This window comes from Felis catus, chromosome B1 (assembly GCF_018350175.1).
Source record: "Felis catus isolate Fca126 chromosome B1, F.catus_Fca126_mat1.0, whole genome shotgun sequence".
Taxonomy (NCBI): Eukaryota; Metazoa; Chordata; class Mammalia; order Carnivora; family Felidae; genus Felis; species Felis catus.
In genome coordinates this window covers 16,439,923-17,016,638 of record NC_058371.1, presented here as the reverse complement: position 1 = coordinate 17,016,638, position 576,716 = coordinate 16,439,923, and the positions used below count along the sequence as shown (strand labels likewise).

The 576,716-nt window shown below is 40.8% G+C and overlaps 3 protein-coding genes and 4 long non-coding RNA genes across 60 annotated transcripts in view; 1 reads left to right on the top strand and 6 right to left on the bottom strand.

The window, feature by feature from the left end:
- FAM149A (family with sequence similarity 149 member A) overlaps positions 1-35,101 on the bottom strand; it is a 58,365-nt gene extending 23,264 nt beyond the window's left edge. Inside the window, exons 1-2 of one of the 3 annotated variants that reach the window (XM_019830048.3) lie at positions 34,040-35,101; positions 301-411 (exon numbers count right to left, since the gene is read on the bottom strand). In XM_019830048.3, coding sequence (XP_019685607.3) covers positions 301-411; positions 34,040-34,689 — 761 coding nt within the window. In that variant the 5' untranslated portion in view covers positions 34,690-35,101. The remainder of the gene's footprint in view (positions 1-300; positions 412-34,039) is intronic. The other 2 variants (XM_011281393.4, XM_011281394.4) reach the window with 2 other exon arrangements.
- TLR3 (toll like receptor 3) lies at positions 22,986-131,924 on the bottom strand. Of its 3 annotated transcripts, XM_045055116.1 has the most exons (10): positions 131,716-131,924; positions 109,519-109,624; positions 85,318-85,467; positions 80,747-80,974; positions 79,030-79,139; positions 56,699-57,150; positions 54,377-54,568; positions 50,001-51,853; positions 49,604-49,772; positions 22,986-23,713 (listed from the first exon to the last, which is right to left on the bottom strand). In XM_045055116.1, the coding sequence occupies exons 6-10, from the start codon at positions 57,137-57,139 to the stop codon at positions 23,684-23,686; spliced, it is 2,685 nt and encodes an 894-aa protein (XP_044911051.1). In that variant the 5' UTR covers positions 57,140-57,150; positions 79,030-79,139; positions 80,747-80,974; positions 85,318-85,467; positions 109,519-109,624; positions 131,716-131,924; the 3' UTR covers positions 22,986-23,683.
- A 110,817-nt stretch (positions 131,925-242,741) lies between these two features.
- On the bottom strand, positions 242,742-511,353 carry LOC111560096. Its single transcript, XR_002741620.2, has 7 exons — positions 510,811-511,353; positions 509,549-509,676; positions 406,457-406,575; positions 271,072-271,193; positions 270,727-270,922; positions 268,719-268,791; positions 242,742-243,481 (listed from the first exon to the last, which is right to left on the bottom strand). It is a non-coding gene; the product is annotated as an uncharacterized LOC111560096 (long non-coding RNA).
- SORBS2 (sorbin and SH3 domain containing 2) lies at positions 308,770-534,900 on the top strand. Of its 50 annotated transcripts, none has more exons than XM_045056778.1 (28): positions 347,858-348,170; positions 348,536-348,675; positions 433,739-433,788; positions 438,169-438,261; positions 444,420-444,446; positions 444,691-444,815; positions 445,633-446,274; positions 461,499-461,637; positions 466,257-466,429; positions 471,342-471,408; positions 472,100-472,144; positions 474,916-475,105; positions 477,931-478,045; positions 485,273-485,431; positions 486,159-486,242; positions 487,982-488,038; positions 492,504-492,553; positions 495,148-495,332; positions 497,723-499,306; positions 502,536-502,624; positions 504,228-504,274; positions 509,072-509,186; positions 509,272-509,400; positions 511,353-511,556; positions 515,134-515,895; positions 527,244-527,293; positions 530,988-531,064; positions 532,711-534,900. In XM_045056778.1, exons 3-28 carry the CDS (start codon positions 433,779-433,781, stop codon positions 532,770-532,772), a joined length of 5,280 nt encoding a protein of 1,759 aa, XP_044912713.1. In that variant the 5' UTR covers positions 347,858-348,170; positions 348,536-348,675; positions 433,739-433,778; the 3' UTR covers positions 532,773-534,900. The 50 variants fall into 50 exon arrangements, with proteins under 50 accessions (XP_023108092.2, XP_044912754.1, XP_044912753.1 ...); XM_045056775.1 differs by having other exon boundaries at positions 530,958-531,064; XM_045056819.1 differs by lacking the exons at positions 347,858-348,170; positions 472,100-472,144; positions 515,134-515,895 and adding exons at positions 308,789-309,481; positions 457,482-457,517 and having other exon boundaries at positions 444,760-444,815; positions 530,958-531,064.
- On the bottom strand, positions 426,612-435,657 carry LOC123385168. Its single transcript, XR_006597327.1, has 3 exons — positions 432,772-435,657; positions 429,047-429,108; positions 426,612-427,983 (listed from the first exon to the last, which is right to left on the bottom strand). It is a non-coding gene; the product is annotated as an uncharacterized LOC123385168 (long non-coding RNA).
- LOC109499490 lies at positions 456,572-488,717 on the bottom strand. The gene is made up of 2 exons (XR_002156769.3): positions 485,774-488,717; positions 456,572-457,011 (listed from the first exon to the last, which is right to left on the bottom strand). It is a non-coding gene; the product is annotated as an uncharacterized LOC109499490 (long non-coding RNA).
- LOC123385169 lies at positions 459,141-470,026 on the bottom strand. Its single transcript, XR_006597328.1, has 3 exons — positions 469,380-470,026; positions 468,297-468,544; positions 459,141-459,791 (listed from the first exon to the last, which is right to left on the bottom strand). It is a non-coding gene; the product is annotated as an uncharacterized LOC123385169 (long non-coding RNA).
- Positions 534,901-576,716: the final 41,816 nt, after the last annotated feature.

The window sequence follows — 576,716 nt, the reverse complement described above, 5'->3', positions numbered from 1 at the left end:
GTTTCCGATTCTGTGTCTCCCTCTTTCTCTCTGCCCCTCCCCCGTTCATGCTCTGTCTCTCTCTGTCCCCAAAAAAATAAATAAAAAACGTTGAAAAAAAAAAATTAAAAAAAAAAAACTGATTCTAAAACATTCATGCAGTGTGGCATCTCCCGACACTACAAACAAAACTGCTTTTTTGTTTTGTGTTTTGTTTTTTACTTTTAGAAATGCATGGCCAATCACTGATTCTGCTTCCTGTATTCATTATGGGAGCGTTTTGATTTTGCAGTCAGAAGCATTGCACAAGCTAATTCTTACCAGGCATATTTATCAATGGCTTTCTGCACATTTCTTGTAAAATGTGTAGGTAAAGGATCTTCGCTTTTCACCACGGAACTGTGCTTTCCAGATCCTTCTGCCAGTCCTCTTCTGAAAAATAAAATAGGAAAACCATCTCTGATGTAATCATCGAATTTTATTCATTGAGACTTTTAAAACGTCCTTTGGGGGGCGCCTGGGTGGCGCAGTCGGTTGGGCGTCCGACTTCAGCCAGGTCACGATCTCGCGGTCCGGGAGTTCCAGCCCCGCGTCAGGCTCTGGGCTGATGGCTCAGAACCTGGAGCCTGTTTCCGATTCTGTGTCTCCCTCTCTCTCTCTGCCCCTCCCCCGTTCATGCTCTGTCTCTCTCTGTCCCAAAAATAAATAAACGTTGAAAAAAAAATTAAAAAAAAAACGTCCTTTGGCATAAAGTTGCTTCCTTCTTCCTGCTGCGTCCCTCAAACACACAAAGCATGCATGCTTACACACGTGCTCACACACACCATATTTCCTCAAGAAACTGAAGGTCTAGGATCTTACCATCTCTATTTTTCTTAGAACAAGGTTGACATTAACCTATATGCCCCTTTATGTAAACGGGGGGGGGGGGGAAGGGGAGAAAACACAACTTTTTGTGACTTAGCCAGACCGGTAAACGTTGCCCCCAACTCCGCGCAGACACGGCCTCACTCCAAGGCAAGTGGACCATGAGCTAGATTTCACTTCCAACTTGTCCCTTAACTGGGTGCCCTTGTGATTACAAAAGCCAACCAGCCTTTCGGGAAAAACTTGATAGTTCTGTATTAACTCTGAAACGTATTAGATTCTGTTGAGTCACTAAACACATGAATGAACAGAAGAAATGATCGAAACCCACAGACAATAGCTCATTTTAGCATGGCACCATTGTCTGCCTAACGTGTGGCGAGTTTTAAAACATTAAAGTTAATGAAAAACAACAACAAAGGAAGAAGTCTCTAAACTTTTAATAAGGTACGAAACCTGACTGGTGTAGGAGAGTTTGTGTTAATCATTAAAATGCCCTTTCAATGAACCTCTTAAAACATTACTTCCCTCTTAGTCACAGCAACTTCCTAACATTTAACAGTAAACAACTTTCATTCTTTTATAGACATAATAGTTTCCCATACAAATAACTCATATTCTATATCAACTGAAGATATGGCAGTGATTTGGGGGGAAAAAGTCAACTTTCAGTCTTTTTAACAGGCATACCACAGTAATACTCATTTAAAAAAAAAAAGTTTGCTGTGTCATCAATTAAAATGGTGCCTAATTTACAGCATTTATATTACTGAATGTAAATGGAGTTTAAAAAAATATTAATACAGATTGGGGCACCCTGGTGGTTCAGTCAGTTAAGCGTCCCATTTCAGCTCAGGTCGGCTTGTGAGTTTGAGCCCCGCACAGGACTCTGTGCTGACAGCTTAGAGCCTGGAGCCTGCTTCGGATTCTGTGTCTCCCTCCCTCTCTGCAAACCACTCCCCCCTGCTCATGCTGTTTGTCTCTCTCTCTCTCTCTCGTAAATAAACATTAAAATAATTAAAAATATTAATACAGAGAATAAATTCTGCCCTTAGTTATATACCTGCAGTACTCTACAACAAAGGGAATTTGAAAAACAAGTTAATTAGTACAAACAGGTTAGTAAGAACCTCTGCCTTCCATACATACATCTTGTATGAGAGAAGAATAGAATCATGTATTTTTCCCCCTCCTTACTGCTTATGTGTCTTAGGTACAATCAGGCGATTCGGAGAATAAAGGTGCTAAGAGATAAGAATACAGGACAAGCTTTTACGGTAATAAACAGCTTTACCTCTGGCCTTATTCAGTCGTGTTTCAAAACCATCAATTACTTATCAATTTCATTCGCCTCCGTTAACTCCTTAGAGAAACATAAAAACACTTATGATGGAAAGGAGACAATCAACCAAACGTTACATCAGAGAGAAGTGCTTCGAGCATTAAGAAAGAAACGCTAGCCTACGAGTTCATCTGCTTCTTACTGAGAAATAACTGGAAACCTCAGGGTGGTGAATTAAATGAAACGCGCTCCTTCATAATATCTATAAACGAAGAACACAGATCCATTAGAATCCTGCTCTGCCCCTGACAGGCTCTGTGTTCCCAGCAAGTTGCTTCTGTCTCCTGGACCCACCTGCAACACAGTGCAAATACTGTCAACGGTTTCAATACGGTTGTTGTGAGATCTCAGTTAGATCGAGTGTGTACAGTGCCCACGTCATCAGTGCTGGCTCTATCGGGTGGTTCCTGCTCACTGCTACCACGGCTATCACACGTTCCTCTCTGAAAACACCGAGCTGTTTCTTTGCACCTCCCGCAGCATTTTGTATTGTACAGATCTCTCCCCATCCCTCAGCTTTTTATTTAGATCATTCTGACACTTTATTGTTTTCGTATCAAATGCATGCCTCTCACACAGAGATGCTCCATGTTTGCTGAAAGAATCAACACGCAAAGATTAAATTAGCGACTCAGACAACGAACATGGCTTTACTCTAAAAGTCCATGCTTACTACAAAGGACTGCACTGCGACCAGACACAAACATACTCTTCAAACTCAAGACGTTTCTGGAGGATGTGTCATCCTTCGTGAAGAAAGAAAATTCACAGCTCTGGGAATAGCTGATGGCCACAGAAGTGACTTTTACAACGAATTGGTTGCATAAAATGGTTTCTTGCTGTCAGCGCTGGAAGACTGAATTCACTAATCGGATGTATGCCTGTTTGTTTTGTCCCCAATGAACAGTACCTTCTTCCTCCAGGAAGTTCACCCTTTTTCAGGGACCAGGGGAGGAGGGGGTCTTTCCAATACAAGAAAATGCTTTACAAAATGAAAGCACTGATGCTTCCCTTCTCCTAGCACCATACCCTTTCCCCAGATGGCATTCCTACTGACTTCAAAGTGTAGCTGACAGATCTTCAAGATGCGGGGACTAGGTGTGTGCAGCAGGTCGGGGCTGGGGGTAGAGGACTACTATAAGATGCCCTCACCCACCATCTAGGTCTGCACTAGTTCTAAAAAAAAATTTTTTTTTTCTCTGAGCTTCCTTTCCTTCAAAAGCCTCTGTATGTCTGTGGAACTTCTTGAACTTCAGAGTTCAGTGTAATAACAGATACGTTTGACCACAGAGTTCAGAAATTCTGAAGAGGAAGTTGAACCTATTAATGCAATGAATACCCAAAGTCACCAAAAACCTAGGGATGGAGCTGCCCCCTAGACCCAGGCCATCTGACCTCCCTGTGTCTCCGGGGACCCCAAACTACCGACGTGGTTCAGTAAAACCAGAACCGATACAATTTGCCTTTTGTTTTTTCTTTTTATGTCTTGTTTTCAATCTCTGGTTTCTCTCCTCTAACCAACCATTATACATAACACTGAACATCTTTAATTCCCTGTAAACTATCAATTCCCTTGTAAACTCTGCAGTCTAAAAAAGGGTACAGGGCACCTGGGTTAAGCATCCGACGTTGGCTCAGGTCATGAGCTCACAGTTCATGAGTTTGAGCCCTGCTCTGGGTGAGCACAAGCCCCACTTCAGGTAAGCCCTGCTTTTCCCTCTCTCTCTCTCACAAATAAAAAAAATAAAAATAAACAAGTGTACAGGATTTACGGGATGTGTCCTATAAGTACCTTAAAACTTGAAAATGGTGGAATGTCTATCAAGCTTTTATTAAATACACACAGAACAGTTTATTACATAATACATAGACACATAACAGTTTTACACAAGTTTCTGTCTATACTGCTTAGATTTTAGAGATGTTAAAAAAAACCGTTAATGGGTATATTTAAGGCTGTTCACTTGGAAAGAGGGAGTGGGTTTTAGGGCCGACTGAAGTGCACCCACTGAACTAGATAGCCCTAATTTGTCAGTGCATCAAATTTAAGGCTGAGTCCCAATCTCCATGAGTCACTCTTCCAATGGACGAGGTAATGACTCTATTACTTAATTTTACTTTTTAAAACTCACCTCTTGATGGCCCACAAATCTCTGCCTCTTTGCCTTAATAGAAATTCAATATTAAACAGTGATTAGAGCTTTCAAAATTTTGCATGACTGCTTAAAAGGACGGTCTGAGGGGCGCCTGGGTGGCGCAGTCGGTTAAGCGTCCGACTTCAGCCAGGTCACGATCTCGCGGTCCGTGAGTTCGAGCCCCGCGTCGGGCTCTGGGCTGATGGCTCAGAGCCTGGAGCCTGTTTCCGATTCTGTGTCTCCCTCTCTCTCTGCCCCTCCCCCGTTCATGCTCTGTCTCTCTCTGTCCCAAAAATAAATAAATGTTGAAAAAAAAATTTTAAAGGACGGTCTGAAATGAGCACTGTATTCTGAGTGGGTCGAAATGCAAGATGGTTTTTCTGGATGGACTGTCTCTCACGAAGAGGCTCTTGCCCTAAAACACCCAACGCCGCCCCGACTTCATACAAGCACAGCCTGGACGCAACCACAGCTGGCAGGGCCGATGGAGAATCTGTCATCTCAGACGCGACGCATGCTTCTCAGTGCAAGAGAGCAACTTCGCCTGGGAAAGCTGGATGATGTCAGCACTAGAGATTTCATGAATGGGTGCAGGGAAATAGACCCGATGGATCCCAGCTTTGCAGCCAGGAAAAAAAAGCAGGCACATGGCACAGAGATGTGACACGATCAGAAGTTCATCATCCCACCTCCCTTCCCAGATCAACACTTACCCAATCACAATCAGCCCCAGGCCTCGGCTGGCGTCCTCCGGGCCCGGCCCCGCGCCCCGAGGCCTGGGCGCCTCCGGGCGCTGACATCCCGCGCGGGCCCCCCGCAGGCGGCGGGCGGCCGTGCGCCCCCGCGCCCCCGGGGCCTCGACTCCCCGCCCGCCCAGCCCTGCGCCCCCAGACCGCTAGCCCCGCACACGCAGCCGCTTCGCAGCCGGGAACCGCGAGCCTCGAGCGGCGCGGCCAGGGGCGCTCCCGGCCGGGTCTGCGCGGCCCATGGGCGCGGCTGCTCGCGGGGCGCCCCGCACCGCTTCCCGTCCCGATGCTACGGCCCCGCACGGGCCAGATTCCGGCGCGGCGGGGCGACGCCTCCCGTCCCCTCCGCGCACGCCCTTCCCTCCTCCTCCCCGGCCGCCGCGCCCTTCGCCGAGGGCGGTCTGGGCCAGGCGGCGGGTCTCGGGCGCTCCCGGTTTCCAAGCCTGGCCCGCGCTCCCCGCCCCCACACGCTGCCTCCCTGCCCTGCGTCCGCGGCCCGGGTTCCCAGGAACCTGACCTTGGAAAAGTCCTGCTGCCAGAGGCCCGATTTCATACTCCAGTGACCTGAGCTTGGGCCGCAAGCCACTCGGCCTCTTGGCCCTCGCCTCGCCGCCCTCCCTGCGCCTCCAGTGCGCACGGTCGGGCTCCCTCTCCGCCCCACCCCGCGCGCCCGAGGCCTGTCCGGGCGGGGGAAGGGGGAGCAGGAAGGGGGTCTGTCCGGACAGGTGTTTGCTATACTTAATTCTTTTAAGTGGGAGTTTAATTAACAGAAAGACCGAGAACTTTAATCAACAGGAGAAAGATTTCACCTATCCCCGTCCTCCCATCAAAGGATTCCTAGGTGGGAGGTAGGTGGAAGGGAGGTTAAAAAATATGGAAGCCTCAGACCTGGTGAATGCAAGATGCTAAACCGATTAACAGGAACTCCAGGCCTAGTTGTGCACCAAAGATTTGTCTCTATTCATGTCCCGTCTCTCCAGCTTCATTCAAATAGATGCTTTATCTCCTCCCACCCAGTAACTTTTCTACAAGCCAGCGAGCATGCCTGTGTTTAGGTTTTTTAATATGCGCTTGTGTCAATCTTGAAGTCATACAATTATACCAGGACCCCTATGTGGGGAGCTAGCAAAATATCCAAGCCACCATATTCATACATTGAGAGAAACAGGAGTGATTTAGCTTAAATAATGTACATTTTCAAAGCAACGTGGGAAAGGGTGGGCACTACACATGGAAAGCCTTTCCCCACTAAGAGATTTTCCATAATTACAATTAAGAGGGTGGATGCTGGTGGACTTCGCAGCCTGCCCTGTATATCCACCCACCCTCCTTTGATCTGAGGCCTTCTGAGTTTGAACGGGGACAAAGAAGCCCACCGATTCCTCCTGCTTTTACAGAGGTACACCTTGCCTCTTCCGTGTATTAGTGAAAAGCTCCAGTTTATTTATTTTTAATCTGACTTTTTTTTTTAACGTTTATTTATTTTTGAGACAGAGACAGAGCATGAACGGGGGAGGGTCAGAGAGAGGGAGACACAGAATCTGAAACAGGCTCCAGGCTCTGAGCTGTCAGCACAGAGCCCGACGCGGGGCTCGAACTCACGGACCGCGAGATCATGACCTGAGCCGAAGCCGGCCGCTTAACCGACTGAGCCACCCAGGCGCCCCTAATCTGACTTTTAATGAACAACCCTAAGATGATAAGAAACCTCTGCCAACAGCAAAACAAACCACTTCTTGAACGAAGTATACGAGAATGCTTACCACATGTACCACCACAAAAATCGGTTTTGAAGTGATAAATGGTTACAAATCCTAAAATTAATGGGATTTTAAATCCTGATATGTACATACGTGTATATATGTGGGGTGTGTGTGTGTGTGTGTGTGTGTGTGTGTCTATCAGGAAAACTGATGGTGTCTGAAGTAAACACACACCTGCTAACACTAGAGATATGTAAAGGGAGGCCTGCCAGGGAAACAAAAGAAAGAAGAATATTATGATCCAAAGATAGGCCATCTTGTTGACTTTTTTAACACCCATGCTTGGTAGATATCATTATGCAATTTCACTGATGAAAATACCAAAGGCAGAAAAACCAGAGGCAAAATGTTCCAGGTCACTCCATGAGGCCGTGGTGTGTGTGTGTGTGTGTCCCAGCTATCGATTATTGCACAACACACCACCCCAAATTTAGTGGATTAACACGGGAGTCATTCTGTGCTGCTCACAAACCACAGAATTCACAAATTTGGGCAAGACTTGCCTGGGTGATTATTCTGCTTTGGGTGACATTGTGGCTCACCGGCATCATTCAGCTGGTATGCCATTATTCAGCGGTATTCAGCGGGCCTCCGGACTGGTCTGGAGAGTCCAAGAAAGCTTCACCCGCATGGTATCTAGCACTTTGGGGTGGGGGAATGGCTGGAAGGCTGGGCACAGCTGGGCCCTTCTCTCATTGCAGTCTCAAGACCTCCCCGGGGAACCTCTCCCGCGGGGCAGTCAGAATTCCCACATGGCAGCTCAGGGGCTCTGAGACACCAAGGCTGAAGCTGTCAGCTCTGTGAAAGGCTGGCTTGGAACGGGCATAGCGTCACTCCCATTGCACTCCATTGTCAAAGCGGTCACGGATTGAAAGCGTTGGGAAAGAGAACCCATCCCTCTATGGGAAGTGCGTCAAAGAATCTGCACTTTTACTCTGCCACTATCCACTTCCGTCCAGATGTTATTTACACGCCTCCCTGACATGCACGACATACTCAAGCCTCTCAAAATTCCCTAAATCTGATCATTTCAGTCATATTCAAGTGAGGAGGAGGAGGAGGAGGAGGCTCCTCGGGGGCATTTCCTCTGCATCTGAAGACCTGTGAACTAAGAGACAAGCCAGCGCCCTCTGCCCCACGAACAATGGGGAGACGGAGACTGGAGAACCACAGTGGACACTCGTGTCGCAAAGGAGGGGCAGTGGGAGACACAGCAGCCTCTGGCCCAGGGCTATCTGAATCCAAGCAGACTCATGTTTCCAAATCCTTGATCGGGACCCACTTCTGCTCCCTGGCTCCCGCCCGGCTCTTCGCTCTGCCTTCTGGGCTTCTGGTCCCACCCTCTGAGTTGTCCTCACGAGGAAGAAATGGCCCAGGGCAGCCTGCTTCCTTCCAGAGAAGCTTCACGGGGGGAGGAACCCAAGTCAGAGTTGCTTTGAGTCCAAGCTGATGATAGTGCTTCTAACACTCCACCAATACAATTCTCTTATATAAATTCTGTCCTGTCCTGTCAATTTCATTCAAGTTCCCTCCACTAGCCATAAGCCACTCTGACCCTTCTTTCTGGGACAGGTCATTGGGGCACCTTTGAGGCTGCTATGGGACAATGCTCTTAAGCCCCTAAATCTTCCCGAGGCTTTAGTTAGCCGAACCTGTGGTTTCCCCTCTACCACCGCCCGGGAGCTGATCTGTGCATGGAGGTCATTTCTTAATTCTGTTCAGAGACTCTGATGTTGAAACAACCCACTCTTCAAACCCAACAAGTCCTGACTCTCACATTTCATACGAATTCTGCTCAATAACTGAACAGCTCCTTCTTTAGTTCATCTCTCTCATCTCTCAAATTTCCAAACCCAAAGCACTACTGATTTAGAGACAGAAGTCATAAAATCTTTCCACTGGACTGGTCTAGAGAGCAGTATGCCCCAGCAGAAATATAATGGAAGCGACACACATTTAAATTTTTTAGTGTCTGCATTAATAAAGTTCAAAGGAACAGTTGAAATTGTTTTTAATAATGTATTTTCTTTAATCCACTATATCTAAAATATCCTCTCAACATGTAATCAATATAAAAATTATTGAGATATTTTAAATCCTTTTTTTATTTCCCCCGGTGCTGTCTTTGAAATCCAATGTATACTTCCCACTTAGCGCACATCTCAGTTAGAACCAGTAACGTTTCAAGTGCTCATTCACTACATGTGGCTTGTGGCTTCTGTACTGGACAGTGGTCTAGACTATAAAATCCTTTGACTTTTGTTGTTGTTGTTTTGAGAGAGAGAGAGCGAGCAGGGGAAGGTCAGAGGGCAAGGGAGAGGGAGAATCTCAAGCCGGCTCACGCTCAGCGCAGAGCCCGATAGGGAGCCCTCTGTGGAGACTGACGCAGGGCTCGATCCCACAACCCTATGGTCAGGACCTGAGGATAAATCAAGAGTCACACGTTCAATTGACTGAGCCACCCAGGCACCCCTAAAATCCCTTGACTTTTATTTTTAATATGGCTTAAACATTTTAAGACTTCATCATTCTTAGCCAAGCCTAAAGTTGGGCGTTATTTATATCTACAAGATATATATACATATGCATACGTATATATGAGAATATGTATATATTCTCTTATAAATATGCACATTTCTGAAGTATTAGTCATAAACTTCATCAATATGTAGTTAAACGCTTAACTGCATTATCACAACCAAAGCTACTGATCCTGTCAGTTTATTCTTAAAGGCACATTGAAATTTCTATAAGCAGACAAAAATTCATTTCAAATAAAAAGGATTAAAAATGTTCCACATTTGAATATGATTTATAAAAGAAAAACATTTTCCTCAATGTTATTTGTACTTAGAGCATATCATTTTTCATCCTTCACTGGTTACTTAAACTGGATTTGGGAACCAAAAGTAAATACCTATTTCCGCATTATTGATGGAGTGTTTTACATTCTAAGGGGGGTGGGGGCTTGAGGTCAATAATCACAGTAATTAAACAGAAGACCTCAATTCCTAAAATAAGGATATTAGGATCTGCCTTAACCTATTTTGGAGAATTCATTTGGATGAAATGAAATTGTGCGTGTGACCATCCTCTGAAAAATCTATTAGAAATGTAAAGATCTATCACTAGTCACAAGCAACATTTCAGTTGTCAAAAACCGACCTGATTTCAAATACTGGCTCTGCCTTGCTCTAGCCAGGCAATCCCGAACTGGTAATAATTCCCTGAGCATAAATTGTCGAAAGCAAATCTAATATTATTCTCTTCCTTGTAGAGTCCTATGAATTAGAGATGATTTTTAAAAAGTGCACGTAGATGCCTAATACATTGTAACTTACATTACTCCGCCTTTCAGCTCTTGAAACATTGAGTTAATTACATTGAGAGTTTAAAAAGAAAATTGAGGGGCGCCTGGGTGGCTCAGTTGGTTAAGCATCTGACTTCGGCTCAGGTCATGATCTCACGGCTGGTGAGTTTGAGCCCTGCATCAGGCTCCGCGCTGACAGCTCAGAGCCTGGAGCTTGCTTCGGATTCTGGGTCTCCCTCTCTCTCTGCCCCTCCCCACTCGTGTTCTGTTTCTCTCTTTCTCTCAAAAATAAATATTAAAAAGAATTTTTAATTAGAAAAAGAAGATTGAGTAGAGAGCTCACTTGTGTCCATATTATTCTTATGCAGTTATAATATGCAAATGTTGCATACAGCCTTTTATATTTATCCAGTTCAGGCAGTCTTTCCTTTGCACCTTTGTATCACGTAAACTGAAACCGTATGCATCAAAACCATGTCCTTGCTTTGCAAATGTACACACACACACACACACACACACGTATTTTCTACCTCCACCATGGAGCTGTTCACCAGTGAGCACACCCACCCAGCACCTAGATCTTGGTTTCTAGTACAATCCTCCAATAGGAGGAACTAAGTTTCCGTGGAGAAATATATGATTCCAGGGCTGGGGCAGGGGAAAATATAAGATCCTGGAGCATGTACAGTGCCAGAAAATAAGGACGTACTCAAAAAACTACAAAAGAGTGGGGGCATGTCAGGGGCCAGCCTGAAAGAGCCCTGAATGGCGAAAGCTGAAACAATTTGAGTACCAAAATAAATAATGTGGTATTGAGTTACAATCCAAGGAACAAAATAAATATCTATGAGTACATAGTGATATAAATAAATAAATGAATAAATAAATAAATAAAGGGGGGGAAAGTGGTGAATCTCGTACAGAAAAATTATGAATGAATCAGGTCACTGCTTCTCCTTTCAGGAAACAGAGCTTAGTATCTCCGACCCTCAACCTTGAGTGTGGGCTTGATTCCAAAGAGTACAGTATGAAAGGGAGGCGGGTAACTTTACAGGGGAAAAACCTGACCAGCACTCTGTCAGCCAGGTGATCAAGGTCAGCATCATTAGTGATGAGTCACAATGGAAGCAGACACCCTTAACAAGATATGAGGAGAAGACCGCTTCATCTCTGTGGTCTTCCTCCCCGAAAGCCATAATCCCAGTCTAATCATAGGACAAATTCTAACTGAGAGACACTCTACCAAATATGTGACCTGTGCTTTTCAAATTGTCAACGTCATCAAAACACGGCAAGTCTGAGAAACTGTCTCAAACCAGAGAATACTAAGGAGTCGTGATGGTTAAATGCGATATGGCATCCTGGATAGGACCTTGGAACAGAAGAAGGACAGTGGGGAAAACCTGGTTGTAACAGCTAATCTTAACAGTGGATTCTGAATAAAGCAGATTACCCTCCATAATGTGGGTGGGCCTCATCCAATCAGTTGCAGCCCTTAATAGAACAAAGACTGACTTCTCCCAAGCAGGAACGAATCCTGCAAACAGACTGCCTTTGGACTCAAACTGTAACTCTTCCCTGGGTCTCCAGCCTGCCCACCGACCCCGCAGAGATTAGACTTACCAAGACTCCATTATCACGTGGGCCAGTTCCTTAATGTAAATCTCTCTCTCTCTAGCTCTTTATCTGTCTATCCATAAATATATACCTTCTTATATAAATCTACAAATATAGATGCAGGTGTAGACATATAGAGATACATCCTAATGATTCAGTTTCTCTGGGGAACCCTGGATGAATTCACTGGTGATGGAATGAAGATGGAATGAAATGTGAAATTTTAGTTAATAATATTACATCAATGCCAGTTCGTTATCTGTGACAAACGTACCATCTCATATAAGATGTTAATAATAGGGAGCAACTTTTCTGTACATTTAAAACTTTTCTAAAATAAAGTCAATTTAAAAATGCTTTCATTAAACTCTTCGCCGCATTTAAATATATTGTCCAAGTTAATAACACCTTCCTAGAAGACCAATAAAACAATATCATATTTTATTACTATAATGTGAAGAATATAATAATTTTATAATGTTCTCGGTAAACTGTGAAGTCCACTGCTTATATGAAATTATAGAAAAATGTAGAATTAATATATTATTTAACAGGAAAACGAAAAAAAATTTTACTAGGTGGGAAAATTTATAAGGACATTATTTTTAAAGAATTATAACAAAATACAGGAAGTTATATCTGATTTTATAATGACAGATACTAATAAATAATAACAGAAATGTGCTTTATATAATTCTTTTCTAAGAGCAGTCTGTGTAAAGCAAACTACAAGTGCATTACTTGACTCCTTTTGCAATCAAAATGTTTGCATGCAATCCCGCCAGAGAACCACTAGATGTCAATCTTTCCCATCTGTTAAAACTGAAAAACGTGCCCAGGTGGATTTTATATATACATATATAAATATATATATATGTATATACATATATTTATATATTATATACATATAAATATATATATTTATATATATTTATATATTATATACATATATATTTATATACATATATTTATATAAATATATGTATATATATATTTTTGCAAGACTTAGGATTTAGTGAATTTTCTTTCCAGATGTGGAATCCTGTTTAGATCAGAAATCACTATTGCAGTGAACCATATCCAGTATGCACAGCTGACAGAAAGTGGCAAGATACTAACATCCCCTGTGGCTGGAATGCTAACCCTTTGGCAGGCAAACAGGCTCAGGGACCTTACTTCTGAACCTAACAACCACCCTGATGCTCGCTGCTTTTCAGTACAGAAAAGAAAATCGAGGGTGAGCAATGTAAGTAAATTTCTGAGGGTAAGCAGTTTTATCCAGATCAGTCCAGTCTGAGTTTAAAAGTTTGCCCTTTCTAAGATTCATCTCTGATCTAACTTGCAGATCTCTGTTGAAGTCCCTTCTCTGATAAAGATGTTCTATGGACATCACTTGTGGATATACCAAATACGTTCTGTAATAATATTCACTAACGTTTCTCGAATACTAACCACGTTCTAGTCCCTCCTTTAATGGACTTGATACAAGTGAGTTTAATTTTTTTTTTTCAACGTTTATTTATTTTTGGGACAGAGAGAGACAGAGCATGAACGGGGGAGGGGCAGAGAGAGAGGGAGACACAGAATTGGAAACAGGCTCCAGGCTCTGAGCCATCAGCCCAGAGCCTGACGCGGGGCTCGAACTCACGGACCGCGAGATCGTGACCTGGCTGAAGTCGGACGCTTAACCGACTGCGCCACCCAGGCGCCCCGATACAAGTGAGTTTAACATTTAAGTTTCACAATAATTCTTTGAAAGGGTGATAGTATTAGTATCATTATGCAGAGTAGTAAACTGGGGCACAGAGAAGTCGATGACATGACAGAGCCAACATTCTAACTTCAGCTACTGGAGATAAAGCTTATTCAACACCATACTCAGTCTTTTATGCAGGGCAGACACCTCAGAAGCCCTTTACAACATATCCGGAGAAGTTTGAGCTCACTAGATTTAACAAAGAATACAGAAAGTTTTTACATGTAGAAGAATGTATCTGAAAAGGGTAACGGAGGAAAATTATTAGCCTTTTAATATGAAGGGTGTAAAAAAATTAGAAAGCCCTAAGTAATCTATGAGGTTAACAGCTTATATAAAATTACAGAGAGATACAGAATTTGTATTTTATTTAAAAAAAAACCCACCTAAATTGGGAATTTAGAAATCGAATGATTTCTAAATTAGTGCTGAAAATTATTAAGGACAATAATTATTAGGTAAGACCATACGAAATTGCCAATAGTGTACTGTTTGAACCAGAAAAACAGAAATTTTATGTGTCAACCCAATACACTGGATGAATGGATTCAATAACATTTTTTTTTAAGTAGGCTTCATGCATGGAGCCCAACGTAGGGCTTGAACTCATGACCCTGAAACCAAGATCTGGGCTGGGATCAAGGTCTCAACAGACTGAGACACCCAGGTGCCCCAATAACATTCTTTAATATCCAGTATTTTTTCTTACTTTAAAGCATTAACTTTACCAGGCTATTATAGTAGAAAGTGAAAGAAAAAAAACAATTTGAAAATGTTTTTATGAATACTTTTATAAAGAATTCATCAGACTTTCAAAGTAAAAACAACCACCTAAGCATATTCTAGGAAGAGCTGAATTTCCCCCACTATGGCATCAATATAGTCAAATTTTCCCCCCAAAAGTGTATTTTCATGCTTAATTTCACCTATTCTTTTAATTAGTAGAGCAGAAAGTAAAGACTTGGTAATAATTGCTAGATCACTACTTATCAGGTTTCATTTGATGTTTCATTTGATGTCATCGAAATCTTAAGATACAGTTGATCCTCGTTATTTGCGGATCCCATATTTGTGAATTCGCCTACTTGCTAAAATTTATTTATAATTCCAAAATCAACACTCCGGGTGCTTTCATGCTTATTCATGGACACGTGTAGTGGGGCAAAAAACTTGAGTTGCCTGAATTGCGTGTTCTCCCCCTGAGATGGAGCAAGACAGCACTCTGCCTTCTAGTTTTGCTCTAACACTATAAACAAGTGCCCTTTTTGTAGTCTGTTTAGTGCCACGATGGTTTGCATTCTTGTGTTTTTAGTTGGTGATTTTGCTGTCGAACTTTGTGGTGCTTAGATGGAAATTATAGCATTGAAGGCATATATTAGAAAAGAAGACCTCAAATCAATCATCTAACTTTCCACCTTAGGAAACTGGAAAAGGAAGAGCAAATGAAATCCAACGTAAGCAGAAGAGAAGAAATAATAAAATTAGAGAAAATCGAAAACAAGAAATTAAATAGAGAAAATCAATGAAACCAAAAGACGGTTCTTTGTAAAGCGTAAGAAAAACCAATAAGCCTCTAGCCAAAAAGAGAGAGATTGAGAGGGGGCACAAATTACTGAAATCAGAAACGAGGGGTGCTTGGCTGGCTCAGCCGGTGGAGCATGCAACTCTTGATCTCAGGGTTGTGAGTTTAAACTCTGTGTTGGGTGTAGAGATTAATTAAAAATAAAATAAAAAAAAAAAAGAAATGAAAGAGGGAACATCACTACAAATCCCATGGACATTGAAAGTATAATAAAGGAATACTCCGAATAACTCAGTAAGCACAAATTTGATAACCTAGATGAAACGGACCAATTCCTTGAAAGACATAATCTGCCCAAAACTCACACACAAAAAGAAATAGACAATCTGAATAGGCCACCTAAATGTATTAAAGAAATTAAATCAATAATTAATAAAACAGAAAGCACCAGGCCCAAGTGGGTTCACCGGTGAATTCTATCAAACATTTAAGGAAGAAATTATACCAATTCTCCTAATCTCTTTCAGAGGATAAAAACAGAGGGAATACTTCCTGACTCATTCTATGTGGCCAGCATCACTATAATACCAAAACCAGACAGAGACATTTGTAAGAAAACTACAGATATACATCTCCCATGAAGATAAATGCAAAAAATCCTCAACAAAATATTAGTAAATTGAATCCAAAAATTATAAAGAGAATTATACAGCATCACCAAATAGGATTTATCCTGGGTATGTAAGGCTGACTTAACACTACCTAATCAATTAATGTAATCAGTCATATCAACAGGCTAAAGAAAAATTACATGATTATATCAATAGATGCATAAAATGCCTTTGAACATCCATTCATGCAAAAACAAAAAAATAAAACCTCTCAGTAAAGTAGGAATAAAGGGGAATTTTAAAACTTGATAAAGAGCATCTACAAAAAGTCTACGGCTAACATCTTAATGATGAGAAACTAGAAGCTTTCCCACTAAGGTCAAGAGTATGTCAGGATGTCCTCCCTCACCACTCACTTTTCAACATTCTACTGGAAGTCTTACCAAATTCAATAAGACACAAAAATGAAAGAAAAGGTATACTGATTTGAAAGAAAGAAAATTACCTTTGTTCACAGATGACCTAATTGTCGATGTAGAAAATCCAAAGAATCAACCAAAAAACTCCTGGAACTAAGTGATTATAGCAAAGTTGTAGGATTCAAGATTATATAAAAAAAAGCGAATTGCTTTCCTTATATAGGCAATAAACAAGTCGAATTTAAAAATAGCAATACAATACTATTTACATTTGCCCACCCCCAAATTAATTATTTAGATACATATCTAACAAAATGTGTACAGAATCTATATAAGGAAAACTACAGAACTCTGATGAAAGAACTCAAGGCAGAACTAAATAAATGGAGAGATAGTCCATGTTCATGGATAGAAAGACTCAATATTGTCCGGTATTAGTTCTTTCCAAACTGATCTATAGATTTAATGTGATCTCAATCAAAATCTCAGCAAACTATTTTGTGGATATCAACAAACAGATATCTAGAACTGATTCTAAAGTTTATATGGAGAGACAGAAGACTCAGAATTACCAACACAATATTGAGGGAGAGGAACTAAGAGAAATGACTCTACCTGACTTTAAGACCTACTATAAAGCTACCATAATCAAGGCTGGTATTGGTAGAAAAGTACACAATAGACCAATGGAACAGAATAGAAAGCCCTGGAGATATATGTATGTAAATATATTCAGCTGATCTTGGACAAAGGAGTGAATGCAATACAATGGAACAGAGAAAATCTCTTTAACAAATGGTGTTAATGCAAAAAAATGCAACCTAGATACAGACGTAACACCCTCTCCAAAAGTTATCTTGAAATGGATCATAAACCTAAATGTAAAATTTAAAAAACTATAAAACTTCTAGAAGATAACATAGGAGAAAATCTTGATGACCTAGATCATCAAGACAATGACTTTTTATCTATTTATTTTTAATTTTTTTAGCCTTTTAATTTTATTTATTTTTGAGGGAGAGAGACAGAATGTGAGCAGAGGAGGGGCAGAGAGAGAGGAAGACACAGAATCTGAAGCAGGCTCCAGGCTCTGAGTTGTCAGCACAGAGCCCAACGTGGGGCTCACAGACCACAAGATCGTGATCTGAGCCGAAGGTGGATGCTCAACTGACTGAGCCACCCAGGCGTCCCAAGACAATGACTTTTTAGATACAACACCAAAGGCATGCCCCATGAAAGAAAGAATTGACAAGTGAGCCTTCATTAAAATAAAATTAAAAAATTCTACTACTCGAAGGATAATGTCATGAGAATGAAAAGACAAGCCTGGGAAACAAGACGGGGAGAAAATATTTGCAAAAGGCACGTTGGCTAAAGAACTGTTATCCAAAATATACAAAGAACTCTTAAAGACCAACAGTAAGAAAACAAACAACCTGGTTTAAAAATAAGCCAAAGACCTTAACGGACACCCCACCGAAGAAGATGGATCGACAGCAAAGAAGCAAATGAAAAGATACTCCACACCATACGCAGCAGAGAAGTGCAAATTAAAACAACGAGATGCCACTATACCCCTGTTACAATGGCCAAAATGCAGAACACTGACAACACCAGATGATGGGAAGGTGGTAGGGCAAGGAGAACTCTTCCATTGCTGGTGGGAATGCAAAGTGGCACATCCATTTTAGAAGACAGTTTGGTGGTTTCTTACCAAATTAAATGTACCCTTACACTACAACCCCGCAATCACACTTCTTGGTATTTACCCAAAAGAGTAAACACTTATGTCTACACAAAACTTGCACGTAGATGTTTACAGCAGCTTTATTTATAATTGCCCCAACTAGGAAGCAACCAAGATATCCTTCAGTAGGTGAGTGGATAAATAAACTGTGGTACATCCAGACAGTGAAATCTTATCCAGCTCTAAAAGGAAATGAGCTATCAAGCCATGAAAATACAGAGAGGAAACTTAAGTATGTGTTACTAAGTGGAAGAAGGCAATCTGAAAGGGCTACGTACTGTCTGATTCCAACTAGAAGACATTCTGAAAATGGCAAAATACGGAGAGAGTAAAAAGATCAGTGTGTGCCAAGGGAAAGGGAGGGATGAATAGGGCACAGAGAATTCTTTAGGGCAGTGAAAATACTGTGTGAGACCGCAATGGTAGATACATGTCATACATTTGTCCAAAGGCATACGATGTATAAGGCCAAGGCTGAACCCTAATGTAAACCATGATTTTGGGATGCTAATGATCTGTCGATGTAGGTTTCTCATTTTTTTGAAATGTTTATTTATTTATTTTTGAGAGAGAGAGAGAGAGAGAGCGCACACAAGCAGGGATGAGGCAGAGAGAGAGGGAGACAGAGAATCCAAAGCACGCTCCAGGCTCCCAGCTCTCAGCACAGAGCCCGATGAGGGGCTTGAACTTATGAAGCATGAGATCATGACCTGAGCCGAAGTCTGAAGCTTAACTGACCGAACCACCCAGGCACCCCTGTTGGTTTATCATTTATAACAAATATCTGACTCTCGTGGGAGATGTTGATAATAGGGAAAGTAATGCCTGTGTTGGACAGGGGGGTATAATCTTTATGAAATATCTTTGTGAAAAATCTTTTCCTTCACTCACAACCTTTTGTTGCGAACCTCACACAGCTCAAAAATTAAAGTCTTTAAAAAATGTCAGCCTAAAATTTGCAAAATTAAAAAAAAACATAATTTCTCACATTTTTATCTCTGAGGTGAGGATGTCTATCACCAATAGTATCTTACAATAGTGGCCAGGAGAGCATCAATAGGGAAGTACTTGTCATAAACCATAAAAAAGATTAGCTTCCCGCTCACACTCATTAGGATGACTATTATCCAAAAAACAAAACATAACCTGTGTTGGTGAGGATGTGGAGGAACTAGAACCTTTGCATTGTTCTTTTTTTTAAGATTAAAAAAAATGTTTACTTATTTATATTGAGAGAGAGAGAGCACAGGCACACATGCACGCACGCATGAGTGGGGGAGGGGTAGAGAGAGAGGGAGAGAGAGAATCCCAAGCAAGATCTGCACCATCAGCGTGGGAGCCCCACGCAGGGCTCAATCACAAACTGTGAGATCATGACCTGAACCAAAACAAAGAGTCCGATGCTTAACCGGCTGAGCCACCCAGGTGCCCTGGAACCGTTGCATTGCTGGTCGGAATATGAAATGGTGCAGCTACTATGGAAAACAGCCTGGCGGTTCCTTACAAAATTAAACACAGAATTACCGTATGATACGGCAATTCCACTCCTCAGTAAGTACTCCCAAAGGACTGAAAGCAGGGACTTGAGCAGGTATTTGTGCACCATTATTCATAACGGCATTATTTGCTCTAGCCAAAAGAAGGAAACAGCGTACATATTCATCAGCATGTGAACAGATAAAGAGAGTGTGGTCTATACTTACAATTAAATATGATTCAGCCTTAAAAAAGAGTGAGATCTTGATACATGTTACAACATGGATGCACCTTAAAGACGTGCTAAGTGAAATAAGCCAGACACAAGAGGACAAATATTATACGACTCCAATTACATGAGATTTCAATGGCATGTCATTTCAGAGACAGAAAGTACCATGGTGGTTGCCACGGGCTGAGGGGAACAGAGGAGTGGGGAGCTACTGTTTCATAGGTACAGAGTTTCTATTTGGGATGATGAGGAAGTTATGGAGAGGAATGATTGTGCATGCATTTAATGCCATTGAATTATCCACTTAAAAATGGTTAAAATGATACATCTTATGTTATATACGTTTTAGCACATTTAAAAAGAAAGCTCACCTTCCAATGGGCAGAATGAGTATTAGTGACTTGGAAAGGAATCTTTCCATACATGAATCTTTTCCACAACATAAAAGCACTTATCTAAACTTTAACCACCAAAGCCCGAGGAGGATATGGGAGTGGGGTCGAATCGGATTCACGTTCCTTAAGTAGGGTCAAGTGTAGGCTGGCTCTACGTTACTAACTGCAAAGCCAGCTTAAGAGCCCAGCACCAATATCTTTTAATACTTTACTGGATTCATAGTAAAAATACTGTTTCACCTATGTTTTAATGGCATAGAAATCATTGTGTGGAAAAACCAAGGCCTTGACAATGATGAGTAGAAAATGAATTCAGAAGAGTCATCTTTGAATGTTAAGAACTTCTAGGAATTTATTTAGCCTGTATTTTCCTTCTTATACTGGGACCAAAGCAATTTATCACTTAAAAAAATCTGTCTGGTTAAATCTCAAAGAAGTACTACAATAAGAATAAAATTATAATTCTAATTGATGGGAAAGCATTGTATCATAGTTTAATCGGCAACATTTTTCTTTTTAGTGGAATATAAAATAATAATGTGTCTAACAATCAATAACATTATAAATTAAATGAAGTTCAGTAATTCCTGATTTTGAAACAGGGTTTTTATCTACATTCAATGGCTTAATTTGATGAAATGGACAAGAGGCCTGTAAAGATTTGCCCTTCATTAAAAAGCAGCATGAACTGGAAGATGATATTGTACCAGGGTAATCTGTCAAATAATTCTCTGCTGGAAATACTAAGTTTATCTGTGTTTCTAATTCTTAATTTCAAACTATTTAGGTTTTTGTCTTCCAATGTTTAACAGAGATGATAAAGCAAAACAGAAGCTAAACTCAACTCATAAAATCCAAAGGGCCTCCTGTCCAATGATTAATTATAGTTACAGAGCCAGCTGGCCTGACAAAGCTCTCTTGGGGTGGTTAAAACCTTCCAGTTAGTGGCCTCTTTTGATGAACTTAAGTTCTCAATTTTATTGATTTTTTGGAAGCTCTTAATTTTAATTTAGTATAACTTACCAATCTTTTCTTTCTGGTTAGCACTTTTTTGGCCCTATTTAAGAGATCTTTGCCTACCGTAAGACATAAAGATCATGTCCTATGTTTTCTTCTAGAAGCTTCATTGTGTTTTCTTTCACATTGAGACCTACAATCCACTTAAAACTGATTTTTTCGCATGAGTTTCGCACAGGTGATCAAGTTTCTTTTGCTTCTTTAAGGATGAACAACTGATTTTGCACCATTTATTGAAAAGACGGTCTTTTCACCAACAAACATTCATAAACTTAGAAGACTGAATCTGGAATCTGGGTTCTCTATTATGTTCCACTGGCCTATTTGTCTGTCTTTGCATCAGTAATACACTTTATGTATTAATGTGGCTTTATAATAAATTTGGTGTCCTTTAGAGTAATTATTGCTGGGGTACCTTGGTGGCTCAGTCGGTTAAGCATCTGACTTTGGCTTAGGTCATGATCTCATGGTTCGTGGGTTTGAGCCCTGCATGGGGCTCTGTACTGACAGCTCAGAGCCTGGAGCCTGCTTTGGATTCTGTGTCTCCCTCTCTCTCTGCCCCTCCCCACTTGTGCTCTGTCTCTTTCAAAAAAAAAAAAAAAAACTTTAAAAAAGTTTTTATAATTATTGTATATTATAAATATTGTTCTATAGTAATTACTGTTATTTTTTCTGTATGTTTTCTATCAATTTCTGTGAAAGGTACGTTAAAATTTTTCATTATGATTTCGGATTTGCTTATTTCTCCTTTTAGTCAATTGCTGCTATAACTATAGATAGGTTTTTGTTTTTGCAAGCTCAAAATTTAGGCTCCCCCCCCTTTTTTTTTTTGCTGTAAAATTCACTCTGCACTATCTACAAGGTTATTTCTGAGTTGTAAAAATGATCTCTTCCCCATGAGCAATAATTCTTGTATTCTTCATTCAGTTCTCCATTCAGTTTTGCCTGCCACAATCAGAGAGAGCATGAGAACACTTTCTTCTTCCTCTGGTAGGGAGAACTTAGCAGCAGATACTCTACGTCTGTCAAAAATAGACACATCTTCATATATTTTTGAAATTATGTTTTTGGTGCCTGTACATTTAGGATTTTCACATCTTCCGACAAAGTGGCCCTTTTCTATTTATAAAACGGCCCCTGTTACCTCCGCTAATGCTTCTTGTGTGTTTTTTTTAAAGTTTTTATCTATTTAAGAGAGACAGACATAAAACATGAGTGGGAGAGGGGCATGGAGAGAGAGGAGGGAGAATCCCAAGCAGGTTCCATGCTGTCAATGCATTTTCTTTTCTTTTCTTTTTTCGAAAAAGGTTTCATAATGCTTCTTGTTTTAAACGTTACTTGGTCTCATATTATAAAAGCTACACCAGCTTTCTTTTGATTAGAGTTTACGTGTACCAACATTCCATCCACACATTTATCTCCGGTATTTCTGTATTCTAATATTTAAACTTGCTTCTTTGATCAACTAGAATATGAAGTTGTTGCTTACAGCCAAATTCAGATGGGATTAAATTTGAGTCTTGTGGCAGACTGGGGGGGCCTGGCAATCTCAAATCACTAATCCAGTCAGTAATTAAGAAGATTTAAACCTGGGTTTCAGTCCTTGTGGGGCTGGTCTCTTTCCAGTTCAGCTGAACTCCTGAGGGGTTTGTATTTATTGCTCAGCTTTCCTCCTTGCACTCAGGTTAGTGTGCCATTGCTGGAAGTTGAGTTAAGGTTATTTTTGTAGCAAAATCTTGTACAGTGTGTGCCACAAATCACCATTCATGTCCCAGGAGAGTCCTCAGTAAAATGTACATTGTCCCCTAATGCTTTACTGAGGAAGAATTTACAAATGCTTTATGGTGAAAACTGGAGTGCATCCTGCTTCATGGTCAACCTGAGGCAAAACCAAAGGTTTCCAGCAGGGACCCGTATATGGATTAGAAGTACATTTAGAGTACACACACACACACACACACACACACGATGCTAAATCAAAGTATCGGTATTAAACAAATGAGCTGCTGAGTGCATTTAATAACAAAAATAAACATGTGCATCATAAACTGAATTTAATATAGACCTTGAATTCACAAAAGTTCAACACAGGCATATTTCCATTAAGGCATATCTCCAGGAAGCCCAGCTCAAGCCTTGGCTATAATCAACACAAATTTTCCTTCTTATAATGAGGACAATGTATTGTGCGCTAAGGTGCTTCACGGAAAGTTCTATTGTTTGTTTTTGTTTTGTTTTGTTTTAGAACATTTAGCTGAATGGCTCTTCAAGACAGAAAACTACCGAGTCCTCCTGCTGGACACAATTCTTTCTTCTCCATCCACGTATCATCCAAAATCAGGGTCCCTAACCTCAGTCTCAGTTCTGAGACTACTTGTACCAACAACGTGCGTTGCGAAACAGAGCACTTTGAGGCTATCATTTGCATTTGCATTTTCATATGCGTGTTCACGTGGACAGTGAGGGACTACATGAACAGTTGTGTATGAAAACGTGTCTTGCGCATACAAACGCCGTGCTCTAATGGAGAGGGAACCAAGGGCGGGAGCCACTCACCCGACGGGGACCCCCTATCTCCTCTCCAGCTCTGTGACTTCTGGAAGGCAGAGATCCCCTCATCTCTTTGGGGTGTTCAGGTGACAGAAACATTTTCAGGAGTTTCATAAGCTATTGCTAAACATATCCCTTCATTCCAATGTACCCGTCATCTCCAGGATGGCTTTGGAAGTAAACATACTTCTAATACTTACTAGCACTGGTGTGCTGAGAAACCAGCAATCTGAAAAATAAAAAAAAAGTCCTGATGTGAAGCGTGTGCAGACTTGCAGGGTGTGAATGCTCCCTCCTTGGCCAGCCTCCAGCCACCACCGTGATGCCACTAAGTGTGGAACAGGAAATAGCTGCAGATCACCTCAGAGCTGTGACACTTTGCTCATTTGTAAAGCGCAAGCTTAAGCCGGGTTTTCAGGAGTTCTGAGGGTTACATGAATTTAAGCAGATTTTAGTCAATTTAATTTAATTTAACTTAGCCAATTTTATTTTTTTTTAATTTTTTTTTAACGTTTATTTATTTTTGAGACAGAGAGAGACAAGAGCATGAACGGGGGAGGGGCAGACAGAGAGGGAGACACAGAACCGGAAGCAGGCTCCAGGCTCCGAGCCATCAGCCCAGGGCCTGACGCGGGGCTCGAGCTCACGGACCGCGAGATCGTGACCCGAGCTGAACGGGTTGGACGCCCAACCGACTGAGCCACCCAGGCGCCCCTAACTTAGCCAATTTTAAATTAAATTGGCCAAATTTAGCCAAACTTACTCAAGTCCAAAGTTAAACTCTACCACCAACTTAAGACAAAGGGTGAGAGGCAGAACTTTACTGAAGGCAGAAGGGAGACAGCGAGACAACCACCCCTAAAAGGTTCAGTTTCTTGGCCTCAGACTAGGGGGTAAGTGGGGGGCAATGTGTTAGGACAGGCACCACGTATGTTTTCATACATGGGAACTCAGCAAATGTCATTAATATTTCTTGCCCGTCTCAAATAGGGGCCCGTGGTTTTCTTCAGTATAATTGCCATGTGCTCCATTGAAAGAAATTTCATTGTAAGGAATTGAAGTTAATGATTAATTTGAAAATTGTCCCTTTAGTGAATCTGGAAAAGAACAAATAACTCACTGTTCATTTTTTTTAAGATACTCAAAATGATATCATTATGTTAGAAATCAGTAAGATCTAGAATGTTAAATGCTATGTGAAAAAAGGAAATTCATTAGAGAAACGTGAATATAAGTGCCTGGCAAGGCTTACAGCGGTCAGTATTTAATTATAAGGCTTCTTCTAAACCCTTAAGTGAAATGTCTAATTAAGAGAATGCTAATGTGTGGGTATACCCTTTCCCCTAGCAAGGGCTGTATCTAACATCGGCTTCTCCAATTTTTCTTGTAAGACAATGCTTACCAATTATCTGTCTTACTATATGGATAAAGTATTTGACTTGCTCTCAAATATACATGAAATAATTTATAAGAATAACACATAAAATAAACGAGAAGAAGGTTAATAAAACTAACGTTTTATTTTAAAGAAGTCACGGCTTTAGGGGCACCTGGGTGGCTCCGTCGATGAAGCGTCCGACTTCAGCTCAGGTCATGATCTCACAGCTCACGAGTTCAAGCCCCACATGGGGCTCTGTGCTGACAGCTCAGAGCCTGGAGCCTGCTTCAGATTCTATGTCTCCCTCTCTCTCTGCACCAGCAGCCCCACCCGCCTCACTCATGCTCACTCTCTCTCTCTCTCTCTCTCAAAAATAAATAAACATTGGGGCGCCTGGGTGGCTCAGTCGGTTAAGCGGCCGGCTTCGGCTCAGGTCATGATCTCGCGGTCCGTGAGTTCGAGCCCTGCGTCAGGCTCTGTGCTGACTGCTCAGAGCCTGGAACCTGTTTCAGATTCTGTGTCTCCTTCTCTCTCTGACCCTCCCCCGTTCATGCTCTGTCTCTGTCTCAAAAATAAATAAACGTTAAAAAAAAATTTAAAAAAATAAATAAATAAATGAACATTAAAAAATTTTTATAAAAAATTAAAAAAAAATTACGGCTTTAGAATAAAAGTCATTTTTTAAGTTGCACTTCAAAAAGGACAAAACTAAGTGTTAAATTTGGTCCCCTTATCAGGATTACTAGGAGTATTATTCCAAGAAAGATACTTTTTGATTATTAATTAACATGCTTTTTATTTTCAAATTTATTTTTCTTGAGAGAGTAAAATTTCTTAGAGTCAGTTTGTTCCAGGACAAACACTACCAATTACTTTAGAAACAGATTTTTATCCTCCTTACCATGTTAAACAGGTTATTAAAAAAACATTTGGTTATATATATATATATATATATATATATATATATATAAGCACAATATAGATTGATTGCTTGGATTTGAATGTTATATTTTCTACCTATTAGCCAGGTGGAAGTAAATAATTTCTTTTCCCTTCAGAGCCTCAATTTCTTCATCTGTAAGATGGTAACAAAATTCCTACCCACTATGTTTGTTTTGGTGATTCATGATAATGCCTATAAAAACATGCATGTAGCATTTGGTTCCCAGTAGACATGGAAATACTACCTGTTGTGTCTAATGCTAAGAATCTTGGCTTTGTAGAATAATACATATGTGAGCAATGCTCAATCAACATGCTTATAAAAATGTTAAAACTAGTGAGTAAAACAAAAGTCTAACTGAGGTAGACTCTCTTGAGAATATATCACCTGCTTCCTTAAAATATATTTTATATATAAAATTAAAGTTCCCCAGAATTTATCATTATGCATTAATTTACCAATGAAATTACTGGTTTTTAAGCAGGAGGTGTTCACTTTATTCAATGTCGGCTCTTTAAAAAAAAAATGTTTACTTATTTTTGAGAGAGAGAGAAAGAGCGAGCAGGGAGGGGCAGAGAGAGGGAGACAGAGGATCTGAAGCGGGTTCCAGGCTCAGAGCTGTCAGCACAGAGCCCGACGCAGGGATCATGACCTGAGCCGAAGTCGACACTTAACCACTGCCACCCAAGTGTCCCCCAGTGTAGACTCCTAATTCAACTAGATTATAAAGAATCTTGGATATACATGAATGATTTCTAAGACTTCACTGTTCAGTGTTAGAAATCTGAATTAGTTTCATTTGAAAAGAAGTGTCCATTTTAACCTTCTAAGTATCTAGTGACATTCTCTGAAATTTAACTATTAGTATTAAAATCCGAATGTAAGTCGTGAGCTTCAAAGGTGGGGTTTTTCCTTATCCTTATTATAAATTATAAAACATTTAAGGTGACAATGATCCTGAGAAGAATATACATGCATATGTGCATAGGAAGAGAACATTTTACTTCGTTCAACTTAATAATCTGTTTATTAAACAAAAGTAGGGTAAGGCTTGGCTTGACTGTTTTTCTTGTTTTTGTCAAAAACCATTCATTTCTTTTCCAAATTCACAACTGGATATTTAATCATTTCAAAGACTTTATTTAATTTCTGTGCTGTATGAAACATGGTATATTCATTGACTATTTCTACCTCTCAAGAATAAAAGGACAATATTTGAATTTTTTCAACATATATTTAAAGAATGGTATTTATTCATTTAATGAGTCATGTCCTATTTTATATATTATATATAATATATATTATATTATATATAACATATATTATATTATATATAACATACAACATATAACATATATGATATGATATATATGATATATGATATATGATATATGATATATGATATGATATGATATGATATAATATAATATAATATAATATAATATAATATAATATAATATAATATATATTATGCCTAGCATTCTTAAGACCATTGAATATTCAGATAATTTTGGGGGTAAAGCAAAAGTTTTGCCTGTAGATTATAAAATTATATCCAAAGAGGTATATGATTTGGGTGTTGTTGAATTAAACAAATATCCACACTGCTCTGGTGAGGGGAAAAGTGTTCTCTATATGTAGCGATATGTAGCAGAGTATTTTTAAATGTATTTCAGGGCACTTGGGTGGCTCAGTTGGTTAAGCATCCAACTTCGGCTCAGGTCGTGATCTCGTGGTTCTTGAGTTCAAGCCCTATGTCAGTCTCTGTGCTGACAGCCCAGTGCCTGGAGCCTGCTTTGCGTTCCGTGTCTCCCTCTCTCTCTCTTCCCCTCCCTTGCTCATGCTCTGTTTCTGTTGCAAAAATAAATAAACATTAAAAAAAGATAAATGTATTCAGTTAGTGTTTTCATGTTCCTTCGTCCCCTCCCATAGTGAATAATACAAAGCTTTTTTGCTTATTGCTTCAGAAAACAGAGAATGAAGCAGGGGTTTTTCCCCTTGATATATGTGTGTGTGTGTGTGTGTGTGTGTGTGTGTGTGTGTGTGTGTGTGTCTTAAGCCTGAACTGAACTTACAAGATTGGTATGGACTTTTAGTTTAGGAAAAGATTTAGGGAAAAACACATACATTAGGGAGATTCTTCCCCACCCTCAGAAGAGAAACAGATTCCCCAGAATGGGGAGATTCTGTGAGAGAGATTTTCTGTGTCTGAGAAGGGAATCTTAGGGACAGTCTTAGGAAGTGGGGGTGTGTCTTGAGTGGCCATTACAAAGCAAAACAGTCCATTAGGGACCCTGTACCCTAGAGAAGGCACAAAGTCAGGAGGTAGATTGAAATGTAGCCAGCCCTCCACTTGATTTCCCTCTTGGTGCCAGTAATGGGCCTACTGGGGGAAGGAGTGTCTTTTCTCATTCCCGTGAACTGGTGGGTCCCTGAATCTAGGAACCAGGTTTTCTCTAGGAAATTGTGGTTCCGAGGCACAAAATGCAGACCTCCAATGAGCTGGAGTACTAGGTGGAACCTGGCCTAAAGTACGTTTGTGTGGTAAGGGATCAGAGGGGACCTGTGTCCTGATCCTTCAATAGGACTTAGGGAAGGATCCCTGAGAAGAGAAAGGCTGTCTGGAGCAGATTGACATCCTCCTGGAAGTCCTATAATGGAGAATGTTGGTATGAGGGGCTCCCATGAGGACCACAGAAATAAGGAAGAGAGCCCTAACTTGAAGAGCCTTGGTAGATATGTGCACGAGCCCTGGGTTAGAAAGAAGGATAAGATGAGATTATGGACATTTCAGTGGCTCCAGCAAGGATAGAGGTTATCAGAAAACCAGTGGGCTCTTTCCCTGCCACCGAATATCCTGGTCCCATGTAGGCAAACCACCACCCCCCTCCCCGCCACCCCAGAAAGAGGCTCAAGCTTAAGATAAAGTTGGGAAAATCCCAGATAACTGAGTTTTAGTTTCTACCACTTTGGTGGGATGTGAGCCTCAAATGGAAATTAAATTTAACATATGGGAAAATAGTCTCATGGGGCAAAAGATCAGTGCCCTTACTGTGACATGCTTCCTTTCTATAGGATTCAGAAGAGATTAATACATTATGATCGTCTCTTAATTACAAGCAAAGGACTCTTCTCAAAGACAATAGACTGGCAACAAGAAAGCAGGTCATGTTGCATATTTCCTGTCAAAGTTCCTCTCGTTTGGAAATTATCTGTGTTTGCAAGTTATGGTTTATGAGGCAAATTAGCCATCAGGGGTTGTGAATGAACTATGGGAATCATGATGGACATAGCCACTGGCCTAAACTTTAAAAAAACCAAAGAGTAACAGTAGGAGAAACCTTCCCCTTTGAGCAGCGGACTCTTGGCCACAGGTCTCTCCCCAGGGCCACAGCTCCCATAGACGTTGTGAACAGAGCACATCTGCAAGTCTAGATCATTTGAACAACTTAAAGAATCTCATCTCAAATCAGAGGGTACTCTGAATGTTGCTTAGCCCTGTATTTCAGGGAGAGTAAAAAAGGTAGTATGATCATTTGGCTGGTTTTTTCTCTCTTGGTGTCCCAAAGGTTTTTTTGCTCTTTATGGTCTAAAGGTATCTAAGTAAAGTCCGCCTCGATCCTTCTCAAACTATTGTGTAGTGTCAGACCATTTAAAATTTTTTTTTCCAGTTGACTGTGAATAAATAATTGTTACAGTATAATAAAAATAAATTAACCAGAGAATAAAATGGAAAAAAAAAGAGGCACAAAATACAAATACAAATGTTATCAGTCAGCAGGCGTCAAGTTATTCTTTCAATTGCTATAAAAGTTTCTAAATGCTTATTCCCACTTTCTGTACTTATCACGGACAGGTAACTGACAAGGCACATATTGAGAAATACTAGGTTAACACAGAGAAGAGACACCTCCACTTGTAGAAGATCTTAAAACACCCAGCAGCAAAAATAAAGAACACTATGTATCTTCCAGAGTCTGTAATGCGCTGTGTTATAAATTTGTAATTGCTGTACATATTCAAAATCAACTGCATATGGAAAGCTGCCATATTTATATTTCTAGCCCTTAATCTTTCTCCCAAGTTCCACTCACGAAGGTCCAGCTCTCCGCCTGGCACCTTCTTTGGTTGTTTTTCCAAGATTTCAACCCAACAGGCATCCCAAAGTGAATTCCTCATCTTACCCAACAAACTCCCTTCTGTGTTCATACTTTATTGATGGCATTCTCCTTGCAGTCACGTAAAATGATCTTGAACTTTCCCTCTTGCTTCCTTCAACTGCACCAACACATTGCCAAGTCCTGTGATATTTATCATCCCAGTATCTTTATTTTTATCATCCTCATCCCAGGCCCTCATATCTCTCATGGGGTTCATTGCCAGAGCCTCTCCACTGTTTCTGGGTTCACACTCTCTGTGCATTAGCTTATTCCTTCTAAAGCTCAGGCCTGTTCATGCCACTTCTCTGTCTAAAAACATTTAGTGGCCTCCCCAGTGTTTGCTAAACAGAGTCTGGTATCCAAGGCTCGCCGGGTTTTCTCCCAATGCCTTTTCACAAACGCTGTACTCCTAACAAATTGAACTCATTATGTGACATACAGTTTTGTACCTAAATGTCCTGAGAAAGGACATTTAAATTGCCTTGAGATTAGGAACCCACAAAAGTGGCTTATATGACAAAGCTAACATTTTCATTCACTCATTTAACAGACTTTATTAAATGTTTTCTCCTAAAATTGTCTATTTTAGTTTATATTTATTTATTGTTTTATTTATTGCACATGTTGCCTTAAGTGGCACAGGACGAAGGGTTTATAGTCCAAAAAGGATGTAATACGTGAATAGGAGCCACAGGGTTAGGGGGTAGGAATGGGTAAGAGCTGTATGGAGGGTGGGCCGTGAATGATTTGTGATGTTACGGATTCTCCTGCAGTGTCTCTAAAAGTTGAACATGAAACGTTCGATCCCAGGGTGACACCTACATTTCTTCTAGCCATTCGACCATAATCAGTGGTCATGCTAATTAGGATAATCTTTACCTTCGGGACGTTGTCATGAAAGATTAGACTACTCTAATTGGTTTCCCCAAATAGTGGAACCAAACGGTGCCATTTCTTACAGTCCTTTGATAACTGTGAACGAATTCTTTTTTTTTTTTTTCTTTCTTTTTCTGTCACCCTTTTCTTCACCCGGAATGTATCCTTTCAGGAAACACACTCCCAGATTTCATTTCATCTTCATCCAAGAAGCAGATGGCAATCGTGGATAACATTTTTAAAGCAGGTCTCCGCGTGTTGGGCACGTTAAGACGTTGCTGCAATTGAATTCTGGAACCTCCCTCTGAGGCAAATCTTATTATCATCTGCATTTTATCAAGGAGAAAAACCCACAGGTTGGAAGACTGCACAAACTGCCCAGAATTACACAGCTGGCAGACGGTTTGAGATCGGAATCTGGCTCTTCTGATTCCTAGGTACACAGGCTCGCTCAGCCCCGAAAGATTGAGAGGTAAGTCCCTGAATTCATTTTACTTCCAGCTAGGCTGACAAGCCCTGCAGGCAGGCACTGCAATATTTCCACACTCACGTGACTCCGACAGTGGAACTCAATCACTCAAAAAGGCAACATTCTATGCTACCAGCTATAACTTATAAGAGATATACTTTCTGACCACATGAAGTTTACGGTCTATCCACATTCCACTATAGCTATTATCCAACTATATACCTTCCACCTTACCTACTGTTAGAAATCCTTGTATTTCCAGAACAAATAGAATAAGACCTTTTACAGGGCGGTAACTGCGTAGTTCACACCAGAAGTGCCAAAGAGAGGTAGAGCGGAGGGTGGGCAAGACCGGAAGCCAGCGTAAATGAGGGACACGGTGTAAATGAAATGCGTGGGGAGGGAAGGGTGAAGACAAAAAGTGGGGGGATCACATGTCTGGGAGTGCAAGAGGGCGAGGTGAAGCAGGAAACTCAATACCCTCTGCCTCTGCGAGGCAGCCAAGGCGCCCTGTGAAACGAAAAAGGCAAGGCCCTCCTCTGTGGGCCATTCCTTCATCCAATCCGTGGTTCAGAGATCAAAACTTGGGCTGCTATGGAGCACCTCGGTGAAAAAGAAAAGGCTCAGAATTGAGAGAAAGTCTGCACACTTCCCCACTCAAATTAATTCCACTGTTTCCAGTTTTCAGAGAACAGAACAGAATCAGGATGTAAAATGCATGGGTTTTCATCAAGCAAACAGAAACTGTGAATTAGGATCTTCCTTTGTAACTGAGTGTAGTGGTCTTACCATTGGATTCGTGTTTCTCAAGGGTTTATGTCCAGTAGTTTCCATGTCCCAAACTCTCTCTACCTACTCCTTTTGTCTTCCTACTCCTACATTAACCACCTCCCTCTCCCCATGTCCCTCCTTGGACTTGAGAAAACTAAAGACTCTAATATTAAGCAAGTAGTCTAATAATTCATAGTAGCTCTCTGCAAACCGGCAGGTGAGGCTTGCAGTTGTATAATCTAAATCCATCACTGAATGATGTTTCTCTAGTCAATGTTATAAATTGCCAACCGAGAAATCCGGGAGGGCAAAAAAAATACGCTTCAAGCTGCAAAAGGTCTGTAGTATTGAAGGAAAACTCACCGCAACACTTTCCTCCTTTCCCCCTTCATAAACTTTCTAAGTGACCAAAGGAATGAGGTATGGAAGGAAGGGAATATGAGAGTTTGTGTATCTACAAAAGATCCTGGTGCACTCGAGGGCTGTCTGATGGCAGAGTATGAACACACATCATCAGAAAGAGCCTTGAATGAGCAGATCTGTGCATATTATTTCTCAGAGCAATGTGCCTGTTCGTACAAAGCACTAAGACTAGAGGTTAAAGTCAGCATGTGGAACTGTGTGCTCATAAAACATTAAGTGTGTAAGTGTTAAAGGACCAGTAGCCAAAAACAAAGGCCTCATTCCTAAGGCATAGGTATTCTAGCCACTTATTCGAATTCAAATGCAGTTGATTTTCCTTCTGGTGGGGATCAACTTATTAACGCACTTTCTAATATGCTTTCCAACATGCTGTTTTAAATCAAAAGAATCATCTGAATGTTATTTAACAACTTATTTTAACACGGAGATGAATATCACAGAGAATTGTAAAGATGCAGTCGTTTAAATTGTGAATGGGTTAGAATACGTTTTAATGCGACGGTTCTCCAGTCTGTTTTGGGGGGGCAAGAGGTGAGGAAGAGCTTCTGTGTAGGCAGAAATCTCCATCCATCATGGGGACCCTCTGGTGTGCCCTTGACCATTTCACTGTTCTTCTGCAGGATTCAGAAAGCTGAACATTTCCATACCCACTTAAGAATAGCCATATGTTCTGCTCATTGAAAAATAATCTCTTTAATTCTAAACTGCACATTTTGCAAGAGGAATGTTTTCATCACCGCTCTTGATGGTGGAGGGACTGTGTGCATCCCTGCTCTTGATGGTGGAGGGACTGTGTGTGTGTGTGTGTGTGTGTGTGTGTGTGTGTGTGTGTTGAGGGCAGGGTTCGCCAATCCCCAGTGAAATATTCCCATGAAGTCAGTCAGTGTTTCTGAACTACCTCAGGGCGCTATGGCAAGAACTCCCAAGCTCTAGGGTATATGATCAGAAGTGTCCTGAGTATTACAAATTCCGTTTATGTCAGATGATGTTATACATATGTAAATTAACTAGATATCACACAAAGAAAACCCCATCCCACCTGGGATAAGAATTGTGGCTGATCTTTGAAAACTAGGAAAGCGCAAAGTCTCACCATTTCTTAAACTTGTCGCTGCCAACGCGTGTATTCGGTTACACTGCACATCTCTCTGTCACATTCTGCATCAGAGAAAGGGACTTGAAGCCTCCTTTCAAAGTCCCTAAGGAAACCAGAGTATCGAACGATCGAGGGGAACACTTCAGCTAGAAGAGAAACAAAATTCTGTCCTCCTGTCCTTCAAGCCCTGCTTGGTCTCCCCTCCCTCTCTGAGAGCAAACAGCAGAGGATTACCTTCCAGAAAGCTGAACAACAAGCCTGTCACGGCGTAGGTTTGAAAAGACCAGGAAGCCGAGCAATACGGACTCAGGAAAAGTGCAAGGAGGGTGCCCAGGAGTGTTAGTAGAAGTGAAATTGCAACTAGCACCTGGCCAGGTGGGTGTGGCAGGAGAAGGTCGGCGTCCTAACCAGGATACACAAGGACCCCGCCGCTACTCACGCTTCTCCACCGTCCTCCGAGTCGCTGTCCGAAGCCCACTCCTCGCCGATGTCCGGCAGGGTGAAGAACAGGGTCCTGGGGCCAGGCCCGGGGGTCATCCAAGCGCCGGGCTCTCGCTCTCCGGGGCCAGACTGTTGGGTGCTCCGTAGGCTCGCGCCTAGGCTGCCGCCGCCCCCGGCGCCCCCGATGGCCGGCAGCGCAGCGGTGACCCCGCCGGGGCCCGGGGCGGACCGCGCCCAGGTCACCAGGTGGGCGGGGGAGCCTGCGGCGCTGCGGCCGCTGCTGGAGTGGCCGGCGGGCGGGGGCTGCGCTCGGGCAGCTCCCGGGCTACTGGGCAGCGAGAGGGGGGTCCCTGCTGCTTCCGCCGCGCGGCTCGCGACCGAGACCCGGGGGTAGGAGGCGGCGAGCAGAGGATGGAGCGAGGCGGGCGGTGCTCCCCGCGCGGCGGAGGGGGAGTCGGGGGCCAGGGCGGGCAAGAGGGCCGGGGTCGGGGCCGCGCTGAGCGAGGCGCTGGAGCCCGTCCGGCCTGCGGCGGCAGCGCCCCCCGAATGGCCGGAGGAGGCCACCGGCGAGGGGACCGCCGGGGGCGCCGTCGGGGTCTTGAAGATTTTGGCAAAGAGAGACCCCAGGTCCGACACAGCGACCTTCATGCCCCAGTCTTGGAAACGCTGTCCCCGCGGCAGCCTGAACCTCCAGGGCACGGGACTCGGGGCTGCTGGGCTCCATCCACCGCCGCGCTCGGCGATCCGGCTCCGGCTGCCCCGGGCGGGGGCGGGGGTCCTGGGGTCCCCGCACGCCGCCGAGCCCGGGGGGCGCCTGGCACTCTCTCCACGAGCAGGAACCCCTCCCGGCGCTCAGCTCCGCAGCGCTTTAGGCCGACCTGCCCCGACGGCCTGGTCCGCCTGCGGGGTGCCGAGGACGCCGTCTGCGGGGAGCAGCCCCTTCTCCGCCTAGTACTCCGAGACCCCCGAGGGCCAAAGGTCCGGGAGCCCAGGGAGACGAAGTGCCGCCAGCGCCACCGCGGGCCGGAGGGTGATTTGGGCTCCGCCCGCGGGAGCTACCCCCACGGGCCCCCGGGACGGCGCTGGCGGTTGCTAAGCTAAACAAAAACCCTGCTTAGCTCACTGCTAATTGGGCCCCAGACTGCAGCTTGGGGCCGCGGCCGCAATAGACACACTGGCGGCCCTCCTTGATTCGTGCCTTAAAGGAACACCGCAATCTCGCCATCATCCTGGTTCCGAAAGATCTGGAGCTTGTCCAGCCTGATAAGACCAAAGGTGCCAGGATCAGGGAGCCGGCCAGCTCTCTGATCTGAGGGAAGCTTAGTACAAACGCGTGTTCAGGCGAGGGGTCTTGAAACAGCAGCGCCCAGCCTCCCGCCTCAGGGCCATGTTCAAAGTGGGTCAGTGAAGAGGACGTAGGGGAACAACAGCAAGGAAGGGCCTCACCCAAGAACGTGGAAAAAAGACGGGGCCCTGAGAGTAAAATCCATACACCATGTGTGCGTTCACAACATCTATTTGGGTGCACCAAGACATTTTAGAACTAAAATGTTGGGGCACTCAAACTATAATCAGACTGCTTGGATACAAACTCAAAGGCAGATATGAAAGGTAAGAGTTTTTAATTAAGTGGAATACATCGCATTTTACTAAGTCGGAAGAAATCTGTGTGCATGGTAGAGTTGTAAGTATGAGTATCTGCGGGAGTGTGGGGTTGATTTTGAGCGTGATTTAAAAATAAGATGTTGACGGTTTATCCACTAATGTTTAGTGAAGAGTTTCTGTTTGGATCTCAGGAGGTATATTTTCTGATTAGAGGTGGCAAAAAGAGATGAGTAAGTCTGGTAGTGAATACGTTAGCTGATATCCGTGACTCTATACATGAGTCTTTTGCAAGAATCCACAAACTGGATTCTGAACCATGGAACATTTCTATAGTAATGCAAGTTTTTCATCGTCTTGAAGACAGCCGGCCAGTCTTCTCCTTACGATATTCACAACCTGTCATGAGCCCTTTCCTACATCCAACTACCCTGGACAAACATACGCCAGCCCCTTTCCTAACTCAAGATTGTGGTAGGCACGGAGAGGTAAAAAAAAAAAAAAAAAAAAAAAAAAAGGTGTTCTCTTCCCACAATGTGGAATGATCAGCTTCACATCACACGCTAAGTGTAAGGTGAGTGTCCCAGAAAACAAGGCAGGCACTGTAGTCAGCAGTAGCTCAAGCAAGAATAACACATGTGTGCCTGAGAGAAGTAAGAGACAAGGCAGATATGGGTCAGAGTATAAAGGGCCTTGCATGTTGGGAGAGGGAAGCGCATGCAGTTGTCAGCATGAACAGCACCAGCACATGGTGAAGAATGAAGGAAAGAGGGGAAAGTAGCAGACACACCTAGTGGAAACTAGAGGCAGAGGTCTCAGGGTCAAACCAAGCAAACTGCACCTCCTGTGTCATCATGCAATGACGGCAGACGCATCATGGTTTGGGACCATCAACATCTCTCCTACTCTCATTGTTCTTTTGTAGCAACTCATCAGGTGGCCTCAGAGGTGTGGGAGGCCCATCAGAACATTGAACGGCTTCTGTTTTCATTCAGCTCTCATTCAAGGTCGTAAATCTGTGTCCTAAAGATTTGCTGTGTGTTGGGGCACCTGGGTGGCTTAGTCGGTCAAGCGTCTGACTCTTGGTGTCAGCTCAGGTCATGATCTCACAGTTTGTGAGTGCGAGTCCCAAGCTGGGCTCTGTGCTGACAGTTTGGAGCCTGCTTGGGATTTTCTCTCTCGCTCTCACATAAATAAATGTAAAAAATTTTTTTGGAAGATAAATAAAAAGATTTTGTTTATTTCATAAGGATCTTGAGTCTGGTTCACAGAACAATTAAATCTTCAATGCAGGTAGAGATTATTTCTAGAGCATGCACTCTCAGTGTTTAAGCTGCTAATCATCTGATTGAGGCTGAACATATGTACTATAACTTGAAGGGACAGGCAGCAAAGGATAGCCACTGCTGAGCGAAGCCTGATTCAAGCCACCCAGTTCCTGGGGCACAGTACTTGCTTGAGGCCACATCTCAGAGTGAGATGTGAGGCCTCTGAGATATATATATATATATATATATTTTTTTTTTTTTTTTTACACATGGGGGCAGAAACCGTTAGAGACAACACTTCTCCCTCTTGGAGGAGCAACCTTAATATAAACAGTGGGACATTCACCCACCTGTCTCAGCTCTCTAACTTTAGATGTTTCTATGCTTCCATTACTAACCACTTCCTTTCCATGCACATGCTTTTCTTTACGTATGTAGATACCGTTAATAAGACTGCACAAAAGCTCATCCTCTTCCAGAACCTGGCTTGAAAGTATTCTGCTTCTAAGGTGTGTTTACATGCATCCTATCTGTCTCGGTTGAATCCAGTCCAAAAAAGTCCCTAACCCTCAGTTTGTGTGAAAGTGGCCTTATTTGGAAATAGGGCCTTTACAGATGTAATCAAGTTAAGAGGAGGTTGTCAGGACGGGCCCTGATTCAATATGGCTGCCATACTCTCAAGAAGAAATTTGAACACAAACACACAGGGGACACATCATGTGCTGACAGAGGCAGAGACTGGGGTGATGGAGCTGCCGAGCCAAAGAATGTGAAGGACGGACAGCCACCGCCAGAAGCTGGGAGGAGGCGAGGAAGATTCTTCCCTACATAGGTCTCAGAGAGGGCATGGCCCTGCCCATCTAATGTCAACCTCTAGTTTCCAGAACAATGACAGAATAAATTTCTGTCGTTTTAAGCCACCCAGTTTGGGGCACTTTGTTATGGCATCCCTAAGAAACTAATAAGCTATTTGAGTATTAATTAGTGGGGTACTTCACGATCGCAGTATCTTTCTGATATGTTTATGAGCATCTTCGGTGGGGTGCTCGCTCGATAAAGCTGGTCACCGATGCAAATCATGACTTTCTCAAATCTACTAGGACAATGACAGGAATCACAGAAAGGATGGGGTGGGGTGTGTCAGTTAAAGTAGGGGATAAAATATTCTGGCCACCCAGCCGTGCGAGGAAGGCACTATGAATGAACACCGATCCTTTTGTTTGAAGTCCTTTGAAAATGGCCTATAATTGCAAACATGGTAAACGATTCTCAGGAAGACGCCAGGTCTTTTACACCCATTGTTCATCCATCAACAGTCCTTCAGACAGATGTTAGATGCTACCAGGCCTCTCTGTTAATTACCATTCTCATAACATGACCCCAGGTGAGGTACCACACTGATAGAGCTCAAGTGCAGTAATGAAAAGAAATGCAGTAAATTATTGCTTCTAACTGTGGCAGTGGTGATTTTTAGGCAGACTTGATGTGAAAGCAGTGTTCCACGTGCTAAAACTCTTCTGATTATATTGGCTAATTAGGAATTAGACGCCTTGGTTTTCTGGTGTGTATAACAATGCCCGTCTGCATCACTGAAAAAAACATTAGGAAGTTATGACCATGTTGCTATGAAGAAATGTTATGTTTTGGAAACCTGAAGGTTAAAGCAAATAACACTGAGTAATTAATCTGTTTAAGAATTTAAACTGCCATGGGGCACCTGGGTGGCTCAGTCGTTTAAGCTCTTGATTTCGGCTCAGGTCATGATTTCATGGTTCATGAGTTCGAGCCCCGCACTGGGCTCTGCAGTGACAGCACCGAGCCTGCTTGGGATTCTCTCTCTCTCCCTCTCTCTCCGCCCCTCCCTCTCTTTCTCTCTCTCAAAATAAATAAATAAACATGTAAAAAAATTTTTTTTGAAAGAATTTAAACTGCCTCACTTAGCATAACACCAAGGCCAGAATCTGTAAAGAAAAATACAATCAGATTTGATTATAAAAAAATTTAGAGCTTCTTAATAGCAAAAGACATTTGTTGATTCAACAAATAATTACAAAGCACCACAATGGAGACAGTACTGAACAGCAGACTCTGGAACGGGATTCTCTAGGCTCGTATGGTCTCTGCCATCCATCAACACCCAGGCTTCTTTCTGTCCCTTAGTTTCCTCAACTATAATCCAGGGATGAAATGGTTCCTATCTGAAATAATGGCACTTTCCGAGGGTTATATTAATTCACACGAGCTTGGTAACTGAAACAGAGCGTCACACAGGGTAAGCTCTCAGTAGATGTTAATTTTATTATTATCATTTTTTTAACGTTTATTTATTTTTGAGAGACAGAGCATGAGTGGGGGAGGGGCAGAGAGCGAGAGGAAGACACAAAATCTGAAGCAGGCTCCAGGCTCTGAGCTGTCAGGGCAGAGCCCAACACGGGGTTTGAACTCATAAACCGTGAGATCATGACGTGGGCCGAAGGCAGATGCTTACCTAAGCTCCCCGGGCGCCCCGAGATGTTAATTTATATTATACGTGATTTTATTACATGTGATTTTGTTATATGATATTAGTTCTTATCATATAATCTCAGGTTACAATGAACAACCTGAGGAAAATGTGGAAGGAAGTTATAGCTACATTTACTTCCAAGTTTATTCACTTTTGTACTATTTGAATATTTTCGGTAAATACGTATTATTTACTTTTAGGGACAAATGCAATAAAAGAAAACTAAACAGAAAACTGTCTTAATATTCGATTAAGGTGTTCTGGTTTCTAGCAAAGGGAATAATAGTAGAACAAGAACAACTTTCCACTGATGAAGAAGCAGCTTTCGATCACAGAGATTATTAACAGACCGGGACTAACTCTGCTAGGTATGGGAGCATATACAGCACAGTGGAAACAGCAGAGGACAGACCAACGAGCTCAGTTCCCTTTTCAGCTGCAGGCAACAGAGAAAGCCCTCACCAACAGTGGCTCAAGCACGCACAGAGCAAGAAGCCCACAGTAAGCTGCTTCTGAGAATGGTGCCATAAATTACCAATGTCATCAGAGATGGCAGATCTCTTTTCTTTTTTGTTCACTTGCTTCCTGATGGTCCCAAGATGGCACCTTTAGCGCCAATCATCTTTCCCTCAAATAACCACATTCGAGCCCAAAAGGTACAGCTCACTCTTTCATTCTCCCTCTCATTAAGGAGCAAAATACTTTCCAGAAGCTTCTCAAGCTGACCACTTGAGTCTCATTGGCTAAAACGGGGCTAAAAGTCCATCCCTCAACTAATCATCGGCAAAGGGGGAATAAGGGTAATCACGCTTCGCGGTCACAGTACATCCCTTGGTACTCAGTTAGGGGTCAAACCCCAGAAGGGTTTCTTAGGAACCTCTGATCTATAGCTGGTCTGTCAGAAGCACCAGGGACACCCCAGACTGGTGACTGCCATCTGGAGAAGAGGTGTGGGGGAAACAGTCTTGCAGGACTGAGCCCTTAAACTGTAGGATCCGACTCTATCTCCTGGTGGACAGTATCTCCTGGTGGACAAAGCTGAGTTAAATTGTAAGACACCCCCCGCTGGTGTTGGAGAATTGCTTGGTGATGAAGAACACCACCACCACCACCACCACCACTCATCGTAATTGGGTTCTAGAAACTTTTGGGGGTTATATGACCCTTGCCCCTACCTTTCTGCCCGGAAGAATGTATTCTGGTGTTTACCAGCTCAAGACTAACACTGCCCGAGCAACTTAGCCGCTCTGCAATAGAATACGGTCCTAAAAGGATCAGTTAAGGGTACAATTGCATTTTCCTAAGAGGTTTTTGTTTTTTAATTAATATTATTTGTGTTTTTCTGCTCCGCATGCCTCCACCCTGGGTGTAACTCAAGGAGAAAAGAGAAGAAAGAAAGATCATAAGAGAAATAAGACAGAGGGAAGGATGATGGAGGACATCCTGTGTAACTGGTAAATCTGTCCTTAAAGTTGGAGGTGGTCCCAAGGGCCCCCCTGGAATTTGTTCAAAGGCACAATGTTCAAAACATACTGTGCCAGGATGAACCGGGGGGGGGGGCCAGTTTCCTAAACCAAACCCCTATACCACCGCTTAGATACGTTCTCCCCCTTCACGACTCTGCCTTTGTGTTCAGAAATCACCAGGTGCTCCCTCGTGAGTGTGGGATTCGGGGTGGGAGTGGGGGGCAGTTCTGCTTATTCCACACTGTCCTGAGCTAGGTTTGGTATTGGGAGCACACACACTTTAAGGCCAGAAAATACCAGACGATTCACTGGAGAGAGGTTACATCACAAGTCTACAGAATCACCAAGTGGCCAAGCCAGGAAGTTGGACTGTTGTCAGAGAAGTCTAGAGGGACCCTCTGTTTCTTACCACTGCTTAGGTAACAGGGTTTCTCTGAGGAAGGGCGATCTCACTTGAGATCAAGCTTTTCCCATCCAAGAGTGCCTGGCACAGGGTAAAAGTCAACTAACTCATCCTAAGAAGGGGGTGCGTTTAGGAAGGCTGTAAGTTTCAAGATTAGGTCAAGTTAGGCCGAGGGTTAGGTCTCCTTATAGGAGAAGCTGACGCCTGAGCTAACCCCTGAAACTGCATGGTTTAGCTAAGAAAAGGCTGTAGGACAGCGGGGAAAGCAGACCCACAGTCACATGCAGATGGAAATGTGAACGGGCCACGCATGTGGGCGAGACTGTAGGCAGTTCCGGGTGGCTAGACTTCAGGGCCTATATTCACTTAATTCTTCAATCATTCAATCCATAAATATTTTGTGACTATTTACTGTGTGTTGGCGGTGAAGCAAGAGAAGAAAAAGCAATGCCACACACACACACACACACACACACACACACATGCACACACTTAGAATGTAAACTAAGGTTTTAAGTGGGGACTTGGAATTCCGTACGCCATTGTTAAAGGAGTAGCAGCATGTTTTGGAACAGTTATTGCAGAACTGGAGGGGGTTAGAGGGAATTTTAGAGCATCCTGGTTCTCTTTTGTCTGCTGTCTCAAAATTTCACAAAATTTCTGGATGGTAAAAATATATTTCCATGAAGTCAAATGTGTCTCTTTCCTTTCTATGTCCACTGCCACAACTTCAGTCGAACATTTACCGTTAGATTTGCAAAACTGTGTGATGCAGAGCATGCATTCAGCAGGATTTTAACAGGGTAAGTGATAAGAAGGGTTCTGTAATCAAATTGGCTTAGGGACTGCCTCGATAATAAAAAGTTAAATACCTTTCTTTAAAGCAGGACATCTTAGCTTGGTAAAATCCCGAGACGCATTGCATATTTCTGAAAGGAGGACACAGTATGTATAGTGCTTCCCACATTTATTTGGCAGGGGCCCTTTTATGGGATATTATCTTGTCAGACTGGTGAGGAACACCAATTAATACCTTAGATGTAAACAGCAATAGTGGAGACAAGTTTGAAAGACTGGGTAGAGACAGGGTGCTGGAAAGCTTTGAATTCATTTTATTAGATGCCAGGGAGTCACCAGAAGAATTTGTGTTGGGAGCGGCTGACCACAGCTAGCATGTGAGCTGGGCTGCAACGGAAGGTTCTGGGTCTCTGAAGTGACAAAAGCATCCCATGGGGGGGAAAAAAAAAAGAGCCAGCAACCAAGCATTATGCTGCGAAGGCCCAGAGGCCAGATCATACCCCATATCTGTGACATCTGTCCTTGATGTCCCTTCTTTCAACTGTGTTCCGAACTCCTGAGATTCTAGAGGTGCCCAGCCAGCCAGTGGATGAGCAGGTAGAGTGAGGAGAGAGACAAGAGGCCAACACCTTCACCCTCATCAGAGGGGTCTTCCAGAAGACAGACGCCAGCAGGGGAAGTAGAGAACTCATATTGGGCAAGAGTTTGGGTTTTGGTTATCACTACTGGACCATCACAAGTGGTGACGGTGAGGTTGGACAACCCTTTGTACTATCTAAGAGTGTCTGTAAAGCTCTATGACAAGCCTGAGGTTTCGTGCAAATGGCAGAATTTTCTTAAAAAGAGCTTTGAGAGGAAGATAGAAGAACACAGTTTCCTGTTTGCGCCTTACTGAATCCAGCTTGTTCAATGGGCCAGTTCCACAAGTCTCATACGGTGGGCATGAACTGCTTGGCTTGTCCAGCTCCCAACTTTGGGAAACAGCACATGGGTCTATCCACATGGTTCTGGTGGGCGCTTCCAACCACAGGACCCCACCGTCATGGCCACAAGCATGGATGTATACCCCAAATAAGGCCAATCAGAGGCCTTCCCCGAGGTTTTAAAAACTGGGATCACCGATGTGAAACGGGAGCCTAAGAGATCCTGGTTACCCCAACTTCTAGCAGTGCAAACCCAGGTACTAACGAACACAGAGAGAGGAGCAGGTGTGAGGTGTGGTGGCGTTTGAGCTCTAGACTCTAGTTCCCTTCGACAGCTAGTGTTATTCCGGCCCTTTTCCCAGTTTGAGTATAGACCACAAACATTTTCCCTTTTTGCCTAAAGAACTTTGAGTTTCTGGCACTTACAACCAAGTGCTCGCTAAGATGAAAAGATATCTCTGCAAGAAGCCAAAAAGGTAAACGCTTTTGGTAACAGCCAAAAGGCTGTGTTAAAGCTTCTGTGCCAAACAAAACGCAGCCCCTGACAACCCAGAAGCCGGTCAGGCACTCATAGCTGGGCCATGTTATTCTCTGGCCGGACACAAACAACCTCACAGAGTATCAACCTCAGACAAGGTTACGCTGACGCTATAAAATGAGACCCAGGATGACCACTTCGTAATTCTGTATAAGCACAGACAAAAAATAAATAAGTAAGGTCACTGCACCACCCTCCTAATACCACAAACACTCCTCTCTGGGCTATTTCTTTGCTTTATCAATTATAACCTTCTCCTGGTTCTAGTCTCTTCTCTCTCTATAGGTAAGCTTTATTGAGATAACCAGTCACACAATTTCCCCCTTTGTAACAGCATAAAATCTAGAAGGAAACTCTGCTTCCTTAGGCCCTCCCCCAAATCACCCAAGGAATGTCCAAACCTATGGAATAGGTTCATTCAGGCACCTTTTTACTGAGACGCCCCTAGATCTCCATGGTGTGTATGCTTCTTCACTTCAATGAGAAATAAACCCAACTTGTTCAACCACAGGTGTGTTTCTGGTGGCCTTTGACTGGAAGACATTGACACTGTGAAAGCATTCTTATTTTTATTTAAAAATGTTGGCTTCCTATGAAACCATTTGTCTTCCAGGATGTCTGGAAGAGACTTTATTTTTTAAAACATGAAATGGTTGGAAGCTTGCAGAAGGGCCTAAAGAAACCAAGTGAACTACATCTATTTGAATTCTTAAATACCTTAGAAAGTGTAGTGGATGCTGAGATCTCGCCTTCAGGACCCAGGCACCTACCTATTCCTCCAGATTGTTCACTCCTCATACTTCACAACTGATCTCCTCCTTTGGAGTTGCTTTTAGGCAGAGCTTTTTGTTCAAGGGCACAGCTTCCTCCTTGGGACTGCCTGTAGCCAATGCTGATTGGTTGAGATGAGGGTAGAGTGGTCCAGCCCCTTTTTGGCATCAACTCTGTAAGGCCATTCCCTGTGGGGTCTGCTAAGGCTTCTGCTGCAATTGCAGCACAGGTCACTGTGAGCTCTCTTCCCAATCCAGGTGACTTCACTCCCTTATAAATCAGAGCACTCCCCGAATTCTGCTACGCAGACATTTCCATGCGGGAATTTATTTCCTGGGGAACTGACTTAAGATACAAGAGAGCTAAGAACTCAAAACTGGCTGCCAGAAATTCTCACACAGAACCAGGAAAGTTCTGCCACTGAAAATTCCCATGACTCCTGCCCAACGTATACAAAATAGTTTGCTAAATGGGTGGGGCGGAAGTCACGTGACAGAGCCAGTTTCTCCCTTGGACAGAAAGATGGAGTCAGCTTAAGGGAGTCAGGCCCATCAAATAACCAAGACTCATCAAATACCTAGGAATAAACCTAACCAAAGATGTAAAAGATCTGTATGCTGAAAACTATAGAAAACTTATGAAGAAAATTGAAGAAGACACAAAGAAATGGAAAAGCATTCCATGCTCATGGATTGGAAGACTAAGTATTGTTAAATGTCAGTACTACCCAAAGATATCTCTACACATTCAATGCAATCCCAATCAGAATCGCATCAGCATTCTTCTCGAAGCTAGAACAAGCAATCCTAAAATTTGTATGGAACTACAAAAGACCCCAAATAGCCAAAGTAATATTGAAGAAGAAGACCAAAGCAGGAGGCATCACAATCCCAGACTTTAGCCTTTACTACAAAGCTGTAATCATCAAGACGGCATGATATTGGCACAAAAACAGGCACATAGACCAATGAAATAGAATAGAGAACCCAGAAGTGGACCCACAAATGTATGGCCAACTAATGTTGACAAAGCAGGACAGAGTATCCAATGGAAAAAAAGACAGTCTCTTTAGCAAATGGTGCTGGGAAAACTGGACAGCAACATGCAGAAGAATGAAACTAGACCACTTTCTTATACCACACACAAAAATAAACTCAAAATGGATAAAGAACCTGAATGTGAGACAGGAAACCATCAAAACCCTAGAGGAGAAAGCAGGCAAAAACCTCTTTGACCTCAGCCGCAGCAATTTCTTACTCAACACATCTCTAAAGGCAAGGGAATTAAAAATAAAAATGAACTATTGGGACCTCATCAAGATAAAAAGCTTCTGCACTGCAAAGGAAACAATCAACAAAACAAAAGGTAACCAACAGAATGGTAAAAGATATTTGCAAATGACATATCAGATAAAGGGCTAGTATCTAAAACCTATAAAGAACTTACTAAACCCCACACCTGAAAAACAAATAAATCCAGTGAAGAAATGGGCAGAAGACAAGAATAGACACTTTTCCAAAGAAGACATCCAGATGGCCAACAGGCACATGAAAAGATGCTCAACGTCACTCCTCCTCAGGGAAATACAAATCAAAACCACACTGAGATACCACCTCATGCCGGTCAGAGTGGCTAAAATAAACAAATCAGGAGACTATAGATGCTGAAGAGGATTTGGAGAAATGGGAACCCTCTTGCACTATTGGTGGGAATGCAAACTGGTGCAGCCGCTCTGGAAAACAGTGTGGAGGTTCCTCAAAAAATTAAAAATAGACCTACCCTATGACCCAGCAATAGCACTGCTAGGAATTTACCCAAGGGATACAGGAGTGCTGATGCATAGGGGCACTTGTACCCCAATGTTTATAACAGCTCTTTCAACAAGAGCCAAATTATGGAAAGAGCCTAAATGTCCACCAACTGATGGGTGGATAAAGAAGATGTGGTTTACATATCCAATGGAATACTACTTGGCAATGACAAAAAATGAAATCTGGTCATTTGTAGCAACGTGGATGGAACTGGAGGGTATTATGCTAAGTGAAATAAGTCAGTCAGAGAAAGGTATTGTATGTTTTCACTCATATGTGGATCTTGAGAAACTTAACAGAAGACCATGGGGGAAGGAAAGGGGAAAAAATAGTTACAGAGAGGGAGGGAGGCAAACCGTAAGAGACTCTTGGATACTGAGAACAAACTGAGGGTCGATGGGGGTGGGAGAGAGGGGAAGGTGGGTGATGGGCATTGAGGAGGCAATTGTTGGGATGAGCACTGGGTGTTGTATGGAAACCAATTTGACAATAAATTATATTATAAAAAATGGCTAATATATCACCCAGTGTAATTAGCAACTGATGACCAATTGATTACCCCTTTTTTTGTTACTTCCATATGGATTTACATATATATAGGAAAAGAAATAAGTGCTTTAAATCTCCTTCTGTGATATGAGGGTATGCCTGACTGTTTGGACTGTAAAATTAGAAGTCACACTCTCTATTCAACTAGCTGCCACATAAATCTAAGTCATAGATTCCAGGGGAGAATTTTATTAGAACTTCTGGTGTTGCCATTTGAAACCCATCAAGTTACAACCTCAAGACACCTGACTCCTTAAGTCTGAATTCCTCTGCCACATTCTCTGTACCATGGTTCCATCTTCAGCAGCATCCTGTGACCTCCCAACACCAAGATCATGCCTCCCTCCCTTTCATCTTACTGTTCATTCCACCATCTTGCTCCTCACTCAACAAGATCCTACCCATCTTTGAAAGGTCTGATCTTCCATGGAGCCTTTTGTTCAGGTCCATCTTTGACAGCCCCTTCCTACCCGAACTCTTCTTGCGCCATTTTCTACAATGTAGCTCACATCCTGTGTGCCCCATCATGTTTGGCACAGGGCTAGGTTCATGTGGTTGCTCCATGAATACTCTTTTTCTAACAGCTTTATTGATATATAATTTACATACTATAAAATTCACCTGCTTTAAGTATATGATTCAATGATTCTTAGTAAAAACTTACATGGTTGTACAATCATTGACACCATCCATTTTTAGAACATTCTCCGAAAAGATCTCTTACACAACCTTTATTTACTCCCCCTTCCCATCCCTAGGTCCAGACAACCACTAGTCTGCTTTCTGCCTCTAGAGATTTCAAGAAATATTTTTTAAACTCTTGATTTACACATCGTGACCATCACTCACTGTGGAGTCCCCTTTACAAATCACCTAAGGTAGACATCTGAATAATTAAGAGCTTGTTAAATAAATGACATTGAAAATCCCTCCTCCTCACTAACAAGGTGAGAGTATTCACTTCTTATTACAATCAAAAGGTGTCATTTTTAGGTAAAATCTAAACACCTGGATTTGTTTTAAACTAATTTGTTTTAAACTAATGTTGATTCAGCTGGAATTTGTTTTGAAAAACAGCAAGAAGGAGATGGAGTGAACAGATAACATGATGGTACCCTGAGAGCTTTCAAACACGTTACTTCACTTGTGTTAGTTAAACAGGTCAGACAAATATCCTTTTCTGCACTTCCCTTGTTTTGAACCCCAGGGATAAGGACTCCTCCAGAGAACAATTATAAAGGACAGCTTGCCGAAGGTTCAGGATGTTTCTTCCTGTGTAGGCCAAATACAAGTCAAGGCTTACACCGTTGATTAGCTTTACTTGTATTCAGTTCAAGGGTCATCCCTTGTGTATCTTCTTAAATATTAAGCAACTTTAAAAGATTACACTTGAACTCAATTTAAATTGTGGCCATTTGATCAACTATCTTATAAGCAAATAAGGGCATAAAAGCAAAATCACTTCCTGCCCTGCTGTTTGTAGGCCAATGGAATATCCATTACTTAGAAATATTGGACTAACATTGGGACTATCGAGACATAAATAACATACAAAGCACGTCAGGAAAAACTGTGGCTGTGGGTTTTATTTTGCCATCATAAAAGTTTAATTTAATCTGTCTTTTCTTTCTTTCTTTTATTTTTATTTTACAATGCCAAAATAAAACGAGATTATTTCACAGGCGGAAAACACGCCTTAGCAAAAACGCTATCGAACGAGCGTCTCGTGTGCAAGGATGCTGTGTAACACGGAAGTGAAAATGAGTCCTCCACACATTCACATTGTTGAGGGACTGTAGACTCTTTCAGAACCGGCAGTACAGGGAGTATCACTTTTTCCAGGATTCTGTGGACTTAGCCCCGAGGATACAATACTATTTTAATCAAAGTTCCAAACTGTGACAGCTCAAATTCTCCCTAAATTTACCAAACCAGTGCTTCTAATATAGAAATTAACCCAGCTTTATGATATCAACACTCCCTTTATTTGAATACCAGAACTATAAAGGTTTTAAAACGCTATTCGTGTCTATTTTCAATAATTAGATTCTTTCCATTGTAGAAGCAAAAATAAATTTTTAAATAATAGTCTTTCTAGAGGACTAATGTATACACAGCACACTATTTTATGACATGATGATACGTTTCACGTGAATGTATTATACCATGGTCATCATTGCTAATTATATAGGATTATTAAAGATTTTGTTCAACACCATAATTTTCAAGATCAGGAGTCAAAGAGTCCCAGTAGGACCAAATGATCCGACCAGGACCATCTCCTGAGTCTGTGGCCAAGAGAAAACAATATTTTACAACCACAAAGCTAATCTACTAATTAACCTTCAGGAAGCAAGCCTTTCTATAATACTTATTTTGTTTCCTGTAATACTTTTAAGTAAGAGAATTGTTTCTTCTAACACCTACAGCAGAAACCCAAGTATCAGGGAAATACAAGGATTTATTAAAATATGTATTTTAACTAAGTAATGAAAATGAATTACAAACGTTTTCTGACCATGCGTCTGTAGGTTCAAATGGAATTTAACACTTAACAAAATCAACACTGAAGTGGGCACCACTAAAATAAAAGCTTTTTAACTGAAAAAAAAAATCCTGTGATGAAGCTTTTAAAAATTAGGATATATATTTTACTCTTACAGTCAAAATAGCATTGTACCCACTAAAACAATGATCTCTTATTTTCCTATGAGTGCATCCCAAAAAAACTCCAAATATAATTATCAGAAACCTCTCTAAGTCTGAATAAACAGATATATATTATTTTCAAATAAAACCTAAATTTACTATGAAACTCTTTAAGTGGGGGAAAGTTACGCCTTTGTTAACTTAGTCTTTAAATAAATTTAATGTATTGAATTTCTGGATCCAAGCGCTACTTGCAATTTATGATGAAAGGCATTTACCCGTTCTTTCTGAACTGGCCAGTTCAAGATGCAGTGAGATTTAAACATCCCTCGTCGCAAACAGAGTGCATGGTTCAGTTTATAATCTGGAATATCCTCAAGAAAGATCAATATAATGGAATCCAGATTTTGTTCCACAGCTTGCTGAACTGCCTGGTGCACCTTGAATCTAGTAAAAAAAAAATAATTATTAAAATAAGTTATATATATCAGCATACAGTTTAGAACAGCCCAAAGCGCTAACATCCCCCCTACACTTGTTTTTATCTGTCACTAATAATCAAGTTATTTTTTTATTTTTAAAATTCTTTGAGTTGTCAATCATAATGTAAGTAATATTTGAAAGCTCAAGTGAAAAAAACAAGCACACACTTAAAATTTCACAATGTTCACCTACCTTTTACACAATGGATCTTTTAATAGATGCTGCGTTATAACGAAAATAGTTTTTCTGCTCCTTTTGATGCTATTAACAATTGATTCAAGTTCAAGGACACCTGCCTCAAAGTCCCTTTCTTCGAGACAAAATCTGAGAGTTTGATCTTTTTCTTCCATCGGAGAGAAGTTCTCCCAGACCCAATCTCTATCTTTATAGGCATGAATTATATATGCTGCATATTCAAACTGCTCTGGCTGTCTGTCTATTTCTTTGAAACCAAGAACTCGATGCACTGAAACATTCCAATAAAAAGATATCCTCCAGCCTTCGAAATGGATGAGCAATACGGTAAAGATGAAAATCAAAAGGATACTGGTATTTATTATGAAAAAGAGTTCAAAGGGGGCACTGTCTTTGCAGGCTGATATATCAAAAAGCATCACCGGGAAACCATGATATTGAGGTGGAGTATTACAGAGGTAATGGCTTGACAGGTCAGAGATGTTGGTATGGGTACTATTAATCCAATTAACAAACCAGGCAATACTTTCACAGGTACAATCAAATGGGTTAAAGCTCATATCTAAATTACTCAGGTTCCTGAAGGCTGGCCCAAAAACATCCTTCTCAACTGACGTTATGAGATTCTTCTGAAGGTTCAGTGACTTTAGAGATGCCTGATCATCAAAGACAGATAGCGGAAATATGTTTAAATTATTCAATCCTAAATCAATGCTCTTTAATTCAGATAAGCCCTTGAATACCTCTGCTGGGATCTCATCAAAGCCATTAGACTCTAAGTTAAGAATGTGGAGGTGAGAAAGACCCTTTAGAAAATAAACAGGACCACTAGGGTTTGCACGTTTCCATAGCCGTGCTAAGTTGTTGTGCTGCAATTCCAGAATTTCTAGTTTCTCAAGACCCTCCAACAGTTTATCATTTATGTTGGCTATATTGTTGTTGCTTAGATCCAGAATGACCAAGTTGCGAAGAGAATGAAAAGGTGAAGGAGAACTGTCCACATTTCTCAGGGCCACTCTGCGGAGCATCAGGCGTTGGAGGCTTGGAACCAGGGCAAAAGACCCAGGAGTCAGTTGTAGGTATTTGTTGTAGGAAAGGTAGATTTCAATGATATTTCCTAGACCTCTCCATTCTTGGCCTGTGAGCTCTTGCCCAATTTCATTAAGGCCAAGGTCGAGTACCTGAAGGTGGCCCAGACAAGAAAAAGCGCCACTCTCTATTTTTGAGATTTTGTTTTTGGTTAGGTTGAGCGTGACCAAAGGAGACTGAGCAAGTGACAAAAATGTTTCATTTGTTAAAGTTCGCAAGCTTGTGAAGGAGTCGGATAGACTCAAGTGTTTCAGCTTTATCAGCCCCGTGAACATATTGCTTCTTATGCCTGGGAAGTTGTTGTCTCCCATGTTAAGATACTCCAAACATTTTAGCCACTGAAAGGAAAAATCATCGATCTTGGGACGCGAAGTAAGAGCAGTGCTTTGTTTGGTGAAAGATCGTCTCAAATCCAAGTATCTCACACTGAGAAGCCCATACAAGGAGTGAGAAAATAAGTGTTCTATATTATTATACCCCAGGAAGAAATATTCTAGACGTGGAAGCCAAACGAAGGAACCATTATCAATCACATTTAAGTTGTTGTGGGAAAGATCGAGCACGGTGAGATTTGTGTGCTTGAGCCCAACGAAAGTCATATTGCTCGTTCTGTACAGCTGGGTGTTGCTCAGCGATAGATTCTGAATGCTCGTGTTCGACAGTTCTAAACAAAGCTGCTCTGTGAGGTTGGGGTTCAGTTGAGCATTGTTCAGAGAGAGGCCAAATAGTTTTCCAATTGCATGAAAACACCCTGGAGAGAACTAAAGAGGGGGGGAGAAAAAAGAGGTTAATAACCAAAACACGGTGGGGTCCGCATGACTCTAGAAAAGCTTAAACACAATTCTTTACTCCACCCCCTTCCCCCTTCACCATCTTCTCTGGGTTTACTTTCCATCCCTCTACTGCACAGCTCCTTACTCTGTGCCTGCGACACCCACCTCCTGGGGCAGTCCCCCACCTTTCCTGGCCGCGGCTTACCTTCTGCCCAGCATTCAATGGCCTCCTTTTCAGGGGGCCCTCCCTGACCTCCCAGTCTAGGTGAGGTCCCTAGTATTTTTACTTGATCACACTGAGTATGACTGTAATTAACAAACTCTTTGTAAAGTCACCACTGGGGCAGATGCTGTTTCTGTCTCGCTGACCACTGTTCTCAGTGAACACGTGGGGAATGAACGGGTGGATTTTATTATGCAACAGTGACGCGCACTTTCCCTTCTGTAGCTCTGAGTTCCAGCCTTCCTCTTTGTCTGTCCAGCCCGGGTTTTCTCCTGATGTTATTGCATGACAGTGCCTCCAGCTCCCTTCTGCTCTGCCCCCACTCCCTCACCAGAAGCCTTGTCTGCTGTGGGATTCTGCCCCAGAACAAGAGGACAGAAGGCAAGGAGAGAAGGAATCCCGGAGAGGGTCGGAGCCAGTCCTGGGTGGTTAAACACCAGGAGAGCAAAGAGGCTCTGATTCCTACTGTGTCATTTGTGAGCTGTTAGGGCTAATGGACGATAAGGCAAATTTGGTTGTAAGTAAAGTGAATTGGACTACAGAGCAGGAAATTGTTCAGTTCATTAGGGTGAACTTCCAGGATAACATGTTGCAGTAATCAAAATTGAGTTTTTGAATAATTCTCAATGACACGGAGAATGCTCACGACGTGAGATGACTTTTTAATGGGAGGATACACTGTTGCCTATGGGAGGCAATACAGCACAGCTGTTAAGAGCATGGGCTCTGATCTAACACTGCCAGAGACCCAGTTCTGTCACCAAACTGTCACATGTGAGACCTTGGACAAGTTCCTCAACCCTGCTTCATCTCAATTTACCCTTGGGTAAAATGATGATACGAATCAGTTGGTGACGGGACGCCTGCATGGCTCAGTCGGTCAAGTGTCCGACTCCTGATTTCGGCTCAGGTCATGATCTTGTGATTCGTGAGATTGAGCCCCACATCCAGCTCTTTGCTGACAGTGTGGAGCTTACTTGGGATTCTTTCTCTCTCTCCCCTGCTCTCTCTCTCTCAAATAAATAAACTTTCAAAAAAGAATAAGTTGGTTACAGGACTAGGTAAATATATGTATTTAATAAATATATATTTATACGTAAATAAATATATGGATATTATAAATAAATTATAATAAATAATAAATTTAAATTTATGAACATATACAATAAATTATAAATATATATGCATATATATAAACTTATCATAGTGTCCAACATAATGGTGTCTTTTGAATTTGTGCTCTGAATTTCAGTGGCTGTTGCTTTTTCTTATTATCACTTGGAAAAAAGCTAGAGATAAAAATACCCAACACTGGTTGTCTCTGGACTATGGGTTTTTGGATGATTTTTATCTCCCCCGTCATTACATGCATATTTTGTAAGATTTCTACAATAAATGTTCTAAATAAACAAAAAAATGCTGTTCAATAATTAGCATGAATATTACATAAAATGTTTGCTTGTTTATATTTTATCATCTAAGGACAAATACACAGTCTATTTTTATGTCTGTAAGTTGATACAGCTTTTAAAAATCTGACTTAGTTTACGATTTCCAATATTCTTATTCTCAGCCTGCAAAGGACTAAAATACAAACATACCTGTATATGAAAGTAGTTACTGAAATGAATACCATGCATCTAAACAGAAGGTTAATTAGGTATATTCCATTATAAGAAGTATATTCCATTATCAGAAGATTTTCATAATAATCTAATGCTAGTTATCATTTATGGAGCACTTACATGAGATACGGTGCTAAGTTCTTTACCATACAGCCTATGAAGTAGTGTTATTATTATACTAACTTTACACCTGGGGAACTGGAGCGCAAAGAACTTGAATAATTTGCCTGATTACACAAGTATTAGGAGAGAAAGCCCAGAAGGGGAGCCAGCTTGCCCAACTCTACAGCCTGTGCTCTTAACTATCATGCTGTTTTAATTCTTTCAGCGATTTTGTGCCATAGATAGTATTCCCACTTTACAAGTGAGAAAGCTAAGACCCAGAAAGGTTATGTAGGCTCCCCAAGGTTCCTATAACTGGAACACGGATTTTAACCCACTTCTGTTAGACAGCGGAGCTCCAGCCCCCAATTGCTACCAGTGTTTCTTTTTGCGAGGAGGACATCAATGGCCCCAAGCAGTAAGTGTGAAGGACTTCTGGAAGGCATGGCAAACATTATTACCCCTTTCTCTAGGGATCTTTAGATTCTTACCCCTGTGACACAGTTAGGGATTGCCCACACTTAAAGGTACAACACGAAATCATTTTACCCGACTTCTTACCTCTTTAATTGGATTTGATGACAATTCTAATTTCTTCAAAGAAGAATTGCCAAGGAAATCCAGTTCTTCACGTCTCAGGATGTTAATTTTATTATTTGATAACAGGAGCTCTTGGAGATTTTCCAGTTGGAGCTGACTTCCTAATTTGGTAGATGACAAACCATTATGAGATAGATCTAATTTGATTAAATTCTGAGAGAGAAAAAAGATGCATGCAAGTTAGAGTCTTGCCACCAAAAATAGTTCCTTTAAATGTACCTGAATCTTAGAAATAACAGCAAAAATGTCACCTCTCTATTATTCTATAGACAATTGACAGTAGAGGTAATGAAAAATTTTCGTGGTGATCAAAAATAACATTGTTATAAGGGTTTGTTTCTCACTTCAAGAATTATTTAAAAAATTTTTTTAATGTTTATTTATTTTCGAGAGACAGAGACAGAATATGAGCAGGGGAGGGGCAGAGATAGAGAAGGAGACATAGAATCCGAAGCAGGCTCCAGGCTCTGAGCTGTCAGCACAGAACCCGACCCGGGGCCCAAATCCACGAACCATGAGATCGTGACGTGAGCCGAAGTCGGACGCCCAACCGACTAAGCCACTCAGGCGCCCAAGAATCATTTTTTAAAAAGAATGATTTTATTTCTCTTACCAAAATAAAGGGATTTAAGCATATTTATTCAAGATATAAGGAAGATTCATAATAAACATTTATTTACTTAATTATTTATAATAAGCATTTCCTTATGATGTAAGGAATGTTCATGTGGCTTACTAAACATATAATGTCATGCATCAGCCTTGAAATGAAACAAAAATATGCTAAGTGAAATAAGTCATACAGAGAAAGACAGATACCATATGTTTTCACTCTTATGTGGATCCTGAGAAACTTACCAGAAGACCATGGGGGAGGGAAAAAAAAAAAAGGTTAGAGAGGGAGGGAGCCAAAACATGAGAGACTCTTAAAAACCGAGAACAAACTGAGGGTTGACGGGTCGTGGGAGGGAGGGGAGGGTGGGTGATGGGCATTGAAGAGGGCACCTGTTGGGATGAGCACTGGGTGTTGTATGGAAACCAATTTGACAATAAATTTCATATTTAAAAAATAATAAAAAATATAAATAAGTAAATAAACATTAAAATAAAAAAGAAATGAAACAAAAAAAATGAAGAAATATTTTCTTTAAAAGTCCATGAAATCCTAAAAAAGATTGATAGGGATGTTAATTTTGCATCATGGCGAGTATAGAATATTCATTTTTGTTTTGTTAGTGCTGTGGGACATTTTAACCACCCTGTGATGTTTTTAACAGGTAAATTTCCACTCAGGTAAAAGGTAAGGAAAAGCTGATATATATTAGGGTAAAATCTTAGATGATGTGTATTCAAGAGAGTAAGACTTTTATTTATGTTTTCAACATGAAAGAACATTTTGCCAAAGATTATTCTAACCAGATTTTGAGGCCTTTGTGTCCAAAGCCATTTCGTCCACTGCAGAATCTAAAGAGGTATAAGAGAATTTCAAATCACTAGCAAGCAAGTCACTTTACAAATGTTTCTAAGCTTACTTGTTTGTACATTACTCTTGGCATATGAGGTCAAGGAATGCCAAATTTTGTATAGGTCCATGTGATGAAGAAAACAAAGACTTTAAAAAAATGGCTTTGGTTCAAGAAAAGTACCTAATAAGTGTCTCAGATTTAGAGACACTCACATACATTTTCACAGATTTAAAATTCAAGGAAAGTATTCAGGGGAAAAAAAGGATGGCCATTAGTAAAGCAATAATATGAAGAGATTTCTAAATCAAGAGTAGGTAATTTTTAGTTGGACAATTTGCTTTATCATGTGTCAGTTTGTTAACTTTATTTAAGTCTGAATTTGGACGTGTGTTGTTGTTGTTGTTGTTGTTGTTTTCATTACTTCAGGTACTATCAGCAGCATTGAGAGTTTACTTGCTGTGTTCCTAATGAGATATTCTTATTCTTCGCGGGTTATGACAGACCAGATTCTTCTCTGATCTCTATCTCTTGTATCTGAGTTGTATTTTTAATGGGAGGGAGCAAGAGAGGCAGAGTTCTTTAAACTTAAGACTGAAAGTGAAGTAAGACGCTATTTTCTCTTTTGAAAAGATTTCCAATCTTAAATGGCCATATTTGTACATAGAGCTGCCCCTCTTCCCGTTTGGGTAGATCAGAGTTTTCATTCTTGACCTTGATACTTAGATACGAAATCTCAAGATTCATGAGTGGCTTGAAAACTTAACACGAGGCAACATATTTTTAATTTCTTATATGGAGGTGAACATTTCCATCCTACCTTCAGGTTTTGGAAGGGATCATTTTCAATTTTCTGGATTGAATTGGACCTTAGATGGAGTTCCATCAAATTCACGCAGAAGATAAAAGTTCGCTCTGAAAGGTGAGAGAGTTCATTGTGTTCGAGGTTCAAAATTTCCAACAAGGGGAGTTTTTGGCACAATTCTGGCTCCAGTTTTGAGATGGAGTTAAATCCTCCATCCAAGGTAGTAAGTTGGCTATATCTTGTAAAGTTGTCAGGCGGTAATCTTCTGAGCTGGTTATGGGTGAGATTCAACACCGTTATGTTTGCTGGGAGGTCATCGGGCACTTGTGTCAACTTCAGATGACTGCAGTCAGCTGCTTCATGCCTAACAACACATTTGTTGGTGGAGGATGTACACAGTATCCAAAAGGGCAACAGCCCCAAAAAGGAATAGATATAAGGCGAACTCTGGCTCATGATTCCCTCCTCTAAAAGAAACAAAACAAAGTAGCGGACAACATTAATGACACAGGTTTTCATAGGCATTGGTATATTCCTTGTAAGATAGATAACCAAATGTGACTATGCGTGATCTTTTTATTCACAACTGGTATGATACACAAGTGTGTATTATACAAGCTGTACCTCCAATAGAAATAATTCAAGTAGCACAGAAAAGTAAAAAATGGAACACACAAACTCCCTCCTCACTCTTCACCTCCGCCCCATCTTCAGTGTTTCAAGGTAACCTCCTGACAGTTTCTACTTCTAATGTTCACGGTCACCCCCACAAACTCAAATAACACGTTTGCGCTTATGCTTCTGTTTCGTCAATACAGTGAGTAGTTTCTTCCCACCGTAAAGATACAAAACTTACACTATTCGATCAGTCTCCTCACAATTCTTCTTTAGTCACTTTTAATTCATTTAATCTATTGTTCTATTTATAAGTTTTATGACTATAGCTAAAACTCTGTCTTATTGATCAGACAACTTGAGACGTCCTCTCTTGATCCTCGGGATGTGATAGAGGAAATGTGCACCCCTGAATGTTCTACCCATTTCTTCCATATTTACGTTTCCTAAAACTGCCAACTACAGCCCTGGCTTGACACTGTAAAGATATAAAATGTTAGCATTTTTATCCTAAAACTATGGCGAATCCAACATACTTGGTCCACATAAATTCAGAAAATCTAAAGCCAATAAATATCATTTGCAATTTTACGATTACAGAAATAAGCATTCACTGCAGAATCAAGACAACGTAGAGAAACATAGTGATAAGGAGAAAAAAAAAAACCTGGAATTACACTACTGAGTTGTGTTCCTGTTTTCTGCTTGGTAGCCTCCGGCAAGTTAACTCATTTTTTTAGGACTTCATTCCCTCATCTTGTAAGTCTGGATAATTGAAGTCGCTCTTCCATAGCTTGTTACAACGATGAAATGAGATAAGCCTTACAGTAGTTGGCACACACCAGCGTTTGTTATTACTATTATTATTAATCAGTAAAATAATCCACGATTTATAAGTAGATAATTGCAACTATTCTCTACTTTGTAAACGTTTTACTTCATAAGGAAAATCTATACAAGACAGAAGCCAATTATATCATGAGACGATCACAGCTAACTATTAACAAGAAGAGGGGGCCAAGCGTGCAAAATCATTGAAATTCAAGGAAATTCACGGTGGCTAGAAGGATGTGAGAAGCTCCTTATTAACCCAGCCTTGGGTTAGATGGAGAGCCACAGTGCAGACTCTAGGGCTGTTCTCACAGGCTGGGAATCAACTAGTATCTTCCCTGAACAACTACAACTGATCTTCATTTGAGGAGGCTCAATTCCTCTAAACCTGTTCTGGTTTTCAATTTCATTTTATTTATTTCTTTATTTTTAAATGTTTATTTATTTATTTGAAGGCAGAGAGAGAGAGAGAGAGAGAGAGAGAGAGAGAGAGAGAGAATATGAATGCATGCAGGTGCAGGAAGGGCAGACAGAGAGGGAGAGAGAGAAAATCCCAAGCAGGTTCTGCACTGTCAGCATGGAACCTGATGCGGGGCTCAATTTCACAAACTGTGAGATCGTGAACCGAGCCAAAATCAAGAGTTGGACACTTAACCAACTGAACCACCCAGGGGCCCCTTCAATTTCATGTTCAGAACAGAAAGAAAGTCCCGGGTTATGAGGCATCCATGGATCACTTTACCCTACTAGTTGGTCTAAAGAATCAAAGTTAACAAATTTAAGCATTTGCTAACATACCATTCACAAAATAGAAAGGCCTTTAAAAGTTTTAATGGGGTTTTAGGGGAGAAGATGGTGGAGTGGTAGGAGGCCCCTATGCTTGCCGCATTCCTTGAACATACCTGGATAAACATCAAATCATTCTCAACACCCAAGAAATCAATATAAGGGTGAGGGAATAAATTGCACAACTAGAGAGAGAGACAAGAGGCGACATCGTGGTAGGTAGGAAGGTGATATGTGCTTTGGGGAAGAAAAGGATCATAGGTGCTATGGAAGGGAGGGAGCCCTGATCACAAACAGAGAGGAGAGAGAGAGAGAGTGAGAGCACACAGGGGATCACACAAGAAAAACACTTTCCCAAAACCAATGACTGAGAAAATGAGTGGGGCTGATTGCTGTGAGTTTTTACAACCAGCAGAGCTCAAAGACTGGACTTTTAGAAGTCAGTGCCATGGCAGGTGTGGAGCCCAGTGGGTGCAATGATGCTCTGTGGTAGGCAGAGAGCTTGGAGTGGACAGCACTATCTGAGGATTCCTTGGGACACACTGGGAGAGATATTTACCCCTTCTTGGGGTGCATTTGGGAGAGGCGGCATTGCCTCTTAGGGGACAAAAGAGCCAGTGGGCACCATTGTGCTGCCCTGTTCCTTAGCAAAGGAACAGAGACAGTTCACCTGAGGGCAGCTGACCTGGATGCCAGCTTTTTGCAGCACTTTACTCTTAAACTCTAAGCTCCTGGGTGTTGGTACAGCTGCCCTTCTGGGACAAACCAGCACCAGCCCCAATGTGAAAGTGGAACTCTCCCCCAGAGCACCAGCATGAGTCTGCATTACACTGGGTCCCTAAAGTTTGGAGTTTTGAAACTCAACCGGCCTGCCTGAGGTAAAACCCACTGGCTGGGTGGGCACACAGGCCAGACACAGACAGAGTGAAGGCAGGGACCTGAGGTATGCTTGGGACACACAAAGGGAGATTGTTAGCTCTTCTGTGAGGGCTTCATGGACAGCAGCAGACACAAACTCCCCTTCTCAGGGACAAGGGGGAGGGTTGGCACCAATTTTTCCCCTGCCCATCAGCACACATTGACTTCAGGGAGCAGAACAGTGCTGACAGTGGAGGCCTGAGCCACTTACACCCAGTCCCAACCCCTGTGTTCTTCAGGTACATCTTTACCTGGGCAAATGTGACTAAGAACCAGAGCAGCAGGCCCCTACCCCAGAAGGCCAGCACAAACCCTCGCATGTACCAAGTCTACTGACCATAGAGTGCAGCAAAGCTTCAGCTCCAGTGGAAATAGGATCAGACCTCTTTTAACAGGCAGACAAGAGCACACCTAGTTAAAACAAGCCACACTCTGGCTAAGGTCCACACACTTCCCACTGCAGGCAAGGAGAAAGTCTGCAGAGGGCTGACCTGAGGGTAAGAGCAGTCAAAACAGAGCATCAGAGTGCACACAGCAAACCCCAGAAACACTTCCTGAAGTTCTAGGTCTTGAGCACTATATGACCTCTTCTTAATAAAGCCATTACTCTCAGGAACATGAAACATATCCAGCTTTCCTAACACAGAAGAAGACAGAGACCTAGAAAAAAAATGCCAAGATGGAGGAATTCATCCCAAAAGAAAGAACAAGAAAAGGTCACAGCCAGGGATCTAATTAAAAGAGATACAAGCAATATGCCGGATCCAGAATTTAAAACAACAATAAAAAGGATACTAGCTGGCCTTGAGAAAGCATAACGGACACCAGGAAGTCTCTTACTGCAGAGATAAAGAATCTAAAAAACTGGTCAGGCCAAAATAAAAACTGCTATAACCAAGAGGTGAAACTGACTAGATGTAATGACCACAATCATGGAAGAAGCAGAGGAATGAATAGTGACATAGAAGACAAAATTATGGAAAATAATAAAGCTGAAAAGAAGAGGGAAATAAAAATATTGGATCACAAATGTAAACTTAGGGAACTCAGCAACTCCATAAAACATAATAGCATTCATATCATAGGAGTCCCAGAAGAAGAGAGGGAAAAGGGGATAGAAAGTTTATTTGAGCAAATTATAGATGAAAACTTCCTTAATCTGTGGAAGGAAACAGACATCCAAACCCAGGAGACACAGAAAACTCCCTTCAAAATCAACAAAACCAGACCAACACAAGGACAGATCATAGTAAAATTTGCAAAATACATAGATAAGGAAAAAAATACTAAAAGCAGCCCGGGAAAAGATGTCCCTAACTTACAAGGGAAGACAAATAAGGTTAGCAGCAGACTTATCCACGGAAACCTGGCAGGCCAGAAGGGAGTGGCAGGATATATTCAATGTGCTGACTGGGACAACATGCAGCCATGAAACTTTATCCAGCAATGCTGTCATTCAGAATGGGAGGGGAGATAAAGAGCATCACAGACAAACACAAACTAAAGAAGTTCATGACCACGAAACTAACCCTGCAAGAAATATTACTGGGGACTCTTTGAGTGGGAAAAGAACACCAAAAGCAACAAAGGCTAGAAACGAACAAAGAAAATCTCCAGAAACAATGACTTAACAGGTAATACAAGGGCACTAAATTCATATCTATCAATAATCACTCTGAATGTAAATGGACTAAATGCTCCAATCAAAATACATAGGGTATCAGAACGTATTAAAAAAACAAAAACAAAAACAAGACCCATCTACATGCTACCTACAAGGGACTCATTTTAGACCTAAAGACACAGGATGAAAGTAAGGGGATAGAAAACCATCTATCATGCTAATGAATGTCAAAAGAAAGCTGAAGTAGCCATACTCGTATCAGACAAACTAGATTTTTAAATAAAAGACTGTAACAAGAGAGGAAGAAAGGCACTATATCATAATAAAGGGGACTATCCAAAAAAACAGATAATCCAGTGAAGAAATGGGTAGAAGACATGAATAGATACTTTTCTAAAGAAGACATCCAGATGGCCAACAGGCACATGAAAAGATGCTCAACGTCACTCCTCATCAGGGAAATACAAATCAAAACCACACTCAGATATCACCTCACGCCAGTCAGGGTGGCCAAAATGAACAAATCAGGAGACTATAGATGCTGGCGAGGATGTGGAGAAACGGGAACCCTCTTGCACTGTTGGTGGGAATGCAAACTCATGCACCCTCTCTGGAAGAAAGTGTGGAGGTTCCTCAAAAAATTAAAAATAGATCTACCCTATGACCCAGCAATAGCACTGCTAGGAATTTACCCAAGGGATACAGGAGTGCTGATACATAGGGGCACATGTACCCTAATGTTTATAGCAGCACTTTCAACAAGAGCCAAATTATGGAAAGAGCCTAAATGTCCACCAACTGATGGGTGGATAAAGAAGATGTGGTTTATATATCCAATGGAATACTACTTGGCAATGAGAAAGAATGAAATCTGGCATTTGCAGCAACATGGATGGACCTGGAGACTATTATGCTAAGTGAAATAAGTCAGGCAGAGAAAGACAGATACCGTATGTTTTCACTCATGTGTGGATCCTGAGAAACTTAACAGAAGACCACGGGGCAGAGAAAGTGGGGGGGCGGGGGGGAGTTACAGAGAGGGAAGGAGGCAAACCATAAGAGCCTCTTAAATACTGAGAACAAACTGAGGGTTGATGGGGGATGGGGGTGAGGGAAAGTGGGTGATGGGCATTGAGGAGCGCACCTGTTGGGATGAGCACTGGGTGTTGTATGGAAACCAATGTGACAATAAATTATATATATAAAAATAAATAAATAAAAATAGGCATCTCGTCACCGGCCTGAAAAAATAAATAAATAAATAAAGGGATTATCTAACAAGAAGATCTAACGGTTGTAAATATTTATGCTCCCAAATTGGAAGAAACAAAATATTAAATCAATTACTAGCAAACATAAAGAAACCCATTGATAATAATATAATAATAGTAGGGGACTTTAACACCCCACTTACATTAATAGATCATCTAAAAAAAAAACAAGAAGGAAACAATGGCTTTGAATGACGCATTGGGCCACATGGATTTAATGGATAAATTCAGAGCATTTCATCCTAAAGCAGCAGAATACATCTTCTTTATAAGTGCACATGAAACGTTCTCCAGAATAGATCACATCCTGGGTCACAAATAAGACCTCAACAAATACAAAATGACTGAAGTTATACCATGCATATTTTCTGACCATACACTACAAAACTTGAAGTCAAGCACAGGAAAAAATTTGGAAAGACCACAAATATTTGGAAGTTAAAGAACATTCTATTAAAGAATGAATGAGAGGGGCACCTGGGTGGCTCAGTTGGTTAAGTGTCTGACTTCAACTCAGGTCATGATCTCACAGTTTGTGAGTTCAAGCTTCGCATTGGGCTCTTCTGACAGCTCAGAGCCTGGAGCTTGCTTCAGATTCTGTATCTCCCTCTCTCTCTTCCCTCCCTACTCATGCTCTCTGTCTCAAAAATAAACAAACATTTAAAAAAAAATTTTTAAAAAGAATGAACAGTTAACCAGGAAACTAAAGAAGAAATTAAAAAAAAAATGGAAACAAATGAAAATGAAAACACAATGGTCCAAAACCTTTGGGATGCAGCAAAAATTGTCCTAACAGGGAAGTATATGCAATATAGGACTACCTCAAGAGGCCAGAAAGCTCTCAAACACACAACCTAATCTTATACATGAATAAGCTAGAAAAAGAACAACAAACAAAGCCTAAAGCCAGTGAAGAAGGGAAATAATAAAGGTTAGAGCAGAAATAAATGATACAGAAACTAAAAAACAATACAACAGATCAATGAAAACTGGAGCCTGGTTCTGTGAACGAATTAATAAAACTGATAAACCCATCCCTAGCCAAACTTATCAAAAAGAAAAGAGAAAGCATTCAAATAAGTAAAATCATGAATGGGTGAGGGGAGATCAGACCTAACACCCAAAGAAATACAAACAATCATAAGAGGATATTATGTAAAGCTGAATGCCAACAAATCAGGCAATCTGGAAGAAAAGGATAAATTCCTAGAAACATATAAACTACCAAAGCTGAAACAGGAAGAAATGGAAAATTTGAAAAGACTGATAACTAGCAAAGAATCTGTATCAGTAGTAAAAAAAATCTCCTAACAAAAGTCCAGGGCCAGATGGCCTCTCAGGGGAATTACACCAAACATTTAAAGAAGAGTTAATACCTATTCTTCTCAAACTGTTCTAAAAAATAGAAATGGAAGGAAGACTTCCAAACTCATTCTACAAGGCCAGCATTACCTTGATTCCAAAACCAGACAAAGACCCCAGTAAAGAGGAGAATTACAGGCCATACCCCTGATGAACATGGATGCAAAAATTCTCAACAAAACACGAGCAAATCGAATCCAACAGTCTATTAAAAGAATCATTCACCACGATCAAGTGAGATTTATTCCTGGGCTGCAAAAGTGGCTCAATATTTGCAAATCAGTCAATGTTCTACACCACATTAATAAAAGAAACAATAAAAACCACATGGTCATTTCAATCGATACAGAAAAAGCATTAGACAAAGTATAGTGTCCATTCTTGGTAAAAACCTTCAACAAAGTAGGGATAGAGTGATCATACCGCAACATCACACAGTCCATATACAAGAATCCCACAGCTAATATAATCCTCAATGGGGAAAAACAGAACTTTTCCTCTATAGTCAGGAGTAAGACAGGGATATCCACTCTCACCACTGTTATCGAATATAGTACTGGAAGTCCTAGCCTCAGAAATCAGACAACAAAAAGAAAGAAAAGGCATCCAAATTGGCAAGGAAGAGGCCGAACTTTCACTATTTGCAGACAACATGGTTCTCTATGTAGAAAACCAGAAAGATTCCATCAAAAAAATTGCTTGAACTGATACACAAATTCAGTTAAGTTGTAGGTTACAAAATCAATGTACAGAAATCTGTTGCATTTCTATACGCCAATAATGAAGCAGCAGAAAGAGAAATGAAGGAATAAATCCCATTTACAATTGCACCCAAAATAACAAGATACCTAGGAATAAACCTAACCAAAGAGATAAAAGACCTGTATTCTGTGAACTATAAAAAACTGATGAAAGAAATAGAAGGTTACCCAAAGAAATGGTAAACATTCCATGCTCATGGATTAGAAGAACAAATATTGTTAAAATCTCTCTACGACCCAAGACAAACTATACATTTAATCCCTATCAAAATACCGCCCACATTTTTCACAGAGCTGGAATAAAAAATCCTAAAATTTGTATGGAACCACAAAAGATACTGAATAGACAAAACAATCTTGAAAAAGAAAAGTGAAGCTGGAGGCATCACAATTCCAGACTTCAAGCTATATTACAAAGCTGTAGTCATCAAGATAGTATTGGTACTATCACAAAAACAGACACATTGGTCGATGGAACAGAACAGAAAACCCAGAAATGGGCCCACAGCTATATGGCCAATTAATCTTCAACAAAGCGGGAAAGAATATCCAATGGGAAAAAGACAGTTCTCTTCAAGGAACAGTGTTGGGAAAACTGGACAGAAACAGGCAGAGGAATGAAACTGGACCACTTTCGTATATCATACACAAAAATAAATTCAAAATGGATGAAATAGGAAATCAACAAGATCCTAAAGGAGAACACAGGCATCAACCTATCTGACACTGGCTGTGGCAATCTCCTACTAGACACAACTTCTGAGGCAAGGGAAAGAAAAGCAAGCATGAATTATTGGGACTTCATCAAGATAAAAATCTTCAAAGTAAAGGAAACCATCAACAAAATGAAAAGGCAACATTCAGAATGGGAGAAGATATTTAGAAATTACATATCTTATAAAGGGTTAGTATCCAAAATCTATAAAGAACTTATCAAACTCAACATCAAAAAAACAAATCATCTAGTTAAGAAATGGGCAGAAAACATGAACAGACACTTTTCCAAAGAAGACATCCAGATGGCTAACAGACATATGGAAAGATGTTCAACATCACTCATCCATAGGGAAATGCAAATCAAAACCAGGATGAGATACCACCTCACACCTGTCAGAATGGCTAAAATTAACAACACAGGGAACAACAGGTGTTGGTGAGGATGTGGAGAAAGGGGAACCCACTTACATTGTTGGTAGGAATGCAAACTGGTGCAGCCACTCTGGAAAACAGTATGCAGGTTCCTCAAAAAGTAAAAAATAGAACTATCTATGACCCAGCAATTGCACTACTAGGTTATTTACCCAAAGAATACAAAAATACTGATTTGAAGGGGCACATACACCTCGATGTCTATAGCAGCATTATCAACAAAACCGAAGTATGGAAAGTGTCCATCAACTGGTGAATGGATAAAGAAGTGATATATTTTTGTGTGTGTGTGTGTGTGTGTGTATGTGTGTGTGTATACACACACACACACACACATACACACACACACATACATACAGATACATACACACACAATGGAATATTACTCAGCCATCAAAAAGAACAAAATCTTGCAATTTGCAATGACATGGATGGAGCTAAATTGTATCATGCTAAGTGAAATAAGTCAGTCAGAGAAAGACAAATACCATATGACTTCACTCATATATGAAATTTAAGAAATAAAAAGATGAACATAGGGGAAAGAAAAAAAAGAGACAGGGGAGCAAACCATAAGAGTGACTCTTAACTGTAGAGAATAAACTGAGGGTTGCTGGAGGGGAGGTGGGCGGGGAGGTGGGCTAAATCAGTGGGTATTAAGGACAGCACTTGTGATGAGCACTGGGTGTGATATGTAAGGGAGGAATCATTAAATTCTACTACTGAAACTAATATTATACTATCTATTAACTAACCAGAATTTAAATAAAAACTTGAAACAAAAAAAATAACTTAAAAGTTTTAATAAAAATATTTTATATGCTGTATCAAAATTATTTAGGAAACACTGCATAAAATATTTTGATTTTTTATCTAAAACTTTTGTAAGTCTTATAAATGACATGTAATCATGTTTGATATTTTAAATGGGTGATTTGAGAATACTTTAGTAACAATCACAGCGGTAGACATAGAGGTGAAAGGCAGTAAGATTTTCATTTACGGAATCTTTGCCTAAATAGAGTTTTTAAGGAACTAAAATTGCTGATGAATAAAACATGGATGCAGTTGAGCACAATGAGGTGAGCGCAGAAGAATCTTTGAGGCAACATGAAATCTTCTACCGTCTACTAAATCAGTTCTTCAGAATTATGCTTCGTAGAGTTGCTGTTTATTTGGATTGTTACTTTCTTGAAGTTTATAATTTCCGCCATTTTATTCTTGTTGAAAGAAGAACTATATGTGATTTCATCTCTATAATACTCAGATCATTTAGCTTCTTAATCATACTCTTGGTTAAATGGCCAGTTTGGAGGCATATGTCGAACACCTGCTCTTTGGTTATCACTGTAGAATCATTCCACCATGTTCCTGGGTTAATGCCACTATCTTACGGATTTCAGTATCTTCTTTCTTGAAATATTCTTGTTCTGACTAGAGTCTCTCCTTGAGCGGCTCTTCCCCCTCTTTCCCCAGAATATTTATCAGGGGCTATCATTCAAGTTCTTGAACATCTGTTTTTGTTCTTTTGTCATATGATTTTGACATGTAGGCTATTTGAGGTTCAAAATACTTTTAATGAAGAATCATGAAGGCATTACCCACTGTCCTCTAGTATGCATCGTTCCTAAAAAGAAATCACGCCCATATGGTTTTCTTTCCTTTCTATGAAAGGCACTTTTATCTTACTCCTCTTTTTCTTTTTGGAAGTATCTTTTCTTTCTTCTTGGTAATGGAAAATTTCACAGGTACATTTCATGCTAAATCCTGCCTCTAAAATGTACCTGTACACTCTAAGTCATTTTCAATCTGAAGACTCATGTCTACGTTTTCAGATTTCTTTTTTCTATTATTACTTGGGATATTTCCACTTCTCCTTTCCCTGTTTTCTCTCCTTTGGAACCACTTTTAGGTAGACATGGGTCCTTGTACGTGATCATCTTTGTATTTAAATTTATATTCCACCTTTTTATCTCTTTAGTCTATACTTCCAGATAGAAGCTCTGCTTTTTGCATCAGGATTTGTATTATATATACTTTTTTTAATTTTAGCAATTATATTTTAAATGCATACAGAAGAGTACACAACTCGTGAATGTACAGCTTGTTGAATTTTCACACGTCAGTGCATTCACCACTCCGATCACCCCTCTGCTCAGGAAACACAGCACTATGAGCCCCTCAGAAATCTCCCTCATGCTCCCGCCCAGCCACCACCTCCTCCTTCCCAAAGACAAGTACTTCACGATTTCATAGACAAAAAAGATTCAGTTGACTTGCTTTTGTATCGCATGTTAGTGGAATTGCGCATTATGTATCATTTTGTGTCTTTTTTTTTTTACTCCATAGGAGATCTGCATCTTGTCCTATAGCAGCATTTGCTAACTTCCATTCATAAAGAACATGGCTGTCTCACAGTTAAGTTCTTCCAGCATTTCTAATGAAAAATCCTAAACAAGAGCACGATTCACAGAATTTTAGTGACCACTCTTGTATTACCATATATCTACCCATCTACCCATCATCAGTTCATTTCAACATCAGTACCTCTCCCTCTAAAGAGTATGCATTGCTGCCTTCAACTCAGGATTTGTTAATAGTTTTTCTTCTGATATAAAATTTGCATACGATGAAATGCACAGATCTTTAGTGCACATTCTCCGATTTCTGACACACGTATATGCCTGTGCAACCCAAACCCTAAAGAGAATCCCCTCCCTTTCCCAATTGATGGCAATCCTCACCTCCCAGAGTCCATCACAGCTCTGACTGTTTTCTACGGTGATGTTGTATGATTTATAGCCTCCTATCGATGGGATCATAGTCAGTCTTTACTTAAACAACGCTTCTTTTACTCAGATGGTATTTTTGAAGTTCATCCATGTTGCACGTGGTGGGAGTTTTGTTTTGTAAATTTTTGTTTTCACCGAATGAGATTCCACTGTATGAATATATCATATTTTGTCCATTCCCATATTATTAGGCACATGGATTGTGTGCAGTTTTTCACTATGGTAGAATGAAGTTACCAGGAACATCTCTGGACATGTTTTTATGGACATATATACTTGATTTCCTTGAGGTAATTACCTATGATTGGAATTATTGGGTATTTAAAAGAAACTGTCAGATCTTTTAGCAAAGTTTGTACCATTTTATACTCCCACCAACACCTTTACCAACAATTGGTACCGTTCTCTTATTTTTCAGTCATTCTGGTGAGTGTGTAGTAATTTCTCATTATGGTTTTAATTTGCATCTCCTGACTGACTGATGTTTAACAATTTTATAGGTGCTTATTGTCCATTTGTATATCTTCCCTCGTATACTCAAAGATTTCACTTATTTTTTAATTAGGTTGTTTCTTATTTATTACTGCATTATAGGACCTTTTTATACACATAGATATCAACCCACTGTCAGATTTATATTTTGTGAATGTTTTCTCCCATTTTGTGGGTCACCTGCTCATTTTCTTAGTGAATGATATCTTGATAGTTATGATAAAGCCTAATTTATCAGTTTTTTAATGACTGCTTTCTGAGTCCTGTCTGAGAAAACTTGCTTCCTCCCGAGTCATTATTATTATTTTTAAAGATGAATGGTTTTAGGCGTCAGGTAAGGGTCTCTGATCGCTCTTTAATAAACTTTTGTGTCTGGGGGCGCCTGGGTGGCGCAGTCGGTTAAGCGTCCGACTTCAGCCAGGTCACGATCTCACGGTCCGTGAGTTCGACCCCGCATCAGGCTCTGGGCTAATGGCTCGGAGCCTGGAGCTTGCTTCCGATTCTGTGTCTCCCTCTCTCTCTGCCCCTCCCCCATTCATGCTCTGTCTCTCTCTGTCCCAAAAATAAATAAAAAACGTTGAAAAAAAATTTAAAAAAAATAAAATAAAATAAACTTTTGTGTCTGATGGGAAGGAAGAGTTTAGGTTCATTTTTTTTTCAGTTGCACATCCAGTTTGTCAGGCTTTTTTTTTTTTATATGAAATTTATTGACAAATTGGTTTCCATACAACACCCAGTGCTCATCCCAAAAGGTGTCCTCCTCAATACCCATCACCCACCCTCTCCTCCCTCCCACCCCCCATCAACCCTCAGTTTGTTCTCAGTTTTTAACAGTCTCTTATGCTTTGGCTCTCTCCCACTCTAACCTCTTTTTTTTTTTTTTCCTTCCCCTCCCCCATGGGTTCCTGTTAAGTTTCTCAGGATCCACATAAGAGTGAAACCATATGGTATCTGTCTTTCTCTGTATGGCTTATTTCACTTAGCATCACACTCTCCAGTTCCATCCATCTCCTTTTGTTCCATCTCCTTTTGTTGCTACAAAAGGCCAGATTTCATTTTTTCTCATTGCCACGTAATATTCCATTGTGTATATAAACCACAATTTCTTTATCCATTCATCAGTTGATGGACATTTAGGCTCTTTCCATAATTTGGCTATTGTTGAGAGTGCTATGAACATTGGGGTACAAGTGGCCCTATGCATCAGTACTCCTGTATCCCTTGGATAAATTCCTAGCAGTGCTATTGCTGGGTCATAGGGTAGGTCTATTTTTAATTTTCTGAGGAACCTCCACACTGTTTTCCAGAGCGGCTGCACCAATTTGCATTCCCACCAACAGTGCAAGAGGGTTCCTGTGTCTCCACATCCTCTCCAGCATCTATAGTCTCCTGATTTGTTCATTTTGGCCACTCTGACTGGCGTGAGGTGATACCTGAGTGTGGTTTTGATTTGTATTTCCCTGATAAGGAGCGACGCTGAACATCTTTTCATGTGCCTGTTGGCCATCTGGATGTCTTCTTTAGAGAAGTGTCTATTCATGTTTTCTGCCCGTTTCTTCACTGGGTTATTTGTTTTTCGGGTGTGGAGTTTGGGGAGCTCTTTATAGATTTTGGATACTAGCCCTTTGTCCGATACGTCATTTGCGAATATCTTTTCCCATTCCGTTGGTTGCCTTTTAGTTTTGTTGGTTGTTTCCTTTGCTGTGCAGAAGCTTTTTATCTTCATAAGGTCCCAGTAATTCACTTTTGCTTTTAATTCCCTTGCCTTTGGGGATGTGTCGAGTAAGAGATTGCTACGGCTGAGGTCAGAGAGGTCTTTTCCTGCTTTCTCCTCTAAGGTTTTGATGGTTTCCTGTCTCACATTTAGGTCCTTTATCCATTTTGAGTTTATTTTTGTGAATGGTGTGAGAAAGTGGTCTAGTTTCAACCTTCTGCATGTTGCTGTCCAGTTCTCCCAGCACCATTTGTTAAAGAGGCTGTCTTTTTTCCATTGGATGTTCTTTCCTGCTTTGTCAAAGATGAGTTGGCCATACGTTTGTGGGTCTAGTTCTGGGGTTTCTATTCTATTCCATTGGTCTATGTGTCTGTTTTTGTGCCAATACCATGCTGTCTTGATGATGACAGCTTTGTAGTAGAGGCTAAAGTCTGGGATTGTGATGCCTCCTGCTTTGGTCTTCTTCTTCAAAATTCCTTTGGCTATTCGGGGCCTTTTGTGGTTCCATATGAATTTTAGGATTGCTTGTTCTAATTTCGAGAAGAATGCTGGTTCAATTTTGATTGGGATTGCATTGAATGTGTAGATGGCTTTGGGTAGTATTGACATTTTAACAATATTTATTCTTCCAATCCATGAGCAGGGAATGTCTTTCCATTTCTTTAAATCTTCTTCAATTTCCTTCATAAGCTTTCTATAGTTTTCAGCATACAGATCCTTTACATCTTTGGTTAGATTTATTCCTAGGTATTTTATGCTTCTTGGTGCAATTGTGAATGGGATCAGTTTCTTTATTTGTCTTTCTGTTGCTTCATTGTTAGTGTATAAGAATGCAACTGATTTCTGTACATTGATTTTGTATCCTGCAACTTTGCTGAATTCCTGTATCAGTTCTAGCAGACTTTTGGTGGAGTCTATCGGATTTTCCATGTATACTATCATGTCATCTGCAAAAAGCGAAAGCTTGACTTCATCTTTGCCAATTTTGATGCCTTTGATTTCCTTTTGTTGCCTGATTGCTGATGCTAGAACTTCCAGCACTATGTTAAACAGCAGCAGTGAGAGTGGGCATCCTTGTCGTGTTCCTGATCTCAGGGAAAAAGCTCTCAGTTTTTCCCCGTTGAGGATGATGTTAGCTGTGGGCTTTTCCTAAATGGTTTTTATGATCTTTAAGTATGTTCCTTCTATCCCGGCTTTCTCAAGGGTTTTTATTAAGAAAGGGTGCTGGATTTTGTCAAAGGCCTTTTCTGCATCGATTGACAGGATCATATGGTTCTTCTCTTTTTTTTTGTTAATGTGATGTATCACGTTGATTGATTTGCGAATATTGAACCAGCCCTGCATCCCAGGAATGAATCCCACTTGATCATGGTGAATAATTCTTTTTATATGCCGTTGAATTCGATTTGCTAGTATCTTACTGAGAATTTTTGCATCCATATTTATCAGGGATATTGGCCTGTAGTTCTCTTTTTTTTACTGGGTCTCCGTCTGGTTTAGGAATCAAAGTAATACTGGCTTCATAGAATGAGTCTGGAAGTTTTCCTTCCCTTTCTATTTCTTGGAATAGCTTGAGAAGGATAGGTATTATCTCTGCTTTAAACGTCTGGTAGAACTCCCCTGGGAAGCCATCTGGTCCTGGACTCTTATTTGTTGGGAGATTTTTGATAACCGATTCAATTTCTTTGCAGGTTATGGGTCTGTTCAAGCTTTCTATTTCCTCCTGATTGAGTTTTGGAAGAGTGTGGGTGTTCAGGAATTTGTCCATTTCTTCCAGGTTGTCCAATTTGTTGGCATATAATTTTTCATAGTATTCCCTGATAATTGTTTGTATCTCTGAGGGATTGGTTGTAATAATTCCATTTTCATTCATGATTTTATCTATTTGGGTCATCTCCCTTTTCTTTTTGAGAAGCCTGGCTAGAGGTTTGTCAATTTTGTTTATTTTTTCAAAAAACCAACTCTTGGTTTCGTTGATCTGCTCTACAGTTTTTTTAGATTCTATATTGTTTATTTCTGCTCTGATCTTTATTATTTCTCTTCTTCTGCTGGGTTTAGGCTGCCTTTGCTGTTCTGCTTCTAGTTCCTTTAGGTGTGCTGTTAGATTTTGTATTTGGGATTTTTCTTGTTTCTTGAGATAGGCCTGGATTGCAATGTATTTTCCTCTCAGGACTGCCTTCGCTGCGTCCCAAAGCGTTTGGATTGTTGTATTTTCATTTTCGTTTGTTTCCATATATTTTTTAATTTCTTCTCTAATTGCCTGGTTGACCCACTCATTCGTTAGTAGGGTGTTCTTTAACCTCCATGCTTTTGGAGGTTTTCCAGACTTTTTTCTGTGGTTGATTTCAAGCTTCATAGCATTGTGGTCTGAAAGTATGCATGGTATAATTTCAATTCTTGTAAACTTATGAAGGGCTGTTTTGTGACCCAGTATATGATCTATCTTGGAGAATGTGCCATGTGCACTCGAGAAGAAAGTATATTCTGTTGCTTTGGGATGCAGAGTTCTAAATATATCTGTCAAGTCCATCTGACCCAATGTCTCATTCAGGGCCCTTGTTTCTTTATTGATCCTGTGTCTAGATGATCTATCCATTTCTGTAAGTGGGGTGTTAAAGTCCCCTGCAATTACCACATTCTTATCAATAAGGTTGCTTATGTTTATGAGTAATTGTTTTATATATTTGGGGGCTCCGGTATTCGGCGCATAGACATTTATAATTGTTAGCTCTTCCTGATGGATAAACCCTGTAACTATTATATAATGTCCTTCTTCATCTCTTGTTACAGCCTTTAATTTAAAGTCTAGTTTGTCTGATATAAGTATGGCTACTCCAGCTTTCTTTTGACTTCCAGTGGCATGATAAATAGTTCTCCATCCCCTCACTCTCAATATAAAGGTGTCCTCAGGTCTAAAATGAGTCTCTTGTAGACAGCAAATAGATGGGCCTTGTTTTTTTATCCATTCTGATACCCTATGTCTTTTGGTTGGCGCATTTAATCCATTTACATTCGGTGTTATTATAGAAAGATACGGGTTTAGAGTCATTGTGATGTCTGTAAGTTTTATGCTTGTAGTGATGTCTCTGGGACTTTGTCTTACAGGGTCCCCCTTAGGATCTCTTGTAGGGCTGGTTTAGTGGTGAAAAATTCCTTCAGTTTTTGTTTGTTTGGGAAGACCTTTATCTCTCCTTCTATTCTAAATGACAGACTTGCTGGATAAAGGATTCTTGGATGCATATTTTTTTCTGTCTAGCACCCTGAAAATCTCGTTCCAATTCTTTCTGGCCTGCCAAGTTTCAAAAGAGAGATCAGTCACGAGTCTTATAGGTCTCCCTTTATATGTGAGGGCACGTTTACCCCTTGCTGCTTTCAGAATTTTCTCTTTATCCTTGTATTTTGCCAGTTTCACTATGATATGTTGTGCAGAAGATCGATTCAAGTTACGTCTGAAGGGAGTTCTCTGTGCCTCTTGGATTTCAATGCCTTTTCCTTCCCCAGTTCCGGGAAGTTCTCAGCTATTATTTCTTCAAGTACCCCTTCAGCACCTTTCCCTCTCTCTTCCTCCTCTGGGATACCAATTATGCGTATATTATTTCTTTTTAGTGTATCACTTAGTTCTCTAATTTTCCCCTCATACTCCTGGATTTTTTTATCTCTCTTTTTCTCAGCTTCCTCTTTTTCCATAACTTTATCTTCTAGTTCACCTATTCTCTCCTCTGCCTCTTCAAGCCGAGCCGTGGTGGTTTCCATTTTGTTATGCATTTCGTTTAAAGCGTTTTTCGGCTCCTCGTGACTGCTCCTTAGTCCCTTGATCTCTGTAGCAAGAGATTCTCTGCTGTCCTGTATACTGTTTTCAAGCCCAGCGATTAATTTTATGACTATTATTCTAAATTCACTTTCTGTTATATTATTTAAATCCTTTTTGATCAGCTCATTAGCTGTTGTTATTTCCTGGAGATTCTTCTGAGGGGAATTCTTCCGCTTGGTCATTTTGGATAGTCCCTGGCGTGGTGAGGACCTGCAGGGCACTTCCCCTGTGCTGTGGTGTATAACTGGAGTCGGTGGGCGGGGCCACAGTCAGACCTGATGTCTGCCCCCAGCCCACCGCTGGGGCCACATTCAGACTGGTGTGTGCCTTCTCTTCCCCTCTCCTAGGGGCGGGATTCACTGTGGGGTGGCGTGGCCCGTCTGGGCTACTTGCACACTGCCAGGCTTGTGATGCTGGGGATCTGGCTTATTAGCCGGGGTGGGTAGGCAAGGTGCACAGGGGCAGGAGGGGCAGGCTTAGATCGCTTCTCCTTAGGTGATCCACTTCAGGAGGGGCCCTGTGGCAGCGGGAGGGAGTCAGATCCGCTGCCGGAGGTTTGGCTCCGCAGAAGCACAGAGTTGGGTGTTTGCGCGGAGCGAGCAAGTTCCCTGGCAGGAACTGGTTCTCTTTGGGATTTTGGCTGGGGGATGGGCGGGGGAGATGGCGCTGGCGAGCGCCTTTGTTCCCCACCAAACTGAGCTCTGTCGCCCGGGGGCTCAGCAGCTCTCCCTCCCTTTGTCCTCCAGCCTTCCCGCTTTCCGAGCAGAGCTGTTAACTTATGACCTCCCAGAGGCTAAGTCGCGCTTGCTGTGGGAACACAGTCCGTCAGGCCCCTCCGCTTTTGCAAGCCAGGCTCGGAGGCTCTGCTCGGCCGGCGAGCCTCCCCTCTGCCCCGGCTCCCTCCCGCCAGTCCGTGGAGCGCGCACCGCCTCGCCGCCCTTCCTACCCTCTTCCGTGGGCCTCTCGTCTGCATTTGGCTCCGGCGACTCCGTTCTGCTAATCCTCTGGCGGTTTTCTGGGTTATTTAGGCAGGTGTAGGTGGAATCTAAGTGATCAGCAGGACGCGCGGTGAGCCCAGCGTCCTCCTACGCCGCCATCTTGCAAACCTCTCCCCAGGCTTTTTTTTTTTTTTTTTTTTTTAAATACTTCCCTTTTCCCACTGGCTTGCTTCGGCACCTTTCTTAAAAACCAAATAAGTGTGGGCGGGTTTAAGCGTGGTCTTTATCTGGGCTCTCTACTCTCTGACGCTGAATATTTGTTGATTCTTATGCCAACACCACATTGTTTCGATTATTGTAAGGTTTTATTGCAAACCTTGAAGTCAGAAGTGTAAATCTTCCCGTTTGATATTCTTTTCCTAGATTGCTTTTTCCATGCCGTGGTTGATGGGAATTATCTGAAATAATTGTACTTATTTTTTAATTAATTATTCCACCTGACTAGAATGTAAGGCTATAATAGTAGAGGACATAGTTGTTTTTACTCTGTACTGCTTTGCTGTGTCTAGAAAAATGACAGGAACATAGCAAATACTGAATAAATAGATGTTGAACGGATAGCTTCCCATGGGCAGTTAATCAGCCAAGAAAACCTCCTTTATCTCCATAAACAGCCACAACTTTATTTCGGTAGGACACGTACCTAATGTGGTATTCTCTGGTATGGTCATTTACCCAGTTTCATTTTCAGATATTTAAAAAAACCCAAATACATCTTCAATGTATGGAGACGGATCAACAAAAAAAGCTATTTAAATAATTTAGGTTTGGGGCGCCTGGGTGGCGCAGTCGGTTAAGCGTCCAACTTCAGCCAGGTCACGATCTCGCGGTCCGTGAGTTCGAGCCCCGCGTCGGGCTCTGGGCTGATGGCTGGGAGCCTGGAGCCTGTTTCTGATTCTGTGTCTCCCTCTCTCTCTGCCCCTCCCCCGTTCATGCTCTGTCTCTCTCTGTCCCAAAAATAAATAAACATTGAAAAAAAAAATTTTAAAAAAAATAAATAATTTAGGTTTTCCATGGGATCTAAAAGTCATGTCACAAGAAGAATTCCAGAGAAGTTTTAGAGAATAAAATCATTTTAGATGATTAACTGCAGGAAAACAGAACTAACGTATTTATAATTGTTCTGATAGGCTTTTAAAAATAGTGGTTTTATTTTTATTTTAATCTAGTCCTCAGAAACAGAAAAAATCAGCTTCTATTAATTATGTCGTGGCCTTTATAATACTGGCACTTTCTAATACAGTATTGTTACAGCTACACACAATTTTTATATTTCTAGGCTACGAGGAATATTGCAGCCCAGGCCGGCCCCTTACCAAATTGCTCTGGTACATAAAGAATGTGGGGTTGCGAATGATACATTCTGGAAATCAGACACTAACTCCCCATACCCCACATCTCTGGGGTTCTCCCAAACCTCCTTCCCTGTACCATAAGCACTTCTACCTATATTTACCAACACACACGCATACAGTCCCTGCAGTATACTCTCTCTTTGTCTGGGTGACATTTATCTGGGTGACATTTATCTCTTCTGGAAGGGCTGTAGATAGACATCAGAATTACTGAAAAGGACTAATCCCTTTACGAAGAAGATCCCCGAAGGACTGAAAGACATTCCCAGATCTGAAAATGTCACATGGAAAAAGGCTCACCAAATGATAGGCAGGAAGAGTGAAAAAGGAAAATCCACAGAGAGAATCTTAGACAACTTCAGAAACAAGAAAAACAATCTTAAAACCTTCAAAGGAGGGGTGCCTGGGTGGCTCAGTCGGTTAGGCGTCCGACTTCAGCTCAGGTCATGGTCTCCCAGTCTGTGGGTTCGAGCCCCAGGTCAGGCTCTGTGCTGACAGCTCGGAGCCTGGAGCCTGCTTCAGATTCTGTGTCTCCCCCTCTCTCTGCCCCTCCCCTGCTCACGCTCTTTCTCTCTCAATAATAAATAAACATTAAGAAAAAATTTTAAAAAAAAACCTTCAAAGGAGAACATATGATCAATTACTTTCAAAAGAAAAAGATCCTGAGTGATAGAAAACTTTTCATTAGCAACATCAGCCACCAGAAAACAATAGTGATAAGCTTTCAAAACAATCAAGGGAAATACCTTTGAACCGACAATTTCACTTCCAGCCAAACAACTCAAGATAAGGGGGAAAGCTATTTTGAGATATGCAACGATTCTACAAGTTTATGCCTGTGCAACCTATATTGAAAAAGTTACTCTGGAGTTTGCTTCAGTAAAACAAACCGAAATACAGTTAGAGGATGAGACCCCAGTGAAAAACAAATTGCTACTGAGTGAGACAGAAGCCAAGAAAGCTAAAAAGAGGAAAAACAGGCACTCAGCGGGCCTAGCAATTTTACAAAGGTCTTTCAGGATGCACAGAATTAGATGCCTCCTTCCAAGTGAGAGACAATATTGCAGCAGGATTAAGGCGCGGAATCGGCAGCCGGGCTACTCAGAGCTAACCACTGTTTAGTTTGGCTTTTACGGCTTGGTTTGTAAACCTCACAGTATTTTTTTTTCTGAATGTGTCTACAGATACAACTAAATGCAGACACACGCACCACCTCCCAATCTACTGTGAAATTAGGAGGCAACTTCCTGAAACCAGGACTGCCCAAGGCTGACTCGAATGTCATCTGACTCACCTGCATTTCCTAGTGCCAATTTCTGACCTACCTATCCACCGAAACGCCTTTCTCCTTTCTCACCTTCTGCCACTTTCCTTTTACGAGGTCAAAGAAAGCCACTTTCGTATTGCTAAGGACCACCTGAAGTGTGTTCTCCTTTGCAAGCGTATTATCATAAAGTGCCAGCTCCTGTCTCTTCTCCAGCCAACAAGACTCAGAAAAGGAGAAAGCTCATTCAAGATCACAGGGCTCTGTAACTTTAACACAAAGATCAGATTTTTTTTCAAAGACAGTTGCAAAATGAGTTCCATAGCTTTTCTAATGTGCTTTTCCACCTTTTACAGAACTCCGCAAAGGAAAGGAAATTAATTACTGCATAAAATGTTTTATAATGTTAATTATAAATTCTTGCTATTACGTGTATTCGGAGTTAGGATACACTTCTCCCACACCTCTGTCATCCCTTTTCTCCCATTCTCCTTGTTGATTCTGGCCAGTTCAAAGAAAGAGCAAAGAATGCTAAAACCAACGGGCATTCCAGATCTGCCCAACATGAGAGATTCTATCCCAGTAAGAATTTTAAAGAAATACCTTCATGTACTCTGATAACAGCTGACTGTTCCTTGTTTCCATTAGTCCAAATTCAGTCGTTTTCACCAGGGAAGCATGTTAGATTTCCTGCTGCAATCGTGAAAGTGAAACTAAAAAAAAAAAAAAAAAAAAAAAAAAAAAAGGCAAGCTTCTTATACTTCGTGGATTCTAAGAAGCCCTCTTTTTTTCTAAGAGGAAAAAAAGCACATTATCAGCAAGAGAAATTTTAAACTGCTTCTTAAAAATGTCTTGCTTTTCTTCTTCAGGTGTAGTTCCTTAGGTTTCACTCAAAGAGTCACAGATTTAGCAACGGAGAAGTTAAAAAAGCAGGACCTCCCTACTCGGTGTGGGCAGGGCTAGTACTCTGGAGGTTAACAGATCCCTGAGAGTGAATTCCTCTCTCTCTTTTTTTTTCCCCCAAAACCTGATGCAAAACTGTCGTCAGAATCTAGTAGAGTGTGGTCAGAGTGACAGAAAAAAAACCACAATCCCTAATCAAAGCTAAGTAATTTCACTTCTCTTATCTTCTTAGCAAGCCTGGAAGATGAGTAATGCAGAAATTAACATCTTGGTCAGAGAAGACACCTAGTTTATAGCAGAATTGCTGGCTGTGGTAAAGCCGAAGGCCAGTCCTAACACATGCTGCTGCAGTTTCTAGAGTCAGAGCCTGTTAGGGAGCACACAGATGTGCTCAGAGAAGTCCAGATTCACCAGTTAGCTCTCAGTGAACTTCACTGACTCCCGGTTGTGAAGGAATGTGCTTGTCAGAAAAAGAATGCATTTTTCACTATTGATGTAATATGATACAATATTATTACTACGTTTTTATATAATAAAACACTTAGAAGGAACTGTAGAGATCACCTAATTCAATCCCCTTGTTGGAGACACCAGGCAACCTAGCCAGGTGAGGGATATACCATGAGTTACCTTAATGCTTCTTTATTCAAACAAACATGGCAATAAACACGCCCGGAACAGCTGAAATAGGTCGCTAGCTCGACTTGATGGCAGAATTGAGAGCAAGAAATGGGTTTGCATTGTGATGCAAAATGCCCTCCCTTGGGCCTCAATCTTAGTGGGACCACCTTGTATTCACTGGGCTCATGGTCACGATTTTCTCATTTTTTACCTGTCCTATCTATAATACCATAAAAAAATTGTCTTGGGTAAACGATAGTCCCCCATGTCTACCCATTGGGATATGTAGTAAAACATGACTAAGAGTACTCAAGAGGTTTCTTCTCTGTGAGCTCCTTGAAGCAGAACAGGGTATGTTCTTGGAATTAAAACTCTCCAGCCACTCTTCTATGCTTCCAATGGAAGTACTTTGGCTTCCAATGAACCAGGCTCCTCTTCTGTATTCAGACCTCTGCATTGTCTTTTCCCACAAAGACTCTGGGCTAGGCCACAAGACTAGTATTGGCCAATAGGATATTTACATTTTTTTTTCTTTTTAATGTTTAGTTTTTGAGAGAGAGACAGAGCGAGAGCGGGGGAGGAGGAGAGAGAGAAAGAGACACAGAATCTGAAGCAGGCTCCAGGCTCTGAGCTGTCAGCAGAGAGCCTGATGCGGGACTCGAACTCACAAACTGTGAGATCATGACCTGAGCTGAAGTCGGATGCTTAACCAACTGAGCCACGACACGCCCCAATAGGATATTATTAAGCATAAAGTGAGCCAAGACTTGATAAGCATTTGCACCTTGGCACTTACCCTCTTCCTTTCAGAACTCAGCGGCTGTGTGGTTAGAAGCCCAACCTAGCCTTCTGCAAAGGCAACATGGAGGAGAACTGGGAATCTGGCCAACGACTCCACTGAGCACCCAGAAGACAGCCAGCAAATTGTTGTCCGTATGAGTCACTCCATATTGGGAGTGGATCTTTCAATCCCAGTTGAGTCGCATGGACGAGATGCCACATGGAGATGAATTGTCCCCAAGTTCTGCCCAAATTGAAGAAGAGTAAACAAATAAATGACTGTTGTTGTTTTAACCCCCCACCCCCAAACTGGGGTGGTATGGTTTGTATCATTAGGGACACGAAACACGTTCCCTCTACAATCTGACACCCCTACCCATTATGCTTTATGACTCGTTGCACATAAGAGGTTTTCCATAATGTTAGTTGAACCAATGAATAGCTTTTTCCAAATACTTTTTACGGATGGTCTCATAATGCAACAATCAGCCCAAGCTTGGGCTGATTGTTCACATCCAAATGTTAATAGGTCCTCAATTCTTGAACTTCTGAATACATCACAGGGCAATTTCTTTCCACTATACGTTCCTTAATTACGCAGGAACTTATTTAGCTATTATGGTGGTAGGTGCTACAGTGACAAAGCTCATTTTCCCCTTTTTAAGAGTATTCAATCAAAGTTGTTTACGACACATATCCATAAGTGTAAACTAATAAGCCCAATATTTACCAGTCTTTTGTAGTATTATAGACAAGCCGATCAATCTCAGAAAAAATTCTCGAAGTCAGTCTCTTAAATTTACTAAATTCTTGCTGATTTTACTAAAATTTATGAATGTTATAGTTTCCTCCTCCATCCCAAGTGACTTTTTTGTTTTGTTTTGTTTTTGTTTTTGTTTTTGTTTTTGTTTTTAGGTAGGCTTCATGCCCAGCATAGAGTCCAGTGCAGAGCTTGAACTCATGACCCTGAGATCAAGACCTGAGCTGAAATCAAGAGTTAGACGCTTAACCAGCTGAGCCACCCAGGCTCTCCTGAGTACTTTTTTATGAGAATTGAATAAGATAGTAAATGCAAAGAGTTTCAGAATCTGGCAGTTGTAAGTAGAAAATAATTAGTAATTTACTGTTTGCATATTTATGGAATTACAGACCCTCTGTCCTCTGCCTGCTCTTAATACTAATTCTTAATAAATTCGGCATTGTTTTTAAAGGACAATTACAGGGGCGCCTGGGTGGCGCAGTCGGTTGGGCGTCCGACTTCGGCCAGGTCACGATCTCGCGGTCCGTGAGTTCGAGCCCCGCGTCGGGCTCTGGGCTGATGGCTCAGAGCCTGGAGCCTGTTTCCGATTCTGTGTCTCCCTCTCTCTCTGCCCCTCCCCCGTTCATGCTCTATCTCTCTCTGTCCCAAAAATAAATAAATGTTGAAAAAAAAAATAAAGGACAATTACAGCCTTTTTTAATCCTAGGAAAATCTTTTTTTTTGATGATTGAAGACAATGTATAATCATTAGGAAGTCTATTTGCTTAATCGTAAGATTTGTAGAGACGGGCTGGATTATGGTTTTCATCATCACCCACATCTATAAAACTAGACTACTGAAGGCTATATGAGATAGTGTTTATAATTTCCCATATAAATTAATTTAAACATGAAGACTGCATCCTTGTAACTTCTAACATATTAGAGAGTTGAAGTTGTGTAGAAAACAGCCTAGTGAGCAGACAAATTAGACAAATTTTGTCTAATATTAGACAAAATAATTCTGCTTTTGCCAGATTCTATGTCCAAATAGAGAATGGATTGTTGAGGAATACTTAAACTTGGGTCAGCACTGAATATCCAATTTCTAGGGAGCTGCTGAGTATTTAAAAGAGTCAACATCAAGCACAGGTTTAATTTAGAATGGCTCTTTAGAATTTCTGTAATAAATTGGACTAACCAATCTTCCTTGTGTTAGCAGGAAGCCAAAGTAAGGCTATACACTTTCATCATTAAAACTTACGGATTCAGGGGCGCCTGGGTGGCTCAGTCAGTTAAGCGGCTGACTTTGGCTCATGTCACGATCTCACAGCTTGTGAGTTAGAGCCCCGCGTGGGGCCCTGTGCTGACAGCTCAGAGTCTGGAGCCTGAATTGGATTCTGTGTCTCCCCATCTCTGTCTGCCCCTCCCCCGCTTACACTGTCTCTCTCTCTCTCTCTCTCTCTCAAAAATTAAATAAACATTAAAAAAAGCTTATGGGTTTGTAATGTGATGATTGTATTATGAACCTAGATGGAGTTAATTAAGTGTGCCTCAGAGCATTAGACAGGCAGGCATTTTCAATCATGCTCACTGGTCTCACTGTATAGCCACCATTCAGAAAAGACATGATCCTCCTCTGAACCGTATGAAATTCTAGCAGACATTTCCTTCTCTCTTTTTTTTTTTGTTTCTAAATTCTTTCTCTAAACTAAAGGTACAGTTCCTCTTACCAGTGTCATTTCCATTTCTGCTCATTGACTTCAGCTGGTTTAAACTGAACTCATCCAGAAAACAAATTCAGCAAGAACTTTAACAAGAGAGGAAATAACACTATGTCCTTCCCCCCTACTCTCTCATCTACTGAGCAGATTTAGAAACTTGAACTTCTCTTTTTTTTTAATGTTTATTTATTTTTGAGAGAGAGAGAGAGAGAGAGAGAGAGAGAGCGCGAGCAACAGAGCATGAGCAGGGGAGGGGCAGAGAGAGACGGAGACACAGAATCTGAAGCAGGCTCCAGGCTCTGAGCTGTCCGCACACAGCTCACCTGACGTGGGGCTCCAACTCATGGGACTTGAACTTGTGAACCACAAGATCATGACCTGAGCCAAAGTCTGATGCTTAACAGACTGAGCCACTAGGCGCTCCTGAACTTCCCTTCTGAAACAGAAATCAACATATGACACATGGAGCTTCTGGTTTAACCTAAACTTACTTATCTACTTATTTATTTAGTAATTTTAAGGTAGTTGAAGTGGTGATATCTTCTAGTCTCTTATAAATCTGTGAAGTGCATTAGTCTCACTCTCCTTAATTGACAATTGCATGAGATGAGTAAGGGCTCTTTGGATCCTATGCCTTGAACTTAATATTCACTAAAATAACAATTTCACTATCATTCTATGCTTTAGACATTAAAAATTTGAATAAGCTGATGTCCACTGGGCATCCAATGAATGGAGTCCTAAATGGCAGACAAAACCATTAAATAATGACCCTTAACACAAGGGAGTTCAAAATATCAAAAGCAACGAATAATTTAACATAATCATATTGAATTGGTCATTGGTGAGAACTAATGCTTATGTAGTTGATCTCCATTTTATAATGCAAATTTTGAATCAACAGAGAAAATTTAAAAGAGAGCCCAGAGTTGGAGAGGCTAGGTTTTTTACCACATTTCTTGATTTCCACCTAAGAGGAAGCTTTATATGTTTCATTAGATGGTTTATAATAAGAATATGAGAACTGGTCCTTAAAAAGTGAGAAGTAAAAGTGGAAGAGAGGTGGAACAGGTGAAAGTTTTCTATGATAAAGATAATGGAGCTAAAATACATAAACCGAACAAAGTTCAGAAAGCTCCAATATACAGTTTACAGCCTGTATAGAACGCTAGTCTTATTCTTTATTTAGAAATAAGCCAATATTCAGGGCGCCTGGGTGGCTCAGTTGGTTGAGCATCCGACTTCGGCTCAGGTCATGACCTCGCGGTCTGTGAGTTCGAGCCCCGCGTCGGGCTCTGTGCTGACAGCCCAGAGCCTGGAGCCTGCTTCTGATTCTGTGTCTCCCTCACTCTCTGCCCCTCCCCCGCTCATGCTCTGTGTCTCTCTCTGTCAAAAATAAAAATAAACATTAAAATAAAATTAAAAAACAAGAAGCCAATATTAGAGCTGAATGTACAATTTAACATCATCAAATGAAATAGTAACATTTCTTTTTCTTTAAATTACCTGTTAATGCTGTTCCAAATTGCTACTTGGTTTTCATATTTTTATAACTGATTTGTTTTCTTTTAAGTTTATTTATATTTATTTTGAGAGGGAGAGAGAGAAAGTGAGCACGTGGGGGAGAGGCAGAGGCAGAGAGAGAGAGAGGGAGAGAATCCCAAACAGGCTCTGTGCTGCAGCATGAAGTCTCATGCAGGGGTCTATTTCATGAACCATGAGATCATGACCTGAGCTGAAATTAAGAGTCAAGATGCTTAATGACTGAACCACCCGGGCGCTCCTTTTTAATTGATTTTTCAGAGCTTTTTGGGATATTAGAGAAATTAGCTTTTATCTAAATGTATCACAAATTTTTTGCCTGATATATCGTTTGCTTTTAATTTTTCAAAGTGATTGTTTTAACTACACAAAAGTTCCTCAAGGGTGTGATATCAGCAGAGTGTCAGACTAGAAAGTTTCAATCCCTTACTCCAAGGAAACATCCAAAATCAAGACACTGGCTGAACTAACCTTTTAGTCACTGTGGAAAACAGCCAAAGATCTACAGTAATCAAGTGAATTACCAGTCAAGAAAAATTTACCTTAAAAAATGATAGGAAATTTCACGGAAATTTTACTCACCATTTCTTTACTCCCTCCTGGCTCAGTACAGTCTTCATCTAGAATATGCAGCAACTAAATTCCCAGTTGCCGATCAAATTTATTGATAATGTTCTACTCTTTCTGGGGGCTTCCTAAAGGACTGGTTGTCTCATCGAACTTGTTCTCAGGCTGGGGAAAATCAACAGTCACTGTTTATGAAAGCTTTAGGAAAAATACATATACACAGGCACCTGATGCAAAAGATCACAGGTGGGCGCATATAATAGACCATCTAAATCCCTGGACTGAAGCCAGAATGAGACTCTTTGGGATAGTAAGACATTCAAAAACAGTCACGTATGTGGCGTGAGAGTACCACACACAAGCCCAGGTAAGAGGCATTCTCAGAAAAGACCTGAATTGACCTTAAGCTTTTATCTTGGGCTTATCCCTAAGCTCAGAACATACCTGGTCGAGGAGTGAAGCACTACCCCAGCACAGAAAAGGTTTGTAAGGACTGGAGAGGTAGCTGTTTTCTCAAATGCCCAATTTTCAAATAAAAGTCATAAGGCATACAAAGAAACAAGAAAACATGGCCCATTGAAAGGAACAATATAAATATCCAGACACTCTCTTTGAGAAGGCATGGATGTTGGATTTACCAGGAAAGAACTTTAAGCCGGCTTTCTTAAATATGCTCAAAGAGCCAAAGGAAGGGGAGGAAAGGTGGTGGCAGAGTAGGAGGATCCCAGGCTTGTCTCATCCCATCAACACAACTAGATAACTATCAAATGATCCTAAATACCCCAGAAATAGACCTGAAGACTGACAGAACAAACTCCACAACCAAAGGGAGAGAAGAGGCCACAGTGAAGAAGGGAGGAAGTGCAGAGATGCAGTTTAATGGAGAAACAGATCCTGGGTACTGCGTAAGGGAGGGAGCCACGGTCACAGAGAAGGGCAAGAGAGGAGCACACAGGGGAACACATAAGAAGAACATTACTCCAAAGCTCCTGGCTTGGAACATGAGAGTGGCTGAATTTCATGAGTTTTTGCAAACAGTGGAGCTTAAAGCCTGGAGTTTTAAAGGTCCGTGGGTTTGGCTGGGATAGAGTCCTGAGAGCACTAGACTGCTACTGGAAAGAAGGCAAGCAAACAACCTGGGGGCAGATGGTGAGGAAACAGCAAACTGAGAAGCACCTGAGGCACACAGTGACGCGATTCTTAGCTTTTCTAGGACTGATTCCCTGAGACGCAGTGTTCACAGAGACTTCTCCCTAGGAACAAAGGGGCTGACTAGTGCCATTTCTCTCCCCCACCCTTCGGCATAAATGCAGAGCCACATAGCAGAAGCAGCTCAGCGCCAACACTAGCTATCTAACTTGGGTTAAGCAGGCCCTCTATGCTCTGGTGGAACTGCCCTTCTCAGTCAAGCTTGCCTCCGTCCCAGGGCAGTGGGCCCCTCCCCCAGAAGACCAACACAAACCCTTACCCACGCCGAGTCTCACAACCAGAGAGTTCTGCAGGGCCTCGGTTCTGGTGGAATTGGTTTCGGGTCTCATTTCACAAGCAGACCAGAGCACACCTAATGAAAACTTGCCACAGTCAGGCCAGGGACCAAATGCTGCCCACAGCAGGCAAGGAGAGCCTCAGTAGATGACTTGCCTGATGGATAGAGCAGTCAGAACACACGAGCAGAGTACACACAGAACACGAAGGAGACACTTCTTGAAGCGCCAGGCCCTGGGCAACACATGACTTCTTCATGAGGCCATTACTTTCAGGAGCAAGAAACACAACTAGGTTTTCCAACACAGAGAAGAAGGCAGAGACTTAGATAAAATGCCAAACAGAGGAATTTATCCTAAATGAAAGAACAAGATACGGCCACAGCCAGAGATAAAAGCAAAACAGATATGAGTAACATGCCTGATGGAGAATTTAAAGCAACAATCATAAGGATACTCACTGGACTTGAGAAGAGAATAGAAGACATAAGGGATGCCTTGATGAAAGAGATAAAATAGTTTAAAAAGAATCAAAATGGAGGCACCTAGGTAGCTCAGTTGGTCAAGCGCCTGACTTCAGCTAAGGCCATGGTCTCATGGTTTGTGAGTTCGAGCCCCACATTGGGCTCTGTGTGACAGCTCAGAGCAGACAGTGAATGTCTGCTTCACATTCTGTGTTTCCCTCTCTCTCATGCTCTGTCTCTTTCTCAAAAAATAAAGACTAAGAGAATCAGAATGAAGAATGCAATAAATGAGATTGGAAATAGTCTTGATATGATGAAAAGCAAGCTGGAAGAAGCAGAGGAATGAAGTACTGATGCAGAAGACAAAATAATGGAAAATAATGAAGCTAAGCAAAAGAGAAAGAATAAGGGAACAAAAAAAAATAGATTTAAGGAACTGAGTGACTCCATCAAATGTGTTAACAATCGTATCACAGGAGTTTCAGGAGACGAAGAGAGAAAAGGAGGCAGAAAATATATTTCAAGAAATAGTAGCAGAAAACCTCCCTAATCTGACGAAGGAAACGCATCCAGATTCAGGGGGCACAGAGAACTCCCATCAAAATCAGCAAAAGCAGGCTAACAGCAAGACATATTGTAATTAAAATTGCAAAATATAGTGATAGAGAAAAAAACTTAAAAGCGTGAGACAAAAAAGTCCTTAACATACAAGGGAGAACCCATATGGCTAGCTGCAGATTTCTCAACAGAAACTTGGAAAGCCAGAGGGAGTGGCATGATATATTCAAAGTGCTGAGTGAGAAAAACTGGCAACAAAGAATACTCTATCCAGGAAGGCTATCATTGAGAATAGAAAGAGAGACAAAGAGTTTCCCAGAGAAACAAACAACTAAAGGAGATCGTGACCACTAGGCAGCCCTGCAAGAAATAATAAATGAGACACTTTAAGTGCAAAGGAGAGACCAAAATTAATGAAGACAAGAAAGGATAAGAGAAAATCTCCAGAAACAAACCACAAAACAAGTAATAAAATGGTAATAAACAATCTATCGATAATTACTTTGAATATATGGATCAAATGCTCCAATCAAAAGACACAGTGTGTCAGAATGGATAAGAAAATAAGACCCATCGATATGCTGCCTACAAAGGACCCATTTTAAGCCTAAAAACACCTGCAGGTTGAAAGTGAGGGTGTGCAGAAACATTTAGCATGCAAATGGATGTCCAAAGAAAGCTGGACAATATTTATGTTGCAATATTTATATTGGGCAAACTAGATTGTAAAAAGAGACAAAGAAGGACATTACATAATCATAAAGAAGACTATCCAACCAGAGGATATAATTATTGTAAATATTTGTACACCCAACTTGGAAGTACCCAAATATATAAAACAATAACTAGCCTAAAATAACAAATTGATAATAACACAATAGTAGTAGGGGACTTTAACACCCCACTTACATGAATGGATAGATCACCTAAACAAAACATCAACAAGGAAACAATGGCTTTGAATGACACACTGGGCCAGGTGGATTTAATAGATATATTCCAAACATTCCATCCTAAAACAGCAGAATATACATTCTTTTCAGGTGAACATGGAACATTCTAGAGAATAGATCACATATTAGGTCACAAAACAGGCTTCAACAAATACAAAATTATTGAAGTCATACTCTGCATCTCTTCTGACCACAACACTATAAAATTAGAAGTCAGCCATCAGGAAAAAATTGGAGACACCGTAAATACAAATATATGAAGAATAAACAACATGCTACTAAATAAGAAATGGGTCAACCAGGAAATAAATGAAGAAATTTAAAAATACATGGAAACAAATGAAAATGAAAACACAAGGGTCCAAAACCTTTGGGATGCAGCAAAAATGGTCCTAAGAGGGACGTATAAAGCAAAATAGAACTACCTAAAGAAGCAAGAAAAATCTCAAATACACAATCTAACCTCACACCTAAAAGAACTAGAAGAAGAGCAAAAAATGAATCCCAAAGCCAGCAGAAGGAAGGAAATAATAAATATTAGAGCAGAAATAAATGATATAGAAACTAAAAAACAATACAAAACAAAACAAAGACGATAGGACAGATCAATGAAACCTGCAGATGGTTCTTTGAAGAAAATAAAATAATTCATAAACCTCTAGCCAGACGTATCAAAAAGGAAATAGAAAGAACCCAAATAAATAAAATCACAAATCAGATAGGACAGATAATAATTAACACCAAAGAAATACAAACAATTATAATAGAATATTACAAAAGGCTACATGCCAACAAATTGGACAAACTGGAAGAAATGGACGAATTCCTAGGTACATATAAACTACCAAAACTGAAACAGGAAGAAATGGAAAACTTGAACAGACCGATAACCAGCACAAGAAATTGAAACAATAATCAAGAACCTCTCAACACACAAATGTCCAGGACCAGATGGCTTTACAGGTGAATTCTACCAAACATTTAAAGAAGAGTTAACACCAATCTTCTCAAACTATTACAAACAATAGAAGACGAAGAACATTTTCCAAACCTATTCTATGAGGCCAGCATTGCTCTCATACCAAAACCAGGTAAAGACTCCATTAATAAGAGAACTACAGGCCAATATCCCTCATGAGCATGATTCCAAAAATTTTCAATAAAATACTAGCAAACTGAATCCGATAGTACATTAGAAAAAATCATTCACCATGATCAAATAGAATTTATTCCTGGGTTGCAAGGGTGGTTCGATACTCACAAATCAATCAACATGATACACCACATTAATGAGAAGAAAGGATAAGAACCATATCACCATTTCAATAGATGCAGAAAAATCCCTTGACAAAGTACAAAATCTGTTCTTTATACAAACCCTCAACAAAGTAGGGATAGAGGATATAGGGAACATACTTCAACATCATAAAGTCCATATATGAAAATCCCACAGATAATATAATCCTCAATGGGGAAAAACAGAGCTTTCCCCCTAAGGTCAGGAACAAGACAGGGATGTCCACTCTCACCACTTTTATTCAACATAGTACTGGAAGTCCTATCCTCAGCAATCAGACAACAAAAAGAAAGAAAAAGCATCCACATAGGCAAGGAAGAAATTAAACTTCCCTTACTTGCAGATGACAGGATACTATATATAGAAAGAATCCACCAAAAAACTGCTAGCATTGATAAACAAATTCAGTAAAGTCGCAGGCTACAAAATCAATGTAAAGAAATCTGTTGTATTTCTATGCAGCAATAATGAAGCAGCAGAAATAGAAATGAAGGAATAAATCTCACTTACAACTTCCCCCAAAATAATAAGATAACTAGGACTAAACCTAACCAAAGAGGTGAAAGACCTGTACTCTAAAAACTATAAAACACTGATGGAAGAAACTGAAGATGACACAATTAAATAGAAAGACATTCCAAGCTCATGGATTGGAGGAACAAATATTGTGAAAATATCTATACAATCCAAAGCAAGCTACACATTTAATGCAATCCTTATCAAAACACCATCCACATTTTTCACAGAGCTAAAACAAAGAATCCTAAAATCTGTATGGAGCCACAAAACACCTCGAATACCCAAAGCAACCTTGAAAAAGAAAAACAAAGCTGGAGGCATCACAATTCTAGAATTCAAACTATATTACAAAGCAGTAGACATCAAGACAGTATGGTACTGGCATAAAAATAGACACATAGATCAATGGAACAGAATAGAAAACTCAGAAATGAACCCACCACTACATGGTCAATTAATCTTCCACAAAGCAGGAAAGAATATCCAATGGGATATTCATTGGATATTCTATCCAATGGAATATTCTCTTCAACAAATAGTGTTGGGAAAACATGATAGCAACATGCAGCAAAATGAAACTGGACCACTTCCTTACACCATAGGCAAAACTTAATTTAAAGCAGACTAAAGACCTAAATGTGAGACATGAAATCATAAAAATCCTAGAGGAGAACACAGGCAGTACCCTCTTTGACATCAGCCTTAGCAACTTCTTTCTAGATATCTCCAGAGGCAAGGGGAACAAAAACAAAAATAAACTATTGGGACTTCATCAAAATAAACCTTCTACAGAGTGAAAGAACCAATTAACAAAACTAAAAGGCAACCTACGAAATGGGAGCAAATATTTGCAAATGTCATACCTGATAAAGGGTAAATATCTAAAATATATAAAGAACTTATAAAACTCAATACCCAAAGGGGGCCTGGGTGGCTCAGCTGGTTAAGCATCTGACTTCGGCTCAGGTCATGATCTCATGGTTCGTGGGTTCGAACCCCGCATTGGGCTCTGTGCTGACAGCTCAGAGCCTGGCGCCTGTTTCAGATTTTGTGTCTCCCTCTCTCTGCTCCTCACCTGTTCATGCTCTGCCTCTGTCTCTCTCAAAAATAAATAAACATTTTTAAAAAGTTTTTAAAAACTCAACACGCAAAAAAAAAAAAATCCAATTAAAAGTGGGCAGAAGACATGGACATTTTCCCACCCAAAGAAGACATACAGATGGACAACAGACACATGAAAAGTAATTCAACATCACTGATCATCAGGGAAATACAAATGAAACCTACAATGAGATATCACTTCACATGAGCTAAAATCAGTAACTCTAAAAACAACAGGTGCTGGCAAGGTTGTGGAGAAAGGGGAACCTTCTTACACTGTTGGTGGGAGTGCAAACTGGCACAGCCACTCTGGAAAACATGTGAAATGTGCTGAAAAAGTTAAAAATAGAACTACCCTATGATCCAGCAATTGTACTACCAGGTATTTACCCAAAGGTTACAAAACTACTAATTTGAAGGGATAAATACACTGCAATGTTTATAGCAGCATTATCTACAATAACCAAATGATGGAAACAGTCCAGCAGGCCATTGAATGATGAATGATGGTATATATGTATGTGTGTGTGTGTGTGTGTGTGTGTATAAATTGGATGTTGGAATATTACTCAGCCATAAAAAAGAATTAAATCTTTCAATGACATGGATGCAGCTAGACAGTATTACGCTAAACGAAATAAGTTAGAGAAAGACAAATACCACATGATTTTACTCACGTGGAATTTACGAAACAAACAAATAAAGGGCAAAAAAAGAGAGACTCTTAACAATAGAGAACAAACTAATGTTTACCAGAAGGGAGGCGGTTGGGGGATGGGTAAAATAGGTGATGGGAATTAAGCAGTACAATTGCTATGAGCACCAGGTGTTGTATGGAAGTGTTGAATCGCTATATTGTACAACTGAAAGTAATATTACACTGTATATTAACTAACTGGGATTTAAATAAAAACTTTAAAAATAAATAAGTACATAATTCTGGAATCACAAAGAAAAAAGGAGAGCTAAAGGAAAAGACAAAGAACTAAAAGAAATCAGGGAAATAAAAAATAAATAACATGAGAGAATTAAGAGAGAGAAACTATAAAAGTTAACCAAACAGAAATTTTGAAACTGGAAAATACAACTGCCTGGAAACATTCACTAGAAGGATTCAACAGTAGATTTGAGCAGGGAGAAGAATCAATGATTTTTTAAAAATTAGACAATTGAGGCAAAGAAGAAGTCAAACTTTCACTTTTCACAGATGACATGATACTCTACATGGAAAACCCAAAAGGCTCCACCAAAAGACTCCTAGAACTGATACATTAATTCAGCAAAGTTGCAGGGTACGAAATCAATGTATGAAGGAAATTGAAGGAGACACAAAGAAATGGAAAAACATTCCATGCTCATGGACTGTAAAAATAAAGATAGTTAAAATGTCAATACTACCCAAAGCAACCTACATATTCAATGCAATCCCAATCAAAATTGCACCAGCATTCTTCTCAAAGCTAGAACAAACAATCCTAAAATTTGTATGGAACCACAAAAGACCCCAAATAGCCAAAGTAATATTGAAGAAGAAGACCAAAGCAGGAGGCATCACAATCCCAGACTTTAGCCTTTACTGCAAAGCTGTAATCATCAAGACAGTATGGTATTGGCACAAAAACAGACACATAGACCAATGGAATAGAATAGAGAACCCAGAATTGGACCCACAAGTGCATGGCCAACTAAATTTTGACAAAGCAGGAAAGAGCATCCAATGGAAAAAAGTCTCTTTAACAAATGGTGCTGGGAGAACTGGACAGCAACATGCATAAGAATGAAACTAGACCACTTTCTTACACCACATACAAAAATAAACTCAAAATGGATCAAAGTCCTAAATGTGAAACTGGAAACCATAAAAACCCTAGAGGAGAAAACAGGCAAAAACCTCTTTGACCTCAGCTGCAGTAATTGTTAACTCGACACATCCCCAAAGGCAAGGGAATTAAAAGTAAAAACGAACTATTGGGACCTCATGAAGATAAAAAGCTTCTGCATAGCAAAGGAAACAATCAACAAAACTAAAAGGCAACCGATGGAATGGGAATAGATATTTGCAAATGACATACAGGATAAAGGGCTAGGATCCAAAACCTATAAAGAACTCACCAAACTCCACACCTGAAAAACAAATAAGCCAGTGAAGAAATGGGCAGAAGACATGAACAGACACTTTTCTAAGGAAGACATCCAGATGGTCAACAGACACATGAAAAGATGCTCAACATCACTCCTCATCAGGGAAACACAAATCAAAACCACACTGAGATACTACCTCACACCAATCAGAGTGGCTAAAATGAATAAATCAGGAGACTATAGATGCTGGCGAGGATGTGGAGAAATGGGAACCCTCTTGCACTGTTGGTGGGAATGCAAACTGGTGCAGCCACTCTGGAAAACAGTGTGGAGTTTCCTCAAAAAGTCAAAAATAGATCTACCCTATGACCCAGCAATAGCACTACCAGGAATTTACCCAAGGGATACAGGAATGCTGATGCACAGGGGCACGTGTACCCCACTGTTTATAGCATCACTTTCAACAAGAGCCAAATTATGGAAAGTGCCTAAATGTCCATCAACTGACAAATGGATAAAGAAGATGTGGTTTATATACACAATGGAATACTACTTGGCAATGAGAAAGAATGAAATCTGACCATTTGTAGCAATGTGGATGGAACTGGAGAGTGTTAGGCTAAATGAAATAAATCAGGCAGAGAAAGACAGATACCATATGTTTTCACTCATATGTGGAACCTGAGAAACTTAACAGAAGACCAGGGGGCAGGGGAAGGGGGGTAGGAAAGTTACAAAGAGGGAAGGAGGCAAACCATAAGAGACTCTTAAATACAGAGAACAAACTGAGGGTGGATGGGGGGGAGGGGAAAATGGGTGATGGGAACTGAGGAGGGCACTTGTTGGGATGAGCACTGGGTGTTGTATGTAAGCCAATTTGACAATAAATTATATTCATAAAAGAAAAAATAAGACAGTTGAATTTGAACCTAAGGAGCAAAAAAGAAAAAAATAATGAAACGTGAACAGAGCCTAAGGGATTTGTGGAACACTATAAAATAGAGCAGTATATGCATTATGGGAGATCCAGAAAGAGAAGAAAGTGAGATTGAGCTGAAATATTTAAACAATGGCCAAAATTTCCCCGAAGTCAATGAACTCCATGAATGTACAAGTCCAAGAAGCTTAAGGAATACCAAGTAGGATAAACCGTAAAGTCCCATATTGAAACACATTAAAATCAAACTGTGGAAAGTTAAAGAGAAAATCATTAAAGCATCAAGAGAGACATGACTTGTCATATATAAGTGATCCTCAATAAAAGTATCAGTGAAATTTCTAAGCAATAATTTTGGAGGGCAGAAGGCAGTGAGGCTGATACATAGTGCTGAAAAAATAAACAGGAAAGTGAGAATTCTATACGGGCCAACCAGTCCTTCAGAAATGAAGGAGATAGTAAAACATTCCCAGATAAATAAAAGCTAAGGAAATTCATTACCCCTAGACTTAGCCTACAAGAAATGCTAACACAAATCCTTCAGGTTGAAAGAAGAGGGCACTAGACAGTAGTTCAAAGATATATAAAGATCGAGATTTCCAAAGTGAAATACACAGTTAATATAAAAACTAGTATTATAGTAATTTTGGTTTGTAAAGTCACCTTTATTTTTCTTATTTTTGAAAACAAAAAGTTTATTTATTTATTTTCTTTTAGAAAGAGAGAGGGAGAGGGTCAGAAGGAAAGAGAGAGAATCCCCAGAAGGCTCCACACTGTGAGCATGGAACTGTGAGGTCACGACCCGAGTCGAATTCAAGAGTTGGACACTTAACTGATCGAGCCACCCAGATGCCCCTTCACTTTCATTTTTTAGAGAATTTAAAAGACAAAAGCATAAAATAATTATAAATCTGTGTTAGTGAGTATATAATGTATAATCTGTGTCTATAACTTAAAGTGGCAGAGGCAGACTATAGTTTCTGTATGCAATTAAAGTTAGTATCAATTCAATTGAAATTATTGTAACTTTACAATTGTATATGTAATATCCATGGAAATTATAAAGAATTTAACTATGAAATATACATAAAATGACAAGGGAATCAAAAGTGTGTTACTGTAAAAATCAACCAAACACAAAAGAATGCAGTAATGGAGGAAATGAGGGACAAAAAAAGCTATAAGGCATACAGAAAACAACAAAATGGCAAAGGTAAGTCCTCCTTAACAGTAGTTACTTTATATATACATATATATACATACACACACACACACACACATATATGTATATACATACACATATGAGAGAGAGAGAGCGCACACAAGCAAGCGCACGTTGAGGAGGGGGCAGAGGGAGAAAGAGAGAGAATCCCAAGCAGGCTCCATTCTCAGTGCACAGCCTGACCCAGGGCTCCATCTCACGACCCTAAGATCATGAGCTGAGCTAAAATCAAGAATCAGACACAAAAGTGACTGAGCCACCCAGGCACCCCAACAGTAGTTACTTTAAATGTATATGCATTAAGTTCCTTGATCTAAAGGCATATACTGGCAAATCAGATCAACAAAGAATATATGCCTATATGCTAGCTTCAAGAAGTTCACTTTAAATCTAAAGACACAAATAACATGACAGTGAGAGGACAGGAAAAGATATTCCGTATCAAGCGATAACCAAAAGAGCCGAATTGTCTTTAGTAGTATCAGACAAAATTGGTTTAAGTCAAAAACTGTTATGAGACAAAGAACAACATTATATGTTGATAAAAGTATCCACACACCCAAAATATAGGAAGAATTATAAACATATATGCACCAAACATGAGAGCTTCAAAATATAAGAAGCGAACATTGACAGAGTTGAAGGGACAGATAAATAGTATACAATAACAGCTGGAGACTTCAATACTGATTTCAATTATGGATAGAGCAACCAGAATGAAGATCAATAAGGAAATAGAGAACTTGAGCAACACCATGAACCAATTGGATCTAATGGACATATACAGACCACTCCACCCAACAAAAGCAGAATACATTTTTTAAGTGCACATGGAACCCTTTCCATGATAGACCATATGCTAGGCCACAAGGTAAATCTTAGTAAACGAAAAGAGACTGAAATCACACAAGATATCTTTTCTGATCACAACTGAACAAAACTAGCAATCAGTAATGAAAGGGAAACTGGGAATTTCACCCATATATGGAAATTCAACAACAAATTCCTAAAACGTCAATTGGTCAGATAAGAAATCACAAGGAAAATTAGAAAATACCTCGAGACGGGTGCCTGAGTGGCTCAGTGGGTTAAGCGTCTTACTCTTTTTTTTTTTTTTTTTAATTTTTTTTTTCAACGTTTATTTATTTTTGGGACAGAGAGAGACAGAGCATGAACGGGGGAGGGGCAGAGAGAGAGGGAGACACAGAATCGGAAACAGGCTCCAGGCTCCGAGCCATCAGCCCAGAGCCTGACGCGGGGCTCGAACTCCCGGACCGTGAGATCGTGACCTGGCTGAAGTCGGACGCTTAACCGACTGCGCCACCCAGGCGCCCCAAAGCGTCTTACTCTTGATTTCAGCTCAGGTCATGATCTCACAGTCGTGAGATTGAGCCCTTTGTCAGGCTCCATGCTGGGAGTAAAGCCTGCTTGAGATTCTCTTTCCCTCTTTCTCGCTCTCTCCCTCAGCCCTTCCTCCATGCTCTTTCACTCTCTCTCTCTCAAAAAAAAATGTCTTGAGACAAATGAAAATGAAAACATAATATACTAAAACTTATGGGATGTAGCAAAAGTAGTGCTAGGCAAATTTATAGCTGTCAACACACAGTAAAGAAGAAGAAAGTTTTCAAATCAAAATCTAACTGTATACCTTAAGGAACCAGAAAAAGATGACAAGCTAAACCCAAAGTTAGCAAAAAGAAAGAAATAATGAAGGTTAGAGTGGAGATCAGTGAAATAGAGAATAAGGAAACAATAGAGAAAAATCAATGAAACCAACAGTTAACTCTTTGAAAAGGTCAACAAAATTGACAAACCTTTAGCTATGCGAATTAAGAGAAAAATATTCCAAGTATTAAAAGCAGAAATGAAAGTGGGAACATTACTACCAATTTCACAATAAAACAAATTAAAAGAGAGTATTTTGAATAATTGCACACCAACAAATTGTATACCATGATGATGAAATGGTCAAATTCCTAGAAATACACAACCTAAAGAGACTGAATCATAAAAAGATAGAAACAAATAGACCTAAAACTAGTAATGGTGATTGAATCAGTATCATAAACCTCCCAACAAAATAAAAAGCCCTGGACCAGATTGAATCACTCGTGAATTCTACCAAATTTTGAGAAAAGAGCACCAATCCTAATCAAACTCTTCCAAAAAATTAAGGAGGAAGAAATACTTCTAATTCATTTAATGAGGCCAGCATTACTCGATGCCAAAGGCAGACAAAGACACTATAAGAAAACTACAGAACAATATCCCTCATGAGTATCAATGCAACAATCTTCGATACGATACTAGCAAACTGAAGTCAACAGCATATTAAAGGGATTATACACCATGATTTATTCTTGGAATTTAGAATGGCTCAACATACAAAGATCAATCAATGTAATACACCACATTAATAGATTGAAGGAGAAAACCATATGATCATCTCAATTGATACAGAAAAAAGCATTTGACAAAACTAAGCACATTTGCATGATAAAACATTCCACTGATTTATAAGATTTAAAGATTCTTTGGATGATAGAACCCAATATAACGACATTCAGATGAAAGCTAAACTCTGTTACTCACAGCTCCAAATAAGAGCGGGCTTCTAGATCTTGCCACACAAGGGATCACCTCCCAACAGCATACTGGAACTGTATTGGCAGTTTATGTATGGCAAGCTGAGTGGGGTTAGCTAGGTTTTGCAGGCTCCTTGTGGATTGACTAAGTTGAGTAATTTCTGTGGGTTCCAGGGTACAGGGGCTCTCTCTAGTGGTCTAATACCTGCACCTGGGGCACTTCATGTGGGTGTATCATGGCCTAGAGTATGAGAACCTGATAAGGGAAGTGAGTGAGTGTAGAGTTAATTAGCTCTTCAAGAAGAGGAACTGACAGATCTCTAGCCGGGACCTCAAAACTGGGTCAAGACAGCATTTTTAAAAAACTATAATTGACCCCTTGACGTTTTGACCATCAGTTCTGAGCCAGTTTGGGGGAGGGGTGGTATTTGAGTGTCCTAAATAATAAAGGAGACTTCCAGAGACAGAGCGTAGTTGCCCTAAATACCATAGAAAACAGTTTATTATGAGAGCAGAAAAGAGGAAAAAAAGAAGTATGAGTCTTTGTAGGCCTGCCCATAATCAAGTTCCTCATTTAGTGGTATTAACCAGATCTGAAATTCCTGTGGTTTCTAACAGTATTTTGGTGGAGCTGTAAAGAGTGTTAAAAGCATGAATTGTATTTTTTTTTTCATGACGATAATATCTTGGTGTACCTCTTGGGTTAAATTGGCAAGGGCAGTTATGTCATTGGAGGATATAAATTAATTGTTTAGTAAGGTATATGTAAAGGTTCATGGTATTTGTTTATAACCATTGTGGAGGGATGGTTGTGGGGGCATCGTCAGAGTATAGAGTGGGAGACTGTGATGGAAAGCTGGAGTAGGGAGGTAAGAGAAGACACTGGAAAGTCGGAAGTTCTCTCCCCACGGGTTTGAGGGCTTGGATAATAACTGTCATTAATTTTTAGAATAGCACAGCTAGTAGCAGCCTCTATATGATTTCCCTTAAGGCATGGGAGTGTAGAGGTTTTGGCAGAGAGCGAGGTATATACCAGAATCAGGAAGTATGCAGACAGTGAGCTCAGGAATTTTGGTAGAATCCCTAATATCGAAGAAAGAAAAGCAATAAACGTCCCATGTCTAATTTGTCAGTATCTTGGGAGAGGCTATCTGTGGGCATTACAGGGGCAGTTGGCCAAGAGTCCAGGATGAAGTTATGTCTGATTAAAAGAGCAATGTCATCTTTAGCAGCAAATCCCTGGGCCAGGGTAATGTTGTCTGGGATGTGGGACTGGGACGTCCTTCCCAAGAGAGATCCACTGGGGTTGATGTTGTCATGTTTTGGGGGCCATATGGTACTATAACAAGGCTGAGCCCTTACGGAAGCTGAAGGTAATGTTGAGTCTGGGAGCTTGTAAATATCTTTTAAGTCAAGGGGCTTTCTGGGTGCACAGCTAGCAAAAGTGATCCCAGCATGCGTGACAGTGTTGTAATTGGACCAAAGTTATGGAATCTAACTGGCACAACTAATGGTCTAATTAAGGGTGGCAAGATCTGAAAGCTTTTCCCCAGATGGATGAGGAGAGGGGTTTTACTGCAAGTAGGATTTAAATCCTGTGGACTGATTTGAGTGCATGAGGTTAATAGGGTGTAGGATTGTTAGTCATCTAAAGTGTGACTGAGATTGAAACTTCGGCATTAGTTTGTCAGCAGGTCCTCTAGGCCAATGACTATGGGCCTTTGCCTCAGTTGTCAGTTCTGTTGGTGATGGGCAATCAGTAAGGTCTTTGAGCTGCCTTATCCAAACCAGAAGGCATGTGGACCTCACCATTTGCTATGTTTGGTCTAAACAGTGGCTAACTTGGGGGGTTTCAGCCTCCAAATCACAAATTAATGAAAACTCCAAGACCAGTGGTAGTAAGACTAATAGCCAACTGAATGGCTACTGTTACCTAAGGTTGATTTTCTCCTGGCATGTATTATTACCAAGGAGGAGCTATCTAGTTTTATCTTTATGGGATATTATGTTGATTCCATTATTATCCCTGAATGTAATTTTTAAATAGTAAGTGTAACTTTCTATTCTATTCCCTTCTTGGTAGTCTACATTACTCTGGAAATGAACCTGGAAAACTAATTTTAATTTTCTGGAGAGGATCACAGAGATGGAAAAGGTGGGTGAAAGTTTAGGCTGAAATGGGCCCCATACCACAGGGGCAGGTATCCGGCCCATGGCATAACCTAGTCTAATGAATCCCTGAAGAGTATTTACCATTGATCTGGCCCCAGCCTGTACAGGATGGGAGCAGGAGAGAAAATATCTAAAGATATGGGAGACACTATTAAAGAGTCTCTTTTATATGTCTTTGTATTGTATTGTATTGTATTGTATTGTATTGTATTGTATTGTACTGCGTTGTGTTGCGTTGCATCGCATTGCATTACATAGAGTAAATGGGAATGAGAAAGGCTATTACAATTGGTATAAAGTGTGAGTAAACCACGGGGCCTTGAATTAAGACGGATTAAGACCCGGGGAAAGAGACAGATCCATTTAATGGCTTGTTTTATTGTAACTGAAATAGGTGTTCTCTGAGCAGCCCTTTAGGCTTATCAAATAAAGGCATTGCCACGAGGCTAAAACTTCTGCTAAATGCCTTCTAGAGGAGCCTGGCACTGTTTATTTTGAGAAGTAGAATGTGTGTTTTGGTCAATATCAGTAATGTCTGCAATACGAAAGGGGATACAGAGTGTCCTGCTAAAGCTTGGTATTGTGACCTTTGTATATGTAAAGACATGTGTAACTTTGACTTGTATTTTGGGTATTAGGAGGCAAGAGATTTCAAGAATCCTTTACCCTGAAAGGCACAAATTGGGCAACGGTTCAAGAGTTTGTAAAAACATGCAGACGGAGCCATTAGCTGACTACAGTATCTAGTGCTCAGATGACTGCCTGAAGTTTGGCCAATTGTGGGGACACCTGGACTCCACCCTTTACCAGGAATATCCGAATTAGGAGATTGAAAGCAGCAACATTCCACAGAGCTCCATCACATATGGTGGTGGCAATTCCATCTGTACAGTAATCTGAAGGGGCTTCCCAGATAGCTAAGGAGTCTGAGGGAAGGGGGACCTACTCCAGCACCATGGCATCTGACAAGGAACTGGGGACAAGGGAGGCCACCCCATCCCGCAGGCAACATGTATCAGAGGGCCCAAGTTTGTCTCCACCCTATATTAAGGAGACCACAGTAGCCATGTCAAGCTTGTGGGGTGCTCCTTCCGTTATCGAAGGCATAATGGACAGCTGGGTCTGAAGAGTCACAGCCTCAGAGTATGTGAGCCAGGGGAACCTAGTATAGCTAACATTTTTTATTCTAATAATGGCACAGGGCCAAGAAAGGCAGTTTCTTGCATCAAAAATCCATGGATAATTTATGGCCGTCGTATGGAGCTCACGGACTCCGGGAAACGAGGGGACATTGTTAAAGCATCTATAATGAAAGGGTCTCTGAGAGTCTTAATAGGAATTCTTGTTGATTTTAATTTGGACAAATTCTAGAGGCTTTTGTTGGAGGGGGCCCATTTAAGGTGGGCTGATTTGCAGGGAGGAGCATCCCTACAAGTGAGATTAAGTAAAATTTGCAAATAAGCGATATGGTGAATCTAAAATCAACAAGGACTAAAAGGTGTTGAACGTGTATGCTTTTAAGAGTATGTCAAATGAATCTCTTCTGAGCAGGATGCAATCAAGGTAATGCCATACACAAGTATGCAAGATAAGAAACAATTTCTAATAGAGGAAAAATTTCTCATCCAAAATACAGCAACCTGTACAACCTTGTCACAGTCGATATACATGAACTGTACAAATTTACGCCAGTTCATAATTTACCAAATAAAAGATGACTAACAAAGTCCACAAAATAGACTCTGGTGGTTTGTGGGAAAGACTTTTACCCAATTAAGTACAAGGAAAGTTACAAACCAGATCTCCACTTTCTAAAAATAAGAAGTTTACCCAGTCTTAGGCAACTACAAGCTAGCAAATGTACAGGGAGCTGGCTGGTGCTAACACCACAGTTGAGACAGTGTCTTTTTAAGGGTCTTTTTAAAGCCTGTTGCCATGGCAGATTCTGGTCACTTGCTACTCTCAAGGCCAGAAACACAATGCAAGGTCTGACCATTTCCCCAGGTCATGCTTACTAGGTTTGTCTTACGTACATTTATACAAACTTAAGTGCTAGGTAAAAGTCTTGTCAAAATTTCCAGTACTATCAGGTTTCAAATGTTGAGCTTTCCTACTGAGTTGCCAAAAAGGTTAACCATTTTCGAGTGTAATAGTGCAAATTTCCTCTGCAAGATCCACTGCAGAGAAAGGTTCTTTGAAATACAGATTTGCCTTAAAGGGAATGATGGAAAAAGTTCAGGTTAAACATCTGGGAGAAACTGAAAGCACCCCAGGACTTCACTCCCTAGCAAATAAAGTGATCATTTACTTGGACTCACAGGCTATTAAATCATGGAAAGGTACCGTCCAAACTATGGCACTGTTACTTTTTTTATTATTATTATTATATGAAATTTATTGTCAAATTAGTTTCCATACAACACCCAGTGCTCATCCCAAAAGATGCCCTCTTCAATGCCCATCACCTACCCTACCCTCCCTCCCACCCCCCATCAACCCTCAGTTTGTTCTCAGTTTTTAAGAGTCTCTTATGCTTTGGCTCTCTCCCACTCTAACCTCTTTTTTTCTTTTTTTTCCTTCCCCTCCCCCATGGGTTTCTGTTAAGTTTCTCAGGATCCACATAAGAGTGAAAACATATGGTATCTGTCTTTCTCTGTGTGGCTTATTTCACTTAGCATCACACTCCCCAGTTCCATCCACGTTGCTACAAAAGGCCAGATTTCATTCTTTCTCATTGCCACATAGTACTCCATTGTGTACATAAACCACAATTTCTTTATCCATTCCTCAGTTGATGGACATTTAAGCTTTTGCACAATTTGGCTATTGTTGAGAGTGCTGCTATAAACATTGGGGTACAAGTGCCCCATGCGTCAGCACTCCTGTATCCCTTGGGTAAATTCCTAGCAGTGGCACTGTTACTTTAAAAAAAAAATTTTTTTTTTGTCTTAGAGAAAGACAGATGTGACTAAGATCTTGTCTGCAAAGGTGATGTGTGATGTGCCCCATGGCCAGAAAAAGGTGCACTGTGTCCCTCCAGAGGGGAAGGTAAGCTTCAGCTGAGACACTGTTGAAATACATTCTCAGTAAAACCTATTTTCCAAATTCTAAGAGCGAATACTTACTGGTTGCTGATTGGATAGAGTTAGTAATTTTAATAATATTGGGTATTGGGTGTGGGGAACTCAATACATGAGACCACAGCATTACTTGTAGCAACCCACCATGAGGTGCCATTTCTCCTTCACAGATCTAAGTACAAGACAAAGGGGGCCGTCAAATGGAATAGCAGTGGGGACAATCATCACTAACTAGGTCTTATAAAAGTCTAACTCTTTAAAGATCCTATTTTAACTTATATCGGGTCATATTAACTTTTAGATGGAGGTCCATGGAGTCCCATTTTGTTAAGCTGATTTGCAAGTGCCAAAGACTCAATTTCATTTTAATTTATTGCTCATTGTGCAGAGTGCGTATGTCCACAGTGGGATATTTCAGGGCAGTGCGTACTACGACCATGAGGAATTTAGATGAAGTACAGTTGAAGTGAGGCATAACTATCTTCTTCACATTTTCTACTTAGTTATTTTCCTAAGATTATAGAGGTCCCAGGCTTATATTTAGCAGGATCCCCAGGATGTGGCTAATAATTATAATTTTAGCCCCAATGTTGATTAAGTCCCTGAAACTTTATAAATTGGTGTAATTTAGCAAATGTTTATGTTATGTTAGTACCTATGTTGTAAAAGCACAAGATTACCAACCCCCTTTTATTTTTGTTATATACCTTTTTAAAGTAAATTTTGGATTTCCAGTTGGGTCAAATTATGGACCTTTGTTTTAATTTAAATGTATACGTTTAGGTAATATATAAAATATGTAATTTTTAAACTTCTTCCCCCTATATTTTATATTTTTATTAATGGGGGGGTGGGGTGGGGGATGCTTCTATCTACCTCAAGCCCTGGTATTTAGTTTCTGTCTCCGTCTGATAAGTGATTGGGGATCTTCTGAATGGTTACAGGAAAAGTGGAGGAAGGGCCAATGACATACCTCAAAGGCAACTGTCTCTCCTTCCCAGACTTCCCAATCTACCTCTCCTGGATTGGGGTTTGTACTTAAAGGGCTATGGGAGCCTGACCTTGAGACAAGATCGTTAGTTCCCTTGTTCCAAGTGATCAGTCTTTGGCATGTTGATATGGGCAACGATTGCTGCAGCCCAAGCACTCTGGCCCTGGGTCCTGTATTATTTAAGCAATTGGTTAAATCAGGTAGGTGTTGTAGAGTGGGGGAGAGGATGCAGGGATGAGACACTGGTGCTATTGTCCCAGAGGCCCCCTTTGGATTAAACATTGGGCTACTGGTCTCCGAGGATGCATCTCATGATACCCCTGAGAGTCTGGGAGTCTGTTGTTCTCTGGCAAGAACAGTGAGGTATGCAGCTTCAAGGAAGGTAGAGTCATACCTCCGCCTGAGGGACACCCACATAAAGACGAGGACACCAACACCTTCCTCCATGGGAGTCACAGGAAATACAGGGACAAACCAGGACAACCCGATGCCGAAAAAGCGATGGGTCATCGGAACAGACCTCTGCCAAACACACAGGCTGTGACCCAAAACCCACCAGAACACCTGACCCTGCAAATGCAGCTCTAGTGGTCTATCCCTCCAATTGCCCTGAAGTGGGTTCCTGGGCTAATATTTAGCAATTGGCACTGTGTGTCTTTAATGTTCCCACACTGAGGACATTTGGGTAAGAAGAGATGGACAATCATTGGCTGACACAACAGTAAGCAGCAAGGCTAAATCTCAGCAAGTGGCAATTCTGTCCTAATCTGCTTTCCTCTGGAACCAACTAGTAAGACAAGAGCGGGCCCTTCACAAAACTACTCAAGAATCAGCAGGCATGATTGTGCCATCCTGCTCAGAGGACTGTTTTATAAGATTTAAAGATTCTTTTGATCATAGGACAGAACACAATGATACTTTGATGGACGAAAGGCAGCTCCCAACAAGAGAAGGCTTCCAGGCTGACCCGCACAGGGGTTGCAACTGGGGACAGGGTAACAGCGAGATGGGTTGCAGGAGGCAGTTTATGTATGGCGAGCTGGATGGAGTTAGCCAGTTTTGGGGGGCTCCCTGTGGATTGGCTAATTTAAATAATTTCAGTGGCCTCTGGGGCTTAGGGACTCGTCTTAGTAGTCTAGTACCTGGTCCTGGGCCAACTGGGCAAATGTATAATGGCCTAAAGTGTGCAGGTTTAATAATGGAGGGGCCTGGGATTGCACTCACAACCAGCTACTCAAGAAGGGGAACTGACTGGTCTCTAGCTGGTTCCTCAAAACTAGATGAAGACAATATTAAAATAAACACCACTATATTACATTAACGAAGTGGGAATAGAGGAAACTTTCTCAACATCATAAAAGCTATTATGAGAACCCCACAGCTAACATCATACTCAATGGTGAAAGACTGAAAGCTTTTACCTTAAGATCAGGAAAAGGACAAGAATGCCCACTTTTGCCACTTCTATTCAACATAGTATTTGAGGTTCTAGCCAGGACAATTTGGAAAGAAAAATAAACAAAAGGTATCCAAATAAGGATGGAAGAAGTGAAATAATCTCTGCTCACATATCCAAAGAATCCACACACACCTTAAAAAAAAAAAAAGCGTGTTACAACTAATAAACTAATTCAGCAAAGTTGTAGAGTCAACACACAAAAATCAGTTGTGTTTCCATACACTAAGAAGGAACAATCTGAAAAGATATTAAGAAAATAATTTGGGGCACCTGTGTGGCTCAGTCAGTTAAATGCCCAACTTTTGGTTTCTGCTCAGGCCATTATCTCATGGTTTGGGAGAAAGAGCCCTGCATTGGGCTCCACGCTGACAGCACAGAGCCTGTTTGGGATTCTCTCTCTCCCTCTCTGTCTGCCCCTCTCCAGCTTGCATCTCGCTCTCTCTCTCTCTCTCTCTCTCTCTCTCTCTCAAAACAAGCAAATGAGTTTTAAAAGAAAGAAAGAAAGAAAGAAAGAAAGAAAGAAAGAAAGAAAGAAAGAAAGAAAGAAAGAAAGAAAGATTCTATTTACAATACTACCCAAAACAATTTACAGATTCAATGTGTCCCTACCCAAATCCCAACTATCTTTTTTGTGGAAATAGAAAAACTCAGCCTAAAATTCATATGGAATCTCAAGCGATCCCAATAGCCAAATTAATCTTGAAAAAGAAGAAAGTTGGAAGATTCACACTTCCAGACTTAAAAACTTATCACAAAGTAATCAAAAGAGTGTGTTGATGGCAAAAAGACCGACACATAGACCAAAGAATTAGAATGGCCCAGAAATAAACATACATATAAACTCGCATATATATTCAACTGATTTTTGCAAAACTGCCAAGATCATTAAGTAGAGAAAGAACAGTTTCTGACAAACGGTGTTTGGAAGACTGGATATCCACATGCAAAAGAATAAAGTTGGACACTTATCTTACACCATATCCAAAAATTAACTCAAAATGGATTACACACCTAAACGTAAGAGCTAAAGTATAAAACTCTTAGAAGAAAATATAAAGGATAATCTTCATGGCTGGATTTGGCGTATGAATTCTTGCAAATGACACCAAACGCAAAGGCAACCAAAGGAAAAATAAGTAAATTAGAAGTATTTCAAATTAAAACCTTGGGCATTACAGAAAATTATCAAAGAGAGTAAAGAGGCAGCCCATAGGATGGGAGAAAATATTAAAAAATATTTAATAAGAGAGTAATATCCAGAATATGTAAAGAACTACAATTCAACCACAAGAAAAGAAACGAGAAATAGACAAAGAACTTGAATGGGTAATTTTCAACAGAAGATATATAAATGGCCAATGGGCACATGAAAAGATATTCAACATCATTATTAGGGAAGTGAAAATGAAACTCACAATATGATATCACTTCACATCCATTAGGATGACTACTATAAAAAATTTTATTTGAAAAAACAGACAGCAGTGTTAGTGAGAATGTGCAGATATTGGAACCCTTATGCATACATGATGAGAATGTAAAATGGTACAACTGCTCTGGAAAACAATATGGTGGTTTCTCAAAAAATTAAACACAGATTTATCATGTGATCTAGCAATTCCATTTCTAGATATATGCCCCAAAGAATTTAAAGTAGGGACTTGAATGAATACTTGTATATCCATGTTAATGGCAGCATTTAAAAATTTTTTCTCTAATGTGTATTTCTTTTTGAGGGAGAGACAGAGTGCAAGTAGGGGAGGGGCAGAGAGAGGAGGAGACACAGAATCTGAAACAGGCTTCAGGCTCTGAGCGGACAGCACAGAACCTGGTGCGGGGCTCGAACTTGGGAACAGTGAGATCATGACCTAGGCCGAAGACCAACGTTTACCTGACCGAGCCACCCAGGTGCCCCAATGGCAGCATTGTTGATGATAGCCCAAAAATGAAAACAACTCAGCTGTCCATTAACAGAAGAATAGATAAACAAGATGTGGTATATACATACAGCAAAGTATTATGAAGCCTCAAAAAGAAATTCTTGTTGGGAAGAGCACTGGGTGTTAAATTTAAGTGATGAATCACTAAATTCGACTCCTGAAACCAATACTACACTATATGTTAACTAACTTGAATTTAAACAAATAAAAAAAAAAGGAAATTCTGATACACGGTGCAACATGGATGACCCTTGAAAACATTATGCTCAGTGAAATAAGCCAGACCCGAAAGGAAAAATATTGCATGATTCCACTCATTCACTAGAAGAGTCAAAGGCATAGAGACAGGAAGTAGAATCGTGGTGACTAAGTGAAATAAGCCAGACCCGAAAGGAAAAATATTGCACGATTCCAGTCATTCACTAGAAGAGTCAAAGGCATAGAGACAGGAAGTAGAATCGTGGTGACTAGGGCCTGAGAAACAGGGGCGAAAGGGGAGTTAATTGATACAGAGTTTCAGTTTGAGATGATAAAACAGTGGTGATGGTTGCGCGAAAATTTGAATGTAATTAATGCTTCTAACTTGTATACTTAAAAATGGTTTAAAAAGTAAGTTTGATGTTATTTATATTTACCACAATTTTTTTAATTACGAAAAAACTTATCAAATAATGGTGCTTCATTCTGGGAATGATAATCATACAGTATTGATCAGAAAAGAGTTGAGGCCACATTATCAAATGTTTTAGGGTACAGTCTCTGAATATCCTTGTTAGTTACATTAGCTCATTTCGAAATTCACTTTGTAGAATATCATGTTTAGTTTTCTTCAATAATACTTATTGCAATAATAAATCTCTAATTTCCAAATGATAAAAATAGATTATCTTTCTGTCCCCAAATGTCTTTGAGTTCTAAAATATGATCCTGAACTACTGAGAAATACAGATGCAGTATTAGAAATTGTGTGAACTTGGGACCTAATCAAACTTAAATTCAAATCATGACTCAGACAATTACTAGCGATTTGACCTTTGGTAAATTACTTAATCTCTCTGAGCATGAATTTCTCCCTCTGTCAGGCGGGGACCATGTACCCCAATTGAAGAAATGCTGTGAGGATTAGAGATAATTAAAGTAAGTGTTTAACGTATAGAATGTACTCAAAAAATTATAACTGTTGCTTTTACTCTTAAGATAACTCAAGTAATTCTTATAAGAAAACTAGATGGACAGTACCGCTGAGCTCTGAACACTCAAAACAAACAAATTAAGTGTAGACAACAGCTTGTCTGCCTGTAAGAACTGCATCGGATTAACAATGGAGTATTTCTCAAGGAGTGACCATAGATCCAGTCTAGGAAAATAGTACCTGATTTTATCTGTAAAATCACCATCTGGTGGCACTCAGATACTGTTACATCCTGGTGCCCATATGTTCCGGGACACACTGCCTGCACATCAAAAGGGAAGATTGGCTGAAAAGAGATCATTGACAAAGAATTCATATGAAGATATGAGAGACTTAAGAATGCAGGCTCTAAAAATAAGGATATATTTTTAAAATTGTCATGGCTTGTTCAGTCTTTATCCAAAATTTATGCTACTTACCAAATTATATTCCCACCAAATAGTTCTTGAGAGGATAGTTAAACTTTGACAACTTCATCAGTGGAAAATTATATGTTGCTGTTTGATGATATCTTTTAAATGTGGAGGGAAGATGAGCTTTTTTTTCCCATATTCTTTTGGTTCATGTGTATTTCTTTTTTACTGAAGTGCCTGAATATGTCATTTTTCCAGTTTTCTACTGTTTTATGTTTTTTTCTTATTCCTTGTAAGAAATTTTTGAATACTATGAAAATGAAACTTTGGTCATATAAACTGCCATTTCTGTCTGGTCTGTTATTTGTCCTTTAAAATTTTTATGCATGTTGTTTTTAACCATGAAAAAAATTTAATAACATCACATTTTATTCATCTGCTTATAATGTCTGAGTTTTGTTTCTAGTTTAGAAAGTTTTTCCCAACCTATACCCTTTAATTTAATAAATCCATTTCAGGGCACTTGACTCATAAATACATTCTCCAAAATGAATTGAAAATTATGTTCAGAGGCACCTGGATGGCTCAGTCAATTAAGTGTGCATCTCTTGATTTTGGCTCAGGTCATGATCTCATCGTTCATGAGTTTGAGCCCTGTGTTGGGCTCTCTGCTGACAGCAGGAGCTGGTATTCTCTCTCTCGATATTCTCTTTCTCCCTCTCTCTCTGCCCCTTGCCCACTCTCTTGCTCTCTCTCTCTCTCACTCAAAGTAAATAAACATTTTTGAAAATTATGTTCAAAACTTTTATTCGTCAATAACATATGCTAATTCAATAAACAAAAACATGTGTAGTTTGAAAATTTTGGAAAGATTTTCAAGTTATATTGTTAAATGATATAATTAAATTACAAGACAATATACAGTATGACCCTATTTATGTAAAAAGTAAAACAAAGACTTAAACCTAAATCATATTCTTTTATATTCTTAGGAAAGGTCTAGAAAGTTACATAAAATGTGTGAACAGGGGTTACTTCCAAAAAGTTGGACTGGAAAACTCCAGGTATGTGTGGGAAGGAGGAGTTAATTTTTGTAGTAAACTCTTCTATGTTGTTTGAATTTGTATCTTGCCCATGTGCCATTTTTATAATAAAGAATGAATATTAAGATGTATACATTTTTTTAATAATTTTTTATTACGTTTCTTTATTTTTGAGAGGAAGAGAGAGACAGAGTGTGAGTGGGGGAGGGGCAGAGAGAGAGGGAGACATAGAATCAGACGCAGGCTCCAGGCTCTGAGCTGTCAGCACAGAGCCCGACGCGGGGCTCGAACTCACGAACTGTGAGATCATGACCTGAGCTGAAGTCGGACGCTTAACCGACTGAGCCACCCAGGCGCCCCAAGATGTATACATTTTGAAGAAACAACAGTAGAGCAGAGAGTCTCTGAATCTCGCTGAATCATCACATTAAAAACAGAGCAACTAGACATAAAAACTAAAATGTGTGGACAACATCAAAAATAAAATTAGTTGGTAAAGTATCCCCAGGAACTCCAAAATGTCAGAGAGTGAGGACAAGCTATCAACAGTCATACGACCAGCATCATATCAGCATCTGTGCATAAAAAATTAGAGGGATGTGGTATTTGACAAGCTTAAGTGTAAGAAAACACCAAAACAGTTAACAGGTGTTCAATGGAAGGCATCGGAGGTGAATATGAGACCAGCATTTCAAACTGCAGAAGACTCTGATGAAGCCAATAGTTGGTGAGTAGAAAAGGTCAGCCGCAAAGTCTGAAGAGGCTGAGAAACTTTACAACTAAGAACTCTCAAAACTGACCAGACAGGGCTCAAGTCCAGAACAGGTCCTCACACTGAAGAGAAGTTACTAGAAGTGGAGCCAAAACAGAGATGAAGAAAGGAGAAGGTCAAGATAATAGTGAAGAAGGAGAGCAGACACAGGAAATCTCAAAAAACAAAGCCCTGAGTTTTTAAACCCAACATGAAAACAACAGAAGATAAAGCACTGTGAGTTTAGAAAGACTTTCCAGAACAAAGTTTCCTTACGAAAAAAGTTCAGGAAAATGAATTACACTTAAAACTGAGCAACAACAGCAACAACAGAATACTTGCATTAAATCTTATCCAAAGTTTTACGAAAAAAAAAAATTGTAAGGAAAGTATACCATTCCTAGAGAAAATGAGAACTTGCCAGAAAAGATTCCCATAAGGAAAATCAAAACTGCAAACTACTATGATAAAATTTGTCATAAGACAGGAAAATAACAGCAAGATGTGATAGAACAATTAACCAGAAGTAGAAAACTTAGAAATAAAGTGACAAAGCCCAGGAAAGAATTAGAATTGAAATAAAAATATCCCTTCAGCAATGAAATTTAAACTTGAAGGAACAAAAGAGCAAGTGATAATGCCTTAAGAGAATAGAAGGTAAAAGAACAATTAAAAAAAATTAAAGATATGAAGAAAGACACCAAAAAAATTCAAGAGAAAACAACAGTTGTTAAAGACAGGAAAACAATATCAGCATTTAAATAAGCAGAATTCCTGAAGGAGAAAAAAGATCAAGTACTGAAGCAATTCAAGAAAGGTATTTCTGAAAGGAAAAAACCATAATTCGAAACCATGTAATAAAAGCCCCACACACCCAGGAATATTGATATGGAAGAACCAAAGTCAATGCTTATTCTAGAAAAACTAGTGGACTTTAGGGGCCCCTGGATGGCTCAGTTGGTTAAGCTTCCAACTTGGGCTCAGGTCATGATCTCATGGTTCATGAGTTTGAGCCCCGCATTGGACTATCTGCTGTCAGCATGGAGCCTGCTTCAGATCTTCTGTTCCCTTCTCTCTCTCTGCCCCTCTTCTGCTCATGTTCTCTCTCTGTCTCAAAAAAAAAAAAACATTATTTTTAAAAAGGAAAAACTAGTGGACTTTAAAGACAAAGAAAAAACTTCTGTACCTAGACAAAAAGCACAGGAAACTTACAAGAGAAAGATCACTATCTGCAAAGTTTCATGCCAAAAAAAATGGGCTGACATCTTTAAGATATTCAAGGAAAAACATGTGAGCCAAAACTTTTTTGCCCATGAAAATATCAAATATAAAAGACACTAGTTATTATCAGCATGCCAAAGCTTTGGGAATGTTGTTCACATGACCCTTCCTAAAGAAACTATCAAAGAATGAACTTCAGACAACCCACTATGACTAGAAATAATCATCAACATATAGGCTAGTGAAGACCATTAAATATACAACTACTATAGAAATAATACTAACTGAAAATTAAAAGGGGAAGAATACAGTTTGCAATGTTCTAACAATGTAGATATAGTACAGTTATTTTTAAAAATGAGATAATAGAACATTTCTATTAAAAGTTTTAATTGTTTTCTATAATCATATTCACAATGGTAGTATTAGTTCAATATTTTGAAACTGTGTCTATTTGTAGATAAAGTGAGATGAAGCATACAAGTAATTATTGAATATTCCAATTTGATCTTCTCCCGTACCCTTGAAAACTGGCATCTTCTTATAGAAGAAAGAAGATACAGATGTAATATGGAAGGGTTAAGTAAAAATAGGTAGTTCTGAACATGGATTGGGAATATTAGTACAAATTCTGTCTAGTGAGAGACATAGTCCATATTATTAGTACTAGGTTGTGATTGATACACTATTTCCCACTGAAAGAAACAACAGTACAAGAACTGGGACATCTTATCATTCCTTATAGCAAGGAAGCCATCAAAGACTACTGGATCATGAAATTTATATGGAATTCCTTTTCTCTCATCATATTTCAGCAAATTATTTTATTTGGCTGAATGTAGCTAAATGAATGAATTCTGTAAAAGTGTATTGATTTCCAACAAGTATAAAAAAGAAATTGTTTGATACGCATATGCTGCTTACTCATATCTCCTGTGTCTCCACTTCTCATCACTCTTTCCCTCAACCAGTTCAGAATAACCAGCAGTTTTAGAGTTGAAATGGTCTCTTTTCCCCATATTTTTAATTCTCTCTCAAGATATGGATGGGTTCTTTTGGGACTTTATGCAGTACAGGAAAACAGTATTCTAAAGTGAAGTTGTGTTCCCAGATGGATTCCCAACAGCCTATCAGAAAGCTACACGGGAATCTACTCCCGAAACCAAGAGCACACTGTATACGCTGTACGTTAGCCAACTTGACGATAAGTTACGTTAAAAAAAAGCTATATATTTACATTACTAATTGAGCCATAATTGTTCATTCCAGTGTATTTTTAATGTAAGTACCGCTTTCAGCATAATTTAATTAGAAATCTGAGCCTCAAATACCTAATTTATAACTTAACTTTTATAATACAATGCACCCAAAATTTGGGCAAGTCCCAATTTGGGAGCACTGGTTGTTCCTAATTCCACCCCAGATGGATACCTGGTATAACTTACAAGTGACAAGAAAACACTCATGATAATCATGGTCTCTTTTCAAAATGAAAAATTCAGATAGACAAAATAAGTGTTATCATTGTTGGTAAGTGTATTTTAATATATTGCTTCAAGCTTCCTCAGGAAGAATAAATAGCTATGTCAGGTCATAATTTGTCATGGTCTGCCTGAGTAGCAAGTTAATAGGAAAGAGCCTGGGGAGAGGACAGAGCAAGTAGGTAAGGCTCTTCTGCTCTCTCATTCCTACCTCCACCTCCAAACCCCTGCATCTAGCTTCCCTAGAATCTGTAGGTTAACAGTCAGGAATGACGACTTATAAGACACCAACCATCAGCACCATCTTCGGTTACAAAACTCAAGGAATATTTTTGCATTGGTAGTATGTATTACCACTTCCATATTTCTAAGCATACAAGCATAGCTCTTTGTTTAAATCACCGTTATCTCTGTTTTTATGGAAAACCTCAGATCAATATAAGATGGTGGCAGAAGTAGAGAAGACAAACGGCAAATTGTCCTTCTTTATTTCCATCCAACAGGGTCTAAGAGTGTCAACAGCATAGGAAGGGGGCTGTCCTGAGCCTCTGTGTACCAAAAGGAGAACGGAGTTTTCAAAGTTTTCCCTTTTTTCACATCTGATCACCAAATGTAAAAGTTGTAAGGTCATGGTGACCTCTAAAATTACATGTGGTAGACACTCATATACATATATACCCATATGTTCATATTCAGAATACTGTGTATACTATATAATGTGGGTTAATGCATATCAAGAATTATTGGAAATTCTAATTGTATCATCCTCTATATCCCTGAGAACTAAAACCTTGTTGTGAAAGGAAGAGGATACCCATACACTATGAAAGAGTTAAGTAAAACTATGTCATCCTAAATTTGGATTGGGAATGTTGGTATGACTTCTGTGTGCTTCTATGCATCTGCTTCACATATGGTAAGTGCTATCATAGGTCTGCATAGTGTTTATGTTTTAAGGAAAGACTTTCAGTTGAAACCTTGAAAAAAATTAATTGCTCCTCAGAATAAATTTAACAATCAAACTCATAATTCTCTTTAGAAAGACCTCTCCTCTCTTTTACCTTTGAGTTTAGTCCTTCAGATGCTATTAGTGACATTGTAAACTCTATAGCCAATTCAAACAAATCAACTTCCATGTAGAATATTCATTAAGACTCTTTATACTGACCATTTCCCAACATTTCAAACATACCGAAAAGTTGAAAAAAACTGTAAAACACTCATACCATTTTACTGCATTTGCTTTATTACGCAATTATCCAGGTAGCCATCCCTTTATTAATCTATCTTATGTTTTGATGCATTCCAAAGTAAGTTTTGAACATCAGTACACTTCACCCCTAAAATCTTCAGAAGACATATCATTAATTAGAGTTCAATATTTGCCTACAAATTTTTTAGATATTTGCATATAAGGAAATGCACAAATCTTATATTTATCACTCCATCAATATGAATGAATGCAAACCCCTATCAAAATATAGAACATTATTGCTTTAACCCCAGAAAGTTCTCTCTTCCTTATTTCCAGTTGATCTCTGCCCTATATTCCTGTTTTAGAAGCAACTACTGTTTTGTTTTCTGTTCACCATAGATAAGTTTTTCTGTTTCTAGAATTTCAAATAGGTGGAATGTGGGGGATAAGCTTAGGAATCCCCCGGGCTTACACAAGTGGGTTAACAAGGCATAAAGAAATACAAAGCCAGGGGCACCTGGGTGGCTCAGTAGGTTGAGTGTCCGGCTTTGGCTCAAGTCATGATCTCACAGTTTGTGGGTTTGAGTCCTGCATCGGGCTCTGTGCTGACGGCTCAGAGCCTGGAGCCTGCTTTGAATTCTGTGTTTCCCTCTCTCTCTGCTCCTCCTCCACTCATGCTCTGTCTCTCTCTTTCAAGAACAAATAAAAACATTAAAAAAATAATAAAAAAAAAAAGAAATACAAAGCCATAAAATGCTTACACCTGAGTTTGAGAAAACCAGATTGGCACCCCAAGAATAGGGGGTGCAAAGGCACCCTGAGATAGGGAGGTACAAAGGTGCCAGGAATAGGGAGGCTCAAAGGCACCCCAAAAATAGAGAGGGGGTGCAGAGCCCCCAGAATAGAGAGGGAGAGGCAAAACCCTAAAATAGGAATGGTGCAAAGGTGCCCAATGCATAGGTATATAACATAAACAAGATTAGACATTCAGGGTGGAAGCACCCCCAATTTAGTACTATGGCAGAAAGCTGCTTTCACAGGAGGATAGGGCCAGGTTAGGTAAATTGGTGAATTGGACTATGGACCACTGTGCTTCAGGCAAAGCTGCCCAGAGTGGAGATGGTTAACAAAAGAAAAGGTGCCTTATTAACCCTGAGGTTATCCCCCTACTTGCCTCATCCCCTAGGCCGGCAAAGATAAACAGAGGTGCTGCCTCATGTCTGCTGTAAACAACCTTCCTCCTGACAGCCTGGCACCTGGACTTTGTTTCATATTGACCCAAAACCCAAACACTGTATATCTTCAAAACCCTCCTTTTCCCTCACATCCCCAAGTTAATGTTCACAGTTTCTTTGTCTCTTTGTGCACACCCATGACGTTTGCAAGCCTTCTGATCTGAATAAATAGGGGGCAAGGACCCTTATTCAGGGCTCTTATCTCTTCCTGGACATTAGCCATCTCTCGTTTTTCATCCTGTGTCCCGCTCTCTTGCTAGACAAGAGAGAACTTTAGACCCAGAGTCTACGACAGTGGGATTATGCATTACATGGTTTCTTTCACTTAACATAATGTTTTTTTAAGATTCATTCATGTTACTGTGTGTGCCACTGGCTTGGTTTTTGTATTATTATTACTGAATGGTGTTTCTTTGGATGAATTCTGCTGTTTTTCCATTTTTCTGTTGATAGTCACTTGTCTTATTTCAAGGTGTTGCCTATTAGAAATAAAATTTATAAACATTCTTGGTTAAGGCATTTTGCCGCCTAGGTTTTCGTTTTTCTTATGTAAATATCCAGGATTGAAATTGCTGGTAAGTATATACCTTTAATTTTATAAGGACATGTCAGGCCATTTGCCAAAGCAGTCTTAATATTTTACACTCCCACCAAAAATGTACGAGTTCCAAATGCTCTCTACTAATTGTGCAATGGCATCTCATGGTGGCTTTAATTTGTATTTCTCTGATCACTAATGTTATTGAGTACTTTTTCATAGGACAATAAGCATGTCTTCTTTTATGAAATGTCTGTCCAAATACTTTCTTCATTTTAAAGAGTGGGTTATTTCTCTTTTCTCTCTGGCTGGCTTATGTGGTATTTGTGGCTGGTCCTCCCATACCTCTTGTACCAGCACTCTGCTGGGGAGAGACTCCTTTGCTCTGACCTCTTGCATAGGCATCCTGTGAAGGTACTTCAACGAAGCACCTTCTGGACTTCAGCTGGCCTAGTGTTAGCCTCCGGCAGTAATCACTGTGCCAATCAGAAGCTTCCTGGAAAGGGAGCCATTGTGCTCTATCTCTTGTTGTACTTTCAGCTTTTGAATGTACAAATTTATATCCAGCCAGATCCCTAGAACTCTCCCTCATATAAATTCTGTAGTAGTAAAGAAATAAAACCTTTGTTTTCATGCCAATTTGAATTTACCAATGACATCATGTTTGAAGTATGACAAAAATCAACTACAAAGTCTGAGCAGAGGTAGGTGATAACTCTTAAATTTCCCCCACAAAATCATTTTACTATCAAGCTTGACTACTTTAGAAATAAAACACACTTTAGTCTTGAATCAGACTATGCTGATTTCAGCACAGCACCAAAAATGCTACCTTGGTCTAACATCCCTTCATGTCCATTCATAGAGAAAATGTTTCTATTTTGTCCCAGACTTGTAGAGTTTGATGACCCAGAGAATTATGGAATGGTTTCGTGCTTGTATAGAACAGAATTCTTCTTAGCAGGAACTTAACTAATTTTAGGGCAGTTTACAGAGTTCTTGTGAAAAAAAATTGCAACTTGAAGGAACATTTTCCTCCAGTTTTTGGCTTATGTTTTAGAAAGCTCTTGACATGGCCTTGCAGGAAGCACAAGACTCTTAGGAATTGGTTTATTTCCTAAACCAAGAGAAGACTTGACAATCCTCCCTTTCATCAAGACTGCAAATCTACTGTTGCTTAATTAAGTCACTGAGCCAAGATTTCTGCAGAAAAGACTGTCATTTGTACAGTACTTGCTTCTCACATGATAAACGTGTTGATAATTTTACATCTTCATATTATGAGCTGATAAGATGGAGACAGCTGCACCTTGGCACTTGGAAATGCTATATGAACTTGAAGTTCTTTTCCCTTGCCTTAGAATTTGGGTGCATTCCAAGTCTCAAATGATCTTTTCATCCATGTTGCACCTTTGGCAACATCAAACGGTTATTTCTGTATATAGTTCAAAACTTATCTATTGAAAATGATAGGAAACAGATTAAGGTCACAAACGAAGAGGGAGTCCAGCTTTTAGACTGATGGCTGGTCATGAATTTAAAGCATTTCTGATGGCAGGAGGCAGCATGGAACAGCAAGAAAAACCAGGGTTCTGTCATCAGAAAGACGGGTTCACATCATTTTTCTGTCCTTCAATGACTATGTGTGACCTTGAGGGGCCTCAATTTCCACATCTGAATAATTATCATAGGGATACCTACCTTAGAGGACTATTGTGAGAATTGAATGAAAAACACACACACAACTGGCTTATTGTTAACATTCAACTAATGGTTATTACTGTTACTAGTATTTTTCAGTGATCATGTAACTTTCCTATTTAATACATTTTATGAATATGCTTATTATAATCAAAAAGCCTTATGAGAGTGTATTTTGCTTATTCATTTATTTTTACCAGATATGGTTATATAGATATGATATGCTATGTCCCCTCCATCCTTCCCTTCGTCCCTTCTTTCCCTCCTTCCTTCTAGAATTGCACATGAACCTCTATAGTCTATGATGTAATTGACAAAAGAGCTGATGTCAAAGTTACATTCTCGGCTATGTTTATTCATGTTGTACCGGGAGATAGAGTTGTGTCCTAAATCTGAACTTCCAAGTCAGTAATTGAGTGATAATTATTGCCTCGCCTTAGATTTAGGCATTCCTTGGAGACCATTGAGAAAATTCATTTGTTGCCGGGAATGCATACCCTTCTGCCTTGGAACACTTAGCAGGGTTAAGCAACAGAAGAGGCTCTTCTTCCCTTGGTGCTCATTAAATTTCCTGTTACGTGACACTGCAGTTCTTTCAGGTTGTGAGAGGTGTCAAGGAGCATGTCATATCAAGACACAACACTAGATACAGCAAAAAGACCAATTTTTGCTCATTTATGTCCTGAAATTCTAAACCTCAGCAAAATAAAATTTTGCTTTAAAATCAGGTGACGGAATAGGCTGCTCAGAGATTAGTTAGACACTTGACTTTGCTCATTGCTCCTGCCTTTCCTATGTTTGGTCTTCTCCTGTCCCTTGTTTGGGCCTGCAGCACAGCTAGAGAATTGGGCTCTCTCGTAGCAGTAGAAAAGGGAAGGGTTTTCCCACTGGGTATCTAGGTGTAGGTAAAGATGCATGGACCCAATTTTCCTGTCTTTGCAAACATAAGGGAATGGCATCAGTGTTTGTCACATCCACATGTTATGCTGCTTACCTTCTAGATTCTGGAAGGCTGGTATGTTGGGTTTGAGCCCAACCTCTGTCCTCAGAGTCCTTCCCCACACCCTCATCCAGTCGAGCTCAACAGTGTGACTACCTGTATGTATAACAGCCATGCCACCCACCCATAATTTCCCCAGCCTTCCCCATAACATGTCTCCCTTTTCTAAATCTTCATCTCTCTTGGCTACATCCCTGCCAAGAAGACTGCAACTTTTCATCAGTTTCCTCCTGTGTACAATAAACCAATTGAATCAGATTATATATAGTACAGCCACTTTCCCAATTTAAAGAGTTTACAAGTCTTGGCCAAGACCAGTTTACTCATTTGTTCTTCTTCCCCACTTCTGTTCTCTGTATTTCATCTCTTGCACAGCACGACCTTCCACAGTTTATTCTAAATAAGCACTTGTTCAGTCACTGAGTGAATTGATAAGTGAATGAATGACCAGCTTTCTTGACCTCATCCACGTATCTCCTATTTCCTTTCCTATTCTCTTTCCCACAACACCCCCTACCTCCCATTCTATTTACCTGTTTTTATCATTCAATCGTCCTTCGTTGGTAATTGGATTTAGGGTCCTTGTTTAAATTCCTCCCTTTCAAAGTTCATTCATTCATTGTAGTCTTTTCTGTTGCTTTCCAATTGCTTCCCTGCTGTGTCATTTTAATTGCTTTGTATTTTGTGTTCTACATTTCTTCCAGCTTACATGCATTAGATTCCAGCTCCCTAAAATAGAGATATTTACTGAAATGGCAGATTTGGATTCGCTGCAGCTTACAAATGAAATTTGAATCCGAGCAGTAAGATTTTACAAAATTAAAACTGAATTGAAGAAAAAAGGAAAACCGAATTGGTTACATAAATAGCTGGTGAGTATCAGGTAATATAAAAAATAAGTTTGTGTTAATTCTTTGGAGGATAGTCAAAAGTCTTCAATGCAAAGAAAAATACTTACAGAGTTGAGAATGGTCACTCATGCCCACTGGGGCAAGTCCCAGTCTTTACCAACAGATAACTGACTTTCTTTAATGCATAGAACACAATTCTGTACCTATTTTCCATTATTTAGATTAAATGTCAAAAGCAAAATTTTCCCCAGTACGTGCCAACCCTCTAAAATAACCGTTGAATGTGTACAAAAGCATATTTACACTTTACATTTGAAATGAAAAATGACTGAGATCTTGAGAGGCAATTATATATTTAAGAATATTTATCAGAATGTTGACGTATATAAAAATAAGTTTTTTAACACCATAAAGCATTTCTTAACAATTTAATTGTAATTGTAATCACATGTGTAGGGGTTCAGGATGAAGTGCCCCAAGATGTATTACTTTGGCATGTGGATTATTTTAAACTAAAAACAATCAAGGACCAGAGGAAACATTGACCTTCACCCTACCTACCTAAAAAAAATTTAGATACAGGACCTGCTCCAGAAAGGGAACTATCATCATAGAGAACTATAGTATAATATGATCTAGGTGTGACAGACAGGGAGGAACCCAGCAAAGTCTGCTACAATTTATGTGTACGTTCTTTTGTTTCTACATGGTCCGGCAAATATTTGTTTACCAAACACTTACTCTTTTTTATCTTCTTGTGAACTCTTTTCCTTCCTTTTGAAGTCCCAGATTCCTACCCTCTTCTTAGTTTCAGGACGACATATATACCTCATTTTGCCTGTCTTTGGTATCTTTCATATTTCTATGAATTTTCCATAAATATGCAATGAAATTTGATTTCTCCTTTTAATTTGTCTTATGCCAATTTAATTCTTACACCAGCCAGAAGAATTTTAAATCATATAGGGACATTTTTCTTCCCCAACACACAAATGGGTAGATGCTGAAGTGAGGAAAAATAGTTAGAAATATTTTTTTTTCAAAGTATCATCATAAATCTTTAGAAGTATTTTTCTATTTTTGGGGGTGAGAAGTTAAACTTAATGTGCCATAATGTTACAGTAAGGGGACTAGGAATCCATACATGTATCAAGAATTATCTGTACAATGAACATGTAATAACTCCTACATGTATGTACCAATCATTATTACATAGATAGATACTGTATTAATGAATAAAATAAAATTTGTTTAAAAGGAATGACAGGTTTTTGGGATTTTTGTTTTCTACTTGCTTGTTCAAGTAGAAACAATATCATTGGCTTTCTTCACCAAGTATTTATGTTCTTTAAAAAGTACTAGAAGCTTCCATCCTGGGAAGATGGTGGCATAGGACGCTGGGCTCACCTCGTCCTGCTGATCGCTTAGATTCCACCCACATTGGCCTAAATAACCCAGAAAACTAGCAGAACGGACTCACCAGAGCCAAGCGTAGACAGGAGGCCCATGGAAGAGGGTAGGAAGGGCAGAGAGGCAGTGCATGCTACAAGGACTGGTGGGAGGGAGCCGGGACGGTGGAGGGGCAGCCCGCCTGGCAAGGCAGAGCCTCTGAAGTCTGGCTTGCAAAAGCAGAGGGGCTGTACTCTGTGAGTTCTGACAGCCAGGGGGACTTAACATCTGGAATGTTAAAAGTCAACAGCTCTGCTCTCGGATAGCAGGGAGGGCAAGAGGACACTGGGAGGGAGAGTTGTTGAGCTCCGGAAGACAGAGCTCAGCTCAGTGGGGGAACAACAGGGCTGGTAAATGCCATCTACCTCTCCTATCCCCCAGCCAAAATTCCAAAGGGAACTAGTTCCCATCACTGAACTTGCTTGTACCGTGCAAATGCCCAATGCTGTGCTTCTGTGGATCCATCCCTCCAGCGGGCCTGCCTCCTTCCCGGTGCTGCAGGGCCCTTCCCACAGGGGACCACCAGGGGCAAAGCTAGCTAAGTCTGCCCCTCCCACCCCTGTGCACCTTGCAGATCCACCCCAGCTAATACACCAGATCCCATCAAAGCAGGACCACAAGCCTGGCAGTGTGCAAGTAACCCAGACAGGGGCCACACCACTCCACAGTGAGTACTGCCCCTGGGAGGGGGGAAGATAAGGTACACACCAGTCTGACTGTGGCCCCAGCGGTGGGGTGGGGGCAGACATCAGGTCTGACTGTGGCCCTGCCCACCAACACAAGTTACTCGGGACAGCACAGGGGAAGTACCCTGCAGTTGTGAGCCACCATAGGGACTACCCAAAATGACGAAATGGAAGAATTTGCCTCAAAATAATCCAGGAAATAGCAACAGTTAACGAATTGATCAAAAACGATTTAAGCCATAAAACAGAACAAGAATTTAGAATAATAGTCATAAAATTAATCACTGGGCTTGAAAAAAGCATAGAGGATAGCAGAGAATCTATTGCTACAGAGACCAAGGGACTAAGAAATAGTCATGAGGAGCTAAAAAAATGCTGTAAGTGAGGTGCAAAATAAAGTGGAGGCAGCCATAGCACAGATTGAAGAGGCAGAAGAGAGAATAGGTGAAGCAGAAGATAAAATTATGGAAAAAAGAGGAAGTTGAGGAAAAGAGAGATAAAAAAATCCAGGAGTATGAGGGGAGAATTAGATAACTAAGTGATGCAATCAAACAGAACAATATATGCATCATAGAAATTCCAGAAGAAGAAGAAGAGAGAGAGAAGGGGGTTGAAGGTGTACTTGAACAAATCATAGCTGAGAACTTCCCTGATCTGGGGAAGGAAAAAGGAATTGACATCCAAGAGGTAGAGAGAACTCCTTTCAGATGTAACTTGAATCAATCTTCTGCACAACATATCATAGTGAAACTGGCAAAATACAAGGATAAAGAGAAAATTCTGAAAGCAGCTAGGGATAAACAGGCTCTAACTTACAAAGGTAGACACATAAGAGTAGTGGCATAACTATCTACTGAAACTTAGCAGGCCAGAAAGGAACTGCAGGAAATCTTCAATGTGATGAACAGAAAAAATATGCAACTGAGAATCCTTTATCCAGCAAGTCTGTCATTCAGAATAGGAGAGATAAAGGTCTTCCCAAACAAGCGAAAACTGAAGGAATTCATCACCACTAAACCAGCCCTACAAGAGATCCTAAGAGGGATTCTGTGAGTGAAATGCTGCAAGGACCACAAAGTACCAGAGACATCACTACAAGCATGAAACCTACAGACATCACAATGACTCTAAACCCATATCTTTCTATAATAACACTGAGTGTAAATGGACTAAACGCTCCAGCCAAAAGACAGGGTATCAGAATGGATAAAAACAACAACAACAACAACGAGACCCATCTATTTGCTGTCTACAAGAGACTCATTTTAGACCTGAGGACACCTTCAGATTGAAAGTGAGGGGATGGAGAACTATCTATCATGCTACTGGAAGTCAAAAGAAAGCTGGAGTAGCCATGCTTATATCAGACAAACTAGACTTTAAATTAAAGGCTGTAACAAGAGATGAACAAGGGCATTATATAATAATTACAGGGTCTATCCATCAGGAAGAGCTAACAATTATAAATGTTTATGTGCCGAATATGGGAGCCCCCAAATATATAAAACAATTAATCACAAACATAAGCAACCTTATTGATAAGAATATGGTAATTGAAGGGGACATTTAAACCCCACTTACAACAATGGATAGATCATCTAGACACAGGATCAATAAAGAAACAAGGGCCCTGAATGACACATTGGATCAGATGGACTTGACAGATATATTTAGAACTCTGCATCCCAAAGCAACAGAATATACTTTCTTCTTGAGTGCACATGGAACATTCTCCAAGATAGATCACATACTGGGTCACAAAACAGCCCTTCGTAAGTATAAAAGAATTGAGATCATACCATGCACACTTTCAGACCACAATGCTATGAAGCTTGAAATCAACCACAGGAAAAAGTCTGGAAAACCTCCAAAAGCATGGAGGCTAAAGAACAGATTACTAAAGAATGAATGGGTCAACCAGGTAATTAGAGAAGAAATTAAAAAAGATATGGAAACAAACGAAAATGAAAATACAACAATCCAAACGCTTTGGGATGCAGCGAAGGCAGTCCTGAGAGGAAAATACGTTGCAATCCAGGCCTATCTCAAGAAACAAGAAAAATCCCAAATATAAAATGTACCAGCACACCTAAAGGAAACAGAAGCAGAACAGCAAAGACATCCCAAACCCAGCAGAAAAAGAGAAATAATAAAGATCAGAGCAAAAATAAACAATATAGAATCTAAAAAAACTGTAGAGCAGATCAACGAAACCAAGAGTTGGTTTTTTGAAAAAATAAACAAAATTGACAAACCTCTAGCCAGGCTTCTCAAAAAGAAAAGGGAGAGGACCTAAATAGACAAAATCATGAATGAAAATGGAATTATTACATCCAATCCCTCAGAAATACAAGCAATTATCAGGGAATACTATGAATAATTATATGCCAACAAACTGGACAACCTGGAAGAAATGGACAAATTCCTAAGCACCCACATACTTCCAAAACAGAAAATGTGAACAGACCCATAACTAGTGAAGAAATTGAATCAGTTATCAAATATCTCCCACCAAATAAGAGTCCAGGACTAGATGGCTTCCCTGGGGAATTCTACCAGACATTTACAGCAGAGATAATACCTATCCTTCTCAAGCTATTCCAAAAAATAGAAAGGGAAGCGAAACTTCCAGACTCATTCTATGAAGCCAGCATTACTGTGATTCCTAAACCAGACAGATACCCAGCAAAAAAAGAAAACTACAGGCCAATATCCGTGATGAATATGGATGCAAAAATTCTCAACAAGATACTAGCAAATCAAATTCAACAGCATATAAAAAGAATTATTCACCATGATCGAGTGGGATTCATTCCTGGGCTGTAGGGCTAGTTCAATATTTGCAAATCAATCGATGTGACACATCACATTAATAAAAGAAAAGAACCATATGATCCTGTCAATAAATGCAGAAAAAGCATTTGACAAAATTCAGCATCCTTTCTTAATAAAAACCCTCGAGAAAGTCAGGATAGAAGGAACATATTTAAACATAATAAAAGCCATTTATGAAAAGCCCACAGCTAATATCATCCTTAATGGGGAAAAACTGAGAGCTTTCCCCCTGAGATCAGGAACATGACAGGGACATCCACTCTCACTGCTGTTGTTTAACATAGTGTTGGAAGCGCTAACATCAGCAATCAGGCAACAAAAGGAAATCAAAGGCATCAAAATTGGCAAAGATGAAGTCAAGCTTTCACTTTTTGCAGATGACATGATATTATACATGGGAAACCCGATAGACTCCACCAAAAGACTGCTAGAACTGATACATGAATTCAGCAAAGTCACGGGATACAAAATTAATGTACAGAAATCAGTTGCATTCTTATACAATAATAATGAAGCAACAGAAAGACAAATAAAGAAACTGATCCCATTGACAATTGCACCAAGAATCATAAAATACCTAGGAATAAACCTAACCAAAGATGTAAAAGATCTGTATGCTGAAAACTATAGAAAGCTTATTAAGGGGTGCCTGGGTGGCTCAGTCGATTAAGCGTCTGACTTCAGCTCAGGTAATGATCTCACAGTCCTTGTGTTCAAGCCCTGCATCGGGTTCTGTGCTGACAGCTCAGAGCCTGGAGCCTGCTTTGGATTCTGTCTCCCTCTCTCTGACTGAATAAATAAAAATTAAAAAAAAAAAAAAAGAAAGAAAGTTTATGAAGGAAATTGAAGAAGATATAAAGAAATGGAGAAACATTCTGTGCTCATGGATTGGAAGAATAAATATTGTTCAAATGTCAATACTACCCAAAACTATCTACACATTCAATGCAATCCCAATCAAAATTATACCAGCATTCTTCTCGAAGCTAGAACAAGCAATCCTAAAATGTGTATGGAACCACAGACGACCCTAAACAGCCAAAATAATATTGATGTGATGCAGGAGGCATCACAATCCCAGACTTAAGCCTCTACTACAAAGCTGTAATCGTCAAGACAGCATGGTATTGGCACAAAAACAGACCCACAGACCAATGGAATAGAATAGAGACTCCAGAATTAGACCCACAAAAGTATGGCCAACCAATCTTTGACAAAGCAGGAAAGAATATCCAGTGGAAAAAAGACAGCCTCTTTAACAAATGGTGCTGGGAGAACTGGACAGCAACATGCAGAAGAATGAAACTAGACCACTTTCTTACGCCATTCACAAAAATAAACTCAAAATGGATAAAGGACCTGAATGTGAGACAGGAAACCATCAAAACCCTAGAGGAGAAAGCAGGAAAAAAACTCTCTGACCTCAGCCACAGTAATTTCTTACTCAACACAACTCCAAAGTCAAGGGAATTAAAAGCAAAAATGAACTATTGGGACCTCATCAAGATAAAAAGCTTCTGCACTGCAAAGGAAACAATCAACAAAACTAAAAGGCAACCGACAGAATGGGAAAAGTTATTTGCAAATGACATTATCAGACAAAGGGCTAGTATCCAAAACCTATAAAGAACTCACCAAACTCCACACTTGAAAAACAAATAATCCAGTGAAGAAATGGGCAGAAGACATGAATAGACACTTTTCTAAGGAAGACATCCAGATGGCCAACAGACACATGAAAAGGTGCTCAACGTCACTCCTCATCAGGGAAACACAAATCAAAACCACACTGAGATACCACCTCATGCCAGTGAGAGTGGCTAAAATGAACAAATCAGGAGACTATAGATGCTAGTGAGGATGTGGAGAAACAAGAACCCTCTTGCACTGTTGGTGGGAATGCAAACTGGTGCAGCCTCTTTGGAAAACAGTGCGGAGGTTCCTCAAAAAATTAAAAATAGATCTACCCTATGACCCGGCAATACCACTGCTAGGAATTTACCTAAGGGATACAGGAGTGCTGATGCATAGGGGCACTTGTACCCCAATGTTTATAGCAGCACTCTCAACAATAGCCAAATTATGGAAAGAGCCTAAATGTCCATCAAGTGATGAATGGATAAAGACACTGTGGTTTATATACACAATGTAATACTACTTGGCAAAGAGAAAGAATGAAATACGGCCTTTTGTAGCAACGTGGATGGAACTGGAGAGTGTGATGCTAAGTGAAATAAGTCATACAGAGAAAGACAGATACCATATGTTTTCACTCTTAGGTGGATCCTAAGAAACTTAACAGAAGACCATGGGGGAGGGGAAGGAAAAAAAGTTAGGGAGGGAGGCAAACCCTAAGAGACTCTTAAAAGCTGAGAACAAACTGAGGGTTGATGGGGGGTGGGAGGGAGGGGAGGGTGGATGATGGGCATTGAGGAGGGCACCTGTTGGGATGAGTACAGGGTGTTGTATGGAAACCAATTTGACATTAAATTTCACATTACAGAAAAAAGTACTAGAAGCTTTCCTTTGGATGGTTGCTTGATTTCCCTCAGAGTACATTAACTGCCTTTTTGAATTTCTTGTTCTTGTTTCTTGAGCATCTCCTAGTCCTTGTAGGAGGCTGTGAGTCACAGCAAAGAAGTCAGGTATGAATAGATTGCTGATATTTCTACTGGTTAACAGAAGACTGGGGGTTCTCGAAGGAGAGAAACTGAAGTCGATCGGATGCTCTTCCGAAGTGAAGTCATTTTAGATCATGGCTGGAAATAACTCAGGATGCTGACCTGACCTGGGCTTGACAAGAGTTCAGATAGATAAAAAAAAAAAAAAAAAAAAAAAAAAAAAAAACCTCTGCTCCTTCTTGAGGATAATGGGTAAGGGAGAAACGGATACACCCAGTATCTTTTTTTTTTTTTTTTTAAGTTTACTGCCTCAGTGCCTTGTAGCAAGAGCAGGAAAAAAGGACTTTGTCATCAATATGACTTCAGGTGTCATTTTTTTCAAAGGTCCCCCTTTGCCTCCCACAGGACTAGTCCATCATCAAAACAGACATGCAGTCACTGGCTGAGTTTAACTATGTGACTGGGCAGCAAATTAATTCGCACTGCATTCAGATATGTAAAGAAAAGGTAGCTTCTCAATTTCTCTAGACCTGATCACATCTCGCTCCTGAGCGTCAGCCTGCTGGAGTTCGTGGTGGGGTGGGACTGTAAGTCAAGATTTCGTTCAACCTGATTTATTAATTTAAAACCCCCATCTTCAGCGCATGCTCCGTTTCCCGGATTTCCTCTTTCTCTTCTTCTTCCCAAGCTCTCCCAACACAAAGGGAACAGACACAGCCTTTTGCTCTCCTCCCTTAAAGTTCCTCACATCCGTTACATCCTCCCCGTCTGGATCAGAAGGGATCTCCAGACCATGCCCTCCTAGGTGCAAGGTAACTTCACTGCCGTAGTAGAAACACTGTGATCTCAGATATCCAAGGTGGGTTTTCTATACGCTTAAGAGATTCGGCAAGTTCTCTTTCTCTCTCTCTCCATTTCTCAAATATCTCTCTCTCTCTCTCTCTCTCTCTCTCTCTCTCGCTCTCTCTCTCTCTCTCTCTCTCTCACACACACACACACACACACACACACACACACACACACTTGCTTGTTTTCTCTTTCTCACGCTCTCCTCTCCAAAGTCTGGCCTTTGGTCTTACTGTCTTCCTGCTGACAGCAATAAAAATCACATTTGCATATTAAGGCATTATAGCTGCAATAGAATGCACTTTTCCCTTGAATCCCTTCACTTCCATGGCTGGGGTGCCCAGGCATTAAGATTTACTGGAAATGGATACATCTGAGAAGAAATACATCAGAAAATACATTTCAAAATACATTGCGCTCATTGGGAACCATCCCCAGAAGGAAGGGACAGGAGTGCAAGGAACTTTCTTTTCACCGTCCTTCCCGTCTATCATGTCATCACATTTCGTCGGAGGAAAAAATTAGTCCAAGGGCTGTGAAGGTGGCTAAGTCATGCAGCTTTAAGAGGGCAGATCATAAGGAAGAGTTTCCTCTGGAAAAAGAAAACTCACGCAGAAAGCTGCGTATCTGTTTGCTTGCTCGTTGCTGATTTGCCTTTGAAATATGGAAGTCTGACAAAGTAATCACTTGAAAGGAGAGTGTCTCCATGCCAAGTTCAGGCTTCTCCAGCAGCACCAGACCACTTCCTGTTCTCCCGGGTAGCCAGATAAGAACAAATGGGCCTCCTCTTTATTCTCCAATAGAAGCCCTACGTGGCCGGGACCAGGCTCCTGGCCTCATTATGTCCGGGTGGGGCTGGGAGGCCCTGTAGGTGCGACTGACCTTGACTTGATCCTTTCCTAGGAAAGGAAAAGTGAAGGCAGAAAGGGGTTCCTGAACTAAGCAGTAGGTGACACCAAAAGAACTGGGAAGTTGAATGCACACACAGAGCCCTACGTTCTTGTCACACTGAAACGGAGAAAAACGCCCCAGCTCTCGGACACCCACATACCTTCCCTTCTTGCTAATCTTCCTTCCTGGCTACTATTCAATAGCTGAATCCTTTCTCAGGCTTTTAGCCAGCTTTAAGCTTGTAGAAAGAGGATGAAAAAAGGGCACTCTAAGACCCTGGATTTTTTTTTTTCTCCTCAATGAATCGATTTGAAAGGCTAGCTGGCACACCTTCCAGAAACGTGTATAAACGCCTAATGGAGAGATCCCGTGTAGCTGCTGCACGGCTGTCCAGGCATTCCCAATCGTGCTTCAGGCTGATGGCCTGCCCTGTAGGGGAGTGACCTATCAGCGACACGTTTTCCCACCTGCAGCGCGGCTTGAAGCAGCTCAATATTTCCTTTCTATTTCCTGGGGAGTGGGGGTGGGGGGGTGGGAAGGACATACATGTTGATAGAGCCATGATCAAAACTGCCGCATTTAAAGTGAGGTCATGAGGGCACACATCATCTCAGTCTCCTTACTGCACTTCCTTCCCCGGGAGGATGTCGGAGAGGGGAAGGTAAAGTTGTGCGTGTAAGTATTTTTCCGTGGAAGGCGGCATCCTTGTTTTTTTTTTTTGGGGGGGGGGGTTGTTCCATTCTCAAAGAGTCTGCCGATTTGTTCAACAACATTTACTGAGTGTCAGGTATATGCCAGGCATTGTAACTGACAGTGAGGATATCACAAAGAACAGGGTGGACAGGATCCTGCACGAATGGGCCTTATAAGTTTGTTTATTTTAAAAGAGAGAGCGCGCAAGTGGGGGAGGGGCAGAGAGAGGGAGAGCCAGAATCCAAAACTGGCTCTGGGCGGGCAGCTCAAAGCCTGATGCGGGGCTCGAACTCACAACCCTTGAGATCGTGGCCTGAGCCAAGATCAAGAGTAGGATGCTTAACCGACTGAGCCACCCAGGCGCCCCCACCAATGGACTTTACAAACGAACGGGGTGGAGGGACACCTTAAGCAAATAAAAATAAATACACAACCATGTGCATTTTGCTTTCTTCCGAAGGTTCTGGCACCATGAAGGAAATGAAGAGGGTGATGTGATGGTACCTAGCTGGGTGGTAGGTGCAGCAGATATTGGATTGGCTTTTCCAGCTCCTGTCCGGTCCCACCTAAAGATTCCCTTCCTGAACTGGAGGCAGGCTGCCTGCTTACACTGCAGAGGCAGGAAAGTCAAAAAGGTTGTTTGTTTGTTTTTTAACTGAACTGACCTTTCTAAGACTCCCTTGCACTTGGGGGTCTGACCGCGGCCCAATGTGAGACAGGTGGAGGAGATGGACAGCACCAGGCAGTGCACATGCACGAGGAGGTGAGCTTAGGGGCCAGTCTGCTGGGAGAAGCACTAGCATCATCCAGTGCTTGGCCAGAAGCTCCCTGCCTGACCTCCAGGGCTGTAGGTGTAGCTGTGGCCGAGAGATGGCCACAGGGACACACGTGTTGTGTGTCGGGTCTCCGAGCTGCTGCTCCAGACTGCACAGCTTCCAGGGGCGCTGGGCAGGACAGTTTCCGGCCCCTTTCCCTGTGGCAACGTACCTTCCTATGCATCCAGTGCGGGATCCCCCGGTGCAGGCGCAGAGCTGGGTCTTTTCCAGCCTCTCCTCCAAGGGTGACAGATGTGCTTCTCCTCCACCCCCAGCGGCAGGGCACCTTTGTCAGGGACCCTTTCCTGCTCTGCTGCGAATAAACCTTCTCAAGCGCACGCAGAGGAAAACTGGGGGGAGAGCAGTGCGTGCGTGAGTGCGTGAGTGCGTGAGTGCGTGCGTGCGTGAGTGCGTGCGTGCGTGCGTGCGTGCAGGCCCCTTCTCCTGGCGTCTGAGCCTCCCAGGCGTTCCAAGTGATCTCACCTGCCTGCCCTCAGCCTGTAACGATTCCTTCACATTCTAGCCCTTTTCTTCCCACCTGCTTTTCCGGCGGCCCCATCCTCACAGTTTTGCAGATCACCGGGCCTTTCCCCGTTGTTAGGGTGGCAGTGACATCTCCTTTGGAGCTATCCACGCCTTAAGCAAAAGCAGAATTCTCTTTCTGGTTATAGAGCTTCAACATTGGGGGGGGAGGGGGGGTCTGGAGTTTGGGTTGTTCCCCGGAAGGTGATCAAAGCACCTTCGCTGCTAAAAGCTTCAGATGTGAAACATTTGCTAATTCCCTGGGCATTTATGGTCCCGCAGCTGCTCGCAACCCAGAGAGAGGGCACACGAACAACTGTTATCGAGGAGGGTGAGGAGTGCCCTAATGGGGGTGGAATGGGAAGAACTCGATGGAAATAAACAGGACACGGGATGCTGAGGGGGTATAATCATTTGGGTCACTTCTGGAATCTTCAGAAAGAGTTTTCCAGGCACGAAAGGTGAGGAGACATCCACAGATGATTCCTTCAATTCCTCATTCACTAATAAGAACGCCATGTCCTGGCAGGGTTAGCCGGGATCCGAAATTCTCGTTTGGAAACTGAGCCCCTTCAACCCCGGTCTTGACCGTGGTCAGCTCTGTGCCCGTGTCCTCCAGGTGAACTCAGCATTTCTACAAGGTCAGCAGGTCCCAGGTCAACAGAACTAATAACAGAAACTGTAGTAGACTGTATTTGACTAAAAGCAGTACTTTCTTCCAGAACAATCCAGAATTTTGATACCCATACCTAACATGCTATCCTTCGCGCTTATCCCTTTTATGTTTTTATTAACCTCTAGATTTGCTATACCCCGAGTGGGTGGATGCCTGGCCATTGGCTTATTTGGACCCCTGGGAGCAGACATCAGCATTGCTCTAAAATGAAAAGTGAGGCTAGATGGTTGCCGAAGATCTCCCGTTTGGGGCCCTTGGCCCAGCCAGGATGGCACAAAATGTCAGCACCAAGACAGGAATATGGAGCCAAACACGGACTTGCCAGAGTCAGATGCCCAAAGGAGATGGGGTGTAGGCCAGTATTTATCCTTGGTACAAAACCTGAGTCTGTGGCAGGCTGGGGTTAGACAGAGTATTAACGCAGCAAAGGATGTCAACTCCCAGGCATGTGCGTGCAGTAATGAGTCTGTGGACAAATCCAAGATCGGGAGGTGATAACATAGATAAAACCGGATCGGGAAGCAGGACAAGAAACTAGATTGCTCAGGTGATCTCATGAGGCCGCTGAGACTCATGTGTGCCAAAGTCTACCCGACCGCCCTCGGACTCAGCCCCATTGTTCAGTCAGCCTCCATTGTCACTTGAATATCACTTTCTGAAAGATACGCACAGCATACGTACAAAAACACGCGGGCCTTAACTTCAAAAGTAGGACAATGGGGAGCAAGGAAAGTACACAGCCAACGTGCGGGTGGGTCTGTGTTCTCAGCATACTGTAGCATTTACTTCAAAATATTAAATCTGATAGTGATACACTGAAAGGTAACTTGAAATATATAAGAAAAGGTGTATGAAATAAACCTTAAGGTTTATTTACTTATTAAACCTTAAGGCACAAACCTTATTATTCTAAGAAATAAAGAAACACGTTTCAGTGGTTGCAAAGTTTCCCTTTTCTGTAACTACTAACTGATGAAGAGAGCAAGTATCAGACTACAGAAGAGGACAGAAATTCAGTGTTGTAGAAAATTCCATACTTTGCCACCACATATCCTGGCGCATGGATGCCCTCATTTCTTGGCATTTCAGGGTCCACCTGGGCAGGGGTGGTGGCTGAGCCCCGACCTGTCAACACGAATTCCTCTTTGCAGATTAAACAGCTGGCCCTTTTTCGGTTGTGTCAGCATCCCTTTGACCTCATTTGCTGTTACTTTGAACTTTCAAATAAGTATAAAGTTAAAATAGTTGTCAACATTGGCCAGACATGATCTTAGAATCCTGAGGGTCATTATAAGAGAACCAGAAAAAAATTATTTTAAGTCGTTTCTCTTATTGGAAATGTGCCTTCACGTTCTATCTTCTCGGCATAGTATAAGGGAATATGTTTCCTCTTCCTTGATTCCTGAGTCTGAGATTTCAAGGAGAATTTCTTCTGAATTACTCTCTCCACTGTCCATTTCCTTCTGTAGCAAACACATGCATGCTTATAGAAATGGTTGTGCAAGGGCACCTTACTGTGTCGATGCCCTGGGAATGTGCACTAGAAAATCTTTAAAGAAAATCTCTGGGGGTGCCTGGGTGGCGCAGTTGGTTAAGCGTCCGACTTCAGCCAGGTCACGATCTTGCGGTCCGTGAGTTCGAGCCCCACGTCGGGCTCTGGGCTGATGGCTCAGAGCCTGGAGCCTGTTTCCGATTCTGTGTCTCCCTCTCTCTCTGCCCCTTCCCCGTTCATGCTCTGTCTCTCTCTGTCCCAAAAATAAATAAACGTTGGAAAAAAAAAAAAAGAAAATCTCTGTAAGTGAGCCATAAAACGATAAGGACATATATCACCCAAAGTTTAAAGTCACCAATAAAGTATGTTCTTCGCGGTGAGACTTTTATCAGTGGGGCTGGAAGAGAGCTGACTGCACAGAATATAAATTAGTTTTCCATTACTTGTATACATATATATATATATATATATATATACATATATATATGTAACTTCATATATTTATATATATAATATCATTATTGTGTTGTATTTCTAGGTGAAAATCCTAAACCCCCAAATTGAATTAAGGAAGTGTTTTAAATGATAACAGATGAACACGCATTTTCCTCAATAATAACATTTGCTCAGAGCTTTATACTTCTAACTGTTTTCATATACTTTTACTTGGCCCCCCTTATAAGCCTATGAGGCGGACAAAGGGACGCTATTTCCGCATCGAACTGATGAAAAACTACATACATATTTAATGGGGATAGAAACATCTTGAATTTGCCATTACAGAAGCTGAATTATGAATAGAATGGATACATGACTCACTGCCCCAAAGGCTGGATCCGAACATGTAGCCATCATTACCCAGACCAGCCAGACACAACCAGGATTTTATCCAGTAAAAAAAAAACAGGATTTTATCCAGTAAATTGTATCTGTTGTACCCTTCACTTTGGTAACAGTAGATTGCCCTGGGAATCACTGTCTCAGGCAAAAAACAAAAAACAAAAAACAAAAAACCAATAAAAATAAAAACAAGTATGTTGATTTCCAGTTCTGACTTCTAACCACGAGAGGGTAGTATTGCTCTTGCGTGCTCTGTCCGGTATCTGTTCCAAGAGAAAAGACTGGAAACCTGAAATCAGTTTATCCCACACCTTCACAGGGTATCCCTAAACCGTAAATATCAGGGATGGGGCTTTGAATCTCCAGTTCTAGGTAGTGTCTCATTTGCCAGACCTAAGCACTGATCACTGGCCTCTATATCAGATAATGCGGTTTGGATGGAGGCAAAGAGACGGTCTTTCTTCAATTAACCACTCTCTGATTTGGGGCTCCAGCTAACGCTTTAGAACCCACAGGCCTCTTCCAATGTGGCAAGCTATCAATGAGCAATTGTTATCACAGGCTCTTCTATTGTTAGCCTGATTCACTTTCTAAGCTTTTAAAAATATTTTTGAGAGAGAGAAAGAGACAGAGCAGGAGCAGGGGAGGGACAGAGAAAGAGGGAGACACAGAATCCGAAGCAGGCTCCAGGCTCGGAGCTGCCAGCACAGAGCCCGATGCAGGGCTCAAACCCAGGGACCACAAGATCATGACCTGAGCCGAAGTCGGTTGCTTAACCCACTGAGTTACCCCGGCGACCCAGCCTGATTAATTTTCTGGAGAAAAGAAAACAGTGAATATATTGCTTAATCATAGTATTAGGCGTCAAAAATTACAAAGGGTACAGCAGGAGGAGAGAAAAAATTCTCTGCTATGATTAACTACCATATACAAATATGCTATATAAAATACTACATAAAAATATGTATTGCGTAACCTAAAGTGTAATGTACTTTCACTAATGTTCAAAATGCTTCTGTGGTTATGTGCAGCTGGAAGGATGTTTCTGGGGCACGACACTCAAGTGTTTCCAGGCGGCTACAGAAAGAGCCTGTAAAAGTTTTCACTGTGGAAAATAATGATCCCTAAAAACTGAGAACAAACTGAGGGTGGATGGGGGGTGGGAGGGAGGGGAGGGTGGGTGATGGGTATTGAGGAGGGCACCTTTTGGGATGAGCACTGGGGGTGTTGTATGGAAACCAATTTGACAATAAACTTCATATATTGAAAATAAAAAAGAAAACAATGATCCCTAACTTTGGCTTCACAGCCAATACGACTTGTGCTCTTTATAGTGCTGACAGAAGATAACAGCTACTGATTTACAAACTTCTGCAGCAAGGTTGCAGCCACACGTGGTCACAAACCTCATCTCACAGGGGACGGCTTCATCCACGTTTTCGGTTTCAAAGTTTCTCCCTCCTCTGAACGAAGTATCTGCATCCCTGCGGCACTTACCTTCTGCTACCTTGTATTGTAAGTCGATTTCCAGAGAGACGATTGATAATTCATTTCTACAGAGCTAAGGAGTCTGTGAGTTCCATCAACATCCCATTCACGGCAATGATCTGTTTTGCGGGTTCTTACATCTCCCCGAAGACATACAACCTCCAGGCAGTTCGTCCTGCTTCGATCAGATGGCTGGGAATCCTTGAGATGTCTCACCAACATCCTCCAGTGTTCTGCCTCACACACCCACCCTGTCCGCGCGTGTCACCCTAAAGGCCCATGGCGGCAAGACCTCCTTGTATGGCTGCTGTCCATGTTACAGAAGAGGACCCCCATCTACTGACCCTCCCTGGGGTCTTCGATAACCCAGGGGATCCTCTCCCACACTTTCTACACACACCACCATAGATCCAGGCTGAGGGGCCAACAGATCACAGCTAACCTCTCCTCATCTGTCCTACTCACTCCATTTCCATGACAACCAACCCTTGGCTCGTCCTCCAGCCATAAACCTCCTCGTGGTCATCTCGGGCACTGCTAAATTCCACCGTGGCTTTAGGTGAGCTTCCCTAAAAAGGGACAGATAACAGAAGATGTTTCCCCTTAGGAAGCTCACATTCATGGCTTGGCCTTTTCCCGATAACTCAGTGGCGGGAACTGTACATAGTAGATGCCGAGAAAAGTTTGGTGAGAGTTGTGATGATGAATGTAGGAATTTGTCTCAATCGTAGGAGTTTCCTAGCCTGTCATCCAGTCAATGTTCATCCCGGTAAATCCTAAGATAGCTGTCTTTCGTATTTAACACCCAATTTACTTGCTGGCGCGAACCATATGACAGAACCCATCTTTACTTACCTATTTCCAACGGTTTCATGTTTAATAAACCTTATCTCCCTAATGAGACCAGAAAGTTTGTGAAGTCAGGGAACTGATCTTCTATTTCTCCTATTTTGTTTTCTTTCATTGCTGTCACATACTCTCTCTGTAATCTCCATGCCCAGCGTCCCCAGTCCCAATGGTCACCTCTTGTGTTTCCAGTTCATTCCCTCTAGCCATCCATCAACAAACCTCCCTCAAATGCACCCTTCACGTCTTTGCTAACACATCACCTCCGGAGACCTCTTCTTACCACCTTATTTAAAATTGCATTCTCTGCTTCATTTTACTCCACAGCACTTATCACTACAGACGTGCCATCACTTTTTACTTCGCCTGTTGCCAGCCCCCAAGGAGAAAATAAGCTCCACAAAGCACTTGTATCTACTCTGTTCACTCCTGTAGCCTCAACGCCTATGAAAGTGTCTGACACATAATAAGCATTCAAAAACTATGTGTTCGACACATTGACAGATCAAGGATTTGACGTCGTATTTCCCCGGAGTGGGCGGTTAAGAAATACTTGCTTGTTTATATCAACACAGGTATGTTTGCATCCGTTTAGGAAAATGGAAAGTCAAGAGTCACTATGGGATGGCGTGCCATCCTGAGGAAGCTCACCAAATGTTAAAATCTCCAGGCAGAGTTTAAACGTGGTTTTCTTTGGCAGCAAAACAGGCAAAGAATGCTTTGGTCTGAAGAGTTTGGGGGGCGCCTGGGTGGCGCAGTCGGTTAAGCGTCCGACTTCAGCCAGGTCACGATCTCGCGGTCCGGGAGTTCGAGCCCCGCGTCGGGCTCTGGGCTGATGGCTCAGAGCCTGGAGCCTGTTTCCGATTCTGTGTCTCCCTCTCTCTCTGCCCCTCCCCCGTTCATGCTCTGTCTCTCTCTGTCCCCCCAAAAAAAAAAAAAAAAAAAAAGTGAAGAGTTTGGAACTGGCTCCGCTTCTAGGATAGTCGGTCAGGATTTCAGAACAATTCGCCCAGCAGTGCTCTTTCCATTGATAATGTGACACTAATGATTGGCAAGGCTCTGTGCTACAAGACACGGAGAGTATTGAGTGGATAACACTTGGCTACATTCACTGTTCCTAATGTTTCCCTTTTTCTTCCAATTAGGGAGACTAGGTATGAATGTGCCATGGCCCCCGATGTTATTTGACGTTGCCGAATGTAGGTGTGCCAACCACGCCTGGTTTTTTTTTTTTTTCTTTTCTTCACATCGAGTTATAATTGACGTATAAACTAGGTAGGTGTAGGATGTAGGGTGTGACGATTAGATATGTGCATAACTGCAACATGATTACCACGACGCGTTGGCTAACACATTCTTCAGCTCACACGATTGTTATTTGGTTGTGGCGGTGGTGAGAACATTTAAGATCTACTCTCTCAGCAGGTTGTCAGTGTGGAAAACAGTATCGCTGGCTGTTGTCATCCTGTGGTACATCAGATCCTCGCAGCTGATTCATGCGCGACAGGGAAGTTTGTAGCCTCCGTATTTTCTGCACTTTGACGCTTTACATCTGGAGCCTTCTGGACCCTAGAGGGACAGCCCCTCACGCAGCTAGCCGGTTCCTACAGAGAATAAACAACTTGCCCTCAGCCTGCCAGGAGCCCCGCCTTTCAAAACAAGCCTACCATTCCAGACCCCATACCCCCCAGCCACCTCCTTTATTAGGTTCTCAAACTCAGAGCCATTATTCCCTGCCCTAATTGCCCTCGGAGATTTCCAGAAACTTCAGAACACCCCGAGGCCCATTGAACTCATTCAGAGTAGCCAGTCTTGAGGCTGTTCACACCGCTGAGCCAGCTCCTGCCCACGAAGCCACAACACAGGCTCTTCCCCATATTTTTGCTCGCTCCCCCTGCCTCCTGACTGACCCTGTTTCCCTGTGGGGCACCATGTGGTGTGGCGTGTCCCCTCCTCTTGGCAAGTGTGAGTAGGAACCTACCTTTTCAGTGGCTATTGTTTCCTGGTCTGTTTGTCTTGCTCCCCCTAAATAATTCTAAAAACTGCATTTCGAAACAGTGGAAAATAAAATAAGCTAATTCGTGGTTTCTAAGGGCTCCTCTAGCTCTGGCATATAAATAAACAACTGCTATATTAACAAGCAAATAGGCTCAAAAGGATGAAAGTTCTGTAATTTAGAGAAGAGAAAAGAGCATCTCATATCTTTGGATCATAACAAAGATGTCGGACTCAGAGGAGGGTTCCAGACTCCACCTTTCCACTCGCCCCCCTTTCCCTCGCTGGGGCTGAGCCTGAGTGAGGAGCGTCAACAGAGCTGCAAGAGGTTTGGGGAAGTAAAACTGAGACAAACATTTATCCCACTTCCTCTCTGGAGGTCTAGCACTTGGCAGTCTTCAGACATCTCCCTGGTAGACACAAGAATTCTTTAAGGTAGGTCTTAATAATTTACAGATGAGAAGACTGATGTCTAAAGAGGCACACACTTGTCAAATTCATGGGGTTGAATTATAATAATAATTCCTGTCATTTACTGGCTGCCTCCTATAGGACACACGTATATATGGTCATGATGCGATTTTGTTTTGTCTGTTCCATCACGTATTACGGTGTGGCACAAATACGAAGCACACGGACGCTGCATTTATGCAGACTGTTCTAATTCTGAGTCTGCTATTGAGTAGCAAAGTATTTCACGTCCCCAGGTCATAAGTCAGTTTTCATTTTATTTATTTATTCTTGTCTTTAAAATGTATTAAAGCAATAGATGAACAAAGTTTCAAAAAAAAAAAGGGGGCAAATAGCCCTCAAGGTTTGTAATACAAAAACAGCAACCCCCATCCTACTCATTTTTTTTCTTTTTTTAAAATGTTTATTTATTTTTGAGAGAGGGGGTGGGGTGGGGAGTGAGAAAGAGACACAGAATCTGAAGCAGGCTCTGAGCTGTCAGCACAGAGCCCACTGTGGGTCTTGAACCTAAGAGCGGTGAGATCATGACCTGAGCCGAAGTGGGAGGCTTAACCGACTTAGCCACCCGGGCGCCCCTACCCCCATCAACCTACTCCCCAGGGGCAAGCACTTTTTACTTTTTTAGATAATATTTCCACATAGAAGGTAACACGTCTATGCCGTCAGTTTTGACCAATTTTAGACGATACCTATCACCTCACTGTTCTAGAAATGAAGATTTAACTGCTAGATGTGGATGGGCTGTCTAATGCCCCATGATGCCCTTTCCAGCCCCACCTCCACCTTCATAAAAGATATCTGTTACTTATTGATTCCATAAACACTATTTATATTATGGTGACTATAGCTTTGGCAGAAACAAGTCCTGGACGGTGCTTACACTTCTCTTCTCCCAAAGCATCTCTTCTTCTAGGGGTTACTGTTGTCCTTCCCTGTTTATCTCCATGATGCTTGAAACTTTCCAACATTCAGTGTATCCGTTTTTCGGTTTTCCATCAGGTATTGTTCCGTCTCCTTTCCCTGGAATGCAAGTGCACGGGGGCGGGAGCATGTGTCTATGTTCCATCCACCGCTGTGACACACAGTAGGGGCTCAGCACACCGTGGAGCATCCGCAAACACCACTGAGTGACTGGGCACCCGTGAGAAAGGACATACTTGCGTGAAGTTAACCGAGCCGTGGCCAACGAGCGGGTGGGAAAAATAGAAATATTGTGTGATCTCCCCGAGGGGACAGAGAGGAGGAAATGGTGCTGAGACGGTGAGTCACACGGTTCCCAGCATTGACCTCTGTCTGTGTGCCTCCCCGAGCCCGGGGTCGTAGCTTCCGTACAGAGGAGATGAGGGGATGGCAAGAGGGAAAACACAGGAAAAAGAAAGGAAAAAACATCTGCTTCCAGCTGTTTGTCGATCTGAACCATCCATGAATGAGATGTAATAGGATAATACCTGTCGTCTTGCCCGTGATGGATCAAACTTCAAATAATAGGAAGGGTATGGAGGCGAATGTTCAGGTTAATTGATTTTTCTACTTAACATCGGATTGCCAGAAAATCCATTTTAATTACTCCTTTGTTAAAAAAATAGTTTAAAAGTATCTAAGTCTACTTATTTCTTCAACAGAATAATATGTGGAGTATGATTAATTTGTATTTGGATAATGTGGTAGTTTCCATTAGGCTTAATGGAAGATTAGCTGTGGTCAGATAACACGATGTAGGAGAAATAACTGTCTCTTGAAGCCGTTCTTTCCTTGTCCTCATTTCACCCTATCTGTCCGATGGTGACATTTTCTATATTTTCTATGTCCTTTATTCTAGTCTCTGTGATTCTGCCTCTAAATAAGGGTATGGAACTAAGTGACCTGACACTCATCAGATTTTAACAGGCTATTATTCTGCAACAGTTTACATATGGAATGTGAGGGGGGGAAGGGATTTTTAATGCTGATCAAGTCAAGTATCTGGGAAATCGTGGGTTTAAAATAATATTTAAAGGGGCGCCTGGGTGGCTCAGTCGGTTGGGCAACCAACTTCGGCCCAGGTCGTGATCTCATGGCTTGTGAGTTCGAGCCCCGCGTCGGGCTCTGTGCTGACAGCTCAGAGCCTGGAGCCTATTTCAGATTCTGTGTCTCCCTCTCTCTCTCTCCCCTTCCCCTGCTCGCACTCTGTCTCTCTCTGTCTCAAAGGTAAATAAACATTAAAGGTATTACTCAAAGGCAAATAGACATTAAAAAAACTTTTTAAAATATTATTTAAATAAATCCCTCATCATTTGACTATCATGATTCTTTTCATCAAGAGGTGAAGAGCAAAAATTTTAGGTGTTTGGTAAATTTAGTCGTATGCTCCCCAGTAAATGAAGTTTTACTGTGCTACATCCTGTCCTTCCAGTAAGGGTGGAATTGTACTTCTGGTCATCATCAGTGATCAGTGGTACATTTCATAAAATCAGAAACTCTCAGAGTTAGTCTTAAAGTTCTAAACATCATTTGGCCTATTTCTTGTATCTTTACGTACAGGAAAAAATGGACCTAAAGGTATGTGTGTTTGTGCGAGAGACAGAGACAGAGAAACAGAGAGGAGAAAAGAAAATAAAGGCATTTAAAAAAAAATCTTTGAGTGTATCAAACCCACAGCCACCCAAACTAGCAAGTTCTAGCCCCAGGATTCTCTTCTCAAAAAGGAAACAAAAAAGCATCGGCAGAAAACAAAACAAAAGTTGAAGAACATCAAGTTCTTGTGTTTTCCCAGTTGACACGTGGAACATTCACATGTAACCTTGGAAAGAAATAGCAATGAAGGTGTTGGCAACTCTGTGTGGAATCCATATGAACTCGTAGATGGTAAAAATATTAATGGGCCCAAGACTTGAAGAGCTAGTGAGCCATCTTCATGAAATCCAGTAAAAATATTTTTATGACTTTTAGCAGGACATACAATTGATATCAAATTCTTGTGGTAAGAATGGAAAAGGGGGGGGGTTATCAGTTAATAAGGAAACAGAGTGAATCCATTTGCTTTGTTGTTTGAAATTGTTTTTTTTTTGTAAGTGCTTAAATTTTTTTCCTTAATAAAGAAAATCTCATGATAAAATATGTGAGTGTATGGCATGTTTTTCCTACAGGGCTTGGAAAGCAAGCCCAACACCAGACCCACATATCTGGAGTGGTAAATCTCAAATGTGTTAATTTACAAACTTGATGTCTTAAGTTATAAAATTTTTTTTATTTTTTTTTAACGTTTATTTATTTTTGGGACAGAGAGAGACAGAGCATGAACGGGCGAGGGGCAGAGAGAGAGGGAGACACAGAATCAGAAACAGGCTCCAGGCTCTGAGCCATCAGCCCAGAGCCCGACGCGGGGCTCGAACTCACAGACCGCGAGATCGTGACCTGGCTGAAGTCGGATGCTTAACCGACTGCGCCACCCAGGCGCCCCTTAAGTTATAAAATTTTAAAGGTTCTTACAGAGTTCTCCTAACAATGTTTCAAAGGAAGCGCTCCTTTAACTCTGAAACCTTCCTCCGCATTCATAACCCTACGTTTATAAAAAGCAAAAGGTAGATGAGAAGACCAAGGTTTCTGATGGTCCAAGGTAGGAGGAAACATACCCTCGACATCTTCTGCAAGGAGAGAGAAACTTTCAGAAGGTATCTAACAATGGAATGTCTTTCCTTCTCGCCACAATTTAGGATCATCTACGTACAATCATGCCTTGTCACAGTTTGCAAGGAGAGAAGGCGATTCCAGGTAACCATCAACTTTGGGAGGTGTGTATTTTGTGGAGCCTCTGGCAGGGGGCAGATCTACTTTGGGTCAGCATCACACAAAAGTAGGTGGAGGCAAAGCTGTAAGGCATTCAGCGCTTAAAGTCTGACTTACTTGCTATCGACAGTTACTAGATTTTTTCAATGGCTATGATAAATGCCATTATCAAGAAAATAGCTAGTTCATTGTAGAGAGATTAGAAGTGACCATTCAAAATAGAAAAAAATATATGTATCGCATCAAAATTATTTATATGTGTTAAATATATATAATATATAACCCGTAGTTTGTGTGCGGCCGTGTCTGTGTTTACACACAGTACAAGATACAACTCGGTGCTGGTGTCGCAGACTTGCATTTTTATGGAATGAGAGTTCTTAGGGTTGTAGAAGGGGCAGGTGCACAGGTCTGTGGGGTACCCATCAACTTCTCCTTGGGGAGGAGCTTCCGTCTTGACTTTCTGCCTCCCACGTTCCCAGGAATATGAACACGAACTCACCTTTCCATGTAATGGTGATCCTACATGTGTGTGTACACATGTGTGTATGTATGTGTGCACGTGTGTGCATGTATGTATATGTGTGCGTATGTACATGTATATGTGTGTGTGTGTATATATTTATTGGTGTGAATATGTGTGTTTGCACACACTCCTCCAGGTCTTACTAGCCTGAAGAAATGGATAGAGTCATACTAAGTAATAACAGCACTGTCACTAGTCCTTCCTTAGCTCTACCTGATCGCACAGGACATAGGCATCCTGCCAAATTCTTTCCAGGCATCTTTAAAGGTTACTGAGTGTGTATAGAGGGGGATTGGCAGAGCAGTGGGTTTCCTTGTCCAATCAGACGCCCGGAGACTTCCACCAGGCACATTTTTTTAAATATGAAATTCATTGTCAAACTGGTTTCCATACAACACCCAGTGCTCATCCCAACAGGTGCCCTCCTCAATGCCCATCACCCACCCTCGCCTCCCTCCCACCCCCCGTCAATCCTCAGTGTGTTCGCAGTTTTTAAGAGTCTCTTACGCTTTGGCTCTCTCCCTCTCTAACCTCTTTTTTCTTTTTTTCCCCCCACCAGGCACATTTCAGTAATTCTACAATGTACTAGGGGCTGTGGCCATTTCCCCACCCAGACACCAATGCAGCGCGCTGGTGACTTCCTGGTGCAAAAGCCAAATAGGTCATCCGCGGAGAAGTGGCAAGACTGTCTCTTTCATCGTTCCGTGTTCTGTCCCGTTGCGGGGCACAACCCAAAATAGCTCTTCCCTTTTGTGTTTGTTTTTCCTTCAAAGCCTCCCTGTCCTAGGACCAAGCCTGAAGAGCTAGGGCAGGGAGAGAGCTGAATGGTGGCACCCTGCTGCGCTCGGACTCACTCCACCCTTAGGTTGTGTATTTTAGAGGGAAATTATTATTGAGTATTTTTTGTGTCCCAGGAATGAGGGCTAGGTGCCGGGGACACAGTCTCCATGAACAACTTAGAATTCCCTGACCTCACGGAGTATACAGTCTAGCAGAGAAGACAAACACTAAGTGGATATTTACAAATTAATTATGAGCATGTAAAGTACCGAGAAAGGGAGTTACTAGGTATGTGATTGTGACCAAAGGACCTAATCAAATCCAGGGGCTAGATTATTCCAGCTTCCAGGGGCACAAATCCATTTAAGAAGGACAACAAAATCAGGAGACTATAGATGCTGGAGAGGATGTGGAGAAACGGGAACCCTCTTGCACTGTTGGTGGGAATGCAAACTGGTGCAGCCGCTCTGGAAAACAGTGCGGAGGTTCCTCAAAGAATTAAAAATAGACCTACCCTAGGACCCAGCAGTAGCACTGCTAGGAATTTACCCAAGGGATACAGGCGTGCTGATGCATAGGGGCACTTGTACCCCAATGTTTATAGCAGCACTCTCAACAATAGCCAAGTTGTGGAAAAAGCCTAAATGTCCATCAACTGATGAGTGGATAAAGAAATTGTGGTTTATATAAACTATGGAGTACTATGTGGCAATGAGAAAGAATGAAATATGGCCCTTTGTAGCAACGTGGATGGAACTGGAGACTGTGATGCTAAGGGAAATAAGCCATACAGAGAAAGACAGATACCATATGTTTTCACTCTTATGTGGATCCTGAGAAACTTAACAGAAACCCAAGGGGGAGGGGAAGGAAAAAAAAAGGGGGGGAGGTTAGAGTGGAAGAGAGCCAAAGCATAAGAGACTCTTAAAAACTGAGAACAAACTGAGGGTTGATGGGGGTGGGAGGGTGGGAAGGGTGGGTGATGGGTATGGAGGAGGGCACCTTTTGGGATCAGCACTGGGTGTTGTATGGAAACCAATTTGACAATAAATTTCATATATTGAAAAAAAAAGAATGACAACAACAAACCAACCAAATTTAAAAGGAAAATGTTGTCTCCCATATTCATAAATTCCAAGAGTAAGTATTTTTTTCGGGCAAACCCACGTTAAATACTGTTGCAAGGACCCTGTCTTTATATCTTAGCTCTGGTTTTTAAGATGTGGGCTTGATTCTAGGGAAGATTATGTCGACGTGATGGCAAGATGTCTTTTATATCTTCAGACATACAACACAGCGTTTCAGCGGCCCCATAGGAAAAAGAGCTCTTTTTTCCCCAATAGTTCAAAAAAGTCCTGTGGTCAACTCTCTTTAGAACGGCTTATGTCATGTGACCATCCTTAACGTCATCACTGTAGCCAGAAGTGTGGGATATGCCAATGGTCCAGCAGGATTAACCCCCCTATTTGAAGCCTGGGGGGGCGCCTGGGGGGCGCAGTCGGTTAAGCGTCCGACTTCAGCCAGGTCACGATCTCGCGGTCTGTGAGTTCGAGCCCCTCGTCAGGCTCTGGGCTGATGGCTCGGAGCCTGGAGCCTGTTTCCGATTCTGTGTCTCCCTCTCTCTCTGCCCCTCCCCCGTTCATGCTCTGTCTCTCTCTGTCCCAAAAATAAATAAACGTTGAAGCCTGGGGATGGCAACCGGGACCTCCAAACCACGGAGGCCAAGAGTAAAGAGGAATGCCACAACGTTCCAAAAGAAAATCAGGATCCTTTTATCAAAGGAAGGTGTTTGAATAGTGGGCAGCAAAACCAACAGATCTTTTCAACCCAACTTAAATTTTTTTTCAATTGCTGAGAAGTCATTCTCGCTAGGGTAGTTGGATTTAGGCTCACTTCATCCACAATTAATCATACTAATGTGCTCCTGTAAACTTAGCAGAAAACTCAAAATGTCTTGTAAATCACCGTATACTATTTTGTTTTCTACAAGTATATACAAAGCATCTTTTATAGGGCAAATTCAATATTATAATGTTGTAAGTAATGAAGCTAACAAGTCAACATATTTAATTGCAAGTATGAATGCATTGCTGACCTAGAGAATAAGGGAAAGCATACTTAGGATTTTTACGGGCGTGAAGGAAAAACGGTTGAGAAATGGCTCCTGGAATTTACACATAAGTGCAAATAAAACCACTCTGTAAGTTTTAAACACGAGCCATCATCACGAGGAACCTTAACCATTAGAATGTGCCTTGAGTGCTTTATTGGGTTGGTAAAAGTATGCTAAATGCAATTCAGCCTGAAAATTTCTGTGGAGTTGGTTTATTCTGATACAATGGAATGCGAGTGACTGAGATTCTAAAACCTGGCAACTCCCCCGATATTACCATAATTGGGGAGAAATTCAGCCGGAGCATGAAATCTTGTGTTTATGAGGGACCAGTTTATCTGAATCCTTGTTTTCCAGGCTCTAAGCAATTATGTTGTTAGCTCAGCAAATGTGGCTTCTAGAGTCCTCAAGTCAGCAACAGTTATAGTCCCGTTATTACCAGATAGGAGTGTATTACTCTGAGTTATAATACAACGCTCGTCCATTCCTCCTGTTCATCTTTAACAAATGAATAAGGGGCTGGTTTCTGACCTGAACACAGAACGGAGCTAGTTTAAGGTATTAAAAACCTAGTAGAGACAAACAAAAATGTTTACGAGTAGTATTTTTGTTTCTAAATCATTTGCAAAGCATTGGAAAATTTCTGACTCATGAAAATTCGGTAGTCTGAGGAGTCAATCTGTGAACAAGGAGTAGAAGGTGGCATACAATTGAAATGTAAATTTACAGCCCGCAAATTTTTTCAAAGTGCAAAACTGTGGCTGTGAAACATATTACAGGACACTAATGAACGGCACTGGACTTAGAAAGTTTCACCCTGCTGGCAAAACAGGCATTAGATGCCAAAACTTAATCCACCATATGCAACGACTACACCGAGAGTAGGAAAGGCAACACACCTACTGAATGCCAAGAGCTTCTCATTTCATTCTGTTACCAAACCCGTTACACAGATGAAGAAATTGAGGACCGGGAAGATTAAGAAATTTACATAAAGAGGGGCGCCTGGGTGGCTCAGTCGGTTAAGCGGCCGACTTCGGCTCAGGTCGTGATCTCGCGGTCCGTGAGTTCGAGCCCCGCGTCGGGTTCTGTGCTGACAGCTCAGAGCCTGGAGCCTGTTTCCGATTCTGTGTCTCCCTCTCTCTGACCCTTCCCCGTTCATGCTCTGTCTCTCTCTGTCTCAAAAATAAATAAACGTTAAAAAAAGAAATTTACATATAGAAATTTACATATAGAAATCACACCTGAGATACGAACCAAGGTCTAGCTGGATTGCCAATGTATGTCCTTTGGCTACACCGTGTCATTCCAAGGAGCACCGAGGGCCACTTTTTCACTGTTTTCTGCAAGGAGTGAACTCAGTTTCTGTATGCTGATATATGTTACTGTATAAATTTACCTGAGATATGTGACTTTTTCCATATATATGTGGAAATACATATTTATTTATTTATTTATTTATTTAAATACTTCAGAATCACTTGTCATGTCTTCTTGTATGTGTGTCTGTCTGTCTTGAACAGCGGTGACGTATCCAAATAAATTGACTCTTTACATGTGACACTTTCGATCTAACTCTGTAGAAGACACCGCATGGTAAATCCTATTGCAATTCAGACATTATAATTCTCGGATATTCCAGGATATAATTTACTCTTGCCTTCTAACGAAGTCAACAAACTAGTGATGTTTTCGAAGCTTATTTTAACTATGCACGTTGTTGGAAATCTGCTACAAATATATTCGAGTAGAATGTGCTGCAAGCCTTCTGTATATCCTGTCACATCTTAACGAGCCCTTTATGGGAAATTTGATTGTCATTAGAGTGGACTCAGTTTATAGCCACCACTCCTGTATTTGGTGAATTCTTTTCCTAACGCATCCACCTGGAGCTGCACCGCCTGTTAATTGATCCGAAAAAAATGGACGCCAGATTGATTCCCCAGACGGTCCTTTTTTATTTGCTCGGCCCATGGCCCTCTCCGCCTTACAGCGCGGGCTCCATATTTTCCTTTCCCTCCAAGCCATTTCCATTTTGCAGAATTCAATTTCTGGCTTGAGCCCATGTTTCAGAGGAATGAGGTCACCCAAATATCATTTGCCAGATCTCTCCGCTGAAGGACAATAACCAAGGTCTAAATGGAAAACCTCACACAAAGCCCGATTAGAATTTGCGCTAATGAGACTGAGGTATTGGTTACAATGATGCTATCTCTCAAAGGCAGCATAGTTACCATCAACGCCCCGGTCACCTTCCTCTCCTCTTCAAGCTCTCTTGGGCAGACCCAGAGACTCCAAGTCTCGATGTGACCTTGTTTTCCAAGAGCTTTGTTTTCTTTACCATTTGAGGTGGCCGGCGCAGGTTCTAAAAATTAAAGCATAACATTCTAGAATACAGCAGAGGTCTCTGACTCCAACCACAGTCAATGCAACCCATTGTTTTGTATTTTTCAGTTTCATTACAATTGTGGCACATTGTAGAGGGATTTCAGTAGTCAGAAAATACGTGCATCTGGAACTGGGAACCCGAACTTATGTTCAAATTGCTGGCTCTATGGTTTCGTTTCAGGCACCGAAGTTCTCTGGGCTTTTCTTTCTTCATTGTTAAAAAATTGGAAAAGAAATCATAATACCTGCCAAATTCTCCTCAGACATGTCGAAGTACTACAGAAACATACAAACGATAAAGGCTTATGGCATATAAATGATTGTCATGTTTAATGTGAAACCAGAAAAAAACTTCAACCTTCCGATGATACATACCGCGGTACCAGGAATGGTATGATAAACCAAATTGAGTTTTCATCGATGTGCATATCAGAAAGGAATACTAAGCTGGTATTTTTTGTACACATCCGAACAGGCGTAACTCCCATGAAATTATGCTTTTCATGGAAACTTTGACCGTATTAATCTTGGCAGAGTTTGGGTAATATTTTTGGAACTCTGAAAGGACTCTTTCATTTTAATTCCCATGAAAGGCTTTATTTTTATATACTGTATTAGAGTCATCCAAAAAGAAAAAAAAAAAGACACCATCAAACTGCTGATATTTCCCGGAAATGGGAGATCAGAAGAGTAGCCTCAGATGTCACCTTCACCACAACTGTAACCTACGTATGAAACTGAGCCTGCTTTCCACCTTTATTCGCTAATTGTTCATTTCACCCTCAGTGATGTCATGAGTTCATGTTTGCACGATCCATTAACAAATGGGCATTTTTGCCTTTCAGCGGTTTTTAGGCAAAGTGAGTCAGACACCTCCAGCTGCTTTCTCCTTCTAAAACGCCTAACTTTCCCAAAGCACAATGACTCTTTCAGGCCGCCGCAGCCGTGACCTAGTCTGAGTGCTGTGCTGGCTTGCTGGGATTGTCAGCCGACTTCAAGGCTGGCAAATGTGCCCAGAAAAGCCAAAAGACTTGAGAAAAATCATCTTGCAGGGCTTGATTGCTTTACACGTACTATGCTACTCCCAGGAAGATTTCGCTACTATTCTCAACAGCAGAAGGGAAAGAGGGATGTGGAAGGATTAAGAAGTCCTAAGGACTCAGACCCAGCACCCTCAGAATATGGTAAAAGAGAAGCCACCCATCCTTCTCCCATGCAAACTGTCTGCCTTTAAGTGGTTTGGCCAAAACAAGTTTCTCTAACAGTAGGTGATTGTCAAGGCTCCAATTAGTAAATCCCTAAGCCCCAAAGTTAATTATGTGAGTAATGAAAAGTGGTGGAAAACTCTCATTCCCGGGAAAGGGAAGAATCCGATCAGCCATTAGCCCCGTTGGGTGCATGGAGGGATTAGAGTTCACCACACAAAAAAATGTTCATGGTCCTCACTAAAATGGGATGAAAACTCTTTAGTGGTTATTATTGCTAGATAAGTGTCAGGAATTTTTTGAAGGCAATAAAAAGACAGCAAAGGACACTTGGACGGAGTCCTCTCTTATAAGGGTCGTTCAACTCTGATGTACTATGAGGGAAAAATATAAAAATATGTGTCAGATATTAGGGAAAAGGAAAGAATATATTTTTAAAAGGATCTTCCTTTGGTAGGTGAATCCAGGAATCTCTTAACTAATGTAATGAGGAAAATTCTGGTATTTAATTATTGAGAGTAATGTCAACCCCACAAAAAAGGGAGGGTCAATTTATATCAAAGGGAGATAGTGTGCTATCAAAACGTTACACAACTGAACATGAGCGTGAAAAATAATGGTGAAAGACTACAGAAATCAGTAAGTTTGGTTAAGGCTTCAAGCCCAAGATACCTGCAGACCAGCACATTTAGTCAATGAATTGGGAGTCGACAAACACAGGGAGATACCGCCTGAGAGAATTTATGAAATGCTAAGGACACTGGGAACTTCACCCTTAAATGGCAAATGAGCTAATAATTCCTTACAAGAAATATTACTGGGTTGGAGGAGGCTGCTGGAAATCCACCCAAATCTCTTTTCGATTTTTCCACCACATTCTTCCACCAGAGACATTGCTGTGCCTGTCACTGCCCAATCAGATACCACTTTTCCAAGTCTCCCTCGCGTATAGGTGTAACCATGTGACTAAGTGCTCAAGACAAGGACAATGAAGTGATGTTTGCCACTCTGGGTCTTGGCCCTGAATCATTGGGGAAGCATGCTTCCATGCTTCTTCCCTGTCTCTCAACCTGAAATACTGAGGTACCATTGACCAGAGGAGGAAAATACTCTGTAGAAAGGAGGGGAGAGATGATGGAAGAAATCCGGTCCCCTGCATGCCTGCCTGGAGAGGAGCCACACTGATAGCCCAGACCATTCACCTCAATACTGTCACCAGAGAGGGAGACACACTTTTAAACTTTAAACGTTTAAATATTAAATATTGTGAAATAGCCCCAATTTGCTTAGGAGAGTCCTGTCTTATTTGTTGTCTTGGTAGAGTTAAAAATAAAATTCTCGGGGCGCTTGGGTGGCTCAGGCGGTTGAGTGTCCGACTCTTGACCTTGGCTCAAGTCATGATCTCATGGCTCATTAGATCAAGTTCCACACTGGGTTCTGTGCTAACAGCGTGGAACCTGCTTGGGATTCTCTCTCCCTCTCTCTCTCTCTCTGCCCCTACCCCTAGAGCGTTATCAATCTCTCTCCCTCTCTCTCAAAATAAATAAACATTAAAAAATGGATTCTCTTTCACCACCAAAATAATGGCAACCCTATTTTAATTCAATGTATCATGCTACCTCTTTATATCAGCACCTTAACTTGTCCATAACTAGTACAGAAATTAGTACCTGGAACTTGCACACTAACAGAAACCGAAATATGTGTGAACAGCAGTCATGTGGTGGGAGGTGAGGGTGTGTGTATATGAGGTTCGAAGACAGGAGACCCTTGTTATACTCTAGTAAAATATTCGATAAAATTGCCCCCTATGATAACTTGAGAGGCAGACCGTGAGTATATACCAACACCGTAGCCAGAGTGCCGAAATGTTAATTTGTTTTGGTTAGTCCTTGCAGGATTTAGCAAGATATTACAAGAAAGAAATAAGCAAGAATTGGCAAGTTTAAAAGCAGAGATGAAATAGAACAGATGGGGTTGGAAACACCTCCTCCTCCTGCTTCTATACTTCAAACAGCAGTAGATTCATAACTGTTGTATCTCAAAGAACTACCGTTAAACAAAAGCAAAAAAATAGACCAGATTAAGAATGTTACCTTTACACATAAAAGCGCTCTTCCAGATGTCCTCACAATAGGTGCCTCTAAAATAAGGAAGGGAAGGGGAGCCTGGGTGGCTCAGTCGGTTAAGCGTCCGACTTCGGCTCAGGTCACGATCTCGCGGTCCGTGAGTTCGAGCCCCGCGTCAGGCTCTGGGCTGATGGCTCAGAGCCTGGAGCCTGCTTCCGATTCTGTGTCTCCCTCTCTCTCTGCCCCTCCCCTGTTCATGCTCTGTCTCTCTCTCTCTCTCTCTCTCAAAAATAAATAAATGTTAAAAAAAATTTTTTTTTTAAATAAGGAAGGGAAAAATGGATCTCGGAAGCCAGGAAGTAAGGCTGGCCTAAGAACTATGGGCAGAAAAGGATTTTGGGAGTGGTGACTGGAACCCAGGGCTGACTGGAAGAAATACTACTATTAGAAAGTCTAGTATAGGGCACCTGCCTGGCTTAGCTCGTGGAGCATGCAACTCTTGATCTAGGGGTCGTGAGTTCGAGCCCCCCACTGGGCGTAAAGATAACTTAAAAAAAATTAAGAAGCCTACTAAATTTTTGAAATCACAAACCTGGCTTACAAATGCCATGACTATTTGAACCCTAGCAAACACGTATTCCCTGTTCACTTCAGATATTGCCAAGGAAACAACGAACAGAGAAGACCTCCCCAAAATGGCACAGCCAGGGGCCAAGGAAGATGAAGGTCAAGAGAACTGCTCCGAGCAAAGCAGAATCAGCTGTGGCAAGATGAACTAGCCGAGCATGCGTTTAACTGTCAGGGCAGAAGATCTGCAGGATTCCTGCCCAGTAAGGAACATCAGGGAATTAGCATTGTGTCCATCCCTTTCCCCAACTGCAGTCTTGTGGGTATGCTCCTCCTGCTCCACCCCTGTGCAGGGGTGTGGATGTGAAGGGGGCACAGATATCCGGCCCTTTACTTTATGGGTCACTGGACAATGGGCAGCTACCTCTGGACCAGATCAAAAAGATTGGCCATTACCTAGAGGACCTAGACCTTGAGCTGGGTCCAGGGCAGATGGAACACTGAGGAGAACAGATGATGGATGCGTCGGTGAATGGGTGAGGACACACACACATATTTTGGCGATGCTTGGAGGGACTTGAGGGGGCGAAGCTAGTTATGCATCAAGTTTTTCTCCACATTTTTCCTTAAAAGTTGTGCCGCGTCTTGACCCGTGGCTGTCCTTCTATAGGTAACATTTCTGAGCCTCCTTTGCAGATAGCGGTGACCTTGTGACTGAGTTCCACTCTTGGAATTTGAATGGAAGTGCTCCTTGCCACTCTGGATGGGGGCCTTGAACTATCGGCCACGTGCTTCTCTCTCCTTTCCCTTCAACAACGCGACACACACGGGTGGCTTTGACCCAGCCCCGGTCTTGTAGCCGAGGATGCCCCAGACCAGGCGGAAGGAACCTTGTTCCTGCCAGGCTTCACGCTTCACCTGAGTGTTGTTACGTAAGAGAGATAAACTTAAAGGTTTTTCCATCACTGTTTGGGGGGGATTTCTTTTCTTTTTTTAATGCTTCTGCAAGAGAGAGAGAGAGAGAGAGAACATGTGCACACAGGGGAGAGGCAGACAGAGAGGGGGACAGAGGATCCAAAGCAGGCTCTGTGCTGACAGCAGAGAGTCTGATGTGGGGCTCAAACCCGCAAACCACGAGAACATGACCTGAGCCCAAGTAGGATGCTTAACCCAGTGAGCCACCCAGGCACCTCTGGGGGATTTCTACGTTACCTTAGCTAAGTCTTGACGCTAACTGATTAGAGCTCGTCGTAAATTCGGTTAGTCTGTAACCAATCAGAGCGAAACATAAGTTTGGTCCGTCTGTCTGTCTGTCAGGTAAAGCAATGTGCGGTGAGCACCTGCTAGGTGTCAGAAACCATGCCAGACTTCTAGACCCGCCGGCCACGGCCACTGGTCAGTCCTTGCTGCCCTACCCCTCCGGCTTCACGCTGTGTCCTGGGCTCTGGTTTGTATTCTCTTGTTTATACCACTGCCTGCAAAGCCACACACATTGGAAGTGGCACTGGAAAGGGAACCCACGATTTCCTGACTCTAGAACTGTTCATCTTCCAATTTATAGCTGCTCACTTTTGTAATTAATTTTCAAACACGCCCAAATCTTGCAGGAATGTAAGGGCTTTAAAAAGAAAAAAAAAAAAAAAAAAAACAACCCAACAGACAAGTTTATTTTGCCTTTTCTATTAGATGTCAGAATCATTTTGCCAACATTTTCATAACTTGAGCTTTTTATATAAATAAATAAAAGCCCAGTAGGCCCGATGCCAATTTAAATTCGTATGCTTAGGTTCTGGGAATTTTCCATATGCGTCAAGTTACAATTGAATTTTTAGCAAAGCGGCATTTTAGGCAAGTTGTGTTAGAGCTTCGAGGTGCCGTGGCTACAGTGAATAACGGGGTAAAATACGCTATTTTCATATCCCAACATACATTAAACTTGGTAAAGAAAAAGGCATTCGCAACTTAAAAAAAAAATACATACTTCCAAAGGAATGTTCTTTGGTTCATCTTGGTACGATCCACGCGGTTACCTAAGATCTTATTACACAACGTGTGTGATTTCTTTGTGACGAAAAAGCAGAAGGAGGCGGTTTTCTTTATTTGGCAGCGTGCCGATCCGAACATGACATCTCTTTTTATAATCGGTGCTGGTTAATGTCGGTCCTTATTCTCTCCTTTAAGATCATGGATGTTTCATACATAGTGCTGAATGAACGAACTCCTCAAGAAACCAGACGCCTTGTCTCTGAAATTCTCAAAGGGAAGTTGGGAGAATCTAGGTTTCCATCGTGCCTACAACAAGATGCCGCCTGTGTCCAGCCTGGTTCTTGATCCTGGTTCGGGATGTGTTTCCCAGGCAGTTGTTTTTGGCGCTTCTCAACACCACAGGTCTATGGTCTCAGCTGTCTTTGGTGACGTTTAACTCCGGAGGCCCGCTGCGGTACAAAATTTCATCATTCCCTTGAGCCATCTCTGAGCTGTGGCCTGACTTCGGCTGGCAGCAAATTAGGCATCTCTAGGCCGAGGCTGGGGACATGAGAACTGGGGAATGGAGGGTGGAAAAGGAGCAGCATCACAAGAGAAAGAGCAAGGAGCACGTGACTCACAGAGCAGACGTCCATTTACATGGTGAAGGGACGGCCAACAGGTAAATGTTCAGAAACAGTGACGTGAGGCACCACTTGAGGCTCTAATACGGCCCAGGCAGAAGTTTCTGACATGCTTCCTTCCAAACACCCTGGGACACAGAAAATTGAAAGCTACCGTGGAGAGAGAAGCTTGAAGCTGGCTTGGGAGAAAGGAGGTAATTTACGAAGATAAGCCCTGTTTCAACTGGGTTCTCCTTAACCAGAACCAGACAAGTCCTTTACGTGGTGACTCTCAGGAGGCAGCACAGAAAGGTGGGGAAATCTGGATTCCGAAGGCCCAGAAACCAACAAAGTGTGTGCTATCTAACAGTTGCCACTCACTAAGGACAACTGAGGCTCAATCCCAGCAGGGAGCTTTGGGGAGACAGTGAACAAGGTAAAACTGACTTCATTGATCCCCACTGGTCTGATGTTGAAGAAGGGGCTAGACAATGAACTTCCAGGTGATGTCTGGGAAATATGGATCGAACACTATTAAGAGAGTATGTGAGATTTACGACAGATTCAGGTTTGAATGACGTTTCCTAGGTGCTGAGCATTGTGTCACCTTTCGCAAGATGTTTTGCTTTGTCTTCACCATAATCTGATAAAGTAGGTACTCTTGTCCTCATTTTTACATATGAAGCAACAGAAGCTCAGAGGAGATCAACGCCTTACAGAATATGATATGGCTACTATACAGGAGATCCTGGATTATAGTCAGGTTTCCCAACTCAAAATGCAGTGAAAGGCAAAAGGACACTGTGGAGCACAAGGGTGTTCGCGTCCTTTTCTCGTTTGTACTCTGTTGAGGTCCAAGGTAATATCCAAATCTCAACAATCAGCAATGGCGTGGGGGTGACCTGAGCAGGACAGTTGCTGGCCGCTCTGTGGAACAGCTGTGCCTGGCCGCCCACCAGCCCTGCCATTCACTTTGGGCCAGCTCCTTAACCTCTCTGGGCTTTAGTCTCTTCATCTGCAAAATGGGTATATAAGATCTACTTTAAACGCTAAAGACTTTGCCCACTGTCAAGGCTAAGTAAACTCAGCTCTATCCCATTTGCTCCAGTCCACATAATTGATGCCCTAACACCTAGGCAACTTCTCAAATGAGTTTGCTGCTGTTGTAAATACCGATGTCCATAACGAATAGTGCACGCCAAAGAAACCAACCATGTCTGCAGACCTAAAACGAGAGGCTGGTATTGAGAGAAACAACATCTACTCCAGCTTCATTAAGCCTAAATATAAAAATTAACATTTTCCTTTGTCTAAGTTTTCCCTTCGGGTGCCATGGGCATTACAGAATTATGACTAGCTTGTTTTTCTAGTTTTTAATTGATTAGTTCATTAATCCATTGGTAAATAGTTATGAAGCAGCTTTATATACCAGGCGCTAAGCTAGTCCCGGGTTGGAGGGGTGAACGAAAGAGGCAAGGTCTCCACCATACTAGACCTTAAGAGTCTAGTTGTGGAATCAGGTGCTAACAAGAGATGCAGGAAGAAATATTATTTTATTTGTGATTCCAATGGAGGATAATGGATATGAAAGATAACTAATGTTGCATAATATAGGCATTGAGGAAAACATTCTTTTTTTTAATGTTTACTTATTTATTTTTTGAGACAGAGAGAGAGAGAGCAAGCTGGGCGGGAGCAGAGAGAGAGGGAGAGAGAAATCCCAAGCAGGCTCCGCACTGTCAGTGCAGAGCCCCAGGCGGCGCTCGAACTCACGAACTGTGAGAACGTGACCTGAGCCGAAACCAAAAGTCGGAGGCTGAATAGACTGAGCCACCCAGGCACCCCGAGGAAACCATTCTTAAATCAAACCTTTTAAAATGTTAACCGTTCCCCAAAAGAAATTACAGATAGATGTTTCTTAGTTCTTATTAAAGGACAGTTTCAAGGATTCTCCAGAAAAAAAAATATTTTAGTTTAAAAACCAACAGTATCACCTGCGAACGATTCATTTAGATTGAATTCAATTCAATTTAACCCCGTTCAATTCAACTAATTCAACCTAATCCTCCTTCTGCGAGCATTGCATTGTATTAGTTTGGAAATGAATGGTTCTTTCTCTTGGTGCCCTAAACATTCACTCCCCTTCCCAAGGCCCTAATAAGCTTTGGACTTGACCTCATTCTACCACCTAATGAGAGCTCAGAGGATGACGTAAGTGGCAAAGCAACATGCCTTCGCGTACCCGCAGGAACGAATTGTAAAGTTTTGAGGTACTTTTTTAAACGAATCAAGGGAGTGATTGACCTGTCCAGTTGCAAGCAATTAGAGAAGAATTATGCTCTACTCTTTTCCAGACTAGGTGGCGACAACTGCTATCTGTGTGCAGTTTCTTCTCTAAATTCGAATTTTCTAAAAATGATGCGAATTTTGTGTGGGTTTTCACTTAAAAAAAAAAATGTCTGTGGCCCTTTGCATGTACTTACAGCCCAGCTTCATCTTTTAAAAGTCAGTTTCAGGGGCTTTAACGTCTCACTCACAGTTTGCCCATCAGTAGTGTGGATTTTCACCCTCCATAGGACTCACAGGAGTCTGTGCTAACTGAAATTTCTATCCATTGGAAACGTGTTTTCTGCCTGTACAACTCTAATGAAACTGAAGCGAAAGAAATTCCACCACTGAAGATTTCCATTGCTTTAGCAAGAATGACAAGAACCTGGCAACGATTGTGTGTGAGCTCCCTTTGGTGCGCAACAACCTCCACCGCATGTTTGTTTCCATTTTCCGCAGGGCTGAGAAACGGATGGCGGACAAAAAACGTTTCAAGCAAACCGTGATGATGATTTCGTGGCTCATCCTGTGATTTTACTTTTCATCATCCCCTCGATAGGATAAAATGTCTAATAATACGGACAGGGGCTGCTTACTTACTTTGGAACTCACTAAATTTTGTTCATGTGTCCGCATGTTGACAGAGAAAACAAGAGACGTGGGAAAGGTCACTTGGTGTTTTACAGTGACTTGAGATGACCGTGCTATTATCTGCAATAATCTTCGATTTGTGCCACACGCCTCTTCAAACAGAGAGCCCTGGTTGGAAGTGACCTTGAAGACGTTTTAGCCCAAGGACATCATTTGATAGATCAGGCATCTCCAGGAAACTCCAAAAGAGAGCTATTTCCAACCTAAGTGACTAACTAAACCTAATGATCTCTAGGAGGCCTTAGTCGAGGGACTATTACGCCAGAACGAACTTGCTTCTGAAATGTGCCTGGAGATACTAGCAATCCTGAGATTGATATTCTTAATTTTTCATTTGGGGGCTTCAAGGATCCTGGGGAACCACAAATTGTTACGAGGGCATGCCTAAAGTTACAAGGGTTTTTGTTTGTTTTCTTGTCGCTCCCCACTCCGCTCCGAAGCTTATAAAGATAAATGTCTTTCCCTTTGACAACAAATAGGTTTGTTTTTTTTCTAATCCTTTATTTTTTTTTTTTACCAGGAAAAACCTAATCTCTTAAAGACTTCAGATTTATGAAAAAAATCTCAGCTCCAGCTCCCTGCCACGTGTTGACCTAAAGCCTTGCCACTTCCTGCTCCCGCATTAGAACACAAAACACTAATTTCCCGGTGTCAGCAAATAATTCCAGGGTTATACTGCATTAGCCTTTCCTGAACCACTTAGAAATAGAGTCAGGTCCTTCAGTTAAATGTTCAACTAAGCGGGTAAATATTTATTGTATTTTTCTCTGCTCTTTTCAAGGTTTTTTAGAGTCATTTTCCAGAATATCTAATCCATAGTATTTGGGGAAGTAGATTTCAATATATTATTATTGCACTTATGATAGGCCACAGTACTCTCGACAGTCCTCTATCTGCCCTTTTCAAACACTTACACATATTACTTTTCTAGCCCTCCAAGGAATTGACTTTGAGAGCCCTGTGTTTATCGTGAAGGAGAGTAACACATTATGTCTTATTCAAATGTATCCTGGCGTTCTTAATTCCAGCTTTATAGTTTCTTCGTTTATTTTCCTTCTATCAGGGAGGAAAAGATTTCATTTTTCAGTCCTTCAAGAGTAAATAAATTCCACATCATCTACCAAAGACAGTGGAAGATTAAGAAAAGAAGATTATTTTTTCTAAACTTCAAGAAGAATATCGAGTGGAAGGGGGAAAGTTATAAAGGCCAAAGTTTAGAGAAACATCTCTTTAGTATATTTATGCCATAATTGTTTACTGAGCTCCCCCCAGGTGCCTAGCAGTGTATGAGTAACTGGGGAGAAAGTGATGACTTTAGACAACCCTGGTTGCTTCCCTTATAGGGCTTTACAACGATACTGTGTTCTAGAAGAACAAATAGTTGGTATGAGCCAAAGCGTAATTAGTATACTGCGTTTCTCAAAGGCAATTTGCGGACACAGATTCATCCAGAAAAATGAAAAGCCTGTGAAATTAAAGGCTGCTTGAAAGCTTCACTGCTTTGAATGATACTGATCGTGGAATTCCGTAGGTCTTAGCACCACGGCCACGAATTTCTGCTTTGAGATCTGGATGTCTGTTTTGGTGTTCATCCTCACTCCTGCTCACTCCCCTCTACGTAGATGAGTATTTCAGCTATATTTAGAATGTTAAGTTGAGGCTTCCATTTTTTTTCTGATCAGGTTGACGATGTTACTCTATGGTCTTTCCACGTTTCTTCTGCTGTTGAGAAGGGTAGCGTGTACCCAACTGTTTACCCTGGGTAGGCAAACTGGCTTCCTGTCTACAATCTTATTTTTTACTTTAATTTTCTGTAGTTTCAACATGAGTTTACACATGAATCTATTGATCCCGCTTAAAACTCAGTGTGTCTTTAATCTGAATAATCATGCCTCTCTCTACTTCGGAAAAAAAACCCTCTCACACCCAGCACGTACTTATATCTTATACAGCATGGGTGTCCACATTAACCAGCTCATCTTTTTTAAAAAACAAGAGGGGCACCTGAGTGGCTCAGTCAGTTAGGCATCTGACTTGACTTCGGCTCAGGTCATGATCTCACGGTTCGTCAGGTCCCCGGTTCCTTAGTCTGAGCCCCACATCAGGCTCGCGGCTGCAGAGCCCCCTTCAGATCCCCTGCCCCCCCCCTTGCCCCTCCCCCACATGCGCGTTCTCAAAAGGAAATAAACATTTAAAAAATAAAATAACAATATATCTTTATATATCGCCGACCCCCATTCTGGCTAGTCTTTTTTCGAAAACTCCCATTAGGTGTACATTGGGCATTCTCTTTTTGTCCACCTTGTGTTTTAACTTCTCTTCCAGAAATTTCCATCTCTTTGTTTCTGCTTGCTTCATCTTATGCGACTTCCTCACACTTCTGTAGCAGATGTCCTTGTACCAGGCAGCCCACTCCTCCTGTAGCTGTTGTGAGTGCTGGGTGTGCCTTCTCTGGAGAACTGTCCTGGATGACAAGACACACCTCACCAGGAAATGCCTGGAAGCTTACTCCTCTCCTCTGAAGGGTAGCTACCCTCCTCCCCTCAAAATGACTGGTTGTTGTGGGGCCAAAGGCCCCCACCATCATCCCTCAAGGTGGACAACTCTATGCTATTCGAGATGTGCAAGTCCCTCCTGGATGGAGCTAAGGCTTAATCACCTGAAACCCACATATGCCCTGACGTTTCTTCCTGCCCTGTCCTGCATGCTGTTCCTTCCCATAAGCACTCACTCCCTATCTCAGGCTCTGCTGAGCTGAGATACCCTCACTCAAGCCTTCTTCCTCATTGTTGCACCCTCTTCAGGGGTGTTTCGTTTTAGAAATTCTATTCCGTTCTTTTCCAGAACTGTGGGTTTTTTTCACTCTGTCGTGTACTTTGAGCATGGTTTCTAATTTTTCACTTATGCCTTTGTCTTGCCAGAAGTGGACAGCTCCTGAAATCTCTGCTTGTCTCTTAGCCTCCCAGTTGCTGATTTCTAGTTGGTTCCTCGGGGGCTTGACCCACGTGTATGTAGTTTAGGAATCAGCCAAGCACTTGTGAGGAATTTGATGCTGATTTTGGAGTTTCAACTGTGGCTCCCTTTTGTCTAAGATTTTGTCCCCTTGATTATTAGTGATTCTGGTATCTTTGAACTCCAATTTCTGTCTCCTCAGCATGGTAAGACTTCACCTTTCTGGCTTGATTTTTGAGCTTCATTTCCTCCTGCATTATGTGACCTGGGAGGCCCCCTTATGGGAAAAGTCAGATATATATGGAGGTCACTTAATATCCTTTGTCTTTTTTTCAAAGATCTTCTACTGAACAATTTCTGCCTACTTTGAGTTGCATTGTTTTTTTTTATGTTTTGTCTAGGGTTTATCATTATTATCAGCATGATAACATAGTTTATCTCATAGAATACAACTCCATTATTATGTCATTCACTGTAAGTGTTACATTTCCACTATTTTCCTAACTTATTTGACCCCTGTGGCTTCCCTAACGCATGAGTTTGTAACCCCTATTTTCAATTTATAGTTTTTGTGTTTTTTTATTAAATTTGTTTTGTAATGGATGCTGAGTTGTTGTTTTAATCTGAAGCAACAAACTCTCAGTGAGAAGGAACTCTTTTCCTGGATTTACAAAGAGATAGAAATGATATATCCCATAAGTGAGAGATCTGAACACTATGTGACGAGAGCGTCCTGTGGAAGGAAGGCATAGGCCAGACCTCCAAGCAAACGATGCTTTCGGGAGGCAAGACTCTAGGCTTCTGGATCCCCAGCTTCAGCAAAGATCACCTGCCCTATTGGAGATCTGGAAACAGAGATCAGAGGGACTCAAAGAGAAGTCAGCGGTGATCATGGTAACCTTGATGTCCATTTCTTTTTTTTTTTTTTTAATTTTTTTTTCAACGTTTTTTATTTTTTATTTTTGGGACAGAGAGAGACAGAGCATGAACAGGGAAGGGGCAGAGAGAGAGGGAGACACAGAATCGGAAACAGGCTCCAGGCTCCGAGCCATCAGCCCAGAGCCTGACGCGGGGCTCGAACTCCCGGACCGCGAGATCGTGACCTGGCTGAAGTCGGACGCTTAACCGACTGCGCCACCCAGGCGCCCCTTGATGTCCGTTTCTTTACAATCACGAAAACCTCCCAGAATCTGGAGCAGTCCTGGGAAGTATCCCCTGTAGAACTGGAACTATCATTCCTCACCAACACAATGAATGGGACTTGAGAGCCAGAATTAAGTTCATATAAAGGAAATAGAGAAATGTGTGCTCTACAACTGAGAGTCCTTTTTTGCTGTCCCATAGTAGACAAGGTGACACACTTATAGACCCTTTTCACAAGGTACAAATCAGAGCACACCAAAGCATACTTTTGCAAAACAGTGTTTTATGGATGGATCATATCAACATATATGAGATCAGGGGATCCTGCTTCCCATGACATCACTTGACCCTGTCAATTACTGTGTCCGAAGAAAGAGATACTCGTAAAAGTGAGCTCTGTATCTTTAGACCAGGTAATGGTTCTGGGCAGCCCCCAGATCATCTATAGGAGAATAGAGAGTTCACAAGCCTTTTTCCCATGGCTCAAAAAAAAAGAAGAATTTTTAGAAGGCTAAAAGGGAAGAGATTGTCCTCCAAGATGGAGCAAACATAGATAACCATGCTGGGCTTTCCAAATGTGAGATGTGACCTAGACAAGCTTCAACTATTGATATGCTTTTCAAAAGTAACTTTTATTGTATTATTATTTATTCTTTTACTGAATGAATCTTGAGCACTTACTCAATAAGGGCAAAGCACTAATTTAGGCATCAAGAACGCTAGAGGGTCCTAATTAGAAACAGTTCTACTTCTGGATAAGGTATCTAAAAACATAGGAGACTTCCTTTGTTTATCAGAATGACTGGGAGTTTCAACTGATGTTATTAACTGCCAAGGACTTAGGAATGGTTTAAGTGTGGTGCAATGCACACGATGTTCCTGCAAACAAAGAATACCAATAGCACCCGCCCTGGTCAGCTTGTTCAAGAACACAGAAACCACTCTAGCTATTTCAAATGAAAAACGACTTACCGTGAATTTGGCATGGTCAAAGCCATCGTAAGTACAAGTCAAAGAAGGCTCTTGCTAACTCTCAGGTTTGCTGTTATGCAGAGATTTATGAAGTTGCTCCTGCCACCCTGGTCAGGAACTACAGGAATCCAGCACCGATAGTCACAGCTATCTTCACCAAGGGATGCTCTGAGGTTGCTACCAAACCACAGTTTATCTCTGTACTCAGGGAAAAATAAAGGCCTTCTGCTCCCTTATTGCCTTTCCAAATCTAAGCCAGAACCTAACTGACAGGATCCTGGAAAATGTAGTGCCCAGTTTCCTGGTTCTTGTGAAACACAGGAAAAGCAGAGATTAGAGGTTCTCAAACCTTCGCAGCTCTGGGAAGGCAGAGATTACGGTTCAAGTCCAGCCAAGACAGAAGGAAATCTGTAAACATCTTGGACTTACCATTGAAACCTCAGAAGAGTCTTGCTTTAGGAGAAAGGAGCGTGTCTCAGAACTATAATTTAAGGAGCCTAAATTTAAGGACAAATATGAAATAGACCTACCATAACAAAACCTAAAATCAAGTCTCCGCAGAATCAAGGATATCCACCAAGTTTTAACTGTCTGCCAGAATGAAACTGTATACTTGTTAAGGGAAGAAAGTAGAACTTCAAGTGTCTACATGATACTGTGCATGATACTATATTGTACATGATGCTTAGAATCCAACATAAACTTACAAGGAATGCATAAATACGGGAAAATCAGTTCATAACTAAAAGGAAAGCAGGCAATAGAAATAAAGTCTCAATTACCCAATGTTGGAAGTAGCAAACAAGGACTTTAAAACAGCTATTGTAATTATGGGGTGGCTGGGTGGCTCAGTCAGTTAAGCGTTTGACTTCAGGTCACGGTCTCACAGTTCACGAGTTGGAGCCCCACGCTGGGCTCTGTGCTGACAGCTCAGAACCTGGAGCTTGCTTTGGATTCTAGGTCTCCCTCTCTCTCTCTGCTCCTCCCCTGCTCATACTCTGTTTCTCTCTCTCTCCCTCAAAAATAAATAAATAAATGTTTTAAAAACTAAAAAAAAGAAAAAAGAAAAAAAAAGAAAAACAAAACAGCTATTATAATTATATTAAAGGACATTTAGGACAATATGGACAAAATGCATGAACTAATGGGGGATTTTAGTAGAAAATTGAAAGTGTAAAACAGAACCAAATAAAACCTCTAGAGCTAAAAAATATTTAAAATGAAAAATTCATTGGAAGGGCTTAAGAGCGGAATGGACACACAGATGAAAGGATCAATGAACTTGAATACAGTTCAACAGAACTTACTCAAAATGAAGTATAGACAGAAAAAAAAAAAAGAGAACAGAGTGTCTGTGATCTAGCGACAAGAACATACGGCGAAACACAGAGGTCCGGCTTATCAAAGATAAACCCAAGGTCAAAGACATTCAGCAGATCCCATGTAGGATAAAAAGAAAGATCTCACTTAGGTATGTCATCGTCAGATAGGTAAATTCAAAGACCAGGAGATGAATCTTAAAAGTAGCCAGATAAAAGAGACATAGTATAGTCAGAGAGACAATAATAAGAGTTATGGCTGAGCTCTCCTTAGCAAAGAAATGGAAGCCAGAGAACAATGAAATAACCTCTTTGAAGTATCAAAAGAAAATGTGTCTACCTAAAAGTTTACATCCATGGAAATTTTCCTTCACTGTGAAATGTGAAAGAGAAGACTAATTCGGGGGGGCGGGGGGGGGGGAATGGCCAGAATGAATCATCAGCAGTTTTGCAACACAAAGCATACTAAAGGATGCATGTCAGGCAGAAGGAAATGGTCTTGGTGAAAACTCAGCCCTGCAAAAACTGAACACCAGAAATGGTAAATATGTGGGTAAAATGGAAAATAGGGTTTCTTAATTTCTTTACAAGTCAAGTAAGTGTTTAATGCAAAAAAAATAAAAATGTGCTGCAGAGCTTATAAGAGAGAGGTAAAATGTATGATATAACTACACAGGGGTGCCTGGGTGGCTCAGTTGGTTAAGCCTCTGATTTCAGCATCAGGTCACGATCTCGCGGTTCATGAGTTCAAGCCCCGCGTCAGGCTCTGTGCTGACAGCTCAGAGCCTGGAGCCTGCTTCAGGTCTGTGTCTCCCTCTGTCTCTACCCCTACACCCCTCACTGTCAGTCTCTCTCTCAAAAATAAATAAACATTAAAAAAAAATTTTAAAAACTAGCACAAAGGGCTGGAGGGGGTAAATGGAATTATACTGTTTTCAGTTTTTTATATTGCATATGAAATAGCACAATATTAGTTTTATGGAGATGGTAATAAGGTTGGGATGTGTATTGCAATGCCTAGAGCACAAACAAAAATCGGGGAAAAAATAGTTCAAAAGCCGACAGAGGCAATAACATGTTACACTAACAATTATTCAATTAATCCAAAAACAAATAAAATAAATAAAAGGCAGAAAAGATGGAACAAAGGAAGAAATAGGGGAGAGGTAGAAAACCAATGTTAAGATGGGAGATTAATCTAACCACATCAATATTTACATTAAATAAAAAGATAACTGAACACTCTAATAATGTTAGAGAGTGTCAGGTAAAAGAGAAAGACCCAACTGAATGGAAGATACTTTAAAGAGACAAATAGCTTGAGAATTTTAAAAAGTGGGAAAAAAATACCATGCAAACACTAATCACAAGAAATATAGTGTGGCTATATTATCAGACAAAGTAGGCTTTGTGATGGGGATATTAAAGAAGATAAGGAGGGATATTTCATAATTATAAAAGGGCCAAAATATGAAAGACATTATAAGAAAAAAATTACAGACCAATATTTCTCATGAGCATAGATGTAAAAATCTTCAATAAAATGTTAGAAAATGAAATTCAGTAATACATAAAACTGATACTACATATGACTAAGCAGTATTTATCATAGGAATCCAAGGTTGGTTTAATACTTACAAATGAATTAATACAATTCACACCTAATGGAATAAAAAAACAAATCATACGATCATGTCAGTATATGCAGAAAATGCATTTGACAAAATTCAGCACCTAATCAGGATGAAAAATAAAAGCAACAACATTGCAGCATGTAGGAATAGAACCTCCTAGAATTGGAAAAGTGCACCTATGAAAAGCCTACATCTAATATACTTACTAAGATATTGAAGAGTCCGCCCCAACCTCCTAACATCATAAACAAGTCAAGGATTCTTAATTTAACGAATTCTATTCAGCATGCACTAGAGATCCTAAACTGTACAACAGGAAAAAGAAAAATTTAAAAACAGGAAAGAAGACGGAAATAAAGGCATAAAAATTGGAAAACAAGAAAGTGGTGAAACTGTCTATTTGAAGACTATCCATGACTGGATACACAGAAAATCTAATGCATTCTATACACCACTAGAAGTAATACGTGAATTTAGCAAGGTCAATCTATACACTAGCAATCCAGGATTCCAGTTATGGAGTGAATAAGTCATGGGGATGAAAGGTATGGCATAGGGAATAAACAGGAAAAAATATATATTGGAAAACGCAAAATGTTAGGAGAACAGTTTAAAAATCCTCTTAAAGCAGACTCTTCATTGTTTGCTGTCCAGTGGGGAACAGATAAGTGAATATATACCTAATGTCATTGAAAGTCTTAAGGTTTTAAAAAAAATAACATACTCAAACTCCTTCAGAGAGGCACCCCAGATAATAGAGCCAAAGTCTCCATAAGCCCCAAGACATAACCAATGTCAATAGGTAGTTTTTTATTTCTGGTATTTCCTATGCACGTGCTCACGTATTTTTACTAAAAATGAGGTTATGCTACCAAATTGTGTACCATGATTTAAAGTCTAAGCACCCAAGTCTAAAATCTGATTTATACACCTGCAATTATTCACTGGGTTACCAGAGGTTGTATTCCCTTGTCTTATTCAGCATGGAGGTTATCTGTTGCTAATGTGTTTATAACTTGGTGGAGAAGGTGAATTCAGATCAATTGAAATCCCAAAGTGGAAATAAATCAGCTGCCTCAAAATATTTTTGGAATGGTACAGTGTATAAATGAACTGACTTTATTTAAAAAAATTTTCTTTTCCAACGTTTATTTATTTTTGGCACAGAGAGAGACAGAGCATGAACGGGGGAGGGGCAGAGAGAGAGGGAGACACAGAATCGGAAACAGGCTCCAGGCTCCGAGCCATCAGCCCAGAGCCTGACGCGGGGCTCGAACTCCCGGACCGCGAGATCGTGACCTGGCTGAAGTCGGACGCTTAACCGACTGCGCCACCCAGGCGCCCCGAAATGAACTGACTTTAAAGATAAATATAGTAACCAGTAGAGTACAGAGGGAAGAAAAGATAATGCTTAATGTCACGCTGATACTTGTGGAGAACAGGTATTTGGTCACTAGATTCCAATGCTACTATTACTTTATAATTGTGGCTTTCCACCTTCTTTTTAGCAACAGACTTCTTTCTTCAAATGAAATTTTATCAGGAACCCAAATTTATGAAACAGATACAACCATAGCTATTCTGATTGACTAGTTTGCCAAAAAGCTAGTTTGTCAAGGCCACGTCTTCTGTCCTACCCACGTGCCTCGTTCCCCAGAAGAATTTCTAGAACTCCAGTGAAGTTTGGAAACCATCAGTTTAAAAGACAACAGTTTTGTCTATTCTTTTACTCATCTTCCCTCTCCCTAATATCATTCCTTTCTCTCCTTTTGTGAAAACTTAGTAACTAATTAAGAAATAAATTGTTTTTTTTTTTAATTTTTTTTTCAATGTTTATTTATTTTTGGGACAGAGAGAGACAGAGCATGAACAGGGGAGGGGCAGAGAGAGAGGGAGACACAGAATCGGAAACAGGCTCCAGGCTCTGAGCCATCAGCCCAGAGCCCGACGCGGGGCTCGAACTCACGGACCGCGAGATCGTGACCTGGCTGAAGTCGGACGCTTAACCGAATGCGCCACCCAGGCGCCCCAAAAATAAATTGTTTTATATTTTACTGGTTTGGGTCATATAATCAGAAGAATGGTTGAAAGATTAAGATGTTATGATCAATAAATTTAAAGTGTCATCAAATGAATGTTTCATTTTGATAATTTTCAAATCAGTGCAGGGACACCTGGGTGGCTCAGTCAGTTAAGCATCTGGCTCTCGATTTTGGCTCAGGTCATGATTTCAGTTTGTGGGATCGAGCCTTGGGTTGGTCTCTATGCTGACAGTGTGGGGCCTGATTGGGATTCTCTCTCTCCCTCCCTCTCTCTCTGTCCCTGCCCACCTCAGAATAAATAAACATTTAAAAATTAAATTAAATCAGTGCCTTTGTTGGCCCTTAGTTTTCAATTTAATAATCAGCTCCATTGTTTCCATCAGGAATTGACTTTCACTGTGGGATTCTCCCCTGAGAAATTAAGAATGGGATATATATGAATGTTCAATATGTTAAAAATATAATGGGTATTGTAATTTTCCATCACAGCAAAAGCTTATACACAATTTTAAAGTTCTAGATTTCGACTGGAAATGTATCAGCTAGCCAAGCTATCTCCAGTTATCTCATGCTGACTTATGCTTTATTGATTCTATTCATATTTGATCTATTAAAGATCAAAGGAGTCATACAAATTCTCATCACAAGAAAACAAATGTTGTAACTATGTATGGTGGTGGATGTTAACTAGACTTAACGTGATGATTGACATGGAAATGTTGGGGTTCAAAGAAAACAGTCAAGAAAGAATTCTTGAGAAGTCTTTGGTGCAAACAGTGGTTTTATTAAAGCACAGGGACAGGACCCGTGGGCGGAAAGATCTGCACTGGGGTGTCAGGAGCAATTAATTATACACCTTCAAGTTGACAGAGGGTTAGGAATAGTGTAAATCTCGAAGGAATTTTGGAAGCAAGGTTTCCAGGACCTTGAGGGGGCTAGCTATTGTTAGGAAATGGCCATTTATTACTGTTTACTAAAACCTTAGTCATGAGACCCTTCAGATGTTTATCAGTGGGCTGTATGCCTGGAAGATGATTGCTAACATATATATTGGGAGGTAGATATGAAGGAAGTTTCCAGAGGAATTTTATTTTTAAAAAAAAAATTTTTTTAACGTTTATTTATTTTTGGGACAGAGAGAGACAGAGCATGAACAGGGGAGGGGCAGAGAGAGAGGGAGACACAGAATCGGAAGCAGGCTCCAGGCTCTGAGCCATCAGCCCAGAGCCCGACGAGGGGCTCGAACTCACGGACCGCGAGATCGTGACCTGAGCTAAAGTCGGACGCCCAACCGACTGAGCCACCCAGGTGACCCAAGAATTTTAAATGTTAAAGGAGACTTACAGGATCCTGGAGGTTGGGATGATATTAAGATAAGGTTGCCTCTTGCCCTTAGGAAAGTCTTAACATGGAGGCAGTTGAGTTCCTAAAGGAAGGTCACTCTACCTGTCTCAAGGACTTGTCAACGGGCTTTAAGTTGGTAAGGAAATTTCAGTTTTTTTTTTCTTTTGCCTTCGTTTCCCACATCAATGGTCATTTTGCAATGTATACAAATACCAAATCATTATGCTGCCTGCCTGAAAGTATTATAATGTTATATGTTGATTACATCTCAATAAAACGTAATTTTATAAAAGATAAAGGGAGATGAATTTTTATCTAATAAATGCAACTCATTTGGTATTCTACATCTTCAAATCATGGAGTGCATCTAGGGAAAGCCATAAAAGGATTCCTTGGGGGGGGGGGGGATAAGGTAGTGCTGACCTTCAATAACACTTTTGTTGAATTTTGGTCTTTATCAGCTTTCTTCCGGAGTGCACATACCACTGAATTTTCCTTGTCTCTCTCCTGGTTCTCAGTACCCTACTTTGCCTCCTTTAAACTTCTCTCTACCTTCTTACCTTGAGACAAAGTAGGAAGATGCTTTGAATAAAACGCATTCAGTTCAATTTCTGTTTCCCCATCTTCCTTTGCTTTCGTGGGGGCCAAGCATCAACAGCAGGCAGCTATAATTTAAGTGTGTCTGAAGGAGATAGAAACAACACAAGTTTGGTTGAGGGGAGATTTATTTTTATCAGGGATGAGAGTGGCACCGTAAGGCATGTTTTAAAGCAGAGAGCTCTGTGCTCGATAGAATTACATACAGAGATAGAAGTATTTTATTTCCTCCACTTACTGCCCAGCAGAGCTAACAAGAGTGAAACAATTTATCAGAATAATAATTAATTTTATCCCAGCACTGGTCTAACAAGTGCCTTTCATGTGAATCAGCATCATAAGTCTCCGTTTTCATGAAAATAAATGAATGAAGTAGGTCGAGGTGGTAAATCTAGACCAATAAGGTTAGCTGTTAAGGCAATTCTGAAACAAAGGATTTCGGCTCTAGTAAGCAGACACCAGCCAGTTGCATTGTGTTTGGAATCCACAGCTGAATATGGCTTTGAAGCGAACAGACAAAAGCAGTGACAGACTCAAAAGAATTAAACTACTGTAAACCAATGCCGAGGAAGGAAAGGGGCTGCCTTTTCATACCATTGGTTAATTACCAAAAGTGTGTTTTGTATCCCTGTTTTCAGACCTGGAGCTGACAGTTAACATTTATATTTCAAAACTTTAGAGATTCCCTTACTTTATAGTACAGTTTCTGCTAGAAAGGCATAAATTCAATAGGTTCAATAGGTAGTCTGCCCATCTTCTTGGCTGTTTTCACAGCAAAAGAAGTTACTCTGTTATTCAATTGCATCCTGGAAGCAAAGACTTAAGGAAAAGTCTGTAATCAGTTTTGGAAAACTGAAACTAAAGCGAGAGGAAGTTTACAAAACGCATTTTCTGGTATGGATTACATAGACATAGGAAGAGGTAAATTTATTTATTTATTTACTTATTTATTTATTTATTTATTTATTTATTTATTTATTTTATTTATTTATTTAATATATGAAATTTATTGTCAAATTGGTTTCCATACAACACCCAGTGCTCATCCCAAAAGGTGCCCTCCTCCTTACCCATCACCCACCCTCTCCTCCCTCCCACCCCCCATCAACCCTCAGTTCGTTCTCAGTTTTTAACAGTCGGAAGAGGTAAATTTAAAGAGTATCTGTGGGTATGTGGTATCTCTGGGTGTTTGTATGAAATGGAGGGTATAGGACAGACAGGACAGATTATACTTTGGCTAGGTCAGTCCCTTCCTCCTATACTTGTGGACACTAGCTTCTCTTCCTATACCTTGAAATCCACAGTCCCACACAAACTTGGGTACCAACATGAAGGAGGTATTCAGTCTTTGATGAAAAAGTGAATGAATGGGTAAAACGATTGAATAAAAATACTCCTTGTGAAAACCTGTCTTTTATAACAAGTTAGTCTTATAAATTATATCCTCAAGATAAAAACAGATGGTAAAGGAATGCTTATTTTTTTATTCCCTAACCAAAAATGCTGATTTAAAAAGGTGTTTCCTATGACTGTCAAATCCATGTAGATCTCTATAATTGGCACAAGTATCCTTGACCTTCTCCGAATTCCCCAACAGTCATCAAATGGGCACGTGAGGTTTTTTTTTACTACCTTTGTTTTCATTTGTTTAACAGTCACTAAGAAGTAAAGTTTACAACTGATTTATAAAGTCATAAACTACTTCCGGTGCTAAAGGAGTAGGACATTTTATTTTACAGGTTCTTTCATATTCATAAATGAGATTGTATTTTATATTTAAGTAATTAAAAATAACTTGGAGAAAATATGCTGAATATATTTGTATATTCCTCTTGAATGCTATTTTATTTTATTTCACTTTTTCATCACTTCAGGGTTTGGGACACTGCATGCATGTTTGATCATTGATTGTAAGATATGTTATTTTTTTCTAAAGTGCCTCTAAGTAAGAAGTGATTGAAATTGATCAGACTGCAAGAAAATGCCAACAAGCATATTATATGCAGGGGAGAATTCCAGGTAGAATTCAAAATTTTTGCCATGGAAGCCAGAGATGATCTTGAGAATTAAGCTGGAACTCAGTAATAAAATGCTTAAATATTGGGGACTTTTATTACTTTCCATAACCCTCAATATCAAGCAAAGTATCCTACAGAAACAGATATTATAGAATAAATTATCACACTTATATGGGATTGAAAAAGAAATATATGAGAAAACTACCACTGGAGAAGTGGGGGAATTATATAGTTTTTGTATTTCGTAAAGAGCTCTGCTATATCATAAGATTATCTTAGATTCCTTTAGCACTAAAAGTTTTTAAGGATCTACAGACATTTGATTATTATAATGTGGGTAGTGAGTGTCGTAGGCAAATTGAAGACGGTTGAGATTCTGAATGTTTACATGACTTATCCAAGGTTACTCAGCTGATAGATGGTGAAACAAGCATTAGAATTAAGACTCTGGGGGACGCCTGGGTGGCTCAGTTGGTTAAGGGGCTACCTTCAGCTCAGGTCATGATCTCACAGTCTGTGGGTTCAAGCCTCACATCAGGTTCTGTGCTGACGGCTCAGAACCTGGAGCCTGCTTTGAATTCTGTGTCTCCCTCTCTCTCTGCCCCTCCCCTGCTTGCACTCCATCTCTCTCTCTCTCAAAAATAAATAAGACATTAAAAAAATTTTTTTAAGAATTAAGATTCTGGGATGCCAAATTATACCACGTCCATTGCTTCTGTGCATGAGCCAGGCAACCCTTAACCACAACTACAATTTCACCACCAGTGACCATCAAAAAGCATTTCATGTTATTTCTCTAACTCCCTGTAACTCCTTTCCTCTGCCTCCAAGATTGCCTACCAATACGGCCTGCTTCTAGTCTTCCCATGACAAGAAACCTAACCTCCATGAAAATTCTGTTCCCAGAAAGTATTACATCCGTTTAGAAATTTCATTGAGGATATTGCGAGAAGTTGATATCTCACTAGCATCTGTCTTATTCTATCCCCACAGACTAACAACCAACGAGTTCTGTTATGGAGCGTTTTCAAGGAATTTCTTACCCATTACACAAGGAAATTTGATGGACAATGTTTACATATGCTTTTGAAATACGTTGTGTTTGTGACATTATACAGGTCACATTGTACGTGCTTATTTAGCATGGTGTGTTACTCTCACTTTCATTCCTATCAAAGTCTTAGTTTTTTTTTTTGTTTTTTGTTTTTTGTTTTTTAACACAAATTCAATATGAAGACCAAATTAACAGGTTACTATAGAAGTACAAGTACTTACGTGGCAAAAGTGTATTTCTTTCTCTTAGGTGTTTCATCATTTAAAAATTGTTTCATTTTGTTGAAAATTTTATGATCCATTTTTTAACAGTATAGAAAATATATAGGGAAGACACGTTTCCCCTCCCCACCCTGGACCCTCTAGATTTGCTCTCCAGTGGCAACCATATTCAATGGATTAGTCCCTTATGCATCTTTCTGAAAGGTATTAATACTTCCTTTTTAAAACACCATTCCTTCTTTTCACGTCGTTATCAATCTTGCATTTCCCCACTTAAACCATCGGTGAGTGAGGAGTTACAAGGTTACCTCTTTTCAATATTCTGCTGTAATTTTTATTTCCATTAAAGTTACACATGTGCACAGAGGCAAATTCAACGATTGCAGAAACAGCAATCCTTGCCATTTCTTGTTCGCCAGAGGCAGTCACATTAAAAATTCTAAGTTGGGGCTCCTGGGTGGCTCAGTCGGTTGAGCGTCCGACTTCGGCTCAGGTCGTGATCTCACAGCTCGTGAGTTCGAGCCCCGCGTCGGGCTCTGTGCTGACAGCCCAGAGCCTGGAGCCTGCTTCTGCTTCTGTGTCTCTCTCTCTCTCTCTGCCCCTAACCCACTCACATTCTGTCTCTGTCTCTCTCAAAAATAAATAAACATTAAAAAAATAATAAAAATAATAAAAAAAATTCTAAGTTAATTCTAGTATTTATTTGCTTATCTCTAAATACCATGTTTATATTTCTACTACTTGATATTTCATTTTTAGGCATGATCTTTGACTTTTCCCTTTGGAAGATAGTATTTATTGCTCTTTCAACCATACATCCCGCACCTGCCACACCTCTACACTTACCATCAGCTCTCCATCAAATATCTACGTTTCCTTATACCCGTATTCAGTGTTCTTATTACTACGGCTAAGTAAACAATCCTCAAGTCTGAACTATGAAGCGTATACTATGGTTACTTTTCCTATACAATAAAGTCATCGTTCTTAGTCACCAAATGTTCCTGTACTTACAATTAATACAACCCAAGGCAATCCCGCCAACTGTATGAATCTCCTCTCGAAACATCAAATATATATTTTACCAATTTATCCTCCTAAAACATCTCTCCTGGAACCTTCTGGCCTGCTCCATTTGGGACAGGTTGTTCCCTGGTTTGGTTACATATTATGTATTTTGAAATCTTACTTCAACACCATTCTAGGAGGGAGAGATCCTTTGCCTTTTTATGGTGTCCCAGGTTTTTTTTTTTATTCTCTGATTTTGGTGGGGTACATTCTCCAATAAACTCCTGAGAAAAGGTTCTCAAGATGGAAAATTTAAAGACCTCTCATATCCAAAACATATGTCTTATTCTATTTGAACTCTTCGAGATAATTTGGCTAGATGTGGAATTTGGGATTGGAAATTATTTTTCCTCTGAGCTTTAAAGACAGTTTTCCATTGTTTTTCAGCTTCTAGTGTTGCTGTTGAGAAGAATAATAGCATCCTAATTCTTGATCCTTTTCATGAAACTCATGGTTTCTAAAAGTTTATAGAGTCTTCTTTGCCTATTTTCTGAAATTCTACAATCATGAGGCAATCATGTGCCTTAATGACATATGTGCATTCTGGAAACTCATGGGAACTTTTCTTAAATTTTTTGATGGTTTTCTTCCTGGTGTCTTCTTCATTCTCTCTTGCTAGATTTCCCGTTTTTCAGATGCTGGATTCCTAGACTATACTGCTAATTTTCTTATCTTTTTAACATAATGTTTCTCTTTCTTTTTGCCTTTTGGCTCACTTTTCAAGAACATTTCCTCAACTTTATCTTCCAATCCTTCTACTGAGTTTCCCAAGAGCTTTTTTATGTTCCATGTATTTCTTTCTTGTAGTTACCTGTTCTTGTTTCTCAGATACTATATAATCGGTCTTTATTTTGCATGGTAGTACAGGATTATAAAAATGACCAGACCATAAAAATGATGTTATAAAAAAAGATTACAGATAAAACTGTAATCTTATTAGTGGGGGAAATGACAACTGTTCTGCAAACTTAAACAACTTTTTCAAAACATTAAAACTCTTACTATAAGTTTTAAATGTGCAGGGAAATAAAAAACAATCAAACATATACTTTCTTAGGATACTGTGAGTTAAAGCATTAAAAACATGGAGTATTGAAGTGTTTTTGTTCTGGGAGCAACGTTTGCCATATTTTCAGGGTATAACCCACAATACTAAGTAAATATCTTTTCCATGTCTTGGTGAATTGCCATACTCCTTTCCAAGTTTGGATCAGCTTCCAACCATTTTAGTGTCATGAAATATCTCCAAGAGCCCTTTAAAGTGATTATTTTGCTGCTATCACTTCCTTTCAGATATCTCCAACCTTTTCATAACAAACACTTACATTTATATAAAATATCTGCTAATTATCATATCCAGTCGCCTTAACCAATCCTTGGAATCCAGACGCAAATTTTATGACAGCATCCTTTTCTGCTCTATCAACCTCACAAGATAGCATAACATTAATCAACTCATGCCAGCTTTTGAAACAATCAAACTCACATTTACTGGCAATAAAAGTTTATTCTTCCATTCCCTTGTAATTACCTTTTTTAAAAAAAAAAATATGGCAACAACATCAACACTAACCCGAATGCTAGCCAAACTAATTATTGTTTTTTTATTACAGTCTTCAGTTCAACCATAGGCATCTTTCTGCTCCTGGTGCAATTTAAACTAAAAGACGTTGAAACAACTTTACCTGACTTTTTATATTCATTAGGCTTTCTCAGTATGGTTCCAAGAGACCCTTCCTAGCTTTTTTTGCCATCACCATTTTCTTTTTTTTTTCTTTTTTTCTTTTTTTTTTTTTCAACGTTTATTTATTTTTGGGACAGAGAGAGACAGAGCATGAACGGGGGAGGGGCAGAGAGAGAGGGAGACACAGAATTGGAAACAGGCTCCAGGCTCTGAGCCGTCAGCCCAGAGCCTGATGCGGGGCTCGAACTCCCGGACCGTGAGATCGTGACCTGGCTGAAGTCGGACGCTTAACCGACTGCGCCACCCAGGCGCCCCTATCACCATTTTCTTATATCCAATTTCACTTTCTGTCTTATCATCTTTCATTTCATTTGCTGCCTTAGATCTTGGGATCTTGGGATCTTGGGATCTCCAATTCCTTCTTTTCATTATCCATCCTGGAAAATGGTGCATGGGTTTATCATTGGGAGACAAGGAGGTCACACAACTCCAGACTTTGCTGTGTATGCATGAACTAACAGATGCCCAGTGACCAATCACCGACAGACTTTGAAGGAAGTGATGTGATAGGCTACCGATGACGACGTGTATCTATTATTAATGACTGTGGGCAGAAGAGCTAACAGGGAAGCTTGTGTTCTATGCAATTATCCACAGTTAATATGTTGTGGTAACCGAAATTGGAACCGTATTACCAGGAGAATGGTATTATAAACTAAACTGTGTAACTTATATTCATGAGTATTAGAACCATGCAAAGTGAGAACTGCCTGTGCATCCCTTAACTGAACAAGGGAAATAAAAATCGTATTGAAACTACTTTGCGGTGCCTGGGTGGCTTGGTCAGGTAAGGGTCTGACTCTTTGTTTCTGCCTGGGTCATGATCGCACTGTTCGTGGGATCCAGCCCCATGGGGAACTCTGCAACCACAGCGTGGAGCCTGCTCGGGATTCTCTCTGCCTCCCTGTCTCTCTGCCCCTGCCCTGCTCATCCTCTCTCTTTCTCTCTCAAAATAAATAAACAAACATTAAACTGCTTTCCCTCTACACTCAGTGTTTCCTCCAATTTTTTTTTTCCATGTTGGTTTGTCTGTTATTTTCCCATTTCTATTTCATTTGTTCTGTTCTCTGCTTTAATTTTAGAGCCTTGTTCGATCTGCTGGTACATAAGACTGGATGCTGCAGAACTTATTAACGTGGCTTTCACTGCTGGGTGATCTGGCCAGGCCATTTCTTAGAGAGTAGCCAATTTTAATGTGTTTAAGTCTTATCTTTTGGGATGGTCAGAATCACAAGAGAACACTCTTCAAATGCCCTTTCTGAAGAGTATATACCTTGCTACCTGTCTCCTAAAAGTTTGGTGTGGTCAAGAAGGCCTGTTTTCTGTTTTCTCCCATATTTTCATTTAAGTGCCTTTATTCTTAACCATGCCAACCCAGGGATATTCTTGGTTCAGTCTCTCCAGAGAAAACCCTCAGGTGTTCTCCTAAGGTAAAGGGTGGGCAGTCAGGCCACCTGCTGTTATTAGGCCCCCACCTCCCATTGACTTCCAAAGGTCCATTACGTCACCAATTCCAGAGCTTCTTGGGGCGGGCCTGCGTAAATTGTGTCAACTTTTAGGACTTTCCCCGGCTGCTAGTCTAGGATACAGCTTTTCCTGTTTACTTATCACCTATCTGTCTACTTTCTAGTTTTCCAAATTTGGTTGCAATTTCTCCCTGTTTCTCTGTCCTCGTGGGTGTATGGTTCTTAAAAACTTTATTGTCATTTTAGTTCCTGTGAGGTTTTACGAGGGAGAGAAGGTTAAATAGATGTAGTCAACTTATCCTTCATTTGAAGCCTCTCATTTTATTTTATTTATTTTTTTAATTTTTTAACGTTTATTTATTTTTGAGACAGAGAGAGACAGAGCATGAACGGGGGAGGGTCAGAGAGAGAGGGAGACACAGAATCGGAAGCAGGCTCCAGGCTCTGGGCCATCATCAGCCCAGAGCCCGACGCGGGGCTCGAACTCACGGACCGTGAGATCGTGACCTGAGCTGAAGTCGGACGCTTAACCGACTGAGCCACCCAGGCGCCCCTGAAGCCTCTCATTTTAAAAATATACCAGTGGGTATTTTTTAATATCCTGTACTAAGATCCTTAACCAAAGTAAAGTATAAAATTCGACTTAATATATGGATGGGAGATGATAAAGGTATACTTTTTTATTCTTTTCTTCGTTTGCTTGCCTTCACAGAACAAGATTCGATATTTCTTACTGTTCCTGTTTTCTTCCAGGGATGTTAACAAAGGCTTTACCATTTGTCTGTCATTGATCTTTCTGTTCTCATTATCATAGCCACTCAAAAGCAACCATGAATATTGTAAAAGCATTTTGTATAAGTGATTTATGACACTTTCTTGAGATGGCTTCAAATAGCCTTATTCCACTGCATCTCCCAGCATTTTTAATACCCCTCTTAATATATCCTGTCACCCCCATCTGTTTTGATTTAATGTTGATCATACAGACATGCTGTGCTGGAGGAAGCCACCTGATCACATCAGTACTGTGTTATGTGTGCATTAGACTCACGGTATTTTCAGAGAGGAAACATAAAACTGCTATTGTTAAATTATATCTGTTTTATTAGGTTCCTCCTGGGTAGATTGTGTAGGACTTGGGAAAATCAAGCATTAGACATGTTCATAGAACAGGCTTTTTAAAAGCAGTTCAATGTAACCTGCCATCAATTCCCTAAGTGGCAATTCTCTGACTGCGTCCCCAGGGAAAATATATTGAACAGCCGAAGGTTAAGGCAGAGGAGTACAGTGAGACAGGAAGCAGCCAATCAGATGGCGAGGGTCTAAAGATCTGATGCCTCCGGGCAAGCAGCACCAAGCTGAGCTGGTTAGTCTCCTTTTATCGCAGAAGAGCACCACACACATGTCGTAAATGGTCCCTGTGTTGGCCGCAGCCACCAAGCAGACCCCGTAGCTAAGAAGAGTGGGATGCATGCCCAAGCAACTCATTCTGCACAGCGGCTGACAAGACAACGATATTCCTGTGCTGGAATGTTCTCATTCAAAGGTATCGGTTCTTTTTCATTGAGTTGCTATATTTCTTAAGAATTACGGACAGCAGAGATGCTGGTGTTGGCGAAAGATCTCGCCGCTTTCTAGCAATGCTTTGTTCCTGTTCTCAGTCGAAATGCCAGCCTTTTGAGATGCTTAACCTCTGGGGGAGCCAGGAATAAGCAGAATAAAGGAACACTTTACATTGCTTAAGCTCACGGTGCACAGACCCTTTATCAGGACAGACTCTTTGTTATTGTTGCTATTGTTCTGAAGGTAAGCCGGCTAAAAATGCAGCTTCAAATTGTCACATTCTGCTACATATATAACTAAAGAGACCCAGGGAAAGAACTGGGGGGAGGGGGAGGGTATAGGGGGCTGCATATCTTAAAGGTTGCTGCAATTTATCTAGCCATCTACCAGCCTCGGAGAGAGAAAGGGCCCCACAATTGCTGATCTGAGGTAGAGGAAAAGAATTTTGTCAGTATGAGGATCCCTGTATGCTTAAGACACAAGTTTTGCAGAAAACGAACACTTTGCACATTCTCCTCCTGCTTAATAATTAAGATGCCTTAATTATCATTTATTACTGACAGCTGGTGCAATTGTCCAACAGTCATCAGCATATCAGGAGCCCTTGTTTTAGTTGCCAAGGTAATTGAAAGGATAATTTAATATGTTACAGAGTAACAAAAGACTCATGAGAAACATATTGCATTAGGTGAGGCATGAGATTGCTTTGTGGAGCATGGATTTTTTTAGAGTGAGTCCCTTCTTTTGTTTCCCCTCTGTCTGGATTGATTAGCCATTAGAAGGAATGGAAAAAACAAGGACTTCCATCAGGTACCACATATTTAGACTAACGATCATTATTTATTCTACACATCAGGCAAGATTTCAGTTACGTCTGACATTAAATTGCTGGTCATAAGAAAGGTTTTGCTGGTTAAGCTGTTCATTATCCCCCACGGGACATTTGAAATCGCGCTTCGGTGGGCTGTCAATGGTGGCCTGAATGAAGTCAAGGAAACTGTTGTCCCAGGGAGCAGAAATGATTGCAAGGAGTGATCTGCTTGGTTTTCCAGCTCTGTCGCAAAGGCAGGGCCCATTATGATTCTAATCTTCACGGCGAATTATCAAGGCTAACTTTTTCATATTACATCTCTGGAGAGCTCTCCCCAGTAATACAGATGCTTCATGAAGTTAGTTTTTCAAAGAAGGGAAATTCTAAAACATTGATTATAGTTTCTGAATTGCCAGGTCAGCGGTATCTTTTATTCTCATTTTTATTCATTTATTTATTGATTATGGCCTGTGGGGCTCAATACACTTTGCCTCTGTGACGTCATCAATTTATATTACCGTACGCTTTGTGATTTTCAGTTTCTTTCAATATGTATGTACAAGGTGCATGATTTTATTTATGCAATATCACGTAAGGCAAGTAAAAGTAATGCATATAGCATTTGATAGTAATATTTGAAAATCACTATCTAAACTTGGAAAGTCACTATTTCGCTATATGTAATATAAGTCATTATAATAAGGTAATAGAAAAATTAAAATCTTAGCTTTAAAATTTTAAAATCAACTATAAAATAAAAAAAAGATGTTTTCCATATATGTGTAATTATTACCTTCTATCTATGTTTAAACACAGATTGCCTTGGAGACGGTAAAATTAACCAATTAATTGGATGACTGTAGGGAATTCGTTTGCAACTTTGATGGATGGTAATGGGAATATCAGAATTAATATTATTTTGCAAAAGAGAACACAGAAGCGTATCTCATGCTTCGACTGTAAGAAGCATTTTTATACCTGGGATGATGTAAAATTTATTTCTACTAAAGAAGAATAAAAAGAACGGGCAAAATGTAATCTTAGAAAATAAGGTCAATAAGGCGTATTGGGACAGCAAGATACTGGTTACAAGGAATGAATTAAAGCAAAAGAAGGGGCCTTTCCTCTGAGGCAGTGTAGGTCGAAAATAATGGACTGAGATTAGACTTTGGCCCTAGACAGCCCTGGCTTAAACCCCAGGCCCACTACCACCAACTCCCTACATGACATAGGTGGATTAGCCCCACCTGGCTGGCTTGTGAGTTAGGAGGTCCCATACTCATAAGTGGTTTGTATAAACACGAGAAGGAGGTAATTCAAATGATACGATATCAAAGTCGGTTCTGACCTCATTGGGGCGTTCTGACCACAATGGTGGGGTGAAGACGGGATCATTCCTTCCTTCCAGTTAGAAAGGGGACTGGAAGCTGGAGAAAGGCCATGTTAGTTCATCGCTGTCTCCCACACCGTCCATTCTCTTCCGTCTCCTTAGTGATGTCTGCACTTGTATCTCTGGAGAGCACTGCCTTCAGTGGGATGCTTTGAAACTTATTTAAATGCAAATAGCCTTGGCCAGGACACTTGGAGGTAGTATTACACCTTGGTCTTGTAGCAGGCCCCGAGAGCAGATGCTGATAGGGAATGCTGAGTAGGAGAGAGATTTTTAAACGGTGTGGGGAGGGCGGGAGGGGCGCGAAGGGGGTGCTAGTTCCAGGCGAAAGGGATGCTATTGAGAGAGGAAGAGCTCCTTGAAGATTCCAGAGGCTGGGAAACATATGCTATCGCTCCACGATAACGTAATAAACGCCTACAGAGAGACCAGGTCAACCAGGAACATAAAATTAGGCTGTGGGTCCGAAATCAAGTAGAAAGCCTAGGCGGCCAGCTTGGTGAGAGATATGAGGCAGACAAACTGTTTCTCCTGGTCACTTGTGAGGTTGTTTGTGCCAGTAATGGCTTCGTGCTGTTCAGAGGAAGGACTTATTTACTGGCTTGAAGGGGGATAAACAAGGGGAAAAGGAAAGGAAATCTAAGGGACAGGGCAAAGTTTTACTTTTATGGCACAAAGGGTGCATGTGAGGAGATCATGTGAAGAATGTTGAAAACCAAGCTCAACTTAGGTGTACCAAAAGAGCATGGACATAGCCTCTGAGCGGGGCAGGGGGAGTGGGGGGCATTGCTCTTCGTATCTGTGTAAGTCTTCCAACCTCCCCCCCCCCCGTCAAGGCAACTCAACGGGCACCTCCTTGATTTTCTCAAACTTGAAATGACTCCCACTCGCAGCCATGCTCCCACCTGTTTACGAGTGACTCAGTCTAGAGGAGACTGCTTGCTCCTGGAGACCCAATACTGAGGACACTGCCCTGAGGGTGTGGTGAATGGGAGGGTCCTGATGTTGGCTCCGTTGTTCGCTGGTATCTTGACTGTACCTTTCACGTCACGGGAATGTAAACACTTCTGGAAAAAGTAACACGAGGCAAAGCTACTCTGACTTTCCTCTTTTAGTACTCTAGTTTTCACCTTTCATATTCTAATTTTCACTTTTAACATTCTGCCGCCTTCTTATAGTTTTGGCGATGTTCGTTCGTGTATCCTTCGCCAGGTGGGAGTCCTTTCAGGAAAAGGACAGACTGTGACTTCACATTTCACCATTGCCTAGCAAAAGGCCTGTCACATAGACAATATTACGTCAATATTTGCTCAACTTATTAACGCAGTTCATTTCCCAAGGAGCTCGTGGATGTACGTGCATTGTCCTACTAAGCTACCTGGGTTACACGGAGGATCAAGTGGTCCAACTAACAGCCTCAATTTGACCTTGCAATAAAATCTGTAAACCAGGGGAAATTTACTTTTGTTGTTCAACGTCTCCCAGCAGCCTCCGGTCAATGTATCCTGGCACCCTGGGCGTATGGCCGGTTCCAGGGACCTGTGTTCGTGCCCGAGCAAATCCAATACGTCCACACTGATAAAGGAATAGCTCGCTCTTATTAGCGTAGGTGCCAAGGCCAGAACGTGCTTGGGAAGGTCAGGGAGGGCTGTCACGATGCAAAGGGACACCGGAAGGGGCTGCCCCCTCCACCGGAAGGGGCTGCCCCCTACTGGGAGGTGGGGGTTGGCTTCCAGGAGGGAAGGAGGGCAGGGTGGACAGAGCCGCAGCAGGAACCAGGCAGGGAGCTGAGTGGCTGGAGCCCGATGAGGGACCTCTAGAATGAGCCAGAGAGAGCAGCCCCCTTCTAGCCACCAGAGAACACGTGAACCTGCGCTTTAGACACCGTACAGAGCAGTCTTCTTTCATCAGTTTTGCGAACCTTTCTTAGGCCTCTCTGCAATCCGTGTCATGGACTGAGAAGGGAGGCCAAGTGCAGGTTTTCCTTCGTATGTCCGAAGTGGTTGTGGTGGTACCTGCCTGCTAATGACCAAAGACTGTGTCATTATAAAATCTCTCTAAGGCAGGTGGTGGAAAACAGTGGAGTTATTCTGCTGGAATGCTACCAAAAAGCTGTCTTGTTTTGTTTTCCTATGATGTCATTAAGGGATCATTTGAAGGTCGTGTCTGGGTTTATGATCTGCGTGTGAATGAATCCGTCTAAGATGCCATCCTTCCCAGCCCCTTTGAACTCTACCGTGAGACTTTTTCCTACCGGCGGACACAGGGAAACACTTGTATGTTCATTCAGGGGACGTTAAGCTTCGTCTGGAACCATCTGGGGACTCTCTACTCCATTCGTATTTTGCTGAGACATTCAAGCTCCCTCCCCGCAATACCATGAGAACAACCCGCATCGTGCGTGTGACTGTACAGTTTCTGACTTGTCTCTCTAAAGCGTATTCAGCCTGTTTTTAAAGGAAAATCAGGCAACACTAATAAAAAACAGACTGCCAGTAAGCCAGCATGTGTATTAAAAATTAAAAACATTGTTCCCAGCTCGGTCTTTCTTAAGGCTCCGAGCAGGCATTTAAAAGTCATTACTGGGGCGCTAGAAGGGGCACTTTTCACTGCTGGGCCACATTATTGGGCACACAAGGCCCGCTAGGTGAATATTTGAGTTGAGAATCTCTGTGAGGTAACTAATCAAAACTATCACCAAACTCTCAGCCTGTGCCATTAACATACAACTTCCATAACCCACCCTGGTCTCTCCTTCGACCAACTGTGGCAAACCGTAGCTTTCTCCCTTGACTACTGTCCTTCTGAGAATTTATATGTTACCTGCTTCTGATTTCATTTTATTCTTCAGCCCGGGGATTGCTTCCCTAATTCATTATCAAAGACAGGGCGAGTTTTTATCTGTAGCTTGAGGTTACTTTGCAAAACTCATTCTCAATAGCACCCATTACCAGTTGTAGCAAAAATTCTTTGTTCTCGTCCTCTTTTCTTCTTGCCCTTCAGTCCTTATGGTGAGACGGCGGGGGGGGGGGGGGGGACCCTCCTTGAGTTGATGTGACAAAATGCCAACAAGCGTTTTGAGAATGCCCATGTCCCAGATAGCTCTCGACCCACCGATTTCTTTAGATTGCTTTCCGTTAGCTTTGCTTAGACTCTTACATCTCTCATTAGATTTTGATGGGCTTTTCTGATTCTAATGGGCTTTCTTTCTTCAACCTACTCTCCATACTGCTGCAGTTATGATGCTCAAAAACAAATCTGTCCACATTATTCCTTTGCATATGACATGGCAGAATGCCACTCCTCACTAACTTAGTCCAACCCCTCCCCAAATGTGGTAAAACAGAATATGACCTTTGCAATCAAGCGGACCTTCCTTCAGATCGTGACTGTACCAGGCGTCTAGTGGGCCCTTTGATTTTAGTATCAATGAAACGGGACTGAGTCTATCTACCTTGTATTTCATTTGAAGTTTAAATAGGACAATAAATGCCAAGTATCTCTGTTGACGCGCAGGCATGTAATAATTTGGAAACAATTCTTTCTGTCCCAGAGTCAAGTCCAAATGCAATTCTTGGCATGGCATCGAGGGGACTTCTGCTCTCTGCCACACGCCTACCTCAGTGGCCTTACCTCCTGCCCCTACCAATCCACTGCCTCCTTCTCCAACCTAACTCTCTAGCAGTACTTGGATTCTCAAACAATATAAGCTGTGTCCATCTGCATATCTCTACGGGTGCCTTTACACACGGTGTTGTTTCCTGGACATGGCATGCAGGCCTTCTCCCTGCTCACGTTCTCACAAATCTCCCGTTCACCATTAAACACATAACTCAAGAATCATCTGCTTCCACTCATTGACATTCTTAATACCTTATCATAAGATATTAACATTTGATGATCCTTTCTCTCTGCCAGGTGCTCTCATTTATCCAGGTGCCAGGTGCCACGTTATCTAAGTTGATGCTGCAATTCATCACTCTACTCATCACAATAGTTGGTTTGTCTTCCTTACTACATTTTGAACCACTCGAGTGTAGAAAAATGTGATCGTAGCTCGAATGAATGAATGAATGAATGAAAGGCAAGACAGATAGATGGGTGGAAGAAGACAGGGAGGATTCATGGGCAATAGGAGATATAAAACCAGTCCCTGAAACGGGCCCGGTATTTTAGAGAGAAAGTTATAATGAAGCCCAGGAATTTTAGAGAAGATGCTGCGTAAATAAATAAACAAAAACAAACGAAACAAACTTAAACCAGAATGGACGGTGGGGATTGAAGAGATAAGTACAAGTCCAGTTGGTCTGATGGGAAACATAAAAAATAAGAAGAGAGAAGCTAAATCAGGAAGCTCCTGAAAAAAGAGTCGAGGACTGCATGGAGTGTGGATTTCAGTTTCCAAAGAAACTAGCCAGGGAAGTCTAGATAGACAAAGAAGCAATCACTTCTGGAATTAATAGTAACGTATTCTTGATCAGCGCTTCCGTAGTGCTAGGCCATATGCTAAACATATTACATGAAATGACTTATTTAAACTTTTCAGATCCCAAGAGAAGAGGGATTCTGTCATTCTCATTTTATAGATAAGGCAACAGAGGGTTGCCAGGCTTGTCTAAGACTACAGAGCTGGAAATTGGAAAGTTGGGTCTGAACCCAAGTTTACCAAAGTCCAGTGCTTAGACCCTTTATTACGCTGCTCTTCTGGTAAACTGTGGGAGATGGCTCAGGCTAGTGAAAAGATGAATTCCTTTGGAAGAAAAAACGTGGCATCATCCCCAAAGTTTGGAACGTGAGGAAAATTGAGAAATTGAAAGCAAAAGAACGGAGATACTGGGGGAGACAGTCTTCCACTCCATGTTGGACTCATCGAAGACTATGGGATTTCTCTACCTACAGAGTGTATCCCCTAAAAGTCCCATTCCTGGGAATACTGGAGACACCGGAGGATTGTATCCCTCCAGACGAGGGAGCGGTGAGAGGGCGGCAAGGGAACTCAAGAAAACTGAAAGGGGGGAAAACTACGAATGCCAGGACCATGAACTTCGGAGGCAAAAATCCGTGCTCCTTTGACCCCATCTTTACCGTGCATGTGTGACTGCTAGAGAATGGGGTAGAAACTGGGGAAGAGGCAGCACCAAATTACAGCCCAGGGACCCACACGTTAAGTTACTGCCCGAGGAGAGGCGCTTGATTTTATCCCTCAACACAGACAGTCATTGATGAAGGACAATTTCTGGAGGCAGGGAGCAATCCAACAGGCCATAATTTTGCGTTTCATGTCATTGAATGACATATGTTTTATCTGTTTGAGAAAATAAAAAGCTACCTGACCTTTTGGGGAAGGTTTTATTACCTTATTCGGCACCTTACATGCCGCATTTTAAAGAAGTATGCTGTAAAATATGTCCTTTTTGACAAAATGAGGTTCAGATGTTCATTAAGCGTTAAATTTCTCCCGGTGATAATATTTTTGAAAGAATGAATCCATTATTTCGGGAAGCGGGGAGTAAGGTCGAGGAAGAGATGGAAGTTTGTTTTGCTTTTCGGTTTGTTTGCTTTGGTTTGTATTCCCTTGGCTGACATTTTGATTGGAACACTACCCACCAAGGGAAAACATTTTGAAATATAACTGCTTGATGAATGCCATACATTGATTTTTCTGCAGTTCATTCACATCTCTATCTAACCCTCCTCACGAGTTTTTTATGCCTCATGCATTTTCGGAATCTTTCAGAGAAACTTAAGAATGTGTTTGTGGGTTTATTGCTCTTTTCAGCCCATCCCTTCTTTCTCCGTTCTCAGCTACCTTCTCAATTCTCTCTCAATTTTTTTTTTGTTGTTGTTCAGATGATGGCTTATTGTATTGTATTGCCGGGTCTCTGGGCCTATCCCCCTCCACCTCTGCCTAAAAGCCAGCATTCTCTTTCTCAAATGCAGATTTACTCATGTTGGTAACTTCAACTTTTTTGGAATAGCTCTTGGTTCTTGGGATAAAGCCCAACTTCCCCCATGGGTTACAAAGTCTTAATCATCTCTCAACCTGTGAGATTTTCTCCTAATTACCTCTGCACCCACCCTTCTATTCCATACATTTTGAACTACTCACAGGTTGCCAAACATATCTTGTTATTTCGCACCCCCACCCCCACCCAAGCCTCTCTGATTGCCAACACTTCCCACCTGGAGCGCGTTCTCCACACCTCCATGCTGCGACTTGATGACTTTGACCCCCAACAGCTCCATCTTGGTGTGTCACCTGTTGTAGCAATGCCCTACTCATTCTTTCCACTGCTCACATACTTACCCAGCACGGATTAGACGTCCTTCCTCTAATCTCAGCACCCGATTCCTATTTTTAATGTATGGGCCATCGTTTATTTATGTCTGCCTGGTTCTCAATGAAGACTTGTTGAATGAATGAATAAATGAATGTATGAATGAACAATGAGAAAAGCAAGAATCCTCTAAAATGAAAAGTGGAAAAGAAAAAAAAAATTTTCCAGGGGCGCCTGGGTGGCTCAGTTTGTTAAGCGTCTGACTTCAGCTGAGGTCATGATCTCATGGTCCGGGAGTGAGTTCCAGCCCACATCAGGCTCTCTGCTGTCTGCACAGAGCCTGCTTTGGATCTTGTCTCCATCTCCCTCTGTCCCTCCCTCTCGAATGCACTCTATCTCTCTCTCAAAAATAAATATTTTTAAAAAGAAAAAATATTTTCTATAAAAACATACTAAATGAAACACTGTAAGAGGATCTATAGATGAAATCCAATATGCTTTTAATTTTTTTAAGTTTATTTATTGATTTTGAGAGAGAGAGAGAGCGCGAGCAAGTGTGTTGGCAGGGTAGGGGGAGAGAGAGCGGAAGAGACAGAATCCCAAGCAGGCTCTGTGCTGTTAGTGCGGAGCCTGATGTAGGGCTTGATCTCATGAACCATGAGATCATGACCTGAGCCAAAATCAGGAGTTGGATGCTTAACCAACTGAGCTTACCCAGGGACCCCAAAATCGAATATACTTTTAAAGATTTTCCGGAATTGTGCAATGATCAGGAAATAACTTGGGATTTGAACTGTCCTCATTTTTCATTCTTACTGTAAAACACTGCCCATTAAACTAAGTCCCTCTGACCTAACCTGAGTCAAAATTTTGAAGACAGAGATAAAAAAAAAAACGTGCTAATTAATATAGAATACCTTTTAAGTGTTGATAAGCTTGGCTATACATTTGGTTTGGCTTCCTCGTTTATCTAACATTCCGTTAGAAAGAAAATTGATGGGTTCAGAAACTCCTCAAAGTGGTCAGCTTCTCACTGCAACAGTCCCTTGTTGACAGAAGCAAATAGGTAGATTAAGTCTCCAAGCAGTCACGGTGCTGGTATAGTATTTATCTGAATCGCTGAACATCAATATTCTATTTAATGTTCAGGACTCCTTTCCAAATCAACACGGACTTTTAAGTACAATGTGGGGAGCACTGGCATATATGACCACTTTGTTTACTGTGATTCGTAAGCTCGAAAGGTCCCCAGAGCACTAATGATCTGACAGTTGAAGCATCTTTGAAAGCCTTGGAATCAGGGCTCTTTGCCCCAGGGATGTTAGTTGCTGCCTTTGAGGAATTCAATAAGAGGGTGATTTGTAGCAGATGTTAGACGCCATTCTCGGACGGTGGTACCGATCCTACATTTAACTGTGCCGTAGGATTCAAGGGAAAACACACTGTTTCATGGTTGCTGGCTTTCCCATAATATTTATTGGCCTACAAACAACTTTCATGAAATTCACAGAATCACACTTCTTTATACTTATCTTCGTCTTCCAGGACATAAAGTCACTTGATCTGTCTGTCTAATGACTGCTTTCAATGAAGCTTCACACACACGTGTTGCAGAACTCTTTTGCATGCCAGCATTTGCTTGCTAAATATTTATGACTTTGTTCCACATTTCAGTTTTTCTACAGTGTGCAAAGTGTAAATGCATCAACAGCGCTATGTGATTTCTGCACTCTGCCTTGCAGATCCAAATTTTAGATGTGCTCTATCTTTATTGTATTTCATTATATTTATTTATGCTACGTCCTTACGGTATTTTACTCTATTATACAAATGCCTAGCCTGGACTCATTTGTTGGAAATGGAAGATCATGCGATCCAGATCTCTTGAAATGAAATGAAACCGAGATTCAATCTATGTAGGCATTTAAGTGGCTTGGCCAACATCATATACCCAGTCACAGAAATGTACGTGTTGGAACCCCGGTCTTTAAACTCCCCAGCCAGTATCTACACAATGGCTTTAATTTTGTACCTAATATCCCTGCTGGGGGCCCTCCAATACATTTCATGCCAGTCATTCTTTAGAATTTGCAACAGATTCGGGAAAGGAGAATAGATAGTTGTTTGGGTAATATTACAGGATAGGGAATTTTCATAAAATGGCTCCTAATAAAGAGTGCAGAATGACAAGTGTAAGTGGGACATAGCTTTGATGGGTAATTTTCTAGAACACCATCATTAGCTTTGTTTTGACATTTTTCCATTTAATATGCAAACAGTCAACAGAACGGTTGAAAGAATGGTACATCAAATATCCACTACCTAGATTTAATTGTCAACTTTCTGCCATATTGCTACAAGCCCAGACATGTGCATTTTGAAGAAGCATTGGAAATTAAGTTGTAGACATCATGATTTCACTCCTAGATATTAGATATCCCAAGATATAGGACATTCTTTTACACAGGCTTCATTCCACAATACAGCTAAGAAAATTAATGGTCTCTCAATATTATCTAATGCCTATTTCATTTTCAAACTCCTTTAATTGTTCCTTTTAAATTTTTTTAAGTATATCTGAGGGGAGGGGTTGGATGGACAGAGAGAGAGAGAGAAAGAGAGAGAGAGAGAGGAGAGAGAGAGAGAGAGAGAGAGAGAGAGAGAGAGAGAATTCCAAGCAGGCTCCGCCCTGTCAGCACAGAGCCTGATGCAGGGCTTGAACTCACAACCGTGAAATCATGACCTGAGCCAAAGCCAAGACTCGCCACTTAACTGACTGAGCCACCCAAGTGCCCCCTTTTTAAAACGATTTTATTTTTTTGTTCTTCAATCAGGTTATATTTGAGGCTCATGCATCTAGTCTCTATTAATCTAACTATATTCCTCCCAACTATTCTTCCCCGTGACATTGACTTTTTGAGGAGAATGAAGTAGTTATCTTGTAAAATGTCCCACAATTAGAATTCACGTGGTTCTTTCATTGTGATCATGTTTACCTTGTTTCTCTTTCCCTTTGTCTCCTAGAAATGGAAAATTCTTACAGCTTGCATAGATATTGTTTATATGTTTTGGGCAAGATTGTGTCTTAAATGATGTTTCATATGGCATCACATCTGTAAGCATATGTTCATTTCCACGAGGCCAAACTTCAGCAATGCTACATTTGATTTTTTGATTAAGGTGGTGATTGACAGATCGCCCCATTACAAAGAAAGGTTTTCCTCTTTACAATCACTAGGTGATCTGAAGGCTGGTAATTTGTCACTATGTGGAATAGCTTGTCCCCCAAATAACTGCTAAATCTGTCCATATTGAAATGGCCTTAAACAACCGAAGAGCTCTCCGGGTTGTATCTTGCCTGAATGTGTTCAAGTTGTGATTTATGAAAGGAACTCTTTTCACTAGAAATACCATTAATACAAGTATGTTCCATCAGAAGAAATGTCAAAAAGCCTCCTAAAAATTATTGTTGAATTAAATGGTCTACGTTACAGAAAATATAGATGATGTCATACCGGATAACCGTGGAATTTCTTTTCTCTTGTCCTAACAATTAAATATGCCACTGTCTGTTCATCACCTAGGCATTAAACACATCTCTTCTGTTACATTCCCAGGAATAATTAGAACATTTCGGGATCCATGACCTCTTACTCTGGCCATTCCCTCAGAATATGAACCACTATGAACTGTAAAGGAAGATCTGAGATGAAGGCACACACTGTCTCTTTCTCTATATTATAAACTCTCTAAGGACAAGAACTAGAATTCTGATTGTTTTTGGAATAAAAGCAGGAGCACGGGTGGAAATTATTCTAGGTGAGAACATGAGAACACATTGTCCTGAGGGTTAGGAGTAAAGAAAATATAAACCTGGGGTAACGTAGTCATTTAAATACACGCAGTACTTGACCCGAGAAAGAGAAAGAGTGCTTTGCTAAGCTGTGGGGGCTGCCGTCCCAGAAGCTTCCATTAATTCCCTCCTCCTACCAGCATCTCAAAGTTATATGCAAATTCCAAGGAGAAGAAAGAGGACATTTTGTCAGTATCGAGCTGAGTTTCTTTGAGTTCTATTTTTCTCATATGTAAAATAAGTAATTTGAAGTTATGATCTCCACTGTTCTTTCCACCAGAACAACTAGAGGGATCCATGGGCCTGAAGTATGCGAAGATTTGAGGGGAGGCTGGCGAAATGGGTACAATTTGTGCAAGTATGAGGAAAGAGAAAAGAGGACAACCAGACCCAATAGAGTGGGGGCTAAGCGAGAGGCAAAGGCAGAAAGCAGAATGCCTCATTCTGCCTGGGAAGCAGGCTTTGGTTAAGAAAATCATGCAAAGTAATGCTGGAAAGGCATGTAGGGCTCTTCATTTATTCAAGATTTTTGAGGGCCTGCTATGTGTCTAGACAGAGAGGATCCAGGGATAAGTAAGACAGACAAAGCCCCTGTCCTCATGGAAATGGCATACTGGTGGGAGAAGACAGATAACAGACAAGTAATAATAATAATAATAATAATAATAATAAATCTCAATCAAACAATAATAATAAGCAATCTCACAGCCCTATAATAAAGTTCAAAAGGACAGTCTTTGGAGCCAGTCTGGATTCATATCCCACCTCCTCAACTTGACCTCAAGAAAGATATTGAAGCTTCCCATGCCTCAGTGCCTCACCTGTATAGTGAAGGTAACAATGGTACCTATCTCGTTGGGTCGGTGCAGGGATCCATAAGGAAAATATATTTTAGACTTTGACTGTATTTACAGTACAATGTCTGACACATGGTAGATCTGAAATAAATAAATGTTAGCTATTATTATTATACTGGTAAGTGCTGTGATGATAGTAAAGTAGAGTAGTAGTGTGGTTTTTAAGCATCAGCATTATTAACCTTTGGGGCAGATAATTCTTTGTTATGGGGGACCGTCCTGGGCATTGTGGAAGTTTAGCGGCATCCCAGGTTTCTACCCATTAGATGCCAGTAGCATCCCGTCCAGTAGTGACAACCCCAGATTTTCTAGACGGTGTTCAATGTTGCCAGGGAAGCAAAATCGCCCCCGATTGGGAACCACTGAGGTAGAGAATAAACGGGCACAGTGTTTTTAGATAGGGTGGTATAGGAAGAAGAGCTCTTCGAAGAGAAAAAAGAACAGAGCCCTGAATGATGTGGGGGGGGGGGGGAAGTCATGGAAAAAAACAGAAGAGAATGTGCTAGTAGCACACTTCACCAGGATAAAGGCCTTGAGGCGGGAACAAGTTGGTGTGGCCAGCGTGGCCGGAAAGGGGTAAAGACACCATCAGAGAAGTAGGTTGGGTCAGGGAATAGCAGACAATTTATTACTACAGTCTAGTAGTAATACTACAGTCTTGTAGCAATAAATGTGGATTTTATTCTTTATGTGCTGAGAAGACATTAGAGGATTTTAAGCGTGATGGTGTGAGTCAGTTTCTGTTTTGTAAGTTTACTCTCAGACTGCTCTGAAGGGCAGATACGGAAGCAGGGAGACCAGTGAGGTGACGAATGCATAGTCCAGTCAGAGATAAGGGGCTTGCACAGGGGGAGCTAACGGTTATGGGGTGGAGACGAAGAGATGTAATCAGATTCTAATATATTTTGGGAGAAGAACTTATAGGATGGGGTAAGTGTATGAGGAATAAAGGGTAAATGGGGAAGAGGCAAGTTGGTACAAAAGGGGTTTCCATGATTCTGACTAGGCCTTGTAAAGTTTGAGCTTCCAGTAGTCAGCCAGGCAGTAGCTGGGCTGTTGGCTAGACTAGTCTAGAGATGAAGGAAGAGGCTGGGGCTGGAGATATATGTTTGGGTGGTATCCTGGAAGATAAGAAGAGAAAAGCTTCAAGAAGGAGAATGGCGGGGCACCTGGGTGGCTCAGTGGGTTAAGCGTCCGACTTCAGCTTAAATCATGATCTCACAGTTCTGTGAGTTCAGGCCCCACGTCGGGCTCTGTGCTGACCGCTCAGAGCCTGGAGCCTGCTTCGGATTCTGTGTCTCCCTCCCTCTCTGCCCCTAACCCACTTGCACTCTGTCTCTGTCTCTCTCAAAAATAAATAAACATTAAATAAAAAAAAAGAAGAAGGAAGGAGAATGAGCTCTCAGTCAAATGTTGCTAAGGTCAACTAAGAAGAGGGCTTTGAATTTGCATTCAGTTGACGAGGTGGAGAAAGCCATTGAATGTGACAAGGATGGTTTCATTGTCACGGTGGGGATGAAAAGTTCTCTGGAGCATATTATAGAGGGGTGAGCAGTAAGAAAGCTGAGAGAGAAGCTTGGGCACTTCTGCTGGGACGGGGAATGGATGGATGGAGGAGTAGGTCTGGAGTGATGTGGGCAAGGGGAACACTACCTTCTTGTTAAAATGGGAAACCCTGCAACGTATTCGAGTGTCGACGGAATTATTCCAGCGAAGAGAAAGAAATTGCTGGTCCTGAGAGGCATTAGAAACAATTGCATGAGAGAATCTACCGAGTAGGGTAAGAGGTAAAACCTCTAATGCACAATGGAATGGTTTGTCTTACACCGAGAGAGGGAGGGACGGTTCCATAAAAATCAGAGAGAAGAGAAATTCAGGCGGAGTGGTGTAACCGGCATAGAAAATGAGATAATCCTCGTCAGACTATTTCTATTTTCTGGACAAAGTGGAAGGCAAGCTCATCAGCTCACCGAGCGTGGCCGGAGAACGCAGGTTGAAGGGTTGAAAAGAAAATAAAAAGGTGTCAGGAGAGTGAACTAGAGGATTTATGTGGACATTGGTTAGAAACGCCGGGCAGTATTAAATTAACTCGTTGAAATGTGTAGTCATATATTTAAAGCAAGACCTGTCAGCATGTTTCTATGCTTTGCGTTGGCCGCAGTCATGCTTTGAAACTGACATCAAGTAGCTGGAGATTGTAACGAGACTGGTGTATCACTGGATACGTATACAAAGGGAGACCGAGAGATGAGGGAATTAAGGAAGAATACGGGGGGGTGACGTACAAATGGAATGGGTAGTGGCATCCACGCAGCTGGATAGGAAAAGCAGCGCCTGGCAGAATAGAGCCTAAGGGTCGTAAGAACTTAGGACCAGAGCCCTGGAATTCTGAGGGACATAAAAGATTCTCGCAGTGGAAGCAGTAGAACCGTCGTCTAAAACGATAAGAGATGATTATCAGAGTGGAGGCTTACAATAGATTCCAAAATTGGTCGAGCCATTGAAGACGAAGGGGCAGATGGTAGAGAACTGTGACTTTCAGGACAAGACGTTTGGGCTCATCTTCTTGAGAAAGTGGTTTAACATGGAGCTCGTGGACAGGCTTTCGAGCGCTGAGCTCGAATAAAAGTGTGCGTACGGTGTGTGTACTATTTCCTGTGTGAGACGATCCCCAATTCTCCCAGATTATCAAAAGATCATCTGAATACACAATATTAGGAACCACTCTAGAATCTAGGAAGTGAGCAGTCACTGGAAGTATCTGGGTAGGAGTGTATAATGAACATGCTATTTAGAAAAGCGAGATGGTGTTTGAAGGGGCCGAGAAAAGAGGAGCTGTTCTAAGTAAGGAGGAGCGAAGAATTCTCCACTGACATTGCACAGAAAGGGTCAGGTGCACAGAACACCACCTCTGGGACTGAAGGCCAGTGTTAACCTGAGGCAGCATCCCTGTCTCACACCGTATTGCACTCAGCGCCTCTTCTCTCCCCGTTTTCCCCTTCCCTTCCTTTTCTTATTAAAGTAAAGTAGCGGTTTGTGCTTCATGGTTTTAATGACGTATCACTTCATGAGCTCTTGAACCCCGATTCAATCAGTTGAATCCTCCGGTACGAGGACTTGACCAAAGACGCAGAGTTTCACTCAGTGAACCTCTCACCACTTTGGGCGCAGGAGGACAGACCTAGAAGTACTTTCAGCAAAAGATTTTGCGTGTTTGTTCTTTTGCTCCGGACACACGGGGTTCCAGCTTCTGAAGGTAATCACAGAGGGCCAGTCGCCCTTGAGATTAAGGCATTACGGTGTCACTAAGGAGCAAAAGGTTTGGATTCGGGGAAAGGTGAGGCAGCCATTTCACTTAATCCTCCCAGTATCTCTGTTAATAAATTGTATCAGCCACGTGATGAGAAACTGAGAGACATTAACCTGCTCATGATGAGACAGCTAGTAAATTACGGGACATCATATGCTTCATGAAAAGGCACTGCGGTGGACAGGGAATGCGATTCTCAGAAGTTGAAGAAGTACTTGCATCTAATTCTCTTAAAGCACTCACGCCCGCACCATTCTAAGACTAGTGAACGTTCCTGAAAATTGGATTAACGTAACAAGCAGAGAGTAAACTGGCATCATTAAAATCAATGAAATGCCAGGTCAGTAAATAATAACTCATCATTCAAGAAGACAATCGTGAGCAGAGCTTCAATGCAACTCGGAGTAAAAATTATCATGCTAGAATCGTTTAGAATGTAGTTCTATCGGTCTCTAAGAAGTGGAATTTGCTTTTTAAAGCATTCTGATTAGACATTCCTGAGGTCTTTCCACCTTCAGTGACATTGACAACTATCCTAGAGCAGAAAATAGGGAGCAGGGAAAGAAAAGGAGGTTCTTGCACATTCTGGGCCCCGCAGAGCAAGGGAAATCCGCTGTAATCTACATCTCTAGCCACCATCGTGGTCATATTTCCTGACCTGAAAACTGGGACATGCGGCCTGACAAAAAGACAGACCATTCAAAAGTAGGCCTATCACAGAAATATGAGTTTATGGTTATCATATTATTAGCAATGGTAGAAGGAGTCAACCTGGAAAACTCAGGCTCACAATTTAGGTCAGATTTGAGATTTAACTGAAAATTAATTTGTGAATATGTCACACGTGTGAACATTTAATGCTATCTTGAAAGCCGACCACCAACTTGTACGAAACTTCCCCTTTCTGAGTTCCCATCCCTGCCGGGTATACATTTAGTGGCTTTGTATCATCGAATAGAGTTTTTATATTTTCCGTTGCCTGTGCTGAACTCTTCATTAAGACTTCATAATCCTGGTGCCTCGTAGAGTACCCACTCCTAGTAGGCCCTCAGAAATGTTTGCTGAAGGTATAGAGGATGAGTGAAACTGAAGCCAACCACAGCCACAATAAACTGCAGGCCTTGCAACTTTTCCTGTGAAAGCTTCAGGCTTACCCTTTGGGTGCACCTAAAACTGGGACTATTTGAATAGCACACGTCCCCTCCCTGAAATCTTACCTATGCACTACCTTCCCACTTAATTGTCAGACAAAACCTATGTCTCCTTGCCATGTTATCCCATAATGCTTTGCATTAATTGCCTATTATATTTCAAGTTGATTGTTGGTACCTCCATAGAAAGTAACACCCACACACACATCTCAGAATCAGCTCTCTTCACTAGTTAACTGGATAGTTTCAAACCGGTGATAATTAAACCTATCAATACCGAGTTAAAGTTAGAATGTCTCAAGAGCTCATTCGTGGGTGCTGACCATGGCTCCTCAGCGGTGAAAATGCTATCCTTTTTTGTTGACATCTGTTCTGATTATTAAATATCTTAATATTGGCAAAGTACTTGGAATGGTCCTATTATACAGTGAATTCCATTTATGTGTCTCCAATTATTTTGTTCTCTACACTTTTCAACTTTGCCCTTTTCATCTGAGGGCAAAGCAAACTGATTCAGAAGTCAAGGACTCTCTTAAACATGTAGCCTTCCATAGATTTTATTTGACTTTATCACTATAGACAAGCAGTATTGAAGAATGAAACAAATGAGAAATTTTGTATTGACAGTCAAGACTCAGGTCTATATAGTGGGACAGAGGTACACGGAAATACTAGATACGATGCATTAAACCCCTTGCACCTTTAAGATCAGAGAAGCTTCTCAATTATTGAATTTGGCTTGAGTTTCATTACACAGCTCATTGGGCAATTGGCACTTTGCCCATTGGTTTGTGGATATAAACTGTGTTTCTTTGTGTTTTCTCAAGAATGAGAGAAAGAACAATAGCCTTTGGTTGCTGGTTTATTTTGGTATCTTTAACTATTTGATCTGAGATAGAAATATACAATATATTTGGTACATAAAAGGTGCCACCAAAATATCTAAAATGCAAATAAAGCAACAGCCACTTGACCCTGTAACAAACTGCAAGAATCATGAGCAAGTACCTTATATTTAGAGGACCGTAGGGATGCACGTAGGGGACCGTGGAATGATTTTCAGGAAAATCTGACTAAAATCTTGACTATCTAGTCAGATTTGAATGTTAACAACTGCCTGGCTTTCTCTCCTATTATTTTTTTAATATGTAAAACTCACATTGCTTTATAGAAAGGTAAGAACTTTCTAAATTAAAGCAAATTGGATACCTTGATTCAAGAAGGATGTCTTTATTTGGCTTTACCACTAGAGTAGAAGCCCTTGGATATTGAGGACCATGACTTTTTCATGCTTTTATCCTTAAGGGCCTACAGTGCCATCAGGAGTGGTACTCAAAACTATTTGTGGAATGAATAAATGAGGGAAATAAGGAGAATCCTCTTACCTTTTAGACCCTCACTCAAATAGTTTTTGAGTTGCTATACCATCCACTGAGGGCAGGAGAAAGACAACACAAAGATTGAGAGGTAGATCAGTCGATCAGTCAGCAAAATTGCCAGCTAGGGGGGATGCTTCTAATGAAACCTCCCAGGAAAAGTTCGAGAATGTGTCTTCCCTAAAGATTTTATTTTTTCCTATGGGTGAAAAAATGCTTTGAAGATGAAACTTGATTTAGAACAAAACTAGAATCTCTGGAAAGCATGCAGCATAGCAGGCTAGATATAGAGACAGTTAAGAGCCAGTCAGAGGTCAGTGTCTACCCCTAAGCTTTACAGTCTTTTCAAGAAAGATTCTAATTTCAGGTGGCCTACTTTCACCGTAATACCTCCATGACTTAAATTGTGTCCTCTAAAATTCATATTTTTGAGTTCCCACTCCCCAGCCCTCCAGAGTGTGACCTTACTTGGAAATAGGTTGTTGGCAAGGTAATTAGTTGAGGGGAGGTTATAATGGGCACTTGGTCCAATGTGACTGGTGTCCTTATAATAAGGGGAAATTTGGATGCAGACACGCATGAATATGGAAAACACAACGTGAAGATACAGAGATTGATTGCACATGCATCTACAAGCCAACGAATGCCAAAGATGGCCAGCAAACCACTAGAAGATGGAGGAGAGCCAGGGAACAGATTCTTCCTCACGATCCTCAGAAGGAACCAACCACAACTAACCCCACGACACCTTGAGCTTCCAGACCTCTAGCTTCCAGAACCGTGAGGTAATAGATTTCTGTTGTTTAAGTCACCCAATTTGTGGTATTTTATTACAGCAGCCCTGTGAGGCTAATAGGTCCGCAGAAAGCATTCAATCACTGCTCTAATGCTTTAATGGCTACTGCTGAATACCACAGTTATTTAGCAGTTATGATAATTCCACAATGATACTGTTGAAGCGTTGTAACTTTAAAGTAGACATAAGATCATTGGGTGGATAGTGTTTTTATCAAGACATGAAAATATAATTAACCATGACCACGGTAGTGCCTTTGAAGACGCTGCTGGTGTGAGTGATTCAGACCTTCCTTGAGGAAACTGGCCATTAGGAGTCACGGTGATACTTAATCAACTTTGTATTTCTGAGAGGCTAAACATACTCATCGTAGGGCTGGGTGCATGGGATCTACATGTTTTATCCATGTTGTAATGATTTAAAAAACACTTAATTAGCAGAAGAAGACATTTTTAGGAGAAGCATTTAGAAGCAGAAGGCATAAGAAGAATTCTGTTTTCCTTAGGAGTGCCAAGGTGTTGACTAGAGACTTGAATATCTCATAGAAGGATAATTAATTTAAGGATCACTGTGTGGTCTTTAAATATCTGCATACGGACGATAAAAGTCTCAAGAAGCTTTCTGTATGAGTTGGTAGAAAAAGGTGTTCCCTTCTGGGGATACGTCATAGATGGCTGGCCAAGAGGACCGAGCGCGGGTGGCCCCCTCTGCTGTAGGCAGTTTACACAGATGCTAGGCTCCGATGCTTGCCAAGGAATGCAGCCTTGCAATGTGGGGAACGTTACTTTCAGGTGACTCTCTGTTCTCTTCACATTTTCTAACAAAATTTTGTCTCTGGATAGAGAGAAGAGGCCATGCAGTTGGCTTCAATCCTTAATGATGTTGATTTGGTACAAGTTTGTAGGTCTATTTTTAGCCAGCCTTATACTTGATGCGTGAGGATTCTTTTTTTTTTTTTTTCATGGCGACAGCAGCCACTGGCCAAAGTACACATCATCATCCTTGCCTTGTATTAAAAGGGGCAGAGAATCACAATCTTCCTACTTGCTGGCAGAGACAGCCGACCTTGTTAAAACTATGTGTGGGTTATTAAAAGATGACTTAGCTCCCTCTTCTAAACTCTTTAATGTCTTTACATGAGTCCTCCAGATTCTTAGGGGATCAATCCCCTTTTCTTCCTTTATCTACTGTCTTCTTCTCTGCTCTCCCTCTGACAAAATCCTCTTCATCCCAGAAGCAGAGTTGTGCAGTACCTCTAAGTAATCTTACTGCCTCGTGAGCTTGGGACCCAACCCTCCAACTGGTTTACTAGATATTTGTTTGTTAATGTACAAAGAACGTTTCCTCCTTAAGAGGCACACTGGGGCAAGCTCACACAGGAAGGTTTTTTCACTCACTTTTACTTGCTCACTCTAAATGCCTGCAAACCTAGAGGCCACACCATTTCATTGCATATTGTCGTTCATTTCTTCTCCCTCTCTGTCTCTGTCTGCATCTATCTGTCTCTGCCCCTCACTCCTTTTATTTCTTTCTTTTCTTTGTTTTTTTTGTGTAAGTATTTTTCTTGTAATCAGACTATAAGCGTTACCTGGACAAAAATTTTCTCCCTACCTCCTGAAACAGTACTGGGTACGGGGTTTGCTCAACAAACATTTGTTGATAGATTTTGCTTTTCTCCATTCCCGCTTTCCCCCACTTTCCCATCATTCCCCTTCCTCTCACTTCCTCCTTTATTTTGAATAAGAATGAAATATGATCATAGTAAGTTCTTTAACATGATCATAATGTATGTAATTTGGCACAGAAATGTTCACGTAGGTCATAAAAGTGAATACGTTTTTTTCAATTCAGATACAGTCATTCAATCAGTACGTCTCCAGCTTAACTATCGATGAAATTGTCTGTTTCAATTGGGTGTGCATATTCATGTGTTGAGATTTTAGAGATTCTTAACATTTCACAGGCACTTGGACTTTTATGAACATATGCTGCACCCATGCATTCATTAATAAAGGGAGAGGCAGAAATTCACAGAAGTTCTTATACCCATCATTGCTACTTTGCCCGTTACAGAACTCTGCCTCTTTATTTTATAGGAACAATGTAGAAACTATGGTTTTTCACATTGTTTGGAAACAAATGGATAGCAATTAAGGGAGAAGATCCTATTTTATGAGTTGTGCACTCAGAATAATGTATGACAATGATACGGAAAAAATAGAAAACAGAGAAAGCTCAAGAGATTTGAAATCTCCCAATTTAAAACTACATCCTAGTGTTACGGTGGAGAGAGACTTTTTCCGCCCACTGACATGAAATAACAAACACTACAACTTTGTGTTACTTTGTTATGTTTGGAGGATGGGGAGGTGGGTCTGTAAACCATCCTAGTAAATCAGTGCAGTCTTAGTAGTTTCATAAGTTTTCAGCATAAGGCATAGATTCTTATAAAAAAATAATGACAATCACAGCAATAAGCATTCATTCTGCGTGCCGTGTGGCAGTTGGAGGGTTAAGCACTTGGCACAGATTATCTCATTTACTCTTCATGAGGTCAGCACTCTTATCATCTCCATTGTACAGATGGCAAGAACGAAGCCCGGAGGTAAGGTAAGATATCTAAGTTCAGCCTCCTTTAAACAGCAGAATATGACACTCAAATGCCAGCTTCCCTAGCACCAAAAGTCAGGCTTTAAAAAAAAAAACCTCTTTGCTATTTAAGAAAAAACAAAGTTGACGTCAATAGAACCTAAAGAGGAGGTGTTTGACACGAACAGATACTCAACATCACTCATAATCAGGGAAACGCAAATCCCAACCACCACGGGGTATCACCTCACACCTCTCAGGACGGCTAGAATCAGAAAGATTCAGAAAGATGAGACATAACAAATGTCGAGGAGGATGGGAAGAAAGAGTCCCGCTGTTGGAGAGAATGTAAATTGGTGCAGCCACGGTGAAAAACAGCATGCGGTTTCCTCAAAAAATGAAAAATAGAAATACTATATGATCTACTAATTCCAAGGCTGGTACTTACCTAAAAGACAAAACCAAAAATGAAACAAAAACAAAAACAAAAACAAAAGGAGTAATTCAAAATATATATATATGCATATATATATGCATATATGTATATATATATAGTATGTATAGAAAGTATGCATATATATATGTATATATATATATGCACGCCTATGTTTGTTGCAGCATTGTTTACAATAGTGAAGACACTGAAGCAACCCAAGTGTCCATCGGTAGATGAATAAGGATGTGGTGTATGTTTATACACAATGGAAATAAAAATAATGAGATCTTGCCTAGAGGACATTATACTAAGTGAAATAAATCAGACAGAGAAAGACACATACCATATGATTTCACTTATCTGTGGAATCTGAAACAAACGAACAAACATACAAGCAGAAATAGACCCGTGAAGGGGCGCCTGGGTGGCTCAGTCGGTTGAGCGTCCGACTTCCGCTCATCACGATCTCACGGTTCGTGAGTTTGAGCCCCGCGTGGGGCTCTGGTGCTGACAGCTCTGAGCCTGGGGCCTGCTTCAGATTCTGTGTCCCCCTTTCTGTCTGCCCCTCCCCTGCTTGTGCTCTCTCTCTCTCTTTCAAAAATGAATAAACATAAAAAAAAAAAGACTCACGAAAGAAATAGACCCATGAATACAGAGAACAAATTGATGGTTGCCAGAGTGGGGGGGGGGGGGGGATGGGCAAAATGGGTGAAGGGGAGTGGGAGACAGAGGCTTCCAGTAATGGAATGAGTAATTCACCGGGATGAAAGGCGCAGCATAGGAAACACAGTCAATGGTACTGTAGTAGGGGGTACGATGACAGATGGGAGCTACCCTTGTGGTGAGCCCAGCATAACATTCAGAATGGATGAATGGCTGAGCGGTATGCCTAAAACTAATGTCACATTGTGTGTCAACAGTATCTTAAAATTTTTAAAGAGATGAGGTGTTTGGACACTACAAACTCGATTACAAGAGACTTTGGAAGCAGGAGGGACAATGACTTAGAGGTCGGAATGTGAATCGCGTTGGACCAAATGGATCCCCAGTGATCCGGGAGGTGCTTATGGAAACCTGAGCCACCTCCCTCGGAGGCCTTATCTTCAGATCTGCAGAATCAGAAATCTTACAAGATGGTGTTCAGAAACCCACCTTTGTAACAAGCTCCCCATAGGACTCTTATGGAAACTAAAGTTGCAAAGCCACTGTTTTAAGCATGATTTCTTTCCTTTTACAGACAGGAAAAGATTTCATTTAAATGTTTATGTTTAAAAGAAAATCACTGTAATTTGGATAAACCTTGGGAGTTACAAACTAGTGGCCTGAATGGCAGCAGTTTTCAGTGTGGTCAGCACTTTGGTGTTTTTTCTTAAAGAGGGTATAAATGCCTGCACAAAGGGCACGGACCCCCTACTTAACTATGCTGCCCATGACTTCCTAGCACTGTTGCCCTTGTAAAACACTAGGCTGATCCCTGAAGACAGCTGGAAAGAGGAACATTCTTTTAAATGGGATCCATGTGATACTGGGATAAATGGTGTACTTTCTCAGACCCCGTGTTCCTGACTCTTCCAAAATGCTCTTGACTTATCTACATAGTTTTTTCTCTTTGGTCATGGGATTAGAGAAGAAAGGAATCTTTTTTCTTCATTTCGTCTTACCCTCAATAAATGAACCAAAGGGCATCCTCATACGTCATTTGAGAGCCCAACTCTTTTCGAAAAAGGACAAGGGAAAGAATGAAAATGAATAAATTAGAAATATGAATATTTTTCAGAAACTAGGGAAGGAGAAACAAAATTTATATTTTGTTATAAATTAAAATTTATATTTTGTTATAAATTAAAATGTATATTTTGTTATATATTAAAAATTTATATTTTATCAGTCAGTTAAGCATCTGACTTTGGCTCAGGTCATGATCTCACAGTCCGTGGGTTTGAGGTTTGAGCCCCACGTTGGGCTCTGTGCTGACAGCTTGGAGCCTGGAGCCGGCTTCACATTCTGTGTCTCCCTCTCTCTCTGCCCCACCTCCATTTGCTCTCTCTCTCTCTCTCTCTCAAAAATAAACAGTACAACTTTTTTTTTAAATTTATATTTAGGCTCAGAAAACAGCATATCAACTTAAATGGCTCAGACTTCAGTGTCATTTGGTGATAAAAGTTCTAGGAATTACGAATCCCTTCAGTGTCCAGAGTAGTACGAAACGTACAATGGTTTTGAAAAGAAGAGCTAGGTTAAAATTAATCAAGACACACTTAGGGGAAAAGATTAGCCATCCAATGAATTAATCCAATCTAAAAGAAAAAAATAATAAAAACGACACATCACCTTAACTTTATTCAATCAATAAGGGTAATCGCAAGTAATCAAGCTTTGATTTTCTAATATGTATAGTTTTGAAATTAAGACCTAATGGAATTTTGATGAATGTTTTCGTACTTAATTAGGAGCTGTTAGTTAAGTACTGAGTGCTGAAAATGTCCTTAAAATAAGTTAAGAAAACTAAACAAATAACTATATATATACACATATATGTATATATATATACATATATGTGTATATATATATACATATACATATATATATATATATATATATATAAAATGAACATAAATTAACATGATTTTAAAACAGGATGACAGGTTCAATAAAAGAAGGAAAGAAACTATATAACCATTTCTATTAGACTTTCCCTTGGCTTTTGGGCTTGCATGGGGCTCTCCCAAATTTTCTCTGCTGATTGAGAATTACTTATTTGTGATTAGGTTTCACTGACACAGTCAATGTCAAAGTCAGCAACGGGTGCCTCTGTAAGGAGAGCCCATGTCCTACTCAAAGGTGACTGTAAAAGTTACTCACTTAGAAATAAAGAAAAATCCTTGTGATACATCAGAAAGCTTTTAAACGTGCCAGCTAAGCTAGCATGTTTCCTAAGGAAACACCCAGAGATATTGGCAGAGGTGAATAAATCTATAAGGAGGGTCACCAGATACTTACACTGAAGTAATATAAAACAGAAACAAACTCTGCTCTAAAATTAGCAGACGCATTTGAAAAACTTGACTCATATAACAGAAATCTATGTGGTTATAAAAAAAAAATGTCATGGAGACATTTCAGACTCAACATGTCCAAAGCTAAATTCTTTCCAACCAATCTGCAAATGAATCAACGTTTCCACCACCCTCGAAATGATCATGCCAGAAACCTAAAAACTGTCCTTTAACACTCTCCCTCCCTTAGTGGTCATCTCCCACACCCAGTAGGGCAGCAAATCCCAAGGCCCCGCCTCCAAGACCTATCCTGAATTCATCCACTTTTCTCCAACTCCACCGCCACCACCCTAGCATCGGGCACTGTAACTTCTTCCCTGGAAACTATGATGTGGCCTCTTACCAACACTCTCTTGACATCGTAGCCAGGATAATCATTTTAAAAATGTCAATCACATCACACCCACTCCTGTGCTTAAAGCCATCCGCGATCCTTCGTGTACCTCACACAAAATCCCCCACGAGGCATACGGTCCTGTGTGGTGCAGTCCTTGCCTGGTTCTCCAATCTCATTCTGCACTGCTCTCCATCTTACTCTCCGCACCCCAGCACGTCTCGCAGTTCTCCCTCAAAATCTTCACGTGTGTTGCCCCGTGTGCCTGGATCCTTCCCTCCCATGTGCCACACTCCTCCTTTCTACCAAGGAACTGGCTTCTCACTCGACTTTCCAGCTTAAATCCTGATTTGTCAGACGAAGCTTCTGTGTTTGTGATACTGGGGGGGAGGGGGGGGGATTCGGTCTTCAATTTGTCCTTTCTTCTAGTACCTTGCATTTGGACTCATAGTGGTTGTAAATTTGGTTAATAAAATACCACTGGAGCTTAAGATCTGCTTCATCCTTTAGATCTTAACCCTGTGAGGATGGGATCAAATGTGCTTTGACCCCAACTCTCTACCCTGTGCCTACAGCTACAGTACAGAGCCTGACAATGGTCACTCAATAAAATGTGTAAAATGGATAGATAATGTTTGACTTTAAACATTTGTCATAATATATTGACAAAATGTATTGTTTCAAATATGCATTAACAAATACGTGTATTTTATACATATTTTGAATACATGACTATGATTCTAAGAACATAACAAAAGTTATTATAATGGTAATCTCTGAGTGGTGTCATGCACTTAAAAATATATATTCCTGAAGGTGCCCGGCTGGCTCAGTCTGAGGAGCATGTAACTCTCGATTCCGGGGTCATGAGTTCAAGCCCCACGTTGGGTGTAGAGATTACTTATATCAATAAACTTAAAAAAAATAAATACATACATAAATATAGTTCTGCTTTCCAATGATCCATTGACTACTTTCATCTTTAAAATTAGCTTTCCAATGATCCATTGACTACTTTCATCTTTAAAATTAGCAACAGCGTTCTATTTTTTAAAGTGTGTCCCTCTCTCTTGTACTAATCTGAACTCTAACCACCCACTATATGCTGCACTATATCTGGGGCTACAGCTTCAAGACGTTGTGTTTATCAATGTCAAACCCAACTGTACCTGTACCCTATTTAAGGACCAGTGACATTAGAAGATGTGCTAATTCTCAGAAAGCAGAATTACTGCTTTTGGAGAAAGTTCCAAAGGGGCCTCAGCAAATCACACAGCATCCCTGAAAATTAAACTAATGATAAGACAATTAGGGTATCATAAAGGCAAGCAGAACAGGAGAACATCTTCTAGACCTCCGTATGAGAACAGGAGAATATCTTCTATCCCTCCGTATATCTATCCTCAAGGCATAAAGTGCTCAACCCACTCACATACTCATTTCATTCAATCCTTCATTTCACAAACATTTATTGAGACTTACTAGATTCAAGGCTGTGCTCCAGGCTCTGGAGAGAAGGAACGACACAGACCAGGCCCCTTCTTTCATGCTGGTTCCATTCTAGACGGACAATACACAGTACAAAAGAATGAATTAATACACGGTAGTTTCCTGCTTGAGCTGCTGGTTGAAATTCTCGTCCTGAGCATCGACTGCTTTAAGGATTTAGGAAAATATCTAAGAAAATAAGAGACATTTTTTTTTTCTTACTTGGCTTTTTAAAATAAAATTTCATTTTTTTATTAATTTAAGAAGCTAAGTTTAGAACCCTAATAACAAATCTAAGGAAAAAGGTAGGAGAGATTTTTCTCTCTCCTTTTGTGCCTTTTTTATTTATAAATATAATGTGTTGTTAAGCCTACATTCCACAGTAATCATCACCATGGAAATAAGTATTCATTGCCCCTCGGATCTCAACTGAAGTTTCATAAATGTTTTATAAGAAGGTTTATATAAAAAGTATTATGACTGATCTCTGAGAATAAGCTACTCAGGAAAGGACACAAGACGTACTGTACTAACTCCATGAGCCACAGGGATCCAAGGTTGGCCAGAATAGAGCCAACCAAGAAGACAGAAGGATATAGGAAAAGACGCTTGACTTTATTAAGTATATACTCAGTATCTGCTGGGTTCGGTTAAGGACCCCAACCTAAAGGGTATTTTCTTTAACCTTCACAACCTCATGGAGAGTTAGCTATTATCGTACCATTTTACATAGGGGAAAACTGAAGCTCAGACAGACTGCATAGCTTTCCCAGATCCCTCTTGTCCTTAGTCAGAAACTTCAGCCAAGGGATCTAACTTCAAAGTCCTAACTCCTTGTGTTAGGAGTCAGCTAATAGGAACTTAAAGTTTCAGGTCCCTCAATTGACTAGCTTGAGACTCTAAGCAGTTTACCTCATAGGTCCTTCTTTCCTGATGTATAAATGAGAATAGTAATACCTATTTCATACCAGGATATCAATTTTTAAAGGAAAAGCTGTGTGAAATCACTTTCTAATCGATACAGTACTCTAGGAAATGTAAGAAATTTAAAATGAAATTTTCTGGAAAAAATGGAGAAGAAATGACAATCAGCTATATTTGTGGAGGAAAGATAAGGTCAATCGCTGTCATTAATTACAAGTGATAAAACAAGAAGGAGAGCAGAAGTGGTATGTCACTCATAATAAAAAACAGGTTGCGACAGGTTCCAGAAACAGTAAGAAAATCACCACAATATGATCCATTCCTGGGACCCAATTCCAGGATTCGTTGCTATGAATTCAAGATGTAAGAGCCGGAAGGAATCTTTCCTGGAGGAAGCAGCACCAGGGGAGCTGGGGGCCTTGCTCAGAGCCAGAGGCAGAGTCAGGACCCCGTGTGGTCCCCCAGCCATCAGTATTCTACAAGTCACTTTAAGTAATGGGCTGCGGTAGGGGCTGGAGATGGGTAAAAGCCACTGTTACCCACAACCTGCCTGAAAAAGAAATGAAAGTGAGGTCTTAGAAACTGTATTTATAATAAAGAATGACCACACAGTAGTGGCAACATAATCTTTAACACTAAGTTCCTAACCCCCCAGTGTGGTGAACTTCACTTCAGGTAGCCATCATGTGTCCGATCAGGGCTGTGGCACCTGGTAACTGCCATCAAGAGCTCACGGATCAAGGGACTATGTGAGAAACCGAATCTGTTCGTAAGATGAAGAATGCTTTTTTGCGAAGTGACCAGCTCCTATTTTCCCAATGGTAACTAGTGTTTGGAGCAACTCACTGCCTTAATCAGACAGTCGGTGATGTTCCTGAAACAGGTAGATCAAATATTAGAGCAGCCTCAGGAAGCTAATCTCTGGGAATGAGGCTCTCAAGAACGTTCATACTGGCTGACGGGCCAGTAAGAATGTTCAAACGGGCTGACGACCCAAAGCACCTCTGTGAGATCCTAGCAGGCTTGCAAACATCTTGCATAAAGCAATCAGCTAAAAATAGCATCTAACTTGGTGGGAGGCTGATAGCCCATATCATGGAAGCACAAATGTCAGTCCTTTGTGGTAGCCTAGGAGCTCAGGATCTTTATAAGTCCGTCTTCTCGTCGACATACTCTCTACTTCTTAGTATACCGATTAAAATATACCCCCACTCCTTTTTCCTCTCTCTCTCTCTCTCCAAACTTCGCTGTGAGACATATTCTTTCAAGACACTAGGCAATCATTTAATAAAATGCTTTTCCAAAGCCACTATTCCAAAGCATTTGGGTCGTTCTTCCTCTCTCCGTAAACAACTCACGATTCGGAGGTAGTTAATTTGAACAGACCCGTAAAAGATGAGATTCAGTTTTGAAGTAACGTAAAAAAAAAAGACAAGCCTACAGTGATTGTCAAGTACCTACAAATATGCTCAGCTAATCCTCATGGCATTGCCGTTATCCCCAATTTAGAAAGGGCTAAGTGGGGCGAGATTAAAGCTGCCCCAGAAAAGATTAAAGAGTAGCTATCTAATGTCTTTGAGAAGGAGAACCATGGAAAATTGAAGCCCACAAATCATACCGAAATGCCACTTAAGCCAAGAGCTATCTGCTTTGCCTCCTGTCCCCTCCCTGATCTTCTGCACCCTTGTGGAGAGGAAGTCAGGCTGCTAATTGCCAAGGAAGGCAGCAGCATTTTCCCAGCCCTCCGCCTCCCTGGGCCGAGTCGCTCCCCTCAAGGGTGGCATATTTAATATTCAGACCTTCACGACCGTGTGTCTCATCGAACTGATCCCTGAAGAAGCATCCCCACAACCCATCTTTGTGGTTGTCATAGTCCCCGGACTTGTGCAGGTGACTTGCGTTGCGATTTTATTCGTAAAAGAGAGAAGAGTAACGTCCTCTCTTGTTCGTTCTCTCTTTTCTTTTTACCAGCGAGATGAATTTTATTAAATTCTAAGATTTAATGCACTGAGTCTGAAACATCCCAGCTTCTTCAGGAAAAGAAACCAGTGAAAATTCACAAACGCGGGGTTGTTGTTGTTGTTGTTGTTGTTGTTTTTCTTTAAATATAAATTTCATTCAAGTTTCCCATTTAAAAAATAAATAAATAAAAACCTTCAAGGTTTAGGTTACATCACGTTCGGAAGGTTGAGCGGCTAGACTCTCAGACGTACACATTCTATTCTGTTCTACTTTTTTACCTTCCATCGCTCGAGCACTTTTAGGAAGGATGGAATGGGCGTACTTTGTGTGGCAACAGTAGATGAAGTGGGATCTGTTACAAGTTCCCTGGCTGGAAAAGTCCACTTCTTTCGGCACTATTGTACATCAGCTGTCTCCAGTTACAGCCAAAGTAGGTGTGTAATATACGACTAGACTTGCTACGAATGCAGGCACACAAACCCCAGGACAGAGACACCTTGTGCTACGGTAAGGTGATCTGCCCCGGGCTTTCTGAATGGCCATTCAAGATCTTTTAAAAGACTGAATTTAAAAGTCCTCCTTTGTAGAAAGCATGAAGGCCATTTCAATATCCCGAGTTCAGAGCTGTGAGTCTAAGATTATGCTGCCTTAATATTTAAAAGAGGTTGACATAAATATCTAACTTGCTTATCACTCTATTTAACCGATTTCCTAATATTTTCTCTTAGAATTACTTTTTTTTCCCCCAATGTGAATGGCACACAGTCTGTATTATCCTCACATGGAAATACTAAGACTGTTCGTATTATTAAGGAAGGTGAGTGAGGAAGGGGGCATCCTGAAGCTAATTCACTTCTTCGTATGCTACTTCAGAATAGCCGTCCACTTTTTTGATTTTTTTGCAGAGTTTTTGTTCCTTTTGTGTTTTTTCTTGCATGGTCGTAGAGTCTGAAAGATATGGTTCTACTATCAGAAATCAATCACCCTATTTTCCCTGAGTTAAAATGAAGCTGAATGGGGAATTATAGTATGTAAACAGTGTTTGAGGTGCCCCTGGAAACATTGCGATGTAAGTAGGAGATGTCGTCGGAACCATATAAGAAATAAATGTAAGACGTGGGAAAAACAAAGCCCAACACGTCACCTACGTAATTTGCCATATGTTATTGAGCATCAGGTATGTGCCCCCTTGGGCTTGGCCTCCCCATTTCCCATGGAAAGATGAATGCAAAGAATAAGATGCTACTTTCATTTTCAATGAAAAGGAAAATAAAGAGAAGACTAGGAGTAAACAGTGGAGCAAGACCATTGTTGCCACCATTTCTAGCTATTTCAATCTAATAACGTGCCTCTGGGAAGCGGCTGAAAAGCCTACGTGCCAAATTGCTTCTTGTATGGTATGTGCTTACCTTCTCTTATTTGGACTATTTTCCAGACCAGAAATTAGACTATATTAAAAAAAAAAAAACTCTATAAACAAGCATTGGTCTATGCACTTTACATTATCTCATTTCATTATTACCAAATCCTTCACAAAGAGATCATACTAACCTCCATGCACAGATCATGAACCAAGGCTCGGAAAGGTTAGGGAGCGTGTCATAACCACAGATCTGATAATCAGCTGAGCTGAGATGTGAACCAAAGTTTGTCTGGATGTGGAGTCTGTGTCCATCTCAACTTACAGAGTTGCCCACAACGACCAACACCATCTGCCTTCGGCAGCACATCCTATGACACTGGAGAGAGTAAGACTTGAGCCAGATTGCTAGGCAGAATGCTTATGTAATAAAGTATCTGAGAGGTACTTTTCAAACCCCAAGGAAGCTGGAGATTGAACTAAAGGATCATAAACCTATGTGTTAGGAGATGGGCTGACTATGTTGGTCATTAGAGAAGAGACTTGACTGCACTAAAGAAGTTCAAGAGGGGCGCCTGGGTGGCTCAGTTGCTTAGGTGCCCGATTCTTGATTTCGGCTCAGGTCATGATCTTGCAGTCATGGAGCATGAGTGGATCTGAGTGTGGAGCATGCTCAAAATTTTCTCTCTCCCTGCTTTCTCTCTACTTTCTCTCTCTGTCTCTGTCTCTCTCTCTCAAAAAAAAAAAGGAGTTCATGAAAGAATTCTAATTCATCATTCCCCCAGTATCCCTTGTTCTGAGGCCTATGCAAATGCTGTGGTGACACCTGGAATCAGCCAAGGAGTTATAAAAGTTTTCTTCCAGCCTATGCTTTGATTTTATTTAGAGTCCTGAGCTTCTTCTGATTCTAGTTAGTATCTTTGGCCTTATTCTAACTTACATGGATATATTATATACATATATATAATATATATATTCTTTGTGTGTTGATTGCAAGATACTTTGTGTGGACTTTTAGGGAATCTTCATAAATCTTCATGAACATTTAAACCATAATAATGTAAGCTGTAGTAATCAGGATATCAAGAGAAAATAGTGCAATCAAATTAGGATCCCAAGATGAGAGTTTAACAGTGAGACTAGGTTCAATGGCGTGGCCGTTGTGTGGGGAAAATACAAGACATACGTAATGTCTGAGGGCTCTGTTTCCAACTCTAGGCTGAAAGAGGTGAGTGAAGACAGACGGAGCTGTACAAAGGGCTGTCTGATATGTGCTGTGGTAAACACCACCAGGCTACGGTGACCTCTCAGGGAAGAGCTGAGAGAATAATGACACCCACCTTACTTTCTTCTCTCACCCTCTAATTAATCAACCCAAGTCAAAGCCAGAGGTGAAGTGCACCTGTTGACATAGTCCACAAAGATAATTTGGGCATAGGTGAAGGGTGGAGAGTGTGTCCGGAAGGGGAAGCAGAAGATATCCAGGACATAAATCTAAAAGAAATTACTTATAGGCAGAATTTAAACCGAAATTATTAAAAGTTAAGATGATAAAATCACTTTATTCTTCACAATGTGTTATGATAGAAATTGCATTATCTGCTAACAGAATCAAATTGCATGTCAACTTTGGAAAATTAATCACAAATTTAATTTCTGCAAAAAATGCCGTATCTAAGATAATTGGAATGATGCGATAATTGTCTTTCTGTGACTGGCTTTTTTCACTTACCAAGATGTCCTCTAGGACCATCCATGCTGTTGCAAATGGTAGGATTTCCTTTCTTTCTTTCTTTCTTTCTTTCTTTCTTTCTTTCTTTCTTTCTTTCTTTCTTAAGACTGAAAAGGATTCCATTTGTACGTACATGACACATTTTCTTTATCCTTTAATCCATCAGTAGACATTTAGGTTGTTTTCATACTTAGGCTATTGTGAATAGTACTTCAGTGACCACGGGTGTTCAGACATCTACTTGAGATCTTGATTCCAATTATTTTGGTTACCCACCCAGAAGTGGGATTGCTGGATCATACAGTAGTCCTATTTTTAATTTTGTGAGGAACCTCCTGGGTGGTTCTCTAAAAGGTCTGCACTGTTTTTCAGTCCCACTAACGGGGCACAGGTGTTCCAGCTTTTTTACCTTCTTGCCAACATTTATCTCTCTTTTTCTTTTATCACAGTCATCCTCACAGGCATAAGGTGATAGCCCCTCATGGTTTGATCTGTATTTCTCTCTCTCATGTGCCTTATATAACCTCATTAAAATTACCAACATTTTCCCCTCTGCTTCCTTGCTGCCCGAGTCCATGGAGACCTTCCCCACTGAGCATTTGAAGGAGCTGCTTTGTCCTCCACCCTCCTTCCGTGTAGTCAACTCCAGTTCCTCAGATTCCAGCTCCATTGCTGCTTCACCTACAAGCTTTCCTGACTGTGAGGTGTCGAACGCTCCAAATTATCAGTGTTGGGTTTGCCGCTTAACCCTCTGATCATAGAGGTGTCCCTTTCATTCAGAGCATGGATCTTGCTTGGCAAGCAATCGCTTGTCCCTCCACCATTAGATCTAAAGATGTGCGGTTAGGGCTGGTTAATTTTCTTCTCACTGGTACAAGTCTAGCACATAGGAAAGCCTTAATAAATCTTTCTAGAAGAAAAGAAGAAGAGGCAAAGAGATGGAGGGAGGCAGGGAGGGAAAGGGGGAGAAATAGAGAAAAGCATTAGACGTCACATGTCAGCACATGACTCCAGTACAATTGGCTTGTCTTTACCCTCCTGGTGCTATATAGTCTATCTTAATAGATGGCTTTTTTCCCCCAATGCACCATCATTTTTTCATGCCATCATTATGATCTTTTGAGTTGATTATCTCTTAGGCTTCTAGCCAATAGGCAAAATGTTCCCAAGTCTTACATTTTAAGAAAACGCTTTGCAAGGCGTTAGATAAAACACTCATGAGTCTATGGTAACACCCTCAGAAGAAGACTCGCGTGAGACGAAACGGAACACAGCAAGAGTTGCTTCAGAAACAAATGCTCCGTTCAGATCTGTTCAGATCTCTCTCATAAAGCCATCGTCCACTTGGCTCATTTGCTGACATTAAAAAGCTGTCGGAACCTGGGGCGCCTGGGTGGCTCCGTCGGTTAAGCCTCCGACTTCGGCTCAGGTGGAGGTCTCACGGTTCGTGAGTTCGAGCCCCGCGTCGGGCTCTGTGCTGACATCTCAGAGCCTGGAGCCTGCTTCAGATTCTTGTCTCCCCCTCTCTCTCTCTACCCCCTCCTCAACTCATGCTCTGTCTCTCTGTCTCTCTTTCTCAAAAGTAAACAAACATTAAAAAATTAAAAAAAAAAAAAAAGCTGTGGGAAGCAGTACAAAGGCCAAAGACATATTTTTTAAATCATACGGAAAACTGAAAAAGTGTTATCAGTGACCCTGTCCCCCAGCACATCCTTTCGGATGAAAGCCTCTCATTTTCACCAGCTGCCCTTCGCATCAGTCTTGAGCGCCCCAATTCGTTACACAGTCCATCTGCATTTACAATCCTTTTGCCGCACGTTGCCACCGAAGAGATGGAAAAACTCCATTAGACATCGCTCAGGCTTTCTCCTACCAGCAGGGATCAGACAGTCCCGTAAAGTCATTTCCTATTAATTACACATTGATTGCGTAGGAACCCTTCACCACTGGTTTCCAAATGATAATAAACAAGCTGAGATTGGTTACGGAGGTCGGATAAAGGTGGTGTGACAGCAAGGGGGAAGGGGAGAGGCAGAGAAATGAAACAAAGCCGCCTGACCGTCAAGCTTCGTGGTATTTATAAATGTCATTGGCACTGAATGATGGATGAGTTTCAGAAACCTCAAAACCCAAAGAACGCATAATGTTAACTTAATAGATTCTTTCAGGCCTCGGTTACCAGAGTATTTACAGTAATTGTACATTCACGGTAATAACATAATAGCACCTTTCATCCCACATCTCAGATATTTGCACGGTTATAAACTATCAACTTCTGGACCAGCTGGTGCACAACATTCCCCTCTGCGCCTATATAACTTGTTACGAAACAAGGCTACCGAGTGGCTTTTCTAAGGTGACGGGGTCGAATGGCAACTCTGTGGACTAGATCAGAAAAGCATATTTTTGAGAAAGGGCAAAAGAGTGACACATCGTGTGTACAGAAATGACGCTGGAGTGGGGAAATGAGACTGTCACAAATTTTTCACCTGAGACGTACTGAAACAACAATCGGTGTAATTAGACAAGATCACTTTTCATTTTCAGAAGTTAAAAGGAGGGAAAATGCACTCATTTCTAAACTTCCTGGAGAAAAATGGACGCTCGAGTGTGTTTCATCTTTGTTTTGTGCGTTTGCTTGTTTGCAGCTGGGTCTTGCAACTTTGGCAAAGCCACACTAAGCTTGTTTTTGTCTGCATTAGAAACAAGTAAGTGGGTTATAGTACTGTGGAATTTCAAACTGGAAAGGGAATACTTTAAGACATGCCTACTTTGGTTCTCCGAATTTTCTCTTTCTTTTTTAAATGTATGTGTCTAAGATTTGTATGCGTCTAAAGGTGTATGTGCCGAAAACCTTAAGAAAGGTGTATGGTTTTACGAGGAGCTGCTGCAATTAAATTCAGCGTGACCTAGAGTTAACTGAGTCCCACGGGGGATATTATAAAGATTAAGTTATGTCCTCTACAGGAACTTTTCTTTAAATTGAATCTTCAAAGCTCAAAAAAATTTTATTTTTCTGGGAAAACATTCAAACTAAGTCATTGTAATGAATGGGTCTTTGAAAAGTCATTCATACGTCCTAAGACCCAGAATGATGAGAACCTACTTTACTTTTAAGATCCCAGAGAAAGACATTTCTTGCTGTTAAGAAATTACTTCCTCTAACTGCTATCTTGCTAGCATGACTGAGTCCCCATGCTCACCAGAGTCTCATCTAATTAAATCCTCAAGAAGAAATAAGAAAAATATTAGTGGCAGGTAACTGCTGAAGGCTTTTGACACAATAATTGAGATAAGAGAAAAGCCGGGTATGGATTACAAATTTAAATTGAATCCCATCTTGACTGTATCGGTTCCGACTTGTCTTAAAGGAGTCACCCGGTGAATCTTTTTAGCATGCCTTTAGCATATACTTTTGAAAACTCCAAATGTTGGCCTATCAGGTCAATCTAAATCAAGGCACACCGACATTCAAAAACAATTTTAGGCAGAATGCGCCTCAATTGTAATGTTTTGTTGAATGCCATCTCATGTCTTTTCAAAACTGGCTTTATTGGGTTTATGTTTATTTGTTCCAGAAATAGATGTGATAATCATGACTCTGTTTTATATAATGCTAGTTTATGTAATAGGATATAACGGTGCAATGGCTCCCAGGAACATTATTATATTTGTTTGCTTCTGTTTTCCCAAATATATGAAAGAAGCAAAACAGGCTTGTACATTTTTAAAGTTTATTGTAGCTCTTGGATTGCCGTCCAAATTGAATCAATTTCAACACAGCAAGACATTTCTAAATTCAATCCTACAGCACTTTAGCAAATGAAAACTATATTTTCCATGAGTCATTCTTTGAATTACAAAATGTTCATCATCCAGGAGGGTTTATTGTATCCATAAAACTAACGCAGCACAATAATAGGTGTTAATGTTAGCAGTATCCGGCTGTTTACTTAGCAACATTCAATACTAAAAGGTTAGCACTTAATGCTTCTATTTGTTGTCTAACATTGCAAATTGTTCGTGCGATGGAGGGCTTAGACAGCAGGTCAAATTTTTTCTTGATAGTCTCCAGAGCAAAAACTGTACATGTATTTTTCTTTATAGTCAGCATGGTGAAATAGAGGACTTTAAAAAAAATCAGTTGCCAGGATCCCAGGGGCAATCGTGTTTTTCCCGTCTAGGTTCAGCTTCTCATTTTGAATACTCTCCCTTCTTTTCTATTCTGACCAAATAGAAACTCCTAGGGATGGAAAGTGCCCATCTCTGAATATCTAGAGTAAATCAACTAAATTGCTTTGCAGAATACTTATGTTCTATAACAGGACATAATGTCCTTCCTGGCCATTAGGATGTATGAATGGCACTTATATTTTAGCATAACCTAGAGAATTTGTCCTACTTAAATTACCTTCTTCCTTACCCCAATTGAGAAAAGAGAAAGTATACAAAACATTTTCGTATCCATGTTACTGACTACCAAATTTCCTACGTTGATACACTTATTCTCCAAGTAAAAACAAAACCAGTTCTTCCCAAAAATGACAGGTTTTTTTTTAAGAATGAGGAAGATAACTTTAAATTGCTAATAACTTTTAACTGTTAATAAACTTTAAATGGTTAAATTGTTAATAACTGTAATATCAACTCTAACGTTAATAGTGACTTTAAGTTGATAACTTTCAATTTTACTTCCTTATTAATTTGTCCTGTGTCGTGCGTGAATGGGACTAGGAATTGAGACAATGTTCTACATTCACTTCTATTATACGTTTATTGTTTGACCGGTACCCACACTCTCTCTTCCTTTTGCTCAAGTGTTTTTGTGGTTTTTTCAGGACAAAATACCTGCCCAGTAAACATGCTGTAAGAAGGAAAATATGAATTTAGGTAGAAGGCTTTTAAGAATAAAAGTATTAGACTATGTTAGCTCTACCATAAAGTATATAAGAAGCACACCAACAATTTGCCCCAGCGAGTGATCTTTTGATCTAGGATTGAAGGCTGAAAACCAAGGCTCTTATTTTTTTTTTTTTTAATTTTTTTTCAACGTTTATTTATTTTTGGGACAGAGAGAGACAGAGCATGAACGGGGGAGGGGCAGAGAGAGAGGGAGACACAGAATCGGAAATAGGCTCCAGGCTCCGAGCCATCAGCCCAGAGCCTGACGCGGGGCTCGAACTCACGGACCGCGAGATTGTGACCTGGCTGAAGTCGGACGCTTAACCGACTGCGCCACCCAGGCGCCCCCCAAGGCTCTTATTAACGTTTCCTTACAATAAAGTTCACAAACGACATCGCTGTCACTACGGGCTTAGTGTACCGGTTTCTGAATCCTGCATAAAATGGAAAGGTTAAGTTTTGGGGAAAAGGGAAGCCATTCTTCATTAAATACAGTAAGAATCATTAAATGATTGAGAACGGTATACTAAGTCCACTAAAATCCAGACCGATGAAGCAAAAATCTCAAAGAAGTTTTTTTTCTTAAATCTGACAAAATAAATAGAAAACACTTTGGGGGAAAATGCATGAGAACTGACGAATTAGTTCACTCAGGATACATGTTTTTTAAATACTTACAGCCCCAAAGGGGCGTCCATTAGGGCTGCAAGGTAGAGTATGAGTTGGGGCAGAGCAAGAATGAAAGCAGGACAGAAGAATGGCCAGCAGGCAGGGCAACGCGTTCCGACTATGGCGATAGGGGTGAGAATGGATAAAAGGGACAGAATTGAGAAATACGTGAGCGGGATAACCACTTGATCTGTCATCCAAATATGGACACCCACGAGAACGAAATAATATGCTAGAACGGTGCCCTGGACAAGCAGGGCTTGAGGTTACGACACCTGGAGAAAACAACAGAAAAGACCGCTTCAGGCTGATGGAACTTAAAGGGTGAGATTACATAAGAGGAAAAAAAAGTGTTCTGAGAAAAGAGAATGGAAGGATTAGCCCGACCAGGTTGGAAAACACCTTGCAGAGCGACAATAAATTAAACGGTATGCTGGTAGGTACACAGTGGTCCCCAGCTTCCACTAACGGCTGTTCCAACTCGTTCCCAGAGCAATGCAGTTGAGACACAGGGATGATGCCGAACGAGCCGTGCTGTAGGGCCACACCGCACCCGCTTCATGGGAAGTAAAATCTGTGGGTGGTGCCACTCCGTGTTGCACTCTTTCATTCATTCGGTAAATATTCACTGAGCATCTACTCTGTCCCAAGGCTGTGCCAAGCAGTGAGGGTGCCACAGTGAACTGGATAACTAAGATTGCCTGAAAGCATCTCCCTGGATCTTTTCTCTTATTTTTCTCAGAGCCATGAGCTTATATCGAGCCTCACGCAATCGTTCTGCCGTCAATTGTAAGGCTCTCTGTCCAGTACCTTATCCGTTACATCCTAGACTACCTTCATTATGTGGCGCCCAAGCAGAAATAGCCCCTCACCTCAGTACAGGGTCTCCCTGCATGGCTTCCAGGACGCTGGAAATTGTGTGACTGATAAGGATCTCTTCTCTGCCCTGGTCACTAGAAAGCTGAGCCAAGTGTGGAACCTGCCCACAGCACCCACAAGGAAACTCTGCTATACGGGTCTAGCTTCATTCAGGGCTCCATTTGAATCTCACCCTTGGCTCGTTTGTTGATTTTTTTTGCTTATTTGTTATCATTTCCCCTTCCTGAAACCTATTTCAGTTTCATGCTATTTTGTCATATTTCTAATGCACGAAATCGTCTATGGAGAAAGGCATGGCGTATTTTGTAATAAATAAAAAGGGCCATGGGAACAGAATACAAGCAAGCAATAATGTACAACACATACAAGAAAAATGTATGTATAGATAGTATCTCAAAACAATTAGGGAGAGAAAAATGACTTAACAAAAGGACTGTTTCATACATAGGATACAAAAGCAGCTACTTGAAAAGCAAATCATTTAGATTTATATTTCTGGTCTACAGCAAGTCTCAAATGGATAAGTCTTAAAAACAAAACTGAGTGTTTATCAAACTTGGCAAAAATGGAAGAAATAACAAAGACATTTATCTAAAACTTGGTAACTTCTGCAACATGGGAATATAAACAAACATAGTAAAATAGACTGCATAATATTTATAGAAATAAGACAGACAAAAGATTTCTCTCAAAAATATATACAAATTGCCAGTGTAGCTCTTCATAGCCTTTAGATTAGTAAATGAGGAAGAGAAACAAGTCTTTTTTTTTTTTTTAATTCTCAAGTTAGTTAACATAAGTATAGTCTTGGCTTCAGGAGTAGAGCCCAGTGATTCATCTCTAACCTATAACATTCGGCACTCACCCCAACAGGTGTCCTCCCCAATGCCCATCCCCCGTCTAGCCATCCCCATCAACCCTCAGTTTGTTCTCTGTATTTAAGGGTCTCTTATGGTTTGCCTCCCTCTCTGTTTTTATCTTATTTTTCTTTCCCTTCCCCTGTGTTCATCTGTTAAGGAGAAACAAGACATTTAACAAGAGAAAATGTGATTGGCAAACAAGCTTGTAGGGAAGTAAACATCTCTATTTTAGTCATCAGAGAAATGTTGATTAAAATAATTACGTGTTCCGGGGTGCCTGGGTGGCTCAGTCAGTTAAGCGCCTGACTTCGGCTCAGATCATGACCTCGCGGTTCGTGAGTTCAAGCCCCGTGTTGGGCTCTGTGCTGACAGCTAGGACCCTGGAGCCTGCTTTGGGTTCTGTGTCTCCCTTTCTCTGTCCCTCCTCTTCTCTCTCTCTCTCTCTCTCTCTCTCTCTCTCTCTCTCTCTCTCTCTCAAAAATATATAAATATTAAAAAAAGTTAAATAATTATGTGTTCTAATCCTTTATATTAAAAATATTTTAAAGTGTTCATAACATGTAAATTTGGTTGGAAAACTAGAATACTGTGCTGGTGGCAGTGTAATTTGATTTTATTAACAAAAAAAAAACTACAAAAATACTCATTTCTTCTTATCTTACAATCCTCCCTCTGTATATTTGCTCCATGAATACAGTATAAGAGAAAATATAAATACATAAGGAAGTTTATTGAAGCACTTATCTTTAGTAACAAACATCTGGAAATGACAGGATTGCCCAATAATAAAAGATACTCTAAATAAATTACCCATATTTTATTACTTCTAAGATGCCATCTATTACAAAACACACCACTGCGAAAAGAAAGAAGCACTACTAATTAAATAATAACACACACGGAAAGATCTTTTTAGGGTATTTCAACCTAAATTTTATCATATGTATATTTGCGTATTTTGTGCCCACATAAAGTGAAAAATGTAAGGGAAGTAATTAAATTATCCTTAAAATTTCTCTCATACAGAATCCACTTCTTCTGAGTTACTTCTCAATTCTGAGTCATCAAAGTCCATGTTTTTCCATAAATCTTCCATAATTCTTCCTGCCGCCGAGAACAGGAGTGATACGGCATTTCCTGTTAGAGCTCTGCAGTGGCCTCGGGGATTTTCTTCCAAGATGCACATACCTACCATGGCCAATCCTGAGGCTAACGGTTTCTTGGTCTCACAAGAAGGTGGCACCAAAAGGTTTTCAGAGCTAGGACTCTCATTCTCTCCTCCAGTGGCTCTTATGTCGTGTGTAGACCCAGCATCAAGGAATTAGAGTCATCCGGTTGTGTCACGGGAATGTAACCGTGTTTACTGCTGTGGGGCAATGGCAGCTGTCACTGCTGCTACTAGACCAATCGTGAGCGTCAGCTGCCCTTGACCGTGAGATACATCCTCGTCTAAGAGATGTTACCTTGTTTTTTAAATGTGCATCTTAGAACCGTTATGATACGGTTAAACGTATCCACCGAGAAGAAAATTTGTAGACTGAAAACAATCACAACCTGTAGTGTGTTACAACCCGTAGGTGAAAACAATCACAACCCTGTAGTGTGTTAGGCAGCTTTTGCTGGAGATACGACATAAGCTTCTGTTAGGAGACAGAGAGGAAATGAAGTTTAATAGAAATATCATAAACTTGAGTTTGAATCCCTTGCAACTTAGCACTTGTAAACTTGGATGAGCTACTTAACTAATCTGTCTGGAGTCTTTATTTTTGAACAGATAAAATGGAAAGTATTAATGCCTTCTTTGTGAAGCAATTCTGAATGTTAAATGATTTAGTGTGTAATCGTTTTAGTATATTCTTCATGGAACATTTAAAAATATCCAACATTACCTTTTATGTAAGAAATGAGTCTTCCTAAGTGAAACCATGCAAATGAAAAAAGACTGGAAGAAAATTTGGATAATGTTAAATTATGATTTATCGACGTTGAGAAATGGTTTCCATTTTATTTTTTAAAGTTTATTTATTTATTTTGAGAGAGAGAGACAGAGCGTGAGCAGGGGAGGGGCAGAGAAAAAGCGAGAGAGAATCTTAATCAGGCTCCACACTGTCAGTGAAGAGCCTGATGTGGGGCTCGAACCCCGAACCGTGAGGTCATGACCTGGGCAGAAATCAAAAGTTGCACGCTTAACCAACTGAGCCACCCAGGAGCCCTGAAGTTGAGGAATTGTTAACAAATATTTTATTTTTCATTAATTATATCATTTTTTCTGTGATATTGATTTATATCTATATTTTTTTATTTTTTTTTCAACATTTATTTATTATTTTTGGGACAGAGAGAGACAGAGCATGAATGGGGGAGGGGCAGAGAGAGAGGGAGACACAGAATCGGAAACAGGCTCCAGGCTCCGAGCCATCAGCCCAGAGCCCGACGCGGGGCTCGAACTCACGGACCGCGAGATCGTGACCTGGCTGAAGTCGGACGCTTAACTGACTGCACCACCCAGGCGCCCCTATATCTATATTTTTACACACACACACACACACACACACACACACACACACACACACACAGGATTTAAGTTACACGATGAAACTTCCACACCAGAAGCCATGATTTTAAAGCTCTATCTGTGTTCCAGAACCTAAGGGAAGGAGAGGGAGGGAAGAACAAAGGTGGAAGGAGAGTAGAGGGATGAGAAAGGTAATAAAAGACTCCAGAATTTGCAGTATTAATGGGACTGGAGATTACCAAATGGAGTGAGAAATTTTGCAAAAGAGTCTTCTAAGGATTGACTAAGCTTCTCTAGCATTTCTTCCCAGTGAGAGATAGAAAATGCAGGAAACAGTGAAAATGGAGTAGGGTGTGGCCAGGCCCTTATTTTCCATTAGTATCCAGTATTTTAGCAATACCTGATTTCCATGATTTCCAAAATCATCTTCCTCTATGACTTGACGTGTTGCCCATATTGCAGAAGAAAGCGTCACTGGTGGGGAAGAGCATGGTTATAGAGCCAAACTGTTCTAGTGGGAATTTGGGCTGAAACATAAATCAGGTGTGTGTCTTGAAATTTCCTGTCATTATATCTTCAACAGTGTTAGTCACACAGCCAGGCATGATGTTGAATCAATGAACGTTGACTGACGGAAACAGAAATGCAGAAGAAAAACCAACTGGCAAAGTATGGTTGCAAGCTAACACTTCTTTGCATGTTTCTCTATGTGTAGAGATCAAGATTAACGTTTTTATAAGCTTAATTTATTAAACCAAGTGGCATTGAAACAGCATCTCACCACAAGCCCTCCTAGTTCCTCAAAATCTTTGGCTATAGTTATGAGATGATAAATCCCTGCTTAAAAGATTTTTAATATATTAATGTGACTTAAATGTATATATATAAAGGGGGAAGGACAGTAGAGGAAGTAGGAAAGTAGGAAATTATATATTTATATATATATATATATTATAATTTTTTAATGTTTATTTTTGAGAAAGAGAGAGAGAGCCTGAGCACATGTGCGAGTTGTGGAGGGGCAGAGAGAGAGGGAGACTCTGAAGCAGGCTCCAGGCTCCCAGCTGTCAGCAAAGAGCCCGACGCGGAGCTCAAACCCATGACCCGCCAGATTATGACCTGAGCCAAAGCCAGACGCTGAACCCACTGAGCCACCCAGGCACCCCTTTTTTATATTTATTTAAGGATATTTCAGAGCCTCATGCCTCAGTATTTCATTGCCCACCATTTCTAGCTTTCATCCTGATAAAATGAGATTGTGCCACTGTGTCCACAGTAGGGCTCCTATATTTTACTCTCCTAGGCTCAACTCACTTTACTCCAAGTTTTTACTAGTTTTTAGAAATGTTCACCAAAACCCATTTAATTAAGGAGTCATTAGTCAGAGGTATAAACAGTTGCCTCCTGAGGCAAAGACAAAACAATACACCTTGAAAATGATTGCTACGCCATCCTCTTGATTGCTTCTCTGGGTTTACTTAGCAGACAGACTCATTTTCCAGCAAGTCCTTTCTAAGGTTTAGAGTTTAGCAGCTTAAAAAAAAAGGGGGGGGGGGGGAAGGGAAGCAATATCCTTTTGGATATATTTGTTTCAGGAGGGTGGGCATGGAAATGTGTAAAGAGCTAAACAGTTCCCTGCCCGATGACCTCTTAAGGCAGTTTTCCACAGTTACCTCTCAAATTTCCTTCAATATTTAATTAAATTTTATAATTAGCTATGTCGAAAACAGAGTTCTAAGATGGTTTCAATCTCTTAAAGGCAAGCAATTGTATGTATATGGTTATGTTTCACCAAGACAGAGTATAGGTCTAATGACTTTGAAAACTAAAGCACCTTTATACAAGGAAGGGATTTGAAATGAGTTAAACTAAATTGTACAATTTAAATACATGCAGAGAGGGGGAGAAAGAGAGATTAGCTACCGTCTACACCTATAACTCTATCTATACTATGTTTTCATCTATATCCCCTGCATTTTTCTACTCAAGAACTAAGGTAGCTTACGGGGCACCTGGGTGGCTCAGTCGGTTAAGCGTCCGACTTCGGCTCAGGTCATGATCTCATGGTCTGTGAGTTCAAGCCCCGCATCAGGCTCTGTGCTGACAGCTCAGAGCCTGGAGCCTGCTTCAGATTCTGTGTCTCCCTCTCTCTCTGCCCCTCCCCCATGCATGCTCTGTCTCTCTCTCTCTTTCTCTCTCTCTCTCTCTCTCAAAAATAATGATTAAAAAATTTTTCAAAAAAAATAAAGAAAGAACTAAGGTAGCTTAATAAACCAACAAAAGCAAATACTATGGACAGAGAGTACATAACTTTAAATAAAATATCAACCATCAAAACATAAAATAATAGACAAAAAACAAAATTACTAGAAAAACAATAACCGAAACACGCAGGCCACAACATTTGTTTCCTCATGACAAAAGTGAAAATGAAAGACTGGCAAATCCATCCCAAAGACTCTAAATACCAACTCCACAGGAGAACCTAAACTTTTTCTACTTTATAGCTGTAGAATACATGTGTTATGTGGAATTTACGAGAGAGTAGGCGTAACAGTGGTGTTGGTTTATGCTGGGGGAGATTTTATATGTGTATAATATACAGATACCATATCATATATATCCACGTATTCATATATGACTTGAGATGACTACTGCTTATAGCTTCTCCCCATAAAAGCTAACATTATAACATCAAAAAGCAACTCAGGGAAAACATTTAAGGTGGGAAAACAGACTACTAAGGAAATGTGGTCTGAACATTCACCATCCCATGGTCTGACTTCAACCAACAATGGCAAGCAAGCAACTAAAGAAATAGATAAACACAAATCTTCCCAACAATGTCTCATAAATGTTATTTCTCTCAAGTGGGTATCTGGGGTGCAAGGAGCAAATATCATTTATTAGAAGAAAGACCATTGCCTTTTTATAGCTATAGATACCATAGTATCATATCGGTGTGGGTCAGATTCATGCATAGAGTCTAAGATACATATAAAAATGTATGAAGAATGGGAAAATTTCATTCATTTTTCATAATGGTTCTTTCTTTAAAAAAAATTTTTTTTAACGTTTATTTATTTTTTAGAGACAGAGTATGAGCGGGGAGGGGCACAGAGAGAGGGGGACACAGAATCCAAAGCAGGCTCCAGGCTCTGAGCTGTCAGCACAGAGCTCAACACAGGGCTCAAACTCATGAACTGTGAGATCAGGACCTGAGCCAAAATCAAGAGTAAGACGCTTAACTGACTGAGCCACCCAGGAGCCCCCATAATGATTATTTCTTTACAGAGTGCTACATTAGGTATCTTCTTAAGCCATGATTTATGGGTGACAAATTTCAAGTCACTTCCATGTGCATTCATTTTATACCAATATGCAATCCTGCTAAAAATAATTTTAAATTTTCTGGTTGGGACTCAGGGATCTCCACAAATATCAATAGTAAACTTCCCAATGTCTGTAAAGGGTTTGCTTTAAATAAACAATTCATAAGTACGTAATAAAGATTGTTTCCTTTTTGGATGAAGTGGCATATTAAATCTGGAGATGTATAAAGCAAGCCATGCTTCCAAAAGTGAACAGAAGTAACAATTTCTAGCATCGATTTAGCTTCCACGGCTTGTATACTCTACCTGTGAACACTACACAGAAACCAAGCTGGATTTCTCATACCTGCCTTTAGAGCCCTCTTCCTCCATAGAATTTTCTTGGAGATAACGCCCGCAGTCTACAACTCGGCTACCACCATGGCAGAGAACAGAGTTCCACACCCCCTTTCCACACACCTTCCTTACCTAGAAATAGTCAAGCATTTTTAATCACTTCTCCTAGGTTTTTTTTCCCTAGAATAACTTTGATATTTACTTTGCTCTGTTTTCCCCCTGAGTAAAACTGGGAGTGGAGAGGACAATGTGACTTGTCCCAGATCAGCACTGCCCTGTAATACCTTGGGCTCAGACACACTATGGGAAAGAGGCAGACAGCCATTGCCTCTCTGCCGGGCCCTGAAGAGTTTGTGTTTATCCCTATGTCAGCACAGACTAATGAAAAACCCTCATTTTTATTTTTGTTTGAAAGGCCCTAACACTCTTTGGCTTGCACTTGTGGTCTTTGACCTGGAAATTAAGATAGGGTCATTACTTACAACACACATATACATAGAAAAAGACAGAACAAGTTAAAACCTAATTAAAATGTGAACGACGGGGCGCCTGGGTGGCGCAGTCGGTTAAGCGTCCGACTTCAGCCAGGTCACGATCTCGCGGTCCGTGAGCTCGAGCCCTGCGTCGGGCTCTGGGCTGATGGCTCAGAGCCTGGAGCCTGTTTCTGATTCTGTCTCCCTCTCTCTCTGCCCCTCCCCCGTTCATGCTCTGTCTCTCTCTGTCTCAAAAATAAATAAAACGTTAAAAAAAAATTAAAAAAAAATCATTTTAAAATGTGAACGTCAGCTATTTTAATGGGTATATCATTATACTTTAGAAAGGGAATACTGTTATGTTTGAGAAATGGAATACTGTTTGGCTCTGGAGTCCAATATACTCACAAGAGAGTCATTTTTCAGAACTAAAATATTTTGCAGACCTCTATAATAAAAGTAATATAACGCGTAGGATCTCTCGACTGAGAATAAATACTAAAGTCAATAGTATATTTAAGTAGCTTCTACATAGATTAAAAATATTACTTTAGGGGCGCATGGGTGCCTCAGTCAGTCAAGTGTCTGACTCTTGATTTCGGCTCGGGTCGTGATCTCATGGTTCATGAGTTCGAGGCCCATGTGACTGACAGCGCGGAACCTGCTGGGATTCTCTCCCTCCCTCTTACTGCCCTTCCCCCACTTGTGCTCTTTCTCTCTAAATAAATAAATAAATAAATACACAAAGAAACTTTTTAAAATATTGTTTTATATACATAGTACATATACGTGCACTGTGCATAAATATGTACCTACACATAAAGTCATCTGCAAACAAGTCCCGTTTAGGTACAGTTTTATGGACTCCTTGCAATTACCCTTTTTCTCAGTGCGGTGAAGCCCACAGGTTGGGGACAGCTGATTTCCTGGGGTTGCATAGCTCCTGTCAGATGGCCCGGCAGGCTGGCATTACCGCTTCGCCCCTCGGAGGGGGCTGCACCTCTCATCTAGTCAGAAGTCCTGAGCCTCGTCACAGTCCCTGGGAAACCACTTTTTTTGCACTTGCTCCTTTTATTGCTACAGCAGGTGCAAAATCAGATTCCAGGGTGGCCTCACATAATATTTGATGTTTACAGGTTGCTGTAATAGATGTTATCTATTTCATGAGCAATTGTAGAGAACTACCAAGTCAGAGGAATGTTCTTTCTTCCTGCCTGCCTCTGAGGTATCACCTACAGACAGAGCATCACACAAGGGGAGGCTCCTTCCTTTCTCCCAGGGACACAGTGTCTCTCCAAAGTCCTGAGGCTGAAGAGGCCCCAGTCGCTAAAGAAGCCTCTTCCTTTGTCTAGCTCTGGAGTCTAACCAGTGCCTCTGGAGTGAAGTGGGATAGGCTTACTTTAATGAATTTCCACATTGCTCTCATTCCCTGCCACCATGTCTAAAGCACAAAAATAGCGTCTTCCAATCCAGTTGCATTCCTTCTGGTATGTAGACCAAGATCCTGCTGCCCTTACATTGTGTGGGTGGTGGATATTTTGGGCAGGTCTTCCTCCCTCAGAAGTCACGTTCATATGAGGTTTTACGCTCGTAAATTAAATTTAGAAAATTAGGGTCACAAGAGGAGGCCATAGTTCTCAGGTAAAGAAAATTCAGAGTAGTTTGTAGTTTAAAATAAATACGTGATGGTTTTTAGACTTTTGAGAAATACATTATACTGTTGCCAAGGAAGTCGGTTTCCAGAAGAATGAGGTATTTTTGTTCTAGAAGCAAAAACATTTGATGGCAAATAAGACAAAATTATAGGGGCCAGTAGTTTCCTAAATCAAGCACGATCTGAACAGTACAGCATCGCCATTATCCTAGAGTTCTCTGCATGCCTTATTGGTTTTAATACTTTGATACCTTCCATTGAACAATTCCCTTGAATGTGATTCCTTTATAACCAGAGCCACTTTGTAAGTTTCAAGGTTATAGTGCACTTTGAGAGGCCGTGAGAAAGATTTTCACAAGGTAGTTACTACTGCTCATGCAGGCTCTTCCATCATTATCTTGGTTTAATGAATTATGTGTCAACATGCAAAACCTTAGCCGGAAAAGAAGATAAAAGCTCAATTATTTAAGCTATCCAACAAACGCTTTTCTAAAACAGCAGGGTGGGGAGGAGGGGGGAAAACGGGTGAAGGGCATTGAGAAGGACACTTGTTGGGATGAGCACTGGGTGTTGTATGTAAGCAATGAATCATGGGAATCTACCCCCAAAACCAAGAGCACGCTGGATACACTATATGTTAGCTAATGTGACAATAAATCATATTTTAAATTGTTTTTCAACGTTTTATTTATTTTTGGGACAGAGAGAGACAGAGCATGAACAGGGGAGGGGCAGAGAGAGAGGGAGACACAGAATCGGAAACAGGCTCCAGGCTCTGAGCCATCAGCCCAGAGCCCGACGCGGGGCTCGAACTCACGGACCGTGAGATCGTGACCTGGCTGAAGTCGGACGCTTAACGGAGTGCGCCACCCAGGCGCCCCAATAAATCATATTTTAAAAAAATGTATTGGCAGAAATAAAGGGAAATGGTCTAGACCTGCTGGTACCTAAGGGTATCTCCTTTTGAGGGGAAAAGGAATTTAAAGAAGGGTGCACATAACCACAAACTTAGTTTTCGTAATAGTCCCGACAGGCAATGACTTCTGCCCATTGTCTTCATTCATGGGTCGGGCCAAAATGGACAAGAAATAAATTGATGAAATAATGATGATAACAGGAGTAATAGCACATCTACCACTTGCTGAGGATCTGAAACTATGTGACATACTTCACACTCATCATCTCTGAACGTCACAGTCATCGTAAAGAGCCAAAGTTTTTTCTCTAAGGATTATGGGTTTTTAATTCAGGATCAAGAGATACCAAATTATTTCATTGAGCATACCCCAAAAAAGATCACCACACAAAATCAAGTTGTATGACATTCCTTTTAGTTTTTAATTAATAGTAATAATGGTGGCTGATATTTAGTGCCTGCGTGTTATGTACTAGGTAGTGACCACACTGAGAACTTTCCATGGATCTAATACTTGCAACAGCCCCACGGAATCAGTGCTATTGTCATTCTTAATTCACAGATGAGGAACCCGAGGTTTAGAGAGGGTCAGTAACTTCTCTAAAGGCGTGCAACTAGTTAATGGCAAAGCCTGATTCCGACTCCGCAATTATGACGTCAGAGCACGAGTTTTTAATTACTTTGCCACAGAATTAATATGTCAGTTGGGAACGTTGTACTAAGCCCAAACAGATACAGAAGTTGCTCTCAACAGAGGTGAATTGAAGTAATATACAGAATTGACAACTTAAGAGATATAATAGCATCCTTAGCAGGATATAGAAGGCAATCAGGATTGAACATGCATGATGCCATATATATATATGTATATATATATTTCAAACATACCATTCATATCTCTAACCTCGCCCTCACACACAAAGAGCTTAGAATTCCCCAGGTAAGTTTTTCCCATTATCCTCTCTACGATCATTGACGTTAGTCTTCCCAAGAAGATAAGCGGTCAAAAGATTCATGTAATAATTGCCATTATCCGCAATCATTGCCAAGATCTGTAATCATTGTTAGAAATCCTAATTGTTAAAAACTCTGCAGGTGAAGATTTGAGTGATTAGTAGGAATCTGTATTAATCCCAAACTAGCCCCTTGACATTTTATTTTTTTAATTAATTAATTAATTAATTAATTATTGAGAGAGAGAGAGAGAGAGAGAGAGAGAATGCACTAGCCAGGAAGGGGCAGAGAGAGAGAGAGAGGGAAAGAGAGAATCCCAAGCAGGCTCTCTGTTGCCAGCACAGAGTCTGATGCTGAGCTCAACTTCACGAACCCTGAGATCATCACCTGAACCGAAATCAAGAGTCGGATGCTTAACCAACTGAGCCACCCACGTGCCCCAGTCCCTTAACATTTTAAAAACATTTCTGCCATATGTTATTTTATTGTACATTTTTCTCTTCAAAATTTTGGGTTAGGCAAGGGGAAAATCTACTTTGGGAACCACATTTTTCACAATATATGTATTCTGGAAAGATGGATATAATTAAATTTTATAAATGGCATCATCCTTTCATCCTGACTAAGGGGATTCCAGAGCTAATTCTTTAAGAAACTAAAAAAAATGCAACCTAATTTATCTACCTTGTTTCAGTTAGTTGGGATTGCAAATGTTGGATTTGCACCAAGTGAGGTCAGACTTGACCCAGAAAAAGACAAGCGTCCATAAATGGTATCTTAGATGACTTGGAACTGCACTGCATTCATTGGACTTATCCTCAGGCTCTAGGGTAAATTTAGTTCTTGCTTTTAGTTACTGGATCAGATTTGTGGTCTGAACTGTTGCAATATTTCTCCTCTCTCCACCTCCCCCCTCTCTCAACACACACACACACACACACACACACACACACACACACACACACACAATCACATATATATCCAGAATATTGCAGCAAACTGTAGAAATTTCTGTCTTCCAACTCATCTAATCACACATCTTGCAAACATAAAAGTATTGAGTATATAATGCACACCTATTCTGGTATCACCGCCTTACTGAATTTTATTCCTATGTATTTTATTCCTATCTGTGATCTGTCTTCATCTGCTCTCGGTTTTGTCCTAAATTCTTTCAGAATTGTTGGGAAATGAGGTTTCTGTCACTCTGTAGGTAATCATCTCTGTAGACTAGAACCCTTAATCATTTTATGGCCAGAATGGCTTTCAGGTAAGACTTACAGAACTGACTCTCTTGACCTCCACATAAGTCCAGGTTGAATCCTATTTAGTGAGAAAACTGAGATTGGCACTTGGCTAGAGAAACTCTAGCCAAGTTGATGTAGAGGCTGTGTGGTTATCTGTTGGGGTCTCACTATGTAAGGGGCCAGTCTATTGTTTGTCACAAGTTAGGATCTATTCAATTTAATCTTCTACTTTTCTGTGTAGTAATTATTTTTTTCTATGTACTGTGCTTTTTTTTTTTAACTTACAAACTACTGACTGTGTCTAAACTTCTCTTGTTTCTGTCTCCTCCCTTCTAATGCCACCGCTTCTCCCTTAGAACGACCTCATCTCTTTTCCTCTACACTGTGGCAGTAGCTTAACTAGTTCCCCTATTTTCAGCTTCCCCCCCCCTTTTAGCAAGTCTTCCATATTGTCCAGCATAGTAAGCATTTGAGGAATGCTTATGGAATGACCGAATAAATTCCTCAGTTATAAATACTGTGTCAAACCTTCAGGGTGCAGTACTTACAGACTCTAATATGACATTTAGCTCATGCATGCACAGATCTACTTATTCAGATAGAATTTGTTCATTTTTTTCCCCTCATCTTTTTTTTTCCAACTCTAAACGTTGAACTCATGACTCTACTAGATGGTCTTACCTCTGGGAATTCCCAGGGGTATTGGTTAATCGGTTGGCTGGTTGATTACCAGATAGGTTCTAAAGGCAGTGCTCACAAAAAAGACAATCAAGCATGACTAAATCTACATCCTGAAATGAAAAATACATCCCAATCACCGTGCACGCTTCAAACACGGTGAATGGTACACAAGAGAAAGTGGGTCCTGAAAACAACAACCGATTATTCTTACCTGAGAACCACTGCTAACCCTTACCCGTGTGACTGAGGAACAGTTTCTGCCCTGGCTCAGCTTGGATCACCTTTGGCGTGTCCCAAATAATCTCTACACCAGAAGAGCTGCCTCTTATGGGCGGGCCTTGTGAATTGCGGGGTTGGTTGTACAACATCACACCATCATTTTCCAATGTGAGCGCTCCGTGTCAGAGCCACACTGGCGTCTGTCTCTTGTGTTCTGCAGCAGGCTTCTCTGGAAACTAGCATCCTTTCCGTGCACCATGATGATGGGAAAGATGTTAGGCCCCTTTAGCTACAAAAGCATCTACTTGCTTGAAAAGTGAGCTAAAAGGAATCCTTCATCGAACCAAAGCAGGATACATTTTGTGTAGCTCTACTAAACATCCCCTAGGCAAGAGTGGCTTGGGATATTACCATTTGATCACACCATCCACAACGCTGTACAGAGTAACCAGCATAATTGTTACTTAGACTTATGCTCAAAGCACCTTTATTAAATCACACAATGCCTTAGGCTGTATAGTGAGGTTCACAGCCTCTAAATAATATTCTCTTTGCTTTGCCTGAAGATTTTGGGTATCACCCCATGCTCAACTGACAGCTTGTTAATGTCGTTCTTCATTTTATTCCTACAGAATCTTTGATTTTTTTTTTCTAGAGATAAAGACAAGGCAACAGGACTGAATGTAGATCAATGTTGTCACAAGTTAAATCTTTGTTTTTGTAGACTTTGTTTTATATTTATTTTGCCACCCGTTTACTGACTAACCCCAAGTAATACTGCACCTGAAATGCCCAGAAATTATTTTTAATATTTGCATTCTTCTCTCTGCCCCTATCATACAGTGAATCACTGAATGTGATGGATTTTTATTTATTTTTGTGAGAGACAGAGACAGAATGTGAGTGGGTTGGGGCAGAGAGAGAGGGAGGCACAGAATCCGAAGCAGGCTCCAGGCTCCGAGCTGTCAGCACAGACCCTGACGCGGGGCTCGAACTCACGATGTGTGAGATCACGACTCACGGCCGAAGTCGGCGGCTCAACCTACTGAGCCACCCAGGCACCCCAACTCCTATATTTAAAAAAAAACAACAAGGGCGCCTGGGTGGCGCAGTTGGTTAAGCGTCCGACTTCAGCCAGGTCACGATCTCGCGGTCTGTGAGTTCGAGCCCCGCGTCAGGCTCTGGGCTGATGGCTCGGAGCCTGGAGCCTGTTTCCGATTCTGTGTCTCCCTCTCTCTCTGCCCCTCCCCCGTTCATGCTCTGTCTCTCTCTGTCCCCCCAAAAAAATAAATAAACGTTGAAAAAAACAACAACAACAACAACAACAACAAAAAACAACCAAAAACTCTCCCTGCTCTCTTTCCTCATAGACAGAGAACTAGGTTCAGGCCTCTCTTATCTTTGACACAGACTATTGAAATATTTTCCTTTCTAATCTGTCTTCTTATATTGTTCCCTTTTCATTTCCCACTGTTTAGTTGCTAGAATTATCTATTTACAATATAAGTCTTAAAACTTTCAATGGCTTAGGATACGAATGCATTTCTGTGGGCGTCACATAAACAGAAATAGTATCGAAATCCTGTCCTGTGACCTTTGTTCTACCTTCATGCATGAATGGGATTTAATAAAATATTCATAGGGTGGCAGGGTGGCTCAGTCGGTTAAGCATCCAACTTCGGCTCGTGTCAGGATCTCACCGTTCACGCTCTGCGCTGACAGCTCAGAGTCTGGAAGCTGCTTCGGATTCCGGGTCTCCCTTTCTCTCTGCCCCTCCCCCCTCAAAAACAAACATTAAAAAAATTTTAAAAAAGAAAATATGCATTAAAGACGCAAAGCCTATTTCTATATCAAAAGTCACGGTATAATAGTCACCATGTTTCTGTACAATGTTCACCTCTGCTTCAGAACTGTCAAACCCTTTAGATCTTGACCTTTCTCATGTCTTACCTTGAACTCACACCCGTACGTGTTCCATGACTTTAGGCATGGCTACCTGTAGCAGGTCCCGGGACACAGCCCTTCCAGCCTTCAACATTCATGTTTGCTATTTTTCCGGTGGCTCAGTAATACACACTAACAACTGACACGGGGTAACTTTGTTTTTCTCCTTGTGTGACTATTGTAATGGAGGACAGGTATCCTCGGACAGCTGGGAACCACCGGGTGAAATTCGTCAACATGCGGTTACCACTTCCCAGTGAAGTTATCCTTCAAATAAGGGCCCTGTGACGGCAGCATTTGCAGAAGATAAGGCTCTTTGTTAGCGGGCGCACTGCAGACAACATGTGCCTAAGAAAAGGGTACAGAGAACACCTAACGGGGGTCACAGGACACCCCTTATCAATCATTCCCTTTCATCACACAGTAGCTCTGCGTTTAGAAAAAGATCAGTAAATCGAAATAAGGAGCAGTTCCACACAATTCCCCGATGTCAAAACCCAGTGATTGGCTGTTGAAAGGAAAGCATTCTATCATGTGAGGTCTCAGTACCTCTCGCAGAAAACAGCGTCCTCCGCGTTAAATTTCACTTACGATTCCAAAAGAAGAGAGCTCAGGAAAATTCCACTTTTCGAAGTTTTACCTTATCAGCATGGTAAGGCTCTAGTTAAGCTCAGTATAAATAATCTCTCAAATATTTATTTCTCTGGTATTCTTCCATTTGCCCTCCTTCTTGCAATTGTTTGAGAGGCCTAAAGCTCCATTCTTCTACCGTCGTTAGAACTTTCCCTTTGCCTTCAAAAGCAACTTTTGATGTTAGCGTCCATGATTAAATGAGAACACATTACCACCGGCATTTCCTTTTTCCTGGTCTGCATTCCCAGTCCCACCGAGGTCAACCCCAGTACAGCCTGTTCTTGCTATGAAAGCTACTTCAAGATACAATCGTTGCTCTGTGGGAGGGTGTTAATGCGACCGTCGTTAATTACTAATACTCTCTTTAATCTGACAGCCTACTTATTTTGACATCCGCCAAATAAACTAAGAGCAGCAAACATGTCTAAATCTTTTCTCTGAGTTTGCCTCGAATTCAGAACCCGGCAATGCATAACGTTACTCGTTTTCTTTAAGTGCATTTCCTTATGCATAAACCCACTGGGATCTTTTGACCAATCCAAAGCTATTTTCTGGCGAAGGATCATTTGAACCTTCTTTAGAGATGAATTATCATGGCCGTATCCATTCACTGGGATTTCAAACCCCATCATTCGAGTATATTCTTTTAATCAGTCCTTACTGACTATTTTCTCTGGTTGATTAGAATACAGGTAAAGGTTTGTGCTATAAATCTGTAATCGAATTTTTCCACTAATAATATTTTTGAAAGGAAAATTTCAAAATTTCATTTTGTTAATCTCAAAAAAAAAAAATGATCAATGCTACCGTGTGCTGAAGTCACTATCATTCAAGTTTCTTATTGTTAAGGTCAATTTCTCAGAGAAGAACCCTGTCCTTCCTTCTCAACTGCCTTGTGTCAGCCCATCAGAGTCAGAGTACTGGTGGGCACCGCAGACATTGTGTCCCGAACGCTGAGCAAGAAAGCAGCCACGCACTGGAACCGGATTCCGAGGGGTCCTGACTGACATGGTGCTGTCACCATGGAACGTCAAGTCTGAAATTAAGGGAAGTGTGTAAAGCAATGTGATTCGGTGAAGGGGAACTTCAGAAACCGATGTTGTGGCCATACTGGGCAGTGTATCAACAGAACCAGCCTGGGAATCCGAAGGCAAGGCTGGGTCCAGGCTCTGTCACTAGCTGACTGTTCCCCTTCTGTCTCCTCTCCAGGAAAATGCTGGGCTGGGATGGGGCTGTCTCCAGGCCCCCTCCATTCTCTGGCAGTCTGTGGTTTTCCAGTCACAGTGATGTTTGTCGTAGCAATGGGGGGCAATGTCTGGGATGATTGTGTGCTTTGTTCCCTTAATGGGGACCGAGGCAACAGCTCAATTTGGCCTAAACTGGGCTGTGTCAGCACAACGGAGGTGATTGGCTGCGCCCCAAAAGCAGACCCCGGAGAGATATTGGTCCTGACAGGCAAACAATTTAAGGGGAAAATTGGAGCTCTGTAGATAAGACATCTGTGTGCTTGTGATGCCCTTGGTCAAGTCTTCAGCGTAATATATGATTTCATTGTTATGGACCGAAATGCTCTAGGTTAAGACCATTCTTAAAAGAAGCTGGAGACTAGGTCTGTGGAACTGGGAATATACACTGAAAATTTCAAAGTTATTTTTATTTTTGAAGACTTCCAACATCAGAAATGACTATCTCTTTATATTTCTTACTTCTGAAGCCAAGTAATATGTTGGAAAATTAGTCAAAATCTAATTTTAATGTTATGTGACTACGCTGGGGGCCACAAAGCACTTGACAGGTTTTACTCCCACTTTTCCCCAACACCTCCTGCCAACATTTTCTTCTGCGTTTGATCCTTTTGCTCTGTTCTTTTTCATACTTTTTCTTTAATATGTTCCGACACTATTTTTACTCTTAAAATATGCATATTGCGATGGTGGTGCCCATCACACTTTCCCAACATCCATGAATGAGGTACTGTGGGGCCCAGAACCCTCAGTATCACAGAGAACGAAGGAGTTTTATGAACCCAAGCCCTTTTGGGTTTTTTTTAAAGTTTATTTCTTTATTTTGAGAGAGAGAGAGAGAGAGAGAGAGAGAAAGAGAAACATGGGAGGGGCAGAGAGAGAGAGGAAGAGAGAGAGAGAATCCCAAGCAGGCTCTGTGCTGACAGCTCAGAGGGGCTCAAATTCATGAACTGTGAGGTTGTGACCCGAGCCAAAAACAAGGGTCAGATGCTTAACTGACTGAGCCACCTGGGCACTCCCGAACTCAAGCCCTTTTAGTGGGTGTTATTCCAGCACCAGCAATCAGTCCCTGTGGCCTCACCCTTACTGTGACAGTGGGTGCTGTCATTTCAACCTGTCCGTCCTGCTCCAACCAGACTCAAGAGTGCAGCTGTCAGGACCTTATAGCAAGCCCTGTTACAACACTTATCCCTTTAGTATATGCATTAGTCTGCTCAGGCTGCCCTAACAAAATATCATCGATGCGGTGGCTTAAACAACAGAAATTTACGTCTCGTCATTCTGGAGGCTAGTAGTCCAAGATCAAGGTTCTGGCCAATTTGGTTCCTGGGGGAAAGCCCTCTTCCTTGCTATCTTCTCGATGTTCCCTCACGCGGCCTTTGTTGGTGTGTACATATGGGGATGGGGGAGTGGGAGAGCAGAGAACTCTCTCTCCTCTTATCTTCGCTTGTCAGTGAACTCCATCATGAGTGTCCTACTCTCATAACCTGATCTAGCCCTACTTACCTCCAAAGGCCCCATCTCTAAGTACCATCACTTTGGGGGTTATGGCTTCACCACAGGAGTTTGGGGGGTGGGGGGGACACCACTCGGCCCGTACTAGTACAGGCCTGCAGAAGAGCCCATTTCCTGAGTATAACAGGGCCTGCCTCTCCATTGTTCTCTGCTAGGGCACAACATGGAAATCATAGTACTTTCCCCTGGTCCATGTGTGATCATCCCTTTATCCCTGCTCCTCCACATCTGGTATCCTTAGCAAATTCAATACCAGCCACTTCGTTAGGTCTAGGCAATAACTGGCCAGATACTTTGTAACTATGAAGTCACTAGTGAATTTAATCATTTGACTTCAGCTCAGGTCATGAGCTCATGGTCCGTGAGTTCGAGCCCCGCGTCGGGCTCTGTGCTGACAGCTGGGAGCCTGGAGCCTGCTTCGGATTCTGTGTCTCCCTCTCTCTCTTCCCCTCCCCCACTCATGTGCGCGCACGCGCGCGCGCGCGCGCGCTCTCTCTCTCTCTCTCTCTCTGTCAAAAACAAACATTAAAAAAAATTAAAAGACTAGCAGATAGTAAATCTGAAAGGCAGATTTGACATGATTTAGAATGAGGCAATGATGGGACATTAGAAGTGATCTTTGGGGGGAGAAAAAGACGGCGGGGAAAAGTTAAGTAGTGCGGCTCTACTCGCATTTTCTGTATGTTAACATCGACGGACCTTAGCATGTTTTTCGTAACAGATGCAAACAGAGAGGGATAGATTTTGAATGTTTTCCGAAAGGGGAAAATGGCTGGAGCAAGGTCTCAGGGGAGGCAGAGCTGGAGCTGGGGAGTTCGAACAGCAGAGAACCACTTCTGCCTCTAAGATAAAACAGAAAAGGTAGGACAGAAAGCCAAAGTACTGGGGGCAGAAGTAGTATTGGGTAGTTGAAGAAGCCTACCCAGCCTCAGGCTTCTCACACTAGTGACAGTGTGCGACATGCTCTGACATGTGCCGTGCAAGAAACACGCGCCGGGCGCTGACACTTCAGAAGACAGGTGGGGTCGGTCAAGCTGGGCACTGCGCTAGATATTTTAAATGTATCTCACGCAGTCTACGGGCAGTCATGACAGGCTCTTCAGATGGGAGAGTAAAGACTCAAGGGTTTGGCGACTTTTCTCAGCATTGAGTGTTGGGTGGTGGAGTTGAGTGACCCCCTCGTGGCGGCTGGATTGGAGACGGGGGCTGCTCCCCTCGTGCTGTGTAAAGGGAAGCTTTGACGCATCGGCAGGATTTTGCTGTACAGGGAACGGAATTCCAGAACATTGTGTGAGCAATTTTGAGGAGTCAGGGAAAGGCAGCAAAGCGCACTCTAGAGGTGAAGAGCACGATTCGTTTTCTTGGGGTCGCTTAACAAATTACCGCAAACTGGGTGACTTAAAGCAACTTGAAAGAAATTGATTCTCTGAGTTTGGGAGGCCCGATGTCCAAAACCAAGGCGTCAGCAGGGCCCCGCTCCCCCTAGAGGCTCGAATGGAGAATCTATTCCCTTCTACAGCCTCTGGTGGCTGTGAGCACTCCAGTCCCTGCCTCTGTTTTCAGGTCCCCTGCTCCTCTCTATGTCTATGTCACATCTCCCTCGGCCTCTCTCTTATAAGGATACCTGTGATTGCATTTAGAGGCCACCCAGATAATGCAGGATAATCACATCTGCCAAGACCCGTTTTTCCGAATAAGGTGACATTCACAGGCTCTGGGAATTCATGCTTGGCTATATCGTTGGGAACCACGGCTAGCCCAGCGCAAACACTTCGCGGTGAATAATAAATGCAGTGAGAATTCCGAATAAATTAGGACAAGCAATATGTTAGATGCCAGCAGCCAAAACTCGAGAATGGCAGGTCTCCTACGGTTTGTGCTCGTCAGAACTGTAATGGAAACGTGTAACAACTCAATGTGTACGTGTATCTACACTATGTAATTCAGTCATGATAACTTAATAAAACAAAGAGCAAAAGGGCCGCTATTTTTACCCTGACCACAACGTAAGGATGAAATCTTTGAGGACTACGATTACAGACATGTAACTGGATTACGTGTTATGAAGAAGGACAGCAGCCGCTTCTTCGTGGTAACCTTCCAGAAAATAGGAGAGGATGCTAATAACAATAATAAAAATAACCGAAGAGCGTGTTCCTGGAGGATAATACCAGTCCTCAAGCTTTCCAAAATCTTGCTCAGTTATGGTTCTCTGTGTGAGGATACTAACTTGTTTTACTTAGGTTACAGTAGCCCATTTTCTAAAAAAATATATATAAAAAAACAGATTTCCAATCACTGGCAAGAAAAATATGCTTAACAGACCACAAAGCCTCTAGTCCATAAACCTGCGTCCTGCATGGTATAAGTTTACAGCGTCGGACTCTCAAATAATAAAGACCACGGGGTGGGAGAGCCTCTAATATAACTTGATTTCCCCTTCCTGAAGCCACATCGCGGTTCTTAATTAAGCAGTGGTTTTGCAACCCTTTAAACAACGAAATCTTTATACCAGTCCTGGTACCGTATAAAAGAGGGAAACATGTTTCTTCAAACACTGGACTTCTGCTTGCTCGAAGACTTCCTCAGAACACAGAGCACCGTCTCTTCTACTCAGCCCAGAGAGCGTTTTGCTAACAGAAGGAAATGTATTTTTTTTCCTACATCCCTTGAACTGTGAGTACACATGGAAGTGAGCACATCTACGCTCTCACTCAACAACCACGCTTTGTTACGTGAACCCCATCCCCTCGCTCCTTCCTTGAATGGCTTCCTCTGCTTCCCACCGGATGGCTGTCCAGCTTTGCTAACGCAACTCAAATGTGCCCACAAAGCCCGCATTCACCTCTCAGGCAGCCGGTTCTATCTTCAGACCAGCAGAAGGTTCTTCCTCTCAGAGTCAAAATGGCTTCCTCTGTAGTTTCCAACCATTGGGTGTAAGCTACATGATATGGAGCACACCCAACAGTATGTAACTCTCTTCCAAGTGCAGCTTGCTGAATATTTGAAGACGATGGTGATGTTCCTCTGGCCACGTAGAGCATCCTCCAGGCTAAATGACCCAGATCTCCTCACTCACCCTTCACGCCTCATAAGCCCTGGTCATCTCATCATGCCGTTTCCCGTTTTTTGTTACAGATGTTCCAAATCCCTTTCAGCGTAGGCTTCCCTACACCGAATCCCATATCTCAGATTTGGCCTGAGCAGTAGATGGCCGAGCAGATCCAGACACGCGGCATTGATAGTCAACATCTCTTAATACAGCCTAAAGCGCCCTGGCCTTTTTGAAGCCCACCTCACAATTTTTTTTTTTTTTTCAAAATAGTTTCTCGCAGGAGATTTACAATTCTCCAGATATTAGAGTCAGGGAACAAGTCATTAATCAGCCTAACTTATTTCTTAGTTTAGTTTTCCTTCTTTGCCCACGGACCTGCTGGGTTCACTTGTAACACACCGTATTTGCTTGTAAATACCTGTATCTCCCAACTTGTCACCTGGTTTATTACCAAGGAGCACAGGAACACATAAGAGAAGGAACATTTTTTTTTAATTTTTTTTAACGTTTTATTTATTTTTGAGACAGAGAGAGACAGAGCATGAACGGGCGAGGGGCAGAGAGAGAGGGAGACACAGAATTGGAAGCAGGCTCCAGGCTCTGAGCCATCAGCCCAGAGCCCAACACGGGGGCTCGAACTCACGGACCGCGAGATCGTGACCTGAGCCGAAGTCGGCCGCCCAACCGACTGAGCCACCCAGGCGCCCCATAAGAGAAGGAACATTTAATGCCATGGGTTTCCTCAGAGCTTTTCAATAGGAAAAACAAGCCGAGAAAGGTGCCTTTTGGTACCTATATGTTAAAATAGAACGTTTTAAAATCAAGCATCATTTACCTTATGAAAACTTGTACAAATAAGACCAAATTCTTTTTCTCTAAAAAGATATCCCCAAAGAGTGTAATGGAAAATGGAGTGGGTGTGTGTGAAGCACGATTTGGCATTCATCGCACTACTTTTTTCTCTACAGAGATGCCAAGGATATTCTAGAGAAATCTTAAACAAAGAGCCAAGTGTTCAAGTTCACTTCTACATTATATAGTTTATTCTGTCCCAAACATTTTTGAAGAGCATGATGAAGAGCCACAAAAATAACTGGTTAGTTCTTTTTTATTTGTGTTTATATATGGCAACATAGAGGCCTAAGGAGATCTTGAAAAGTAAACTATGAAATGCTAACTTTTTGAACTATGATTGGCCATGGATCCCATAAACTGAATGGGGTCCGTGAGAATGGAAGTGATCCAGGGTAAAACTTAGCCCCCGAGCAACAGGGGGTGGCCCTGAACACTACAGCACTCGGAGCTAGGCCTTCAATCGGGGCCTGGCCCTCCCTGAAATGCTTTATTCAGCAGCATGAGCCAAGGTCACAGGTGCCCTGGGGGGCTGTGTCTTATGTTGCAGGCAGGAATGTGAATGGGCGAGAGTGGACTTCACCTCCCTCGCAGTTGTAGCTCACACAACAGCATTTTACCCATCCCCAACACCCCATCGGAAGGCTTCAAACAAGAATTACTTATTTCTGGCTTCAGCCTTAATAGCTTTAAAGAATAAGGATTATCCGTAAGTTCAGTTGGGCTAAACAACGCCACCTTCTTTTCACGCAACTTTACTTGACCATTTTGATCCTTTTTGTCTTCTTCTTCCTATCGGTATCATTCCCAAGGTTATTCCAGGACAGGTGTGGAAGAGCTGATACACACACTAAGAACAGATGGCAGATTTGATATATCAAATTTTTCAGTACTACACCTGACTTTTTCTGTAAGAAAATCAAAGCATGGTAAAACTTTACTACTCAAAGTATTATATGTAAGTCTATGATCATTATATATTGAATATAACATACTCAATATATTTATTATGTATTGTATATATTAGTTTATATGTATAAAATATGTGATAATTACTTCCAAGGACTGGGAAAGCATTATGTCAATAAAATAAGAAAACTATAGGGGCGCCTGGGTGGCGCAGTCGGTTAAGCGTCCGACTTCAGCCAGGTCACGATCTCGCAGTCCGTGAGTTCGAGCCCCGCGTCGGGCTCTGGGCTGATGGCTCAGAGCCTGGAGCCTGTTTCCGATTCTGTGTCTCCCTCTCTCTCTGCCCCTCCCCTGTTCATGCTCTGTCTCTCTCTGTCCCAAAAATAAATAAACGCTGAAAAAAAAAATTAAAAAAAAAAAGAAAACTATCTAGAGATTCTCTATTATACGAGCATTCTCTATTATATGAGCATTCCAGGAATTACACTGACTTCATAAAAGACTAAGTGTTATAAATGTATGGGGCGTCAATAATATTATTGGTGACTAATATTATTATTGGTGAACTCAACCATGTGAAAGATTAAGGAAATTAACAATGTTATACTCCCTTCCTCTGTCCTTTCCCTACTTGCTGGTTTTTTGGTTGCAGTGTTAAAATTATTTTGCCAAGACAATAAGACCTTCAATTCTGTAACCAAAATTCCCACAAGATTTTAGCTTTAGTGTGATATTAAGAAAAAAAATCATCCTTCCACTCATCCTTACCATTGCTTTTCTATTCCTGACCTTTTGGCTTTGGTTAGTACCATATTTGGCCAGATAACACAGTCAAAAGTTGTTGGGTTTGTTTTTGTTTTTGTTTTTTTTAGAAGAATTAATTTGTTCTATTCTCCCTGGCTTCTGAAGAGGTCTGTGGCCAGCCTCAGTGTTTTGCCACTTGTAGATGACTTCCTTTTTTATTCCGTCCGGATGTCTGAAAATTCTTTTTTCATGCCTGATGCTAAATCATTTTAAAAGAACATATTTGGGGATCAATTGTTCTGTATGTATTTCTCTTGGTAGACAGTTTCTGCTCGTTTCAGAGAATGTTCCTTAGTACCAAACTCTTACACAAAGAAATGTTGGGTTTCTTTTTTCTCAAATGCTGTGTATCTGGATCACTGTTGTCCACTCTCCAAATCTAATACCTTCTCTCTTGCTTTAATCTCTTTTCCTGTACTCTCACTACCATTATCTGTTTATTGCTGTCTCCCATGTACTGTTCTTCAAAGGTTATTATTTTATTTCTTCATTTCCTTATCTCCCTTTTTATTTCATACTTTTGTTATTTGAGCATCTAAACTTTGTTTTACCGAAGTTACACTATAAAGTCCTTTTATGGTCCCTCTGTGGTGCTTACTGGAACATCATTTAAATTTTACTTAAAAAAATTTTTTTTAATGTTTGTTTATTTTTGGGAGAGAGAAAGAACAAGCAGGGGAGGGGCAGAGAGAGGGGACAGAGGATCCGAAGCAGGCTCTGAGCTGTCAGCACAGAGCCTGATGTGGGGCTCAAATTCACAAACTGTGAGCTCATGACCTGAGCCAAAGCCGGATGCTCAACCGACTAAGCCGCCCAGGCGCCCCTCAGACTTATGCTTACTGAATTCGTCTCTTCTTCTTTTATTTCCCTCTTCTTCATCTCCTCTCTTTTCTCCTCTTCCTCCTCTCCTCCTCCCTGTCCTCCCCCACAGCCTCCTCCTGCTCAGGGCTCCACATGTACAGCTACCATCCCATTTTTGTCATGCCTCTGCTTACCATAGATAGTACTTTCCAGATCTTTTGTTTGGTATCACAGAATGAGGGAAACTATCCTACACCTGTTACCCTTATCAGACCTTATCTGAACAAGGTCTATTTGCCCCTAACCTATCAGGTAAAAAATTGGGTATTTTATTCTCTTTGGTGTTCTGCAGTTTGAGAGCTGGGCAAGAAAAGAAAGTGCCACACGGTCCTGAGCACAATGTTTGTTAGAAAAGATCAATGAGAAACCTAAGGTTAATCCTAGTTGTTTATGAATACCATATTGCTACTTTTGTAGACAGTTTCATCATTCTCAGTGTTTAGAGTTTCTTTTTTTTTTTTCAACGTTTATTTATTTTTTTTGGGACAGAGAGAGACAGAGCATGAACGAGGGAGGGGCAGAGAGAGAGGGAGACACAGAATCGGAAACAGGCTCCAGGCTCCGAGCCATCAGCCCAGAGCCCGACGCGGGGCTCGAACTCCTGGACCGCGAGATCGTGACCTGGCTGAAGTCGGACGCTTAACCGACTGCGCCACCCAGGCGCCCCTAGAGTTTCTTTACAAAAAATAGATATATGTGTGTTCAAGACTGCCACAGTAACAAACCAATATTCTTTCCCCAAGACGCCATTCATTAGTTTGTTTCTGTTACAATATGATTGATCAGTTTTGACAGGGCCTAATCTTCTTCATTTTGTTTTAATAAGATTGCTTTTCTCAGGAAATCAATGCAATTGTAGAAAATTCACAAACCATATCAAACTTCACGAGCTCTGAGACCATGCAGAGTAAACCAGGAGTCGGCATGACATACATTTGATTTGAAGATTCAAACCACAATTGCGACCATCTATCCTGACATCATGTGAGGCTGCATTCACTATACAGGCCTGCTCTTTCTACCCTCCAGGGACAGGATCCCAAAAATCCAGCTGTCGATGACAGCGGGGTAAGGCGAGAAGGTAGCACGCACGTGGGAAAATGTGTCGGAATCAGACTGATGCTGTCTGAATCTATCCAAATGTCGGCTATTTAATCATGGGCAATTTACATGTCTTCCCAAGCCTCGAGTCTCCAGTCTGCAAATGGGGAATGTTTCCATTTTCCTTTCATTCATTCTTTCAGTTTCGCAGTTGGAATATATCGAGAGTCCAGTAAGTGGCACAGTTGCTCTCGACATGGGGTAAAGCAGGGGACAAGACAGGTGCTTCTCAGGGCGCTTCCCCCTCCAGTGTTCATGACAGGTATTTTACTGAAGCACAGACAGACAAGATGATTTCAGACAGTTGTGAGTCTTCACGAAGACAACACAAAGTAATTGCGGAGCGAGTGCTAAATTATCTGCTGCCGCTGGAAAGCCCCGACACAGACATGAGCTCAGCCTGGTGGTGGGACAGCAAGAAGGTGCTGCTGCACCACGTGGCCTGAGGGGGAGAATCGTGGGAGATGATGTCAAGGAGGTAGGCAGGGACCACATCGTGCAGGCTGAGATAAGAAGCTGGAGTTCTAACTGAAGAGAGAAGCAATTGGGATGTGTTTATCGGGGATCAGATTTGAGCTGCAGGTTACCCTGGGTGCTAGATGGAAATGCGCCGCAGAAGGGCAAAAGTGTCAGCAAGGGCCCCGGTTCGGGAGTGGTTGGTTGCCATGATCACGGAGACAGTCCAAAATGGTTGGAGTTAAGGTTTGACATTGGAGGTCGTAAGAGGTAGTTGTATTCGGCAAGTAGTTAAAGTCAACAGTTTGCTGCGGACTTGGACGCAGGGATGAGGAAAAGGTGGAGAGCACGCGTGGATGCTCCAAGACAGAAGCCAGGCTCCCTCTGCTCATCTCCCAGGTCAGAATGGGGCGTGCACCTATTGCCGTGACCACAGGTGAGGACTTCCTGTGTCCACATGAGGCGGTTCACGTAGGGAGGAGATGTAGAGCTGAAAACGGTTCATCTAGGGAGGAGATGTAGAGCTGGAGGGATGGAGGGATGACACTAGGTGTGGCTTCTGGATTTTCGGCCTAAGGAGCTGGATCAGTGGAGGTGACATTTACCAAGATGAGAGAGAAGAAGGAAGGGACAGGGTGCGGTGGGAAGAGAGTGGGCTTGGATCAAATGCTTTGTTTTTGTTTTTAAATAAGGTTTTATAGTGACCTTCATATATGGGTTTCCTGAAAATTTTATAGCTTTTCAAATGATGTTAATTTCTTTTCACGGTCCCACTTCCACTTAACTGCTAAAGTAGAGAAAATTTATTTAAAAACTGTTTGTCAGATATATACATATGCAAATTCTTGAAGTTTCTTTTCAGCAAGAATCACTTGGCTTTTCTAGGTATAAAATAATATCACCAACAATGAGAAGATTTGATCCTTTCTTTTTCAATGCATTTAAAATTACTTTATACCTTGGGGTGCCCGGGTGGCTCAGTCAGTTGGGCGTCTGACTTCAGCTCAGGTCATGATCTCACAGTTTGTGAGTTCAAGCCCGGCATCGGGCTCTGTGCTGACAGCTCAGAGCGCGGAGCCTGCTTCAAATTCTGTCTGCCCCTCCCATGCTCGTGCTCTCTCTCTCTCTCAATAATAAATAAATGCTAAAAAAGTAAAAATAAAATTACTTTATACCTTAATCATATATACTAAAACCTTCAAGGGTAGAGGCACCTGGGTGGTTCAGTTGGCTAAGCATCAGGCTTCAGCTCAGGTCATGATCTCAAGGCTCGTGAGTTAGAGGCCCACACCGGGCTCTGAGCTCGAGCCTCTTAGATCCTCGATCTCTCTCTCTCTCTTCCCCTTCCCTGCTCGCTCTCACTCTCTCTCTCTCAAAAAAAAAACATTAAAAAAAAAACCTTCAAGGATAATAATAGGAGTAGAAAGTGTTCCTATCTAGTTCTTGACTTTAATTAAACATATTTTAATTTAGTGCCTCTTTTAGACAATGTTTATTTTTGTTTTTTGGTAAAGAGTTGTTCTATTTGATTGTCTCCATTCATTTATATTTTTAATGAACAATGATTACTGAATTCTGCCTTTTCAGTATACAATTATACAATTTTTTTAAATTTTAGGATAGATAATTGCATTTTCAAAATTATCAAATCAAATATGTGTGATGTTCATTCCTAGTTTACGCGGAGTATTTAGAGAGCATTAAAGTTTCATACGGTTTGTAAATGTATTTGCATTGTTGTGTAACTGCATTAATTTCTTAAGAAAAGCAACTTATTAAACAAATATTTTTTTTCCCCTGAGTAACTTGGCTCTTTTAAAAAAAGATAACCTTCAAGGTGTTTTTTTTTTCTTTTTTAATCAGCCCTTAACTTTATAGTTAATGTGTTTAACAGATTGCAAATTGTAATAATAGGTTTTATCCTTCTGGCTCTTATGGACAGTTATATATATGACATTATTATGGCTGCTGTTTATTGTGCCCTCAGGAAGCCATTTTTAAAGGAAATGTAATTATGTTTCTATCCTTCATGATCCAGGGGTTATTACAGCTAATTTTATTCTCTTATCGAAGCAGATCTTTGACTTATGGCCTCATCAACCAAGAGAAATTGCATTTCAAAATTGAAAAAAATCCTAAGCTACAGCCATGACTAAAAACCAACTAAAAAAGTACCTTGTTATTTTAACCTCATTGAGCGCATTTTCAGATTCTTAAAGTTTTCGGTTTTGGTGACATGAATAGTTTGATAACACTCCAGTTTGTCCAGTACAAATTTAAGTTAATTGTTCCAGCATCCTATGTGGTTTACAATTTGTACTGGAATTTTCATTCTAAATGAATTGTTGTTGTTGTTGTTTTTAACATAACAATACATTAATATTTGCATTTCAGAAATATTTGTTATGAACATTTACATTTAAATAAGCTAGTAGTACTTAAACCTCTACTTTGTTCTTCCAAGGTCCCTGGCGGTCTGAGTGTGTAAGATAGGTGAGCAGGGAAAGAGGGCTCATTTAGAATGGGACCAGATCTGAAAGCTGACCAGTGATAACCCTTGTCTCTTTTAGAAACACTGCTGGACATATTAAAACCAAGGCTTTCATTTACAATAGCCAAATTATGTAAGGAGCCCAAGTGTCCGATGATAGTTGAACGGATAAAGAAGATGTGGTTTCATACAATGGGATACTATTCAGCCATTACAAAAGAATGAAATCTTGCTGTTTGCAACAACATGGGTGGGGATCTAGAAGGTATCACGCTGAGCAAAATGGGTCAGAGAAAGACAGATACCATATGATTTCACTCATTTGTGGAATTTCAGAAACAAAACAAGCGAGTAAAGGGTAAAAAAGAGACTCTTAACAATAGAGAACAAACAGATGGTTACCAAAGGGGGGGCGGGGGACGGGTGAAATGGGTCAAGGGGATTAAGAGTATACTTATCACGATGAGCACTGAGTGATATATAGAAGTGCTGAATCACTATATTATACACCTGAAACTAATATAACACTATCTATTAACTACAAAACACAAAACACGTTCCTTTCAAATATAGAATGAACGTACTCAGTGATAAAACAAAAGGTCCCAGAGACATACACACCTACGGACAGCTAACTCCTTCCAGCCTCGGTGGAAGTATAAATTAGCAAATCCCCTTTTGAGGGTGAAGACATTTTACCAGTAAAGATCAAAGTTTAAGTGTGTAAAATGTTGAAACCTTAAAACGAAAGTTACTGCAATTCTTCTAGGATTCTGTCATACCCGGGGACTTCACACCCATGTCAAAAGTTGTATGAAGAATACGAAATATTCAGAATTGTTTGTTTGCCAGGGAGAAAACCTGAAAAGAACACAGATGACCACCAGTGGGTTGGGAAATGGTGAATTACGGTATACCAACTCCATATTATGACATACTATGCAAGGTTTTTAAACAAGATAGATTTGTATATACTGAGGTCATTAAAAATAAATAAATAAATAAAAGGCCTGCAAGTCATGTTATCCAAAGAAAAAAGACCAGGGGCGCCTGGGTGGCTCAGTCGTTTAAGCGTCCGACTTCGGCTCAGGTCATGATCTCACGGTCTGTGAGTTCGAGCCCCGCGTCAGGCTCTGTGCTGACCGCTCAGAGCCTGGAGCCTGCTTCGGATTCTGTGCCTCCCCCTCTCTCTGCCCCTCCCCTGTTCGTGCTCTGTCTCTCTCTGTCTCAGAAATAAACATTAAAACAAATTAAAAAAAAAAAGACAAGCCAAGAGATAATACCGACACTAGGATGCCATTTATGATAAACGAAGCAACAGCTACCAATGTGTACCAATGTGTCACTCTACGTGGACAGAGCAAGCATATAGCTGAACCCAGGAGGATAATTCATGCATGCCTGCGCATGGTGTTTGCCTCTGGAGAGAAGAAGGCTTGAGGGCAGAGGCTCAGAGGGCGATTTTCATATTTGTTTTCTCTGTCTCTTTATTGTTGGTGATGTTAAAGGAGAAAATAGAATATTTTTTTAACTAAACAAAGAAAAAAGAAAAGCAATTCTGTTAACTGTGCTTCGACTACTATCCTTAACGTGAGGATTCACTCAGTTACAGAGTGGCACAGATTAACCAGGAGAATTTAAACGCCTCCAAAAAGCTACAAAAGAGGTTTTTGTTGTTGTTGTTGTTTTTATTTGTTGGTATGTTTTATTTCGTTTTACTTTAGCTGGAAGAGATTTTTAACCTTAGAGTTGAGATTATAGAGCAAGTAGCTCGGCATAAACTTCCTGGTGAGAGCAGTTCTAGGTTATTCCAAATGACTGCCTCCCCCGATTTTCTCTGAATTGCCCCTCTGCTTTCATGATGAACCTGATTCCCTTCAACCAGGTATTCAGGAACAAGAATGAAAAGATCTAGCCCTTCAGGGGCGCCCGGGTGGCTCAGTCGGTTGAGCATCTGACTTCAGCTCAGGTCATGATCTCACAGTTTGTGAGTTCGAGCCCCGCGTCGGGCTCTGTGCTGACAGCTCGGAGCCTGGAGCCTGCTTCGGATTCCGTGTCTCCCTCTCTCTCTGCCCCTCCTCTGCTGAGGCGTGCACGTGTGCTCTCTCTCTCAAGAATAAACGTTAAAAAAATTAAACAAAAACGATTTTAAAAGATCGAGCCCTTTAAAAAATATGAGTATTTGCACTTGCGAAGCATTATGTTAAACACTATATTCTGTAACATGGAAAAAAAAAAGTAGGGCAAAAAGTGATAATAACCATAGAACTTTGGAATCAAATAAATGGCCTTGTCTCTATTTTAGTGGCGAGGTCATTCACACAATTACAGCCAAAGACAAATAATGGAAGTTGAATGTCAAAAAATAATGGAAAACAATTGTTGAAATACTTAAAGATAGATACAGCAGAATTTATCTATAATTAGCTCCTTTATAAAAACTACCTAAAAATAGTGATAGATGAATGTGTTCGGAAAAATGGGAGTAGAGAATGCCTTGGCCCTAAAGCCGCCTGCTTAACTTACGCAGGTCCTTAAAAGTGCATTTTTTAATTGCAAGAAGCAAAAGAAATCTAAAAATCATAAATAGGTAAAACTATCCTATCCCAGGTGCTGAACAACAACAACAACAAATTATGATCTAATGAACAGATTCTTATAATTCCACTACTTACGCAAAACTAAAGTTCATAGTTTGGGGTATATCTTTTTATCGTCTCTCTTTACATTGACACGTGAACTTTCTCACAAAGGTAGAATCATCGTGTGAGTGTTTTACGCCGAAAATAATGTAGCCACGTTTTCTACATTATTAAACATTTTCTCAACAATAGTGTTTCCGTGGAGGCGTCGTATTCCACCGTCTCACTGAACTGTAGTTTGTTCAATCAACCCCTTGTTTTCTCAGATCGCCTTATTTTTTTTTTTCATCATTGCAAGCAATATGATGGACATCATGGCAGATAAATCCTGTATCTTTGGGATCAAGTATAGGGAGTGAAATTGCAGAATAAAGGGTTCTAGGATGCTCTTCTATTACTGAAGTATAGGGAGTGAAATTGGATCAAGTATAGGGAGTGAAATTGCAGAATAAAGGGTTACAGGATGCTCTTCCATTACTGAAGTTAACACACTGTTTTAGTATTAAAATTAATGTTTGATATAAACTAAGCAAAGCTTTACATAGAAGTTTCTATACATTATATTTAAGGGGAGAACTGCTTAATTTGTATAAAATTGTTAAGAATATAGTATGTTTTTATGTTTGTATATTAATAATTCTTCTTAAGAGAACAATTACATAATTTGGTTTAAAAACTCTATTCCTTGGGGCACCTGAGTAGCTCATCGGTTTAGCGTCTGTCTCTTGATTTTGGCTCAGGTCATGATCTCATGGTCCTGATATCGAGCCCCAAGTCAGGACTCTGTGCTGACAAATCTGAGCCTGCTTAACATTCTCTCTCTCCCTCTCCTTCTGCCTCTCCCCTGCTCGCACGTGTGCGAACGCTCTCTTTTCTCTCTCTCTCTCTCTCTCAAAAAAAAAGTCTATTTTTTATACCTTATTTTAAGGAACAAATTATTTTAAAATCGTAGTTTTAAGCAATCTATAGGAGAGATATACAAAATAAATTATGAGCACAAAAGTGCTTTAAACTCCAGTCTTTCTCTAACATATTTACTTTTATACAAAAGAAGAGATTATAATCACTATAATGTGATTCGCCCCTTCTTGTGATCAGCACCTAGCAACAGAGATAAAGAGATATTCATTTCTCTAAATTTCTGAATTATGACTTTAAACTTCCTTTTCTGGGTCAAGCTTTTTCAATTTCCAAGTTTAGTTGGAAACATAACTAAAACTATTAAAAATGTAGGTATCTTATGCTATAGCATTAAGACATTTCTTATTCAACTAGATTTATACTGGAATCAGTTGGAAATTCAAAAAGCAAGACAGAATTTATGGACAGCTGCCATTCAGGGGAGGAAAAACCTAGGAGCAGGTATTATTAACATATTTCTCTATGTCCATTTCCATAAGCTCACATAATGTGAAAGACAGCTATATGCTTCTGGAATTCAGTCTATCAGAGAAGATTCAAGAACACTTTATTTTTTTTAAGTTTATTTATTTATTTTGAGAGAGAGAGAGAGAGAGAGAGAGCAAGAGCAGGGGATGGGCAGAGAGAGAATCTCAAGCAGGCTCTGCACTATCAGCACAGAACCCAACATGGAGCTCAATCTCATGAACCATGAGATCATGACCTGAGCTTAAATCAAGAGTTGGACGCTTAACTGATTGAGCCACCCAGGCTCCCCAAGAACATTTAAAAAATACAGTCATTGCAACATACAAACTGATGACTTCCATAATGAGGGAAGAGCTACACCACTCCATAAGTCCTTCTTTGGGTGAATTGTTTGGGGTGAAAACAATTTGTGTGGGGTGTGTGTGTGTGTGTGTGTGTGTGTGTGTATGTGTGTGTGATTTTTTTTTTATATAGAATTCACTTTATAATAGCACTGATTTATCTATTCATTCTTTTAGCCAATATTTATTGGGTCCTCCATATGCCAGATCCTACGGCTCAACAGTGGGCATATGGTAATGAATAAAATGCATGTGTCAAGCTCATGTATCATCAATTTACCACCAAGTCTACCAGTGATTCTTACCATAGAATCACCCACAACTAGAGATAAGCAAGGACTGCGAAGATGTGAGCGGTCAGGTCAGCCACTGTGCTCCTGAAAAGAGGCAACTGTTGGGTAGAAAGAGCCCCCTCCCTCCCTCCCCTCCCAGCATGGGAGCAAGGCTTTTGTTACCCACTTCTGTGGAACAACATAGAAGTGCCTGAGAGAGGCAGAGAGGTTCCTTTCTCTTCTCCCCTCTCCCCTTCCCCACTCTTCTCCCCTTTCTCTGCTCCTCCCACCTTCTTCCCTCCTTCTCTTCCTGAAATTAATCCAAAAATGATCTTCATTTTAGGCTCTGGCTGCATAGACAAAGTAAAAGACAAGCAATGTCTTAGTGGCACGTTTCCCATTTGAAGCATCTAACAATCTAAAACAGAAAGAAAATACTTTCCTGAAAGCTGGCAGGATTTTTTTTAATGTGTATTTATTTTTGAGAATGAGAGAGTGTGAGCAGGGGAGGGGCCGAGAGAGGGGAACAGAGGCTCTGAAGTGGGCTTGCACTGATAGCAGAGAGCCCCACGTGGGGCTTGAACTCATGAACACGAGACCATGACTTGAGCCAAAGTCGGTCGCATAACTGACTGAGCCCCCCATCCCTGTAGGATGCTTTTACTTATCATCATCATCATTCTTCATTGTCATCATCATTGGTCATTTGCTGGTATTTACTGTATTCCAAGCACACGCATGTATATATGCACATTTTGTGAAATTCTCACAGATTTAGGCAGCGGATATTGTTATCCTCCTTGCACAGATGAAGGAAAACAGAGGCTGGGGCTATTTATGTGACTGGCCCAGGGTCATGCCTTTACTAACAGACAGAGCCCAGATAGATCTTCAATGTTCTAAATCAAGCACCAATTTCCCAAATTAACTGCATGTACTGTAGCTTATGCTTCTCTGATAAGAGTTGCCCGCAGAAGGAGTCATTGGATTTCTCTTCCCTCCCTTGTATCTATCCCCCAATATAAATCAAACCAGAAGTTCTATTAAAGAGTCCCATCAGAATACACAAATGAAGCAAGACACCATCTTGATATGTTTTTAAAAATCTATGACACATTTTAGATAAAAGGTTTAAGAGTAAACCGATGCTAATTTCAGCATTTCCCCAAAGAAATTCCATATGGCTTGCTCTGATGAGCAGTACAACACGAGAGACCGACGTTACCCTGAGAGAGATGGGTCGCATCTACACATAAATCAGATTCTGTCATCAGTCACAAAGAGCTGACATTTATCAAGGTATTCTGGTGCATCGGAGGGGAGCTGCCTTTCCCTGACAGAGTGACTCTGGTGGGAAAATGTCTGCCATCCCAGAAGCTCAACCCTGTCTGCAGCCATCACCTCCAGGAGAGCCTTGCCTAGGAAGAGAGGGGACCTTACTCACTGCAGGAACACCTGCCTACCCAGCAGTCGCCGCCATAACCCCCACGCCTCAGAGCAGTAAAGGCAGTGAAACAAAGGAGATTCAGAACCTCTGTCAGGGGAAACCATTACCTGCAGGTCTTAAGAATCTAAACATTTCAAGTGCAGCTATCTCTTCTGTTCTCATTTCCTTCAGACAATCACCCACAAGCGGGGATGGCCGGACCATTTGGTCGTTCTATTTTTACTTTTTTCGAGGGCCCTCCATCCAGTCTTCGAGGTGGCTGTTCCAATTTGCATTCCCACCGACAATGCACGAGGGTTCCCTTTCCTCCACATCCTCCCCCACACTTGTTATCTCTTGTATCTTTTATGATAACCGTTCTAGCAGATCTGGGGTGATGTCTCCTGGTTTTCATATGCTGCATGAACTTCCAATTTGGGAAATTATTTCTTTTGAGTTCCTACGTGTACTCAAGAGTTTGGTAGTCACCGTTGTGCATATGAAAAGAAGTTGAAAAAAGGAGAGAGAGAATGACCAATGTCACTTAAGCTTTTTTCCTCCAACCCTAACGCGGTGATGGCGTCTTAACAGATGCTCAGAAAGTTTAAATGAATGACTAAGGCTTCTTTCCTTAATGTTCATGGGAATATTTAGAAAACCAAGTCCTTGATTAACACTGCATCTATAAATGGGACAACAGCGTTAAACGCCTTCCAACCGAGAGCATCACCTCAACCGAAGTGGATTCGTAAAACTTTCCAAAAAGGCCTGGGTCCCAGGATTTGCCTGGCAACAATCGTTATCCAAAACCTTTGGAAAGGTGGTGGTAATTCACCACAGAAGGCACGTGAGAAAGCCAAGCACGGAGCGTGTGTGGTTCTCCCTGAGTGATCAGTGCAGCATCTGTCTATGCCGACCTCAGAAACGTGCTGGGCAGGGTTTTCGGGTGCTGCCATCAGTTTGGTCTCATTAGAGACACAGCTCCTGTGATCAAAGTTCACACGGGATCAGAGACAAACAGTTTGAAACATAATACTAGGAGAGTGGTTGTGGCTTCCGATTATTTTGAATGAGTCTCCTTTGTTGGGATAAAGAGTGGGGAAGCCTCCGGTAGGTCATGAGAAGAAGAGAGACAGGGCTCTGAGAGCGAAGGGTTTTCTGTGAGAGGCTGGGGCAGCCAGGAAAGACTATGCTGCCCTGCGGGCACTTGTCATCTCCTGAAGACTGCACGTGGCTTGCAACTCCCCCAGGTAGGGAACCCAACTTTTTACTGATGTCCCTTTGCGTGAGATCTCTGACTAATGGGCATCCATAAGGACACTCTGTAATGACAATTATATTTTCCTCACTTAAAAGGCAGAGGGAAGCAGCAGTTTAGAGCATGCAATGGCCCGACTCGTTTGAAATGTACTGTTTTAATCGTGGAACTTCTTGTAGCGGCCAGCTGTTGTGATCATTTCGTATCTGATGTACCATACAGTTCGTTGAAAGTCTTCCTAAGTAAGATGTTTCAGCTCTTTATTCCGCAGAGGCTTATGGACATAAAGAGATTAGTGGGTTTTATGTTTTACGGTTATCTTTTAGTTGAAGAAAATGTTAATAAAGTAACTGACACATTTAAATGATTCCTCAAAGAAACCGATTCTCCCAGAACTAAAAAAAGGATCTCCTTCATTTTGTGGGGGGGGAAATGTGCTAAATGTGCAGAGTCAAAAGCAGAAACGAGGCTCAATTTCCAAGCCCATGGATCCATGAGACTTCTTCCCTGCCTGGTGACTATGGAAGTCCCTCCAACTTATCCACCCAATATCCAATTGCCCTTCTTACTAACAGAACCCCAGTGACAACATGCCCGAGTTAGAACTACATTTCTCAGCATCTGTGGCATCCAGTTTGGGTCAATGACGTGCCACCAGGCGTCAACAGCATGGGGCTTCAAGAAATGTTGGCACGTGCCTTCTTGTCCTTCCTGCCTTCTCCTTTTCCCTGCCCGCAATGTGCACATGAAAGCTGGGGCTGTGGCACAACCCTCTCTGAGCCAGGTATGCGGTCCGATTGTAAGGGTGGGAAAGCACAAAGCTAGGATCATGGAAGGTCTTCATTTGCCTACTTACTCTTCTTGATAGAAAAAATCCAAACCTTGAATTTGTTTAAGCTGCAGTTATTTGCACCTCTCCTAGCGATCAAATGAATAACCTGAGAATACGAATGCAGACCTTCGGTAAATCGGATCAGAAAAACGTTTTCTATCAATCATGTACATCATCTCTGTTCTTAAAGTGCGCTGTTTAGGGGCGCCTGGGTGGCGCAGTCGGTTAAGCGTCCGACTTCAGCCAGGTCATGATCTCGCGGTCCGTGAGTTCGAGCCCCGCGTCGGGCTCTGGGCTGATGGCTCAGAGCCTGGAGCCTGTTTCCGATTCTGTGTCTCCCTCTCTCTCTGGCCCTCCCCCGTTCATGCTGTCTCTCTCTGTCCCAAAAATAAATAAACGTTGGAAAAAAAAAATTTAAAGTGCGCTGTTTAGAGCAGAAAACCGTCGGCCTGGTAGAGCCCCTGGCTCTTGGATGAGATCCCCGCCCTTCCCCTGTATGCTGGTCTACTTTTTCCCCACTTATTCATAACCAGAAGCAAATTATTTCCTAATAGTCTGAGCATCCGGAATTTTGTTGTGACTTTTCTGCTCCATCAAATCAGCATTGCTTCTCCTCTAGATTCAAGCCTAGAGGATTTTTGTCTTTATCACTTTGTACTTACAGCAAAACATCCTGACCTGTCTTGAATGAACATCAGATTTGTATCTGACAAATTGTCCAGACACTGCCCAAGACAAGGGATTTTTCTCTATTGGTTCAGAAGGGAGACTCTCTCGTAGTTATGTGACACAGTGCAACATCCTTCTGGTCATGGACACAATTTCTCTGCCACTGAATTTTGCCACATACCTTTAGCTTTTCTCTCTTCCACTAAGCAAGCTTTATAGAAAGGGGTCAACATTTAAAAAATTACGATAGATAATAGTACACAAAAGATGTCACTTGGCGAAGATCTTAAATAGTGCTGAGGTAATTTGCTGAAATATCAACATGGCTATGTTCTCTCTCTTTCTCCCTCCATACCTCTCTCCCCTGCAGGAATGTCTTTTTCCAAAGAGTTTAGGGTTTAGAACTATAGAAAGTAGAAGGGTCCTTTTTCCACCCTTGGGAAACAAACTACTCTGTGCTACTCTTCTCTTCTCCATTCCTCTGACTTCCGAGTAAATGTTACTGGAGTTTCCTGTCTTTTATAGCAGCTTAAATGAGTTGAGATTAGGCAAGGGCGAAAGGATTTGGCTTCAGAAGGCCTCTGAGAGAGAGATTTCCTAACAGATGAGATAGAGGGGGTGGTATTTTTCCTGCGAGTAGCCTGTGGATTTAGTTGATGGGCCCGCAGAGAGTTGGGTGCGTGGTGCCCCCTCAAGGAATACCCTACCCCAACTTTGCCAGGGTCTTCCGGAGCCAAACATGGCAACAAGCAGTAAAGTCCCCAGAGCTGGAGGTGATACAGAGAGGTCAGATAATGGACGGCATTTGCACTTGTGCCTGGGGCCTCTTCTCCATACCTCTGAGCCTGGAAAGATACCAGAACTATGCCTGATGGGGATGTGGCTCAAAAGAAAAAACCTCTGATAGTGACTAAGGTTTCAACTCTTGACGGTCCGATGGTCGAAATCAAATTTAAGTTGGACTTAAACAAAGGAGGAATGTGATCATTCCTCCCCACTTGACTTCTTGGAGATGATATTCGCCAAGATTCTGACCTATAACATTGTGTCTAGGGGAAAGGAAAGATTTGCAAACGGAAATCTCATAACCATGACTCGAAGTTTCCTCTGACCTTCGCACCTTTTTAGCTCTATTTGTGCCTGTGTATCTTATCAGATGAATAGGGATCATTCTGGCTTCATTCAGAGTCTGGATCCATTGACAAAAATTCATTAACTCTTTGCTAATAGAAAGTACTATCTTGATCTTTAAAACAAGCTTCAATATTTTAATGTGCCCTGCATTACACTTGAATGATACCTCTTCTCATTAGAGCACTGCCGGTATTATTTTCTCAGACCTCGGCGTCCTGCCTTCATTCCGGCAATTCTGAAATTCTGACGTTGAAATAAACAACTAGCTGAAATAAATAATCCAGATTAGGGAATGTACATTTATCGAAGCTGAAAGTGCAGGGTAGAGCACTAGTAATAAAATAAATTCTGAGATGGCAGGAGTCTGCCTCTTTTACTGAGGTTTCTAGCCAACTGTCAAGATGGGAAACAAAACATGCAAAAATGTGTATACAGATTAGAGTTAAGAATCTTGAGAAAAGGGGAGGAGGAAGGGAAAATGAAAAAACAAACAAACCTGACTCTGCTCCACCTGCAAATAATTTTTAAAAATGCCTTGAACTAAATGCATTAAAACCGAGCAACCTCAATTTATGTAAAGCAAGCTAACCGAATGTGTTGTTACCTCTACGATGAATGAGGGGACAAAAAGTAGGAGAAAGAAAATCATGCCCTTGAATCCGGTTCATGGCCCTTATAAACTGAATGTGTTTTAAAGGGAGGCTATGTGTATGAGTGCATTACTGCATCCCAGAAGGGCAGTTCTCTTTAACTCAAACCTATTTCCAATGTAAAATATTTTATTTTATTTTAAGTGTTATTATTAACAATTGGATTAAGTGAATTAGAACTGACATGGAACTCGATTTGGAGCAAGCACTCCTTTTGGGCTTCCGGGTAAACACTGCACATGGTTTGTTTGCTGTGAGGCCAGGAACACAGGCTGTTCAGTCTCCAAGCTGGTACTCACCCAACACCAACTTGCCCCAGCCACCCGCCGGTAAGAGTTGTCACTCTCTTACAACTGGCTGGTGACAGGGATCTTTTAAATACAGAAACCAATACAGGGATTAAACAACAACAACAACAGCAACAAGAAAATCCCGTCAGATATGACTACATTTTTGAGGTCTTCTGGAATTTCCCTTGGCAGTTTGCACGAATTATGACCTGCATTTCCTGGGTAAGAGTTCAAGAAGACACATGGCAAAAAGCCTAGTTAAATCGTGTTTGAAACCGGTTGGTGGACTGTGTGTACTTCAGAGCTAAACCTGTTTCGTCACTAAAATAAAAATCTCAGCACTCTGTGTAAGATAAACTAAAAGATAGTGTTTATCAGGAAAGAGAGAGAAGTCTTGCATTAGGGTATCTAATAAAACTTGGGAGCAGAATTTAAAATGGTGCTGCAGTTTGACTTGAGACCAGAACCAGATGTTATGGTAGAATGAATTAGAATGAATTAGAATGAATATATAATATACATATACATATACATATACATATACATATACATATACATATACATATACATTCTGGGTTATTTTATATATATATGAGGATATATTCTGAGGGCATACTACATTCTGCAATGGGAACATTGAACATTTTACAATACCCTATTTCCAGCAGCATCCTTACTAAACGAATTATTCACCCACTAAGGAAATTTTCAGCATCCTTCTACTTTAGCTTCTAGATGTTTCCTTCTACTTCAAATCCTTTATATTTGTCTCTAGTCTTCTCTACCATAACCTCTGGTTCTGGTCTCACATCAAGCTGTAGCACCATTTTAAATTCTGTTCCCAATTTATGTGTGTGTGTGTGTGTGTGTGTGTGTGTGTGTGTGTGTGTATATTTTTTTTTTTCCTCAGAATTTTTTTTTTTTTTTTTACTGGGTCTCGGGAGACAGAAGCAGTTAGTCTGCTGATTTTAGGTCCGGGATTTGTATAGGACACTTCAGCAAAGAGGACTATTTCCAACAGTTAAGGTAACTACTGGGTCTTGGTGAGGAGTGGGAATGCCAGGGGCACAGGGTGGAAGAACAGGGAGGAGAACAGTAGAAGGAGTGAGTCAGATGCCCTCTGTGGCCCCTGAGCAGGAGACCGGGTTGGTCCGTTCACTACTGTCACTGTGTCTTTGACGTTGCAGCCACTTGAGTTGGAGGCTGATAATTAAACGTAAGTGAATTATTCTCTTTTAATATTCAAGGGAAATCTAAATTGTTCCATTTCGGCAGCCACATCAAAGACAGGACAACACAGAACAGAAAGACGCCCAAAGTCACGTCGAAGCTAAGCATTCATTTGGGGGGCTCGCAAAGTTGTAAGAATACGGGCTGGGCAAGGGCAAAGTGAAGATTTATATCCTAAAACAACCACTTTAATGTCTCCCGTTATGTGCCAACTTCTATTAATCTTTACCTCCCGTTCTCACTACATACAACCCACTTTCTACAGGTCATTCTATTGGCCCCCATCAAGTCACTTTCTTTTGGGAAACTGTTAACCAATTCCTTACCTGCCCCCACTTCCCAAATTCTTAGAACTTAATTTGATTCAACAAATCTAGCGACAGGGTGATGACTTCAAATCTTCCAATGTGATAAAAATCCAAATTTCAACCGGGATATTTCTATCCTAATTTTTCCACTTTGTAGAAGAGTCTGCAAATCCACACGTAAAAAGTCTTACCATAGAAGTAAAAAGCAGAGAACCAGGAAATAAATGTAACATAAAATAATCCTTCCATGTCTGAGAGACCACATCCATTTGGGCTTTCAATATCTTTCCTTGCATCTAATGCTTTCTTGGGGGGGAAATTCAAGGTGATATTCTTTACCTCAAAGGTATTTGTTGGTTGGATGAGGTGTGTTGTTTTTTTTTTTTTTTTTTTCCTTGAAATATGTTTTCACCCTTCTGGCTTTTTATAGTATTATGAGAACAATGACCTCATTCTCTCCGGTTGATAATAACGGCATACTTTTTATAACTTGGAAAGGCATCTGCTTATTGATATGGGAGTTAAAATTAACTATAATGCAAGAGCTAGCCGCTGCGTGCCTCGCCTTATCTTGTGGGGCAAAATAAATAGGATGGGAAACATGTGAGGCTTGCATTTAAGTCTTTGGAAATGATCACTTGTGTTCTGGTAGAGACATTTCTCTTCTTTGTATGCTTTATTTCACAGCTGAAAAATTAAAGAAACCAGTATTGTGGAAAACACCTCCTTCTAAATACGACTAAAATGGGGAGAAAATAAAAGCGCTATAATGAAGAGGTCACATTTAATTCACAGGCATAACATCTGACAGGTTAACAAGGATGATGGATAAGCTGATCCTTCTCTTTGTAGGCGACACGTCCCACGCGGGACTCTCTTCTACTTAGAAACCACAAAAATACCATTCAAACTGATTAGAGGTTCGATCCTAAGCAAGAGGAGGGATGATAAATGAATTTAAGGGGGCTGGCAAGATAGAAAACCTGAACCCTGAATAAGTGTAATAATTTTATGCCACGGCACGAATGTTCTTAAACTAATCTATGAAATCACTTAACCCCAAACGGATACGAAATCGGTACATTTAACGTGAGGTCTTTAGTTTATGAGTTAAACCTGCTTGGATGGTGGGTGGCAAATAGTGATAAGTTCCAGACCGAAATGAGGATAGGACTCTGCACTGTACTGTGATTGTCTACTCACTCATCTGTCCTCCTCAATGAGTTAAAATATCCTCATAGGACTGCATATTATTCTTAACTCCTCAGGAACCAGCACATTGCCTGACGCATACAGGCACTTGATAAGGTCTATTGTCATTCAGACTATACACGTTGCCGAAAGAAGGCAGATCCTACCATTCTTAACCTAGCCCAGTGTCCTTTGTAAATTTTTTAATGCCTTGCTTATCCTATCGTAAAAATGCAAATACCGCGTGGAGGGATTATGCGGTTAGCCTAATCGGCATTGAACACGTTGGGATAACAGATAATTTAAGGTACTTGAGAGCTTTCCAGCACTCTCTTTGTCCCATCTCACCACTGGCCTGGTGTGCAGGGCACTGGCATTGGCAGGGATGAGGGGGCATATGGAGGCCGACACCAGACCACTGAGCAGGGGACCTGCAGGAAGGAGTCCACAGGGTTCTGAAAGGGTAGGGGGGTACCCAAGATGAATTTTACCAGCTTCCCAATTGTCATTATGCCCACGCTTAATCACCTATTCAGAAGGTGGCAGGTGTATGTGAGGAGGGAAGACACCCCCTCGCCACAAGGGGGAGAAGGGAATGAGGCCAGAGGAAGAAAAGGCAGAGCTCCCAGGCCTCGTCTCTGAGCCAAAATAATCCTATAACATGGAACATTCATTCAAGAAATCTGTTTCCTTGCATATTATGTGTAAGATACTGTTGGGGCCTTGCTAGGTGTTTTAAAAATGAATCACATCAGCTGCTACCTTCAAGGCACAAAGAACTTAGCAAGGGAGGCAAGAGCCCCGCACAGGTAGTCCCACAGTAGGCAAGCAGTGATGTGGGCCACATGAGGGATCTCGGTGAACTTTCTGTTGAGGAGAGGAACTTAGCAGGCTCTCCCGCCATGACGGTGAGCCCGACCTCTGGTGACCCTCCAGTCAGCTGTCTTCAGGAGAGGCACACAAAAGCAAAGTTGTTCAAAGTCAAATTTCTTATGTCACTGCCCTGCCTGAAACCTACCAGTAGCCATTCTTCATTGCTTTTCAGAGAATTTAAATGCTATACCATGGCCTAGAGGCCTCCAGGCTCTGCATAATCTGGCCTCCTCAGATCTAATCTGTAGTCACTGCCAGGCTCCTAGCCTGTCTCCATGCTGCACATGCGCAATTCCTCTCCCCCACTCTCCTTCTCTCTTCCTTTCTCTTTCTTTCTCCCTCTCTCCCTGTGTGTGTGTGTGTGGTGTGTGTGTGTGTGTATCTCTCTCTGTCTCCCTCTGTCTCTCCATTTCTGTCTGTCCATCTTTGTCTCTCCATGTCTCTCTCTCCCTCACACACGTTTTCTCTCACATTTATAAAGTATGTCTAGAAATTATGTTCTCTTCATTCTCTCTACCCAGTTAATCCCTGTGGTTTTAATTTTTCTCCCCTCTGCCACCAGCACCTGCCCAATCAATCCACTGTCCTCTCTCACCTGGACTATCGTTGTCTTTGCCCTTCTTCCAAATGTTCTCCTGTTATCAAAAACCCACACAGCAGGCAGAGTGTTCTTGATAAATCAGACCGCTTTTCACTTATTTAATTAAAATCCTGCAGTCATGAAATCCAGGTTCCTTTCCATGACAGGTAAGGCACTGCATCAGTCACCTTCTATCTCTCCGGCCTCATCACGTGAATCCGTTTTCCTCCAACTCTGCACTCTGTGACACCAGCCGTCTCTTAGTTTCTCAAGGACTCTGAACTCCCTCTGACCTCAAGGACCCAGACACATCCCATCTGCCCAGAACATTCTCCTCCTAGATGTTCTCATGGCTTTCTTGGCCACTGAGGTCTCAGCATAAATGTGCACTCCTTAGAGGATTTCTTCTAAGCAGCCAAATCCAAGGACTAAAGTAATCTTTGGATTGTGGTCTTATCACAAGGCACCCTTTATTATCTTCATGATACTCCTCACTGAATAATCTGAAATTATTGCCTATAGATTTGCATATTTGTTTACTTGTCTGTCTTCCCCCGTGCTGGAACAACGGCAGCCTTGTTTCTCCCGTGCGTACTATGGGGCTGGTGATTTATAGAGATTCAACCACTGTTTTCTGAAGTAACAAGTGCATCCTCTCTCTCTTGTTCTTCTCAGTCCCCATTTGCTCGCTTTTTGTATGTAATTCCGTTTCATATCGCGTTCACGGTAGAAAGTTTCCCGGAACCTACCGGTGCTTACACAGGTACCTTATTTACGGACCACCTTCAAGCAGCCTCCAAAGTTAAATAGAAAAAAGAAAAAAAGTTATTCAATTATGGAAGAATCTTTAACATATGGTTCAAATGACAAAAACTCAGTTACCATTTTTTACCTACCACTCATCTCTCTAAATAACTCACAGTATTTGTTTTTTTACCTGCTCACTATCTCCAAGCACCTGTTCTTGGAAATCATAGCCACCGGCGTCTTACGTTTCGTTCACTATCCACACGCCTTCCTTCCAGGTCTTCTCCTACTATATCTTTCTATTTACTCCCCCATCTTTTAATCGTCACCTATTAGGCACCAGGCACTGAGAATGCAAAGATGGCCCCTGGGTTCAGGTAACTTACAGTCTCCTAGAGAGGACTGATAGGTAAATCAGCCAGAGTAATATATGGTATGGGGTTAAGAATACAGTATGTGCAGGAAAGAGCAGTGCCCAAACCAGAGGAAGTGGCCGATTTTCCATGGGGATGGGGGGAGGTTTAGGAAATGCTTTGCAGGGGAAGAAGAGAGTGCACCTGCAGAGAAGGAACGGGCATTCCTAGCAAGAAAGCAAGGTCAGGAAAGGCAGGAGTTATAAAATAGTCCAGGAGCGCCGGGGTGGTTCCTGACTTCGGTTTGGGTCATGAGCTCCCAGTTCCTGAGTTCAAGCCCCATGTCAGGCTCTGTGCTGACAGCTCAGAGCCTGGAGCCTGCTTCGGATTCTGTGTCTCCCTCTCTCTCTGTCCCTCCCCTGCTCGTGCTCTGTCTCTCTCTCTCTGTCAAAAATAAATAAATGAACTTAAAAAAAAAAATAGTCCAGCAGGTTGAGGCATTGCACAGAGCCTGGGAAGCATGAGGGGGGTGGATTAAGAGGTGAGAAGAGAGAGGCAAGCGTGGACAGAGCATTAGAGGATGAGGTGTACCCTGTTGAAAGATCTGACCGTTACCCCGTGGTGAAAAAATGGCCACTGGAGGTGTTTATTTCCCACCTTAAGGAACCCTAAGAAAGCCGTAGTCCATTTGCAGAATGAATTTAACTTCTTTAGTTTTCTCGACTGAAGACTTTGTTTTCCACTGTTCTTTTGGGTTCACCAAAGTTAATCCCCATAATGACAAAAATTTTTTAAACTTTAAACAATTTTTTTAAGTTTATTGGTTCATTTTGAGAAAGAGAGAGCGTGCGCGCAATAGTGGGGGAAGGGCAGATAGAGAGGGAGAGAGATGGAATCCCAAGGAGGTTCCCAGCTGTCAGCACAGACCCTGAGGCAGGGCTCGAACCCATGAACTGCACGATCATGACCTGAACCTGAGCCAAAATCAAAAGTTGGTAGCCTAACCAACTAAGCCACCCAGGTGCCCCCCGCCCCAATAATGACAACATTTTAAAGGGTTTAGAGGAACTAATCAATAATTAGTACTTTCAAGGCACCACTGGAGACTGTTGTAAATAAATATTTAGAATCCTCTTAATGTTCTTAGCCTCTTTTGCTTTTGTTGTAAGAAACAGAGCAAGTTATCACAAGGAAAGATGATTTTTTTATTATACATTTCGGATTTTCTCCAGCTATCGCATACAGTAGATTCCTGAAGCCAATTAATTCCTTAGGTAAAAATGTGTTCAGATTTTTGTTTAAAATTAAAATTAAAAAATGTGTTCATATTTTTGTTTTGTAAAAGTAGATTGTGATGTTATTACATGGTGGGCAAGGTGGGCTTCTTTAAAATGTTTTCTGCGTCTCTCCCTTACGGCACGCTTTGAAACACCGACTTGCCTAAGAGACTGGTTTCAGTGTTTACAGCAACCTTAGCCCAAAGGCCATTTATGGATCTGGTAAAAAGGAAGTATGTCAAATGGCGATCTACACCCCACAACGAATGCAAAGCACCTGGTTTGACCATATTATGTTCATTTCTGCTACCTAAGGGAGAATGTGGGGGAGGGGGTGAGAATATGAAGTATGAAAATAGGTAGTTAAAAAAAAAAGAGTATTTTCATCTGTGATGCTAACAGAAAGTGGCTAGAGGGGATTTGGCGCTGATGAAAACGCTGAGAGATTTACAAATCTCACAAAGCTTTTAGCTGAAGGCAAGACAGTGGAGTGACTAAAAGGGAGGGGTGAGAGGAAGAAAGAAGTGACTCGTATTGCGTGTCTTCTACAAGCCAGGGGCAACCGAGGCATATTATTTCATAATCCTATCTATCGCTGGCCACAATTTTGAATCGTAGTCAGATGGTATTACTGGGATTTTTACCTGGAAGGAAGCTAAACCTCAATGGTCACACAGGCGTGTGGAAATGGAATTAGAATCCTGCCTGGCCCTGAAACCCACGACCTTTCTCCTTCCTAACACGGCTTCTCATTCTCCAGTAGGAACGTCCTGGTTAAGATGCATGATTTAAGTTGGACTTTGGACGAAAAGAGTAAACCCAAAGGAATGGAAGAATGGCATTGACACGTATCCTAGTGTTTGTTTGAATTTTATACTTGTTAAATTTGAGTGGAGGTATTGTATTATAATCTACAATGCAGATGTATATGTGGCTTACATTGATTGAGCACCGACTACGTGCTGAAAATCACAGAGATAAAGTTTTCATTAAAATAGAGCCACTCTTTCCACAAACCCAACAACCAAGGCCGTGCCTTATCGTCTTTTGACAATCAGTCATGGTTCACTTCAAGGAACTAAATGAAAATGGCGTCTTCACGCTGCACTAGACTAGTATGTCCGATGTCAATTACAGCAGCAAGTTGTGCTGATTCAGCAGGTGACGGTGGTGGTGAAGGAGAGCTTTCCGGGGCATTGAGACCCGGGAAGGGTTTAGTGTGAGTACTCACATCTCATCAGACTCTGGGTGCAGACTTTGGCTCCCATTCTGCTTGGATTCCTGATGATTTTTCAGTGTTTTTCCAAAGAAAAGCAGACCTCTCTGAGTGTGCTTTCAGAAAGTGCTCTCCTCAATGGTGTGTTTTTCAGAAGGAAAGTTGTTACCAGATCAATGTGCTTAAGGAAATGAAAAGCCCTTGATTAGCAGCCAAGAAGCCTCCTAACGAAATGACATTTCCCTCCAGGGATCTCAAGTGCTGAATAAAATCTAGTGCTCTCTGTGTTGAGTGCTTATGTTTGTTGTGTGTTCTTCTTTTTTTTTTTTTAATTTTTTTTTTAACGTTTATTCATTTTTGAGAGACAGAGAGAGACAGAGCATGAGCGGGGAAGGGGCAGAGAGAGGGGGAGACACAGAATGCGAAGCGGGCTCCAGGCTCTGAGCCATCAGCCCAGAGCCCGACGCGGGGCTCGAACTCATGGACCGCGAGATCGTGACCTGAGCCGAAGTCGGACGCTCAACCGACTGAGCCACCCAGGCGCCCATGTCGTGTGTTCTTCTGAGGTGCACTTCATAAACATGGGGACAACCATAATGCTGGCCCCCCAGATAGATGAATGTGTGTGGCCACGTCAAGTGTCGAAGCAAAAGCTTTATCTGCCTCACACGCCTGGGTTGTGTAGCTGAAGGTAAGTTACCGTTGACACGTCCCTAAAGGAACTCTGCATGAGGCCCTCAGAGAGGGAGCGCCGTACTTGTTAGTCTGAAAACAGCATTATCCCCTAAATTCCTCCAGAGAACGTGAGAGTGTATCGTGAGGAAAAACTAAGTGCTAATTCTTACCGAAATGGATAATCCCTTTTGATTTTTGCAGAGGTGATCAACTACGAGACCACGGTCCTCGTTCCATCAGCATCTAAATGTGTATGTAGAGATAGAGATTATAGTCTTTATGGTGTGTTCCTACTTTAAGTACGAGAAATCCACTGTCATATGGTTAGAAACTAGTAGGAAACATTTGAATCTTATGGGAGAGTTTCACGGCACCGAGGACAAGTTTGGATTCAGACACTAGCAATGTCTTTCTCTCTTTCTCTCTAAGCAGCTTCTTCATTTCTCTTTCTGAGGGTGTGGGATTTCTGCAGCCACCACACGAATTTCTAGCTGTACATCTCTCTCCTCAAGATGATCTGTTTGGGAATACAGTCTTCGAGCTCCAAATTTAGATTCATCGTCGACCCGCTTTATTCTACTGAAACACAGCGATGTGTTCCGCAAACGGCAGTGCCTTGTCATCTCTTAACAATCGACCATAGGTTACCTCGAGCGACAAGAAAAATAAAACGTCCAAATGCCAAATTAGTACCTCAGACGTAAATTACAGCAGCAAGGCCTAGCTTGGAACAGCTGCCATTTCCAGAAACAGTTGGCTGTAGCCAGAGGTTCAGGCTCACAGTGTATGAGCATCTTAGCCGCTACAGCAAGATGCTTGGGGGGGGGGGGCGGGGGGGCGCAGACACCCCCCTCCCCCAAAGAAGATGAGGCAAAGAAATTTCAATATGTCGACTTCAGTGGCCTTATATAATTAAAGAGATTCCAAATTAAAAGGGAGCCATTGCATTTTGCAGCTAAACTTCAAAACAAAAACTGTTACCACTAATATTTTTCCCTATACATTTGTCTCTACCTGGAACGTCCTCTATGCCCCCAACATCCTTGCTGACCAACTAGTGCTCAGCTCAGGTTTCTACGCTCTTCCTTAACTCTCCCCCTCTTAACTTCCTCACATCTGATCGTTCCTGTTTGGAATAAAACAAAACCAAAAAACGCTTGTCACACTCTTTAGTATAATCACCTATTTAAAGACTGTGATGGATTATTTATGTACTGGGTATTTTATTTCGGAGATTATTTTCTTAAACTCTTATGCAGAAATAAGTCTCAGTAGTGCAGATGGTTGAATCCTATACTAACATCTCAATAATAGATCTCTAGTTCTCTTTCCACCTATTTGGTGCTTACTGAAAGATTTACCAACAGTCCTAGACCCCTGCTAATTATGCCTCAATTAATAGTAATGAAGTCAGTGAGAGCGTGAAAAAAAACCCTAGATACAAACCAGACTCCACAGTCTTGCCTTCATCTTAGAAAATACAAAAAAATAAATAAATAAATTAAATAAATAAAATAAATAAAAAAATAAAAAAATTCCTTCCTTTTCCTTCTTAGACCTTGCTCAGGGCTCCTAGGTGTCAGCTCCCTCAAAAAAGAATTTTTTTTTTCTGGTACACTCTCCATGTTTCTACTCCTTGTCTGATGGCATCATAATACCATGTGCCTCTAGGTAAAAGACGGTTTCAGAAATTTTACAAATATAATACAGAGAAGGAAATCCTGACGCTTGCTTTCTATCTCACACAAGAAAATTAGGCTTGCATATTTCTCCCCCACAAGCGGACAGGAGATATATCTCATTTAATGTACCCCTCTTATCTTTCTCTTTTACAAGAACAAGAATGAAAGATTATGAGGCTGACTAGGGTCGCCATTCGGACTGCACTCCCGTGCGCTGCACACATTTGGGGTGTGGTAGGAATCCTGTATGTGATGTAAAAGAAGACAAAATTGTGACTCAAAGAATACTAGGGTAACACACGTTCTGGTTCTGCATTATGTATTTGGGGAATGGATCGGTACTTCATCCTGTAAGTCTTTGGAAAAGTGATTTCATGTCTTCCAGCTTCAACGTATTCACTCATAAAATTAGCCTTCTAACACCTGCCTCCCTGAATGGTTGTGACGGCTGGTATCGTTTATCTAAAACCCCAAGCATATGTGAAGCGCCATTTACCTCCCTGTGGTCTTCAAGTTCAGGATGACACTCAGATGGGAAGCCAGACCCAGGGTCACCACACGTACGCTGACAGCAGGAGCTGTTCCACGGCTCGTGTGTTCACACTTCCCCTTCCGTTTGGGCAGTTTGCTTCCACCAGCCTACTCCCATCACTTATCTTTAGAGCATGGGGACCCTCATGATCGCTAAGGACCTGTAGCGGGGAGAAGGGGGGAAGGGGTAGGGAGTAGCTAGAGAACAAGAGATCATACAGATCACAGCTTCCCGGAGCGGGAATTCGCTTGGTGGCGAATAATTTAAAGCACTGTTTTCGTATTAATGCAAATAAAAAAGGAAAACCACCAGAACATGCAGTGCTGGTAGGAGACTGCTCCCGATTCTTCCCAGACACCCAGGATTTGAGTCCATTTGCCTCTGCATTTAGGGTTTGGGATGGATTTTAGAAGCAGTCGGAATGGAACAACCTGAAAGAGCGGTGAGCAGAGTAATGTATCATAGAGGGTACGCCCCGAGAGCCTAAAAATTCAATCTGAAATGCAACTCAGGTGAGGAAATCCATTTCTTTCTCAAGGTTCTTCCTGAATTCAAGGAAATCTCCGGAAACCTACAGCAAAATCAAAACCTGGGAACATACTACAGAAACAACTAGCTGAGCGGAGTTTTCTGGAGCGGACCCAAATTAAAATGTTTGCCCTTATTGTCCCTGTAAATACAGTGGTGCTTGGTAGAGAGGTACTTCTGTTTTTGTTTGTTTGGTTTGGGTTTTGGCTGGATTTGAATACGGCGACTATGGTCACTTTTTGTCTATGAAAAACGACTATAATCCTCAATAAAGACAGAATAGTACCCAGCTCTGCAAACATCAGTTTGGGACCAAAAGGTGTTAATGAGGTCTGTGGACATATGGAAATAAGCCTAAAGCACCAGTTCTCAACCTATTTTTTGTTCCAGCCTGACTGAGTGATAGGACGTGGTGAATAGTAACTTAGAGGCCATGCCTTTATAAGAGGGTATATCAGGGCGCACTTGGGTGGCTCAGTTGGTTAAGCATCTGACTCTTGGTTTCAGCTCAGGTCATAATCTCAGTTTCGTGAGTTCGAACCCCGCGTCTGCACAAAGTCTGCTGGGGAATCTCTCTCTCTCTGTCCCTCCCTTGCTCACACTGCCTCTGTCTCTCTCAAAATAAAGAAACTTAAATTTTTTTTAACATTTATTTATGTTTGAGAGAGAGAGAGAGAGAGCACGAGCAGGGGAGGGACAGAGAGACGGGGAGACCCAGAATCCGAAGCAGGCTCCCAGCTCTGAGCTGTCAGCACAGAGCCTGACGCAAGGCTCAAACTCACGGACCGCGAGATCATGACCTGAGCTGAAGTCAGTCGCTTAACCAACTGAGCCACCCAGGCACCCCAATTTTTTTTTACTTTTAATAAAAAAAATAAAATAAAAAATAAGAGGGTATATCAGAATATAAGAAATGGGAGAAATTATAATTCTGAAAAGTGCCCTGGGGATACTTACAGGAATCTGTTGCCTGTGGCAGCATTGAGTATATGGCTTCTGCTACTATAGTAAATGTACTAAAAGTTTTGAATTATAGTACACCAAATGGGTTTGTTCATTTAGTAATCATCTCTCGATACGCGCCAGGCTCTGCATTAGGAGGGTTTCTGTTACTCAAAATTTTCCTCTACGTTCTTGCACGGGGTGTCAATTAAAAAAAAAAAAACATCAGTTTGTAAATAAAGTTGTAAATACCATATCTTTATGATAGTAAAGATATGATAGTAAAGATATGTAATCATATCTTTATGATAGTTTAAGGTATATTCTTTATTTATTTCTGGGAATGTACAGGCTTTCTGAGTTCAACAATAGCCATGTTAGGGGCAAAACATGGAAGAAAAGTTGTGCATCTTTTTCGGCCCTGGACAGTTGTTGACAAGGGCTCTACCTATATCCTGGCCCCACTCAATATGACTAGCATCTTGCAAAATGTATGAGGTACAGAGCTCAATGCTTTTAGCACAGGTGGTTGTCCAGGGCAACTACTCTTTCTCAAAGAGGGGGCGGGTTTTTAATCACTCACAAACCGAAGGCGTAAAGTCCTTTTTCTGCTCTACAAGAACAGAGCGATCATTGAAGAAGACATTTTCTAAAGCCCGGGCAGCCAGGATACCGAAGAGCTACACGCTGTCTTTTGCTGGAGTTTTTCTGCCAACCGTGAAGAAACTGTCTTCTTTAGCAACTTTTTTTCATAAAGATGTGAGACTCAACATATGGGAGAAGCCAATGGAGCAGAATGTTAAACTTCCTGTAATATCTCTGCCTCACTCGAGATTGCTGTGAGAACCCATGACATGTGGATGGCGAGGGAGCTGTGTGGTCTTCCCAACTCAGTCATTACCACGTGTGCAACCCACATGAAAGCCACGTTTGGTATTTCTCCATATTTTAAGAGGAAATGGTGACTCATGCCCGAGAGGCAGGGTGAAGAGGAAGGTCTCATAGGCATCTCTAATCATATTCTTTTCTGCTCTGCGCTTACACCGTGAACAAGTGTCATTTCATAAGAAAGCAGAGACCAAGGCTGAATTAGTATCTGCACGGTCTTGAAGACTTGAAGGCTTATGCAGTTGGCAGTATTTGCCAGGGTGGATGTGGGTCCAAAAGGACCGGAGAAACCCTTACGCCACCGAAAACAGACCGTCTTCTCTACTCCAGTTGTTCGTGTAATTTTAATAACCGTAGGCTTGTTTTCTGTTTTCTGGCAGCCTAGATCTGCTTTATTTCTTTGTTAGCCTCAGTAGAAATTAAGTGGTTTTGGCCATCACATTCCTGCCTGTCTTCTTTCAGTCTCCTGTGAAGAGGAGCGGATGGAATAAGGCCTTTTATAGTTCCGACACATTCACTGGACTCGACATAATGGGCTGTGAATTTCCCATCTTCATAGGCAAAGACCCAGGCCTGCCCCGTGAGAGCATGGCATGCTGGGCTACTGTCTTATTCTATGATGAGAGGTGAAGCGTCAAAGATCGCATCTCACAGAATAATTGCAGAGACAGGAGAGGGTTCGTTAGGAGAAGAATTTCAGAGTGTGTGAATGAGGATTTATCCTTGCATTGGAGTTGACTTGTCTCACATCGGAATGCTACCAGGATCTTTAAAAAAAAAAAAAAAAAACAAAACAAACCGAAAGGCGAGGGGAGGGAGGGTGGTAAACGACCATTCAACCCAACTGGTCTGAGCAGTCAATTCAGAATGTCACTTTGAATTCATGAATTCTTTACTTGGCACTGAAGAGAAATAATGAAGAAAGGCTTTTCCTTCAAGGAAAATACTGCTTCCAAATACAACGGGCTGTCTTGCAAAATTTCAACTCGGACTCACAGTGGCCTCAGAGAGGGGCCTGTGGCCCCTCGTATCGTGCCTGCTGACGAGAATGGCAAAGAAACAACGAGCATGTGCCAAGATGCAAGAACCTTATGAGGACCTTTATCAGTGTGACAGAGGGAACAACAGCGGCCATTTTACTAAGGAGACAGTTCGGATAGCACACTCATGATTAAAGGGCATTACCCAAAAGAATAAAAATGAAACTTTTCCAGACCAGTCAGTATGAGTCAACTCACTATGACACAAATGCATCACTATCACTTGCTTCTTTGATATAAATAAGCCACAGTGGTAAAAGTGCCATAGTGGATAGTCCCCTCTGGTTCATCTGGGAGCATCCAATGGTCTCAAGCAACTTGAAAATATTCAGGGTATGTGATCTGTAGGAATGAAACATGGAACTGTGCCCAGCAGACTTAACAGTGATAGGAAAAGCTTAATCCCTTTGTCAGGAAATGTTCTTAGAAAAAGAATAGGCTTGATTCTGAGCCATGAGAATCTTCATTTCCATGACCAGTTTTCCTAATTTTTATAAGGTTTATTTCCCGTAAATTTGTATCTGTTTGAATTTCCCTTTGCATACAGATTGATTTCCTGGTTTCAAACTCACAGAGTCACGAAGTTACTGACCTAAGAAAAAAATTGCCAAAGCACAATTTGAGACGGTGTGTCACAATGGGATTTCACAGGGTTAAGAAACACCCAGGCCCTACTCTGCAGTCACTTCCATTTCCTTTCTTATTTCATGATATTAGAGGATCTGTGGTTAAATGCAGGTTGACGGTCACCCATGTGACAGACGACTTCCCTGGAATGTCCTTGAAGACCTGCATCACCATAGGAACCATTAAATTTTATCTGAACCCTAGACCTTTATGAAAAAACAAATGGCCATAGCTATACCATTTTCTCTGTCTCCATTCCACCGTACCCTATAACTTGGGGGTATCTGAAGCTAGAGTTTAAAGCATAATTCCCAAGGGTCTCTACAGTTCATCAAACTCTCTGGATTGCCCTAAACTCAAGGCATGACTTGTGGACACATCGGCATTCTTAAATTTCTGGATAGTTCAGATCCCAGAGCCTAGGTCGGCCCAGCCCTGCATCTCAGCATAAATGTGAGAAGCTTGTAGCATGCCAAAGAGCCAGCTAGCTCTAACATGAAAGACGAGTCAACTGTTCTTTGAGGAGACCAGCCATCAAAAAGAGTTGTAGAAAAATCCTTTCCATTGTGTAAGAGACATCACTTGTTCTAGACGTTTTAGTCATTGTCTATTACGCCAATTACTGCCTGATGGACGAGTATCTTCAGATGTGAGCTCCCACAGTGCAGTCACCTCCAGGGCCCTACGGCACAACTGATGGCTCTAGAATAACGCACTGCTAAGTAGTCTGTGGGGTTCAAGTTATCACATTCCTTACGGAGCCGAGGTTACTATAATCGTCACTATGGCGGCCCCGGGAAGGGTAACGGGGTGGAGCGGAATTTCACACATGCCATGTGTCGCTTACTCATCCTGTGAAGTCTGGCTTGGATTTGCTGCAGTCGGGAAGAGGGAGGAGATGTGTCTGGGTGCTGCAAACACGGGGACCCCAGATCCTGCAAGAGCGGATTCTGAGCTATAATTGCTCACCATGACTCACGTGTCCAGCTGGATTTTATGGCACCAGCATTTCACCGCTCAGCCGTCACCTCCACACGGGGCAGAGTGAGAATTGGGTGCATTAATCCAAAAGATACCGAAAGTGTTTGCAAAGGGACGCCAAATCAGATCTTTTCTTCCAGACCCAAAGAAAGTGACTTACCTCACCATTTACTAAGTAGGCAGAAACAGAATTAGATTTTTTTTTTTTCTTATCTTAGAACAAATTGTTCCTGGTTAGTTAAGGCTCAAACACAAGGTGGTAAAGGAAATTAAAATAATATCAATATTGCATCTATTATTAAATACAAGACGAGTGTAAGTTTATGGGACATAATTTCTCTAACTGGTTTAGCCTGTGCTCCCTTTGGTCGTAAACTATCTCATCTCCATTGCTTCTACGGCTACCCTGAAGAACTCTCACAGTGAGTCATTCTCTTTTTCTGGGTATCCTCATTAAACAAAGAGGTTTTGTCAAGCTTTACCGTCCCTAGTTTTTACTTGACAAATAAGCTTCTTTCTCCAAATTAAATATCATAAATCAGATTTTTCAAACGCAAATGCCCCCTGGAGATTCTAAATCATTACGCCCTCCTTCTGTCCGCCTCCCCCCAAAATTTCCCTGGTTTTGAATTACAAGCCTAGAGGAAAAGACACATGGCAGCTTAACTTGATTAATGTGGCATTCAGCCGAGGCCCACATCTCATTCTCTGCAGAACGCCTTGCTTTCTACCTCATTGGATAAATGTACGCTATTATCTCAATCTTGCTTCAGGCTTTACCAATGAAATTGCTCTCAATAGGATTGCCAGTGGCCTTTCATTTGCCTCAACCAACTGCTATTCTCAATCATTTTTCACAACCAGATTTACAAAAGGATAATTTATTATACAGTAAAATGCACCCATTTGAGGTGTATGGTTATATGAATTTTGAAAAATGCATGCAATCATATAACTCCCACCACATCAAAATATGGAAAATTTCTGGGGCGCCTGGGTGGCTCAGTCGGTTAAGCATCCAACTCTTGATTTTGGCTCAGGTCATGATCTCACAATTTCATGGGTTCAAGCCCCATGTCGGGCTCTGCGTTGATGGCACGCAGAGTCTGCTTTGGTTTCTCCCTCTCTCTCTCTCTCTCTCTCTGCCCTTCCCTTGCTCACACTCTCTTTGTCTCTCTCAAAACAAATAAATAAACTTAAAAAAAAAGATACAGAAAATTTCCATCACTCCAAAAACGGTTTCTTGTGTCCCTTTCTAATCAAGTCCTCCCCCAATTCCAGCCCCTGGCAACCCTTGATCTGCTTCCGGTCCCTATAGTTTTGCCTTTCTAGAATGTCCTTCTCATGAAAACATGCAATCAGTAGACTTTCGGGTCTGTCTGCTTTCACTAGCAAAATCCATTTCATATTTGTCCTTGTTCTTAGATACATCAGTTTTTCCTTTTTCTTGCTGAGTAGCATTCTATTGTATGAATGTACCATTCTCCAGCTAATGGATATTTGTGATTTTTTTTGGGTTGTAGCCCCTATAAACATTTATATGTAGGTTTTTGCGTGGCCACATATTTTCATTTCTCTTAGATAAATACCCAGGGAATAGGATTTTGGGATCACATAAAGTTTATGTTTCACTATATCAGAAACCGTCAAAATGTCTTCCAAAATGGCTGTACCCTTTTGCTTTCCTACTAGTAATGAACGGGAGTTTCTGTGGCTCTATATCCTTGCCAGCATTTGCCATTGTCAGGTTTTTTTGGGTTTTTTTCTTTAATGTTAGCCATATGAACACATGCGTCCAAGTATCTCATTGCGATTTTAATCTGCATTTCCCTAATAACTGATAATATTTGGCATTTTATCATGTTCTTATTTGCCATCTGTATCTCTCTGGTGAAGTGTGTGTTCAAAGCTTTTGCCTACTTTTTAATGAGTTGTTTGTTTTATTACTATTGGGTCAAGAAAACTTTTCATATAATCTGGATATGAATCTATTTTTGGATATATATTTTGCAAATATTTTCTCCCAGTCTGTGGTTTCCTTTTCATTTCTTTCCTCAGCAGTTGAAAACTCAGAAGTTTTTGATTTTAAGTCCAGTGTATTAATTCTTCCATTTATGCCTTGTACGATGTCTGTGCTATATAAGAAATGTTTTCTCTGACCCAAGGTTACAAAGATTTCTTCTTTGTTTTCTTCTGGAAGTTTTAAAGTTTGTTTTATTGCAGTAAAATGTATATCATATAAAATGCACTGTTTTAGCCCTGTTAAATTGTACAATTCAGTGACATTTAGAACTTTCACATTAGTGTGCAACCATCACTCATATCTGGTTCCAGACATTTTCATCACTCCAGAAGGAAATCCCTTCTGGACCAAGCAGTCGCTCCCCCTGTTCCCCTCTCTCCTGCCTGTGGCATCACTAATCTGTGTTCCGTAACATCACACGGTGTGTGGCCTTTTGTGTCTTGCTTCTTTCATTTAGCATTAGTTTTCAAGGTTCATTCGTGTTACTGCAGGTATCAGCAACTCATTCTTGTTTATGACGAATATTTTAATGTATAGATATACCATATTTTGTACATCCATTCATCAATTGAGAGATATTTGGCATGTTTCCGCTTTGGGCTACTGTAAATAATGCTATGAGCATTTGTGTACAAGTTTTGTCCAACCACCTGTTCTCAGTTCTTCTGAGTATATACACAGGAGTGGAATTGGTAGGTCACATAGCAATACTATGTTTAATTTTTTTCTTAATTTTTTAAGTGTTTCCTTATTTTTGAGACAGAGAGAGAGAGAGCACAATCAGGGGAGGGGCAGAGAGAGAGAGAGGGAGACCCAGAATCCGAAGCAGGCTCTGTGCTCTCAGCACAAAGCCCAACATGGGGCTCGAACTCACAAACAGTGAGATCATGACTTGAGTCAATGTCAGACACTCAACTGACTGAGCCACCCAGGCACCCCAATACCATGTTTAATTTATTGGGGAATCACCAAACTATTCTCCAGAGTGGCTTCACCACTTTACATCTGATCAGCGATGTGTGAATATTCTGAACGCTCCACACCCTTACCAAAATGTGTTACTTATCTTTTTTTTTTTTTTTTTTTTTTTTTAAGTAGACTCCACAACCAGTGCGGGGCCCAACGTGGAGCTTGAACTCATGACCCTGAGATCAAGACCTGAGCTAAGATCAAGAGTTGGACACTTAACCAAATGAGCCATCCAGGCACCCCTGTTATTTATGTTTTATATGATTATAATAACCATCCTAATAGGTATGAGGTGCTATTTCATCATGGTTTTATTTTACATTTCCCTACTGACTAAAGATTTTGAGCAAATTTTCTTTATTTTTTTTTTGAAGATATAAATCTAACTTTAACATACTGGCAATGAACAAAAACTTAACTTCAGGGGATAGAATTGTTTAGTTTTACTTTTCAGTATCATCAGTTAGTATCAATTACTTTAGCTACATAAAATCTCCCATGATTCTACATGAATTTCATTCATTCCCTTATATCTTTTCCTCTGAGAAAAAATGTTCTCCAACAAGCCCATTTAGATGACTAAATCAACAAATGTTTCAAAGTTTTAATTTTATCATTTTTTTATTAATAGTTTTTTTTAATGTTTTTATTTATTTTTGAGACAGAGAGAGACAGAGCATGAACGGGGGAGGGTCAGAGAGAGGGAGACACAGAATCTGAAGCAGGCTCCAGGCTCTGAGCTGTCAGCACAGAACCCGACGCGGGGCTCGAACTCACGGACTGTGAGATCATGACCTGAGCCGAAGTCGGACGCTTAACCGACTGAGCCAGCCAGGCACCCCTATTTTATTATTTTAAATTCAAGCTAGTTAACATATAGTGTAGTTTTGGTGTCAGTATAGGGCAAAATAAGATAAAAACAGAGAGGGAGGCAAACCATAAGAGCATCTTTTTGTGTGCTTGTTGACCACTTGTATATCTTCATTAGAGAAATTTCTCTTCAAGTCTTTTGCCCATTTTTTAATTGGGTTCTTTGGCATTTTTTTTGTTTTTAGATTTATAGTTTTAAGTTTTACATTTGATTCTATGACCCATCTCAGGCTAATATGGTTCAAGATATTTATCAAGTTTCAGATTTATCCATACGGTTCCAGGTCATTTATTTAAAAGACTATCCTTTTTCCATTGAATCGCCTTGGTTGAATTGGACTGATGTTTTGGGATATTTTTAGCCTTTAGTTTCTCCCACTAATCTACACGTCTTTCCTTTAGGAATGTGTTATGCCATATACTCTTGGAATGTCCATTCCTGAACACTATAGCTTTATAGTTAAGTCTTAAAATCAGATAGTGTGACTCCCACAACTTTGATTCTTCTCTTTTCCAAATTGGGTAGACTATTCAACTTCCTTTGATTTTTCATATAAATTTAGAGTAAGTTTATCAATATCTAAAAATACCTTGCTGAGATGAGATTTGGATTGAAATGGAATTCGATTGGGATTTATTGCATGGAATCTAATGATCTATTTGGGGAGAACTGACATCTTCACATCACTGGGTTTTCTCATCCATAAACACATGTCTCTATTCATCTAGGTCTTCTTAGTTTCTTTCATTAATCATTTACAGTTATCAGCATGCAAATCTTACATGTATCTCCTTAGATTTATTCCTAGCACGTTATGGTTTGGGTGCCATTGTGAACGTTATTATTTATTAATTTTAGTTTCTAATAGTTTACTGCTAGCATATAGAATTATGATTGCTTTTTGTATATTTACTTTATATCCTTCAATCTCTACAAGTTCATTTAGTAGTTCTGGTAGCTTTTTGCACATTCTTTGAGACTTTCTGCATAGCCTATCTCATCTGTGTGAAGAGAAGCAGTTTTATCTCTTCTTTTCCTACCTGCACAACAGTTATTTCTTTTTCTTGCCTTGTTTCTCTGGTTAGGAACTCCAATACAATAAGGAATAATAGTAATGAGAGTGGACATCTTTCCCTTGTTCCCAATCTCAGCCTTGTTTTAACTGCTCTTTGACCTTCCCTTCCTGAAATTCTCTTCACTGCTCTAACCCCATATCCTCCAGATTCCCTTCATATCTTAATGTATTTCTTTTGTAGGGGGCTTTTCCTGCAGTTACCTTTATAGGTTCCACAGAGTCTGTCTTAACCAGATGTTCTGTGCTGTTCACGCATACTCCCTGTGTTACCTCACATACTCTTGGCATATCCAATGTTACCTATGTGTAGATGATCCCCAATTCCATATTCAAAACCAGACCTTTCCTAGAAGACTTATTTACCCAATTGTATGCCAGTTACATGGCCCAGAGGCATGTTAGACTTAATATTTAATGTTTATGCCATCATTGCTATCCTCTACATTTGCCTTGACAAGTTGGTTTCTATAGTGATACTTTTATTTTTTAATTAAAAAACATTTATTAAAAAACAACACAGAGAGAGAGAGAGAGACAGAGCATGAGTTGGGGAGGGGCAGAGAGACAGGGAAACACAGAATCCAAAGCAGGCTCCAGGCTCTGAGCTGTCAGCACAGAGCCCGATGCGGGGCTCGAACTCACGGACTGTGAGATCATGACCTGAGCCGAAGTCGGACACTTAACCGACTGAGCCACCCAGGCGCCCCTATTTTATTACTTTAAATTCAAGCTAGTTAACATATAGTGTACTTTTGGTGTCAGTGGGGAGGGGCTCGAACTCACGGACCGCGAGATCATGACCTGAGCCGAAGTTGGATGCTCAACCGACTGAGCCACCCAGGTGCCCCCCCCTTTTTTTAAATTTGTTTTAATGTTTATTTATTCTTGACAGAGAGAGAGAGAGAGAGAGAGAGAGAGAGAGAGAGAGACAGCGCGCCTATAGTGATATTTGTAAAACACAAATCTGATTGGGTTGTTCCTTTGCTTAAACATTTTAATGACTTATTTCAACGCTTCACAATGGTTTGGAAGCCCCTACATGATCTGAGTCCTAATAACTCTCAGGCTACATTTCCTGTTATTTCCCTTCTTGTCCACTATGCTCTGGCTACATGAGCTTCCATTATACAAGATATACATTTTTGCATGACTAGTGCTTTTTGGCCATTTAGGTCATGCAGGCTCACATGTCTCCCTGGTGAAGTTTTCCTCTCTTCAGTCTAACTTAGCCAATACACCACTTACACATTATCTTTCATATGGTCCTCCTATTTTCTTCCTAAAAGTTGAAATGACTTCACTTAATTATTGGTTTCTTTTGGTCTTTTATTTCTCCCTCTAGACATAAAGCTCTAGGAGAGCAGAAACATTGATAATTTTGATAATAGTAACTGTATCTCTGCTACCTATACCCATGCCTGGGCATATAGTAGATATCCAATGAATAATGAGTGCTGAGTGAATTAATGGATAAACTATCTAATTCACCATCCACCTGGCTACCTAAGCCAGAAATTCGGGTATCATTTGATTTCATCAGAGTCTGGTCAGTAAAACAGATATTTTAAGCAGGAAAATATTTAATACAGAGAACCAGTAAATTCCAGAATCAATTAGAAGCATGAACGAAGCAAAGGTCAGAGAAAACTGCTGCTGGCCGTTAGGAAAATGAATTACAGAAATTTTGAGGAACTTCCACCAAAATCTCAGTAATCTATAGCACCCAAAGTGGTGATCCTTAAGAGATTACCCTGAAGCTACTAGCAAAACCGAATTCTGCCACCTGCTAAAACCCATGCTCCTGCTCACCATTGCTGGGATAATAATAGTTTTTCCTTGTTTTCTGTTTTCTTAATCTTCCTTGAGTACCTTTTGTAGGAGGAACCTAATATGAGAACCTGCTGGCTAAAGAGTGAGAAAAATGTAGGTTTCAGGGCTCTGACATCTTCAATATAGAAGAGTATAGAAGGAAAGAATGGCATTGAAACATACAGCCCATGAACTCACCCACCTCCAATACGTGAGCAAGTGCTATAGATTTTACTGCTACATTTTCCCCAAATATCTCAAATGTCTTGCCTCCACTAATGTCTCCCACCTTTGCCTCCATTTAGGCCCTCATTACCTTTTGCAACAACTTACCTGGTATCCCTTTCTTCAACACCTTGTTTTCTTAAAACAGTCTGTCTAAAATATAATTCTGACTGTATGATTCTTCACTTACTTCAAGCATTTTTAGTGCTTTGTATCATCTACAAGGTAAATTCAAGTTCCATAGCGGGGGAATAAGGACCATTCGTGTTGCTTGGTACGCTTCCTGACCCCCCTCCACCTAATATCCACTTATTCTTCAAGACCTAGCTCAGGTGTCCCCTGCCCCAAGAAAATTCAAGCTTCACCCCCTCACACTTCCTTCCCCCTGGCCTCTCTGTCGACGTCCACACCCAGGCTGAGTTAGGAGCATCTCCTTAGCGCTTCTAGGCGTATGATAAGAGTTTATGGATCTGTCTCCCTGGCCAGAGCGTTGCCATCTTTAGAAAACAGATTCTGCCACCTTGTCTTAGTATCAAGTGCCTGACAACACGGAGCACACAGCAAGCGTCTGACGAATGGTTGAACGAATAAATACGTGCACTCGTCAGTACTACGAGTGTTCAATCCCTTCATTATCTTGACAGACTGTGTGTGCGCAAAGAGAATGTAAGAGAAACAAAATGAACGTGTATGTAGAATGCGGCCAGGACTTCATATTTCTCAGAGACCATTTCTGATTTCTGTTCCAAGAGTAACACATTTTCTTTCCTCCTGCCTAGTTGGACTTGATGGAAACGAAGATTGAGATGGAATTAAAAGGGTTTTTGTACCACTCAGATAGCTTACAGACATACTTAGAGGAAATTAATAGCAGGGGCCAGGGATCAGACGTGCAGATACTAGCATCGCTATTCTTTTGAATCAAGCAGTTGGCCACACAAAAGAGATGCTTACAAAAGAACCACACCAAAATCCAGTCGGATTCAATCTAGCATGAATGAAAGATATTTCTGGTCTACAAATAAGTAGGTACTTAATACTTTGGCATTCTGTTTGGCCCATTCATGGGAAGCTGCCCGTCTGTTCTTCTCGGAGCATTTCTGTACTACAGGACGATTTTACTTTTTATCTGTTTACCCAGACGGTGTGCTCAAAATGAGAAGGCCCCCTGTTTGTCCATAAAACACCCTGACTCTACCAATAAGCTAAACAGCCCAGAACCTCCCTCCTGGGCTTCACAACTAGTGAACTATACCTGGGCTCCCAGGCTGTCAGCAGTTGTGTTCACACTCACTTACAAGGCGTGAAACCCCGCTTGGAGCTTTGCTGCTCCCACCACCTTTTCCAGTCCTTCCATGGGAAATGACTCATGATGAGTGAGCACCAGTTTATCTCCTACCTAATAAACACAGTACATGATGCTTTCTTCCCCCACTCCACTCCCTGATGCCCTCTTAATTCTCTTCTAGTATCAGTGCTCCCTGCCTTGATGACTCTGTCCCTCTGGGGGCCCTTCTTGGATCAAGCCAAATATCTAACGCTCCTAGGTAGTAACTTAAGATTTCTTTTTTCACCTCCCCAGAGTCAAAGCACACAACATTTTAATTTGTACAAACTGCTTTTGTTTTATGGTGCTATGGCTTTTAATTTGCATTTTAGAGCTTTATCAGTATGCCCTTTATGGAACAAGACTCAGAAGACAATCCCATCCAAAAAAAAAAAAAAAATCCTGACAGCACTAGCAACAAATTAAAAGCACAAGAGGCACTACAATGCATGAGAAGATGTTCCACTGCTCTTCTCGCCTCACCCCCACGCTTCTTCCCTAGGGAACAAACAATGGGCTATGGCTTCTTCTCTGGAATAGCGACTATAGGATGCACGGATCTTGTAACTATCACCAAAGAGATCCCTTGCAGCCCTCCTGCCTGACTCCCGGGGCCTGCGTCAGAGTCCCAGAACTGCATTAAGGGCATGAATCCTGGGTACAATGGTCTGATTTTTCCGGATCTGCTTCAGTCCTCGTCAAGAGACTCATTTGGAAATTCTCAGAACATTATTCATCTTGTATACGCCCTCTTTCTCTGCCTGGACAAGTGACAAAGGCTAAATCAGAAGGCTGTATCTGAGTTATCCTGGGCATTTACCATTTGAATTTGTCTTCTGACTCCGTTCTCTTCTCAAAAGCTCCTTTTTTTTTTTTTTTTCATAATGAAGCATGAGTCCCATTCTTCTAGAATCTCTCTAAAGACAGACAATAACAATAGAAGGAAGAGAGATGTTCTCTCCTCCCTTAGAAAATAACACCATATAGCATTTGGACCTTGAAGATTCAGTGTCCAATTGATGCCCCATGGAAGATAATGGTACCTGCTAGGAGGACAAATACACGTCATATAACTCAACATCAACAGATACCAGGTGGAAGTCAAGCAGACATATTTGTGAGCATATGTGAGACACCTCCTGGTGATTCTCAAACCCTCACGGTGAACTACTAAAGATAGGAAGTTCTGTGTCAAGATGAGGACAGTAATATCTGTATGGTTACAGTTTCTAGGACTTAACCAGTTTCCCTAGATGACAGAGCCTGGCAGAACTTATGTGATAAGCTAATACTTTATGGGAGAAAGAAGGAAGTGCAGTCCAGAGATCCAAGAGTGAGGGAAAACTGAAAGAGAGTCAGGGAAAGAAGAAAAGCAAATACAAGTTGATACATTACTGAACCAGCCAGAGCTTCCCAAGGAAATATGGGTGGCTTTTAGGTAGTGTGGAGTGAATTACTACATCTCAGCTCTGCTGGCTCCTCCCTCTCTTGGTCAGTGTTAATCCCCCCACACTCCCAGGTTCTATGTGACCCCCTAGGTAACCTCTGGGGAAACCAGAGTGCTCATAAGTTGCATTGGGCCAGACCCGGGGGATGAACTGCTGTGGTGCCAACCCTACTAGACATATGGCGTCCTGACCCAAGCCCCAAGAGAAAAGAGAGGAAGCCTGTGGTGAGGACACGAAATAGCAGAGGCTATTGCTGTGGCTTTATAACCAGAGGAACGGCACGAGTCATGGCTGGGACATCAGCTGGGAAGCCAGGCAGACAGCTGAGGCTGATGGGGTGAGTGGGACCAGCCAGACCAGGGTGTGTATCACATGGGCCCTATACAGAGTCCAGCATGCCACAGGTTGGGAAGATGTGAGAGGGTGCTAGTTACATCCAACATTTGCAAATTTTGAATAACAGTCCTCAGAAAAGTGTCATCAACTGGAATTAGCATCAACTGGGAAACATTATAAAGGAAGTGGTCGAATTTCAGTAGGGATAAATACAGACTCACACACTTGGCTCAATGGAAGAGTTGTTGGAGACCATCTCCGCACACAAAAATCTTCAAATGGAAGAGGTTAGGTGACTTGCCCAAGCAGCACCACAAAGGAATCCAGAACCTTCCTTTTTTCAATGCAGGGCTTTTTTTTTTTTTTTTTTTTAAATTAAAGAAGCTATGCCTTTGGGAGATAGTCTGTGTAGTCATAATTTAGGTAATATTTGTCTTTTGAATTTTTTTAAATATTTATTTATTTTTGAGAGACAGAGTGAGACAGAGCACGAGTGGGGGAGGGGCAGAGAGAGAGGGAAACACAGAATCCAGAGCAGGCTCCAGGGTCCGAGCTGTCAGTACAGAGCCTGACGCGGGGCTCAAACTCACGGACCACGAGATCGTGACCAGAGCCGAAGTCAGATAACTTAACCGACTGAGCCATCCAGGTGCCCTTAGATAATATTTGTCTTTAGATCCTTTTCATATTTACAATTTTGTATTTTAATAATTTCATGATGATTAACTACATAGAGATTTACAGGCTGTTCAAAAGAAATATCTCTGCATGTCTCAAAGGCTTATTTGTAAAGAGCGATCTGACTGCAGGAATGTTACCAATTATCTTAGGGGTTATGGTCAGAAGTCTAAAGAAGAATACTACCTCAACTTAATTAGAATGAAAGACACCTGAGCAAAATAATGAGCATATATCGTCTTTGAACCTAGTTGCATTCGATTAAAGATTGTATAAGAACTTTTCCCATACTTGGCTTTTCTTCTGAGGCTTTGAAATGTTTAAGGGGGACAAAAGTGTTTCAAGAGCTTTGAAACCAATAACTTCCCTGTTTCTAAAATGTAAAAACACGAGAGCCTAAGAGTTAACAATTTCAAAAACATTTTTCAGGTTGAGGTTCCCTGGTCACCTGCAGTTCTTGGCCCAGAAGTAAATGGCATTGGAACTTCTGGAAACACTTTGGCCTTCATCTGTGTTGAGACCTGCATTTCACTAGGCACAAATAGTCGATAAACTCCATTTTAGGTAAAACCCAAAAATCCATGTCAATTCAACAATTTCTGGATATCAAGATTACTTAGATTTTATATTAATTTTGGTTTTTGTATACATACTATATTAGTTCTAATATACCTATATTGGGCCCCAGTATGCCTAATATACCTATGTTAATTCTAATATACCTAGATATTAGAAAATAGTTCAATATTAATTTCTAGACTACTATGAAAATGTGAGGCCCTATGCACAGGCAAAAAAATATGACATGAATAACGTAAGATCTCTTTAAAAAAAAAAAAAAAAACCTTGCAGGTAAGATAAACACATAACCAAATATCCATTAGTAAAAGGCAGTAGATAATTGTTATTCCAAGTGTTGTGTGAACATAACCACCATACGGTTTTAGAAGTAGAAGTCTTGGACATTTCTGTAAACGGAATATATCGGAGACAAGAGATCTCGAGTGGCTCTCCTTAAACCACAGAGCCAGTTTTAGGCAAAAAAGATGCATCTTTTTAACACTCAAGTTACTCGCATACTTTCTTATGTCCTTTAGTACTTTTAGGTATTAAAATTCAAAATCAGATTTGTTCCATGAGTAACTTGGAATGAAAGGAGCTTGATTCTTGGTACCAAAGACATGATTCCCTGGGTTTGAATCAAGGCTACTAGTCCTGTGAACTTGGCAAGTTATGCAACTCTCTGAGGCTCAATGACCTGGTCTGTAAAATGGCGATAGATTTTATGCTCATCTCATAGTTTCGTGTAAAGATTAAATGAGCGACTTCTATAGAACACTTAGTGATGCACACATAGTAAGCACTTAATAAATATTGTTTATTATGATAATCATTTAAATTGTCTTAATAAATTTACGAGACAATTTTGTGATACATTTACCCTCACAATCTCTCTCTTTTTTTTTTTTTTTTCTGTATACCACATGACCTCTTCTGTAAACTGACTTCTATCTGCTTGTAGAAGGAGATGCTGAGGACTGTAATGGGGAAATGTACAGGGCCTCATTGTTCAGTTAGTTTCATCAGACCACTATGGATTTTGACACATTAACTTCCCAACTACTTTAGTAAAATGCTCCATAATTATGCTTTTTAACAAATGAGACAGATCCATGATCTGAGTTCCAGGTAGGTAAATATTTGCCTCAATCTTTTTATCAGCATCATTCTGGAGACCTAGGCTACCGGTTTTTTCTTGCCTAGAATCCCCAGAATTAAACTTGATTGTCATAATGAGAGAACTTAACTATGGATATGTCCAAAGGCCTCATATTTTCCTTTGAGTCTATCATAGATTACAAATGGAAATTCTTCAAGGCTGAGTTGAGTCTCTTCAGAAATTCCTCACCCTGTGAAACCAAGTGTCCCAACTTCAAAGGAGGTTTTCAAAGATTGAAAGTTGACTCCCATGCCATTATAGTGGCTTCTGGGTAGAGGAGAACTGACATACGTGTTTCTCTATTACTTAATCCCCATTTGCTGAATACTGCTGCTGCTATAAAAACAAAATTCTTTTCAGAACTGGCAAAAACACAACAAAATTTTAAATCCCTCCATTTTTATCACTATTTTTGAGCAATGCTCATATAAATTTTCATTTGAATTTTTATTTTTGTAAGCATATTCTAGTGTTCTGTTGATAAATTCTTTTTTCCATTATAGTATAGATTCTCAGGGGAAAACATGAATGGCTCACCTGAAAATATGATGATATAAGTTCCTTCCTTTTTCTACTAAACAAGTCAATATGATTTTGAACTCCAAGGGAATTACAATATTGTCTTATTTTCCTTAACCAAGCAACATTTTTTACAGTCACCCTACATGCTTTATCCCATCCCATCTTTTTCCATAAAATCATTGAAAATTACTTTTAGAAGCACTTTTTTGATATATTTTATAACTTTAATGTTAGGTTACTTTATAATTTATGAACATCTTTACTTTTTTATTTTACTATTTTTTTTGAAAAACAGTAATACAGGTTCTAGCAAAAAATTATTTTTATTGTGTGCAAATCAAATCAAACATATACTGGTACTCCATAATATCCATGAGCAAGTCATTTTGGTATTAAAATGTATAAGACCCAAACTTAGAATTATTTTAGTTAGAAACATTTAAATTCACTCTTTTGGAAAAATAAAGAGAAGTTCTCATTTTAGGAAGCATATATCTGGCAGAGAAATATACACATTTAGCACTGAGCCATTCTACCTGATTGTAGAATTATACGTGCATATTTTTTCTTCACTTCATGAATCCAAATTTTTCAAGAGCAAAGGGGCATATTTTGTTCCTAAAATCATGGTAGGAACGTGTACGTGCTGAAAGTACACTGTAAAATAATGTGTTTAGCTAATCAGTGTCTCGTAGGTATATTTATTTTATACATTGTGTTTATTTGTGGAACACATATTGTAAAAGTTGGTTTAGCAATTTTATTATCATCTGAATTATCTGGTAATTGGCGTGTCTAATGCCATAATTTATATCGATACTGTCCCTTGATTAATTCTAGAGCTATCCGTTGAGCGTGTGTGATGTTTCAGGAATTGTGCTACTTGCTCCCGGACCTTCCAGTCCACTGAGGGAGTCAGACATTATTTATGGGATGCAACACCGTCAGGTGCCTTCTGAATCAACATTTAAGAATAGTTCTTTCCATCCCAATCATAGCTTGAATTTTATTACGTGTTAGCTTTTGATTCATTGCGATGAAGATTAGTTGAGAATTAGTATTAAATATTCATTGAAAATTAAATACCCAAATTAAATATTAATTGAATTAAATGCCCTGTGCAAATCCTTGCAAAAGAGCCTACGAATTAGATGCTACAACGCCCATGTTACATATGGAGAAACAATAAGATGATATTGCATGGTCACAAAGTATTAAGCATTGACAATCCTTTTGTATTTCATATGCGGTAGTAAAGTATCATTCAAAAAGTATGTTTAAGGTATGTATTAATTAGATGGTTTAATAATGCTAATTGCTTGACCTTTTACACTTGAGAGAATTCAGTTGGGCAAACTCAAAAGCACAGAAGCTACAGTATTACAAGATAATAATCCCGGGAGCCGGGTACGTGATGTCATTTAATTAATTTGAATGACCAGTTTCTGGAATGCTTAAGCTTTGTTGGACTTTCAGGAACAAAGGGGACAGTGACCTCCCCGGGAAAAGAATGCTGTGGATACGCTGATCAGTTACTTATCAGCTCTGGTATTGTAGCTGTGCCAACCAGACGTGTCCGCATGACTTGGACATGATGTGCAGAGGCAGTTCTACTCGGACAGGGGTGATAAAAATAAAATTATGACTTCATTTCCCATGGATAACTTATTCTTTGTTCTTTGGAATTGGCTATCTTAAGACCATAGATGAGGAAAAGGTAATTCCAAAAACTGTTCCAGCTTATATAGGAGTATCTTTAATACTCTGTAGCAGCTAGACGGGCCAGTTCTTATAAATATCAAACATGACAAATTTGCTATTATGAGAAGCAAAAGAATGAAAGGCAAGTTTCAAAACCTATTAAACCTCAGCGTTACACCTGAATTCTAACTAATGGTTGATGATAAAGAATTTCATTTTGTTCAGAAATGACTTCCAACTTAGATTTTGAAAATGAGTCACAATAATTGTAAGATTGACTGTATTTAGGGGCGCCCGGGTGGCTCAGTCAGTTTAGCATCCGACTTCAGCTCAGGTCATGATCTCGCGGTCCGTGAGTTCGAGCCCCGCGTCGGGTTCTGTGCTGACAGCTCAGAGCCTGGAGCCTGTTTCAGATTCTGTGTCTCCCTCTCTCTCTCTCTGACCTTCCCCCATGCATGCTCTGTCTCTCTCTGTCTCAAAAATGAATAAACGTTAAAAAAATTTTTTTTTTTTTAAAAAGTAAGGTCTTTATGACCCTACAAGAAGGGAGAAAAGCAGATCTAAAATCAAGGGTAAGACTAGCAGTTTCCTTTGAGATGAAACTTAGACTGCAAGTTGCTGCAGAAACCGCATGTGCTCGAAACCACCCCACCTACCAGCTTCTGCCACATTTGGCCAGAGCAACATGCACCTAGAAGGAGTCTTGGAGAAAAGAAGAAAAAGGCTCCCAATATCACCTATGCTGTCTAATTATTTTTAATCCTTCAATCATTCCAATTCTAGACGATCATGCTTGGTCTATTTTAGAGCAATGACCTAAAACCCAAACAACAGAAAATCCTTGGGTTGAGAAACAGGCTTCTCTCTTTAGTGAAATGTGAAATACTCTAATGAACAAAGGAATTAGAATAGATTGAAAGGTAGGAAGGTGTCTAAAGTGCAAGGTTAAAAGCCCAGAAAGAATTAAGTCACAGCAAACCATAAATACCAACATCGCAGCCCAAATTAGCCCCCCTCCTCACTACCAGAATGGTTACTGGAAACAAAAGAGATGGTAAGAGAAAGAACAGAAATATGTTCCCCCACTATCACACAAGCCCAGCTTGACGACGTGATCACTTACTGCTCTAGGGAGGTTGTTTGCTTTGGGCTCAGGCACAGCAGTTTGATAAGAAAAGAATCTGAGCCAAATGGCGAGAAAGGTAAATAATTAACTATGCTACTCTGACAAACAGTGGTAATCTGAGATATCCAAATTATGCCTCAGAAAAAGAACCATTAGTACCAGCAAGGTTCCATCCTGAGAAGTTTTTCCTTATCTTTTGGAGTCAGCTTCTTTGCCTTTACTGCAGAAGCCACTCCCTTTGTTGAGTTGTACTTCAGAGATCAAAAGGAGACCCTTTCCAACACATTAAATATACACTCCTACTTCTTCAATGTTTATGATGATATTTGCTCAGCTGCTTCCTCCCATAACTGTTTTCTGTTTGCAGAATAAAATCAGATATTGGGTGATTCAAAGAGCCATTCAAAACACAATGTGCTTTCTCACCTTACTGCCCTTCATATGTGTTCTGGATTTCCCGCCTCTATGTGGTTATCCTGCAGATTCGTGAATTCGGAAACTCCCAACAGCTTAGCGGCTCACCCTCAAACTATGGTCTGAAGGCATCTAAATGGCCAACCAGAATGTAAATTTTCTCACTGTTGTTCTAAGCACCTTTCAATTTTCTCCCCCTGTGTTAATAATAGTAACCAGGGAAAAGGAAATAAGGAAAAAATGTGAAGAAAAAGAAGTAAGAAGAATATGAGGTGCCTGGGTGGCTCAATAGGTTGAGTGTCAGACTCTTGATTTCAGCTCAGTCATGATCCCAGGGTCGTGGGATCGAGCCCTGTGTTGGGCTCCATGCTGAGTGTGGAGCCTGCTTAAGATTCTCTCTCTCTCTCTCTCTCTCTCTCTCTCTCTCTCTCTCTCTCTCTCTCTCTTTCCCCCTATGGTTCTCTTCCCCATTCATTCTCTCTCTCTCTCAAACAAGAAAAAAAGTAAAAAGAATACTTGATTTAAAAAATTGTCATTATGAATATATAATAAAATGACACGCAATCACCATTGTGTTTCTTCAAATTAGGTCATACATGAGGACTGGAAGGAACCCTTGGGGAAATTATGGTGGAAATCGTTGAATTCAAAGATATAGAATGCATTAGTGTTAGTTATACTTCCCCTCTTCTTTCCAGTCCAATTCAGTACAGTCACTGCAACTGAAGGTTTAAATCTGAAAAGCTAATTATTTATTTTGATTTACTTAGCCATACATCTTTGGTATCACTCAAGAAATTGGGTGGAGAAATTAGGAAGTATGGATTGGTTGTATAAAGCAGATATTTGGAATTAATAATCAGTGAAAAAATATCTTGCGACATGGTTTATGAAATAATTTTTTCACGGATGTTTTATTCCAGTGCCTAAGGAGAGAGTAGGTGTTAACGTTTTATATATAATGACTATGTGACAGAAAGTGGGTGCAAAACTTAAAGGAAACCTACTCCTCTAACTTTTGATAAGTAGGATGTTCAGTCTGCTCCATCTAACCTTTCAAAGTCATCTCTTGATTTGTGTGTCTGTGTGTCTAGTGGGTAGAATGGGAATAGGATAGCAATTACCTTCTCTCTCTCTCTTTCTCCCCTTCCCTAAATTTTCCATGTTGTTCCGTCTAATATTTGTGTTTATTTGTGCGCGTGTATGTGTGTGTTTATGTGCATACTCTAATAATACTGAAAAGAAAGTCAAACAAAATTAGAATCCACCAAGATTTCAATAGTTGGAATGAAAGACAAAATTAAGTTTTACTCATATCTATGCAAAGTCCTACAGTAGCATTCAAAAAATGGCTAGCTGCATTAGGACAAGGCTGAGAGACAAATGGCTTTAAAACAGCTTTATTTAGCAACCATCTCATACTGTTCACACATGAATAGAGACCCATTAGCAAGAATGAAGATCGTCGCATCCTTTTTTTCATGAGTTAGAGAAAACTTGGAGCAATCTTCACAGTTCAAAACAAACCCAAAAAAAAAAAAGAAGATATTCAAAGGATAGAGGCCAGGTATACACTTTTAAACTATTACAGATTAAGAACAAGTTTTGGGAATTAAGCACACTTAGTTTAAGGAGAAAATGTGTATGGCACATATGGAAGATAGATTAAATCTATTCTGTTATCCCATAGCATAGCAATGGGACCAACGAAGAAAGCAGATTCCACTAATATAAGGAGAAGTCCCTGACAACAGAATAGGCTGCCTGGGAATGTAGACAGCCTTCTTTGCTGGAGCTGATCCACCTGTTAAAGACTGGCTAGCGCTTGTCAGGGTCGCTATGGAGAACTCAACCCCAGGGCAGCACTTACATCAACTGACCTGCAAGGCCCTCTCTCGACCTGAGAACTATCATTCAATGAAAGAAATGGAAATTGAAGAGTGATCAATGTGGAGACAAGAGATACTTGGTTTGGAATTGCTGCACTATGCTATGTGTCTGCTTCTTGGGCCATGTAGGATGGGATCTTGTCATCAATGCAGGTAGAGCATAGTTCCTTGCCTTGCTAAGATGCTCCTGGGGTTCAGCTATAATTTGATGCTTACCTATCAGGGCAACTCTATCTTTTCCTTCTTTGTCGTGTTGGAGAAGAGAAATGAAATGACTGTGTCCCCAAGGACTCCTGGAAGGCCATTTCAAGCCCCAGACCATGATGGTGATGACGGTGGTGGTGGTGATGATCTTAGCGGGTGCAGCAATCCCTCCTATCGTCTTTTCAGGCCCAAGGCACGCTCGTTCACCCAGACCCCAGGAGTGTGTACTGTTGAGGGCTGACAACTGCATCTCTCTTCAAAACTGGCTTCACCTGAAGTTATACGCCCTCCATGTAGGCAGCCTGCACGTAATGAGTAGATAGAGGGGTACAAAGGCCCAACCTCCTTGACGTCACTTGGGACCACTGGAAAGGGTTATCTCAGCACCATAGCTTCCTGTGGCCTCTGCAGAAACTTTACCAGTGTGCACCTTCTCTCTTTGTCCAAGTTTCCTTCTCACACTCCCTCCCAGGCATTTTAAGTAAGGGCACTCCCCGGTAAACCGCCTCCAGTAAATCCCCTGCTTTTTGTCTGTTTCTGGAGAACTCGACTAAGACCACAGCAATGATGATGATGGCCATGAGGGTGACGACCACGGTGATGGGGGCAGGGGTGGTGGTGTTAGCAGTGGGGAAGGGAAGCAAGCTGAATTCCATCTCCCTGTCCTTTATACTAGCAAATAAAAAGGTTCATCTGATCCTCATAACAATTTGTCAGTGGGCAAGGGCCCAAAGCATTCCCAACCTACAAATACGGGAAGGGAGAAATGCAGTTGGTGATTTGCTGATGATCATATAATTAGGGATACGTTTTACGGTAATTCTGTCTTCCGATGTTCATTTTAATGTTATTTCACCCGATGATGGTGCCTGGCACATCACAGAACTCAGAAATGCATTTGTTCGATATACTAGCGTGATTTCATTCGTCCCTTATCTTTCCTGTTCTCCCCACTAACGATGCAAGTTAGAAGAAAAGGGGGGAAATAGTACATGCTAATAGCCCTGATCTTGCAAGAGAGCCGTAATTTCAAATAGGCTGAATTATTCTGGTCGATAAATTTGCTAATACCAGCTGACACTATCGGCTTCTTTCGTTTCGAATGAAGACACGATGACTTATATATGAATAAGGCACAGGGCAAGAAAAAGAAACTATTCTAAAGAGAACTCAAGAAAGATTTCCATGACCTGCAGACACATGGATTTACGTTAATCATAGACTGGTGTAACCTGAATAACAGGTGTAAACGGTCAATAAAGGCACATACCTCAGCCTGGTGAGTATACGTGATGGGCTACTCTTGAAGAAAAAAATAGGTCCACTAAGGTGTGAATATAAAGCAAAACCGTAGGCAAAATCACCCTGGTTCTGAAGAATTGTTTGTTGTTAATTAAATGCATTGGGGTGGCAACGAATTTAAAAGAATTTGAGTCCACGTTTGATGAGGTATCGCTGGTTAAAATATTGCTGACCGAATCTTGCTCCCCCACTTCGATTTTGCTGGAGTGAAATTCTTGTTTGGCTTGGTAAGCCATGGGCTTTCAAGGCTTTCAGCCTAGCTTGTTTAATTAACTGCAGAAAGGCTCCCTGTGGTGACCTGGGCTATTTCACTTTGCAGGAGTTTTAGGTGAAGATATTGGGTAGCACAGAGAGGAAATCTTAAGTGAGCGAGGTCATTGCATCTGAGAGAAAATCAAAACCATTCTTCTTCCTTCTTCACAGTGGCCTTCGACTCAGTGCAGGGAACAGCTGGAAACACAAACTGTTTCATTCGCGTCAGGAGCAATTCTGTAGTTTGATTTTTAAGTGACGACTGTTGCCAGTAAAATAATCTGGAGTCTGAATTCTGATAATGCTTTCTTTTTCCACAGTTCTATGAGCAATACTCCAAAGCAATACAAAAGAGAATACCTTTATTCTAAGGTGCAGGCACTATAATGAGAATGATCAAAACAATTTAGCCAAAACAAATGGCAAAAACAAAGAAACAAGCAAACAAAAAACACCTTGGGAATGCCGCCATTGCTTTTTTAAGCTGACTCTCAGTAATCTGACTCAAACAGAACCAACAGGAGTCTCTACATTTATAGGCAACCGATTAAGACAGTGCTTAAATAAGAAACTTAGTATAGTAGAAAGATTACGTGATTCTCTGACCTTGAGAGTCATGATTTTTCAAAGTCTGCCTTCTCATCTGTCAAGTAAAAATAATTCCTACTTGGCAAGGTCTACTATGAGGAACGGATTTAATATTTATAAAAACTGGGAGCATGGTGCCTGGTACACGGTAATCTGCTAAATAAATTACATGGACTATGATTACACTGGGCTTTGAAATTAGAAATGATTTCCAATACACTAAAAACCAGAACAAAATGAATAAATAAAAGTTGTTTTCTGTGCGCCTAATAATTCTCTGCAACTTTAAGCACCTTTGAAAGCTGCGATAACCACTTTAGATTACGGGTGGCCTGAAACCGCTAAAACCACTTGACCTATAACCAGAGGATTATATCTTCGAAGAGTCTGAATAAAGAAGCAATGCCTGTATTTGGAAACTCAATGAAATCATACATGTTTCCTCTCAAAAACTGACGGGTAGGGAGCACTCAGAAGCCTGATCAATCTCAGAAATCTGCCTGCCTGAGCATCAGATTGCCTACTGCCCAGACGCGGGGGCGGGGAGTTGGAGATGAACTTTGAAGTGTAAGTATGGGTTTGGATGAGATTACTTGGGAAGAGTCTTCTGGAAAAAGCAATCAATCTGGAAGAGATTTGGTAGGATCTTTTTGACACATCAGATATATTCCTTTTTGTTACTGTTGCTTCCATTTGACAATGGTACATTCACTCTAAATCCAATAGAGGAAATTTCTAGGCAGATCAGTAAAGGAAAAAAGCATCCAAGTAAACATTTTGCTTGATGTTTTCCACCAATTTCCTGGGGATTCATTCATTTATCAATTCCTTTCAGTAGACTAATTAGCCATACTTCAGTTCTTTGCAGACCCAACCGTGAATAGAGACTGACAACTTTTTCCCCCAAAAGAATGGCAATTATAACATCATAACCGTTACGGGCTGAACTGTGTCTCCAAAAAGATATACTGATGTCCTAAGCCCCTAAACCTGAGAATGTGACCTTCTTTAAAAACAGGGCCTTTGCAGGTGTAATCAAGTTAAGATGAGGTCATAATGAATTAGGGCGGGCCCTACTCCAATGACTGGCAGCCTTCTAAGAAAAGAGAAATTTGGACACAGGTACACAGAGGGAAGATGATTGTGGGAAGGTGGAAGAAGAGGTTGGAATTATACTGTCAGAAGCAAAGGGACACCAGAGATTTCTGGCAACCGCCGGAGGCTAGGTAGAGGGAAGGAAGGATCTTTCTCTAGGGCCTTCAGAGAGCATGGCTCTACTCACCCTTAGATTTGGACTTCTAGCCTCCACCACTCTGAGACAGGAAATTTCTGTGGTGTCTGTGGTGCTCTGTTCCAGCAGCCCCTAGGACTCCTGTTATCATCAGAACCATTTTGATGTAAAACATGAAGCTTGTGAAGTTTAAGCAATTGCCCGAGACAACCTAAGTAGTAACACGTACTCCTGAGTGCATACATTGAATGAGCTGTAGACTGTTGACTTACGGTTATTTCTCCTCAATGGCTGAACAAATTTTGAGATAAAATTCAGTGAATTCTCTACTTGACCTTTACATCAAACCACAGGCAAATGAGTCTGACTCATGTGTTTAAAAAACTCGATTCCATAAATATCTGACCTTGAAAAAGACCAACTAAACATTGTACATAATGCCTACATTCATTCTGGTCCTCTCTCCTCTTACTGTACTTTATGACCAACACTTTTTAGTCTCATGTGAACTTGAAAAGTCTCATAAAGTAGGCCCCGACTTTCTCATTGTTGTTGCTGTTTATTTAAATATAACATGAGGGGTGTCTGGCTGGCTCCGTCAGAAGAGCATGTAATCTTGGGGTTGTGAGTTCGAGCCCCATGTTGGATGTAGAGATTAGTAAAATAAACAAATAGATATCTAGACAGATAAACAGACAAATAAATAAATAAGACGTGAACATCTTTTATGCCATAAATAAGAAAGTTCTAGGTTCAAAACTCCTTGCCTTCTCAGAGTTTTCAATGCTCAAATGCACTGTAAAAGTCTAAGAAAGGGACATGATTTTCAGGATTTCTCTCTCTCTCTCTCTCTCTCTCTTTTTTTGCTTGTGGTGCCCTTTTTGAATAGCCACTCACAGAACACACTTTTAAAAATATCATTCCATGAGGTGTCTGGGTGACTCAGTTGGTTGAGCATCCGACTGCAGCTCAGGTCATGGTCTCTCATGAGTTCAAACCACGGATCAGGCTCTGTGCTGACAGCTCAGAGCCAGGAGCCTGCTTCAGATTCTGTGTCTCCCTCTCTCTCTTCCCCTCCCCTGAGCATGCTCTGTCTCTGTCTCTCAAAAATAATTAAATGCTAAAAAAATTTTTTTAAATATCATTCTACATAGTTATTTTTAAATAATTTTAATAGAACATCTTCCATGTAGAAGTACCATATCTAATTAATCAGTCCCTTATTATAGACATCAAGTAATCATTATCTTTAATGTATTCCTTGCATACTTTGTAAAACTCCCATACTTTTGAAAATATCATAGCTTGATGATTCTAAGATGCACACTGTCTGCAATTTAACAGCCCAGGAAACAATGTATTTCTCAGCCTGGTAGCAACTGTGATACCCTTGTCCTGTGTATACGTCGTCATAACTCACCAAATGTAAGAAAATACTGAAAACATAAGTGGTACACTCACTTTAAGAAGTACTCCTTACACACTCACTCTCCTGATGCCATGGTGCAGGGCTTCTTAAACTTTGAGGGTCTTAGAATGTTCTGGAATAGCAACACAGAATACAAGAAGCCCAGGCTTGTTGAAATGGAACGCGGTCTATGCCTCTATTACCATTTTTCTGATTCAGATACATGCCAAACTTTGAAAATTACCAAGTAGATGATGATGGTGTGTGTTGGGGGGGGGGGGGGGGGGTTGGGAAGGGGAGGAGCATGAATACCAATGTCCCTGATCCAAATATCATTCAGAAAAGTTGAACCCTGAATATAAAAAATTTTTAGGAATAATTTAACGACTTCCACTTCCTTCATTTGTATGTGCAGTGGTAGAGGATGAAATGTAAATAATCACCTTTAAAAGAGCTCTCTCGGGGCGCCTGGGTGGCGCAGTCGGTTAGGCGTCCGACTTCAGCCAGGTCACGATCTCGCGGTCCGTGAGTTCGAGCCCCGCGCCGGGCTCTGGGCTGATGGCTCGGAGCCTGGAGCCTGTTTCCGATTCTGTGTCTCCCTCTCTCTCTGCCCCTCCCCCGTTCATGCTCTGTCTCTCTCTGTCCCAAAAATAAATAAACGTTGAAAAAAAAATTTTTTAAGTAAAAAAAATAAAAGAGCTCTCTCAACAAATGACAAAAATGCTAATGTAAAAAAGAACACCGTGACAATGTCATCGGCAAGTTTTCTTTCTAGTGGAACATAAATACTGGCACATCTAATGATTTATGGGTCCTTCGTTTTGTTGGCACTTCTTTTTAGCACCTAATATAATACCTTACATAAAGAAGGGGCTCAACAAATATCTCATAAAAATAGGCAGTAAGAGCAATCAAAACATAAAACCCTATGAAAATATACTTCCATTAAAATATACTGCCTACATAAATGTGTTCCAAAGCTATCTTCCTAAAATACAAACACGATCACCTCTTTGTTCTTGTCAAACACCCTATGGGGGCTTCCCGTTTCCTGAAGGACAAACTCCCAGGTCCTTAATGAGGAGAACAAGGCATTTCACAAACTATCACACGTCTGCCTTTTCGGTCTCATCTCTTCTTGTGCCTGCCCCAGGCTGCACTCCAGCTAGATCAACTCCTTGGGTTCCCCAAACTGCAAATTTGCTTTCCTGTCTCTGTGCTGCCCTGGAAATCCTATCCCTGATTTCCCGGACTAGCAAGACCCTCTTTATCCTTTTGGCCCAGCTTCAGTACAGCCCCTCCATGCAGCTCAGGGACTAGCCATTTTCTCTTCTCCCATGACTGCCTGGATACAGTCGTACTGAAAGGCAAATCACATTGTAACATAACTACTTATTCACTTGTATTTTCTCCCACCCAGAATGTGAGCTGTAATTTAGTAATCTAACACCGGATGAGGTTCTTGGCATGTAGTACAGGATAAAGGAATGCTTGTTGGACTGAATCGAGGGATGGCCTTGGAGGAAGATACAATTCACCTGTGACTTCCCCCGCCGGCTCATTCATTCATTTGTTCATTCATCATATCTGTCTCTACACACCAGGTGCTGTGCTAAGCAATGGATATAGGGTGAAGACAAAACAAATGATCCCCGCTCTCCTGAAGTTCATAATCCCGGAGGACAGACAGAGTTTAAATAAATAAGAGCACAAGGAGATTGTAAATGCACAACGTGCATTGTCCCTCCGTCATTGGGCCGCCCTAAAGCCCTGTCTGTGAGTGGTGGCGCTTTCAAAGTCCAGTTGTACACTTGAAGAAAAAGGTGAACCTTTCCTAAAAGGGCCACTCTGACACAAAAGATGACTGATGACCCCTGGCTGATACCTGGCAGAGGGAGCTTGCTGCCTGCCCACAATCGTTCCCCATGTCTTCTTCAATAATAGGACACCGATTTATCTAGGGCTACATGTGTCCAGCTCAAAGATGGCACTTGTGAACCTCACTTGTAACTGGGAATGGGCAACAAGACATCAGGAGAAATGCTGGAGTTACGGAAAGGTTCTCTACAAGGGGTCAACTCATAACGTGATAGGTCGATTATATCTTGATTTTAAGAGAGAACGAAAGGCGGCCAACTCAAGTGGAAAATGTGCCCCCTTGCACTCCTTTGTTTTTCCTCGCCTGGAACATGTACATGATGGCTGCGGTACAAGTAGCCATTCTAGACTGTGAATGTGCCTTAAGGGCAGAAACCACTTTCAAAAGATGGCAGAACAGAGACCCTGGGGCCAGCTTTCTACTAGCCTTGAACTTTTTGCCTCTCACTTAGGCATGGTCTTGTTTAAGCACTGTCATTTGGGTTTACACGTATATTCAGCCAAGCCTAATCCTAACAGATACCGTGATGAAACTATTTCTCGTGTTTCCAAAGATTGAACAATGACCTGAGTTTGTTTATAATTGCCGAGTTTAAAACCTTTTCACATATTACCTTACTTGATCCACATAAAAATCCTGTCAGAAAATCAGGGGATCCACTCATGTCACCTATTTTACGAAAGGCCAGCCACCAACCCCCTCACGTATCTTAGACTTGGCTCATGCTATTCCCTTGGTTTATAGACTTTGTTATGTCGTTCCTTCATTAAGTCCTCCTCCTTATCCTTCAAGACGCAGTTTAGTATCAGCTCTTAGAAGAGTTTTCCTTATCCACCCTCATGCCCACAGTAAGTTAGCTGTGAAATGATTTTTGTGCTAATTTAAACCCACAAGGACTGTTTACAAAATTGATCTTCTTCCTTCGATGTACAAATTGTCCAAGACTATTCTCGCTCGTTACCAGTTCAAGGTAACTCGCCGGCAACTAGGACCTGCGAGTCTTACTTTTGAGGACAAAGGACACGAATTCTGACTTGGGTGGGCGTGGTAAAAGAATTGCCATTCTTGATTATCATCCTAACGGGAAAAAATGAAGCCCCCTCCAGGATTCATCAAGATCACATGCTTTATTTTCCCAAGCTGTCACTGGTGTATGCTGTGTATGGTGTCACTGTGTATGCTGTCACTGGTGGGCCTTTAACTGGGTATCTACGACATCCAGGCGTTTTTGTCTGGGGCGGGGGCGGGGGAGGGGTTGTTGTCTTTCAACCATTTTTCTCATTTGGCCATTGCAACCATTTCTCATATCGGGCAATTTCTCATTTGGGCCTTTCGACCAACTCTCACATCAGGCAGCCGGAATCTCCAACATGTACCACATCAGGTATTATCACTCAGACCTCATCGCATTATTTGCTCATTTTGACGAGTAAGTCAAAATTCTAACCGAACCATTCTAACCCCACGTGCTTGTAAAGGGGGTCGAGCCCCTCTGGCTGTCGTTTCTGTGAGATTTGCAGCATGTGGCTCCCGCGGGCTTCGGCGGCCGCCTCTTCGGAGTTGGCAGAAACGGCCCAGCGCTCACCCCGCGCCTCATAACGCGTTTCAGCGGCTCAGGCGAAAGCGGCAGCATTTGTTCCGAAACGCTTCTGGCCAGGTGGTGTTTGCCAAGGCTGATGTGTTTCGGCACGAATTCAATAACGCGGTGACGGCAGGGCCCCGAGGCTTTTTCTGTGCGACCGGGCGTCGCGGCCCGGAGGCCCCTGGGCGTCACTGTTTCCAGAGGAAACAATGGTAAGTGGAAAAGGTCACCAGAGATACACTCCGTTGATCCTGGTCAGAGGGCCTCTTGGAGAACAGAGTGTGGCCCCTCGCAGCGGAGTGAAAGCAAGCAGCCTCCTCTTAACAGGTCACTTTCCAAGCCTATCGTTAGGAAGTGTAAACAACCAAATTCCGTGGGAGCGAGTGCGCTTTTTCTATATTGCTCGCAGGCTCTCTGGCAACGCAGGCCTACAAAGAAGCCCCGTATGATTTTCTTTGGCAGGACCAAGCAAGGCATATTTGTGTTGGGGCTCACCAGGGCTGGGGGTGGGCTGCGGTGGGAGGGGCAGGGAGAGTTCATGGTTCGCTAGCTTTTTCTTTTGCTATGGGCTAAGGCTACAGTTTTTCCCCCACCTGGTAGCGACGCGTATTAATGCCCGTTTTAAGATAAAGTTGTTCTTGGAAGCTACCGTGATCGGAGACGTCCATAAGCCCGGAGCTTGATAAACCTGAAATATTTAACACAATGGTGTTATTATTAACCGGTCAAGACCAAGTTCTCCGGGTTGAGGCCTGGCCAAATCTTCTTCCTGTACGTCCTGCCACATCGTCCCTGTTCTTCACCTGGAGAGAATGTAGGACTCCAAGTGAGTTTTGGTAATTGCTCATGCAATGTTCTTTTGTGGTGCACACATGTTATTTTTTGTGTTCAGAGATACTCAGATTTTAAAACCAGTTTTATATGGCTGGCATTTATAGGCTTATCGTTCGCCCTTTGGTAGGGTTTTGTTCTTCTGTAATCATTTTCTCATTTTAATGTATTCAGTAAGTAGTTTTCCAGGAAGCCTTCCCTCTGCTGGGTTTGTTTCGGTTTCTGGTACCTCTGATTTATCAAGGTCGTTCTGGATTCTTATCAAGGTCAGACTCTCTCAGAGGATATGAAGGCATCTGATTAATAGCCTGTGGGTCAGTCTGCTTCCCAGCATACTTTATTCTTAGCGGATGGAATCTTCAAAATAAATCCAATTTGCTTTGCTGAGATATTCCGATCCTCTTTCTAATCCTGCCCAACGTAGTTGTCACCCTTCCCATCTTGGTCCTATGTAACAGTGTATTGTTCATTTCGTTGCTAATGTAACTAAACATGCAAGACTTGAGAACAAACTTTAGCATATTCTATTCCATTTGTTGCTAGGAATTAGAAATTCAGTCTAAGCCTCGTAATAGCCTGTGCTGTCCCATTAAACAAACCGTGCTCAAATTCTATTCCCTAAGTTGTACAAAGAGCTTCTTTGTTACCCCAGGGACCGGATGGATCCCTTGGTAGACTGTCACCCAGCTGTGGAAGCTGGAGGGATAGGTGAGGCTGCAGGAGAACATGTTGCTTTGATCAACAGTTATCTCGCTGATTTCTACAGTGGCGAGGGAACCAGATTAAGAAGGATTTCAACGTGGGAACCAAGGGATAAGTGGCTTAATAACAGTAAAGCAGGAAATACCGGAAAATAACAGACTTCTTTCAATAAAGTACAAAATATTCCCGATACTTCCTACCAAAATGGTCTCTTAATAATGTCAATAATCATAATGATAATAACCACCTTAATCCGTCCCTAACTTATCAACTTGTAGCTTTAACTCTGATAGTTAGGCCCTCGTCAAGTAATCTTACCTTAAATCCGTTTGTGTTCTGAACACTCTCTTGTGTTTTTATTTTAATCCTTTTTTGAGAGCTTTTTACCTTGACAACAAAAACTTTCAACTTACAGAGAACTGGAAAGAATAGTAAAATAAACGAGAAATACCCTTCACCCAAGATTCACCAGGTATTGGTGTTTTCCTGTATTTTGCTAGCCCTCAGTAAACAAATCCATCCATCCATCTACGTATTTATCATTACAAGAGCTAAATTATACCATACATACACACACACGACAAATATACTTTTACGCATTATTATTCTTTCTGATGACTTAGGTGACACTTCAACACGTCTCCGAAGAACTTTAACGCCACAACACAATCACCAAGTTATGCAAATCTAAAACGCAAACAACACTATTACCAAATATACAGTCCACATTCACATTCACCAGTTGTCTCAATGATGTACTTGATGCACCTGTTCCTGGCCCAGCCCCTGGTCCAGGGTCGCACACAGCCCTCCACTGGCCTCCTTGCCCTCCTTCCATCTGTCCCAGCTCCTCGACCCTCTTTTTTCCACTTGTGCTATGTACTATTTTAAACATGAGAGCGATATTAATTTTGCCAGGCACTTCTGCTGCCAACATTTTTTGCGATGAGATTTGTAGGACCTTAGGTTTTGTCTGGGAAAATCATTCTTCATAGGATGCCTGTGGTATTCAGTATTTTTCATACTGAAAAAAACATTCTGCATGGAGATTTTCACCCACTTCCAAAGAATAAAAACCAAAACAATTAGCAGTAGGATATCTTATCAGGTTCTAATTATGTCATGAATTTAATTATAACACTTACATATATAAAACTTTTGAAAATGCTTTTAATGACCATGTTGTTTAAAATTCCACCTGAAGACAACAACCTCAACGGAGGAAAGAGGTTACAAGGGATGGACAGGAAATGTATAGGAGGAGGTAACCCAAAAGATCATCAAACATGAAGAGATATTTAGGGGCAACTGGGTGGCTCAGTCAGTTAAAAGTCTGACTTCGGCTCAGGTCACGATCTCGCGGTTCGTGGGTTCGAGCCCCATGTCGGGCTCTGTGCTGACAGCTCAGAGCCCGGAGCCTGCTTTGGATTCTATTGTCTCCCTCGTTTTCTGCCCCTCCCCCACTCGTGCTCGGCCTCTCTCTGTCTCTCAAAAATAAACGTTAAAAAAAAATTTTTTTGGGGGCGCCTGGGTGGCGCAGTCGGTTAAGCGTCCGGCTTCAGCCAGGTCACGATCTCGCGGTCTGTGAGTTCCAGCCCCGCGTCAGGCTCTGGGCTGATGGCTCAGAGCCTGGAGCCTGCTTCCCATTCTGTGTCTCCTTCTCTCTCTCTGCCCCTCCCCCATTCATGCTCTGTCTCTCTCTGTCTCAAAAATAAATAAATGTTAAAAAAAAAAAAATTTAAAAAAAAAAATTTTTTTTTAACATGAAGAGATATGTAATTCTGTTAGTAATTAGAGAATCGCAAATTAAGACAATAACAAGCTATTACTCCGCACCTATTGCATTGGCAAAAATTTTAAAGCAGTGTAATGCCAAGTGTCCTACCATGGCTCATTGGAGCAAAGATTAGAATCTGACACAGAGCATTCTAGGTAGAAAGCTGCTGGCAATTTATGAAGCATCTCATTTGGCTCAGAAAGATGAGATGGAAAAATCCTATTCGTTCCCTGAAAATCTGTATTTAGCAAAAATTTTTTTTTTTTTTTAATGAACAAGTTAGGAGGGACGATGAATGTCAGAGACATGAGGTAGAGCAGAACCAGAAGGGTCACGACAGCCATGGTGGCCAGAGCTGGGAGGGGTAGGGCTTGGGGGAGGTGAAGAAGCCAAAGGCGCAGAAATAACAGAGCTCCCCCACAGAGAGCGATACATAACAATTACTCAAGAGAGCATGAGGGGCACCACGGGACATAGAAATTAGCCTCAGTTCCTGCCAGTCTCTTACTCGGAGCAGCTTGGGTATTTTCCAGTTCTCTTTTGGGGGAGTGGCATCTGGGGACATAGTGACGCAAGAACATACAAGGTTTTTTAAAAAGAAGGCCCTCAAAATTCCCAAGGAAAATGGCTAAAAATATTCTTACACCTAGCCAAAGAATCAGTCACAGGTAGGTGTGGAATGAAGACATTTTCGGACCTACAATGCAAAGAAAACCCACCCTAAAACACGAAATGAACTAAGATGTTTCTTAATAACTTTTTCTTTAAATTTTTTTTTTTAGTTAACATATGGTGCAATATTGGTTTCAGGAGTGATAACTTTTTTAGCATGCCAACATTTAATCAAAATCACTTCAATTTTTCTGAAGTTATAATACTGACAAAGGTGTGATATTGAAAAGGTGGATTGAAACACAGACTTCACACTCTCCAGTCATTCAGCACATGTTCAGACAGTGTTTTAGGTCCTCGTCCAAATTGTTTTAAGATACTGAAATATCTTAAAGTTATAATTAAGGGGCGCCTGGGTGGCTCAGTCAGTTAAGCCTTGATCACCACTCAGGTCACAATCTCATGGTTTGTGGGTCTGAGCCCCACGTCGGGCTCCACGCTGACAGTGCAGAGCCTGCTTGGGATTCTCTGTCTCCATCTCTGTCTCTCTCAGCCCCTCCCCCGCTTGCTCCCTCTCTCTCTCTCAAAATAAAGAAATAAACACTTGCAAAAAGAAAATTAAAACATGGACGGCAAATAAGACACGGGTGGACAAGGTTGGCTTTTGGGGACGTGACAGAGCAGTAGAAGAGTCAGACGTGGAAGGGCATAGCTAACAAGTCAACGGGACGCAAAAAGTATGGCAACAGTAGAGGAACATCCCAGGTACGGCAGAAGCATGGCGGAGGCCCCTGCGTACTCTGCCTGGGAGTGTCATTGGCGGGGTGGTCTATTTGAGCAAGGTGCTGACAGATGATGTAGAAAAGGCAGATTTGGATGGAGGTCAAAGGTACTGGGCAGCTAAAATCTGGTTGAGAAGCTTTGAGGTAGCAGGGCCATCTGCTAGACAGGGAAGCAAGAAATAGGAGTAATGCAAGGTTACTGAAACGTGAGGAGTGAAGAGCGGATTATGAGGCGGAAGTTGAAGGGAGGGGCAAGTTCAAGGTGCCACACGCTGAAAGTAACTGAAGGGTAGGTAACTTAAATGAGAACAGGTGAGCAGGCTTAAAACAACATGGAGTCACGAGGACTGTACCAAGCAGAAAGGCCCATCCCCTAGATCTGTTAACCCTGAGGTGGCTCAAACCTACCAGACGTGAATGTGGTTGGAGAGGGAAGGGAAATGGGGTCACCAAATCTGCATCCACGGGGTTCTTAGCATACTAACGCTGGTGAATTGCTACGGAAGGCAAGTGTGCCGCTGGGGGTAGGGAGATGCAATACTGGGAAAACACTAAATCAATGACTACTAACAAATGAAGCATCTATATTTACAAATCCAAAGTGTTAGCGCGGCTCTTTCAAACAGGTTGCTAGAAATGAAAAAAAATGGGATGGTGTCTTAGAAATACATCACATAGACCGAGACCGATGACAGTATTGAAGAGAAGAGTGGGGATTTTGCAGAAAATATAAACGGTTAACAGCGTTAATCATGGGAAATTCCCAAAGGGGGTGACATTTTAAGGAAGGATGGGGTGTGATCCATCTAACAGAGAAAGTAAATCTATTCCTGCTTTGGAGATAATGTGTAAAGCAAAAGGTTTTTAATTTGGTTTGGATTGTTAAAGTATTTTTAAATTAAAAATAAGTTATAACTAGGTTAAATTAAATAAGTTATAATAGTTAAATGAAAAATAAGTTATAATCATTTTCTGCAATAGGAAAGGGGAATTTTTAAAATTCTATCTTAAATTGTATAATACATCAAAATATATTCAAATAACTAGATGCATGAAATCCATAGGCTGCCTCTTATAAAATATCCTTATGTGATTTGGTTGTTGTTGGGCCTATATAATGAGTCGTAGGGCTTTGTTTCAATCACATGGCTACAAGCTCATCATTTAAAAACACAAAGTATAGGGGTGTCTGGGTGACTCAGTCCATTAAGCGACCGACTTCGGCTCAGGTCATAATCCTGCAGTTTGTAGGTTGGAGCCCCAGGTCAAGCTCTGTGCTCAAAGCACAGAGCTTGGAGCCTGCTTCAGGTTCTGCATTTCCCTCTCTCTCTACCCCTCCCCAACTCACGGTCTGTCTCTCTCTCTCTCTCTCTCTCAAAAATAAAAAAAAAAAAACAATTTTTTTAAACAATAAAAATAAATAAACAAAAACACAAAGTCTAACTGCCCACATCTGCCAATCTCCCTTACGCCCATTCGATGACGTGAAGATAGAAACTGTTTTGACAATGGTTCCAATTAGCGTCTCTACAGTGACTTACATGTTATTAACCTGGAAAGACCCGAATCCATCTACTGAGAAGGGCTTCCCTTTCTCAATTTCACATGGAGCACTGGCTCATCTAGCAAAAGTTCCTCACGAAAGCTGAAAACTCAGAGCACTTGTGCTATCGGTGAAACATTTAGAAAGACACCGGAAGCTACCCTCCACGAAAAATGATGAGTTTGGGGAAAAGAAATTAACAAGCTGTGTCGGTGTGCCGCACATGATCAGCCATGCCTGCTGTCTAAGTCTGTCTGTTGGTTGTTGCCATGACTACGAAAAGCCAGGGGAACCCAATGAGCTGTCTGCAGCAGCGCTGAGAGGGCCAGCCATTTTACTTATGGAAAACCGTGTGGCATATTCTGCTGAGCTTCGCCCTGGAAGAAGCATTTTCGAAAGATCCGTTCAGAGAAGAGAGAAGAAATGGGCAGGTTAGCACGCAGTTATTACGGCCAAGCATGCCCGCGAGCTGCCGTTTGCACAAGCTGTTGCCTGCTGTTCCCATGAGCTGATTGGAGAAAGTGGAAGGCAGAGCGACCATGCTGCATATCTGCTATCAGACGGCAGAAGAGGGTTTTGTCTTGGGCAGGCAAGCTTCCCCTGCAGTGTTATCGCAGCTGTTCTCTAGCTGCTTATCCTGAAAACTAGTGACCCCAAAGGAGGGCGTTACCATCTGCGAACGGCGGTCCTGTGCGCGGCTGCTGCATATGAGCCGCAGGTCTGAAGAAGCAGGTGTGTGCTCCGATGGGCACCGGACTGTAACGCAGGCGGGCGCTCTCGGGTGTACCTGCTTCCTGTTAACAGATTGTTGGCTCGCAGAGAATCTGCCTACACGCTGAGACCGAGGCTGGGAAGGAGGTCCCTGCGTATCCGCTTGACTGACAGAGGTAAGCTTCTTTGCCCTTTTTTTTTTTTTTTTTTAAGCAATGCATAACAATAATTCGGAGCAAAACTTAACCTCAAAGATTTACACTCATCGTGCTTTCTGGATTTCCCAGAGAAGCATGCACATACACACGCACTCATACACACACACACACACACACACACACATTTCCATAAAATAGTGTCAGAAACACAGAGTTGTTATAGTGACTTGGGCTCCGGAAATTGTATGACAAAAAAAAAAAATTACAATATGCCTCAGAGTTTAAGATATTTAGTGTGGTAACAAACCATGACAGCTTGTTGTTCTGGACAGTCTTCATAACCAACAACCTTTCTCCCTTATACACAATGGATCCTTTTATTCACTGTACTTTGACATATATTAAGAGAACTACATGGAAAATCGGCAGTGTGAAAATTATGGAGCATTTCTGAAGCTTCATAAATGATTTCTTTCACAGCCCTTAACAGCACACCCACGTATACATTTCAATCAAGGAATTCCGTTCCCTATTTAGGTCACGACAGCCAGTGGATTTTGCACTTGCTTATTTTGAGCTTAGAGTCGTGGCGTGCCGTTTGATTTACTTCAGGGTACTTGCAAAGCAAACGGTGTAGATATTGGAAGCGGCTCACACTTCCTTTCCTAGTATCACGCATGCCACGCTAGCCCAGAGCACAACACCCCCATTGTGCTCCCCACCCCCCCCACCCCCCCCCCACCCCCGGCTCAGCATCCAAGGAAAGAAAGGAAGTGGGAGCTCTGCACTGAGTTCAAGCACGGCTATATAGTATGTGCCGGTAAACTTCTTCTATTGCCCAGTTTTTCTCCCAAGCGGATAGGTTTCAGAGACAGAGACCGAAACCAAACACACTGCACACCTCCTGCAAACACTAATGTTTGCTGCGGATGTTTGTTGTCAATAGCACAGACTTTGGATTGCAGGACGAGTTGCCCCATAGTGAGTATTTCTTTGATTGAGAGTCTCTGAGGAACAGAGCTGTTTCTGTGCATTGAAATGGGTCAAATCAAAAGCATTGAGAAGGAAATGAGCAAATAACGATTAAATTCGGTTTCAACAACATTCCTGCTTTCCCTAAGTCAACTCTATTGTTGGTTGACCAACGTATCAGATCGTTTACAATGCTACTGAAAATATTTCATGCAAAACATTTTGTTGGAAGCTTTGAATAAAAAGCTCTACCGAAGACTGAGGCTACCATGAAAGGTAAAATAAAGAATATCTGAGAGCTCCTCCTAAGAAATGTATTTTTATTGCTTCCTTTTTCCCCAAAATACGGATGACATGGGAATCACCTTTATTAAGTATAATATAATTTTTATTGCTACATATGAGCGTACGTCACCTGTTTCACAGAGACAGCAATGGCAAAAGCCCTCCAGTAAGTGACTTATAAAGTAGAGGGAGAATATCTTTCAAAACTTGTGTTCTAAATGTCACCGGTACTCAAGATACAAAGACACAGACTGAGCAAACTCAGTCTAGGGAATCACGTTCAAACATTTAATAGTGAGAACGAACAGGAATGATGCCTATTTGTTGCATGTGAGGCGTTGTATGGAATAAAATGGAAGTGATAGCATTGTACTCCACTCATGTTTAGCTTTCAAAGGAAAGCTACATGAACAGACTTAGTTTTGAGCTAAATTCTGTAAATAAAAGTATCAGCCAAGGAAGTGTTTCTGTTACAACAGAATAAAAGGTAGAGGGAGCTTCTCTCCAATTTAATTCCTTTTAGAACTTTGCACAAAAAGAAAAAAAACGCTTAGAATTAGCACAGCGAAAAGACCTGCAACAAGAAAACAATTTTGTATTCGTTTTTCTTCGAGGGGCCGTGAGACGAACAATCTGCGGAATACCTCAGGTGCACCTGCTGCCGCGCCTTCTGCCTTCGTGGGGGCACCATGCGCGAGGGGACCCTTGGCTCACGGGAGGGGTGACACACAAACTTTATACCTGTGCTATTTTCCCCTACATTAATAACCTTTAAAGGCGATATGCTACAAAAGATTAGCATTCTAAGTCCACTGGTGCACGGCACATCTACACAGTTATTAATTCAACAACTTTAAGAACCACATACAGAGATGTAATACCTATCTTTCAAAACCACCCCTTAGCTTTTGTCTATTTACGTATCCTTACTTTCTGCCACTTCCCAGATCACTTGCTAGCAATATCAAATACTTTGTAATCTCCCAAATGCACTATGCCAAACTTTTTTTTTAATGTTGTTTTTTTGTTTTGGTTTTTTGGAGAGAGAGAGGGCACGAGCAGGGAAGGGGCAGAGAGAAAGGGAGACGCAGAATCCCGAGCAGGCTTTAGGCTCTGAGCTGTCAGCCCAGAGCCCGACGCGGGGCTCGAACTCACGGGCCGCGAGATCGTGACCTGAGCTGAAGTCAGACGCTTAACCGACTGAGCCACCCAGGCGCTCCACGATACCAAACTTTGGCAAAGCCTCTGTACAGCCTTTTCTTTAAATCTCCCCAAAGTGGCAGCCACCTGTCATGTATCCTTCAAAATGTAGCCAGGATGTCTCCCCAGATGCTTCCTCACTTTCTCCTTCGCCTACATCTGAATCTTATGTCTGTAGTTCTGCTCCCTGTACCGTACTGCATCCTGTCTCTGCTCACAGGCTCCCAGAGTTTTATTGACCCATCAATGTACTTTGCCCAGTGTCTAGAACTTGGCATTTAGTCATTGTCCCGGTAACCTCAAACTTCACTATTTTCGTATTAGTTACTGTAAATACAGACTTGATCTCAAAACAGAAAACCTATTATATATTATACTACCTTATCAGAGAAACTCAAGATATTGAAAAGTAGCAATGAGTCTCTAATTTCCCTCACGATGAAAAGATGGCTTCGGGGCCACAATGTGATAAAAGCTATAAATGTCCTATATCAGCAATTTTTGAGGAATGATTTTACAAAATGTAAACTTTAAACAGAAATGGCTTGAAAGCTTTAGTAACTAGAAGATGCTGGGGTTTTTTTATTTACAGGTATTACGAATTTGCAGGGGTAAATAAGTATAGTAAGTACTCCTATTAGAAGTTCATTCTAAAATCAGACCATTTAAGATTAATATTGAATTGCTGATAATTGATAATTACAACGAAGATACTTATGGAATTATTTTTCATACTGAAGCTGGAAGAAAGTAGAGGTCATGAACTGGAAAGAGACCAAGTAATTGACATAGAACCTATAATTGCAGAAATTCTTTTAATTTTCCTAAATAAGTCTAAATGATTACTGGTAATCACCGGTTACGTTAGGCTTACATTAGGCTACAACTTGGGCTCCTGGGTGAACCTGTTAGTATCTCTGTTAATATACACACACTTCTGGTTATACAAACTTCCCACACTTTTACTATACTATATGGCATGATAATGATTTTTTTAGTTAGGCCTAAAGGTTTATAGCCTTTTTGTGAAAAAGTTGACACAATGCTGTAATCAAAAATAAGAATGGATTAGGAATTTTACTAAGAAGAATTTAATATATATTACTTTGTGTCCACAATAACCATGTTGAAAGCAGAAGTTGTATTTAATATTATATGAAATTTGTGCATAAATTAGCAAAGATTAGGAAGTTTCAAATATCCAAATGTTTGAAATAGACATCAAAATATTTAGAAAAATCACTTAAGTTCAGGTTTCTAGGGGCGCCTGGGAGGCTCAGTCAGTTGAGCGACCGACTTCGGCTCAGGTGATGATATCACAGTTCATGGGTTCAAGCCCCACATCGGGCTCTGTGCTGATGGCTCAGAGCCCGGAGCCTGCTTTGGATTCTGTGTCTCCCTTTCTCTCTCTGCCCCTCCCCCCACTCACACTCTGTCTCTCTCTCTCTCAAAAATAAATAAACATTAAAAAATTAAAAAAAAAATTCAAGTTTCTGCACTTTTTCACATTATGATTCAGCATTGACTTTTATAATAAGTATAAAATAAATGGCAACTCTTAATTGTCATGCTGTCCTTTTAAGGCTTACTTTGGCTATCTTCCAGCTGATTTTAATGTATAGCATGCTAATTAAATAAAAGTGTAAGATGACATCGGTTCTATTCATCTTAAAGAACTAAGCACATTTAATCAGCTATTTTAAATCGTCCATAGTAATTAGACTTCAGGAAACGTGATTCTGTAGTATTTCTACATCATTTTTAGTCTTTTCTATTTTAAGTAAGTTATATTTTGAAGGCCTAAATGATTTATAACTACATTTGATATTAAAATGAGTCTGTTCTTGTTGCATTTTATAATAAAGTATTATAATATTTTATTGTATTAGCTATTTTTTCAAAATGTTCCCCAAACTAATGATTTCTTTATGGATATGTATATCAAATTCTAAATGATCACTGCAAAAAACTGTATGGTGATTTTCCAAATCTCTTTACCTCATTTCTGAAAAAGTTAAGACATATGCCTTTAGCCTTAAGGAAACACCTCTGTAGCTACCGAGTTCCCATATTGACAATTAAGAACTCTTATTCCAGCTTAAGGTTAATTAAGATCATCTTATTTAAGTGACAGAGAACCAGCAAAGACAAGTTTCCTTGTTCGTGTTTTTTTTTTTTTTTTCTTAAGTTTTAACAGCGTGACATAGCGATCTGGAACTATACTTTCTTGTCTCCTAGTCTTCAACACAGAAATGTCTATTTCACCAGCTAGGAATTTTAGCCAAAAGACAGTGGTTTTCTCCTTCCCCATGCAGGTCAGGTAGGCATATGTCCAGCGTTGATAATGCACCTTTAAAAAGCATTACTTAGGGGCGCCTGGGTGGCGTAGTCGGTTAAGCGTCCGACTTCAGCCAGGTCACGATCTCGCGGTCTGTGAGTTCGAGCCCCACGTCAGGCTCTGGGCTGATGGCTCGGAGCCTGGAGCCTGTTTCCGATTCTGTGTCTCCCTCTCTCTCTGCCCCTCGCCCGTTCATGCTCTGTCTCTCTCTGTCCCCAAAATAAAATAAAAAACGTTGAAAAAAAATTTAAAAAAAATAAAAAGCATTATTTGAAAGAAAAACAAAAAGGTTTTCACTTTTCTTAAATCTAACTAAAGATCTCACTTTCAAGGGAAATTTTCCTACCCCCCCCCAAATAATAATAACATAGCAATATTATCATTATAGTTCCTAATTTATTTTTACATCCATGTTACAATTTAAGGAAAATTTATTTTTAATCGAGTATAGTATCTGAAAGTTTCAGTGCTTTTTAAAATTTGTATGGTTGTCTACTTTTTAAATGCTTTACTTTCTATTTAACCTAGACATTCAATCTTTTGACTTTGTTTATGTTTTCTCAATTGTCAGCATAAATTGCGAATCAAAAATACTTTGTTGTGATCAATTATATCCTCATTGATTGGAGAGTGAGTCCAATCAATGTAATAATAATTCTTCATTTTGGATTCTTTTCCTCATAATTTTTTTTTCAGGAATGTGAGGAACAGCATAAAACCTGCAGGCTCTAAACCTCCTGATGTTCTCTTCAGAACAGTGGTTAAAAGGCTCAGCCATAAGGAATCCAAAAAACGACAGCACAAATAAGCTTGTAACCAAGCTTTGCAGCCCTTGTTAAAATTCTCTAAGAGTGCAAGCAGGGAATGGCATGAGGAATGGTGTTTTTGTTTTAATGCACAGAAAAAGCATCTGCAAATGAGACATTCTAAAGAATTATTATCGGCCATGCCGTAGAGAACGTATCTGTGTAAATAGTCATCCTGTCCTCCTCTAAGAAGTTGAAGTCCCTGTACCGTCTTCTAAGTGGGGAAAGTTAGCTTCTTGAAAGGCATTTGCCCTCTATGAAGGTGACCATGGTAGAGACAGCAGCCCTTTGATCAAAACAAAACAAAACTGAAAACAAAACATGCACACGCCTTTGACTTTGTGGGGAATCATCTACCATCTGGTGACAAGTCAGCTACTTCTGGCTCTTTAGACTGTAGTAATATCAGATCATAAGGCTTTATAAGTTTTCCTACACTTAACATTACTAATCCAGAAAAGCAACACTTGGTGGCTTAAAAGGGAGCTATTTCGTAGATTATCAAGATGCCTTCACATCTAAGTGTTTCAATTCTCTGTGTTTAAGTTAACAAAGGAAAAAATATCGGGTAACAATTTCATCCGTCCTGGGCTAATTGTGTCATCTGGTGAACAGTTTGAGCCCTCTCTGAAACGAGTGTACCTAATCTGTCAGATACATAATTGCAGTATAGTAAATATTATATACTATATCCTGTGGGGATAAGCAACTTCTAAAAGCATTTGCCTCTCAATATCTAGATTTAAAAATGTACCTGGCATAGCATTATTAGTAGCAAGGATGATTACTAGTAGCGAAGATTAAAAAAAAACTGATAACCACTTAGTTGTTCTGGAACGGTGTGAATAAACTTGCGTTGTTTGATATACCTTGAGCACTGGCTTGAACTGTTTAGGTAGCAGAAGTCAACAAGGGCGCAGAAAGTAACAAGAGCTAGCAGGAGGAAAAGGGCCAGGTTGCTTGGGCAGAGCGAGTTACAGGGAAAACGTGGCTTGCTTTAGAAGAGCGGCTGGAACATTGCAGGCATGCAGCAAATAGGTCAATATATGAAATATTCAGTCGGTATTTGTTGAATGATAAATGGCTCATAGTGATCAGTTCTTCCCTGTGTTGTGCTAATGCTGCCTGAATTCAGAGACAAAGTAATAATTTACAACAACTATGATTTTTCTGAAATCATAAAATAAAATGACATAAATAAATAGAAACATATTTAACATAAATAAAAAACATCACAATTTTAGAAAATGCTATTACTTTAAAAATTAAATTACAGTCTTCCTGGTGAGAAGCACTGTATTTAAGAATTCTAGGGGCGCCTGGGTGGCGCAGTCGGTTAAGCGTCCGACTTCAGCCAGGTCACGATCTCGCGGTCTGTGAGTTCCAGCCCCGCGTCGGGCTCTGGGCTGATGGCTCAGAGCCTGGAGCCTGTTTCCGATTCTGTGTCTCCCTCTCTCTCTGCCCCTCCCCCGTTCATGCTCTGTCTCTCTCTGTCCCAAAAATAAATAAATGTTGAAAAAAAAAATTAAAAAAAAAAATAAAAAATAAAAAATAAAAAAAGAATTCTATAAAACAAGAGTGGAACCAGAAGCTTAGATAAAGCTCAAATGTAACACATCGTTTGGTAAATAATTCAGACCAAGAAAAATTGATTTCTACTCTTCACTTTCTTAAAGCCTCTGGTTATAATCGCATTCATCAAGCAGTATGACCAACTAAAGTTAAATTTTTCCTTTTTAAATAAGCCTAAGAGAGAAAGTTTAAACCTAAAATTACAAAATTTAAGATCTTTATTTTAAGGCTTTAAAATACAGTTAAATAGAGGAGCACCTGGGTGGCTCAGTCGGGTAAGTGCCTGACCAGCTCGGGACATGATCTCATGGTTCATGAGTTCGAGCCCCACGTCGGGCTCTGTGCTGACAGCTCAGAGCCTGGAGCCTGCTTTCGATTCTGTGTCTCCCACTCTCTCTGCCGCTGCTGCTCACACCATCTCCCTCTCTCTCAAAAATAGATAAACATTAAAAAATATATATATTTATATATATATATTTATATATATATTTATATTTATTTATATATATAAATAAATAATATATATAATAATATAATATATATATAAATATATATAAATATATATATTTAAATATATTTAAATATATATTTAATATATATATTAATATATTAATATATTTAAATATTTAAATTAAATTAAATTGAAATTAAAATTTAAATTAAATTAAATTTAAATTAAATTAAATTTAAATTAAAATTAAATTAAATTAAATTAAATTAAAATTTAAATATATTAATATATTTAAATATATTTATAAATATATATTTAAATAAATACATAAATATATATTTATAAATATATATATTTATATATATATTTATATATTTATATTTATATATTTATATTAATATATATATATATAGTTAAATAGAGAATTCAGGATAGAAAAAGGGATCAGTCTGGGAGACATTTTCAATTTAAAAACTGTAAGAGCTGAGGGGAGCGTGGGTGGCTTAGTCGGTTAAGTGTCCCACTTTGGCTCAGGTCATGACTTCACGGCTCATGGGTTTGAGTCCCACCTGGGGCTCTGTGCTGACAGCTCAGCACCTGGAGCCTGCTTTGCATTCTGTGTCTCCCTCTCTCTCTGACCCTCCCCTACTTGTGCTCTGTCTCTGTCTTTCAAAAATAAATAAACATTAAAAAGTTAAAAAAAAAAAACATAAGAGCTGGAAGACTTTACATGGTAATCAAAATATCTGCTTCTGATTAAACCTAAGAACACAATAAAAACCCGAACAACCAGATTCCAATAAACTACAGAAAAAATTATTCCATTTCTTCAATCCAAAAGATGTTGATAATATCAAATTGTATAGAGTTTAGTCTGTGTTAGGTACTATCCCAAGAGCTTTACACATGTTACCTTGTAATGAAGGATCTGGGAAATTACAAAACTTCCAAGGTTATTTTAACTGGAATTTTCCAGAAGTATTCAACTGATCTTAAATCACTTCCCAAAGAGAGATTTCATAAACAACACGTCGAGTTGCTACTTCTTAGATGCTCTCATCCCACTTTGTACACTATATTTCTTTTATTTCATTTTTACGAAGTTTTTGTATATGTCTAATCTTTCTGTGCAAAAGTAAACTCCATGAGAGAGCAACAGAGTTTTATTTCTATTTTTACCACCATCATCTTGTCACATGTATGACCAAGAGTAAATTAAGTAAAGGATGATTAGCCCAAGTAGGCAGTTATATCATATGTCAACAAATAATATTCACACCAAAGAAAATGGATGTAGTCAAATTAATATATACTGTCTGTTATTCCATGTAACCTCCATCATGAGAGGGGCACCTGGGCTCAGTCGGTTAAGCGTCCAACTCCAGATTTCAATTCAGGTCATGATCTCATGGTTCGTGAGTTCAAGCCCTACATTGGACTCTGTGCCGACAGTGCGGAGCCTGCTTGGGATTCTCTCTCACTCTCTCTCTGTCTCTCTCTCTCTCTGTCCCTCCCCCACTCATGTTTGCTCTCTCTCTCTCTAAAAATAAATAAATAAACTTTTAAGAAAGAAAAAAAAAAACATCACGAGAAAATTAATTCAGTCCGCACATCCTTAGTGTTTGTTTGCTTCTTTGTTTTGTTTTTTGAATTGTTTGGTTGGTTTTAGTTAGAATGTTTTTCATGTAAAACACTCAGTTAAATGTCAGAACAATCCTTTTTAAGTCATCAGACTCCTCAACAGAGGAAACACAATCTAAAATGATCTGGCTCATTTAAACCACTATAGACTTCTTCCCTGATGTAACCTCCTAAACAACCTAACTATATGTTGGTCGTCTATGACAGTCAAGAAAACAATAAAAATGTAGGAAAGCATAGCTACCTCCTTTACCGTAAAAACCATTATTCATTTGTTGAAAATATATCTGTTTTGGGAAAAGGGCTTTTTTAGGTCAGTAATTCAGATGAATGGTAATGTATCCTGAATTCTTTGAAACTGACTTTATTTAGAAACATGACTTTTTACATGATATGTGGTCTGAAAGCTGATTATATCACTGGCTTCCTTTCTACCAGAGATTTTTTTATTTTTTTTATTTTATTTTTTTTTTTAATTTTTTTTTTCAACGTTTATTTATTTTTGGGACAGAGAGAGACAGAGCATGAACGGGGGAGGGGCAGAGAAAGAGGGAGACACAGAATCGGAAACAGGCTCCAGGCTCTGAGCCATCAGCCCAGAGCCTGACGCGGGGCTCGAACTCACGGACCGCGAGATCGTGACCTGGCTGAAGTCGGACGCTTAACCAACTGCGCCACCCAGGCGCCCCTCTACCAGAGATTTAATTTTATAAGACTAACATAACTGATTGACTTCGGTAATTATGACTTTTTTCTTGAATTAAAAAAACAAACAACTTCCTTCTGCAGTTCACAAAGGGTTTTGAACATATTTTAAATTATTTTCTAGATTTATTGGCAGCAGAGAGGACTTCCATCGCCCTCATTATATAAATAAAAGCAAATGACAATCAAAGCCCTAAACAATCTAGTTTAGTTTGAAAATCACCTTCCTTTGACACAAAGTCCCAAAGGTCCCTTCAGGGGGGACATGCGCCTCATATATTGGCAGTTCTCCGGTAAAATAATTGAACTTGATCCATGTATTATCACATGGTGCATTAATGCATTATAATCATTTTGAAGGCTACATTTTGCTTCCTTTGAAATGAATTGGGAAAACATACCCTCAAAACTCTGGTTCACTCTTCTTGGCACTGATATTTCACTATGCAACTGTCAAGAACTAAAAGATTATGATCATAAAATTATGTTTCCTGGGGAATGTTCCATTCGCGAACTGCCTCATTCCCAGACTCCTCAGTCATTTTATTGCATTTCGCTTCTGAGTCTGTGAGAAGAGATGCTAGGTTTCTACCATCCAGATTAAAACCGCAAAGAGGAGCGAGCAGGAGCTTCTGAACTAGGACCTAAAAGGACCCTGGTCCTCCAAGTATTTGTTATCAGATGGGGTCATGCAACCAACTTCTGAGTTTAGCAGAAATTAGTGGAAGTATTGGTTTGAAATCTTCCTGTTCTGATTTCCAACCAAAAGCAAAGCAGTTTTGAGAAATCTCTATGCATTCTATCTAAAGCATCTCCGAGAGTGAGAATATTTTATCTTGGCCAAACAGAATGGTCAAATTATTAATTGATCAGTGTATTCTTTTGGGAAATAAAGTCAGAATTTCCTCCGGCAAGTATAATGCCACATGACAAATGGTTTTAAAATTATCATCAAATTATATTTGGCCAATAAATACAACAGAGCCACGCGTTTCTAACTGCCACGAGGAGCGGAATATCTGGAGTCAGTCACTCTTTCCTGTGGATGGGCTTGACCACACACTGACGAGTTCTCTAACTCTCCTCCTTCCAGACTTTTAAAGATTGCTGGCTCGATTGTACGTTAGTATAAGTTAGCTAGTCACATCCTTGCCAATTTTATCTGATACTGAAAAGGAGGCTCTGTTGGGGGAAAGCAGAGAATGAGAAATCCACAGTTCTGCGTATGACTTAAGGAGAGAACAGAGCCAAGTTTACTATGATGTCAAAGTTGTAATTGTACATTTTAAAATGGTTTTTGAGTTTTCATATCATTCATTTATGGCACACCCATAAGGACCTACCATGTGTTTAGGCTGAATGAAAAGATAAGAAAATGATCCAGAAAGCCATTAAAAGAGCTTACAGTGCAGGGGCGCCTGGGTGGTGCAGTCGGTTAAGCGTCCAACTTCAGCCAGGTCACGATCTCGCGGTCCGTGAGTTCGAGCCCCGCGTCGGGCTCTGGGCTGATGGCTCAGAGCCTGGAGCCTGTTTCCGATTCTGTGTCTCCCCCTCTCTCTGCCCCTCCCCCGTTCATGCTCTGTCTCTCTCTGTCCCAAAAATAAATAAACGTTTAAAAAAAAGAGCTTACAGTGCAGTGAAAGACAGAAGACAAGAACTCTAATTTACTATCATTGAAGACAGAAGGTGATAAAGTGCTGTAAGGGGGCTATAATCAATGCATTTATCCATTCTTTCAAACAGACACACAAAAGCTACTTTTATACAAGGAAGAGGTAGAACCTCTGTCTCAAAAGATAAAATTCTAGAGATGGTAATAACCAGCTCAGGGAAGGAAGGAAGTTTTCTGAGCATCGGGGAAGATGATTTCGAGAAAATTATACTTCAAATAGGACTTGAATGAGGTGGGATTTCAACAATTAGTCAGAAAAACAAGCCTTGTAGGCATCAAGAATTGTTTCACTCAACTAACATTTAGTTCTCACCCGCTCGCTCGCTGCTTGAGCGTAATTGCATTGTCTGCACAACCCATCTCTGAGGTATATACTATCATTGCCACTTTACATGAGAAAGGAAGAAACTGAGGCTTAGTGAAATGCCCGCTGGATTTCATTCTTATGAGCCAGTTGCTGACTTTGAGGAGTGCTTCATTCCAATGCAGGGATAAAGGCATATCAAGAGATTAAGAAGTGAGTATTTTTAAGGATGTGGAAGTAAACTATACAGCTAGGAAATAACATGGAGAAGAGTCCAGCTGATACAGTAGAAAGAAAAGGGGAGGAAGGAAGAGAAATGAGGAAATTTGTGGCAGGGAGGAGCTAAGCCTGTTCGTAGCTATGGACAAAGCTCCAGCAGAAGAGGGGGAAGATGCAAAAGAAAGTGTCTACTCCAGGAACAAGACCCCAGAGGGGTTAGAGAAGGCAGGTAAGACCGAAGGACAAGGGATAGCCCAACCTCAAAGGGAGTTGGGGAGCCTGGGACCTGGGAGTAGTAGAGGTAAATGGAGGAAGTGGGGCCATTCCCTGAGAGCTATGAGAAGGTTGAAGAAGTTCACAAGGAGAGACTTCGTCACCCTGAGGTATGGGGAAGGTCCAATGATGCAAGTGAGGTGGAGGAGGAACCCGGTCCCATCCACCGTGGAGAATCAGCAGAGACACACGGAAAACGGAGTAAAAGCCAATGGACCGAGAGCCAGGAGTTGAGGGCTTATCAGGCAGAGCACTGTCTCACACGCTCTCCTCCTGTATACCCCGGCACGAACTGTCTAAAGACACATTTTTTAAAAATTATTAATATAAATGACTATGACTTTGAATGGCCAGTGTAGGTGATATTTTTCTGATCCAGTCTTTTTAACAGGAGGTGGTATGTCGCAGGCTGGGGCTGGTGTTTAAAAGCATGGATTTCAGACTCATACACTGCTGGGTGGGATTCTCGGTTCTGCAGTCTGCTTACAGTGAAGACGGCCAAGGTATAAAACCTCCCTGCAACGTGATTTTCTCATCTAAAATGAGCATACCGAATGTCAGAGACACCTACATTGTACGTAGCATAACGTCTGAAATAGAGGAGGGTTCCATGTCAACCACTACTGTTGGCTTTAGTTGTTCACGGATTAGAACGATATTGTAAGAATCTCCTAATTTCCGTGGTCCAGTTACTAGCTCTGAGCGCTCTAAAGTCTTTGGAAGCCATGCATGTGTGTGTGTTTGAAGGGACATGACCAAAGCTACTTTTCAGGGAGATCCTCGTTTGCCCCATCAGGGTACGAAGTCTCAGCCTCATGGATCTCGGGCCCACCCTCTAATGCTCATTCATCAGTTGATCAATTCAGGGTGGTAAAAAGATGCGGAATTTAAGAGGAATCAGGTAACTGGGTAGATGATGAGGCCATTAACCAAAATGGGAGTGGAGAAGAGTTTTTGTGGGTTTTTTTTTTTTTTTTTTTGCTTTGTTTTTTTAAATAAGGGAGAAGATATTTGGACATGTAGGACTGGGTACATTTGTTGGAAATATCTAGACGAAGGTGCCTAAAGTAGGCAGCTAGAAATTCCATCTTAGCTATCAGGAAAGTGAAGGAGAACCTGAAACAAATTTGAACCTCAGATACAGCCTAATTCAAGACAGGAATGGACAGATGACTGTATACAGCTTGAGAATATGTTACCTCTACCAATATTATATTATTACCTCCACTAACATTATGTAGTATTACAGCCATTTTTTCTGATTATAACATTTTTAATTAATAAAAGACTACAATGATGTCTTTTTAGCCACTCTGCGGGAAAAGATCCACATTTCAAAGAGTGGCTTTTGCGGGTGAGAGGGGGGCATCTGGGCGGCTCCGTCAGTTAAGTGTCCGACTGTTGATTTCAGCTCAGGTCATGATCTGATGGCCCTGTGGGATTGAGCCCTGCATTGGGCTCTATGCTGGACAGCACAGAGCCTGCTTGGGATTCACTTTCTCCCACTCTCTCTGCCCCTCTCCTGTTTGCACAAACTCTCTCTCAAAATAAATAAACTTTTTTAAAAAGTAACATTTTTTAAGCCATTGAACATGGTTGCTTAGTATACTTAAGTTAAAATATTTAAATTGCCTCCACCAGTTTTTTTCCATTTATCTTCACGCATGAATTTTAAAAGTGAGTACTACTTTTTAAAATTTCTTTGTTTAAAAAAAAAACAAGTGAAATCTTACTGGACTAAATGCAGTTGTTGGGAAGAAAGAATGTAAATTAACGACCACCAGCATATTAGGCAAATTTTATTTTATGGAGTCTAGTATTGAGCAACAGTGATTTTTTTTCTATTAAAGTCACAAGTGCGACCAATTTAACTTCCTTGGGAAATATAAATAAAAATTAAAAAGGTAAATTATCTCCAAAACTTTTGTGAAGATTAAGTGGCTTATGCATGTTAATAGGTTGTTCATGCCTATTGAACAGGGCCTGGCATATAGAAGGCGCTCAAGAAGTGTTTGCAAGTATTTTTTAATGTTTTATTTTTATTTCTGAGAGAGAGAGAGAGTGTGAGTGGGGCAGGAGCCGAGAGGGTGGGGGGGTGAGGGGGGAAAGAGGATCCAAAATGGGCTCTGCACTGACAGCAGCGAGCCGATGAGGGGCTCAAACTCACAAACCATGAGATCATGACCTGAGCCGAAGTTGGATGCTCAGCTGACTGAGCCACCCAGGTGCCCCCTCAAGTATTATCATCATTCTTATAGAACTCAGTTAAACAGAAAGGCAAGTGCTGTGCACCACTGACTGTCCAGGCTAACCCAGTTTAGTGGTGACCAGTGGGAGTCACAGCTTTTGAGGATGCTTCAGTCTTCAGGGACAAGGGAAGGGATGCTAATAATCGTGCAGCATCACGAGTGCCAAGACGGGGGGCAAAGAGTCACAGTAGGTGTGAATGATCCACCCGATGATTTCAGAAGTGTGCATGGCTCACAGGGAGGTTGTGGATCGAGAGAAAAACATGTGCGAATGAAAAGACAAAAAAAAAAAAAAAGAGGTTAGAGTGGAAGAGAGCGAAAGCATAAGAGACTCTTAAAAACTGAGAACAAACTGAGGGTTGATGAGGGATGGGAGGGAGGAGAGGGTGGGTGATGGGTATTGAGGAGGGCACCTGCTGGGATGAGCACTGGGTGTTGTATGGAAACCAATTTGACAATAAACTTCATATATTGAAGAAAAAAGAAAAGAAAAGAAAAGACATGAAAGAACACTGGAGATGGGTTGATGGGTCTTGGATGTGGGAACAATAGGGAGACGAGGGGCTGGTGTGCTGTGGGGTCAGCAAGATGGGTTTTGCTGTTACATGACTTTGGATTTCACTTCTAGCTCTGTGATGGCTAATTGAGCATGTGGGAACAAGTCCCTCCGCCCCTCTAGACCTCTATTTTGCTATTTGTAGAGTAGAGATACTAGCACACGCCTGTGAGGATGATCATTAGAGTTAAATGAGATTATTGTAAATGAGGGCATAGTGCCTGCCTCATCAGAAACACTGAAGGAATGGTAGCCACACCTATTCTTATCACCAATATCAGAATCAGCCTCATGCTAAGTAGTTTGAATAATTTTTTTTTTTTTAGTTTACTTATTTATTTTGAGAGAGAGAGAGAGAGAAAGAGAATGAATCCCAAGCAATCTCCACTGTCAGCACAGAGCCCAATGGCAGGGCTTAATCTCACAAACCCTGAGATCATGACCTGAGCCGAAATCAAGAGTCGGACGCCTAACCGACTGAGCCACCTAGGTGCCCCTAAGTAGTTTGGATTAATTCTTTAGAAAACTAAAACCACCATTGGAGTTTCTTTAAGTGGGGAAAAGTAATGCTCATGTTTGTGTGTAAAAAAAGATAGAACTGTTAACAGTATATCAAATTAAATAAAAAGAACAAGAAATGGTTACAGAGAGACAGTTTCAATACCTTAGGCAAGATAAAAACAGACATGAACTAAAGTGGGAGTCAGGGAGGAAAGAGTGAGGGATTTATTCAGCCAAGAGTACGATGTATCAGTCGCTTCCTAAGTGTTTAGTACGCACTTAAGACAGTGACTGCAAACAGTCTTAAAAATAGGCAATTTTAATTCAGTGTGGTATTGCATTAATAGAGATGTGGGATGTGCACGGGATCTTCTTGGTGGAGGAGCCCATGAGGCGTCCCTGAGGAAGTGTTGGGGGGGCTAAAGAATACGTGGACATTCATCTTGGAATGTTCGGAGCCCTCCATGAGGAAGGAACAGTATGTGCAAAAGCACAGAAGGATGTGTTCCAAGGGCTAGTAGTTCTTGGTATGACCAGAATGCAGGGTGCCCGATATGGAGAGATAGAAAGTAAAACTGGACAAGCAGACAAGAGCCAGATTGTAATGTAATTGTGTCACACTGAGTTAGATGAGAAGGCACTGGAAGAGTTCAATCAAGAAAGTGAAATAATGAGATTTCCATTATAAAATGTCTAGCGGTATAAAAGGATGCGGGTGAGACCCAGTGACACAAGGATACCAGACAGAGGGATAGTGCAAACTACAGGAAGAAGGGCCCAAAGCCCCAGCTGGGATAGGACACTAGGTCTGGAGAGAAAGTGCTGGAACCAAGAGAAATGGAGAAAGAATCAATAGTACTTAATATTCACTTGGGGGTGAGGGCAGGGGTATAGCTTGAACTCTAGTTTTCGGTCTTGGGAAAGTCATATACTTGGGGAAGAGTATATTTAGGGGAGACTTTTTGAGAGTTTTTGAGACGGAGATACAAGTGGGACATCTCAGTAGAGTAGTTCAAAACATGGTTTTTAAAAACAGGAGATTTAGACCGATAGGAAAAAAAAAAATTAACCTGCAAACTGAAAAGCCACATACAAATTTAAATTTTCGAAGAGCCTCATTAAAAAAGGGTAAAAAGAAACAGATGACCTCAATTTTATAATATATTGTATGTAACCCAATATATCCAAAAGATTTCAGTAAGTATTGCTTTTCTATCTTTTAAGGATGTGAGATAAGAGATTAGAGTCTCAGAAAACTGGAGAGACTTGGATTATTTCTGCTGAACTTTTCTACAAGCAGGAACGTCTACATAATATGCAGAGCCTAGTGCAAGATTAAAATGTGAGACCCCCTCATTCAAAAATTACTAATAATTTCAAGATGATTACCACAGAGTATTAAACCCAGCCTGTGGCCCTTCAAAGGATAGGGTCAGGGGCAAATACTCAGAGGAGAGGCCTGAGAAGCCCACACTGCACACAGCTTGCATTTTTATGCATCATGCGTGAACACTCTTGCCTTCTGTGAATCAGATTCAATGCATTTAATAAGATGACTAGTGACATGATACTATGGAGTATCACTACTTGCAGCCACTCTTCCTGGCTTGAGGAAAAGCAGGTTCTTTCCAGGCTGGGGGGGCTTGGGATGCATGAGTCCTGCTGTACGCTTCCCATAAACACACACACAGGCCAGGAGCTCGATCATGCCGCAACATCATCACCCCAATCCTTGCATCATGTTGAGGGCGCCTACAGAGCCCCCAACCTAGTAGGTATCTGGCAGTCCTCATTATTATTTTGCCTTCTAGAAAACCCTTTTTTCCCACCCCTTCTCATGATAAGAGAGTGTCTATCGTGGAAGTCTACAGATTGAGCCTCCTCAGAAAATGGGAGGAACGCTGGACCAAGGAAACATACCGGAAATTTCCTCAAATGAGCAGAATACCAAGAGTTTGGGGTGGGGTGCACATTCGCAGGGCTAGTTCCAGGCTGATGCTTGAAGGTGTATTATTTGATTTCTTTTTCTAATTGAGAGCTTTCTGTGAATGAAAGTCCCTCTACCTTAAACTGTAAATCCAATGACAAATTTCAGACTCTCTGTAGCCCACGATATATGAAAGCAGCGGTCTACCTCATCGAATAGCACCAAAGACCAAAATGGCGCTAGATACTCACAAATGTTAGTGTGCCCCCCCCACTCCTCGCTCCAGTCCAGACTCCTTCTTCCTCCCCCATCTGTCTCTCCATGCTCCATTCTCTGCCCTATCGCCCCAGCTTGTCATTGCTTTATGTGACTGTCACAAAAACCCAAATTACAACTTGTCATTTATTATATTTAGTAAACAATTTTATGTTATTCATTCTTGGTTGCTTAGTTTTAAAAGTCAATAAATAACAGGGGTGCTCAGCCGGGTAAGAGCGTCCGACTTTTGATTTCAGCCCAGGTCATGATCTCATGGTTTGTGAGTTCGAGCTCTGCCTCGGGCTCTGTGCTGACAGATTCTCCCCCTCTCCCCCTCCCTGCCCCTCCAAACCTCCCCAAATAAATAACTTTTTTAAAAATCAGTAATAACAGGGGCGCCTGGATGGCGCAGTCGGTTAAGCGTCCGACTTCAGCCAGGTCACGATCTCGCGGTCCATGAGTTCGAGCCCCGCATCAGGCTCTGGGCTGATGGCTCAGAGCCTGGAGCCTGTTTCCGATTCTGTGTCTCCCTCTCTCTCTGCCCCACCCCCGTTCATGCTCTGTCTCTCTCTGTCCCAAAAATAAATAAACGTTGAAAAAAAAAAATCAGTAATAACAGTATTTTTTCTTAAGAATACTTTAAAGTATTCTTAAAGAAAATTTATATATTTTCTTTAACAGAAACAGTATTCTTAAAGAAAATTTATATATTTTTCTTAAATGTAAATAAATTTTTTTGAAGTAAATAACAGTATTCTTTCTTTGAAAAAGAAAGTATATGGGGCACCTGGGTGGCTCAGTCAGTTAAGCGTCTGACTTCAGCTCAGGTCATGATCTCGCGGTCCGTGAGTTCGAGCCCCACATCAGGCTATGTGCTGACAGCTCAGAGCCTGGAGCCTGCTTTGGATTCTGCGTCTCCCTCTCTCTCTCTCTGCCCCTTCCCCGCTTGTGCATGCACTTGTGTGTGTGTGTGTGTGTGTGTGTGTGTGTGTGTGTGTGCGCGCGCGCGTGCCCTCTCTCTCTCTCTCTCAAAAATAAACATTAAAAATAAAACTTAAAAAAAAAGAAAAAAAAGTATGAAATAAATACTTTTTACCATTTGATATCCTATAATTGATTCTCCCTGTGTATATGCCTTTTCAAAGACAAGGTTCCTCTGATCCAGCATGAAAGTCCCCCCAGTTTTGCTAGAAAGGAGGGAGCAGACAGGGCAGGAGGCTGTGGAGAGCTAGGTGTACAAGGTCCAGTTGTGGACATGACAGTTAATGGAGGTGTGACCTCTGTGACCTCTGACCCTCCAGCCACAGGTTTGGGGCCTGAAAAATGAGGATATGATGCCTAGATCACAGGACCACTCATTCTATGATATGAAATAATTGGTGGGAAGTACCCAAGGCAGTGCCTAGCACATAACAGAGTCTCAATGAACAACTATGCCATTAATAAAAAAAAAAAATTCCTGGGGTGCCCAGGTGGCTCAGTCGGTTAAGCATCTGACTTTTGATTTGGGCTCAGGTCACGATCTCACAGTTCATGAGTTCAAGCCTCACGTGGGACTCTATAGTGACAGTGCAGACCCACTTGGATTCTCTCTCGCTCTCTGTCCCTCCCTCTCTCCTACCTTCCCCCTCAAGATAAAAAAAAAAAAAATTAAAATTAAATAAATAAATAATAAAAACATTTCCTGGGATGAGGGGTGCCTGGATGGCTCTGTTGGTGAAGTGTTCCACTCTTGATTTCGGCTCAGGTCATGATCTCACTGTTTGTGAGTTTGAGCCCCACGTCAAGCTCTGCACTGGCTGTGTGGAGTCTGCTTGGGATTCTCTCTCTCCCTCCCTCCCTCCCCCTCTGCCCCTCCCCTGCTGGTGCACATGCGCGCGCGCGCTCTCTCTCTCTCTCTCTCAAAATAAATAAATAAACTTAAAAAAATTTCCTGGGATGAAAGAGAAATGCAGAAATCAATTACTAATAGATAAATAATTAAATTTAAAACTTCTTACTGTAAAACCCATCAGACATTTAATGATCACATAGTTCTTAAACTTGAAGTTTACCTTAAAACTCAAAGCAACTTCTAAGAGAAAAATAACCCACTTCTGTAACTTCTGGTCTTGACTATATTGCATCACACCAAGGTGAACTAGCCATTTGGTCACAAATTATGCAAACTATCAGCTGCAAACATGATGTTAGGATAGAATGGGGGAGACCACTATTTTCATTTCAAAGAATCGCCATCCTGCCATTAACTACGCTAACAGAGGAGAATTTTAATTAATCCTACAATTCTAAAGTACTTGCTTAAGAACGCATTATATGGTCTCTTTCCAATAGATTTACCTGCTTAATTATGTTTCTTTTGGACTGATCTAGAATTAATCTCCATGTCACATGGCATTGAGCTTTCTGATCTACACAGTTAGTTAGGAATGTAAAATAACACTAAGTATTCTTATAAATAATAATAATAGCTACCATTCATTGAACGCATACTGAGTCAGGCAGCTTGCCAAATTCCTTAAATACCTTTCATTGACTATTCACAGAAACACTCTGATGAGGGTATTATTCTCATTTTACGGAAGAGGAAACAGGCTCTGAGAAGTTAAACAGCTTGCACAGGGTCACATATGAGGTAGGATTCAAACTTGGGTCAGCCAGATTCCAAACCCTGTACTCTATTTTTCTAGACTGCCTATTTGTGGGAAATACACACCAGCCAAAAGAAAATGTTATAACTTCCATTTCACCATCCTCTTTGTATTTTTTGTTTGGGGCTTTATGAAAACATCCATTTACAAGAATACACCAAGTTTCTTTATTCATAAAGACCAGAAATAGCACAACAATAAAGAGGCAGGGAGAAAAAAAAAAATCTAGAAGGTCGATAATGATTTTCTTTGTGTTAAGTTTGTGGATGTTTTTTCTTTCCTTCTTTTTGATTGTCCGTATTTTCTAAATCTACTTAAAATTATGAAAATTTCAAAGTCAGGAGGCACATGTAGATGAGGAACAAAGGAACTTGTGTGGCACCAATCGTGTTTATGGCACCATCTAATTATGATATTACAACAAAGCAAACCAACAAACAAAACTCTCTGGATACGAACGTATCTAGAGATACGGTTCACTGTTAAAATTTGCCTCCACTTTATTTTTTTTTTTTTCAACTTTTTTTTTTTTTTTTAATTTATTTTTGGGACAGACAGAGACAGAGTATGAACGGGGGAGGGGCAGAGAGAGAGGGAGGCACAGAATCGGAAACAGGCTCCAGTCTCCGAGCCATCAGCCCAGAGCCTGACGCGGGGCTCGAACTCACGGACCGCGAGATCGTGACCTGGCTGAAGTCGGACGCTTAACCGACTGCGCCACCCAGGCGCCCCAAAATTTGCCTCCACTTTAACTTGGGAGGTGACGAGGAAGATGTGCCACCAAGAAATGATCACTGCCAGCTTGGTCCTCTGAACTGGATGCCAGTGGGTCTGTTTACTGGCAACAATGGTTTTACCTCTGGATTAAGAATGATTAGTTCTACTTTGGAACAAAATACAGTTCAATTGGATCTCGAGAAGAACTGAGAGTCTTGTGGCTAGGTACATGTTGAACAATTTCCCTTTGTTAACTAGAGCGCTCGGATCTAAAGGAGAAAAGTGGCCACTCTGAGAGGGTATACTTTGGGGAAAAACAGTCTGACTTCTCTCACATGGTTGAGAGGTGATCTTAGTATGAGGGATAGCAAGCGTTAGCAATAACTTTTTTGATGAATTCCATCTCACAATTAGTTTAAAACACTAGACAAAAGAGATCACCCAAGGCATTTAAGTAAGAAAAAGGAAGAGAGAGGAAAAAAAAGAACAATTCAAAAGATCACACCCAAAGCAGTCACCATTCAACATACCTTTGCTGACCTGCCTTGCCTAACTTTGTTCGCCCATCATCCCATCCTTCATTTTCGTCAGCATGAGGTAAGGTTTCCTCAGGAGTTAGGCTCTATACCTTAAGAACAAGACAGAAGTTCTTGCCCTCCCAGAGCTTTTACTCTCAAGGTCTACTTATACTTTGTACATGAGGCTGAATTGCCCAATTCATGAATTATAGGCCTGTATAAACAAAACATATAATCATATGAAATGTGGGAAAGTTTTTTCTTAAACATTTATGGTATTCACAAATGCATTACCTATATTTTGTTCTTATGAAGGTGGTGAATGCATGCATACCCCTGAAAATAAAGGTGTGACCTATAACAAAGTATACTCGTTCTAATTTAAACAGGTGTAGTTTTTTTTTTTTTTTTTGTACGTTTATTTATTTTTGAGAGAGAGAGAGCACAAGCAGGGGAGGGGCAGAGAGAGGTAGACAGAGGATCCAAAGTGGGCTCTGTGCCGACAGGAGTGAGCCCAATGCTGGGCTCAAACTTGCAAACTGCAAGATCACGACTTGAGCCAAAGTCAGATGCTCAACTGACTGAGCCACCCAGGTGCCCCAAACAAAACAGGTGTCGTTTTTAAGTTGTACTGAAAATTAGCATACGTTTCAGAATTAGTACTCAGAAAAACCTTCAAAGTTGTTTATGAAAAATGTCATTTTAATCAGCATCATTACAAGCAGCGTATCTTAAAAGCATGTTGATATATTTGATTACTTTCCCCCCATATTCATGGTTTTCAGTTCAATGTTCAAATTTTTCGGAGTGTAAACGTTATGGAATATTTATAACCAAGTACCAAAATCAGTTGTCTTTCCATTTATGTGATGTGGAAGAGGGACAACTTCAATGATACGAGTCAATGCTGAGTCACAAAAGTGGCTCATTTCAGGAAAATATGGGCAGGGGATCTTGAGTTGTGCCCTAAATTAATAAAGCCAATTGTTGGGTAATAGATTTTAATGTGTTTATCTGTGAAATGAGAAAGACTTTCTACCAGCCCAATGGGACTATTACAAGAATGAGGAAGTTAACATTCTTGATATTAAAATGTTAGTTTCTTTTACTTGAATTGACCATCTCAAAGTGTGAGTGGGTGGGCGCTTGGGTGGCTGTTGGTAAGCGTCCGACTTCAGCCTAGGTCATGATCTCGCTGTTCTTGAGTTGGAGCCCCGCATGGGGCTCTGTACTGACAGCTCAGAGCCTAGAGTCTGTTTCAGCTTCTATATCTCCCCCTCTCTCTCTGGCCCTCCCCCACTCACGCTCTGTCTCTCTCTCTCAAACGTTAAAAAAATTTTTTTAAATGAATAAAGTGTGAGTGGGTATGCAAATAACGGAGTAAAATATGAGTCCATAGATTTCTCGGGTCTTTTGAGGTAGACACAATTCCAATTTTAGAATCACTTAGCTACTCGGGTATCTTGTAATAATTCCTGAAGTTAATAGTCCTTATCCACTTGAGGGAAGGCCATTAGTGCATACTCAACAGATGAAATGGCAAAGATACATTTATTTTGCTTGTCGAGCCACAATGATTATCGTGTAAGTGAGAATCTGGAATGTCTTAGTTTAAATGTGGCATTGTGTGTGAGTGTGGACACTAACCAGTATGTGTTAAAAGACTGATTTACTTACTCCATTGTTTTGGTGTTTTCCATCTTACCCCAATGCCATTTTCTCTCAGAGCAGAGTTAACACAACCACTGAAGCAGTGAATGGAGATAAGTAATGGGAAATAAAACCCAAATCTCCTTGCCTCCTTCTAGTCTGTGAAACTAGAGCCATGTTTCATCAGCTTAGAAATTAGCCAGGACTGTTCACAAACCTTTTGATCATAGTAGAGACATTGTTTCTTGGTGAAACCGAAATGGCAGACATAGCCCGTGAGGAACTGCTCACTTTCATTTGCAAACGGTGTTTTGCAAATGGTGTTAAGAGTTTAGGTGTATTTCTACGTGTGGGAAGAAACTCCAAGTTCAAAACTATTGAATGTCCGAATCAAAACTTTGGAACTTCCCAGTGCACTAAGACAGTGAGAAGATGATTCAGAAGGAAGAACAGCAGCAAAATTACATAACCATTCCTCACCTTGTACATTCTCAAGAATTCTTTAATACTTACAAAGAGTTTTGCGAAATACTGCATTAAAACTCAAGGTGATGTAAATGGGATTTCTCTCTTTTTTTTTTTTTTCAACGTTTATTTATTTTTGGGACAGAGAGAGATAGAGCATGAACGGGGGAGGGGCAGAGAGAGAGGGAGACACAGAATCGGAAACAGGCTCCAGGCTCGGAGCCATCAGCCCAGAGCCCGACGCGGGGCTCGAACTTACGGACCGCGAGATCGTGACCTGGCTGAAGTCGGACGCTTAACCGACTGCGCCACCCAGGCGCCCCGGGATTTCTCTCTTGAATGGTTCTGTTGTAAGAAACTAATGTGTTCTGAAGTTACTATGCAAATGTATCTTTTTTCAAATAAAAGTAAAAATGAGTTTGTAGAATAAAATTAGGATTTTCTTTGATAAATTATATCGCTATAGGGGCACCTGGGTGGCTCAGTCAGTTAAGCATCTGACTCTTGAATTCGGCTCAGGTTATGATCCCAGGGGTGTGGGATCGAGTCTCACATCCAGCTCTGTGCTGAGCACAGAGCCTGCTTGGGATTCTCCTCTCTCGCCCTCTGCCCCTCTCCCCTGTCCTCCTCTCTCTCTCTAAAATAATATTTAAAAAATAAAATAAAACAGAGGGGAGATAAATTATATCAATATAATGTATTGCATAAGTTTAATTATTTATGTGATTATATATAAATATAACTGATATAATAGTTAATATAATTACATAATATATAAATTATAATTATAAACATAACTGATGTGACAAAGTATATCTTGACAAAATTATTTTGACTTTATTTTGAATGATTTCCGCATGAAGCATGAAGGCTCTGAGTATCTCTGTATTTAACTCAAACCTGGATGAGTTACCACAAGTAAGAAGGAGTTCTCTATGGAGATGGTCAGGTAAAGAAGGAAGGCGATACCATTTCCTATTAACAGGGGTTAATGACCATCTCAAAGCAGCACAAAAGTAAGCTTGAACAATGGCCTTTAACCCGATTTTTGACGGCTCAAGGGGCGGTGGGGAACAGAACAATGTTATGTCAACTGGAAGAAAAACATCATCGCAACAACGACAAGCTAACCTGGTCCTCAAAGAGCAGGTGGCGCCCATAGCCCGGATGTGCCCTGAGACCCGGAGTCATGGCCTCACCACCTCACGTGCTTCGGTTTATAGGCTGTGGTGTTTGTTACTACCTGAAATTTCCAGCACCTTTGTGGTCACCCAAAATAGAATGTGGCGCACAAGTCCAGTGTGGAGTCTCAAAGGTGTGTTCAAATGTGTGCCAAGTCTTTTAAAAAGAGGCCAAGTGGATAGATCTTCATCGGCCACATGAAAACCGAGTTCAGGTTACAGAATGGTAGAGGCACTGCAGTTTATAGCCCACAGCGATGGGCATCATTTGCAAAGTCCTTTCCAACTCCTTCTTCCCTTACCCGCTATTGGATGTGCAAATTTAAGGACGACCTGAATTTAGTCCTCTTTATCTTTTTTTGTAGGTAGGATCCCTTACAGCGTGTAATTGTAAGACTTGCCAAATAAGTGCATCCTAATCTAATGCTATAAAATAAATTCAGCTGCAGGTTTCTCCTTTTGGAGAGATTTTACGAAGTGAGGCCTGTCTTAATAAAAATAATTTCTCACAGAATTATCTCATCTCGAGCCATCTTTCTGCTTATCACGAGCAGTGTTATGCTCCTTTGATAACTGATTGATTCTGGGATCACCTTCCTCAACAGTCTGGCCAATGCCTCAATTAAAATATACTTATTATTAAACTCTGAAGCTCCAAGTTTTACTTATTTCCTCATGCAGGCAGAGTCTGCTAGTTTCTTTCCCCCACTGAATCCCTTCTCACTAAAATTACTGAGAATCTCTCCTCTGGTGCTAGAGTAGCCTTGGTGTTCAAGGTACAGACTGACAGGTCCCAGGGGGACTTCTCCTATCTCAGATCTAGAATACACTGTCAATGCCCTTTTACCCACCCCACCCCCCACCAGAACAATGCATCTCAGACCCTGCTCCTAGTAATGGCTTTTCTATAAAGTGATCCTGTACACCCCAAGTGTCAAAATGTAAAGGGGATGATTAGGTAGGCGTTGTAACGTTTCTTCAGCTATGACTTAAGGTTAAATGAAAGGTAAGAAATACGGGGTGCAAAATTGGTGCTGAAAATCTCCAAACTATGCCATGTCTGAGAAATCTTCCAGACAAAGATCTGGGGTAGAACCACTACATAAAGCCTGACCACCTAGGATTCGTGTCGCTAGATTGAGACATAAAACCTATGAGCCACCCGGGTGGAGATACCTAGTATAAGAAAGAGAGAATGTGGGATGCAGGATGGGGTTCAGAGAGCAATTAGAAGATTTGAGTTTTATATAAAAACTCCTGTGAATTAAAGAAAGAATCAGGCAAAGTTAACAAAAATCATGGATCTAAAGTCATTACCATCTTTGTACAAAGGAAGAAAACACAGGTAATATATAGAAATAGCCCCATTTATTTTTTTTTAATTTTTTTTCAACGTTTATTTATTTTTGGGACAGAGAGAGACAGAGCATGAACGGGGGAGGGGCAGAGAGAGAGGGAGACACAGAATCAGAAACAGGCTCCAGGCTCTGAGCCATCAGCCCAGAGCCTGACGCGGGGCTCGAACTCACGGACCGCGAGATCATGACCTGGCTGAAGTCGGACGCTTAACTGACTGCGCCACCCAGGCGCCCCAGAAATAGCCCCATTTAAAGATGCTAGTTATAATCCCCTCAGGTGCCATAATGATCACCACTGAGAACATTTCTCTATCCCTTACAGCTTGTCCTTCCCTTCGAAATATGTTGTGTGAGGATAATGTTGTTCTTTACTTACTTTTTACTTAAATCTACTCTCCAGAACATCAGTTCAATTTGTCAATGCCTGTCTCTCTCAGCTATTTCCACTTAAACAGGTGAAGCCTTCTATGCATTTCTGTGGTTGTTTCCACGTTTTCCGCTCAGTATCCCTGTCTTGGCTCATCTGATACACACACATACACACTCAGTTCATTCTAGTGACCAGACGTTGTTCTAGGAACGGGCTGTACTTATGTTTTCAGAGGGAGTCCTGTTCCCAAGGAGCCGACGAGTAAGAAAAAGACCAGTCAACAGCAACAACCAAGTATTAAATCTATATGAACTATATTAAACCCTGTTCTGCGACAGGCTGTTAACTAAGTAACTGATTTTCACGGTCTCATTTCATCCTCTCAAAAGCGTTCTAAAGAAGTAGGCGGTGTTGTGTGCATTTTATTACACAAGAAAATCAAGGTTCAGACAGATTGACTTGCCCAAAGTGATAGGCATTGCCACTCAGGAAAATAAGCCTGGAGGTCAGCTCTGCATGATTCCAAAGATTGGATTCTTTTTTTTTTTCTTTTTTACAATGTAATAATTGCTGTCATACAGGGATGCTTATACCTCAATTATCATTCATTAGAAGCGCAGTCAATGGATATAGATGTTTGTAACAAAGATACCTAAGATTATAACTCTGCCTCTCCCGTCTGTAAGGTTATGATGGACTCTTACAGGGCCTTTAAAAGTCAATTCTCTGCTTCTTTTTAATGCCAGTATCTTTCCTCTTCAACTTTCTTCCACTCACCAAATAAGATGGTGCTAATGTTATTGCTTTAAAGAGGCCACTATGTCAATTATAGATAACGTCAGGAGCAGAGATGGGGATTTTCTTAATCCAGTTATTGAACAACTCCATGAATTTGTTTAAAATCAAAATTGGGGGGAAAAACCCTGTGAAAGTCATAATGTGAGCTATCTGAAATAAGCTATATAAGGAAATTATATTCAATATCTAGGTATGTCTGATCGCTTTCATTTTCCCCATCAGCAAAGTACATGTATTTGTGAAGATTAATTGTACGTTTGTGAAGATCTTCTTTTGTCTGATTTTTAAAAATTACTAACGATTACTGCGCGCTGTCGTGGCTTCCGTGCGTTACCTTCTTACTCTTAATAACGCTCAAGGGTAATTGATGATATCCCCACTTTTCAGATGAGGGAACTGAGACACAGAGATCATGCCCAACTCAAGGAGCTGATAAGGGACAGAACCAGAAAATTAGCTAAAGACTCTTTATGCTCAAAGCCCATGATTGACCTTTATGGGTTGTGCCTCATCGAGATAATGATGGTAACAGCACAAGTAACACTAATGAGTGCTTCTTGTGTACCAGGCATTGTTTTAAGGGATTTCCATATATTAGCCCATTCATCCTCATAATAATCACATGAGTCAAATACTGCTACGGTTCGCATTTCATCAACGAGACAAGGAAATTCCAGTAGCCGCACTGTTGGAAGAAATCTGAAAGTAGTCGGATTTTTATGGTTGGCAGACAGCCTCCAGAACCTTGTTCTCAACCATTCTACTCTTGGCAAATATTGAGAGAAAGACAAAATATTTATACATGACTGCCTATTATAAAACGGAATATATTATGATTTATAGCCATTTCTTCAATTTAGGGTATTTAATCAGAAGCCCTAAGACAAGAACACTTAAAATAGCTTCTTCATTTCATGTGTATCTTTAGTGTTTTTAAAACTGGAAAATTATTGGCTTCCTGATCCAACATCACTTCCTCTCAATTAAGACTGATAGCATTCACCATTAAAAAAAAATTATAAGTAGAAATCTTAAAGGATAATTTAATATTCAAACTCAATACATTAGCAGTCTTGAGGATCTTTTCAACATTCCTTTTTTTTTTTGTAACAAGGACAAATTTCATCATTCAATTTAGATTTTAAAGGCTGGGTAGGCTACGTCCTTTTTTTTTGTATCAAGGACAAATTTCATCATTCAATTTAGATTTTAAAGGCTGGGTAGGCTACGCAGAAGTTCAAAGTTTTCGGAACAATGCTGTGGCCATGTACACTGAGAACAGGATAAACAATGGGTTCCTGTTTTGTATTTCCTGCAGAGTATTACTATGTTCTTAGTTCTCTTGACATCACTGATCATTTAATGTTAGTTTTGGAAAATAGCATCAACTTACGTTACTATATTAAGAACCAAAAATATTTAAATGATGCAGCGCTTAGGGCTTTAAACACATAGGCTCTGTTTGTCAGAGCAATTTTCACTCCATTTGGAAGTGATAAGAGGCTAGAAAACTGTATGCTACACTGTTGTGGGGCTTATTGTTGATTCCAGAAGGTTCTTTCAAAACTTCGGAAACTATACAGCCTACTGCTATCTTTCAGCCCGCCCGATATAATAAACCACTTCTTAATTGCTTGTGTCAAGTACGTTTTCAACCTCCAAGTAAGAGATTATCTCAAGACGACCATTTCACCAAGTGAGAGGTTGGTTTACCTCAAACAACGAGAAGTCCAGTGTGGGTTCGACTCTGTCACCCCCCCCTTAGCATGTGCCTCCCAGAAAGGAATTGGCATTTCTGTCAGCTAAGGGGAGCAGATCCTGGTTAAAGAGCAAGGGCTCCTGAGTGGCTCAGTTGGTCGAGTATCCACTTCAGCTCAGGTCACGATCTCGTGGTTTCTGAGTTCAAGCCCTGCCTCTTCGGATCCTCTGTCCCCCTTCGCTCTCTGCCCCTCCCCCACTTGCACTCTCTCAAAAATAAATAAACATTTAAAAGGCAAAAAGGGCAAAGAACCCTTCTTCTCAGGAGGTTCTCTGCTGTTATTGTGTATGTGATGGGTCTTCCCTACATCTTATTGGCCAGAACAGACGGCAAGAAAATCTGGGAAGGTAAAAAAAAAAAAAAAAAAAAAAAAAAAAAAAATCTAGGAAGGTAAGTTTTGAAATCGGCATATTATCAGGATTCTACAGACGAAGGCAAAAGTGGAGTCTCAGTAGGTAGAAAGCATTGTCTGCCACAACTATGGAACATGATTCATTTATTTGAGAGAGGAATAAGGGTGGAAATCGTGACTTGATTATCAAAACGAAATGTATCCGAGAGAAACTTCCGTTGAAACGGATGCTTAAAGAAATACTTGCTGTAAAAAAAGAAGGGCACTTGCCAGAAGGCGGAAGGTGTTTGCTTTGACCCGGAGGTCCAACCCCACCTCGTGTCTGAACACAAAACATCCACTGCTGCCGGCAGGTGGGCCCTCTCCTGGAGGCCCGTCCAGATCTAGCTCCAGATCCCGAAAGTCTGGATGTATTCTCCCACACTCCCTTTCTTTTTTTGGAAGATTGAGCTGTCATTACTCATTTCTTGACATTTCTGACAGACCCCTCCCATACCATCTTATTTCTCGTGCTTCCTTTTGTGAATAAGACTATTGTTGCTGTTTTTAGTAGGTTGACCTTGCTGGTTGGAGTATTCTCTCCCGAACCTCCCTCTAGCCAGCATGCTTGGAAGGGAGAGTATGTGTAGTCACGCCGAGGTAAACAAATGAGGTTGCTAAGGGCCAGAGGTGAGGGTCTGGGAGCCCCAGCTTCCCCTGGCCACCTGACAACTGGAGGGATCGATATTGCAGCGACATCTGCAACCCACCCGGACACACAAACAGATTGCACAAAGAGGTAGGAGGTTCTGGCTCAGAGGGCGGACGACACAAAAAGTATTAGCATTTCCAGTCTCTGAAGTTTCCCATCCCCGACTTGCATTCATTTTGGAGGTCATTTCTCTTATACGCTTGATATGATGAATCTATAGTTCCTTCTAGCCTTTGAATGCTAGTCAACCGTTCCCTGTTGTTCTTTACTTAACCATCATCTCTGTGAGTTACAAGGACCCTTTTCTAACATTCCGTGTATTATTTACGTGTGTGATTATCCTTGTAAAATTAAATTTCATGGTCAGGGTAACGATGGAAATGTGCCATGGATTATTGGGTTAATTCATTCTTTGAATCACTCAGAAAAGATACTTTTCATCTTCAGACATTCTTATTTATAGCAAATATCCCTCTGCCCAAGGTAGAAGAGAGGGTCTCACAGCCTCGTCTAAGACAACATGGCAAATACCAGCCTCCAGCCTCCAACTCCTGCTATGTAGCCCAAGCCACATAAAGTTCTCCTTTCCTTTCCTGTTGACATCACCTTGACCTTTGCCAGACAACAAGACTGTAAATCTCCCAGCTACTCGTCAGTGACAAGTAATTCATTGTACGTTTATAACTAAGGGACAATATGGACATGAGAAAGCGCTTCATGCCATAGGAATCACAATGGCCTGACGGCACTGCATTGTTGACACGGTGTTTCACTTCTGTCTACTCAGAAACTAATAAACAATATCAGAAATGACTCGCAGAGAGCCAGGTGGTATAACTATCTAGGAACCATCCAGGAAATACGTAACTCTCTCAACAACCCTAACCGCTTTATAGCGGGGCCCTCAACTGAGTGATTATAATTCATAATACACCCTACAACAAGTATTATTACATGGTTCTGAGAAAGGTCTGGAGATATGATGTATGAGTGCAGTAACTTGCTTTATTTCAAACCTATGTTAGAAGATTTTATGTAAATTATTATGATAATAGAATATATTACAGCCTGAAGGTTAAAACGAGTGACATTTGCCTCTTGAGAAAGCTTTTAAGCCAAAAATATAACTACAAAGCAATATATTTCAGAGAATCCTCTTGGCTGGAAATAGCTACTTAATTAGAAGACATAGTTTTTTGCTTTTTACAGGATAAGACACTTTGTATTTCACAAGTTCTGATAAATCTATAACAAAACTGTCATCATGTGTTGCTTAATGCCTTCTGGAGAACTGCTTAATCATTTATTTATTCAACAAATACGCATTAAGCACTTACTTTGTGCCAGGCACAAATGCAATAAATGTGGAGGAAATGCAATATGAAGGGGAAACAGGAACTTCCAGGCTAATGGAGGAGAAATGCATGAGTGCATCACACGAACAAACACAACCAAGTCTGACACTCAAGGAAACAAAGAATACGACTGATTGTTCAAGAGTGAAAACACATGACCTTGGGTGGATCAGGGAAGCCTTCCTGAGGAAGGGGCACTTTGCCTGAAGGACGCACAGCATTAACTGCTGAGCAGGGAAGGCATTCCGGTGACAGAGAATAGTGCGTGCGACAGCCCTAAGTGTGGTCCATTCTAGGAACTGAAAGACCAGAGAGGCTGGAAGCAATGGGGCTACAAGGTAGGTAGGGAGAGGTGGGCGGAGATCTAAGAAGATGGTGCAGAGCTTTAAATAGACCACCTTAAGAAGGCTTATCTTGAAGATTTTTATACCACAGTTAGCAACTGTTGCATATGCCTCGATTTCAATAGAACATAAATATCAAGAAAAGTTATGGTTAGAAAAACAGCAGACGTACTTTTTAAGTATATGTGGGATTCAAACAGCACCTATAAGACCGATAAAGTTTTAACCAGAAAACTGAGCTTTAACACGTTTTAAGATGTCATTTCTATATACTCTCTTGCATTTGATAGTAGTTCTCTAACCATTCCTTAAGCTTTTCACCTTATTTGGGAAACTCCGGCCCCCGACTGCATAATGGCACACACATGACGGCAAACCATCTCCTAAGAAAACATTCGCTTCACTTTGGTAACCAGGTAGTAGAAATAATTGGACATACGCCTTGACAACTTCCGAATAACTACACCTGCAGGTGGAGAGTATGATGGGGCTTGCCGAATGTAATTCACACAAGCCCAAGCAAAAGCACAGATGTTGGAGTCAAGAAGGGGGTTCCTGCCCAATCCTTGTGCCTACGTTTCAGGGCACAAGTGTGTAGGGTGTGTGTGACTGGTCCAAAATCACTCAAGCTCTCGGCTTTCCTCATCAGTGCATTTATTCCCTGTTCAGCACTCAACATACTCAGGTTCCCACAGATCACCTGGCTGACGCTTCCCAAGCACACGATGCCGCCACACGTCACCATTTGTATCGAATATGCTTCACTTTGTCTCAGGTGGTTGAAGCAGATAAGCATCAAAGATGTTATTTCACTCAATCTAGCGCTCATTCTGCACCCAACATGCCTGACTTTGGGGTCCACCCCTTCCATCCATCAGCGTTACCTGATTTCTAGAGTCTCTGTAGTATGAGGCTCTGCCTCTTCAATACATCTTTGAAACTCATGCCGGTGTTTCAGGCAGTCTTGCTGCCTCTCCCTAAGCACTGAAATATTTGACTTGGAGAATGATACATTGTTCTCCTGGAATATTAGACAATGCTACTCAACTGACATGGGCCAGGGAAGCCTTCAAACATGGAGAGTGCAACTTATTTTTCAAAGGACTTCAGGGAGAAAAAAAATGTAGCCTAGAAAACAATATTCATGGGAAAACTACATTCACTTCCTTCCTACTGAGATCCTCACAAATAATAGGAAGTGATGAGGAATCAATCGAGAATTCTGAGTTCTCTTGGGAAAAAAATTTAAACAACGCTCAAAGAAGCCTTCAAAACACATGCATTCAAGAAATCACACCCATAAAAGTCCCTGGAAACCATTTTGGTACCTAAAAAAAAGTGACTGGATTTGACCATACATGGCGACCTGCAGTTACTTTACTCTATTTTCATTGTTAAGTCAATGATAGCATTTACCATGTGCCAGACGTTTCCACATTCTTTTCAGACAACTCCTTTAATCCTCGTAACAACCCCACGAGGCCCCATGGTAGGGAAGGAAACCGAAGCAATGGGAGGTGAAGGAACGGGCCCATGGTCACAGAGAAATGGCAGGACCGGTATCCAAATCCAGACCCACTGGCTCCAGACTCTCTGTTCTTAAGCATTACACATGTTTAATGTCTTCTGAAACAACCAAATAATAAAGTGAGAAGGGAACCTACAGACGGTCTCTGCCCACAGAATTAGGATTTTAAATACGATCACTGTGGGCCCACCTTCTCTGTTCCAGTGAGGAGTGCCCTTTTCTCAAGCTCTCTGGGACACACAATGCTCTGAGCCCACCTGAAAAGTGAGGAGTCATCTGGCAAACCGGGGAGGTTGTTCCAAATACGGCGCTCGCTTACTTAAAGGTGGAACAAAGGTGCGCTGCAGGCTAACAGAAGGTTTCTCTACTCCAGAACCTGTCTTCCTCCCAGTTCTATCAATAGAGAGTTACTTAACTTACCGAGACCCTCTTTTGAGATACAGATATCCTCTGGGACAGTTTGATCTATGTCAACTATGTCCTAGCATGCGTTGTTTTTAATTTGACCACCACTTAGCTCAGAAGAGTCTCAACTTTTATTGCACACAATGGAAGGAGAGAAAGAAATGTACAGCTAAACTGATTTTCAACACTTCTATCCATTTCCCCCCTCCTCATCTCTGAAAGATTATTCCAGACCCAGCCTCTGAAACCGATCCTGTCCTTATAGAGAGTTTGAGAATTTCGGTCAACATGGCAGCTCGTCCCACTCATGACTTACACCAGGTTTTTTTCTAACCAGGTCCTCATCTTATTTTCTGAGCCTGCGTCTCTGCTCAGACAACACTTGGTCTGGTGGTCTGGTTCCTCTGAGACCAAGGCTATGCTCTTCTTTATCCAGTCTTCCCTCCAACTCCAACCCTGGGGCCGCTGGGGGCTTCTGTCAGACCTGCAGAAGCCAGGAACACCTCCTTCCAGTCTCCCCGTGCTGGCTGCAACACCCACCCAGCTCCAGTCTGTTCGAGTCTTATTCTCCCAGCATCTGACAGTCCCGAAGCGTCTGCCCCTCACTGCCCTTCCAGAACGTGTCCGGTTTGCTTTTATGTTAGAATTACGTGGGGGAGCTTTTCAGATATGTTGGGTTTCGATCGGATTAGTGAAAGCAAACTCTCTAGAGATAGGTCCAGTGTACTGATACTTTCAAAATTTTCTAGACAAGCCTCACATATACCCAGGAATGAGAGTCACTACGCTATATTAATTTCTCGCAAATCTCAATACGCACACATATAACCTGGGGATGTTGTAAAAATGGAGGTGCTGGTTCAGTAGGTATGGGTGGGGCCTGAGTTTTCACATTTCTTACAAAATTCCAAGTGGTGACTTTGATGTTGTCCATGGACTACTCTTTAAGTAGCAAGGCCCCAGACCAGTGGTTCTCAAAGTGTGGCTAAGAATCATTTGGGAAGGCGCCTGGATGGCTCAGTCGGTTGAGTGTCCAACTCTTGATCTCAGCTCAGGTTGTGATCTCACAGCCATGGGATCGAGCCCCGCGTCTGGCTCTCTGCTGAGCGTAGAGACCGCTTGGGATCTCTCTCTCCATCTCTCTCTCTGCCCCTCACCCATGCATGCACATGCACCTACTCTCTGGTGCACGCTCTCTCTCTCAAATAAATATTTTTTTTTTTTTAGAAAAAAGAATCACTTGGGGACTTGTTAGAGATGCAGAATTCCAGACCTCGCCCCAGACCTACTAAATCAGAAACTGGGGATGGGATCCGGCAAAGGCTTTGACAAGCCTTCCAGGTCACTCTGATGCCTGCTACAGTTTGAGCACCACTGGCCAGATGGCAGTGTGCAATAACGAAAGCCGCATATATAATTCAAAATTTTCTAGTTGCCACATTAAAAAAAAACACAATTAAACAGGTAAAATTCATTTTAACAGTTTCCTTAACCTAGGATGTCTGAGGTATTCACAGTTCAATATATAATCAATATAAAACATGAGTTTACATTCTTTTTTTATAGTCAGTCTTCAAAATTCACTGTGCATTGTGCAATCATAGGACATCTCAGTTGTTGTTTTTTTTTTAATTTTTGTTTCAACGTTTATTTATTTTTGGGACAGAGAGAGAGACAGAGCATGAACGGGCGAGGGGCAGAGAGAGAGGGAGACACAGAATCGGAAACAGGCTCCAGGCTCCGAGCCATCAGCCCAGAGCCCGACGCGGGGCTCGAACTCACGGACCGCGAGATCGTGACCTGGCTGAAGTCGGACGCTTAACCGACTGCGCCACCCAGGCGCCCCAGGACATCTCAGTTTTGACTAGTCACATGTTAAATGCTCAATAGCCCGTGTGTCCACCATATTGGACAGCCAAGCTCTAGACTTAGAACAGTGATAATAGTATTAATTTTTATTGAGTGCTGGCTATGTGTCGGGCATTACTCGGTTAAGCATTTTATGTGATTATATAAGCCCTACCACAACCCTGTGGACTGGTACTATTATCCTCCCCATTTTATACACAGGAGGGGTTATGCCAAAGCCGTTATCTGTTGTTTCACCAATATAGGAAGCCCACTCCCATATAAGCATCCGCAATTATTTTAAATCATTTTGTGTATAAAAACCAAAATCAAAGAGAGAAAAAAAATATGATAAAATCATGAAGATTAGTACTATTAGAACAGTTGCTAAGACATCAGTCGCTTGTAAAAAGTCACGGTGGTTGGGCGAGTAGAAAAGACCAAATATGCTATCTTGTGATTTTTAAAAATGTGTCAAAAGTCCAACTTGCACTCTTCTGTGCCAGCAAATCTGCTGAAAGGTGTTACCTGCCTGGCTGTTTGGACAGTTGGGATCTCTGGGGAATGGCGGGGCCTCGATGAGTCATGACGCAAGACAGGGCTCATCCTGAATGCAAGCAGCTAGCAGGGTCAGAACCTGTCCGTTTAAGTGGAGACTGTGACGTAAAATGACTCTAGTAATAGCTAAACATGAGGCAATGGGCTTCTCTCAGGGTTCGTGTGGAAAGCAGGAGGTTTGGAATTTAAAGGTAATGGCTGCCTTGGTGGTCTTCCTTTCGTTAACTTCCATAGTGTTGCGAAGACAGCCCATTTTCACACGTATTTTTCTTTTCATTATAAGCTATACAGAGGAAAAAGGGAAAACAATTAAAAAGAATTTCTATCTGAGGCTCGAATTTGCCAGAATTCCCATCTCTTGTTTTGCCAAGTAAAGTACCCTTTTTGAAACTGGCAGGGAAAAAAATAAATAAATAAAAATTAAAAAAAAAAAAAAAAAGGGGGCGCCTGGGTGGCTCAGTCTGTTGAGCGTCCGACTTCAGCTCAGGTCACGATCTTGCAGTCCGTGAGTTCGAGCCCCACGTCAGGCTCTGGGATGGCCCAGAGCCTGGAGCCTGCTTCCAATTCTGTGTCTCCCTCTCTCTCTGCCCCTCCCCCGTTCATGCTCTGTCTCTCTCTGTCTCAAAAATAAATAAATGTTAAAAAAAAAAAAAATTAAAAAAAAAAAAGAAACTGGCAGGTATTGGTGACATAGTAAAATGTGACCATTTAAAATAAATGAACAGAAAAATACATGATTCTAGGGAGATTTTTAAAATTCTGCTATGTATTTTTAAAATAAAAAATATTTTTTTAATTTGATTAGATATTTCAAACTTAAGTTATAGGTTTTTTTTTTCATTTAGAGGTCTGTGTAGTTTTTTAATTTTTTAATGTTTATTTATTTTTGAGAGAGACAGAGCATGAGCAGGGGAGAGGCAGAGAGACAGAGAGAGGGAGAGAGGGAGAGAGAGAGAGAGAGAGAATCCGAAGCAGGCTCCAGGCTCTGAGTTGTTGGCACAGGGCCTGATACAGGGCTCGAACTCACAGACCCAGACCTCAAGATCATGACCTGAGCTGAAATCGGACACTTAACGGACTGAGCCCCAGGCGCCCCATCTGTATAGCTTTATAGTGTAGGGTAGCTGACGGATTTCACTATTTTATCACAAGACTTGAAATAGCAGTCATGTAACCGTTTTTTTTTTTTAAGTATCATGCATAATCTTCAGTATTTTCTATCATCAGTTCCAGCGTCTTTAACTGTAAAGACACAGTTGGACTTGATCTGAGCCTCTAGCAACCAACCTTCACAACATCCGTTATCAAATACATCCGGGTGGTTTTCACACTGGACTAAGGATCAGGGACCCTTCTCCCTCCCCTTCTTAGCAGTGCTTTCTCCCTGCCTAAGCATTCTCTAGGTTACAGGAGTAGAGAGCCAGAGAAGTCAGGGATTTCACGGGCGCGGAATACAGGTTTTTAAGAAAATACCTAAGTGTGTTTTCGGGTAGGAAGTAACGGATCTTCCTTCTTAGGGGTGCTGTCAAAGGCACAGTAAAGCCACAGAAGCCAGAAGTTGGTCTGATGGCCACCCGTAGCATCTCCCTGCAGTCCCAGTCGACACAAATCCCGATCTCCCGTGGCCATGGTTTGAAGTCTCCTCATGTGACCAAGAGATTGTAACAAATGCTCTGTATTCTTTATTCTTGCTGCCTCGGTGTGCTGTGAGCCTTCTGAGGCAAGGACCCTGTTTATTTCACTCACTCTTGTTATCCTCACCGTGTGTGACACACAGGAGGCTCGCAAGTACCGGCCGCACAAATTGCCGAATGAATGAACAGCACTCCTAGATCTTAATTTATAATTCTAGAAATAAAGTGAAAGCCCCAAGTCTGCTGCTTGTTGTTGGTGACCCAATCTGAATTACTCCTTTGGAAGCACAGGCAAGGGATCCGTGTCTGTCTGCATCATGTCACTGAATGGTCCCCAGTCGCTGCCAACAGATAAGAAATGTCAACAGCTTAACCCAGTAGCTTTCAAAAATAGCACAGTTGACGAAACTGGAAATTTAGGTGCGTGCGAGAAATAAACCATTTGTGTTCAGGCTTAAGAAGGATAGGGTGACAACAGACATTCCTCGGAGAGACCTAAAACATTTTTTAAGGCCCCCAGAAGCGAGTAAGCATCAGAAGAAACCTCTTCCCTCTCAATAAGGCACAAAGAGGACACCTTCTTTTCAGCGCATCAGGTAAGGCATTCGGAAAACTTGAGGGTTGCGGCACGGCACCGTGTGTCTTTAAGATTTCAGTCAAGTTGTTTTTGCTGTTGTCGTTTTCAGCAGTGCCGGCAGTTTTCCTCAAAATGTAAATGAGTATTTGTACAGCGAACCACGTTGTCGTGGGTTTCCTGGTTCGTGCCCCCCCCCCCCCACCACGTGGGGAAAGGGGGAGGGAGGTGGCGACTCAGGGAAGGCTTTTTCATCCCTTTGCAGACAACTCCGGCTGCTGTTAATGCTGAAAATAGCTCAAATGCTCTCAGAACAGTGGCACCACCCAGCAGCTGGGATTCTTTCCCTCTCTTATTTGCCGTCTCTCTTGCCTTTTTTTCCTTCAGACACTTGGATTGGACTTAATCTTAAACCTCTGGAGTTCAAGACCTTTTAAAAAGGGCTAAATAAACAATCTCTCCATGTAAAAGGCCACTGACTCCTACTTCCTCTGTTTAGAGCAACTGTTGAGCCCAGCTGCCTGTAGGTAAGATTTTTTTTTTTTCCTTCTGGAATTATTTCATTGGTTTCTGATATGTGTCTGACGATCGTCTCTGACATAACGCATTTATAGTGAAGGTATGGGGCGGCTGTGCACGATTTGCAGGTAAAGGTGGTGTTCCGGAATACAGCAATGGCATCTGGACATTTCTGTGGCTGTACTTTGAAACTTTGCTCAAAGCTCTCTGTCACGTTGACCTGTGATACATACTGGGCTGTGACTGAGCTACATCAGAACTCCAATTAACCTGACTGCCAGCAGTGAGAGGGTCCAGACATCGTAATTTTGTTGTTTAGACTGTTTACTTATTTTTAACTTTCTAAGGGCATGGAAAAAAAAAAAAAAAAAAGGAAAAAGCTGCAACCACCTGAGCCAAGAAAATGTCAGTAATTAGTCTTTAAGGAGAATGAGATAGCTCTATTTTATTTTGTTCTTGGATCACTGCTTTGTTCCTTGCTAATGTGGAAGAGGTTTTTTTTTTTTTTTTATGTTTCATTTTTTTTAAAATGTTTATGTTCCTGCCACAGTTCAGGTGACCTGGTTCTGAAAATGCTTTACCTAGCTAAAGGTCTTTGGCTAGCAGGTTTCTGTAACGGGACAGTGCAGTATTCTGGAAAGTCTTCTGTGCCTCTCCCCTCGCCCTCAGGCTCATGCTTGACATTTTGCAAAGTACTTTGATCTGTGGACTTTAACTTCAAACACAGCAGTTCACTTTGATTGTGGGTATTTGCTGTGTTCAGTAAAACGACTTTTTTTTTTTTCTCAATGCTTTTATACCATTTCCTTTCAATAATCTATGTGGCTTTGGTTTTCCTTACTGATGATGTCTGAGGTTTTACGGGTATAGGAACTCCCAACTCAAAGGAAAAGACTGTTTTATGGGAAGGTCTCTCACCTCTCACCATACAGACTTTAGGACAACTCTCTGCACCCCCTCTGAGCAGACGTGTGAAAGCAGCTAAGGACAGTGCATACAACCTGATTCTACCAACCCCTCCCTTGAGTTGCCCTGTTGCCTCAAAATTACAATGTGCCTTGGGGCCTAATGTTGCTTTTTCAACATGGACACTGAAATCCTTGGAATTTAGATTCTTGTCTCCAAAGAAGTTTATTTGGTATCTCAGACCACATGACAAAAGAAAACATGCATTTTAAACACACTGATCTTCTGGGTAACTTTTAAACAATACAAAAAGACAAAAAAATTACAAGAAAGACATTTTCTAAGAAGGAAAACTAGGGGGAAAAAAACAGAAAGAAAGAAAAATGCTTTGTAGCCCAAAGTCTGCTATGTGAGTGAAACATCTGCTAAATGAGGGATAAGAATTTTTTTTTTTAATGAATTTCTTAGAATTGGCCAAGTGGAACAGTTTCTCGCCATGCAGTAGGCTTTTAAATGTTCTCTTTACTTTGAAGAAAACTCGTGTGTCAATGACATTGCTCTGTTAGCCTTTGCTTCCCTAGCCCAAGCAGAGGGTGTTTTCAAAGTCCTCTGCTAGGTACTGAGCTTGACGTTCCCTGGCACAGGGTCCCCGTGTGTTGTGTTCAGGTTAGGAGTAGAACGAGCCTAATCCTGTCAGGAGACTGCTTCAGTCCCAGCCAAGGAAGTGGCTCCTTACAGCGAACACAGTCTGCTCTCTGTACCCTGCACCTTGTTGGGAAGGAAAGCAAGTGGCCGCAGGACAAGTTTTCAGAGGGCTGTAGCTACAGAGGATGCTATGGGTTCAGAGGTCCCTTTAGGTTGGGAATAGAGGCAAGATAAGCTCTAGAGTTTGAGTTGAGCAGGAAAACCTAGAGATGCGCCCTCTGGTCTTTATTTCCAAACGTTGGACATTTAATTGCTACCTTTTTCCTTTCAAATCTGCATTTTAAGGAGTCTCTTCATCATACATTTCTGCATACAAATTTTAAATCCTCCGGTTACTTTGAGCACGTGCTTCCCTGCTTCCTAGGGCCTTTGAGGGTCTAGAATTTTCTCCCCCGGAGTACCAGGAAGCCTTGATTTGGCATTGGTGAGCGCAGATATATGCTGAAGGCAACATAAGTTTAGTTGCAGAATCCAGGGGCACCAAGATGAAGTGCATTTGGAAGATGACAGGCAGCCATTTCATTCTCCGGCAAGTCATTTTTTCCTGTTTCGCTCTTGTTGAGCGGTTTTCTGTTTGTTTGCCTCCTTACTTCCCTTCACCCCTTAATTTTACTCCGAAACTTGGGATTGTTTGAATGTGAAACTCAAGGTGAAAGCTAGCCAAAGCCACTGAGTTTCACACAGGTTCCACATGAAAGAAGTATTCTACCCAGGCTTGCTCGAAACTTGGCCCATGTTTTACCAAAAGTTTCATGAATGTCAGTGAGCCTGGACTTGAAACACAATCCAAAACTGGTGACTTCTGGCGACTTTGAGGCTTTATTGTGTGAGTATAGAATCTGTCAAACAAGGACACCCATTATTTTCATATCTTCTACTGTAATTTCATGTGTACACACATTTTCCCCAATAAACTCTCATTTGTTTGGTGGTATTTTAAGGCCAGGTTCAATCCTAGTATGAATTTTTATAGCTGTGGTATTTAAACATTGGCAAATAGAAGTCTGCATTTCAAATTCCAACGCAGTCTGAACCACAGTGGTGTGAACGTGTTGGTGTAATTCAGCTGAAGGAAGGAAGTCCCAGGAGAGTCATGGAATGTCTTTCTTTGCTTAAATATACCTCTGTGCTCATGAGGAACAAACAGTAACATTTTGTCCAGGTCTATCCGCTTGACAGTATGCCTTTTGTTCCCCCTCCAAAGGTGGTGTCAAATATATTGGTGGAAAAATAATAAACTTCCAGATATTTTTTTTTTCACCTGCTCAACCGATACACTCCTAGGGAACATTGTAAGCATTGAAAAGTTCAGTACTATTACTTGTAATGTAATGTATACCGAGAATAAAGGAGTACTCAGCAGACTCAATTTCCTTCAGAAAAGCTGGGTGACCTAGAGCTGATGTGTGTATTAACAGTCAGATGGTGCAGGGTTTTGAAGGTGTGTGTGTGTGTGTGTGTGTGTGTGTGTGTGTGTGTGTGTGTGTGTTTATGTGTTGTAAGTAGGGGTAGTGGTGGGTAGAGAGGAAGAGGGGACTTGTGAGCTTTGCTCAGCAAATCTGTCACATCTGAAACAAAAAATAATCAAGCCCAGGATCTGAAAACATTCCTTTCTTTTGTTGATCACATAAATACGTATTGGCTGAACACTGAATTGGGGGGAAGGGGATATTTTTCTCATTAAAGACACCAAGGATTACATTCTGATCACTAGGATTCCAGAAAGGGTAAATAATCTCTAATAGAAACATGACCAGTTAGGAGACCTACATAGCTAGAGATGAACTTGCATGAGTCAGTTTCAGAAAGATCTTAATGCTACTATGACCACTACAGGTGCTAAGACAGCCAGAGAACTCAGATTTGATGATGTCTTTTTATTAGCTGGAGGGTTTCTGAACTCATTTGAGGCATTTTCCTCAAAATAAATTTATAACCTCACTAAAGATTTAGTTTGACTAAATGTAGTGAGATTTACAGTTATTCGTTTATTATTTTTTATTTACTTATTTATTATAAAATTAAATTGCCATCAAAATACATTTTGAAAATTTTATAATCTTATTCTTAAAATAGACTTGTCAAAGATATAGTTTGCATTTTTGCAGGCGATGTACAAAATGACTGTACCTGATCCCGTACTAAATAAGGCCTTTGCAAAGCTGACAGTAACAAAGATCTCCTGTGTAAGAGCTACATCATAACACTGACTTATTCATAATGTACTATATCTGATTTTGTTATCCCAAAACTAATACAATAGATGAAAGAAAGATGCACAAATGAAGGTGCTAGAGGAAATAAGAGAAAAAAATTGAGGACCATTCTACCGGGGGGGGTTCTCCCTAAACACATCATTGCACCAAGAGTCTGATATTTTGAAAACTATCCTCCATAATAATACATAAAGAGGGACAAGGTAAAAATACCAGGCTGACAAATGCCCATCAACTGATGAATGGATAAAGAAGTGATTGATATGTATTGTGTGTGGGGGGGGATGTGTATGTATGTGTGTGTGTGTGTGTGTATATGTGTGTGTGCGTGTGTGTATATATATATACATATATATACATTCTTGTTCCATTCACATACATATAATACATTCTAGTTCCATTCACATTATTGCAAATGGCAAGATTTCATTCTTTTTGATGGCTGGCTAATATTCCATTATATATGCGTGTGTGTGTGTGTGTGTGTGTATGTGTGTACATACACATACACATACATATATAATGGAATATTAGCCAGCCATCAAAAAGAATGAAATCTTGCCATTTGCAACAATGCGAATGGAACTAGAATGTATTATGCTAAGCAAAGTAAGTCAGAGAAAGACAAATGTCATATGATTTAACTCATATGTGGAATTTAAGATACAAAATAGATGAACATAAGGGAAGGGAAGGGAAGGGAAAATAAGATAAAAACAGAGAGGGAGGCAAACCATGAAAGACTCTTAAATACAGAGAACAAACCGAAGGTTGCTGGAGAGGAGGAGGGGGATGAGCTAAATGGGGGATGGGCATTGAGGAGGGCAAGTGTGATGAGCACCGGGTGTTATGTGTAAGTGATGAATCACTGGGTTCTACTCCTGAAACCATTATTACAGTATATGTTGCCCAACTTGGATTTAAATAAAAATTTTTTAAAAGGCTGAAAATAAACTTCAAATTTGTGCATATGCAAATGTTTCTTTAAATCATAAAAAAGACCGTCTTTCAAGAATGACTTCACTAGTCATTTAGGAACACAAAAATCAGTCACTTAAAAATCTTTGCTTGGGCTTACTTTATTGTCAGAAAAACGGAGTCCATGTAGTACTTATCCATTCTCTAAGGGTATATTATTATAGCCCATATTTATAGTATTGCATTATTTTTCTTAAAAAAATTAGTGTAAGTGATAGATATCAGTGACAGATACCATGATCAGACCATGATGACACAACAGGGTCCCTGCCCAGATAGGGCCAAAGAGGATTATTTACCCAAACCAGATAAAACAATCATTTCTAGGAAAGTCATCCTTTTCTAACTAAATATTTATTTGTTATTTGGGTATTATAAGTTTCTCTGAAATAAGTAGTATTTTAAATAATCCTTTAATAATTATAATACTAAAACATCACAATGATCTTAAGGCCTTCTCCCATCTATCCAAGATGGACTGTCAAAATAATGTGGGCAGAAACTGTGTCAGGGGATGGTGAGGTCTCCTTACCACTCTCATCCTGGGCTTTATCCTGGGGAACCATGAAGTAGGCGACCCCAGGGACACTCTAAGTCTCTCCTATACCCATTAGGAAGTACAGCCCACTCGGGCCATGGGCTAGAGTTAGGACAGAGGTGGGAGGAGAAGGAGACCCCCCTTCCCTCTGTACTTGGGAAGAAGGCCTTCCTAAGTTTCTTGGTTCAACTTTCTCTTCACCTGGCTCTTCTCTTATTTCCCCTTTTCTTCTTCCAGGAGAAACAAAGGTCTTCCCTGCAAATTTTGCCATTTTTGAGTTGTCGGAGGAGGAAAAAAATCCAAGGGAGTTAGCTCTGGGGTCTATGAGATTCACACACACTACAAGGCTAGCCCATGGCCACCTGAGTTAGAAGAACACTGCATGTGTGCCACCGGTAGAGCCGTGTTTAGGTACTATTGAATAGTTCATACTAGGATAAAAATTAAGTAGATATGAGGGACGGCTTTCAGGTCAAAACAATATCCATTTTTTCAATGTTTATTTATTTATTTTGGAGAGAGGAAAGAAAGCAGGGGAAGATCAGAGGGAGAAGGGAAGAAAGAGAATCCCAAGCTGACTCTGCCTTGTCAGCAGGGAGCCCGACGTGGGGCTTGAACTCATGAAGCGTGAGATCGTGACCTGAGCCGAAATCAAGTCAGACATTCACAACCGACTGAGCCACCCAGGCACCCCACAATATCCATTTTTTTAAATCAAACTTTTTATTTTAGAACAATTTTAAATTTAGAGAAAAATTGTGAAGATAGGGCCAGAGTCCCCATACACCCCCCACCAACTTTCTGCTACTATTAACCGCTGACATGAATATGGTAACTTTGTTACAATTAATGGACAATATTGATATGTTATTAGCTAAAGTCCATACTTTATTCGTACTTCCCTAGTGTATACCTAATGTCCTTCTTCTCTTCCAGGATCCCATCTGGAATATTATGTTATTTCAGTCATGTTTTCTTAGTCATGTCCTCTTGGCTCTGACAGTTTATTAGCCTTTCCTTGTTTTTGCTGGCCTTGATAGTTTTGAGGAGTACTGGTCAGGTATTTTGTAGAATATCTTCCTATTGGAAGTTGTCCAGTTTTTTCTCATGATTAGACCGGGGTTATGGGGTTTTGGAAGGAAGATCACAAAGGTAAGGTGCCATTCTCATCACGTCATATCAAGTGCACATGCTATCAGCATGAGGTATCACTGTTGATGTTGACCTTGATCACCTGGCTGAGGGAGTATCCGTCAGGTTTCTCCACTGTAACCTTAATCTTTCCTCCCCTTTCCTTACTGTACTCTTCCAGAGGCAGTCACTTTGAGCAGCACACGCTTAAGAAGTAGAGATACTCCTCCTCTTGATGGAGTATTTACATAAATTATTTGGAATTCTTCATGAGAGATTGATTTAAATTCAATTTATTTACTTATTTATTTAAAATCTATTTAAATTCAATCATTTGTATCAGTACGAGCCCATGGATATATATTTTACACTTTGCATTATAATCCAATACTACATAAGCAAAGTAGTGGCTCAAACTGCGTTGTGCAAATGGTTCCAGCTGTAGCCATTGGCCTCTCTTTCACTAGGCTCCTATGGCCTTTGACATAGTCCCATCATTGTGAGGATTTTCCCCCTGGTACTATAAGATACTTCAGGCTCATTTTATAGATTCCCTGTCCCAGTCCTAGAATCAGCCATTTCTTCAATGAGCCATGGTTCCTTTTATTTAAAAAATGATAACTAGAAACCAAAACCAGAACATCTATTTTAATTTTTTTTTTTATTATTGAGAGACAAAGCATGAGCAGGGGAGGGGCAGAGAGAGGGGGAGACACAGAATCTGAAGCAGGTTCCAGGCTCTGAGCCGTCCGCCCAGAGCCCCACGCGGGGCTCGAACTCACAAACCACGAGATCATGACCGGAGCCGAAGTGGGACGCTCAACCGACTGAGCCACCCAGGCGCCCCTCTATTTTAATTTTTGAATGTGACATTATCAGTCACTTAGTTTTTCACTGGAAAAAAATGTTCTTTTTGTATATGCACTCTCAGTCTGTAGCTGATAATATCTTGGTATGTACGTAAGGATAGCCTTTCTTGATTTTTTTCGGAGTAGCAGGACACATGCTGCCCACCTTTCTGTGATTTTGAAACAAACTTAATTCACTATGACCAAATTTGTTCCTTGTTGTTAGTTTTGGTGGGAGACTGAAAGTCTTAGATGTTGCCTGTAAGTCTTAAATGTACTATTGAAAGGCAGGAATCAGTTGTTTCTTCCTTAAATAGATAAGAACATCTGACAGAAGTAGAAACAAGAAAAGGAGACCAGCTGGTGTAGAGCATGAGCCCTCAGGACTGCTCCGTACTGCCCTCTTCAACTAGCCTTTGCCCTAGACACTAAAAGTCTATCCACAAAATAACTGCACCTGTAATTTTATTTACCATTCAGTATTATCAGAGATAATAGGTTGTATGTTGATTGTTTCACCAAATGCATAGCTATTTCATATTCAATAATTGCTTTGATTTTCTTGGTTGTCTATTTCATCTAGGGTGCTATCACTCTTACCATGGGGTTGGTCATGCAGGCATTATGTTCCCCAGTGCACACATGAGGACACAGACACCCAGATAAGCTGCCGCATCATCCTTTTTATGTCCCTAGCAAACAGCAAATGGTAGATTGGCTTTCATGTCGAGATTTTTAAAGTGTTCCATTCTACCCAGTTATACGATACAAAGGTATAAGACAGGTTAGAAATAATAGCCAAAGAATAATAAGAAAATGGCCAGCCCAAGCAATAAACAAGATATTTCTGAATTATAACAAGTTTTAACTTTCTGTACTTCACTGAGAAAAAAGCATAAGCAAACAAAAGCAAATCTGAAGGTTACAGAGAAAGCCATGAATGTGCCACTAGCATAATGAACGAAAGGCTATATAACTAGGCTGATAGACACAAGATACAGGCAGGAAAAAGAAATAAGGTTTAGCAGCTTGACACGGTTTAAGGAAAATACTGAGTTCTCTTCTAGAAGGTCAGTTCGGTATTAGGAAGTATAGTATGGAAACATTAATCTCCTGTTCTAAATCTAACTTTTGGCTTGAAAAAAAGAAACTGAATTTAGTTTAATGGAAAACCACACGTCCAGCATGTGTTTTTAAAGCGTCGCACTTTGAGGACTTTGACTCGTTGCATATCCTGGTTCCAGCACAACTTTGAATTGGTTTAATTCTAGTGGAGCCATTGCTCTTGACATGCATTCAGCTCAGTGGTACTTCTCTCATTCAATTTTGCAAACCTAAGAAATTTGGTTGGTTTTGAATTTAGCTCCAACTAGAAGTTTTGTGCTTGTTTGAACTGACCATTTAAACATTTGAAAACCATTTTGCAGCACTCAACTTTTAGAACAGATTCTTACTGTTCAAAACAACCCAAGAATGTCGAAAAGTTACATAGGGGTACCTTATAAGTGGATTTCATGAACGTACAACCAAATACAGCGAAGAAATATACTTTTGATCTAAGATCAAAAATATTTTCTTTTTTTTTTTTAATTTTTTTTTTCAACGTTTATTTATTTTGGGGACAGAGAGAGACAGAGCATGAACGGGGGAGGGGCAGAGAGAGAGGGAGACACAGAATCGGAAACAGGCTCCAGGCTCCGAGCCATCAGCCCAGAGCCCGACGCGGGGCTCGAACTCCCGGACCGCGAGATCGTGACCTGGCTGAAGTCGGACGCTTAACCGACTGCGCCACCCAGGCGCCCCAAAAATATTTTCTATTCTACATTTATCTTGTTTATTCTGAAAGCATTCACTCTTTTAAAAATGGTTAATATCCTGAGACTAAAGACCATGGTTAAAAGCGGAAAATTATCCAAATGCAAATACGGCTATCTAAACATGCAGTTAGAGTAGCAACCCTATCCTGTGGTCCCAGCAGAGCCACGTTTTAGAAGGTGTGGCCTGGCACCTGACCGACCTTCACGTGCACATCTGTGAATAGACAAGAACGGTGAGGCCATACTGAAAGCTTCAGCAGGACAGTGTTGGTGATAAATAAAGAAGTTTTGTGCTAATTCAAGAGGGGTGTTAAATGTCAAACTAAGAGATCCAGGCCACATTCTCAAGTAGGAAGTGGTCATTATCCTTGACTCTGCGCAGGGCAATAAAAATGCTTATTTTTGGGAGAAGTGAAATAGCTTATAGAGTGTCAGCTCTTAGTCACGGAATTTAAAGAAGAAATCAAATTATTTGCTATAAAAATCATCTTATAATTGGGAATATAAAGTATTTTACATTTTCTATTTAATTTATTTAACTAAAATTTTAAATAAACTAATAAATTGCTTTTATAATTTGAAATAAAAGTTATTCACATATAATGTAAATTTTAACATGTTAACCTCGTATAACAGTTAAACAGCTGTTTATAAATTGTTTACTATAAAAATCACTATTTCCGACATGAAGCTGAATCATTGAAATTTTCCTTTTTATCAAGGAAAATATAATTATCTTCATTCAAGGCAGAATTAAACCGAAGTTAGATGTAAACAAGTTTCTAAACTTTATATTGATAACACAGAAGGCCGTAGCTTATGATACGGTTTTCAAAAATAAGAAGAATAAAAAAACTCAGTGAAAAAGTAAATGCAGTAGGAATTAGATGACTTATTATGGAAAGAATAATGCAAGTGTTTTTTGTAAATATATATATATTTTTTTAAGATGACTATGGATCTTTAACATAAAATACATTTTCGTTTGTGTTTGAGCAACTCTGCTTTAAAAATTAATGAATGTATTTCATGTTCCAAAATTTACTTAGAGTTGGCATTCAGGCTTTGTCTCACATGGGGGGATTCATCACATAATAAGCACAGCTTGTGCAAAAACCTGTAAAAACGTGTCTAGAAGCAAAGTGATAATTTCTATGCTAAGCTGAGAAAATTTGATTGCAGTGAGGTTTTTCTCTTCCTTAGAACATTTCATCTATGTTGGATATTGAAATTAAACAAAAAGCACTGGGAGTTAAAAGTCATCTGTGTCCACATCAGAATTTTATATATTCACACATATCCTTTTCCTAATCAATATTCTGAATGACTAAATAAAAGCGTTTGTGTAAAAACACTTGGCAGAAAACCATTTCGTGTTTCTCAGTGAACGTTACTGCTTTATCAATTTAACACTTGACTGTACTTATTAAGTGAAGAAGAATGGTCTGCGTATAATTAAGAAAGGAAGACAATTCGGAGTTTACTAGTAAAACCGAATACTGTTTTCAGCGACCACAGACAACTACTCCTACTGCCTTAAGCAATTTATATTTATTGAATGAGGTATTCTCATAAAGATCTTTTTATGCTGTTTCAGTCATGATTTCTGAGAGACTCTTTTTCCCATCCTCTGTGAATCATACAGGATTTGAGGGGTAAAACCTTACACTCTGACTATGGACCAACCTCAATGCAGGAAAGACTGATGGCACCTAATCTTTCGAGAGAACAATTCATAACCAGACATAGAGAGGAAAGGCTTTCACCTTTAAAAAAAAAAAAAAAAAAAAAAAAAAGCATCCATCAAAACCCTGTATCAGGAAAGCACACAGAAACATATGGACTGAAAAATGTGAAATTCAGACACTGGAGGCAGGGAGGGAGTTTCAATCAGAGAGATGTACAACAGACTTTAACTGAATTCAAATGTCTTCTATTTTAAGATGAATGGTGGGTACGTGGATATTTGTTATATTATTCTCTTTCGAATGCCTGAATAAAGACCTTCATCAAAAAGTCTTTTCCCTCTATTTCCCATGCCTTAAGTTTAAGGTATATTCTGTAAACAGGATATATTTTAAATATATTGCTCAGTTGCTAACATTGAGAGATAATATTAATTTTTTTTAATTTAAACCAGGCCAGATTTTCTGAAAATTTACAAAGAGGAAACAGTACAACAGATGCTATCATGTTTGGCCTATATTTCTATATTTTTGCCTAGAGTCCAAAACTTCTGCCAATGGTGAATCAGAAAAGAAAATGAATTTAGTTCTTTAGCAGACAAGTATCTACTGTAAACCTACATTCAGGATCATTTTTCCTAATGTATCATTCCACAAACATTGTTACATACAATTCTTAGAACCTACTAAATGTGTTTGGGGTGCCTTTGTCGCCCAGCCTGTTAAGGGTCTGACTCTTGATCTCGGCTCAGGTCATGAGGTCACGGTTCATGAGATCAATCCCAGCATCAGGCTCTGTGCTGACAGTACGGAACCTGATTTGGATTCTCTCTCTCGCTCTCTCTCTGCCTGTCCCCTGCTCACTCTCTCTCTCGCTCTCTCTCTGTTTCTCTCTCTCTCTCTCTCTCTCTCTCTCTCTCTCTCTCTCTCAAAATAAATAAGTAAACATTAAAAAAAGAACCTACTACATGTGATATTTACTCTTTAAACTACTAAATATTTTGTCATTATGCTTTATGAGAATTTGTAATGGGGTTTGGATCTAGCAGGGAGTAAGTAAATGTATTTTATCTTACATTTTTAACATTGGTTTTGGTATAAGAGGTGGAGAAGGAAGGATTCTTGTTTTAAGATTCTCTATGCAATAAATGTAGGAAAAGTGATTTGATAACATACATGCAATCCTCTCTGTTCCCAAGGACCAAAGGTACAGTTAGAGATGCATGAGTTCCAAGTTAACATGATACTGTGCAAAGTGAGTGCTGCCTGTTTAATACAAAGACTTCACTCTGTAACTTAATACATTTCTTAAAATGTAATTTATTTAAGACATTTACATATTACAACTATTCTTTAATTTTTACATTAAGGGGGAAAAAAACCCTAATGATTTTTCATTACCATTTGGCGGGAATCAATATCTAATTTTGAGGATTTTTTAAAATATGTATTTGTTTGTCCATTCATTCATTCATTCATTCATTCATTTTATGCAATCTCTACACCCAATGTGGGCTCGAACTCACAACCCTAAGATCAAGAGCTGCATGTTCTTCTGACTGAACCAGCCACGCACCCCAATTTTGAGAATTATTATTCTGATTTTTTTATTTGTTTTATAGAGAGAATCATTCCAATATGCTCAATTGGAAAAGCTGGCAGACATTACTGTATTTTTAGGAGTTTTGACAAATGATGGATAGTACTGAATAATTTTTTTTTTATTACAAGTCATTTTACATGTAGTCTGAAAACTCAGTACACGCCAAAAATTCATTATTTTAGGAGCATCTGGGTGGCTCAGTCAGTTAAGTGTCCAACTCTTATTTTCGGCTCAGGTCAAGATCTCGCTATTTTGTGAGTTCAAGACCCATGTCAGGCTCTGCACTGGCAACATGGAGCCTGCTTTGGATTCTCTGTCTCTCTCTCTCTCTCTCTCTCTCTCTCTCTCTGCCCCTTCCCCACTAGTGCTGTCTCTGTCTCTATCAAAATAAATAAACTTAAAAAAATTCTTTAAAGTTCATTATTTTAAATCATAAAATTCAAAGAAAAAATATTTTCTGTTTCTATCTAGGTAAATGCCATAAAAGTATATATATCAATACTTAAATGGTTAAAAATAAACACATTGAGAGAAACAGTGTTCTAGTAACATAAAGAGTAACTTTGAATTTCCTCATGTCATTGTTACTAAAGGTAGGAAACGACTTATTACTAATACGGAGTTATATTTGGAAACAAACACAAGAAAAGGACTTTCAGATTACTCCCATTAGACAGTGCTGATTCTCTGACCTTCATTAGAATCCTTTCTCCTTTGTCTTTGGTGACACTGGAGGATTTTCCTTCGGTCTCTCTGATTACTTCTCAGTTCTCCTACAGGAGCCTCTTTCTTTGTCTGACCTTAAAGATACTCCCTTGGGTTCTGTCCCTCGTGTCCAATTTCCTCTGATTTCACCTGTTTCTTCCTTCATGATAATCCCCAAATCTATGTCTCTACCCCTGATCTCGCTCCTGAGTTCCAGATTCACATTTCCAAGTAACTGGTAAACATCTCATGTAAATTTCCGCAGGGCACCTCAAATGTAATACTTTTAAAACTCATCATCTACCGTCTTCCAATCTTCTCTTTTTCCCCAGGACTATATTTTAATAACTGTGACACCAAGTTATGCAGAATCAGAATCTTAACCAAGGATTCACATTTTTCTTCATACCAACTGAAGTCACTACTCAGTGATTCTGCCCGCACGCATCTTCCTTGAAGCCAGAGTTATTTTACCAAAACAAACAAGATTTGCTTGCAGATTTCCCATCTACCAAACTCCCCTATCATACAGTAAATACCTTCCCTTTGCTTTGTCTTCAGGCCTCAAGCACCAGGAAAGATGGCCACGTCAACCAAAGAAAGTAAATTCCGTACATGGTGTTTAGGCATCAGTAGCCCTGTGTTTTCCCAGATAAAAGGCATAGTTGGCAACTTTTCCAAACTCATTAGTAAGAAGAAGGTGTGGCTTACTGTGCCAGACATGGAACAGAGATCCAACGGCAGTCATGTCACTTATCTCAAAAAATGCTTTGCCTCAAGATTCTCCTTCTGACAGGGTAACGGCAGTGTTCACAAATCACCTGCTTTGTTGCTACTTATCATGTACTGATGTGATGGGTGTAGGCAGATGCTAAATGATCAGTGTTTTGCTAAAAAAAAATAAATTGGGTATAGTCAGAACACAAAGTTTTAAACCACAAACTCCATATCATCCATGTGGTATCAAAGAAGTCTTTAAGAAAAAATGTAAATAGAGATTTTAAATCTAAAAAAAAAAATGTGCATATAGTAAATAAAGGAAATAACAAATAGTAAACCTAAATAGAAAATAGTAAAATAAATAAATGACCAAAGCAATGTAAAAAGATGATATGACAATAGTTCACTCAATAAATACGAAATGGTTTAAGGCATTAAAAATTGTTATCTATGGTCACTAAACACACTGTTTGGCTTTACTAGTAAACTCCTAATTTCCCTCCTTTCATACTTATATGTAAGATCATTCTTTTTAAATATAAGTACAGAAGTGTTAAAAGTATGAGGCTACAATGTTCAGTGAAAATACAAAAACAGGAGATGGAATTATAAGCGGAGAATGGCCCTACTCATTGAGTTATTATGATAATTAAAGTAAATATAACTTCATTTGCATAGCATGAGATAAAGGATAAAATTAGAAATATCAGTCTTCTGTGTCATCTAACATTTATAGCAGCATTTGTCTTTCCAGCATTTAATCAATAATCATTTGTTGAGAGCCTACTTGGTACTCTGTCCACAGCACAGTGGAGACAGTTATTGGAAGGTAATTGCTGTAGCCGCGTGATTGAAATTGTAATGAGAACTATGAATGAAAAATGTGGGGGTCTATGAGAGCAGAGTCTGCGATTTTGAGAACCAAGGATCGATGACAAAAAGACTCTGGATTTGGAACTTGGTGAAATAATTGGGAAGATGAATTACTTGGGGGTAGGAATCAGAAGAGGTGTTGCGTTATTTCCAGAACGAGAGCCCCTTTTGTTAGCAGCTGAGAATGAAGAATAAAGAGTATGGGGATGATTCCTCCAAAACCAGATATAGCAGGACCACCGTTAACATCCACTCTCTAGATACAAGTACATTTGTGTGATGGCCTTTGTCTCTTGGAGAAAATATTAGAATGATAGCTAGCTGTGCTACCTTATGCAAATTGGCCGTGGATGACAGAGATAGTGCTGTATTTGCTCCTATTTAAATATCGAATGAGTATGATTTCTGAAATCACCCATGAAAAATGAATGTGACTTTGGAGAAAAACTTCTTTCAGCTTTGAGTAAGGATTTTCAAGATAAACATCCAAGAAAAACCCTAACAGAGGCGTATTGAAACAAAATTTCTCAATGAATAAAGAGCTTACTGATTGCAGCTATGAATTTGAGTATTTTGACATGTGTTCAGGTGTTTGCTTTGAGGCATGTGAGTTAAAAGTGAAAGAAAATGTTTAAAGTTTTCTTTCTCACTTTTAACTCTATTTCAAAGAAACATGTAATTTCAACATAAAGGGTATATTTCTTGCATCGACTAAAACAAGTATGTGTGCATGTAAATGAGGGAATTAAATCTTCTGGTTGGGGTTATATCTGTGCATTTTTAGTATGTAACTGAAATAGCATTCATTTAAAAGAAAATATTCTCTAACAGTATGGTAACAAACTATTCAGAGTAGGATTGACAATGATTTTTTCTTCTGCTCCTAACACTTATTCTTTTGAAATCAGCAACAAGCTCATTTAAGAATGTCAGTATTGCTCTAGAAAATGCTGTTGAAATCACCAAGTGCCTATCTGTATGTTTTCTCAGATTATTCCTTCCTTGTGCTGTGGCATAGTGTATTTTATAGACGTTGAGTATTTAACCTTAATTGATTGCTGAAGTTGACTCAGAATACTGATTACAAGTATAGGATTTAGCAAAATGTGGTAAACTTTGAAATAACGTAAGAGTAATGTAAAAGGACAAAGGCAATTAATGGAATGATAACTATGGAATCTTACAGATTTATTGTGCTGCTGAACTATCTGAACTATCACCATCTAACTTTGGGTATTTGTCACTAGCAGTAACTCCTAACAGCATTCATTCAAAGCACGGCTAAATCTTATCAAGCTATTCCATTTTCCATATTCCTTAACAATTCATCTATTTCAGAAATTTCTTAGGTCTTCTCCACTTAACTCCTCCAGGATTATGAGATTTTGTGAATTGGAACTATGTTCTCTCTACCCACTGTCATTATATATACCCTGTCATAGTCATGTGGCTCACTCAACCCTTAGAAAAAGACATCCCTTTTCCCATTCAACGCACACACACACACCTACACACAAATTTTATTCTGTTTCTCGACAGATCAAATGGAGCTCCTTATCCCCATGCGTGAAAAGAGTACAACAGAGGCTAATAATGTGTGGTATTGTGAGACCTTTTAAATTTTGACTTCTGGGTAGGAGAACACACACCTGAGAAAAAAAAAGCAATCAACTCTTGGAGGTTGTCAGTTGAAAGGTGCTTTCCTTATATGAGGCAGAAATAGTTTTCACTCCTACTTCGTATCTTTGAGCCAGAAACTTATCTTTCGCTCAGGCTTTTGGCATACCACAGGATATGCTTCATATCTAAACTTAGAACACTGACGTCTTCATCACTGTAGAGACAACACAGTCATTCACTCCCGCAGATACAATCTGAGCACCTTCTAAGAGGAAAGCACTGTTTGGGTGGTTTGAACCCACTGTGTGAACTCATGTGTTGAACTCACTATTTGAACTCATCAGTGAACAACACTGGTGAAAATTCCTGCCCCCCGAAGAGCTTACATTACCTTAGGAAGAAACAAACAATAGAAGATAAAGAGGTGAATTATAGGGCAGGTTAAGACAGTAAGAGTGCTTTTAAAATATAGCAAGGTGGGGATTCCTGGGTGGCTCAGTTGGTTGAGTGTCCGACTCTTGATTTCCACTCAGGTGGTGATCCCAGGGTCGTGGGATCAAGCCCCACGTTGTGCCCCAGGTCAAGCTCCGCACTGGGCTCTGCACTGAGCACGGAGCCTACTTAAGATTCTCTATCTCTGTCCCTCCCCTGCTCACACTCTCTCTAAAAATAATTAATTAATTAAACTTAATTTAATACAGCAAGGTAAAACTTAAGTGTTTCTTCTTGTTGATGGTTGATTATTCTTTCCATTGATTTAAACTTACACTTCGTTTATATCCCAGATGCCCAGTGGCCATGCATCCCAAAGCCACTGGGCCATTTGAATGCATAAGCACTACTATTTGAAGAAGTATGTATATTCAAGTCTGTTAACCTAGCATTGTGACAATAAGTGCTTCCTGCAGATGATTCTGACTGCTGACATATATATATATATATATATATATATATATATATATATATATATATATGGATATATATATATGGATATATATATCCATATATATATATATATGGATTATTTATACATATTTTAACATACATATAAATAATACATGTATCATTTATACATACAGATTATATGCATATATATAGGGATTATTTCATTGAACTGTATAAAATGGGTATTGGTAAATGCATTTACTAGAAAAGAACACTGAGGTATAACGCAAGAAAAATTATTCTGATTTAGTGGCAACTTGTGAATTACTGTTCAGGGCTTGGGTTTTTCTGCACCACTATTCTTACTAACGGTGTGAACAGTTACACGCCTGGATGTCAGCAACACTAGGAACAACAGTCCCTCCCCAGCCCAAAATATATCAAATATAGAAGTCTTTATTCTGGCCATCACCCTCTTTGTTAACAGTCTCTCGAAGTTTCCATTTACTACATTCAATCACATCAGTGGGCCAACCAATTTGTGGAATATATTGCTTGAAAAATAACTCCCATAATAAGAGTTAATAAGAGAGCTATTATTAGGGCATCATTTTTGAACATCTAACCTGTTACCATCCAGGTGTATATTTCGAACTGGAGGGAAAGCAGAGGTTGTAAGGACTTGAAATAGCTGAACTAATTTATATCTTTGTCTCTGTGATACGTTATACAATAGGGAGCAATTCTATACCAAATGGGTTTCTCTCTGCTAGACTGTTGTGCCTCTGTGTCTTGATTATGTTACCTCGAAGGAGTTAATACAGTGGTTCAAATTCCAAGGACGGAGAATAACTTAAAATATAATTGTCACGTTGGTACAAAGCAAGTGATGTTAAAGATAAATGCTATTTTCATACCTTGAAAGTATTTTATAAAGGCATTAGCTTCTGAAGTCTCCTGAATATCAAGTTAACAATGAGAAGAAACAAAAACAAAAATCTCTAAATGCTAGAATGTACAGTTAAAGACTAAAATTTGACATGAGGCTTAGGTGTGTGTTTTCCTACCCAGAAATCAAAATTTAAAAGGCAGCGAAGGTATTTTGTCCTACTTTGCCTTCTTCGCATACCATGAATTTCTTTTCTCATTTCTGAAGCTAATCATGAAATGACAACATAATCAGATGTTTCTTTTTATAAAGCCATGTTTCTTGAAGGGGCTTAGCACACTCTAAATATCTTACTTATGTCATAATAGAAGCTGTCAAAGTCCAGAGAAGTGAACTAAACTTGATAATGTCTTAAAGTCTTCTAGTAGAAGATCAGGTCCCCTTGGGGAGCCTGGGTGGCTCAGTCGGTTAAGCATCCGACTTCAGCTCAGGTCATGATCTCGCAGTTCATGGGTTCGAGCCCCGCATCTGGCTCTGTGCAAACAGAACCTGCTTTGGATTCTGTGTCTCCTTCTCTCTCTGTTCCTCCCCCTGATCATGCGCTCTCGCTCGCTCTCTCTCTCTCTCTCTCTCTCTCTCTTTCTCTCTCAAAAATATAGATAGATTAAAAAAAATTTTTTAAACAACAACAAAAAAAGATCAGGTCCCCTGAACAGCAAGCTTCCTGCTTTAACATGTAGTTCAATGAGGAAATCATCCCAAAAGTGGAGAAATGGAAACCCTATTCAGGATCCAGCCCTGGGGGTGAAGAACCTATATTACCTATAAGGGCATGTGGCAGATAAACTTTTGTTGGCTGACCACGTATACTTAAAGTTATGCAGAGTTCGGACCATACTCAGCGAAGAGTAGAGCATGAACTTTGGATGGCTTCAATATATATATATATTTTTTTTAATTTTGAGGACTGATTGATATGATTTCTTTCTAGGGAATAAGCTATCTAGAACTAGGATCCTAGAATAAGAGTAAATTTCATGGAACGTTCTCTTTATCAGAAAGCGACTGCCAGGGTGCCTGGGTGGCTCAGTCGGTTAAGCATCCGGCTCTTGATTTCAGCTCAGGTCATGATCTCACGGTTTGTGGGCTCAAGCCCTGCACTGGGCTGTCTGCTGACAGCACAGAGCCTGCTTGGGATTCTCTCTCTCCCTCTCTCTCTTCCCCTCCCCTGTGCTGTCTCAAAATAAATAAATAAAAAAAAAAAAAAAGAAAGCAAGCAAGCAAGCAAGCAAGCAAGCAAGCAACCGACTGCCTAGGTTTAGGGAAAACATGATTAAAAACCCATTTAAGTAAAGAGAAAAATTATACTATACTGTATAATTATACTGTACTGAGAGGAAATTTTTAATTTGATTTACGGTAATCTTTAAATCTTATAGAGATGCATGTTCAAATGTGAGTAATGATTTTTGATAGCATAAAAACAATAACAATCATGAGCTAGATTGAGAAGACCTTCTGTGGCACATCTTCTATTTGATATTCTTGGAACATCCTCTCTCCAAGAAGCTGTAAGTGAAGAGTTCAGCTGATTTAACTTCTGTTCTGCCAACCACCGGTCTAAATCATTTGCACACCATTAAAATTCCTGGGTGTCTTCGTTTGTTTCACACCAAGCTGCCTTGATTTTATGGTCGCTTCAAAATATAACATATGTAAAAATCCGGGACTTGAAAGCTTGTTTTGTTTTTTTACATTTAATCAGCGTATTATCAGGTAATACACTGATACTTACTTCAGCTCTGTTTTCTAACATTCAGAGTTAAATTTGTTCTTTGAATCAGGGTGACTGGGTATGAGACCAGAATAAATGAGATGCACAAACAGCAGACTTCTACCCCAAGTGAGATATGAGAAATGAGAAGCCATTGCCTTCTTTATATACATTTGAAAGGAAAGGTCTTGAAAGAATGAATAGGATTGTTCCTAGTCCAAAATGGTGTTGATGGTGTGTTCTCTACAGAGTGGTGTTTGCTGAACTGTACGAAGGTCAAAACGAGACCTGAGTTAATGGATGCTTTAGCCCTTGCTTGACCGTCACATCTGGGTTTTTAAGACTTGTTGCTACCTCCAAACTCTATGGCAGTTTTCGTTGTTCTGGTAATGTCTTCCAGTAGAAATGTGACTAGCATTATGCAGGATCTGATATTTATACCAAATTTCAAGTTGAATACTTTATAACTAGGAAACTCTCTTCCATGTCAGACTCCTCACATCTGTGATATTTCTGATGCCTATTATTTTCTTGTGACTTTCCCTTCAAATACTTTAAAGGAGCATAATTCTGAGATAGTCAAAGGGCAGTGGAATCTACAGGCTCACTCTAGGTGACAGTGACTTTTCCCCATGGTAAGACAAAGATACAGGGGATACTAATCAAATCTTTCCCATGAACTAGACATGATTATTATGGGAAGAAAGACTGTAAGTTACAAAGGGAAAGGAGCATGATTTCTTGAAAGACCAAGAGAGTGTTATAGCCATGATGACTGACCAGGTCTGTTCCCAAATTACTGCTTGGAACAGAAGCCTTCCAACCCCATTCTCACCCCCACACTCCACTGACCCGCACTGGACATTTAATTTCCTTATGTTAAGCCACTAGAATTTAAAGGTTGCAGGTTACAGACATTGGCCAACTCTACGAAGTGGGTAAAATTACAGAGCTGACTCTAATATGTAATATGTCAGTGTATTTTAATAAATTATGTAATTATATATGAAGATCTATTTCTCAAGGGTAAATTTTTTTAAAAGATTGGTGAATACTATCGGGAACTCATATCCAATGGTGCCATGATTTTAAAACAACTGCAAATCATCATCGAATTTAACTTTTTTTGTTTTTTTACTTCATTTGAAAGTATTTAAGTTATGTGTATGTCTTTTGGACAATGCTGGCTAAATATTTCTGCCTTCTAAGAGGATAAGAGTTCTATTGAAAGTAAAGAATATACAAGACATTCATTGTTTTCTTCCACCTGATGAAAGTATTATCCTTTTTACTTTATTTGACAGGAGCATTTGTATAAAAAAAAAAAAAAAGTCTTTAAAAACAGACTTGAACCTGTCAAATTCCAAGCCAGTACTCTACGATCTAAAGAGAAACCAGAGTATTCCAAGCCAGTACTCCAATTAAAATTGGAGATTACATTTTTAGAAGGCATATTTTACCTTGGACTTCTCAATGAATTAAAATAAACAAAGGAAATTTAAGAGTTTCCTTATTACAAAGCACATCATATTGAATCCTTATGCACTTTATAGTTCTCTTGGCAATTTGTGTGTGTGTGTTTATACCATAACCCATCCCTTAAAAGAAATTTCCAGACAGTTCTACATCATCATCAAATAACTTAGAAAAATGAAAAATGTTAGTGGTGGTGTTAAAATGGCTTTAGTTCTATACCCATACCCCCAAAACCTTTTTTTTTTTTTTTGGATTTATGGGTCAGTGTCCTACAAAAGCATAGTGGATACAGAATTAAGATTCATTCATTAGGTCTAATTAGGATCAAATATTTATTATGCACCAGTAGCTACACTAAGTGTACTTCCTAGGATGGAGATTGTTTGTGGCTAATGTGCTATAGCAATCATAGAGTACTGAGGGCTGTGTTAACTGGTCCCGAGATCAGTAGCCCCCTCGTGGAATGCTTGTCATCTCAGTATCTACTTTATATAATGTAGCTGAGGTTTCTCCTAGTATTCTAAATGTAGCACATTAAAGCTAATTTAAAGATCAGATATTGTTGGGGCACCTGGGTGGCGCAGTCGGTTAAGCGTCCGACTTCAGCCAGGTCAAGATCTCGCGGTCCGTGAGTTCGAGCCCTGCGTCGGGCTCTGGGCTGATGGCTCAGAGCCTGGAGCCTGTTTCCGATTCTGTGTCTCCCTCTCTCTCTGCCCCTCGCCCGTTCATGCTCTGTCTCTCTCTGTCCCAAAAATAAATAATAAACGTTGAAAAAAATTTTTTAAAGATCAGATATTGTTAATAATAGACGTTCAATGTTTTCTTGTCTGATAAATATCCATCAATTACCTCAAAGGGGATACAGATTATTCAGAATATACATTTTGTCATGACTAAATGGGTCAGAATTCATTAGCAGTTTGGAAAGACAAATATAAAATGGGACCAATAGCTGGGTTTAATTGAGTTGTCACTTCCTTCAATCTTTTCTGTAAGGCAATTTTCCACTCATTATATCTGAATTCTTTCTGGAAAGGACTGTGCTCAGCATATCACTGCTTTCTATTGGCATGATTTTGATGGAAATTATTTTCAGTTTGTAAAAAAGGGTGATGACGCTGAACACACTCTTTCACAAGTCTTGCAATAGATATATGTATTAAATTCTAACCACTATAACGTGTGCTGCTTAAATTCCTATTTAACAAATGCATCATTTAACCTTCTTCAACTGTGCAGTACTATTTTACAATGAAGTAATGTAGTTTGTTTTTAAGAGAGCATTCTGTTTTCACTGGGATCCTCTAGATTAGTTTCTTAACCTTCACACTAATAATATCTGAGGCCAGATAATACTTCGTTGTGAGGGACCGTCCTGCACGCCGTCAGACATTTAGCAGCATCTCTGTTCTCCCTACCCACTAAATGCCAATGAGCATCCCTCCCCCACACCCCGGTTATGACAACCAAAAATGTCTCCAGATTCTCAAATGTTCCCTGGGGAGCAAAACTGCCATGGCCGTCAATAATAAAACCACTGCCTTAGGTAATCAAATATCTCTAAATTTTACCTCTGTGTAAAAGTGGTTTTGCTTTTGTGGTACCGAGTCAGTAAAAACCCTTCTCCAAAGCCTCTCGGACTTGTCCCCATTGTTCCTCCACCCAGGCTTCTCCTGGGGAATACCATCTTTTCTTGGTTTCCTGGCTCTCTGTGTTCCATCGGCTCTTAGACCTCCCATCCTCTTACCTGCAGGTGTACGTGTGGATGCGCATACTCCGTCTCTGTTGTGGTCAATATGTATCCACAGCATTCAGAACACCCCAACCATCTTCTGAGGACAGCCTCGACTGCCCTTCTCAGCTCTCCATCTATCTTCCTCAAGCTGGGGCAGAGATTGGCTTGGCCTAAGGATGCCTATTTCTTGCCCCTTTGCCACCCAATTTAGCAGAATGTCAAAGACGATCACTGGCTTTCTGTTCATCTCACTTTTTCCTGGGCTTGCCTCATTTCAGGTTGTCCTTGGTCTCCCCCACCCCTGCGTCTCAGTACATCTTCCTACATCCAGACTGACTGCAACACCGACATTCTTTTCAGATAGTTCATTTTCCCCCTCCCCTCTACCTCAATCTGAACTGAAAAGCTCATGAATTTCTCCCTTTTCCAAACTCATATAGTACTTAGAGCCAAGAGCATTCATTCGTAGTTGATTGAAGTGCCCGTGTTATATAACAATTCATCTGTGATTTGTTTGCGTCCTTGTTTAAATCTTACATCATGAACTTTTCACGGGGTATGTTTTGTTTCTTGCTTCTGAGACAAAAATTGTGTTATAGATTCTTTGCATCCCTTGAAATGCAACTTGTGTAATGGGAATTTGATTGCTATTTATTCATGTGGTTTGAATTTTAACACCTACATACGGTCAAGAAGAAGAGAAAACAGCTATATCCAAAGGAAAAAGAAAGGAAGGAACAAGTGCTCCTAAGTAGCTTTAGAGTTTGTCCCCAAGTTTCAAAATCCAAATGAAAGGAAAAAAACAAAAACAGAAAACAACAAAAAAACAAAATAAAGAGCCACATTTTTCTCATTCAATTTCTCCATCACTCTTCAGCACTCTTCACCACACCAAGAGGGAGCATTAAATTCTCAAATGAGCAACACGTTAGGAAACGTAGTTGCCAATGGAGCTTGTTTGTCACTCTGGAATTAGTTCATTTATTTTCCATTTGGTAAAAAATAACTATACAGAGAGCAAACCAACTTTATCAATAAACTTTGGTGAAAACCAAAGAGGGGGACTCCACAGCAGCCATTGATCGACAACTAGAGCCTTCCATCATGCCATATGACTAGAACAGAACAGGCTGATTATCTTAACTATTATGACAGGCAATACAACATTATTGAACTGTGAACTTCTTTTCAAATATATGATTTGAGGGGTGTAGACTCTGAATTCACGTGTGCTCTAAGTTGTTGAAATTTTCCAATGGAGAAGAGAAAGTATTGGTGGCGTTACGAGCAAATTTAAACCCACAGTTTCATGGCGATTAAGCAGAATTTTATAATTTGGACATATTTGACAATATATAGTTGACCCTTAAAATGATCGACCCTTTCGATCATCCTTTTCATTTACACACGGGGAATGGCTTCAGAGGAGTTAAAGAACTTACTCAAAGTAATCCCTGAGTAGGGATTCTAACCTGGGTTTGTGTGAGTCTTAGCATCCAGCATCAGTCCACTACAACCTACAGTCTTTTACAATATGTTGATGGGATCAAAGGGAGGATGTGCATGTATCCATATATGTGGTCACATATAAACAGTTTACTGATTCCCCAATGAATACGCTTAGCAACCAGCCCAACCAGTGTTTATAGATGGAAAATGAAGCCATAGCACTTGGTTGGGGCAGCAGGTGAGCAATAATCTCCAAGGAATAGCTCCTAATTTTTTGTTTATAAGGAGCTTAATGGATATACACTTGGTAGGCATGCAGTTTCTTTTTTCTTTCTTTTTTTTTTTTTTTTTTTTTTTTTTTTTTTTTTTTTTTTTTTGGTTGCAGTAAAGGCTTTAATCTCCATTTCTGTATTTGTTTTTTCTACTTGGGCAACTGAAAGTCTCCCGTTAGATCCATAAACTCTTGGCAAACTAATCTACCCTGGCCCATTCTGCCTATGCCTCTGCCACACAGCTCCAAAATTATTTCCTCATACATTACTGCATACATGGAACGAATTTATCTTTGGAGTTTCTTCCCTTCACTAAATTCCACTGGCCCAAAAGTCCATATACTCTAAGGTTAACAACTTAATACATGTATCTCTGTAATTTTGACCCAGAATGACCAGGAGTCAGAGGTCCATGAGATTAAGTAATTGTATATAATTAGCTCTGATAGCCAATCTCATCAAGCTTTCGGGAGAAAAAAAATGTTCCTTTTTCTTTCTTTCTTGTTGTTGCTCAATACAACATGAGGACTTTATCTCCTCCCTCAAGGCTGACTCTCACTGGGCTATCAAGAAGGTGGGAAGCTCAAAGCAATTAAATCTTCTCTGACAGTGTCTACTGTTCCCAGAGGTGGCCCCGAGTGGGGCAATTCCCAAGAGCTCTTGGCAACATAATGCCTTTTGGCCGCTGGGTGTGGCTCACCCCAGTCCCAGAACTCAATGGCTTTTGTAATAGCACCTTCCACGGACATTCCAGTGTTTCTCTCCACAATGCCCAGGAGCTCCTTCTGGATCCCAGGAAGGCTGGGTTGTTCAATGTCTTCCCTTGGCACCCCCCTCCCCAGAGTTTGCTTAATGGCAATGTCGTTGCTGATTCCTACTGGTAGCTATGAAATTCCATGGCTTAATCAAGGAGCAGTTTTTATTAAAAGGGTCTTGCTCAAAGTTCCCTAAATGTACATTAAAAATATATATATTGGGGCACCTAGGTGACTCAGTTGGTTGAGAGTCTGACTTCAGCTCAGGTGAAATCTCACCGTCCGTGAGTTTGAGCCAGGCACCGGGCTCTGTGCTGACAGCTGGGAGCCTGGAGCCTGCTTTGGATCCTGTGTCTCCCTCTCTCTGTGGCCCTCCCCTGCTCATTCTCTCTCTCGCTCTCTCCCTCTCTTCCTCCCTCCCTCCCTCCCTCTCCCTCTCCATCTCCCTCTCTCTCTCAAAAATAAATAAACATTAAAAAAAATTTTTTAAACAACAAAACCCAAAACATGTAGCAAGCAGAGCCGTATTTCTTTTTTTGTTTTTTGTTTTTTTTTTTAATTTTTTTTCAACGTTTTTTTATTTATTTTTGGGACAGAGAGAGACAGAGCATGAACGGGGAGGGGCAGAGAGAGAGGGAGACACAGAATCGGAAACAGGCTCCAGGCTCTGAGCCATCAGCCCAGAGCCTGACGCGGGGCTCGAACTCACAGACCGCGAGATCGTGACCTGGCTGAAGTCGGATGCTCAACCGACAGCGCCACCCAGGCGCCCCCAGAGCCGTATTTCTAAACACACGTTTGGCTACTGTCTTCCACCCTCTGAGAAAAGATCATCTTAATATGGTGTTCCCTCGGGGCGCCTGGGTGGCTCAGTCGGTTAAACGTCCGACTTCGGCTCAGGTCATGATCTCACAGTTTGTGGGTTCAAGCCCCGCGTAGGGCTCTGTGCTGACAGCCTCTGACAGCTCAGAGCCTGTTTCGGATTCTGTGTGTCCCTCTCTCTGTATCCCTCCCCAACTCTCTCTCTCTCTCTCTCTCTCTCTCTCTCTCTCTCAAAAATAAACACTTAAAAAACTGATGAATTAGCTCACTAACAAAATCTAATTGGACTAGGAAATTACTTTGAGGTGGTTAACAAGTCAATTTTATGCCCAAATATCACTAATGTCAAAACTACAGATTCCAAATCCATAATAAATCTCCTCTCATCAATTTTCACCTCCTTAAAATTTCCCATGGGGCCCTCCCTTGAGAGCTGGGATTGGCTGTAGAGGGTGCTTTTGCTTCAATGTGCAGAGAGAGTGTGCAATCCTTAAAGGGTTTCGGCACTCTGGTCCGCATCACACCTCACTTCAAATCCCAGAAGCAGAGGTACATATGGAAGGGCAAGATCGATAGACGCTAAACTGAAATTATTTGCAAGGACGAATTGCATAAACAAGGCCAACATGATTAAAAAGAACTTCACCCAAAGACTCAATGGATTCAGGAAGTGTACATGGATCTCCTGAAAATGGGGCCAGTCGCTCCCATAGCCCTGCTTCGCACACACCGAGGCCCTGAGGCACAGTGTGCTCCAGGGGGTCCCAGTCCTCACTGCCGAGGCCAAGGTCACACATCTGGATGCTGTATGGTTAGATGTGAACTTCCTAGCTCCACAGTGTCACAGAAAACAGCCCCGTCGACCCCAGTGGACTACCTCCAAACTCACTCAAATAAAAGCAAGCTTTGTTACCAGCTCTTACCATGGTTTAGACCAATCTGGGGAGAAGTGGAAGGATCCCTGGTCAGGAGGCAGCAAACGCCAAATCCTTCACCACCCGAGGCACAGAGCAGTGCGTGCTGAGAGAGGGCACGGAAAAGCCATTGCCCTGATCACCTGTGGGTCTGACTCACCTGTCTGAGGCCACATTGGGCACTAGTAAGGGACTGGCAATGGCACCGTCCCGGAACTTCAACTGTCCTTGGAGAGGACAGACTGCTTTCTCTTCCGTGGGGCTCTTACCGAGAGAAGTTGGGCACCTGTGCACATATCCCATGAACTACCCCCCTCTTGACCTTTCCAATCAGATCACTGAAAGCTTGTTTGAACTCCCCTTCAAACACTTGCAACTAAATTCAAATGTCTGGGTCACAAAAAAGGTATATCTCTTGTTTATAGCTTAAAGCTTACAGGCTGCAACTAGGTTAGAGGACAATCTGGTTGATGGAAGAAAAATGTCTCCTCCCAAAGTGGTGCTTTCTTACAGCGCCTAACTCCACGCAGGAATATTTTCCCGGGCATTCCTCACCGTACATCAATCCAGGATGAACTTAGCCTGTTGTGGCATGTCCACAACCTACGGCCACAACCCACATTCCCACTTAAGTCATTAATCAGATAAAAGTTACCACCCTGGATCCACAGAAACCCATCACGCTTCTGAAAAACAACCCTAAAGACGTGCCCTATGGCGATGTCAACGGAGGACTTTTCAGAAACAACTAAATGTGTTTGAATTAGGTCACTAGGGAATCATCTTTCCATAACTTTTCAGGCCACTTGAGTGTAGAGAAAACATTCTCCCCTGTAAATCTCACCTAAAGGAAACCCTGACAAAAGGCCACTTGCTTTTTCCCCCCTCTGCACTTCTGTCGTTTTCTTATGCTTTCTATGATTTCTCCCTCGGTTGTCTTTTACATAGTTTATAATATAGCGAGACATAGTTGAGGTTTTGCCGTTGGGGGGGGGGGGGCGGGTATTGCTTAAAAATGAAACGTATCAGCTAAAGAGTACCAAATGCTAGTTTCCTCCTTGTCTATTGCTACTTTGTTGTTGTTTTTTTTAAATTTTTTTTTCAACGTTTTTATTTATTTTTGGGACAGAGAGAGACAGAGCATGAACGGGGGAGGGGCAGAGAGAGAGGGAGACACAGAATCGGAAACAGGCTCCAGGCTCTGAGCCATCAGCCCAGAGCCCGACGCGGGGCTCGAACTCACGGACCGCGAGATCGTGACCTGGCTGAAGTCGGACGCTTAACCGACTGCGCCACCCAGGCACCCCTACTACTTTGTTTTTTTACCTGTGAAATTATTTAATACATTCTCCCCAAGTATTAAGATAGTATTCTACTAAATATAATATGGCACACTACAGATTAGAGTAACACACTGATGAGTAATACAGAAGACTGGGCCCTGTTAAAGGCTGCTTGGAACTTGTATGCTTCCAAATCCTACAAGAATGCAATAACACAGACAGTGGGGTATACTCGTCTGAAACCACCGGCACTCACATAATCACAGCCTAACTGTATAATTGTAATCGCATCCGGCCACATGAACTCTTAGGAAGCAAAAGTGGGAGACACAATAATAATAATAATAATAATAATAATAATAATAAAAAGGAAAAAAGAAAAAGAAGACGGAGAGGAGGAAGAGAAAAAGAGGAAGAATTGGAAGAATCAGGAGGATGAGGAAAAACACAGAGAATCTTGAGTTTGCCTTATCCAACCATGCCTTTGAACCCTAACAGAGAATGTGTGGGACTAGAAAAGGAGAATGCGAAGTGGTAGCTTATGAAACCAAGAAAGAGAGCTCTAGACTAATGGGATACTCAAAGGAGGCAATAAATCATTTCATATCACACTTTTTAGGTCTCTGTCTTCATCCTCAGGGGCTAAAGACAACGTGGGATAAATGATTGCAAGACGTAGAGCCTGGTTTGAGACCGCTTAGCCCAGGGATTATCGGCTCTGGTCTTCACCATCCTAGGTAGCCATCAGGAAGCAAGCTGAGCAGTCTCTGTAAAACTAACAGCAACATCAGGGACCTAGTGGATACGCAAGAGACAAGGAGTTCAAAACACTTCAGGTTTTAACACTGAAACCTGAAATTTGGTGACGTCAACTAACTTACCCAGTGTAAATTTCCTGGAAGCAGCACCGAGTAAAACTAGCCTGCCTCCTTAGGATGCTGCAAAAATATATAGGTAATAAATGGAAATGGTTGTAAAGATACGGTAACTTTAAAAAGCCAGTGTATCCAATAAAGAATTTAAAAAAACAACAACAGTACGAAACCTCAAGCTTACCCACTTGTCTCATCTTCGGATCTAAGGTTCAGATCTAGGGTGCTTTCAGAGATGCGTGTAAAGGAGATCCCTTCTCCAGAAACTAGAGCCGGTACGAGAGCCCGTGGCCAGAGGGCTCGGAGCCACCGGTGGCCACGCTGGCTGTGCCCGTGTAGAGTTAAGGAGGGCGCTGACAGGTACCGAAGCCTGTGCAGCCCCGGAATGGTGTCAGAGGGTGTACATACAGGTAAGCACCTCGTGTAGGCGTGCTCCCGGTGGGGACTGTCACATCAAACGGCCCAGGTCAAGAATTAGGAAACGCTGAGAATCTACTTTATGCCGGATTCGCGAGTGATTTTAGGAAATACTCCTCTTTCCCGACTTCCCTACATTTTCTCTCCTTTTTACGATAGCAGTCGTACCTTTGTTTCTGACTTTTAAACTTTTGCTAAAAGTTTACTGTTGCTGTAGCCAGGGCTAACAGTTCGTGAGTATTCCCATGTCAACGTCACTACGGTGCACTGTTCAGGTGGATTACCTTATTCAACCTCAAAGTCAACTGCCCTGGAATATAAACTCCGTGAGGGCGTGGACTTCTATTATTCTAGACTTTTCTGGATTCCCGTTGTCTGGGAAGGAGTAGGTAGTCAATAAATATTTGTTGAAGGGATGAATAAATGGAGGAGTAACTGAAACAACAACCTGTAAGATAGATAGGACTACCGTTCCTGTTTTGTGATGTGCAAGGTTAAATGGCCAATCAATGCCGAGATCAAGATGCAAAGCCAGGTGGTCTGTCCACACAGACAGTGCTCCTGACGTACACAGGTACTGCCTTTACAGAGGTCAGTGCGTTTTGTTTTGTCTTTATTCACTGCTTGCTTTAGGAACTGAATAGCCCTCAAGTGCCAGCTGATGGGTTTGAAAGATGAGATTCTCAAAGGTTGTTTGAACGCCACACCCAAATTCTTGAAGCCAGGGCTGGCCCCTGAGGACCAGAAATTACAACCTTCACCCAGAGTGAGCAGAGAAAAGAAGCCAGTAGGGCAAGTTGACTTAGAAACAATGCAAAGGAGTTGAGATACCAACTGCAGAGAGAGGCAAGTGGGGGAATCCGGAAGGGCCTCTAGCCTCGGAGGGACTCGAGGCTGCCCGGAACCCCTGGAGCATGGGACAAGCCGACCCCAGCCAGGACTGGGTGGAGGCCCAGGTGTGGTGGGAGGCGATGAGCACATCTTCATAATGACCTCGAAGACCAAGCATTCAAGTTTCCTCGTCTAAGCTGGCCAGTGTGTGACTTGTGGCTGGGTTAATCCAACTAAATGGGCCAGAAATAAAGCAGATGACAAGACAACACATGTATTTTTAGTTAACTTGTGTGGATTCTAGTGCAGTGTCCAATCAGGGCCACAAAAGCCAAGGTGCATGATGAAACGTAAGGAGGGAGGTAAGTCTCGGGCTTAACATCTGGTTCTAAAGCAGTGATAGGACTAGAGAAGCAAAAGGTATTTTCCATGCATTTCTCCTACTCTCTCCGCCTTCTTCCTTTGGGACTCCTCTTGTTCTCTCCTACATACCATTAAAATTTCCAAATGATACACGGTTAATGCCTTTTTGTCGTAGTCTGCATTCTTGTATTCATAGACATTGTCAGATTCGAGCAAGGCACAGACCACGGGTCCTGATTTTGCAATTTTTAGTTTAGACTTTCTCTACACAATTTTTGGCTCCAATTCTATGCCAGAAAAAAAAAAAGGAAAAAAGAAAAAAAAAAAAACCAGTTCAGGCAGTTAGAGCTGATGTGAGGCGCTTATTTTGCGTTTTGGCCTCACAACATCACACTGCAGCACAGACTGGGTGACCTTCAAGCCTTTATGTCACTGACTTTCAGCTCTCCTTAGGCCAGAGTCACAGATCATCCTTGTGTTGGAAATCGCCTTTTTGCAGAAGCAAAGGGGGTAACCTAAGCACTGTAAATAACGTGGCCTGACCACTCCAAAGGGATGTTCCATAGGCTGAAGTCTCTGTGCCGAATGACTTCCAACGGGAGGGCGTGTGTTTAGCTCCCTGCCATTTATGTAAATAGAATCAGGCGCCGCCAGCACCCGCAGTGCTGGGTGCCCCGACCGACCGTGGAGCACCTGTGCACGTGGGTCTGCCGGCCAGCATAGGTGAAGCCGAAGCTCAATGTAGAAATAAGACCACCTCGCTCTACTCCCGTCCGGTAGAAGCCACACACGGCGGACTTGCATTTCCGTCAAAGGCTTCGGTTTTCCATCATCTATTTTTTATAGCACGGCTACTAAACCAATTGCAGCAAATGGAGGGTATTATTTCTGGCTGGGGCGCATCATGAGGCTGCTTTGCCGTTCCTAGGAAGCAGGCTCACAGTGCTGGGTTTTATCGTTTACCATGGGAGACCCGGTGCGACAAAACGTAAGTGCTTTGAGATGCTTGACACTTTCACAATGTAAATAACGAATTCCCCCCCGTGCCTGACGGGGAAAGGGCCATGTGATCATAAGATGGGATAGGGGTAGAAATTTTATTTGGTGCCTTCTGTGGCAGGATGACAGAAGCAAAGCAAGTTGTCCCATCCCTCAGTATAGCGTTAATCTTTGAAGACAGTCTTGGTTTACTCTCAAGCAACTTTGTGACTTTTCAGAGTCGTATTCTCCTGTGTTCTTTCTGAAACGTTTGCATGTCCTTGTCTGTATGTGCTCTCCAAATATAATAGGCTTGTGTTTTTGGATTTTAAAAAGAATGGCAAAGGTTTAGAAACCAGAAAGTTTAGAGGAAACCATTTATAAAGGACCACAGCCCCCTCCCCCTGTCCCAAACACACACACCCCTTCACACACTAACAAACACATAGGGATTTTAAAAATTAACCAGCTAACTAGCAATAGCATCACATATCAACTCAGAATACTTTTCACTTACGGTCGATTGACTTAACAATGATTCCTTAAATATCGATAACCGATGACCATAGATTATGCTGCCCAATGTGAAGCTTTAAATTTGCACTGTATTTCACTAGGTGGTTAGTGGTTAATGAGAGCTAATGCTGTACAATTTATTTCTCTATAAATATTGATCACATTTTAGCTGTACAACTATTGCTTTTTCAAGCATGTTTTTGTTTTGTCCTCTTTTTTCCACTTTAAGGCGATTTAGTCACTTTTTGACTGTGAACGTAAAAACCATTTTTGGCTGGTAAAAAAGAAAACACCAAACGAGCCCATACGAATTGCTACTTTTCAGCGTCCCTATGTGTTTGTGCTTTACCTAACAGCAAAATCAATAGGACTCCAGAAATGGAAACAAGTCAGCTCTGGGTGGCATTATTCACTTTCTATTAAACTTGACAGGTAATTTGCAAGTTCACACTTTTTTAATGCTAGAGTTCTTGAAACCCTGACAGCTGAACCCTTCTAACCCCAGCTAAATATGCAACTAGAGAATAGAACCCAGAGGTTCCCTTGCGCCGGTATTGTTTCCAAGGTAATATTTTGGTCAAAGGCAGAAATTAATTCTTGTTTCATGCTTTCTAGCAAAAGGGCAGCGAGAAAAAAAGTAGAATCGCAAGTGTTATGAAACAAGACTGAACTTTCCATTAAGAGTCACGTAAAGAATTCAAAGACCAAATATTTAATCAAAATTAATTTAACAGAATCATATTAAGTAAAGATCCTTCCTTGGACCCACTGTGGAATTCTTCAGATGCCTTTTCTATATAAAGATGTGTTTAATCTGATAGAGCAAGTGGCATTTTTATACCCCAGAAAAATTATTTATTCTTAGAAGAGAAGAAATCCTGGACGCGGAGCCAGATATGGGAAAAAAGTATTTATGGGGTAACATTTTTTGGCACGAAGTAGAAAGAAGGCAGTTTTTTAGTGAAACACTTGGCAAAGCACAAAGCTTAAAAATATTCCTAAACTTGCCCTGTTGCAAAACCACACAGCATGTTTTGCTTTTTCTCTTAGGGAAGAAACAGAAACCCTGGGCTGGGTCCGGCCTTATGAATCCTATCACTTTACTTCTCCTGACAGGGATTAGTTCAATTCACTAAACTCCCGTTGGAATGCCCAGCCTGTCATCTCTTCTGCACAAAAATGAAACACACGGCATTCTAAGAAAGAACTTAAAGCAGCCAATTTCTCAGAAAATATTTGAATGGCCCTCAGAGGTTAACAGCCCAATCATTTACACGAAAATTGCTTCAGAAGCGGATAATGTGTTCTTTTGGGGTCAGCAAAGTATCTGTGTCTGCTAAAAGCTGCACAAAAACAAGGTGCCTTGACGAAATCAGAAATGTAGGCAGATGCTGGGGAAGACGACGTGGAAATCACAAAACTGTTTTATCACTATTCCTCCTTAATTCTCCAGCTTCTTTCTCTCAGTGTTTTTTGTCCGGCAGCGTGTTGCATTTTGTCAAGCAGTTTCGTTGAGGTTGTTAAGCGACCGGCAAACTCTTTCTTCTAAAGGAGTAAGCCATTGTGCTATTTTTGACTCCCGTTGGGAGTAAACAAAGTGTATTTCTATATGCGGAGTGGGAGGGAAAATGTTTGTTTATAGAGAGGAGACTTCATTGTACTATTAAAATTTCCCCCATTTTAAATCCCCAGAGCTTGGGGCGCCTGGGTGGCACAGTCGGTTGAGCGTCCGACTTCAGCCAGGTCACGATCTCGCGGTCCGTGAGTTCGAGCCCCGCGTCGGGCTCTGGGCTGATGGCTCGGAGCCTGGAGCCTGTTTCCGATTCTGTGTCTCCCTCTCTCTCTGCCCCTCCCCTGTTCATGCTCTGTCTCTCTCTGTCCCAAAAATAAATAAACGTTGAAAAAAAATTAAAAAAAAAAAAAAATCCCCAGAGCTCATCTGGAGGTCTCGGTCTTGGGACAGTAAACAGAACCTGATTTTGTGGAGACGTTGTTATATATATATGGAAAAGCCCTTTCATTGCTTACATCTGCCTTCCCTTCCATGTCAAATGCAAACCATCGTAAAGGTACCCTGCCTTCCACCAGATGCACCTAAGCTTCCCACCCGTGCTTCCGAAAGAGGACCTCAGAACTGTCAGGAGTCCCACAGACCACCTCCTTTTAGAAAAGAGATGCTTTAAGTTTGTTGTGATTTTTTGTTGATTTGTTTTTGGTGTTTCTGTTTTGTTTTCTTTTGAGGATAGAATTCTCCTCCTCTCTCCATCCCCGACTTCAGAAAAAAAAAAAAAAATCTCACGTCTTTTGCACTGTACTTGCCTTGTCAACACAGGTCTCTCTAAAAAGTGCAGCAATTCTAGGGAAGGCATAGCTTCTAAGGGAGCAAATTCTTGACACCGACGGAAGAGAAGACCCAGGCTCCTGATAATCCCTGTTGTCCGCACCCACCTCCCTCTCTCCTCCAGTCCTGGAGCAGGTATCAGCAGGCAGTCAGGGCTGGACGGCTGCTGCTCTTTGTACCAGACGCCTTTAAGCCCCAAACCTGCAACTTGAAAGCAATGGAAATATCCTAAGTATAAATGCCAAGCCAAAACAATCATTGGAAAACCAACCTCTCCTTCAGTCTTGCCCTGAAAAACAGTGAAAGAAGCAATACTTTTAAGGCACTTACATTATCACTGCAAAAGGAGGAATTGTTAGCAATCCCAATGCCGATGAATGTTGCCAATTCTTACCTTTGACCCTATTCTTTAGCAAAGAAGAACAGAAACTCAGATTAATAGATGTTGCGAAGAGCAACCCAGAACTCCGACATTTTTATTATGCCTTACTCGACCTGCTAACTTGGAGTAGACTTGTTAGTGATGGCGACGAGGGGAGAAAATATGCCACTAAGCATGCTATTGTTAGGAGAAATCGATCAGGCTTTCTTGTTGGGGAACCTTTCACTTTACCTCAATGGGAACAGTCAGCTCCGATTCCAAGTCATCGCTCAGAGTGAACTGCTGTATTGATGACCCTTTTCTCTCCCTCTGCAGCAGTTGTGGGGCAAGTAGGTGACAAATACGGATGAATGATTCTTGAGTGTAGTCTCGGAGTACCCTTGGGTCTCATGGGTTGTGTAAGATGACTCTGGGCTAAAGAAGACAACTGGAGAGCTGATGGGGGCTGACACTCAGCCCTTGTACCTACGACTATTCAGGCATGGGCTCCATTTGACAACGGTGTTTGTCTGAAGCCCCACTTTCAGACTGGCAAAGTACACAAACATTGAATGTCACCAGCTTCACCACTCTCTAAAGTCCAGCTGCCCCTCCTAGTTTTTCCTGAGTCCCAAGGTCTGCTCAGTAACCTCCAGTATACCAGTTCCTTCATGAGCAGACGGACTTCTTTTACTCTAAGAGTCCCAGGGCACTCACGGACAGGAAAGATTTTCGTAGGAGAGCAAAAATTCTCTCTCCTCTACCCTTCTGAGTTCTTAGCTGAGATCCATGTAGTAAAAGACAGATGAATAAGAGAAAACCAAAGAGAAGTACAGTAACACGCATACCTCATGGATGCATGGGAACTACTGAGAGAAAAATGAGTAACTCCTTGAGGTGGCTTAGAATTCACGCTTAAATTCTATCTTCATAGTGAAAGGGGAGTGAGGATGCAAGCTTCTTAGGGAAGAGTAAGTGACTTTTAGGAAAGATGAATAGGACCTTGGAAGAAGATATTGCAGGTGTGGTAGTGTGTGACAAATTTATCTGGGTGTGGTGTCAGCTTCTAATCTCCTCTTCTGTGACAAGAATCAGTCCTCCCTGGTTGATGACACTCCAGGAGGGGATTTATGACAACTGAGTTCCTTTAGGGGGATCTGACTTTAGGCATACAAAGGGAGTTCAGAGAAAGCCTCTCCCTGTATTTGCTTTTCTCAGTGCCTAAAGCCCCAGATAACAAATAGACTGTATATTTGGGGCGGCATGTCCTAAACTCCTACACTCATATTTTGAGGTGGCACATTCCATTGCCTTTCACTTTAAATGAGACTATCCATTTGCTCTTTGTTTTAATCCAATGATTGCATACTTTCAACTTTTGTTTTTTAGTGTAATACAACCTCAAACTTGCACTATCACACCTGCATGAAGGTTGGTGTTTTGTTTTTTTTTTTAGAATGACACAACTATAAAGTTTACTGAGATTGCTTTTTCACTGACCTAGTATCCAAGCACCCAAGAAGCCATGATAAGGCAAATTATTTGGGACTATTACAGTGGGTCGCTTTTAATGCAGAGTATGTCTGAGGACAAATTCTGGGGTTAGGCTGCCTGTGTGGGAGACTGGGTCCCACCACTTACACCAGGGAATCTGGCAGCTGTCAAGCACTACCCTGTGTGTTATTGGGAAGATTCCCTGAGTTCCTAGAATCGAGCTTGACACACAGTCAAACATGGTAAATGTTGGCTGCCAAAAATACCGTAATTGTGTTGCCAGGAACTCAGAAACCTGAGGATTGCGTTAAAAATTAAATTCTACATATTTTCCAGGATTTTTGTTAATTGCAACTGTTAAATAAGATAAACTTGACCAAGGCACATGCACAGAATTTTAGTTATCTGTACATAAATCATTTATTTTGATCCATCATAGATGAAGGGGGAAAAAGTACACGCACACACACACACTCAAAGACTTTAATGATAGTCTAGAAATGGAGATTTAACTAAATTTTAATATAAAGGCAGATGCATTTCTAGTGAGGTTTTTGTCAGATATTATTTATAAGCAGGTAGTTTAAAGAGAATGCAGACTTGGAGAGATTTGGGGGTGGGGAGAGTTCTGTGTGTGTGTGTGTGTGTGTGTGGTTCACCTTTTCTTCCTTGTCGTCAGAATAGTTCCATTTAGGAAACAAGCTCTCTTTCCAAACTTGCAGATATCTGCACATACTATTCTGCCCAGAAGGGAAAAAAAAAATAGCTTACTATGATTCATTTGAAGCAAATCTCCTAGGATGTCAAAATGGATTATTTATTACTATTACAGGATTGATTTATCTACGGAAACATGTATTCCTTCTCACCATGAAATCAGGACTCTCCCTTGAAATCGGTCGATTAGGCAACTACTTCTTAAAGGGATACGAAGACCCCTGACGTGCTCCCACTAGCCTCCAAGTAGCTCCCCACATCCCATTACCCTCACTTCCTACCTGGTCTTAAATTCCTGTCTATAGCGTCTACTTTGTGTTTAGAAAATGCCAATGACTCCCTTAAAATATCTTATAATTTATCTGAGAGAGGAGAATGCATTCAACTTCTGTTAGCATATTTTAGAGGCTTAAATGGTCTGATAAGCTACCACACCGCTTTAAGCTGCAGAGAGAAGTCTCTGAGAGGGGATGTTCAATTAGTGACTGGGCAACAGGAACTTGAACTGCAGAGGAAGAAAGGACTGAATATCAAGGAAAGATTCTTTGAAGAGGGGGACATAACGGAGTCTCCTTATATAATGAATTTTTCTTTGGGTAGAAGGAAAGATAGCAGAGCACGACGTGGGGGAGGGGGTGGGAACACTCTGGGAGAGCTGACTTTATCTGGCAGGAAATGGATTTGCCTCCCTCATATCCTCTATGTCTCCCTGCTCTCCCATCCTGCTCCACGCAGATCTGGAAAGGACTAGGAAAGCGAAGAAGAGATGGGGGTAGCAGATATGACAGACATTAACACTATGGCCTCTGCTATATGGCACGCTTCTATTCTATTAACGTGCTGGTCAGTGGGAATGAAGCTTTGCTGGAGAAAGTTTGTTTTAAATAAAGAAGCAAGGAAAGTAGAAATCAATCAGCAAAACAAATCAGAGCTGCCAAAGTCACACTGCCCACTTTTCCCTCCCACCAGACCAACAGCCCTGGGTAAAATAGCCCTGCTTTACCCTTTTCCATCTAATTTTGGTGACTAATTATGATATGTAGCACACTAAAAATAATTGCAAGTATTTGCACAATTTCCTTTTCACGTTTTTTTCCTCTGAGAAGTAGGTATCAAACCTTGTGAAGAGAAGAAGTATATGATGATAAAGTTAAGTTTTCCTCAGTACGATGTCACTGCTATTTTGGTTGCTATGCGATTGGGGGCCCGATCCCACCCACCTATTTATTGTAACATTTCTCTTCTAGAGCCAGAATAGAACAGACTCATATACCATTCTGATCTGGGTGCATTTCTTCAGAAGGTATGCTGTGTTCGTGGGGAATCGTGGCTGCCTGGGCTTGGGGCTGAAGAGGCAGGAGGAAACGTATGCATGCATTTCAACAAAAAGATTTCCTAGCCAAGTGAACAAAATCAAATGACGGGCACCAAAGAACAGGATGACACTCAGACCCCTCCTTCACACTCATGCCTGTTGTTTTCCCACTAGAATTTCTGTCTTGAGATTGTGCATGGATATCCTTCATTTAAACGGATTGACTTAGAGGAAGCCAGTGTGGAAAGCAAGGAAGGTGCAACGGTTATCGAGACAATACTCTCGCGGAGGGATTGTTTTGCAATTCTTTACTGGTGGGGGGTCTTAGGAACATTGTGAGGACACTGAGTCTCCCCCCCCCCCGCCCCACTTTGTCCTAATAATCCTTCCTTGGGCTGCTTTTCAGTTACAGCCATCCCATGTAGTCCCTAACCCTAACCCTAACCCTAACCCTCTTGTTAACGCTTCACACAGGCACACGGACTGCGCTTATCACCACGTACACACCCAGAGCCACTCCATGCCTCTCGTGCTGAATTTTCCCTGGCTCTCCACTCCACTCCCCTCCTGTGGTGAGTAGGACAGCAAGGCCTCACTTCTGGATGTCGCTGCCTGCTGCTCTGAGCTAGCCGGATGGCTTCAGCAGCTGCCCACCCCCCCCCCCCCCCAAGCTACTTGGCTCTCTCTTTTTCTGAAATCACCCTGGCCAAATAGCACCTAGATTCTACTCTACCATATGCTACTCATCCAACCCATCATGGAGGAATCTATCCAAATCTATCCCCCCCCAAAAGGCAAATTTATTTAGTTCCCTTACCCTTTCAAGACACATTGTTTCAGTCTTTGCATTGCAAAACTGGGGAAGCCTGGAAGATGTCTTTTAGGCACTGTATTTGTTTTCTAGGGCTGCCATAACTAAGTACAAAAAATTGGGTGGGATACAACAAAAGAAAATATTGTCTCACAGCTCTTGAGGCTACAAGTCTGAAATCAAGATGTCAGCAGGGCCATGCCCCTATGAAAGACTCTAGGGAAGAACCCCTTCCTTGCCTTTCCCTAGCTTCTGGTGGATGCCAGAAATCCTTTCATTCCTTGGCCTAGGCCGGCATCCAATCCCTGCTTCCACTGTCAAGTTGTACCCTTTGTTCTTCTTGTGTGTCTTTCTCTCTTCAGAAGGACACCAGTCATTGGATTTAGGGTCCACTCTAATCCAGTATGACCTCAGCTTACCTTGATGACATCTGCAAAAACCCTGTTTTCTAGATAAGGTCATTTTTACAGGTGCAGAGGGTTAAGACTTCACGATATCTTTTGGGGGACACAATTCATGCCACAATAACTACTAGTGGACATTGGGTCATCCTCAAGCAAGAAGCAGCTCAAAGAATGTATCACCTGCTCAAAGCACACCTGTCAGCCCCCTGACACAGCACCCACCCCCTCCCACATCCATGGAACCGACCCACTCTGCAGGGGCCTAGGGGGTCCATGGTCTAATGTCTCGTGGGCAGGACTGACCCACCTGGTCTGGGCTATTTCTCACTGAGGCCAGAGTATAGAGGACTAATCACCCCTCACTATCAGCTCAGCACTTAGTTCTCCCTGAGAAATAACTACTGAAGGAGAGCTACTCCCTGGAAAAGAGCTACATGAACTTTAAACCCACAACTTACTTTTTCCCAAGTAGTATGATCATCCTTATAATAGATCACTCTTTGTTGACAACCTTTCTGTCACTCTTTGATGCCCTTCCTATCCACACACAAATAATTGAGATTATCTTTCAAGAGGATGAGTTTTTCTAAAACTTGATGGGTCCCTTCATTGTTGTGATTTTTGGAGAGCTACAGAATGTCTTGGGGTTACATATTCCCACATAAGTAGCTCAGAAGATCCCCAGTCTCCACCATGCTTTCCATTTCCTATTGATGCAGTACTTTTATTTTTTTTTTCAACGTTTTTTTTTTTTAATTTATTTTTGGGACAGAGAGAGACAGAGCATGAACGGGGGAGGGGCAGAGAGAGAGGGAGACACAGAATCAGAAACAGGCTCCAGGCTCCGAGCCATCAGCCCAGAGCCTGATGTGGGGCTCGAACTCACAGACCGCGAGATCGTGACCTGGCTGAAGTCGGACGCTTAACCGACTGCGCCACCCAGGCGCCCCGATGCATTACTTTTAAAAGGAAAGTTTTGACTTCCTCGACTCTAAATCAGGTTTTAAATGCACATACTTTTCAGGAAAAGGGACCGGATATCAGGGCATAAATACCAGATTGTAGAGTGTGTTATTCACAATCTATAATATAATCCGTGTGATAGTTTTAGTTCTCCATTTGCATGCTGGCTTGACTGTATATCTAGAAACAGACAGCGACAGAGGCAGAAGGAGAAACAGAGAGAGAAAGTCTACTTTCTAAAAGTCAGTGCTTGGTCCCTGCGTCAGACTGTGTAAGAACAAAAGAGAGTCCTACTGAAAAAAATAAATACCACCAGGCTTAGTTAGGTATGACAGTGCAAAGACATTTTATAAATATTTTGATAAGTAGATGCAAGAGAAAGTGACTTGTGCGGTGGTTATTTTGCATTACGCTACGTTCAAAGCCAATTGGAATTCTTCATTCGCATTAACCATCTGAGCTGTTTGCCATTCGGAGAACTGTTCTATTCTAAGTTCCAGCTCCTCCCCTACTAGGTGGGCAGCAGTGGAGCTTCTGTACTTGAATCTGTCCTGAGGAGTCTGTGCGCTGAAGTAAGCTACGCGCATAACAGATGAAGCAAGGGATTTAAATTTACCACTGGGACTGAAGTGTGTGTGTGTGTGTGTGTGTTTTAAGTCATTAAAAGAGTATGGCTACTCGACCATGAGAAAAAGATGCAAACTAATGAGTGGCATGAGTCATGTCTTCCCGCTTAGAAAAAAAAAAGAAAAAAAAGCAAAAAACCCCACGTAACTGTTTAGCGGTTTCCATAGGAAAAATACTCGATAAGCAGAGAGCAGCGACTTTTAAAAGTCATTATCAGTATACCATTTTGTCAGTCGCAATGGGATTTGGATAGAACACTGCTGGGCGGCTAGGTTGGACTAAAGCCCCCTCCAGGATTTACAGGGGCCGACCTCGTTTACCTGTTCCAGCAGGAAGGTCAAGGGCCTGGGTGCCCAGCTGCAAAGGGGGAACCGCATTTAAAGCCTGGGGCTCCTCCAGTCCCTGAGTCCTGGGGCAGGGCCCTGAGCCGAGCTCTCTGCACATTCTAGCTCCGAGGCTGCCCGGTGTAAACAGACTTCTGCACACCTGGCCCCCTCCCAAAGGCCTGAGGCAGCTCACACGAGAAATCTCTGACTGTCCTTTCTCCCGGGAACTGAAAAGAAACTTGCTCAAGGACTTCTGGTCAGAAATGCAGCGTCATCAGTGTTCTATTAGGATTCATTGAATGTATATTGTTGCCTTTATTTTTGAAGATTCCTAAGTGCTGAGACATGACTTAGTAGAGTCTCTCAGGGGTCCTGACAGGGTCCCTGTGAACGGGAGAATGCAGGTTTCACAAAAGAGAAAAGGGTGATTTTACGAAAATCTTATCAAACATTTGGAGATATTTCTTTCTTGTTTTTTTAAAGAAAAATTCATAGTGACATTTTAATTTTTTTTTATTTTTTTAATGTTTATTTTGACAGAGAGAGAAAAAGCAGGGTGGGAGAGGGGCAGAGAGAGAGAGAGAGGGAGAGAGAGAATCCCAAGCAGGCTCCATGCTTTCTACGTGGAGCATGATGCGGGCTCCGTCACAAGAACAGTGAGATCATGACCCGAGCTGAAATCAAGAGTCAGGCACTTAACCAACTGAGCCACCCAGGCACGCCCACAGTGACCTTTTTAAAAACCCAAATTAGAATTACACTGCTTGTGTTGATTTGCATCTTATACTTTTAGAATATCTTTCTGTATCATTAAGTATTCCTTGAAAATGTAAATATATTAGCTACAAATATGTAAATTACAACACACCCCACGATAAAATACTAAATTTTTACACCTCTTAATGTTAAAGAATTTAGAAATGCTTCTACATCAAATGTTGTATTTTTCTCATCCCTTGAAAAAAAATTACATAAGTTATGCTGAACATAAAATGTTATGGGCTTCTTTTTCCTGCCAAGTAGATCATGATAATTCTAAAATTGGGCAGAAGCATCTGAATGTGAGTCATTAGGCTGAGAAGAAAAAGAGAAAAAAGTAATAAAGTGCCTTCCCACAAACCTGAAGATCTGCACTATTGCTCGTATTTCACGGGCTGGAAACTAGGGATCTCAGCAAATGTTAAGTTGGATGATCTTCTAGAGTCAACTAACCCTGAGTATTCATGATTCAGAACCTTCAGAACTGCTGTGTCAAGCGGCTGGATGGGAGGGGTGTTATCCCCAAATCAGTTTACCATAAAGATGAGGCAGACAGAAGGCACACACCATCTAGTTCTGTTCTTGACTTATTCCGAGAACGGAAATACAGAAGAAAATCCTGTCTATAGGCTCTTAGAGAGGAGTCCTCTAAAAGCATTTGGTCAGCTGAGCCAGAGAGAGATGGGTAGAAAGTCGATGAAAAATCTAGATTCTCTTTGTTTTTCAAGTATACAGACTTGAAAGTTTTTAGCAGCTTTACCCTGGATAAGACTTTTCCTTGTTTAATACCAGTAGAACTTATACTGTATAACACGTAAGGAAATTAAGGAGAATGGAAAATAAAGAAGCAGCCTCTGTGAATCGGAGATATGGCCTTCTGATACAAAGATAAACAATTATCTGTCATAGAATTCTTATCATATGTTATTCCCTGCTCTGAACACTTTACGTGTATTAAATTCTCACACAACCAGTGGTAAATATCATCCTATTCTACAGCTGAGGAAGGAAAGACTGGAGGGCTGACTTCACTCATTCATTCTTTCATTACTCCCTCATGTATTTGGCTCCTAAAGGGTGACCAGCACAGTTTGACTGAGGGAGATACTGTTAGGAATGGGCCATCATCGGGGCGCCTGGGTGGCTCAGTCGGTTGAGCGTCCGACTTCGGCTCAGGTCATGATCTCACAGCTTGTGAGTTCGAGCCCCGCGTCAGACTCTGTGCCGACAGCTCAGAGCCTTGAGCCTGCTTCTGCTTCTGTGTGTGTCTCTCTCTCTGCCCCTAACCCACTCACATTCTGTCTCTCTCTCAAAAATAAACATTAAAAAAAAAATTAAAAAATAAAAAATGAAAAAGGAATGGGCCATCATCTCTGCCTCCTCCCAGAGCAAATGGGACTCACAGCTGGGATTTCCACTGTCTGCTTGTCTTCAAAGCCCTGAAAACCAACACTAAAAGTGCGATTTAATGACAAACCTGTGACATCTCCCAGGAGACCAGTAAATAACACTGCATCTTAATTTATTTTCTTCCTGATTTGAAAAGCACCACGGTTAACTTTAGAATTAGGAATTAAAATAATTAGTGCCATTGTCCATGATTTTGTGACGGCTAGGTGGATGCAGGAGGCAGCTGGTTAACCAGATTTAGAAATAAGGCCCCGTGGTTTCGCTAGTCAAAAATAGTCTTGTTGACCTCCACATATGAGATAAGAATGCTCAAAAGGCAGTAGTGAAGGAAGTATTCACCAGCATTTACCTAGAACACAAGATTCACCACTGGTTTCAAAGTTAGATAGAATGGCAAAAACAGAACCTTAGCAAAATATTTTCAAGTGATCCCCAACCACAAATGCAGATTTTTGGCAAGCCAAGGGTCCTTATCAACCCCACAGCCAGGTGAAAACATTTGTCTGACGAGCCTAAAAGCATGGATTCATGACCACACTCTTTCCACCACACCACGAACGAGCCTTTTTGAGGTAATACAGTCATTGGCATTACGTTGGATCTCTGGTCGCCACATGGTGGAGAGAATCTTAATTGAGTCCTATTCTTGGGCTGGTTGGATAGGCCCACAGACCTAGGAAACAAGCACGTTGTTTTTGGAATAAAAAATCTTTTGAACATTCTAATAATGTTCACAAAAGTTATCCTCCATAGGTTTATGAAAACTCAAATTATATATAAGAAATTGACCATGTATACCTCAAGCCTTTTTTGTTTTGTTTTGTTTTTTAATATCAGACCCCTGGTCGAGGATTATGCCACCAGGATCGGTTTTACCTTAAAAGCCAATCATATTCCCATAAGAGTCACTCATCAAAAAAGCATGAAACCTGCCTGGAGCAGATTCAGGGACAAACATTAACCAGTAATTCAAAACAGTGATGGAGGTGGTTTTATTTGGATTTAGTTATTTCTCTTGGACAAGCTATTCTTACTGCATCTTAAAATGTGTATCTTAAAGCCTGGCTTTATCAAAATAAAATAAGCCTAACCACGGGACATTATTTGGAAATCAAATTTTATTAATTGCATAATGGTTTAATAACCTAGCTAAATAAGGCTTATTTCCTCATCAACACATTTTAAAAGAAGCTGATTGAAGAGAATCCCTCAGGCATTTCTTTCTTTTTTTTTTTTTAATTTTTTTTAATGTTTATTTTATTTTTGAGACAGAGAGAGACAGAGCATGAATGGGGGAGGGGCAGAGAGAGAGGGAGACACAGAGTCAGAAGCAGGCTCCAGGCTCTGAGCCATCAGCCCAGAGCCCGACGCGGGGCTCGAACTCACGAACCGTGAGATCATGACCTGAGCTGAAGTCGGACGCTCAACCGACTGAGCCACCCAGGCGCCCCTGGCATTTCTTTCTTAATGCAGGTATGATCTGATAAAAGCCTTAATTTGGTAATCTGATAACAAAATTATTAAGTTTTCACTAATTTCAAAGAATCAAAAGTATTCAAATTCATAAAATTGACTCATCAAAAATGTCCTTACAATAGAGCATAATAAAGAGCCAACTACTGAACTTACTAACACCTTCCTAACTTCTTGTATGTGAGTACCATTACTTTGAGAGTAAGTCATCAGCACAATATGTTGACCCTGGGACCTATTTGAGTTAGCTGCAATTATGACCGTAGAAGTAACAGGATCACGGGGCACCTGGTTAAGCATGCAACTCCCTGGTTTTTGCTCAGATCATGATCTTCCAGCCCATGAGATCTAGCCCGGAGTGAGGCTTTGAACTGGTAGAGCAGAGCCTGCGTGGGATTCTCTCCTCTCCTCTCCTCTCCTCTCCTCTCTCTCTCTCTCTCTCTCTCTCTCTCTCTCTCTCTCTCTCTCTCTCTCTCTCTCTCTCCCCCTCTCCCCTAATTCGCTCACGTGCTCTCTCTCAAAATAAATAAATAACATTAAAAAAAAAAGAAGTAATAGGATCATTCATGCAAACTGTGGACATTCCTTAATAATCTGTCCACTTTCCAGAGGAGAAGAGAATTCGCTTTGATGAAGCTATTTCTATCACATCAGTGTTGATAGAAATGAGTGACTCATTTAGTAACCATGGAGATAATGCCAAGGATTGTAAGAGAGGAACATGTGTGCGTACTTCCAGATGCTGCTGCTTTTGTGAAAGCATCTGTTCAGGGATCTAAATCTGCCATGAGCATATTTAATGTCTCTAAAACGAAACTCATTTGGTTTTGCTTTCCCTTCACACTTTTGTTGATTCTCTGTAGTAGCTTCAAGTAAATATAATACAAGGCAACCCAATACTTCACTCACAGGACCCTGTGTTCTTTCCAGAAATGTGTCTCATATTTAAAGATGGGTGTCCAAATGTGCTAAAAACAGACCCTCCTCCCAGACACATTTCTAATACTTCTATTTGTGAAATCTCTGGTCAATGTCCAGGCTCCCATACTGTATTTATCCTTATCTTTATATTTATATGTATGTCTTTCTATTTTTTGCATCTTTTTCAATAAGTTTCTAATGTATCAATCATATATACTTGTAGGACAAACAGTACAAGAAAATAAGCATCCAATCTCCCTATTGACTCAAGCTAAGTCTAGTCTGTGTGTGTGTGGGGGGGGGGGCGGTGTATCAACCTCCTTCTATCTCTTTAAATGTGGTTTCTAAAACTATCAATTATTCAGCTTACACAGCTCCTAACAAGTAAGCTTTGCTAGACTGAGTATTTAGGGGGACAGGTCTTTACAGAAATGACCATGAAAACTTTGGGTATTTTTCTATTTAAAATCAAATTCTGGGGCACCTGGGTGGCTCAGTCGGTTAAATATCCAACTTCAGCTTAGGTCATGATCTCGCAGTCTGTGAGTTCGAGCCCCACATCGGGCTCTGTGCTGGCAGCTCAGAGCCTAGAGCCTGCTTCGGATTCTGTGCCTCCCTCTCTCTCTGCCCCTCCCCTGCTCGTGCTCTTGCTCTCAAAAATGAATAAACGTTAAAAAAAAAAATTAAAATCAAATTCTACTAGTAGGTTGCTTTAATAATTCAGCACGTATTTCCTGAAAGCCTACTATTTATGATTCACAATGAAGAATACAAGAGTGAATGAAGTATGGTACCTATCCTCAAAAAACAAAAAATAAATAAGACAAGATGAAGTGGCTCAAAGACGTACATTCGCTTAAATGAGAGAGCAAGCCATTTATGTTGTTTACATAGGAGCTACTTCGAGATGAGCCTCTAAGAAATGGATATGATTTTAAGAGTAATTAAGAGTAATCCCAATGGAGGAAACACATCACAAAAACACGTGACTCAAAACCATATCTGCCGTGCCACCCCAGTCACGTGCTCTTGGGAGACAGGGACTTGTCTTGATCATTTTGGCACCTCTAAGACCCAAAACGATGTCAGGCACACGGCAGGCCCCCAGTTAAAATGTGCTCATAAAACTCAAAGGAAGGCTGAAACATAAAATGCACGTCACAAGAAGCCGCCAAAAGTCCAATTTTACTGAAGAACAGACTATAAGAAAGGAAATAGAGTATAACGTCCTGAAAATTAGGCTGGGAACATATTGTGCCGGGCTTGACTTGGAATTTATTAATAGATCATGTGAAGTCACTGTTCCTTTTCAAAAGATTGACCTTGTAACAACAGCACCATCCAATGGAGAGACTGGGGGGAGGGGGTGTTGCAGGGGAGAGAGAGAGAGAGAGAGAGAGTGAGAGAGAGGGAGGGAGGGGGGTGCTGGGGAGAGAACTAGAGACAGAAAAACGAATGAAAAGATTAATATAATAACTTATTTGAGAAAATGAAATTGAAAGAAATGATGAGCCTGAAATTAAGAGTAGTGGATATAAGTACTATATGAACCATAGCAAAGATCATAATACAAACAAGAGCGGTTATTTCCTGATTAATGAGATCCCAGCACAGAGTCAGAATTTTGATGGATTACCTCTTGGGATTCTCACCACAGAATTGTTATACACAGTTTTTCCCGGTGAGGAGATTGAGGCTTGGAAAGATTAGGTAAGTTCCTCAAGGTAGCACTCCTAGAGGCTATATTGGGAGGCTGTATTTTGTTTGATCCTCTGGAATAGACTTCCACATGGCAGGTGCCAGGAACCAACATTTAGAAGCTCTGTCAAATGCAGCTTGTCCTTTGAATAAAGATGATTAGCTAGAATTTCCAGCACCAGTGGAAATGATCCCAAGCTAGAATCTCCGCAGCACAGCGCTTTTTGCAGAGTAATTCCCACCCTTTTCTAACTACTGGATTATAGCAGGTTATAATGGTTTGTAGCTATTGACTCGCGGAAGGCTGAAGTTCACTGCAAATATGAACAGGAGAAATGTTCAAAAATAGACGTCTAAATCTTTTTACGGAACTAATCAAAGATTTACTGTAATTGCTTTAAAAAGGGCTCTCCATTAAAATATAAACTGGCAACGGGGGCGCCTGGGTAGTTCAGTCGGTTAAGTGTCCGCCTATGGCTCAGGTCATGATCTCGTGGTTTGTGAGTTCAAGTCCCGTGTCGGGCTCTGTGCTGACAGCTCAGAGCCTGAAGCCTGCTTCAGATCCTGTGTCTCCCTCTCTCTCTCTGCCCTTCCCCTGCTCACGCTTTGTCTCTCTCAAAAAAATTAACGTTAAAAAAAATTTTTAATAAAAAATAACTAAATGAAATGTAAACTGGCAACACAATCTTATACCTGATTCTTTTTTTTTTTTTTTAATGTATTGAGCATATAAGATGTGCCAGGTGCTGAACTGGATGCAATGAGAAATGTAGCATAAAAAAGAAATTAGCCTTCATCTCACAGGTATTATATTGACAGAGACAGACAGACATGACAGGGAAGAAGTATTCTAGTACCAACACGAAGAGTAATTATAGTCAGTACGCTGGACACATGAACAAGCTTGAGAGTCTCTGTGTTTGAGGCTACAAAAAATACATGCGTGATTTTTTTCAGACACTATTTTTGACCAGGGGAAGACAAAATGTGTGTTACAGGGTTTAAACACATTAAAAGTATTTTAAAAAAACACCTAAAGAAATAGAAATTAATTCAGAGGTTGGGAAGCCTTGAAAACTGGTTGGGATTTGAGGAAATAAAAGGTTAAGGAAATTCCCAATCCAGATCAGGAAAATAGCATGGACATCATGGGGGATTCAGGAAGAGCAGAGAGACATAGGTGAAGTGAGGGATGAGGTGAAAACGATATTGAAAAAGGAGAATAGAGTCAGATCAGGTCACAGCCTTAAGGTCGTTCTAGAGTGTCAGAAGTTGGCCTTTTTTATTTTTATTTTTATTTTAGTGTTTATTTATTTTTTGAAAGAGTGTGAGAGAGGCAGAACGTGAGCAGGGGGAGGGGCAGAGAGAGAGAGGGAGACGCAGAATCCGAAGCAGGCTCCAGGCTCTGAGCTGTCAGCACAGAGCCCCATGCGGGGCTTGAATTCAGGAACCACGAGATCATGACCCGAGCTGAAGTCAGACGCTTAACCGACTGAGCCACCCAGGCGCCCCAGAAGTTGGCCTTTCTGATGACCAAGAGCCCCCGTAAGTTTTGAAAGGAGGGAGGGAGGTAATTGGACTAGGTTTTAGGAAGAGTCCTCTAGCACAGTATAAATGGTGGTGAAGAGAGGTGGGAAAGTTAAGTTAGGTACACCTACTTAAGATCCAAAAGACAAACTACAAACCTGATCATCAGCCAGCTCATAAGGACTCTGTCACAGAGATCAATTCTGCAAATATCACAGCACACCAGAAAATAAGTGCTGTTGAAGGATAACTAGTTTCTTCTGGAAGCTATGAAGACCATTAACTAGCTGCTATTTTTTTTTTTCCTTTTTTCACTCTCTATGCATGAAAATATCCCAAGTATTCGATAAAAACACACAAAAGTTGTCCCAGCACTGCTTAAGATCTAAATTTACAGTGTCTTTTTCTCCCTAAAATACCCAAGCATCCTCAAAAAAAAGCCAAAGCAGCTATATGTAAGTCAAGGAAACCAGGATCTTTTTAAGTTGTTGTTTTTTTTTTTTTCCGAAAGAGAGAGCACAAATGGGGGAGGGGCAGAGAGAGAGGGAGAGAGAATCCCAAGCAGGCTCCACCCACTGTCAGCGCAGAGCCCAACATGGGGCTCGAACCCACAAACCGTGAGATCCTGACCCGAGCCGAGATCAAGAGTCGGACGCTTAATCGACCGAGCCACCCAGGCACCCCGAGATCTTTTTCATACTAAGCTTGGGGTGTGAACTTGGAGGTTGAAACCATGAAAAGCTAACTTCTCAGAACTGCTTCCTGCTGTCCAGCTGTAAAGGAGTTGGCATATGCAAGAGAGGAGCAAAATTAACTTGGGAGTATCAGTGTTCGCGAACATACTAAAAACCATGAAGACTGTACCTTTTTAGGTGTCTGCGCTTTGTGTACAAGGCATAACAAGAACGGGGTGAAGTGAGTCAAGTGGTTGTAAATATGTAGCTGTAACACTGCTGGAGTCTAGATTAATAGACTACAGCTGCTCTCTCTTCACTCCTCATGACCCAGGACCTTGACATTCACTGAAGCTAGGTCAACGTCCTGCTCTATGGCTGTGAGCTCCAGTGGTTCCTCAAAGGCCCTACAGAGACAACTGAACTAGAAAGACACACGCTTAAAAAAGATGCACTAGATAATTCCAAAGACACACTTCCCACGTGGAGCCCCCGGTTGTCTGCGCCTTAACAAATACTGGAAATTATTCTAAGGAAATGAATAGAATAAGGCTCAGAATACTGTTTGAGGCAAATCCGTGTCTCTGCTTTTTACAGGTATTGAGCCTTCTTTGTATCGGCCTGTTGGGTCTTTTTTCTTTTTTTCCCTCCTAGCTTCCCTTGAAAACTCACAGCTATTTTCTCAGGATCCTCCTAGAAATAAATCACTCTTGTTAACAAATGTCGCTTAGGTTTAAGCTCATTAAAACATACCCATTCTATGGGATCCATAATTCACACTCAGTTGGTACTTATTCTCCAAAAACATAAGACTGTTTTCAACGTTCTGAAAGGAGACGGAGCAAAAGAGGCTTTTTCTGTTTTCAGTGAAGTTGCTGCTATGCCACAGCGAAAAGCTATCTGTGTTATTTCAGGTGCTCGCTTTTATGGCCAAAGTTGTGCCCAAAATACAATATGCCTTTAAATGGCTCTGGGATTGATTAATTTCTCAGATGTTCTCCTTCCCCCTATGATGATGTGGATTCAGCTCTGGCCCACTTCAACTATTAAATTATCCTAAATCTTAGAAAACTGGTTATTTTCCTGCACTTAGGGTACCCATTTTGGGTAGAGCTTTAAGTAACATTAACGGGGTGTAAGAGGGCAGGCTAACAGACACTAAATATCAAAGGTGTTCTCAATACGTCACCCTTTAGTAAAAGAAAAAGGAAACAGGGTTGTTAGGGCTGACCTAGGGATGAAGGGAAAGGTCCCTTGTTGTTTCTTCAAGCCCTACTCTTCCAAAATTTTTTCAAAATTCTGACCCAGAATAACTACAGTTCCAGCCCTGGTTATGTTTCATCACCAATCACAAAGCTTACCCATTTCATCACCTTATCTGCCCTCCCCCGCCCCTCACTGGTCAACCGTGATCTCCTTTTCATTTATTTTTTCAGGGCTATTGTGAAGGGTGATTAGTCCAACATCTCTTACATAACTCATGACCCTTTAGCAGGTATCAGTGGTATCCATTTTTATAATGACCCGGGGCTCAAATTATTGTTTTGGCTCCAAGCTAAAGAACTTCTCATTTTCCTCCCTTATGACACTTTGCTACACATTGATAAGGTTGTTTTGGAGGAAATTCATGATCTCACATAATAGTTTCCTCTGAATTATTTGGAAGTTGGGCAACACCGGACCTAATTATAAGGAACAAAAGTCTGTAATTTCTAAGAGGAAGACCTCAGTCCTCTGGAGCAGGCCCCTTCCTCAAGCGATTGATTTAGTCTCCTAAAACAGCTCCTCTGTTCTCCACAGCATTTTTAAACACAAACTCTTTTGCTCTTGCATAAAGATCTGGCATTTTCTTATTCTACTTTACAGTAAAGTATTTGGCTTCTTTGAAACTGTGGTCTAGGGTTCATCTTCTGGTTACACCAAAAAAATTCTTGCTCCATAGCGTTTGCCTCCCAACCTCATTTACATTTCGCGTCTGGATCGAAATTCCATGTGAATGTGAGAAAACAGAGTTCTGTCTTTTACTGGCTGCTCCAGAATTTGCTTACACACGCTTCAGAAGACTTCGCTGCTAACCTGTGCTGTATTCTTACAGAAAGTCAATCACCACAGTGTTCTTGTCTACAAAAAGATAACACATCGAATGTCCCCATCACACTTAAAGAGCAGGAGAATTAGGAAGTTGGTTTTTATTGCAATTCATTTTTTGGTTCAAGGTGTATTTTGTTCTAGACTGTCTCTTATTAGCCTGACTGATGTCATGAGGTAGACAGACCAGGACGTTTAGCACCATTCCCATGGCAAAGGGGAGAAAATGGAAGCCAGGGTAGACAAAGTGACATGCCTCCGGTCACATGGATGAGTAGATGTTGGAAACCTTGGCTGAAGTCTAAGCTTTTTTTTTCCCCCTCCCCAGCTTCACTGAGGTATAACTGACAAATAAAATTATGAGATATTTAAAGCATACAACATGACGATTTGATGCACACACTGTGAAAGGATTCCCCCACAGAGTTAATTAACACATCCATCACCTCACATGCTTCCCCCCTTCTTTTTTTTTTTTTTTTTTTTTTGGTGATATCATTTCAGTTCAGAATCTGAAGAGCCTTTAAAGCCTGATTCCATGTTCCTCATCCCACAATGCCTCATTCCAAGGGACAGATTTATTGACAGCTCCACGGTGAAAAAATAGTAATTCATTCTTTGAGATGATACTGTAACTATCTTTCAAAAACACAGGAAACATATTCTCCAGGTCTCAAAATCAAAGGATAATAAACAAAATGTCTTCCGGCACCCAGTACAGTTTTCTCCTAAGGTGGGTTGGCAAGGAACACCTGCAAGCCGGGCCCACCCTCTTCGATACAAGGGAGCTTTTGCCTTTTTTTGACAGAGATATACTTCTGGAATTTTTTTAGAAAATGTCTAGGAATGCTAACATTGTCCCTGTTTCTGCGTTGTAAAGACAAAAGGCATTATACACACAATGTATTATATACAAAGTAAAATACAATTTGACTCAACAACTGGTTATAGCAATTCTCTCATTGGTAAAAAAGTTTACATTATATGTGAATAACCAGAATCTACTGGTATCAACTCAGGCAAAATGAGGAATTTAAGCCTTTTTTTGCCAATTTATTTTCTAAACTACAGAATAAATAATTTTGTTCCCTGTAACCCATTCCATGGATATTTCATCTTTTATGGCTTGGACTCCCTCAACCTTCAGTTAATTTTTACCAGAAATTATCAATAAGGGGATAAATATTGGGCTTTGGGTGCTTTATATTTAAAGGCTTTACAGATTTACAAATTCCATCTTATTAATATCATATTACTGTTCGTTGTGCCTAAGGCTCTTTCTTGAGCTACTGAATCATTTTAAACTCTACTGAAATGTCTCTTTAAATGTATTGTTATCATTAGTGATTAACAAGGTCTGCCTGGAAACTTAGAAATCAAATTTTACACATAATTTAGGCACTTGTTTTCAAATTGTTCATTTCAGGAATTCGGTTAAATGCATGGTGATGTTAAAAACTAACGCAGCTCTGTGCATGTCTTTTGAGTACTTCTTGAACAAAGCCTCAGCAAGGACTGTTGCAATGTGTAAAACTCTGTGTTTAGTCTTTGGGATAGCAAACTACAGAACGCGGAATGTATGTCTTGTTCTTGTCAAGGAATTTGTAGTCCAGTGGAGATGATAAAGCATTCAAGGAAGGAAGGAAGGAAGGAAGGAAGGAAGGAAGGAAGGAAGGAAGGAAGGAAGGAAGGAAGGAAGGAAAGGAGAGAGGGAGGGGTGGAGGGAGGAAATTAGATCTTCAAAAGCAGCACAGGGGTATGGTGCCACCAGGAATATGTTTACTAGCCAACATTTCAACATGTGGCAGAAGGAAAATAAAATTTACCAAAAATTCTCCTTGTAACTATGCATAAATTGAATGAGATTATTATAACGTGTTGGATTCCAAGTGTCCAGTCCATTCATTGGGATAAAAGCTCAGGCCTGTTACAGAGATCCAAAAGCAGTAGAGGCTTAAACGAGAGATATTTATTGCCCACTCATGTAAAAGCACAAATTGGTAACACAAGAGGGGTAGGTCCATAATTATCAGACACCTAGGCTCCTTCCTCCCCACTCAACACACGGCTTCCCTTTTATGTTCAAGATGGCTGTTCCAGAGCCTAACACCTCTCCCCAGAGAGGAGAAAAGGGGAAAGTAGTTGGAATGTCCTTTCCCTTTAAGGCCACGGCTCCTTGGAGGGCACACACATCATTTCCTCTCAAACTCACCAACCAAAATTTGATAGCAAAGCAAGGGAAACAGAAATGTCGTCTTTGTCTGGCCAAAGCCATGTGCCCGGTTAAAACTTCTCGTACAAGGTAAGAAGGTTGAGTATGTGGGGACAACTCTCTCTGCCATGTGTAGTGACCAGGCTATCGTCCTCCACTCCAGAGCTCAGCTGTTAGGTATAAGAAGGGATTTGGGGTTTTTGGTTTTTGTTTTAATCACGTAGTCCTAGGGCTTTCATTTTCAAAAGAGATTAGAAATGCATCTTGGATGATTTCACAATCAAAGGAGGATTTCTCACCTTGTCAAGCGCTACTCATTTGCAGCTGAAAGCTAACACCTTATGCCAAGCTAGTCAGCGCCAAATACAATTAATTAGATTAAGCTTGTCGCTAAAATACCAAGACAAATGGCTTGAAACATGGCACTTTCTCCCTTTGCCTTTTTTCCCCCTCATCTGGTTTATTTACAATAAAAAAGTAGGTTGCAGGATGGAGTTGCAGAAACTGATCCTTATTAACTGTTACTCTATATATCACATAACTGATAACAGAATGCTGGAGAGAAAAACGAATCTGAATTGTGTTAGCATAGACTGCCCTACCCTGGATCACATTTAATAATTGATTACAGTGTACCGTTCATGGTGGTTTGAGAGTCTCCATAAAAATAATACCGGCAAGTCTGTTGACGTCATTCTCCTCAGAGCCTTCTCGATTTAGTACCAGAGCTGTGACTCGCACCTGCTGCTTCTCCAAACCAGAAACACTGAATTTTCCTTTGGCATTTTTCTTGGTAACCTCTCTCGAAGAAAGTGATTTGCCGGGGCAGTTTTTTAAGTGCACCATTTAAACAACTCTATCGCACACTTTGCTTTACACAATAGGCAACAGATAAGCTGTTTTATTGTGAACCAGATTCTATTTTAGAGTCATTGGGCGCTCTTGCTATTTAACAGGATCTGATAATCCATTTATGGAGCGTATTACTCGTTTATAGAGCAAAAGGAGGTCATCTAACTGTTTCTGATTTGCAACTCTGGGTTCCCACGTGACAGATTTGCCCAGAGCTCACCTGCAAAGGAAACTAGAGCAGACACGGCTCTTATAAAGACAGATCATAAAATTACAAAAATGTGGAGATCAAAGAGACAATGTCCAACTACCTCATTTGCAAATGAGGAAATGGAAGTCCACAAAGGCAGAAAGATCCCTGAGGACACCCACCCAGTTAGCGACCAGAACCTGGAGCTCCCAAATCCCAGAGGTCTGTACATTCTGTTGCTCAACACCCAGGCAAACACGAGGTTCAAGTGTCATAAACATAGATGCCCTTGCTCACAGGATCTGCTTAATAAGTGGCCAGCCTTAGGCAGCCTGAGGCGCATATACACCAAATTATTGAGAATAGGGTGGTAACCCACAACTAACAGACTTAAGAAAACCTCACAACTAAGCAGACTTAAGAAAACCTCAGCTTTCTCTTTGCTTCCTTGAGTTTTTCCTGCTTTTGTTCATTTCCCCTATTTATCTAAACCTGTGGCTTCTCAACTTTTTCAGGTTTCATATACCTGATCCTCAGGCTCTCAGGTGGTGTTAAACTTGTTCAGGATGCAGTAAAATAATGTTAAAAATACTAATAATCCTAGTGAAAATGATAGCTTATCTTATGGCCCCTTAAACATTTTTGCGTATCAGGCACTTTGCTAAGAATCATATTTTCTAAGTATATTACGTATATTATTTCACTGTAATTATACAGGTCAATTCCTACATTGATCCTAAGAAGTATACACTATTATTTTCCCCCATTTTATAGGAATGGAAACTGAGGCACAGAGGATGTAAGTAATTCAGTCCAATTCACACAGCCAGTAAGTAGTTATTAGTTAAAACCGGGTGGTCACTTTTAATCACTATATTGGCTATCACAGAAACACAATTACATATCACATAACTGTATGTCCAGGAGACGGTATGGCATAACAAAATGAGCCCTGGTGTTGGGGCCAGAAGAGTTACAGTCTTTTCTCTTTTCATCTTACCTCTATCCAGAGGTTTGAGCTTAATTAAACTCCTCCGTTGCTGGCCCTTTACCTCTTTTGACCCATGCCAGGTGCCTACCAATATGTGTGAGCACTTCCTTTAAACCATAAGCCATTCACCATACCTATGCATAATACTATTTTTTAAGAAACTGCTAAAAACTCATGACTTGGTTTGATTACACAAATATGTAGGAAGCATTGGTCACGTGCTGACTACCATTGACATGTAATTGGTCTTAGTAACAATTCTTTTCTTTTTTAATGTTTATTTATTTTTGAGAGAGAGAGAGAGGGAGCACAAGCGGGGGAGGGGCAGAGAGAGAGGGAGACACAGAATCCGAAGCAGGCTCCAGGCTCTGAGCTGTCAGCATCAGCACAGAGCCCGACCCAGGACTTGAACTCACCAATTGCGAGATCATGACCTGAGCTGAAGTCAGACGCTCAACTGACTGAGCCACCCAGTCGCCCCTCAGATAACAATTCTTATACCGCATAGATCTTTTTGGCTCCCTTGATCTCCTTGAATGCAAAATAGTCCAGGTTTCAATACCTCACTGCAAGTAACAGGAAAACATTATTCTTAAGCAATCACTGCCTTTTTTTTTTTTTTTTAAACTTTTGGCATTTTGACAGTGGGGCGGTTATGCCCTATAATCAAAGGAAAAACATAAACCGGTCATCTCCTAGCAACTCACTGAAGATTACTCTCAGGGAATAATTTGTGTGGCTGAATCTGGGAGCAGATAACTTTGAACTCTGAAGCCAGGAGAACTCCTGCACTGGCCATTAACTCTTCTCAGTATGTTGCAAATACAGTGAACCTGTTTTTGATGGTGTTGCGGGAAGAACGCACACGACAATATTCCAAGCACGGGCAGTTTGATGTGAAAGAAACCGAAGAGTTTTATAATCTTTTTTCGCTGTTGTTAAAAACCTAATTGCAATTAAATGTCACTAGTAATCAAGATCATTTTGCTGCTCTGCAGTTCCCCCTTCCCAGAGCCAGTTTCTCAGCTCTCTCATATAAAGGGATCATGGCATCCTTACCTTCCCTGATATCTTCTCCCAGGGGGCTTCTTATCTGCCTGCACGGTCTGGTGTGCTGGTGAGACCCGTCAATCAAAACAGTTTCCCAGTCAGTCTCAGGAAGCCGCTGTTCTTAGAGCCTTAATGTACAAAATAAAGGTGCAATCAACACAGATTCTACTCAGCCATCTGTGCGGGAAAGAGACAAATGTGAGTTTAGAAGGATTTATGTCATGTCTTCAAACCAAGATTTAGTACATTTCTAAAATAATTAGTTTATAAAAAGAGGAGACCTGACTAGAGAATTCATCTGAACAAATGACCCCCGGCAAGAAAGGGAACCCTATCTGAAATCATGCAGCCACTAGTCACAAGTATCACCATCAAAGGAACACTGACTTTTTAATAGCAGTAGTAGTAACATTTGTGGCATTATATGCCAGACCTACTGCTAAGTGCTTTGTGCATATTAATCATTGGCTCCTTCAACAACTCTAGGAGGTTGGCACCATTGTTATCCCTATTTATAGAGGAAGAAACTTCGTAGGTTCAGAGAGAGGATATGTTGCCTGAAGTTATCCATGTGGATATGGTAGAATGAGCTTTTAACCCAGTTGGATTGGGCCCAAAGTCTGCGCTCTGGATCACCAACTAGCCTGTCCCCGCAGTAGACATTATCAGGTACCAGTCCCATCGCTCCGTCAGGAAACAAGGCAGAAGGTGATGCTACCTACGGTTCTTGACAAGAGCCCATAAGTTGGATCATAACATTAGTCCTGAAATACTTTTTCTACAAAATCTCCTGATGATAGAGAAATCGTGTCTGTTTCTATTTATTCTGAAGAGGAAGAAGACTGCTTTCTTTTAGGTCTCTGGCTGGTGTTTTGCATACAGAAACGCAACCTCACTTTGAGCAGACTAAAGAAACATAATGGACTTTTGGTTTGCTCAGTATTCTTCAGCACTTGCATTATAGGACGTGGTAGAGTGAACATGACTAGTCTTTAAAAAAAAAAATATTCTATTACATATCCCAGAAACATTTACTGAGCAGTTAGTATTTGTCATTTATCTATTGAGCACTTAGATAGTTTTCATTTATTACCTCTGAGCTGTGTCCTTAATCCATTCATAGCCAAGAGAGGGAAACATGAATGAAGCTGTCACTCATGCATACTTCCCAAGGATTTTGATTCTGTCTACATTTTCCATCTTTTGCATTTTAAATTGTTGAGCCCGGAAATTTCCTACTCATTAAATAAAATCGTTTTTAATCTACTGTTATGAAAAACATTGTTTTTAAATTCAATGGAGTGCCTTTTAATCCTGGTAAATTAGGGCTTAGGAAAAAAGTAGTTAACGTTACCAACGCTTTTTCTGATTTGAAAATGTCAGTCCCATTTTTTCTGCCTTCATTTTTTTGCATTTAATTTAAAATTTTTCTTCCTTAACCTGAAAAGTTACATTATTTTGTTTTACATCTGTCCCTTTGACCTTGTTACATGCCTTTTCACAACTTTGTTATCTCTTTCTCAGAATGCAGGAATATTTCTTGGAGAGAAAAGCTGTAAATTGCTAGAGACTAAGTTAGTATTAAAACAGAATGAATTTTGTTAAAGCATCCCCGTTTTGGATTATTGCCTGGGATAATCCCTCTTTATCCCTGTGAAGTCAGCATAAATATTCATGACACCCCCTTTTACTCTTAGTATCGCTCTCTCAAATTAGGTAGGCATGCTTTCCAAAAGTGGTATAAAGCTAATGGTTAAGTAAAATAAATGTGTTTTTATTGGCAAACACACTCTTGTAGATATACTAGAAAACACTGATAATCTCCTAAAACCCACCATGAAAAACGCCACTGTAAAGCAGATTATTTTTTAAATGATGATTTACAAGCCTTTAAATTGTGGTCCCAAACCGCAATTCCTTATCTTTTCATGGAGTCATGTGCTCTGAAAATGACTTCTAAGTGAAAGTTTAAAATGATTTGCGACACAGAGACAGCAAGATGGCATTACAGACATTCCCCCCTCATCCTCAGGGGACACCATCCCAGACCTCCCGTGGATGCCTGAAACCGCAGACAGTCCCCAACCTTATATATACTATATTTTTTCCTGTATGTACACATCTATGATAAAGTTTCATTTCTAAATGAGGCACAGAAAGAAATTAACAACAGTCATAAAATAGAACAGTTATAACAACCTATTGTAATAAAAGGTATGTGAATGTGGTCTCTCTCTCTCTCTCTCTCTCTCAAAATATCTTATTGTCCTGCACTCACCCTTCTGGGGCTGAGGTCAGATGAGAAAATGCCCACCCAACGAGACGAAGTGAGGAGAATGACGCAGGCCTGTGACGTAACATTAGGCGACTATTGACCAGAGGCTACGTCACAAGGAGGGACACCTGCTTCCAGAAGGCGGTGGAGCCTGTAACTGAATTGAGGGAAAGCAACACACAGATAAGGAGGGGGCGGAGCTACAGTAGTTACAGCTGTTTGAAATTACTTCTGTGCAAATTTTAGTTTACAAGTTCTGGGTGCTGACGAGATAGAAAAGAGCCTAAAGCAAATTTAAATAGGGAGAGAGAAACATTAAGTTTGCTCAACCTGCCGTTACTCTGCACTCCGTCAGCTCAGTGTTTTGGTAAAAGTCAAGTGTAGACCAACTGTAGCGTCAGAGGCTAGCTAGCAGACCGGTGGCATGCTTTGAGATTTACTGTAAGACCCTGCTCAGAAATATCCTACACTCCAATCTGCTGGCTCCTCTGATGATTTGGAACACTATTCTGGAAAGAAATCGAAGACAAATCGTTCAAATGCATGTGTTAATTGCGCAAGGCAGTACCTCATTATTCAAAATCTTAACAAAACTAAAGGAAATTAAATGCAACATAGGAAATCAGCCACGCCTACAACTAAGTAGGGAAACCTGTTACCACCAAGAAAGTAACCTTTTCGTTATACCTAGGAGAGGTGGCAGCTGTTCGGTCACATTTACAGGATTGAAAATTCAGATCCTGAGTAGTGGTGGTGACTCCAAATTTCACGGACTTACGTCAGCACTGTTTGCAATCAATGCCCATGATCAGAGTCCAAAGTCTGATCATGATGTCTGTCTAGTTTCACATGAGAATACAACAAAGGCAAATAATGGTGTTTAGTATGAACATGTGGCAATATTAATTTATGTAATGCTGAAATAGAATGAAAGGGGAGCAATTGGCAAGTGATGATTATAGTTTCTATTGTTCAAGTTATAAAGCACTGACTTGTTCCACTCTTTGATTTTCTTTTGTGCTCTCGTCCACAGCGGCTAGGTTTCCACAGCCGCCTAAGGGCTAAAGTGGATAAAGCTGCCTAAGTGGTAAAAGTTGGTAAAGGTGACTACCTGTCTGGATTTCCTAAGGGAAAAAAAATATATTGACTTTAGTCATCTGTAATATTCATCCTTTCCCCTAACTACCCTGTGTGGGGCCACAAGATGCCATTGTGCAGGTGGGATCTCTGTAGGCTCCACCCCATGACTGAATTTCCTGACTCTGAATCACATTCTCCCCATAATGGTCCTGGTTTTCTGAGCTTACATTCTCATGGTGGGAAAGAGATAATAAACATGTAAGGTGAGAGATGGTGAGAAGTGCTCTGAGGACAAAAAACTTTCGAAGGGTAAAGGAAATACTGAGGCGGGCATTATATACATGGGCGGAGGGGGGGTTATGGCAGGTGTCTCTGAGAAAGTGGCATTTGAGCACAGACCTCGAGAACCAAAGGGATTCATAGAGGCAGGGTCCCAAGCAGTGGCAGAGACTGTGGGATCGCTGTGGGCTTGGCATGTCCCAGAAGCGGTGAGATGGTCAGCAAGCCTGGGGCGGGGGAGCATGGAGGGTGGGTGGTAGCAATGAAGCCAGGAGTATCATGAGGGCCCAGGGCATGGAGAACCCTGCAGACCATGGTAAGGATGGGAGATGGGAAGCCATGGAAGGGTTTTGAACAGGTGGGTGAGTGCTCGCTCTCAGATTTTGGAGACTTCATTCTCAGTCCTTAGGGAATAGAGTGTGAGTGGACGAAGGGAGACCAGTCGTAAGGCTACTGGAATAGTTCAGACTTAAATTCAGGTTGAAGGTGTTAGTAGAGAAGGTGATGAGGAGGATTTGGATTCTGGATACAGTCTGAAGGCAGAGATAGTAGGATTTGCTCGTAAATGCAAGAGAAAAACGAGCTGTATCCTGTCGCTTGGCTATGGGTTGGCCTGGGCAACAGAAATGGTGATGTTTGCAGAGAAGTGACATGCTGCAGGAAAGGGTAGGAGAGGGGGCAGTGGAGGGGCCAGGGTGACTGAAGGGCCCCCGGTGGACACTGGCCACGTCCAAGTGTGGGTAGGCAGTTCACATTCCAAGTCTGGAATTTGGAGGACAGGTCAGGACTTGAGAGAGAAATGTAGGGATCTTCAAATAGCTCTAATTTAGGTTCTATAGCCCCTCCTTCAAGCATATTCATATCTTACTCTGTGACTGCCTAAAGTACGGTCACCTGAACCCCAAATAAGTTTGGGAACTTTGCTGACATTCTTATGGTGGAAAAGAGATAATAAACACGTAAGAGAGAGATGGTAAGAAGTGCTCCAGAGTGTAGATCCAGTTGTGTTCAAAAAAAAAAATAAATAATGCAAAGAGATGATGGGAGGGGAAAACACGGAGAGGGTGGGAGGAGCCCAAAGACAGGCTTCCCCGGCTCTGCAATTTCTGTAGGGTTTTTTGTCCCTCAGAACTCACTTGGGTGATGCCATACGGCAAGAGTCTGTGTGAACTGAAACACTGGTGAGACCTATAACGTTCTACAAATTTCTCTAGTCAAACTTGAGAAACAAAACACCTATACTAAAAAGTTGGCTAGATCAGTTACGCAATTCGATCTTAATTGTAGAAGGTATCAAACCGGTGTTAACATAATCCCAAATATCTAATCAGTAGGATCCTTATTATGTTTTGGACATATTGATTTGCAATTCGCTAATGGAGCGAGGACTCGGTCTGGGGCCTCGCGAAGGCCTAGCAACGTTCACCCAAAGGACTTGGTTTCTCTGTGCCCCACCGGGCGGCACCGTCTACACACATCTCCACTAGCAGTGTGTCCCCTGATGTCCCAAACAGTATGGGCAGCAGACTGGCCAGTGCTCACGTCGGCCGGTAGCAGCCACCGCTAACACACAAGTCAAGTTCCTCACCTGGAAAAATGGGGGCTGTGTAAAGCAGCTGTGTAACGTGCACAGAACACAAAGAGAAAAAGAAAAAACGATTCAGTGTGGGACACTAACAAGCATAATACACGTAGAGGCATCGTGTCATAATGTGGGAAAGAACTTAAGTGGTAAATGCAGCAGAAAGCCTATTCAACCCATCTTGAAAATTTGGGGTAAATAAATGTTTTCACTCTTATGTGGATCCTGAGAAACTTAACAGAAGACCCTGGGGGAGGGGAAGGAAAAAAAAAAAAAGAGAGGGAGGGAGCCAAACCCTAAGAGACTCTTAAAAACAGAGAACAAACTGAGGGTTGATGGGGGGGTGGGAGGGAGGGGAGGGTGGGTGATGGGCACCGAGGAGGGCACCTGTTGGGATGAGCACTGGGTGTTGTTTGGAAACCAATCTGACGATAAATTTCATATTAAATAAATAAATAATAAATAAATAAATAAATAAATAAATAAATAAATAAATAAATAAAATACAGATCTAAACCTATCTATATTTTAGATCTAAAATAAAAAAAAATACTCAGACACTCCATGAGCAATAGAAAAAATCCTTTTTTGCCTATTTAACAAAAAAATGACGGAAGTAATGAGTCTGAACTCTTCATTGGACCACTCACATGTTGCTGTCTTACAACTCAGGATGAGGAATAATAATGCCTCCAGAAGCCTGAGCGATTGCTCTGTGGCTTCTAGTTTAGGTTTTCGGATCTCTGGGCTAACGAGAGTTTTGTGGAAGCAAAGCTAAAAAAAAAAGCATCATGGTGACTTTGAGTCCTGGGAACCAGAGTCACAGCATGCTAGAGTCAATAAAGAAAGGTCTAGTCCCACTCGTCTTACAGATGAGGCAACTGAAGCCAAAAACTTTAAGTGACTTTGTCTCTCCCCCTCAAGGTACTTAAAATGTAGCTAGAAAGGCAATGCATCTGAAAAGTTAAATAAAACGGCAATCACATCAGAATGCTGCGCGAGTTTGTATCTCAGCGTATATTTCACACGAATGGCTCATGTGGTAAGGCTCCAGAAATACAGGCAACGCTGTGGGTGATTGAGCCAGGGTGCCGGGCGATAGAGAGCTTGAGGTAAACTTTGAAAACAAGTTTCAACAAGGTAATCCAAGACGTTAAAGGGAGCATGAATGTTTACACCAGGGAATAAGTAGGTCAATTTTTCTGCCATGCACAGGGCTATCTTCTCTCAAATGCAAGTGTGTGGGTATGCTGCAATTTACTTATATGCTTGTTTTCACTGTAGTTTTAAAATAATAAAAATGCTTCACAAACCCTTAGAACATTGGAGAAAAAAAGTCGCTAGTAATTATCCTGACCCTAATACCAAAGATTAGTCTTTCTTTGAAACCTCCCATTTAGTTTTAACAAAATGTAAGCTCCCTTGTTGTCAACTTAGTGCCCTTTTTTAAAAATAAAAATTAGGGGCGCCTGGGTGGCTCAGTCGGTTAAGCGTCCGACTTCAGCCGGGTCACGATCTCGTGGTCCGGGAGTTCGAGCCCCGCGTCGGGCTCTGGGCTGATGGCTCAGAGCCTGGAGCCTGCTTCCGATTCTGTGTCTCCCTCTCTCTCTGCCCCTCCCCCGTTCATGCTCTGTCTCTCTCTGTCTCAAAAATAAATAAAACATTAAAAAAATTTTAAAATAAATAAATAAATAAATAAAATAAAAATTAAAAACTGCTGGAGAGCTCTTTGGCTCACAAGAACTGAATTGAAATTTTTGACAAATGATAGAAGAGGAATTCAAGTATATGTAATCAGCGTTGACTTTTATGTGTTGATACATATTGGAAAATCTGCCTGGAGAGAAAGAGAAAAGGGGGAGAGATATATACATCTACACGCACACAGAAGCCAATACAGATACAGCTAAAGATGGGAAATCCAGAAATAATGTTCTAATTCAGAGTATGTAAAAGCAATGACAAAGATAATATTAAAATGTCTCGAAAATATTTGTATCGTCCAAAGATGCTCACTTTTCAAAGATGACTGGTTGTGGGGCCTCTTCCCCCTTTGCCTTCATGATTTGAAGGTCGTCAAAACCACATGTTTCTTCCTCCTTTCTTTTTCATTAACACGACCAGGAAAGCACTGGGCCAGGAGAGAGCTGGAAGCGGGAGTCACGGAGGGTGGAGAAAATGGGCAAGATAATTCCAGGAAGAGCTCAAAATAGCTAATTAGTCTTTTGCCAAATGTATATGAAGTAATTTACTTTTTATAAGGTTCGTTCGGCTGAATTAAATGATTTCATTTTTGAATGTTCCTGTGATTATAACAAAAATATGACTCATCCAACTGATGGCTCATTCTTCTTCCTCTTGAGACTAAACCTTCAGAATCAGGATGAACAAGAAATAAATGGAGCCACGAAGGGTGGCCCTGATGATGGCTTCGGTGCTCACAAAATAAACAAATGCCGTCTGTGCTTCCTGTCTTTATATTTTACCTGTATCTATGACAATAGAGTTTCTGGACTAAATGTTTTGACTACGAGTGGTTAGGTAGTAACAAATAGAAGCCTTAGGAATGACATGACCGATGTTTGCCACAACTTCCGTACGTTTTTGAGGGTGCTGCTTTACTGACTGATGAGCATTTTTTTTTTAATTTTTTTTTTAACATGTTATTTATTTTTGAGACAGGGAGAGGCAGAGCATGAACGGGGGAGGGTCAGAGAGAGAGGGAGACACAGACCGAAACAGGCTCCAGGCTCTGAGCTGTCAGCACAGAGCCCGACGCGGGGCTCGAACTCACGGACTGTGAGATCATGACCCGAGCCGAAGTCGGACGCTTAACCGACTGAGCCACCCGGATGCCCCCTGATGAGCATTTTTGCTCTTGATCTAAGAGCATCTCTTCCCCTGAAAATCAAGAATCCAAGTCACCTCTGCCTTAAACTCATTATCTGATCATGTGAGAGCCCCCCAGGGCCCAGATTGTGCCCTTAGCACAAAGACATAGAAAAAGCTGGTGCTCCTTCAAAGGGAATGAAGATAGGCCTGGAGCATGGTAGGACTGTGATCTGGAATGATGCGCTCGGGGATGTCTGCAGGAAATGCCTCAGAGAAGTGCCACCACTGGTGTGGAGGTGTATCTGCAGCATCGAATATCCTAGGGGCACTTGGCTGGCTCAAGAGTGTGCAGCTTTTCATTGGGGTAGTGAGTTCAAGCCCCCGTGCTGGGTGTAGAGATTACTTAAAAAAACAGAAACAAAAACAAAAACGGCACAGTGATCCTCTCCTTGAAACAGTTTCACAAAGAAGCTTATGCCTATGATAAAAAAAAAACATACGAGGAAGTGTATACGCGCTATGTTTTAGGGTAGTGATAACATGCACGAGAATTTTCAGTATTGCTCATTACAGGTTATGCTACACATTGATGGATCCACATTATAGTGGTCCTGGACTGACATTTTGGTCAATACCTAAGTTACATATTTATAAACTGCTGTAATCCTTCAGATTCTTAGATCTAAGAAAGACATTCTAGTGCAGTGTTTAAGAACATAAATTCTGAAGCCAAACCGCCCGGATTCCCAAGCCTGACTCTGCTACTTAATTGCTGTGTGATCTTGGGCAGGTTTCTTAACTTCTCTGAGTTTTCATTTTTTTTTTTTAATCAGTAAAATAACAACAGTATTTTCCTCATCTGGCTGTTGTGAGCCTCAAGTGAATTAATATATATGTAAATACACTTAGAATAGTTCCTGGCACACAGAAAGCACTTAAAAGCTATTATTACCATGTAAGTTCTCTGGCAAGCAATTAATAAGCAAAGCAATAAGAAACATGTACATAAATATTCATGGCAGCACTATTCAGAATAGCAAAACAGCAAAATCTAGCAGCAACCCAAATGTCCTGAACAAGAAAGTCAACATGCAAACTGGTATATTCACACAATAGAATATTGTACAGGAGGCACAATGAGCACGCTATAGGAACAGGCAACAATAAAGATGAATTTTAGCAATACAATTATATCCAGCATGGTGACATCATTATAAAGATAAAAACAACTAAAATAAAGAGAGGATGCATATGTTCAAGGAAACTCATAAAAAGGAAAGCAAGAGAATGACCCACACGGAATTCAGAATGACCGCTACTTGAGGTATGGGGAAGTAAAAGATGAAACAGTGGCCCAGACCATCTGGTTAGATGCAGGTTCCTATCCAAGCCTATCTCTTGCTTTAGACGGCAGGTGTGTAGGTATTCAGGGGAAAGGGAGGAAGAGAGAGAAGAAGAGACACATGGACCTATGATAAGGCTTTGTCATGAACCAAGAATCACAATTTATCCAGTTATGTATCCTTGAGACATGCCCCCCCCCAAAGTAACGACAATCATTGTCCATTGTTAGAATCAATCCCAGTGATGTTATATTACAAATAATTGAAAGATAACACAGGTGAGGGATTGTTTGTATGTGTTGATCCATTTTGGCTGGGAAAAGGAGTAGTAAGATAGATATAAACACCATATGTTCTGAGGATTTTTCTAAAATAAATAATGTTGTTAGTCTTCTTCTCTTGGAAAAACAAAATGACAGGTCATGTGACTGTTTAGGGTGCAGACAGTGAAGACACGTTTGTTGAAAATGCATGATATAAACTGGTGATTTGGTATTGGTTAAATCAGTGTGGCAAGCATAGCACATTCATTACTAGTATCGATACTCCGGGATTCCAAATACCTTCTTAAATACATTTCACATTTCAAACAAAACCATCCTGCCAACCACCAAAACGGGCTCCACCGACCTCGACATTTGCCAGTGATTTTCAGGAATGAGTGTGGATTTGTTAGCCTGATGCCTCTAAATCATTCAAAGAGTCGTGAAGTGACATATTCCAGAAGAGACACCGTTACATGCAGATAAGAAAAACTTAGAAAGGTCATAGATAATCTAGTAAAAATGAAGGCAGGGACTGTAATGGGCAATTGAGGGCAATTGTCAATCTTCTTTGCACGGTCTCTCTCCCTGACAAACTGCTTTATAATGGCAATCATTCCTTCATGGCCACAAATGAGGACACCTTCATTGTATGTATATTTACCGAGCAAATTCTACCGCCCAGATATCATTAGGGGTGGAAGGGATGGCAGAGAAGAAGCTAAGAAAAGCCCCCACGATTAGTGTCTGCTTATGGAATATGCAATACTAAACTTTAAGTACCTGAGTAATGACTATGTCCTGTATTACAGTTATTCATCTCATTGCATGTGTTCCTAAAGAGTTTTTGCTCAGACAAGAATAGTCTTTGTCTCGCTAGGTAAGAAATCTGACCAAAAGTGATATGGTTATTTCTTGGAAGCTTTAACATTCGCCATCTTTGAAGTAGTCATACACTGAACCCAGAGGATAAAAGTATCTGGAAACAAGTGGCCTGTGAGAATTGGGCAGGGAAAACAGACTCTGTGTGTGTGTGTGTGTGTGTGTGTGTGTGTGTGTGTGTGTGTGTGTTACTCTTTCTCCCACTTTTATCTGCCCCTACATATTTACTACTGGAAGATCATCCATTTCGGGTTCACTGCTGCCATGGGGACATGAAGCCATAATATTAGTCTCTATATCACCATTAGCTGGTCATGTGCTCCTATCTCCCCTGCTCTGGGTATTAAACTGTCACTGTGCTTAACCTGGATTTGGCCTGTATAAAATCCAAAAAACTAAAAATGCTTATCATCTCACACGTAAATCTCTTGGCCAAAGAACCGAGGGGCTTAGACGTATTTTGTCCTTTCTAGAGCTGAATGTCTCTTGTTTTACTTCTCAAAACACAGAGAGTTAAGGGAGAAAGAAATGACACGAGTAAACACTAAGTTCTCGTTATACAGTGACTGGCTTCCAATTTTTTGATTAATGGATTAACGAATTACATAAAGAATAGTTAGTGCCATTGCTTGAGATAGGGAATGATGGAAAATGGGATGAGGTTTGGGGAGGGGAGAATATCATGAACCCAGTATGAAGTGGGGAATAAATATAAAGTATATTTGAACTGTATCTTAAACGTACAATTTGGAAGTTGTGATAATTGGATGAGGGTCTAGGCTGTCATTTACCTTTTGTGATATTAAAGCTAGGTTCTTTTTTTAAAGTGTATTTATTTTGAGAGAGAGTACAGGAGGGGCAGAGAGAGAGGGAGAGATAGAGAGTCCCAAGCAGACTCCACACTGTCAGTGCAGAGCCTGATGCAGGGCTCGAACTCACAAACCATGAGATCACCACCTGAGCCAAAACCAAAAGTCGGACGCTTAATCAACGGAGCCACCCAAGTGCCCCTAAAAGCTAGGATCTTAAACAAAATGCGAGCATAAATCCTTAGGCTTTTTTGAAACTTTTTTGAAACACTTACTACGTGTGAATTGACATTGTGTGTACAAATCATTCTTATGCGTTCATTAAAATAGGACCCTAAAGGACCCAGTCTGGACATTATTTCCTGGACCTAGAGTTAATCTATATTTTTAAAGGAAAATAAATTGTTTCTTCACAACCATTCCACAATTCACCCTTCTCCCTAATTCAGATGGTCTTTCTCAATCACTCCAAATTAATGATACATTCATCACATAGTTTTACAAATAGCCAAGCATATTAAATCATATCAGGTAAACATTCTAATTCCAAAACTTCTGAAAAGGGGAGCAGGCTGACCAAAATTTTTGTGGCTCGTAAGACTTTGGCAATTTGTTTGTGGGCCTGATACCTAACTTTTTCAACAGTAAGCAAAGCCTAGAGCAGTCATCATCCACGTGAAAAGTAACTTCAAATGTCACAGTACCTCCCATGCTATGGCAATTTAGCAAGTGATGATGTGACTGATTGAGCCAGAAAGAAAATGTAATGAAATTATTGGTTTGGAACACAACGTGCTTAAGATCTCTCAGCCTTTTGTCTCTTCAAAGGTCAATAGACAACTCTTTGAAATACGAGACATGCAAAAGAATATTAACATTTGGAATGCGAACCTGCATTCACCACTTATCTGCTTTGAAGGATTTCTCGCCCACAAACGCTAATAGAAAACAAAATGATCAATGATTCTTGTCACCCCCCCCAATGTCTCTACCAACACCACACCACTCATGATGAGAAAAGACTTTACAAAGGTGATGATAATTTATTGACTGAAGTTTACTTTTAGGCAAATCGTTTTGGTATCGGTTTATAAAATGGATGTGATTTTAGGCAAGATGAAATCCTAAAATTGATCATCTCAGTTGAAGGGTTTTTGAGTTAATAGGGAAGACGATAATGTTATAGAGAGAGAATCACATAGATCTTGTTTCTGGAGTTAAGTAACCTAGGCAGCCAAGAGGGAGACAGATTTGGATGATGGCTTTGACTTGGATTAATACGTGTCCATCTCATTCTGATGCTATTAGAAATACAGGTCTTTGGGACACCTGGGTGGCTCATTCGGTTGAGCATCTGACTTTGATTTCCACTCAGGTCATGATCTCACAGTTCGTAAGTCTGAGTCCCACATCAGGCTCTGCACTGACAGTGCAGAGCCTCCTTGGGATTCTCTCTCTCTCTCACTCTCTGTCCTCCCCTGCTCATGTACTCTCTCTCTCTCTCTCTCTCTCTCTCTCTCAAAATAAATAAATAAAAAGAAAAAAGAAATATGGTTCTTTAAAAGTCTCCTTCTGAATTTTAATATATAAATGAGTCATTAAAATATTGACCTCTGGGGCGTCGGGGTGGCTTAGTCGGTTGAGCGGCTGACTTCTGCTCAGGTCATGATCTCGTGGTCCGTGGGTTCGAGCCCCACATCTGGCTCTATGCTGACAGCTCAGAGCCTGGAGCCTGCTTCAGATTCTGTGTCTCCTTCTCTCTCTGCCCCTCCCCCACTCATACTCTGTCTCTCGCAAAAAATAAACATTAAAAAAGAGTTTTTAAATATATTGACTTCCAGTTAGATTCTGCTTAGTATCATATATAATCTTGTTGATAAGAATATTGGTTTGTATGTGAAAGCTCAATTAATATTTGTCAACCAAATATACGCTTCTTGGATTTAGGAAAATTTCAGACCATAAAAGGACCTTACATGCTTTCGAATTTTAAAACAAGTCTTTCGTTTTATAAACAAAAAAGCTCCGGCCCAAAGGAGGGTGGTGGTTTGCCCAAGCACACATTCACACATAAGACTTAATATTGATACTCACTTTAGAATATAATGGAATGTTAAAAGCAAGTACCTGAAAGTTCCCTAAAATCTGGGTTGTTGAATCCTGATTCTGCCGCTTACCAGCTGTTGATGAGTGTATATGTATATTTCTGAAGTTGCCACTCCTACAAGAAAGTTACTAACTCTGAGCCTATCTATTGTTTTTGTTCCCTCCCCATAGGAGCTACTTTTTTTTTTTAAATCGACATATAACTGACTTACAACATTGTATAAGTTTAAGGTGTATAATAGATTTATAGATTTATATATTGCAATATGATGACCTACATTTTCTTATCCTTAACTCCGACACAGGAACTCAGCCAACATCCAAACAATAATGAGTTCACATTAGAAATTTTCTATGTACTATAGAAAAGTGATCCCTCTCCTCAAATACATTTGATGAATCAGTATCATGGCACAAGGTCACAACTCAGTTTCTAGATTTCCATTACCAAACGCTGCAACAGAAATGAGGCAATGCTTTTGCTCCCCATTAAAAAAGAAGAAATGATACTGAAGTCAGTGAGTATCAGATTTTTGTATGGGGATGTCCACACAGACACAGCCTCCACCTGTGGATCTGAAGTAGAACAGTGCAGTCCGTGTGAACAGAAAGCCCAGCCTGGGTCTTTACATTCAAGATTCCATGCCATTGCTTCACCTCGGGGTGAAACCAGCCTGCCCTGCAACAGCTTATGTCCTCATGCCGTTGGGAACTCAAGATGAAATCTTTTCTGCTTTCCAAAGAGCAGTGGAGATCCAGGGCAGATGGAAAAAAGTGGAGCACTTGTTTCCATAGATAAAGGGGCTGGGGGGGGGGGAGCGGACAGAAGACTGATAAAGAGTAGATCGAATAAGGTTTAACCACATATGTTGAAATATACCCAACAAACATCTTAAAGAACATTCCAACCATTTTGGGATTTAGCCACCATGTCAAATAAGTAAGGATATTATAAAATGACAAAACCTTAGTTCAAATAAGTTTCAGCGTTCTCCAATGTATAATTTAAGTATAAATTTGTATTTTGTTTTCTTTGCCTATTTTAGGTAGATTGAGTGCAAGTTTTAGCTTTAAATAGTGGCAGGGTATGAAGGACTATATTAGGTATTAAAAAGGAAGAATGCTGGGGACATGGGAGTTGGGTAAGAACTAGAAGTGACGTCATTTGGGTGGGCATTTTGCTGAACAAAAGGGCAATAGATACCAACCCCTGTTTTGCTGTATAATTCAGAAATCGTAAAGCTTTTAGTTTTAGGATGGGCTCATTTACTTTCTTTCCAATGGGAGTTATAAACCAGATTGTTAAAAACCCAGCAATTTGGATATCATGTTTCTTAAATTCAGGTACATCTTAAGGGAATACTAAAACTTCTAGCTGGAACTGTTAGGCATCTGTCTGCCCGTCAATGCAAAGCATAAATGTGGATTATTTGAGAGCATTAACCCTGAAAGCCACTGAGATGATTTCCCTGAGATGAAAGAAACAAAAACAGCAACAACGACGAAAACAATGGATATGCCAATAATTTTTCTTACTGCTGCTAACACTCACCTGGTAGCTCATTATGTTGTTTCTACCAAATCACTCAGTGGCCTCATCTAGCCTCCCTTCAGCAGTCAGTAAGAGCCTCCAAAGTCTGCTTACACGTTCACATCCATGACAGGCTAGTTCATGGACAAACACAAAAAGAGGGCATTTTTAAATCGGGGTAACGAGGCCCTAACACAGCTGTAAAAGTGGAACACATCCTTCTTGATTTATACAATAACCACTATTCCCTTATGTATCAATTTAATTTTATTTTCCAACAACTATGTCGCTCTTAGTTCATAGTCTGGTAAAGCCCCTAGACTTACTTCAGATAAAGTGACGTGGTTTAGCCAAATTGCAGGACCACAGAGATGTCATGAAGAAGTTTGCCAAATTTCTTGCCAAAATCTAGCAAGCCATTCTTGTGCGCCAATGAAGAGCAATATGAAAATGATGATGATGATGATGATGATGATTATACACTTACTTATCAAAAGTAAATAATCTTCACAATAAAAGAAGTTATCTTTTATTATCGTTATTACCTATTTTCACGAGATCCAAATGAATAATGTCACAAACTCTCCACTGTTGAAAAAAATTCCAGAAAAGTCGAATTTTAATCAATGCAAGCTTTCCCGCATTTTCCCCATTGGCCCATTATTGTCTTCCATGGGTTTTTAAAGAACAAATTGAAGGGGCACCTGGGTGGCTCAGTTGGTTAAGCCTCTGACTTCCGCTCAGGTGGTCATCTCCCTGCCCACGGTGTCGAGCCCCGCGTCGGGTTCTGTGCTGACAGCTCAGAGCCTGGAGCCTGCTTCGAATCTGTGTCTTCCTCTCTCTCTGCCCCTTCCCCGCTCACACTCTGTCTCTCTCAAAAATAAACATTAAAAAAAAATAATTGAAGCAAATTTCTGCCACCACCCCCCAAGATTTTTTCCCCAAATTTCACATAGCAAATAGAGTTTCACCATTTGATATCTGAGACTCATACAAACACAGATTTATAATAATACTGGCAGTGTACTCTCAATAATACCGTCGAAGCGTACTTTGACATCGCTAAGTTATAGAAGCATTATTTCCAGTGTTTCCGGAAGCCCGCGTGTTCAATCAGAAGAAACACGTAACTTTCCTTCACAGTCAACTAACAATAAGCAGGATTATGTAACGGTAGTCACTTCATAAAATAACATTGCCATGGAAATACTTTCGAATAAACATACTTATTAACTTCCGATTCCGAGGTTTTCTGAAAATACAGCCATCTATAGCTATTGGTCTGGGCTTTAGCTAAACAAAGGTTTCCATTTCGACTACGGGAGTTGGGCAGAAGGAATCCTTGTCATTAACAGCCACTATTTGCATATTAGTATTAGAAAAATAAGTAGATAGCCTTCTGTCAAAAGCCCTTTTTTATTCATCAACCAGTTTAGCCTTCTGATATTTCATTCTTTCCTTTAAACCCTGCCGCATATGATTGGGCACTTAAGCACTATGTTTAACGTTATGCGTTGTAATTAATTGTAATGTATCGAGGGGAATTATCTTGATTTCAGCTGACATTTCAAGACACCTTAAAGGGAGATGCATGGTCTTTGCTTATAGTCAGGGGAGCGAAGCCACATCGAAGTACTTTTGAGGGTATTTGACCTTGGAGCAGTCATTTTTCCTTACCTAAAATGTCTAATCTCCTGTGTCTCCCTCTCTCTCTGCCCCTCCCCCATTCGTGCTCTGTCTCAAAAATAAATAAACATTAAAAAAAAAAAGGGGGCGCCTGGGTGGCTCAGTCGGTTGAGCGTCCGACTTCAGCTCAGGTCACGATCTCACGGTTTGTGAGTTCGAGCCCCGTGTCGGGCTCTGGGCTGATGGCTCAGAGCCTGGAGCCTGCTTCCGATTCTGTGTCTCCCTCTCTCTCTGCCCCTCCCCCACTCGTGCTCTGTCTCTCTCTGTCTCAAAAATAAATAAACATTAAAAAAAATAAAAATAAAAAAAATAAAATGTCTAATCTCAAAAATGAGTAGACTGATCTAAGATCCTTTTCCAAAGCTGGGATTTAAAAAATAAAACACACATAAAATGATACTTCTCTTCTCCTACCACAGCATTTAATGTTCACATCCATTAAATTCTAAGTATGAAACATGCAAAACTAGATTAGAGTTTTCTTTATATCAGATCATTTTGTGATATCAATGTATAAAAATTAAGATGGAAGTTTTGAAAATTGAAAGTAGGGGGAAACTTATTTAGCGAAGCTCATAATTTTTTTTAACAGTTCTTTTATTACTTTATTTCTTTTACATGGCACAAAAGTGTTTATTAGCTTTTTTTTTCATTTCAACTTTATTGGAGGTATGTATAATTGACATATAAAATTCTAAGACGCTTAAAGTGTACAATCATGGTAATTTGATATATTTATACATTGTGAAGGGATTCCTGCCATCTAGTTAACATATCCATCACCTCACATATGTACACACACACACACACCCACACACACACACACCCTTTTATTTTTGGTGAGAACATTTAGGCTCTACTGTCTTAGCAAATTTTAAGTATACAATACAGTGTTATCAATTAGAGACACCGTGTTTTACATAATATCCTCAGATCCTACCCATCTTATAACTTTTACCAACTTCTTATCTTCCCCATCCTCGGGCCCCTGGAAACTATTTCACACTCTCTGTTTCTATGAGTTCAATTTTTTTTATAGGTTCCACATATAAATTATACCATGCAACACTTGTCTTTCTCTGTCTTATTTCACTTAGCATAATGCCCTCAAGGTCCATCCATGTTGCCTCAAGTGGCAGGATTTTCTTCTTTCTCATGGCTCAGTAATATTCCATTGTGTGTGTGTGTGTGTGTGTGTGTGTGTGTGTGTGTCTGCACGCGCGCGTGTGTGTGTATACATATCACATCTTCTTTATCCATTCATCAGTTGATGGATTCTTGGGCTGTTTCCATATCTTGGCTGTTGTGAATAACACTGAAATAGATATGGGAGTGCAGATACCTCTCCAATATCCTATTTTCATTTTCTTTGGATATATACCCCAAGAGGGATTGCTGGATCTTATGGTAGGCCTATTTTTAATTTTTTGAGGAAGCTTCATACTGTTTTCCATAGTGGTTGCACCCGTTCATTCCCACCAACAGTGCCCGAGGGTGCGCTTTTCCCAGCTTCCTCACCAGTACTTGTTAGCTCTTGTCTTCTCGATGATAGTCACTCTAACAAGCATGAGGAGTTAGGTCTTGGTTTTGAACTACATTTTCCCGATGATTAGTGATATTGAGAACTTTTACATGTACTTGTTGGCCATGTGTTTGTCTTCTTTGGGAAAATGTCTATTCATTTCCTCTGCTCACTTTTTAATCAAATGTTGTTGTTGTTTTTGTTTGGTTTGGGGGGCTCTGTTTGTTTTGCAGTTGAGTTGTATGAGTTCTTTACATATTTTGGATATTAATCCCCTATCAGGCACATGATTTTCAAATATTTTCTCCCATTCTATAGGCTGCCTTTTCCTTTTGTTGGTTTCCTTTGCCGTGTAGAAGTTTTTATTTTTATTTTTGTAAAACGTTTATTTATTTTTTAAGTAATCTCTACACCCAACATGGGGTTCACATTCACAACCCAAGATCAAAAGTTTCATGCTCTTCTAACTGAGCCAGCCGGGCACCCCATTGTGCAGAAGTTTTTAGTTTGATGTACTTCCACTTGTTTATTTTTGCTTTTATTGCCTTGTTTTTATTGTCAAATCCAAAAACTCATCACCAAGTCCAATGTCAAGTAGCTTACACCCTATTTTCTTCTAGGATTGTTATGGTTTCGGGTCTTACCTTCAAGTCTTTAATCAATTTTGAGTTAATTTTTTGTGTATGGTGTGAGAGAGGGGTCTAGTTTCATTCCTTTGCACTTAGCTTTCCAGTTTTCTCAAACCATTTATTGAAGACATTATCCTTTCCCCATTGAGTTTCTTGGCTCCTTTGTCAAATTAATTAACCACATATAAATGGGTTTATTCCTAACTTCTCTATTCTGTTTCATTGACCTATGTGTTTTTTTTTATGCTAATACCATACCGTTTTGATTACGGCTGGAAATCAGGAAGTATGATGACACCCACTTTGTTTCTTCTTTCTCAAGATTGTTTTGGGGTTCCACACAAATTTGGGGATTTTTTTTTGTTGCATTTCTGTGAAAAATGTGATTGGAATTCTGATAAAGATTACATAGAACCTGTAGATTGTCTTAGGTAGTACGGACATTTTAACAATATTAATTCTTTCCAATCCAGAGTATTTGTGTGTTCTTCCATTTCTTTAATCAATGTCTTAAAGTTTTCAGTGCACAGATTTTTCACTTCCTTCATTACATTTACTCCTAGGTAGTTTTTCTTTTAATGCAATTATAAATGTGATTGTTTTCTTAATTTTTCTTTCTGATATTTCATTATTAGTGTATGGAAATACACTGGTTTTCCATATTGGTTTTGAATCCTGAAACCTTACTGAATTTGTTTATTAGTTCTAATATTTGGTGGAATTTGGTGGAATTTTTAGGGTTTTCTATATATAATATGTTATCCACAAATACAGACAGTTTTCCCTCTTCCAAATTAGAAAAGAAACAAATGATTCTTTTAAAAGATCAAAGACTTGCTGCTGAAAATAAACATTTATGGTAGTCTGTATAATGGTGGAATGAAGGGGAGATACTTTCACTCACGGAACTAAACAGAAATGGCTGTCATCAGGATGTTATCACTGTAATTTGTCACACAATTTTTTGTGTGACATGTTATGGACATCTCTTTCCTCTGACTGTCACCCTTGGGCTATAAGCTGTCAAAGGTAATGGAAAAAGGATTTATAAAAAGCTAATTGTTACAACCTTTAAGTGTCACTTTCCCTTAGGTTCACTAGCAATAACTTAGCTGGGCTAGGAAACAAGTGTTTGATTTAACTATTTCTGTAGTTAATAATAAACCATAGGTACTCATGATTTAATGTTTATTTGAGAGAGAGAGAGAGAGAAAGAGAGTGCATGCATGCATGCATGCACATGAATGAGGGTGAGCAGGGGAGGGGCAGACAGAGAGAGAGAGAGAGAGAGAGAATGCCAATCAGGCTCCACGCTGACAGCATTGAGGCCCAACTCGGGGTTCAATCTCACGAACCCTGAGATCATGGCTTGAGCTAAAATGAAGAGTTGGATGCTTAACCAACCAAGCCACCAGGCACCCCATCTGACTTCAATTTAAAGCAATAAAATAATGTCCTATATACTTTCAGGGAAGTCTAGATCATTTTGTCAAGACTCAGTCCAAGATAAAAGGTATGCCTCAAAGTACCTGAAATATCGGGGAACGAGAATGATGCCAATTTGGGGATGGTTTACTGCAGAGGGGACGGGGATAGGTTTGATCCTGCTGCTGTTGCTGTTGTAGAAGAAGATCACGACATTAGTATAAATTGTTTAGATGACTGGAAATAGGTAGAATTGGATTTTGCATCTAGGTCTGCCTGACTCCGTAACCTATCCTTCCAACACTACTCAGTTCACCTGTAACATGTGTTCCTATATTCTATTAACTCCTCACTTGTCTCTTTGATAATGTGCCTGACTCATCAGATCCCCATTAGAAATCTGCTTTTTTTTTCATTGGGAACCCATTTGGCTTTAGATTTACATAATAGAAACCAGTGGAATTTTTCTAGTACTTTTGAACAAATGACTTTGTTTTAGAGAAAAAAGGCATTCATTTTTAAGTATTTAGATGTAACCTATAAGCATCCTCAATATAAAAGTTAAAGATCCAATGAAGGTAGGACACTAGAGGAATATATTTAAATTAAATATTTATAAATAAATAAAATCACATGACCATGTAAGGTGAAAAGAAGTCAGCATTCTTTTATAATTAAAGAAGAGAGTGATTTACAGACTTTGAGGCTTTGGAAAGCTCCAGAAAGAAAATTATTTACCAAGTGATTGACTTCTAACCAGTATAGTCTTCAGGAAAAATCTGTTACCAATTTTGACTAGCTTGCTTTGTAAAGTCTCAAAAGAAAAATTGCTAATTTCCATTTTAAACATGCTATTCCTCCTCAGGAAATTTTTCCAGGTATCAGGATATTTGATATAAAAGAATGTTTTGGTTAAATTTTGTTAAAAATATATTGTATATTCTTATAAAAATAATCAATGACCTCATGTTCTTTGTTCTTCACTATTCATGGTAATGATCTCTCCTTATTCCTAGAAATGATGTTGAATGTGTTCTTACCCCAGCGTTCGCATATAAATGCTGTGGATGATTTGGCTCTTGAATAATAAGGACTCATCTTCAGGCACCATTAGCTGGGGAATGTTGGGAGGAATTTTTAGTTATTGAAGGCTGAACATGGACAACCATGACCTTACTATCAACTGTGATGTCCGAGGAGCCTCTGAGTCCGTGTCATATATCAGCTGTCAATTCAGGGAACCCATTCAGAAAAGGGCTTGAGGTGGATTCTTATCTTTCTAAATGCAGAGACTGTAAAGGATAAAATAATCTACTTGGGGTATTTCCTGTGAAAATTTCAAAACAGCACATTGACAGAAAAGATAAATTGTAATCAGCCTACATTAAGTCATTTGATTGTAATTGAAAAATAAAATCATTTGGCACTTAAGAATACTTCTAATCCTGGGGTGCCTGGGTGGCTCAGTCGGTTGAGCGTCCGACTTCCGCTTAGGTCATGATCTCGTGGTTCATGAGTTCCAGCCCTGCACTGGGCTCTGTGCTGGCAGCTCAGAGCCTGGAGCCTGCTTCGGATTCTGTGTCTCCCTCTTTCTCTGCCCCTCCCCTGCTTGTGCTCTGTCTCTCTGTCTCTGTCTCTCTCTCTCAAAAATAAATAAGCATTAAAAATAATAATAACAATAATACTTGTAATCCCTTTAAAAAAAAGGGGGGGGGGGGTACCTGGGTGGCTCAGTCAGTTAAGCATCCCACTTTTGATCCGGGGTTGGGTCACGATCTCAAGGTTGGTGAGTTGGAGCCTTGCATCAGGCTTTGCGCGGACAGTGAGGATCCTGCTCAGGAATCTGTCTCTCCCTCTCTCTGCCCCTTTCCTGCTTGCACTTTCTCTCACTCTCTCAAAAATAAATTTATTAATTAATTAAAAACTTAAAAAAAAAATACTTCTAATGCTACCACTGCCAGGGAAAGAAAGACAGAGCCAGACACGCATTGGCCACTCAATAGTTTATCCAAAGAGAATGGTACACACGATCCGTTCCAAAGTTAATTCTGGTCAAAATCTGGTGCATAACCTCAGCATGCATCATTTGTATTCTTGTGTTTAAACTATGTCTCTAAAAAATCTAACATCCCTCAATGTTTTCCTACCACTTAGACTGTGCGTCCTTTCTTCTAAGTAACATCTGAATTGTAAATAGGTCAATTTCAAAATAACCCTAGCGATTATTGGATTAAAATTATTCTATGGAAAATATTTTGGGCAACTTCTCACATTAGCTGAACTAAAATTTAGTCCTATAGTTTTATAGATGTTCTTGGTGCTTGAATTTGGGTCTACAAAAATAAAATGACTTACACAGAATTCTTGGCCAAACTTGAGGAAAGGATTTTGCCTCTGCTTCTTTCAGAATAGGATACCTGATAAACAAGCGAATTCAAGGAGAATTACAAGATTATGAGCACAAAGTCATGTTGGAGTCTTAGCCTGAACAATCAAAGATCTTCTTAGCACCCTCATTCAAAAGTTAAATTAGCCAATCTACTGTTATATGCCTGTTGGGAATAAAGATTGCTCTGATCCATAAGAAAAAAAGTGGACGTTAGATCATCAAAAGAAACTCAAGCAGAATTAAAAGATTACAGACACAAGGTCATTGATGAAGGTTTGGGGGGGGGGGTGCAGTCCGTGGGGTCTAGAGCCAAAGGCCAAGAAAGAATTCTTGGGGACATATTTGGTGCAAAAAGGTGATTTTATTAAAGCACAGGGACAGGACCCTGTGGGCAGGAAGAGTTGCTCTGGGCTTGTGTGGAGTAACTCATTATATGCTCTTAGGTTGGGAGGAGGTCAGGGATAGAGTCGGGTCTCTGAGGTATTCTGGAAGCACGGTTTCCAGGACCTTGAGGGACTAGCTGTTGCTAGGGAAATGCCATTTATTACCGTTTAATACAACCTCAGTCACGAGACCCTTTAGATCCCGGGGCCATAAACTTGGAGTATGATTGCCAGCATATATGCTGGGGCAGTTGAGATAAAGGAAGTAGACTTACAGGATCCTGGAGGTTAGAATAATGTTAAGCTAAGGTTCTCTTTTGCCCCCGGCAAAGTGTCATCCTTGAGGCAGCTGAGCTTCTAGAGGGAGGTCACTCTGCCAGTTTCAAGGACGTGTCAATGGGCTGCAGGCAGTAAGGGTATTTAATATTTCATTTGCCTTACTTTCCTACACTACCATGGCAAACACTTAAACCCCTTTCCTTTGTTTTTGGGTAGCCAGGAGTATCTGAGGAATATCACACATATTTCACCTGGGCCGGGGTGGGGGGGGGTTGGGGAGGGGAGCCTGTATTTTGCCCTCAGCTTGCTCCACACTCCCTCATCAGTCACGTTTTTCAAGCATGAACAACAAACCCAATCTATTGCCAGATGCATATTGGGAAAGAAGGCTGCCGTGACCCACGCCAAAACAAATAGGTTGCTATATACAACTTAGTATACATATAAAGTTGTTTTTTACATAAAACTTTGGCAAGAACTGAACTTAAGTAAATACAGCTCCCCACCACCTGTTGAAAATCATTTTGACACTAATGCACAGAGTTCTTTGCTCTGTGGGTTATTTGCTGAGGTTCAAGGTGGTCTGCATTTTATCATCAGTTTTCACTCTCTTGGCCCTGGTTCAATTCCAATTTAGGAGAATACTTGAAATACTGTCTCTCCTCGTAGCATGCAAACGCTCTAGGAATCTGATGCTTTCCAGAATAATCTATGCTTGTTCTGTAAATACGATCAAACACACTTTTCCAGGAAAGAACAGAAGAGATTAGATTTGCTTTAGCTTAAATTGTCTAAAGAGGGTTCTCAGTTGTGGACTTGTTCATGGGTTTAGTACAAATCATGGAAATTGAATCATGCATTTTTATTAGTCACCCAAGAAGCCTTTCGGTTTCAGGTTCTTCTGGAAAGCTCAATCACCCGTGGCTCTTCTTTTCACAACGTGGAAAATGTCTTGCCTGATCAGGAAGTTAGTCATTTTACATTTTGACATCTAAAACAATGAGAAGCTTAAAAACCTCACGAAATTACATTTATAAGCAACAGGATACGTCACTTTAAAGATGAAAATCTCAAGGATTTGTGGCGCCTTTCTTTGTTCCTGCTCATCCTATTTTACTTTTTGAGTGGCATATATTTTGTAAACATCTGCATTTGAATTCAAACAACAAATGTTGGCAATTAGTTCCCTAGCTTAGAGTGAAAACATTATTAATTTATATTGGCAGCTTTTGTATTCTGAGAGTGAAGCTTCCTTGTGTTTGTTTTCTTTCCCGATCAGTAGTGTTCCAAGGCAAACACTAATCTTTGTCATCCAATTCAAAAACTAGGACAGGGGCGCCTGAGTGGCTCGGTCGGTTAAACGTCCAGCTTCAGCTCACGTCATGATCTCACGGTTTGTGGGTTCAAGCCCCGCATCGGGCTCTGTGCTGACAGCTCAGAGCCTGGAGCCTGTTTCAGATTCTGTGTCTCCTTCTCTCTCTGCCCCTCCCCTGCTCATGCTCTGCCTCTCTCTGTCTCTCAAAACTAAATAAATGTTAAAAAATAAATGAATAAAGAAAGAAAGAAAGAAAAACTTAGGACAGGTTTCAACATAAAGTGTTCTGAAAAGGAGTGATAAAGTACAATTTGGGAAATGTCTGTCCTTTACAGTCCTCATTTTCTGGAGACTGTTTATCCCTTCTTGTTTTAGCAGTTGCCTCTGACTTGGTCACAGACATCCCCTGAGGCTTTTCTTTTCCATTTATTTTATCCATTTAAGGTTAACATACTAAGAGTTTTGCTACCGAGAGATTAAAATAAATATGTTTGATGGAGCTTTCTCAAGGCTCCTGCACTGACCACTGCCTTCTTCCCTGACTTCTCTGGCGTCTCTTCAATACGGGCCATGTTGAGGCTACCGAGTAGAGCTCTTCGCAAAGGGCCACATTTGAAGGGGGGGGGACGGGGGGGGGGGAGCACGTTCCTCTCGTTTGTGTGCACGGAAAACGAAGAGAGAAAATTCATCAGCGTGAAGTTTCCCTCACTCACTTTTTAAAATCACTTGGCCTGTGAAATTTCACTGTAAAATTCACTGTGATATTTAGTCACTCAGTATTGGACACGGCAGCTCCAGGCAAGAATAGGACACCCAACACGATCAGGTGACACGAAAACTACACAACTAGGATATTATCACCTGTATTGTTTTCAGCTTATAGTTCTAAAAAATAAGGTGGGGTGGAATATCATTACGGTGGTTTTATCCATTCTGTGTGTTTGCTGCTTTAGTGTTTACCAAGTACCAAGGTATTCGGAAGTTAAGCTAATCATTAAAAAAGAAATCCTTGTTGGGGCTGCCTGGGTGGCTCAGTCAGTTGAGCCTCTGACTCTTGATTTAGGCTCAGGTCATGATCCCAGGGTCGCGGGATCCAGCCCGGCGTCAGGATCGGCACTGAGTGTGGAGTCTGGTTAAATATCTCTCTCTCTTTCCCTCTGCCCCTCTCCCAGGCTGGTGCTCTCATTCTCTCTCTCTCTCTCTCTCTCTCTCTCTCAACAAAAGGAAATATTTTTCCTCTTGGTTCATAATTAAGTCTCCTATGATTTAAGTGTGTTTGTTCCAGGCTATGTATTTCACCATCTTCTCCCCGCCCCTCCAGGTCCTGGGAGAGAAGATACATATCATTGTACTTAGCTGGTGTTTGCATTTTGATTTTGTTCTTATAATTTCACAGTAGTGATGGACAAAACCAGGCTTTCTGGAAGAGGTGAACTTCAATGGCCATATTGCAAGACAATGATAGCTGATGAACAGAGCCAACCACATGAGGGCAGGAGAAATGGTCAGAAAGGAGGAGAAGGCAAGAACTCTGGCAGGGACAAGAAACACAGGGAGTTCATTTGGTGCTCTTTGCAGAGACTGAGGGAAAATGTATTTATCAAAAGTCTTTCTTGACAGATCATGACAGACTGCTTCATTTCAGCCTATCCCCACTTGTCCATAATGTCTAAATAAGTATTTTAGGTGATCAGATGAGAGAGTGCTGACGTACCTGGAAACCGAATATATGGGGGCTGGAAAAGTTTGTGTTCATCCAACTCAGGAGCAAAGGCAGGTTGGCTGGGGGTAAACCTCTCTTTCAGAGCTCTCGCTCTTAAAAGAATTGCTTCCTATGACAGCACGTCCTTCCCCTTTGGTCTTGGTGTATGGAGAAGTAAGAAACTCTAAAAATGGGCTGAAAGAATACGCCAGGGAAAGAACTAGGTCATCTCACATGACATAAAATAATGCACAGTATCTTAAAACTTTTTCTGCAGCCGGCAACATTCCACCAACCATTTCTAGGGAATTAACCTCAATTGTTACACAGCAAATACTAAATTGGAAAGAACCACAGCATCAGGTACTGAAACAGAAATAGGTTTTATATTTCCCGTGTCTTAAGAAGAAAAAATAGGTGCATCTCATCTTTCTTGACTGTTTCCTCAAAATACATGCTCAATTCATTAACTATTCCCTGGTAAGAAACTGACCCAGTAATAAATTAAATAATGTAAGGTCATGATCTCAAACAAAATAAATTAAATAATGTTAATAAATTGAACAATGCAAGGTCATGATTCCAAAGCACCAGACTACCTTTCAAAATTCTGGAAGAGGACGCTTAACAACCAATGGCCCTTTGGGGCTTAGAAAACAAAAACTCTTAGCATAAATGTTTGTGAAAGAAATTTAATTTTTAACACAGTTGAATTCCTCGCCATTTTCATCCATTAGTGGTCACCATTAAGCAAAAACCTAAGTTTATGTTTACGAGCAAGGACCAAATAGTAACTGAAGTTTAATTTGAATAGAATTATACATTCACCCCGATTTAGAATTCACCCCGATTTAAAATAAGACTAACGGTAATGTGCTATTAACTCCCAGGTACACCAAAAGCAAAACAAAAACACTTGTTCATGGTATTTTGTTCCACATACTAGTGAGCAAATTAATGCATCGTTTTCTTTCTACAGGAAAACTGGAGATTTTAATAACAAACCCTCCAAGGTCAAAATGAATACAGGTATGCTGTTTCTGTTAGTTTCGACCCTTTCAAAATCATCTTGGCCCTAAATCATTAAGTTTAGTACTCTGCTGATCTGATTCATCTGAATTCATTCCTTGACTTCTCTGTTTTTTGTGCTCCAATCTTATAGCTATCAGAAGTAGACTTTTCTGTTTTGTTATCTACTCTTACTCCCTTTTTCTATGATCGTATCTTGAAATGAACAGGAGTTCCTAAGCCCTAGAAAAAGTAGCGTATCATTTGATGCATACATTTGTAATTTCTCACTTAAAATAGGCTAAATTCGTAGGCAACTTGCTGCAGTAGAAAATATTCAAAGTCCCCCTTTTGTAAACACTTCACGTGAACGATGTTAGCAGACAGAGTGCCAAAGCTTCATGTGAGATCAGCTTAATTATTCTAGACATAATACACATAAAGTCATAAGTACTATATTTTTAGAATGAGAACACCATCTCCAAATAGCTTTAACAACACCGAGGTCTCTGAACTCTGTATTATGTAATGATACACGTTAATTGTGACAGTGTTTATGACACATGCTAGGTACATATGAATTTTCTTTCCACAGTAGAAATATTTTGAGTTCTATATTCACCTTTGCCCCCTTGACACTTTTATATGGGCCATCAACTGATTCTGAAAAACAACTTTCTCACTGCAATTCTGGAACCTGTGTTCACAGATAATGCCATTTCCTTCCACAAGTGGCCCCTGGAAAGCTAGCCAGTTACTCCGTGGCAAAGGGAAAAGGGTGGCCCGAGATATTTTCTCACATCAAGCGGCTTGCCTGGTTGCCATCTCTCAGTGTTAGCAAAATGCTCTGAGGGACGATTAACAACCATTGGTGAGAACCAATATCCGATCCCTAGATCAAGTGTAGAGATATGGACACTTGTCTTTCTGTCCGTGATCCTGTGGTTGCCCCTTAGCAGAAACCTGCTCTAGCTGACCTCAGAAAAGTGTGGGTCAGCCGGCCCCCAAAAATGCATTTATAAATGTGGAGAGTAACAGGCAAGATGAGGATATTGGAGACAGTCAAAACATATAAGGAAAGCTGAGAAATCAAGAGAGATGATAACCCTAGAGAAGAACCAAGTAGAGGCATTTGGACAGTTGGAGATGTGGGACCGATGTGGGAGAGTTAGACATGGGAAATGAAAGGAGAAATATTACAAGGCAAAAGGATTGAAGAAAGCAAATAGAACAGAGAGAACACAGCTGAACAGGAGAAGGCATGGTGTGAGAGTTGTTACTCCAGCAAACCGTCCACTTGAGGAGGTTATATTCATTAATTCTTTGCAGGCATCTCCTCACGGATTAAAGTTGAATCTAACTTCCCAATAGCCTTCATTTTGTGGAGTGCTGATTTGCCTTTATAGTATAACCCTATTCATGACAGAGGTGTAATATGTGATCATACTAAACATGCCATGTTCATTACAATGCATGCGGTAATTAATCTTCCTAATGTTGGAATTCAATCCTTAAATAGTAAAGTAGGCAGGGAGAAATTCGTGCGTTTGTTTAGGTCTCTGGGGTACTTGAGCCAAGTTATCACTCCAAGTCTGTTACATGAATGCAACCCCCTCTAAAGCATGCTCTCATTTAAAAGGAGTGAGTGTGGCTCTGTATAGAATGCTGATTTGCAAAGGTACTTTGCTTACCTGGGTGAATTTACACACATACAGGCATACAAAATATGATATTCGAACATATGCATACAAAGTGGGTTAGAAGTGACTGGACCCTTTTTTTTTCTTTTTTTAATTTTTTTTTTTAACATTTATTCATTTTTGAGACAGAGAGAGACAGAGCATGAATGGGGGAGGGCCAGAGAGAGGGAGACACAGAATCTGAAACAGGCTCTAGGCTCTGAGCTGTCAGCACAGAGCCCGACGCGGGGCTCGAACTCACGGACCGCGAGCTCATGACCTGAGCCAAAGTCGGCCGCTTAACCGACTGAGCCACCCAGGTGCCCCTGGACCCTTTTGTTTAAAACGCCACAGTACTAAAGACAGCATCCTCACCTTGAGATCTCACACACATCTTCAAGGAAGAGCCAAAAGTATCAACACATGAGTAAGTAGATACAGAATACAATAGATTTTTCTGTTCTAGCAATTTCACAGGTGTCTCAGCTTTTCGAGGGGAGCTCTTTATTAGACGGTGAATAAAAAACGGATTCTCACGTCATTTTATGTAGGTCTTAGCTTAGAATACAGACACAGTTTAACCCAGAGGTTCCTACACTTTCTGGTTTTACAGTGCCGAGATAGCTTAGGAAGTTTTAGCCATCCTCTCAAGCCAAAAGAAATACTTCACGGTTCTATTTATTAAGCAGTAGGTGCAGACAACTTAATAAGTACCCATGTTCCACCAACGGAGAAGCAATTTGAAAAAATAATGCGCTTTAACTTAAAAAAAATAATCATTTTTTTTATTCTTTATAACCACAGGTACTTACTAATGGGATGTGTGTGCCTGTGGGACGCACACACAACTTCTCAGACCATGGAATTAGAGTGTACATCACCACTCTCTTTTCCTGGCCCCAAATTATTTTCAGAGGGTCCTTGCTTTTTGCCGCAGTGATCACCAAAACCCAGCTTTTCAAAGATGTGATACCATCTAAAGGCGGACCACACAACTGACTATGTTGAAAATGGGACTAGCTCAGGCTAGTAGTTTCATGCAGTGTCTGATAGGGATCGCCGTGTTCTCCTCAAGAACACAAAATATCCTCCCAAGCCCTTGTGAAGCTCCTGATGGGGCCCGGGGCACCTCAGCACGCAGTTTTGGAACCATGGGCTGAAGGAGTAACCCCGAGTCTCCTCATTTTGAAATTTTCAGATGTTCAGAATTAACAGAACTAGAAGATAAAACTTCCCGGAGGTCAGTGTCTGCTTTCGACACGCTTGACTACACGATCCTTTTAGACCACTCATAGCTGCTATACAGCACACATTCAGTGACATTGCCTCCATTTAATCCGAAACACTCCTCTCTTGTAGATTTTATGTATTTATGTATTTATTTATTTTTGCCATTTGCTAAAATCGTCTTGGTGCCCCCCTTAAAGGTATCTTTAGTACTGTATGTTTCTACCATTTGTGTCTCTCTATGTTTGGCCTTTGATTTGTTTGACTTCGCTTCTGTTGCTTCATTTTTCGGCTCTAGTTATTATCTGCGTTAGGAAATCGTGATTTTCAACATATATTCAAGAAATTCTAGCTGGACATGGGAATCATTCCACCACTTGTAAATTCTACTGATCTTACTGCTTGCGGTTTTGCCAATAATTAATTCAAGTTTCACTTGCAAGCTCTCTTAAATTCTCTCGCTTCCCATAAACAAAGTGCATCCTTTTCTTTAAGAAATAAAGGAAAGGGGAAAAAAAGGAGATTAGCCTGGGGCAATATACAATGATGATGTTATCACATTGGTGGTTATAGGATTTGTTTTTCTTGTTATAACCTCCAAAAAGAATTCAATTTCAGTTGTTTTCATTCCCGGGGAAGGAGCAAAACTATTTATTGCACATTCCATATACAAAGGAATGTGGGAATGAAATTGGAATCTGTTCCTAACTAGAACATGAACCTTCCGATTTTAGAAGTCTTGCTACTCTGAACTTCTCATATCATGTTAAAATAGCTGATGCATTTTCACTTATTTTATTTCATGTTGTGATTTCCAGACAGTGTAAGTATATAGATCATCATATATATTGTTCAAAGGTATAAAACATTTTAAACATTGGTCATTTCAATCCTGTATATATCAATATTGCCTTTGATTCCAAATAGGAAGACAGAGAATTTCTAAAATGGTACATGTTTCTTTATGAGTCCTATAGATCAAATAGACCATGCCTGTATCAGTTAATAACTTTTACTTCAAGAAGTGATTCAAGCTACTTTTAGGAACCATAAATAGCTAAAATACAGCAAAACCTAAATGATGGATACAAAACATACTATATCATATGTCTCAGTCCTGAAATACAGGCTGCCCATAACTCCAAAAGCTACTCACACTGCTTATAAATTTAATATCAATTGAATTTAAATGGTACAAACGAAGTTGAGCTCCCTATTTGTGTTTTCATTAAAGAAAACCATTAATATGCTAAGTGTAAAATCTGTGTTTTCACTAAAGCATTGGCATCTATGGCTAAAACCGACTCCTGGTTGTTTGGTTCTGTTTCGTCTTAGTTTGGGGTGGGTGTGAAATTTTCAGATGTATCCCATGGTTACTCATTCTGGCTGTTCATCTTCCTCATGGATGTTTGGCACATTCCACCTGAAAATGCATGATAGTGCATGTGCTTTCTTCTTTGCTGTGGCCTCTGCTATATCATTTTTTTGCTTTCAGATAGCGGTGGGTGTGCTCGCAAACGTGCTGCCATGTCTGTTACATTAACATCTGTGAAGAGAGTTCAGAGTTCTCCAAACCTATTGGCTGCAGGTATAATATCACTAACTCACAGAATGTCACAATCTACTGGCTTTATCTGACCTTTCTCTCCTTCCAGAATTATCCTGTGTGGATGATGAAAGTGGCTGTAAATACCTTTCTAATGCCCTACGAGTTCTTATTTTTCTTGTCTCAAGAATAGCTCCTATCCCTTATGACTGTTTTTATTCTAAAAATAAAAAGCCAAACGAAACTGATCTCTTGCAAAAAGCACGTTAAAAATCTAATTAAAAACAACAGTCACCTGACAAAAATGTGTTGCGTAACAGCTACAAGTGTTAATAACGAATTCAGGTTTTTTTTTTTTCCACGTGAACTAAAGCAATATCATATTCAGTTAAGATAACTTCCACATGATTTGGTTGTTTTCTTTTTATCTGAAAACTGTCGGGTGGTGGGGACACGGGGTCAGGAAGAGGGATTTTCAGGAAACTGAATCATTATGAATTCACTTCTTCACCAAAGGTTGCAAACAATATGATAGAATAATAGTTTTGAAAAAGACCCTAAAACGTCCTTTAATCCAGTCACCAAAGACCCTTCTAATATATATTTTAAACGTCTTGATCCGAATAAGATTAATTGGTACCCTCAGATATAAATATCTGCAGAAAGCCATTGAGAATGTGATATGTCAGCATCCAATGAGGTGGGTCTCTGGATGACAAATGTCTATCTGACTTACCCAAGCCTGTGGGCACAACGTGTCTGTAGGCCCTGAAATATGCCTAGACCTTATTGTGACTGGTTTGTGGGTTGGCTGGTTGGTTAGTCGGCTTGATTGTGGGTTGGTTGGTGGGGCTTCCTTGTTTTTTTATTTATAATATTTGTAAGTTCGGGAGAAGTTGGAAAGAGATTGAGAGCGTTTAGATAATTTTAATTCATACTCTGCATATCAGTGCCTTTAATATACATACATTTACTGGTTAATTATAGTGAGAATGTCCTTGGTTAAAGCCACTTGATCCTAAAGTACTCAGCTATGTTGAGGGAAAAAAACAAGCTTTCACGTGCAGAATCCCACTCTTAGCCACCACCACCTCCAGGTCACCAGTGTATTTCAATGTACAAGTTTAAATACCGGGCCAGGTGGTTCCATAATATATTACATTTTTTAAACGCAAATCGCATTGCAAGGTATGTAGTATGACATCATTTTGGTTAAGAGAGATCTTCGTGTACGTAATTTGTACATGTTTATTCCTGTGTATATGAGCGTGGAAAAATGTTAGAAAAACTCAAGTGTAGTTTATGTTGGATACCCGAGAGAAAAGGGAAGAAAGGGCAATAGGAAAATAAATAAATAAATTGACTGATTGATTGGTTAAGTAAATAAGTAAATAAATAGAATTCCAGGGCCGGCAGGTGATTGGAATGCCTAACCACAAATGCCACCGGCATTTCAACCAAGTAAAATTCTGGCCCAAGCTGCTCAGACGCGGACCATCTGAGGGTACCATCTAGGGAATGTGGCACCACTTTAACAATGCCAGATTGTTATGATTTACAAAAGTTTACTAATGGAATAGTAGCATATTGAAACAGAGATTGCCATTTTGGAGACTCAAAACTAGAACACCATCAATTTCATAACACTCAATTTAGGAGAAAATATTTAATGCTTCAGAATCCAAATAATGGACAAGATTTAGTACTTTAGGAATATGAAATAATCTTCAGTAATAAGAGCATGCAATGGCTCTGGACCATTTAAGCTTTTTAAAAAAAATATTCATTTTTGAGAGAGGGAGTGCAAGTGGGGGAGGAGCCAAGAGAGGGAGAGGGGGACAGAGGAGCCGAAGCAGGCTATGCACTGACAGCAGCAAGCCTGATGCAGGGCTCGAACTCACGAGCCATGAGATCATGACCTGAGCCAAATCTGCATGCTCAACCACCTGAGCCACCCAGGTGCCCCAACCATTTAAAATTTTATATCATTAGGGGGCCCCTGGGTGGCTCAGTCGGTTAAGCCTCCCACCGTGGCTCAGGTCATGATCTCACCATTCCCAGGTTCAAGCCCCGTGTTGGGCTCTGTGCTGTCAGCTCGGGGCCTGGAGCCTACTTCGGATTCTGTCTCTCCCTCTCTGTCTCTGCCCCGCCTCCACTCGTGCTCTGTCTCTCTCTCTCTCTCCCTCGAAAATAAATGAACATTAAAAAAAATTTTAATTTTGTATCAGTAGGAGTAAGATTTCTAGAGAATGAAGTCCCCTGAACTTTGCTTTTCATTGTTACATTAAAACTGGATCTCTTTTGTATTTATTAGACACATAAGACATGATTCCTTTCTCAAGGAACTTTTAATTATGCTTGGAAGAAAGAAATCAGCCTCTTTTTATACCTCTCTTACATGATATGGTAGCCTTCACAAGAACTAATTCGACATAGTGTTTTTTTGTGAATCAAAAGAAGATTAGTAAGTACTTACTACATTAGGTATTATTAAAATAAAACAACCTTTAAGTAAAAGACTACCTCTGCAAAAGATTCTAAGCTCCTCTCTCTTCCCGCTCAGTCACAGAGTCAGTATGAGCTGCTAGCGATCAACTATTTGTCCTTCAAATCAGTGCCTTTCTCTTTATCTTTTAGGAGGAGTAATGTCCCAAGGGGCAATTCATAGCACACAGAGATTTTCAACCTAAGCTAGAGCCACAACAATAAGTATGTTGGCTATAGACTATAGAGATACCATAAGCCTCTCAAAGGACATTTTATTTTACCAAAATGCGTGGCAGTCTAAGATAACACCAGTATGGTGTTATGCTTTGGGACTGGACCACTGTGGTAAGAAACTGGGTCTTACCAACACCACCTGTGTATTATATATACACCCTTGGGAAATTCCATCTGCTTGGACTTCAAGTTTCCTTTCTTAAAAAAAAAAAAAAAAAAAAACCCAAAAAACAAAAAACAAACCAAGAAAAAATGAATTTTTTGACATTTCCTACCTCTCTGAGAACATAATCACTTCCCAAACTCACAAGGATTTGCCAGAATTAAATAAGAGTAAATGAAGAAAATAAATAAAAAGGCTTATCACAGCACTTAGAGACACAGTAGGCGTTCAATTAGTTGCCTTGAATTAATATGTTTAATTCTTGCAAAGCATTTGAACCCTCTAAAGAAAGGAACTATAAGAATTAAAATCATCATAATTTTCACAAAAGTATAGTTTATAATGTCTAATATAGCATACCAGTGGAAAGGAATTTAAACAAAACCTCAGGGGAGAGATTATGATATAACAGGTACCACAAACACAGCTACATAAACATCGTAATGGTGGAATCATCCAATTGGAAAGGACCTTTGAGGGCATCCAGCCCAATCCCCGAACTGAGCCACGAATGCCTCAACAAGTTCTGTGACAGGTGTCCACCACCTTCTGCCTGGACACAGGGAGTATTCGTTGTACCAGAGAAGAGACGTTGTAGTTCTTCATTCTCACACACCCTATTTACATGCACATGCAAAAGAGCCAGGGAATGATAAATCTGTCCCATTTACTCATTCTTTAATTTCCAGAGAAGCAATGACCATCAACTATACAGAACATTAGAAACTAAAATCTCTGATCCCTGGAATTCAAGCTCTATTTTTTCACAAATGAACAATCATGAATCACGCTCAAGATACTGGGCAAAAACCATTTCCCCCACGAATCTGCCAAATCATTTACATGCTAGACCTTAAAAAAAAAAAATCCTATATTCTCCTTATTTGACATGGTTCCAAGACGCTTTCTGTTACCTGCTCCAAATCACACTTGACCTCCCTTTCCTAAGCTTTCTTGGCAGAAATTAAATAAAAGCAAGGCTACGGTGAACAGTATTCACATGGGATGGTATTTATCTTTCAGTGCCTCTGAAAAAGCATAATAAAATAGCAAATCAGGACTTGATGTATTAGCTTTATACAACTGGATTTATTTTAAAGAAACAAATGTTGTACATTTGAATATCCTTAAGAGACCACCCCCTTAAGAGTAGACTTTAATCATTAACATAGGACTCATTAACATATGGGTTCATCCTGAAGTTTTAATCCATGGCCATTTTTCTCCTTGCTCCTTGCTCATAATTCTACACACTTGTGTCTACCATGGTAAGCAGGGCTATTCAGTAGAACTCATTTGAGTTCAACTGAGTAGAACTCAATTTGAGTACAGTTTGAAAAGCTCGCCATTATTAATATCTCATATTTCCTGTAGCATACGTACGGTTTCATTTGGAAGTCCCTGGGCCCAATACAGGGGAAGAGGGAAGCCTCTGGTTGAACCTAGAGTGACTATCTTGTGAGTCTTGCACTTAATGTTTATTCCCCTGTAGATTCCATAATCTCCAGCATGGTCACCAGTAAGAAGAAACAGAATTGCCCCTCTACAAACGACCAATTAGATAAAGTGCATTTCAAGCATCCTTCAAATCTGCTCTAAATATGCCTTCCTCCCCTTCACTGTGTCTATACCTCTTGTACTTCCAAGCATCTGACTCCTTCCACCTCCATCCCCGGCATATACCCACACACCCTTCACTATAAGCTCAGTTTTATCAAACTAAGGTGAAATAAACTCCCTACGCCTACACCGATGATTATGATATCAATAATAATTATTAATGCTCCTTCCCTTTTCATTGCCATTCCAGGTCCCAAAACTTGTTCCTTGTCCACAAACAGTATGTGACACCCAGGTGGTTATTACCTCTCTCTCCCTGAGGGCCCCAGAGCAGACTTCTAATGATTGCTCTTCGTTGCTAAACCGTGTTTGTTTTCTTTATAAAGTCCTCATCTTTATGAGGGGATTGAGAATTTCAATCACTTCTGCTTCCATTAAATCCTAGAAATAGAATCTAGTAGTAAACATTTCACATGTAAGTCTTCAAAGCTACTGCTTTTCTTTGCGGTAGCCATTTTATTATGGCAAAATGATTTGGAACTCATTGGAGATAAATTCCATACTAAATTAGCAACTATCACAAAGGATGAAGATTTGTCAGTCTTCTCTAACTCACGTGAGCTGGAGACATGGTAACGTACTCTGTGCTATGTCACATGTTTGTTCCTTTGATTTGGAAAGAGTCTATACCAAATATTTTATCTAAAAATCAAACTCTCATTTCTCAACTCATTTTTATCACTCCAAATTCATGTGTTTAGGTTTCAAAGTATCCCATAAGCGTTAGAAAGAAAATGAAGAGTCCTTTTCACATGTAACATTCGTGTTCTATCAGGCATTGAAATACAGCAATTTAATAATGGTCTCGGGAAACCTTGAGGAGTCGTCCAGCACTGGACAGAAGATCAGGCTGGATGACCCCTAAGGTCCTTTCTAAAGTTCAGGCTTTATGATTCTGTGAGAAGTTGGCCATGTGGTATAAAAGAACAAACTGATTACCTCAAGTGTACCTCGGTTACAGAGTATTCTTGACTGTATAATTCAGATAAACCCCATAGTAAATATGCCATTGAGCCATTTTCCAACTATGTTAATACTGAACTTGTTTTCCATAGCTTTCTGCAAGACAATGGAATATACCGTAACAGCTCTTTCATATTTGAATACAAAATGATTTTAAAATGGCAACAAGAAGAAAATTCAAAGTCCAGAGAACGATTTGAAAATATTGCAGAATATGGTGGAAACACCTACGCTTTCTTAAAATATAAAAATGAAATGCAGGCTACAAAAAAATTGACTGCTATCTAACATAGGACTTGAGTACGGTTACTAACACCAGGGCAGGGAAAACTAAGTATCTCGTGGCTTGATTTAATGCTTGGAGAAGCAGTTATTGTTTTCAAATCAGATACCTTTTGATCCTTTAATTTGGTATTTAAAAATTCATATATCCAGCTTGGGCAATAATAAGATAAAATTACATGGTTGCAATATTATTGAGGGGGAAAAAAATCAGTGTTTGTTATATGTGTTAATTACATATTATGTTTAATGAATGATATTTTAATTGAAATAAACATAAATGCACAAACCTCTCATTTACTAGATTGGACTTACTTCGAGTTTTAGAAATGAGATCATGTTTGCAAAAAAAAAAAAACGAAAGTGGTTGTGGTTCTTTCCCAAATGATCTTTACTAGACTGTTCATTTCTTTTACCCTGGTATTAATTTCAGCATTTCTTTTTCTTTTAGGACGTGATTCCCAGTCACCAGACTCAGGTACAGAAAAGCTATTCTGAATGACCATTACATTTGTTGTGAGTTTTTTTTTAACATATATGTAGTCACATTGTTGACCTCACAGTAAACTTCAATTGCATATACACTTATGTCTATGAAACTAAATTTAATTTCTAGAAAGAAATTAAATTCTATTTTGGAAATAAAAATAAATTTTACCAAAAAAAATGTTAAAAGTGAATGTAGATATTTTTGTATCCAATTTGTCTTCCCTTAATAAAAGCTTGGAGCTCTTACAATGATCGAAATCAAGAGACACTGAACGGCGATGCTACATATTCCTCTCTTGCAGCAAAAGGTTTTAGAAGCGTTCGACCAAACTTACAAGACAAAAAGTCACCAACTCAGGTAATCTTGCACGGCCTTGTTTACTGTGTTATTTTAAACATGGTTAAAAATATGCTTTAGAGTCCAGCAACATGTGCATATTTAGATGCATCTTTTATCTTTAATGTGTTTTTGCTTTTGGATCTGTATTCCTTGCCAAACTTGAATTCACAACTTAGAAGACAAGTTTTAAGCTCAAAACGGGCTTTGTGGGGCTTTTTTTCTGACTCAGTTCATAAAAGTACGATCACTTTCTACATAATGTTTATGATATTTCCTTAAATTCATAAAAAGCTGTCAGCCGATGCTTTGGTTTCGAAGTTATGCGGTCGGCCACACGTTTATTCAGTAAATAGGAGTTATGCAACTGTTCATTACATTAACTGAAAGAACCCTGTGTGGGAGATCTTAGTAAAATTGTGCCCCAAATCTTAAAAGTGTTACCGAAACAGTGTGAATAAATACAGGGTACCTATACCTCAAAGTCTAAAATTATGCATATATCCCAAGGTCTAAAAAATTTGCCAAGAGAACACATGCTCATTTTTAACATAATTTTCGAGAATATAGATGGAGTCAAACTTCATAATGTATTCTCCATACAAACCGTTTTCTCCCAGAGGGCAACTATCGATAATAAATTACAAGGCATCCTAAATGGAACAAAAAGGATCGTTTAATCTAGCCAACAAAATGTGTAGAATAATAAGGAGAAATGACATTGTTTTACTTTCTTTAAGGGTAAGGTTGACGCTGGTTTCTTTAATGACTAACTTTGACTTTCTCTCTGTTTTTCCTTCAACATTATTTCTCTCTCCGGATGCTTCTGGCAATCCAGGCACCCTTCCCACCGCCCAGAAAAGAGAGCTTTTGTAGTTCCTTGATAACCAGCCACACACAGGGTGACATTTTAGATCAACTAGTAACTAACACACAAACTCCCTCCTGTACGAAGTACTTTACTAGCAGAAAACCTCTTGAAGGAACTATGTATTCCAATGATGACTCAAACCAGACAATTGTGTATTCGGAAGAATCTAACACAACTGTGTCGTATACCCAAAAAATCACTAACCCGCTACCAGCAGCTGCCAGCCCTGGTCCCCCATCAAATGCTGACACCAGCACCCCATTTCTACAAGAGGATTACACGCAGGACTCTCAAACTCGACGAATTTCTACACTGAAACTAATCCATAACCAGGATCTAGGAAGTAGTGTCCACTTTAATACTCCACGGTTGTCCCAACCTGTTGAGGTACCACCGTGGCTCAAAAGGCCTTGCTCACCACCCCCTAACCCAGTGCCTGGGATATACACAGCATCTCTTTCCATTCAGATAACTCCTGTTTCAGGACACGATCCTGAAAGCCACAAACAGCTACCTGAGCTTTCTGCAGAGACCACAAAGATACCTCTTCAGCAAGAGAGACAAAATTCTGCAGTTGCTGCGGCCTCCCAGTCCTCAGACTGCCGGGTGGTACATTACACTTTCCAATCTCTTCTTACAGGTGCTCAGTAGAGACCCTAACTCCTCTGATTTGGGCTTCTTATCTAACCAAATGCTTTGTTAGTTTCCGAGCAGGAAGGGAAAGGAGAAAGAAACCGTCTTCTTATTTCAAACCCTACTAAGTTCATCAATAGATTTCTAGGTATCTTTTAATTAAAAAAATACATATCAACCAATAGATATCAACCAATATATATTGTGTATATGTACACAATATATATATATTGTTGTATATATATATATATACAACCAACCAATATATATGTGCATATATATATAATATACATGTATATTATATATATAATTTTATATATAATTATATATTAATATATAATTATATGTATACATAATAATGTAATTATAATAATGTAATATATATAATGTAATTATAATTACATTATTATGTATACATATATAATAATATAATATATAATATATAATAATATATAATAATGTAATATATATAATATATAATGTAATATAATAATGTAATATATAATGTAATTATAATTACATTATTATGTATACATATATAATAATATAATATATAATATATAATAATATATAATAATGTAATATATATAATATATAATGTAATATAATAATGTAATATATATAATGTAATTATAATTACATTATTATGTATACATATAATTATATATTAATTATATATTAATATATATAATTATATATATAATATACACAGATTTTTAATCCAGAAATCATGTGCTAACATTTCTTCCCTCTAAGTATTGATGAATTGGTTACCACTGAATACTCTGCAAACCACCTCAGTGCTCAAAGTATTTTTAAGTTTCACAGAAATATTTTTTATGTCAGGCCTTTGAGTGCCTCGATTTACCTCAGTTACCTATATAACATAATTAGCAATTACAATTCATTTTGGCAGGGAGCATGTATTTTAATTCATGCAGCATTTACTCCTTCGTACCTCAATATTCATTTTCACTGAAACTTGATCCGTTTCTACCTCTTAAAATTTATCTCAGGACATAGAGTCGTCAGTCTTTACTATCCAGACTGTTAGGAAGTAAACCCTTATTTCCCTATATGTAAAATGCTCTCATAGTGTCATTCTACTGGCATTTGTTAATCATTTAGAAGATAAATGCTCCTCTTCTTGGTTTCTGCAACACGATATAGTGTTAAGAGCATAAGCTTTAAGGATAAACAGCAGATTTCAGTTCAACTCCATCACTGGCTATGTGATGAGGCAACCTTCTTAACTTCTCTGTCAGTCTGAGCAAAGAAATGAGAATAATAATTAATCCTTAATTCCTAGGTTATGGTAGGACTAGGGAGAGAGTGGAAGAAAACTACTCAGCACAGAGCAAGCGCTACATACGAGGTGGCCATTAATAAAGATAAAATACAGCTACAGCAGTAGTGGGAGTATTGGAAATGCTAATACCCAAGTAAATAATCTCTATAACACGATTTCCTGCAGCTGCACTATTAAAGATCATCCAAAACATATCCTTGAAGAGATATATTTTTAAACTTTGTAGAAAATCAGACATCTGATTGACACCACATCCCTTTTCCCACCTGTACAGCAGAAACCTTAAGCTTACATGATTAAAAAGACAAAGGAGGGGGGGCGCCTGGGTGGCTCAGTCGGTTAAGCGTCTGACTTCGGCTCGGGTCATGATCTCGAGGTCTGCGAGTTCGAGCCCCGCGTCGGGCTCTGTGCTGACGGCTCAGAGCCTGGAGCCTGTTTCAGATTCTGTGTCTCCCTCTGTCTCTGACCCTCCCCCGTTCATGCTCTGTCTCTCTCTGTCTCAAAAATAAATATTGAAAAAAAAAAAAAAAAGAAAGACAAACGGGTACTTTCATACCTCTGCTAAAAAGATCTCCTTCATCAGCTGATTGTGATATGCAAAATTAATTCATTAGCGAAATTTCTTTGAATTAAGGTAATATCTTTTGAAAGCCCCTATGAAATATGATAATAATTATAATAGCAACTAAAAATACTAGGAGTTTATTATATGCAGGGAAACTGAAGTTCGATAACTTTCTTTTTCCACGGTTTTGCCACTATCCATGCCGACCAGAGATAGTTGGTTTCATTACATAATCCCCAGAGAATCAGCATGAAACACAAATTAAGCTGTTGAGAACCTGTCACTGTTATTCATCGAACAATTATTTACCGGGTATCTACTATGTGTCAAGTCTGTTGTAGTCACAGAGCTGTATTTGAAACTATTGAGAATTAAAATCTTGCCAGAGAGAGGCAAAACGTAATAAAAAAAAAAACTTAGATTATATACATCAGAAGGAGATTCTGTAAATAACTAAGCAATACTAAGCAGGGATCCGGGGAGCAGAGTCCACGTTATTTGGGGTAGTCAAAGGATCCTCATTGAGAAGACCGAACAGCTTTGAAGGGGGACGACTATTCCTGTCAGAGAGAGCATCGTGTAAAGGCTTTAAAACTGAAGCATGCTGGGGCTGCTCGAGGACCAGCAGGGAAGCCAGTGGAAAGGAGAGGGAGAAAGGCAGGCACAGAGGAGGCAGAGGGGACGTCAGAGGTGACAGTGGCCAGATGACAGCAGTCCCTGCCAACACTGCAAGGATTTCAACTTTTACTCTCAATAAAAATGGGAGCCATTGGGAAATTTCAAGGCTACCGCAATGGTCATTTAACTCGCGGTCTAACTGAATCATTCTGGTAGCTCAGGGGAGAACAAACGACGCTAGGGCCAAAGGAGACCAGGCAGCCAGCTAGGTGGCTTTTGCAACCATTTACGTGAGAAATGATGGTGCTCAAGGCAGGGTAGAAGCAGCAGAGGTGAGGAGAAATCAGATTCTGGATGTATTGTGAAAATAGAGAAAACAGGACTGCCTGCCAGACTGCATGGGGGACGTGAGGGAGAGAGAAGAGTGAAGGCTGACGCCAAGGTCTTGAATCTTTGCACCGGAGGAGGATGGAATTTGCCAGCCTTTGCCCACACAGACTGGATAACTTCGGGTAGAGCAGGTCTGGGGGAGAGTCAGAGGTTCCACTGGGATATGGTAAGTTTGAGGTGTCTATGAGATATCCACCTGCAGGGGTGGAGAAAGCGGCCCAATATAGGAGCCTGGCATTTGTTTTCCACAACACATTTTTTTAGGAGTGGATTAAAGTTTATTTCATCTGACCTGCAGTGTGTTCCACGATGAGAGTGTATTGCCCTTTATAGCATTTTGTCAAAAGGTGGCATGACATTATTGCACTTTGGGCTTGCTTTTATTGATTGATTGATTGATTGATTGATTGTAGTAAGAATATTTAACATGAGATCTACCCTTTTAACAGATTTTAAAGCCTATCGTTAACTATAGCCACAATGTTGCAGGGCAGATCTTCAGAACGTATTCATGTGGCATAACTGAAACATTATACCTGTTGAACAGCAACCCACGTCCCTCCCAACCCCCCCGCCCCTGCCCCTGGCAACCGATTTCCTGTTCTCTGCTTCTCTGAGTTTGACTGTCTTAAATACCTCATGTAAGCGGGATCGTGCAAGATTTGTCTTTCTGTGACTGGCTTATTTCACCGAGCATAATGTCCTCAAGGTTCATCTGTGCCTCACGTGACAGGATTTCTTTCTTTCTTAAGACTGAATAGCATTCCATTGTATGTACATATCACACTTTCTTTACTCCATTCTTCCACTGATCCATATTTAGGCTGTTTCCCCATCTTGCCTATTGTGAAAAATGGGCATTGTTAAGTCTCATTTTCCACCTAATGGCCTCTCACAATGGTGACCTTTGCATTTTAAATACTTACACTCCACTCCAAGTTCTGGTGAGAAGTCTCATCAAATACTGAGAGCTGTAGGCTACACTCTATGAATCAGCCCAATATAGGCTCCATTATAAAGAATTAGCCTCCCAAGAAATTACCAGACCCAAGAAACAAAAATTCTCTACACTGAGAAGTGAAAAGGAAACTTCAGTGTTCTACGAGTTCCGTTTACTTTTTTTTTTTTTTTTTTTTTTTTTTTTTTTTTTTTTTGCTGTTTTTGTTAAAGTCTGTCCGTTGGTTTAAGAAGAAAACATGGGGCGCCTGGGTGGCGCAGTCGGTTAAGCGTCCGACTTCAGCCAGGTCACGATCTCGCGGTCCGTGAGTTCGAGCCCCACGTCAGGCTCTGGGCTGATGGCTCAGAGCCTGGAGCCTGTTTCCGATTCTGTGTCTCCCTCTCTCTCTGCCCCTCCCCCGTTCATGCTCTGTCTCTCTCTGTCCCAAAAATAAATAAACGTTGAAAAAAAAAAAAAAGAAGAAGAAGAAAACAGCAACCTACTTTTAGGAATTTCTATTCTCTCCATATTTGATAATTGAACATATTGTTTGATTTTCTTACTAATTTATAAATAGAACCAAAATGAGGTGTGTTACCCGACTATCGCTGTGGGAACAGATACCCTGTTGCTAAAAAAGTCACATTGTTCTTCAGTGTCAGATAAGCGGAGGTCTAAGCCAGAAGCTTTGAAAAGACAGCAAAAGCGACACCCTAAATATTTTCCCTGGCATTTGTGAATGCTGTTCCCGTTGCTTCAGGAGGATGATCTCGACCCTTCTATTATGAAATAACCTAATCAATCATTTGTCAGAGCCTACTTTCACAGCTGTGGCTGCACATATGTTAGAGACTCAGAGGAGAATCTATCTCGCTGTCATGCAGAGGAAGGAGCAAAGTCATCTCTGTTGCTCCATGCAATCAAGATGTCTAAGTTAAGGAAGGCAGAATAATGAATACATGTCAGCAGCGCAGAATGGTAAGAAAGGTTTAGAATACAAAGTATGCTTTCTGGGCCAATCCCATCAATACCGCACCGATCGCTCATGTGTTCCATTAGGACGGCCAGCCAACATCCCATATTCTTCTCTGTGAGTCTGTTATGCTATCAGCTGATGGCAGTTTTCATATTAATGTTCTCCTTACCCTACTCTTTGCTTTGGGCAAAGCATGCCTGTGCTTTCCAGGCATTTCATTTTTTTTTTTTTGTACTAAATGCTTCTTTTGGTACTATACTAAGGACTTTACGTACATTTCCACACTTAATTTTCACCAGCTTTAGGAGATGGGTTTTACTAATGTCCACATTTTACACATGAGGAAACGGAGGCCAAGGGAGACTAAATGACCTGCCCACGTCTGTCTGACTCCAGATCCACAGCTCTAGCAGTAGCTTCCACTGCCTCTATTTTCTGAGATAACCTGACTCCTGAACCCCATCTTCTGGCAACATTCTTAAAATATGACACCTTCCTGGATTCAAAATCATATTCTCCATCAGAGTACCACAGAGGACAGTGGAAATATTCACTCCCCTGATCAGATACCACACTGTGTGTCCGAATCTGGGTGACGATTTTGGATCACTTGCACCCACAGGTAGGGACTATAATGCTTTTAGGATCTCTGGTAAAAGGGTCCTCCTTATGAGACTATGGGGCAATCTTGCATCACTGAAATGCCAGTGTACAGCCAGGCCTTCAGGGAACAGGGGAATGACCAGTTAGCTACTCTTTCCCCATCTTAGATGCCACCTAGTTCCTTCTGTCCTCTGTGGGTCAGCCTCGTTCTCTCTTAGCTTCTATCCTCTCATTGCTTCAAGTTGTCTGTGGATTCCTATGACATTGTCTGGTGCTAGTTATGCATGAACTTGTGTCTGGGGTTGTGGGGAACACTACTGCCTGACTGGGGCATTCAGTGTCATATAATTCAAATTCCCCGGCAGGAGGAAGTGCCTAATTGGCCCAGTTCAGTTCAGTTATTCTCCTGAACAATCAGCTGTGGCCAGAGAAATGGAATCGCCTAATACAAACATGGCTGCCAGGTACTTCCTCCCCAGCATCCTCAGGAGGGGCAGAGAGAGGAGGTTGATTATTACAGAAGCAGGAAGGGGGGGCGGGGGGGGGGAGGTAAAGATTGACTTTTATTTTTCCTAAAAATTCTTAAATTGTTTATTTAAAAATTATGGAAATTCAAAGTCTTAACAATGAGATGGATAGTTATATTATAAAACTCCGTTATAAGTACCCATCGGCAATTTCCATTATTTGGTCATCCATTTTCAATGGTCAACTCCAGTTATCCTGGTAGTGTTTTAAAATCAACATAAGACACCATTCCCTTAAGTTAGTAGAAATTTTAGTACCTTTATCCAACGAGTGAAGAGAAAAAAAATAATGAAAGAACCATTATGACACCCAATAAAATATAAATGATTTCTCAATATAAGGGGATTGATTCTTACGTAATTCCCTCCTAGATTTTTTTATTCAAGTAAATTACTGTCTACTCTATGGAAAAATAGAGAATAAAACCAGTCAAATCCCTTGCCTGATATTTCTCAAGTATTCTGTATGCTCCTCGGGAAAGGAGACCTACAAGGTTAAGGTGCCAGACCACAGTAGCATGTCAAGCTAACTGGAGCCCAAGACAGAAATAAAAATATGTGCCCGTATATATATGTTGTTATGTATTGTTAATTTTTTCTAGGACATTGAAGTCATTTTTAAAATATTGGAAAGTTTAAAAAGTAGGTGCATTAAAACCAACATTACGTTTCAATATTTTATTTACACAAACAGAATTTATTATAATCTTACTTCCTCTTAATTGAAAATTGTCTTCTTTGTGATCATTGTTAGTCAAGGGGAAATTGTCTAACACAGCTATTCTCTCCACTGAGAATGAGTTCAGGAAAAAGAAGATTTGGGAAATTTTACTGATGGGTTTGCTTTCACTAAAAAAATCCAGGATACAATTTTTTCCTTTTTCCTTGGTCTTCAGTGTGACTTGTCATGTTATTTAAATTTTTGGCATTTGGTTCTGTATGGATTTTGGGGGGGACATTGATTTTGATTTTTTTTCTAAGATTGCATGAAAATAATATTTGTCTCAATTACTGAATTTTTTTTAATTTTTTTAATGTTTATTTATTTTTGAGACAGAGAGAGACAGAGCATGAACAGGGGAGGGGCAGAGAGAGAGGGAGACACAGAATCTGAAATGGGTTCCAGGCTCTGAGCTGTCAGCACAGAGCCCGACGCGGGGCTCGAACTCACGGACCGTGAGATCGTGACCTGAGCTGAAGTCGGACGCTTAACCGACTGAGCCACCCAGGCGCCCCTGAATTTTTTTTTTTTAATTTTGAGAGAGAGAGAGAGTGCATGCGCAGGGGAGGGGCAGAAAGAGAGAGAGAGAGAAAGACAGAATCCCAAGCAGGCTCCATGCTCAGTGTGGAGACTGACGCAGGGCTCGATCTCACAGTTTGTGAAATCATGACCTGAGTTGAAATCAAGAGCCAGACACTGAACTGACTGAGCCACCCAGGTTCCCCCAGGTACTGAATTTTTGTCACTCCTTTCAATTTTGCACCCAAGATAAGGGTCTCCTCGTGTCCCCTGAGGCCTGGAGTTGCCAACTATGCTTCCTTTCCCTGTGCCCCAGTTTTATACCAAGCCCACAGCCGACGACCCTTTTCTCACCTCCAGCTTCTGGATCTACAGAGTCAGCAAACTGACGGCCCACGGGCTTGTAACCATAGATACGTTTGGCTGGCCTGCCATGGGGTTTATTTTATTTCTAACTTGGCCGCCTTTAAGAGGAACATGCCTTCTCCATCCTACTGTGGTTCTCACTATTCCCTCTTACCTAACGCCTGACCTGATCTACCCATTCTGGGTACATTCCTGGCCCTGGGTAGGCACTTGAGTTGGCAAGGCCTACGCACGACCAATACACCTTTTCCGCTGCTGAAACTCATCCTTCCCGAGCCGCCTCATTCCTTAGTTCCTCAAGGAGTCCAGCCTCGAGTTAGTGATCTCTTTCATCCACAACTTCACCTTAGCATTCTGGGTTGAATTCATGCGGACCCAGATGTTCAATGCTGCTCTCTCTTGGAATATTGAGTACCTTGGGGTTTAAGCGCTGCCCCTTCCCTTTGTAGAAACCAGGCAGCAGCAAACTGGTGTCTCTAGCTCCTCTCTCCCTCCCAGCTCAACAGTTGGAGAAAGTGAAAAGGAACTTATACCCACAAAAGTTGGGGACTGTGGGCCTACAGCCAAGCACCTTAACCTTATATGTCTTGGAAGATGGAGACACAAAACAACTATGATGATTTTCTGCAGTCATCTGTCTATCTGCCACAAAATTCAGCAGGAAAACAAATTCTCTTGTGTTACGTTAGCGTTTCCTACTCCAAGTAGTCTGGATTGACAACATACTTCCTCTTCCCTTTTCAGGCTCTTGCCCCCACTCTTGTCACATTTTCCTCAGAGAAACATGTAGCATGTGGTTTTCTCTCCTGCTGTGTCTAAGAGGGCATCTCATCAACGAGGAGACCAGGGTCACGCAAAAAACTAGTCTAAGATGTAATTTACATCTTTACAGCAAGCTATTTCAAAGCGTTTGTGTGAGTAACCTATAGACTTGATTTTTTTTTTTTTAGTTTCATCTATAGTAATTTAAATGTGGTATGACTCACCAAGATGCATTCCATCCGTTACACACACGCGCATTAGGACTCAAAATTGCGAGCATATCAGGAGGTAGGGAGAGAAATTGGCAAAGTGAAAGAGTTCTGCAGACAAGCTCTTGAAAGAACAAATGAATGGATAGAGACCATCCCTAGACACCATGCCACACAAACAAATTGATCACATTACCCATGACAACTGTGGTTTTAGAGACAATCTGCTTTGGCATTTGACATGTTTCAAGTCCAAAAGGATACATACAGTAAGCCAATCCAGGGACAGATACAGTCATTAGCTTTTCCTCTTAATTTTGAAGGGGAAAGAACTCCTTTGAGCAGATAACTCAAATCCTTTGGCATGATTTACATTATTTAACAGAATTTTCACTGAGCATAAGTAAAACTAAAGAGACCCATGTTACATGAAAGCTCTTCAGTGGAATTACATTATTATGAGAAATTCCAAGGACACCATACTCACCCAAGATAGCTTTGTATTGAATTGCATTCAGAATTCTAGCAAAATCCTTACATCTTAAATTATCATTATTGTAGTTTCATAATATTCTAGTTTTACTTCATAATAGTGTAATTTTACTTTATTATAAAAATGTAATAATAACATGCATACATTACTACGAGAATATTTTAAATTCTGGGTAACTTGGAGATTTCTGCCAGTTAATTCTAGAGATTTTATTTTTTTTTTTCAACGTTTTTATTTATTTTTGGGACAGAGAGAGACAGAGCATGAACGGGGGAGGGGCAGAGAGAGAGGGAGACACAGAATCGGAAACAGGCTCCAAGGCTCTGAGCCATCAACCCAGAGCCCGATGCGGGGCTCAAACTCACGGACCGCGAGATCGTGACCTGGCTGAAGTCGGACGCTTAACCGACTGCGCCACCCAGGCGCCCCTCTAGAGATTTTAAAACTGTATACAGTAAAGGGGGCATCTGGGTGGCTCAGTTGGTTGAGCGTCCAACTTTGGCTCAGGTCATGATCTTGTAGTTCATAAGTTCAAGCCCCACATCAGGCTCTCTGTTGTCGGCACAGAACCCGCTTCAGATCCTCTGTCCCCTCTCTCTGCCCCTCCCTGACTTGCGCTCCCTCAAAAATCAACAAAACATTAAAAAAAAAAACTGTAGAGACAGTAAAAAAGTATCACTTTCAAAACAAGTATGTTTAAACAACAACATCAGCAATCATATTAAATAAAAATAGGATAAGGAAACCTGTCTTTTTATCCAGGGTTGGAATTTCTTAACTTGTTAGATTAATCGAACAAGTTGAGAAATCAGATTGTTAGATTATGGTATCCACAATCCCCAAAGTTTATGCGGAATTTTATGTAGGCATGAATTTGTACACTTTTCTTAAGAGAAGAGTCAATAGTCTTCATCACATTTTTGAAGCTGTGACTAAGAGAAACCTTTTTGCGTATTTGTTTTAGAAGTATTTGTTTAAAAGGCTAAAGAAAAAAATTAATTATGACTTTTTATGAGAGGAACAGTTGTATGGCACCAACAGTTAGGAAAATGCTGGCTGGCCAAGAACACCAAATAGTACCACCTAAACTTTTCCTAGGCAAGATTTCTAAGTTTATACAGTTTTCTTTAATTCATTCCTCACCCTGGTATTAATGTCCTGCGATACTTCTGGCTATCTGTCTTACAACTGGCACCACACCAAACACTCAAAAACAAAAACAAAACAAAAAAACCTCTATTCTGAAGGGGGAAAGGAAGAATTAAGAAAAAAAAATTCTTTTTTGCTTCAAAGTTTCATTTACTCATGACGAGGCTGATGTTTATCATCACAGTTGACATGTGTGGGTAGACATGACAATGGTCAGAAGCGATAGCTAGAAAGCCTGTAATGGGCCATCCACTCTCTTCCTTTGACAGACAGCCCCTCCACCATGGTTTTTAGCCTCTTGGGTTATATAGCCTTGGAGGCATTAAAACTTATTTTTCTCCAGTTTCTTTCTCCTTTACCTAAGACTTAAAACCAACAGTGGCTCTAACCAACTAAAGGTACTTTCTAACCATCATCAGGGGCTGGTTTTTGTCTTCACTTCATTTTCACAAACAGGTGTCTCCATTTGCACAGTCAGGATATTTTAAAGTTCAATTCTTTCAGTGTTTTATAGTGAAATCAAAATATCCTTTCCACTTCATTGTTTTTAGTTCCATCGTTCTTTAGATCTGTAAGTCAGAAAAAAATGGGGTAACCTGTTTTTTTGGGGGCGATTATTTCCAGGGGGGAGGCAGTCGGGGGAAATCTGCTATAAGATTTTTCTGTTGAAGCGAAAGGAATTCTGCTGGCCAATAGACGACCTGATATTATTTTGCTGTCACAGGGACACTATACAAAACTTCCGAGGGAAAAATTCCATGATGCCAAGCCTCTCAAGCCCCCACCCAAAATTACAATGCAGTGCTACGTGAAAATTGGTCTTATTTCCAAAAACACTTACCGGATTTATTTTCCTCACTTTTTCATGCTTGCTCTGTACTGAATGCCGGTAACTAATCCTTTGAATGTATTTCTTAAAAGGGCTTGCAAATACAGCTGATGATTAAGCTGAATAAAGCCTTCTCTGCCACATTGCAAAAAGAGATGTTCTTATTAACTGAATAATTTATATCTCTTGTTATGTCTCCCTCATACTCAGCCTGGAAACCAGAACTTAGCTGCCCATGTGCCAGAGGTAAATGCTTCACAGGCTCACAGGCAAAGCACACCAGAAGCCTCTTCACGCTTTTCCTTCCGTGGTGCTTTTGAACTGAACCACTTCTTACCTGACGGCGACCCCAGCCCAGCCTCACCGACTCTGTCACCACCTGCTGATCTGGGGCCTTCACACCTGCATAGACCGCCCCCCCTCCCCCCGAGCCTTTCACGCTGCTTTTTGCAAACCCCTTCCCCTCGCTCCTGTCCTCCCTGCCCAGAGTCACACCGCAGACTCTCTCACTTACAGACTTGTCCTGCTCCTCCGGCGAGTTCTCCCCAACCATCCCGCATGCGCTCAGGAAGCTGACTCCGACATCCCTGACCGGTCTGCTTAACTGACTGAGCCACCCAGGTGCCCCCGACGTCCCTGACCATTCTGAAACACCTTCCCGACCGTGGGTCAGAGGTCATCTGTGACAGATTGCAGCACCAGGTGGCCATGCGGGACATTATTCCTCCTTCCTTTGCCTCTGCCACTTTTTAAACAGATCTCCACGGGCCAGACACAAGGACTGATTGGTTTCTCGTCTGGCATCTCACTTTGTTGCCAAGCGTTTTTATTCACGTAGGTGTAAATTATACCTGAACCGATTCCGCACAGTCTGTCCAGAAAATCCTCTATAGTCATCCTCATAAGCCTACTTTCAGCTGAAAAAGTCAACTGTCTTCTGATTCATTAAAAAAAAAAAAATTTAATGTTTATTTTTGAGAGAGACAGAGCATGAGTGGAGCAGGGCGTGGGGGAGTGTAAGGTGGGGAGGCGGAGAGGGAGACGCAGAATCGCCCGACGCGGGGCTCAAACTCAAAAACAGAGAGATCATGACCCGAGCCAAAGTCAGACGCTTAACCCACTGAGCCATCCGGGCGCCCCTATTCTGATTCATTTCAGAGTCATTTATATTTACACTGTGTTGCTCTAGCTAATGAGTTGTACAGTGATTTGCTTTGATAAGTAGTTATCTCAAAAAAAGAATAAATTATCTCAGAAATTTAGATAAGTATACATATATTATGATGATCAAGTTATAGCAAAAGTCTTCACATTTTTCCACAATTTTAACCCAGTCTTAAATCCTGGTAGATAACAGTTTACCTCTGAGATTCATATGAATTTGTCCTGTGTGAATAGTTCACACACCCTTGTTTCTCGCATACATAATTGCTGACCGCATGATGCTAATTCTTGCTTCTCTTTCACTAACCGCTACATCTTTTGAACCTATCTGTCTTATAGGGGCGAACGACGTAACTACTCGTAGTCTACACTGCAGAAATTTAGCCCTCTGAGCTTTTGGAATTGTTTTTCCTGAGCCATTCTGGGTTAGACATGTATGAATTCATTTATTGTTTTGTATACCAATAATTCATCTTTCGTTTAGAGCAATATATAAATAGTCCCCATACAAATGATATCATTTAAATAGGTCTATATGGCAAGAGGCCCTAGCAAATGATTTATGAATAACTAAATGCTTTCAGATTTTAAGGCACAGATTTTTTTTTTTTAAGTTGATTTATTTTGAGAGAGAGAGAGAGCATGAGGGTACAAGCAGGGGTGAGGCACAGAGAGAGGGAGAGAGAGAGAATCAGAAGCAGGCTCTGCACTGGCAGCATACAACCCGACATGGGGCTCAAACCCACGAACTGTGAGATCACGACCTGAGCTGAAACCAAGAGTCAGACACTTAACGGACTGAGCCACCCAGGCGCTCCTAACGCACACATTTGCCATCACATATAATGTATAGACAATGGCTTCAGTTTGAAAGGTATCTAACTTTAGGCAAACAAAAAAAGTGGAGAATTTTTTTCTAAAATTGATTTTATGATGAGGTTTGAAATAAGCACCATTGTAAACAAAATTTTAGTTGTGCTACATAATTTTTATGTCATGTCAATGTCATAAACCTGAAAATTTCATGCATGGAGAAATAGTATAAGTCACATGCTTTTCAAGACATCGCAATTATAGAAGACAAAAGACTTTTTAGTATCTTTCTTAAATACTTAACAATACTTTAAATGGGGTTTAGTATTCATTCAATGGTTGGGTATAAAACTTTGCCATGAAATGTTCCCATTAGTGACTGGCTACAGAAAAAACAAAACAAAACAAAACAAAAACCCCTCACTTTGCAGGGCTAACACCCTACCTGCCAGTACAGCTAGAAGCTCAGTGGTCCTGGGATTCTCCATGTTCTACTATGTTTTCAATAGTTCTCCATTTTAAAACTTCAAGGAATAGTAGGGCCTTTAACCAAAAATACAGAACAGTAATAGCATATATAATTACGTACTAACCAATTCAATTTGCTATATTTAGGACTCCTTAGGAGTCTGAAAGGCCTACATACATATAGTCTTACAGGCACAATCAGAGCTAACTAGACCTGAACTTAGTTTCAAGTTGCAGTTCAAATTGCACATAGGTCGTCCATGAGATGATTTTCCTAATAAGTATTACACTATAACAATAAAGTATTTTCTAAAATTCTAATGGTATTATTTCATTAGTAAAATCCTGGTCCGTTTAACATGATGAAAGATGAAGTCTATTTGCAATATTTCTTTTCTTTTTTTTTTTTTTTAATTTTTTTTAACATTTTTTAATTTTATTTTTGAGACAGAGAGAGACAGAGCATGAACGGGGGAGGGGCAGAGAGAGAGGGAGACACAGAATCGGAAGCAGGCTCCAAGCTCTGGGCCATCAGCCCAGAGCCTCACGCGGGGCTCGAACTCATGGACCGCAAGATTGTGACCTGAGCCAAAGTTGGACGCTCAACCGACTGAGCCACGCAGGCGCCCCTACAATATTTATTTTCTTAACCCATAATCAATATTATTGCAACTATCAAAATAGGATTCAAGCCAACTTTCCTAAGTTTAGTAACACAGTAACATGATGGTTTTTCTTAAGAATTCTGCTTTTAACACTCATTGTAACACATTATAGCAATAGTACCATAGTTATATTTACAAAGAACAACCAAACCAATGCGGGCAAGGTGGCAAAAATATCCTCAGGTAATTTATCAAACTTGTAGACAGGCTCTGAGGCATTTGGGTGGGCCAGTGCCTCGGATCATGTGAATGTCCAGTGCTGTTCAGGTATAAGACCTATAAGATATGGTTCGTGACAGGAGAGTGGTTTCTGTAATAGCTCAGAGAAGTACTTAATCAGTAAGGACAATCACTGTGATGGAATATTTATTGACCCCAGGGCAGATGTGGTATGGCTATAAAAATATGAAATTAAATTAACTCGGCCATTTTCAAAACATGAGCTTTAAAATGACAAATCAAGGAAATACGTAAGTAATTGACTACCTACATTTCAGGCCTGTATTGTAGAAGTTTAATTTGTTTTAGGATCAGTAGAAAAGTAGAAAAGGTTCGCAAATGATGGTTCTTTATCTGTGTTTGTGTGTATTCAGCTGTAAAGTATTTTAACCAAATGCTCTTACTAATGTTTCGTCTCATCTGCATGCATTATATAATCTCCCCCGTGCCCAGGCTGGGCGCTGTGTTGCGGATAGAGAGGCATCCTTAATAGTGGTGAGCTCAGCCTCTGTGAACTAAGTTGATCCAATTCAATTAGAATATGTACCCATTGAATATCTACTATGTGATTAGCACAGGTCGAACATTATAAAAAAACATAAAAGCAGCACATATACGACTATCTCCAACAAGTATCTTAAGATCTCGCTGGGGATATAATATCCTCAGATATAAATCAATCAAAACAATAAATTCTCAAGAAACCAAAATGAGACCCATAAAGTACTAAATGAGATTGCAATAGGGAGAAGCCAGTGGTTTATCATGCCTTTCTGATGCTTTGCCAGAAAAGATTGATTCTTTTAGAATAGGATAGATTGCTTCATGATACGTAAATCCAAACGGTTGTGTTCCTTATATTCCTCACTTTGCCTGGATGTCTCAACTCTCTTCTCAGAGCCAGATAACGGTGAATGGAAACTCAGGAGGTGCTGTGAGCCCAATGAGTTACTATCAAAGGCCGTTCTCCCCTTCAGCTTACTCTCTCCCAGGCTCGCTCAACTCAAGCATTATCATGCAGCATGGCCGGTCACTTGGTAAGTCTTTTGCAGTCATGATTTTCATGACAACTTCATATAACAAGTACAAACCACACGAGAAAACCATCAGAGTAATTTTTCCAAAGAGGTGGGATATTCAACACTCCAGTATTGAATGAACCTATGCTAGGGGAGGAATTAAGAGCAGAGGAGTCACTGGAGAAAATAGGCATCCGGCTATCCCAAGACAATGACTGCATCTATATCCGAGCCTGGAAACAGCTATTAAGTGTTTGCGGTTTGAAGTAGAGGGAAGGTGGACAGTCAGGCAGGAGAGTTCTCCCCACCGGAACATTCACGTAGCGCATTTCCATGGATGGCAAATACCATCCATGTTCAAAACGGCTCGTTCTTTTGTGGAAAAGCTTTCACTGTAGAAAATTCTCTTGGCATATATACAGAATTGCTTCACAGTTAAAACAGTCGAACAGGGGGACAGCTGCCTCACAAAAACAGTGAATAGTAAACCATCGCCTCACAAAGTAGCAAAACGCTCTTTGAACGGAGACCAGAAGACCACTGGCCTGGGACAGGAGTTCCTTTAAATAATGATCCCTGAAGTTGCTATAGAGAGAGTTCTTAATCCTTTGAGGATTAGGAATTAGATGAAAGAGAGAGCTCTCCTCCAGAAAAAGAAAAATGCACATTTGAACATTCATACACACTTTCAAGCGTATCATTTCACGGGCCCTGTGATTTTTTTTTTTTTTTTTTTTGAAGCCTCCTGGATAAGAACTTGTACTGTATGATCACAAACACTTTTATGTGGCAAATATAGTAGGACTGTTTAGAAAACAACGTAAGTATTTCTTAGTTTTTAACAATGTAAAAAAGTAAAACCCCAAAACACTAAAAACCAAACCAAATCAAGCCGTCGTCCGAATTCAAGCTGAGAAAGGTCCCATGATGTTGAGGGACCGGAAGGCTTCCCTCCGGACAGCCGGGAGGAAGGCAGAGGAAAGAGGGCAGGCAGCACACCTCTCAGAAAGGCTGAGACTGATCCCTCCGGCCACCGCCAAACAGCAACAGAACACGGGCCTTCCACTCTCCTCTCCTCCTTAAACAGCAGGCAGGACCTCTTCTCCCCCAGCACCGTTTGTTCGTTGAAAGACATGACGCCATCCAGGCTTACCCGGGAACATTCAGCGTGTGCGTTATGGAACTCAGCTTCTGTGGTCAACAGAGCCTCTGGAATACTCACATGGAGCCCTGAGACTCACCAAAGAAAAGTCTAAATATACTTGTGCCTTCTCTAATGGTGCTCGTGGGGATCACCTGTGAATGTTATAATGCTGTCCTTTTAGAGTATAAGAAAGTAGGACGTCCTTGTGCCCAGACACTGCTCTGAAACAATCAGTCCGTGGTGCAGTATTGTAACAGGAGTCCTTTATATCTTGACTTTAAAAAATGTTTATAAATTTATTTTGTGAGAGAGAAAGGGGGGGGGGAGGGAGGGAGGGAGCATGTGTGCGCGTAAGGGGGGAGGGGCAGAGAGAGAGAGAGAGAATCCCAGTTAGCACAGAGTCCGACGTGGGGCTCAATGCCATGAACCATGAGATCATGATCAGAGCTGAAATCAAGAGTCAGACACTTAACTGACTGAGCCACCCAGGCCCCCCATACCTAGATTTTTTATATAGCTATGCATCATCACACTCCTTTAGTAAAACTACAAATTATTCTAGTCATAATGTTTTCTCAAATAATTATCATCAAAGTCTGACTCTTTTTCCTCATTACCTGTCTTAATACACACAATTTTGTCCCTCCCACCCCGAGAAACAAAATACATAAATACTTGAATGTAGACAGTCTTTCTTCAACGTTTATTTATTTTTGGGACAGAGAGAGACAGAGCATGAACAGGGGAGGGGCAGAGAGAGAGGGAGACACAGAATCGGAAACAGGCTCCAGGCTCTGAGCCATCAGCCCAGAGCCAGACGCGGGGCTCGAACTCACGGACCGCGAGATCGTGACCTGGCTGAAGTCGGACGCTTAACCGACTGTGCCACCCAGGCGCCCCAGTCTTTCTTATTAGAACATACTGATGGGTAGATTTACATATAAGCCATACTACAAGGAAAGAAATGTCCCTTGTCCCACTGGAACAAATTCCAATCAGCCAGTGCTGAGATAGGTTATGAGAATATACAAATCTATCCTGCTTCGAGAAACTTTATATTAAGCTGAGGACAAAAGACTACAAAAATGAGAATTAGTGGACCTATAAAAGAAATATACAATAAAAGGCTAACTTATATAAGCTATAAACTCATTGACTCTAACGAACCATATGTGAAGACAGAGTTCATACTCTTTGCTTAGGCTGGGACTTTGCACATAGGAGGTGCTCAAAAATTATTTATTGTTTAATAGAAATACCGCCATCATGGTTCCTGACTCAAACACGTTTTGGAACTAAATGGGAAATCAGAGTCAAATATCACATTTGGAATTGCTTGGGAAAGATACGGTTTCCTTCCTAGCCTTATTCATTCTCCATCAGAAATGTATCTAAAATGCTTTTCTGTTGCAAACTAAACTGAATATAGCCATAATAATAGCAATAGCAGTTATTAGTGTTACAATAGATTTTAGCTTACAGGAGTCCTATCTGTAGTTATCCTTACAATGATGAGTTAAATCTTTTAAAATCTTACTTATGAACTCTTATATAAATTTGTTACAAAAATACAGTCATATATGGGGCACCTTGCTGGCTCAGTCAGTTGAGACCAGCTCTTGGTTTTGGCTCAGGTCATGATCCCAGGGTCATGGGATCAAGCCTCCCATCAGGTCTCCCTCTGCCCCTCCCCCACTTGTGTGCACATGTGTGCGCACTCTCTCAAAAAAAAAATTAAGATTCTCTCTCCCTCCCTCTGTTCCTCTCCCCTGCTTGCACTCTCTCTCTCTCTCAAGTAAAAAATAAACAAGTAAAAAAATACTATCATATGTTTTGCGATAGATAGATTACATACATATTCACACATATATGCTATATATGTCATCAAGTAATGGTACCCTGAAGTACCATTACTAGATTACAATATGAAATGTAGATCAATAGATAGATTGCATATATATTCACATATATATGCATATATATGTCATCAAGTAATGGTACACCTTTCTGGGGTGCCTGGGTGGCTCAGTCGGTGGGGAGTCCGACTTTGGCTCAGGTCATGAACTTGCTTTCGTGGGTTCGAGCCCCACGTTGGGCTCTGCACGGACAGCTCAGAGCCTGGAGACTGCTTCGGAGTCTGTGTCTCCCTCTCTGTCTGCTCCTCCCCTGCTCGTGCTCTGTCCCTGTCTCTCTCTCTCTCTCAAAAATAAAGATTTTTTTTAATTAAAATACATAAATAAATAAGTAAATAAATAAACTAACAAACAAACATTAAAGAGAGAGAGAGAGACCTTCCTTTCTGAGTACCAGATCAGACAAACTACGGCAAAGAATCATTCCTGCTCACCAAAATTTTGAAATTTATTGCAAAACAGCAGGAAGTCGTATTGTACAAAATGAATGGTATCCATTGTACAAAATGAATGGTAATCCTGTTGATCTTCATAAATATCTGTGAACCAAGAGTAAGTGGAATGTATCGGACGTATGTGTCCTCTCTGTTTCTTATGAAAGTATACTAAAAGTTACTAATGATGGCATGAAGCCAGGAACACAATAAATCTCATCTCGTTTATATGCTCGGGGCAATTTTTATACTCAAGGGGCAAGTCGTGGGTTTTATGCTTCAAAGTAACAGCCAAGATATCTGGCCATCGTGTCTACTTAAATAAAAATCAGCACTAATAATTTGAAATCATCCATTTAACCCATGAGCCTTCACCCCATCTAAGTATGTGTTTGGATGTGGGGACTTCTTAATGTGATTTTTGTTTTCACTTTATTTATATGAAATTGCTGCTGTAGACTCAATATCCTATCTTCTGCTCTAAGAGGACATTCCGGTGCTTTCAAATAACAGTAGTCAGCAACTTCACAAAGATAATGTCTCGGTCTGCCTCCTCGTCTATAAAACGGAGCCCCCCCACGGGGCACCAGGGTGGCTCAGTTGGTTACGTGTCCAACTCTTCACTTCAGCTCAGGTCATGATCTCACAGTTCCTGAATTCGAGCCCCGAGTCAGGCTCTGCACCGACAGTGCGGAGCCTGCCTGAGATTCTCTCTCTCCCTCTCTCTCTGCCTCTCCCCTGCTGGTGTTCTAAAATCTCTCTCTCTCTCTCAAAATGAATAAATATTTAAAAAGTAGTAACAAAATAAAAAGTAATTAATTAATTAAATGGACGGTGAGGTGAGCTAATAGATGTAAAGTACTGTCTTAACACAGTGGCTGCTACACGGCCACACGGTCCTTCCACAAATGTCACCCTCCCCCTCCCCCTTCTTCAGACAACGACGAGGATCTTGTTGTTACTGTTCTGTTGGGTATATACCTACATGCTAACAACGAGTGGCTCGAATGCAAGGTAAATGGGTCAAAAGAGAGAGGGATGGAAAGAGATTCTACGTTACAGTTGGCATAAATATACAAGAGGCGCCGTCAACTTATGAGTCCTTGCGCATCAAATACATGATATGTCCCCAAATTTTCTCCGCAGATTCCACAGAGGCCTATCCCCAGCACGCGCAGTCTCTGGACGGCACCATGGGCAGCTCCATACCACTGTACAGATCCTCAGAGGAGGAGAAGAGAGTGACGGTCATCAAAGCCCCCCACTACCCGGGGATCGGGCCCGTGGATGAATCCGGAATCCCCACCGCAATTAGAACGGTAGGAAATGCCAGCGTGGTGGCTGCAGGGCTATGCCCAGGCTCTACAAAGGCCGGATTGTCAACGGCTTTGTGCATTCCTATGGTCTTATATAACGAGGATTGCCCTCTATGCCATTTGAGTTCTCGTGAATATGATGTTGTATGTGGCAGAGAAAGAGGAAAGGAACTGTGGATTGAAGCTACTCACAGAATCTGTGTTTGCATCTTAATTGAAAATCACGAAGATTGTGAGTTTTGTTGAACAATAAAGGTATATTTTGTTTTGTTTCACCTCTTCCAGGGAGCGTTAGGGCAATAGAGAGAAAGGAGAAGGAACGAGACAAGGTGAATGCTTTGACTGCTTTGCAAATAAACCAGGGATTTGTTTCTTGAAATGGATGTGTGTTAACATCAGGAGATTGGGAGCCGTGAATTGGCAGCTGGGCGGTGAGATGATTGCAGCAAAGGGAGTTAATGTCATGGAAAGAAAAAAAAAACTGTGAAGAAAAATACACATTTTAGCGTCCCTCTTCAGCTGGGCCTGCTGTGAGCCCTCAGGGATATTAAGTGAAAGTGTTTGGATTTTTTTTTTTTTTTTTTTTTGGCTTTAAACTCTGCCAAAGCATTGCTCAGTGTGTCAGGGAGCCCCTTCTGGCAAAGCTCAGCAGCAGCAAAGGCAGCTACTGAGAGCCCGGGCAGCCAGCTGCTCGCTGACCAGTCTACTCGCAGAGAAGGTTTGTGCTAGCCGGCAGAAGGAAGACTCTGGAAGCCAGGATGAGGGCCGCAGCACGTCTGCAGGTGAACTGGGGGGCTTTGCGAGGAGAGGGCTCAGGCTGCATACTCCTGCCTACCTGGCAGGGGTGTCGCCAAGAGCTGCTTCCCTGGAATGCAAACCCTGGGGGCGGGGGGGGGGGGGGGAGGGGTGCAAAGACAATAGTGGATAGAGGAAACGAATGGGAAAGAGATCAGGAAAAAAAAAAAAAAAGCAGTGGTAAGATTGCATTTCTCATAGATGGGGATTGCGCGTTCTGAGAGAAGAGTTAAAAAATGGATTATTCCAAGCATCTGTCTGTATCAGAATTGCAAGTCAGAAAGTCAACCTGCACAGCAGTTGATGGGGTTGTAGACGCACTAGATTCTGGGAACACTGAATGTGACTAATTATCAAGTCCTAACAATCTATGTTGGAACTGATGATTGTCATATTCAAGTCACAGAAAAAGTTCAGGGATTGTGACTAACGGTCTTAAGACAACTGCATGTTTCCGGTGATGGTGTTTTGTCATTTGTTTCCCTTTGAAGGTTTCTGACTCAAAGTGGTTTAACTGGAATCTTTTTTCCAAATAACGTAGGGATGCAGTGTCAGACAGGTATGGTGTCATTGGTTTTGCTTAATCGCCCCTCGAGTCATAGTATATTCACAAATTAGGATATTCCTGACTCTAACTTGTTGTAGATTCTGTCTGAAAGGATTGTGTCTGAGACCTCTGGGTGTGTTTTTAACATGATAAATGATATATAAGAAACAACATGAAAAGCTGGACCAGTTTTTTTTTATCCATCCGACATAATTTTCTTAAGCAGCAAAGACTTGCTTCTTAGTTTCCCAAAGGAAAAATAACAGACATTGTCAAAGGTTAGTGAAAATCAAGTGATATTAAAATTCTAGTGGTCTTCCTACTTGCAAATCAAAAGCATGTTTAGATATGCATATGCAAATACATATACTAAACATTCAGTGCTAGTTCCCCTTCTGTAAAATAGGAAATAAAATGTAAGCAACCCAGAAGTTCCCTATAAGGAACCGTAATTTTTAGGCACAGCTGTGTTCTTATTTAGACTTTTAAAATTGTACGCACAAGGTACAGGTCTGTGAAGACTCTTACTTGCGTTCCCTGTTTTTCAGCCTCGCCAAGCACATCCCCAAGTATAGCTGTGTTTATAAATGTTGAGTCAGGCCGTCTCTGAGCCACAGCAGGCCAAGAATCTCCAAGGTTGTTTTTCTTTCTCATCCGTGTAGAGAGTAATGATTATCAGACTCAAATTGCTTTACATGGACTTTCTGCTCAGCGTATCCACCAAAGGCAGTACTGTCTCAGTGTATCATGTTGTAGCCTCATTTTAGACAACCAGCCTATACCAAGGAAACAGAATTTTGTAAGCTAGAAACTCTAGAAAGCCAAAAGTCAACAAATGTACCTTTGAGTTATTTGAATGAAGGCTCCCCAGTCTGCCCTCTCTCATGTGACCTGGGACGTCTGGGTTAGCCTTTTACTGCCATTCTTAACAACAACAAAAATCGCTGGGGTTCAGATCCCAGGAGGCTGTCTAATTAAAGCCAGCTAGTTAAGTGAAATACAAGACTCTTTTTTTTTCCAGTTCAAATATAACACCGTTCGAGCATTTTCAAAGCTGGAAAGGGGCAAAAATAGAATAGAATCACTGTATACTCGTACGTAGAAAATATGTGTCTTTTCCCTTTTTGGAAATCTCTGCGTGATAAATCAACATCGAGTTTTGATACTTTGTAAACTGTAGAAAAGTAAAATCCAGGTGAATTCTGCCAAGATTATAGAAAACAAGTGAATCGTGAATTGCTAATAGTTACTGCCCATACAAAGTAACCTTGAAGGACACATACAAAAGCAAACTTCCTTAAACTTGAGTAGACTTCTATTTACTTAATCTCAGTATTAGACATAACATGTCCATGATGCCATTTATAAAAGAAACTTCAAATGCCCAGAGTGCTTCTTTTAGAAAGGGACAAAGAGTTTTAGTGTTGCCCTATACGAGTTTCATACTCCTCTTTGCCAACCACTGGGCATTTCCTGGCATCTCTGTGCTCACCATATAAAGCTAGCAGATGGCAAAACTAAGCTCCTGCCTGATATGTGCCCTCCAGCAAGTGAAGAAAAAAAAAATCCTGTCTGTCAAGATACACTGCCATATACAGGGATATAACTCACTTATTTAGGCTTCCTTGTTGCTATTGGTTGTGTCCAGGTATGGCTGGGAAACATGTTTGCACCGACTTACATCTTATTTTCTATTGCTGAAGACATAAAGGAAACAGAGCTTAACAAAAGAGAAACTGATCTCTTATGAAAGTGTCCCTTAAAGACACATGTTCAGCCACTTTATTTAAATCAGCCAATAATAACTAAACTCCTGATTCATCACTGCACCCCTCCCACCAGCTCCCATCATTTGAAAATAAGGTCAATTAACAATCTCCTCAAAGCTTTTCCAATGTAGAAAGAGCCTACAATGAATGAAGAGGTGACTCAGAACAAAGACAAGTAGCTCTTAATATTAATCTATATTTGTTGTGATTATCAGAACCATGTATGCTCAGAGACCAAAATAAATTTAGATGCGGCACAAAACCCTCAATTTCCAGATGAAAAATGCAATTACCACATTTCTGAGGGGAAAAAAATAGGATATAAAATCTAAACGAACGCTCAGGCTTTTAAAAAGTACAAGAATATTTGTGTGGCAGTCCTAACAGAATATTTTAAATTTTTTTTTTTAACGTTTATTTATTTTTGAGACAGAGAGAGACAGAGCATGAACAGGGGAGGGGCAGAGAGAGAGGGAGACACAGAATCTGAAACAGGCTCCAGGCTCTGAGCTGTCAGCACAGAGCCTGACGCGGGGCTCGAACTCATGGACCGCGAGATCGTGACCTGGCTGAAGTCGGACGCTTAACCGACTGCGCCACCCAGGCGCCCCCTAACAGAATATTTTATATCAAGAGAACGGTCTTGGAAAATCTGGTGTATTTATCACTATATACAGAATGATTGGGTTTCTTGCTGGAGTATTTCTGGAAACGTTGCGATAAAGATCTTGCCAAGCAAAATCTTTAATTATGATTATAAAAGTGTAGGCCTACTTTCACAGGTATGTAATCAGGTAGAATTCCATCCAATGACCTGGGTTCTTTCATTATTTTATTCTATAAATATGTTATGTTCCCTACTGACTGTTACTATTTATTGAGCATTTCTTACATTCTAGGCATGGTTTTAGGTCTTATATATACATGGTTTCATTCCATTTCCATCACAATCCTATGACGTAGATATAATTATTTCATCTTAGGAAGGGCAAGCTGAGGTTCTAAAAGCTTACCTAAATGATCCAAATTCATACTGCTAGGAAGTATGAAACAATAATTAAAGGAAGCAAGACTTGAATCTAGGTTGAGGTGACGTTAATTTCTTCTTTCCACTACAACCCAGTTTCTATCGTGTCCAAATCCAGGCATGTGGAAAGAGCTTCTACTCTCAAGGAATTTATAATTTAGCAAAGCAAATGCTGCACACGTTTATTTATCATGTTAAAAAAAGTTTTAAACAATGTCTACATTTTTTTAGATTTACCGCAGGACCCTTGACTGTACTACATTCGGGGTTTTATGAACTTAACCTAGTAAATATCATATTTTTATTTCTCTAAGTCTAAGCTGATCAGAATACAGTAAAAAATATTCCCTAGTTAATTCTAAAAATAATGTTTTCAACAGAACCCTCGCAAAAATGTTTTTAAGGATAATGCTAATTAGCACCAAAAGGAGTTCAACAAACTATCACAACACTACAACTTTTATTCAGTGCATTTTATGTAAATATGTTTGTACAAATATCAACTATCTAATGCTGGGCGCAAGTGCGATTTGGCCACAGCATATAATGTCCCAATTCAGCCTAAATTCAGCCTAAAGGGGTAACATATTTACAAACCCCATGCATAACTAGGTAAGTTACCAGTATTGTCATCATGAAATAGGTTTTTGTTCTTTTTTGTAATCACAGACAGAAACCTGCTATTAGAAAAGATAAAATGAAGAAAGGAAAACGTGGAGGGGCGAGCAGTGTTGACTCGGAACCGGTTTTGTAACTACTGAACATTCTCTCTTACAGACAGTTGACAGACCGAAGGACTGGTACAAGACGATGTTCAAGCAGATCCACATGGTACACAAGCCGGGTATGTGTGTTGTTCTCTTTTCTGATCGGATCCTCCAGGCCAAAGGGTATACACGTATCCTCCTGTAGAGTTCCGGTTCACACAAAACGTTAAGACCCTAGCAACTCCATGGCGGTCCCTCTTTCAACATTCCTCCTTGTTTTCCTTCTACCGTCCTCAAGTCACAGACACCTGAGCTGCTGCCTCACCCCTGAGCTGCCAAGAAGCCTCTTACTAGGTGACCCTGGAGGGGTGCCAGGTGCTCTGGTCCCTTCCTCCCTCCCCAGCCACAGTCGGGCGTGGTGCGGGGTGTGGCGCTGTCATTGTTCCTCTGTCCACCCATGCCAGCTGCTGGTTGAGAGAGAGAGAGAAAGCAGAGGTAGGTCTCACTAGCTTGACGAAAGATCTCGAAAGCACTTCCGGAGGAAATTCATGATTCAGAAGAGAAGGCTGGCCCAGGAAGTGAGGAAAAAGCCCTGGCCCTGCATGCGGGGGAGAGGGCAACCCAGCAAATATGTTACGGACCAGCGAGGTCAAACCGCAGCAGCTCGGGAACAAAGCAGTATTAGAAAATTCGAAAAATGGTGTTATGCACCAGGCAAGAGACCCTGGTTTTCTACCAAATTGTTTTTGTTCCTCTGAAGTTCTACTGTCTTGTTACGATATGGTGACCGAACGTGTATTACCATGATATTTATGTTTCATTTTCTAGATGATGACACAGACATGTATAATACTCCTTATACATATAATGCAGGTAGGACGGGGTTCCTTGCTCGCAATGAATACTGTATGCTGAGAATCACTTCCCACTCACTGTGTTACCACTGTCTGAGCGCATGTTTTCAGTGTAGACAATTAAGAGGATGCTTTTCTTTTTTCTTTTCTCAAAGCATGCATAACAAAAGGATCGATCTTTTCCCATGGAAATGAGAACTAATACTGTTTTGTCTCCTTCATTCTCACACTGTCCGTTTATTTGCAGCTTCAGGAATGTTTAACCAAAGTATGAAGGACGGCTTGAAAGAACACACTGTAACTGGGGTACAAAATAAGATAAAGATCTCTTTTTATCAGCAGAGAGAGTGATCACAATTGCGTAAGATCTTTCAGATACGCTCCACAAGAAAACGAGTCAAGCAAAAGTATTTTGTGACTTTGTCCATGCTTTTGCTCCCAAAATGCAACCATTCATTGAAGGATTTTTAAAAATCCCACTCTGCTGGGGCCACTTTTCTGACTCAGAGTTGCCAACAGTCATAATGGCATGACTTCAATTCTGGGCGTTTCTACTTGTATTTGAGGGCGTTGGTATCTTAGGAAATGGTTGCGGGGCTGGAGTGAGGGATCCCTACAAAATGCTTCCCTTTCCCCTAAGCGTCACATTAGGGGATCCTATATAGGGCCTCCTGTCACCACTCAGCCCCAGGCTAGTGACTGTTGAAGGGTTTCCTTTCTTGAGAGCAGGCTCTGAGGCTCAGGCTGTTCACCTGCACCCTTGTAAGGGGTCCCCTGGCCAGCCTGGCCTCAGGCCTGCGTAAGGTTCTCCCCTCCTTGCTGCCTGAAAGCCAGCACTCAGGCCCTTTAACTGTCAGGGACTCTGCTAGGAGTCTCCAAAGACAAACAGAGAAGAAAAAACGGGCAGAACGAGCTTAGCAAGCTGCAAGACCTCTGATATATTTAGGTCCTCACTCTTCCGGGTGACAGCAGGAAGCCCAGTAAAATCTTTCCCTCAACTTGCATCCCAAGCCACAGGTACTCCAAACTCACCTCCTGTGTTTAGCTTGTTCTAAAACAAAATTCAGCCAAGTAAATTTTAAAGATAGTATTGGATTTGTTCCACGATTCACGAAGGCGGCCGCATCCAATCTAGCCGATAGAAAGGAGCCCTGAGGAGCTGTACAAAATGAAAGACTTTTATAGGCAGAAGGGAGCCAAACAAGGAAGTTACACTAGGCAAAAAAAAAAAAAAAAAAAGAGATTATTGCAAGGTTCCTTTTGCTTTAAGGGGAGGGCAGGGGTCTGTGAGTGAGATGACCTCACCCCTGCTGGTCAGGCGATGCCTGATGGTCTGGTTTAAGAGGCCATTTCTGCTCAAAACTGTAATTAAGTCTCCACTGGGTGACGGGGGTGCTTAGCATAAGTGACTCCATTTTGGGCCTCTTATGTTTTTAACAAGCTGTACAGTTGACGTCTGACCGTGGAACCCAAGCAAAGCAGTACGCGTAGACACTGTCTTTCCATTTGTCATGGCAAGTTGTACGGACCCTCAGGAGAAGCAGATGAGTGAAAATTGACTTAACTCACAAGTCTGAGGTGGCAGGAAATTCAGAATTTTTATTACTATCTTTACTATTGAAATTCTGTAGCCATTAGTAATTAATAAATTGAAGAGTAATAGTTACATAAAACCTTGCAGAGCCCTTTTGAGATAGTTTTGCCGTTTAATTGGTAGACGGAGCAACTGTAACTAGCCTCTTCCCTCTCTACAAACCCTGAGTCCCACTGTGCTATGTCTTGCCTCTTTTTTTTTTCCTGAGCCATCTCTGCTTCCCTCTTCCCCAACCCACGCAAACCAGTTCTCCAGGGCTCATCCTAGTGCCATCTGGTCCATAATATCTTCTCTGATCAATCCACCACCATCCTCTAAAATGTTTCATTCTTCATATGCATTTTCCTCATCTGGCCCTTGTCAGATTACCAATTATTTGCAATCACAATTCTATTCGTGTCTCATTTCCTCAGATATACAACAAGCTTGCTGAGGATTTTGTGTCCTTAAGCCTTGCACAGCACATATACAACTTGCTCAATATTTTGTTTGATTGGGGCACCTGGGTGGCTCAGTCCCTCGAGCATCTTGACTCCTGATTTTGGCTCAGGTCATGATTCCAGGGTCGTGGGATCGAGTCCTGCGTCAAGCCTCACGTTGGGCTCCAGGCTGAGCAGCGTGCAGCCTGCTTAGGATTCTCTTTCTCCCTCTTCCTCTGCCCCTCTCCCCACTCATGCATACTCTGTAAAAAAAAATAAGCTAAAATAAAAAATTGAAAAACTATATTTTGCGTGATTGCAATTAACATGTCAATTATCATAGGTAAATCAGAGCTTTTAAAGTAATAGGAGATATTTGGAAACAGTTCTGTGAACTATTTTTAATCTTCCCCTGAAACCTTAACTATGTTATTTATTTATATTATCCAGGAGAAAATTTGCTGAGTATCTGTAGATTTATACCTAATACCAGTCTGAATCATTACTAATTTAAAAATGACTGTCGAAGATTTACTGCAATCAATGATTGTGTACAGAACCTATCGCTAATAAATTAATATATTAATAATGATTAATAGATTAATAATATTGATAAATCGATTAAGAACATACCGCCTGATGCATGCGTGATGAATATGCTTGCTGATAAAAACTTGGGTAAAATCATTGGATGTTTTGTGGGGTATAAACAATTTAATGCACTTTTAAAATGTTTTTCTGCTTCTGTTTGTTTTATTGTGCTGTGTTTCATGATAGGCCTGTACAACTCACCCTACAGCGCTCAGTCACATCCTGCTGCAAAGACCCAGACCTACAGACCCCTCTCCAAAAGCCACTCCGACAACGGCACTGATGTCTTTAAGGATGCCTCCTCCCCCATCCCTCCCCCGCACGTTCCTCCTCCAGTTCCACCACTTCGACCAAGAGATCGATCTTCGACAGAAAAGTAAGGCATTGTCCCCAGAAGTGGCCTCTGTTTACTTTAGGATACAAGTAAGCCCGGATGGCACTCAGTAGAAGAGTCAGTGCTTACCTTAGCAAGATACTGCGCGTATAACCTTATTAGTCAACATATATGCCATGTTGACCTCCCCTATTAGGATTGTGACAAACACTTCCACAATCTTTTTTTTTTTTAATGTCTATTTATTTTTGAGAGAGAGAGACAGACAGAGTGCAAGCAGAGGAGGGGTAGAGAGAGAGGGAGACGCAGAACCCGAAGCAGGCTCCGGGCTCCGAGCTGTCAGCACAGAGCCCGATGCGGGGCTCCAACTCACAAGGGGTGAGATCATGACCTGAGCCACAGTCAGATGCTTAACTGACTGAGCCACCCAGGTGCCCCAAACGTTTTCACAGTCTTGGCTCATAATATCATAATCACATGAGCACAATCTCAGGGTGCCTGGTCATGATGTTGTGGTTCATGAGTTCGAGCCCCACGTCGGGCTCTGTGCTGACAGCTATGAGCCTGGAGCCTGCTTCGGATTCTGTGTCTCCCTCTCTCTCTCTGCCCCGCCCCTGCTCGCACTCAGTCTCTTTCTCTCTCAAAAATAAAATAAACATTAAAAAATTAAAACAAAAAAACATGTGCACAATCTCTACTTTTTGATCAATAAATGCATATCAGAAGAAAAATAAATAGAAATAACGGACATGTACTTCCTTTGGCATAGCATGTCAGAGATTATGCCGTTTTCATTTTCCTCAGATTCAAAATGTTAGGTCTGTTCATGACTTAAAATTTCCCTCTCATACACAAAAGCCTCTCTTTGAAAGCAGGCAAAATTATTCATAAATAATAAATAAGGCATTAGTAAGTGTCTATCTGTGACTCGTTTATACCAGCTTTTCAAGATGATTCTAATTTTCATTTCCCCACTGAAATGTTTTTATAGAAACTATTTACACGAAAATAAAAATTTATAAACACACTGTTACTGTGCATTTTTTAATTAGGATTATGACTAATAATCCTACTTATAGGTAACCTTTATCGAGAGCTCACGATAAGCCAAGCACTATGCTAAGTGCTTTTCCTGGATTATATCATGTAATTCTGAGAATGACTCAATGAGGTTTGTTCTACTTTAAACCCATTTTAGAGAGAAATCAACTGTTTTAGAAAATTAAATTATTCAGCTCATATAGCCAGTATGTCCCAACTCAGCTCTGATTAAAGTCATAGCTCATGAGATACAGCAATTAATGAAAATATAAGAATTATTTAGCATCAGTACTAATTTTTAAGCATCCACCTATCATAAACACCCCATAAATATTATATTCAACATGCCATTGTACCATTAAGAGTAACTGGTGATCAAATTGGGTATGAGAGGGGCGCCTGGGTGGCGCAGTGGGTTAAGCGTCCGACTTCAGCCAGGTCACGATCTCGCGGTCCGTGAGTTCCAGCCCCGCGTCAGGCTCTGGGCTGATGGCTCAGAGCCTGGAGCCTGTTTCCGATTCTATGTCTCCCTCTCTCTCTGCCCCTCCCCCGTTCATGCTCTGTCTCTCTCTGTCCCAAAAAAAATAAATAAACGTTGAAAAAAAAAATTAAAAAAAAAATTGGGTATGAGATATGAAAATAGATATACATCATGTATGAAGAGATCCTCACTTTAATACCAATCTCCTCGTGATAAACTCTAGGTTTGTAAGTGTGATGTCTTAAATTTGAGACATAATTGTCTAGACACAAAATCGTATCTCTGCCACTTAAAGAGAACCAAAATTAACTCAAATTTAAATGTATTACATGTTCTATGTTTAGTGGAAATAAATCTCTCATTAAAAAATATGATAATCTCTTAAATATCTCTAGATGTCTTTCACATACATTGCCTCATGTGATGCTCAAAATACATCTGCTGAATACCAGTCATCAGTTACTGGTAAGCCAGGACTTGTCCCCAATTGTCCTGTCTCTTAAAGCATTTCTATTTCCAATGTGCTTCGGAGTGAGAATTTAATCTCATTCCATGGGTCAGAATTGGTCCCATCTATAGTCAGAAAATTCTTCTCGCAGAAAAAAGATCCTCACAAAGGAAGCCTTCTATAGCCCTGGCTACCTAGAAAAGCTTTAACTTTCAAAGTCCCTCGTTGACCGCCTTTTGAAGGATATTAGTTCAGGAAAAAGAGCTGCTTCCAAGGTCTCTTATGCAATAGGATGGCTGTCTCACTCTGGTTTTCCAAGGGTAAGACCAAAGGAGGCTCTGCCCTACCACACAGCTTGCTTCTCTGGCTGGCGATCCAAGGGACACTTCTGTCCTTTTCACAGACACACTGGGATGCCATTTGCAGGATAAATAAGATGAAACATGGCGTGTGCATTACTCCTTGTCGCTTTGGATCAAGGATGCCAGGTCACAGAGTGGTGCAAAACTCACGTAACTCAATGGAGCATAACCGCCACCTATTCTAAACACAAGTATACACAGCTGCTATTTGTACATGATCCCAAGGGTTTACAGGCAAATCACTGGCAGCATGCGCGTCTGTAAACCCCTCGTGTGAGTTACGGAGCCAGCAGGATAGTCACTTATGAGAGAAAAAAAATAGAGGAAAATAGAACATGAAATAAAAGTCTTTCTTTAAATCATTTATGTAAGACAACATATAAATGGGGTATGTTACGCAGATTAACTTTTTATCCTGAGATACTTTTTAAAACTCGATACTAAAATTAACTTTGTAAACAGATAGCCAATGGTTTTATAGAACAGCTTGAGGCATAGAGAATTATTTTATATGTAATTTGTTGTTTATTTCTAGGCATGACTGGGATCCGCCAGACAGAAAAGTGGACACAAGAAAGTTTCGTTCTGAGCCAAGGAGTATTTTTGAGTATGAACCTGGGAAGTCATCAATTCTGCAGCATGAAAGACCAGTAAGCACTTGTCATTCAACAGAATGCCAGTTCTTTAGGCTTCTGGGTTCCCAAATAGACCTGGATTTTGTATCGTTTAGTAATTTTTGTCTCAAACGTAACCTATGTATTTGGCATTATTTAAAAATCAAGTTTATTTTGTATCACGATTCGTGCATATTGCCTGAGAATTGAAGACACACGCTCTAATTTATTGCCCTACCAACCAAATATAGGATCCATTTGCATATAACTATAGCTGGGCCTCATCATGGCCCTGAGCTTAATTTTTTAAAAAATTCATAACTAATGGCTTGTCTTATTAGTCTTAATTGCTAGTCTCCATTGCTAATGAGAAAAATCATTCATTAGTCTCTCTGATACAAATGAACCCACACAGTTCCATCCCTTGGCTTCCGTATCTGTTGCTTAATATTTCTTTGGATTAAGGGGAAATTTCTGATATGCCTTTCAAAAAAAAAAAAACAACAGTTGTTTTAATTGATTCTTATTAAATCTCTCTCAGGTTACCAAGCCTCAAGCTTCCTGATTGTCGATCTAATGGATCAAGATTGTATTTAACTTTGCAGAAATTTTGCTAGTTATTTAATGTATGCAAACAAAAAGAGATATAAACTTGAAAAGAGCCACTTGCCGCTTCAAAGTGCAATTTAACAAACAGGTTATTCCTCGGTCTTGGTTTTTACTTCCCTCCATCCTCCTTTCCAAGTCCTTTGCTTTCCTTCCGAGATAAGTGCCCACAGGATCCCTTTGAAACTATGATTCCTTTGCATTTCTATCAAAACCTGCTTCTAGAGAGCCATTTGCAATTTACTCTCCTCTTTGCCTTAGAAGAATTTGGGGTGGTGTCAGTGAACAGGAAAAGGAGAGTTTTCTTTGTTTACTCCCTTAAGAGTATCCAAGAAAGCACATTATTATATATAATGCAAGGCCAGCCCTGAAATTTGATTGGAAACCTTTGCCTTACCACACCCAACATAAGCGTCCTGCATTTAGCTTTTGAAACCCTGTATTTATGGTTATGTTCTTGAGAAACATGTTCAAAAACCTTATAATCACGTAATTCACGCATAATATTTATCTAAGCCATCTTTGCTTTTCTTCAAATAACCCACATCTTTTAGGGTAACAGAACTTCACCAAAAAAAAAAAAAAAACTGAAAGAAAAAAAAAAGGAACACCATTGGTTGGCAGGCTTAGTGCAAACTTATAACCCATTTACTAGGTTATATGATTGAATATCAGGATACGTTGAAATTTCTGGGATGAGAATTGCGTGAGTGAACCATGATGTGACCATTGCATAAAATTGAAAACAGCAAAATAATTATACACAACAATGAGACTCTGATTTAAATATAAATAATAAAAGGCTCATTAATAATCATTCTAAGAATGCATAAGAACATTGTGATTATATTGGAACACTTTAGGAGCTGTGATCTCAGGCAACAGGATTGATTTTAGAAGCTTCCTCACCAGGATATTTCTATTATTTACTCATTCAACATTTACTGAGCACCAACTATGTGCTAAACTTGGTATCAGGTGCTAGGGACACAGTAGTGAACAAAACACAGACTCTATCTTGAGGAACTTTGAGTCTTTCATTTAATGGGTGTGCAGAGTTAGAGTTGTATTTTAAGAAGAACAGAGGGGCGCCTGGGTGGTGCAGTCGGTTAAGTGTCCGACTTCAGCCAGGTCACGATCTCACGGTCCGGGAGTTCGAGCCCCGCGTCGGGCTCTGGGCTGATGGCTCAGAGCCTGGAGCCTGTTTCCGATTCTGTGTCTCCCTCTCTCTCTGCCCCTCCCCCGTTCATGCTCTGTCTCTCTCTGTCCCAAAAATAAATAAACATTGAAAAAAAATTAAAAAAAAAAAAGAACAGAAAGTTCTGGAAGTATTTGTATTGCTGGAGATTTGGGTACAGATAGGGCTCTGCAGCCACAGGAAAAAGAGGGGAAGGAATGGAAGGAAATGAGAATAGATACCTTATGGAGAAACAGAAAGAATCAACATTTCTGTTCCTCCTAAACAATTTTGCTGGGGGCCAGCATTATGCAAAAAGGATTTGGGCTAGGAGTCTACGTAATTTTGGCCAGGCTTTTTTATTCTAGGACCAAGCTATTATCCTCTTTTTCTTTTCATCAATCCTGAAATTCATTCTCACTGGCTCTCTAAATTAGAAAAAAAATCCAAAAGGCTAAGTGCACAGTGGTATCTCAGAGACTGGCTATATACTGATGTAGTTTACGTACAATTCTGGCGTATCTAAAGATACCCACAAGATACGGAGGATGAAGAGCAGATTTGCAAATGAGAGTGATGTAAAAGCACACAGACAAAACTTCGGGGTTTCAATGGAATGCTCTCCCGCATCTTTTTACCCCAAGATGGTGTGTGAGCATTCCTTTGCTCCTCTCCTATTTAATTTTTGTAAATTATACACAACCTCTTGGTAATTTTCTGTTGCCTTTTTGAATTCCTAGATGACCCCCTCCTCTGCCCAGTCTTCCCAAGTGTTATCTTGGATTCCCTTCTCCCCCAAAGATCTCAAAGTCCTACCACTAGGACATATGCTACAGATATCCCTTCTTCTGGTCCACAATGTACCCATTGCCTGGATTACAGTGACAGCCACCCAATTATTCTCCCTAACTATCCAGTCCAGTCTCTGCACCACAGCTAGGGAAATCTTTTTCTTTTTCTTTTAGGTTTATTTATTTCTGAGAGAGAGAGAGAGAGAGAGGGCGCACAAGTGGGGGAGGGTCAGAGAGAGAGAGGCAGACACAGAATCTGAAGTAGGCTCCAGGCTCTGAGCTGTCAGCATAAAGCCCTATGTGGGGCTCAAACCCACGAACCGTGAGATCGTGACCTGAGCCGAAGTTGGAAGCTCAACCAACTGAGCCACTCAGGCGCCCCACAGTTAGGGCAATCTTTAGGAAACTTTATAAAACTTCCTTCTCAAAACTTTCTCCTGGCTCTCAAGTATCCTTAGAGCAAAATCCAAATTTCTTAATGTAATTTCCAAAAAAACCTTGTGATCTGGGCTCCTGCTGACCTTTTCAGCCTCATCTCTCTTCCGGCCTACTAGCCATGTTCCAGCTAGACAGACAGCCTTCAATTTCTGCCTTCCTGGACTTTTGCACAGGCTTTCTCTCCGCCAGGAGGGAAAAGCTCTTTCCATCACCTCTCTCTTCACTGGAAAATCCCATCTCACCCGTGGCCTTGTCTCTTTTCCCCAGGGCATCATCACTGACTCCTCCACCCCGGGTGTAAAACTTCCCTCCTGTGTGTCTGGAGCACACATTTCCTCCTCACACACCGAATAGTAATGGCCTGTTTACTTGTCTGTGTCCCTCACTGGATGTTAAGCACCTTGAAGGCAGGACCATGTCAAGTGCACCCGTTGTATCCCCAGCACCTAGCCCGCTAGCACTTAGCACACATGATGGGTGTTTAGGGGATAGTCATCGAACTAATAAGTGCATAAAAGAATATCGGTTTTACCCTTGTGGTTAGTGGGTAAAACTGGTGAGACAGAATCCCTGTTTTGTTGCTTCTCTATGAAGTCGATACATTCTTAGGGACAAAAGGCACAGTGGGTCTCCATCACAGCACACACAATAGCTTTGACACACTGCTATTCGCAACCGTGGCTCACAATTCCATGATTCCCTGGACTAAGTACAAGGTGGGCAGAAGAGGCGTTACTCTTTGAATAAAAGTCTTTACCCAGACTCTGGCCAAAGGGATCCCCTTCTTCTTTAGGCATCAATGAAATACGAATTTTTATTTTTAACAGGAAAGTAAAGGTCAGTGCAACTTTTTGAAGCATGTAGATATTCATTTGACTATAAACTTGAAAACATTGCTTAAAAGGGCCTAACATTTGATCTACAAACGTACTTTGCAATTGCCAGGAATTTATCTTTAACTGACTTGAACCACAATTTATTCCATAAGACAATCATACAAAACTCTCTGCTGAGATTATATTGATAAAAACTTGACATCCCATCTGGCTTGGATATATTTATAGGTGAGCCCAAAGTAAAGTAAAGTAAAGTAAGGTAAGGTAACGTAACGTAACGTAACGTAACGTAAAGTAAGCACTTATTCAGGACCTCTCTACACATGATAACATAGAAAACAATATGAAGATATTACCTTTCCCTACAATAACTTAGCCAGCACAGGATGATAAAAGCAGACAGAAAGAATCATCGCGTGCACTGTGCAGAGTTGAAATGCAATGTAAACCCTCAGTGAACTTACACTTCCTTATCCGTGAAGATTGTCAAAGCTTAAAGTATAAAAATTTGGGGAGTTCTATCTGATGGTTTGAACCATAAGGAATGATCCCAGCTGACAATTATGTATATCATCGATTGTGGAACCACAGTAAATATAAAACATAGTAGGGAATGCCATTAAAGCTTTAAACTCTCATGAGCATAAATTTTGAAGAACTAAGTTACGTTGGCACTTCTTTTCGTTTGGAACAACACATCAAAATTCTATGCCTGCAGTGAGAATACGGAGAATCGTAGAGTTCTACAACCCCAAAAGCAACTAAATGGTTTGAAACTATAGAAAACACAAAAACTTTAAAAATTGTTCCCCATTGGTTGCCTTTAAATAAGAATCCTGTCTGATTTATAGTTTTAGGTTTTCTTAAATACTTCCTCTTGCACTGGTACATGACATTTGTTTTTAGCACAGATTTGCTGGGTTTTTCAAAATGAGAACCAAAAAGGTTAGAAAGATGTGCAACAGTATATCTGCTTTTTTGTTGTTTTTAATGGGCAATTAGAGTAAAGCATAACCACGCTTCCTAAGTGAGTTTTTCAGTGTTCCCATTGGTGTCAAACAACTCAAAGGAACTTTCAGGTTACGCGTGGAATCTGAGATTCCAGGTGATGCATGATTTAGTGAGATTGTGAGTGTGTATTTGTGTATTTCTGCTGGCTGACCATCTGTATATGTATCACTAACTTTTGTGAGGCCTCTATGTACCTCAGCCGTGGATCTAGATGGCTACGTAATACGTGACATTGTTGCGGAACCAAAGGGATCCAATAGGTCAACCACAGCGAAAAGACAATTCTTGCTCTGTCATTTGCATTTCTTTACCATCAAGTCTGTACTCAAGTATATGCCTTTCATTAAGTTCCAAAGTTATAGATAATTACCAATTACCATTGTTTGAGGCATTCTCTCTGCTCATTTCTATTGGCATGGTTCTAGATAGTTGCCCAATGAGACTATAAATTAAATTTTCAATCTACAAAACCATAATTCATGAAACACTGTCATCTTAAGATATGATGCAGGAAGGTAGATATTCTCCCTTTTCCACATTCTGTCACAGAAATATATCTCCATAAGTCAGGATTTTGTATATCTGTTGGTTATACAGTTTCTTAAGGTGGAAGCCAAAGTGAAGTTGTAACCACTGGTAAATATACTTATTTGTTTAGTAAATTTGCTGCCCTCTGCTGTTCAAAATACTTTTAAACAAATTTGTTTCCTCTAAGAGAAACTGCTGTCTCCCTTTAGCAAAACAAAATACTGTACATGAAAGCAGAGATTATAGAATAAGAATTAGTAATATTACTAAGTATATAATACTAGAAACAATGACAGTTGAAAGAACCAAAGATTGATTTTCTTCTGGAAGAAGTACTAGGCCTCTAGAGACACAACAAAAACTACTAGAAAATTCTAATACCCATTACCCTAAAAATCTGTTCCAATAGAACTATCCCATAAAATAGTCATAAGCCGCAGCTATTATCTACATGATAATTGGAGAAAAACAGTATTTTACTAATACTGAAACCTCAGTGAGTCCTTTTATCCTATTGAATCAAGTGTAAATTGAATCAAGTTTTCTGCAACATTTCCCATAGTAATTACAGGATGTTCTCCACATTATAACAGGAAAGCAAAATAGTATTTTAAAAGAAGGAAAAGAACAATCTCAACACCAGAACACCACTGTGGTTTCTTTGTGGATGTGTATGTTTTCTTCCTGTGCTCATCCAGACACAGACTTCGTGATATCAGTGCAAACGCTGTGCAAGCACATGATCATATTTGGCTTTCGTCACTTAGCATTCCACCATAAATAATCCCCAGAGTTACTACACAGTCTTTATCATCACGACCATTGCAAATTTTGGATAACTTACGCCCTTTCACTATTTTGTTATGATGCCTCAAATTTCTCCCTCATTGTCTATAGCTACTATTATAATCTCCTATTATAAAACATTGAAATAAAAAGCACATCTCTAAAATTACTTTGATTGTAACTGATCGTTGCACACAGACTGTATATTATTAACAAAATGATTGGTAATTCAAAAAGTCAGTAAAAGGCTTCGACCAGCTAATGTCAAAATAATCGCTTTTGTTTGAATGTGGAATATCTCAAAGCCCTCAATATTACCAAGAATATGTCCTCTTCTGGACATGGTGGATGGCTTTTAGGGCGCTGGTGTGTGCGTATGTGTGTGTGTGTGTGTGTCTCTGACTTAAAATATTACTGTCAAATTGTACCATGTTTGATTAGTGTCATGTAAATTTATCCAAGAAGCAATAACCCATCTGCAATACTTTAAGCATTTTCATTTAGTATGTAATCGCCAGCCTGAATCAGTCTGATCAGCATATATTATGCAAAAGCATTAAGGATATCGTTGAAGAAAGCAAATGTTCCATGTCTGTTTTTTTCTATTACTAAAGCAATTGTATGTATTTTCTCAAACTGCTAATATTAACACTCCTAGTTTTTCTATCTTGAATACAATATTCAGAAACCACCAGAGGGGAGAAAGTCGGTTATAAAAATTGGTTTTTTCTCTAAACCAGCGTGTCAACCAAATCAGAGTGGGACTCCATTGTTCAGCCTCTCCCCACCCTTAGCCAACTACAGTACTGTGAAAACCCAACCCCATCCAAATCCATTTCTCCAGCTCAAGGTAGACGGATAGAAGTGGATACTTGGGGTAGCTCATTAAGCATGATCATTCTTTACTTTCTGGGAGGCTCCTTGTCTTCACATCTTGTCAGTGCTCCAGACCATTCCTAAGTTCTCTGGGGCTCCCAAGGGTCATCTTGCCTTTTCTGAAACATTTCCTCCTGCTAACTGACATCCTCTCCATGGCATCAAGAACCTCCATCTAATCAATCAGTGTTTCCTTCGCCCCTCTTTCTTGCAGCCCCCTCTCCCAACAACTCCGACACCTGTTCCAAGGGAACCTGGCCGGAAGCCTCTTTCTGTCTCACCACATGGAGGAGTGACTGGTAGCCCCTCCCCTCCGCCCAGGACTGGCCTCCCCATTCCAAGCCCGCGCACCCCGGCTCTCTCCCCGATCTGGGTGAGCTCCTTCCTTCTTTACCTTATCTGATGCCCCTCGCCCCTCGGGAAGCTCAGGGGTGGCCCTCACTCTCCAGAGGTTAAGAGGACAATCAGATCCCAGCTACTCACCACCACCTCCACCTTGCTGCCCCTTTCTTTCCCAGCTAGACCCCAGGTTCTTCATGCCAGTCGACCCCTAACCGCCTCCCGGCACCTCTCACTCCTCCCCCTCACCCCGCTCCCCACCTTTGCCCTCCCCTCCCCGCCAGGCTCTCCCTATATCTGCACCCAAGCAAACTGTCTGCAGACTGCAGGCTTACACGCTGGGATCAGTGAGGGCAGGGGCGGTGGCGTGACTCACCCGGATGAGCTCCTCGGTGGCTTAGTCGAGTCTATTTTAACTTTAATAGGCTAAAGTTAGCCTCTTTGAGGTGTGCTCCCCGTGCTCATTCCGCTCACAGCGTTTTTCATGGTTTATGCCTCCAGCTAAGGAGAAAACTCAAAAGAGAGGACACAGGTGGACAGAGAAAGTGACTAGGGGCCTAGGTGATGCCATCGAAGCTCATCTTCATATCCTGATTTTACTCATTTTACTTTACTTCCTTGGTTCGTCCTGCTGAGATTCGTTGGATGAGTCGGTGCCTGTTTGCGTGCGAATGCGCGTGCGTGTTTTTCATACCACACGGCGTTTCCCTCGCTCAGCTCAGTGTGCCTTTTCCTTCCCTTTTCCTTCACATCTGCTCCAGAATGATCGCATAAATCCAGATGACATAGATTTAGAAAATGAGCCCTGGTATAAATTCTTTTCAGAACTGGAGTTTGGACGCCCGGTAAGTGAGGCCAGACTATTAATGTAAGAAAATTAGGGGAATGTTGTTTGACTGATAAAACATACTATTATCGGAAGAGATAGGTGCCATTCACAGAACAAGAGCCGAACCTGTGCTGCATATGCAAATTCGGTACAGCTGAGCCCACATTCCCTTCTGTACCGAAGGGTTAAACATGCCCAGACACCTCCTATGCAGCTTCTCTTTACCCCACACCATGCCTTAGGCTTACTTTCTATCCAAAGAAATTCAAAATGCTGAGACAGGTCTCGTCCTGGAATAGTTAGACAACTGTTGCAGATTTATTGAAGATTCGTATTTGTTTACAGTCCCTTTTGGTCTCGTTCAATCACAGGAAGTACTGTGGCATTTATAACAGTAATTACTATTATTAAAGCTCCCATTTGCTGAGGAACGACCAAGCACCTGGAGAGCGCTGGGTTCTGAACTCACTACCTCAGTGAGTCCTCTGGATGCCCCTCTAATAAGAAGAAAGCGGAGACCAGAGAGGTTAAGTAATTTGCACAAGACAGTACGTGGTCGAGTCAGAAGTTAAACCCGGGTCTACCAAACAAACAGAAAAACTCTGGGCAATTCCCACCATAATATAGTATCAGTATATTCCCACTATAAACTACTCATTTACTCACAGGAATATAGGGAAAGAGAAAAATAAATAACCCCTGTGGACCTTGATTTCTAGTTTTGCCAGTGAAACATCTTGTCCCCAAGCCCGCCAAAGGCAGACCTTGTGAGAACTGCATAGTCTGCTTGGGACAGTCAACCTAAGCCTTAAATAACGATTTCCTTCATTAAGTTTTATTGGGGACTTCTATCTACCAATAGCTGTGCATTTGTTATTTGTCAGTGTATTTTTTATATTACTGGTGGCACTGGATTTTAAACTCTCTAAGTTACCAGTTATTCCACTGCACAGAATTTTACTGAAGATCAAAGAGCATAGTCTTTCTTTTACCATGCCATATACTCATTTGCATACTCATAAAGTGACATATATTGGTTCCGGGGCGGGGCAGGGTGGGGGGTGGTTATAGTCATCCCTTTAGTCCACTGAAATGCAAGGGACACTTGGTTAGATTCCTTATCTTATTGAACTGGATCAAAAGTGACTGTAAATAAATATATACCAAAAGATTTTTCCTAGAATTTCTATACTTAACAGGAAAAGTGTTTTCTCTCATTTTTTTCCTAATTTGTATCCAAATATTCACATAAATGCATTTTATTTTAGAGGAATAAAAATTCTCTAGCTTTATTTTATGCATATTGTTATTACTGATTACGTGGTTTGTAGGGACCATACCGATTTCTGTTCTGAGCATAAATTATCAGCATTTTTCTGTAATCATTTTTAGCCACACATGGAAACTCACCAGCTATCCACCTGCTCCTTTAATGTTCCTTTAATACACCTCGCATTCCTCTGTGGCTAGAGACTAGGAGTGCTCATTTTGATCTGATGAAATGAACTTATAAATTTACTAATCAAATCACTAGTAATTTTGCCCAGTGCTTGAGAATATTTTACGAACATTGCACCCTTCCTCCTGGGCCACCCCCATTTTGCTCCATTCATGCACTCTTTATGTGTATCTGATGCTGTCAGCACTCAGTTTCTAACTGTTGTCACCTTTTCCACATGTCCATTCCTTGCTGCCATTGATTCTCCTCCATATTCCATCTCTACACTTCTGCTTATGTGGTGCATCTACACCCAGCCTCCTAAAAAGCCTCTGGACTATGTTCAAGATCATTCTTCTGGTGTTTCCAATGAGGTAAAAACAAATTATTCTCTTTTTCAGATTTCTCTCTTAGGAGCCATTACTGTGATTCTGAACCATCCGCGTTTTAACAGTTGACCATAGGGTCTAAGCTATTTTGGAGAACCCACCTTTGCACCATTGTGTTGTATACAGTATCATTGCTTAGACATTAATTATACCAAAGTTGTTGGCTCTTTCTGCAATGTAGGTGAAGAATCATGCCAGCCATAGCTTTCAGTGGAACTGTTCAACATAGTCCTGGAGTGTGATCATTAAAAAATCAAAAGTAGCACTCTGAGCGCATATATCAACCACCTGTTTTGATCAGATTGCACAAAATACTAGGCAGAGTCATTTTATCGTCGTGCTTGGAGGTGCAGAATGACAGTTTAGATTCTTAATTACATGTTGATGCCCCACATATTCTTAAAATTTATTTTAATTCTTTCATTTTCCTACATACAATTTGTGGATTTTAGCATCAGATAAAATCAAGAATGGGGCTGACAAACAACTGGGACGCATGTCACGATTTCCCAGTTCAACACCCTTGACAGGCATTACTAATCCTTCTCAATGCTATAATCCAGGCTGCCACTATAATAGATTATGACTGGCATATGAGATGAAATGCATTTGCCATCACTCATGACAATCTGCTAGGCAAAAAAAAAAAAAAAAAAAAAAAAAAAAAAAATCCAGGCAATGTCAAATTTTATTTGATTTAGTCAAAGAGAGTATGAAAAAGGAAGAAACATTCCAGAGTCAAAGGATTTTATCCTGCTCTCTGCAAAGAAAATTGAAATTATTTTGGAAAGCATATTTAAGACTTACTGGTTGACATAAGCAAAAGTGACAGTTTTGCTAAACATCAGCTATATAAAAGCCTCTGTGTGGGAATTCTTAGAAGTAGCTGGAATGGGAGCAAAGTGCATAAACTGGTTTTACACAGATTTTCTGTGGTCCTAAATATATACAAAAACACTTGATAAATACCTTATTTTCATCAGAAAGTCTTAACTTGGTAAAAAAAAAAAAAATTGCAACTAGAAAATAAAACTACTAAGATACCTATGCTTCTGGAAGTACTACTGACACACAGTGGTGACAACTGGAATTGCAGGCACAGTCTCAGAAGAAAATAGCCAACTTCCTGAAGCTTCAATTTTGCAATTCTAAATTATGCATCACAGTGTACATTAAAACAGAGAACTAATCAAAATATTTATATATTAAATAAAAAGGAAAATAGAGTAATCAAGAGCATTCTAGGTTACTGAATGTAGTCATTTCTAGAGGCTTATGTTTTGTAGACAGGCCTATAGCCTAAAGACAATCAAATACAACAAGCAATTCTATTCTGTATGTTATGTTACCTTCACATCTGAATAAAGGGTATCATTTCAACATATGAAGAGCCCAAGAATTTACTTTGGAATTCAATTTGGTCAGATATTTTTTCTGATATTTTGGTCAGATAGTTCTAGGATGATTTTAAGGTGGTTGGTTCTTAGAGAAGTGAAATAAAATTCAGAGATCACCAAGTCCAACTCACTCATTTTTAAGTCAAGAAAAGTAGAGCCCCAAAATTAAAAACATATATGTCCAATATCACAAGGTAAGAGGGTGGCAAGTTAAAAATAAAACATAGATCTCTTAACCTCCACTTCCATGAGGTTTCCTCTATACCACACTTCTTAGCACATCCAAGAGATGTATTTGGAGTTCAAATCTTCCAGAAACAAGTTATTTACTAAATACTATTCCTTGTCAACTATTTTTGTAAAATGAGTTCTATAATTAACATTACACAATAACTTGGGCTAAAAATTGTAGACATTTTGTACATTCTACATGCTATGGTAGTAGCCAAAAAAAAAAAAAAATCACATAAAAAAAGCACTTTGCTGATGATTTAACTGATTTGCCATTATTTCTTTGGAATTGAGAAGGAGTGTTGTACGATTCTGTAGCATATTACTCTCACATCATGGTTTTTCAGAGTGTAAACAAACACTCTGCTAAGGTACTAGATATTATCTTTAATATCTTTATGTAAAACATTTCTGGTAAAATTTGTAATTGATTACATATCACCCTGGCTACCATTTATCAAGTGCCTAGCATATGCCATGAATAACAAACTTTTTAATCAATACAACTGAGAAACTGGCATTAATGACGAACCATTCAGGACTTCTAAGCAAAGTTAAATCACATGATCACTTAGCAGAAAGAGTGATTCGGTGTCATACTTTATCAGAATGAACTTAATTTAGGTATGTTAAAATAATGGTAATATGTAAATAGTAGATCATAATAGGTAAAATAGCTAGCCCCTTTTCTGGACACAATCTCCATTTCAGAATGAGTGTCATTTATATAATTATCATTCAAGTTTTTCTCTTGGTCATCTATCTAGACCTCCTCCTGTTTCCTTGTAATTTAATATCGAATGTCTTCCTTTGACTATAAATAAAACTGGTTTCAGTTTCTTTTGGATCATGGAAACCAGCACAAGGAGGAGTCATTGTCATTTCTTTGCCTAAGTCTAAAACACAATAAATTTATCAGTATAGAGCGTTCACTTCTTACACTATGTTTTCTCTCATGTTACAGTTTTGTTTAGGCTCATCCCAAGCTGGCAATTCAAAATCTCTGATCACTCTAGGGATGTTCTGAAATTGACACTTTTTGATAATAATCAACTGTGGTTTGTCATTTCCGTGAATGCTGTGCTCTACACAGATGGCAATACTCTGAGGCTATTTGATGTTGCTCTTCTGCAGACTTGTGGAGTTAATGTTTCTAAATCAGAATATTTTATTCATTTCCTTCTTTGTTTTCCCTCTTATTTAGTGTTTATTTTTTTCACTTTTCCAGTGTACGATTCAGACTTTGGCAAGTTAAGTAATTATGTACATTTATCAGACTGTGGACCAAATTTCTTTCTTCTAATTTTATATTTGTCAAGAACCTAGGAATCCAAATATTTCTAGGAATTAAAAACATTAGACTATGCCTTTTCTGTCTCAAAGGAGGGGCGATAGTCTCTTGCAGAAAGGTGCTTTTGTTTGTTTCTGGGCAAGGTTCCATTCGCATTCGGTAAGAAGAAATTAAATGAAAATATTAATTAACAGAACCAACTTTAGAATTATGCATAAGAGGGCTTGTCAGACTGATCTACATAAAGAATCTCAAAATTACATACTAATATTTTAATTGGTTAATTGGTGCCGATTTACAAGTAGAAAATAAAGTTATAGAAATAGGTTTTAAAGCGTGGTTTAGTTTCCACTTAAGCAGGTTTTTAACACTCTGGTTAAATATTCCCGTGTGATAGGCACTTAAATAAAATCTGTCAAATCCTGCCTTTTTGGTTGACGTTTTTAAACTTTCATACGGAAGGCCATTTTTAAACTAGAATTTCAGCTCTTTATCAGACCAAAATTTGTGATAAATAATGGATCAAATGTGGCCCGAACACATATACAGTCTTACACATATATACTTGTATACATTTTCCTATACATTCTAGACGTTGCACCATAACCACTTTCGCTCATTCTGCAGTGTCATTTCAAATGTTCAAGAGCTCAAAACAGATCCTCTCTTGCCTTTTAGGTATTTCAGTAATTATTCTAGGAGATGGCCATGGGGAGTAAAAACTTCCTATCTAATAATTTTGCCTAATATCTGTTTCATTGTCCTGTTCAGAATGAAGGGGTATGAAAATGGTGTGCACAACAGGTATTTGGAATTATGTGTCACTTTGCATTATCTATTTTTCTTTGTTCCTACAACCATGGACAACGGAGAATTGGTTTTCTCATGGAAACGTTAAAAGCCCACTTCTGTTTATAAAAAGGTTATATTTGGGTTCATTAATCATTTGTTTAAACTAACCCTGAACTTAACTAATTTGAAAGATGTCAGTCTGTACCTGATGTAAGTACCAGATAGTTTAGTTTAATTTCACACCAAATTCGGTGGTATTATTAAAATGCCATGTCTGTGTTGACAGAAGAAAGATGTCTCAGTTCTGCTCAGATGTTATACTTTGAAGGTAACGCCTGGCAACATGACAAAAAAATTTATAAAGAAGGTTTATGTTGTATAAGGGTCGAATGATGCCTACGAATATTTTTTTTTAAACAACAAACCATCCCTTAATGTAGAAGATTCCTACTTACAGTCTATTTCCTACAAGAAGGAGCAATTAACAACTTTTTTTTTGCCCCAGGCAATGTTTGGTTTGTGAATAATTTGAGTTACAAAGAGAAATACAGCGCATTATTCAAAAGAGAAAGTAGAGTTACATGATTTCTCTTTGAAAGACATTTTATGATCAAAATACACGGTATTTTTATCTCAATTTTTATAATATTCATTTTAGGATACCTAATTTAATGTCCACGGACAAATGAAATTTTACCTTGGTAAAAATTTTCATGGAACTATTTTTCTATCTTAACAGGCCTCCTTGTATCAATCCTCAATAGACAGAAGCCTAGAAAGACCCACTAGGTAAGAATGTCACTACATTATGCAACCAGAATATTCAGTGAAATAATAATGAAGATTACGTTATCCGTCATTATTATTCTAAGCACCATACTTTATGAAGTTGTTTTATTGTGTTTTTGCATCACTGTATATCAGCATATTCAAAAATTTATAAAAACTAAGTGAAATAATTCTGGGTTCCTCTACCAAGAAATTCTTCCCTTCCCTATCTCCTCTCTATCCAGTTTTCTTTTCTTTAAACGGGAACTATAAACATCTAATTTTCAATATTATTAGATGATACTTACGATGGCATATTTGAAAAAAATGTGTAAATTATTAGAATTTTTCTAAATTATGTTCTATACATATTTGTTCATTATACCCTGACTGCACAAATCAAAAACACTGTTGCTACCAATGAAGAATGGCTTACTATATACCACACATTCTAAGTACATAAACATATTCAATCCTTAAGACACCACGGTGAGTCAAGTACTATTCTCCCCACCTTAGGTCTGAACGCACTAAACTTAGGCTTCATTACTTACCAAGTTTACATCGCTAGCAAGGAGCAGAGACAAACTAGAACTGAGCCAGAATAACTTGGAACTACCCCTAACTGTCCCACGAGTCCACCAAGGTTAAGTCCTGCTGATAGGCTTTAAATATCACTTAACTTGAAAGCATTACCGAAATTCAGACACAGCTCACTAGCAAGAGTGAATAATACAAACTCTCAGCCATTTTGTATCACCAACAAGAAATATAAATTTGCCCTTCTACAGATTTCTCTCAGCGTAAGTCAAAAACTTTGTAAATTGGGTCCTTTGTAAATGGGGTTCATGGGGGCCATTCAGTGACATCAATGTCACTAAGTAAAAGGCTCCTCAAATTCCTCTCATATCTTTTACATCTATAGGCACTCCTAAAGTATTTGAGTTTCAGAGTTCTCATCTGACCTAAGATTGCTATTAAGACTGTGCACAGACCCTCACGTGACAGGACAGTGACAGCAAAAACAGGTCTAGGAAAAGACGGCTATCCTCTTCAGAAGAACAAAGACAAATTCTGAGGTCCAGCTCCAACTCTATGCTTGCAAAGTGTGTGTTGCATCGACTCATTTACGCAATAGTGGTAACGTGCACACCTCGCAGGTTTGCGTGTGGGCTGTGCAGACAGTAACGGCAGCAAAGCAATTGTGTATTGCTGCCTCGTGGGAGCTGGTGTTGCCGTTCCTGCTGTTGCTGATGTAATTTTGTGTAATGATCGGACAGCCAGCATGCCGCGTGATGTGTATCCTTGTTCCCTAGCGTTTATCCTGAGTGATCCTATATTCAGATCGAGACCGTGATAAAAATGTCCTGCCATTATAGAAAGTTTACACCATTTCATACAACCGGATGAAAGTCCCCTTAGACGATTTGATTGCTGGTCAGATCGTGATTCATTCACTACTTCACTGGGAAAATGTTAGAATTTCAGTGTAAGTGTTTTCAAGCTAAGATTGGTAGGAAAAGCCGTAAGGAAACCTTGGGGTAAGACAGGAAACCTGTCTCATCAGGTGACTTCCTTTTTTCCAGTCCTTTCCTTCATGTCGGCACGCTCCCCCGGATATAGTCATGTTGTTGGAACTCCTCTTTACAGAGAAAAGATACATGACACAAATCCTACCACTGAATTGTCAGTCACAACATACAACACCAATAGGAGGATCTGTACTTTAAAATGTGATCATGAACTTATGTCTGCACAAAAAAAACTGCGCATGGATGTTTATAGCAGCTTCATTCATACTACTAAAACTTGAAAGCAACCAAATGCCCTTCAGCAGGTGAATGGATAAACGAACTGGTGCATCCATATAATGGAAAGTTATTTAACAATGAATAGAATGAGCTATTCTATTGGAGCTATTCACGCCCCAAAAAAGGCCTGAAGAAATCTTAAAGTCAGGATATTGTGCAGAAAACAGCCTTAATGTAAACCATGGACTTTCATTACATTTAATAATAATGAATCAAGATGGCTCATCTACTGTAATAAATATATCACAGTGATAGAAATGTCAGTAACAGGAGGAACAGCATGCACCAGAAAAGGGAGTGTATGGGTACTCTCTGTACTGCCCAATTTTTCTATAAACCTAAAACTTCTCTTAAAAAAAAAAATACAGTCTCAGGGACACCTGGGTGGCTCAGTCGGTTAAGCGTCCAACTTGGCTCAGGTCATGATCTCGAGGTCTGTGGGTTCGAGCCCCGCATGGGGCTCTGCGCAGATGGCTCAGAGCCTGGAGCCTGCCTCGGATTCTGTGTCTCCCCCCGCCCCCCCGTCTCTCTCTGCCCCTCCCCCGCTTGCACTCTGCCTCTCAAAAATAAATAATAAACATTAAAAAAATTAATAAAAAAATAATAAAATACAGTCTATGAATATTTTTAAAGAGAGGATAAAGAAATAGCGTTTAATAGCAAGGAATGAATTCTGAAAACTGCAGTTCGGGGGAACAGGGGTAAGAGTTGTACCACTGTCACTAGCACATTCCATCAGTGTTTCTGGTTCACATACTAGCCTCCTCTAACAGCAGCCTGACTGAAGCTGATCTCTTCTTTTAGTGCCACGAGCATGGCCAGTGACTTCAGGAAAAGGAGGAAGAGCGAGCCTGCGGTGGGGCAGCCGAGGGGCCTGGATCACGGTGCACGCAGGACCAGCCCAGGCCGAGCGGACCTCCCAGGGTCAAGCGCCACGCTGACCCAGTCCTTCATAAGTTCCTCCCCTTCTTCCCCGTCAAGAGCAAAAGGTGAGCAATTATAGATTGATGGGTAAGCAATTTACTAGCTTAGTTTTAACCTAGGCTACCTGTGACAGCTGGGCAAGATTAACCGTGCAGAGATAGAGTTTAAATACAGTGTCTTGAATACAATCCAGTTTCATAACAATAGCTTTCTTTTTACACAGACTAGGTCAGGTTGGTGAGCTATGTGAGTGGCTTAAAGGACTCTATCGTCTAGCATATTCAATGCTTTTTTCCTCCAAATGTATCATTTGTGGTTTTTTTTTTGAACACATTCAGAGTACCTAATTTATTGTCAGGCCATTAAAAGATTACATTTATAAATATTTGCGTATTTTAAAAAAATGGTCTAAAGTTACTACAACTAGCAAAGTTAATCACATCTATAGAGTAGGAATTAGAAGTAGCAACAAAGAACATTGTTACCTAAAACGTACTTTGATTTTTTTAATTATTTAATTCTAGATAAAATTTTGTCTCACTTACGGAAGTTTATTCTTTCGTCATCTGTTCTATACTTTGGCCAACATTCACATAGATAGTAGAATATCCATGTTACGCGTGTAACATGGTGTTTGATTCAGAATAGTCCACTAATGAGAACCAACTGGTTTCAAGCCATACTTGGAAAATTTAGATTCACCAAGCCATTTCTCCATATGGCCTCTCTCCTCTCTGGAAGTTCAGTGAGCTGTGTTGAGAGAGGGCAAGTCTCCTTCAGGTCTCTGGAAGACTGGTTAGTGCATTAGTGCTGTGGTAACAGGAATATTCCCAAGATGGAGACTGAGGATTAAACCAGCATCTACAGGTACCTAAGGCCATACCTAATTTGGGGCCCTGAAATCTTCCCCAATCTCCTGGCATTGAAACAGAACACAAAAGGAATTTGAAATGTGTAAAAGAACTTGCACTCTAACGGAAGTTTCCCCTAAATAGCACAGATTCGGCCACACGTATCAAACGTAAGCAGGAAAAGCGTGGCCATGTGGCAATCAAAGCTAAGTGGTAGCTGGTTTGTGTGCAAAAGACAGGCTGGTTTGGATGCCTGGACTCCGGATAGGTGGGAGTCACTAGCCGTCTTCCATGGCCTAGTAAAAGTGGGCCTACTACCTGGAAGGTTCAGAATGAGTGAGGCCCTTTTATGATACCTTTCATCCAATTAACAGACATACATTTATCAGATTCCACTCACTTATGCAAATGAATATTTTAAGATAGTAAATAGGTCATGAAATACCATCGATTCATTATGCTTGGATAGCACCCAAAAATTAAAAGGATTCTGATTAATTTATATATTTGTTTTTACCCTAGGGAGTGTTGACTCAACTTCCTTTCCCAAACATTACATATCTGCTTGATGTGCTTATCTACTTTTGCAAAGTTTGGATAAGGTTGTAAGACAGGAACTATCAAGAGAGAGATTTTCCTTCATCAGGTTTCCTTCTAAGATGAAAATGTCCCATTGGATGTTAATTTGGCCTCTCGTTTATGAGTTAACGCAGCAGAGCAAAAGAAAAGAATATTTCTAAACATATTCTAAATTGAGGTCAGTTTTAGCTCTTATCAAATTGCAAATTATTTTTTTTAAAAAAAACAACCTCCTTGGAAAAAACTAAGATGCATTAACCTCTGATGAGAATTTTATACTATATCCAGTTATTCTTAAGAGAATCTGCCTCATAGAATGAGGCAATGAATGAGGAATGAATGAGGTAAATTTGTAGAGCAATGAATGAGGTAAATTTGTATGTTTAAAGAGGTTGTACTGTGTGTCTTGGAGAAATATTAACAGCAGTATTTCAAAGCATCTTGATTTTACAAGTTTGGAAAATGCTTTGTCTTGTTGCTTTTTCTATCTAACGCCCATGAAAAGTTACTTAATACAGTTACGGAAGTAGTAACTAAATGCAAATTTATAAATTACTCTTTACCTCTCTACCATTATAAATCAAACGAGACTCAAATCCTGACCCTATTCAGTTGAATAAACCTCTACCACTTTTGGCCTTAATTGGTAAACCTTTAAATTACACCGGGTCAGGCTATTAGCTTCCGAGGTACTTCTGTGGTTTGGGCATACCTCGTTTGCAGAAAGATGTATGAACACGATACAAATAGGTATCGAAACTACACTAATTACTTTTTATATGTGGTTTTGTTAACTCTAATATCTGCGAAGCTACATTCATTGAAAAAGTATTACCCTGCCTTAGAATTAGGATCTTCTTCCTCTAAAGTTGAAGCTACATGTGTAACAATCCGTGTCTAGACTAAACCATGCTAACTGCTTTCCCTCTGCTATGCTATCTGATGCTAACTGACATGCTTCCTCTTTGTGAACCTTTTAACTTCTCCACATGTCTCTCTTCCACCACGCTGGCCTGGATTAAAAGGTGGGGATGATATGTGTCCATCCCTTTACAGTTACTCAGGGCTCAACGGCAACCCCTCCAATGAGTTAGATTACTGTAACACTTACAAGAGACAGCATTTGGATGTCCCTCGTGACTCACAGAGGGCCATCACGTTCAAGAACGGCTGGCAAATGGCCCGGCAAAATGCAGAGGTCTGGAGCAGCACTGAAGAGACAGTCTCCCCCAAAATCAAATCCCGTAGTTGTGATGACCTCCTAAATGGTGACTGTGACAGCTTCCCTGACCCAAAAGCCAAGTCAGAAAGTATGGGCTCTCTGCTATGTGAAGAGGAGTCCAAGGAGAGCTGCCCTGGGGCCTGGGCTTCCCCCTACATCCAGGAGGGCCGTGGTAACGGCCGATCGAGGCTCCGACACAGGTCAGCCCATGACGCCCCAGGGTTCCTAAAAATGTACAAGAAGATGCACCGCATCAATCGCAAGGATTTGATGAACTCAGAGGTGATTTGCTCGGTAAAGTCGAGAATCCTGCAGTATGAAAACGAACAGCAACACAAGGGCCTGCTCCATGGCTGGAGTCAGTCCTCCACTGAGGAGGTGCCCAGGGACATGGTCCCCACTCGCATTTCGGAATTTGAGAAGTTGATTCAAAAGTCAAAATCCATGCCAAATTTAGGAGATGATATGTTCTCTCCTATAACCCTAGAACCCCAGCAAAACGGTTTATGTCCCAAAAGGCGGTTTTCCATCGAGTCTCTGCTGGAGGAAGAAAGTCAGAGTAGACACCCTTCTCACGTACAACGCAGCTACGAGCCCAAAACCCTGGTGCCGATTCACATCGAAGTCACCAGTGACGAGCAACCGAGAACTCATTTGGAGTTTTCCGACAGTGACCAAGAAGGAGTTGTGTCTGACCACAGTGATTACATCCACGTGGAAGGGTCGTCCTTTTGCAGCGAGAGTGACTTTGATCACTTTTCTTTCACATCCTCTGAGAGCTTTTATGGATCCAGCCACCATCACCACCACCATCACCACCACCACCACCGGCACCTCATCAGCTCCTGCAAAGGCAGATGCCCTGCCTCCTACACCCGATTTACCACAATGCTGAAACATGAAAGAGCTAAACACGAAAATGCCGAGGAGCCCAGAAGACAGGAAACGGACCCCGGCCTTTCTAAACTTGCGTTTCTAGTCAGTCCCGTGCCTTTCCGGAGGAAAAAGAACTCGACTCCCAAAAAACAGGCTGAAAAGGCAAAATGTAAAGCGTCTGTGTTTGAGGCTCTGGACTCTGCCCTTAAAGACATCTGTGACCAAATTAAAGCTGAAAAGAGAAGGGGAAGCTTGCCAGACAACAGTATATTGCACCGTCTTATCAGTGAACTGTTGCCAGATATTCCAGAGAGGAACTCATCACTTAAAGCTCTAAAAAGGAGCCCCGTGCACCAGCCTTTCCACCCACTGCCTCAAGATGGTGCTATTCATTGTCCATTGTACCAGAACGATTGTGGGAGAATGCCTCACAGTGCCTCTTTCCCAGACGTGGACACCACCACCACCAACTACCACCACCAAGACCATGAGAGTGTACGGAGTCTCCAAGGTGGATGAGCTTTTCTTTCTCTGTCCCTGTGGTTCAGACACCCACCATCCAGCTCTTTCATTTTCCATTCCTACATCTCATCATTCCTAAGTTGTGAGACCACTCGGCATCGTTATGTGTTTTTGAAGCAAATGCTTGTTGTGCGAACATGTCTTCCCGAATAGTCTCATTTGCCCATGTGATAATCGGACTTGACGTGTGGCTTAAAGTGATCACCAGTTCACAAAAATTTATTCATTCAACATCGAAAGGGAAAACCACCTTGTAGCTTAATGTTAGGGTTGAAACAACATACGTCGAAACAACCAGTTAAACTTATGTTATCAATTTAAAAGGATCCCATCAAGGAAACCATGATTGAGTATCAGTATCCTTAAGAGACTGATGACTCTTGTTTTGTCATAAAATGAATCAAAACCAATAATCTAACAAACAGCTTTTACTTGGTTATTATATTAACTTTATAGTCACTCACTCAATAAATAATTTCCTTACATTCAACATCGAGATACTACATCCAAACACCCAGGAAGAAAAATTGAACTAGTCAATGTAGTAATTGATGGACAATGAAAAGAGAATAGGATTTGTTGAACAACCTTTAAAGGGCACATGGGATAAAATTTTTGTGAATACATCTTTAAGCTGTATAGACAGAAGTCTCATTTCCATCATTCAGTGTATTCATTTTCTTTTCCTTTCCATTACCTTATTTTCTGTTTCCGCTGAAACAATCTTATATTGACATTTGAATTAGGCCATTTAGGTTAAAAGTGACCCTCAACTCCATTTTCATAGATGGATTATCACCTTGGAGTGGCAATATGCGGACAAATAACAGTTCAAAGGCAGAGGACTTTTTTTGAGGTTTGTTAGGGGTTCTGATATTTTTGTATACAAGTTGTATACAATTCTCTCTCTCTCTCTCTCTTTTTTTAATTCTTAACAGACATCTGTTCACTATGTAAGTTTTCAGAAGCTGGAAAGTACATTCCCTGCTGGAATTTGGATTGTCAACAGTCTGCTATGCACTGGGCATTGCAAAGCGCTCTACACACACTATCTAATTAGCACTGGCACCAACCTAGGTGATAGGTATCATTATAAGCAGTGAGACCCAGGGGAGACAAGAGATTTGACCAAAGTCAGTTAGGGAGTAGGTAAGAGAAAAGAGATGCAAAGTCCTAGTAATTCAGTGTTTGTAGTATAGAATATAATCTCTATAGGTTAAAAAAAAAAGACAATGCAAATTTCATATTAATGTACTATATAGGTGACTCAATTGTTAGTGGCCACTGCACAAATTTGCTTTATTAGTATTTATCTTTGCTTTCATTTATACCATACAACACGCTTTCAAAACAACAAATTAGAATTTTTTAAAACAGTGCCTACAATTTGAAATTTTCACTGATTGAGATGTCATAATTTAAGTTTATAATAAGTCCGCTACCTTTTCCAGTTTTTCAATATTGGATAATTCCAGCTATTCAAGTAAGTGTATCAACGATAATAATCACCTCTAAATTTTATGTACGGATAGAGTACCTTACTGAAACTTGATCTGAGAGGGCTTTGAAAGGCATTTGAAGGGTATTTGTCTTTTGATAACATACCCACTTTCCAATTTTGTTTAGCCCAATTGAAAAATAGTTTATATGCCATGGATTAGTAAAAGTGATTTACAACTTAATGATCAGCATGAAAGCTTTCATAAAAGTATTTCCATTTTAGAAACAGAAAATATATGGCACAGAATCTCTCTCATGCTTGAAAATAACTGAGTAAGTTTAACCTGAGATATTTGTGGCCATGTTACCTTACTAAATCCAAAGACTTTGGAATTCACAACCGACAGTTAGACATTTGTCCTTATATGTCATGTAACAGGTGTCCACCTGCTGTTAAATAGACAATTCTTATAGTCAAAGTAGTCACGATCTTTAAGTAATGTTTTCTTTTTATGAATTAGCATTTTTTAATTCCTTTGTAGCTGGATTTATTTTATTTTTAGTGCTTCTTGTTAATCAATATAACTAAATCTGTTAAAGGGATAAGAGAAAGAATTTACTAATTTTGACCCAGTTATACTGGTAAAATTCTATAATAGAGACTACTGAGATATTCTTGTCTAGTTACATTTCCACATACAAATGTGTAAAGTATAAGAAACCATTAAGAGATACTTATAATCATAATTTGGGAATGTAATTATTTATACTGTGCTTTCAGATGAACAAAAACAATTCAGTATTTCATAAGCAGCGTAGCAATCAATAGGATACTTCCTGTTTAGAGAATTTTTATCCCTTTGCTTCTTGGAATAAATATATACTTTCTGATTAGGCAGTTGAACAAAAGGGAAGGCAAAAGATAAAGGCCTTTTAAGCCTTAGGATGACATCTTAAAACTCAACAACTGTGTATCAACGGGGTGGGGGGATAGGGGGACAGAGTGTGTAGGGATGGGGCATGGGGAATGGACACGACCATAGTTCTGCCATCATCATGCTTTATTTTTCTTTTTCATTACTACATTCTTAAATTGTTCCATGAGATGTCTTAGTTTTTGTTAATTGTTGCTATGTTCAAATTCTCCATCTTCTATAGGCCCTATAAACGTCATTATAAGTTTATCGATTTTCAGTAAGAGAGAGAGTGTGTGTACGCATGAGTGGTGAAGAGGCAGAGAGAGAGACAGAGAGAGAGAGAGAGAGAGAATCCCAAACAGTCTCCATGCTGTCAGTCCAGAGCCCAACTTGGGTCTCAAACTCACAAACCGTGAGATCATGACCTGAGCTGAGATCAAGAGTTGGACGCTCACCCGACTGAGCCACCGAGGCTCCCCCTGCCCTGAAAAATAATTACAAATTGGAGGCAAAAGGAATAGAAAGTATTAAATCTCTGAGGTGAGAAATCCCCCCCGCCATCACCCCGCGAGTATGAATTGTCTATACCAGGTGCTGCAGCATAATTACATCAGCGATGTAACAGTTACATTTGGGATTAGAACACTTCTGCAACCTCGGATATTTTTCCCTTTTGCGATGCTCTGGTTTTGTGTCTTCCATCACAACTTTATCGTTTACCTATGAATCTTATACCCATGTCTTCCATTGTGCTATGTCTCTAAATCCGAAGGAGAAAACAGTTGCCACCAGGGACCATGGCTAAAAAAGGTCGGCTTTTAATTATGTGAACACTCACTCTGACCCTGTCCTTTCCCATAGACCATGAGTCCCCTAGAAGTTACTCATCCACTATGACTGACCTGGGGAGAAGTGCACCGAGGGAAAGAAGAGGAACTCCAGAAAAAGAGGTAGTTTGTTCAATAGCACTGGAGTCTTTTTTTCTGCAACGTATTTGATAAAGCACTTGCCAGCCAGAGTTTTTTCCAAAACCAGTAAAGAGCCCAGATCAAGAACATAAAAATGACGAGAGAGAAACTAGAAACACCTTCCCTGGAGGTTGAGCAAAGGACTCAAGGCAGCACGCACCCCGACCCTAGCTGTAGATGTCCCCCAACCGCGGTCCGGTTCCGGCAGCGAGGCCCCACCGAGTCTTGACCTGACACCCGTGAATTAACAACCGTGCTCTGCGAGAGCGTTGAGCTGGGCTGCCCCATGGAGGAAGGAGATTTCCCAGTACAAATTTCGCCCCTGATGTAGAGGAGAGCTCTAGGTCATCTGTGTCGCAAATCAATACAAATTCGACCTAATTTTTGCTGGCCTGCTTTGCTGGAAAATCACCTGGAAAATCACTGCTCCTAGGAACCAGGTACCAGCTAGCTTTGTGCATGGTCCCAAGCCAGGGCTGGAGCTCAGGTTCACGCCGTCCTGGAGCCGTGAAGGTTTGACGGCAACTGAAGCTGGCCTGGGACTGGCAGCCGCTCCAGGAGAATCCCTACAGGTGTCTCCTGCAGCCCAGTACCCGTGGGACCCCCAAAGAAGTCAGGAATGTCCCAGGTTGCCTAACGTTCATGGAATCCCAAGGAAAGAGAGTGGGGTGAGGAGATAACGGAGAAGTAGAAAAGGCAGAGCTAGTAGAATCGGCTAGCTAGGGGGTGCAGGGTGATTGAAGGTGAGTGTGTGTCACATCTTATCACGACTAGAAGATGAACGGCCGATTTACCGTGTCGATAAAGAATTCCTGAACCCTCCAGGGAATGCAAGATGACCAAGCCTATACTTTGGGCCACATACTCGCTTCCCAATGAGAATTGGGCTAATATTTCTTTGCTACTATGTTAATAAGTGTTAGTAAAAGGGACAATGGCTTCCTTCGTGACTTTTTCCAGTCTTTTTATTATGATTCCAAAGGAGTTGTGTTAACACATAAGACACAGGGCAACTGACCCAGGAAAAGCCAGAATTATACCTGGGACAGATCCCTCTGGAATTGTACTGCAGTGTTCATCTACCTTAGTTTCTTTTTTTAAATTTTTTTAATGTTTATTTATTTTTGAGAGAGAGAGAGACAGAGACAGAGACAGAGCACAAGCCAGGTAGGGGAAGAGAGAGACGGAGTCACAGAATCCAAAGCAGGCTCCAGGCTCCGAGCTGTCAGCACAGAGCCCAATGGGGGGCTCGAACTCACAAGCTGTAAGATCATGACCTGAGCTGAAGTCGGCTGCTTAACCGACTGAGCCACCCAGGTGCCTCCATCTACCTTAGTTTCTAAGAGGAAATATGATATTCAGTAATTACGGTGAGCAAGCCATCTATTACACTCCTGTTATAGCTTAAACACCTAAGTGAAGAACTAATTGGTTGACTTATGAATTGCATAGAGGGTTTACATTATATATGTTTACTCACTCCTTGTGCTTTCATTTCCCTTTAATTCACATGAAATTGCTTTCTTGTAAAAAAAAAAAAACTCCGAATTTTAAGTTAGCACTAACTGTTTACTTTCCCTTTCAGAAATTGCCTGCAAAAGCTGTTTACGATTTTAAAGCTCAGACGTCTAAGTAAGTAAGATATTCATTATGTGACTTAGGTTGGCTTTAAATACTTCGGTAATACTTTAAGAGGTAAATATTCTAATGGGGTGTATTACAATAAGGTCTAAGTCCCAATTCAGCGAATTCAGCAATCAGCTGTAACTAATGGTTCCTTCACAATTAATTGGGATAGGGCTAATTCTATTTTCATTTGTAATTTTCTTGAGAAACATTGGGTTTTAAGTGACACTGAACATGCTAGTGCACCATGAGTTCAAAAGGACAGGGCAAATAAAATGGAATTAAGAATCTTGGTTTTGGGGCGCCTGGGTGGCTCAGTCGGTTAAGCGTCCGGCTTCGGCTCAGGTCATGATCTCGCAGTCTGTGAGTTCAAGCCCCACGTCGGGCTCTGTGCTGACAGCTCAGAGCCTGGAGCCTGCTTCCGATTCTGTGTCCCCCTCTCTCTCTGCCCCTCCCCCACTCATGCTCTGTTTCTCTCTGTCTCAGAAATAAATAAACGTTAAAAAAAATTTTTTTTTAAAAAGAATCTTGTTTTCTAGAAGTTTTGTGTCAAGAATAACATAAAAATACAGTGTTGGGGAATAATTGACACTCACTGGAAGAATTTGATAACGCTTATTTATCCAACTATATCCAGGATAGTTTGTGGGATTGAAGGGTAGAACTGTGTACAAAGATTCTTCGAGTAATATCTCCATGTCTTAACACTCAAAACTTGGAGATCCTGAGCAAAATTGTCTCCCGTGGTCCTTTTTTTCTTTTTTTTTTTTCTTTATTTTTTTGAGAGAGAGGTGGCGGGGGGGGGGGAGAGAAAGGGAGAGAGAGACAGAGAGAGAGAGAGAGAGAGAGAGAGAGAGAGAGAGAGAGAGAAAATCCCAAGCAGTCCCCACACTCAGTGCAGAGCCCAAAGTAGGGCTGGACCCCACAGGAGATCATGACCTGAGCTGAAATCAAGATTTGTACACTTAACGGACTGAGCCACCCAGGTACCCCTCCCCCTGCACTCTTTTGATGTTAGTGTTTTCATACTCCTTTGTTGCAGTATTTTTTTTAACCTTTGTCCTTAGGAACTTGTTCATCAGATGGGCATGTGGTTAAGAAAGGCTAGGGAGGGAGGCAGTCTCCCAGAAGTGTCATGGCCCATGTGTACAGACCTTATTTAAGAAACTTTGGTCTCCATTAGAATTGAAGATATTGAAATCATTGTACATTGGCATTAAATTATCCTTTGTTGTTTAGACGGAACATATAATATATAATATTATGTATTATATATAATAAAATACTTTATTCATTAAAATGCATATTATATTAATAGTTCTAGAAACTGTCTCTGACATGAGACATGTAAAAAGATAAAATCACTCAGATTTTCGTAATGCTGCTGAGATGAAGAATGAACTAAATAGGAAAATGCTATTTAGAAATTAAGATGTTGGGGCACCTGGGTGGCTTAGTCAGTTAAGCATCTGACTCTTGGTTTCGATTCAGGTCATGATGCCACAGTCGTGAGTTTGAGCCCTGCATCAGGCTCTGTGCCCCTCTCTCTCTCTCTCTCTCTCTCTCTCTCTCTCTCTCTCTCTCTCTCCCTCCTCAAAATAAATAACTAAATAAACATTTTTAAAAATTAAAAAACAGAATTTAAGATGTCAAACGTGGCTTAAATCGGGTATTTAAAAAAATTCCTGATGAAAGCTTACATCTTTTTTCCTTTTTTGATGAGATAAGTAACACCTGCTTCGTGTCTACCCCCTTCTCGCCCTTATTACTGCTCTGTGGATATGGTGCGACAATGTGTCTGATGCATGCCGATTTTATAAGCGAACGGTACAGAACATGTAAATGTCATTTCTTCTTTGTGACAAGCCATCAAAAGCTTTTTTAAATGTATGAACCCCTGAGGAATGACAGGGCATATGACACGGGAAAGGTATCCCCCCAGGGCCCACCGCTTTTTGAGAAGGCTCAATAAAAAACAAGCCGTGAGAGGAAGGTGAGGTGTAGTGCAGAGGCGAGTGTTGGGGTGTTGATTGTGTGGCTGGATTTCGTTTGCTCCAGTTGCCAAGCCTGATGCCATCCTCCAAGGCCATGTCCTCCTGGTGAAAGCTCCGAGTCAGCAAGGGTTCCAGGCTTGCAAATGGCACAGCCCTCCTGCAGGGTTATCTGCACCCCCCCCCCCACCTTTCACCAAATCTTCCTAAGCCAACAGCATCTAATTGTGTAAGGCTTCCGGGAAGTCGATTCAGTAATCACCCATGGAAGTCATCCCATAATGTTAGTAAAAAACAAAAACAAAAAATGTTTCTCACATACCATAAATACATTTATCTGACTGCCGTTCAATCATATTCCTCTCGTTCTGTTTTTAGGAGATGTAAAGAGCACTCCCCAGTGTAGTTAACCTATTTGACACAAAAATCGAGGTTCTGGACGACTCACACAGCTTTAAAAGGCTCACACACCCAGAAGCACTGACTGTTAACAAAGGCCCAGCCACATTTTTACCTGCTTTTAATTAATAGCTAGATGTGGGTGCTTTTTTGTGCCTAACATCTTATAAACAAGAGACAGACATATCTGCTTTAAATAAACATCTGTCTTAAAAGCTACCTGTCTTTACCTGATGCAGAAAGTTTAATTTTTTAATAACACAGCTAACGATACAGCTCAGTAACTCACCAGACATAATGTCTCAATTGTTAAATAGGAAAAAGACATAAAACGTCATTTCCAGAGGTTGTCAGCGGCCACCATTCTAAAAGGGTTTGGGAGGGAGAAAGCAAGCTTACTATTATGGGACTCAGAAATTCTGGGTCTGAGATGAGAGGGACACAGTTTTGAAAACTGTTAAGTGAGATTTCTGTCCTTTATGTAGAAGGCTTAAAACGTTTAAATACAAGCCTTTAAAAATAGAAAAGATTTCTTTTCATATTTGAAAGAAAAAGTTTTCTTTAATTGACTTGTTTTTTAAAAAAAGCTAAGCTTCCTAGTCTCATTTCCAGAAACAAAACACACCTGGTACTCAGAAAGCTATTGGATTGCAAACATTAAATATTTTGTTTTTTGTTTTCTACATCAGACATTTGCATAAAAGAAGGGAGTGCTGTATTTGAATGTAAGACTCCTTGAATCTCCTCTGTCTTTAGGGTTACTGAAAATTTAACACACTTTCAGTGTGAAGATTTTAACACTTCGAACTGTGCAATAATTCTTTAATTAGCAACAGTTTTTTATGTTTTTATTTGAGAGAGAGAGTGCACACAAGTGGGAGGGGGTTTGGGGTGGGGGTGGGGGGCAGTGCAGAGAGAGAGGAGAGAATCTTAAACAGGCTCTGTGCTCAGAATGGAGCCCAACTCAGAGCTGGATCCCACGACCCTGGGATCATGACCTGAACTGAAATCAAGAGCCGGACGCTTAACTGACTGAGCCACCCAGGCGCCCCTAATATGTAACAGTTTTTCAATTAATTCTTTTAATCAATGAGAAATACGCTACATCTGATATCCAGCTCTCTTCATGATCCATTCTGCACATATAAACGATCCAACTCAAGATTCTGAACTAAACATTGCAGAAAATTCCAGAATGGGGAGGCAGATGAGTAGGAAAGTAGGGCTCTTGGGAAAAGATGTGAAATGAGTGTCCTCCGACAAAATGTAATTACGAGGGCAAAACAGCAAACAGTTACCTGAATAATGAAGCCATCAAAAACAGATGCAGTGAGGATGAGAAGGTAGGCATGAATTAGCTAAAATAAGTAATGTTTTTATAGCTTAAAACTACATACCCACATCTACCTACTTAGGAAATAAGCAGGCATATAGGTTTCTTCTTAGAAATAACCAAAATGGAAAAGCATAGAAGGTGTCCTGAAAATACTTTTACTTTTTAAAAACAAAAGCTATAAATAAAGAAGGCGGCAAGCAACCCGTGCATGTCTTTACACTTAAAACATGTTTATGTCTGCGCTCCATTGAAGAATAAAATCTTCTTCTTTTTTTTTTTAAGTTTTTTTTTTAAGTTTATTTATTTTTGAGACAGAGAGAGACAGAGCATGAACGGGGGAGGGGCAGAGAGAGAGGGAGACACAGAATCGGAAGCAGGCTCCGGGCTCCGAGCCATCAGCCCAGAGCCCGACGCGGGGCTCGAACCCACGGACCGCGAGATCGTGACCTGAGCCGAAGTCGGACGCTTAACCGACTGAGCCACCCAGGCGCCCCTAAAATCTTTTTCTTTACACAAAATAGATTCCTTATCAAGATATGCCAGTTAAATAAATGCCCGACAACCAGCTTCCAAGACCTGTAAATAAAAATTTTTCTGATGATGGCACTTCGGTGCTAAAGCTACTTATTCTCCTTATTGTAAGCTTTAGCACATCCAAAGGGGCCAGAAAGAAAGAGAAGTTAAGGTTCTGACTATGTCACTAGCTTCAGAACTAACAAGATCAGTGCAGAGCGAATCTATCATTACGCCAAGCCTAACAACTCCTCCACAGTAAACTAATGATTACACAGCAATAGTCCATCCTTGCCTTTCAATTTCATGTCAGTTTGCCTGTGCCTTGTATCAAACACGAGGTTTCTATTTGTTCGTTGTTTGAAATCACTTTTAAAGTTATAAGTGAATTCTAAGGGTTTGCCACGAAGATCCTGATGTAACTGGGCTTGACAGATTATTCCATACTGAAAGTACGTTTCTCAGCCAAATACAGATCAAGTGAGAGTGTTGATCTTAAGAGTAATGGCTACACATCAGGGGCGGGGGAGGGGGAAACCCAACCCTGAAACGTGTCTCTTCCAGGGAGCTGTCATTTAAGAAAGGAGATACTGTCTACATCCTCAGGAAAATTGATCAAAATTGGTATGAGGGAGAGCACCACGGGAGAGTGGGCATTTTTCCCATCTCCTACGTGGAGGTAAGTCCTACCCCTTCCCTCTCCCATGGCTGCTGTTTCCAAAGTCGCCACAGATCAAGAATAGGTAACTTTTTTTCCCTCATAGAAACTCATGCCTCCTGAGAAGGCACAGCCTGCAAGACCGCCTCCCCCAGCCCAGCCTGGAGAAATCGGAGAAGCTGTAGCCAAATATAATTTCAATGCTGACACAAACGTGGAGCTGTCGCTGAGAAAGGTACCCTGGCCGTTGTCGTCAACAGTGCTTTTGAAAGGCTGTGTATTTCCAAAACTAAAATAGGTTATCTATTTCCTTGGACGTTTTTGTGTTTCCCCCATGTGCTACAAAGGACTCTATGAGGCCACCCTGAGGCGCTGTTACCTACCGCTCCGGGTCCTTCCAGAAGAGGTCCCCTGGGGGATGCACAGCTTCTCAGAGAGTTTCCCTCCAGGCTTAGCATGGCAGGTTCCACGTCTCCTCCAAGGGGCGCCTCAGGCTGAACAGCCAGGAGCTCTACACGTGGAAACATCAAAAGGAAAAGCACTTGCATACACTTCAAAATATTGTTTGTCCTGCTGCCTTATTATTCAAATTTAAAAAAAAAATGGGTGTTTCAACATTTACTTTTATCTTGGAATCCAGGAATGGTCCTAACGTAATGAAGGTACTTCACCCTACAGAGCCTTTTTGAGGAGACATTTTTGTGCAGGGCTGTTCCCCTGATCATCAGCCTTCTCTAGGCCTCATGACTGACCCAAATTTCACTAGCAACCGATCCAATTCTAGTATCTTAATAATATCAGGAAGAAATCTTTTTCTCATTTTTTAATGTTTAGTTATTTATTTTGAGAGAGAGAGAGAAAGAGAGGGCATGGGGGGAAGGGGTAGAGAGTGAGGGAGAGAGAATCCCAAGCAGGCTCCGTGTTGACAGAGCCCTATGTGGGGCTCGAACTCAGGAACCGTGAGATCATGACCTGAGCCGAAACCAATCACTGGATGTTTAACTGACTGAGCCACCCAGGTGCCCCCAGAAAGAACTCTTTTTAATTTGTTTCTGCGCAGAAAGATCAAACGAACTATCTTCATGGTTTGCTAAACCATCACATTCGTTTGTTTGAGGTGACCACGTGTCTGCACAGAGCACAGGCTAGAGAGTCACAGGCAGGGTGGTTCTAGAACTTCTTCGCCTACTGGCGAATCCCTTAGCCAGGGGCAAGGAAGGGAAACGACACGGTTCTTGTACCGGCAGAACCTCATCCCATTCTCCCTTCTCGGCCCTGGTTCTGCATCATCAACCCATTCTCCTCGTCTACCCTCCCAGCGGCAACACAACATTCCGTGAACCATCCCGGCTGATGTTTCATACTATAAAGAGCAGCTTCTGCCAATGCAATTTATAGCTCCAGCGACAGCCTGGCAACAGCAGTGTGCTGCCCAGAAAAATCAGTGCAATTTTAACATTAGGGAGATTTACTTCTCCTCAGTTATGTTCTGTGCAGAGGCCACGAACCAATCAGAATGGACAGTGAGTGGTGTTACACGATCTTGATCCAGACCAGGTGGGTGCCGGCCCTGGGCACAGCTGTGGATTATCTAGGGTACGTCCTTTGCCCCATCCTGCCAGCCTTACTCTTTGCTCCTGCTTACCACACGTAGATCAAGAAAGCAAAACGGTATGCCATTCAACTTCCTCCCTTCCGGAGCTTGACTTCCGTAATCCATTTCAGATCCACAATCACAGCGAGCTGAGTCGCACTGTTTTGAAGCTCTTCCTGCAGAAGGTCATTTCCCCGAATGCTGTCAATGATAGGATAACGCTACTGTCATTGAGGTTTTCCCTGTTAAACTATTCTGCTTTTTAAAGTAACTGATACAAGTCATTTCACATGGTACCGGTGTGAACATGTGTAAGCCCATTCACACAAAGCAAGCATCCTTAGGGGAGATTCTAATGTCATCGACGAATGATTACGTATCGTACATGTTGATAATCTGTAATTTGGGAATGAGCTCAGAGCCTTCATTTTCATCCCCCTGACAAAAACAAACAACAAACAACAATCATAACAGCTGGAGGTATCAAACTTTCCCAGATGGAAAGCTATTGCTTATTAGAAACCATTGACAATTGACAGTTTTTATGTTACCACATCTGTATTTATAATGCATTTTCCTAATATTCATTGCAGGGAGATAGAGTTATTCTTCTTAAAAGAGTTGATCAAAACTGGTATGAAGGTAAAATTCCAGGAACCAGCAGACAAGGCATCTTCCCTGTTTCCTATGTAGAAGTTGTCAAGAAGAATACAACCAAAGGTGCTGAGGACTACCCTGACCCTCCAATACCCCACAGCTATTCTAGCGATAGAATCCACAGCTTAAGTTCAAATAAGGTAAGAAGACATCCTAGCATATTAGTGTCATGTTTGGGAGCTTGATGCAAGATCATCGACATGGGATGTTAGGCATAGACTAAAACATCATACCTATTGCAAAGCGACAAAATGTGCATGTTATGTTTCTGAGTGTGCGTGCCATGTCAAGTCAATATAATTGAATCTTTCTGAGCGGTGCTAGCGCAAAGGTTTCATGCTTGATTTTGATAATTTTATTTTCAAAGTAAAATACTGAAAGAGAAAACATTAGCATCATAAAATCCTATATGATATAGGTCTGTATGTATGTATGCAATTATAGCTGCTTTTTGAAATTCAATTTTTTTCTGCAGCTTGATTTTATTTTTAGATATGCATGTTTTACATAGATTCTATGCAGGTGTAAGTAGTATATATAAGTATAGAATGTATTGATAGGTAGATAGATAGATCCCAAAATGGTTTATTTCAACAACACATGGTAATTGAGTTGACAAAATTCTATGAAAGTCTTGGGGTATTTTGATACAGAAAGAGAGAAAGTAAAAATCTTTAATTAAGGTCTGTAAGTCAGTTTGTTTATTAGTTTGAATGAAAATGCCATTGGTTCTTAGGAGTCCTCAAGTTTGTTTTATTAGGTTTAGGATGATTTCCACTGTCTCACTAGAGCCAGTAGCTAAAGATAATTACCTTTCTCAACATGTAGTTTAAAAGGGACTTTGCTTCCTGAACTGGTTGATTAGAAAAGGCTATTCCAAAAAAAAAAGAAAAAGAAAAAGAAAAGGCTATTCTACTCTCTTTACTCACAGTGTGAAGTTGTTCTTAATTTTCTATTGAATTATATATAATATGTTGTGTTCTTCTCATGGATGGTATTTAGGGATTTCTGTCTCCTTTTCATTGACTTTCAAGTGTAAAACTTTAAATTACCAAGGAATTATTTCCAAAATATTGTAAGTACTTCCCAACATTTTAAACATTTTGTTTCCCATAACTTACTGAAAATTTTAACTGAGACCAAGGCTGGGACATGGAAAACTAAATCATTTGGCCCTAGCAAGATAACATCAACATCACAGACATGAAATCATTTCATGTCCCAAAGCAAGAGAGCATCCCCAGTGACCTCAACTACTCCTTGAAAATGAGTCTACAAGGATTTTACATATGTAAATGAGCTAAGAATCTACTGTCCGAAGAGAAGCATTTTCTTTTAAAAGGGCATTTTATTTATTCTACTCTTTGAAGACTGGGTTTCCGTTGCAGGGTAATTGCTATAAATCCCTTATCACTGAATAATAGAACAGATTGGCAACACTGGATAACAGAACGGTAATCAGATTGTGTCTGGTTGATAATAAAGTTTTCCAGAATCTTCTTTAGTAGGTTGACTTCACTACCAGAGCTTAGCGTTAGAGAGCAACATCCTTCCTTCAACAGTTCCTACTGATAAAAAGACAATATCAGAACCTTCAACCATATGTTTGTCTTATTTACCATTCAGTCATCTTAAAAAACTACCAGATGAATTTCAAAGCAACTGTACCTTCAAACAAAATATTATAAGAAAGAATAGGCATTTATCTAGAAAGCCTTATTTAATATTTAAGAAATTCTTCCATAATGTCTTAATTAATACTGGCAATGCAATACTGTAGATCACAGTGTTTTAATCCTTGTTGTGGATATGATTTAAATGTATTTTCAGTTACCTAAACTTTTTCTTAGAATACCAGATTTTACGTTTTATAAATAGAGAAATTTCACTAAAAACTAATTAGTGTTTTATTCTCACTGCTGGGAAGAAAATATGTTGAAAAGCTTATGTCCATAATTTGAAAAAAAAAAATGCTTAATGATTTCGACCCATCTGGTAATCTATGATATCATTGACTTAATAAGGGAAACTTCTCACTAGTGTTGAACTGGATCATTTTCAGAAAAAGAACTATAATATACTTCTAAGCCATGACATCCAAAATACACGAAATGTTATGTATCCTATTTTCTAACTGGTATTTGCAAATAGAGGAAAGAACTCATTGACTCATGCATCACTCTGACACATTCAAATCACATTTCCTGACATACTATCTTTATTTTAGGGGAGATCCAAATGGAAGTTGATACCATTTCTGATATTTCTGCTTTTAGTGTAGTTGAATCCAATTCGAACGCTTTAGGGAGGAAAGGTAATTATGTGATTTTTGTATTATAGGTATATTTATGTTATGTAGGTATCTCAGATACGTAATTTGGCTTTTTGTAGAAGCAAGTCCATTGTAAAGCTAAGCACTTGGAACCTGTTAACATGTATACTGGCAACCGTCGTGGTAACAGCACCGGAGTAGTGGCAGTAATAGTGACAGTGGTAGTCATGACAACGGTGGGATTGAAAGATCTTTCTTCCTTGTCTACATAGTATTCCTGACCATGAGAGAAAATGAAAGCGAAAAGTAATCATCTAGAATTCTTACGTGTTTCACAGAGTTTCAAAATCTGTTATTCTGTTGCATGACAAAGAGCATAAGATAGAATGCTGGCCAATAAGAGAATTTCTCTAGACTACAAAATGAGACTTAGGTAATTTCTGTCTTACTAAAAACTGAACATAGACAGGACCTGCTAGGGGTGGCTATCTATCTAGTAACAGACCACATGTATAGTATCACTTTACATCAGGTGCTAGGTGGACTGAAGACCACCTGAATCTTCTGTTAGGATGCTCACGTGAGTTTTGTGACTCTTTGGCTTATATACCCCCACCCCAAGGTGACAGGACATCGTATTTCCTTTAAAAAAAATAGCTATATAAATTCTATTAATGCCCCATTCCTGTTAAAGGACACAGAAGTCAAAAGTTAAGTGGCCTTAGGACCAAGAGCGCCGAGTGCATGAGTGAGGTCTCATCCTAAACAACCAACGAGAAAATGCATCTCCAAAATCTTCCAGACCCAAACCATCTCCCTGGAGAGAATGACAGTAAAATGCCATCCACCAGACTGTCAAGGCCTTCCTACGTAGAGCATGTAGCATTCTTTCCAGTTCAGCAATAGAATGTCTTAGAATGTTTCTAGGCAGCCCTTCCAGAACTACTTTTAAGGAATTTCCATTACCATTCCGTTTTGTTCAATACATCCAAAATATACTGATAATAGTAAGATCCACTGAAGGATATTTTTACTTCAGGAGATTAAGTTTCATAAATTATACTCCACAGGTTTACATAAAAGAATGGGAGTCCTAGCAGAAGTTTACTCCCGTTAAAATCATATGTTCCTTTTCTTGATCCGCTAGATAACATCACTTAGGGATTCACTGTCTGACCTTCTTATCGCTACTACAGCTTTACCTTATCATTTGACACCTGAGACCCCTTCCAAATACTAGGAGAGTTTCATTGTTCAGATAACCTTCCAGTTAACATGCGAAGGATTTTATTTGAATTCCGCAAAAATATCCACAAATCGAGACCACAGCGCAAAATATGTTTCTATTTATTACCACCACTTCCCTGCATTTCTCTGTCTCTGTGTTTTGATGTATGATTTTCTTGGTTTGCATTTCAACCTTATAATCCCTGCTCGTTTCTAAGTTGGCTTTCAGTGAACCAGCCCCTCCTCCCACGCACAAAGCTTCACCGGGCTCAGATAGAACAGCCCAGGGGCGGCTGCGTCTGACAGCCGAGTGCCCACCGGCAAATCCTTTGACCCCAACACCGCCTCACTCTCTGGACAATTTCCTGGATGAATTGGAGAAGCTTGGTGCTTTAACCTTACCAGCCGACCAAGCCAAACCAAATATCCTAGAGGAGATCATCCTCGAGATTAAGGAGGAGCCCTCAGATCTCCTCCCCTTGCCTCCAGCATCTGCACCTGCCAAATCCCCTTCTTCTCTGCTGCCTTTCCCCCGCTCAGGGGTGACCTCAGCTGCAGTCCGGCCTTCTGAGGCAACACCACTTCAAGATCCCAGAAAGACAACTCAGAACAAATGGGCAGGTTTGACAAAAATACGAAAGGGCTTTGGAGGCCCTGAGAAAGTACCCGAAGTCCTAGGTGACAAGTTTGTGGCCTCTGCACACACTAATGTGGCTCCCTTGCCCAAAAGTCTCCCCGCCATCGGAGAGGAAGATGAGGATATCTATGAGGGGTTTCTGTCAGGCATCCGAAGAGGGCCAGAGTGTCGAGAACCGGATGCCTTGTGGTGTGCCCGCGACGGCACAGAGGTGACACCAAGCCTGCACATCGAAGAGGAGGAAGAAGAGAGGCAACCTGACTGTTTAAAATATCCAGTAGCCACCCCCACAGACCCTAGGATCCCTAAGGAAGACAGCAGTGCAGTGAAAACCAGTACTGAGGTATTTTAACCTTGCCTAATTACCAAAGAACTAACCCGTCTTGACTATATTTAGCTAGTACAGTTAATCACATTACTAAACGTCAATTTTGGCATTGCTCTAAAAGGCTTCCTCTTAAGAAACACAAGCACTACGTAAGTTGGGGGTGGAGGGGCGTAAGGAAACTCACCAAATTTTAGTAAGATGATGTAAATATCTGATGTCATTCCATTATTTGTTTGTGACTAGAAATTCATATTTTAAACAGTCTATAATTGATAGTCTTCCTGACTTTTTGTTATTAATAATGATAGCTACATAGTTGAACTCTTACTGAGTATCAGACAGTGTTCTAAGAACTCTTCGTCAATGAGATGGGTTATCTTATTAGCCCCACTTGAGAAATTAGAAAACTGATACACAGAGAGACCAGTCCAATTCCAATGGCAGTTTGTAAAAAGGGAGAGAGACAGAACCAAAAGGCACGCCGGTACCCTTTTAACTCTCGGAAGAAATAATTTCTTCAGGTTGGTGACCACTTAAGACTACTAATGCATTTTCATCTTACAAAGAATCTTGAGCAATGATTTTCATTAGTAAAGAGGGGACATACCCTAAATCTTTAGTTTGTAAATTTTTGTCTTAAGACAAAAACAAAACTTCATTTCTCACATATGTAACCTGTAATTTAGAAAGAAAATACGATTACTGGCAAATACTGAAATTAGGAAACAAAATGTTTTATATCATGCTACTCTGCAGTCACTTTCCCCCATGGATCGTCTATTTTAAAATCTTAGAAAACAAAAATAATTTTTAAAATCCCATAGTTTTCTATTAAGATCTTGCCAACAACAAATATAGAGGCACGTGGCCTGTACTATAGGACGTTCTTGGGCTTAAATAATGATCAGTGCCCATGAGACCCCTGGACATCCACAAAACCCCGAGGCTTGGCTAGTTCCTCAACCAGGAGAGAAAAGGTCATCTGCACAAAGAACCCAGCCATGCCTGTATTTGTATAAAATAAAACAAATACACTACTTAGCAAAAGAGATCATTCATTACAGAAAGTCAAGCATGTTTCTAAGTCAGTTATTCAAATAGCTGCTGGCACACATCAGTTCCCCGGCTTTGTAACTAACCAGCTAGAAATTGTAATCTACTTTACAAGCAAGTAACAAAGAGTCATTGCAGGTTTGTAGTTTTTCCTTCATGTTTAGAAGCAGCCATCCTGTGAATATATTCTAAAATTGTAGACTATGGGGGGTTCTTCTGTCCAGCCACCCATATCAGAAAAATGATCACACTCACTTGGGGGATATTCTCTAAAGACCACATAACCTCATTCTGGGCACAAGCGTAATCACATCTTGTCTTTCCTCAATCTTTAAGCCGCCTTCATTTTCTCCGGGAGATCGAACGTCTACACCTTTTCCCAGCTGTGTCCTTCCCTCCCTTCCTTTCCATTCTCCCTGGGCCTCTGTCTCTGACTTGGCCTCTACACTTTCTCAGACTACCCAGCCCTACACACCTCCCCTTCTCCCTAAATACCCTTATCAACAGGAGATAAATTCACCAAAATTAAAGGTAACTGCATCCCGAGTGTGGTTTATTGCATGCCTTTAAATGAATTTTATTAATTAGATGTATTTAGATTTGTGCCATCTTACAAGTTCTAAGAAGTCGTGTAAATATTGGTTGCTAACTTTTAACATCATTGGCATGGCCTCTATCCCAAAAACTTAAAAGACACGCTTGCATACCCAGACTCAATTTTACATAGAAAAATAAAAAGCAATCATTAGGTATTTTTTTGGAGAACCATCCCATTCAAAGACATCAGCTTGGTGCCTGTCATCTCCTGTCACTTCTCAGTGGGCTCACTGCCTCCCACGTTTCTCACCCATCAGCAGGTTCAGCAGAGCCCGAGGGCAGGATGATCTTCAGTACTGTCTTGAGCTCTATTCTTCCACAAAACTGAAGTAACTTAATGAGGATGCAGGAATGATACTTCCCTTGGTTGACAGTTAACAAAGCACCCAACTCAGAGCCTTGCGGGCTGGCAGTTCTCCTAATTTTCAACTCCCCATAAGGACACCAGTAAAAGAGACTTTCAACAAAATTAATGACTGGCCCTGGAAAGACATTTAATGACAACCACAGCATGAAATGACTCCATCACAGAAAAGCTTGGCTTCTACAATCAGCATGATCCTGAAATCTCTTCCTTTAGACAAAAGGTGATAGACTTCAAATAATAACCCATCCTCACATCCAATGTTTTGAATGTGAATGAGAGCCTCTGCAGTTAAGGGAAAACTCAAAGGCTCTGGTAGAGTCGAGTTTCTTTACCAGAAAGCACCAACACCCGAGAAATGCCATCTGCACGATACTCCCAACTCCCATCACTAACTCCATCCAACAAAATAGTCCAATGTGAATGTGAATTCATCTTATGTGTGAAAGGAATTTTTGAAAAAGTGGAATACTTTAAAGACTAGTTGCTCTTTGCCCTTTGAGATTTCATTTTGACCGGCATGAAATAATTAGGAAATCTTAAAAATAATAATACTTTAGATATTATCTAAGACCAAGAATTTGCCCCGCCCCCCCACCCCCATTCCTTCTGTGGTTCTCTTTTTAAGGCCAAAGTATTTATTCCCTGTCTTTCCCTACTGGTTCTTTAGCCCTTAAACTTAGTCAATAAATGGCTAAATAACTTTAGAATCAGTTTGGATTTTTAGGATTTAGAGAGATAAAGATCACTCACTGCCATTGTACTATCAAGGACAAAACCAAGATTTATGCAAGTTCATTCTTCAAGAACCAAGCTCAACTGATACACACGTTAGGTGTCAGTTGTTTGCAGAATGGTATGAGAGAATGGACATATTTACAATAACAATGTTTCCAAAGAATACTTTTCATAACTACATCAAATAACTAACTCCAGAAAAATGAAGTGGTTTTTTTCTCTATTTTATCTCATACTCAAGAGCAAATGATAACTTTCAATCCCCCCACTTTTGAAAACCTTATAAATGTCTTTTTCTATTCATTGGAAAGATATAAGTTGATGAATTCGTTGGTGCTTATTGTAAATATAAATGCAAATTGAAACAGCTGCAAATCTCAGGCCATTATTATAGTTTAACCCCACGTCTGATACTGATAAACTGTGGAGGCTTGAGTCCTCTAAGAAGCCTTCCTATTTCTTCCATTTCAAGAATGTTACACGTTATGCTCATTACCAAGAAAGTAACCCTGCACCAAAAGCAAAGATAAAATAAAATTTTAATAATGTTTTAGAAGGTATAGCATAGTATGCATGAATCATTACACTTTTATCAATCCTTATCAACCATTTAATGCACTTTTATTCTTTTAATAAAATTTAATGCAATTTTACTCCTGTGAAGTATCTTCTGAGACAATGTAAGCCTGTCATATCCAATCCAAAATCTTCCATAAACGCAAAATTCACCAACACGTTATAGATGACAGAAGGCTGAAAATGTACATATAAATTATGAGCAATATATAAATCAGAAACCAATATTTTCTCTTCTATTTTGAACATCTTTTTTAAATAATGGTTTTTCATAATAAAAATTATCATAATTCTCAGTTCTCCTATAAGCCGAACTTCCAATTCCATCTAAGAGACTTATGGCATGTGGACTCTTTATGCAGAGATAGAAGGGCTCTTCTTTGGGCTTCTTCCAAGAAACTCAATTTTTGTGGGCCCATTGGGAAGTCTCCTCACTCTAAAGCCATCCCATCAGAGAGTGACCCCCTTGAGCACGGTTTCCAACATGGAATTAAGCCCTGATTCTTCCTAATATGTTCAAATGATCTTTCCAGCTGTTTGTCCACATCATTCTAACAGCTAAATGTCTTTTTTCCTCTATGAGCCTTGATGTTTGTAGAACCCCTCCCCGCATCAGTCGAAATGGGGACAGCTGCTGTGCCAAAAAACTCAAAATAACAACAGCTTAAACAACATACAAGTATATTTCTCTGGTACCTAAGTGTCGGGCATTCAGGGCTGGTATGTGGCTCCAGAATCATCAGAAAACCCAGGAGATTCCATTTTATTTTTGCACATCATCTCCCCAGTGAGAAGCCTCCACCGCCTGGTCCAAAGTGGTTGCACCAGCTCTCGCAGCCCCTTCCTATTGTGTATCCCGTCTGTCAGAACTTATCACATGAGCACATTTAGATCCAAGGAAGACTTTATTCAGAAGGTCCATGTGCCTATCAGGATTCTAGGACGGAGGACAGACAAGAAAAGAATGGATACTGGAGCACATCAAGCATTCTCTGCCATAACCCTTTAGAGAAAAATGCTTAATGCATTTCGTATCCACAGACTGCAGATTTGAGGTCAGTTATTATAAAAACTTTCTTCAGTGAGAGTTTAGAAAATCATGTTTTTATTGAAGAGTCCTTTCTCTAGTCCCGCTGAAGTTCTCATAAGGGACTCAAATACTTGTCAAGGACAAGTGGTAGATCCTGTCCACTACTGGAAAGAAAATAAAGCATACTCACACACAAGAAAGGTTAGCTTATTCACTGTCCTATTAAAAATCTTACTTTGGAAGAACGCCAAAATAGTCACAAGGTGGAGTCAGGACGATATTCAGTATTTAATTATATTTCACCATTTTCCCCCAGAAAAGCCGTGTTTTCTTCCTCTGTGTTTTGTCAGAAAATTTGCCCCAACAAGCAGTTGAGACTTTTTATGAAACTTTATGGGTATTGAGTGAAATTTCCCTCTATTTTACCTTGCATCTACTCAAATGTGCACACACACACACAAAAACCCAGGTCCAATCTGAGGGTGTCTTGAATCCCACTGTTAAACATTCTATTAAAGACGTACAAATTCTCGTGTGTGTTCTTAGCCATCGATATCGCACTCAAACATCCTCTTTATGCCAGCTTCTCTCTGAAAGTCTTTCTCTGCTGTGCCTGTTGAGTTCCGTATGAAAGCGGCACCTGACGCCTGTGGCGTGAAACCTACAGGCAGCTAGAAGAGCTGTCTGCAGACTGGTGAACCCTTCCCGCTCTGCTGCTATGCAAGAGTTTGGCATGCTGCGTGCGTGTGCATGAAAAAACAAAACAGGAAAGCTTCTCCTGAAGGCTGTAAACCGAAGACAAGAACTAACTAACCTCTTATGGCTTTTCCAGGCTGACTTAAAAAGCGAGATATTTGTCTTGGGTAAGCCTCCGCGTAGCCCAGTGATGTCTAGGAGACACTGCAGCTCACCTGTCAGAGGGCTCAGCGGTTCCCACAGGGTAGGGTCAGAACGCCCCACCTGGAGCCAGGCACCCTGGCCATTCGCCTCCAGTGGGTGGCTCCTCCTTAATTGTCATTGCTGTGCTTTGCCCGTAAAGTAGGGCCAGAGGTACCCTTGAGACAAAGTGACCCCAACCACGATGAGCTATGAAATCAGATCAACACAAAAATCCTCTGCTGTCTTTAAGCAATGTGTTTTCCTTTTGTGTGTGTGTGTGTGTGTGTGTGTGTGTGTGTGTATGCGTGTAAGCTTTCCAAAATCCAAAAAGGTCTGACCAGATTCTCATGGTACAAAGGAGGGCGTAGCGTATGTCGTCTTCTACGTCCGTCCGTCTCAGGCTTCCACGTTCTCTGTAAATTGCTGTTTTCCAGTCATGGTTTTTAGTGCGAAGAATAAGGCTGCTACCAATCATATACTGAACTCGCATGCTTCCAGTGATGTTTGCTTCTGTGGCATTCCGTTTATTTCCCTTTGTTTTGTTTTTCCCTTTAAATCCACGATTCTTGTTGCGAAATACCCTGTTGCTCTGGTGATGTGTGCTACATTAGCTCCATGATGCTTTTTAAGCCAATGCTACTGCCCTGGACTCCAGATACTCCCAGGCTCTTGACAGCTTTGATTGAATTTGAAGGTGAAATTACTTTCCCCTGTAACTCTTTGGTTCTGTAACATCACATCAAAAGCGCTTTCCTATGAACGGGTTGTAAATGGTATTATCAGTTCTGGGGAAGGCAGCCAAGGCTTGTAGGGATTTCCATCTCCTCAAAAGTCAGTCTTTTCACCATTTCTATTTGATAAACCCTGGTTTAACCTCACCTGGTCTATTACATGACTATGCTTTGCAAATATTTAAGGGCCCAATTGATTGCAAAGAGGATTTCCTTTTCTACTTTCAAAAAATGTAGATACCTCTCTGTGTTTATGCCAATTTTGTGCTTTTTGCTTTGCATAATGAGACCTCACTTTGTTTCTGAGGTAGAGATTTGGGTTGCCGTAGAGAAAGAGGAATGTTGATTTGAAGAGATTCTTAGACTCACTCACACAAGGGCCTTCTAGAGCCAAAACAAAAAGAAAGATTTCTCCACAATTAATGTGGCCCAGCCATAAATTTCCCATGGGTCAATGAGATGCTATGTTTTGGGTCACCTCAAGTTTTTTTTCTTTGCCAGATGCATACATTATGTACTTATATGTGTTTGTGTGGAACATACATTTTCTATATTCTTTAGATTCATCCAAAGTTGTATACCATCATTTAAGAAGGAAAAATAATCCTATAAACATAAACATGGGACTGTTATTAGGGGAATGTCATCGAATTCTGGTTGGCAAATACTACACCTAACATTTTCTGGAAAAAAATTGACTGAAAAACTCCAGAAGTGCTTATAACTCTTTCAAATATTCTTCCACATTAGTATTTAAAGTACAGCCAATCCTCATTCAAGAATCACCAAATACTAGATAGAGCTACCAGAAATGCCTCTGCCGAAGCACAGATAGACAAATGGCTTCTGGACAGACTGCATCTCCCCATCTGAGCTAGGCAAGTAGATGTTTTACTGAAACCAGAGATTCTAGGATATTTCAGACCAGTTCCCTTATGATTAGGTTGGTTCTGGCTTTGAATATTAGCGTGTGCTTAAAACTTGTCCCGTTTGTATCTGCTTTTGATAACTTAAAAAAAAATAGCTACACTAAAAGCGAGAGGAAAAAAAAAAAAGATGGCTACATTGCCAAGGAAAAAAGTTAAATATTGAGGATTCCATGAAAACAACATGGCGCTTCATTGGGTTTTCCAATTTTACTATACTCTTAAGACTCTCTGAATGTCACAAGTGTATATTCTATATTGCTCACAACACTGCTAAGAAGTTATGAATAATGAGCAGAGTTAAAACAGAAACAAGCACAGACCTAAAATACGGGTGGCTACACAGAGATCTTTTCTCAAGAATTTAAAACACGGGAAGGGAAGCAGGTAGTCAGAAAGACACATGAATATCTATTCCACAGCGTTCTGTGGTCTTTAAAGTAGCCTTTCAAAACGAATCCAGGCTCAAGGAACGAACTTTGTGAGAGAGCTGTCCGAAGGCAGAAACTTTTCGCACGTTGCTTCCACTAATCACCATTCGGTGGCAATAGAGTGCAAACACGTTACAGATCTTTTCCTCAAGGTTTGCGCCTTATAACACCAGGACAGGGGAAAGGCAAAAGATAGTCTCCTAAGATAATTGGCTTGAGTATCCATATAGAACATAAACACCTGCCTAAAAGACAAAATAAAGATGCTGATCCACCTAATCCATCACAGTCATCTTTTACTATGAGTGCCAGTCAACATTTTAATTCTGTTTCTTCTTTTTACTTATTTGTGATTTAAGAAATGATCTTTGAGTTTGGGTTCACTGATCTGAAAAATGAAGCTGAATTGTTACCGTGACTGTTTTTACGGGACTGGGACACTTGAGAATTAATTGGCACAGCTCTCTGACAACAGAGGGTTAAGGTTGATGAGGGCACCTATACATAACGGAGGAAGTGTGTCTGTGGGAACGGATTCCCTGAGGGGGACAAGATTCTAATCACCATCCTGACCAACTCTTTGGTTTTAGAGAAAAGGAAGCTCAGGCACATATCCAAGGCTACATTGGTAGTCAGTGCCATACCATGAAGACAGGAATGTGCCCTCTTAATGCTACTTGTTCCTCTATGGACCAAATATTTTTTAAATAAATTAATTCAAATACTGTAGCTAGTCACATTTCCTCAAAACTGGTTCCTAACTATCCAGATTCATATGGAGATGATTCCTGTTAAAGGTAAACTTAGAAAAGTTCCTGAAGTCACCAAGATAATAGTGCTAATAAAGGCTGCGATAAATCTTGGCCTGAGCATGTGAACAGTATAGAGACCTGGTAAGTCAGAAAAGGGGGTGGGAGGTTCATTAAAGGCTATAAAGGAAGAGAAAAGACATACTGCAAAGGATTGGTAGAAACAAGGACGTTACTGGCTGGCTCGCCCAGGAACGTGAGTCCCCTTGAGACATAGACACCTGTGGCATTAAGGGAGCCACATACTTCTGGCAACAGCTCCATGTTCCCAGTTGTCAAAGGGATGATTCATTTAAATAACTTATGGTGTGAGTCGAATTAAAAGAATTAAAGTAGAATTGTAATGATGACAACAAAAGGTCCCATATGGACTTTAAAAGTAGATTGTTTTATTTCAATGAACAATCTGATTTTTAAAGCCATATTTAGGGGCACCTGGGTGGCTCAGTCGGTTAAGAATCTGACTTCAGCTTAGGTCCTGATCTCATGGTTCGTGGGTTCGAGCCCCATGTCAGGCTCTGTGCTGATAGCTCAGAGCCTAGAGACTGCTTCAGATTCTGTGTCTCCCTCTCTCTCTCTGTTCCTCCCCGCCTCGCACTCTGTGTGTGTATGTCTCTCTCTCAAAAATGAATAAACGTTTAAAAAAATTAAAAAATTAAGTCATATTCACATTTAACAGAAAAGAGCAATGAAATTCAACCTCCCAGATTTACCAAGCACCGGATGCCATGATAGAAAAGTAAAACTTTTACTCAACTTAAAAATGTTAGAATGACTTAAACATGTAGAAAGAGCACAACGAAATACATTTTACAAAACATTTTCTCTGAAGATAAGAAAAGATCATCAGATGATATTTTCTTACTTATAACTTTGTTCTGCACTGTAACTGGTGCTATGATATTTTTGCGAGACAACAGTAGCTGTCCTCGAATGGGCTTTGAAATACAGCATTTTGATTTTTTTAATTCCATTTTTAAATTTTTTTGAGCGATTAACATGAGCATTTTCAATATCACGTGGCTTGAATGTATAATCTTTGGCCAGAAATTTTACTCCTGGAAGTGTGTTCTAAAGAATGTCCAAAAGAAGTAAATACTTCTTTGTATAAAAATGTTTATAGCATTGCTGCTTATGAACGTGTAAAAAGACTAGACTAACCTTAACTTCGAAAACAAAAAAGAGAAATGGTTAGGAAAACTAAAAAAATATATCTACACCAACGTGAGGGCATATTATTCTGCAGTGGCTTAAGATGAAAAAGAAGACTAGACAACTATCAGAAAATATTAATAGTAATTGATATATATGTATTTTATTTCTGCATAAAAGTTATATATATATGATTGGATGAGGATTTGAAGAAATTTAATAGGATATAGGCTTGTGGATGGCTTATATTTATTTTACATATAATATTTACTTATTTATATTTTAATGTATGTATTATTTATATATAAGAATTATAGAATTATTCAATATATTCATATTGAATTAAAATGGTTAGAAAATGGTTTAGTTTTGACTTCTCTTAAAATAGTATATTTTATCATTTTAATAATAAATACATTGTGAGTAATTTTATATTGATTTATAGAAGTTTTGTATTCTGAAGCCATACACGTTTCCAATCATTTCCATCCACTCTGTAGTCTTAGGTTTATATATTCCATGCACAGACTGCTGAGTGAAATTTCTAAAAAGTAAACACTTCCAATTAATAGACTGAATGCTTAAAGTTTTAGTAATGTAAGTGCCTGGTATCCTTTTTTTTTTTTTTTAATGGTTATTTATTTTTGAGAGAGCACAAGCGGGGAAGGGGCAAAGAGAGAGGGACAGAGGATATGAAGCGGGCTCTGTGTTGACAGCTGCCAGCAGTAAGCCCGATGTGGGGCTCGAACTCATGAACCTGTGAGATCATGACCTGAGCCGAAGTCAGACGCTCAACCAACTGAGTCACCCAGGTGCTCTAAGTGCCTCATCTTCTTATGCTAGAAAGACAGCTTGGATGGGAGGGGAGTGAATACAGAATTGAGGAAGGGGAGGGAGCAAATTATAGACTCATAGACTGAAAGCAACCCCAGAGTTCTCCATCCATTCTTGGACCAGTGGGATTTTTATGGACAATTTGCAGGGTAAAATTCCCAGCCTGTCAGTAATCCACTCATAATGCAGGGACCCACGAATTGGCCCTGATGTCTAAGGACATGGACCCATCTAACTCAGTGGTCATCAAGAAGTCACTTTTATAAGTGTCATGCAAACGCCTACTTATCGCATTTTAGCACGCAGCCATCATTTAGAAGAGGATGTCTTTGAACTGTGTTGTGAATGAATTGTAATATTTTTCTTTCCCTGAAATGGTAACATTTAGGTAGTCGGTAGAAACGACGTTGAGTTTACATATTCGACAAACATGTTAACTTTCATTCGTTGCAATATTTGTGTGGATATGTGGGATGCTAAGGTTTGTCATTTCCAATATTATAAGTATCTATTACAGATACTGGTCTTGATGCTTAGTTTAAAAAGAAAGGAAACTCTTTTGAGAGTTCAGTGCACTGGGAATTTCTACCAATATTTCTCTTCTAAGGTAAAATGTTACATGTTACCTGGATATTGTTTGTTACCCTCTAGTTAAAGTTCTCTGTTTTCTCTTTCTAAAAATGCATGTGTTCTCTCAACATTGAGAACAGAGAGTGTTAATTCAAATGTAGCATGGGACGTCTGCCTATCTACATTTTCATCCGTACTGTATGTGAAAATGTTGTCTGTGAAGGAAAAGTAGATTGAATGTGGATACTTTGCCGTTAGACTAAATGTGGTTTATTTTCCGCTTGTTTGAGAAAACGCTGAAGAATAAGGTTGTATGAAGGTGTCCAGATTTCCCATTCTAGTGATTTGGTGTCTATGTTCTTGCCATATTCCTGGCCTTTGAAAAATCAATGGGACTAAACCCTGACTTTTCCTTAAACCTTGAACAGACTAGATTCTAGATACATTCCAAATATTTGAACCTTGGTTATTTTCATTTAATTCAAAGCACCCTTCAAAATATTTGGATTATTAATCCTGCAGAAACCCTTTATTTGGTTTTTTTTTCCCTTCCTCTTGGTTTTTTACAACAGGAAATATTAAATGTCAAGAAAAGTACCATGCCATTATCCAAATTATCTTTTACTTAGTACCAGTTTAAACGCTGATTACATTGAAAATCATTTCATTTCAGCCACAGCGTCCTGTGTTTACTCATGAAAACATTCAAGGTGGGGGGGAACCGTAAGTATTCTTCTTATCTTCTAAGTTCAAGACTAACCTTGACTCACAAAACAGACAACTGGTGTACCAAAACAGAGGACTTTGCAAGTGAAAGAGGACAAAGTAACTAAAATGAGGCCTCTGTGATCGGTCTCTTTCATAACGTAGAGCAGAAGTTCATTTTAAAAAGAAACCCAATCATTTTGCATAGCAGCCTTCGATTTACACGCCAGAAAAACCTAACGGCGCTCCAGTGATGCCTAAGATTTACCAATCTGCCTCCCTCTTTGTTCTCCCAACCATGCAAATTCCAGTAACCACGGCTGTAAAGACACAGAAGTGTCCTAACAGTGGTTGTACACATATCTGAAGACCAGAAGAATGTCAAAGTAGACCAGAAGTGATAAGTCAGTAACAAAATTCCAAGGTTACCTTTTGACAAAGGTCTTCGGGAATGGCAGCGTATTAAAACAGTCACTGTCATTCAGTTAAATGCCTTTTCCCGCTTACAAATGCCCTCTCCTCTCTGACCCACAAGTCACCTCAAATCGAAGGTGTCACACATTGTCTTTAAGATGCTCTTTGGCGTGTGTATCCATTTCTGCTCCATTTTGCCCATAAGAGATGTTCAGCGGCGACATACTTCCCACTGGCTACTGCCTAGCCTGGAAGTCAGGAGCTAGACCCCTGGGAAGGAGCACGGGTGGGAGCACGGACGGAACTAAACCTTGTGAGGTACCCCTGAGCACAAGCAGGGCCTCCAGCCCACGGCGCAGTGAAAAAATTTAAAAAAATCAAGTATGACCTGTAATTCTAAAGTTTTGGTTTGTTGCCTTATTTAAGCAAATGATAGGAACACAAGACAAAAAATAAATTCCCGGCCTGTTTAGGTCTATTGTGTTACCAGCACATCGTATTAAGCAGCTGTTAAGGTGATTACGCATTAATAGGTATATTATGTTATACTGTTTTATGTCATAGAAAGTTAATACTTCCAAGTGTGGTCATTTGGGTATTTATAGAAACCACAGAGCTCACAGGTAGGAGAAGGCACTTTTTCAAGGTCCTGCTGTGGACTTTAGAAACATCTACTAAACATTACTAAATTTCTATTTGATTACAACCCCAAGGAGTGGGATGATGGGGTGTCACTTAATTTCTTTCATTTAAAAAATAGATTGGAATGAAAATAGGTACCTAAGGTTATAATGTTGCCGCAATTCAGAACTATAATAAAATGTGTTACAGGAGACATTGCAAGTTATAGAGACAGCTTCAAACTTGGCTGAGCATTTTTTATTTAAAAGACAAATTTCTTTTTGAAGCATCCTGACCTCACCACCATCATTCATCTCACCGACACATCTTTCAAAATAGCATTTTAATTGTAATTCGGCTGCATTTCCTGTCGTGCAACACTGGTTTTGAAAGCCAGCAGAGGCAGAGGGGTTTCCGGAAGGTTTGTTTATGTTTTCCATGAAACTCCCAATTTTTTTCCTTTTCCTTTTTTTTTTTTTTTTTTTTTTTTTATGTGTGTGTGGTCTAATTAAACCCGAATGGTAAGTAAATGTTGAGGAGCATACTGGCTTTTGTCATACCAGAGTGAAGTAGGAGTTTGTGCCAATTTTGTTTTTTTTTTAGCCCTTGGGACCTTGAGATTCTTCAAGCAGCTGGGGTTTGGTGGCCTTAAATGGGCCTGTCTCCATAAGAGTTTGGACAAGTGCCCGAGGGAAGAAGGCTGAAGCCTCAAAAGCTCAATCAGAGAATCAGTGTTTCCCAAAGGGAGAGCTTCAATGTATATCCATAGAATCAGCAGCCCAGGAATGACTTTCTCCCTCAAATGTGACACTGGCAAAGGGACCAGGTTGAAATCAACTTTCCCCATATGAATTTAGAAAAGATAGCGTCCCTTCACCAGAGCAGCCTCCAGATCAAATCCTTAAAGCAAACAACAAAATAATAGGTCTCCTCTAATCAGGGCTGGCCCTGTGGAAATATCGAAATTAAGCAATGTTGGTTTTCAACACCTCCCTGTCTTTTTTACCACTGCTCTGGGATTCTGGCTACCTTTCTCTGTCCTTCTCCTTAATCAGAATCCTTTTTCAACAGAAGACATCAGATGCCCAGTTTCAAAAGAGCACAAGTGGCAGAAAAGATTCCCTAGCAGGATAAAATATTAACAGGGAAAGACAGCTCTAATGTTGTGATTTCAGGCTTTGGTACCAGCCAGAGAAAATAATGTATTCTAGGGATGATGTTAGGCATCACATCTCACCAGCTCTTTCCCAGACAACCACCACCATCGCTAACCCCCACCACAAGCCAACTTTATCTGGGTCCCCCAATCTGAAAAAGTTCATGGACAGAGAGGAAAGCCAACGGAGCCATGTCCCTGATTTATGACATGCTGTTTGCGTTCAAATGATAGAATAGTTTTGTTCCACCAAAATGTGATTTTCTGACTGAATGAAGTAATTAGATGTAAATCATTCTTGTTCCAGCAGTATTCAATATTATCTGCTTTCTAAAGTTGACCTTAAAAATCCAAAGTGCCCTGAAATGTGGTTTTTATTTTCTTCCATTGGCAGAATTACACAACTGTTGTAAGAAGCAGCAAAAACAAAAGTTCACGGAGTTTTTAAAATCCCCCTCATTCTGTTGGTAATATTTTAACAGTGATAGAAAGTTTTCATGTTAATTGCATATCAATTGCTTCTTGAACTGCTCAGCTGCTAGGACTTGTGTCTTCACTTTCCGAAATGCCAATCCATGTTAATATGCAGTAAAATACATACTATTTTGTTAACCACAAATTCAATTTTACTGATCAATGTCACCCAAATAAAGGCGTTCAAAGAATTCAGGCAGAGAAAGGAAACTGGTAGCATTCTGTCAGTAATTCTTTTTTACATAAAATTATTTCAAGGGAGAGTTCCAACATCAAACACAATTTCTCCAGGACCTATTTTAAAACGAAACTTATACCCACAATCTATTGTTTGATATTGGCTCACTAATCAGTGAGCATAGAATACACCTGCTTGACTTCAGAGGTGAATTACATCAGATTTTCAAATTCTAAATTCTCATAAAACACTGATTCAAACTATAAAACTAAATGGCTGTAAAGAATTCCTGTTGGCAGAAAAAATAACCTTTTCTTCTACAGTAATCCCCACATAGCGATTTAGAAGACATGACTAACACAGTTTGCACATCTCAATTTAGAATCACTTGAAAATTCAACTTGGAAGTCCCAATTATTTGCTTTTGATTATAGTCAGCTAAACCTGTAACCCCTTCTCATTTTTACATTGCTGGATAATGCACATATCACTTCTTTTATATTCTATACTCTTATTTAATGTCTTCATGATATCTGTGAGTGGACAATTGGAATCCAGGCCTGATTTAGAAATGTCAAAATGTTTTAATCCAACTTGTGGATACTCTAACCTTCCACAAATACTCCTCACTGTAGTTTTGAAATGCTATCAGAGTGGTCTAAGCCCCATGAAAATCTAAATATTTCTATTTACTTTTCACGCTTACCAAAGATTTATACTAATTTCACACGTTAATAAGAATAGAAACGTTGAAAGTAAAATGACTATTGTATAATTTTCTATAGTTTCACAAAGGTGTAAAGATTTGTTTTTAAACGCATCCATTTGTCCTGTTTAAGGTTTCAGGCTCTGTATAACTATACTCCTAGGAATGAAGATGAGCTGGAACTCAGAGAAAGCGATGTCATTGATGTGATGGAGAAGTGTGACGATGGATGGTTTGTGGGTATGTGTACACTTCCTTCCACACCCTCCTTCCACACCCCTTTGGCCGCCTTAGAACTGGCTCGTATTTGCTCACTTGCGATGGACAAAGGCACTTGCGATGCCTCGGATCTTTCACACATTGCCCTGCATTTTTAATATGGCTTAGTATCTACTGCTTTGGCCATACGTGATTTTTCTGCTAGTTTTAGTTCCACTTCCACTGAGAGAAGCAAATGTCTTCGAATAGCACCAACCAGGAAAGACTGAGGTCTAAGAACCATAACAACGGCGTTTCCTAAACGAGAAACAGTATCACTCTGTCAGGTGGGCGGTTAGGTGTCCGCAGTGAGGATCTAATTGGAAAAAACCAAGATGCAGCGAGCAGTTCATCTACTTACTAGGTCTGAGGTTCAGTGCCCCGAAAGTTCAATGATCCACCTTTATGTTAATTTTTGGTAAAAGTTGAGAGAGGTTCCATTCTTACCACTTAAAAGGCAATCACGTCCTTACCATCTTAAAAGAAGACTAGAGCTTTTCTGAGAAAACTTTTGTAGATAAGAGAATCATACAATGGGACACACAGGAAAGAGGTGAAAGAAAGAAAGAAAGAAAGAAAGAAAGAAAGAAAGAAAGAAAGAAAGAAAGAAAGAAAGAAAGAAAGAAAGAAAGAAAGAAAGACACAGGGGAGAGAGGAGACAAGATGAGGGAACCAGGGCTTTCTATAGACAGGTAATCAGTGAGGAAAATAATCAGAGAACCGAGCAGACACCAGCCTCTGCTTCTGTTCATATTAATCCCCCCATTTAGAACAAAAGTAAATGGCTAACCCACACAGGGGAAAAGAAAATCAATCAAACCAAGACAAGAAGTTCCAGAATGTAAATGAAACCGTAGAGCCTCTCTTCACTCCATTGACGCTAGAAATCCTAAGGAAGAATTCAGCACACCAACCTTTATTAACGGTTTCAAAGGAATTCTGTTATTTGAAACCAAAGGCAATCATGATGATGGCCAGTCGTACCTGATGATGAACCCCTGTCTACAAATAGTTCTTGGCCTTTTTTTTTTTCTTTAGTGACTGTAAATTTTTATGTTTTACCAAGGACTCTGGCAGTGCTATTTGTAAATGAATGAGGCGGCATTCAGCGTGATCTTCTATGACATCACAAAACTGGACGGTCCCTGATAGGCCATTGTTACACCGTGTCGCACTTTTCTAGTCCATCCCATCCCACTGCCAGCCTTGTCTTTATTTAGATTGTCCTTGAAAACGTCACTTCCCCCAGTGCTTTTTCCTTTCCTCACTCTTGCCTAGCAGCCTTGGTGATGGAGCATCGTTATACTTAATATCATTACACTTAAAAACCCACCTCCTCAGCAGGATTGTCTTTTCCTTCAGGCAGGGAGGCTGAGCTTTTTTTTTCCCTTTAGTCTGGTGCGGGCTGGGAGCGCAGCGCCGAACCTTAGGAGGCAGTGAAGGCGGCAGGCAGTACAAATGAAACCGCTCACTTTGTCTGCTATGCCTTCAAGTGAGTTTGCTCTCTTTCCCAAACCCTGCTGGGCTTGCTCTCTTCGTGAAGGCTTGTAAATGAAGAGCTTTCAAGACCGCAAAGAAAAACCGATTATTTCATTGCTGTCCGTTTCATTTGCTGCTTCTATTTTCAGGAACCTCGAGAAGAACCAAATTCTTTGGTACTTTTCCCGGAAACTATGTCAAGAGGCTGTGAATCACTCTCCCTCCTTTTTATGCGGCATTTCAGCACCGCATCTGTATAACCTTGCCTGAAAGATACCCTTAGGCCTCCTCCTCCCGCTGTCCTGCCTTCCAGTTTCCAGTAGAAGTCACCCACTGTCACCATCTCTATCTGCCACCAGACCACCAGCAAAGGAACTTCCTGCTGCCCCGCCCTGGGGAGGCTAGCAGACTCGCTTCCGCATGAAAGTGCATATCCCTGATGTCTGCTCTAAACTTTGAGAAGTCGATACGTGAGATCAGAAAGAAAATCATTATAGTTAGAAAGGGTTACGTATTTGAGGCAAAAAAAAAAAAAAAAAAAGGAAACGTCTCAAGGAGACTCTCTAGTTCACTTCGAAAGATATTCTCCCCTCAGGCAGCCAGAGATTGTGTTTTACTAAATGCTGTGGTTTGCATTTTCGCATCCTTAGCTTGGCAGTGTATTTTCCTTTCACGAGTTTGCCTAGTGTCCTGGTTTACACGACATGAAAACTGTACTTCGGCTATCGTTTGCCTGCACTTATATATTGTAATACGCACAGTGATTACAAAAATCTAAAGCAAGAGTAGGAAAGTTAATCCGAATGAGTGTGATTTTGTTGATTGAATGTGAGTTTTCAAATAGGAGCCTTTTCCTGCAGTCTCTTCTGTACTTTTTAGAAGTGCAAACCGTAAGTGATTAAGAGCCTTTGGTAATAATCATGAGACTATAAGAGGTTTAGCTAGATGACAAAAAAAAAAACAAAAACAAAAACAAAAACAAAACCTATTGTGTTGTAAAGTTGCATTGCTATTTTATATTAAAATGTAATAATCAGCATCATGAACAATGAGCTCTTAGTGTTTTATTTATCTGATAAAATTTTAATAAAAACAGTGTTAGTGAGAGGTGCAAAGAATTATCCTAACGTAGACACTTGAAAGTATCTGTAAGCAATATTCATAGGTAAGATTTCACTGTGTGCACACATATACATTTGAGATTGTGTGAAAATGGACAATCCATATGGTATGTTGTACATTTTATGGAAATGTAAAGGAATCCCACACATTATTTTATAGAAATAGAGTACTTCAGAAGCATCACAAGTATGAAGGCTGGTTTTAGCAAGGATTATGATCAATACAATTATTTTTACTATGATAATTATTTTTCTTCTATGGAACTCAGAATCCTGGCTACATTTGAGGACAGGAATATGTTGAGCCTGATTTTCCTGGTGTGTGTAAAAATATTTCCTCGGAATACATTAGGCACTTTTTAGAGGCAATGTTAAATCGTTCGGGTTCTATTTTCTGCCCTGAAGTAGACATTTACAAAATGGTTTTGGGACCTGAAAGATTTAATGTGGTCCACAGTGCCTGAATTACACATACCTTGAGAACTAGCTTTGTATTTCTTATGACTTTGCATAAGAACTATTCATATTTGGATCTTGAGCACCTTATAGATAAAACTTTTTATGGCGTTTCTTCTGTGGACAGTGATTGATCTTTTCACAATGTACGTAGACCCTAGCATTTTGTACATATGTTTGCTCTTTTGTACAGACTATTTAGTTGTTGAGAAAATGGGAATTTCCTAATTTGGTCTTTATCCTTCACTTTAAACTAGGCTAAAACACTTTCAACAGATTATCCTTTACATATCCCACAGATCACAAGCACGCCTTGATTGCGCGATTCTGTAAGATAGCATTTACGCAAAAGTTTATGAACTTACAAGATCTGAGCAGCCAAACTGAAATGTACATAAATACTGATTACAGAGGAATCTCATTAGAAAGAAGGTAAAGAAACATCTTTGAGTAGACTACCTTGATTACTGTCAAATTCACAAGCAGCTTTATATTTTAAAGGCTTTGGGTTTGAAACTGAGTCAACTGCATGCAGCTTTGCTGATAAATGAATATTTATCTTTGATGCCATTTATGAGAAAAGATTTCAATATCTGTTGCCTGTCATATTTAAGAAAAATTACTGTTTCTACTCTCTGTATCTGATTTTAAAAGGAAAAATATTCATACCTGGCTTTCAGCTTATTGACTTTGAATTCTTATAAGCGAAGGTCATTGTGTTTTTCTTGAATAGACATCTAATAAATTTTGCTTGGAAGTATACCTCAGTTTTTCTTTTTGACATTTCTCCGTAAGAAAATTGTGTAGTTTACCCCCAATTTCTTCTGTAAGCCAAGAGAAAATGCATTTACTCTATGTTCTCCTGATACACAAATGGAGAAAAGATGTATATGCATCAGCTCAGAGAAGAAATATTCTTTAAACTCATCACTAAACCTCATTTGCGGAATGAATACTCTTTGGCTGAAAATCACCACTCAGCTAAAAGCAACACATTTAAAAATATTTCTGCCTCAGAAACAGCTATTTTTCCAAGAAGAAGTTAATTACGTGGAGTTGGAAGCACTTTCTCAACTCAACTACCTTAAATTTTAAAATTACTTCCCTAAAAAGCTTTATCACCATCGGCATGGGCAGTCCCTGGTAATACCCACAAGCTTTTGGCAAGTTTCAAATTATGTGCTTTTCTCACACACAAATAGTAAAGGGCCAGCTCCCCACCTTGGATCCTTTCTAATAGACCTTGGACCCTTGTGGCTCTATGTGTATCAGCCCTCATCGACATCTATCTCTCGCATTCAGAAACACATACATTCCTCTGTTGGCAATTGCGTTATCAGAGGTGTTTTGTCAAGTTGGTTCACCTTAATTCTCACCTTGGACCCTTCCATTCCATTGGATAACTTCCACTGTATATTAGCTCTCCACCAAAATGTGTTCCCTTTGTGTGAAGAATATGCCCCAGAATATTCTTTTGTTCCTGTTTCCATCAGAGCATTTATGGGTAATTTCACCAGGTGAATCTGAATCTGATAAGGTCGGGGTGCTTGTTTGTGTACTCCGGGTGTCTCCCATTGCTCTCTTCAAGTGAATCTCTTGCCAAATGATCAACACCCTGAAAATACAAATCTGGGATTTTAAACACACACCCATCAAAATCTAGATTCCCTCTTCCCACTTGAGAATTACTCACTTGTGCTTCTCCGTAAAATCTGGTGAAATGGCGCAGCAGCCTTGTCAAAGCCCCGCGCCCAGGAACCCCCTCCACACCTTTGCGGTTTGCCCAGACTTGTATCCCCGCCATGCGGGTACTGCTCTGAGGTCCGGAGCAACTACAACACAGTGTGACGTGCCTGTGATGCCTCCTGGTTGTGGATGCCAGGATTCCAGGTGGAATCTCGAATTACTTTTTGCTTTAGAATTGCCTCACACTGGGGCGCCTGGGTGGCGCAGTCGGTTAAGCGTCCAACTTCAGCCAGGTCACGATCTCGCGGTCTGTGAGTTCGAGCCCCACATCAGGCTCTGGGCTGATGGCTCGGAGCCTGGAGCCTGTTTCCGATTCTGTGTCTCCCTCTCTCTCTGCCCCTCCCCCGTTCATGCTCTGTCTCTCTCTGTCCCAAAAATAAATAAACGTGAAAAAAAAAAAATTAAAAAAAAAAAAAATTGCCTCACACTTAGTAACCTATCTTACTCGATTTTATGTCAACGCACGCTCATCATCATACACCAAAAATTACTTTAAGGCATGTCATTTATGCTACTAGAAGCCTCCCTGGCAGGTGGAGTGGGATCCCTTGTTGCAAACTCAACACGGCGGGGCCTGTAAAGCACCGTCTGCTTATCCGCCTCTATCTGCTGTGGACTCACATCTGTGCACTAACTGGCCATCTCAGTCAGTGAAAGAGTAGCAACTAGGGACCCTCTGGTACCTTAGGTGCCAAATTTTAATCCCTCCTTTAGCGACACCCTCACTAAAAGCAGGTATGCCCAGCTCTTATTTGATGGAAAGCAAAAAAAACCTGTTTGAGTAACTGTTCCCATGATCATTCACTGCTTGATCTCTGTGTAGGTGGTCAGTTCGTGTGGCCTGATTATTTCTTCCTATTCTTGTCCAGATTTCAGCCGCAAGAGGTGGTATACTTGGAGGAATCAGGTAATCCAAAAGACTAAGTATTCTGTCAGCTTCCAAAAGTCTGTTTATTTAAAGACTGAAGCATTCCAGATTATAGCCTTCTAATAGCTATTTACGTATACTTATGGTTTCAAATCATGTCCTCATCGTGAATGATTGGGTCAGAGCACAAGCAGAGATTGGCATTATTAATAAGTGGCCTACACCAGGGATTGGCAACCTAAGCCCTGTGGACCAAATTCAGCTTGCTACCTGTTTTTTTATGGCTTGCAAATTAGGAATAACCATTGGCGTCCCACTATTTGTATAGATAGACATTGGCGATCAATTTGATGATAGGGAACACAAATTTTGAACCCCAATTAAGTGAAATGTTGTCTCCCCAGAAAAAGAATCTGTTTCCTCTCACTGGTAGATCTATACTAAAAACTTTACCCCAATATTACTGTATTTTGAATTTCATCAATAAACTGGTGGAAATTTGTTTTCTCTTTGTTACATAATTGTGTACATACTATCCTCAATTTTGCCTCCTGGCACACAAAACCTAAAATATTTACTATCAGTCTCACTAGAGAAAAAGCCTGTGAAACCCCGGTCTATGCCAACTGACAGCAACAAACCAGAAAACTGACAAGAGGGAAAGGAATACTGAACGTCCGCTGTATTACCAGGGGGTAACTTACATGCGTCCCACGGGTTTATCTTCACAACAAATCTAAGAGGAAATCAGCTTTGTGCCTATTTTATAGGTGACGAAGCTGAGGCTCTGAGAAGTTGATATGAAATATAAGATGGAAATCAGATTCAAAATATGGTTTGTCTATCTTCCAAGCCTGTGCTCTTTCTTCTAAATCAACCAAGCTTGGTGCGAAACACACTGTTGATCTAACGAGTTAAACAGCTACATCCGCTTACCTCCTTCCACCCCATCATTTTCCCAGACTCTGCCGTCACGAGCAGCCAGCCACTCATAACAGTCCCTTGCTGTGCATGGTATGACGAGAGAGGGTGTAATAGCGAAATAGTGTTTCCCTGAGGAAAGCTAACTTTCGATTCTAAAAGCACATGGTAACCAGGGAGAAAATGACTTTGATTATTGACGTTTTAATTGAGCATAAGCCTGTCCATGAGTTATGATTCATTATGGCCCTAGGGGCTGTTGCTTATGAGCCAACTCAGCTCTGGGAAACTCTGGGTGCTTTGGGAAGTTCTTGGTATTGTTGAGCCACTGGGAGAGAGACAAGCCCAGCATGCTCTAGGAACGCAGTGTGCTTACAGAACATCTTTTCAATATACCAAGTCCCAGGATACGCTAGCCATTCTCCACTAGACGACTCGCTAAGCCTTAGCTCACTGCTAAATTCAGCCACTCAGCTCAGGAAAATTCCATCTGAGCTCATGCACATACATATATCTTGACCCAAAAAACTTTCAGTGCAAGACAGAAATCTGCCTAGCAAATCTTCACCTGTTCTTTTGGGGTTTCTTGTTTCATCCTTTTCCCTAAAATACGATGGGTGACTCAGTAGTCCCAGTGTCTTCTAAAAATAAGTGCCATTTCAAACAAAACTCTTGTTACCAATAACAACACCCGTGGACAAGTGTCAAGGAAGCTTGGGAATGACTTCTTGAAGCATTTTTTTCCTTTTTAATTATACAGGCAACAGACACTTAACGGGAAAAAATTAGAAATATAAATGAGTAAAAAGAAGAAACATAGAATCACTAACAGTCCCATTTAGGGTACAGATTACACTTTGGAATACACTCTTCCAGAGTGCTTTCTGCACGTGCAGATTAGTGTGTTTCTAGTACGTAGTGTGCAGGCAAAAGTGGATTCATACCGAACATACTGTTTCATAACCCGCACTTAATATTGAGCAGGACTCTGAAAACCAAGAAGGAGGAGGAGGAGGAGGAGGAGGGGGGAGAAGGGGGGGAGAAATCAGGTTTCCAAGTCAATGTGACACTACCAAGGTTCATAAAAAGAGTGAGGAAAAGTCAAAGTCAATCCCCAGGACTTACGAACCTGTAATTAATTCAAAGTCAAGAGGCAAGAATTAGAGAATTACCACTAGGCTGGAAAATCTGTTGCAACCTGAGGAATTGCTATGGGGAGGAGAGAAAAGATGAGGAGGGAAAAGAAAATAACATTTATTAGCCCCCTACCATAAGCTATCACACGTGTGAGGCATTGTTATAGCTAAGGAGTGGCCAAAGAAACAGAGATGTTAAGCTGAAATATATGTGAACTTCAGAGCAGTGGAATGCAACCTCCAAACCATCTTGGACGTTTAGCAAAGTGCACAGGTTTTGAGTCAAAACTGACAGGACAGATAATCATTTATTTTGAAAGTAGATACATTCCAGACAAGTTAGATCGAAAACGTCTTTATAAGGTGAAAGCACAGCGCTGCTCACCCAGGACAATGTTGTTTCTCTCCTAGGGGACACTAGGCAATGTGTGGAGACATTTGTGCTTGTCACAACTCGGGGTGGCAGATATATCACTGCTGGCGTCCAGGGCGTAGGGGCCAGGAATGCTTCTAAACCCTCCCGGATACAGGGCCGTCCTCACAACAAGTATCCAGCCCCACATGGCTGTAGTGCTGAGGTTGAGAACTGCTGCTCGGGGGAACCCATACTACTTAGGGGAATCATACTGTAGCTCATTTTATTAAACATTTTTTTTAAATCCATGGTTAAAGAGCTGAGAGCCAGAAGCCTACTGGTCTCTATATTCTCCCTACATCTGGCAATACCAGTCCTTTGGCAGAAAGCAGTCCCTCTTCCCAAATTTGGGAGGTAAGAACAAAATGCATACAAAAGTAAATATGGAGTAAGATAATAGGTCATTGCTTATAGATAAACATTAATCTGTGGAAAATCTTTGTGGACAAAATGGCCCATGTAGAGCAGAGTACATTCTCTCCTACAGAGGATCTCAGAGAGAGTGTAATTGTGTCAGGGGCTGGGTGTGTGAGGTAAGATGAGTTCAGTTATTAGGAAGCTGTTCGTAGGTCTCATGGTTGGTGAAGAGAGACTCCACCTCCTTCCAGAAGACATGCAGACCATAGGGGGTTCGCGAGGAGGCTAGCCTGAGCTCTGAGTGAGAACCTGGAAGGTGCCGTCTCCTGAGGCTTAACTTGAGGCATCCAACTGTGCCCCTCAAATCATTCACACCATCTGCAGTGAGAGTCACATCTACGTTCCTAGTGAATAAAAGACTGGGAACATTCTCATCTCTAGTCAACATCTACAGGAATAGCGACCGTTTAAACACAAAACGAGGAGCTCAGTCTCTGGTATGGCTGACCTATATCCCCCCAAATTCGTATTTCAGTTGAAGCCCTAACCACCAGGACCTCAGAATGTGACTGTGATTGAAGGTAGGGCCTTTAAAGAGGGAAATAAGGTAAAATGAAGTCAGATGGGTGGCCCCTAATCCAGTATGACCGCGGAGATTCAGACACAGATGTGCGCAGAAAGTAGACCGTGTAAAGACCCAGGGAGAAAACAGCTACCTCTAGGCCAAGAAGAGAGGCCTCCAGGAGACTCCGTTCTTGTTGACACTTTGATCATAGACCTGTAGCCCCCCAATGTGAGAAAATAAATTTCTGTTGCTTAAGTCACCCAGTCTGTGGTCCTCTGCGACGGCAGTACTACAAAAATAATCCAGTCCTTCCCTCGGGACCTCTCACCTCTACACACTCTTCCTTCTCGGCTCCCCAATTCTCGGTGGGCAGTACACGTATCTTGCTCCCCAGAAGACTGCAACTCCCCCTCCCCCATCTCTGTCCTCGATCTGACATTTGCATATAAAAACAAGATAGAACAAAGGATAACTATTGAGTAGTTCCTGCTTACGCCTTCACGGAGAGAAGAGACCCCTTTTCCCTGGCACCGCACGCGTGCGTGTGCACGCGCACGCCCACCCACCCACATAGAGCCACCTTAAGAAAAAATAACCAACGGTGTATCCTGTAACGCAGGAAAAAAATTCTAGGTCCCAGGAGGTAAAACTTTAGCAAGATCTTCTAACTCACTGTTAATTACACATAAACTTGCATTGACAGGAAAACCCACCACCGACTTGTCTTACAGCAGAGGGCTCTGAGTCAGTAGCGGTGTCCATCACAGGGAAAGGAGTCCCTATCTCTGATCTTAACTTTCTCCATTGTCTTTGCACATCAACCTGCACATCAGTCAGAGCCTGGGTACCTCCGGGGAGTCTGGAAGGTTCAGTAACAACATACTTTATGGAATCATAGGTCATTGAAGAGCATTTTCCTGAATCTTGAGAACGTAAGATCAGGCGCTGAAGCACAATCTCATTTCAACAAATTTGCTGAACTCATCTTGGTGGCTAAAGGTGCCTGTATGGGGTTTATTGAGAAGCTACACAAAGCCTTTCATGTCTCCACAAGCTCCAGGGATTTCTGGGTTATTCTCTTGCGAGCCTTTCGGAACTCTGGGTCCCCAAGTTTTGCAAGGGCTGCTGCCACCATGGCTATCCCCTCAGTGGGAGGTACACCTCAATTCTAAATGGTAACTGCACAACTTGGAAAGGGTGAGCTGCTGAGGCCAAAACCAAAGAAAACAAAACAATTAATAGATGCCTGGATCTTTCCAGAAGATACCTCAAGTACTCACACTCTTTTGAGATCTCTAGTTGGCACCTAATTCCACAAGACCAGACTACTTGACCTATTTTGTGTCACCAGATAGTCTCAATGTGATGCTTCAAGAAGACATCTCAAATACATACTCAGAACAGCCTTCAAAGGAAGTGTCAAAAATCTGCTAGTTTTCCTTCCACAAGGAATGGAGGGTGGCATTGAAACATTAAACCAACTCTTGTTTGCCACTGAATAAAGAAAATGTATATAAATATGTCAACATTTATAAATATGTAAATACATATATATTTAATATATATATACATATACATATATGTGTGTGTGTGTATATATATATATGTGTATATATATATATATATATATATATATATATATATATATCTCCTTATGGGCTGGGTTAAAATATGGAAAAATAGAAACTGAAAGCTAATAAAATCAGAAGTTGTTAATTGGATAATCATGAAATATCAATGTTCTTCCTTAGGGTATAAGTATTAAGGTCATGATGAGTTATAAGTTCAGGAATTTATAAATAGGGGTGCCCAGATGGCTCAGTCGGTTAAGTGTCCAACTATTGATTTCAGCTCAGGTCATCATCTCACGGTTCATGAGACAGAGCCCCATTCTGGGCTTCATACTGATAGCGCTGAGCCGGCTTGGGATTCTCTCTCCCTCTCTCTCTGCCCTCCCCTGCTTCTGTGCTCTCTCTGTCTCTCTTTCTCTCTCTCAAGACAAACAGATAAACTTAAAAAAAAGAATTTATAGATAATACTTATGTCAGAAAAATTCCCTTGGACAAAACGGCAAGGAGTCAGTATGTCTCTTCCAATGATTCAATCATATCAAGTAAAATTGGTGTCAAAATTACATTGGCATAAATATTGGTGTTATTGGGTCTATAATGTAATACCAACCAGTAGCACATTTTTATTGTCACTGCTCAAGACACTAGACTCTATCTGAGCCAATGCTACTCGTTTTTGTTGTTGTTTCCTATAGATGAGCTTTGATACAAGGACTAAAATTCCGAACAAACTTGGCATTCAAGGCATTCTGGCTTGAACATTCCCGACCGAATGCCACCAACATCTCCACTAAACACCCTTGGGGATGACACTCAAAGCCATTGACACAGTAAGTCATGACTCATTCTGATAATTCCACTGCGCTTCTCTTGGTGACTCAATATCAATACAGAATGTTTAATTCAACACAGAAGAAAACACACAGAGAGACATCAAGATATTCAGAATCTGTGTATGTCGCTATGGACCAGGCCAGAAACATGAGATTTGCTTACTTACACAGAGTCGCTGACAGCATAGGCTTCTCCCTAGAATTACTGGCATTTCCCCCCCTTCGCCTTCAGCAAAAAAGGATAGCTACTGGAAGACAGAAATGAATTGGAACTAGCAAGTTTATCTTTGATCTACTCCCTAGGAGAAACACTGACACTGTTCTAAGTATTTACAACAGGGCCTGTCCCTCACTCTCTTTTTCTTCTTCTGTCTCCTACTGGAGGAGTCTTAAAATGCTCATGAACTCTGAGCTAGTGCTATCTAGACCTCCCACCCATCCAGGATCCCTCAACACACACAGTTATGCCTTTGGTCAGCTGTCAAACGATACGAAAACAAGCTCAGTGGACATCTGCCCATGGATTAATGGGCATGGCATTTCTTTCAGTATCAAAGATAAATTGCTAGACAGCTGTATTGAAAACCACAACATACTTCTCAACACTGATGATACACGGAGGAGATGACCTATTTCCTAAATGGGGTCATGAATAATCTTCCTCCCTCAGGAGACATTCTTCCCTGCAAGAAAAGATTTAAAGCAACAACAAGGGCCACGGTGCAAATTTCCAATCCAAAGGTGTCTAAGCCTCCTTTCTGATGATGTATTGTATGGGTGCTGATAATTATTTGATGATAATTATTTGGGGATCATTCTGGAATTCAGTTTAAAAAAAGAATAAGTAGGAAAGTGTGAATGCCTTGCTTTGCCAACATGAGTCCTACAGAACAGAAAAGCGTATGTTTCAAATCCAACCTTACTTGGGTGTCTAAGGAAGTGGCCTTGAACTGGTGACAACTTCATTTAGCTTGTAAAGTGGGTACAATTTTTTAAAAACACATAGCATTTATCTGAGTAGTAAATGAGATAATACAAGCAGAACCTAACACACAGTTGGAACTACATAAAGGCTAGTTCCATGCTCTCTTTTTCCTTTTCAAGTTACCATTTTGGCTGATTCTAATTGGCATCAAACATTTGGAGTTACTTGTTAGATAATCCTCTTGCTCCACTGCCGAGTTTTAGAGGTGGGGTATTTGAAGTGGACAATCAGAATACAGCACTTAAAAATATTTTTTATTTTTTAAATTTTTTTAATGTTTACTTATTTTTGAGAGAGAGACAGTGCAAGCAGGGAAGGGGCAGAAAAAGAGGGAGACACAGGATCTGCAGCAGGCTCCAGGCTCTGAGCTGTCAGCACAGAGTCTGATGTCGGGCTCGAACCCATGAACCATGAGATCCAAGTTGAGGCTTAACTGACTGAGCCACCCACGCATCCCTAAAAATACATTTAAAATCAATAAGATTTTCAAAGAAGATATTGTATTGCATGAAACAGGTGTTGTAATTTTTCATAGTAAGCTAATCAGTTCTAAGGAAGCAAGTGACATAAAAATGGAGTTAAAAACCAGAAATAAAAAGAGAACAGGGCGAAAAATTAGATAAAGTGCTATCAGCCATTGGTTATTTTGATGATTCCAACACAGAGATCTAGTCTGTGATAGAGGCTACAGAAACCGTAGTGGGCAGGAGGGGTGACAAGATAGGCAAGCAGACCAGAGGTCTGGAGCCGGGCATCATGGCGCTCTGAATTCTGCCCTCATAGGATCTGTGACATCAAGTCACTGAGATGGCCAAAATGTCAATACCCTCATGGGTGAAATGAAAAAAATCAACTGAATCACCAAGACCCTTCCATTTCTAAACTGTCCATGAAATCTTAATGGGAAATATTTCAGGAAAAAGGCCAGAAGACTCAGTGGCAACTGGATATGAGTCTCAAAGAAATGGAAATTCATAAACACAAAATCTTAGGCTAGAATCCTGCTGTGGTGGGTTCGGTGAAGAGTACAGCACAGAATAAAGAGTGTGAAGAGACTATTTTTTTTAACAGGGAAAGACAAAAGAGGAAACATGAAAGTACATAAGCATAGGGGTAATTAAACAACTCTAGAAATCAAAAATAAAATAAGCTTAAGAAAGTAAAAACCAAACAAATAAATAAAATAAGTTATCATTTTCGCCTAGCAAATTGGCAACTGTAAGGTTGTCTCCACATAATGTTTGCATGAATGTAAGTTGATAAAATTTTTGGATGACAGTTTGACCGTTCATAACAAAACTTTAAAATACTATGGATCCATTGCCAGCGACGTCATTTGTATATATTTATTTGATACTTTTATTTTACATATTTTTTTAATGTTTTTATTTATCTTTGAGAGAGAAAGAGAGACAGAGCATGAGCAGGGGAGGGACAAAGAGAGAAGGAGACACAGGATCCCAAGCAGGCTCCAGGCTCTGAGCTGTCAGCACAGAGCCCAAGGTAGGGCTCAAACTCACGAACCATGAGGTCATGACGTGAGCCAGAGTTGGATGTTCAACCAACTGAGCCACCCAGGTGCCTCCAATTCTATGTATTTCTAATATATCTTTATACATTATTTCTATATATTCCATATATATTTACTAGAAATAATTATCAATGTGTTCAAATATTTAGCTACAAGTAGTCATTATCATGTTATTTCTGACATCAATTACTTTTTAAAAACTTAAATATCTAACATTAAGAATTGTTAAATACGGGTGCCTGGGTGGTGCAGTTGGTTAAGCGTCCGACTCTTGATCTCGGCCCAGGTCATGATTTCACAGTTTGTGAGTTCAAACCCTGCATCTGCACCATCAGTTCAGAGCCTGCTTGGGATTCTGTCTCTCCCTCTCTCTGCCCCTCCCCTGCTTGTGCACTCTTTCTCTCAAAAAAATAAATAAACTTGGGGCGCCTGGGTGGCTTGGTGGGTTAAGCGTCCGACTTCGGCTCAGGTCATGATCTCACGGTCCATGAGTTCGAGCCCCGCGTCGGGCTCTGTGCCGACCGCTCAGAGCCTGGAGCCTGTTTCGGGTTCTGTGTCTCCCTCTCTCTCTGACCCTCCCCTGTTCATGCTCTGTCTCTTTCTGTCTCAAAAATAAATAAACGTTAAAAAAAAATTTTAAAATAAATAAATAAATAAATAAATACATAAACAAACTTGAAAAAAATGTTTAAAACAAGAATTGTTAAATAAATTGTTAAATAAATTGTGGCACTTTTTACTATGAAATACCCCATAGTCATTTTTAAAGACCTCATGGAACATTATTTAATGATGTATAAACATGTTCACAATACATTGTTAAGTGAAAAAAGTGCTACAAAACAATCTTCTGTTTTAGTAAGAAGAATGTGTATTTTTACATATGTGTATATGTACCTAGAAAATAGAAGGGCGTGTGTGTGTGGGGGGGGGACCTAGAACAAGTGTATTTGGTTGACCCTATGAAACTGCCAATTTTATAAGTAAAAAACAGTCAAATACCGGGGCGCCTGGGTGGCTCAGTCGGTTAAGCGTCGGACTTCAGCCAGGTCACGATCTCGCGTTCCGTGAGTTTGAGCCCCGCGTCAGGCTCTGGGCTGATGGCTCAGAGCCTGGAGCCTGTTTCCGATTCTGTGTCTCCCTCTCTCTCTGCCCCTCCCCCGTTCATGCTCTGTCTCTCTCTGTCCCAAAAATAAATAAACGTTGAAAAATAAAAATAAAAATAAAAAAAAACAGTCAAATACCAATCAGTTCATAGGGTTCAACCAAACACACAAATACATAGATACTGAAATGAGACTAGAAAAATATTCACAAAAATGTTGACTACGACCATATCTTAGTGATTACGGATACCTTTATTTTTCTAACTCTTTATAATTAAGATGCGCTTCTTTTGATATATGAAAAAGTTATAATAAGGTCAAATATTTAATTTACACACTAAATAAGCCTAAAATATGTCATTTCTCAGCTACTCTGGCTTCCAAATCCCCACCTTCTGGTTAACAGAAATATATAATACAGATAATTATATCGGGAGGAAGGAGAACTTAACATCTTCATGGCAGTGGGAAAGCTCTGGGGTATTGGGCACAATGTCCTCTATCTCTTCTGGTCTCCAGGGCTATGTCCCTTATCCCCTGGGTATCTCCTGGCCTCTAGGGCTGAAATCTGAGGATGGTGTAACTGGTGATCTGATCTCCCTCGGTTTGGTCAGGATAATCACTTCCTGGCTGACTCAGCCTCATGTTAGTTCCTGCGGGCCGCAGACTCCTGAATATCTGCCATGCGCTCCCTGCAGCCTCTGGCCCAGCAGTGCACCCAGCCTCCGCCGGGGGTCACCTCACCCCACCATCGTGTGTACCACTGTAGATTCTTCAGGCCTCGATTCTGTACCTCTGTGAGATAAAGAACAAAGGAAAAGCTAAATCCCAGAGCCCTCTTTCTGCCTGAGTGTACTGCTTTGTCCAGCGTATTCTGAGTCGGCTGAGGTCCAGATTGCTCTTGAAGTTAATTCACTTTAAAGCGTAGGCCTCCAGAAAGGAAATCAAGAGACACACCAGTCACTTCATTCTTTCTCTCCGTCTCCATCTTTCCATCATTTCTCATGACAGAATATGGTCCAGTTTTTCTTTTGCTTCTGCTATACCTCATGTCCTCGCCACCTCCACTCCAGCTAAATACATAGACTTCTATGTAGTCTCTTCTCTGCAACATGAAAAATTCTCTGAATGGTGGCCCTCTAAGCTCAGTTATTATTTTGATAAAGGGAAGTAGGAAGCCTTTCTCAAGAAATGGGCTGCAAGACAATTGCTTATGTCGTTCTGGTTTTTAATCACATAATATTAATATTGGGTATTACCTTGGTCTTTCTCTTGGCATTTCTCCTACGAAAATTATGTTTAAATGAATGCTGAGGGCAGAAGAGGCAAAGGTTTTTGACTCGTGAAAGAAAAAAAAAAAACTAAATATTTTAAGACTTTATCTCCATTATAAAGTTATTTGAAAAAAGGAATCAGCCTAAAATATACCTAGATAAAACAGGGAGTCACCAGGAGAGGGAGAAGAAGGCTTTGAATAGAGACTCAGAGGCTACTGAAACTTAAGTAGGGAATTCACAAAAACCAGTGCAAAATACAGAGAAAGTTCGGGAGGTAAGAATAAAAATGTCCTGTATGTTTTTATTTGTAATATTTAAAGTTTCCCTACACGCTCATGTTGCCTCAGAGAGAAATAGTTATGGTACACACAATCTTCCTGCCATGGGCATAAAACTATCAGGAGACCAAGGTAAATAATCAAGACACCAAAGTCCATAGTTCATTTCTCTACCATCTTGTTCCAGAAAGAATTTCAGGCAACTAACAGGGATAACTCTCACACTATAGGAAAAAATGATTAGGGAGCTTCAAAAAAAGGATGATTCTTCTAAAAAGGCATTCAAAGATGTAAACTTCCTAGTTCACATGGACAAAATAGAATATGAAGAGAAAGAAATGTTGGAAATGAGATAGCTTAGTGAAGAAGATAAACCAAGGTGCTGGAAACAAATGGTGATTCAGTCAAAGGAGCCATGGTGAAAGAGTGCGGGGGAAGTGACTTCGGCAGCTCAAAGCTGTAGGAAGTTGACTCTGAGGGCTCTAGGAGGAGCAATATGGAAGCCAAGAAGCCAGCGGCCACCCTGGTCGAAGTTGGGGGAAATGATCGTCTGCATCAGGGCAGCAGCAGTGGAATATACGTGAGAGTACAATAAATAAGACTTGGCCACTCACTGGATTCAGGGATTGGAGGAGATGGTAAAGTCCATGATGTCTATGAGACTTCAAGCCAAGCCAACTGGAGCAATGGTAAAAACATGACAAGAGGGGCGCCTGGGTGGCGCAGTCGGTTAAGCGTCCGACTTCAGCCAGGTCACGATCTCGCGGTCCGTGAGTTCGAGCCCCGCGTCAGGCTCTGGGCTGATGGTTCAGAGCCTGGAGCCTGTTTCCGATTCTGTGTCTCCCTCTCTCTCTGCCCCTCCCCCGTTCATGCTCTGTCTCTCTCTGTCCCCAAAAAAATAAATAAACGTTGAAAAAAAAATTAAAAAAAAAAAAAAACATGACAAGAAATGGCTGACTTTCAGTCTTGCTCTGAATGACAGCAATTTATTTTCCACCTGCAAGTTTTCTGTTAGAGAAATATAAGTAGGCCAACAAGTAAAGGGGGAAAATTTTTTAAATTCCCAAATTTGTACCAAACACGTATATTCAGTGGAAGTACGACGTACAATGCATATGTTTTTAACAAGTATTCTGACTTAAAACATACGTTTATCATTTCTTATCTTCAAAGGGTGAACAGAATCAAAGCACAAACACTTCACCAAAAGTATCTGAATTTACACGTGTCATCTCACGTTGAGTTTATGTGTGTTGTAGATCACTTTGTGTGTAGTTCTCTAAGAAGTACTTTTTGCTTCAAGTGGTAGTTGAGTTGAATTCTGACTACCAGTTGAGTTTTTTATGAAGTTTATTATTTTTGTAGAAAAAAAAATATAAAGCTCTATATAAACTATAATCCAACGTGGTACCAGATTAGGATATTTGGAAAATCAACATTTGATTAATAATTCTCAGGGGCACCCGGCTGGTTCAGTTGCTTAAGCATCACTCTTGATTTCCACTCAGGTCATGATCTCACAGTTCATGGGATGGAACTGACAGCACACAGCCTGCTTGGGATTCTCTCTCTCCCTCTCTCTGTCTCTGCCCCTTCCCAGCTTGCACACGTGCGCTCTCTCTGTCTCTCTCTCAATGTAAACAAATAAACTTAAAAAAAAAAAAACCTATTTCCACATAGAGGGGCCTTTACTCATACCACTACTCAGATGTGTGAAGAAAATCACCACTTCCTTATTTTCTTTTTCCAGCCTAATCTTTTCCATGTAGTTTTTGTTGAGATATAATCCACATGCCATATCCCTTTAGAGTGTACAATTGAGTGGTTTTTAGTCTATTCACAAAGTTGTACAACCATCACCACTATCTAAATTCCAGAGCATTTGTATCACCCCAGAAAGAAATGTCATACCCCCTAGCAGTCACTCCCCACTTTTCTGTCCCCCGTCAGCCCCTGGCAACCTCTAATCTACTTTCTGTCTCTATGCATTTGCCGATTTAATTTTTTTAAGTTTCTTTATTTATTTTGAGAGAGAGAAAGAGAGAGAGTGGGGAAGGGGCAGAGAGAGAGGGAGAGAGTTCCAAGCAGGCTCCATACAGCCAGCGCAATGAACCGTGAGATCATGACCTCAGCTGAAATCAAGAGTCAGATGCTTAACTGACTGAGCTATCCAGGCACCCCGCCTTTGCCGATTTTAGATACTTCATGCCAACTGAATCATATGCTACATAACTAACCAAACTGCCCCTATGAACTCCAACTCTGTTGGGTGGCAGTAAAAATTTACTTTAGCTCAAATTTAGCAATCGGTAATATCTTAGATGTTTCTAGTTTAAGACTCAGCTTTGTTTTGGAAAAGACTCAGCTTACAGTACACTCACTAACAGATTTTGTCTCCCCTTCCTTCCTCCTTCCCAAGTTGATCTGGGCACAGAGGAAGCCTTATGAGTCCCCCTAGCAATGGTGGGAGAGTGGTGGGAGAGTGGGCTTCTCTCCTCTGCTGGCCTCTTCAGGGCAGTGGCCTGACCATGTTGGACTCTGGATTGGTGCCCCTCAGGACAACTGATCCCAACAGGATTTTTGGCAGATGAGAGCTACTCTTGCTGCTGACACTTGAGCCCTCAACTGCCCCCTGCCAATCCAGACCGCTGCCCATGACAGCCTCCTCTTGCCAACTCCAGGCTGCTGCCAGCTCACGGTCCTCTCAGTGCCTCTGTGTCCCCTCTGAGGGTGAACCTGGGCCTTTTTATCCCCACTGTACACCCCACACCTGTCACAGAATCCAGCCTATAGTCAACATCCAACATTATTTTTTGAATGGGTAAATAAATCTTTCAAAATTCAGCCAAAATATTATCTCCCCTGTAAACCTTTCCTCAAAACACGGATCCTTTCTCGCCCCCCATCTCTTGCTCTGTGCTCCCACGGTGGAGCTGTGGTCTGAACGCAGGCAATTTGGTTCATTCAGAATCAGTGCTTATGAGCCTTCTACAGAAGGAATTAAAGGCAGAAGGAATCACATTTGCAGAACCACCTGCAGAAGGATGGTTAGGTGACTAGGGGCCATGCGGGCTGAGGGTTTGAACTTCATCCTGAAGGCAAGGACAAGCCCGACTTCATCAGTTTTCTGTTGACATATGTATATCTCGGCTCTTCAACAGAATTGAAATCTCTCCGACAGAAACTCAAATGTTTCTCCACCGATGACTGGTTGATAGCCTGACGCCAGGCGCTTATGGATGGTTTCTGACACACTTTCTAGACCACAGACTAAATAAATCCAAGCACTTCTGAGTTAAAACAGCAAATGTGGAGTAGCGGTACCAAATGGAAACGTTCAGATTTGGCACTGTGTACCAAAGTGGAAAAAAAAATTAACATTAAACCTTGACCATTATGTTCATATCAAAGTTCCATGTGTTTCTTTCAAAGTCATCTCAGGACTCTACACACACACACACCGCTCCCTTCGGGGAAGTTGACAGGAAAGGAAGGAGAGGAAGGCAGGTATTCTCCCGACTAAGTCAGTGGAAAAGCTTTTTCAGAGAGGTCTCCCCAGAGCCAGAAGAGCTGTTGATCAGCTGTTGAGAGATGGGAAACACAGATGAGGCTTGAGAACCAACCCCTGGCATCCCAACAGAGGCCACACGGGGCAGCGGTTGTGAGCACTGGTTCTCAACCAAGCTTTGTGGATCCAGACCACAGTTCCAACACTTACTGCACATTTTGGACAAGTTGCTCATGCCCTCTCTCCTTGTAAGCTGAGATGATAATAGTGCCTACCTGCTGGGGGGCAGTGCTAAGGATGAAACGGGTTGATACAGTGTACAGAACATTAGAAAAGTGACCCACCGGCGTCCCAAGCATCACCCTGTGCTACCCTAACCTCTTAACGTTATCCTTGACTAAAGGGGAAATACTCTACACTTCCCTTTCTTTTCTTTTATTTATTTTTATTATTTTTTCAATTAGAGAGAGAGAGAGAGAGAGAGCATGTGAGTGGGGGAGAGGGGCAGAGGGAAAGCAAGAGAGAGAATCCTAAGCAAGCTGCATGCTCAGCACAGAGCCCAATGTGGGGCTTGATCCCATGACTCTGGGATTATGACCTGGGCTGAAATCAAGAGTCGGACACTCAACCGACTGAGCCACCCAGGTGCCCCTAGACCTTCTTTTCAATAAGCATCATTTCGCAGCCTTGTATTTCATCCCAGTTAACTATTTCTTTTATGCTGTAACGAAGGACCCAAAAACCCACTTATATATTAGTGTTAGAGAGACACCTTTATTCTCTCTTTGCATAGTGCTTTTCTAAACTCCAGCCAATTGACATCATCCTGCTCTAGGGGAACACCATCAGAATGAAGTAAATCCCCTCAAACGAAGAGTCAAGAAAGGTGAACTTGAATCAAAATACTCCTGGCTTCCCTTTGTTGGTTTGTGATGCTCCAGCCTCTGACCCAAAGGTGAAAGAATCCTGTTCTGAAAACGGATACAAACCCTGCAGAGATTTGGCTCCTGTTAAGCAAATGCTTCTTTGAGAAAAAAAAAGACTATGTCATTTTACAATCCTATCAAGTTATACAACCCTGATTTCTGGAAATGAATTTGTCATTGAAAGCATGAGGCAAACACCTTTTTAAATTATTTCAAGCAATCTGTGGAAGCCTAATGCCAGCCGACCCTCTCAAAGGCCTCATTGTGAGCGTTTGTGCTTGGAGGCTGTTAATTGCTGGCCTCCTTCCATCCTCTCCTGCGAACACAACACCATATTTGTCTCTCAGCTGTCACTATTTGTTAGGGGCCTATAAACAGAGAAGATTCTTTCTTAGCAACCACTATGAACAAGTAAAATCCTACCTTCCCCTCCCCGCCACCCCCCTCCCCGACACACACACACAAAAAAAACCAGCCTGAAATGAGGAAAGAAAGGAAAAGGAACCTTACAAAGTTACTTGTGAAAGTCGAAATGACAAACCAACATGGAAAGTTTCCAAATTGCTGGCTGCCTTTGGCTTTGGGAAAAAAAAGAAAAACCATCAAGAAGCTTTCAGAAGCCAGCTGCCAGCAGATTAAAAGGCGACTAGAAATGACCTCACCACCATTTGCAGACGTCTGGTCACACGGATATCTGCAAGATAACCAAGAATAATCCAGTTACGTTGCTCGATTTTATTTCCTTGGAGAATGCTTTGGGCTTCATCTTGCTATATTTAGTCTTCAGCGTCAGACGCCATGGGAAGCCATTGCCAAGGCCGCTCAAGGATGACAAGTTCATCCCGAGCAGGTAAAAGTTCTGGAAAACCAAAGTCATCAAACAAGCAGGTGGAGAACAAAGCATTCAGGAGATTCTGGAAAGGAAGGGCTGTGGGAAGAGAGTCTCTTGTGACGACAGCTGTAGAACCATCTCTGATGGCCGTTACAGTTTGGACATCTACAGAAAATCATAGTTATAAAGCAAGCATGAACCTTGACCTCAGAAAAGAATACTGCAGGGGATCTGTGGGAGCACCCCTGGCCATTTAAGCTTTCGGGAAGTTTAAAATGTTTCTGGAGTTAAATCAGTTCACTCTTGCCAGCCAGAGAACAGCCAGTTTGGAAAACAGGACTCGTAGGCATGGAAACAGCAAGCATCTTGGTAATGAAACTCATTACAGGATTTACTGGAGAAAAACTGGACAGTCCTCAAGAGGGAAGGACAGATTTGGTCCAGAGAGTGTGCGAGGCCAGACAGTATGATATCTACAATGAGGATAGCAAAAATATGCTAAGTTTCAATAACTGAGTGGAAAGAATTAAACTTTTGGAAGCCATGATCTCTCAAGGGCTGCCTGTCTGCAAGCATCAGTATAGATAATAATCAAAACAGTAAAAGTAAAAGGCACCCAGACGAAACTTTTTCCAATCCTATATTCCCATTATGCCACTGAAGACATATGACAATTAAGAGATTGTTCGGAACTCCCACAATTGAACTTCCCAGTTGAGCTCCCACAGTTGAGCTCCCACAATTATTGCTTCAAAACTGGAAAACATGAATGTATTGCAGATCAAAAGCCTTCACTGAGTGCCAGTTTTCTCACCATCTCATTTTGATCTTCAAAATAGCCCTTTGATAACGGGCTATTTTGCAGCATGTTAACTGCTGCATTACAGTTGAGGAAACTGAGGCCCAGAGGAGTTGAGGTTGGTTAGCCACAGAGTCAGGCTTCTGACCTCATGCCAGGACTCAATTCTCCCCTCCCCCATTCTCCATCTTGCACAGGCTGTGAATTAGGTAAGAATGCAGCAACACATTCAGGCATAGCAGCTCCCTCCTATGGTATTGGTTCTCTCCCACCAAAAATACCATTGCAGGAGAAGGCAGAGGATATAGTGGGTATTTTTAGTGCAAAAATGGGAAACTTTGTCGTAGATTATTTTTATATTTTTAAAAAGCTCTGGCACCTGGGCAGCTCAGTTGGGTAAGCGTCCAACTTTAGCTCAGGTCATGATCTCATGGTTCGTGAGTTCGAGCCCCATCTGGGGCTCTGTGCTGACAGCTCAGAGCCTGGAGCCTGCTTCAGATGCTATGTCTCCCTCTCTCTCTGCCCCTCCCCTGCTTGTGCTCTCTTTCTCTCTCTCTCTTTCTCAAAGATAAATAAACATTAAAAAAAATTTAAAATATATTTTCCTTGGTGATAATTTTTTTCCTTCTGTTTTCTCTTCCTCTACTTCTTTCTCTTTTCTACTTTCTCTCTCCACTTTTATACATTCACCTTATGTTGGAGTCCCACACATTCTTATATAGCATCACCATGTCTGGAGGACCTCACTTGAGCTCAAGACCCCCCAAAGTACTCATGATGGCCAGATGTACTTCAGTGAGCACCCCACCCAAGTCCTCCTCTCACCTAGGACTTCCACCCCTGTACCCCACTCCAGCTGCTCTGTGGGCTGGTAACTGAATAGTAAGGCAGAAATGGACAGCATCAAGGCCTACAGAGCAAGCTGGAGAATGGGTCACGGCTGCTGCCAACTTCTTATGACCTTTGGTCTCTTAGGAGGCCATGTTAACATAATTGGAGGAACAGTAGAAAGTGGAAAACTGAGGAGAAAGCATACTAGAGGTTAATAGATGTGATGAGTCTCAATTTGGCTGCCCAGACTTTGGTTGAAATCTATGGATAGAGTTATGGTTTGAGGACATCAATGTGACCAAATATAACTGAAACTACTGTGGAGATCACCATATTCCAACCTATTTCCCCCTTTCCTACCTATAGTTTTTAATCGGTTTTTTTTCTTCTCCATTCCTCCCAATTGTAATTCAGAGAGTTAAGAAATAAAAAATTCTTCATGTCAAAATACTAAAAGTGGTGCCTTTTGTTAATCCTAGCTACAGTGGGTTACGGGGCCCCCTGGTGACTTAAAGAATATGAATTTTCTTTCCTAAGTATCCAATTTAATACAACATATGAAAATAAAAGGAAGAGAGAGATCCCAAAACTCCTTCAGTCACTAAAAAACAAAAATTCTCCAGGATTATTTGTTATACACATAATAGTATATGTTTGTAACTATTAATTTACACGAAGTTATACTTTAAGAAAATGCATATATACTAACAATACCAAGTGTTGGCAAGGATGTGGAGAGACTGAAACTTTCATACACTGTTGGTAGGAATGCAAAATGGTACAACCACTTAGAAAGACTATTTGGTAGTCTCTCAAAAAGTTCAATATACACCTTCCATAGGATTCAGTCAGTCCAGTCCTAGGTATTCACCCAAAAGAATGTAAACCTAAGTTCACACAAAGAGTTATCACAAATGTTTACAGCAGCATAACCCAAAACTGAAACAACTCAAATATCCATCAAAGGTATGAATATCAAACTGTGGACTATCCATATGATAGAATACTGCTTAGCATCAAAAATAAGAAGCCAGGGGAGGAGGCTGGGTCGACAACTAATACAACAACATAGGTGAATCTCATGCTGAATGAAAGAGCCAGACATAAAAGAGTTCATACTACAATACCATTTACACAAAATCCTAGAAAATGCAAACTAAATCCATAGTGACAAAAGTAGATGAGTGGTTGCCTGAAGCTAGGGAGGGATGCTGCTAAGTGTCCTACATTATATGACAGCTTCTCCACAATAAAAAGAATTGGGACCAAGTATCAACAGTGCTGAGGTTAAGAAAACTGATCTAGTCTGATCAACAAAAAAAGAGAAAAGATGAAAATTACTAAAACCAAGAATGTTAAAGGAGACATCACTACCAACCATACAGAAATTAAAAAGGATCATAAGGGCATGCTATGAACAACTTTATGCTAACAAATTAGGCAATTCAGATAAAATAAGAAGATTTATAGAAAGACATAAATTGATGAAACTGAAAGAGAAAGAGAAAACAAGAATAGACAAGTAAAGAATGTGAATTACTAAATGAAAATCTTTCTTCAAAGAAAAGCCTTGGCCCAGATGTCTTTATTGGTGAATTCTATAAAATATTTAAAAGACAAGTAATACCAATCCTTCAAAAACTCTTTCATAAAATATGAGCAAAAATTTCCCAAAATCCAGACAAAGACATCACAGGAAAACCACTTACCAAGATTCTTCACGAGTAGAGATGTAAAAACCCTCAATAAAACATTAGCAAAATGAACCCAGCAACATGTAAAAAGGATTATATACCATGACCAAGCAGGATTTCTCTCGGGAATATAAAGTTGACTGAATATGTAAAAATCAATCATTATAAAATCATTTTAATAGAATAATATGAGTATAGTGCAAAAACTACATGACCATCTCAATACATGCAAGAAAGCATTTGATAACATCTAACATTCATTTGTGATGAAAAGTCTCAGTACCTAGAATGAAAAGAATTTATTCAACTTGATAAAGGGATCCTATAAAAACTCTGCAGCTCGCTTGTACTTACTGGCGAAAGACTGAATGTTTTTCCCTCTAAAATTGGGGGAAAGACTATATATTTTATTATTGCATTTACATAAAATGTCCAGAAAAAAGTAACTCTATAGAGAGAGGGGGAAAAAAGATATTGACAAACGAATACTATTTTGCTAAATATAGTTTTCCTTCCTAGAGCAATCTGGCAACTTCTGGCTAAGCTCCTCTCTGGTCTCAGGATGGTTACATTTTTCCAGCAGCTCTTCTCCTTCCCCAAAGAGCAGACACTGGCAAACACTACCCCTGGTGCAGAGGGGTTACGTGGCTCCCTCAGAGCCAGAAGAGGTTCTGCTTCAGGAGCACAGGACAGGAAAACTGAAGAAAATACTTTTGAAGCCCAAGAACCAGAATTTCATCACTCATAGGAACAAGTTTATGCCTAAGGAGACAATGAGTAAACGTTTTCGGAAGTAATGCCACTCAAACATGAAGATACCACCCTTGAGTCAGGAAAAAGACAGAACCCTGCCTATAATAGCTGCGATTTGGAGAAAAATTTCTCTGTCATCACTTGATAAACAAGCCACACAAAACCTCTAGGAAATCGCAGAAGTTTTCAACATTAAAAGAGAAATAAATGGAATCTAGTCAGAGAGAATTCCTGAGAGCAGAAACACTATCACCTGAAAATAAGTGACACTATATTTAGACTCTTGTGAGCACAGTCATTATCATGTGGATACAACTCAAATCCCTTTGTTACCCTCATATAATGTAGAGCATGGCAAGATCTTGGGTCCTGCGATCACTGGTAGAGGAAATAGATGTCACCTTCCATCAACACATCTATCTGCATTTCAGTCATTGACATTGCTGACTGCTGCCTTTCCCCATGTATCACTTTGCAACCATATTCCTACAAAGGGGCAGAGGACCTAGAAGAAGAAGGGATTGGGAGCCTGACCCTTTCTGTTTAAGGGCCAAAGACTTCAAAATATACCTAATGAACTAGTATGATCCTATGTGAGACAAAGAACAGAAAAAGACAATAGAGACATTTATCGTGATGATGAGATCAGGCTTCTGGAGGATGGACCCAGACACAACAGCAGGGCATACGTAGAAGAACTGTCAACCCTGGGCCAAGTGTGCAGCTGATGCTGGCATCGCATGTTCTAGTCGCTCGGTCACAGTGTATGTACTAAAAGGCAAATGGCTTTACATGGTAATGGAAAGAGATGCGCCACCAAAAGCTATTAGGTTTGGGATCTGGGAGTTTTGTTGTGGGATGTTCTTGGCTGAACGTGAGCATGGGAATAGAAAGTCCATTCAGTGCCCTGGCCCACCTGTAGGGAGGCAGGGACACTGGTGACCAGGGAGACCTGAAGGTGCAAGGCCAGATGTGAGCACTTGCGGCTCCGAGGCTCCATCTTCCCAGAAGCCCCGTGGGCTTCCCTGTCACGCAACTGTATCACCTAAGTAGCACTATCCCACTAAGAGGAAAACAGAAGCAGGTGCACTCTCATCACCTGTATCTGGGCTACCTTCATGCTGAAAGGCGGAGACCCCAAAGAGCAAATTGGGAAGATTAGTCCCATTGTGCTGAGTGTTAGTGTCTGAGGGAAAGAGACCCAGACCTATTGGAAAATAAATAACATGGAAAACTTGCAGCCTGTCCTGCTCCCTGTTCTCCCAATGACAGAGGGCTGCTGCCATTTCTATCTAATTGGCTCCTCCCTGCAGCACATTCATGCCAACAGGGAAGGAAGGGTCCCAAGGTGCCCCAAACCAGGGAAGCAAGGCACAGTCATTTTTGTACTTAGCATCAATACTGATTTCCCAAGGAATCTTGTGTCAGTGAAAAGTCACATATATCAATTAATTTTTAATACTGCATACTTGGGGTTTATGACTTTATTCTTGACTTATTCACAAGTACAGTCTGTGCTTAGCTGGCCGAGTAGGGGAAAAAAGGAATGTATGTACTTTCCAGCTTGGAAAGGAATGTGTACTTTGTGCACATTAGTCTTATTTATCATCTTTGCTCAGTGTTAAGCTTTTTGCTAGAAACCATAAGATGGGTTTAAATAAAGTAAAAAGGAAATTGGGCTCCATCCGTCAATACACTAAAACACCACCAAAATTAAATGTCATAAGGTTATGCCATTTCATCACTTGTAATTAATACTGTCTGTGCGGACCCCTTCTGAGAAAACATGTGTATAATGTTTAATTTCCTACAAAAAAAATTCATCTTCTGGCTTCCCCACAAACTGAAAAATTACATAGTGACTGGGTAAAAGAGAAAACTATTATACTCTCATTGGCTAATTTTAAAGTGACATTTATTATAGAAAAATATTCTCTCATCTAACTAGTCAGAAAATGAATTGTTTTTGGAGCTTTCTACTTTTTAAAAAAAAATGTCTGGGGCGCCTGGGTGGCGCAGTCGGTTAAGCGTCCGACTTCAGCCAGGTCACGATCTCGCGGTCCGTGAGTTCGAGCCCCGCGTCGGGCTCTGGGCTGATGGCTCGGAGCCTGGAGCCTGTTTCCGATTCTGTGTCTCCCTCTCTCTCTGCCCCTCCCCCGTTCATGCTCTGTCTCTCTCTGTCCCAAAAATAAATAAACATTGAAAAAAAAAATTTAAAAAAAAATGTCTGACTTGAGACTAGCTATAGTTTGTATACAGCCATGTAATTGTGCTTCTGCTCAAATCAAAATTCAGTGCTAATATATCTATCAGGAATAATTAAAAGAAAATGACTGAAGCAGTTTTTTTTCTTTTTCACTAGAATTTTTCAGGTCAGAAAAGATAATTTTTGTTATGTTTCCCTCCTTCTGTGTCTTAAATAGGGTGTTTTGATTCATTCAAGAAATTACAGCATTTAGCAAGGAGAGACTCAGGGACTGTGCAAAGATCCCAGGGAGCTGGACTAGAGCTCAAGAACTGAACGATGCTGGTGCCACCATCGTCCTGGGAGTGGCGGGCAGAATTCTAAGATGGTCCCCACGATTCCCACCATTGGTGTATACCCACTGTGTAACCCCTCCCCTTGGATGTGGAGACTCTGTGAGGACAGTGGGGTGGTTGCTCCTTGATTACATTGTTCTAGAAGACACCACAGTAGAAAACTGGAATGAGATTCCCTGTTGGCCTTGAGCAGAGGACCAAGCTCAGCCATGGTTGGCCTTCTGACCCACAGAAATTGTGAGATAATAACCTTGTCTATCTTAAGCCACAAAGTTTGTGGTCATTTGTTATTCAGCCATAGAAAATGAATACATTGGGTTACCTTCTTGCCCTTCAGGGATAAAAATGTAACAATTCCCACCACTCTGGTGATAAACAGTTCACACCCTCCCTTCTCTGCCTTTTGGTTCTTCATACTCATGGCTCCCTCATGGTTTCCTCAGGAACCTCCTGCTTCATGTCTCTGTGCTATTTCTATTTATGTTCCCGCTAATAAGTGAATGCCTCTCTCTGCCTCATAGAAGCCGGGCAGACAAATAAATAGATGTCCTTATAAGCAAATTACCTCGGTAATTTGGTGCCAACTAATTTGGTGCCAACTAATCCTCACAACAACGCTTTGAGGTAAATACCCGTATTATTCTTAGTTTTGTAATAAATTGAGAAGTTAGGTGACTTGAGCGGGGAAGCCAGCCCCAAACCCAAGACACCCTGCATTGTGTCTTCCGCTCTTTTCTCCTCTTCCGCACTGCTGCTAGCTTGAAATAACACGAGGTTCCCATGAATGTCACCCAGACAGCGAGAACTCTACCCTGGAGAGTACTGATCATGTATCTTCAATCCTTTCCTCTTGAGACGAACCAAGGATAAACCCCTATGAAGCCATGTCCAGCTCCCCTAATTATGTTGCTCTTGCTTCCCCAAGTAAAATCAGAGTCAAGAAGAGCTGAGTACAAAGATGTGCTGGCTCTGTGACCTTGGGCAAATTAGTTATCTCTGTGAGCTTTAGTTTTCAGCTGCAAAATGGAGATGTAGCAGTGAGTCGTAACTTAGTCCTAGGGATGCCACACAGAAGTTCACAAAATGGCAGTTTTGGTGCTGGTGGCACTGGTTATTCATCAAGGGCAACTATCATGTCTTATAACTCTAGATCTTGACAATGGAGCAACCTCTAAGTAGGACTCAAACGAATATATTACTTAGTTAAATCATAGACTAATCTGAGAAGATGTCCATACTAGTGGAGGATTTTCCACAAAAAAAAAAAAAAAAAAAAGGAATAGCTCTTTTTTCTTACAGGAAATAATTTTTGAAGAATTGAAAAGCCTTCAGAAGTCCCTGCATGCTTACCAAGAACGGATTTACTCAAGACAAATGGCAATCTTGCTTTTTGGAACCCTCTGAATGGGCCAGATCATCACCAGGAGAAAACTGCCAGAAGGTTCAACATCATATGTAAATTCCACAGAATGAACCTGCAGAAGAAGGGTTAATTAAGACAAGAGCAGAGGCTTCGGGTATCATGTCCTGGTTTCCTCACAAGTAAAATGAGGGTACTAATGATGTTTTCACGGTGTTACGGAAAGCATTAAATGAGTTCATATACACCCACAGTGCCTAGAACAATGTCTGGAAGGAATGTGATAAGCACCGGTAAACTTGACAGTTTGTATATCCAACCAAAGTTGTTGAGTTCCTACTATATACCAGGCTCTGTGTTGAGCACTGTGGATATGAATGGTGAGAAAAGAAGAAGAAAAAGATTAATGTTTATTGAGTCTTTATGAATGAATCACTCTGACAGTTGTTTTACACACATGATCTTGGTTTTTAATTAGTAACCTTATTCGGTAGATATTATTTGCCCTATTTTATAAATGAAGTAAAGAGAGATTAACCATGTTTCTAAAATTCACAGAGCTAGTAAGTGGTAAAGCAGGGATTCGAAGCCAAGACTAGGCTCAATCTTGCTTTTGCTATAAATAAAACACAATCCCTGTCCTTGAATGAACCATCTACAGAGGAAACCCGCACATAAATGGCGAACTATGATAAGGTAAGTGCCAAAGTCGAGTTATATACAAAGTGGAGATATTTACCTATAGGAGTGAGGAATTACTCTGGGTACAAGAGAAGTGACATGTGAAGGATAAATAAGATTTCTCCAGGAGAACAAGAGCATTCGGGGGGTGGAAGGGGATGTGAGGGAAACAGTCACAGATTCAGAGGCACAGAAAATGCCTGAAGCATTAGAGGATGCAAAGAAAATGACCAAGAATGCCAGCCCATGAGTGAGAACTTTGGTGGGCGTCCAGCTACCTTCCCACACAGTTTTTCTTCAGCAACCCAAACCTGGGTCTGCTGCACACCTAAGCTTCACGGCATCTTTACAGTACCTCTGCCTCCCTCCTTGTTCACTGGTGCCCGTTGCAGTTTTTGTGACTGCATCTAGTCTGTTCTCATTGTGTCTGGATTGTTCTACAATAGCTTCTGTAGCCTACTCCATCAGTTTCATCTGCTTCCGATTTTTTTCCATCAGTTCCATCTGCTTAAGAACATATATTTTTCCAAGGTTGCTTAGCCTTGCCTCCATTCCAGGCAAAATTAATCCTTCTGCTTTGTCACCAGGCTACTTTCTACAGACCTCTTTAGAGCCATTATGTCATAGGACTGTTTATATGCCCCTTTTCCCTAATGTGACTTCCTTAGGGCATCAGTCCTGTTCATCCCCAATGTCTAGTCCAGTGCCAACAACTTGTATCAACAAGTGAATGAGTGAGTGATAACCCAAAGGCCCTTGCGAGACAGTTAAGAGCCTCCATCACATGGGTCCACCCAACCTATCCAGTGCTTCCTTCCAACAACCTTAACAAGAACATTTTAGGCTGGTCTTATCTTTACTCAGTCTTTCTCCTATCACTGCAACCATTATCCAAGCTCCTCACTGCTTCTTCCTTTACCATTAATCCATACAGGGTGCTTTTGTCTACCTACATCGTTTTGCTGATGTTTACCAGCCTACAAAGCTAAATCCTCTCTTCTCTGCCGACTAAGATCAAACATTTTCTTTACCATGTGCAGAAAAATCAGACATCCTTCCCTGACTACTTCCCACCCCTGAAATTTTTTTTTTCAGAATTGTCTTTAACTTTTGAAACTGCTAACCCCCATTCTACCCGCGTATTACCTCAAGTTATTTTATACAAGCATGTCTTGTCTTCTCAAAGCCAGGGAATGTCATTTCTAGCTTCATTTTTATCTGCCATTACACAATGTTAGACACACAGAAGTTTATTTAGCAAATAAGTGGGAAGCTGGTAGATTCGTAATGGCTACTTAAGGGCTAATCTAACGCAATATTATCCAGAATATTTCTAGTAGTAATAGCAAATTACTGTTCCTATTATCATTACCACTACGTGTTGACATATGGACAGGGAGTTTTATGAGAGACCAGGCTAATATTCCTCTGGTAGGAGAACTGAGATGTAACTGACCTTTGCCATGTGTAAGGATTTTCGGGGGATATGATGTAACATGCCTAGATCCAAGGCTGTGTGATTGTCTCATGATTGGATTTTGCTGGCTTGAGAGCTCAAAGTTTGAACCTTTAGTACACAGAGTCCAAGTCTATAGGTTTCATCTACACTCCTGGGTCCACCTCACGAGGTGCACGTACTGCAGCCTTCGTTCTGATCCCCACAGCTCTGGTGGACAGCCACTCTGTTCTCATCCAAACCTCATCTGGAATGAGTAGATCCATCTTTGCCAGAACAGGCTTTAGCCCTAAACCAAATAGGGCAGCTGTTTGCCAAACTTGGAGATGACGTTTGATTCTAATGATCAACGTGGAGCTGAGCCACTGAGGAGTAAATGACAGAATGGAAAGTAGTGATGCTCAATTTCCAGAGTTAACAGCCACCATGTATTTTTAAAGGATCTATCCAGTTGGCTCGGGCCTTCAGGGCTTCAATAAAACTCATCTTCATTATAGTCCTTTCACATTTGTGGGAAGAATGCAAACGGAATGTTTACTTATACAAAGCTTCTCTTCCTGCAAAATTAAGCTGGAAATCTTGAAATAAAGGGAATAAAAAAAAATCTTAACGTGAATTAAGAAACATGGAAAGAAAACCGAAAGGAAAGGAGTGCTTTACAATTCTCCTTTCTTGGTTATTTATTGGTTTCCTCTAAACACCTCACACTTCAAAACATCAGAATTTAAGCTGAGTATCTGGTCCAAAGTAATCAAATCTCATTCTCAGGTTGTCCTAACCTAGGATAAAGAGAAGGTCACAATTAAAGGCTAAAGACTGCAACACTGGCCCTGCCCCCCCCAATTCTGGAGGACCTCCAACTTCCCTTGAATTTTCTAATTCTCCTCTACCTTGCCAGGGGTATTTCACATGCGCTCCACTGTGCCCTCTTGCATGGCCCAGCTCCTACGACTGTTTACACCGAAAGTGGCAGCGTATGCCAATGACACATGATGAAGTCAAAATCACCAGGGCCCAGAGAAGCTGCCGTCACTTCTCTCTATGCCCACTGAAGTCACTGATCCTGAGAACAGTTCCCAGGAGAGTGCGCAATGGAACTACACCAATGGGGTCCCTCCCAGAGGCAATGATATTGCTGCTGATCTCTACTTACGTCCCAGGGCCACCAACCCCAGAAGCTAGCCGTGCCCAGGGTTGAGGGTGCTATTGGCTAAGGAAGTGGTCCTCTTAAGACACCAGTTGCTAGCACTAGAGTAACTAGCAGTGTGTGCGCTTACATAGCATAGATATTTTCATGAAATCACTCCTTGCCTTAGGCCTTAGATCCATTGATATGACCAATCTGGAATGATAACCACTGGATATACCCCTCTCCTTTTAAAGTGGTCCATCGACTCGCACCAGCTTTTGAGTATTTACCCAGCCTCTTACTCTCTCTTCCCTTACTATCAATTTCTTCAGAAGGGGTCACTCCTGTAACTGCTCTTCATTTAAACAGTCACTTCATACCCAGTGGGCTCACAAGCCCTTCATCCACTCTTGCCCAGATAATCATGAATTTCAAGGCATGCCTGCTGCAAATATGTGCTTTCTTTTATTGAGAGTATTTACTTCCAACACAGTGAGAACTGGTCTTATCGTTATTCATGCCACGTGGTAGAGAGACCTAGAAAAATTCAAAACTTGAATGCAAAAAGCATAGGCGACCACCTCTATTTGGACTACTTGAGTGCTTTGTTTTTCTTTGTTTTCTTTGTGTCCCTAGAACGAACTGCATGATCTTCTTTAAATACAGTAAAATCTGTGCCCTAACCCTGAGAGAGAGAGCCCGTTAAAACCTTAGTAGAAGATGGTACAGGAGTTTAACATCAATAAAAGAAGTTGCCTGTTCCTGACAATTCATTTAAAGCTGCAGTCATCGATCAAACATGAATTTCCTAACTGGGTAGAACAAGGTAAATATCTTAAGACTCTCTAGACGCTTCTGTGATAAAGACAACTTTTCTTTCCAGGGTCCCAGTGAAAGACTCCTAAGAAGACGTACCACTGAGGGCTCTGAAAACACTGGTTGCCACTGTTCTGGCCTCCACATCACAGCTGGATGACCAGGCAATATTAAAGCTCCTAGACAGACTAATTCTGTGTCTTCTATTTTAAACTCCTTTGTAAAATGGAATCGGACACGCCTGCAATTCTAGGAATGCCTGCTAAGCCTCCCACCAACCTCTTGAGTCAATCACCATCTCATCCACCTTCAAAAAATACTTAACTAAAAAGATATCTTGCTTCCATTGAGGCCCTGTGTTATTAAAAAGCACGTTTTAGGGGCGCCTGGGTGGCGCAGTCGGTTAAGCGTCCGACTTCAGCCAGGTCACGATCTCGCGGTCCGGGAGTTCGAGCCCCGCGTCAGGCTCTGGGCTGATGGCTCGGAGCCTGGAGCCTGCTTCCGATTCTGTGTCTCCCTCTCTCTGCCCCTCCCCCGTTCATGCTCTGTCTCTCTCTGTCTGAAAAATAAATAAACGTTGAAAAAAAATGTTTAAAAAAAAAAAAAAAAAAAAGCACGTTTTAGGTTGGGAGGGAGGCTAAATTTAACCCACGAGAGAGACAAGACAGCATTTTCCTGGGACACAGGAGCATATCTCCACACATAGCACATGAAAGGCAGTCAGTCTTCATAGGCACTTCTCCGTGACGCCCATAGATACAAGTTTTTGTCTTTAATCTTGGCTTCTTTTAAATATCATACCACCAGGTAAGTGTACAACTTATTATTTATGTTTTACTTGCCAATTAGCATAACCTTCAAACTATTTTGCTTATATTTTTAGGCAGTACACTATCTTCAGTTGTACATAACTAACATTTTTCAAAATATTTGAAACATCTCAAAATAGGTTTTAAATCATTTTACAGTCTAGCTTTCAGGAAATTTGTAATTTGTAGCAGGTCAGTTTTCCACTTGGAGAATGAAAATTTTAAAGATGCAAATCAGGGGCGCCTGGGTGGCTCAGTGGCTCAGTCGGTGAAGCCTCCAACTCTTGGTTCTGGCTCAGGTCATGATCTCACAGTTTGTGAGTTCGAGCCCCTGTCAGGCTCCGTAGCACAGAGCCTGCATGGGATTCTTTGTCTCCCTCTCTCTCTGCCCCTCCCACACTTGTGCTTTATCTCTCTGTCTCACACAAATACATTTTTAAAAATGCAAATCAAAGGACTCATATTAACAAGCAGGTTTCAACGCATTTCACGCCCTCAGACCACAGCCATGAACCCAGTCAACCACCAAAAGGATTCATGTCCCTAGGTGGACATCTTTTTTGACAGACATTCATTTTTGCATCTAAAGGAATGTATAATTTAATTTCTCTACCTTTTCCAATTTTCTGAGAAGAGAGATGACCCCAAGAACATTACTTCCTCTCACTATCCCAGGAATTGAAAACACATACCGACTTCGTGTCCCCAGCTGACTTTCAGACAATCAGTTCCAAGAAGATATTACTCCATGATTGTAGCAATTCAGAAAAACTTCAGAGAAGACTACAAATTCCAGTTGAGTATCACAGTCATGAGCTTATCAAAACATGAAAGAACTCTGCTTGCCTTGCTGGACATACTCTGTAAGTGAATAGTTACATATGAATTATGGATCCAATTTCTTCCATGATTTAAGCTAATTTTTCTATTGTGGTAAGAACACTATGAGATCATCTTCTTAACAAAATTTTAAGTGTACAATACACCATTGTTAAATTAAATGTTTTATTGCAGATCCCTAGAATTTAATCATCTTGTAAAACTAAAATTTTATTATAGCAGCACTCTCAACAATAGCCAAATTGTGGAAAGAGCCTAAATGTCCATCAACTGATGAATGGATAAAGAAATTGTGATTTATATACACAGTGGAATACTACGTGGCAATGAGAAAGAATGAAATATGGCCTTTTGTAGCAACGTGGATGGAACTGGAGAGTGTGATGCTAAGTGAAATAAGCCATACGGAGAAAGACAGATACCATATGGTTTCACTCTTTTGTGGATCCTGAGAAACTTAACAGAAACCCATGGGGGAGGGGAAGGAAAAAAAAAAAAAGAGGTTAGAGTGGGAGAGAGCCAAAGCATAAGAGACTGTTAAAAACTGAGAACCAACTGAGGGTTGATGGGGGGTGGGAGGGCGGGGAGGGTGGGTGATGGGTATTGAGGAGGGCACCTTTTGGGATGAGCACTGGGTGTTGTATGGAAACCAATTTGACAATAAATTTCATATATTGAAAAAAAAAAAAAAACTAAACTAAACTAAAACTTTATACCCATGGACGAATAGTATCTCATTTCCTCCTCCCCGCAGCCCCTTGCAAGGACCATTCTACTCTGCTTCTATGAGTTTAATTATTTTCAATACCTCATATAAGTGGAATTATGTAGTATTTGTCCTTCTATGACTAGTTTATTTCACTTAGCATAGTGTCCTCGAGGTTCATCCAAATTGGCACATATGGCAGGATTTCCTTCATTTTATTTTTTGTTTTTTAGGAAGAGAGATTGAGGGTGCACAAGCGGGGAAAGGGGACAGAGAGAGAGAATCTTAAGCAGGCTCCACATGGAGCCTGATGCAGGGCTCAATCTCACGATCCTGGGATCATGACCTGGGCCGAAATCAAGAGTTGTATGCTCCAACAGCTGAGCCACCCAGGCGCCCCTCCTTTTAAAAGGCTGAATAATATTTTGTTGTGTGTATATACCACATTTTCTTTATCCATTCGGCTGTCAATGGCCATTTAGATTGTTTCCATAACTTGGCTGTTGTGAATAATGCTGCAGTGAACACGGAAGTGCATATATGTCTTTGAGATCCTGATTACAATTATTTTGGTTATATACTCAGAAGTGAGATTATGGGATCATATGGTAGTTCCATTCTTAATTTTGGGAGGAACCACAATACTACTTTCCATAAGGGCTGCACCATGTTGTATTCTCACCAATAGGGCACAATGGTTCCAATTTCTCCACGTTCTCACCAACATTCATCTTTTTTTTTTAATAACAGTCAACTATTTGATAGTAAGTTAACTTTCGATAGCAAGCAAGATTTGTAGACTTTCTTATCTTCTCTGACTCTTTTATAAAGAAAGGTGTTCAAGTGGCCTTTCCTCAGTTGCCTTCCACAGAGAGTGAGTGGGATCTCTGGGATATCCTATCAAATCAGAGTCCCACCTATATAATCACATTTCACATTAATTACTTCCTTACCTCAAATACAGTCGTATTTGGGGTTAGCACTTCAATAACTCTTCTACTGTAACTGTGTATTCAACAAACATTTATTAAGCACCTACTGTGGGTCAGACATTGTACCAGCCATGGAAAATAGAAAGCAATTAAGACTGGCCTCACATTTAAGCAGCTTAATGTCTTTAGAAGCCCTGCATTACGGTACGTTACAATAGTATGAAATACAATGTGTATTTGGAATGCAGTGGCTTAATAATTATGAATCACTTAATAAGTGATTGCAGTATGGTTGGTATGTGCTAAGCTAGGAGAATGCACGTGGTCCTATAGAAAAACAGAAGAGAGGCACCCTAGAGAGTGGGGATGGTCAGGAAATACTTCCCAGAGACAGTAATACGGAGCTGAGATTTGAAGGCTCTGTGGAGTAGGCTAAATGAGCCATAAAGATGGAAACAAAAATAGCACCTGCATTATGATGAAGCTCATTAGAGAAACATATTTGGTTTGTAGTCGAGTGAACTTGCTAATACATTACGAACCGCCCCCCCGCCCCCATCTCACCCTTATCTTGGCACTGACAGTGCTCCAGGGGAAATTTGGGGTCTACAGAATAGGATGACTATCTCACACTGGGCCTGACAACAGAGGGAAGAAAAGGCACAGGATCCCCAATCCTTAGAGTTTGTTAAGAGAATAACTCCACCCCATTAAGAAATGTGGACCAACGCCTTCACATGCCATTATGGGAAAAGGAAGAGTAAGGGGTGGGGTAGGAAGACAAGGACAATAGAGAATCTCTCCTCACGAAAATAAGAAGGGCACAGGCTATGTATTCCTCTCTACCACCACCTTAAGACCAAATATCATCTCTCACTTGGATTACTGTACTAGCTTCTTAGCTAGTCTCCCTATTTTCACTAATCCAAGCTCCACGCAGTCACCAGAATATTTTTTCATTGTAAACATGCATAATGCTATGGACTGAATTGTGTCTCCCCGTTGCATTTATACATTGAAGTGCTAACCCCAAATATGACTGTATTAGAGGTAAAGAAGTAATTAATGTGAAATGCAATTATACAGGTGGGACCCTGATCTGATAGGATATATCAGAGAGCCCACTCACTCTCTCTCTGGAAGGCAACTGAGGAAAGGCCACTTAAGCACATGCAGAGAAGGCAGCTGTCTGCAACCCAAGGAGCGAGCACCAGACATCAGCCCTGTCGGAACCTTGATTTTAGATTTCCTACTCTCCAGAACTGTGAGAAGATAAACTTCTGTTGTTTAAGTCACCCCGTCTGTGGTATTCTGTTATGGCGGCCCAAGTTTAATACGCATGGGATAAAACTTAGCACCTTAACCATTTTTAAGTATACAATACAGTGGCATTGGGTGCATTCACAATGTTGTGCAACCATCACCACTGTCTAGTTTCAGAATCTTTTCACCACCTCCAAAAGGAAATCCCATTAAATAGTCTCTCTCCAGTTCCCACACCCCAAGCCCCTGACAACAACTATCTGCTTTATGTCTCTGTGGATTTGCCTACTCTGGACTTTCATATGAATGGAATCATACAATATGTGATCTTTTGTGTCTGCTTTCTTTCACTCAGCATATTATTTTCAAGGTCCCTCTATATTGTAGCATTTATCAGTACTGTCTTCGTTTTTAAGATGAAATAATATTCCATTGAATGGATATACCATATTTTTTTATTCATTCATTAGCGGATAGACATTTCAGTTGTTTCTATCTTTTGGCTATTTAAATAGTGCTGCTATGAACGGGTCATATACAAGTTTTTGTTTGAACACCAATTTTCAATTATTTGGGGTGTATACTTAGGAGTGCAATTGCTAGATCCTAAGGTAATTCTGTGAATTTAACTTACTGAAGAACCGTCTGTTTTCCTCCAGTGGCTGCACCATTTTACATTCCCACCAGCAGTGTGTGAGGTTTCCAATTTTTCTACATCCAGCCAACAGTTGTTATTTTAGAGGAATTTTTTAAAAATATAAACCTGATATCATTCCTCTGTTTGTAAAATAAAAGCTAGACTCTCCATCATGGCCTACAATGTCGAACACTATTTTGCGTCTGCCCCCTCTTCTCCCTCATCTCTTGTCACTCTCTCCCTCAACCTCTGAACTATAGCCACTTTGGGCTTCTTAATATCCAGTGAAAATGCCAAGGCCACTCTCAACTCAGGACCTTTACACATGTTGTTCCTAGACCTAATGGCTGTTCTTGCCCAGCGAAGATCTGTGTTCAAATAGCCCTCCTCAGGAGAACATGCCCAGAGAACCCCATGTGAAGAAGTCCCACACGTTCATATATATACCTTTTAGCACTTGTTTTCTCATTCCCTTGCTAGCTCCTTGCCTTCATAACTTTCAAAACCATCTGCAATTCATTGTCTGTTTTATACTGTCTTCTCTCAATAGAATGTCAGTTTCATTAGAGCAGGATCTTTCTCTGTCATGTTCATGTTCACTGCTGTGTCCCCAGGAAGTGTCATGGTGCCTGGTACAGAACACTCAACAGATATTTGTTGAATCAATTATTTAATCTGTGAATGAATAGATGAATTCTAGGCCAAAGAAGCATCATCATTAAAGACTCCAGTGAGTTCTGCTAGCCATAAGAAGTGTTACTTGGTTGGAGAAAGCATGTCTGGTCGGGAGTATGGAGGTTGAGGACAGAGGTCTGGTTTGAGGCAGAGTATCTAGGCCCTGTGGGCTACGCTAAGGAGTCTGATATTTATCCTGGAAGCTACTGGAGAGTCGCTGAGGAATTTTAAACAGATAAATAAGGGACATGATTACTCTTACATTTTGGAAAAGATCACTTTAGCAACAGTGTGCAGAATGAATTGGAGGTTATAAAACCAAGGACAAGGAAAGAAGTGAGGAGAGTTTGCTAGTCATGCCGGGAGGAATGTGGGGTAACTGAACTAAAGGAATGGACCTAGAGACAAGGGGCATGATATAAGACCTGGTAATGTACTGAGGCAATCCATGAGATGTGGTCAGCAGCCATATATTAGGGGTGCTTGAGGGCAGGAGTGGAAGAGAACACTCAGACTTGAGCCTTCAATAACTGTCACGGTGGTGATGCTGCTCTTCACCAGAACAGAGGGGGGAGGAAGGAAAGAAGAAAAGGATTTGAACTTTGGACAAGTTGAGTTTGAGTTTCTCAGAAAGAAAAAGTTGAATAGACACTGGATCTCGTGTCCAAAAAATAAAAAATAGTAATAATTGGTTATAAAGTTGATCGAGGGAGGTAGTAGGCTTTAATTTCTCAATTTTCTTAAGTTTTTATTTATTTATTTTGAGAGAGACAGAGACATCATGAGTGGGGGAGGGGCAGAGAAAGAGAATCCCAGTAGGCTCCGCACTGCCAGTGCAGAGCCCGATGTGGGGCTTGCACTCATGAAGTGTGAGATCATGACCTCAGCCAAAATCAAGAGTCGGATGCTTAACTGACTGAGCCACCCAGGTGCCTCAGTCAGCTTTAATTTTGAAGCAGAAAAAAGCTTTGGGTTTTAATAAAAACACGTAATGAGATTCCAAAACATCACAGGAGAGTGGGAATCACTGACATTTAAGAGCAGCTATAGAAGAGGCCTTTTGAAAGAACTAAGAAGGAGCATTCCCGTGATCCATGTCAAAGAACAGCCAGAAATCTGTGGAATGACAGGATCCAAGGGATGAACGATTTTAACAGAATACCTAGGCTCAGAATCTTCATGGGGTTTGGTTTCAATCTGTACCATGAACATCCAAGGTTATGTCTAAAACTTAGCGATTTCATTATTCTAGGGGAACAGCAAGAGTACCTTCCTTGCAGATGGTTTCCTGCAGAGTGAAGACTTTCCCTCCAACCACTACCACCTGGGCCAGGATTTAGAATCTATAATGTTCATTTCCTTCCTGGTGTCACCAGAAAACTGAGGAAAATAGGGCAGAAGTACTATTTTCCTCCACTCCAGAATGTGTCTCCCACAAAAAAGGAGGCTCAGGATAATATTTTCCACATAATTTAAATATGGATTACATAAATTACTCATTAGTTGGTTATCCCTACTTTTCACCTTAAGTTAAAGAATTTTTTTTATTTTTTTTAATTTTTTTTAACTTTTTTTAAATTTATTTTTGAGACAGAGAGAGACAGAGCATGAACAGGGGAGGGGCAGAGAGAGAGGGAGACACAGAATCGGAAGCAGGCTCCAGGCTCTGAGCCATCAGCCCAGAGCCCGACGCGGGACTCGAACTCACGGACAGTGAGATCGTGACCTGGCTGAAGTCGGAAGCTTAACCGACTGAGCCACCCAGGCGCCCCTAAAGAATTTTTTTTTTAAAAAAAGAAAGAAAGAAAACTAGACACCATTAAGATGACTATACATGGGACCTAGTTCTCTCTTGACTTAATTGACATGTTGAGTACAGAACACACACGTTTTATTTGTTAGGAGACCAGCCATGACTCCCAGTGGTGAAACAGGTGGAAATGCTCAAGGAGATGGCCAAGTCGTCTGTGATAGATTACATTCTAGCATTAGTGCTTTGCTTCAAACCTCCTGAGTGACTAAACCCAGGCCAGGCATCCAGCCATCCAAATCTACAGCTCCCTGTGCAGTCCCCAGGGTTTCCACTGACTCCATTCTCATCTGAAATGTTTTCATAGTGATGATAAACCGACTCCAAATAGAAAAGCCCCAAAACACATGTTCTCTGTTACTCAAGAATGAGTTCGGTTGTGTTTTTATCCTAATATGCATCCTGGCTCTTCTGACTGCTCACTAGTGTCACTAAAAATATGAAGGTACTTCTACAGAAAACTGAGGGCAGTTAACTCTATCAAGTAAAACACCATTCAACTGAAGATTAGGTCTTTGATTTCCTCAGATGCATTTAGGCAGGAATTTCTAGGATCCTGAAAACAGCATTAACAGGCTATAGTGAGCAAGACTGATTTCAGTTTCTGGGGAATCCTTTTCCATGATGTTTTGTGACCTTACCTTAGTCCCCATGGAAAATGAAACTTCAGTGTAAACAGAGCTGCTGGCTTTTCAGTGACCTCAAAACTGCACCCACCAGTCTAGAGAGGTTGTCAGACGCTCTCTGGGGTCAATAAACCTTAGCAAATGTGTCTTAAAGGGAAACATGGAATGGCAGAAGAATCAGGAAGACACAGAAAGAGGCAGAGCCAGGTTTGAATCCAGTTCTGCCACTTACTAGATGTATGATCTCGGACAGATTCCATATCTTCTCACAGTCTCAATAGCCTAGGATAATAATATCTATTTTGCAGGGTTGTTTTAAGAATTAGAAATAATTGGCATGTAGGGGCACCTGGGTGGCTCAGTCAGTTAAGCCTCTGACTCTTGATTTTGGCTCAGGTCATGATCCCAGGGTCATGGGACTGAGCCCTGTGCCAGGCTCCACACTCTGTCTTCTCTAATAGAGATTATCTCTCTCTCCCCCTCTGTCCCTCTCCCCCACTAGCTCTCTCTCTCTCTCTCTCTCTCTCTCTCTCTCTCTCTCTCTCTCAAATAAATAAACCTTTTAAAATTTAAAAAAAGAAAAAATTGGCACACGGAATGTTTAGCACAGCATCTGACACATCATGGTAGCTCTTCTGATCAAGTTCACTTTCCCAGAATAGGAAACAGGTAATTAGGGCATGAAGAAAGAAGCATCTTACTCAACCAGCCAGCGGCAGGAAGCAACATGCCCTCACTTAGTTTGAAGTCCACCCAGGAGACAATCCAGTAAGGATGAAAATGCCCACGTTAAGCTGCTTCTGTGGGAAAACATTTTTAAGATCTCCCTTACTCTGACCAACAAATTCTCTCTCTCCCCTCTCTGTGTCTCCATCTGTCTCCATGACGCCGTGATTTGCAAAAGCACTAGCACTCAAATGGCAGCCACGGACAGTAACAGAGGCTGGTGCCCGAGAGAGTCCTTTATTTGATGCTCAGCCCACACTGCCTCAGTTCATGTTTCCAGCATACTAATGATTCCCTTGACTGTTATTAGTTAATTCAGTGCAAACAGTGGGAAAACTCAGTGACATTTCAGAGGGGAATACCAAATGAACTTGAGCTGAACCATCACATCGTCCCAAGGAGTGTGACGACGTGGGAATGAAACAATATAGGCTCCTGCCAGCACTGAGGGCAGACACAAAGCATGGAATTCAGTGTGGCTAATTCCCCAGAAGAGATTTCACAAGGGCCCAAATCCTCCAAAGCATGAAAATCACACGGACTCCTACCAAAGAGGAAGTCAGACACAATGCGTGGAAGGGCTTGGGAGCACTGGCTGACTGCCCAGGCCCTTGGATATGTGGCTTTGCACAGCCAAACCAGCAAGTACATGCAAATACAGCCATAGCAAGGTGAAGCTGAGGGAGATAAAACTGTAAACAGTGGGCATAATGGCAATTGTCAAGGAAGGTGCTTCAGGAAGGACTACTTAGAGGAAAGGATCTGGAAGGAAGAACTAGCTTCCCCAACCGAACAGATCTCAAGACCAAAACCTGTTTCCACCTACCAATAATTACTGACCCCCTATTCGGTGCCCAGCACTGGATGGCAGTTGTGGTAGATTTTCAATAAATATAGCCCGTGTCCTAGAGGAGACTATGGTCTGATGGGCAATGCAAAAATAGCTCCCTGAAAATGCCATCCTTGTAAGATTATGTGCCTCCCAAAGCTCAGATCCACGTTCCGTTGCTTCGTGTGACCCCAGCAGCCATCACGCTGTCTGGTGCTCGGTTAAACTGGAGAAGAGCTAAGTTTGAAATTGGGATATATCGACCAGAAATAAGAACTAAGTAAAAAGAAACTTTGATACAGATGCAGGTGGTCAATCATGTCTTCCCAGAAAATGTGAAAAGAGAGTGGGATGGGATACAGAAGAGAGAACATTCCAGAAAGGAAGAACAGCACATATAAAGACATAGTAGTTAATTACTTTTTCTAAACGCGTGGTCCAGACACCACCCACAATGGACTTGACTCCAGAAACAGAATTCAAATCTCTTGTGAGTGGAGCCCAGATTTGCATTTCTAATAAGCACCTAGGCTCTCTTAACGCTCATCAAAATTCAGAACCACTGACTAAGGTAATCTCAGGTTTAAACAAAGACATATTCTTCCCTTAACGACAAGCATAAAGGAAGAGAGGTAGGGAAGGAAGAGAGGGAAGAAGAAAGGAAGGAAGAAAAAGAAAGGAAAAACAGTGAAATGTAGGAACCAAGACGGGAAGTGGAGTCAGAGTCCACTCGCCTGGCTCTGCAGTGACCGCTGTGTGATGAGGAAACCAAATCTGATACAACCACGCACATGTCACACGATAAAAGGCCCCTAAAGCCCTTCAGTAGCAGAACTGGCCTCTGTCCTAGGGATAATAAAGTGCTGTTGCAGGTTCCTAACCAAGACAGCGACAGTATTTCAATCCGACAGTAGTCTGTGACGTAGAAAGAACGGGAGAGAGTTTTGGCAAGGAGGCAATCTCAGAACACTTGCCACGGTCGAGGTGAAGTCACTGAGTGCCTGAAACACTCAGGCAGAATTCTAAATGAAGACCTCAATTTATGGGTGCCCCGTCTACTCTCAGAAGAAAAGGGGTCTGTCCTCTTCAAGACTTAGACCTCCAGTGTCAATCCCCCGATCGACATTCCTCTCGGTTCTTCCAAATCTTCTTCCCTCTAACTTCAGCAAACATCACTAAGCTTTCCTTTTTTTTTTTTTTTTAAAGGTCTTTCTCTTGGCCTGCATCCCCCCAGCTGACCACCCAGGTCTCCCCGTTCCTTTTATTTAACAATTCCTTGACGAGAGGGTCTATATTCACCCCTCTTCCCGTTATTCTTCAAGCCACTCAGTCTGCTTCTGTCTCACCATTTCTGCTCCTGCTCCGATAATCTGGAGCATCACAACCACCAGATCTATCAGCGCTCACCATGGCAACTTTCACTCCACCTCCCAGTGATAGCTGCCTTCTCCTTGAATTCTTCTCCTCGTGTATCTTCCATGGCACTTTTAAGTGGTTTTCTTTAAATGCTTTATAAGAGCAAAACCACCTTTTCCTACTCCTGCCCCTTCATTGCTGCTGTTTCTTCTGTTCCTCAGAGTTTAATCACTAATCGTCTTTGCATCGCTTCACACACCTAATTTCCTTGGGTGATTTCACCCCGTATCAGTTACTATCGCCGTGTAACAAATTATCCTAAAGTTTAGAAGCTTAAAATAACCATTTTATTATCATGCATTATTTATTAATTTTTATTGTTAATGTTAATAATTGTATCGTTTATTATTTATCACAGAATCTGTGGCCAACAATTTGGAAAGTGTACAAGTGA

Bases quoted from the DNA above. Each gene is read 5' to 3' on its own strand.
- TLR3 (XM_023252208.2), bottom strand. From the start codon at position 57,139: ATGAGCCAGAGTTCGCCTTATATCTATTCCTTTTTGGGGCTGTTGCCC. The intron at 54,569-56,698 runs GTAGGATGGAAA...TTTCTCTCTCAG, and splicing joins ATCCCTTCCAAAACCTGAAG to AATTTAATCAAATTAGATCT. The intron at 51,854-54,376 runs GTAAGAAGTCGG...CCCCCTCTTTAG, and splicing joins CATCAAATCCAATTAAAGAG to TTCTCTCCAGGGTGTTTTCA.
- SORBS2 (XM_023252324.2), top strand. The intron at 446,275-461,498 runs GTACATTACACT...CTCTCTTCTCAG, and splicing joins AGTCCTCAGACTGCCGGGTG to AGCCAGATAACGGTGAATGG. The intron at 475,106-477,930 runs GTAAGGCATTGT...GTTTATTTCTAG, and splicing joins GATCGATCTTCGACAGAAAA to GCATGACTGGGATCCGCCAG.